The sequence below is a fragment of the Schistocerca americana genome, chromosome 7, assembly GCF_021461395.2.
Source record: "Schistocerca americana isolate TAMUIC-IGC-003095 chromosome 7, iqSchAmer2.1, whole genome shotgun sequence".
NCBI classification, from domain to species: Eukaryota; Metazoa; Arthropoda; class Insecta; order Orthoptera; family Acrididae; genus Schistocerca; species Schistocerca americana.
The window spans coordinates 129279018-129828501 of record NC_060125.1 but is presented as its reverse complement, the minus strand read 5'-3'; the positions used below and the strand labels follow the sequence as shown (position 1 = coordinate 129828501).

At 41.4% G+C, this 549484-nt stretch overlaps 4 protein-coding genes across 6 annotated transcripts; 2 read left to right on the top strand and 2 right to left on the bottom strand.

The window, feature by feature from the left end:
• The first annotated feature begins 121204 nt into the window (after positions 1-121204).
• On the top strand, positions 121205-186898 carry LOC124622085. The gene is made up of 4 exons (XM_047147661.1): positions 121205-121301; positions 127841-128349; positions 146561-146861; positions 183022-186898. Exons 1-4 carry the CDS (start codon positions 121238-121240, stop codon positions 183633-183635), a joined length of 1488 nt encoding a protein of 495 aa, XP_047003617.1. The 5' UTR covers positions 121205-121237; the 3' UTR covers positions 183636-186898.
• A 7477-nt stretch (positions 186899-194375) lies between these two features.
• LOC124621903 (N(4)-(Beta-N-acetylglucosaminyl)-L-asparaginase-like) lies at positions 194376-338853 on the bottom strand. The gene is made up of 6 exons (XM_047147397.1): positions 338348-338853; positions 277786-277942; positions 260236-260461; positions 238132-238331; positions 209018-209125; positions 194376-194636 (listed from the first exon to the last, which is right to left on the bottom strand). Exons 1-6 carry the CDS (start codon positions 338484-338486, stop codon positions 194408-194410), a joined length of 1059 nt encoding a protein of 352 aa, XP_047003353.1. The 5' UTR covers positions 338487-338853; the 3' UTR covers positions 194376-194407.
• On the top strand, positions 338709-428918 carry LOC124621901 (ubiquitin carboxyl-terminal hydrolase 46). Of its 2 annotated transcripts, none has more exons than XM_047147396.1 (9): positions 338709-339038; positions 339215-339295; positions 357264-357480; positions 357568-357648; positions 390132-390268; positions 390355-390510; positions 408309-408446; positions 418471-418614; positions 428413-428918. In XM_047147396.1, exons 1-9 carry the CDS (start codon positions 339036-339038, stop codon positions 428518-428520), a joined length of 1065 nt encoding a protein of 354 aa, XP_047003352.1. In that variant the 5' UTR covers positions 338709-339035; the 3' UTR covers positions 428521-428918. The 2 variants fall into 2 exon arrangements, with proteins under 2 accessions (XP_047003352.1, XP_047003351.1); XM_047147395.1 differs by having other exon boundaries at positions 390129-390268.
• A 62571-nt stretch (positions 428919-491489) lies between these two features.
• LOC124622413 (60S ribosomal protein L21) lies at positions 491490-523370 on the bottom strand. 2 transcript variants are annotated; one of them, XM_047148102.1, is made up of 5 exons: positions 523296-523370; positions 522938-523077; positions 506363-506496; positions 502446-502575; positions 491490-491711 (listed from the first exon to the last, which is right to left on the bottom strand). In XM_047148102.1, exons 2-5 carry the CDS (start codon positions 523064-523066, stop codon positions 491625-491627), a joined length of 480 nt encoding a protein of 159 aa, XP_047004058.1. In that variant the 5' UTR covers positions 523067-523077; positions 523296-523370; the 3' UTR covers positions 491490-491624. The 2 variants fall into 2 exon arrangements, with proteins under 2 accessions (XP_047004058.1, XP_047004059.1); XM_047148103.1 differs by lacking the exon at positions 523296-523370 and adding an exon at positions 523153-523271.
• Positions 523371-549484: the final 26114 nt, after the last annotated feature.

The window sequence follows — 549484 nt, the reverse complement described above, 5'->3', positions numbered from 1 at the left end:
GTTAAAAATTCAACGATGGAGAAGGCACGAAGAGCCGGAGCATTGTCATGGTGTAGCACCCAACTCCTGTCTCTCCACAATGCAGGCCTTTTCTTCCACACCTTTTCGTGCAAACGCTCAAGGACACATTGGTAGTATTCCTGGTTAATTGTCTGTCTTCCAGGAGTAAATTCATGATGCACAATACCGGAAGAATCGAAAAAATCACCAACATTGTCTTCACCTTCAATCGACTTTGCCGTGCTTTTTTCGGTCGTGGTGAACCCAGAGTCTTCCACGCCGAGGACTGCACTATGGTTTTAGAATCATATACCCACGATTCGTCACCTGCAATTACCCTATTTAACAAATCTGTGTCATTTTTAGTCCGATTAATCAATTCTTGGCACACTTCAAGTCTGTATTGTCTCTGGTCACTTGACAACACTTTTGGCATGAATTTTGCAGACACTCGACGCATGTTCAGATCTTCAGTTAAAATTGACTGAACTGCATAGAAACTTGCTCTCCTGACCTCAACCCTCTTGACTTTCATTTATGGGGGCATTTGAAAGCTCTTGTCTACGCAACCCCGGTACCAAATGTAGAGACTCTTCGTGCTCATATTGTGACGGCTGTGATACAATACGCCATTCTTGCAGGGCTGCATCAGCGCATCAGGGATTCCATGCGACGGAGGGTGGATGCATGTATCCTCACTAACGGAGGACATTTTGAACATTTCCTGTAACAAAGTGTTGGAAGTCACGGTGGTACGTTCTGTTGCTGTGTGTTTCCATTCCATGATTAATGTGATTTGAAGAGAAGTAATAAAATGAGCTCTAACATGGAAAGTAAGCGTTTCCGGACACATGTCCACAAACATATTTTCTTTCTTTGTGTGTGAGGAATGTTTCCTGAAAGTTTGGCCGTACCTTTTTGTAACACCCTGTATAAGACAATCAGATAGTCACACATGTGCCCTCTTTGGGATAAAACAAGGAGAACATAATCAGTTACACATGTTTGTATCCTTCTGCCCGCAAAAAGTGCAGAACACACTCAAGTGTACGAGCATGTATTTTGCTAACGTTGACATTTATTTTGTACTTAAGATTCATTGAAGTAAGTTAAAATTACCACGACACAGTCACCCATATTTAAATTTTGTGCTCGTATTTATTTGCGTGAGTTAGATTGTGACAATACAGCTGAGTGTACTAAAGCATCCAAAGGCAAAAAACAACCTGCCGAACGTTTTCGATAACGTCTTTAAACTCTTGTGGAAGGCTGTTGCTTTTGTGCGTTACAGAGTCTTTTAAACGACGGTTAAGGATGTGCTCACAACATAAGGTTCGTCCTTCTACATTACATTCATTGAATGTAGGCGACTCATATAAATGTGACCTCTGGTTGGTTGGTTTGGGGGAGGGAACTAAGCAGCGAGGCCATCGGTCCCATCGGATTAGACAAGGACGGGGAAGGAAGGCGGCCGTGTCCTTTCAAAGGAACCCTCCCGGTATTTGCTTGAAGTGATTTAGGAAAATCGTGGAAGACCTAAATCAGGATGGCCGGACACGCGTTTGAACCGTCGTCCTCCCGAATGCGAGTCCAGTGTGCTAACCATTGCGCTACCTCGCTCGGTCATTGTTATATTAGCAAAAGATGGTGCATGCGACTTCTGCGCCAAGTTATGAATATTTCCCTTACGCATGCGCAAAAACTTTTGGTTGTAGGCTGGAAGTTGTAGGAAAGCAGCCTACTCACGCTATAGTAAATTCACATCAGTTTCCATTGTGTGCCAGCCAGTCTGCTGTAACTAGCTCTGACGTCATAAATGTTGCGCAATACCTTAAAAGTCAAACAAATGACCTAAAACTTTTCTAGCATGTCAGGAATAATACCAAATTAATGTGTGTTAAATATCAGTTCGATAACTTCAGTCATTTTCGAAATTTGGACGTTTTTCTGAAAAAATCATTGGCGCAACAGAAAAGAGCTAGAGACTTCAGAATTTATATTTATATTCATCTTTCATAATGATTTAATAAAAACAGTACTTTGGATTTCACAAATTAAGATTTTAGTGGAAATTCATGATTTTGTGGTTTTCGTCTCAAAACTGAAGGAAGCAAGATAGATTAAGTAGGCTAATAAATAAGGCTAGGATGTTTAGATTTAAATAGGTTGGAGGTCCGCTATGACTATGAAGATGTGTAAAGTTTCTTTTTAATACCTATAAAATTATAGCGATAGCGCATCTCAAAAGGGCCAGTTCAGAGCTTATCTACTGCGTACAGTGTAATTTAATTAATTCTCTCGCCCAAAATATTTAACTTAGCCACGTCAAAATTTTATTATCAATACTTACCTGCGTGCTGAATGCACATTTAAATTAAGAGCTTCATCGGCCATCAGCCAAAGAAGCTATAAATTATTAAGTAGCTTGAAGTGGTGCGTTACTAGCCCAGCGGCTAGTCGAGAGAGCCGAAAAGATCAGGCGTTCCCTTCGCCGTCCGCACCGCGGCTTTATATATAAGGACGCTGCGCGAGGAAAAAAGGCCCCAGTTCTCTCCAGACGCTGAATGACACACCATCTGTGTCGGGAGCCGTGTCGCATCAGTGTCACTGCTACAAACAGCCTCGGGTGCCGTATTAAGTTACTAGAGATACGCGGAACCATGAAAACATTTTATGTGAAGTGTTAATTCTGGAATGATTTTCATTATCTAGCTTCAGTTTGCGTATTGTCGTATTTTCACGTGCCGTCGCGGGACAGACATTCTACCAAATATTTAGCGTGGCGTTTGATGAAATATTTTCATCAAATTATGGCGAGCATTCTTTTTAACATTTAATTCGGACATTTATAATTGCATCAGCGCATTAGACTCTGAACTGCTCTGTTAGTTAGGTTGTAGGGATACTTGTGTTTTTTATCAGTGAATTTCAGAATATACTGAACTATTTTGGAAAACCGTTTTTGATTAGAAATCCCGGACAATCTCCTAATTCCTCAGAGCTATAAGCTGCAGCTATAATGGTATCTCAATTGAAGTGGGCACTAGGATCTCTAAATACTGGCTCCATGTTTTATTAAATCACTTTCTGGGTGCCAAGAAGTAAATAGAGAGCCAGTGTTGAGAACGGCGAAAGACAGCATTAACAACATTCTAAAAGCCAGAAACTGATTCAACACGCAAGCATATATCCAGCAATTAAGCAAATTATTTTTACAAACTCATCCGCCGCCCCACAAAGTGATAGTTGGCTTGTTCTAGTGAGGACCGAACTCACTACTGTATGTATCTGAAAGTTTTTATTTTATTTTGGCGTACTTTCTAGGGTCTTTAGATGATCACTGGAGGCTCTTTTACCACTTCCATTCTGGCAGAAATCTAATCTAGACCTAGTTCAGATGCGTTTATGCACAACGTGCAACGTGGAACAAAATAGCTTTGCACGCGGTTACTGGCACTAATTTCAAAACCACTGATTACCCAATGTCAGATTGCATCCTCCACGCACGATTCATTACAAGTAATGGACAGGTGTTTACAAGTGTCAGATTACAAACAGACATCTGGTGCAGAAAATTTGTTATTCCGGAATCTGTACCTAGATTTGCTATTACCGCATAGACAGACGTATTATAGAGGCTGTTCCAAAGACACTGGAATAATTTGTAGTATGTAGCAGGAAAGGATAATAGCGTCGTTACAGTTTAGATATAACTTTCTCGTCGTAAAATTTTAAGCTACAAACCCTAATGGTTTGGAGATGACAAGGTTTCTTATGAGAAAGAGGTAACCAAAAACTGTAATGACGTCCATCTGGATCTACAAAATATGAACCTGCTGCAAAGAGTGTCAACTAATACTTAACGTTAAGTTATGGACTTTACGAAATGTAAAATACGATTAGACCTTTGCCAAAGCGATTGAGTCTCAACAATTAGTTGGAATGCAATGTAGAGCAATCGCATGGACGCAGCTGTAGGTGAAACAAGCAGTCGCTTTAGAAGCCGAGGTTTATCTGTGGAAGAAATTACTCTTCTAGCGTCTGTATAGCATTACTCATAAGTACCTCCGGGTTTTCAGAAAACTAGAGATATAAAGAAAAAGACGTATATCGGTGGGTATGGAATCTCTCCAAGTTCCGATTCGTAACACACGCTACGGCATAGTTTCACTTGGGAGAAGGGGTGTCAGAACGTGTAAACAAATTACACGAGTCGGACAAAAATGGGAACACTGTGAGAAACGCGTGCTTGAACATAAATGCAGACCTGTAGGTTTCACTGTTGTATTTAATTGTGAACGGCCGCTGTGGAATGTCCTGCACACCTTGCAAGTGTCAGTCACTTCAGAAAACAAATGTTCTGTGTAGTTGTGAGTGCATTATGTCGGACGTGGAAAAATTCCTGGTGCTCGCATAGTGAGTGCTTCAGTAATCAGACTAACCGAAGTGTTTGGTGTTTCAAGACGCACCGTATTGTAGATTTATACCGCATACAGGGAAAGCGGAAAAGTCACAACGCGGACGAAAATGTATGTTTAGTGATCGTGAGAGACGGTCATTGAAGAGTATTGTGATACAAAATGAAAGGTCATTGTAATACAAAATAAGAAGACGACAGCTGCATAAGTCACTACAGAAATGAATGTCGCTACCGCGAGAAGTCTGTGAGCACCAAAACAACACGAAGGGAGCTCCGCAGGGAATTGGAAGGCGAGATGGAATTCCAAAACCACTTATGAGTGAGGGAGACGACAGTTATAGGAAAACTTGGTGCCGAAGCCATAAAAGTTGGACTATGGAGCAATGGAAGAAAGTTATTTGGTAGGTTGACTCTTGTTTCACAACTTCTGGCCGAGGTTACATCTCATGAGTGAAACATGGCTGGGGATCGGTGATAATTTGGGCCCCGCGGTCACTCGGCAAGACCATACTACTGTCAACAATTATGCGACCATTTTGGCAGATCGGGTCCAACCCGTGGTGCAACGTTTTCCAGTGCAGATGTGTTCCAAGACGACAAGGGCCCTCATTCCACAGCTCGCGTCACCCCGGACTGGTTTTGTGAGAATGAAGTTTCACACTTGCATAGCCCTCCAGAGTCACCAGATCTCTGTGTTACTGAGCCTTTCTGGTCTACTGTGGAGAGAAAGGGCGTGACCGCTATCTATCTACATCATCGTTCCACTATTCTGCAGAAAGAATAAGGGGAAAATAAGCTGGGCACTCGACGTGGGTCGTTCGTGCAGCACTGTTGATCGTAGTGCTGCGGTGGTGTAATGGTTAGCATATGAAGATAGTAACTGTTCTCGAAAGAACAGATACCATTGATGACCGTGCAGCTTCTCTAGAACAAATGATAATTAATTGAAACCCTCAGCTGCCGACATGTGTTTATACACTTCGATGGTGACAGCTGGAAATGTGGGCCCCGACAGGGACTCGAACCCGGGTTCTCCTACTTACAAGGAAGACGCTCTATCCATATCAGCCACCGAGGACACAGATGAACAGGGCGACTGCAGGGACTTATCCCTTGCACGTTTCCCGTGAGACCCACATTCCCAACTGTCCATAATCTACATACATAATGTTCCTAATAAAGCACGAGATCCTGGTTTCGAGTCCCGGTCGGGGCACACATTTCCAGTTGTCCCCATCTAGGTATATCAACACCTGTCGGCAGCTGAGGGCTTCAATTATCATTTGTTAGCATTTCTGCCTAGTAAGTAAGAAGCCCTGGGTTCAAGTCCTGGCTGTGTCACAAATTTTAATTCCTGTCTTCTGCTTCCATCATTATCGCAGGTAGAAGGTTCTTTGGAAAATCTACAGGAGCTATGTTTCCCAATTCCGAGAAGATGGGAAGCTGTTCTAAATGCCATTGGGTTTTCCTGCACCCTATCAGACTGGTAATTTGTTGTGTTTCTGATGTTTCCGAATTTTTGTAAATCCCCGTAACTGCAATCTAATGAATAGATTCTAAATGAATGCAGCTGTCTCGTGTCCCCGGGCGGTTCCTGTCAGTGACATCAATGGACTATACGCACTTGCTGCCGTTTCTGACGTCACCAACAGTGCCCATACTAATTACCTGTAATGTGAGTCAAAAACTTAGGCACGTGTCAGTGGCATCTTTCCATTTTCTGTATTGTTTACCCAGTCGTCTTCTGAAATCTCTGAGGTAATTATGAATAACCCAATGAACAACCCAGGAGAGTGAGATTCATATAGGTATGGCACATCAGAGCGTGCGCGAAGAATGGAAATAGGAACGGCCACAGAACTGTTTGTCCAGCATGAGAGCCTAACAGAAATGGAGACAGATCGCAGAAGAACAATGTAGAAAATCAATAGTGAACATCATCTTACTAAAAGTTGTCAGTATTTGATAGAAGTAGGCACGTTTGCTCCAAACGTTCCTTCGCCTCTTCATTCTACACTGAGGTGATATCGGATAACGATGTGCTCATGTACTGATGGCGGTAGTATCGCATACACAAGGTATAAAAGGGCAGTGCATTGACGGAGGTCTCATTTGTACTCAGGTGATTCATGCGAAAAGGTTTCCGACGTGATTTTTGCCTCACGACTGGAGCTAGATGCATGGGACATTCCATTTCTGAATTCTTAAGGGAATTCAGTATCCCGACATCCACAGCTACAAGAGTGTACCGAGAATACCAAATTTCGGGTTTTATCTCTCACCAAGGACAACGCAGTGGCCGACGGCAATCCCATAACGACCGAGAGCATCGGCGTTTCCGTCGAGTTGTCAGTGCTAACAGACAAGCAACACTGCATGAAATAATCACAGAAATGAATGTGTGGCGTGCGACGAATTTATACGATAGGACAGTGCGACGAAATGTGGTTTTAATTGACTATGGCAGCAGACGACCGACGCAGGTGCCTTTGCTAACAGCACGACACCGCCTGTAGCGAATTCTTCTGGCCTCGTGACCATATCGGTCGAATCCTGGACGACCGGAAAACCGTGAACTAGTCAGATGAGTCCCGATTACAGTTGGTAAGAGCTGATCGTAGGGTTGGACTGTGGCATAAGCCCCAAGAAGCCATGGGCGCAAGTTGTCAGCGAGGCACTGTGCAAGCTGGTGATGGCTCCATAATGGTGTGGAATGGACTACGTTCTCCGATTCAACTGCATCTATCATTAACTGAAACCTTGCCGTTGGTGGGAAGGCTTGCGTGTCTCAACAATACAGATAGCCGTACCATAGGTGCAACCACAACGGAGGGGTATCTGTTGAGAGGCCAGACAAACGTGTGGTTCCTGAAGAGGGACAGCAGCCTTTTCAGTAGTTGCAGGGGCAACAGTCTGGATGATTGACTGATCTGGCCCTGTAACACTAACCAAAACGGCCTTGCTGTTGTGGTACTGCGAACGGCTGAAAGCAAGGGAAAACTACAGCTGTAATTTTTCCAGAGGGCATGCAGCTTTACTGTATGATTAAATGATGATGGCGTCCCCTTGGGTAAGATATTCTGGAGGTAAAATAGTCCCCCATTCGGATCTCCGGGCGTGGACTACTCAAGAGGAGGTCGTTATTAGGAGAAAGAAAACAGGCGTTCTACGGATCGGAGCGTGGTATGTCAGATCCCTTAATCGAGCAAGTAGGTTAGAAAATTTAAAAAGGGAAATGGATAGGTTAAAGTTAGGTATAGTGGGAATTAGTGAAGTTCGGTGGCAGGAGGAACAAGACTTTTGGTCAGGTGAACACAAAATACAAAATCAAATAGGGGTAATGCAGGAGTAGGTTTAATAATAAATAAAAAATAGAAGTGCGGGTAAGCTACTACAAACAGCATAGTGAACGCATTATTGTGGCCAAGATAGACACGAAGCCCACGCCTACTACAGTAGTACACGTTTATATGCCAACTAGCTCTGCAGATGACGAAGAAATTGATGAAATGTATGATGAGATAAAAGAAATTATTCAGGTAGTGAAGGGAGATGAAACTTTAATAGTCATGGGTGACTGGAATTCGACAGTAGGAAAAGGAAGAGAAGGAAACGTAGTAGGTGAATATGGATTGGGGCTAAGAAATGAAAGAGGAAGCCGCCTGGTAGAATTTTGCACAGAGCATAACTTAATCATAGCTAACACTTGGTTCAAGAATCATGAAAGAAGGTTGTATACATGGAAGAACGCTGGAGATACTAGAAGTGTTTCAGATAGATTATATAATGGTAAGACAGAGATTTAGGAACCAGATTTTAAATTGTAAGACATTTCCAGGGGCAGATGTGGACTCTGGCCGCAATCTATTGGTTATGAACTGTAGATTAAAAATGAAGAAACTGCAAAAAGATGGGAATTTAAGGAGATGAGACCTGGATAAAATGACTAATCCAAAGGTTATAGAGAGTTTCAGGGAGAGCATAAGGGAACAATTGACAGGAATGGCGGAAAGAAATACAGTAGAAGAAGAATGGGTATCTTTGAGGAATGAAATAGTGAAGGCAGCAGAGGATCAAGTAGGTAAAATGACGAGGGGTAGTAGAAATCCTTGGGTAACAGAAGAGATACTGAATTTAATTGATGAACGGAGAAAATACAAAAATGCAGTAAGTGAAGCAGGCAACAAGGAATACAAACGTCTCAAAAATGAGATCGACAGGAAGTGCAAAATGGCTAAGCAGGGATGGCTAGAGGACAAATGTAAGGATGTAGAGGCTTATCTCACTGGGGGTAAGATAGATACTGCCTACAGAAAAATTAAAGAGACCTTTGGAGAAAAGGGAACCACTTGCATGAATATCAAGAGCTCAGATGGAAACCCAGTTCTAAGCAAAGAAGGGAAAGCAGAAAGGTGGAAGGAATATATAGAGGGTCTATACAGGGGCGATGTTCTTGAGGACAATATTATGGAAATGGAAGACGAGGGAGATGAAGATGAAATGGGAGATATGATACTGCGTGAAGAGTTTGGCAGAGCAATGAAAGACGTAAGTCGAAACAAGGCCCTGTGAGTAGACAACATTCCATTAGAACTACTGACAGCCTTCGGAGAACCAGTCCTGACAAAACCTTACCATCTGGTGAGCAAGATGTATGAGACAGGCGAAATTCCCTCAGACTTCAAGAAGAATGTCTCCGGCTGCAGTGTATTGCTCACGGTTTGTCGAACTTCGTGCTCGACTTGCTGGTCACACCTTTATTTACACCGATGGCTCCAAAACTGAAGATGGTGTCGGCTGTGCCTTTGTCGTCGGGACCGCCACCTTTAAATACCAGCTCCTTGACCAATGTTCCAGCTTTACGGCCGAGCTTTTTGCTCTCCATCAGGCCATTCAGTATGCCCGTCGCCACCGCCATTCATCGTATGTACTCTGCACTGACTCACTCAGTGCTCTTCAGAGCCTTGGGGCTCCCTATCCGGTCCATCCCTTGATTCAACGAATACAGCAGTCCCTCCATTCTTTCGCTGATAATGGCGGTTCTGTCAGCTTTCTGTGGGTCCCCGGACATGTAGGAGTGCCTGGGAATGAGGCTGCGGATGCTGCAGCCAAGGCTGCAGTCCTCCAGCCTCGGCCAGCCTCCCATTGTGTCCCGTCATCTGACGTTTGTGGGGATGTATGTAAGAGGCTTGTGTCCTTGTGGTGGGATGCTTGGTCATCCCTCCAAGGAAACAAGCTCCAGGCAGTAAAACCGCTCCCAACTGCTTGGACAACTTCCTCCCGACCATCTCGGCGCGAGGAGGTCCTTCTGACCAGGTTGCGGATTGGGCATTGCCGGTTTAGCCACCGCTACCTGCTCTCTGGTGACCCAGCCCCGCAGTGCCTTTGTGGTCAGGCATTAACGGTGCGCCATGTTTTATTGTCGTGTCCCCGTTTTAGTCAATTTCGTGTTGTCCTGTCCCTGCCATCTACCTTACCGGATGTTTTAGCTGATGACGCTCGAGCAGCTGCTCGTCTTCTGCGTTTTATAACTTTAACTGGCTTGACCAAAGACATTTAACCTTTTTACTTATTTCATCTGCATCTTTGTCAGGTCCTTTTGATGTCCCCCCATCCCCTTGAGTTTTAGCAGGTTCCTTGTGCTCTAACACCAGTGACTGGGCGCTAATGACCTCAGCAGTTGAGCGCCCTTAAACCCTACCAAAAAAAAAAGAAGAATGTAATAATTCCAATCCCAAAGAAAGCAGGAGTTGACAGATGTGAAAATTACCGAACTATCAGTTTAATAAGTCACAGCAGCAAAATACTAACGCGAATTCTTTACAGACGAATGGAAAAACTGGTAGAAGCCGACCTCGGGGAAGAAATGTTGGAACACGTGAGGCCATACTGACCCTACGACTTATCTTAGAAGAAAGATTAAGGAAAGGCAATCCTACGTTTCTAGCATTTGTAGACTTAGAGAAAGGTTTTGACAATGTTGACTGGAATACTCTCATTCAAATTCTGAAGGTGGCAGGGGTAAAATACAGGGAGAGAATGGCTATTTACAATTTGTACAGAAACCAAATGGCAGTTATAAGAGTCGAGGGACATGAAAGGGAAGCAGTGGTTGGGAAGGGAGTGAGACAGGGTTGTAGCCTCTCCCTGATGCTATTCAATCTGTATATTCAGCAAGCAGTAAAGGAAACAAAAGAAAAGTTCGGAGTAGGTATTAAAATCCATGGAGAAGAAATAAAAAGTTTGAGGTTCGCCGACGACATTCTCATTCTGTCAGAGACAGCAAAGGACTTGGAAGAGCAGTTGAACGGAATGGATAGTGTCTTGAAAGGGCCGGCCGCGGTGGCCGTGCGGTTCTGGCGCTGCAGTCCGGAACCGCGGGACTGCTACGGTCGCAGGTTCGAATCCTGCCTCGGGCGTGGGTGTGTGTGATGTCCTTAGGTTAGGTAGGTTTAAGTTCTAGCGGACTTATGACCTAAGATGTTGAGTCCCATAGTGCTCAGAGCCATTTGAACCATTTTTTTTCTTGAAAGGAGGATATAAGATGAACATCAGCAAAAGCAAAACCAGGATAATTGAATGTAGTCGAATTAAGTCAGGTGATACTGAGGGAATCAGATTAGGAAATGAGACATTTAAAGTAGTAAAGGAGTTTTGCTATTTGGGGAGCAAAGTAACTGATGATGGTCGAAGTAGAGAGGATATAAAATGTAGACTGTCAATGGCAAGGAAAACGTTTCTGAAGAAGAGAAATTTGTAACATCGAGTGTTGATTTAAGTGTCAGGAAGTCGTTTCTGAAAGTATTTGTATGGAGTGTAGCCATGTATGGAAGTGAAACATGGACGATTAATACACTCCTGGAAATGGAAAAAAGAACACATTGACACCGGTGTGTCAGACCCACCATACTTGCTCCGGACACTGCGAGAGGGCTGTACAAGCAATGATCACACGCACGGCACAGCGGACACACCAGGAACCGCGGTGTTGGCCGTCGAATGGCGCTAGCTGCGCAGCATTTGTGCACCGCCGCCGTCAGTGTCAGCCAGTTTGCCGTGGCATACGGAGCTCCATCGCAGTCTTTAACACTGGTAGCATGCCGCGACAGCGTGGACGTGAACCGTATGTACAGTTGACGGACTTTGAGCGAGGGCGTATAGTGGGCATGCGGGAGGCCGGGTGGACGTACCGCCGAATTGCTCAACACGTGGGGCGTGAGGTCTCCACAGTACATCGATGTTGTCGCCAGTGGTCGGCGGAAGGTGCACGTGCCCGTCGACCTGGGACCGGACCGCAGCGACGCACGGATGCACGCCAAGACCGTAGGATCCTACGCAGTGCCGTAGGGGACCGCACCGCCACTTCCCAGCAAATTAGGGACACTGTTGCTCCTGGGGTATCGGCGAGGACCATTCGCAACCGTCTCCATGAAGCTGGGCTACGGTCCCGCACACCGTTAGGCCGTCTTCCGCTCACGCCCCAACATCGTGCAGCCCGCCTCCAGTGGTGTCGCGACAGGCGTGAATGGAGGGACGAATGGAGACGTGTCGTCTTCAGCGATGAGAGTCGCTTCTGCCTTGGTGCCAATGATGGTCGTATGCGTGTTTGGCGCCGTGCAGGTGAGCGCCACAATCAGGACTGCATACGACCGAGGCACACAGGGCCAACACCCGGCATCATGGTGTGGGGAGCGATCTCCTACACTGGCCGTACACCACTGGTGATCGTCGAGGGGACACTGAATAGTGCACGGTACATCCAAACCGTCATCGAACCCATCGTTCTACCATTCCTAGACCGGCAAGGGAACTTGCTGTTCCAACAGGACAATGCACGTCCGCATGTATCCCGTGCCACCCAACGTGCTCTAGAAGGTGTAAGTCAACTACCCTGGCCAGCAAGATCTCCGGATCTGTCCCCCATTGAGCATGTTTGGGACTGGATGAAGCGTCGTCTCACGCGGTCTGCACGTCCAGCACGAACGCTGGTCCAACTGAGGCGCCAGGTGGAAATGGCATGGCAAGCCGTTCCACAGGACTACATCCAGCATCTCTACGATCGTCTCCATGAGAGAATAGCAGCCTGCATTGCTGCGAAAGGTGGATATACACTGTACTAGTGCCGACATTGTGCATGCTCTGTTGCCTGTTTCTATGTGCCTGTGGTTCTGTCAGTGTGATCATGTGATGTATCTGACCCCAGGAATGTGTCAATAAAGTTTCCCCTTCCTGGGACAATGAATTCACGGTGTTCTTATTTCAATTTCCAGGAGTGTAGTTTAGACAAGAAGAAAATAGAAGCTTTCGAAATGTGGTGCTACAGAAGAATGCTGAAGATTAGATGGGTAGATCACATAACTAATGAGGACGTATTGAAAAGATTTGGGGAGGAGTTTGTGGCACAACTTGACTAAAAGAAGGGATCGATTGGTAGGACATGTTCTGAGGCATCAAGGGCAGCGTGGAGGGTAAAAATCGTAGAGGGAGACCAAGAGATGAATACACTAAGCAGATTCAGAAGGATGTAGGCTGCAGTAGTACTGGGAGATGAAGAAGCTTGCACAGAATTGATTAGCATGTAGAGCTGCATCAAAGCAGTCTCAGGACTGAAGACCACAACAACAACAGCAACAACTTGGAGACCACTAGTAGCCAGTCATTCACCGATGTCATTTTCCCAAACAATGATGGAATTTTTAGGGATGACAATGCGCCATGTCACTGGTATGAAGAACCTGGACTATTCGAGTGAATGATTTGGTTACCCAGATCCCACCGAACATTTATGGGACATAATTGAGAAGTCAGTTCGTGCATAAAAACCTACACCGGTAATACTTTCGCAGGTACGGAGAGCTATAGAGGTAGTAGCATGGCTCAATATTTTTGTAGGCGACTTCCAAAGGCTTTTGAGTCCATGTCACGTCGAGTTGGTGCGCTAAACTGGGATAACGAGATCCGGCACGATATTAGGACTTTCGTCACCTCAGTGTATGGGTGATGTCTCCGTTTCTGCAGCTATGTTATGTGCTTCAATTTTCTTAGATACTGTCTGCAAATCGTTCTCTAGCCGTTAACATCAGTGAAAATACAGTCTAGATCGCGACGTTTATTTTATTAACTTGACCAGTTTCGCCCCATTCTTTGGCCATTTTCAGATAGCACTATGAAAGATAGAGAACTCCTAATTACCTAAAGAAGCCAGTGACTTAAAATGAAGTAATTTATGCATATTAAAATCGAAGGGCCGCTATCCACCAGCTGAAGTTGACGTTGCGGAGAACAGTCAGTTGACCTCAGTCGCTGAAACTGCCACTGTTGGGACTGCGTTATACAGGGTGATTTTTTCTACCATGTACAAATTATAGGGATTGATCGATGAGAGGATACGGAACAAAAAAGGTCTAATAAACTTCATGTCCGAAAATGCATTGTTTCCATGCTAGAGACCATTTATTCAACCATACTGTATTAGAGATACTGCGGTCTAATACGGGCTGTACCATGCAGCCACAGTTACGATATGCACGGTTTCCTCCTGGAGGTTGTACTATTCGTCAAGCGTCATACCCCAGCGCCCTCTCCTGCCATAGTAATTCGCAATATTGTGTCCGACTCACTTCTCTAGGTAACTCAGCTTGCAGTGGATGTGATACAGCGTTGTACACAATAATTACGTTTTCGAATCGAGAGCTTGTCGACATGGTGTTTCCTTACGGAAAGGCAAATGGCAACGGGCGGCCGGCAGCAAGGTTGTATCAGAAGACATGCCCCGTCGACAATAACCACAGCGTTCAATCTTTGCAAAAGTGTTTCGCCGTTTGTCTGAGACAGGGTCGTTTCAGGAAGCAGGAAATCATGAAAGACGTACACGAAATGTTCGTACACCAAACTTTGAGGAAAATGTGATTAACACTGTGGAAGGCGACTGCCGTGGCAGTACCAGGCAGTTGGCCCGCCAGTACAGTGTAAGCCAGACGACCGTGTGGAACATTCTCCATGACAATTGTTACTACCCTTATCTCTTATAGCGTGGACAGGGATTATTAGCAACAGACCGTCCACATCGGGAGTAGTTTTGTCACTGTTTTTTTTTTTTTTCAGCAGGCAACCACGATTCCGGGATTTATGTCTTCCATCCTATTCACAGAAAAGCCCACCTTTACACGGAGTGGTATCTTCAACTTTCATATCAACCATCTATGGGATGGTATGCAGGACTCCCATGGTATGGTGACAGCGAATCATCAGCATCGGTGCAGCCGGAATGTGAGGACCGGGATAATTGGCGACCGCATTTTGGGACCAGTCCTCCTTCCACGTCGCCTAACGGGTCAGAAATATCGGCGTTTCTTGCGGGTGGCTTTGCCTCCCCTGCTGGAAGAAGTGCCGCTAACGTCCGGACGCTTCCCAATCGTGTCTTCCTTGATGGACGGATCGGACGGGGAAGGGGGGTCCAGTTGCATGGCCTGCTCGTTCACCGGATCTCAACCCGTGCGATTTCTTGTTAGGGGACCGTCTCAAAAGTATCTTGTACGGAGAGCTCAACCCATATCTGCCTTTGACACTATTCGGGTGCAACCTGGACGATGTGAACGTGTGAGACAGAACATGCTACGGTGCGTACACGCATGAGTTCAGGCACAAGGAACCATTTCCAACAAATACTGCAACTGCGACTGCGTGGTACAGGGTGTACTAGACCGCAGTCTCTGTAACAATGAATGATTCAATAAATGGTCTCTAGCACGGAAACAATGCATTTCCGGACATACGTTTTTTAGATCTTTTTTGTTCCGTATCCTTTCATCGATCAATCCCTATAGTTTGTACACGGTGGTAAAAATTACTCTGTATAAATTTGTTGCGGGGATGTTTGTACTGCATGACGTCAACGTCAGCTGTCCATCTGGTAGAAATAATTCATTTAACTAGACGAATATATTCATAGGATCGGCTATTTAATCAGTAGGGTATGTGTATAGAATAAACAAATCGCCAGGTTTTATAGGCTGACGTAATTTCTCGACAAATACGGGCTATAGGTTTCAAAGTATATATGTTTTTTTTTAGCAAAATGTACTGTATTAAACAGTAAGACCAACATTCCAGTTTTATTATATGATCAGACGCAATTTTTTAATCATATTCCACCACAAATAACAGTTTATTGGCTTCCAAGTACTATTGTTCTCTTGTAAAACAGGTCTGTATTACGAGTATGACTAGCTTTTTGCTGGCAACTCATAGTAAAGATTGTACTGTGGCCACTTCAAGACACCAATCTGCTTATCTTTGACAGTTGCGATCGACCTCAGTCGTTATGGATACACATATTTGATACTTGTTGACCATCTTACTACGACGTTCCATGTCAATGGCGTCCATAGATAGGAAGTTCAGGCCAGAAGAGTGCTCCAATGTTCTACTAAATTTCGTGTTATTCAGAACACAGTGTAATTAGTGCATAATTAACATGGATGATAATTGTTTATATAAATCCATTTGTTGATTCTATACGCACCATCGCGATCTAGACAGTTTTTTCACTAACTTTATACAGTTTACAAGATCGCTGTTTTCCAAAAATGTTACTAATCGTTAACGTTGCTGCATCTGGATTTAGAAAATAATGTAAACCAGTTCTAAAACTGCTATCTACATATCAATCAACTCCCCACATACTGATCCTGAAAAGTTCATGAGGATAAAATAATGGTAATAATAGACATAAAAATTAATAGACATAGACAGTGATGATATGAAGGATCATCTACCAGTGCTCCACCCATAAATAGAATACAGCGAAATATTAACATATGGTGTAATAAAAAGCATTCTTTTCCGGTTGATTACGATAATTTTGATGTATGTCGACAGGCTTACTGTGTATGTGATTTATTTTTGAATAATGTGTGTGAGTGTGTGAGTGTGTGTGTGTGTGTGTGTGTGTGTGTGGCGTATTGCAAACGCGTGTGGCGTAATACGGTAATATTTTTACACAGGGTAAAGTTCGGAGTGTACGATGTGGATTTCAGCAGTCCAAACAGAACGAGAACGCCCAAGGACTCGGCTGCCTTTATAGCAGAAGTCTACGGAACCAGACAGCTTCCAGAGCAGTACTTTTGGTAGAAAGTTTCCATGTGCTGGTATAAGCCTCAAATAAGTTGTAAGCGAAATTTGACTATTGAAAGACTGAGGTATTTTTTTAAAATAAATGCTGCAAAAATGAACCAGTTTACAAGAAATACAAAGATTTTATTTCTGCCCTTTCATTATAACTCTTCGATCATTGTCCCGTAGATGTGTATACTGACATAACTGATACTCGAGAATGTACTGTCCACAAAACAAAACAGTTGGCTTTTCTTGATACGCTCAGGTACCTTCGGTTGCGTACAGTGCTCACAAGTTGTAACACAACACACATTGGCTACAGCGGCAGCACCACATGTAACACAGTTTTACCACTGTATATGTTCCCTTGTCATTTTAACGATTTCACTTACACATCTTTTTAATTTCCTGTGATTGCTTAGAATTGCCGTATATCGTTTTACACAGCATGTACATTTTATCCCTTTTATCTGTCTGAAAGGCTGTGTAGAGCGTCGAATGATTAGGGCGATTAGTTTGTTAAAAAAATGGCTCTGAGCACTACGGGACTTAACTGCTGAGGTCATCAGTCCCCTAGAACTTAGAACTACTTAAACCTAACTAACCTAAGGACAACACACACATCCATGCCCGAGGCAGGATTCGAACCTGCGACCGTAGCGGTCACGTGGTTCCAGACTGAAGCGCCTAGAACCGCTCGGCCACTCCGGCCTGCTAAGTTTGTTAAAGATAGAAGTTGTATAATTATGAAGTTAGTTAAAATGTGAAGGAACATTGGGAACCAGAAGACGTATGTGTGTCACATTCTGTTGTGCCGCACAGCAGTAGGGTGAATGGGTCGCGGAACGCCGAGTTCAGCAACACGAAGGGAACACTGTGTTACCAACCAACAAAAGACGTGACAAGAAGCAGTTCGTCACACGCCAGGGTGTCAACATCGAGGGTGGTAATCGGATCAGTGACGCCAGCCGATGAACACCAGAATGTTACACCGATCTACTGGAGAGGAAGAACTGTTTAACACGAGTACCAGAAAGCCATATTTAAGGTTCGGCAGCCAGCTCGCCGTCGTCGACCGTCATGAGGCGCTGGAGTCACGCAGAGCTTGTGTCACTCAGTGCTGCTGCCAGTCCAGAGTACTCACAGGCATCGTAACAGTCACTGTCGTAGTGCGGGTCAACGCCTACGAGGCGCCAGAATGATGCTGCCACTGTAGTCATCAATGTCACTATCTACATCTACATCTGCATCCATACTCCGCAAGCCACCTGACGGTGTGTGGCGGAGGGTACCGTGAGTACCTCTATCGGTTCTCCCTTCTATTCCAGTCTCGTATTGTTCGTGGAAAGAAAGATTGTCGGTATGCCTCTGTGTAGGCTCTAATCTCTCTGGTTTTATGCTCATGGTCTCTTCGCGAGATATACTTAGGAGGGAGCAATATACTGCTTGACTCCTCGGTGAAGGTATGTTCTCGAAACTTCAGCAAAAGCCCGTACCGAGCTACTGAGCGTCTCTCCTGCAGAGTCTTCCACTGGAGTTTATCTATCATCTCCGTAACGCTTTCGCGATTACTAAATGATCCTGTAACGAAGCGCGCTGCTCTCTGTTGGATCTTCTCTATCTCCTCTATCAAACCTACCTGGTATGGATCGCACACGGCTGAGTAGTATTCAAGCAGTGGGCGAACAAGCGTACTGTAACCTACTTCCTTTGTTTTCGGATTGCATTTCCTTCGGATTTTTCCAATGAATCTCAGTCTGGCATCTGCTTTACCGACGATCAACTTTATATGATCATTCCATTTTAAATCACTCCCAGATAATTTATGGAATTAACTGCTTCCAGTTGCTGACCTGCTATATTGTAGCTATATGATAAGGGATCTTTCTTTCTATGTATTCGCAGCACATTACACTTGTCTACATTGAGATTCAATTGCCATTACCTGCACCATGCGTCAATTCGCTGCAGATCCTCCTGCATTTCAGTACAATTTTCCATTGTTATTACCTCTCGATATACCACAGCATCGTCCGCAAAAAGCCTCAGTGAACTTCCGATGTCATCCACAAGGTCATTTATGTATATTGCGAATAGCAACGGTCCTACGACACTCCCCTGCGGCACACCTGAAATCACTCTTACTTCGGAACACTTCTCTCCATTGAGAATGACATGCTGCGTTCTGTTATCTAGGAACTCTTCAATCCAATCACACAATTGGTCTGATAGTCCATATGCTCATACTTTGTTCATTAAACGATTGTGGGGAACTGTATCGAACGCTTTGCGGAAGGCAACAAACACAGCATCTACCTGGGAACCCGTGTCTATGGCCCTCTGAGTCTCGTGGACGAATAGCGCGAGCTGGGTTTCACACGATCGTCTTTTTCGAAACCCATGCTGATTCCTACATAGTAGATGCTGCCACCACCTGTAATGTGAGTCATCACCTGGGGTGCATTGTGGTAACGCATTGTCGCCATCGTCCTGGGACGCTGCCTCCACAAACCTGTGGCCTGGGCCAGGGTGGGGAGCCCTGGCCCAACGATCCAACCATGCCAGACAGCCACCACCGGGATGGTCAGTGAGACAGGGCACAGACCTGTCTGTTCCACTGCCACTGCCACCGCACCCCCCCTCCCCCCCCCCCCCCCCATCACCACCACCAGCAGCAGCAGCAGCAGTGATCACAACAGAGTCCTGTGGCATGTGGTTCCAGCTGTCACGGTATGGCCCAGCAGGGGCAGGGCCATAGAGCTGCTGCTGAGGCAGCAGGTTCCATTTATGCCAGCGCAGCTACAGTCGCAGCAGTGGTTGTATGTGTGAGCGTCCACCAGCCACATTCGTCACCCCTGAGAGCATTACGAGAGGAAGCAAAACTCGCCTAGATGGCAAACAACCAATGTATTGCAGTTGATCAATAAATGTTCATATTCTGTCTTCAGTAGCCATCCGTGGACTCACCCCCACCATCCTTTTCCTCACACCCAACAGAGAACGAACATCGAATCCAGCGACAGGCATTAGAGTCCCATGCCTGTTTACAGTAGAGATGGGTCTTCCTCAATTAAACAAGAAAGAGTGGGACTGTACAGTTACATGACAGTTGCAGTGTCTGAGGCACTGGATTTCAATGGAGGTTATTAGGGTTCATGTCTCCTCAACGCTATATTTTTTTACACGTATTGTTTGTTGTAGTAGAGGCGCAGTGTATGTTCTGGGAGAAGTGCTGCTGAGATCAGCATCAGCATTTCTGGAATTGGTGACATCAGCATCAGCTCTCTTCCCAGAACTGCCAACGCCAGCCTCCAGAGCCTGAGCAATGTCATTATTCCCAGAATTACCTCCCCTCTCCCCCCCCCCCCCCTCCACCTGTAGAAGACAGCATTACGATTTTTGTGAAAATGTGGGGCAGCCAATAGTGTGCAAGCTCGCCCCCCACCATCCAAGTAATTTTAATTTTTATAGTTCAGTTGCATGAGCGCTGTCATTTACCATTTACCATCTATACTGCTAACAATACAAAGCGCCACCAACAGCAACAGCAGTAATCAGCTAGCAAGAAGAAGCCTATCAGTAAGTATCTGTCAGTTATTTTTGCTATAAAGATATGGTTATTTTGCATGTGCACATCACAGTATTCCAATGTTATACTGCTTCCAGGCACATGCATTTTCCAGATGTTCCATAATGAATTCATAACGTTTATATTCAGGTTTCTGTTGCTATTTTTACAGATGAGGAACGCATTAGATCCTCCCTTAATCACAGCAGCAACAGTCACTGTACACAAGAGGTCTTAAGTCTGCTGAGCTGGTGTCATCCAACTATGTTGCAACGCAGTTGCAGACATTACTCAAGCTGCGGGCAAGCTCCACAAGGTTACTGCTTTTTTCCAATAGTTACAACTTGACTACAAGTGGATCTAAGTGGGTGAATGTGGGTCTGTCACTCGACTGCGGCTTTGATGTGGTGACTGAGATAGAGAATATTCAAATCCTTGCTATTACAGATCACTATTTGTGGTTCAAATGGGCCTATCTGCACAGTATGATAGTGTTCATATAGAGAGAAATGACACCAGAATTCTAACCACCCATGCGCCTATTGACGCTGAGAGGTGGGACGTCACTCACTCACTTTAACAATGTTGTCAGTCAGATAAATATTCATATTTAGTTCATCATCTCGGTGTTCCCCAGTACTACGTTTCGTATGTGTGGTTTATAACCGACTAGCGGCATCGGTGACTGTATGGAACTTGTCCTGGGAGTCAAGTACATTGTTTACAATGAACAAATGCCATTTTGATGTAACCCTCGTGTCCACACATTCACGATGCAACACACAAATACATTCGCGATTGAATACTACAGAATCAATACGGACTTCTCTCCAAGCGACTAACTCAGCTATAGTCACCGATTAGAACTTCTCCTGGGAGTGAAGCAGCTTGTCACCGATGCACCACTGCCAGTCTACTCTAACCCCTGAACGCTCACATTGATGAAGCAACACACAAATAGCGTCGCGACTCAATTTTACAGGTTCCAAGCCGATTTCTCTCCAACCTGCTAATGCGGCTATGGCAAACGTATGGAACTTCTGGGAGTAAACTACATTGTCTCTGATACATCACTGCCAGTATACTGTAACCCTCGCACCCTCACATTGACAATGCAACACACAACTTGCGTAGCGATTGAGTACTACAGGCTCCATGAGGACTTCTCTCCAAGCAAATAATACGACTACAGTCACCGTATGGAACTTCTCCTGGGAGTCTAATAGCTTGTTTCCGATGCACCACTGCCAGTTTACTGCAACACCCGCACCCTCACATTGACGATGAAACACACAAACTGAGTCGTGATTCAATACTACAGGCTCCATGCCGACTTCTCTTGAAGCAAAAAATGAGACTACGGTCACCGTATGGAAATTCACCTGGGAGTCAAATAACTCTATACCGATCCACCACTGCCAGTTTACTCTACCAACCACACAATCATATGATAATGAAAAATAAATTTCATCACGATTCAATACTAAAGGCTCCATGCCGTCTTCTCTCCAAGCAACTAACGCGGCTAAGGTCAAAGTAACAAACTTCTCCTGGGAGTCAAGTAGCTTGTTTCCAATGCACCACTGCCAGTTTTCTGTGGCCCTCGCACCCTCACATTGACGAAACAACCAAAAAACTGCGCCGTGATTGTATACTACAGACTCAATGATGACTTCACTCCAAGCGAATAACGCGGCTTCGGTCACCGTATGGAACTTCACCTGGGAGTCAACTAGCCTGTTCCCCATGCAAACTGCCAATTTACTGTAAATCTCGCACCCTCACATTGATGATGCAACACACAAACTGTGTCCCCGTCGAATACTACAGGCTCCATGTAACTTGTCTCCAAGCGAATAAGGGAGCTACGGGAATATTCTTAGGAGTCATGTAGCTTGTTTCCGATGCACCACTGCCAGTTTACTACAATAGTTGCACCATCACGTTGACAATGCAACACACAAATTGAGTAATGATTCAATACTACAGGCTCCATGCCGACTTCTCTTGAAGCAAAAAATGAGACTACGGTCACCGTATGGAAATTCACCTGGGAGTCAAATAACTCTATACCGATCCACCACTGCCAGTTTACTCTACCAACCACACAATCATATGATAATGAAAAATAAATTTCATCACGATTCAATACTAAAGGCTCCATGCCGTCTTCTCTCCAAGCAACTAACGCGGCTAAGGTCAAAGTAACAAACTTCTCCTGGGAGTCAAGTAGCTTGTTTCCAATGCACCACTGCCAGTTTTCTGTGGCCCTCGCACCCTCACATTGACGAAACAACCAAAAAACTGCGCCGTGATTGTATACTACAGACTCAATGATGACTTCACTCCAAGCGAATAACGCGGCTTCGGTCACCGTATGGAACTTCACCTGGGAGTCAACTAGCCTGTTCCCCATGCAAACTGCCAATTTACTGTAAATCTCGCACCCTCACATTGATGATGCAACACACAAACTGTGTCCCCGTCGAATACTACAGGCTCCATGTAACTTGTCTCCAAGCGAATAAGGGAGCTACGGGAATATTCTTAGGAGTCATGTAGCTTGTTTCCGATGCACCACTGCCAGTTTACTACAATAGTTGCACCATCACGTTGACAATGCAACACACAAATTGAGTAATGATTCAATACTACAGTCTCCATGCTGACTTCTCTCAAAGCAAAAAATTAGGCTATGGTCACCGTATGGAACTTCATCTGAGAGTCAAATAGCTCGTTTTCGATGCACCACTGCCAATGTAGTCTACCAATCGCGCCCTCACATGACGCTGCAACTCACAAATTGCTGGTGTGGTCGAGCGGTTCTAGGCGCTTCAGCATGGAACCGCGCGACCGCTACGATCACAGGTTCGAATCCTGCCTCGGGCATGGATGCGTGTCATGTCCTTAGGTTAGTTAGGTTTAAGTAGTTCTAAGTTCTAGGGGACTGATGACTTAGATGTTAAGTTCCATAGTGCTCAGTGCCATCGGAACCATCCAAATTGCGTAGCGATTGAATATTACAGCCTCTACGCCGAATTCTCTCAGAGAGACTAACGCGCCTGTGGCCCCGTATGGAAAATCTCCATGGAGTGCAGTTTCATGTTACCAATGAAGATAAATGCGTTTATGATAATCCTCGCACCCACACATTGATGATGCAACACAGAAATTGCGACGCGATTTTACACCAGAGGCTCCACGCCGAACTCTCTCCGAGAGACTAATGTGCCTGCCACTGCCCTACGGAAAATCTCCTTGGATTGCAGTTTCATGTTTCCGATTCAGATAAATCCGTTAACTTTAATCCTCACACCAACACATTGACGATGCAACTCAAAAATTGCGTCGCGATTGAACACTACAGGCTCCACGCAGAGTCACTCCGAGATACTAATTTGCCTGTGGCTCACCTAAGGAAAATTTCCTGGAAGTGCAGTTTCATGTTTCCGATACAGATAAATCCAATAATTTTAATCCCTACACCCTCACATTGATGATGCAACACAAAAATTGCGTCGCGATTGAACACACCAGGTTCCACGCCGTAAACTCTCTGAGAGACTAACATGCCTGCGGCTACCCTACGAAAGATCTCCTGGGAGTGAAGTTTCGTGTTTTCGACGAAGATAAAGATAACTCTCGCGCCCTCACATTGGCGATGCAACACATTAATTGCGTCGCAATCGAACATTACAAGCTCCACGCCTAATTCTCCCATAGAGATTAACGTTCCTGCGGTTATGCGGTCATGCGTTTATGATAATCCTCGCACCCACACATTGATGATGCAACACAGAAATTGCGACGCGATTTTACACCAGAGGCTCCACGCCGAACTCTCTCCGAGAGACTAATGTGCCTGCCACTGCCCTACGGAAAATCTCCTTGGATTGCAGTTTCATGTTTCCGATTCAGATAAATCCGTTAACTTTAATCCTCACACCAACACATTGACGATGCAACTCAAAAATTGCGTCGCGATTGAACACTACAGGCTCCACGCAGAGTCACTCCGAGATACTAATTTGCCTGTGGCTCACCTAAGGAAAATTTCCTGGAAGTGCAGTTTCATGTTTCCGATACAGATAAATCCAATAATTTTAATCCCTACACCCTCACATTGATGATGCAACACAAAAATTGCGTCGCGATTGAACACACCAGGTTCCACGCCGTAAACTCTCTGAGAGACTAACATGCCTGCGGCTACCCTACGAAAGATCTCCTGGGAGTGAAGTTTCGTGTTTTCGACGAAGATAAAGATAACTCTCGCGCCCTCACATTGGCGATGCAACACATTAATTGCGTCGCAATCGAACATTACAAGCTCCACGCCTAATTCTCCCATAGAGATTAACGTTCCTGCGGTTATGCGGTCATGCGTTTATGATAATCCTCGCACCCACACATTGATGATGCAACACAGAAATTGCGACGCGATTTTACACCAGAGGCTCCACGCCGAACTCTCTCCGAGAGACTAATGTGCCTGCCACTGCCCTACGGAAAATCTCCTTGGATTGCAGTTTCATGTTTCCGATTCAGATAAATCCGTTAACTTTAATCCTCACACCAACACATTGACGATGCAACTCAAAAATTGCGTCGCGATTGAACACTACAGGCTCCACGCAGAGTCACTCCGAGATACTAATTTGCCTGTGGCTCACCTAAGGAAAATTTCCTGGAAGTGCAGTTTCATGTTTCCGATACAGATAAATCCAATAATTTTAATCCCTACACCCTCACATTGATGATGCAACACAAAAATTGCGTCGCGATTGAACACACCAGGTTCCACGCCGTAAACTCTCTGAGAGACTAACATGCCTGCGGCTACCCTACGAAAGATCTCCTGGGAGTGAAGTTTCGTGTTTTCGACGAAGATAAAGATAACTCTCGCGCCCTCACATTGGCGATGCAACACATTAATTGCGTCGCAATCGAACATTACAAGCTCCACGCCTAATTCTCCCATAGAGATTAACGTTCCTGCGGTTATGCGGTCATGCGTTTATGATAATCCTCGCACCCACACATTGATGATGCAACACAGAAATTGCGACGCGATTTTACACCAGAGGCTCCACGCCGAACTCTCTCCGAGAGACTAATGTGCCTGCCACTGCCCTACGGAAAATCTCCTTGGATTGCAGTTTCATGTTTCCGATTCAGATAAATCCGTTAACTTTAATCCTCACACCAACACATTGACGATGCAACTCAAAAATTGCGTCGCGATTGAACACTACAGGCTCCACGCAGAGTCACTCCGAGATACTAATTTGCCTGTGGCTCACCTAAGGAAAATTTCCTGGAAGTGCAGTTTCATGTTTCCGATACAGATAAATCCAATAATTTTAATCCCTACACCCTCACATTGATGATGCAACACAAAAATTGCGTCGCGATTGAACACACCAGGTTCCACGCCGTAAACTCTCTGAGAGACTAACATGCCTGCGGCTACCCTACGAAAGATCTCCTGGGAGTGAAGTTTCGTGTTTTCGACGAAGATAAAGATAACTCTCGCGCCCTCACATTGGCGATGCAACACATTAATTGCGTCGCAATTGAACATTACAAGCTCCACGCCTAATTCTCCCATAGAGATTAACGTTCCTGCGGTCCCCGCATGGAATATCTCCTGGGAGTGCATGTTTCCGATGAAGATAATTCCGTTTACTTTAACTCTCGCGCCCTCACATTGACGATGCAACACACAAATTGCGTCGCGATTGGCCACTACAGGCTCCACGCAGAGTCACTCCGAGAGAATATTGGGCCTGCGGCCCCCGTATGGAAAATCTAATGGGAGTTCAGTTTCAGGTTTCCAATGAACATAAATCCGTTTACTTTAATCCACACACCCTCACATTGATGATGCAACACAGAAATTGCGTTGCGATTAAACAGTTCAGGCTCCACACAGAACTCTCTACCAGAGACTAACGTACCTGTGACCCCTGTGTGGAAAATCTCCTGGGAGTGAAGCTTCATGTTTCCGATCAATATAAATTCGTTTATATTTAATCCTCACAACCTCACATTGATGATGTAACACAGAAATTGCGTAGCGATAGAACACTACAGGCTATACGCAGAATTCTCTCCGAGACCCAAAAGTGCCTACGGCCACCGTATGGAAATTCTCCTGGGAGTGGAGTTTCATGTTTCTGATGAAGATATATCCATTTACTTTTATCCTCACATCCTCACATTGATGATGAAACACAGAAATTGCGTCACGATTAAACTCTACAGGCTCCAAGCTGAATTCTCTCCGAGATACTAATGCGCCTGCAGCCCCCCCTATGGAAATTCTCCTATTAGTGCAGTTTCAAGTTTTCGATGAAGATAATTTCGTTTGCTCTAACGCTCGTGCACTCACATTTACGATGCAACACAGAAATTGCGTCGCAGTTGAACACTACAGGCTCCACGCCGAATTCTCTCTGAGAGACTACCGTACCTGTGGCTCGCCTACGGAAAATCTCCTGGGAGTTCTGGTTCATGTTTCCGATGCAGATAAATCCCTTTACTTTAACTCTCGCGCCCTAACATTGACGATGCAACACTGAGAATGCATCGCGATTGCACACTGCAGGCTCCACTGTGAATTCTCTACGAGGGACTGACGTGCCTGCGGCCCCCGTATGGAAAATCTAATGGGAGTTCAGTTTCAGGTTTCCAATGAACATAAATCCGTTTACTTTAATACACACACCCTCACATTGATGATGCAACACAGAAATTGCGTCACGATTCAACACTACAGGCTCCACGCCGAATTCTGTCCGAGAGACTAAAGTGCCTGCGGCTCTCCTACGGAAAATCTCCTGGGAGTACATGTTCATGTTTCCTATGCAGATAAATCCGTTTACTTTAATCCTCACTCCCTCACTATGTCTTTGCAACACAGAAATTGCGTCGGGATTAAACTCTATAGGCCCCACACACAATTCTCTGCGAGAGACTAAGGTGCCTGCTTCTCCCCCACTGAAAATCTCCTGGGAGTGCAGTTTCATGTATCCGATGCAGATAAATCCGTTTACTTTAATCCTCACACCCTCACATCGATAATGTAACACTGAAATTTGGTCACGATTGAACGCTACAGGCTCCACGCCCAACTCTCTCCGAGAGACTAACATACCTGGGGCTCCCCTACGGAATATCTCGTGGGCGTGCAGTTTCATGTTTCCGATGCAGTTAAATACGTTTACTTTAATCCTCGCACCCTCACATTGATGATGCAGAACAGAAATTGCCTGGTGATTAAACTCTATAGGCTCCACGCCGAATTCTGTACGAGAGACTAACGTGTCTGCTTCTCCCCTACGGAAAATCTTCAGGGAGTGCAGTTTCATGTATCCGATGTCAATAAATCCGTTTGCCTTAATCCCCAACCCTCACATCGAAGATGCAACACAGAAACTTCGTCACGATTAAACTCTACAGACTCCATGACGAATTCCCTCCGGGAGACTAACGTGCCTGCTTCCCCCCTACGGAAAATCTCCTAGGAGTGCAGTTTCATGTGCCCAATGCAGATAAGTTCGTTTAGTTTAAACCCCACACCCTCACATTGATGATGCTACACAGTTATTGCGTCGCGATTGAACACTACCGCCGCCACGCCGAAATCTCTCCGTGCGACTAACGTGTCTGCAGCCCATATATGGAAATTATCCTGGCAGTGCAGTTTCATGTTTCCAAAGCATATAAACCCTCACATTGATGATGCAACACAAAAGGTGCATCACGATTCAACACCACAGGCATCCACGCCGAATTCACTCCGAGAGACTAACGTGGCTGCTTCTCCCGTATGGAAAATCTCCTGGGAGTGCAGTCTCATGTGCCCAATGCAGATAAATCCGCTTACTTTAATCCTCACACCCTCACATTGATGATGCAACACAGAAATTGCCTCGCAATTAAACTCTACAGGCTTCATTCCGAATTCTCTCCGAGATACTAACGTGCCTGCTGCTCCCCTACGTAAAATCTCCTGGGAGTGCAGTTTCATCTGTCCGATGCAGGTAATCCGTTCACTTTAATCCTCACACCCTCACATTGTCCTTGCAACATAGAAATTGCTTCGGGATTGAACATTACAAGCTCCACGCCTAATTCTCTCCAAGAGACTAACGTGCCTGCGGCTGATCTACTGAAAATCTCCTGGGAGTGCAGTTTTATGTTTCCCATGTAGATAAACGCGATTACTTTAATCCTCACGCCCTCACATCGATAATGCAACACAGAAATTACGTCGCGATTGAACACTACAGGCTCCACGCTGAATTCTCTCTGAGAGAGAATCGTGCCTTTTTCTCCATTACGATAAATCTCCTGGGTGTGCAGTTTCATGTGTCCGATGCCGATAAGTCTTCTTAGTTTAAACCTCACACCCTCACATTGATGATGCAACACAGAAATTGCGTCGCGATTGAACACTACAGGCTCCACGCCGAATTCTCTCTGAGAGACTAACGCGCCAGCGGCTCCCCTACGGAAAATGTCCTGGGAGTGCAGTTTCATTTTTCCGATACAGATAAATCCGTTTACTTTAATCCTCCACCCTCACATTGGTGATGCAACACAGAAATTAAGTGGCGATTGAAAACAACAGGCTCCACGCCGAATTCTTTCTGATAGACCAATGTGCCTACGGCTCCCCTACGGAAAATCTCCTGGGAGCGCAGTTTCATGTTTCCTATGCAGATAAATTGGTTTACTTTAATCCTCACACTCTCACTTTGTCCCTGCAACACAGCAATTGCTTAGCGATTGAACACTACATGCTCCACATCGCATTCTCTCCGATACTCTAAGGTGCTTGCGGCTCCCCTACGGAAAATCTCCAGGTAGAGCAGTTTCATGTTTCCAATGCAGATAAATTCGTTTACTTTAATCCTCACACCCTCACATTGTCCTTGCAACATGGAAATTGCTTCGCGATTCATCACTTAATGCTCCACGCCGAATTCTCTCCGAGAGGCTAAGTTGCTTGCGGCTCCCCTACGGACAATCTTCTTGGAATGCAGGTTCATGCTTCCAATGCAGATAAATCCGTTTACTTTAATCCTCATACCCTCACATTCACTTTGTAACACAGAAATAGCGTCGCGATTGAACACTACAGGCTCCACGCCGAATTCTCTCTGCGAGACTAACGTGCCAGCGGCTCCCCTACGGAAAATCTCCTAGGAGTGCAGTTTCATGTTTCCGATACAGATAAATCCGTTTACTTTAATCCTCACACCCTCACATTGGTGATGCAACACAGAAATTAGGTGGCGATTGAACACTAGAGACTCCACGACGAATTCTCCCCGAGAGACTAACGTGCCAGCAGCTCCATTACGGAACAATCTCCTGGGAGAGCAGTTTCATGTTTCCGATGCAGATTAATCCGTTTACATTAATCCTCACACCCTCACATTCACTTTGTAACACAGAAATAGCGTCGCGATTGAACACTACAGGCTCCACGCCGAATTCTCTCCGAGAGTCTAACGTGGCAGCGCCTAAGCTACGGAAAATCTCCTGCGAGACCAGTGTCATGTTTCCCATGCAGATAAATACGTTTAGTTTAATCCCCACACCCTCACATTGGTGATGCAACTCAGAAATTGAGTCGCGTATTAACACTACAGGTTCCTCGCCGAATTCTCTCCGAGAGACTAACGTGCCTTCAGCCCTAGTATGGAAAATCTACTGGGAGTGCTGTTTCATATTTCCGATGAAGATAAATCCGTTTACTTCAACTCTCGCGCCTTCCTATTGAGGATGCAACACTGGCATTGCGTCGCGATTGAACACTACAGGCTCCACGCCGAATTCTCTCTGAGAGACTAACGTGCCACCGGCTCCACTATGGAAAATCTCCTGGGAGAGCAGTTTCATGTTTCCGATGCATTTAAAGCCGTTTACTTTAATCCTCACACCCTCCGATTTATGATGCAACACAGAAATTGCGTCGTGATTGAACACTACAGGCTCCACGACGAATTCTCTCCGAGAGACTAACGTGAAAGCAGCTCCCCTACAGAAAATCTCCTGTGAGAGCAGTTTCATGTTTCTGATACAGATAAATCCGTTTCCTTTTATCCTCACACCCTCACATTGATGATGCAACATAGAAATAGCGTCGCTATTCAACACTACAGGTTCCACGCCGAAATCTCTCCGAAAGACTAACGTGCCAGCGGCTCCCCAACGAAAAATCTCCTGGGAGAACAGTTTCATGTTTCCGAAGCAGATAAATTCGTCTACTTTAATCCTCACACCCTCCCATTGATGATCCATCACTGAAATTGCGTTGTGATTGGACACTACAGGCTCCATGCCGAATTCTTTCCGAGAGAAATCTCCTGGGAGTGTTGTTTCATGTTTCCAATGCAGATAAATCGGTTTACTGTAATCCTTACACGATCGCATTGATGATGCCACACTGAAATTGCGTTGTGATTGGACACTACAGGCTCCACGCCGAATTCTCTCTGCGAGACTAACGTGCCAGCGGCTCCCCTACGGAAAATCTCCTGGGAGAGCAGTTTCATGTTTCCGGTTGTGGGGCGGCGGGTGGAATAATTGTTAATGTTCCTACTATTTATTTAATGCTGTTGTTAGCCATCTAAACTACAAAATACAAACTACAATATTGGCAACCAGAAAGTGATTAGGAAAACGTGAACCTGTAATCAGAATTCCTAGTGCCCACTTGATTTGAGAAATATATTTATAGCTACAGCTTATTACCCTGAGGAATTAGATTGTCTAGGATTCATAATCAAATACCAATCTCTCTAAAATGTTCACTATATTCTGAAAGTCACAGACCAAAAAGAATCCACACAATCCAACTACCAGATGAGTTCAGAGTGTAATGCGCTGATGCAACTATAACGGTTCAAATTAAATGTTTAAGTGAATGCTCGCCATAATTTGATGACAATGTTCATCAAACGCCACGCTATTATTGGTAGAATGTCTGTCCTGTGGCGGCACATGAAAATACGACATACGCAAACATAAGATAGATCATTTACGTCATCCCAAAATTAACACTTCACTTGAAAACGATTTCATGGTAGCTTATTACTACATCCGAGTCTGTTTATATCAACGATACCGACGCGACAGGACTCCTGGCACAGGTGGTGCATTAATCAGTGTATGCAGAGAACTGGGGCCTTCTTCTTCTCGTGCAGCGTTCTTAGATATAAAGCCGCGGTGCGGACGGCTAAGGGAACGCCTGATCAAATCTGCTCTCCCGACGAGCCGCTGGGCTAGTAATGCACCACTTTAAGTTATCGAATAAATCATTGCTTCCTTTGCTGATGGCCGATGAAGCTTTCAATTTAATTGTGCAATCAGCACACTAGTAAGTAGTCGTAACAAAAGTCTGACTTGGCTAAGTCAAATATTTTGGGCGAGAGAATTAATTTAATTACACTGCATGCAGTAGACGAGCTCTGAACTTGCCCTTTGGAGATACGCTATAGCTATAGTTTTATAGTTATTCAGTTGAAACTTCTCACATCTTTATAATTATAGCGGATCTCCCTTCTACTTAAATTTAAACATGCTAGCTTTATTTATTCGCCTACTTAATCTATCTTGCTTCCTTAATTTCTAAGACAAAAACCAGAAAATCATGAATTTCAACTAAAATTTTAATTTGTGAGATCCAGACTACTGTTTCTACTAAATTATTATGCAAAAGGAATCTAAATAAAATTTTTGTGTTTCTATATCTTTTCTGTTGCGCCAATGATTTTTACAGAAAAACGTCCAAATTTCGAAAATGGTTAAAGTTATTGAACTGATATTCACCACATATTGATTTAGTATTGCTCCTGACATGCTAGATACGTTTCAGGTTATTTACTTGATTTTTAAATTATTGCGCAACATTTATGACGTCAGAGCTAGTTACAGCGGACTGGCTGGCACACAATGGAAAGACTGATGCGAATTTTATAAGACGTGAGTAGGCTGCTTCCCTACATCACCCTCTACTTAATTTATTTTAATGTAAATGAAAAAAATTAATTACAAAAAGGGAAGCAAGAGTACAGCTTAACTCCCTATGAGAAATTGAAATGTAAACATATAGAAATATTTAAAAAAAACTTATTACCTACTTCAATTATTTAAATTGATAGCATGTTCACTGCCTCTTAAGCAACATCATCACTTAAAATTTAAGCAAAATCAATGAAACACTTTGGTATAGATATTGCCTTAGACTGAAAAACACATAAAAATATGTAAAATTATGAAAATCTTAAATCCATTAAATTGTCTGTAAATATTTTTACATACACAAATTCAAAGAAAATAACACAGTTATTCATGATACATAAACAGATAATTATATCTTAGCAGTTTTTTCTAAACCTGAAAGAAACTTTCACAAATCATGACAATTTCATTTTTGCACACGTGGTTGTAGCCGCTTTGGCTGGCGTTCTACACTTCCATTCACAAGGGTAGAGGAAGGGAAGTTGCTATGGTGTGCGTCCTTCACGATCAGTCTAAATTACATGGGGAAAGTGGAGGGTTCACTGTGAGTTGTGTCCTAGTCACTCCACACTTTCATGCAGCTACCAGGCTGCCATTATCTGGTTTGTTCTGTAGAACAAACAAAAAGAGTGCCTCAGACTTTGTTCACTTAATATCTAATGGTGGGTCACAATGAAATGGGGATATATACATTTTATCTTTCAATATGTTACTGGAACAAAGTTAACAGAACTTTTTCAATTTTACTCTCGCGGTTACTTGACTGTCATAAAATCGGTAAACAAATGGCTCAAGACGCCGTTAGTCACGTACTAGAGAAAATTTATGCTCATGGCATACAATCATAAATTCTATTTAATCTCAATTTATTATTTCTGGGCCGGAACACTGAACCAATGCTCGGTACATTCCTGACAAATCTGTATTTTATTTACTTAACTGACTCATCTTCGTTTATCTTATTCTTAGTGATAGTATGAGTATATTTGATTAGCAGTTGTCTTCTCAGCCTCTTTGTACATGTGAGTAATTTGTGGTAATAGTATAGTTCTGAGTGTTCAAAACACACTACGTTTAGTTGACTACTAAATCCACTTATTGGTCTTCTGATGCTGTGTCAGTTCCACATCTGCAATTATGTACTTACTTTGCTACTGTATGAACTTAAGTAATACTCACTCCATTAAAATTTAAAGCATAGGATAGCACATTTATTTCATATCTATAGTGTATTGCAGCTGATCAGTTTGCTCACATGGCAATCCGTTTCCACTCTATCGGACGCTGAAACCATAGGTAGTCTCTCTCGACCTACCACTAAAGTGCATTACGTAATTATGGCCGAGCGTAATGCTAAATTCCTTAAAGCTATAGGACACCATGAGCTGCTCTGTCTCATCTAACATAAGGGTACCTATGGTCGCATTCACGCCTCCAACTCATAACCTCAATACATGTAGTTGTGTCACCGCACACCCAACACCAAAATAATGGCCAGCTCTAACCTTATAAATACTTCAGGGACGTGTCCTTCACGTCTCAACCACAAACACTACTCAATTTTATTACACTGCCATTCCTTGCTACACAAGGTGAGCTCATTTTTACATCTTATCTGTCTATTTTTCATAACACTAAGCACTCTCTATTACTATTTATTAGTTAGCTCTAATGCATACACTAGGATCCTGCTTGTAAACGAACTTGTATATCTTTTTTAAATATTATTGTGGGACCATTTCCAATAAAACAACACTTTGTACTTACAATATTACCAGGGTTCTACGCATACTTGTTACTCAACTACATTTGTATCTTAATTATGTCGTACTTCTCTATTGTTTATGTCACTGTTAGGTTTGTCACATTAGGTATTTTCTTCACTAATCGGTGGATAGAATGGTTACAGAACTCATGGCTTGATAGCCATGACAGAAGATTTTAGTATTGCAAAGAAGGAGTCGAAACTTTGGTAGATATGAAAGATGAAGAATGAGTGAGACCTGAAAAGGAAAGAAGATCTCACACAGCTGGGACTGCACTGCTGCCACACTGTGTGGAGCTTACAGAACAACCTCCTCCCTACAGAATTCATTAGCTTTATGCTGGCTTGATAGTCATACCGGAAGATTTTAGTATTCGAGAGTAAGAGCCGAAATTTTGGTGGATAGGAAAGATGAAGAATGAGTGAGACCTGAAAAGGAAAGAAGATCTCACACAGCTGGGACTGCACAGCTGCCACACTGTGTAGAGGTTACAGAACAACCTCCTCCCTACAGAATTCATTGGTTTCAGAAAAGTTTCGTATTGGAAAGAAGAGGTCGAAATCTTTGTAGGTAGGAAAGATGAAGAATGAGTGAGACCTGAAATGGAAAGAAGGTCTCACACAGCTGGGACTGCACAGCTGCCACACTGTGTAGAGGTTACAGAACACCCTCCTCCCTACAGAATTCATTGGCATTACTAGCCCAGTGGCTAATCGGGAGAGCAGATTTGATCAGGCATTCCCTTAGCCGTCCGCACCGCGGCTTTATATGTAAGAACGCTGCGCGAGAAGAGGAAGGCCCCAGTTCTCTCCAGACACTGATTAGCACACCACCTGTGCCGGGAGTCGCGTAGCGTCGGTATCATTTATATAAACAGCCTCGGATGCAGTAATAAGTTACTCGGGATACACGTAACCATGAAATCGTTTTCGAGTGAAGTGTTAATTTTGGGATGACGTTAATGATCTATCTTAGGTTTGCGTATGTCGTATTTTCACGTGCCGCCGCAGGACAGACATTCTATCATTATTAGCGTGGCGTTTTATCATCAAATTATGGCGAGCATTCACTTAAACAATTAATTTGAACAGTTATAGTTGCATCAGCGCATTACACTCTGAACTGCTCTGGTAGTTGGATTGTGTGGATTCTTTTTGGTCTGTGACTTTCAGAATATAGTGAACATTTTAGAGAGAATGGTTTTTGATTATTCAATCCCAGACAATCTCCTAATTCCTCAGAGCTATAAGCTGTAGCTATAAATGTATTTCTCAGATGAAGTGGGCACTAGGAATTCTAATTACGGGCTTCACGTTTTGCTAATCACTTTCTGGTTGCCAATATTGTAGTTAGAGAGCCAGTGTTGAGAACGGCAAACAACAGCATTAAATAAATAATAGGAACATTAACAATTATTCCACCCACCGCCCCACATATGGTGCATCGGCTAAGGGAAAGAAACTGAGTAAAAGTGAAAGTGATTTTTAAATATTCGGATTCGGGAGTGAAATGCGACACCCAACTGAGTAATAGAACAGTGCATGTGGACGACGCAATTGGATTAACAATGCATCTGGATTGCCGGAGCTGGCACTGAGTCTAGCGGCGCTGCCGGCATCGCGAGAAACCAGTTTCGCCTCACCGCAGTTGTCCGCCGGAGCAACCAGAGTCGCGCCTGTAGTTGCGGGCCACGCAAACACACAGCAGCCGTCGAAGTGCCGACTGCAGTTCAACGCGCTGCGTCACATCAGTAATCCTGGTATTCCGCGACGGCAACGCCATACATCGTGCAGAAGGAACTAAGTTAAGTGAAAAGCTGTTAAAATTTTTACTAACCTGCACTAAAAGACTGTGGTGATGGAACCGCCACAAGAAACTGAGGTTAAACTTAAATCAGAACCTATGTCTGTTGAGGGAACTGTAAATCCAGACAACGGTTCAAGTGTAAATATGCATGAAAATAGTAATGTTAAAGTGAAATATGAAGTATTGTCTCCTGACAGTAGTGTGAAAAGGGGCAATGATAGAGACCCCTGTAGTAAAGCAGAAATCAGAAATTGTTAATTTATTGGATGATAGTTTATCTGATGAGCTAAAAACGAAACAGTCATCAGAGGTGGTAGAGTTTAAAAAGGATAAGTTAGATATGACTGATCAATCAGAAGTTTCATTTCGTTTTGATGGTTCTGGTATTGGAGCTAGTTTCTCGTCACCTGAGTGTGATAAAAAAACCAGCTAGTGAGCAACCCAAAGATACTGGGGATATTGATTTAAATGTTATATTACAAGCAATAGCTACCAGTAATGCTAAAATGACAGCTGAATTAAAGTATGAGACTGTGGCCAGGCAAACTAATTTTAATAAACGATTGGAGGTAATGGACAATACCTTCGAGGCTGGTTGCAATAAGTTGAAAGAGGATCTGGAAAGTTTGAATTATAAAATTTATTACAATCATGAGGATATTAAGAGAAAGGTTGCGCAACAATTTTCTGAAATGTATAAAACAGTAAAATCCAAAGTTGCTGAGGTTCGCAAAGATTGCCAAATGGAAGATCCGAAGCTGGAGCACAAGTTAACAGAAAAGATCGAGGCGGAATCTGAACTGTGCTTAGATAGGTTTAAAGATGTTAATATAAAAGTAAACATATGTCAAGCGGAAGTAGATGCAATCAAAACTGATACTACTCGTATTGTGCAAAGAGTAGATAATGTTGAAATGAGAGTAGAAAATATCAGTACTGACATTGCTAACATTGAGAGTAAAGTAGCTTCAGTAACTTCTGGTAATGGTAGTATGCAACAAGTTGTAGCTGCAAACGCCGCTTTTATCGGGTGTCGGCAGTTCTTGCGGTTCGATCCAGATAAAAATATCCACCCGCTAGATTTCTGGAACGATTTTGAAGATGTGATTCCACCAACTTGGTCCGAACGAGAGAAAATCTCATTTATTAGAAGCCATTTAGCAGGTGACGCCATGCGTTGGTCAGCTGATGTTCTGTTGAAGTGTAAAACAGTAGCGGAATTTAAAACAGCTTTCATTAATGAGTATTGGTCTAGCAATAAGCAAAATGAAGTGTTGAGAGAATTTTGGAGTGGAAAACTCTTCAATAGGCAAGGAATCTATTAAAGAGTTTGCTAGGTAATGGATTTCACGTTTGTCACATTTGGCGGAAAAGCTGAAACCTGAAATGATAATACTAGGTCTTGAAGCCAAACTGCCATGGTATTGGCAAACTAGAATTATATCTGCCCCTAGAGACAATCTGGATCGTTTCATTGAATATTTGGAGCGTGTAGAGCGTGTGGCTGCCAATGAGGAGCAAGCACGTAATAACAGAAATGGTAATAACACTAGTAGTAATTTTAAGAACGAGCAGAATGGCAATGTAAACATCAGAACAGTAGGTGTTCGCCATCCTAAGAAAGGTAGGAATTGGAGAAATAATTACCAGAACCAACAATGGCATCCAAATGATAGTAATTTTGTTCCTAACAAAAATGTGCAAGTAAACAACAGTGTTGAAAGCAATGCTGTGCCATTTAACTATAATGCAAATAAAGGTAAAAGTAGTAGGCAGAGGCTGGAAAACTAGTTCCCGTCTGTGAGGATACTGGCGCTCACCAGGCGGTTGCTTTTCCTAAGCCAGTAATTACAGTAATTAGTATGACAGATCAGAATACTCAAACTGAGGATTCGGATGATGGGTCGGTAGCATCCAATGATACTGCAGAAATATTAAACCACTCACAGTATTCGATAGATACCGTGTTAGAGACGCTTTCTAAGTAGGAAGAGAAAGTGAAGGCGCAGCAGTGTAACGGTAGGGAGGAGCTACAAAATACTGAATTGTCAGGTGAAGAAGTAGAAGAAATTCATGCTTATATTCACGATGAGGATGATGTGCTCTTATCTAAAGTGCCTGTGCAGGATGTGGATACTGTACTAATAGATTTAGGACAGGAGGTAAGTGAGAATGTAGAGGATAGCCTGTTGTGGGTCGATGAACCCAGTAGCTGTGACCAGTTGTCACTTGAGAAGGAACACGACGATAACAGTGAAAGTGGTTTAGCTGTAACTAGCGTTATGCCCGGTCTGGAGGCGAAGAATCGCTCAGACTACAGTAATTTGGGTCATGTTCAGCAAACTAAATGTAATGAAGTCGTGCGGTGTTTCGATTTGAAATTAATAGACCGACTGGAAAAGGCAGCTGAAAATGTAGTTCAGGAAACCCCTACACACTTTGACCTAAATGTAATGAAGACAGATGTCGATCACTTTAGTTGGAGACAAATCCAAAAGGAACTATTGGATGAGTTTGAGGAACCATCTGTACAACCTAGAATAAGCCACCCTAAAATAATAGTGAATATGTTGGGTATCAATGTACGTTGTCTCTTAGACAGTGGAAGTGAGGTGAGTGCGATATCTCAGTGCTTCTTTGATGCATTATCTAGTAAAGACAAGCTTACCGTAATGAGGGGATCAGGACTAAGAATAATTCGTGCTACTGGCAAGGTGTCAAAAACTGTAAAACAAGAAGCTTTGCTGCCCTTTAACATTAATGGTAACTCAATTGATCATCCATGCTTAATTGTAAATAATCTCAGTATTGAGGTTTTAATTGGCATAGATATCTTGTCAAAGTATTAGAGTGTTGTTGACTTTGAAAGAAGCCAGTTAAAAATGGTCTTGCCGATAACCTTTTATTGATAAACATGTAGTAACTGTGGTGTCACCGCCAGACACCACACTTGCTAGGTGGTAGCCTTTAAATCGGCCGCGGTCGATTAGTATACGTCGGACCCGCGTGTTGCCACTGTCAGTAATTGCAGACCGAGCGCCACCACACGGCAGGTCTAGAGAGACTTACTAGCACTCGCCCCAGTTGTACAGCCGACGTTCATAGCAATGGTTCACTAACAAATACGCTCTCATTTGCCGAGACGATAGTTAGCATAGCCTTCAGCTACATTTGCTACGACCTAGCAAGGCGCCGTATTCAATTGATATTTATTATGTGAAGCATGTATCATCAATAGCGATGTTCTACAATTGTGGATTAAAGTTAAGTATTACAACATCTACGTACTTTATTTGCAATTCTCAAGATATTGTCCTGTTGCAGACCTCACGCCAGTCAGCGTGTAATTAAACGCGTGCATTTCGGCCTCCTCTAGAAAAACAGTGTTGGCTCTTCTGCCAGCACTACAGTAACTAATGATGAAACTTGGGAGCTGCCTATACGAGTTCTGAAAAATAGGAGATATTGGGACGAAGGTGTTAATCTTAGTAAAAGTAAGCTAAACACAGAAGAAGAAGAAGAAGCAATTATTTTGGACAAAATAGAAGCTAAATTGCAGGAAATCGATAAAATTTCAGCTAATCAGAAGGAAGAACTGAGACAGGTTTTAAAAAGGCATCATAAGGTATTTTCAAAAATAGACCTGGCGTGGTCAAAGGTTACGAATGTCAATTAAAGGTGAAAACTGGCCAAGTGTTTTTCAGGAAGCCATACCAAATACAGGGTGCTTCAAAAATGACCGGTATATTTGAAACGGCAATAAAAACTAAACGAGCAGCGATAGAAATACACCGTTTGTTGCAATATGCTTGGGACAACAGTACATTTTCAGGCAGACAAACTTTCGAAATTACAGTAGTTACAATTTTCAACAACAGATGGCGCTGCGGTCTGGGAAACTCTATAGTACGATATTTTCCACATATCGACCATGCACAGCAATAATATGGCGTAGTCTCTGAATGAAATTACCCGAAACCTTTGACAACGTGTCTGGCGGAATGGCTTCACATGCAGATGAGATGTACTGCTTAAGCTGTTCAATTGTTTCTGGATTCTGGCGGTACACCTGGTCTTTCAAGTGTCCCCACAGAAAGAAGTCACAGGGGTTCATGTCTGGCGAATAGGGAGGCCAATCCACGCCGCCTCCTGTATGTTTCGGATAGCCCAAAGCAATCACACAATCATCGAAATATTCATTCAGGAAATTAAAGACGTCGGACGTGCGATGTGGCCGGGCACCATCTTGCATAAACCACGAGGTGTTCGCAGTGTCGTCTAAGGCAGTTTGTACCGCCACAAATTCACGAAGAATGTCCAGATAGCGTGATGCAGTAATCGTTTCGGATCTGAAAAATAGGCCAATGATTCCTTTGGAAGAAATGGCGGCCCAGACCAGTACTTTTTGAGGATGCAGGGACGATGGGACTGCAACATGGGGCTTTTCGGTTCCCCATATGCGCCAGTTCTGTTTATTGATGAAGCCGTCCAGGTAAAAATAAGCTTCGTCAGTAAACCAAATGCTGCCCACATGCATATCGCCGTCATCAATCCTGTGCACTATATCGTTAGCGAATGTCTCTCGTGCAGCAATGGTAGCGGCGCTGAGGGGTTGCCGCGTTTGAATTTTGTATGGATAGAGGTGTAAACTCTGGCGCATGAGACGATACGTGGACGTTGGCGTCATTTGGACCGCAGCTGCAACACGGCGAACGGAAACCCGAGGCCGCTGTTGGATCACCTGCTGCACTAGCTGCGCGTTGCCCTCTGTGGTTGCCATACGCGGTCGCCCTACCTTTCCAGCACGTTCATCCGTCACGTTCCCAGTCCGTTGATCCCCCTGCGGGTTCGGGGGTTAGAATAGGCCCGCGGTATTCCTGCCTGTCGTAAGAGGCGACTAAAAGGAGTCTCAAACGTTTCGGCCTTATGTGATGGTCCCCTCTCGGGTTTGACCTCCATCTATCCAAATTATTCCGAAGAGCGAGCCAATTGGGGAAGGGCACCTTACATGGTGCACTGTATCCTTCGTGCAATTCGACCTATTGCCGTCTTTCTCGTCGTTGCGATGGTGTCCCGCTCGTTTTCGATCTCATGGGCGATTACCACGCTGCACTCTGCAGTGTTTCTTTTAACTGTGACGACGACCTTGGCCATTTTTGCACCTAAGATCCAGCACGGTAGCCAGTCCGTTGTGGTGGGGTCGCCATGTACCCTCTTGGTTGTAGCCCCCTGACAACACAGGGATCGCTCTACTGATGCCTGCGCCGTTCACTCCCCACGTATGCCAAGGAGTAGATGCCCATCTCCCTGGGGCATCGGGACTCCCGGCAATGGCCATCCTGCCAGGTGGCCTTTGCTGTGGCTGGGTGGCGCCCGTGGGGAGGGCCCTTGGTCGGAGTAGGTGGCATCAGGGCGGATGACCCGCAATGAAGCGTGGTACATCATCTCTTGCTGGCGGCCAGCCGTCAGCAGTCTCTAAGCGTTCCAAGGCTCAATTCAAGGCTAATGTGTATGACCCCAAATCGTTCCCCTCCCTGGCCACACCATGGGAGGAACGAAGGGCTATGAATGAGAGCGAAAGATACTCGCCCCGGTATCTCGTCTGTACCAGAGCTGACGGGGAATCTTTTATGTCCATGAAGCCTCAGTTCTTTGTAGAGCACTTAGAGGACAAGTTTGGGGAGGTGGAGGGCTTGTCTAAAATGCGCTCTGGGTCAGTACTGATACAAACGGCATCCTCCGCCCAGTCCCGCAGGTTACTTGCTTGTGACAAGTTGGGGGATGTTCACGTTTCTATTACGCCACATAAGAGTTTAAATATGGTCCAGGGTGTTATTTTCCATAGGGATCTCCTTTTGCAGTCTGATGACGAGCTGCGCGCCAACTTAGAACGTAGAGGTGTTCATTTCGTCCGGCGCGTTCATCGGGGTCCGAGGGACAATCAGGTTGCTACCGGTGCCTTCATCTTGGCCTTCGAGGGTGATACGTTACCGGAAAAGGTCAAGGTGATGGTCTACCGATGTGACGTCAAGCCCTATATCCCTCCCCCGATGCGGTGCTTCAAGTGCTGGAAGTTCGGCCATATGTCTTCCCGCTGCACTTCCAGCCTCACATGTCGAGATTGCGGACGCCCGTCTCATCCCGATACTCCATGTGCCCCGCCTCCCATCTGCGTCAACTGCGGGGAGCACCATTCACCTTGCTCGCCTGACTGCACAGTCTTTCAGAAAGAGCGCAAAATCATGGAATATAAGACCCTGGACCGGCTGACCTATACTGAGGCCAAACGGAAATATGACAGACTCCATCCTGTGAGAATGACATCTTCGTATGCAGCTGCTACAACAACTGTGCTAGCTCCATCAGTTGCGAGACTTCCAGCCAGCTCGATACGCAGTACGACTCCTTCTGCCCCCTTGCCCGTGGGGGGCTCTCCCCAACCGGTTGCTCCTGCACCACCTACCTCAGGAGCCACCTCCTCCCACCCGTCGGGGACGTCCGTCCCCGCTTCTCAGCCGGAGAAGCGCCTAACTTCTTCGGCTACTCTCGCCCGTAAGAGTTCCCTTGGGACGCTCCCTTCCCAGGGTTCCCCCAGCGGGAAGGATGACGGCCACCAGTGGCATAAGTCCTCGCCAGCAGCCGGGCGTAGGGCTTCACGATCCTCCTCTGTCCCGGAGACTGAATCGGTGAAGCCTTCCCAGCCGGTGAAACCCAAGGTTCAGCGAGAGAAGTCCAAGAGAAAGACCTCTAAGGCTAAAGAACTTGCGGTGGCACCAACCCCACCGCACCTTTCGCGCTCTGCGTCTGAGGATGAAGTCGAGATTCTAGTGTCCGCTGAGGACCTTGATCTCGCTGGTCCCTCAGACGCCATGGATGCCTCTCGTCCGGGTACTGAATCGGTGGCAGTGAGTGAACAAGCGGCGTAAATTGCCTTCCCAGTCCTTTCACGCCTTTCTCAGCCATGGACAATACCATCCTCCAGTGGAACTGCGGCGGTTTTTTCCACCATTTAGCTGAGCTCCGCCAACTTCTCAGCCTTCGCCCTTTCTTCTGCATTGCTCTCCAGGAAACTTGGTTTCCGGCGATGCGAACCCCCGCCCTCCGTGGCTATCGGGGTTATTACAAGAACCGAGCAGCTTATGAAAGGGTGTCTGGTGGCGTCTGCGTTTATGTCCTTCACACTCTGCACAGCGAGTCTGTCCCTCTCCAGACGCCTTTAGAGGCTGTCGCTGTACGCGTGTGGACGCCACAGGCTGTTACCGTCTGCAGTCTTTACATTCCACCGGATGGTGATGTCTCGCAGCATGTCCTGGCTGCACTGGTCGCCCAATTGCCGCCGCCTTTCTTGCTATTGGGCGACTTCAACGCTCATAACCCTCTGTGGGGTGGGTCAGTGGCAACAGGTCGAGGCGCCATCATTGAGCATTTATTGTCGCAGCTCGATCTCTCGCTGTTAAATGATGGTGCCTTCACACACTTCAGTGTGGCGCATGGCACCTACTCCGCCATTGACCTTTCAATCTGTAGCCATAGCCTCTTACCGTCTGTCCAATGGAGTGTGCATGACGACCTGTGTGGTAGTGACCATTTTCCGATCTTTTTGTCACTACCACAGCGCCACTCTTCTGGGCGCCCTAGCAGATGGGCTCTGAATAAGGCTGACTGGGACTTGTTCTCCTCCACTGCCGCTTTTGAGCCTCTCTCTACCCATGACATTGATGCGGTGGTTCAATCGGTCACCACCGGCATCGTTACTGCCGCCGAATCTGCCATTCCCCATTCCTGTGGGTCCCCTCGGCGGAAGGCTGTGCCTTGGTGGTCGCCTGAGATCGCTGAAGCGCTTAAAGATCGCCGGCGGGCGCTCCAGCGTCACAAGCGACACCCCTCCCTCGACCACCTTATCGCCTTCAAACGGCAGCGTGCGCGGGCCCGCCTCCTTATCCGCCAAGGCAAGAAGGAGTGCTGGGAGCGGTATGTGTCCACCATTGGCCTCCATGTCACTCCCTCGCAGGTCTGGGCCAAGATTAGACGCGTCTACGGCTATCGGCCACCTGCCAGCGTCCCTGCGCTCTCACTGAATGGAGCAGTTTGTACTGACTCCGACGTCATTGCCAATCGCTTAGCAGAGCATTTTGCTATGAGTTCCGCTTCTGCGAATTACCCCCAGGCCTTCCGCTCCATTAAAGAGCGGATGGAACGTCGGAGCCTTTCGTTTCGCACCAACCACCCAGAATCTTACAATGCTCCATTTAGTGAGTGGGAATTTCGCAGTGCCCTCGCTGCTTGCCCTGATACCGCTCCTGGGCCAGATGGCATCCACTGTCAGATGCTGAAACACCTTTCAGTGGACTGCCAGCGGCGCCTTCTCGATCTTTACAACCGTCTTTGGGTCGAGGGGGAGTTTCCGTCGCAATGGCGGGCAGGCATTGTCATCCCCGTTTTGAAACCTGGAAAGAACCCTCTGGAGGTGGACAGCTACCATCCCATTAGCCTCACCAACGTTCTTTGCAAGTTGCTTGAACGGATGGTGAGCCGGCGCTTGCATTGGGTACTGGAGTCTCGGGGCCTTCTGGCTCCGTCTCAGGGTGGGTTCCGTAAAGGCCGCTCCGCCACCGACAATCTGGTGAGCCTGGAGTCGGCCATCCGTACTGCCTTTTCCCGCCGTCAGCACCTGGTCGCTGTCTTTTTCGACATGCGGAAGGCGTACGATACGACGTGGCGTCATCACATTCTTTCTACGCTCCATGGATGGGGTCTTCGGGGTCCTCTGCCGATTTTTATCCGCAATTTTCTGTCGTGTCGTACCTTCCGCGTGCAAGTCGCGGCCTCGTATAGTTCCTCCCGCGTCCAGGAGAACGGTGTGCCACAGGGCTCTGTTTTAAGTGTCTGTCTGTTTTTAATAGCCATTAACGGGCTTGCTGCGGCCGTGGGAAATTCTGTCTCCGCTTCCCTGTATGCTGACGACTTCTGCCTTTATTACAGCTCTACTGGCATTGCAGCTGTTGAACGTCAGCTACAGGGCGCTATACGTAAGGCGCAGTCTTGGGTTGTAGCGCATGGGTTTCAGTTTTCGGCAGCCAAGACCTGCGTTATGCATTTCTGCCGGTGCCGAACAGTCCATCCTGAGCCGCGGCTTTATCTTGCCGACGAACTCCTTGCTGTGGTGGAGACCCACAGGTTTTTGGGGGTGGTTTTCGATGCCCGGTTGACTTGGCTGCCTCATATCCGGCAGCTGAAACAGACGTGTTGGCGGCATCTCAACGCTCTGCGATGCTTGAGCAACACCCACTGGGGCGCCGACCGCTCTACACTGTTGCGGCTCTACCAGGCGTTAATCCAGTCCCGTCTGGACTATGGGAGCCTGGCTTATGGGTCAGCATCCCCATCTGCGTTACGGGTGCTGGACCCGATTCTCCACAGCGGGATACGCCTTGCCACTGGTGCTTTCCGCACCAGCCCTGTGGACAGCGTACTAGTGGAGGCAGGTGTACCTCCGCTGCGGTTCCGACGCCAACGTTTGCTGGCCGCTTATGCTGCCCATGTTCTAAGCTCGCCCGGGCATCCAAACTATCGTCTCCTGTTCCCGCGGTCGGTCGTCCGTATGCCAGAACGTCGGCCCCGGTCTGGTTGTACAATAGCGGTCCGCGTCAAGGAGCTTCTCTCTGGGCTCCAGGGTTTCACTGTTCCACCTCCTTTCCGGGCTACTTTGCATACACCCCCATGGTGTGTTCGTCGCCCTAGCCTTCGGCTCGACTTGGCACAGGGCCCTAAGGACTCAGTCCCTCCAGAGGCCTTCCGCCGCCGCTGTTATTCTATCCTGGCCACGTATCAGGGCTCTGGTGTTGTTTACACAGACGGTTCGATGGTTGCTGGTCGTGTCGGATATGCACTCACTCTAGGGGACCTTTCCGAACAACGTTCCTTGCCGGATGGCTGCAGCGTTTACACTGCTGAACTGGTCGCCATCTTTCGTGCCCTAGAGTATATCCGCTCCTGCTCAGGCGAGTCCTTCGTTATCTGTAGCGATTCCCTGAGCGGTTTACGAGCTCTCGACCAGTGTTTCCCTCGTTCTCGTTTGGTAATGGCTATCCACGAGTCTCTGCATACTCTCGCCTGTTGCGGCCGCTCTGTGGTCTTTGTGTGGACCCCCGGTCATGTCGGTATCCCGGGAAACGAACATGTTGACCGCCTGGCGAAAGAGGCCACCAGTCAGCCATCTCTGGACGTTGGCCTCCCAGAGACTGATTTGCGGGCAGTCTTCCGCCGCAAAATCTTGGCGCTATGGGACGATGAATGGCGCGAACTGCCAATGCGCAATAAACTCCGTGCTGTCAAGGAGACGACGGCTGTGTGGCGGTCATCTCTGCGAGCCACTCGCAGGGACTCAGTAGTTCTTTGCCGGCTCCGCATTGGCCACTCCCGGCTGACACACCGTTATTTACTGCGCCGGGAGGACCCTCCTCTCTGTCGCTGTGGGGCAGCTTTGACAGTGGCCCACATTTTGCTGGCCTGCCCCCTTTTAGCAGTGGTCAGGCAGACATTTGCGCTGCCTGCTACGCTCCCTGCCCTTTTAACAGACGACTCCACTATGGCTGACTTAGTTTTACGTTTTCTTCGGGCAGGGGGATTTTATCATTTCCTCTGAGTGTTTCTGTTTTATTTTATTGTTTTGTGTTGACTCTGGCCTTTGGCCTATGATTTTCCACTGGTTTTTTAATGTGTTTCTAAGTGGTTGGCTTTTCCTTATTTATTTCTATGGTCGGCCAACCACCGTCACACTCTGTGTGGTTTTAGTTCGTTTTGTCTTGTCCTTGTCTCCGTCTCTCTTGTTCTGTATCGTCTGTGATCTCTTCTGTTCCTCTTTTTTTATTCTCTGTGGGTGTTCTTTGTCTTTGGAAAAAGGGACCGATGACCATGGCAGTCTGGTCCCTTTCATCCCCCAAACCAACCAACCCAGTCCGTTGAAATTTTTCAAACAGATCCTTTATTGCATCGCTTTTCGGTCCTTTGGTTACATTAAACCTCCGTTGAAAACTTCGTCTTGTTGCAACAACACTGTGTTCTAGGCGGTGGAATTCCAACACCAGAAAAATCCTCTGTTCTAAGGAATAAACCATGTTGTCTACAGCACACTTGCACGTTGTGAACAGCACACGCTTACAGCAGAAAGACGACGTACAGAATGGCGCACCCACAGACTGCGTTGTCTTCTATATCTTTCACATCACTTGCAGCGCCATCTGTTGTTGAAAATTGTAACTACTGTAATTTCGAAAGTTTGTCCTCCTGAAAATGTACTGTTGTCCCAAGCATATTGCAACAAACGGTGTATTTCTATCGCTGCTCGTTTCGTTTTTATTGCCGTTTCAAATATACCGGTCATTTTTGAAACACCCTGTACATGTAGCTAGGAAGGAGGCGGTTCGAAAGGAGATACAGAGAATGCTAGAGTGTGGTGTGATTGAAAAAGTGGTCAGTGAGTACAATAATCCTCTTGTTGTACCAAAAAGAGTCGGGTGTGTCAGATTGGTCTTGGACGCTCGTTGGTTGAATGAAATAGTAGTTAGGGAAAGTGATAGACCGCAGAACATGGATGAGTTATTGCAAAAGTTCCGGGGAGTAAAATTCTTAACTTCTATGGACATTACGTGTGGATATTGGAATTTGCCACTGGCGGAAAGTTCAAGGAAGTACACAGCTTTCTTGTACGAAGGAGTTTGTTACCAATACCGTGTGGTACCTTTCGGACTTAATATCTCTGTTTGTGCCTTCGTACGTGTGATGTGCCATGTTTTAGGACGAGCCTTAAGTAATAAAATAACAGTCTACGTAGGTGATCTGTTAATAGCAACTCCTACCTGGGAAGAACACACAGTTTTATTAGAGGAAGTGTTAGAGGCTATTGAGAGAGGTGGCATGAAACTAAAGATTGAAAAGACAGAGTGAGTTAAAGAGGAAATAGGTTTCTTGGGATATATGATAAGTGGAAAAGGTATTCTGCCTGACCCAGGCAAGCTAGCAGTCATTGAAAAATTTGAGGCTCCCAGAAACAAGAAACAGTTGAGATCGATGTTCGGTCTTTTCGGCTTTTATAGGCGTTTTGTTAGTGATCAGGCTTTTAATGCGCCCTGTCTTCATCTCCTGCTGAAAAAGAATACCCCTTGGGTTTGGACAGCAGAATACCAACAGGCGTTCGAGGTGCTTAAGCAGTCTTTAATTAATAGTCCTATTTTACATCATCCTGATTTTGAAAAACCATTCTGTATGTCTGTTGAAGCTAGTGGCTATGGTATAACTGTGGAGATATTCTAAGTAGAAATAGAGAACGAACAAGAAGTGCACAAGACTATAGCTTTCGCAAGTCGATCTTTACAGGCAGCAGAGAGAAATTATGGCATCTCAGAACTGGAAGCATTGGCAATTGTATTTGGGGTACAGAAGTTTGAGCAGTATCTATTAGGTCACAAGATAATTGTTTACAGTGACCATAAGGCGTTGATCTTTTTAAAGACCTGTAAGTTGAGGACTGCTCGTTTGGTAAGATGGTCATTGTATCTCCAGCAGTTTGACCTTGAGGTTAGATATATTCAAGGGAAACATAATTTGGTAGCTGATGGGTTATCTAGAAGTGCGGAGCTCTGTGATGACGCGGGAATTACAGCAACAGACCTAAGTGATGTACGAATGTTTGCGTTGCACGAAGTAAAGGAAGAAAGTGCATTAAAGAGGGTGATTAAGAACTTGAGACGTGAGCAGAATGCAGATGACCAGCTGAAATTAGTAAAGAGCTATTTGGGAGATGCGAATTATCATAAGGTTTCGCAATACTACTGTTTGTATAAAGGTATTCTGTTTAGGAGGGAAAAGATAGGTGTTTCTGAGTGGAAGCTGTAATTTCCCTCACAACATGTATACTTACTAATCGACTATGTACACCTGAGGTATGGGCACTATGGTGCAAAGAAGTGCATTGCAAAATTAAAAGAGAAGGTTGTGTTTGACAACATGTACCGCCGTGTTGCCAAGCGTCTAGCATCTTAAGTAGTGTGCCAGAAAGTCCGTGCTGCTAACACCAGAATACAAGGGGATATGCATTCAGTAGAGCCAACTGAAACCCTAGAATTACTGGCTTGTGATTTGTTTGACCCTCTTCCTGCTTCGAGAGGTGGGTGCACCCATGTTTTTGTTGTTGTGGATGGATTTAGTAAATATGTTAAGCTATACCCAATTAAAAGAGCAAATGCAAAAACGTTGGTAGAAAAGTTGAAAAAAGATTTCTTCATGAACGTTGGCGCTCCGAAGGGTTTGCTGTCACACAATGGGCCTCAATTTACTTCTGATAGATTTAAAGAATGTCTGGATAAGGCCGGAGTGAAACATCTGAAAATATCTGCGTATTTCCCCCAAGGAAATATGAGTGAACGTATTATGAGAGAATTGAATAGGCTTTGCAGGACTTATTGTGCTCGGAAACACTCAAGTTGGGCAGAGCACATGAAGTATTTTGAGAATGTAATTAACAACTTAAGGCATGATGCAACTGGTTTTGCGCCTTGCGAATTGATGTTTGGCCAAGAACCGCACAATGTGATTGCAGATATGGTATAATTCCCTATTCTAACGCAAATATCCACAGACGAGAAGAAGTTAAAGGCTAGGGCAAATATAAGAAAAAGAGCATTGAAAAGAAAGAAGCGTCATGACGCAAATGCTGTACCCCCCAGTTTTGAAATAGGACAGTTAGCCCTTGTCAAAACCAAGGAAAAATCAAAGAAAATAAATGCAGAAACAAAGAAATTCATGTTCGTATACCAAGGACCTTTCAGGATCATAGGAAAACCAGATGCCAATGCATATAGGCTAGAGTACTCTAAGAGTAAAAAGCTATTCGGCCTCAGGAACGTGATCAACCTAAAGAAGTTCATAGGTAGTGAATGAATTCTGTAGGGAGGAGGTTGTTTTGTAACCTCTACGCAGTGTGGCAGCTGTGCAGTCCCAGCTGTGTGAGATCTTCTTTCCTTTTCAGGTCTCGCTCATTCTTCATATTTCCTATCTACCAAAGTTTCGATTCCTTCTTTGCAATACAAAAATTTTCCGTCATGGCTATCAAGCCATGAGTTCTGTAACCATTCTATCCACCGATTAGTGAAGAAAATACCTAATGTGACAAACGTAACAGTGACAAAAACAACAGAGAAGTATGATGTAATTAAGATACAAAAGTGCTTGAGTTACAAGAATGTATAGAACCCTGGTAATATTATAAGTACAAAGTTATTGTTATATTGGAAATGGTCCACCAACAGTAATTTAAAAAGATATACAAATTCATGTACAAGCAGGATCTGAAGTTGCAGTGAAACTTATTGTATGCTGTAGAGCTAACTAATTAATAGTAAAAGAGATTGCTTAGTGTTATGAAACATATGCAAATAAGTTGTAAGAATGAACTCACCTTGTGTAGCAAGAAATGGCAGCGTAATAGAATTGAACAGTGTTTGTGGTTGAGACGTGAAGGACACGTCCTTGAAATATTTATAAGGTTGGAGCTGGCCGTTGTTTGGTGTAGTGTGTAGTGTATTGAGATTATGAGTTGGAGGCGTGAATGCGACCATAGGTACCCTTATGTTAGATGAGACAGAGCAGCTCATGGTGTCCTATAGGTTTAAGGAATTCAGCATTACGCTCGGCCATAATTACTTAATGCACTTTAGTGGTAGGTCGAGAGAGACTACCTGTGGTTTCAGCATCCAATCAAGTGGAAATGGATTGCATCGTGAGCAAACTGATCAGCTGCAATACACTATAGATATGAAATAAATGTGCTATCCTATGCTTTAAATTTCAATGGAGTGAGTATTACTTAAGTTCATACACTAGCAAAGTAAGTAAGTACATAATTGCAGATGTGGAACTGACACAGCAGCAGAAGACCAATAAGTGGATTTAGTAGTCAACTAAACGTAGTTTGTTTTGAACACTCAGAACTGTACTATTACCACAAGTTACTCACATGTACAAAGAGGCTGAGAAGACAACTGCTAATCAAATATACTCATACTATCACTAAGAATAAGATAAACGAAGATGAGTCAGTTAAGTAAATAAAATACAGATTTGTCAGGAATGTACCGAGCATTGGTTCAGTGTTCCGGCCCAGAAATAATAAATTGAGATTAAATAGGATTTATGATTGTATGCCTTGAGTATAAAGTTTCTCTAGTACGTGACTAACGGCGTCTTGAGCCATTTGTTTACCGATTTTATGACAGTCAAGTAACCGCGAGAGTAAAATTGAAAAAGTTCTGTTAACTTTGTTCCAGTAACATATTGAAAGATAAAATGTATATATCCCCATTTCATTGTGACCCACCCTCATATATTAAATGAACAGAGTCTGAGGCACTCTTTTTGTTTGTTCAACAGAACAAACCAGATAATGGCAGCCTGGTAGCTGCGTGAAAGTGTGGAGTGACTTGGACACAACTCACAGTGACCCCTCCCCTTTCCCCATGTAATTTAGACTGAACGTGAAGGACGCACACCATAGCAACTTCCCTTCATCTACCCTTGTGAATGGAAGTGTAGAACGCCAGCCAAAGCGGCTACAACCACGTGTGCAAAAATGAAATTGTCATGATTTGTGAAAGTTTCTTTCAGGTTTAGAAAAAACTGCTAAGATATAATTATCTGTTTATGTATCATGAATAACTGTGTTATTTTCTTTGAATTTGTGTATGTAAAAATATTTACAGACAATTTAGTGGATTTAAGATTTTCATAATTTCACATATTTTTATGTGTTTGTCTGTCTAAGGCAATATCTATACCAAAGTGTTTCATTGATTTTGCTTAAATTTTAAGTGATAATGTTGCTTAAGAGGCAGTGAACATGCCAGCAATTTAAATAATTGAAGTAGGTAATAAGTTTTCTTTTAATATTTTTATATGTTTACATTTCAATTTCAATTTTTCATAGGGGGTTCAGCTTTACCCTTGCTTCCCTTTTTGTAATTAATTTTTTTTCATTAACATTCAAATAAATTAGGTAGAGGGTGATGTAGGGAAGCAGCCTACTCACGTCTTATAAAATTCACATCAGTCTTTCCATTGTGTGCCAGCCAGTCCGCTGTAACTAGCTCTGACGTCATAAATGTTGCGCAATGATTTAAAAATCAAGTAAATAACCTGAAACGTTTCTAGCATGTCAGGAGCAATACTACATCAGTATGTGTTGAATATCAGTTCAATAACTTTAACCATTTTCGAAATTTGGACGTTTTTCTGTAAAAATCATTGGCGCAACAGAAAAGAGATAGAAACTTAAAAATTTATATTTAGATTCCTTTTGCATAATAATTTAGTAGAAACAGTATTCTGGATCTCACAAATTAAAATTTTAGTTGAAATTCATGATTTTCTGGTTTTTGTCTTAGAAATTAAGGAAGCAAGATAGATTAAGTAGGCGAATAAATAAAGCTAGCATGTTTAAATTTAATTAGAAGGGAGATCCGCTGTAATCATTAAGATGTGAAAAGTTTCAACTGAATAACTATAAAACTATAGCAATAGCGTATCTCCAAAGGGCAAGTTCAGAGCTCGTCTACTGCATGTAGTGTAATTAAATTAATTCTCTCGCCCAAAATATTTGACTTAGCCACGTCAGACTTTTATTATGATTACTTACTTGTGTGCTAATCGCACAATTAAATTGAAAGCTTCATAGGCCATAAGCAAAGGAAGTAATGATTTATTCGATAACTTAAAGTGTTGCATTACTAGCCCAGCGGCTAGTCGGGAGAGCAGATTTGATCAGGCGTTCCCTTAGCCGTCCGCACCTCAGCTTTATATGTAAGAACGCTGCGCGAGAAGAGGAAGGCCCCAGTTCTCTGCATACACTGATTAATGCACCACCTGTGCCGGAAGTCGTGTCGCGTCGGTATCGTTGATATAAACAGCCTCGGATGCAGTAATAAGTTACTCGGGATAAGCGTAAACATGAAATCGTTTTCGAGTGAAGTGTTAATTTTGGGATGACGTTAGTGATCTATCTTAGGTTTCCGTATGTCGTATTTTCACGTGCCGCCACAGGACAGACATTCTACCATTATTAGTGTGGCGTTTTATGAACATTATCTTCAAATTATGGCGAGCATTCACTTAAACAATTAATTTGAACAGTTATAGTTGAATCAGCGCATTACACTCAACTGCTCTGGGAGTTGGATTGTGTGGATCCTTTTTGGTTTGTGACTTTCAGAATATAGTGAACATTTTAGAGAGAATGGTTTTTGATTATTGAATCCCAGACAGTCTCCTAATCCTCAAAGCTATAAGTTGTAGCTATAAATACATTTCTCAGATGAAGAGGGCACTAGGAATACTAATTACAGGCTTCACGATTTGCTAATCACTTTCTGGTTGCCAATATTGTAGTTAGAGAGCCAGTGTTGAGAACGGCAAACAACAGCATTAAATAAATAATAGAAAGATTAATAATTATTCCACCTGCCGCCCCACACGGTGCAGATAAATCCGTTTACTTTCATCCTCACACCCTCACATTGATGATGCAACATAGTTATTGCGTCGCGATTGAACACTACAGGTTAAACGCCTAATTCTCTCCGAGAGACAACGTGCCTGCTTCACCCCTACGGAAAATCTCCTGTGAGTGAAGTTTCATGTTTCCCATGCAGATAAATCCGTTTAATTTATTCCTCACACCCTCACATTCATGATTCTACACAGAAATTGCGTCGCGATTCAACACTACAGGCTGCATGACGAATTCTCTCCGAGAGACTAACGCGCCTGTGGCTACAATATGAAAAATCTTCTGGGAGTAGTGTTTCATGTTTCCGGTGCAGATAAAACCGTTTACCTTAATAATCAGACCCTCACATAATAATACAACACAGAAATTGCGTCGCGATTGAACACTACAGGCTCCACGCCGAATATTCTCCGAGAGACTAACGTGCCTGCAGCCCCCATATGGAAAATCTCCTGGGAGTGCAGTTTCATGTTTCCGATGCAGATAAATCAGTTTACTATAATCCATACACCCTCACATTGATGATGCAACACAGAACTTGCGTCGCGATTGAACACTACAGGCTCCACGCCGGATTCTCTCTGAGAGACCAACGTGTTAGCAGCTCCCATACGGAATGTCTCCTGGCAGTGCATTCTCCTGTTTCCGATGCAGATAAATACGCGTACTTTAATTCTCACACCCTCACATTGATGATGCAAAACAGAAATTTCGTCTCGATTGAACACTACAGTCTCCACGACGAATTCCCTCCGAGAGACAAACGTGCATTCAGCCCCGATATGGAAAATATCCTGAGAGTGCAGTTTCATGGTTCTGACGCAGATAAATCCGATTACTTTAATCCACACCCTGAAATTGATAATGCAACACAGAAATTGCGTCTCGATAGAACACGACAGGCTCCACGCCGAATTCTGTCTGAGAGAGTAACGTCCCTGCGGCTCCCCTACGGAAAATCTCCTGGAAGGGCTGTTTGATGTTTCTGATGCAGATAAATCGGTCTACATTAATCCTCACACCCACACATTGATGATGGAACACAGAAATTCCGTCGCGATTGAGCACTACAGTCTCCAAGCCAAATTCTTTCCGAGAGACTAATGTGCCTGTGGCACCCTATGGTAAATCTCCTGGGTGTGCACATTCATGTTTCCAATGCAGATAAATCCGTTTACTGTAATCCTCACACCCTCACATTGATAATGGATTAAAGAAATTCCGTCGCATTTGAACACTACAGACTCCACGCCGAATTCTCTCCGAGAGACTAACGTACCTGTGGCTACACTACGGAAAATCTCCTGAGAGTCCAGTTTTTCATGTTTCCAATGCAAATAAATCCACTTCCTTTAATCCTCACACCCTCACATTGATGATTCAACAAAGAAATTGCGTCGCGAATTAACACTACAAGGTCCACGCCGAATTCTCTCCGAGTGACTAACGTGCCAGCGGCTGCCTTACGGAAAAGCTCCTGGGCGTGCAGTTTCATGTTTCTGATGCAGATAAATCCGTTTACTTTAATCCTCACACCCTCACATTGAAGATGCAACACAGTAATTGCGTCGCGATTGAACACTATACCCTCCAAGCTGAATTCTCTCCGAGAGATTAATGTGCATGCGTCTCCCCTCCGGCAAATCTCCTGGGAGCGCAGTTTCATGTCTCCGATGCAGATAAATCCGTTTACTTTAATACTCACACCCTCACATTGATGATCCAACACACAAATTGCGTCACGTTTGAACACTACAGTCTCCAAATTTAATTCCTTTCGAGAGATTAACGTGTCCACTTCTCCCCTACGGAAAATCTCCTGGGAGTGCTGTTTCATACTTCCGTGGCAGATAAATCAGTTTACTTTTATCCTTACACCCTCACATTGATGATACAACACAGAAACTGCGTCATGACCGAACGCTATAGGCCCCACACTGATTTATCTCCGAGATTCTAACATGCCTGCAGCCCCCATATGGAAAATCTCCTACGAGTGCAGTTTCATGTTTCAGATGCAGATAAATCCGTATACGTTTTTCCTATCACCCCCACAATGATGATGCAACACAAAAATTGCGTCGCGTTTCAACACTACAGGCCCTCCACTGAATTCTCTCGGAGGGACTAATGTGCCACCGGCTCCCCTACGTAAAATCTCCTGGGAGTGCAGTTTCTTGTTTCTGATGCAGATAAATCTGCTTACTTTAATCCTCACACCCTCACATAGCTAATGCAACACAGAAATTTCGTCGCGATTCAACACTCCAGGTTCCACGCCGAATTATCTCTGACAGACAAACGTGCCCGCGGCTCCCCCCCCCCCCCCCCCCCCGGAAAATCTCCTGGGAGTGCAGTTTCATGTTTCCATTGCACATAAATCCGATTACTTTAATCCCCACACAATCACATTGACGATGCAACACAGAAATTGCGTCGCAATTCAACACTACAGGCTCCACGCCGAATTCTCTCCGAGAGAATAACGTGCCTGCGGCTACCCAACGGAAAATCTGCTGGGAGTGCAGTTTCGTGTGTCCGATGCAGAAAATCAATTTATCGTAATCCTCACACCTTCACAATGATGATGGAACACAGAAAATACGTCGCAAATGAACACTGCAAGCCCCACGCCGAATTCTCTCCAAGAGATTATCGTGCCTTCGGCTCCCCTACGGAAAGCCTCCTGGGAGTTCAGTTTCATGTTTCCGATGCAATTAAATCCGTTTACTTTAATCCTCCCACCCTCACATTGATGATGCAACACAGAAATTGCGTCGCGATTGAGAACTACAGGCTCCACGCAGAATTCTCTCCAAGATACTAACGTGTATGCGGCTCCCCTACGGAAAATCTCCTGGGAGTGCAATTTCATGTTTCCAATGCAGATAAATCCGTTTACTTTAATCCTCACACCCCCACATTGATGATGCGACACAGAAAGAGCATCGCGATTGGACACTACAGACACCAAGCCGAATTCTCTCCGAGAGACTAACGTGCATGCGGCTCCTATATGGAAAATCTAATGATAGGGCAGTTTCACGTTTCCAATGCAGGTAAATCTGCTTACTGTAATCCTCACACCCCCACATTCATGGTGCAACACAGAAATTGTGTCGCGAATAAACACTACAGGCTCCACGATGAATATTCTCTGAGAGACAATCTTGCCTGCACCTCCGCAACGGAAAATCTGCTGGGAGTGCATTTTCATGGTTCCGATGCAGATAAATCAGTTTAGTTGAATCGTCACACCCTCACATTGATGATGCAACACAGAAATTGCGTTGCGATTGAACACTACAGTCTCCACGCCGATTTCTCTCAGAGAGACTAACGTGCCCGCTTCTCCACTACGAAAAATCTCCTGGGAGAGCAGTTTCATGTTTCCGATGCAGATAAATCCGTTTAGTTTAATCCTCACACCCTCACATTGATGATGCAACAAAGAAACTGCGTCGCGACTGAACACTACAGATTCCAAGCAGAATTCTCTCCAAAAGACTAACGTGCCTGCGGCTCCCCTACGGAAAATCTCCTGGGAGTGCAGTTTCACGTTTCCATTGCAGATAATTCCGTTTACTTTAATCCTCACGCAACCACAATGATGATGCAACACAGAAATTGCGTCGTGATTGAACACTTGAGGCAGTGCGCCAAATTCTCTCTGAGAGACAAGCGTGCCTGCGGCTACTCCACAGAAAATCTCCTGGCAGTGCAGTTTCATGTTTCCGATGTAGGTAAATCCGTTTACTTTAATCCTCACACTCTCACATTCATAATGCCACGCAGAAATTGCGCCGTGATTGAATACTACAGACTCCACACTGAATTCTCTTCTAGAGACTAACGTGCCCGCTTCTCCCCTACTTTAATCCTCACACCCTCACATAGCTGATGCAACGCAGAAATTTCGTCGCGATTCAACACTCCAGGTTCCACGCCGAATTATCTCTGACAGACAAACGTGCCCGCGGCTCCCCCCCGGAAAATCTCCTGGGAGTGCACTTTCATGTTTCCGATGCAGTTAAATCAGTTTACTTTTATCCTCACACCCTCACATTAATGATGTAACACAGAAATTCCAGCACGATTGAACACTACAGGCTCCACGACGAATTCTCTCCGAGAGACCAACGTGCTTGCGGCTCCCCTACGAAATATCCTGGGAGAGCAGTTTCATGTTTCCGATGCAGATAAATCCGTTGACTTTGATCCTCCCACCCTCACATTGATGATGCAACACAGATATTGCGTCGCGATTGAACACATGAAACTGCACACCCAGGAGATTTTCTGTAGGGGAGCCGCATGCACGTTAGTATCTCGGAGAGAATTCGGTGTGGAGCCTATAGTGCTCAATCGCGACGCAATATCTGTGTTGCGATGGAGCTCCGTATGCCACGGCAAACTGGCTGACACTGACGGCGGCGGTGCACAAATGCTGCGCAGCTAGCGCCATTCGACGGCCAACACCGCGGTTCCTGGTGTGTCCGCTGTGCCGTGCGTGTGATCATTGCTTGTACAGCCCTCTCGCAGTGTCCGGAGCAAGTATGGTGGGTCTGACACACCGGTGTCAATGTGTTCTTTTTTCCATTTCCAGGAGTGTATGTAGGCATGGAGTCTTTAGAATTCAATCACGACGCAATATAATGTGTTGCATCGTCATGTGAGGGTGCGAGGGTGACATCAAACTGCCATTGGTGCATCAGAAACAAGATACTTGACCCCCCAGAAGACATTCCATACGGTGACTATAACTGCGTTATTCGCTTGAAGAAAAGTCGACATGGAGGCAGTAGGATTACATAACGACGTAAATTGTGTGTGCCATCGTCAGTGTGTGGATACGAGTGTTACAATAAACTGGTTTTGGTGCATCGGAAACAAGTTACCTGATACCTCTTAGAGGTTCCGTACTATAGCCTTACCCGTCTTTGTAGCTTCGTGAGAAGTCGCCATGGCGCCTGTAGTATTCAATCACAATGGAATTTTGTGTGTTGCATCGTCATGTGAGGGTTACATCAAACTGGCATTGGTGCTTCAGAAACTAGATACTTGTCCCCCTGCAGGCGTTCGATAGGGTGACTCTAACCGTGTTAGTCGCTTGGAGAGAATCCGGAATGGGCAACTAGTATTTAATAATGACGTAAATTATGTGTCCCATCGTCAATGTGAAGGTGCGAGGGTTACAGTGAACGGGCTGTGGTGCATCGGAAACAAGCTGCATGACTCGCAGGAGAATTTCCATATGGAGATAATAGACGCATTTGTCGCTTGGAGAGAAGTCGGGATTGAGCCTGTAGTATTGAACCGCGACGCAATTTGTGCGTTGCATCGTCATTTCGAAAGAACGAGGCTTACAGTAAACTATCAGTGGTGTATCGGAAACAAGCTTGTTCACTCGATTTAGACGTTCCATACGGTGACAAAAGCCGCGTCTGGCGCTTGGGAAGAAGTCGGAATTGAGCCTGTGGTATTCAACCGCGACGTAATTTGTGTGTTGCATCGTCAATGTGAGGGAGCGAGGGTTACAGAAAACGGATTTATCTGCGTCGAAATAAAAGAACCTGCACTCCCAGTAGAGGTTGAGTACGGACAACGCAGATACGTTAGTCCCTCGGAGAGAAGTCGGCATGGTGCCTGTAGTTTACAATCGCGATGCAATTTCTGTGTTGTACTGTCAATGTGAGGGTACGAGGGATAAGGTAAACGGATTTATCTGCAATCGGAAAGAAGATACTGAACTCCCAGGAGAATTTGCGTACGGAGACCGAAGACACGTTAATCTCTCGGAGAGAATTCGGCATGGAGCAAGTAGTGTTCAATCGCGACGCAATTTCTGTGTTCCATCGTCAATGTGAGTGTGTGAGTGTTCAGTTGTGGTACATCGGAAAGAAACTACTGCACTCCCAGGAGAGGTTCCAATCGGTGACCGCAGCAACAATAGTCTCTCGGAGAGAAGTCGGCATGGAGCCTGTAGTGTTCCATCGCGACGCAATTTCTGTGTTGCATCGTCAATGTGATGGCGCAAGAGTTAAAGTAAACGGATTTATCTGAATCAGAAAAAATAAACTGCACTCCCAGGGGAGGTTGCGTATGGAGACCGCAGACACGTCACTCTCTCGGAGAGAAGCCGTCATTGTGCCATTAGTGTCCAATCGAAACGCAATTTCTGTGTTGCATCGTCAATGTGACGGTGCGAGTGTCACAGGATGTGAGTTGTGGTACATCGGAATGAAACTACTGGACTCCCAGGAGAGGTTCCATTCGCTGACTGCAGCAATGATAGACTATCGGAGAGAAGTCGGCGTATAGCCTCTTGTGTTCAGTCGCAACGCAACTTTTGTTTTGCATCTTCAATGTGGGGTGCGAGGGTCAAAGTAAACTGATATGTCTGCAGCGGAAAAAAGAAACTGAACTCCGAGAAGAGGTTGCGTATGGAGACAGCATACATGTTAGTCTCTCGGAGAGAAGAGGCCATGGAGCCTGCAGTGTTCAATCGTGACGGTACTTCTGTGTTAGGAAACTACTGCGAAAGCAAAGAGAGCTGCACTGCAAGTTTAAACGCAGTCAAATCGTCTCAGACAAACAGAAGCTAAACGATGTCAAAGTTAGCGTAAGGAGGGCTATGCGTGAAGCGTTCAGTGAATTCGAAAGTAAAATACTATGTACCGACTTGACAGAAAATCCTAGGAAGTTTTGGTCTTACGTTAAATCAGTAAGTGGATCGAAACAGCGTATCCAGACACTCTGGGATGATGATGGCATTGAAACAGAGGATGCCACGCGTAAAGCTGAAATACTAAACACGTTTTTCCAAAGCTGTTTCACTGAGGAAGACCGCACTGCAGTTCCTTTTCTAAGTCCTCGCACGAACGAAAAAATGGCTGACATCGAAATAATGTCCAAGGAATAGAATAGAAACTGAAATCACTCAACAGAGAAAAGTCCACTGGTCCTGACGGGATACCAGTTCGATTCTACTCAGAGTACGTGAAAGAACTTGCCCCCCTTCTAACAGCCGCATACCGCAAGTCTCTAGAAGAACGGAAGGTTCCAAATGATTGGAAAAGAGCACAGGTAGTCCCAGTTGTCAAGAAGGGTCGTCGAGCAGATGTGCAAAACTATAGGCCCATATCTCTGACATCGATCTGTTGTAGAATTTTAGAACATGTTTTTTGCTCGAGGATCATGTGGTTTTTGGAAACCCAGAATCTACTCTGTAGGAATCAACATGGATTCCGGAAACAGCGATCGTGTGGGACCCAACTCGCTTTATTTGTTCATGAGACCCAGAAAATATTAGATACAGGCTCCCAGGTAGATGCCAGTTTCCTTGACTTCCGGAAGGCGTTCGATACAGTTCCGCACTGTCGCGTGATAAACAAAGTAAGAGCCTACGGAATATCAGACCAGCTGTGTGGCTGGATTGAAGAGTTTTTAGCAAACAGAACGTAGCATGTTGTTCTCAATGGAGAGACGTCTACAGACGTTAAAGTAACCTCTGGCGTACCACAGGGTAGTGTTATGGGACCATTGCTTTTCACAATGATGATGCAACACACGATCGCTGCACCGTATGTGCAGTTGACGGACTTTGAGCGAGGGCGTATAGTGGGCATGCGGGAGGCCGGGTGGACGTACCGCCGAATTGCTCAACACGTGGGGCGTGAGGTCTCCACAGTACATCGATGTTGTCGCCAGTGGTCGGCGGAAGGTGCACGTGCCCGTCGACCTGGGACCGGACTGCAGCGACGCACGGATGCGCGCCAAGACAGTAGGATCCTACGCAGTGCCGTAGGGGACCGCACCGCCACTTCCCAGCAAATTAGGGACACTGTTGCTCCTGGGGTATCGGCGAGGACCATTCCCAACCGTCTCCATGAAGCTGGGCTACGGTCCCGCACACCGTTAGGCCGTCTTCCGCTCACGCCCCAACATCGTGCAGCCCGCCTCCAGTGGTGTCGCGACAGGCGTGAATGGAGGGACGAATGGAGACGTGTCGTCTTCAGCGATGAGAGTCGCTTCTGCCTTGGTGCCAATGATGGTCGTATGCGTGTTTGGCGCCGTGCAGGTGAGCGTCACAATCAGGACTGCATACGACCGAGGCACACAGGGCCAACACCCGGCATCATGGTGTGGGGAGCGATCTCCTACACTGGCCGTACACCACTGGTGATCGTCGAGGGGACACTGAATAGTGCACGGTAGGTACATCCAAACCGTCATCGAACCCATCGTTCTACCATTCCTAGACCGGCAAGGGAACCTGCTGTTCCAACAGGAGAATGCACGTCCGCATGTATCCCGTGCCACCCAACGTGCTCTAGAAGGTGTAAGTCAACTACCCTGGCCAGCAAGATCTCCGGATCTGTCCCCCATTGAGCATGTTTGGGACTGGATGAAGCGTCGTCTCACGCGGTCTGCACGTCCAGCACGAACGCTGGTCCAACTGAGGCGCCAGGTGGAAATGGCATGGCAAGCCGTTCCACAGGACTACATCCAGCATCTCTACGATCGTCTCCATGGGAGAATAGCAGCCTGCATTGCTGCGAAAGGTGGATATACACTGTACTAGTGCCGACATTGTGCATGCTCTGTTGCCTGTGTCTATGTGCCTGTGGTTCTGTCAGTGTGATCATGTGATGAATCTGACCCCAGGAATGTGTCAATAAAGTTTCCCCTTCCTGGGACAATGAATTCACGGTGTTCTTATTTCAGTTTCCAGGAGTGTATCTCGAAGCTACAAACACGGGTACGACCGAGGTACGGAACGTCACAGGAATCAAGTAGCTTGTTTCTGATGAACCACAACTAGTTTACTGAAACCCTCATATCAACATATTGACAATGTGACACGTAATTAACGTCGTTGTTAAATACTACAGCCTCCAGGGTGACTTTTCTGCAAGCGACTAACGCGGCTACAGTCGCCGTATGGAACGTCACCTGGCAGTCAAGTATCTTGTTTCTGTTGCGTCAAAGGCAGTTTGATATAATCCTCATCCCCTCACATGATGAGGCAACACACAAAATTGCCTCGTGATTGAATTCTGCCGACTCCATTCCGAATTCCCTCTGACCTATTATCACGGGTACCAATGTGGTATGAAACGTCTCACAGAAATCAATGCACCACAGCCAGTTTGCTGTAACACTCGCACCCTCACATGACGATACAACACACAAAATTACGTCGTCATTGAATTCTACAAACTACCTTGCCGACGTCTCTCAAAGCTACAAACACAAGTACGGCTGTCATATCGAACTTCTCAGAGAATTCCAATAGTTTGTTTCCGATGCACCGCAGCCAGTTTACTGTAATCCTCAAACCCTCACATTGACGATGGGACGCATACTTTACGTCGTTATTAAAAACTATTGGGGCCATGCCGACATTTCTCCAAGCGACTAACGCGGTTTCAGACACAGTATGTAACGTCTTTGGGAGTCAAGTATCTTGTTTCTGATGCACCAATGCCAGTTTGATGTAACCCCTGCACCATCACATGGCGATGAAATACAGAAAATCGCGTCGCGATTGAATAATAAACGCTCCATGATGACTTCTCTCGAAGCTACAAACACGGGTACGGCCGTGGAATGGAACGTCTCAGAGAAATCAAGTATCTTGTTCCCAATGCACCACAACCAGTTTACTGTAAGCCTCGCACTCTCACATTGACGATGGGACCCATAATTTACGCCGTTATTAAAAACTACTAGTACCATGCCGACATTTCTCCAAGCGAATAACGCGGTTACAGTCACAGTAAGGAACGTCTCCTGGGAGTTTTTTGTATCTTGTTCCTGATGCACCAATGCCAGTTTGTTATAACCCTCGCACGCTCACATAACGATGCAACACACAAAATTGCGTCGTGATTGAATTCTGCAGAATCAATGCCGACTTCTCTCGAAGCTACAAACACGGTTACGACCGTGATATGGAACGTCTCAGAGGAATCAAGTTGCTTTTTTCGCATGCACCACTGCCAGTTTACTCTAACCCTCACACCCTCACATTGACGATGGGACACATACTTTACGTCGTTATTAAATATTACTGCCTCCATGCAGACTTTTCTCATAGCAACTAACGCACCGGTGAAGTCATGGATTTTCTCTGCCTCGTGATGACTGGGTGTTGTGTGATGTCCCTAGGTTAGTTAGGTTTAAGTAGTTCTCAGTTCTAGGGGACTGATGACCGTAGATGTTAAGTCCCATAGTGCTCAGAGCCATTTGAACCAACTAACGCATCTACAGTCACCGTACGGAACGTCGCCTGGGAGTCAAGTATCTTGTTTCTGATGCACCAATGCATCTACATCTACATCTACATCTACATTTATACTCCGCAAGCCACCCAACGGTGTGTGGCGGAGGGCACTTTACGTGCCACTGTCATTACCTCCCTTTCCTGTTCCAGTCGTGTATGGTTCGGGGGAAGAACGACTGTCTGAAACCCTCCGTGCGCGCTCTAATCTCTGTAATTTTACATTCGTGATCTCCTCGGGAGGTATAAGTAGGAGGAAGCAATATATTCGATACCTCATCCAGAAACGCACCCTCTCGAAACCTGGACAGCAAGCTACACCGCGATGCAGAGCGCCTCTCTTGCAGAGTCTGCCACTTGAGTTTATTAAACATCTCCGTAACGCTATCACGGTTACCAAATAACCCTGTGACGAAACGCGCCGCTCTTCTTTGGATCTTCTCTATCTCCTCCGTCAAACCGATCTGGTACGGATCCCACACTGATGAGCAATACTCAAGTATAGGTCGAACGAGTGTTTTGTAAGCCACCTCCTTTGTTGATGGACTACATTTTCTAAGCACTCTCCCAATGAATCCCGCCTTACCAACAATTAATTTTATATGATCATTCCACTTCAAATCGTTCCGCACGCATACTCCCAGATATTTTACAGAAGTAACTGCTACCAGTGTTTTTTCCGCTATCATATAATCATACAATAAAAGATCCTGCCAGTTTGATGTAACCCTCGCGGCCTCACATGACGATGCAACAAACAAAATTCAGTCGTGATTGAATACTTCGGGCTGCATTCCGACTTCTCTCGTAGCTACAAACACGGGTATGGCCGTGGTATGGAACTTCTCAGAGGAATCAAGTATCTTGTTTCCAATGCACCACAGCCAATTTACTGTAACACTCGCACCCTCACACTGACGATGGGACTCATAATTTACGTCGTTATTAAATACTACTGGCTCCAACCGACTTTTCTCCAAGCGACTAACGCGGATACAGTCACCATATCCTGGGAGTCAAGTATCTTGTTTCTGATGCACTAATGCCAGTTTGATGAAACCCAAGGGTTAGAGTAAACTATCTGTGGTGCATCGGAAATAAGCTACCTGATTCCTCTGAGACGTTCCATACCAGTGCTCTACCCCTGTTTGTAGCTTCGAGAGAAGTCCCAGGAGACGTTCTCTTACGGTGACTGTAAATGCGGTATTCACTTGGAGGCTGTAGTAGTTCATCGAGACGATATTTGTGTTTTGTATCAAGTATGTGGGTGTGCGTGTGTTAGAGTTAACTGGCTGTGGTGCATCGGATACAAACTACTTCACTCCCAGGTGAAGTTCCATACGGTGACAATAGCCGCGATGTTCGCTTGGAGAGAACTTTGCATGGTAAATGCAGTATTGAATCGCGACCCAATTTGTGCGTTGCACCATCAATGTAAGGGTGCGAGGTTTACAGTAAACTGGCAGTGGTGAATCGGAAACAAGTTACTTGACGCCCAGGAGACGTTCCATACAGTGATCGTAGTCAGTTGGAGAGAAGTCGTCAAGAAGCGTGTAGTCTTATAACCGAATCGAAATTTTTGTGTTGCATCGTCAATGTGAGGGTGCGAGGGCTACAGCAAACGGGCATTGGTGCAACGGTAACAAGCTAATCGACTTCTAGGAGACGTTCCATACTGTGTCTGTAGCAACGTTTGTCACTTGGGAAACAAATTGGCATGCAGCCTCTAGTAGTCAATCGAGTGGTAATTTGTGTGTTTTATCGTGTATATGAGAGTGCGAGGGCAACAGTTAAGTGGCAGTGGTGTATCGGAAACAAACTACTTGACTCCCATTGGACGTTCCACACGGTGACCATAATACGCGTTAGACACGCGTTGGGAAGTCGGCATGCAGTCACTAGTATTTAATATCGACGTAAAGAAGGTGTCCCATCGTCAATGTGAGGGTGAGAGGGTAATAGTAAACTGGCTGTGGAACATCGGAAACAACCTACTTCAATCCTCTAAGATGTTCCATATCACGGCCGTACCCCTGTTTGTAGCATCGAGAGAAGTCTGCATTGTGTCTGTAGAATTCAACCACGACGCAATTTGGATTGTTGCATCGTCATGTGATGGTGTGATGGTTACATCAAACTGGCATTGGTGCATCAGAAACAAGATACTTGACTCCAAGGAGACGTTCCGTATGGTGACTGTAGATGCGTTAGTTGCTATCAGAAAAGTCTTCATGGAGCCAGTATACGACATTAATTATGTGTCCCGTCGTGAATGTGATGGTCCGAGAGTTACAGTAAACTGGCTGTGGTGCATCGGAAACAAACTACCTGATTCCTCTGAGACCTTACATACCACGGCTATACCTGTGTTTGTAGCTTCGAGAGAAGTCTGCGTGGAGTCTGTATCACGACGCAATTTTGTGTATTGAATTGTTTTGTGAGTGTGCGAGGGTTACATCAAACTGGCATTGATGCATCAGAACAAGATTCTTGGCTCCCAGGAGACGTTCCATACGTGATAGTCAAGTAGCTTCTTCCCGATTCACCACTGCCAGTTTGCTGTAACCCTCGCACCCTCCCGTTGACGATGCAACACACAAATTGCTTCGCGATTTAATACTACATTTTCCATACCAAGTTCTCTGCGAGCGAACATCGCGACTACTGTCACCGTATGAAACTTCACCTGTGAGTCGAGTACCTTGTTTCCCGTGCACCACTGCCTGTTAACTCTAACCCTCGCACCACCACATTCACGATACAACACCCAAATAGCATCTCGATGGACTAATACAGGCTCCATGGCTACTTTTCTCCAAGTGAATATCGCGGCTACGGTCGCCGTATGGAAATTCTCCTGGGAGTCAAGCAGCTTGTATCCCATGCCCCACTGCCACATTACTGTCACCCTGATATGCTGATGCAGCAACACAAAGATTGCGTGGCGATTGAATACCACAGGCAACATTCCGATTTCTCTCAAAGCGACTAACGCTGCTTCGGTCACCATATGGGGTAAAGTAGCTTGATCTGATGCAGCAACTCCAGTTTACTGTAACACTCGCACCCTCACATTATGCAACACACAAACTGCGTCTTGATTGTATACTACGGACTACATGCGGACTTCTCTCCAAGCCACCAACGCATCTCTGTGGAACTTCTCGTGGATGTCAAGTACCTTTTTAGGCGTACGATTGCCACTTATCTGTAACTCTCGCACCTTCACATTCACGATGCAATACAGAAATTGCGTCTCGATTGACTCCTACAAGCTCCATGCCGACTTTTCTCCAAGCGACTAACGTGGCTACTGCCTTCGTATCGAACTTCTCCTATGAAGCAAATACACTCCTGGAAATGGAAAAAAGAACACATTGACACCGGTGTGTCAGACCCACCATACTTGCTCCGGACACTGCGAGAGGGCTGTACAAGCAATGATCACACGCACGGCACAGCGGACACACCAGGAACCGCGGTGTTGGCCGTCGAATGGCGCTAGCTGCGCAGCATTTGTGCACCGCCGCCGTCAGTGTCAGCCAGTTTGTCGTGGCATACGGAGCTCCATCGCAGTCTTTAACACTGGTAGCATGCCGCGACAAGGTGGACGTGAACCGTATGTGCAGTTGACGGACTTTGAGCGAGGGCGTATAGTGGGCATGCGGGAGGCCGGGTGGACGTACCGCCGAATTGCTCAACAGGTGGGGCGTGAGGTCTCCACAGTACATCGATGTTGTCGCCAGTGGTCGGCGGAAGGTGCACGTGCCCGTCGACCTGGGACCGGACCGCAGCGACGCACGGATGCACGCCAAGACCGTAGGATCCTACGCAGTGCCGTAGGGGACCGCACCGCCACTTCCCAGCAAATTAGGGACACTGTTGCTGCTGGGGTATCGGCGAGGACCATTCGCAACCGTCTCCATGAAGCTGGGCTACGGTCCCGCACACCGTTAGGCCGTCTTCCGCTCACGCCCCAACATCGTGCAGCCCGCCTCCAGTGGTGTCGCGACAGGCGTGAATGGAGGGACGAATGGAGACGTGTCGTCTTCAGCGATGAGAGTCGCTTCTGCCTTGGTGCCAATGATGGTCGTATGCGTGTTTGGCGCCGTGCAGGTGAGCGCCACAATTAGGACTGCATACGACTGAGGCACACAGGGCCAACACCCGGCATCATGGTGTGGGGAGCGATCTCCTACACTGGCCGTACACCACTGGTGATCGTCTGATCGTCGAGGGGACACAGAATAGTGCACGGTAAGTCAACTACCCTGGCCAGCAAGATCTCCGGATCTGTCCCCCATTGAGCATGTTTGGGACTGGATGAAGCGTCGTCTCACGCGGTCTGCACGTCCAGCACGGACGCTGGTCCAACTGAGGCGCCAGGTGGAAATGGCATGGCAAGCCGTTCCACAGGACTACATCCAGCATCTCTACGATCGTCTCCATGGGAGAATAGCAGCCTGCATTGCTGCGAAAGGTGGATATACTCTGTACTAGTGCCGACATTGTGCATGCTCTGTTGCCTGTGTCAATGTGCCTGTGGTTCTGTCAGTGTGATCATGTGATGTATCTGACCCCAGGAATGTGTCAATAAAGTTTCCCCTTCCTGGGACAATGCAATCACGGTGTTCTTATTTCAATTTCCAGGAGTGTAGCTTGTTTCCGATGCACCACTGCCAGTTTACTGTACCCCTCGCACCTCACATTGACGATGCGACACATAAATTACGTCGTTATTAAATACTACTGCATAGCCATCGCACCCACATTCACGATACAACACATAAACTGCGTCTCGACTGTCTACTACAATCTCAATGCTGGCTTATCTCCAAGTAAATAACGCGGCTATGTTACCGTAAGGCACTTCTCCTGGGTGTCACGCAGCTTGTATCCGATTCACCACTGCCAGGATACTGTAAGGTTCGCACCCACACATTGACGACGCAACACACCAATTGCGTCGATATTCAATACTACATTCACCATGCCAAGTTTTCTCCAAGCCAAAATCGCGACTACTGTCACCATATGGAACTTCTCCTGGGAGTAAGTGCATTGTTTCCGATGTACCACTTCTCTCCAAGCGACTAACGCTGTTACGTACACCATGTGGTACGCCCCGTGGGAGTCAAGTAGCCTGTTTCCGTTTCATCACTGCCAGTTTACTGTAAACCTTGCATCCTCAAATTGACGATGCACCACACAAACTGTGTCGACATTCAATGCTACATTCTCCAAGTGAATATCGCGGCTACTGTCACCGTATGGAAATTTCCTTCGAGTCAGGTAGATTGTTTCCGATGCAGCGCTACCTCTTTATTGTAACACCCGCACCCTCATATTCACGATGCGACGCACAAATTGCGTCTCGATTAAGTGCTACAGGCTCCATGCCAATTTTTCTACTAGTGACTAATGCGGCTATGGTCACACAATGGAACGTTTCCTGGAAGTGAAAAAGCGTGTTTCCGATGCTCAAATGTCATTTTATTGTACCCCCTCGCACACTCACATTGACGATGCAACACATAAATTGTGTCCCAGTTGAAGACTGCAGGCTCCATATCGACTTCTACCCAAGCGAATATCGTGGCTACTGTCACCGTTTGGAACAACACCTGCGAGTTAAGTGCCTCTTTTTCCATGCAAAACTGCCACTTCACTGTAACCCTGAATCACTCCCTTGATGAAGCAACACACATTTTTCGTCGCCATTGAATACTACAGGCACCATGCCAACGTCCCTCCAACCGAGTAAAGCAACTTTGGTCACCATATGGATCTTCTCCTGGGAGTCATGTAGCTTTTTTTGATCTAATAATTTCAGTTTATTGTAAATATCGCACTCTCACATTGATGATGCAACACACAAACTGCTTCTCGATTGAATACTTCAGGCACCATACTGACTTCTCTCCAAGCGACTATGCGACTATGGTCACCGAATGGAACGTCTCTTGGGAGTCAAGTCCCATGTTTCCGATGCAACACTGCCAGTTTACTGTAACCCTCGCACCGTCACATTCACGATTCAACACACAAATTGCGTACCGGTTGAAGACTACAGGCTCCGTGCCGAATTTTCTCCAAGTGACTAACGACGCTGCGGTCACTGTTTGGTACTTTTCCTGGGAGCATGTAGCTTGTTTCCGATGCACCACTGCCAGTTTACTGTAACCCTCAACCGGTCGGAGTGGCTGTGCGGTTCTAGGCGCTACAGTCTGGAGCCGAGCGACCGCTACGGTCGTTGGTTAGAATCCTGCCTCGGGCATGGATGTGTGTGATGTCCTTAGGTTAGTTAGGTTTAATTAGTTCTAAGTTCTAGGCGACTGATGACCTCAGAAGTTAAGTCGCATAGTGCTCAGAGCCATTTGAACCATTTTTGTAACCCTCCATACTCACATTGACGATGCGAGACACAAATTACTTCGCGACTGAGTACTACAGGCTCCATGCCGAATTTTCTCCAAGTGACTAACGTGGCTACAGTCACTGTACGGAACTTCTCCTGGGAATCAAGTAGATGATTTCCAATGCACTACTGCCAGTTTACTGTAACCCTCCACCCTCACATTGACGATGCGAGACCCAAATTGCGTCAGGATTGATTACTGCAGGCTCCATGACCAAATTTCTCCAAGTGACTAATGCGGCTACGTTCAGTGTATGGAACTTCTCCTGGGAGTCAAGTAGATTGTTTCCGATTCACCACTGCCAGTTTACTGTAACCCTCTCACCCACACATTGATGATGCAACACACAGATTGTGGTGCAATTCAATACTACATTCTCTATGCCAAGTTCTCTCCAAGCGAGTATCGCGGCTTCTGTCAGTGTATGAACTTCTCTGGGAGTCAAGCATCTTGTTTCTGATGCACCAATGCAAGTTTCATGTAACCCTTGCACCCTCACATGACGATGCAACACACAAAATTGCGTCGTGATTGAATATAACAGACTCCATGTCGACTTCTCTCTAAGCTACATCCACAGGTACGGCCTAAGCATGGAACGTCTCCTAGGAGTCAAGTAGCTTGTTTCCGATGCACCACTCTAAGTTTACTGTAAACCTCCCACCCTCACATTGACGATGCAACACACAAATTGTGTACTGGTTGAAGACAACAGGCGCCATGCCGTCTTCTCACCAAGCGACTAACGCGGCTACGGTCGCTGTATTGAATTTCTCCTGGAAGTGAAGTACCTTGTATCCCATGTACCACTGCCACTTTACTGTAAACCTAACACACTCACATTGCTGAATCAACTCACTAATTACATCCCGATTGAATACTACAGGCACCATGCCGACTTCCCTCCAAGCAACTAACGGTGCTTCAGTCACCATATGGAACTTCTCCTGGGAATCAAGTAGCTTGTTTCCGATACAGCACTTCCTGTTTATTGTAACCCATGCACCCTCACATTGACGATGCGACACACAAATTGCGTAGCGATTGAGTACAACAGGCTCCATGCCGACTTCTCCAGAAAGGATTTCCACGTCTACGGTCACTGTATGGAATGTCTCCTCGGAGTCAAGTAGGTTGTTTCCGATGCACCGCTGTTAGTTTACTGTAAACGTCACACCCTCACATTGACGATGCAACCTACAAATTGCGTCACGATTGAAAACTACAGACTGTAAGGTGTCAGGCAAATCCAACACCTTCCATGAAAACCCTGACATGATAAGCAAATCCAGTAGTATGTCACATAGTTCCGAATAAATCGTGACATTAAATTAACCAAAATAATACGAGTAACTAGTGAGCAAATGGAATACCACAGACTAACACAAGAATGCCTAAATGCATGTCATACCTTCCCACCGTGAGACAGACGCAGTTCCGAGGGGAAAAACGAGAACAGAAGCCGAGAGCAGAACCGTGTTAAGCTAGAAGGCCCTACGATAAGGGACGGCCACCCACGTCTCAAGCTAACCACCAGGACCACCCCCCCCCAGCCCATGTTAAAAGCTAGAGCCCTCCAGAAGAACAGTATACATCTTACCCAACACTAAAAGGGCCACACCAGCCGCAAGTTTTAGCGTGAGACTTTTTCGCGTCTCAGTTGCGTTGCAAACCTAAAAAACATTGCCCCACCACGAAAAGTAACCGCTAGGACCTCCCCCCAGCCCATGTTAAAAGATAGAGCCCTCCAGAAGAACAGTATAGATCTTATGATAACACTAAAAGGGCCACACAAGCTGCAAGTTTTAGCGTGAGACTATTTCGCGTCTCTGTTACATTGCAAACTTTAAAAACATTGCCCCACCACGAAAAGAATAACGTTTCTCATTGGATAGACAGAATTTTTGTAGGCGGAGCTTAAGGTTAACATTGAGACCCTGATTGGTCATATGAAAACAGAGCCAGATAGTTTTTTTTTTAAACCAACTTCGGTAAATTGTAGTAAGGAGAAGTTAGGAAAGAGTTGCTTCCGAGATGGCGAGCTGTAGGGAGCTGCGCTGGCCGCCACTCCCTGACGGACACCGACAAGGTAATGAATGCACGCGATGCCGCATTTTTGAGCGCATAAGGCTTCACTCAGAACTGCAGAAGTCTCATCTGTTACATCCCCTTTTTACGTAATACTAGTGTCGATCGTCAATTGCAGCTCATGGTATTCACATTTGCTACGTAAGCTAAAATCTGAAACGCGATTATTTTTCTGTTATATAATTATTGAGAAGCCACATCAGCCACTGTAATTTACGACTAATTAGATAAGTAATTAAAGATAATTGAGGGTCACTGTAGACCATTTTGATAGTTATCTCTTTTGTGAAACTTAATTTAAACCTAGATTATAGATGTGATATGGCGTAGGTCATCCTTCAATCCATTGTAGAACTTGGAAACCCATTCAGGGAATATTCGTTCACATTTTTGTTGAACGCAGTTGGTTTTTATCATCCCGTATTAAAACATTTCCTTTTATCAATAGTGCAATTTATAAACAATGTTTTGTGAGTAGAATAAAATTTCCAATGGTAAAGTTAACTGCTTTTTCGACGTTATTTTACCAGCTAACTAAAGATAGGAAAGCCTTGAACCCCTTCCACTAAATTTAGTTAGTATTAAGATTCTTTTACAGGGAGTGCAGTGGAGCTGACGCTGAAATCATTAAGTATTTGGTTATATCATCGCTAGTCTCACTGAACTCTTCTGAACTCTACATGTTATGTGTGGTCTGGCGTCTCCTTACCAGCAACAGGTCCCAGGTTCAAACTAGTCAATTCCCTAAAAGACACGCTCAGAGTGTCGCTCGCGAAAGTGATAGGGAGACTCGACTTAGAACAAACAGAAACCATGCAGAATGTTAGAGAATGGCGACCCTGCCAGGATGGTAAAATACCATGATTGAAGGTCGACCTCACACCTAACTAGGTCAGAAAAATATCTTGTTGAAAATTTTATTTTCCTAAAGTTATACATAGTCGAAAACAGTAGCTGCAGTGATAGATAGTAAAAGTATTCAATAGAAAGTGAGACATTCTGGCAGAGACAATAGCATAATTAAGTTATGAATTTTAATATTGTTAGAATTAAGTTTTCTCTCCAATGCAAGCGCACAGGTGGCGGATACATCGTTGACAAGTGGGTCTGACCCAACAAGTAAGTGAATTGATTGTCAAGTCATGTGTGCAAAAAGTTTATGAAACGCTTGAGATCGTACGAGCGCATGTTGACGAGCAGTAGGGCGCGTGAATTGCTTTTAAAACAGAAAATAAGGGATTCGGAAAGATTAGCAATGGCAGATCAAGACCTTGACCGAATTGAAGTAGAGACCCAACATGAAGACGGACAGAGAATAGAGGACAGTACAACATACGATGCAGTATCGCGAGAAATAGGACAGATAACGCACCATAACGAGAATAATGTACGCCAAGGCATAGAAAACATAAGTCAGCATACGACAGAGGAGCAGGAAAGTAGAGAGACAGCCGATGAGGATTCTAACTTGCGTCTTGAATACGTAGAACCCATAGTACAAGTAATCAGAGCTCCCTCACCACAGAGTACAAGGAATGCGAGCAGAAACGTGTCACCGCACAGTTCAATGCAATCGGTTGCAAACCAACAATTGGGCGAAAACACAGAGCGTAGGACGCCGGAAGAAAACGCAATAGGACCCACCAATCTGGCAGAATTATTACAATTAATGACGGAAACCATGACAAGACAAAATAAAGAAATTGCGAACCAAATAAAAATTCAGAATGCAGAAACGACGAAACAAATTGCCGCCGTTGGATAAGCAGCTGCAGCAGCAAGTCGTATACTCCTAGCTCACTCATTTGTTACATAGTTTAATTCTTAATTTCTTTGCGTGTTTTTGGTACTTGCATTGTTTAATTCATAAATTTCGGGCGTATTATAGTATTTGAGAGTTGTAGCATCGCGTTTTAGTACCTGAATAGTGTAAATTCGCATAGTCGTTTGTCTTCTGTTTTTGTTTTGAACGGCCAGTGTCGGTTGGTCACAGTCAGTGTGCTCCCTGCCGCCGTTGGATAAGCAGCTGCAGCAGCAAGTCGTATACTCTTAGCTCACTCATTTGTTACATAGTTTAATTCTTAATTTCTTTGGTGTTTTTGGTACTTGCATTGTTTAATTCATAAATTTCTGGCGTATTATAGTATTTGAGAGTGTAGCATCGCGTTTTAGTACCTGAATAGTGTAAATTCGCCTAGTCTCCTTCCGCCGCCGAGCAGTGTCAGCAGTGCGCAAGTAGCAGCATTACTGCATTTACTAGGCAATCTTGTATTTTAATAATCGTTTAAATTTTGTCGATTTGTTTGCGCTCTCTGTAGATTAGTTCAGACGTTCTTTGTAAAACAGTTTTTAGCATGGATAGGGACTGCAACTGCTGTGTTCGGATGCAGGCTGAGTTGGCATCCCTTCGCTCTCAGCTTCAGGCAGTGTTGGCTTCGGTCACACAGCTTGAGGCTGTTGCCAATGGGCATCACTGTGGGGGTCCGGATGGGTGTTTGTCGGGGACGGCCAGCTCGTCCCATGCATCCCCTGATCGGACTACGACTGTGGTTGCCCAGGATACTGCCCGCATTGAGGCTGATCCCTCACCTGTGGTAGAGTGGGAGGTCGTCTCAAGGTGTGGCAGGGGGCGAAAGACATTCCGGAGGGCTGAACGGAAAGCCTCTCCAGTTTGTCTGACGAACCGGTTTCAGGCTCTGTCTCAGGCTGATACTGATCTTCAGCCTGACATGGCTGCTTGTCCTGTTCCAGAGGTTGCCCCTCAGTCTGCAAGATCCGGGCAGTCGCAGAGGGTGGGCTTACTGGTAGTTGGGAGCTCCAACGTCAGGCGCGTAATGGGGCCCCTTAGGGAAATGGCAGCAAGAGAGGGGAAGAAAACCAATGTGCACTCCGTGTGCATACCGGGGGGAGTCATTCCAGATGTGGAAAGGGTCCTTCCGGATGCCATGAAGGGTACAGGGTGCACCCATCTGCAGGTGGTCGCTCATGTCGGCACCAATGATGTGTGTCGCTATGGATCGGAGGAAATCCTCTCTGGCTTCCGGCGGCTATCTGATTTGGTGAAGACTGCCAGTCTCGCTAGCGGGATGAAAGCAAAGCTCACCATCTGCAGCATCGTCGACAGGACTGACTGCGGACCTTTGGTACAGAGCCGAGTGGAGGGTCTGAATCAGAGGCTGAGACGGTTCTTCGACCGTGTGGGCTGCAGATTCCTCTACTTGCGCCATAGGGTGGTGGGGTTTCGGGTTCCGCTGGATAGGTCAGGAGTCCACTACACGCAACAAGCGGCTACACGGGTAGCAGGGGTTGTGTGGCGTGGGCTGGGCGGTTTTTTAGGTTAGATGGCCTTGGGCAAGTACAGAAAGGGCAACAGCCTCAACGGGTGCGGGGCAAAGTCAGGACATGCGGGGACCAAGCAGCAATCGGTATTGTAATTGTCAACTGTCGAAGCTGCGTTGGTAAAGTACCAGAACTTCAAGCGCTGATAGAAAGCACCGAAGCTGAAATCGTTATAGGTACAGAAAGCTGGCTTAAGCCAGAGATAAATTCTGCCGAAATTTTTGCAAAAGTACAGACGGTGTTTAGAAAGGATAGATTGCATGCAACCGGTGGTGGAGTGTTCGTCGCTGTTAGTAGTAGTTTATCCTGTAGTGAAGTAGAAGTGGATAGTTCCTGTGAATTATTATGGGTGGAGGTTACACTCAACAACCGAACTAGGTTAATAATTGGCTCCTTTTACCGACCTCCCGACTCAGCAGCGTTAGTGGCAGAACAACTGAGAGATAATTTGGAATACATTTCACATAAATTTTCTCAGCATGTTATAGTCTTAGGTGGAGATTTCAATTTACCAGATATAGACTGGGACACTCAGATGTTTAGGACGGGTGGTACGGACAGAGCATCGAGTGACATTATACTGAGTGCACTATCCGAAAATTACCTCGAGCAATTAAACAGAGAACCGACTCGTGGAAATAACATCTTGGACCGACCTACTGATAACAAACAGACCCGAACTTTTCGACTCTGTATGTACAGAACAGGGAATCAGTGATCATAAGGCCGTTGCAGCATCCCTGAATATGGAAGTTAATAGGAATATAAAAAAAGGGAGGAAGGTTTATCTGTTTAGCAAGAGTAATAGAAGGCAGATTTCAGACTACCTAACAGATCAAAACGAAAATTTCTGTTCCGACACTGACAATGTTGAGTGTTTATGGAAAAAGTTCAAGGCAATCGTAAAATGCGTTTTAGACAGGTACGTGCCGAGTAAAACTGTGAGGGACGGGAAAAACCCACCGTGGTACAACAACAAAGTTAGGAAACTACTGCGGAAGCAAAGAGAGCTCCACTCCAAGTTTAAACGCAGCCAAAACCTCTCAGACAAACAGAAGCTAAACGATGTCAATGTTAGCGTAAGGAGGGCTATGCGTGAAGCGTTCAGTGAATTCGAAAGTAAAATTCTATGTACCGACTTGACAGAAAATCCTAGGAAGTTCTGGTCTTACTTTAAATCAGTAAGTGGCTCGAAACAGCATATCCAGACACTACGGGATGATGATGGCATTGAAACAGAGGATGACACGCGTAAAGCTGAAATACTAAACACCTTTTTTCAAAGCTGTTTCACAGAGGAAGACCGCACTGCAGTTCCTTCTCTAAATCCTCGCACAAAAGAAAAAATGGCTGACATCGAAATAAGTGTCCAAGGAATAGAAAAGCAACTGGAATCACTCAATAGAGGAAAGTCCACTGGACCTGACGGGATACCAGATACCAATTCGATTCTACACAGAGTACGCGAAAGAACTTGCCCCCCTTCTAACAGCCGTGTACCGCAAGTCTCTAGAGGAACGGAGGGTTCCAAATGATTGGAAAAGAGCACAGATAGTCCCAGTCTTCAAGAAGGGTCGTCGAGCAGATGCGCAAAACTATAGACCTATATCTCTGATGTCGATCTGTTGTAGAATTTTAGAACATGTTTTTTGCTCGAGTATCATGTCGGTTTTGAAAACCCAGAATCTACTATGTAGGAATCAACATGGATTCCGGAAACAGCGATCGTGTGAGACCCAACTCGCTTTATTTGTTCATGAGACCCAGAAAATATTAGACACAGGCTCCCAGGTAGATGCTATTTTTCTTGACTTCCGGAAGGCGTTCGATACAGTTCCGCACTGTCGCCTGATAAACAAAGTAAGAGCCTACGGAATATCAAACCAGCTGTGTGGCTGGATTGAAGAGTTTTTAGCAAACAGAACACAGCATGTTGTTATCAATGGAGAGATGTCTACAGACGTTAAAGTAACCTCTGGCGTACCACAGGGGAGTGTTATGGGACCATTGCTTTTCACAATATATATAAATGACCTAGTAGATAGTGTCGGAAGTTCCATGCGGCTTTTCGCGGATGATGCTGTAGTATACAGAAAAGTTGCAGCATTAGAAAATTGCAGCGAAATGCAGGAAGATCTGCAGCGCATAGGCACTTGGTGCAGGGAGTGGCAACTGACCCTTAACATAGACAAATGTAATGTATTGCGAATACATAGAAAGAAGGATCCTTTATTGTATGATTATATGATAGCGGAACAAACACTGGTAGCAGTTACTTCTGTAAAATATCTGGGAGTATGCGTGCGGAACGATTTGAAGTGAAATGATCATATAAAATTAATTGTTGGTAAGGCGGGTACCAGGTTGAGATTCATTGGGCGAGTGCTTAGAAAATGTAGTCCATCAACAAAGGAGGTGGCTTACAAAACACTCGTTCGACCTATACTTGAGTATTGCTCATCAGTGTGGGATCCGTACCAGATCGGTTTGACGGAGGAGATAGAGAAGATCCAAAGAAGAGCGGCGCGTTTCGTCACAGGGTTATTTGGTAACCGTGATAGCGTTACGGAGATGTTTAATAAACTCAAGTGCCAGACTCTGCAAGAGAGGCGCTCTGCATCGCGGTGTAGCTTGCTCGCCAGGTTTCGAGAGGGTGCGTTTCTGGATGACGTATCGAATATATTGCTTCCCCCTACTTATACCTCCCGAGGAGATCATGAATGTAAAATTAGAGAGATTAGAGCGCGCACGGAGGCTTTCAGACAGTCATTCTTCCCGCGAACCGTACGCGACTGGAACAGGAAAGGGAGGTAATGACAGTGGCACGTAAAGTGCCCTCCGCCACACACCGTTGGGTGACTTGTGGAGTATAAATGTAGATGTAGATGTAGAAATGCGTGAGATTGAAGAACAAAACAAAAAAATTCAGTTACACCTAAGTCATATTGAAGACGAGGCAAAAGAATCTCGAGAAGTGATAGGAAACTTAGTAACAGGTCACAATCAATTGAGAACAGACATTGACAAGGTACAAGCGGACGTACAAACATTGCGTAATGACACACAGGACGAGATCAAAACATTACGTAACAACACCCAGGGAGAAGTCAAGAAACTAGAGAAACAGATAAACGTAATTACTAGACAAGCAGCAGGTACAGCGCGTGAAATTGTTGAAAACAGTGTGTTACACAAACGTATCACGAAAGCAGCGCTGAAAAGATATGATAACCGCATAGTCAAAATAGAAGCGCAAACGAAGCGACAATTTCAGAAATTGCGAACAGAGTTGTTGCAAACCATTGAAGAGCGTAGTGAACAGGATCGAACAAGCACTGAGTCTGCAACCACATCCGTATCTGTAATAGCACCGGAAAAACAAGCAATTGACGAAGATATTATGCATTTGCGATTCCAATCACAGGCGGAAAGTAACATACGTGAAATCAGACAGCCTGCAGAGCAACAAACACGTTTCGAAATTCTTGATGAACAAACGGCATCACAAACACATGCGGAACCACAAATGTATGTTTCAAGACAGTTTGGATCGTGCAATGAAGCAGCAAGGTTAGCCAGCAAGATACCGAACCAATACCTGACAATGGAAAGCCAGGTCGCGAAGAGTACAGTGCAATGCATTCAGCTACACGTTCACAACCGATAGAAGAAAATTATTGCGTACCACTCCAACGATACTACGCAAGGGTAGGCGAAAGTTACAGTGGACAATATCCAATGGATCTACCACAACCGGAAAGAACGACGGGAGAAATGATCAGAAACAAAAGTGACGAAGAATCGCGAATTTCATATGGAACTATGACGAAGTACGACAACGATCATTTCCTCACAGTCAGAAAATTTCAACACTTTCGAGAAGGAAACTCATTACATCCACGAACTTTTATTGATGAATTCCGAGTAGGATTACCAGAACACTGGACGCTAGCACACAAATTAGACTTTATATGTGCACACATGTCAGGAACAGTCGCAGAAACCATGCAGAATGTTGCAGCGACATGTCGATCGTACGAAGATTTCAGAGAGAAGTTTCTCTCACGATATTGGTCCAGCGAAGCACAGAACAGAGTGAAGTACGAATTATTACAGAACCCATATTTTGAAAATTCGGGAGAGAAGAGTCCCGTGAAATTTTTCGAATTAATGGCAAAGAAAAATCAATGCTTGGATGTACCATACAGTGACGGAGAGTTGATTAAATTATGCGCGATGAAGTTACCATTGAAATACCTACAATCATTAGTAGGTCGCGGAGGCAATGACGTCGAAGCATTTAAAGGTATTCTAAGGGAACTAGAGTTCATATTTTCGGAAGATGACGCAAGAAAAAGACGAAGCGCATGTGAAAACGAAAGCATAAAGCAGTGGAATCCACAAGACACAGCACGAAGAAACAATAATTACGAACCACGTGATAACTTGCACCAAGAAACGACAATAGATTTCAACAAAGAACCGGTTATGGATTTAGAAGAGAATATGGCAATAACTATAATTCACCCAGGAACGGCAACAACTATTACAGAGGGAATAACGACAACCGGAACGGGTATTGGAGCGCCAATAGACCGATAAATTATCAACAAAGAAACCAATATCAACAAGCGGAGCAAGAAAAGAGAATACAGATAGAAGAGGTGGAGGTAAGACCACCAAACCCCGAAAAACGTTCGAATTGACAGCTAAGCGCCCATGCCAAAGGGAATGACACACCGACCCAGGACAATTGCAGCACCTTGAACAGAGAAGTAAATACCTTATCACGAGAAGAGAAGAAGGAAGAAACAAATCCGCAGGGACCAGATGAAACCGAAGACGGGAAAATAACAATATCGTGTTGGGACGAAATTAATTGGGAGAATACTGACGAGGAAGATGAATTACCAGAGGCATGCACAATGAATGTAGGAGGAAAGGACGAAGTAATGAGTATTGCAGAGCTATTTGAGATGGAAACCAGGGAAAGCGAATTCAATGAGGATAATGCACAGTCGACAGAAGTTAAAAATAAGTTACTAGTGGGCACGCAACCCAACCTATATAATGAAGGAAGTTATGAAGCGATAATTAGAGCATTTAGATGCGATTATGTAGAAGTAGCGACGAAGAAGGAGAAGGTAGACGAGGATGAGGAAAAAGTAGAGGGTGTTGAAGAAAGCGTAAATGAAGGAAGAAATAGAGAAGAGGAAATAAAAGAGAGAGAAGTAGCAGTCGAAGCTTATCCTACAGAAAGTTCGAATTCACAAGGGAAATTCCTGAAAAGACTCATGTATGATTCAGTGGAGGATTCGTTGATGCAAGAAGAAGAAGAACAGAACCAACCCTTTCAAATTCAACCAATCGTGAAGGCCATGGTAAAGCATATCCCAGTCAATATTGTAATTGATAGCGGAAGTGAACTGACTGCGATCTCAGAAAATTTATTCATGCAGTGTAATGCCAATGAGGAATTGCCAGTTCTGAAAACACGTAAGATTAAAGTAAGAGGTCCTATTAGAAACAATGCTGCGGAAGTTACGAGACAAACAAGGTTAACTCTTTCGTGTCAAGGTCAAAAGATCGAAGCCAACTTCGTGATTATACCTAAACTAACTGTAGATTTTTTTTATAGGTGCAGGTTTTTTAAATGAGAGACGAGCGATAATAGATGTGGGGAAAGGTAGCGTAACATTCGGGAATGTCACACTTCTCTTTGAGCAAAAGCTAAAATTAGAAGAAATACCAGTTATAAACAAACAATTAAGAATGATACGAGATAAAGAGGATGAAGAATTAGAATGGTATGCACAAAAGGGGGAATCGCCTCAACTCATGTTAGAAGTCCATAAAGAAATCGACAAAAAATTGCAAGCAGTTCAAGGTATTTCGGAACACAGTAAAAGAGAATTAGAGGGTATTTTACGAGATAAAGCAAAGGTATTTTTACCTAAGACTGGCAGTATTAAATACTTTCAGTACAAGTTTGAAGATTAATTTTATTACTGGTAAATAATCAGCATAATATTTCAAGATTATGTTGCAGATAAGATCGTCAGGAGAAAGAAGAATGAAGAGAGAGGAAGGGGGGAAAAGAAAGCAGTTTCAATAAAAACAAAAACAAAAAGGGACAAAACGTAGATAGTCTAACAGCATGAAATACTAAAATGCTATACACCACAGCACTACACAAAAATAAAAGACGAATTTGAGGATTCTTGTAGAAGTTAAGACTCAAAATATCTTAGAATTGTAACATGATAAGGGCGCCGAAATTTGTAATGCTTTTTAAGAAGGCGTAAAACAATGTAGGTACTAGACATATGTTAGATGATTATAAGTAAAACTTTTCGTAAGAACCATTGTAAAAACTCCAGCAAAGACCAGATGCAACGACCCACAAGTTGCATCGCAAGAAGTTTCAAGAAAGAAAAGGACGGAATTAGCAAGACACGATTCCTACAAGGCAGAAGCATCGAGAGAAGGGAAAGGACAGCAGAACCACAGAGGGGCGGAACCCTGCAGAGACACGACAGGACACGGAACGCCAGAAGGGTTCCCGGGGCGGTCCGAATGAACGGAGCAAGCAAAAAACGGCCCGACGAGAAGATCGCTTGGGCAAGCCACCAATGGCAAAAAAAATGTGTGTAAAAGTCACACTACTGCTATTAAACAGCACGCTGATGCACGAAACTGAAGAAAACTTCCACAAAGTAAAAATGACATGCCCAAACAATTTATCAAACTGTTACTAAGAGGAGAACTTCAAAGCGACTAGTTATCAATAAATATTTCCATATCCTGCCCAGAGAAGAACCAAGAATCAAGTAAGAAACAAAAAAAAAGCAGGAAGAACAAAAGTTGAAGATTCGCAAGATTGAGACCAAGAAAGAAGATGGATGAAGAATAGACGACATACCTTCCCAAATCCCTATCCTATTGTAAGCTAGTCGCCTGCGAAATATTAGAATGAAAAACGACCGCTTTTAGCGACACATAACGATGACTTTCACGCATACAAAGCCAGTAAACCACCAGATTCTGCACTCACAGCTCCATTCCATTGTGGGACCTCCACAACAGCAACACACACTTGCACAGCCAACAAGGAACGACGAACAAAGCTCTACATCAAATACTTGCCCACATCCATCTCACTCAAGTCCATCACCTTCGTGCAAAAACATTCGCCAACCTCATGCTTAAACATTCATAGGATTGTATGAATGTGTGAAATCAAATTATGTGATGTAGGAATTGTGCAAAAGAAACGTGTGAAAAACTAAATAAGTTAAGCACACCAGACAGCTAATAAACTATAAAATAACAGTCATTGACTATGGACTTAAGTAAAAAATAGACTATCGATAAAAATAAGTAATTAGTTCTGAAATGGACAGTATATAAATAACAAAAGTAAGGCATAAGAAACACTAAAACTATATGCCACTTATTTTCTCCTCATAAAAATGAAAGAATAACCATATTTTACTTATTTTCTCCTTACAAAAACAAACAATAAAAAATTATCTTGTTGGATGTTTTCCCTTTTTTTTAACATTTGTACCATTTGTTAGGATAATATCTCAATACTTGTGTATGTACATTTCTTTGTCAAAGCAATTCTTGGAAATAATTCTTATTTGTTAGTGCAACAATGTTGAAATGAGTGTCTAGAAACAAAAACATTTTTACTTGTACATGATATTTAGAAAATGTGTTAGGAATAGATTTTACTTAATTACTACATTTATAAAAAAAAATATTTCTAAGAAAATCGATGTGAAAGACTCCTCACTTTCGAAAACAAACTTCTTAAAAAACAAACTTCACACTTAAATAAAGAAAGAAAATAATTAAAAATAAATAATAACAATAATAGCATAAAAATATTCTTCTCTTGTCAATATAAACATATTTTTTAGAACAATGTGGAAGAACAAAAAAATATAAATTACTAATACAAACTAGCATAGAACCAGAAAAACGTGGCTGAACAATAGGCAACAAAATTTAGATAAAGGAATAATTTCTGACTGACTTAGACAACGATTCAATCATTGCCTAACTTCAGTGCAAAAATTAAGTTCGAGGGGTGGTGATATGTAAGGTGTCAGGCAAATCCAACGCCTTCCATGAAGACCCTGACATGATAAGCAAATCCAGTAGTTTGTCACATAGTTCCGAATAAATCGTGACATTAAATTAACCAAAGTAATACGAGTAACTAGTGAGCAAATGGAATACCACAGACTAACACAAGAATGCCTAAATGCATGTCGTACCTTCGCACCGTGAGACAGACGCAGTTCCGAGGGGATAACCGTGTTAAGCTAGAAGGTCCTACGATAAGGGACGGACACACACGTCGCCAGCTAACCACCAGGACCACCCCCCAGCCCATGTTAAAAGCTAGAGCCCTCCAGAAGAACAGTATAGATCTTACGATAACACTAAAAGGGCCTCACCAGCCGTAAGTTTTAGCGTGAGACTTTTGCGCGTCTCTGTTACGTTGCAAACCTAAAAAACATTGCCCCACCACGAAAAGTATAACGTTTCTCATTGGATATACAGAATTTTTGTAAGCGGAGCTTAAGGTTAACATTGAGACCCTGATTGGTCAGATGAAAACACAGCAAGATAGTTTTTTTTAAACCAACTTCGGTAAATTGTGGTAATGAGAAGTTAGGAGAGAGTTGCTTCCGAGACGGCGAGCTGTAGGGAGCTGTGACGGCCGTCTCCCCCTGACGAACACCGACAAGGTAATGAACGCACGCGATGCCGCATTTTTGAGCGCATAATGCTTCACTCAGAACTGCAGAAGTCTCATCTGTTACATCCCTTTTTTACGTAATACTAGTGTCGATCGTCAATTGAAGATCTTGGTATTCACATTTGCTACGTAAGTTAAAATCTGAAACGCGATGATTTTTCTGTTATATAATTATTGAGAAGCCACATCAGCCACTGTAATTTACAACGAGTTAGATAAGTAATTAAAGATAATTGAGGGTCACTGTAGACCATTTTGATAGTTTTCTCTTTTGTGAAACTTAATTTAAACCTAGATTATAGATGTGATATGGCGTAGGTCATCCTTCAATCCATTGTAGAACTTGGAAACCCATTCAGGGAATATTCGTTCACATTTTTGTTGATCGCAGTTGGTTTTTATCATCCTGTATTAAAACATTTCCTTTTATCAATAGTGCAATTTATAAACAATGTTTTGTGAGTAGAATAAAATTTCCAGTGGTAAACTTAACTGCTTTTTCGACGTTATTTTACCAGCTAACTAAAAATAGGAAAGCCTTGAACCCCTTCCACTAAATTTAGTTAGTATTAAGATTCTTTTACAGGGAGTGCAGTGGAGCTGACGCTGAAATCATTAAGTATTTGGTTATATCATCGCTAGTCTCACTGAACTCTTCTGAACTCTACATGTTATGTGTGGTCTGGCGTCTCCTTACCAGCAACAGGTCCCAGGTTCAAACTGGTCAATTCCCTAAGAAACACGCTCAGAGCGTCGTTGCGCGAAAGTGATAGGGATACACGACTTAGAACAAACAGAAACCACGCAGAATGTTAGAAGACTCCATGCCGACTTCTCCCCAAGAGACTAACGCACCTACTGTCACCGTATGGAACTTCTCCTGGGAGACAAGTAGCTTGTTTCCGATGCACCACAGCCAGTTTACTGTAACCCTCGCACCGTCATATTTAGGATGCAACACAGAGATTACGTCGCGATTGAATACTACAGGCTCCATGGCGGCTTCTCTCCAAGAGACTAACGCACCTAGTCACCATAATTCTCCAGGGAGTCAAGTAGCTTGACACTTATGCAATACTGCCAGTTTACTGGAACTCGCGTACCCTCACATTGACAATGCAACACACAAATTGCGTCGCAATTGAATACTAGAGGCTACATCCCGTCTTCTCTGCAAGAGACTAATGTGGCTACAGTCACCTTATCGAAGTTCTCCTGGGAGTCAATTAGCTTGTCTCTGATGCATCACTTCCATTTTACTGTGACCCTCGTACCCTCACATTGAATATGGGACACACAAATTGCGTCGAGATTGAATACTACTGGCTCCATGCCGACTTCCCTCCAAGCGACAAACGCGGCTATGGTCACTGTACCGAACATCTCCTGGGAGTCAAGTAGCTTGTTTCCAATGTACAACTTCCAGTTTAACGTAACCCTCGGACCCTCCCTTGACAACGCGACTCACAAATTGTGTCGCGACTGAATACTACTGGCTCCATGCCGACTTCTCTCCAGGTTACTAACGCACCTACAGTCACCATATGGAATTCTCCTGAGAGACAAGTAGCTTGTCTCCGATGCGCCACTGCCAGTTTACTGTAACCCTCACACCCTCACATTGATGATGCAACACACAAATAGCGTGCAGGTGCAAGACTACAGGCAACATGCCAACTTGTCTCCAATTGCGTCGGGATTGAATACTGCTGGCTCCATGCCAACCTCTCTCCAAGAGACTAACACGCCTATAGTCACCATATGGAACTTCTCCTGGGAGACAAGTAGCTTGGCCGGGGCCGGAGTGGCCGTGCTGTTCTGGGGGCTTCAGTCCGGAACCGCGTGCCCGCTACGGTCACAGGTTCGAATCCTGCCTCTGTCATGGATGTGTGATGTCCTTAGGTTAGTTAGGTTTAATTAGTCCTCAGTTCTAGGCGACTGATGACCTCAGAAGTTAAGTCGCATAGTGCTCAGAGCCATTTGAACAATTTGAACAAGTAGCTTGTTTCCGATGCACCACAGTCAGTTTACTGTAACCCTCGCACCCTCACATTTAGGACGCAACGCAGAAATTGCGTCGCGATTGAATACTACAGGCTCCATGGCGACTTCTCTCCAAGCAACTGATGCGGCTACGGTCACCGTGTGGAACTTCTCCTGGGATACAAAAAGCTTGTTTCCGATACACCACTGCCAGATTACGGTAGTCCTCGCATCCTCACAATGACGATGTGACACACAAATTGCGTCGTGGTTGAATAATACACACTCCAAGTTGACTTCTCTCCAAGCGACAGACACGGTCTGGTCACCATATGGAACTTCTCTTGGGAGTCAACTAGCTTGTTTATTATACACCATTGCCAGTTCACTGTAACCCTCGCACCCTGATATTGACGATGCACCAAAAAGATGGCGTTGCGATTGATTACTACAGGCTCCATGCCAACTTCTCTGCAAGCGACTAATGGTCGCGAGACTGCAGGTGCATGCTGTCTTTTCGGAGCGTGTGCTGTAACGTCCTGTGCAGTCCAGTGGACAGGGGAAGGCGGGCAGTGTGTGCTCATGTTGTTTGTGTGTCTCTTGCATTATTTTGCGAGCAGGTATATGAGATGTGCTATGCGTTATTTGGACAGTTTACGAGTAGCCAGGGTGCCTGCTGAGCGGTTTACATGCGTTATTTTGATAATTTAGGAGTTGTTTTCGTCTACGAACCTGAGGGTGTACTGCATTATTTCGATGATCCCCTCGTGACCACCGTCTTGGATTACGTCACAGGAGGAACGACAGCATCCTCTGGTGGCATACTGTGTACTAGGTGAGTTGGGCTCCAGACCCCATGGTAAACACAGTGGATGGAGACACTCCCTTAAATTGTTTAAATAAAGACTGCCTGCAAAATAAAGACTTACATTCATCCTATCCAGAACAAGCCGAGTCTATTTCCCTTCCAGTTCCTAAGAAGAGGTGGCCGTCAGGTGACTTAAGTTAGTGGAGGTAGCCCAAGTGACCTATCTTCAAGCCATTTTCTTAGGTTAGTAGAGGAATATGTGGTGTGTTGCATTATCCTGATGGAATTTGAACTTCCCGCCATTTTCTGTCGTAGGGGAGGGGAAGGGTTAGGTTAGTAGAGGTAGGATTGGTGTGTTGCATTGTCCTGATGGAATTTGAACTTCCTGCCATTTTCTGGGGGGAAGAGGGTTACGTTAGTGGGGGTGCCAAATGACCTACCTTCCCGCCAATATCCGCCATCTTGGATGACAGTACTTGTGTCATCAGCTGATGTCGTGGCCGCTATCTTGGATGACGTCATCGTCACCGTCTTGGATACATCTGGCAAAAATGGAGAGTGAGCCATATCCCTGCAGCTCCTCTACTCTCAGGGTCTTTGTGTTTTTATACAGACTGTTCGATATTTGTTGTTGTTGTGGTCTTCAGTCCTGAGACTGGTTTGATGCAGCTCTCCATGCTACTCTATCCTGTGCAGACTTCTTCATCTCCCAGTACTTACTGCAACTTTCATCCTTCTGAATCTGCTTAGTGTATTCATCTCTTGGTCTCCCTCTACAATTTTTACCCTCCACGCTGCCCTCCAATGCTAAATTGGTGATACCTTGATGCCTCAGAACATGTCCTACTAACCGGACCCTCCTTCTTGCCAAGTTGAGCCACAAACTCCTCTTCTCCCCAATTCTATTCAATACCTCCTCATTAGTTATGTGATCTACCCATCTATTCTTCAGCATTCTTCTGTACCACCACATTTCGAAAGCTTTTATTCTCTTCTTGTCCAGAGTATTTATCGTCCATGTTTAACTTCCATACATGGCTACACTCCATACAAATACTTTCAGAAACGACTTCCTGGCACTTAAATCTATACTCGATGTTAACAAATTTCTCTTCTTCAGAAACGCTTTCCTTGCCATTGCCAGTCTAAATTTTATATTCTCTCTACTTCGACCAACATCAGTAATTTTGCTCCCCAAATAGCAAAACTCCTTTACTACTTTAAGTGTCTCATTTCCTAATCTAATTCCCTCAGCATCACCCGACTTAATTCGACTACGTTCCATTATCCTCGTTTTGCTTTTGTTAATGTTCATCTTATATCCTCCTTTCAAGACACTGTCCATTCCGTTCAACTGCTCTTCCAAGTCCTTTGCTGTCTCTGACAGAATTACAATGTCATCGGCGAACCTCAAAGTTTTTATTTCTTCTCCATAGATTTTAATACCTACTCCGAATTTTTCTTTTGTTTCCTTTACTGCTTGCTCAATATACAGATTGAATAACGTCGGGGAGAAGCTACAACCCTGTCTCACTCCCTTCCCAACCACTGCTTCCCTTTCATGCCCCTCGACTCTTATAACTGCCATCTGGTTTCTGTACAAATTGTAAATAGCCTTTCGCTCCCCGTATTTTACTCTGCCACCTTTAGAATTTGAAAGAGAGTATTCCAGTCAACATTGTCAAAAGCTTTCTCTAAGTCTACAAATTCTGTAAACGTAGGTTTGCATTTCCTTAATCTTTCTCCTAAGGTAAGTCGTAAGGTCAGTATTGCCTCACGTGTTCCAACATTTCTACGGAATCCAAACTGATGTTCCCCGAGGTCGGCTTCTACCAGTTTTTCCATTCGTCTATAAAGAATTCGTGTTAGTATTTTGCAACTGTGACTTATTAAACTGATAGTTCGGTAATTTTCACATCTGTCAACACCTGCTTTCTTTGGGATTGGAATTATTATATTCTTCTTGAAGTCTGAGGGTATTTCGCCTGTCTCATACATCTTGCTCGCCAGATGGTAGAGTTTTGTCAGGACTGGCTCTCTCAAGGCCGTCAGTAGTTCTAGTGGAATGTTGTCTACTCCTGGGGCCTTGTTTCGACTCTGCTCTTTCACTGCTCTGTCAAACTCTTCACGCAGTATCGTGTCTCCCATTTCATCTTCATCTACAAACTATTCCATTTCCGTAATATTGTCCTCAAGTACATCACCCTAGTATAGACCCTCTATATACTCCTAACACCTTTCTGCTTTCCCTTCTTTGCTTAGAACTGGGTTTCCATCTGAGCTCTTGATATTCATACAATTGGCTCTCTTTTCTCCAAAGGTCTCTTTAATTTTCCTGTAGGCAGTATCAATCTTGCCCCTAGTGAGATTAAGCCTCTACATCCTTACATTCGTCCTCTAGCCATCCCTGCTTAGCAATTTTGCACTTCCTGTCGATCTCATTTTTGAGTTTGGAGACGTTTGAACTCCTTTCTTCCTGCTTCATTTGCTGCATTTTTATATTTTCTCCTTTCATCAATTAAATTCAATATTTCTTCTGTTACCCAACGATTTCTACTAGCCCTCGTCTTTTTACCTACTTGGTCCTCTGCTGCCTTCACTACTTCATCCCTCAGAGCTACCCGTTCTTCTTCTACTGTATTACTTTCCCCCATTCCTGTCAATTGTTCCCTTATGCTCTCTCTGAAACTCCGTACAACCTCTGGTTCTTTCAGATTATCCAAGTCCCATCTCCTTAAATACCCACCTTTTTTTCAGTTTCTTCAGTTTTAATCTACAGGTCATAACCAATAGATTGTGGTCAGAGTCCACATCTGCCCCTGGAAATGTCTTACAATTTAAAACCTGGTTCCTAAATCTCTGTCTTACCATTATATAATCTATCTGATATCTTCTAGTATCTCCAGGATGCTTCCATGTATACAACCTTCTTTCATGATTCTTGAACCAAGTGTTAGCTATGCTCTATGCAAAATTCTACCAGACGGCTTCCTCTTTCATTTCTTACCCCCAATCCATATTCACCTATTATGATTCCTTCTCTCCCTTTTCCTACTCTCGAATTACAGTCACCCATGACTATTAAATTTTCGTCTCCCTTCACACCTGAATAATTTCTTTTATCTCATCATACACTTCATCAATTTCTTCATCATCTGCAGAGCTAATTGGCATATAAACTTGTACTACTGTAGCAGGCATGGGCTTCGTGTTTATTTTGGCCACAATAATGCGTTCACTGTGCTGTTTGTAGTAGCTTACCCGCACTCCTATTTTTTTATTCGTTATTAAACCTACTCCTGCATTACCCCTATTTAATTTTGTATTTATAACCCTGTATTCACCTGACCAAAAGTCTTGTTCCTCCTGCCACCGAACTTCACTAATTCCCACTATATCTAACTTTAAACTATCCATTTCCCTTTTTAAATTTTCTAACCTACCTGCCCGATTAAGGGATCTGACATTCCACGTTTCGATCCGTAGAACGCCAGTTTTCTTTCTTCTGATAACGACGTCCTCTTGAGTAGTCCCCGCCCGGAGATCCGAATGGGGTACTATTTTACCTCCGGAATATTTTACCCAAGAGGATGCCATCATCATTTAACCATACAGTAAAGCTGCATGCCCTCGGGAAAAATTACGGCTGAAGTTTCCCCTTGCTTTCAGCCGTTCGCAGTACCACAACAGCAAGGCCGTTTTGGTTAGTGTTACAGGGCCAGATCAGTCAATCACCCAGACTGTTGCCCCTGCAACTACCGAAAAGGCTGCTGCCCCTCTTCAGGAACCACACGTTTGTCTGGCCTCTCAACAGACACCCCTCCGTTGTGGTTGCACCTACGATACGACCATCTGTATCGCTGAGGCACGCAAGCCCCCCCACCAATGGCAAGGTCCATGGTCCATGGTTCGATATAAACATCTTGAATTCCTTGAAACGATCAAAAAGTTCTATTTATTTCTCAAAAAATAAACATGAGGAAAAGCAAGTGCGTTGCCTACTCCTGAGGATTGATCGAGGGATGGAATACTTGAACAAGAATATGAAGAGCTATCTCATCAAACGTGGGATAGCACTCGAGAGAATGGCACCGCATACTCCTCAAGAGTATGGGTAGGCAGAACGCGGAAACAGAAACATTCTCGAGTCCGTGAGGTGTATGCTCGTTGCGGCAAATTTTTCGCGAATTCAGTGGGCAGAAGCAGGCAACACCGCTGTTTACATACTGACTGGTATTAGGGAAGAAACGCAACGCCATACAGATTATGGATGTGGTGTCACCGCCAGACACCACACTTGCTAGGTGGTAGTTTTTAAATCGGCCGCGGTCCGGTAGTATACGTTGGACCCGCGTGTCGCCACTGTCAGTGATAGCAGACCGAGCGCCACCATGGCAGGTCTAGAGAGACGTACTAGCACTCGCCCCAGTTGTACAGCCGACTTTGCAAGGAAAGGTTCACTGACAAATACGCTCTCGTTTGCCGAGACGATAGTTAGCATAGCCTTCAGCTACATTTGCTACGACCTAGCAAGGCACCGTATTCAATTGATAATTAATATTGTGAAGCATGAATCATCAAGAGCGATGTTCTACAAATGTGGATTAAAGTTAAGTATTACAGCAACTGCGTCCATTTTCTAAGTTCTCATTTCCTTTTAACTGTTCCAGACCTCACGCCAATCTGCGTGAGCTTAACGCGTGCCTTTTGGCTTCCTCTCGCTGTGACTTGGCTGTCGTGCTAAGTCACAACATATTTGGCGACGAAGATTTAACGGTCGTATTGCTCTAATTTACTTGTGTCATGGCTTCGCCACAATCTCCAGATGTACTGTCCGAATTTTATCACTTGCAGAATCAGCAGACGCAGGCGTTATTGGATGCCCTTGGACAGCTCGTCCAGGGTCAACGTGCAATGCAAAACGATGCGGCAGCCGCCGCTCCACCGCTACCGCAGCCACAACACGCAGTTGCGCCACCTTTTCGTCATTTCGATGCGGCACTGGAAAGCTGGACGGAGTGGTCACGCCAATTTGAATTCCATCTCGCCGCCTACAGAATTCAAGGTAATGAGCGGCAGCCTCACTTATTGTCATGTGTCGGCGTCCAGACATACCGTGTGATAGTGAAATTGTTTCCCCGACGCGACGTAGCAACTCTGTCCTACGAAGAAATTTTGTCTGCATTAGATGCATATTTCAAGGAATCAGGCAACGTAGTTGCAAAAAGGTATACGTTCTTTCGTACAAAACGTACAGCCGGTCAAACTAATAGGAAGTGGGTTGCAACTTTGCAAGGCCTTACTAGGGATTGTGCTTTTGAGTCTGAATGTGGACTCCCTTATTCAGATACTATGGTACGTGATGCAATTGCACAGAACGTTTCTGATGTTCGTATAAGGGAGCAAATTTTGAAACTAGTCAATCCCTCTCTTCAACAAGTGATAGACATATGTGCGCCGCGCCTCTTCCATTTCAGCTCCGCTTCATCGCTTACGCCGTAAAGGTGTTCCGTTCGTCTGGACGACGGAATGCGAACGCGCCTTTCGCCAGTTGAAATCGGCGTTGCTTTCAAATACTTGCCTTACGCCATTCGATCCCCAGAAACCCCTTTTGTTGATGGTAGATGCATCGGATTTCGGGATCGTGCTTGCGCACAAAGATGGATCCCATGATCGCCCTATTGCCTTTGCGTCCACATTGCTCTCGTCTGCGCAAAGAAATTATTCACAGATCGAGAAAGAAGCCTTGGCTCTCGTATTTGGTGTTACAAAGTTTCATGGTTTCTTGTATGGTCGTCACTTTACCATCATCACCGACCACAAACCTTTGACATCGATTTTTCATCCGAACAAGCCTGTACCTCCACGTACAGCGCAGAAATTCATTCGCTGGTCAATTTTCCTCTCGCAGTACCGCTACGATATCTTGTATCGGTCCACTGCTAAGCACGGAAACGCTGATGCGTTGTCCCGTTTGCCTGTTGCTGAGGATAGAGCATTCGATTCTTCCGAACTTGCTTGCATGTTCATTGATGCGGAAACCGATGACGTAGTCGAATCGTTTCCGATTGATTTTCGTCGTTTAGCTACAGCCACAGCTGCTGACCCTGTCCTTGCTACCGTTTTGCGTTTTGTTGCTATACAATGGCCCTTGTCAAAGTCACGGATAGAGGATCCGTTGGTTCGCCGATTTTTTGCTCACAAGGAGAGACTTTTTGTACGACGTGGTGTTTTGCTGTTACGTTCTGATCATGATCAGTCCAGGGTCGTGGTCCCACGTTCGTTACAGTCCTCTGTTTTACGGCTTCTCCACCAAGGACATTGGGGAATAGTGCGCACGAAACAACTTGCTCGTCAGCAATGTACTTGGTTCGGAATCGATGCGGCGATTACGAATATGTGCTCTTCTTGCATGGCGTGTGCCGAACAACAATCCGCACCACCGCGGAAATTCTTTGCATGGCCGAAAGCCACTTCCCCTTGGCAACGCTTGCACATAGATTTTGCTGGTCCATTCTGGAATGCTCGATGGTTGGTTGTGGTCGATTCTTTCAGTAATTTTCCTTTTGTTGTCCGGATGTCTTCCACGACGTCCTCTGCCACCATCCAAGCGTTATATGCTATCTTTTGCATTGAAGGTCTTCCGCAGACTATTGTTTCCGACAATGGCCCCCAATTCATGTCCGCAGAATTTCAGTCATTCTGCAAGGCCAATGGTATTCAACATCTGACATCTGCGCCGTTTTCGCCTCAGTCAAATGGTGCCGCTGAACGATTGGTCCGGACTTTCAAGCCCCAGATGTTGAAGTTAAAAGAGTCGCATTCTCGGGAGGACGCGTTATTGCTCTTCTTGTCCTCGTATCGCTCTCAGCCCCGAGATGGTCGCTCGCCGGCTGAGTTGCTCCACAGTCGTCCTCATCGAACCTTGATGTCTTTGCTGCATCCGCCGCATCAGGTTCCTGTGCAGCGGCAGACGCCTGCTTTTGCTCCAGGCGACGTTGTATACTATCGCAACTATCGAGGTTCACAGCGTTGGCTCGCAGGGCGCATTCTTCGCTGCCTCGGCCGCGCTGTGTATTTGGTTTTGGGGGCCTCTGGTGAGGTGCGTCGGCATCTCAATCAGCTGCGCCTCTGTCGTCGCACGGGTTCTGCCGCTCCCCGTCTGCTTTCAGCGACGGTGCCGTCCGGTCAGCGCCCTGGGGACCCATCTACTGGCTCGCCTCATCCCCAGGTGTTACCGACGCTGCCTTCCCTTTTGCCACATGGAGACGCACCGCCGCCGCCGCCGCCGCCGCCGCCGCCGCTGCCGCCTGTTCTCCCGCCGGCGACGCCCTCAGTGGACGCTTCGCTGCAACCGCCAGGCGCCTCCCTGGGTCACGCACTGCCAATCGCTTCCCGTGACCAGCTGTCCTCTGACATGGCACTCTTGCCCGCTCCGGACCACGTGTCGTCTACGCCCGTCGGGTACCCCGACGCGATGGAGGTCGACCCTTCGGCCCCTCCTGTCTCTCTACGGGCGCATACACCGCATGTTGACGTGCACCCTGGACTAGGTTTTCAGGCGTTTCCTAGCTCCCCTCGGACCGAATGGCCGGGTGCGGGTGGCACAGCCTCGCCTGTTGTTAGGCTCCCCACCTCGTCGCATACGTCAACATGGGGTCCTCCCCACGGCGGGCGGAAGCCTTATAACACAACCGTTCGCCGATTTGCGGGGAAGGAATGTGGTGTCACCGCCAGACACCACACTTGCTAGGTGGTAGTTTTTAAATCGGCCGCGGTCCGGTAGTATACGTCGGACCCGCGTGTCGCCACTGTCAGTGATAGCAGACCGAGCGCCACCATGGCAGGTCTAGAGAGACGTACTAGCACTCGCCCCAGTTGTGCAGCCGACTTTGCAAGGAAAGGTTCACTGACAAATACGCTCTCATTTACCGAGACGATAGTTAGCATATCCTTCAGCTACATTTGCTACGACCTAGCAAGGCGCCGTATTCAATTGATAATTAATATTGTGAAGCATGTATCATCAAGAGCGATGTTCTACAAATGTGGATTAAAGTTAAGTATTACAGCAACTGCGTCCATTTTCTAAGTTCTCGTTTCCTTTTAACTGTTCCAGACCTCACCCAATCTGCGTGAGCTTAACGCGTGCCTTTCGGCTTCCTCTCGTTGTGACTTGGCTGTCGTGCTAAGTCACAACAATGGACATGTAGAAAACCCCACATTTTACACATGAGAACTATCGTAACAGAAGTATTTGTCCATGTTCCTAAACTGCTCCGCAAAAATCTAGAACCGAAGCCCATGAAAATGACCATGGCAGGATATCAGGGAGATTCTTGAAATTACAAGACTTTGTGGCGGTGCACCACATAATGTGATAAAAATGATATTGAATAACTTCGCAAATATACCAAAACTGACTTTGTAACAAACCATAAATATTACCTCAGTAAAATAAGAAAGACACTGAATTCAATTTATATCATCTGCGAATGTAATTGCAATCCTTTTTTTTTTCAAAAAGATCACTCGCTCTTCCCTTTTGTTTCTTCAAAGTGTAAGAAACCATTTTGTGATGACCCACAGAAATGTGTAAGTTTCATGTAATATTTAGCCTAAATATAATCAAATATCACTTAAAAGTGTTGTAAAATTTTATATGGACCAGCTTCTATATTCATGACACGGAAAAATTAATGTCTTTATGCAAATTTTATAGGGGAACATTGGTGCAGAGGTCAGCGCCAATATTTTTAAATGATAGGGGTCCAGAGTCGTAATAAATATCTTATTCCAGAATGAGATTTTCACTCTGCAGCGGAGTGTGCGCTGATATGAAACTTCCTGGCAGATTAAAACTGTGTGCCCGACCGAGACTCGAACTCGGGACCTTTGCCTTTCGCGGGCAAGTGCTCTACCAACTGTTTGGAAGGTAGGAGACGAGGTACTGGCAGAAGTAAAGCTGTGAGTACCGGTCGTGAGTCGTGCTTCGGTAGCTCAGTTGGCCAGTCGGCTCTCAGCCGTGGCAGCGTGCGGACGGCCCCGCGCGCCGGCCAGTGCTCCGCTGCAGGCGTTGTTTACTTCCGCGTCGTAGCTTCCAGGCTTGCGTCCGGCCACCGTGAACAACATGTCGTGCGCTTACCGCCGTGCGACCCTTAAAGTTTCCTTCCCAGCTGAACATGCGCGACCTCGTGCACATGAAGTTGAAACGTTCATACGTGAAGAAGTTCGTTTAGATCCTAACCACGTTATCGGAATCCATTTTTCGATCACGAGTAGTGTCGTTCATATTAAAATGACAAACACCGAGGTGTGTGAAGATGTTATTCGCCGCCATGCCAATGGACTTAAGTTCAAATACTCTGATGGTCACGTCGGAGCTGTAACACTTGAACTCGCAGAGTACGGTCAACGCACGATTAGGGTGTTTGAACTACCTTTTGAAGTGCCGAAGGACGAAGTTGTCTCTGCGTTACAAGCATACGGTAACGTCATCGGTTACGTAGAGGAAAAATGGCAAACCTTCACGACCTACCATGTCCTTAATGGTGTGCGTCAGGTCAAAATTGAACTGAAAAAGCATATACCATCATACCTGACCATTGGCGGGGTGCGAGCCATTGTCATGTACGACGGCCAACCCCGAAAATGTGCGGGATGTGGACAAGAAGGCCACGTCAGATCCGCCTGCATGCGACGCCGCCTGATCCAGACGCCGGTCGGCGAGGAAGCGTCCCCAGCGGTGATGACTCAGATCCCTGTCACATACGCCAAGGTTGCCCAGGAAGGTAGCACCTCTACACAGAGTCTTCCTGCTCCGTTGACGTCGTCTGATCAGGTAGATGCAACCGCTCCTGAGATTCCTTCTGAGGTGCCCCAGACGCCAGATCCTAACCTGCCGAATCATCGCAGCACTGTGACTGAAAATGCTACTGAGATGGACGTTGATCCGGGAGTGGTACCTACTTCTGCTTTCCTTCAGACTGGTCCGGAGTCAGACGAAAGCCACCCGCCATCGGACTCTGAACGACTTGTTCGAAAACAAGGGTCGACACGAAAGAGAAAGAAACGTAGCCGTACACCCCCTGATGAATCCATTCTACGGATGGATACCGGGGATGCAGACCCGAAGATGGACGACAAACCGATCTCTGATGACCGAAAGGCTGATGCGACAGACCCGCCACAGGCGACCACTGGCAACGAACACCCCTCATTACTGACGCCGTCGCCCCCACAGGTCGACGTTGAAGAGAGCCTATCCGATGAGACGAAAACTACGTCTCTTCTCCACGTGGATGCCGTGCACAGCCGATGCCCTACCGCAGCATCAGTCTCCTGGGCAGACGACGTGGAGATCGAAGGGACTGGGGTGGATGCTGCTGATGATGGGGCACCCCCATCAGTTGCGCCCGCGCCCGAAAACTCTCCACAATAGCAGCCTCTTCAGCGGACCGGCAAGATCGACGACCTCTCGCTCCTGCAGAAGAAGCCCCGCCTGTGCCTGTGGGACTCCAACACCAGCATTATCGTGTCGCAACGATTAACCTCGCGACCATTCGTGCGCCCCACAAATTAGCGCTGCTCCGCGATATGATTTATGATGCGGACATAGATATTGCGCTTTTTCAGGAAGTGCATGTCGCCGATTTTTCACCACCACATGGCTTCACGGTGCATCTTTCTCCCGCTTCGGACACCGGTAGTGGTGTTGCCATCATCTTACGCGAAGGTCTTCCTGCCGAAGATGTCCTATACCTCCCCAGCGGCAGAGGTATGGCCCTTACTCTCTTTAGTGTACGCATCATCAATATTTATGCGCCGTCGGGCTCCAGCTACCGTCGTGAACGCAATGCCTTCTTCGCGAATGAAGTCACACCCCTTTTTATGGGACCACACGATGACTGGATCATGGGTGGAGACTTCAACTGCACCCAGCGACCTCAGGATCAATTGCCGCGTCACTCACCATGCGCAGCTCTGGAAACAGTCGTCACGCGGCTACAATTTGTCGACACGTGGAGACATGTTCACGGTGATCTTTTGGGCTTTACGTACCACACTGCGCACTCATCTAGCCGACTGGATCGCATCTACATCTCGCGATCCCTAATTCAACACACTCGACAGGCTGAAATCTGGCCTGTTGCTTTCTCAGACCATGAGGCTTACTTCTGTGATGTTGTTCTCACAAGACAGGCAATATGGCACGGACGTGGTTTATGGAAACTGAACACGGCACTTCTTAATTCACCTGACTGTCGACTTCTAATAGAAGACACTTGGATCACATGTAATAGACGCCGACCCACGTATCCGTCTACCATATCCTGGTGGATCCAGTGTGCAAAACCTGCTCTTCGACAAACTTTAATCCGGTATGGCAAAGATGTTGTCGCCTGGAGGAAGAGCACTATGGACTTTTACTACAGGATCCTACGAGAATGCTCCACGATGCCAGCCTCCCCTGAGCGCCATACAAGGATGAACCAAGCTAAGGCCCAAATCTCCAATCTCATGCGACGGCATTTGGAAGGGGCGATAGTACGATCTCGTACTGCTGATCGCATGCCTCATGAACATCCGTCGATGTACCATATCATCCAAGAACGACAAAATCGACGCCGAAAATTGATTCACGTCCTAACGGATCAAGAAGGGCGTCGCTACGTAACCCAATCTGCCATAGGGAATGTGCTTCACGCCCACTACCGGCAGCTCTACGCCGCAGTTCCACATTCCCCAGAGTTGATCGAGGAAGTCTCACAGCTCAACTTCGGTGGTATCCCAGGAGATGCGGCGATTGAATTGATGTCGGAGGTGACTGATGAGGAAGTCCGCGATGCGATCCGGGCAGGAACCATCAATCGCTCCCCGGGCCCCGACGGTCTTCCCCTCGAATTTTATCGCACCTTCCGTGATTTGTTAGAGTCCACCTTCACCTCCATCTGTCGGGAACTGATGTCTCCGGAAGTACCTGTGCCGGACGCTTTCATGGAAGGAATTATTATTCCTGTACATAAACCGCACGGTGGCAACAATATCAGTGATTATCGGCCCCTCACCCTCCTTAACAGTGATATGAAAATCTTCACTCGCCTTTTGGCAGCACGACTTAAAAACGTTGCCCGATATGTTGTGTCGCCAGACCAAGCCTCTTTGGGAGGCGACAACAATATTCGCACGGCTTTATGCCGCTACAGGGATATGATCGCCGTTACCCAGGCACAACGCCTCTCTGGGGCACTTGCGTCTTTGGACTTCAGTCAAGCTTTTGATAGGGTTGACCATTCTTTCCTTACGGCCGTTCTCCACCATATGGGTTTCCCGGTCGCCGTTATCACGGTAGTGATGCGCCTTCTGCGGGGTGCCTCATCCAGGATTATGTACAATGGCAGACTCACTCCACCGATAATAATAGGTCGATCCGTACGTCAAGGTTGCCCTCTATCAGCAATTTTGTACGCCTTTTCCTTGGAATCCTTGCTATGTGGTCTAAGACAACGTTTGGTAGGGTTGTCCATAGATCGCTTCCGATTCTGTTGCACGGCCTATGCTGACGATGTCGTCATCTGTTTACGTAATGCCGACGAAGTTCGAGCTGTTTTGACGTGGGTAGCGACTTATGGTGAGGCGTCGGGTAGCTCTTTAAACGTACGTAAGTCACAAGTTATGTTCATTGGCACGGGACTTCCCGTGGAGTGCGTTACACCTCTCACCACCGTTGATACCATTCGTTGTTTGGGAATAGATTTTTCATCTGATCTCCGGCGTTCAGCCACCATCAACTGCCGACGCCTCCTTTTAATGATCAGAGCAGGTCTTATGGACCATCGCCTTCGATCCCTAGATATTCTCCAACGAGCTCGATATGTCAATACATATATCGCATCCCGAGTTCCCCATGTAGCGCAAGTTCTACCTTTCCCGCTTACTGTGGCACGTCGCATGTTGGCAGCGATGGCATCTTTCGTCAGCTCTGGGATGTTGTTCAAAGTTAACTATGCGACCCTTACTCTTCCCCGTGAACGAGGTGGGATAGGTCTGTTTCACGTGCCGGATAGAGCTCGCGCCCTATTTGTCAGCTCCCAGATGACGGTATGGACACGTTGCCCAACGAGCCTCACTGGTCTCCTCCTGTCGGCATACTCGCCGGTCTCACTGTCAGCCCCAGTGATGATCTCGGATGTTCCGGACCAGTTCCATTATATACGGTACTTCTTTCTGGAACTCAGTTATCTACGCCTCACCTTACCAAGACAGCTTTTACTCAAGACAAAGGCAGTATACAATGTCCTCCAATTAGGTCGTCCACCCAACCCGATTGAACTAAAGTTCCCACAGGTTGACTGGCGTCATGTATGGCGCGCGGTGTTCGCCTGTTACCTTGACACGAATGTTCAATCTGTCTGGTACATAACTGTCAATGGTAAGCAAATCAACCAATTTCGCCTTCATCGTATCCACCTCGCCCAATCACCTCTATGCTCCACGTGTGGAGTGCCAGACAATGATGAACATCGATTTGTTTGCGGACCGGCGGCGGAGGTTTGGCACTTGGTTCGACGTATTGTGGCTTTTCTAACGCGGGACATTCCGGATCGGATTACTCCCCTTTCATTATTATTTCCGGAACGTGACTATTTTCCTCGGACAAAGACCAATGCTGTGAATTGGATTCGCGGACATGCCATTCACTACTTATTTGGACAAACTGTAGACTCTGTACTCGATTTTTGGACATACCTCAATGACCGTCATTATGTCGTTGTTCGTCACCCAAAATACAGACAATTTTTCTCGAACTTCCTTGGGAGTGCTTTCCACGAGCCGCCTTGCAGCTGGAATGTGTTAAGCCAAGAGAGGAGAAGGTTTCCTGTTTGAACCAATGAACATTTCTGAACAATTGAACGGAACACATCAATTTCGAGAAGACGTGACTCAACATATTACCAGCGGGGCGCAGAAGGCCTCTGATCAATTACACAAAAAAAAAAAAAAAAAAAAAAAAAAAAAAAAAAAAAAAAAAAAAAAAAAAAAAAATAAAAATAAAATAAAATAAATAAATGAATATAAAACAAAAAAAATATTAAAATAAACTTCAGAAAAAGGTAGATTTTGTTTTGTTTGTAAGGATAGCCCTAACCTTGATTTCCCATATTTCCCCTGGTATATAGGCAGCTCTCTGGGGTAGGTTTAGTCAGGAGCCAACGCCTGAAGTGGACCAGATTATTATTATTATTATTTTTTTTTTTTTTTTTTTTTTTTTTGTTATAGGATGAAAAGTGGCGGTGGCACTTGTTTTTTTAGTTCCATTTAAAAAAAGGGGTAGCGTAAAAAAAAAAAAAAAAAAAAAAAAAAAAGTTGGTAGAGCACTTGCCCGCGAAAGGCAAAGGTCCCGAGTTCGAGTCTCGGTCGGGCACACAGTTTTAATCTGCCAGGAAGTTTCAAATATCTTATTGTTCGCTAATTTTGACAAATGAAAATAAATGTTAATGCAGGAGATTTCTCTTGATTAGCAGTTCTTCCTCTGCAACAACAAAAGTAATCAATATTTATAATATTGAATAATGCTTAAGTAAACTGAGTAAAATAAAATTTTTCGATCCCCTCTTAAAGAAATTTAGAGAATCTCCCCAGTCATGCATTTGGATAATAATAATAATAATTTACAGAAAAATCAACTTGAACAACAACTATACTTATATAACTTAATACTGTTGGTTGATGGTGTCTTTAAACATAAAAACACTATGTCAGGCAAACTAACTACGAGAAGTACCACAACTGAGTCACTGACTTAAATAATTTTCCAGTTGTGAAGCAGGCACAATAACATTAACTCTAACGTTTCTTAATATATAAAAACTAATACATAAAGAACCACCACAAAGGCGCCCAAACGTAAGGCACGAACCACCGATTTACATAAATATTCCAGTTGTAGAGGTACATAAAGCACTACTACAATTGGTGCCCAAAGTGTGCAGCTCGAACCGCTTACATACATATATCGGAATACATGTGCAAACAGATATATAGCTGTATTTAGTTTTTGGTTAAACTCAGAATCTCAAACTAAAACTTAGATGTAAATGGATATTTTGTGTATGTAGGAGTTCCAGGTGGTACATATTTTAACGATGTAAAAATAAACTGTTTCATGTGCCACTTCTATCAATAATAATAATAATGGCGTGTGACGACGGCCTCCGTCGGTAGACCGCTCGCCTGGTGCAAGTCTTTCGATCTGACGCCACTTCGGCGACTTGCGCGGCGATGGGGATGAAATGATGATGATTAGGACAACACAACACCCAGTCCCTGAGCGGAGAACATCTCCGATCCAGCCGGGAACCGAACCCGGGCCCTTAGGATTGACAGTCCGTTACGCTGACCACTCAGCTACCGGGGGCGGACGCCACTTCTATCAAAACCCTACAAGCAACCTATCCATGTGTGAGAAGTGGTTGCAAGAACTGATCCTTGGGCTGCAGCTTTGGGGAAAATGCAAAAACCAGAACAATAAACCAAAAAGTACAAAAGGTAAGAGTGCAGATACAAGTGATGCTGGCTGGTGGATGATAAGACATAGATGAGCAGGGGGCCAAGCATTCTGCAAGGAGAAAAATTTTAAATTGTCCACATATTTTAAGGAATTTACATTCGCATAATTTTGCAGCGAAGTCAAAACGATTCATTTATTAAAAGCAGTGAATGATGGTGTTCAATTTGAGTGCCTGACATAGATAGTTTAGTGCAGTTCGTATTTCATACGAATTTTTAGTGCTAGATTTAGTGTGCAGAAATGTAACTTCAGAGCATGATCACAAGATAATTTTGCAGTGTTTTGATAATTAACAGTTCAGTATAGGTAAGTTGTACTCGCAGAAACTTCTGTATCGGTGTACTAGCTCAATTCATGTACAGAGTCAAGTTTTGAGTCAATTTTAAGGAATTTTAGTTAATGATAGGCTTACATAACTAAAAGAAAGTTAATTTAAGTGGAATTTTCTAATTTTTGTGTGTGTTTTTTTCTAGCATATTGTTACAATTTCACTTACGTAGTGTGTTATATTTCTCGTGTTTTTGTGTGGGTCTTGTGCATATTGTCATTGAATAATGAATAGGCAGGGGTAGGCCACACAGAGAGAAACGTACCGCGAGTGAGGCTATTTATGAGACGGAAATGGACGATAATGTCCACGAGCTCCAAATAACTAAGCCATTGGAGAATACGGGCTCGCAAATTCCTCAAAAGGAACCAGAACTGGGACCAACATCTCTTGATCTTACTGAAAATACTGAGCAACCTCAAGTGAGCACACATGTTAATGAGATTAGGCTAGAAACGAAGACTGATGTCACAGCATCAGCTGATAGTGCATCAGTAGCAGCAGTTCGTAGTCCTGTTTTCCTTGCGGTGTTGTTAGCACATTTAGGTATCCGGGACACCGAATGTGAGGAAAAAGACAGACAAGAACGCATACAACGTGAAAAACCACTTTTACTTTAGGTAAAAGACGTGTTACAATCGGAAAAGAAAGAAGGAGCGTGATGCCCTTCTTGTTCAGAAATTAAACGACGTTTTAGAAGAATGTAGAAATTAAACGACGTTTGAGAAGAATGAGATAAGGCTATCATCTCACATCTTTTGCAAGAGATGGATGTGATAAAACAACAAGTTTCGGAAGTTGTAGAACAAAGTGAGGACTTTCCTGAAAAAAATCACTGAACTTGATGGTAGTGTAAATATGCTACACAATACCCATGCCGTGCTCGAAGGTCAAGTGAAAGTTATCAACCGGATGCACTCCCACTTAATTCAGACCAACACATTAACGAGCGAATCTCTGACGCGGATAGATCCACCAATCTAAATACCCAGCAGATTATCAAAGCAATACCGCGCAACTTTTCAGTTAATATACGCCGTGACGATAAATTTGTCTGCGAGAGTCAGCCGTGCCACACACTACTGGGTTTTACGGGCATTGTTGGTGCCGCGTATTCAGGCGTATTACCAGCCCTTGCCCAAGTGGCCGGCCGGGGTGGCCGTGCGGTTCTAGGTGCTACAGTATGGAACCGAGCGACCGCTACTGTCGCAGGTTCGAATCCTGCCTCGGGCATGGATGCGTGTGATGTCCTTCGGTTAGTTAAGTTTAATTAGTTCTAAGTTCTAGGCGACTGATGACCTCAGAAGTTAAAGTCGCATAGTGCTCAGAGCCATTTTAACCATTTTTGAACCTTGCCCAAGTAAAACTTGAGGAATCGTTGATAAACCATAGACAGTTTCAGATATACAATGACGAGAAAAAGGTTTTCCATCCTGTCATCTTTATAAAAAGGTTTAAAATCGTTTTGCCTCTTTCATGGACAGAGAGCAAAAGATTCAGTTTGTCACATGCTTTATAGACCGAGCGAGGTGGCGCAGTGGTTAGCACACTGGACTCGCATTCGGGAGGGCGACGGTTCAATCCCGTCTCCAGCCATCCTGATTTAGGTTTTCCGTGATTTCCCTAAATCGTTTCAGGCAAATGCCGGGATGGTTCCTTTGAAAGGGCACGGCCGATTTCCTTCCCAATCCTTCCCTAACCCGATCTTGCGCTCCGTCTCTAATGACCTCGTTGTCGACGGGACGTTAAAACACTAACCACCACCACCACCACATGTTTTATAAGAGGAGATGCAGCGCTGTGGCCACGAAAAACGGCCGATGATTGCGCGTCGTTTTCTGATTTTGAAAACAAATTTCTTGCAAGGTTCTGGTCTCGATCTGTACAAGAAAGTTTAAGAAAAGACGTCTCCAACCCCGAACTGTCCAACACCGCCAGGGGAATTTAAGAAAGTATTTTTAGAAGTATCTTAATAAGACGCTCTATTGGGATGAACCGATTTTGGCAAGAGATGTTTTGAGAATTCTTAAAGGAAAACTACCCATTGCCATTCAAGAAAACATCGTGCATGTCCCAGACATGGACTTGGAACAATTTATACCAACACTAGATTCTTCGGATTTAATCCAAGGAGATGCACGTCAAAACGAATATGGCAACGCGGGGAGCAATCGGAGCAACAATAAATCACGACACTCGAATAATAGCAGCCCAGGAAAGAACGAGTTCGCAAAGAATAATGACTTTTCAAATGGTGAAGCGTACAATAAACGCCAGGTGGGGCATAATCAGCAACCGAGTAACAGTAATTGGCATCCTAGCCATGTGGTAGGTAACCAATATTCACGATCTGCTTACTCACCGAATAAAAATGGCAGTGAACAATACAGCCATAAAATGAGATATGTACACAGGGTCAGCCTTGCACTCAAAACGAGAGCGTGAGTATTGTACATGTCAGATGAGTCACGTAGAGTGGGAGACAGGCCGTCAAAACACCGGCCAACTGCTGTTGGCCCCTTCCAGTCCGTCGCCAGTGGGAGAGTGGAGGGGGGGGGGGGGGGGGGAGGGCGGGGTGCGGAATCTAAACGCGTGTATGCTGAGGTACAACGATGGCCAGCATTTAAAGGACGAACTAATAACTAAACCGCGACAGCGAAGTACGGAAGATGTGGAATTAATTCAGGCTGCCTTTCAGGCTAAATAAAATTAACGATAGAATGAGATTTTCACTCTGCAGAGGAGTGTGCGCTGATATGAAACTTCCTGGCAGATTAAAACTGTGTGCCCGACCGAGACTCGAAGCTGGAGAGCTTCTGTAAAGTTTGGAAGGTAGGAGACGAGATACTGGCAGAAGTAAAGCTGTGAGTACCGGGCGTGAGTCGTGCTTCGGTAGCTCAGATGGTAGAGCACTTGCCCGCGAAAGGCAAAGGTCCCGAGTTCGAGTCTCGGTCGGGCACACAGTTTTAATCTCCCAGGAAGTTTCAAAATTAACGATATTTTAATGAAAGTGATTCTGGACACTGGTGCCAGCATATCCGTGATAGATGAACAATTGTTCCATTGTGTGGACAAGATCAGGAAGCTGCCGACTTTACCAGTAGTACACTGTAGCGTGGTAGGAGCCCTACCAGGAAAGGGGCAGTTAATAAAAAAACCAGTTGCAGGAAGAGCTAACACTGGAAAAAGAAGCATCTACAAGCTCATTCCTGGTGGTTAGAAATCTCGCCGTACCCTGTATCCTGGGTTTAGATGCTCTCCATAGAATGAAGTCGACAATTGGCCTGACACAGGGCATCTGCACCTTAATATACCGTGATAAGAAGATCGAATGGTGTTAATCAGGACGCCTGATGCGTGCACGACCTACTGGTGGTACGTTATTGTAGTTCTCCCTGACACTCCCACACTAATGGAGGTGAACAATCTCTCAATAGAGAGTGAAAATGATACGGAAGATGCCTGGGTGCTGGAATCACTGAACATTAAGCACAATATTGTCGAAAAGGTAGCCGCATCCACATATTTCAATGACCAGCAACAAAGTGAACTGACGCAGTTGCTTAACCAATTTGCCGATGTATTTACCGAAAGACCCGGTACAACCACACGGTATGAATACAATATGCAAGTATGAGCACACGATACATTTTGCTCTGAGACATTTTCTATCCTCTGGTAGAAAAAACAGGCGGTAGGAAGGGAAATACTACCAATGACATTCCTGAAAATTGAGAACAAATCACTTAGCGGAAATTGTAAATACATTTGTACTTGAAAAGCAAGCATACTTCGAACAAATTTAGGTTATTTTGAATACGTATTTTGTGATTTATGTATACTTTGTTCATTTTGGGGGGTACATTTTCTTGTCTTGTTTTGTGTGTAAGTGTGTGTGTTCTTGCATGAGTTGAATTGAACGTGCACATCGTGTGTGTAGGCCTACATGAACTAACATATTAGCAAATGCGTCGGACGTACTTGTTCATAAAAGACCTACTAACATTGAGCACTGCCCGTGTGCCCGAAACTTTGCCCCATTAAAATTTTGATAATGTCCGTTCTCTGGACGCGATCGTTCGTACTTCTCATTTCAACGACAGTACAGCTTGATAGATTTGGCGCTAATACCAGCTAGAAGTACTTGTAGATGCACTTTCACATGCAAGGCAGCTGCAAGCGCGCAATCAACATTAAGCGAATGGTGCTGTGGTGAACGACAATATTATGTACAAAATTTTCTGGACTGCGAATATCAGAGTGGCCAAATGGCCGACACTTCATAAGTGAGAAGATTTGGCGAAGAACATGATAATTTTGTAATAGATAAAGCGTATTACTAATCAAATTACTTGTCAGTAAAGCTGTCCAAAAATGTAATATCGATTGTATATGTATTTATGTATATACTTTTAACAAAAAGGATCAAAATGTGCTCAATGTGCCTTTAATGTGAAGTACTTCTCCAGACAGTCAGATAGTGACGTGAGGAAAGAAGCTGCTCACACGGTACAAACTTTAAACAAAGTAAGGGTAAAACAGACTCTACGTGTTGTAGCTAATCAAACATTGATAAACTTTACCAAAGTGCAGCAGTAATAAAGTAAACGTAAACATATAGCACAACTGTAATAAGTAAAGTGCTATATGATTGTTATAGTTTCACTGAACTGTGCATAGCAAGAAACAGAGGTGTTTATTGCAAGACTGTGAACCCATACGCCCTAGTTAACACTGCGTGATTAAAACACAGCCAACCGCGAACCAAAATCACAAGTAAACTCTTTCAGTGGCACAAGCGTTAGCGGAACGGTGTGAAAGTGTCACGAGGGTAAACCTTGTATGGACGCCCACCAGAGTGACGTACAGGAAAATCATAGTGAACATGTGTGTTACGAATCACTAATTACATTAAAGTAAAAGAGTGATCTGAAAAAGCCAAAATCCCAAGTGAAGCACTGTTATTGTCTGTTCTCCACCAACACACTACAGACACTTACAAATTAATACACGTGTGATTGTGGAGCGTATGGCGTAATAAGGTTTCCCTTACACCCAGTGTATTTTGTAGTACTATTGGTTAGAAATCTGATGCGCGGTGGGTAAATTTTTCTTGTTGCATGAGTGGCGAGTGGGCGTGTAGCAGTTCTGGACCGCTGTGCTGATTGGCGTCAGGTAACTCTCATTTGTCCGCTGCCCCCGCTGACGTCATGCACTGGTCAGCGGACCTGCCTTCTGTGAGCTGTGTTCCCGCTTCTGCCACTGCCATGCGCGGAATACTCGCCGACACCCTCGTCAACTACCGTCGCGACGATCGACGAATTTTCTTCAACTGTTGTTGTTGTTGTTGTGGTCTTCAGTCCTGAGACTGGTTTGATGCAGCTCTCCATGCTACTCTATCCTGTGCAAGCTTCTTCATCTCCCAGTACCTATTGCAGCCTACATCCTTCTGAATCTGCTTAGTGTATTCATCTCTTGATCTCCCACTACGATTTTTACCCTCCATGCTGCCCTCCAATACTAAATTGGTGATACCTCGATGTCTCAGAACATGTCCTACCAACCGATCCCTTCTTCTAGTCAAGTTGTGCCACAAGCTCCTCTTCTCCCCAATTCTATTCAATACCTCCTCGTTAGTTATGTGATCTACCCATCTAATCTTCAGCATTCTTCTGTAGGACCACATTTCGAAAGCTTCTATTCTCTTCTTGTCTAAGCTATTTATCATCCACGTTTCACTTCCATTCATGGCTACACTCCATACAAATACTTTCAGAAACGACTTCCTGACATTTAAATCTATACTCGATGTTAACAAATTTTTCTTCTTCAGAAACGTTTTCCTTGCCATTGCCAGTCTACATTTTATATCCTCTCTACTTCGACCTTGGGAAAAAAAAGGAAAAAAGAAAAAAAACCATGCAACAGTAATGTGATGCTAACATTATTTTCTCGATACCAAACTACATGAACACTTTATGAAAGTAATTGAGAAAACATGGAACATTTTAATCATGAATGTAAAATAAAATGAACTTGATTTGCTAAAACATCATAAATGCCAAACTTTTTGACTTTTTGCCAATATTTCTAAACTCACAAAGACTTTTGCCTTATATGTGAAACCAGTATAACTGGTTATGGACTTGAACCTTAAGTGACAAAACATGTATGGACGTTCTTAACCAGCGAATATGAAAAACTTTCTGAAATAACTTGCACAATGAGCATCTGCAGCATGAACTATTGTTCTTTTGTGTTGATAAATCCTGTTTTATCATAATTGTTGTATATAAGTATGTTTAAATGTCTAAAGTTCGAATAAAATCATTAAATATCACATGAAAGTAAACAGTTCGAAGACTCCAGGTGGGGTTATTTTCGGCCTGTTTTTTTCCCATACGCCCATAACCCAAATGGGGGAGTATAAGCCTTTTGTTACCAGGTCATAGGTTATTCCGAACTGCTCACCTTCATGTACAGACACAGGGCAAACAGTAAGTTAAACACAAGCCCTAACAAAAATAATTGTAAAGCTGAAAACACATTGCAAACAAATACTGTAGGTGTAAATTAAAGCTCTACTTGCTTAATAATTTGAATAGTTTGAAACTACTTGTTTGAGCCACAGTGACAAGTGTGACTGAAGACCGTAAAAATCATGTAAAGTGATCAGGTCTGGTAATGAGTGAGACCCAGCATTAGAAATATTTAGGTATACTCTCACTATGGGCCCCAATTGGCGGTATACCACATAATATGATAAAAATGATGTTGAATAACTTCGCAAATATACCAAAACTGATGTTGTAACAAAACATAAATATGATCTCACAAAAATAATGAAGACTCTGTAGTCAATTAACATCATCTGTGAACGTAACTGCAATCTGTTTTTTTTTGCAGAAAGATGGTTCGCTCTTCCCTTTTGTTTCTTCATAGTGTAAGGAGCCATTTTATGAGTAGGCATGGAAACATGTAAGTTTCATGTAATAATTAGCCTAAATATAATCAAATATTACTTAAAAGAGTTATACAATTTTATGTGTACCATCTCCTATGATCATGAAGCGACAAAATTAATGTATTTATGCAAATTTTATAGGCGAGCATTGGTGCAGAGGTCAGTGCCATTGTTCTAAATGATAACGGGCCAGAGTCGTAATAAATTTCTTAATATTAGCTAATTTTGACAAATAAAAATAAATGTAAATGTATATTTCTCTTTCTCCATATTTCTGGATTTCCAGAAGGCTTTTGACTGTGTACCACACAAGTTTCCTGTAGTGAAACATGCTGGTATTCGTTTCTCCTTCTTACACGAGGTATCATAGCAATGTTTCACCAGGCAACGACGGTCAAGTGCTGTTTGTGTGTGAGAAATCGGTTGGAAACTTTCCTCACGTCAGCTCGTTGTAGGTGTTGCCACCAGCACCAACCTTTTGTGAATGCTCTGAAGAGCTAATCATTTGCATATCGCAGCATCTTCTCCCTGTCGGTTAAATTTCGCATCTGTAGCACGTGTTCTTCGTGGTGTAGCAATTTTAATGGCCAGTAGCATACATTTCTCATTAACTCTCCAATTGTTTACATCTCACAGTTTTCCAACTTCCAGAATTTGAGGCATTATTTGTATATTTTATGTATGTAATCGGATAAAGCACGAGCTCTGTATTACCAGTAAATGTTAATAACCAAATCCAAATTGTGATTAATTATGTAACTAAATTAATACAAGAGACATTATTGCAGTTTAAGTTCAGAATGATTTTCTTACAGAAAACTTAAGATATTAGTATAAAAGATTGTCATTCAATATTGTGTTTTATACTTTATTCGGCTGTAACATCAGTTTCTTTACGTTTTGTGAATTTTAATTATAATATCAAAATTGTACAAAATTAATAACACTTTATTTTGGAAGCTATTGTTAAAATTCTATATAAAGCAATGCTGCGACGATTCAGTTTTGAAGTTACTTTTGGAAGTAAAAGACATCAGTGAAGTCTGTCTGTGTTTTGTTTACATGACAAGTGTGCAGTTCGGGTGTCAATTAATGTGAATAAATTTTGTGAAGCATGAAAATTTCACATTTATTCATCAATGGACCAGGCAGAAGAAACTTAAGTAACAGTCACATGAATAGTTACAATTGGTGGAGTTGAGCTGCAATCGATGTTTGAAATGTGGAAATATGTTTATCAAGTGGCTGTTTCAGGTGAATGTAAGACGAATGAAAAGCATAAATTGTCTTGAAAAATTTTGTGCTATGGACGCACAGAACGAATGGATGGCGCTGCATGGAAAGAGTTGGTGTGGATAAAAAGGACCAAATTCTCAGACAGTCCCGTCAACCATCAGATGAGTAACAGTTTATTTTCTTAATTAGTGTTTTTGTGAAAGTGACAAACATTTGCCTGGGATGTTTTTATATTTCGTAATTTATCATGGCCAATAACGACAAGGTAAACATGAGTGAGGAAAACTTGTAAGCAGTGAACCAATGCAAAACACTTCAGACCAAGGATCAAGCATTAGTGAACTATCGTCTGCTAGTAATCAAAATGTAGATCGAAGCTTTGGTTAAAGGGTTCCAGTGAAAATGTCGCCATGAGTACTCCAATTGCACAGGGAAGAGTAGGTGGAGATGATTTGTTAATGTTATTAATGCAGCATATGGAAGAAGCGAAGGAACAGATGGGACAGATTAACCAAGAAGTGAAGGAACAGGTGGGACAGATACTAATAAGATAAGAGAAATCCAGGAGGGTTTGGCAGCACTAAAAATTACGGTTGTGACAGGGCTGGATGAGCTCAATACTCGTGTAGGAGCATTAGAAGGAAGGTTAGAAATATTAGAAACTAATTTCACACAGAAGTTGTCAAACAATGAGGAGAGATTCGAAAAACTATATAAGCATGTAGAAGTAGAAAATTCTAAACTTCAAGCAGAGGTTGTTCAGACCAGTAGATTCTTAGAAGAAAAAGTAGAAACTTACAAAAGGAACTCTGTGTTAAAATTTGCAGGCATTACCAATAAAATAAGTAATGTAGAACTGAAGTTTGATGAAAAAATAGATTTGTGCAAAAATAATGTTGTAGATTTAAGTAAGAAAGTTGTAGAATTACAAGAGGATGTAGCTCAAAGAAACTTTGGTAGCAATATTAATTGTGGATGGGATGTCATACCTTTAAAATGCTTTCGAGGACATTGCATCCTGTTGAGTTTTTACAGCATTGCCAGGATAATTTTAGTAATGGCATAACAGACAATATTAAGATTAAATTTGTTAAGCGATTTTTGTATGGAGAAGCAATCTCATAGGCCAATAAGAATGTTAATTCTACCATGTCATATGATGAATTTGAAAGAAAGTTCTTAAATACGTTTTGGTCAGAATCTGAGCAAGCTAGGATTAAAAGTGAGTTTCTGAATAGTCGAATGTATAAAGAAGGTGATGGTAGGTTAAAGTGTTTTTTGTGAAAACCAACTGAGGAAATTAGTATACTTAGACAGTCCTTTTGATGAACTAATCCAAATAGATGCCTTAAAAATGAGATTACCGAAAAGAGTACAGTCGGAGTTGATTTATGGACCAGACAACTCTGTAGATCAGTTCTTGAGGTGTGTAGATAAGTTGGATAGAACCTTTAAGAGAAATGAGAGGTTAAGTAATGGGGGGGGGGGGGGGGTAGAATAAGAGCAGGAATCAAGGCAGGAGTGACAATGTAAATCAGAATAATAATAGTGGTTGTGGTTACAATAGAAGTGATACTGGATCAACCATAGAAATAGGAATGGAAGCAGAGGGTATGACAACAGGGAGAGAACTTGGAAGAATAATAACAGACAATTGGATAATCACCAATCAACACCAGGCAATTTAAACTGATGGATGCCTCATTGGGAGCCTGTCAGTTTGGGGTGAGAAATAAGTACCGAAATCAGGCTAAACACCACTGGCGTAGGAACATCGCAAATAAATACATAAGACACAGTAATCAAAGATATTGGAGTGGAAATGACAGTACTAATATAAGAAGAGCACATCAGATTAGCAAATTACAGTTTGACAGTAAATTCTGGAAAAGTATGAATGAAAGTGTTGAAGATAAAAGTAATAGCATCTGTAAGAATGTTGAAGGGGTTCCGTTAGAGGAGGAAACTATTTCAAGTCTATATAATCAATGCGGCAAGAAGTTTGCGAAGAAAATGTTGGTTCTGATAATAATACTAATGAGTTTGGATTAGGTAAATTAATGGAGGAAGAATCTATCACTGTTAAGCACTTAAGTGATATTACCTGTACTTGTGTTCTTGTCAACGATTTGGATGATCATTGTAAAGATGTTGCAGAAGTGCTTAGTATTGGAGATGATAGTATGTGTGATGGTGTTGATAGTGAAAGTGACATTAATAATGATGAAAGGGAGGGGGGGAGGAATTAGATGGCATGGTGTATATGAAGGTTAAAGAATATCTAATTAATGGTGACGAAGATGATGTCAGTAGTATTTGTGAAGAATATGATAACCAGATTGTACCAATGGAAACTGGGAAGGTATCATCAGGTAAGGAACATGTGGACAGACATTATGATTTAGATGTGATGCTAGGAACTTTATGGGATACTTACAAGGGTTATAATGACAGCAACAGAGTAATAGGGGTCATGAAGATTATTTGTGAAGAATTGCATTTCAAACTTCCTGGCAGATTAAAACTGTGTGCCCGACCGAGACTCGAACTCGGGACCTTTGCATTTCGTGGGCAAGTGCTCTACCATCTGAGCTACCGAAGCACGACTCACGCCCGGTCCTCACAGCTTTACTTCTGCCAGTATCTTGTCTCCTACCTTCCAAACTTTACAGAAGCTCTCCTGCGAACCTTGCAGAACTAGCACTCCTGAAAGAAAGGATACTGCGGAGACATGGCTTAGACACAGCCTGGGGGATGTTTCATGAATGAGATTTTCACTCTGCAGCGGATTGTGCGCTGATATGAAACTTCCTGGCAGATTAAAACTGTGTGCCCGACCGTGACTCGAACTCGGGACCTTTGCCTTTTGCGGGCAAGTGCTCTACCATCTGAGCTACCGAAGCACGACTCACGTGTGTGTGTGTGTGTGTGTGTGTGTGTGTGTGTGTGTGTTGTCCTTAGCGGAAGTTAAACTTAGGTTAATAGTGTATAGGACTAGAGACTGATGACCTCAGCAGTTAAGTCCCATAGACTTTACATACATTTGAACATTTTTCTTCCTGTATGCTTCTTACACAACAGTAGCCAAACAGTGGAAGTGAACAGACCACAAGCAGCAGCTTGTCAACAGCAAACAGTTTGGATGTGATGTAGACTGCTCTTGGAGGAAGGCAGATCCAACCTGTGAAATGTCAATTACCAAGTAATTTTAATCAGGCTATAGTTTGTTGAACAAAGGGAGTAAATCCACTAGTAAGTGTCTGGATACAGTAGGAACCAAAGGCTATTGATACTTCGGGGGGGGGGGGGGGGGGGTTCACTGGGAACATGGCACTTGCATTAAGAAGCTTTCAGTTCCCATGAGTTTCGCTCTGAAATTTAAAGTTACTGTGCTCTTTACTGACTAGGGGTCCGCCGTGGATTTTCGACTAAAGAAGGGGTCCGCCAGCTGAAAAGGTTGGGAAGCCCAGGTATAGAGTAATATGTGAATGCTTTTGATATATTCATACCTGATGTGACCTTAATTGTAAGCTATACGAGTACCTTGAGTAATGAGTTCATCCATGTTCCTACCTAGAGAACTGTATCCAAGATCCTTACCTGACCTGGAAGTGAAAATTAAAAAACTGTGAAACTAATAGTGGACTGTGCTATTGCAGCGTAGAGACTGCCAGAAGAAGAGGGGTTGCAGCCACAAGATCGACAGTGCAAAAGGACTGATGATTGTGAACTTCCAATTCCTTAAGATGCACAGTGTGAACCAGTGACTGGAGTGACAGCTAAGAAAAGAAAACTTTTTTGATTTTTTTGATTGAGTATATGTATTTAGCAGCCATTCATACAAGTAATTCTTGTAAGAGTGGCTGGAGGGGGGTGTATAACGGTACAGCCTCCCCCAGGACTCATATAAAATGCCCGATAACACCTTTTTTTATATGCATATGGTTATCGGACAATTCAGTGCTTCCTAAGGCTTTGTATGTGTGTCTTCATATGTATCATTCTGTCCTATTTGATAAAAACTTGATATTCATTGCAGAGGCATGTGGAATGTTCTGGAAGGACATGTGTTGTCATAATTATCAGTGGATTGTTGTTCAAAATGGCTCTGAGCACTATGAGACTTAACTTCTGAGGTGATCAGTCCCCTAGAACTTAGAACTACTTAAACCTAACTAACCTAAGGACAGCACACACATCCATGCCCGAGGCAGGATTCGAACCTGAGACCGTAGCAGTCACACGGCTCCAACACTGTAGCGCATAGAGCCGCTCGGCCACGCTGGCTGGCTGGATTGTTGTCATTGATAAAGTTTCGTGCATATACTAAATTAAGTAACTAATCAAGAAATTAATATTCTTTGTAATTACATTTCTAATTAACTCTCCAATTGTTTACATCTCACAGTTTTCCAATTTCCAGAATTTCAGGCCTTATTATGTATTTAATTGGATAAAGCATGAGCTCTGTACTACCAGTAAATGTTAGTAACCAAACCCAAACTTTAATTAATTATGTAACTAAAATAATACAACAGATATTATTGTAATTAAAGTTCAGAATGATTTACTTGTGGGAAACTAAAGATATTACTATAAAAGATTGTCATTCAATATGGTATTTCGTACCTTATTCGGCTGTAACAACAGTTTCTTTACGTCTTGTGAATTTTAATTGTAATAGCAAAATTGTACAAAATTAATAACGCTTTATTTTGGAAGTTATTGTTAAAATTCTATATAAAGCAATGTTGCGACTATTCAGTTTTGAAGCTACTTTTGAAAGTAAAAGAGATCAGTGAAGTTTGTCTGTGTTTTGTTCACATGACAAGTGTGGAGTTCGGATGTCAATTAATGTGAATAAATTTAATGAAAAATGAAAATTTCACATTCATTCATCAATGGACCAGGCGGAAGAAACTTAAGTTAAATAACATTCATATGAATCGTTACAGCAGGACACTTAGAAAATGTAACAGTTCTACTAAGGAGACTGCCAACACTACACTTGTATGTCCTCTTTTAGAATACTGCTATCCAGTGTGGGATCCTTACCAGATAGGACTGATGTAGTACATCGATAAAGTTCAAAGAAAGGCAGCATGTTGTATATTATCGCGCAATATGGGAGAGAGTGTCACTGAAAAGATACAGGATTTGGGCTGGACATCATTTTAAAAAAAGGTGTTTTTCGTTGCGATGGAATCTTCTCACGGAATTCCAATCACCAACTTTCTCCTCCAAATGTGAAAATATGTTGTTGACATCGACCTACATAGGGAGAAACAATCATCACAATAAAATAAGGGAAATCAGAGCCTGTGCAGAAAGATATAGGTGTTTGTACTTTCCACATGCTATACGTGACTGGAATAACAGAGAATTGTGAAGGTGGTTCGATGAACCCTCTGCCAGGCACTCAAATGTGATTTGCAAAGTATACATGTAGATGTGGATGTGTAGATGATTAGCGGTTCTTCCTGAGTTCAGTTAACTTTTTCGATCCCTACTTAACGAAATTGCGAGAATATCTTTACCCTTGCATTTTCACGAAAGTAAAAATAATTTACAAGAAAATCAATTTCGACAACAAATATAGTTGTATATCTGGAATTTTTTTTGTTGGTGGTGTCTTTAAACATAAAAATACTGTGTTAGGCAAGTACCACAACTTAGTCACTGACGTAAATAATTTTCCAGTTGCAAAGCAGGCACAATAACATTAACTCCAGGTTTTCATAATATATAAAAACCAATACATAAGGAACCACCACAACTTTTTGATCCAGACGTGAGCTTCAATGAGGGAACCCTGACCCTCCATAAATCCATTTCAAATCAAGATGTGTCGATTTACGTCATTTATTTCCTGTTCTGGACTCGAACACTGAAGAACCTGATGTCGAGCCATCAGCTGACGAGGAGAGAAAAGCACAGGTGCAGATGGATTGAGATAATCAACAATCAATCGAAGATCAACAGCAGTCTAACAGATTACGAGCCAGCCAGATATGATGCGAACTATGCAAATTATTTTGAACTGAACACTTTTGAAGTGGCAGTCTCGTGTCCAGACAATGGAAAATGGAAACGAGCAATGGAAAACGAACCCGACGCGCATCAACTGAATGAAACTTGGATCATCGTGCCCAATGAGACACAAACGACGATAGTTCAAAATGGATTTTCAAAAGTCAAGTATAGAAAACTAAAAATGGTTCCCTCTATAAGGCTCCACTTGTTGCTAGAGGATTCACTCAATGTTCTGGATAGGACTACAACGAAACTTTCTATACACTCTGCTCGTGATTTCGGTCAAAAAACATTTTCAGATGTTTCAGTTTGATATAAAAATCGCCTTTTGATATGCAAAACTGAACGAGGAAAATTATACCGTAAGGTGTGATGCTGGATGAGAACAAATATGTATGCAAGCTTAAAAAGTCAATGTGCGATTTAAAGCAGGTGTCATGTTGTTGGAATCAAACATTTTGTCACTTCTTGATGAAGTCTGATTTCAAAGAGAGCGACAAAGGTAACTGTATTTTCTCTGGGAAATTTGGAAATGATCTGGTTTTCTCGGTTTTTTTTTGTATACGATAGTCTGTTGATTGGAAAAAGCAAAGAATCTGTCAAAGTCATTGTAAATGAAATGGCAAAACCAATTGTAACAGAACTTTCCGAAGTGAGAGTCTTTTGGGGAATGGAAATTGAGCGAAATAGAGAAGAAAAAATGTTGTTTGTGCACCAAACAGTATATGCAAAGCGAATCTTGAAACGTTTTAGCATGGAAAATTCTAATCGTGTACCTGTTCCGGCGGATCCAAATGTTAAATTGTACTGAGCGGATGAAAATGGATCAGTTAAAGCGAAATTTCCATTCAGAGAAGCAGATGGTTAACTTTTATTTCTCACAGCTATTAGTTGACCAGGTCTGGATTTCACAGTCAATGAAGTGGGCAATTACTTGAAAAATTATGATGAGAATCATTGTCAAGCTGTCATTTTCAAGTACTTAAAGGGCACGAAAGACTTTGGTATCCTGTACAAAATGAGTGAAGACAGCATGATTCTGTTCGGATATAGCAACGCAGATTACTTGGGAGATATAAAAACAAAATCATCTACTTCCTATCTTGTTTTTCTGTTGTCAAATGTGCCGATGACGTGGTGCTATCAGCATCAAAGTTTGAGGGCTTTGAGCACACAGAAGCCAGATGCGTGGCATACAGTAGGGTTGTAAAAGACGTGATGTGCCTGCTAAAGCTTCTGAGTCGTTTCAGAAATCATTGTGATGGAGCAATAAAAATCTATATAGATAAACAGACTCATAAAAAATCCGGAATATCACAAAATATCGAAAGACATTGGAATCAGATATCATTTCATAGGAGAGAACTATGAAGAGGGAGTGATCATTATCCAGTATATTCCAAGTGATAAACAATATGCGGACATTTGAACCAAACCACTGAACAAGCATTTGTTTGTGATGTTGCCTACAAGTTTGAACACAGAGCTAGTCAAAAATGGGTTTTAAGATGCTCAAACAGTGGGAGTGTTGAAATTTTATTTTAACATTTAAGATCTCCCCACCAAAGACATTGATAGTGCCGAAGCTGCATTTCTGTAGCTATTCCAGGGCGTAGGCCCTTTTGTTTATTCTTTGTGTGTCCGCTTCTCTTTAAGTTACACTTTGTATTGTAAAGGCGGCCACAAACATAATTAAGGCCCGTCCACACGCAACGATCTGTCTGCGCACATCACATCTGTGCAGACAGATCGTTGCGTGTGGACAGAAGATTTGCACCAACCTGAGATGTGTGCAAACCTGGAAGTTGGAGTTGGAGGTTTGAGCGAAACCTCTCAAATCTGTGGGTTCAAACCACATCTGCGCAGACAAGTTGGAGCGTGTGGACAGGAGACCGCCGCAAATCTGGCGCGAAACAGCTGTTTGTTCAGTCTAGTCTTTGTATTTGTGCGCACAGGGCATTAAAATGGCTGATACCCGTCAGTGTTCTCGAGAGTTTGTAAGTGAATTCATTGAAATATATAGAAACCACCCATGTTTGTGGAAGATTAAAAGTAAAGAATATAGTGACCGAGACAAAAAGACAGCAGCATACAATGTTCTAATTGAAAAATTGCGGGCAGTTGACGCCTCGGCAAACAGAGAAACAGTAATTTAAAAAATTCGTTGCCAACTGTTTACCGAAAAGAGTTATCTAAGGTTCAGAAATCTAGAAAAAATGGTTCAAATGACTCTGAGTACTATGGGACTTAACATCTATGGTCATTAGTCTCCTAGAACTTAGAACTACTTAAACCTAACTAACCTAAGGACAGCACACAACACCCAGCCATCACGAGGCAAACACCCAGCCATCATGAGGCAGAGAAAATCCCTGACCCCACCGGGAATCGAACCCGGGAACCCGGGCGTGGGAAGCGAGAACGCTACCGCACGACCACGAGATGCGGGCCAGAAGTCTAGAAGATCTGATGTAGGAGTAGATCAAGTATACCAACCGACGTTATGGTATTTTGATCCACTTGGCTTTCTTAGTGATCAAGAAACGCCAAGACCAAGCAGGAGTACAATTGAAGATGAAATTGGAGTGTCAATGTGCGAGGAAATGGAACACGAGGTAATGAAAAACAATTTATTTCACGTAAATTTATCAAAAGTTTATTCAAAAGAATATATTTGTGTGCAAACATTATAGAAAATATACTGCTGTTATAAAAAGAAACATGAATATACTTGTCCATGTTAGGTTCGCCCTGCAACTCTCGCAGTAAATTTACGTGAGAAAACTGCTTTCGCTTTAGCAGCCACTGTCTACACCATTTCGACCAGTTTCTCTGTTTCTTGTGGTTGGTCTGAATGTTTCTTGCAACACAAGTTGCGAACACAGACTACAACAGATCTTCCTCCATTTCTATATTTCAAAATAACTTAATTAAATTTTTGACGTTTACGGGGAGCGTAATCGCTTGCCACTGATATTTCTTTTCTACACCGACAGATGGCGGGCGAGTAGTAGATTGGGGTTTGTGTCGTGTGAACACACCACATTTGCAGCGATCTTTTGCATGTACATACATCTGCGCCGATGTCTGCGCAGGCAGATCGAGGGCTTTACACTATTGACAAGCATGCTTGCGCAAGAGTGCTTGCATAAATTCCTTGCGCTTACACACTGTTCAAGCAAGTTTGTATAATCACTAGTTTCTTTATCAGAAAATGTCGAGCTCACGCGACGATGCGCTGGCTTCGACAACCATTTTGTTTGTATCACGAAAAAAAGACAGAAGATAAAATGTGATATATGCAGTGAAGAGAAGTTAAAGAAATGAAAACATTATTCTCGCATTAACCATTCGTGGTAGACACGCATTGGAAACTGTATCACAGTACTGTTGATTTTCTTCTCTCTTCTTCAACTGGATCTACAGTACAGGACAGCCTTCGTACGGGATGTGATTTAACAGAACCAAATAAAAATTAAATCGAGCTAGATGACAGATGTTCGCACAACCCTCCCTATTCTTGTTACACACCCTAAACGCTTGCAAGTTGCATGATCGTAATTCGATCAAGCTACTTGTACAGTCTTAACTCTTGTGCAAATATGTCGTACACACTCTCAAACATGCTTGGGCAAGCAGGCTTGCAGCTTTATGCTTGTCAAGCATACATTTACGTGTGGGGCCTCCTTAAGACGTTATAAATGTTTTGTATGTCGTATTACTTTTTCTGAAGTTGAATTCCATATACCTCACCAGAGATTCAGGACGCAACAGACTTATACAACATTTGCATCCGACAGGCATTCGATTCAGTTCTGGAGTGCTGCCTAATGCCTAGTGAGCAAAATACGAAATAACGGAATACAGGGCCACATTTGTGAATGGATTCGAGGCTTTCTGACAGATAGAGCTGAAAAATGTCGTTCCTACAATGATTGTTCAAATAACGGTAATTTGAACACTTTTATTCTTTTTGCTTTTATTTTCAGGACTTGCAATTATAGGACCTTCTCTCTTGACAAATCCCCAAATCGTCATACAGAATTCATCTGCAAATTCAAAACATTCCAAATCCCACATAACGAGAGTAACTATGGCTGTGTCGAAGACGCTGTTCGATACTTCGATTGTAGCATGGCCGAAGTTGAGGAGAGTAATAGAAATAAACAAATTAAGAAGCGAACACGAAACCCGTCTGGTGAGTGGGATGCAGAAATCGAGTGAATGTTTCATACCGAAATATTGGGCCCCGTATGAACATGCATGGAAATTGATATTCACAGTGCTTTACGTTCCTTCTCTGGCTACGATGTCTGACATAACGACAACCGTCAAGTTGTTGAGATGTAATGTGGCCTAGTAAACTTCTCTTCTCGATCAAGACTGAAATATAGATTCATTCAGTGCTTTCAGATGCCCTACCTACCTTCCCAAAGGCTCATACTGTATATGCTTTCTAGCGGTAGACCTTTTAAGTCGGTCCAACTGCAGCACAGATATAGCAGCTTTGCAGAGTTAAAGCAGAACGCCGTTCGCCGAGTAAACTACTGTTGTCATGACACAATGTTTCGAAAGTGATATCAGCCATATTCGGCAGGCTGATAGTCGATCATAGTTTTCCCACTAGATACTGCAGAGCAGCAACAACTGTCTACATTTCCTGTGTACTGTGACATGAAATACTCCTTTTAGATACTTTATTTACTGATGTTGGCAGAAGCTAGTGTTACTGTTATTATAGAGGCAATTCATGCTGTTTTTCATTATATCAGCCAGAAATTGGCTGTATCTGGCAGCGTTCTTGCACAGTGTATGAAGACAATTTTACATGCCCAGTGGCTTCTGTTTCCTCCATCTCTTCTACGATGCCCCATTCGAAGTATGAAACATGAATTTTCTTCTGCTGTTGTAAGAATTAATTTAATGCCAAGATTTAAAACAGTTTGGCATACACATTAATGCAGGTCACATTTTACGTCAGCCCTGTGTCTCAAGGGTTCAGCTAAAAGTCTCTCAGTACAAATGTTAACTGCTAGTCGCTTCCAGGTACCAGCTTTTTCTGCAGTTATACTCATAAAACTTGGTCAAGGTTTCAAAACAAGGTTCATGATACTGAAACTATTGAAGAATAATTGTACTAGTATGCTGTTGTTGAGGAAACTCATTTATAAAAGAATCCACAGGAGTTTTGACAGGTTTTATATTTAGAGGACTGTCACATGATGGGTCTTTCTATCTACATTTGTTTCCAGAATTTTTAGCATCAAACATGAAGTAGGCTGTATGATACTGCTGTGGCAAAATAAAGGACAGCAAACTAAACACAGGCATTAGCAGCTTTTAATGACATCACATGCAGAAGTTGTCACAAAATTAAATAGCTTCTTAATTTTTCTACCTTTTTTTTTGTAATTCTTGAAAGGATTTCCTTGATCCACAACATTATTATACAGCTGTAGTAAATGTATAGATACAATTGCCAATAACAATAAGAATATAATGGCAAACACCAGCATCATAAAGAAAGAAAAGTATATCAAATGTGCCACACTTGTTACAAAGAATAACACCAGTACATCGATGCTGCAGTGTACATTCAGCTAAGAGATGAAATTTACAGCAGATGTAGTAAATTGAGCATGTTCTGTGGAAGAGTGTAAATGGTGGAGACCTTGAGACCTTGGTTCCACGTATAGGATTCGGAATGGAGTCCCTTGTTCTAAATGTCGTTTCAGTGGTTTAGACCTGAATGTTAGAATGATTGCTCATTTGACCATGATGGTGAAACGTTAGCAATAAAATATGACATATGTTTCATGAAAGAGAAGTATTGTATCACAGAATCATAAACAATAACTCTAAACATCATGTTTAGTGACAAATTAAAAGAAGAATGCTGGGACAGGATTTATAAAGTAGACAGTGTAGATTGATTACTTAAACATTTCTTAAACATGCAGCCAGGAAAAGTAAAACACTCTAGAAATAAAGCAAAAAGAGTTTGAAATGCTATTAAACAAGAAACAAAAAAAAATCCTTATCTGAAAGAAATAGAGTTTCTGGAAGACAGCTGTGGCATAAATTATGACATATTAAAATCATTTATATGTTTATTTATTCACCAGTTATCATATCACAATGATTTGTCATCATAATACAATGAAAATAAATAACTCAAATATACATGGAGACAAATATATTTTTACAAAGCTCGGACAGGTGGTCAGCCATGGACATGTCATTGATGACCAAATTCTGTTAGTACTGTCATACATAATCAGCAAAAATTGCATCTACTAATAAACAAAAAGATATATGCATTAAATTTATGTTGGTAGACACAGCATGCATCATTAATAAACAGTTTCAAAAATAGAACCATTAAGAACATTACGAAAGTCATTGACACACTGTAAATATTGTTAATTCTTCTGGCTATGATGATATTTCTAGTGGAGTATTAAAATCTTGTGCTGACTGTATAGGACTATCATCAAGATGTTTACTCATCATTAGTAAATGATTCAAAGCATATTTCCCAGTGAACTTGTATATTCTGTAGTACTCTCCCATTACAAAAGTGGAGACAAGTGAAACAACTCCCTTTATAGACCAATTTCAATCTTTTAAAAATGTTTTGAGAAAGTGACCTATAGTAGAATACAGAGGTACCCCCCCCCCCCCCCCCCAAAAAAAAAAAAAAAAACCTTGTTATTAACTGGCTTTCAGTGTGGTAGGAATGTTATATAAATAGATAATGGTTCAAATGGCTCTAAGCACTATGGGACTTAACATCTGAGGTCACCAGTCTATATAAGTAGATAACCACATACCCTGCAGAGTACTATTTACTGATACTGACATTCTTACACCTGCTTGTCAGTACATTTACTCTGTAATGATATTTGTTGCTGATAATAGAAATCTTTTTCTGCTGGCCTGGAATTTGTATCAAAATAAAAGACATAAAAATAGTTTCATCTTGACTTTTGCTTCGTAGTCTAGAATTCTGAATGGAATTTGACTTCTACATCAATACTTTGCAGATAACTGTAAAGTGCATAGCAGAGAGCACTTCCCATTGTAGCACATATTAGAATTTATTCCACTTATATATGGAGCAAGAGAAGGATGACTAAATGCCTCTGTGCATTCTGTAATTGGACTAATTTTGTCCTCATGGTCCATATTGAAGCAGTAAAAAAGAAGCTATAGTATGTTCATAGATTCTTCACACTATATTGCATCCTGAAATTAGCCTTTCCCTGGTAGTTGACATCTGCCTGTTCAGGTTTCTGTTTGTGCTGATCATCTTTGTATGTATCTGCTGCTGTTCTGTCTAGTCCCAAACGCTTGAGTGATATTCAGTGATGGAATACATGGACATTTGGTAAGCAATCTCCTTTGTAGACTGCATTTGCACAGTATGCAATCGATGAAACAATCTGCAACCTACTTTACCTGTGACTGAGCATGTGTGATCATCCCGTTTCATATTCCCACAGATTATTGCCTCCAGGTATTGCCTATGAAAAGCAATGGCCCTTTTTTTAAAGTAAGGTCTTTTCTGCCTATAGTAAGATATTTGTCTAAAAATAGATGTATATTTTATAAACATATTAAGCGTCACTGTAACTGTGTCGTCGTTTCTATAGTTATGCTAGAAAAAGCTATAGTTGAAAAGTTGGTATGTTTTTAAGCTGATTCATGTTTCTATGCTTGTAAAATTCTTGGCATACATATGTTTTCACATGTTAGCTTTCTCTTCTATTTTGTTCCTAGTGTTGCATATTTTCCTTCCCTAGTATCTACTTCTCAATAATTTACAATGTATTTCCATTTTCTCATATGCTAACAATTTTTGTATCTTATACACTTCTGTTTTCCGTTGATCTTTCCCCTATGTTTAACATTTGCCCTCTTTTCTCCCACCTTATTTTCAAATCTCTCACCAGTCAAGATTATACATTGGAGTAGTTTCAAACTCTTCTCTGACAGTTCAGATTGTGACTTTTTCTTGAATTGTGAGATTTTTTTTAATTTAAAGGCAGAGTAATTTGCTTCATCATGTGTATCCAGTTATGATCCATGTCAAATGATCTCACCATCAACAGCACATTGAAGCCTAATCTTTCCTTTGCACCTTTATAAATATTGCCTTTTGCTGGAATTTCACTGTTTCTTTCCTTCTTGTCCTGTACTTTGAGATGGGAACCTAGACAACATAACTGTGCTATTTCTGAGTGTAATCCTCTAAATCTTTTCTCTCCCTTGATTCCAAACTCTAGGTTTCATACATCTTTCTTATATGTTTACCTAAATTTCCTGCCATATGACAACTAGTAGACATTTGCTATCTATATTTGGTTTGTGCCGTGTTTGCAAACAGATACAATAATTCAAGTGGAACACCACCCTGCTTATGTATTTTGTACAAAAATCACTTCATGTGCAGAAGTCCTTGTCCCTCTTGCAATTTGGTGGTAATTATCAGTATTATTTTTCCTGTATACTGTGTTAGCAAGCAAAATAATTTGTAAATGGTGTGCTAGAAGTATTTACAAGGGAATTAAATTGTTTATTTGCTAAATTAGTTTGTTAAATTTTGGCTTAATAGTCTCTGCTTGTTAAATAACTGGATTGTGCACTATTTCTGAGCCATATTTTATAAATACTATTTAACAATGTCATGTAACGGAACAATGCTTCAAGCAACTGGAAACCTATGGAAATTTGTAGGAAGACAAACTTTTAAATATATCAAACAACCTAATGAATGCTAGTTAGTTGCTATTCATTGTCTCGCTGATCCAGAATGGTATTGCCATGGTGTTAGGCAGTGAATTAGTTGCATTTTGCGATTGGACCCTGCAAGGGTGTGAATCCTCTGTCATTCATGCCAGAAAAAGTTGCAATTCACAAGGAATAAATTGGAAATAGAATTGTTAAGATATAAATTATACATCTAAATCTACATACATACTCTGCAAGCCGCAGTACAGTGCACGGGGAAAGGTTCCTTGAACCATTACTAGTAATTTCCTTTCATGTTCCTCTCGCAAATAGAATGAGGGAAAACCCTCTGCCTCCCTAAAAGTCGAAATTTCACTCCCTTATTTCTCTTCTCTTATGCAAAATGTACTTTGGCAGCAGTAGAATCGTTCTGCAATAGGCCTCAAATTCCAGTTCTCAAAATTTACTGAATAGTTCCTCACGAAAAGAACATCATCTTCCCACTAGGGATTTCCATTTTGAGTTTACAAAGCATCTCCATAATAGTTATGTGCTGATTGAAAGTACCAGGTAGAAATCTATCAGCATGCCTCTGAATAACTTCAATGTCATCCTTTAATCTCGCCTGGTTTGGGATCCCAAACATTACAACAGTACTCAAGAATGGGTTGCACTAGTATTCCTTATGATATCTCCTCTATACAAGGGCATGCTGCAAGATAATGCCTCCCAATTTTGAATATGAGAAATCTAAAAGCTTTCTGAGTAAAACAAATGTTATTAACATTCTACTTCTTTATTTTTCATTTATAAATACTTATTTCTGAATATATTCACCCTGGTGACAAATGCATTTCTCCCACCAAGAGACCAGTCCAGTGACACCATCACTGTAGAATGATGGAGCCACCACCTCTGACTTTGCTTGCACCACTTCATCACTGTCAAAACGAAGTCCTCAAGTGTGTTCCTTAAGTTTTGGAAACTGGATGGGCCCAAACCAGGACACTATGGAGGATGATCGATCACAATGAAAGCAAGACATTGGATTGTTGAAGATGTCACAGTGCTCGTGCATGGTGTAGCATTGTCATGCTGAAGGAGAGGCTGCTCCACATGTGGACAAACTCTTCAGATTTGGAACTTGACTAGAGCATGCTGTTTCTCAAGTACTGACATACGTTCCTGATGAACACTCACTGTCGAGGACAACATACTGGGTTCTGTTACTTAAGAAGCCTTCGAGCTAATCACATACCTGGGAACCAAACTTGTACACTTAGACCTTTGTCAACAGTTTGCAGTGGGGCACCGTGTCAGACACTTTTAGAAAATCTGGAAATATGAAATATGCCTATTGCCCTTCACCTATGGCTTGCAGGATGTCATACGAGAAAAGGATTTGCAATCATGTACTAATAGAAAGTATTGTACATTGTTGTTGTTTACTGTGTCAGTGCCTTGCCTTCTTTTTTTTTACTTACTTCTTCATCTGTATTTGTGTTTTACTCTTCATTTGCCAGATTTCTAATTTCTATATCATTTTCTTTATTTGTTTTATTTTGTTTTTTTGCACAGCACCACAATTTATTCTGTCTTAATAATATCCAACCTACTACTACTCCTACTCCTATTTTTGTTGTTGTTGTCTTTCTCTCACTTTTTACTGGTTTACTCTGTTGTTCAATGCTTTCCCCAGTTATCAAGAGTACATGTTTTTTCTGTTATTTTCATTCTGATATTTGCCACAATTCTCTCTTTGTTATTACAATTTCTAGCCATCTTTGTCATTGTTTCACCACTTACTGTTTCTGTACATTCTTAGTTTCTCACCTTCCTGTGTTACTAAAGTGCTAAATACATTATCTTCGGTACTATCCCATATCTGTCTTTGAACTCATTAAACACTGATGATGATTTTATATGCTTTTGGCACTGCTTGTATGTCAACTTCATACCAAGTTACAACCTTGAAGGTGACAAAATTTATTTTCATATTTTCAGAGTGGCAACGAGAAAAGAGGAAAAGATTGAGAGTAGCAGGAAAGTCATACATAAATAGCAAAGGTGATGTTGTTCAGGAGAGAAAAATTGGAGAGGACTGCAAATGTCGTCGTAAATGTTACAAAATTGTAACAGAAGATGTTAGAAACAAGCTGTTTGATGGATATTATTCACTGAAGAGCCATGATGAGCAGAATGCTTACTTGTTTGGCCTGATACGTAAATACGATATTGCAAGAAAAAGATGCAAGGACAGTGATCGAAGAACATGCAGTTATCGTTACTTTGTCAGGCACCGAGGGAAGGAAGTGCAGGTCTGCAGGCTAGCATTTGCACATATTCATGGTATTTCTGCACATAAGATTAGGATACTGTGCCAGAAACAGGACCAGAATGTTATGTATCCTCGTGATGGGCGAGGAAAGCATGACAACCGACCCACGAAAATATCAGATCAGACACGGAATCAGATAAAAGAGCACATTTACTCAATAATTAAATCAGATAGGGTAAGTAACATATTACATCATTATATAGTGTGTTTCTGAATTCTACATCTACATCTCCACTAGCCACCAAGCGGTGTGTGGCAGAGGGCTGCACATTGCATTAATGCAGCAAATCTCAAACTGTGGCATGCCCCTTACAGGGCATGTAATTACACTAAAGGAGGAACATGAGCTTATCAAAAAGTAAAAAAGAAATATTAATTCAGAAAGTGATCAATTTACTGAAAGAAAAGCAGTACAGAATACATTCTGAAATATAAAAAAACTAAAATTTACATTTACACTGATATAATGCACTTAGAAGTAGAACTATTACCAGTATTGCACAATGCATTTAATAATTAATTTTGCAGGACTAAATTAAAAACAAGTTTTGTTGTTCTTAGTGACTTCCTTTGGGACTGGTATGCAGAGCAGAGTTTTTCGAAGCAGGATTTAATATTAAAAACAAATGTTTTGAGTTATTTTTGTATGTTTAGCTGATATTTGTATTTTGTTGTCAAGGCAGCCTACAAAAAAAAAAAAAAAAAAAAAAAAAAAAAAAATAATCTGGTTTTGAAGAGGAAGGTTGTTGAAAATGGTACCAGAATATGATATGCTCTGGTTTTCATTGCAAAAACTCATCAATCCATCCTGCCAAAAATTCTAAGAGTGATTTATTATTAAACTGTCTTTCAATACTGCCACTCCATCAAATCTGTGAAGACTTCTTCTCTGGCTGTTGAGAGACCTTCAGGAGTAATTTTGTGTGCTACCTGTAAGACAGAAAGCAATATTGGCCCACTGATTCTGGTTTTGTCAGTGTAGCAATAAATTTACTTATTCTTGGCAGTTTGTAAGGTTTGTAACTGTGGAGCTTTAGCGTCAAAATACTGAAAAAATTAGAGAGACGCAGTACAGAGATGCATCACATCCATACCACAACAGATGTTTAAAGTGGTCTCTGTGGGATGCAGATTATTGATGCCAGTTCTGGTAAAGACTGTGTCATTGGTAAAGAGGGCTGATGACAGAAATCCCATAATTGTGATAGTCTGGTGCAGAAACCACTGACAAAATCCTTCCTATAGAGGGAAATCTGCTGCTGATAATCCTTGCAATCATTGCAGGTGACAGGGATAGTAGTGGTTCTCACAGGATACACATAATCATACTTTGGCTTACATCATGTTGGTGGGCCATTTAGCTGAATCTTGTACTAGGGTTCATCTCATCCTGCAGAACCCAATCCTCCAAATCTAATGTTGGATTGCAGATGCTGAAAGGTTGAGTCATGCTGCATTAATGAGCTGTCTTGTATGCATGTGTCACTCAGGAGTACATCTGTTTCAAAAAATTGATACAAAAATGTAAACCATGGAACCAACTTCACAAGATGTGCTGAAAATTTTCAGTTTGGGTTGGGTAGATTCTTGTTTGTGGCTGATTCTGTTTCTTTGTGGTCTATAATCCTATATAAAGATAAGTTGTTGTTTTAACATTGTTAACAAAAATCTAAAAAATTACTCTATCAATTTACTTCAAATTTTTACATAATTTTCTAATAAACTTTCGGGTGGACATAGACTATTAGACTATATATTTCTTTAGTATATATAATATACAGAGGGGAAACTGTATTAGCAAAAGTTTTTGACCGGCTTACTTCATATTTTTACATGATACTCTAATAAACGTTCAGACAGGCATAGGCTACATATACAGGGTTATTACAAATGATTGAAGCGATTTCACAGCTCTACAATAACTTTATCATTTGAGATATTTTCACAATGCTTTGCACACACATACAAAAACTCAAAAAGTTTTTTTAGGCATTCACAAATGTTCGATATGTGCCCCTTTAGTGATTCGGCAGACATCAAGCCGATAATCAAGTTCCTCCCACACTTGGTGCAGCATGTCCCCATCAATGAGTTCGAAAGCATTGTTGATGCGAGCTCGCAGTTCTGGCACGTTTCTTGGTAGAGGAGGTTTAAACACTGAATCTTTCACATCACTATGCGTGAAACTTGCCCGCACGCATTCAACTGTTTCTGCGCTCACTGCAGGCCGACCCGTTGATTTCCCCTTACAGAGGCATCCAGAAGCTTTAAACTGCGCATACCATCACCGAATGGAATTAGCAGTTGGTGGATCTTTGTTGAACTTCGTCCTGAAGTGTCGTTGCACTGTTATGACTGACTGATGTGAGTGCATTTCAAGCACGTCATACGCTTTCTCGGCTCCTGTCGCCATTTTGTCTCACTGTGCTCTCGAGCGCTCTGGCGGCAGAAAACTGAAGTGCGGCTTCAGCCGAACAAAACTTTGAGTTTTTCTACGTATCTGTAGTGTGTCGTGACCATATGTCAATGAATGGAGCTACAGTGAATTTATGAAATCGCTTCAATCATTTGTAATAGCCCTGTATTTTCAGTATATAAATATACAGATGATTTTGTGATGATGTTACAGGGATGAGGGAGAAAGGTAAATATATCCATTTGAGGTAAGGGATCCTACTCCAGGAAAAAAAATGAAAGTTATAAGAGAAAATCGTTCTGATACCTCTGACAGTTCACCACCTCTACTGGAAGCTCTCCGGTTTCCATATTTTGGGAGAAGATAGTAGGGGCCCAAAACAAGAAAATACATCCAGTAATCATGTGCTCTAAAAAGAACTTACCTTAAGAGCTGTGAGCATTTGTTCAGTAGATAAGATGTGTTTCACAATAGCAAAAATGAAAAATTGCGTGTAGTTCTTAAGATATGCACTTTAGAGACCATATGTACAAGACATTTTTTTCCTTGTTTTAGTCAACACTACCACTTCTCAAATTATGGAAAGCAAAGATCGTGCATTAGATGATGGCCACTGTCAAAGGCATGAGAAAAATTTTTACTTATAACTTTTGACTCTGTTGTTCCTGCACCAGGGTCCATCTCCTCAAATTGATACATTTACTCTTTTCACTCAGCCATGAAAGTTTGTAACATTAGCATAGGTCACCCTGAGTATATAATACATAAAGGGGAAACATTGCTAGCAAAAATCTCAAAAAAAATTCTTGTCCAGTTTAACTCAGTTTTTTTACAAAATACTCTAATAAACATTCAGACAGACATAAGATATTTAATGAAGGCTTTCATGACCAGATGATGGTGCTGCAGATGAACCTTTCCCGATATAAGGTCGTGGTTCACGGAACACTTCTGTTCCTAATGTTTCAACCAGTATTGCACTGGACATCTTCACAGGTGTTGCTCCTCCATTGAGGCTTGCCAACTGATGAGTTAGATGTCTTAGACTGACACATATACTGTAGAAATAGGGTCACAGCCAGAATCACATGTGGTAAGCAGAGATGATCCTCGCCAAAGATAAAACTTAGTCAATTTTCGTCTCATCAAAGATTAAAAAACTGTTTAGCAATTCTGCAGAGCTACTGTCCATATGTTGTTAAGCTTCATGGTCCCTTCTGTCCTTTTAAAATCATCCCTATGTTTCTGTACTTCAGTGGATTCGCTACATAGCTGTTGTTAATCGCTTGTCGTTGTAGGTAAAATTTTTGTTTCATAAAACTTCACTTCATGACTTCCTGACTCAAGAGCATGCTCTGCTACAGCTGATTTGTCCATTTTTCCTAGTCAGCAAAGACTTTTGTGTTCCTTAGGCAGTGTTTTCACATGTAGTTTAGTTGTCCCAATATAAAATTTATCACACATACATGGAATTTTATATATGCCACATGCTGACACAGGAGGGCATTTATCCGTCACAGGTCAAAGTGTGTGATCTATTTTCTTTGTTGATCTAAAACTTGGTCTGATGTCATGTTTCTGTAAAACCTTTTCAATATGACCTGTTGCTTTCTTAATAAAAGGAAGAGAAACTGTATTTTTACATCATTATTTTTCATGCTTGTCCTTTGATCTTTCGTTATTTGGGCGTAGATTTCCGTTAACTTCTTTCCCTGAGTAGCCACTTTTCTGGAAAGTTTGCTTTAGATGTTTTAATTTGGCATCAAGGCATACTGGTGTGCAAGCCCTTTTGGCTCTGTCGACAAGACTTTTAATAACATCTCTCTTTTATTGTAGATGGTGATTAGAGTTCTGATGTAAATATCTGTGCGTGTGCACTACTTTTCGAAAACCTCATGTTCTAAACTTTCATCAGTCTGTCTCATAACTAAAACATCCAAGAAAGGTATTTTTGTTGTCATTTTCTATTTCCATTGTGAACTGGATTTTTGGATTTATATTATTTAGAAAACCATAAAATTTGTCCACAGCTTTCTACCTCTTGGCCAGACTACAGATGTGTCGTCCACAAACCAGTACTAGTGAGATGTTCTTTATTTGCTTGTTTCTAAAGCTGACTGTTCAAACTTCTCCAAATAGAAATTAGGTATTGTAGGACCTAATGGGTTACCCATTGCTACACCATATACTTGTTTGTAAAATTTATCGTCCCCACTGGAACTGACTGGAAATAAAGTGGTGTCTGAAAAGAGCAGACAAATTTCCTGGAAAGTCATAACTTTGTTTACTGAGATCATAGTGAATGAAGGCATTATGTCGAAACTTACAAGAATGTCTTCAAGAGTCAGAATTAGCCTTTCAAGTTTTTCTATAAAATGACATCCATGTGCATTACTTTTCGAAAAACCATACGAGTCAGTTTCTCCAATTCTCCCACGTATGAAATAGCAAGATATCTGGCAAATCATTTACAGCCATATATTGGGAGAAACCCACTACATCTTTCCTCATACGACACCCCTTGTGAAGCCCCCCCCCCCCCCCCCCCCCCAGTTGGAAGGAGCATGCCATTGGAGACGCTGGCAATCATGGGGGATTTTCTCACAGTGAGCCTATAATCTTTACAATCAGCGTCTATGAAACGTAAACAGAATGAGGCTAACGATTCAAAGACCCTTCCAGCTGCGCCACGGTTCCTGGTGGTCTAATGTACTGAAAGTGGCCAGTCCTTTGCTACAGTAAATGCATTTATTATTCAGAAAGGTGTAGATGCAATTGACAGCCCTGTGAAAACCTGCTCCCGTTAATGGAATGGCACTTTGCTTTTGGAGACTACTTCTGATTCTCAAGCACAACTGCTTGCCGCCTTGCTTCTCCATGGCTACCCTGTTTTTGTCGAGGCCCATAGAACCCATTCTTCCCATGGTGTTATTTACACTAGGCTGCTCAACGGTCTGACCGAGGCCAAAATCTGGTCTTACCTCTCTGATCAGGGTGTCATTGCCATCCATCAGGTGATGAAAAAGGTAGATTCCTCCATAGTGCCTACTCTCACTCTTTTTCTCACCTTCGATAAAGTGGTGCTTCCATCAAAGATCAAAGCTGACTATGAAATTATCACAGTCCAACCATACATTCCGAACCCAATGCTCTGCTACCAGTGTCACCATTTCAGCCACACTAGAATGTCTTGTTGACCCCAACCAAATGTGTAACCTGTGGTAGGGATGCGCACGAGGGTATTTTTCTGCCTCCTGTTCCCCGATGTATCAACTGCAATGGCAGCCATGCGGCCTCCTCTCGGGATTGTCCTGTGTATCTTGATGAGCTGGCTGTCCAGGAGATCCGGGTAAAGGAAAAAGTGCCTTTCCCAGTCGCTTGCAAGTTATTGGCTAATCACAGCCCTACGTTCTCCCGTCTGGCATCTATAGTTCTGTTCTTGTTACCCCTCGCTCCATGAAGGATATGGCCACACAGACATGCGGCCTCAAATTCAGGTCTGAGGTTGTGAAATTGCCCAGTGTCAAGGTAGCATTGCCATCCCCCCCATCCAGCTGCACAACAAGCTGTTAAACTCTCGCCTCAAGAGGTGAGGCCAACAGCTACACAACTGGTAGGCTGGAAAGGACCGAAAGAGTACTCCCGTGAAGACTTCCTACATCGTTCCAGTCAAATAACACCTGAGTCGTCATCTGCTAACTGGAAAGGCTTGAAGAAATCCACCAAAGGCCAATGGTCTTCTCCTTCGCCAACTCGAAGATTCTCTTTGACGGTGTTGCCATGTGATACCTTAGCCCTGTCACCCTCCGTATCGCTGGTGCTCACCAAAAAACGTTTTTCTGTGTTGGACGCCACAGACCGATAGCACAAGCATACTGATACTTCTGTGGACCTCATGGAGCAGGATCCTCCTGCTTCTGCGCTCTGTAGCAGCGAGTCTTCGCAAGCTGTCACTCAGCAGCTGCCGAGATGACACCCTTCATCTCTTCCTCATCATGGCTCTCCTCCAATGGAACGTTCACAGCCTTCGGTCCCACAGAGAGGATTTACGGCTGCTTTTAGCAACACAGCATCCCCATGTACTCTGTCTTCAGGATACAGAATTGCGTTCTCACGACCACTTTGAGTGTTCATATTTCTTCCCGGTTCGTTTTGACCTTCCCCTAAGGTCGGCACTCCTTCTCATGGGGGTGTCATGCGGCTCATACAGGATGACCTTCATAATCAACCCATTTCCCTGACTACCCGTCTTCAAGCTGTTGCAGTTCACCTTTTCCTTCCCCGCTTGACTCTTTCCCTCTGTACCATTTATGTCCCTCTGCCATTCGATGTCACCAGGGCAGACTTCCTTCAGCTTATTGGGCAGTTGCCTCCCCCATTTCTGCTACTCGGTGACTTTAATGCGGATCATCCCCTTTGGGATTCTCCCAAAACCTGTCAGAGAGGCACTCTGTTGGCTGACCTTCTTAATCAGCTGAACCTCTTCTGCCTTAACAATGGAGCACCCACATTCCTTTCCGATTCCTCACATACCTATTCACAACTGGACCTCTCCTGCACTGCCCAGCCTGCCCACCATCTTAAATGCTCTATTCTTTCTGACACCTACTCAAGCGACCATTTTCTGTGGGCTATCCGTTTGCTGACTGCTACCCCACTTGCGTGCACACCTAAATGGCAGCTTACTAAGGGTGACTGGCAGCTTTACTCCTCCCTGGTGACTTTCGAAGAACAGGATTTCCCCAGTTGTGATGAACAGGTGGAATACCTCACAAATGTTGTCCTTACTGCTGCAGAAAGTTCCATTCCTTGCACTTCCTCAGTCCCTTGGTGGCCTGAGGCACGCTGTGATGCAATTTTCACATAGAGATGTGCTCTCCGCATTTTTAACCACCATCTTACGATGGCAAACTGCATTCATTATAAACAGATGTGTGCAAATTGTCATTGCATACTTTGGGACAGCAAAAAAGCTAGCTGGATTTCATTTACTAGTTCTTTTAACAGTTCCACCCTTCCTCTGTTGTGTGGGCCACCTTCCGATGGCTCTATGGGACCAAGATCCATTCACCAGTTTCTGGGCTGACAATAGCAGACGATGTTATCATGGACCCTATTCCTATCTCCAACACTTTGGACTGCCATTTTGTGGAAATTTCGAGCTCTTCCCACTATCACCCTGCCTTCCTCCATCGGAAACAAGTGGAGGAGGCTTGGGCGATACCCTTCTCTTCTCAGAATCAGGTGTGCTAAAATTCTGCCTTTACTATGAGGGAGCTAGATCATGCTCTAAGTTCATCCTGATCCTCTGCCCCAGGGCCAGACGTTGTCCACATTCAGATGTTGCAGCACCTTTCTCGTGTGGGCAAGCACTTTCTGCTTAACATGTGCAACCGCATTGGGCAGAGGGCACATTTTCCGGTTATTGGTGAAAAGCCACTGTCATACCCATACCTAAGCCAGACAAGAACAAAAATCCTTCCTTCTAGCTACTGCCCCATCTCTTTCACCAGCTGGATTTGCAAGGTGATGGAATGCATGATTCATGCCCGGCTGGTATGGTGGCTCGAGTCTCGCAGTTTACTAACAGTGTGTATTTCGAGTGCACCATTCTGCAGTTGCCCATCTCATTACTTTGTCCACCCATGTCATGAATGCTTTTCTATGGAAATCCCAGACTGTGAATGTGTGTTTCTCGATTCGTAGAAGGTCTATGACACCTGCTGGAATACTGGTATCCTCTCTATTGTTTACACATGGGGCTTCCATAGCCGCCTGCCCTGTTTCCTTCAGGAATTTTTAAAAGACCAAATTTTCAAGGTGCGTGTGCGTTCTGCTTTGTCAGACACCTTTATCCAGGAAAGCGGTGTGCCTTAGGGTTCTGTCCTGAGTGTCGTCCTCTTTGCTATCACCTTTAACCCTATCATGGCCTGTCTCCCGCTGGGCGTCTCCAGCAGTTCTCCTCCAATCAGCTGTTTCCTACCCCTCTTTTCCACACCTCTTCCAAATTCATACTCGCTCACCCTCATTGTGCAACGTACCCAAAGGTCCTTTTCCCCTTCTCTTCTTCTTTCCTTTTCTGCTTCCTGGCCCCTCCCTCCCACACAGTGTCCCAAAGCTGTACCTGGCAGCCTTATCCTGCCACAATCTAGTCCTCGCATGCTCTACCAGTCAGTGCTGTTCTCTTTTCCCACCTGTACCCTGCTATCCCTTCCCTTTCTCTGCACCATTCCTACCCCATTGCTGCTTTCGTTCAGTGTTACAGTTGCTTTCTGATCCAAGCGGCTGGAAGTAATGGTCATGTGTGCATGTTGTGTTCTTGCTTGTGTGAATGTGTGTTTCTTTTTTTGAAGAAGGCTTTGGCCAAAAGCAAATGTTTAACAGTCTTTTAATTGCACTTGTCTGTAACTCAATGTGTCATCTTAACAGTGAGTAGCAATCTATCCTTTTCATAATATTGAAGGACTTAGTTGGATAGTTAAGTACACCTAGCATTCTTTTTGTGTGTATCTGGTGTGCTGTATGTGGTGAGCAGTAATTGATTCTTTCCATATGTTATGGTGAGTAGCTATCTTCACTTTGCATATGTTGAAAATATAATGTATTGTACTGTAAGACACAAACAACAACATGGCCACAATGAACCAAAGTTCTGTCACTTTCTGACAAAAAGCATGAACACAGTATGAGAGCAAGTGCCAGCTGCATTGTGTTTATAAAGAGGAGAGCTCGGGTAGATGACGCGGCAGATGCCGTGCCATGTGCACAAGTCACGTGACCCACCACAGATGGCCTCTGGTGGTGGCTGGCCTATGCAGATATTGTTGGTGGAATATTTGAATTGTAGCTTGATGGCAGGCTATGCCCCAGCACATATGATTTATCACATACAGAGCTATAGGACCGCCATCCTTGTGGAAAGGATGCTCTACCAGTGTGGGAATTGGAGCAACTGTCGAAACTTCCGTGGCCTCTGCAGCGGCCAACTCAGACCGTGACGGCAGTGGTGAAAGGATGTTCTGGGACAGAATCGACGAACAAGGGTGTAATTGGCACAGCCAAATGGTAAAGGCGCCAACAGCTCGGTCACGGACGCCATTGTTGAAGGTCCCAAAGGCACTGGCCCAGCTGGCAGCGGAGTCACTGCTTGCAATGAAGCATTGCGGGAAGGCCCAGCATCAGACCCCAGGGGCTAGATCCCAGAGGAGAGGCAGGAGACGGTAACATCTGCAAGAAGGATGGTTCTGCCCCACAGCTGGGATACCCCACGAGGCTAAAACAGGCACTGAGGAAGTGGGGGACAAGCCACAAGCAGACCAGTGGCCCTTGTTATAGTGCAAGGATGCAGCTGGTCATGGTGGACCACCGTGAACCCATCACTGGTGTGCATCATACAGAGGTGGCAGCCTCAGTGCCTGTGGACCGTAGCTGTGATCCACTTCTGTCGGCAGCCAAAGCCCCGAGCCGAGACCACAGAGCCAGGAGCAAACTGTGACAAGGGCCTTGCTGACCTTCATTGAGGGGTGGCACGGGCAGATGCAGGAGGGTGCGTGGCTGGCTACCGTGGGGCAATTCAGCCAGATTGCTATCCCCCACTTGGGTAAACCTATTCGACCTCACCAAGCATGAGAGTGAAAAGGAGGAGAAGTCACATGGTGAATGCCTTGATGGGCACAGAAACTGTGAAGAGGTGACAACAAACAACCAGTAAGAAATCAATGTGGACATATTCCCATGGCTGCAGCAATGCAGGTCACAGAGAGTGTGTCACCTGCGGCACTGCCTTTTGGGTAGCACTGCTCCAGGATCTAGCCCCTGGTGTCTGCTGCCAGGCCTTCCCACAATGCTTCTCTGCCTCACGTAACTCCACCACCAGCTGGACCAGTGCTTTTAGCACCTTAACAAGATGTACAATGTCACCATTGATGCTGGGGCCAAAACACATGCTGACTGGTATGTGAGACCACCGATGTCCTTGGTGTAGTAGCTGAAGTGCATCTTTCTGTAGGACAGCTGGGATCACAGCCTTAGGTGACAACCGATCCATAGCTAAGAGAAAAATACCATCAAATACCAAAAGCAGGTGATTGAGGACAAAATAGTTACAAAAAGAACCAGAAGCCCTGCCCAGAGGCCTGTCTGGCAACCATGCTGAATGAGGTGAACAACTTGACAGAAAACTGGATCAGCAGCAGTAGCAGCCATGATCCAGGAATACACAATAGGAAACCCTTCCACTTAAGTTGCTCCTCAACATCTGATTGAAAGCAGAGGAGTTCATCCTAATCAGAAGTAGGATTTGGCCTCATCAAAAGCCAGAACCGTACATCGGTGTTGGCATGTTGCGCGGTACGGTGGAAATGTATTTCATAGTTGAAGTGAGACAGAAACAAGGCCCAACACTGGAGGCGATGTGCTGTTTTGTTGGGCAATGAAGCAGAAGAATTAAACAACAATATCAAGGGCTTCTGGTCAGTAATAAGGTGAAAATTAGACCCATACAAGAACACATGAAACTTTTTTGAAGCATAGATGATAGCGAGTGCTTCCTTTTCAACTTGGGAGTGGTGCTGGACTTGAGCATTTTTGATGCATAGGCTATTGGCCATTTAGAAGCATCATGTGTGAGAATTGCTCCAGGTCCATACTGAGAGGCGTCAGTAGACAAAACCAGATGGTGACCATGAGGGAAAGTATCCAAAAAAGGAGAAGATTTCAAAAGCATGAATGTGTGTTTACAGGTCAGTGTGGATGACAAGTCTGTAGTAGCAACCATACGAGCCTGCTGCTGCGTGAGGAGTGATGGGGCACTGTTGTATCATATTGTAAGACACAAATAACAGCACAGCCACAATGAATCATAGTTTATTCATCTTCCACATACAAGTGAACAATAGTTAAGTATGTAAACACCAATGTAGAAACGACCGAGGTACTGATGTAGGCAGTTGCTGATTGCAGGCATGAGCATGATATGAGAGGGAGTGCCTACTGCATTGTGCTTATAGAGGGCTGGGGAGTGGAGGGGGGGGGGGCGGGGGGCTGTAGTAGGTTTCACAGCAGAGACAAGTCATGTGGCACACTGCAGGCAGCTTCTGGTGGCCAACCTGTGCATATGCTGTTGGCAGAGTATTTGAAATGTTGAGCCTGGTACCACAGCATGTATCCAAGTATTAAGCACAGGGTTATAACATATAATATAATTGTAACAATATCATGAAAAGGGTAGTTTCTACTCACCATACAATGGAGATGCTGAGTCGCAGATAGGCACAACAAAAAGATTGTCAGAAAGTGAGCTTTCAGCCAAAAAGACTATCAGAAAGTGAGCTTTCGGCCAACAAGTTGGGCTTCAACTGCCAGAGACTGTAGTCGTGTGTGAGTTGGATTTGCGTGAGTGCTTGTATTTATGTTGTCTGTTTTCGACAAAGACCTGGTTGGCCGAAAGCTCACTTTCTGACAGTCTTTTTGTTGTGCCTATCTGCAACTCAGCATCTCCGCTATATGGTGAGTAGCAACTATGTTTTTCATAATATTGTTACACTCCATCCTGGATTTTCTGTTGTTTGATATAATATAACTGGATAGATAAAAAAATGTACTCACCGATTTGATGGTATGAGAAAAGTATAAAAAACTAAATGAAATATGCAAGCTTTCAGAGCCAGTGGCTCCTCCTTCGAGCAGAAGGATTGAAGGAGTAAGAAAAGGAAGGAAGCTAAAGCATTTGTGAGATTTAGGAAATTAGGAGAGTTACAGAAAAGTTGCCCTGAACGCCAGGTCAGGGGTACTTACCAGACGGGATAAGAAGGGAAGATTTGTAATAAGAATTACTTGAAAATGTACGTATTTCTGCAAATATAAAACATTCACTGAGAAAGCCAATTATGTGGAAAATATGCTAAAAGACAAAGATTCTAGTCTGTTTAGAACACAAGACACTGCTTTCAGGAATTATATTATTACCTGCATAAAATCATTAGGGATATTATATGCTGCACATATGGTTTCATGCTAACCTTTATTACAGCAAAAGATGCTCAGGATTAAGAAACATAGTATGTTAATGTTGCTACTGTAGTAGGTGTTATAATACACACATCAAAAAAAGTTTTGCATCATCTGAGAGTTCCAGAACCTGTACAGAAAACTGGAATAGAGATCAACATAGACATCATTTACACCCTTCTTATTGCTCATGAAAACCGCTTATTGCATGTTGTACCACCATACAGTGAGACCTTCAGAGATTGCTGTACACACCAGTACCTCTAATACCCAGTAGTACGTCCTCTTGCATTGATGCATGCCTGTATTCATCATGGCATACTATTCACAAGTTCATCTAGGCACTGTTGGTCCATATTGTCCGACTCCTCTATGGTGATTCAGCGTAGACCCTCAGAGTGGTTGGTGGGTTATGTCGTCCATAAACAGCCCTTTTCAATCTATCCCAGGCATGTTCAGTAGGGTTCATGTCTGGAGAACGTGCTGGCCACTAGTCGAGTGATGTCATTATCCTGAAGGAAGTCATTCACGAGATGTGCACGATGGGGGTGCAAATTGTCATCCATGAAGACGAATCCCTCGCCAATATGCTGCCGATATGGTTGCACTATCGACCAGAGGATGGCATTCAGGTACCATACAGTCATTATGTCACCTTCCATGACCATCAACAGCTTACATCGGCCCCACATAATGCCACCCCAAGACAGCAGGGAACCTCCATTTTGCTGCATTCGCCGGACAGTGTGTCTAAGGCGTTCAACCTGACCGGGTTGCCTCCAAACACGTCTTCGATGATTGTCTGGTTGAAGGCACGTGCAACACATCGGTGAAGAGAAAGTGATGCCAATCTTGAGCGGTCCATTTGGCATGTTGTTGGGCCCCTATGTACTGCACTGCATGGTGTCATGGTTGCAAAGATGGACCTCACCATGGACATCAGGAGTGAAGTTGCGCATCATGCACCCTATTGCGTACAGTTTGAGTTGTAACACGTCCTGTGGCTGCACGAAAATCTTTATTTAACATGGTGGTGTTGCTGTCAGGGTTCCTCCAAGCCATAATCCATAGGTATCAGTCATCCATTGCAGTAGTAGCCTTTGGGTGGCCTGAGAAAGGCATGTTATTGACAGTTCCTGTCTCTCTGTATCTGCACCATGTCCAAACAACATCGCTTTGGTTCACTCCGATACTCTTGGACACTTCCCTTGTTGAGAGCCTTTCCTGGCACACAGTAACAATGCGGACACGATCGAACCACGTTATTGACTGTCTAGGCTTGGTTGAACTACAGACAACACGAGCCATGTACCTCCTTCCTGATGGAATGACTGGAACTGATTGGCTTTCGGATCCCCTCTGTCTAATAGGCACTGCTCATGCATGGTTGTTTACATCTGTGGGTGAGCTTAGTGACATCTCTGAATAGTCAAGGGGTCTGTGGCTGTGATACAATATCCACAGTCAACATCTGTTTTCAGGAGTTCTGGGAACTGGAGTGATGCAAAACTTTTTCTGATGTGTATACCTTTTATTTGATCGTTTTGTACTATATGTAGCTTATATATAGCATTTATTTGTGCTTCTTCCCATTCCATTCACATGTGGAGTGTGGGAGGAATGGTGGCTTAAGTATCTCCACTTGCAGTAAGATCTCCCCACTTTGCTAAACCTCCTGAGGTGTCTCAGTTTAGTTAGTGAGTCCGTAGAATGTGGTATATGAAGCATCCAATATAACTGGCCTTGCTTTTCTATCTGAGATTTGCTGAGATTAAAACAACCATCCTTGGATTATCTTAGTGAGTAATCGCATAGAGTTTTCTCCTACTTGTTTTGCAGCAGAGCTCTCATAGTTGATGTTCCTCTCAGAAGTAGTCTCAGCACCATCGGATTCTCTGGAAAGTGCAATTCCATATCCTGTAATTCTAGGTGATGGTGCGAGGAGCTATAATACTCGAACTAATGCTCACGGGTGCCCACATAATATGTTTCTTTATGAAAACACTGTAATCCAATAATAATGATACAACATAATGCTTATTAACTCTTGAACTAATAATATCTTGAGAGCACGGTCTTACAACAGAACTAGTTCAAAAGGCATCTTATTGGCGATTGGCGAGTATGGCACACAGTCTAGATCCCATACTTAGAATCGTGAAACATCATAGGTGTTCATACTACTTCTTTATCTTGAACATTGTTCATCTGTTTATTAAAATGACTGCTTTCTTGTGTCGTAATATGGTTGTAAGAAAGTGCTTATGACTAGTGGGCTTCTCCTAATACCTGTGGTGGAAAAAGTGACTTTTAGTAGTGAATATTTATTAAAGAAAATTAGTTTTTTCACATCAGATTGCCTGTGGTTTCTCTATGTACCTAATATTCTCACAGCTCTCTACAGTGTCTCACCCCACTGTCTACTGGCAATGCCAGGTGATCCAGCAGCTACTTCAGTCAGTGTGGGAACTGATATGTTACAATCTTCTGCGAGTTCTGCAATACTGCCCGAGCTCATTGAATGCTATCAATATCTGTGGACGTGATATAAAATGTAAATCTAGGAAACAAGGAAGGAAAATGTGGTTTGAAAATAAGAGGTGCATTACAATTCTCTGTAATTAGTATGATCTTGTGTTTGCAGTCTCTATGGGAGCATTTTGTAGGGGATTGCAGAATACCTCTAGATTCTCTACTTAATACTGTTTCTTGAAACTTGCAAGTAGGCTTTCACAGGATAATTGGCTCTGTCTTCAAGCGTCTGCCAATTCAGTTTTTTCTGTCTCCCTTAACTCTTTCCCAAGGGTCAGGAAAACCTGTGATCATTTGTGCTGCCCATCTTTGTATGCATTGAACATTCACATTAGCCCAAATCCATGCAACACCCATGCACTAAAGTAATACTCTGTGATGAGTTGCAAGAGTGTTTTGCATTCACTTTCCTTTGTTGACTGATGGCGTTTCCCTGGTATTCTACCAGTGAACTGAAGTATGCCTCTCGTTTTATCCATGACTGAGCTTATGTGATCATATCCTACAAATTCCTTATACTCTGGTATTTGTATGAGTTGACCAATTCATCATTGACACTGTAGCTATAGGATTTACTATGTTTTTTTTCGTTTTGTGAAGTGCAAATTTCTGCATTTCTAAATATTTAAAACTCTACTTTAAAATCTTATCCGGATCTGACTGAATACTAGTGCACCTTTTTTCAGAGAGTACCTCATAGATTATCGTATCAGCTACAAAAAGTATGAGATTACTGTTAATGTTGTTTGCCAAGCCATTAATATGCAACATGTACAACAACAGTGCCAACTCATTTGCTTGTGGCACGCCTGAAGTCGGTTCTACATCTATCGATGACTCTCCATATGAGATAACATGCTATGTTCTCCCTACCAAGAAATCCTCAATCATGTCACAAATTTCGCTTAATACCCCATGTGACATAACTTTTGTTAAGAAGCATAGATGTACCAAGTCAGATGATATTCAGAACTCAAGAAATCAGTGATTACCTGACTGCATTTATCCATGGCTTTCAAGATGTCCTGTGGGATTGATTTTTACGGCCTTGTGATTAAGATTAAGATTTATATTATTACTAGTCTCTGTGTTGTTACCAAATGGCTTCACTTTTTTAGTTGCTTACTCAATAATGCCAGATTTTATGTAAACTGGTGGGCCCTAAATTATGTTTAAAGATACATGTGAATATATAGTTATTACTGAATGATGAAACCATTTTAAACATCCATTGTTGGCCATCAAATTCTTTATATAAGATGACCTTTATATCATCGAGTAGTCCATTGTATTACTGGTCAGTATTGGCCTGTGACCATTTTCAAATGCCTCTAATAACAATGCCTGCAAAAAAAAGTAAGTAAACCACTCAGTTAACATCCTTACACTTTGCTTATTATAATTATTGTTACATTACTTACAGCTGCATCAGTGATACTTATGTCATATTTTAAATGGTTTTATCATTTACCGAGCGAGGTGGCGCAGTGGTTAGCACACTGGACTCGCATTCGGGAGGACGACGGTTCAATCCCGCGTCCGGCCATCCTGATTTAGGTTTTCCGTGATTTCCCTAAATAGCTTCAGGCAAATGCCGGGATGGTTCCTTAGAAAGGGCACGGCCGATTTCCTTTCCCGTCCTTCCCTAATCCGAGCTTGTGCTCCGTCTCTAATGACCTCGTTGTCGACGGGACGTTAAACGGTAATATCCTCCTTTTATCATTTAAAAATTATTAAGACCGTTTTGACGTGGACTAACTACAGTGGGAACTGAACTCTATAACTTGAATGTTCCATTTGATTTAAGTAGTTTTCATTCATTTGTGAAATCCCTATTAATATCCATGGCTCATCCATTCTGTGCTGCTGTTTGCAATTTATTGTCGTTGGTTGTAGCCAGTTGATTGATAGTATAAGGCAGTCAATGGGGATTACCCAATCTAAACATGTTTTTTTTTTCCAGATATGTCACAATTTCCAAGGTAGTGTTTAGATTGGGCCCAAATTGACATTTATAATCTTGGTTGTCACAAATATTTAGCTGCTTCTCCATAATATATCACTATTTCTGAGGTTGTGATTGGGGGTACGAAATAGCACAGCTTAAATTGCTGCAACAGTGACAGTTATGACCTTAGTTGTCACAGATATTTGACTGTTTCCCTTGTAATATATCACTATATCCATATTTGTGGTTTGGTTTTGATCTAACAACATACCTTAAATAGCTGTTAGTGAAATGAGTAAGCAAATAAATTCATAAGCTTGGTGTCATAAATATTCAGCAGTTGTGTAATGTATTTCAATTTCCAAGGTTGTGGTTAGGGCAATACCTTAAATTACTGCACGTGAAACAGAATTACCAGCTAACTTCATCTATACGAATCCCTGCTGCCTGTTCTTTTGTTCATGTCCGACAGAACAAGCATCACATGGAATCCACAGCTGTGACACGTATTATGTAAATTGAAGGTGGAGGGGGTCGGGGAGAAAGGAAAGGGGGGAAAGAGAAGGAACTGATGATATTAGCTGCATTGGAAATTTATGTGGAATTGACAGCAATGAGTGGAAATGTGTGCTGGACCTGGACCCAAACAAGGGATCTCCTGCTTACGAGGCAGCTGCTTATTCCTACCTAACACAACCTAACAATCACTGTCTGTGTCCTCCATGCTCACTAATTTTTAGATTCCTGCCAGAGTTCGAATATACTGTGCATCTGCAGTGATGGTTGTGGATTCATTGCCCATCAAGGCGAATCAGTTATATGAATTTGTGGTGTCTGTTCTTTTTGGACATGTCTGAAAGAACAGACATCATGCAGAATCACCCCATCCTTGCTGAAGTGGGCTAGTGCTCCATGTGTAATAACCACACCCCATTCATAGATTGTTAAACCCTTCTTTCATAGCAAACTTCCTCTTCCCCCTCATATTGTTAAACCCTTCTTTCATATTAACTTCCTTTTTTCTCCTCCTCCCTTCCCCCCCCCTCCCCCCCACCCCTTTTTCTGAAGACACAAGTAAATTTAATTTGCTGCTGAAATTTGACAACAAATTCTAAAAGTAGTGCTCAGATGAAACTAATCACTAAATAGGGATTTATATAAGTTGTGAACAAATGAATATTTACTACTTGCTCAGTCTTATAGAAATACTTCATGAGCTGAACTTTTTACTTGTAAAATTTTAGTAGTTGCAGTAACCAATGTTCATGCTTTTTTGTGATTAAGGAGATTATCCATCAGATACAAAAAATATGTGTACCAACTAACTGTGTCTGTACCAGATACCATTTCTCAGCAATAATTTTGGTTGCTGCTTCATATAATAGCACGGGTTGATCATTGCTAACTTCTTGTATTTCTGAGTTTAGCACCAATATCAGAATGGATAAATAATAGAAATGTAATAACAAATGTTGGTTTCAGGTCCGGGAATTTTTTAAGGAAGAAAAACATAGTGGACCAGATGTAAACATTACGAAAATGTGGAAGGACTATCTACTGAAGTACGATCCAAATTACTGTGACAGTGCATCAGACAATGAAAAAGTAACAGCACCAATGAACCATAGTGGTAACAGTTTGGTATCTGATAACTTACAGATGCCAGTGTTTACTAGCAGTCTTGGACCAGAAATGACTCAACAGCAACATTTACCTTACTCAAATACTATCAATCTTTCACACTATCATGTGCCATCTATGAGCAGTAATCTGGAACTCTTTGGTAAGATGCAGAGTTACTTCTTTCTCTAACTCTTTCTGCATTTCTTTCAGCAAAATGTCCTGTTTTATGATGAAGCTCATAGATGATAGACTTTTGTAAGTACCAAAGTTGCACTAGTGTGACCATTTTATCAGCAGATTCAGATTTTTTTGAGGGGTGGTGGAGGGTGTGTGTGTGCGTGCGTGCGTGCGTGCGTGCGTGCGTGTGTGTGTGTATATCATAAAGTAGAATCCACTTGCCAACCGAGTAGATGGAGTATTAGCAATTACAGCGGGACTACATCATATAGTAGAAGACACCACTCGCTAATTGTATTAAGTAAATGGAGTATTAGCAATTGCAGAACTGAGATGTGCATGTAAGTAATAGAAATTTTGATTAATAATATTTTACTTTAATATATTTTGATTAGGAGTCATTCGGCAACAGTTGAAATTTCATATGAGTGATTTACACAAATAATTGAGATATACAGCAGGTATTTAGTTTTGAACAACTGGAGTCTATTGCCAAATGTAAGTTTTATTTATTTATTTTTATTTTATTTGAGATACGTATTTCATAGATCCAGTGTGGCGTGATTACGCATGGATGTGGAACGAGTCAAAGCAGATACAATATAGATATCATACAATACAATCCATACTGGTATATTACACATGGTAGATGAATGATTCAAAACTGGTACAATACAATAATATAATCAAGATAATAAACAATACAATACAAAAATAGAATAGTGATAAAAAGCAATACAGGTAACAATGACAAAGGAAATAATCTGAATTACTACTCAAAGTATTTATCTCTGTTGAAGAATTCATCTAAAGAGTAGAAACATTTTTCCAGTAGGAATTACTTTAGCTTTTTTTTGAATAGCATTTTCTTTTCTTTTAGACACTTTATATTACTCGGGAGTTCGTTAAAGATTTTTGTACTTGTGTACTTTATCCCTTTTTGTACCAGAGAGAGATTTTTCCATTCACAGTGCATATCACCTTTCTGTCTTGTGTTATAATGATGGTATGCCTCATTTGTTTCATATTCAGAGGAATTGAGAAGAGTGAAAGCCATGAGTGAGAGGAAATATTGCGAGGTAGTGGTTAATATACCTAACTGTTTAAAAAAGTTTTGACATGAGGTTCTTGGAGGGACACTACATATAATTCAGACTACTTTTATCTGGCTTACAAAAATTTTTTTTGAAAGTGGTGAGTTGCCCCAAAAGATTATTCCGTAGCACATCACTGAATGAAAGTAGCCAAAATATGCAAACTTTGATATGTTGATGTCTCCAATTTTGGAGATTATTCAGATGGCAAATGTTGCTGAGCTAAGCTTTTTTAGTGTTTGCTGTATGTGGAATTCCCAGTTGAGCCGGTTATTTATGTGAACACCCAGGAACTTTGTGCACTGAATGCCCTCGTGTGCAATGTTAATCTCTTCTGGGCTTATGTAACTGGATTGGAACTGCATGTAATTTGTTTTACTGAGGTTTATTGCTAGAGATTTGCCGTGAACCAGTTCAGAGCATTTGTAAGTGCTTGGTTGGCATTTAACTCTATGTCAGTGGAGGTTTTGCTGGCTGCCCCTATACATGTGTCAACTGCAAACATTGTGATATTGCTAGCACTATTTGAGGATAGGGGTAGGTCATTAATATATATATAATAAATAGGAGGGGACCAAGGACTGACCCTTGTGGAACTCCATGATGTACTGTTCCCCAGTCAGACTCTACCTCTCCTACTTGTAGATTGTTAACACCTACTACTATTTTTTGCTGTCTGTCTTCTAGATATGATCTGAGCCAGTTACCCATTTGTCCACGGATTCCATATTGGGCTGCTTTTCCTAAAAGTATTGTGTGATCAACGCAGTCAAAAGCCTTTGTCAGGTCACAGAATATGCCAACGGGTAATTTTTTCTTGTCAAGGCATTCTAAAACGTTATTTATAAGTGCGTAAATTGCTTTGGTTGTAGATATGCCTGATCTGAAACCAAATTGTTATTTACCAATTAGTGCAAATTTTTCAAGGTGATTGACAATCCTGACGTGTATTAATTTTTCAAAGTCTTTAGAAAATGGTATTACAAGAGAGATAGGACGATAGTTGGAAACATCTGTGGGATCACCTTTTTTGTAGAGTGGCTTCACAGTAACATACTTCATTCTGTCAGGGAAGATACCTTGATTTAGAGAGGAATTGAATATATGAGCTAGAACTTTAAAGAGTTGTTTACTTTTTAGAGACACTATGGTTTTTCTTACTTCTTGCACGGTTATGGGGGCCATACCTATCATGTCTGTAGAGTTAGGGAAAAGTTCTTTCAGAGTTTTTATTGCCTTTTCTGAAGAGCCTTTGCTTGCTGTTGTCTCAGCAACAGTTAAAAAGTGCTCATTAAAAATTTTAGCTACAATATCTTGATTTTGAACTAGCTCACCTTCATTGTTAAGAGCAATATTTTAGGTCTTATTGGGGTGATTTACACCAGTCTCATTTCATATCACTTCCCACATAGTTTTGATTTTATTAGTGGAGTTATTAATTTTTGAGCACATATACATACTTTTTGATTTCTGAATGACTTTGTTCAGTATTTTACAGTATTTTTTATAGTTATTTAAAAGGTTAGGGTCATCTGATTTTTTGGAGGCAAGAAATCCTAATTCCAGTGGTAATCCAAGGCTTGTTGGTGGATTGTTTAGTACGGGTTTTATATATTCTTTTTGGGAGGGAACTTTCAAATATTAGAGCCACTTCATTGCTGAAAAGGTTGTATTTGGAATTGGCATTTTCTACATTATTTACTGGACTCCATTTTATGTTTTGGAGATGTGATTTAAAGATCTCAGTAGTTTCATCAGTAGATTTCCAAGTAATTTTCCAGTTGAGACCACTATTAATCTCACAAATACTTGAATTGTTAATGGTGAGTCTTTGTCCATCATGTTCAGAGAGACCATTCAGGACTTGCCTGACAACTATATCATCAATCTTGGTTATGTCAATAAATACATTATCAATTAATGATTTTGTTCGTGAAGTTATTCTGGTGGGAAAATTTACAACAGAAACAAGATTATATGAGGACACCAAGTTCTCAAGATCTACTCTGTCTCTGGAGTTCGTTAGGAAATTTGCATTGAAGTCTCCAACAACTATGACATCTCTACAGAGTTTAAATATGTGTATTAAGAGTGCATCTAACTGTTTTAAAAAAAAAGCTAAAGTTACTTGAAGGTGCCCTGTATAAAGCTACTACTGCTATATAAGAATTATTTAAAGCCAGCTCTATGGCACACGCTTCAAACTTTTGATCTATACAAAAATTCGGCACATTAATTACACTACATGTGATGCTGTTTCTGACATAGATCGCTACTCCACCTTTTTCTATAAATTTCCTACAGTAAGATGTTGCTAAGCAGTAATTATCTATAGCAAGTTTTTCAATATCTGACATAACATGGGCACAATCTATACCTTGTGGCTCCTGGATATTAATTAAGAGTTCATTAATTTTGTTGCTCAGGCTACATATGTTTTTATGGTAAATAGTCAAATTTTGATTTCCAGAACCACATACACATTTATCCCTAAAAAAAGAAATGTCAGTTGACAGAGCGGGTTTGGTATTTTTCACTATCCATTTATTCAAGTTGGTCTGTTTCCACGTACTGGGAGACTGGGAAGAATCAGCTCTACCGCTGTTTTCAGCAGCCATTTGTCTGTCTCCCTATTCCTGCAGTCTTCTTGTGTTGTGGAGCACTCATTCTTCGAATGTGTGTGTTTTGAGTATACGTTGTTCCTAGCATTTACGACGATTTCACAAATAATGGACGCTAAGTTTAAAAGCTGATGGCTTTATACACTTTATTTTAAGTAATTTATGGCATTTTTCATAGTTGAGCTTCCTACATCTTCACAAAGTAATTGCAACACTCCATAAATTCTCTTTACACATGCTTAAATAGCAAATCTGAATTACTTGTGTGACTTTGATAAGGTTGTTGAGCCATGAGTAAAAAAGATCTCAAACTTTCCCACAATTTCTGCTTGTAGTAAAATGGTTGATCCATTTAGGACATCTTTTATAAATTCCCTTCATATTAGTGTACACTGGAAAAAAATTCTGTTACTCATAAATCTGCTGTATGAAATTTTGCAAGTACAGTTAGGTTCCATTTATCCAGATTAATACAGGACAAAGACATCACGGATCACCAAGAAATACAGAAAATACAAAATGTACATATTTTTACTGGAAGCTTCCATTTGCTGTATTTACACAACATGTTTCATGTCACATTTGAAAGACCACTTCATTGCTTTCATGTTACTCACTGAAAACTGACAACTTATCTACAAAATCACACTTGAAACATACTCTCTTTTGTATCATTTGATCTAGCTGATTTTTGGGAAATAATTGTCCATTTTTCTGTTTCTTATCCACCTTTTTTGATGACAGCTCTCATTTTCTAGTTTCAAAATATCAGTATAGCAAACAAATTTTGTCCTGCATGTTGTAATAACAGATCAGCATATCGCAGCATCTTGGTGTGTATGATAAAACATGACTCACATGCATAATAGTGTATTCTAAATTAAAATATTCATTCCAGTTATAACAGAAAACTTTAGGCTTCATTTTCTTATTTTGTCAAAAATTGTTGATAATCTGCAGAATGGGGTAATCAGGAGCTCACTGTATTTTCAAATTAACTGTACATCAAGATCACTAAATGCTAATTCCAAAATAGGTCACTCATGAAAAACTTTCAAAGTGCTAAAAATTCTACAGAATAACTCAGTTAGAAGAAAAATTCTAATAACAAAGCACAAATATCAGAACAGTGACAATGAACATATGGGGGATGCTAATTAACTTTTCCTTCATTGCAAACTGTTCACATCTGTGTTCAGTCCAGTGACAAACACCTCACTTGTTATTCATTTTTGCTTGAAAATGTTTCATTCAGGAGATGCAAAATAAGGAGAAATTAGAAGTCGTACTCAATAAATTGAACAGTGTGGCAGGCCATAAATGGAAAAATCCGGGATGGAATAACGACAAGACTGCTAATCACCATGTAGAGGATACATTGAGTCACAGACAGGTGAAAAAAAAAAACTGCTATATATTTGAACTTTTGGCCAAAGGCCTTCTTTCAAAGTAGAAAAAACACACACACACATTCATTCACACAAACACAACTTCACAGACATGACCTCTGTTTCTGGCCACTGGGGCCGGACTGCAGACTGCAACTGTGCCTGATGGGAGAAGCAGATTGTGGGTGGTCAGGGTAAGGAGGAGGCTGGAGTGGTGAGGAGGCAGGGTAGGGGTGGGAGTGAGTGTAGTATTGCTCGTGGAAGGGGGTGGGGGGGGGGGGGAGGGGGAGCTCATGGAATCCACCCAAATGGCCTTACCATTAAATTACTCATCTCAGCTTGCAATACTTTGTTAGACAGTGACCTCTGTCTGTTCAAATTGTGCTAGTCTGTATCTTTCACTGCCCTCATCCTGCAAAACCTTGTAAATAAGGCCCAAATGTTGCAATACTTTCTCTCCATCCATGAACTTCTCCTGCTCTGCAATCCCAAATTCCTGCATCTCGTCTCTTGCCTTCCTGGAAGTAGAGCAGCACGCACAAAGCCACCTAAAGAAATTCTCCAACCTGTTCACCTCATAACTCCCACCTTTGCCTACCACAGTCCACCACCTGTACAGTATTCTCGAAACATTCTCCACATCCCCTCATAGCCAACAAATTCTGCCTCACAGACCTACTATGTTTACCACGTCCTCAAAAACTCACTCCCACAACCATACAGAATCCAGAACCTAAACAGACCCGAAGCACAGCAATGAACCTTTCCTCCAAAAGCCTTAGCCCCACAGAAGTGTCAGTCCTTTCCAGAGGCTTTATTGTTTGCTCCACTCGCAAACACAATCATGCTGGACTAGTTAAAAATCTTCTCTTCATCTCCCAGTGCTTTTTCACCACTAACCCTACCAGTCAGACTCATCCCAAAACAAATGTTGAACCCTACCTGACAGTTCACTCCTCCATCCAACAGTGATCCACCCCCATTGCCCCCAAATGACTGACTGTTAACATTCCAGAATTTCTTAACCTCAAATCTTACTTACCATTATGCCCCAAATCCCTAAACATGGAAACCAACCTTAAGTCTGCAGAAAGAAGTGCAGTCCACCACATTTTGAACTGCAGGGATTACCTGGTAGAAGGACTGTGGCAGCTGTCATTCATCCAGCTACAAATCCTGTCACAGTGACCTCAATCCAGAAATCCTACAGGATCTCCAGTCTCTCTGAGGTCCATCCCAGAATCTCTCCCCTGAGTCTCTCTCTCCCCATCCCTACCACTCCCTGCACTCCTGCCTTCTACATGCTTCCTGCCTCAGTACCACCCAGGACACTCACTCACGACACCAAGTACTTTCTTCACTGTTCCTGTCCTTCATCACACAGCGCCCTTCTCGTCTCTATTGATGCCACCTCCATCCACTCTGATATCCCAAATGTCCATGTTCTTGCCACTATTGAATACTACCTTTCTCAATGCCCGACTGACTCTAAACCTACAATTTCCTTCTGGTTACCATGATCAACTATATCCTCACCCACAGTTACTTCACCTTTGAAGGCAGCACCAACACAAAAATCCACTGTATAGCAATGGGCATATGCATGGCACCATCCTATGCCAGCCTATACTTGTACCATCTAAAGGAATCGTTTGTAACTACTCAGAATCCCAAACTCCTCAACTGCTTCAGATTCATTGATGACATCTTTATGATCTGGACCGAGGGTGAAGACACCCTATCCACATTCCTCCAGACCCTCAACACCTACTCCCCCAATCACTTCATCTGGTTCTCCTTGGTCCAACAGGTTACCTTTCTCAGTGGCGACCTTCAGTTCAAAGATGGCTACATCAGTACCTCCATCCGTATAAACGTACCAACAACAAGCACTTTTGACAGCTGCCACCCATTCCATACCAAGAATTCCCTTCAATGCAGTGTAGACACCTATGACTGTTACATCTGTAATGACAAGCAGTCCCTCTCCAAATATACAAAGTTTCTCACTGAGGCCTTCACAAACTGAAATTACCCTCCCAACCTTGTACAGAAACAGATCTCCTGTGACTTGTCTCCCCAGTCACCTACCGCCTGCCACATTCCTACCATCCAGCCACAAAGGAGCGCTCCTCTCATTACTCAGTACCACCCAGTATTGGAGCTGCTGAATCACACTCTACAGCAAGGTTTCAACTACCTTCCCTTGTGCCCTGAAATGAGGAATATCCAATATCCTTCCTACCCTTCCCAGAGTGGTCTCTGCCCACTGAACCTATGCAGTATGCTTGTCCATCCTGACTCCAGCCCTGCTGCCAACCCCTTGCCCCATAGCTCATATCCCTGCAAAAGACCTAGATGCAAGACCTGTCCTATACATCCTCCCATCACCACCTACGCCAGTCCAGTCTCAGGCATTATCTATCCTAATAAGGCAGGGCTACCTGTGAAAGCAATCAGTGATCTGCACACGAAACTCCGATATCACTGTGCTGCTTTCTGTGTGGGCATGATAACAAAAAAGCTGTGTGTCTGCATGAATAGCCACTGACGAACTGTAGCAAAGAAACAAGTGGACCACCCAGTCGTTGTACATGTTGCCCAAAACCCCATGCTTCACTTCAGTAATTGTCTTGCAGCTTGCGCCATCTAGATCTTCCCTATCACCACACAGCTTCTCTAAATTGCGCAGGTGGGAGCTCTCCCTGCAATGTATACATGTTCTTGTAACCCCCCTGGGATCAACCTTTGCTAATTCCTGTCCTTCATGCCACCTATCCCCTTACTTGCTCCCACCCGAGCACTACAAAGCCTTTTGTTCCACCAACACACCCACTAGTCATTGTTCCCCTCCTCTTCTTCTCTCCTTTCCCGCTCCTCATCCTCCCCCACCCCCCTCCCTCAAACCCCCTGACTGTACCTAGCAGCCCTATTCTGTCCTCATCTCATCCTATAAACTACCACAAGCAGCACTACACCATCTCCCACTCCCAATCCTACATTTTTAGCCTCCCCGCTCCCAGGTGCAGTTGCAGTCTGCAGTCTGGCCTCAGTGGCCAGAGGCCGTAGTCATGTGTGTTTGAGTAATGCTTGTGTGTGTTAGCAGTGTATCCTTTTCATAATACTGCACCCCATAAAAAACTGATCTAACCTTCACACAGCTCTCAGATATTATTGACTGGCACTAATTGCATGTGAAAGGTACCAAATTTGCAATATTCATCGTAACTTATTGTAGACAAATTTTTGTGACTCTAAATTATTAACTGTTGTGTATTTGTCAATATATAATTTGACTACCACTTTTGGTCATGCCTACAAAAATAACAAGTGAGCCATTATTGTTGCTTTGTTGTTACTACCACCGTTCTTCTTAATTGAAATATTTTATTCAATCTACATGCTCAAAAACAAGAAATATACACTCCTGGAAATGGAAAAAAGAACACATTGACACCGGTGTGTCAGACCCACCATACTTGCTCCGGACACTGCGAGAGGGCTGTACAAGCAATGATCACACGCACGGCACAGCGGACACACCAGGAACCGCTGTGTTGGCCGTCGAATGGCGCTAGCTGCGCAGCATTTGTGCACCGCCGCCGTCAGTGTCAGCCAGTTTGCCGTGGCATACGGAGCTCCATCGCAGTCTTTAACACTGGTAGCATGCCGCGACAGCGTGGACGTGAACCGTATGCAGTTGACGGACTTTGAGCGAGGGCGTATAGTGGGCATGCGGGAGGCCGGGTGGACGTACCGCCGAATTGCTCAACACGTGGGGCGTGAGGTCTCCACAGTACATCGATGTTGTCGCCAGTGGTCGGCGGAAGGTGCACGTGCCCGTCGACCTGGGACCGGACCGCAGCGACGCACGGATGCACGCCAAGACCGTAGGATCCTACGCAGTGCCGTAGGGGACCGCACCGCCACTTCCCTGCAAATTAGGGACACTGTTGCTCCTGGGGTATTGGCGAGGACCATTCGCAACCGTCTCCATGAAGCTGGGCTACGGTCCCGCACACCGTTAGGCCGTCTTCCGCTCACGCCCCAACATCGTGCAGCCCGCCTCCAGTGGTATCGCGACAGGCGTGAATGGAGGGACGAATGGAGACGTGTCGTCTTCAGCGATGAGAGTCGCTTCTGCCTTGGTGCCAATGATGGTCGTATGCGTGTTTGGCGCCGTGCAGGTGAGCGCCACAATCAGGACTGCATACGACCGAGGCACACAGGGCCAACACCCGGCATCATGGTGTGGGGAGCGATCTCCTACACTGGCCATACACCACTGGTGATCGTCGAGGGGACACTGAATAGTGCACGGTACATCCAAACCGTCATCGAACCCATCGTTCTACCATTCCTAGACCGGCAAGGGAACTTGCTGTTCCAACAGGACAATGCACGTCCGCATGTATCCCGTGCCACCCAACGTGCTCTAGAAGGTGTAAGTCAACTACCCTGGCCAGCAAGATCTCCAGATCTGTCCCCCATTGAGCATGTTTGGGACTGGATGAAGCGTCGTCTCACGCGGTCTGCACGTCCAGCACGAACACTGGTCCAACTGAGGCGCCAGGTGGAAATGGCATGGAAGCCGTTCCACAGGACTACATCCAGCATCTCTACGATCGTCTCCATGGGAGAATAGCAGCCTGCATTGCTGCGAAAGGTGGATATACACTGTACTAGTGCCGACATTGTGCATGCTCTGTTGCCTGTGTCTATGTGCCTGTGGTTCTGTCAGTGTGATCATGTGATGTATCTGACCCCAGGAATGTGTCAATAAAGTTTCCCCTTCCTGGGACAATGAATTCACCGTGTTCTTATTTCAATTTCCAGGAGTGTAGTAGTAATTCTGCTGTGTGATGTATTCTACCTGACTTTCAGTCTGAAACCCAATTTTCTAGCTGTACACCCATGATCCGCAACAGAAGCGAAAGAAGGGCCTGTGCTTTTTTCTTTTTTTTTCATTTTCTAGGTAGAGCAGGCTGTCCAAATTGTTATCCATTCCAGAGCTAGAACTATTTCAGCCAAATACCAGGTTGCTGAAAGTGGGGCAAACTCAATCCCAATAGGAAATATTTAGAAGGGCTTTCCAGTTCAAACATTTGCCTTTCAACCAAGGAGAATGCAGTCATAACTGGTGGAAGGGAACCATTTTTAATTTAATTCTGGGACAGTATACCTCAGACAAAAAAGATAAAAGCCTAGCATATGTGCCCATGTATTTATTTATGGGTATACAAAGTGAAATCAATTAACTGCTTCTCATGTGCAGTGTTCCTATATGGAAAAATGCTGCTGAAGGAGCCTGCCTGTGCATACCATTGCTTTTTTGTGGGAATTGGGTGCTGAAGTTCTGTTGGCTAGTGTATCATGAATAGACAGTGGGAAAAGGTACATGTGCACCACCTCACAAAAAAGTAAAGCACCCAGAAAGGGAAAATGAAACTTCACAGGTTAGATGGTATGTGACGATATTTCAGTGATTGCAAAATCGAGTCACATTTAAAACAAACTAGGCAATATGAGCCCTCTTATCTCTTGACATGTTTCACTACTCTTGTGGGGCTGTAGACATGTTCAGACACTGTTACAGTTAAGTCTGAGATTATAAATCTGAAACTTCTGTATCATGTGCCTTCATTCCACTGATTTCCTTTCTGACTCACTTGGCCTTGTGCTAGAAATTGCACAGAAGTACTGTCTCTTCCAAATCCTACAAAATGATACAACGAATTTCTTTTTTCCTTGCAAATATTCATCCAACATTTACAGCCTGGAAACACCTCATAAAATATGTGTCTGCTATATGATAAATTACATTACATTCATTAGGTACATAGGATCTGAAAGATCATTAGCAGACTAGCTCAAACCTTGTCTATACATCTTGTGATGTAATTGCTGATTGCCATGAATGTCCTTATTCTATGGAACACTGCATAAATCCAAGGTGGGGGTAGTCTGCAAGGAGAAACCACCAAACCAGAAAGTGCTGCAAAGTATGAGCCACTGTCAGCATCACTCCGTGGTAGAAAATCCATCCCCCCTTAGTTACCTGCATAGACAGGAATGATCTCCAGGATGCAATATGCATGTCCACTCTTACAAAATAAACTAATAGAACACGTTTTCACTGAAGTTTCATTGAATATAGTGCACACAATCCCTGTTTCTCCCTGAGCATTTAGTTAAATTAGTTGGCTTCCAATACATTGCAATGTAGATCCCAGTGTCATTATAGAGTTTTGGTGGCCTCAGAATTTACATCACAACCTGCGGTATCTGTTCTATGGCAGACCCAGTGCACTCATAGAACTAGAAAACCCCAAAGGGTAATGTAACACATTGGTAACAACCAGTCAATTTTGAGGTAAGAATGGATTTATCCTACAACCATTCCAAATGCTTAATTTAGGCAATGTCTAAATTAAATTGTTACACTCAGGTCGTAACCTGTAGTCAGTAAAACACACCTTTTCCTGCCATTTTCATTGGATGATAACCATGTCCCAGTTTGAACAAAAACTGTGAAATCTCACTTGCTGACATATCTCATCTCACAAGGAACCCCTTGAGTGCAAGGTCGCAAAAGGGCAATGATGTTTACGGCATTTGATGCCCCGGATATCGTCTACCATTGAACTACAATATTGGTTGCTAACGGCAACATGCGGTAGGACTGGAGACTCCAATGTTGAGCACAGAATGAGGCTACATAGCATAGTTGAACTGCTTATTTGACAAGCAACTCACAACAGTGCTAGTGGTGTTGATATAAAACATAGAAATGGCAACGTTAAACAAAGCAAACATTACATTATATCGACAACAGCAGTTGTCGAAGTTGGTGTTGTGTCAGAAAGGAACCCAAGGAACTTCACAGTGTGAAAAAGAAGTGACAGACGAAATGTTAGTATTTCTGCGAGATGAATCAATGGAATGCGTGGCGTTGTATATGCTCGCCTGTGTGGACAATGTATATGTGGAGTACAGTGATGACAAGTGAAAGTGAAACAGGTGGCGAGCCATGTTGTTCATCATTCTTGTCAGACAGGAAGCTGCAAATCCTGTCCCCAGTGAAACATAGTACAGGATAGTTACTGTCCGAGGAGTGGGTAATGAACATAATTACATACATGGAATATCTGCAGCAGAGTAAACAATTATGAACAGATTTCAAATAAGTCTGCACTAATATAGCCTTTTGGTGTATAAGAAAAACTACAGATGTTCAGCAAAGGACAAGGCACACGTGTTCCAAAATCTGGTATTTGGCATTTCAAGAACACTTGATACAATTTACAGGATACACATGACAATGATGTACTATGTTATGCATACCAAATTATATGTGACATAGATTACAGTGATTTCAAGGGAAGCAGTTGGTGGTTGCACAACTTTAAACAATTCTACAGGCCTGGAAGGCATAATATAATGCAACTTCAAGCAAAGTGTTGACTTGACGATGCACAGCAAACTGCAGAATGGGCCTAAAAATTTGTAGGTAAGATAAGCAAACTTATCCCACTGTTCAGTAAGGAATTTGTTTTCAATCCTGACCAATGGGATTTGAAAAGAAAATGCACATGAAAGGAATCCTGGAAATTAGAGGTACCAAGATCAATTAACGCCAACACCTTATTAATACTTTCATATACAGTAATGCAGACTGTTAATTTGGGTGGTAGATTGGCTGGAAAGTTATTTATTGTGCTGCAAAAAGTTGGAGGTGAACTACTGTCTATGATTCTTCCTTGTTTATGTGATCTTATTAGGGCAGTGGGGAATGTTCACATCACAGCAAGTAAGTGTGGGAAAATGGGCATAAGAAAATGACAACTATGGTATGAGCACTGCTTTTAGCCAATAGCTGGTCAAAATAACTTGCTTTTGCTTGATTTATGGTCTGCGTATAAAAATCATACTCCGTTTTTGCAAACTAACCCTCCCGAAAAGTATGTGACATCGCAATTCATACTACCTGGAACCACTGGACAAATTTAGCCTCTGGATGTTTGTTTTTTTCTGTGCGTATAAAACATATTATTGCATTATCTGCATCTATGGATTACAGGATAGTTAGTTTCATGATAAGCTCCAAGCCAGGCTGTTTCTCATTCAGTTGCATGCCATCACATTCCAACAGTTCTCATCACCCCATTGCACAAATACGATTCTATATGCATTTCTTAAGGGTGGATACCCAGCTGAATGTTCTGCATGGTTTCTAACTGCCGAGGAGTTTGCCTTTGATCTTGATGGTGTGAACCTTTGTGGTCAGTGTCATGCCATTTGACATTTGATGTTCCTGGTGCAAGTTAGTGGTTTGTGTTGAACATTTCTTGAATACTGACGTCTTCGATTACATAAAGTGTAATACAGTGGAACCTCACATAGCGAGCATAATTTGTTCCAGAATGTTATTCGTAGTGTGAAACACTTGTTAAGTGAAACACTTTATCCCACATAAATTAATGTAAAATATGATAATGCGTTCCATGCAGTAAAAGTACTAAAAGTTTTACCTTATTCGCCGTGCGGGATTAGCCGAGTGGTCTAAGGCACTGCAGTCATGGACTGTGCGGCTGGTGCCGGCGGAGGTTCGAGTCATCCCTCGGGCATAGGTGTGTGTGTTCGTCCTTAGGATAATTTAGGTTAAGTAGTGTGTAAGCTTAGGGACTGATGACCTTAACAGTTAAGTCCCATAAGATTTCACACACATTTGAACATTTTTTTTTTTTATCTTATTCCTGCCACTTTTCCAAAGAAAATTACACATACAGTATTATGTACTTTAGTATTCACAATACATAACCAATTCTTTTTTACTTGGAAGCTATCTATAGTTATTTGTTTCTGCTGATGCTTCAACGCTTGGCAAAAATGTGACACAGCATTATCGTCAAATAAATTTATAGCATGCGTAGCCGTTGCTTTCTTGGGGTAATGATTTTCACTGTATGATGCAACTGATTCTCGCACTAGAAGACTGCAGCTTTGCTGTTACCTCCACCTCCACCTCCTCCTCTGAAGAACTTCTTTCCACAGCTTGCTGCTGTGAAACACACTGCAACTCCATAAGCTCTATGGTGGTCATTTCTTGGCTGTGATTTTCCACAAGCTCATTGATATCATTGTTATCTTCTAATCCCATGTTCTTGGTGAAAGACACAATCTCGTTGACTACAGGCTCCACAGGTACTGACTCAAAAGCCACAAAGTCACATTTGACAATGCACTGCAGCCAAAGCTCCTTCCAAGCAGGAGAGAGAGTTCTCTTGGTAACCCCTTTCCACGCCTTTTTGATCATCTTGACACAGGCAACAATGTTGACGCGATATTTTCAAAATTTTCTGAGAGTGAGATCGGTAGCTTCAGTCAACTCAACTAAGGGTGCTTTAGTGTAGAACTTCTTAAAATTAGAAATAATCTGTTGGTTGATACGCTGAGGGAATGAAGTGATGTTGGGATGCAGAAATTGGATCTTGATGAATTGGAATTCTTCAAATGAGTGGTCTTGTAGGCCTGGAGAATGGGCAGGAGCATTGTCCATAACAAGCAAGACATGGAGAGGCAGATTCATCTCAAGCAAATGTTTTTTCACCGAAGGACCAAACACTTCATTGAACCAATCACAAAAAAGATCACGTCACCCAAGCCTTGTTGCTGAACCTCCACATCACATTTAACCTGTTTTTCTGGACTTTACACTTCTTGCAGACAACCCTCAGAATATATGAGTATCTTGAAGTTGCTGATGAAGTTCTCTGCTGCCTTTGCACTGGAGGTGGCTGCTTCGTCATGGGTACTGGTTTGTCTCTTAAACTCCTCGAACCACCTACGGTTTCCCTTAAACACTTCTTCAGCCACTGGTGATCCTAGCATCTTCGTAACGAAGTCGGCAAAACTCATTCTCACTTTCTCACAAATTATGTTCTCTTTAATAGTGTCACCTTGCCATTGCTTTTCATTTATCCATATAAGGAGCCACCTTTCAACATTGTCCAGAATACAAAACTGTTGTTTAGATACCCTTTCACTCCCTTTGAAGCATCTATCTCCTTAGCTTTGTCCTTGTTCTTGAGGATAATGCAAATAGTTGATGTAGACTGACTGTATGTGAGTGCTAAATCAAAATGCTCACACCGTGTTCACCTTTTTCAATGATTTTCGTTTCATTTCTAAGGTCATTTTGTTTCTCTTATTGTTATCTTCTTGCAGCTTTATCTTCGGGAACATTTCTATGAAGGTTATTAAAATCTGCACACACACACACACACACACACACACACACACACACACACATACACACACACACACACAAAAAAACAACAACACTGTGTGAACACAAGTTTAGAAAAGTCTGTGATCACAAGTTGCATGAAGATGGTAACAAAAGAGTGCTAAACCCAGACTGCAGTACATACTAAAGACATTATTCATATGTTGCTCCCGACAGTGAAAAGTGTTCTATTGTTGAACGTTTCCACAGCCACATGCAAATAGCTGGTAAGGTCACATTAAATAGTTGTCACTCATTGTGCGAAACATTGCTCATTAAGTGAATCATTTTCTTACAATTTGTTTAGCTCGTTATGTTAATTATGCATTATGGGAGGTGCTCATTAAGTGAGGGCCCACTATACTGTGTCGTCCAAACAAGACAAAGCCAGGGCAAAAGTGCCACAGGTGCAAAGATGCGAGCTGGTGCCAGTCCAATAGAGACTCACCACTTGCACGAGGTCCACCAGTGCCACAGGTGGCACTGAGGATGAAGATATAGACTTCGCCTCGACCTGATCTGCCCATGATCAGGTGACAATGGACAGAAGCCTACTCAGAAAATAAAAGAGCAGCACTCGCCCACTTGGTTATAGATCATTGTCCAGGGCTGACTTAGACAGGGAAAGCCGTTTAGTGAACAGACAGTTGTAAATTGCATTTTCTGTGTACTGTGAAATTTATCTATGATTCATTACACTTAGCTATTGAGGGCCTTTCTTGTGTTATATTACATGCAGTGTTGCAGATTTAATCATTCAAGAAGTCACAAACATAAATAAACCTTTTTAACTCATTTGTGTGACTTTATTATTAATTTGTTGGAGTGTTGTAGAACCTTCATTCTCATATCCTGTTACATAACCCTGGTGCATAGCTGTGTAATAGTGGCAGAAAGAAATTGTCTTAGCAGTGTGCTGCACCAGAACCCATTTCAAGAAGTCACAAATGTGGCCTACCTTAACAACAGTGGCAACTTGACCTCCATAGCAGTTGCGACGAGACCTTTACAAAAATGGCGACAAGGGTTTACAAAACACTGTACATACATCCCCTAGAAGGGTGACCTCTGTGCCTCCTGGACACTGATTTTCTGTTGCTCTCCTGATGCACAGGGTGAATCATTACCATTTAATAGTTTTCCTGTCGTAATTGTGAACACAACACATTCAAGTGAGCCATACTGAAAATTAAACTTGCAATCTTTCACTCAAGGGGGTCCTTGTCAGATGCACTCACATCTTTTTGTTTCTTTGTGATATTAATTGAATGCAACAGAAAAATATCTCTTGACAGATGCATTTATTTCAGTGCACATGCCTCAGTGCACTACCAGTAAAGTTAGGTGCGTGCGTGTGCGTGTGCGTGCAGATTGTGGCTCATGGGAACAAGTAATACTTGTTGTGAGTCCCAGCATCATACTTGGATCATTCCAATGACTGGCAGAAGGAAAAGACCATCCTTGCTCACAGAATTTCAGTAAGTTCACTGTTTGCAGTTTTGTGCCCAGAACAGATCTTGACCCCCGTGCTTCTGAGTTGTGGAAGTCTTGAGGTTCTTTGACAAGCTAGGCTTTGACTTCCTTGATTTGCACCTAAGGAGTGTGAGTTATAGGGTTCTCTTAAATGGCTCACTTTAGAATCTGCTTTACTGGTAGCTGACTCTATGTGGGGTGCACACAAGAATTTTTTAGATTAGGCAGTTTTCCTTCCAGTTTTGATAATGATAGCCATACGACACCCTGAAGTATTAGTGTGAGACCTAAAGAAATATCCCTCACATATCTGACTATTAAAATCCTAGTGATCAAATGGTAGGGCTTTTGCAACCAATTCACAGTGTTTGTGACACTCCTAAAAAGCAGCAGAGTTCATATAATAATGGTACAGAACATAAATTGGTGCCAGTGCGCTAATGGGAAATGGTGGCAGTGTATTAGTCGCAGTAGGAAAAAAAACTCAAATCCACCAGGATAGAAATTCAAAAAGCATTTTAGATTTTTTGGGCAAGACTAAAGGACAGGTGAAAACTTGTAATTTGATCTTTCTGGTGACATCACCAGGGGAGATTTCAATAATCCAACAATTGATTGGGATAATTATGGTTATGTAAATGGTGGGCGTGGCAGGACATCCTGCAAAACAATGCTTACTGCGTTCTCTGAAAAGTATCTAGAACAGACAGTTTGGAAGCTCACTCATGATGCAAAGATATTAAATCTAATGGTAAAAAAGGGGCTTAACTTGGTGAGGATGTTCAAATTGAACTGGTACCTGTGACCATGAAGCAGTTGTTGTGGCAGTGATTCACAAAATACAAAGGACAACTGAAACAAATAGGAAGACTACACATCCAGTAAACTAAATAAACAGGCAGTGTTGTCATGTGTCAAGGAAAAACTCAAAATTGTTAACTCTGGGCATGAACATGAAGAGTAATCATAACTCAAGTTTAGAAAAATAGTTGACCAAGCACTGGATAATACGTACACAGTAGAACAGTCAATAATGGGAAAGACCCCAATCATATATTTTGTAAAGGAATTTCTAAAGAAACAGTGACCACTGTGCATTAAGCGTACAACAAAGCATAGGGATATGCTAAATGAAACATGTTTGACTTTCGGGAGAGCGATGTAAGAATCCCTCAATGACTACTATAGCACAGTCTTGTCAAAATCCTCTCATAGAACCCTAAGAAAGTCTGTTAATATGTAAAGATGGCACAATAGTTGGTGTCCAGACACTCTGGGATGACACAAGAGCTGAAACTGTGGGTAACAAAGCAAAATGAAAAGTAGTAGTTCTGAACTTGATTTTCAAATGTTTGTCTGCCTAATTTAATTCTTGCACCACCAAAAAGATGAGTGAGATATTTTGTACTCCCCAATTTAGATCAGAAAAGTCATGTGTTCGTGTCACTTATCGTGCAAACTGTCCAGGACTACAAATGAAAGCAATCAGTAGTAGTACAACTTGAATTACGTTGGTGGAAACTCCTCATAGGTGAGACTGATATTACTTAGCTGAACGTTATCACTGTCTGCTGAAGCAGAAGTGAAATGTTGTTGGTGGATGACTCTGTAATTAGATCCCCAGCAAGCCTAGTTGTTACACGAAACAGTCCAGAGAATGACTATTATAGTACACTTCCGTCATCAGTACTTCAGTCGACCATGGATATGAACACATTCACTTGCAGACAGAAATGAGACTGGGCCAGCAGTTCCTTGATGTTAAATCAACCAGCTACAGGCTCACGTGACTTGCCAGCTTGAGATAATGTGTTGGTTCCTGAGCGCAGTGATCCAGGTAGGTACTGTGCAACATATAGATGATGGCTTCATCCATCAGTACATCCACTTTGATTTCAAGAGTAGAGCTATTAGCACCACCAGTGTTGAAAACCAGCTAAAATCACTAAAAATTAAACAAGGTTGTTGGAATCCCTATCAGACTCCTTACAGAATCGGCAACTGAGCTAGTCATCCTTTAACCATAATATTCCATTGATGTGCTGTGCAAAAAACTATGCTAATTGGTTGGAAGAAAGCAGAGGTCATACTCGTCTATAAGAAGGGGCTAGTAGAGGTGATCCACAAAACTGTTGTCCAATATCACTGACATCCACTTGGTGTAGAAAATCTTAGAACACATTCTGAGCTTAAACGTAACAAGGTACCTATCGTAGAGTGACCTCTTCGATGCCCACCAGTCTGTATTCTGAAAATGATGACCTCCCTCAAAGAGGATTGTGTATCACAATTTCATAATTTTTCAAAATGTAAAAGTAATTGTTGTTTTCCTTTGATAAAAAAATGGAAATGAGCATACGGCATTGTTGGCTGGGAGGCCCCATCTGGGGATATTTATACGTATTTAGCATAAAATTCCCTGTATTGTAAAGCAAGGTACTTACACATATGCAACAAGTCCTTCATTTTCCACCGAGCGAGGTGGCGCAGTGGTTAGACACTGGACTCGCATTCGGAAGGACGACGGTTCAATCCCGGGTCCGGCCATCCTGATTTAGGTTTTCCGTGATTTCCCTAAATCACTCCAGGCAAATGCCGGGATGGTTCCTCTGAAAGGGCACGGCCGACTTCCTTCCCCATCCTTCCCTAATCCGATGAGACCGATGACCACGCTGTCTGGTCTCCTTCCCCAAACCAACCAACCAACCATCCTTCATTTTCTCTACCAATAGAGGAAGAAGCTCATCATACAACAAAGGAATATAGGATTGATGAAGCCATCGAAAAAGTTGAAAGAAGTGCAGCTTATTATGTAGTGTTGTGAAATGTAGAAGAGTGTGTCACAGATGTAATACCAAGTTGTGGTGGCAGTCATTAAAACAAAGACTTTTTCATTGCAGTGAAATATTTTCACAAAATTTCAATCCTCATTGTTCTTCTCCAAGTACAAAAATATTTTGTTGGTGTGCATCTATATAGGGAGAAATGATTATTGTAATAAAATAAGAAAAATCAGAGCTCGCACACAAAAATGGAAGTGTTTGTTTTTCCCAACGTGCTGTTACAGAAATAATGTGAAAGTGGTTCAATGAACACCCTGCCAGGCACTTAAATGTTTTGAATTGCAGAGTAACCATGTAGATGCAGATTCAGGAAACCTCATAAAAGGTATAGGGATGTTAACTTGAGGTTGATTGTCTCTCTTGTTTTTAGCAGAGAATGACATATTCAAGGGTGAATGACATTATGACTAAGATACATTGAATTTTGATCATCTGCAATGATATTCAGCCATGTACCAAGTAATTTTCAAGTGTGGGACATGCTTCCTAATTTTTTCAAGAACACTGAAAGCAGCAAAGTCATTATGGCTTGTTTAGTTTTTAATGAAAGATGTACTAAAACAAGCTTCCAATATTGAATACTTCCATTCTATACTGTTGTAAAATATCCTACCAAAACAAGGTAGTTTTACAAAAGTGTCATTGTACTGTTGTTGTTTTGCCCAAACCAATGGTCAGACCAGACAAATTATTCTCATGTACAATTTTTACATTATAATGTTAAGCAACATTCTTGTATGTACCACAGATGATGTAGTTTCTTCGGGCACATCTTTAGCGGCTGTGGAAATATAAGATTTTCCACTGTTCCTCATACTTTTCTTGACATTCTGCTTCCAGTTTGATCAATCTGTTTTCCTTTCTGTGCTTTTACTTAATGATACAATATCCACAGTTTTCAGTGAAATACAGTGTTCTTCCAGGATGGTCAACTTTACAGCTACAAATGACCCAACTTGTAAACAGAAAAGATGTCCATTGCTAAGATAGAATGTCTCATGTGATGTACCACTTTTTACAATGTAAACTCATTATTTCCAAAAATGTGGTATGCAGCCTTCTTTGAGGGTGGGTTTCAAATATCAGTGCGGTGAAATTCAAATCACACTTTTTGCACAAAAACATGAAAACCATCGAACAAAGCAATCGATCAGATGCAATATTTATTGATTTCTGAAAAACATTTGGCTCAGTATCACATGAACGAACTATCCAAGCAAGACGCATGACCTATCCTCACAGCTTTACTTCTGCTAGTACGAGGTCTCCTCCCTTCCAAACTTCACTGAAGTTCTTCTATGGGACTACAACTAGCCTTTCTTCTAGGAGTGCTAGTCTGCAAGATGTGCAGTAGAACTTCTATGAAGTTTGGAAAGTAGGAAGGGGACATAACTGGCAGAAGTAGTACTGTGAGGGTGGCCATACACCTGCATCTGCATCTGCATCTACATCTACATCTACATTTGTACTGTACAAATAAGTGGGAATGGCATGACAGAGAATATGTCTGATTGTATCAGTTATTAGGGGCTCTTTATGTTTCATTCACATATGGAACATAGGAAGAATGACTGCTTAAATGCCTCTGTGTCTTCTGTAATTAATCTAATCACCACAAGCAGCAACATGGTCACAAATTTTTGTGTCATCAGACTACCAGTTTCAGTATATAATGACCATCTTCAGATCTGTTTTATAAAAACATGTCCTAATATACCGGAACCATAGTGGCATCGTCAAATGCTGATTTTGTGTTTAGCATCTGATGATGCCACTATGGCTCCAGTATATTAGCACGTTTTTATAAAACAGATCTGAAGATGTTCATTACAGACTGGAACCGGTAGTCTGATGACATAAGAATTTGTGACCATAAATGTGAAGTAAAGGGAACTTACAATCTAATCATGTCCTTTTTATCCATATGGGAGTAATATGTAAGGGGTTGTAGTATATTTTCAGCATATTCCTGGAATCCTGAATTAAAGCTGCTCCTTGAAACTTTACAAGTAGGGTGCTGCAGGATAGTTGTGTCCAGCACCACATCTGTCAGTTCAATTTTTACGCTATTTCTGCGACACTGTACCAAGGGTTGAATAATCCTGTGACCATTTGTGGTGCCCTTCTCTGTATACTTTCAATATCCTCTAATGGTCCAATTTGACACAGGTCCCATACACTTGAACAGTATTCTAGGACGGGTCACACAAGCGATTTCTAAGCGATCTCTTTGTGGAATGATTGTGTTTCCCTTGGATTCTACCAAGAAACTGAAGTCTGTCACCTGCTTTACCTACAACTGAGCCTATGTCGATAGATTTCACATTGCTACAAAGTGAGACACCAAGATATTGAACAATATTGTGAAAAAGATAGTTGCTACTCACCATACAGTGGAGATGCTGAGTTGCAGATAGGCACAGCAAAAAGACTGTCACAAAATAAGCTTTTGACCAACAACACCTTTGTCAAAAATAGGCAACAAACACACAAACTCACACAAATGCAACTCACACACATGGCCGCAGCTTTTAGCAGCTGAAGCCAGACAACGAACAGCAGTGCATGATGGGAGAGGCAACCAGGTGGAGGTAAGAAAGACACAGGGGTGGGGGAGGGGGAGGGATAGCAGGGTAAGAGTAGGGGAAGGTAAAGTGTTGCTGGAGGGGAAAGGGGAGGGGAGGGCATGCAGGAATGTGGTGGAGAGGGAGTGTAGGGCAGCTAGATGCAGTTGGGAAGTTTTTTAGACAGAGGGCGGGGGTGAGAGGGGGGCGCAGTAGCAGAAAAGGAGAGAAGTAAAAAGACTGGGTGCATTGATGGAACAGAGGAATCTGTAGTGCGGGATTGGAAATAGGTCCATCAAAGGCAGGTCTACCTGTTGAATCAGTCATGTGATCTACAAGCCAAGCTTTGCAGCTAACTTGTTGGTCACATGTGCTGCATTCTACGATGAGGGTTTACTAAAGTTCCCAACCCTCCTGGCCTCAACTTTCATTAGGTTGCCCATCTAGCACCTTTCCTGTTCCCATTCCAACATTACACAGCCCTGTATTCTACCAACCAACACACCCAGTCTGTTTACTTCTCACATTTTCCGCTACCTCTCTCCTCTGCCCTCCGTCTAACTTCCCGACTGCACCTAGCTGCCCTACCCTCTCTCCAGCTTGCCCCTGGACATTCTCCCAAGAACACTTTACTGTCCCCCACCTTTACCCTCCTATCCCTCCCTGTCCCCTACCCAGACCCAGCCTTTCCTTACTCCCACCCTGTTGCCTCTCCCATCATGTGCTGCTGTTTGTAATCTGGATTCAGCTGCCAGAGACTGTGGTCATATGTGTGTGTGTGTGCGTGCGGGCGCGCGGGAGCGCGCGTGCGTGTGCACACGCGCCAGGCTTATTCTGTGACAGTCTTTTTCTTGTGCCTATTTGCGACTCAGTATCACCACCATATAGTGAGTAGCAACTATCTTTTTCATAATATTGTTACATTCCATCCTGGTGTTTCCATTTCTTGATTTTGACACTAAGGTATTTGTATGAGTTGACTGTTTCCAACTGTGTATCATGAATACTGTAGCCATAGGACATTTTGTGAAGTGCACACTTTTACATCTATATTGTGCAGCTTTTTTCAGGCAGTATTTAATGGCTTGTCAGACTGTCATGTGAGAAAAGTACGAACCAGGTTTCACATGATCGATGTTTTCGGAATCCATACTGGTTGGCACAGAGGTCATTGTGCTCACAGATACCTCTGTTGCACCACGGCTTCACTTAGCGTAGCAGAAGAGGCCCATGACCGATCTAGCAGAAACCCCAGTGGCAGGGGCCAGTAAGGCGTTCTTGCGCAAGAAGCCATATGTTGGTTTCTGACACCACAGAAATTGCCAGCCGGGTCACCTGAAAGATGTAATTGCCACACCATCACACCACAGCCTGCGCTGTGATATCGATGACACAGTGGAAAGACTGGAAATCATGTAGCCATTCCTTAGTGACTCAAACGGCCATGCTTCACACCTCCAACCTGTTGTGAGTTGGGGGAGAGTATGCTACGTCATTTCAAAAACGGTGACCAGCTGGGCTCGTATAAATACTACACATTTTAGACATGCAGTATCAGTCTCCACGTGCAACCTGCTACAAGAGGAGGTCTGTACCAGTTTTTGTCCTGAAATGGGTCATCTAGCTGTGCTGCTGGTCACTGTCTTCAGCAGCTGCAGGACTCCCTACTGCACCTGTGTCTTGATGCTGCCGAGAGTCGAACTGGTGCCTGCAACCAGGAGGCCATCTGCCGGCTGACTTCCACCAGCTGCGGATCCCTGGTTCTTGCCCAAGCCTGCCTGGCTGCCTTTTGCAGGCAAGCTGTACTGTTGCTGATTTGTCTAGTGTGAGTACACTTCACCACTATCAGCCAATGTCACTGTTGTTTGCAATGGAGGTCTCATTTCTGCTCTGCATGTTCGAGTACCTCCCACATGGAGGTACATGTCTGCCCAGCTAATGCGACTGACATTGCATGTTCTGCCATAATGGTGCACCGACCAACTGCCTGGGAGCTGATGTGGCAATTTGCTACCAGAGTGCTGACCATGTAACCTAGCATTTGCCTCCAACTACTGAACAAGGCAATGCAGCACAAATGTGGGGACCGGACTCCACTTGCCAATCGAAGCACATTTCAGTGACTGAGGCCAGCCTGCGTCTTTGGACTATGACTGTTGTGCGTTTCACTCAGAATAAACGTAATGGTGTAATACTTGTTTTTTGTGATGTCAGGCATCCATTTGGTTGCTACCCACTGTCGTACTGCAACTACGCCCAGGTTGGAGAGGTAAACTCCATCCTGAACTCTAGAGGAACATCTCTACCACCCACCGTAGAAGTCATTCACCCCAATAGCTACACCTCATAATGTATGAGCTCAAAGTACATTTTAAGATTCTACAACAAGTGGATGTCAAGACTAATGGAAGGTAGTTTTGATGATCACTTCTCCCAGCCTTCTCATTGACAAGTGTGCTAGTACTTTCTTCCAACTACTGGGCATGGTTTTTTTGTTTTACGTATCTACAGTAGGCTTTAGTTAAAAGGAGGTGCTAACTCAACCGCAAATTCAGTATAGAATCTGATAAGGATTCCATCAAGTTTATGCTTTTGCTTTGCTACCCAACATTTTCAGTCCCTAACTTGTTCATGAGCACGTGGACTCTTAAGTTTGGTGCCAGGCTTTACCTGTGACGAGAATTTCTTTGAGTTTTGTGAGAGATCTTTCAATAATACTCTGCTATGGTAGTCACTGGAGGCTTCCCACATTGCATTATTGACAGCCAAATGCATTTCGTTCTGCATATGTCTACCTATAGCCTTATGCTTTCTTTTAGACCTAATATTCAATGGTCTCTGCTTCTCAAGGTGAATGTATAGCATAGAAAACATAAATGCTCCAATTGTTTTAGTTGCTGGAGTACTTTGGTAATTATTGCTGCTACAACTGTCTAATGGTTACTGATACCGACTTCTATGTGGGCATCCTCAGAGTGTTAAGTCCCATAATGCTCAGAGCCAAGCCATCCTCAGAGAGGTCTACATATATTCGTTGCTATTATATCCAATATACTTTCATCATGAGTGGGCCTCTGAGCAACCTTTTCTAGTTAGTTCTCTGAGAAAGTATTTCGTAATGTCTCACTCTCCACTCACAAAATAGTGTTTTCCCAAATGACTGTTGGATGATTAAATTCTACTCCAATATGACAGTATGATTAAGGAAATAACCTTACTATTGAACTTAATTTTTCTCTATAGTTTTACATTACATAAGGAGGTAAGTCAGGTGGTCAGCAGAAGGATCCAGTAATAATTTTATGTCCATGCTTGATATGACAAGGAGATATCCCCAGCAGTGGGATCAGCTTCTTGAAACAATCTATATGGTGATGTAGGTTAAAATCCAAGGAATCACACCATGCAATCATGCACCCCAGTGGACTGTTGTTTGCAAGTAATCAGCGAAAAAAGAAAAAAAAAACAGAATTTTGTGTTATGCTGTATAGCCTTAAAAATGATAACAACTAGCAGACTGGACATGCAAAAGTCTGTCAGTTCAAATCTCATCAGGTACGTTTTTTTCATTTTTAAATCTTTATCAGTATGAGTATGATCATTATTTTTAACAATTCATTGGTTTACATGTAATTTATTGAAATGGCTTTGACCATTATTTTTGTTCAGTTAATTGGATTACAGGCAATTTTCTTTTTAATTTGTATTCCTTTGTCATATCATTTTAAACAACATTTCAATTTCCCCTTATTTTGTCTCCGTATCATTCTTTTTCCACCTGAAATCTTTTACATGTGAACCTAATTATTTTTATTTATCTATCATAATGTTTAAACATCTGAAAATCCCAATCTGTAAGATGAAATAATCCAATTTATTTGACCATATAATGGGGTCAAGAATGTATTTTTCATTACAAGATGCATATGTTTTTGGATGGCAGTCATCAGCATTTAAAACATACATTCTTCTTGCACTATGGACAAAATAACATGGATAATGATTTAAACGAAAGTAGGGATATAAGTAAAACAAAATTCAAGCAAAATGAGAAATAGAAATAATGAGTGCAATAACATGGATGAAAAATCAGATGACAAACTAGAAGCAGTTAAATCAAAATTAATACATACAAGTAATCAAATTCACATTAATGTGGATTCCAGGTGGAGAAAGGCTGATAGGAAGAAAAATAAGAGCAAATGATGTATTTCATATGATGATTAATGTGATGTGACAAAAGAATGGAAAAAAATTAAACATAAACCAATGAATTGTTAAAAATATAATCACAGTCATTTCGATAAAGATTTAAAAATTAAAAAAAAATTCAATGTACTTGGCAAGATTCAAACTGACAACATAATGCATGTGAGGTTATTGTCTTAACCATTATGCTACACAACCACTCTGTAAATTGTTACCAGTTTTAAATGCAAAATTAAAGACAAAATTCCAACTTTTTTTTTTTAGCAATTACTCACACATGATGGCCCACCAGGGTGAATTGCGGCTGGGTGTGATTCATTTAATCGTAACCTACATTACTGTATAGATTGTTTCAAAAAATCAACCCCACCACTCAGGACCTCTCCTTGGTGAGTCTTGTCCAAAAAATACCACTTGCAGTTTCAATTTCTATCTCCATGGATTTGAGTTTCTTGTCTAGTGTGACAGGTATACCACCTCCATTTACTGTTAGCCTATCCTTTTCGTATATGCTTCAATTTGCCCAAATATCTCACTGTTATCAATTTTTTGCTTTTACCCAGCATTCCGTTCCTAGTATAATGTGACCTCGACGATTTTTTGGGAGCATTACAAACTCTGACACTGTAAATACTTCTACCTGTTGGGATGGGGGCAGCGGGGTTGGTGGCAACAGCATTTCTTTCAATCCCATATTGACACTTTTCGATCCCTTACAGCTATCATTCTATGGACTGGATGGAGAGTGTCTTAATCTAAAAATCACTTGTCTGCACTCTACACATAGGCAGTTTATCTTATGTGTAGTGCACACGTGATCTATTTAGGGGAACCTACAGGTTTGAGCCCCTTGATGCAACTCCAGGATGTTTCAGTATAGCTTGTCACAGAACCTTTCAAATCTGTGGTTGTGGCAGTTTCTAAACTTGAGGTCAGTAAACAATTACACTGAGTCCCCATACTATTATGCCACAAATCATATTATGGATTTCATCAACAGTTAATGAGGAGTTAATTAAATCGGCTGCAGTCTCTTCCACGAATTCAGTCACAGGGTTCATTTGTACTGGCACTGTGTTCCATGTTCCAAGCAATAAGTCAAAACATGTCTCCACATAATTACATATATTGTGTAAACACAGTCACAATATCAACAGTGATCTGCATGTTATTGTATGGTTGCTAGATCAATTTTGGCAGGATTTCACAAAAATACAGGTATTGTCAGTCACAGTAACATACCTCCCACATCATCTTCCAGTGACACCTGTGTTGTCTTTTAAAAATCTATATATAAACATGTCTCTCTCCACCAGTTCAGGGAATGTGAGGTCAAAAACATGGTATAAATTCATACTTCATTGTAGAATTAAGCCATCTGATGGCTAGCACTATTTAAATTTACGTTAGTTTTTACATAAAAGAGTTTCTCTTTTATATATTAAATTAATCACACTGTACAATAATGTGATGGCAACAATATTAGAGTCACCTGTTCCTACCACAATTCATTCTCCCATCTTAGTGAAATAAAATTAATATGATGTTAGCAAAATTTAAAACAAGTGTAAAGTGTCTGTGCCAATTCCAGACCTAGTCATAGATTTTCCAGATCCATAATATCCCCCCCCCCCCTCCCCCGAACCATGGACCTTGCCATTGGTGGCAAGGCTTGCATGCCTCAGCAATACAGATAGCCGTAATGTAGGTGCAACCACAATGAAGGGGTATCTGTTGAGAGGCCAGACAAATGTGTACCTCCTGAAGAGAGGCAGCAGGCAGCAACCTTTTCAGTAGTTGCATGGGCAACAGTCTGGATAATTGACTGACCTGGCCTTGTAACGTAAACCAAAATGGCCTTGTTGTGCTGATACTGTGAATGGCTAAAAGTGAGGGGAAACTGCAGCTGTAATTTTTCCCAAGGGCATGCAGCTCTCCAGATGGGGACTACTCAGTAGGATGTCTTTATCAGGAGAATTAAAACTGGCATTCTATGAATCGAAGCATGGAATGTCAGACCCTTAATCCGACAAGTAGGTTAGAAAATTTATAGAGGGAAATGGATAGGTTAATGTTAGATATAATGGGAATTAGTGAAGTTCGGTGGCAGGATTTCTGGTCAGGTGAATACAGAGTTATAAATACAAAATCAAGTAGGGGTAATGCAGGAGTAGGTTTCATAATTAATAAAAATAGGAACACGGATAAGCTACAATGGACAGGATAGTGAACGCATTTCTGTAACCAAGACGAATACGAAACCCACACCCACTACAGTAGTACAAGTTTATAGGTCTACTAGCTCTGCAAATGAGGAGATTGAGGAAATGTATGATGAGATAAAAGAAATTATTCAGATATTTAATGGAGATGAAAATTTAATAGTCATGGGGGACTGGAATTCGATAGTAGGGAAAGGAAGAGAAGGAAAAGTAGTAGGTGAATATTGATAGGGGTAAAGGAATGAAAGAGGAAGCCACCTGATAGAAGTTTGCACAGACATTAATTTAATCATAGCTAACACTTGGTTTAAGAATCATGAAAGAAGGTTGTATACATGAAAGAGACCTGGAGACACTGGAAGGTTTCAGACTGATTTTACTGGGTGAAGCAAAATTCAAGCACTCAGGCTTCGCAGCGCGACTCCTTACATACCAGCAGTAAAAAAATGTTGGTCACAAAATTATGTCCGGCGAGTACATCCGTCAGAAAAAGGAAGTCAAAAAGTGGCAGTCTGGCAACACTGTAACCACAGGTAAGATAACTACCTCTGTCAGCACATATTAGCCTTGCTGTACAATTGGTGCAGAGGATAGAGTTTTGGGTTATTTGCAGGAGGTCAATGCTTCAATCTTGGGTTGAGGCATATGTTTTTTACTTGGTAAATTCTTTGTACCCTCCTCCTGTGGTCCCATAGATTAGCATCAACTATTATTCTTGCCTCATTCAGGTCCACAACATTTCGTTAGGGTCTTATGTTACCAGTAGGACTAGCAACGTGCTTTGCGAATAGTGTCCAAACTCGGTTACTGTTTGTGTGTGTTATCACCATGGTCCCACTAATTATGCCTTTGAACATTGAGTCTGGTAACCACATGCTGTTTAGTATGTATCTCAATGCATTATTATTATTATTATTCTATTGTTAGGGTTATGGAAACAGTGTAATTCAAAACCAAACATTTCACAATTAGCACCGAGCGAGGTGGCGCAGTGGTTAGCACACTGGACTCGCATTCGGGAGGACGACGGTTCAATCCCGTCTCCGGCCATCCTGATTTAGGTTTTCCGTGATTTCCCTAAATCGCTTCAGGCAAATGCCGGGATGGTTCCTTTGAAAGGGCACGGCCGATTTCCTTCCCCATCCTTCCCTCACCCGAGCTTGCGCTCCGTCTCTAATGACCTCGTTGTCGACGGGACGTTAAACATTAATATCCTCCTCCTCCTTCACAATTAGCTTTGTTGGAATGAATCACGCAGAACAATATCTGTCAGAGGGGTAAGGGGCATTAGGTGAAACAGCGTACAGGACTGATAGCGTGCTTATATTGTATGCGCTGTCCACCAGACAGGGACTATTTGCAAGCGGAGTAACGCATCCGTGACAGACTCCAATGTACATGCGTACACGTAACAAATTTTCTCATTGTAAATCTCTAAACCAGTGTCACAGATGTATGGCATACACAAACGATGAATATGTGGATATGCTTCTAGTCCTTGATACATCTGATAACTTGGCTGGTGTTGCTGCTTGTGAATACGCTGCTAGATATCCTCGTCGACACCACCCAGATAAAAATGTGTTTCATCATCTGGAGCTGCACCTTCGGGAGTCAGGCTCTCTCTTTCCACCATCATGTGACAGAAGTTGTCAATGGACTCGCCGTACTCCAGCTACTAAGGAAGCTATTCTGGAGGTTATACACCAAGAACCTCAGTGAAGTACACATAGCGTAGCGAGGTAGCTGCGTGTCTCGCAACACAAGGTTGTTAACGTGCTGCACGAGCATGGGCTGCACCCCTATCATTATGCTTTCATGCAACACCTGCATCCTGCAGATCGCCATCAGCAGATGCAATTCTGTGAATGGTTCCATCAACAACAGGAAGCCAACAATGACTTCGTGAACAGCGTAATATGGTCGGATGAAGGAGCATTCACTCGTGAGGGTGTCTTCAATATGCACAATGCCCACCATTGGTGTGAGTTTAACCCGCACATCATCCACGACCATGGATTGTATCAACGTCTGGGTTGGAATATTGGGCGACAGGTGTTAGGGGCCCTACATGTTGTTTAACCGGTTGACTGTACAAAGGTATCATGCATTCCTCTCAAACTGTCTGCCTGTTGCACTGGAAGACGTTCCACTATATGTTTGGGAGAGGATAGGGTTCCAACATGATGGTGCACCTCCACACTCTGGAATTAATGTGCAACAGCATTTGGACAGAACATTTCCAGAGAAATGGCTTGGACGTGGAGATCCTGTTGTACGGCCACTGCATCCACCTGACCTAAATGCCCTGGATTTCTTCCTCTAGGGACACCAGAAGGAGCACATGTGCTCTATGCTGCCGTTGAATATGGAAGAATTGGTAGCGCATGTTCATGGTGCTCTTGTTACTGTGGACACAGCTTTGCTGCAAAAAGTCCAGAGCTGTATGATGCGGCGGGTTGTGCAATGTTTTGACATGAAGGGAGGTCACTTTGAGCATCTGTTGTTCTGAGGACAATGTATGCTGTTGTGAAGATCATGCGGTCATTAATGTGGACATTATTATTGTGGACATTATTATTGTCACTGATTGCCAATGTGCAATATCTGAGTGGTCATATTACATGCAGACTCCTAACTAAGGTACGAGCATATGGGATTGGTTCCCAAGTATGTGAGTGGCTCGAAGACCTCTTAAGTAATGGAACCCAGTATGTTGTCCTTGATGGTGAGTGTTCATCGGAGGTGAGGGTATCATCTGGAGTGCCCCAGGGAAGTGTGGTAGGTCTGCTGTTATCTACATAAATGATTTTTTGGATAGGGTGGATAGCAATGTGCGGCTGTTTGCTGATGATGCTGTGTTGTACGAGAAGGTGTCGTTGTTGAGTGACTATAGGAGGATACAAGATGACTTGGACAGGATTTGTGATTGGTGTAAAGAATGACAGCTAACTCTAAATATAGATAAATGTAAATTAATGCAGATGAATAGGAAAAAGAACCCTGTAATGTTTGAATACTCCATTAGTAGTGTAGCGCTTGACACAGTCACGTTGATTAAATATTTGGGCGGAACATTGCAGAGCGATATGAAGTGGGAGAAGCATGTAATGGCAGTTTTGGGGAAGGCAGATAGTCGTCTTTGGTTCATTGGTAGAATTTTGGGAAGATGTGGTTCACCTGTAAAGGAGACCGCTTATAAAACACTAATATGACCTATTCTTGAGTACTGCTCGAGTGTTTGGGATCCCTGTCAGATCGGATTGATGGAGGACATTGAAGCAATTCAGAGGCGGGCTGCTAGATTTGTTACTGGTAGGTTTGATCATCACACGAGTGTTATGGAAATGCTTCAGGAACTCGGGTGGGAGGCTCTAGAGGAAAGGAGGCGTTCTTTTTGTGAATTGCTACTGAGGAAATTTAGAGAACCAGCATTTGAGGCTGACTGCAGTACAATTTTACTGCTGCGAACTTACATTTCGTGGAAGGACCACAAAGATAAGAGAAGAGAGATTAGGACTCGTACAGAGGCATATAGGCAGTCATTTTTCCCTCGTTATGTTTGGGAGTAGAACAGGGAGAGAAGATGCTAGTTAAGGTACGAGGTACACTCTGCCACGCACCTTATGGTTGATTGCGGAGTATGTATGTAGATGTAGTATGAAAGACAAGTAGAAGTGTCATTGTACTTTACTATCATCTTTAACATATTGAAATTGATATTGTTTAGTAGTTATTCTGTCCTATGACAGGTCATTTGTTTCAACTGTCTGATATTTGTCTAACCACATATTTGTTATGTTCATCATTACAAAATGTTGTAAATTTAGGATACATGTGACCTAAGAAACAGTGTATATTACAGTATGAAATGTCAGAAAGAAATATATGCGCCCCAATCCAGGTTCGAACTCTCGACCCCTTGCATGCTAACTCAAAACTATATCCACTGCACCAACTGTACAGCATGACTAATATGTGGTGACAGAGGTAGTTACCATACATTTGGTTACAGTGTTGCCAGATTGCCACTCTTTAACGTCCTTTTTCTACCGGATGTACTCACTGGCCGAAATTTTGTGAGAGACTTTTTTTTTTATCACTGGCATGTGAGGAGTTGTGCTGCGAAGCCCAAGTGCATGAATTTCTCTTCACCCTGTATAATGGCAAGACAGAGATTTTGGAACTAAGTTTCAAATTGTAAGACATTTCCAGGGGCAGATGTGGACTATGACCACAATTTATTGTTTAAAAAGAGGGCTAGCAGAAATCCTTGGGTAACACAAGAGATATTGAATTTAATCAATGAAAGACGAAAATATAAAAAGTCAATAAATGAAGCAGGCGACAGGTAATACAAACATCTAAAAATTGAGATTGACAGGAAGTGCAAAATGGCTACGCAGGAATGTCTAGAGGACATATGTAAGGATGAACAAGCATATATCAATAGAGGTTACTGGAACGTTAGAGAGACCTTTGGAGAAAAGAGAACCACCTGTATGAATATCAAGAGCTCAGATGGAAAACCAGTCCTAAGCAAAGAGGGGAAAGCAGAAAGAAGGAAGGAGTATATAAATGGTGTACACTTGGTGTACTTGAGGGCAAGATAATGGAAATGGAAGAGGGCATAGATGAAGATGAGTAGGGAGATATGATGCTGCGTGAAGAATTTGACAAAGCACTAAAAGGCTTAAATCAAAATAAGGTCCTAGGAGTAGACAACATTCTGTTGGAGCTACTGATAGCGTTGGGAGAGCCAGCCGTGACAAAACTCTTCCATCTGGTAAGCAAGGTGTATGAGACAGGCAAAATACCATCATACTTCAAGAAGAATATAATAGTTCCAATTCCAAAGAAAGTAGGTGCTGAAAGGTGTGAAAATTACAGAACTGTCAGTTTAATAAGTCACAGTTGGAAAATACTAACACAAATCCCTTACAGAAGTATGGTAAAACTGGTACAAGTCGATCTCAGGGAAGATCAGTTTGGATTCCAGAGAAATGTAGGAACACATGAGGCAATACTGATCGTAAGACTTCTCATGGAAGGTAGTTAAGGAAAGGCAAACCTACGTTTATAGCATCTGTATGCTGAGAAAACGCTATTGACAGTGTTGACTGGAATACTTTCTTTCAAATTCTAAAGGTGGTAGGGTAAAATACAGGGAGCGAAAGGCTATTTACAATTTGTACAGAGACCAGATGGCAGTTACAAGAGTCGGAGGCATGAAAGGGAAGCAGTCGTTGAGAAGGGAGTGAGACAGGATTGTAGCCTAACCCCGATCTTACTCAATCTGAATATTGAGCAAGCATTAAAGGAAATAGGCATAAAATTCAAGGGAGAAGAAATAAAAACTTTGAGGTTTGCCAGTGGCATTGTAATTGTGTCCGAACAGTAAGGGACATGGAAGAGCACTTGAACGTAATGGACAGAGTCTTGAAAGGATATAAGATGAACATCAAGAAAAGCAAAATGAGGATAATGGAATTTAGTTTTATCAAATCAGGCGATGCTGGGGGAATCAGAGGAGGAAATGAGACTCTTAAAGTAGTAAATGAGTTTTGCTATTTGGGAAGCAAAATAACTGATAATGGTTGGAATAGGGAGAATATAAAATGTAGACTGGCAATGGCAAGAAAAGCATTTCTGAAGAAGAGAAATTTGTTAACCTCAGGTATAGATTTACCTGTCAGGAAGTCCTTTTTGATGAAAGTATTTGTGTGGAGTGTAGCCACGTATGGAAGTGAAATATGGATGATAAACAGTTTAGACAAGAAGAGAATAGAAGCTTTTGAAACGTGGTGCTACAGAAGGATGCTGAAGGTTGGATGGGTAGATCACATAACTAATGAGAAGCTGCCATTGGAATTGGGGAGAAGAGAAATTTGTGGTACAACCTGATTAGAAGATGGAATCGGTTGGTAGGGTGCATTCTGAAGCATCAAGGGGTCACCAGTTTAGTACTGGAGGGAATCATGTGGTATGAAAATCATAGAGGGAGACAAAGAGATGAATACAGTAAACAGTTTCAGAAGGATGTAAGTTGCAGTAGTTACTCAGAGAAGAAGAGGCTTGCACAAAATTGAGTAGCATGGAGAGTTGCATCAAACCAGTCTTTGGGCTGGAGACAACAACAACAATAATAATAATAATGTCCCAAAGTTACAGAAGATTTAATATTGTGAAATTAATATTAATTCACCTTAAGCATCTGGGTTATAGTTGTAGGTGTAAAACATCATCTTGTGTTGTCTAGTATCAGTTGAATGAACATTACTTTTGAAAACAATCATTTAATTGAATTTCAGTATTGTATCATAAATTCTCTCATTGATACCGGACAATTTTTGGCTTTAGTCATTGTAGATCCTCAATTGTTGGTAGCGAAATATGGGGTAGTGAATTTAACTTGTTTCAACATTCGAAATGTGGACTTCTTACATCAATCCTAAAATACAATTTCTGAAGATTCTATAGAATCAAGCCATCATCTGTGAAATGTATTTTTTTTTTTTTTTTTTTAAAAAAAAAAAAGAGTTTATGTAATATCAGTTTAAGTTAGGGTTGAAAAGTCTTGCTGGTGGTCATGATCGACTTTTGCTTCAATAATCAATACTCAACTACAATATATCACCTGAATCAATCCTTACACTCAACTCAGAACCAGGGGGCCATGGGTAGTTCTTTGGATAGCTCAGTCTGTAAAGGACTTGCCTGCAAAAGTCACAGGTTTGAGTCCTGGTCTGGCACACAATTTTAATCTGCCAGGAAGTTTCAATATGAGAACTAATGCCACATTTTCTGTTGATGATACAGTTACTTATACACCTATTGTAGTTAATAAATTTGAGTAAATGTTGATGAAATATCTATGTCTCAAAAAAGGGTAGATCATTAGTAAACTAATATATGAAGTAGTGCCTTCAAAAAGTCTGATGTTCCACTGACGTTAGTACATGGAAACCGATTTGCTGGCAGTAACCTGGGAGAGTAAGAATTTTGCTCCCTGGAAAAATGAGACTAGAAAGGTGTGACTAGAAAGGTGTCTAGAAATGACAGCTTAATTTTATAGGGGGATTTAGTTGCAGAGAAAACCTAGAAAGTTTAAAGAAATGCAAGTAGGAAACAAGAGAACAGGAGGACAGACCTATCCTAAGAAAAGATATTGTTCTGCCTTCCATTCACTCTTCTCCTTCTGAACCCAGTTAGCTGCCTATGTCTGTCACTGCATACTTCTTCTAACCCTTGTAATAGGAAACATTGTAAACAGAGAAAGCTTTATTTTCATCACACTAGTTGTTTATATATCACCGCTTATAACTGAAATGCTATAGCTATGTTGTCAGGTGCAACAGCTGTACTATGTTTTCATGGTTTTGTTACTTCTTGTTGCATATTGTGTACAATTTGAGTTGGTAACTGTGATTTTTTTGTACAGGGAATGATGGAAGCCAGTATGAAGATCAGGAAAGGCTAAACTCTCATAGCAAACAAGATACCCGGCCACCTCCAATTATAAAACATTGGTTGTATAGTAAAGTCTTCCATGAGGAATTTAAATTACATGACTTTGTTTCATTAAAAAAGAAACTATGTTCCTTCAAAGATAGTGATAAGTCTCAAATGAGCCAGCAAGCAAACAAATCAGAGCGCAAACAGAAGACACCTAAGAAAATCAGTCGAGACAAAGATTCTGTTGGTGACGTAACAGGTGGACAAAACATAGTGAATGTCTCTGATGGTCATAATGGAGTGATTGAAAGTTCTGGGCATCTTCAGATGCCACCAGTAAATTCTAGTTCTTCACCTGACATGTATATTTTGCCAGTGAATTTGCAAGATCTTCCGCCTCTGAATCAGCCAAGTGAAATGTTGCATCAGCACCATCAACACCACACTATGCAGCTTAACCTCCACACTTATTCCACACCCCAGGCCAGTGTTATAAACCCCCTTGTCCACAATCAGCCTCCGTGTACAGCAATGATGGGATCCGTAGGCCTAAGTCAGAACTCTTGTGGAGCATATGCCCCTGCTGCTGCATTTTACTAGTGTGTTCCATTACAAGGCTTTACTAGTGTGTTATTTTCCCCATATAATACTTAATAATAATTATTTATAAAGGCATTATATGTGAAAGACTTCTTAGTTTGTGAAGCGATTTTATGTAAAATTTTAAGTCACTGTAATTTTTTAGTGCATCATCTATTCAGATTTCTCAAACATTGTGTCATGTTTATTGTGTAGAAAAGGAAAATAAATGTTATCTGTCTTTTGCATCAGAATGTTTATTTTGCTTCAACAGTATAAGGAAAAGATAGATTGCTACTCATCATAAAGATGCCACATTGAGTTGCAGGCAGGTACAACGAAAAGACACTTACACGTTAGCTTTTGACGACTGTCAGAAAAGGAAAACACACACACACACACACACACACACACACACACACACACACACACACATGTAAGCACACACCATTTGCGGTAGTTTGGAGCAGAGTGCTAGTCTGAGCTGCCAGAAGTGACAGTCATGTGCTTGAGGTGCAATTTGTGTGTGTGCGCGTGGGGGGTGTTTGTTTCCTTTTCTGATGAAGGTTCTGTGAAGATTCTGGCCAAAAGCTAATGTGGAAATGTCTTTTCATTGTGCCTGTCTGCCATTCAACATACCGTCTTTATGGTGAGTAGCCTGGAGTTTCCATTGTTTTATTTCTTTCCAGTCAGATATGTTTCCACCTACTGATATGGGGTATCATCAGTAATTTTTTACGAATAGTAAACATGAAAACCACCGAGAGTACTACCCAACAAAATTATTTGCACTGGGCCTTCCTTGGCCACTATTGGAACACACTGTGACCTTAACAGTAAACAAGTACACTGGTGATTATGGAAAATGCATCACAGTGTCAATGCTTTCAGGTCAGCTGTGCACATACTATTAAGTGGTTCAGCATGTCCTCATGATAAAAACTCACAATACACTGATCGAAGTGCCCTCGCCCCCCAAGTGCCATAGTATAGTGGTCAATTAATACCTAATATGAATATGTAGAATGTGCGTGGTTGAAAATGAAACAAACATTCTGTTGCAAAAGACTGATAATATTTATGCTTAACTTGTTGATAAACATAACTGAAGTAGCAACTGAGAAAGAATGGCTGCAAATATTTAAAAATTATATTGCTTTTTGTGTAATCTACAAATGTATCAAATTGATATCATTTAATTCACATGCATATTCCCCAGTTTTCAGAAGATAATTCAAATTGGTTTAAACATATTTCCTTCTGTTTTTGGTCATGTGTTTGTTTGTTTTTAAATTAGTTACAGTTCATTTAGGACACAAAACTTCATAATTTTATCTGTCTCTGGTCATTATTGTTCCTTGTCCATCATACAAAGTGTAAAAAACTATGTATACAAAATTGTTGAGTGTTTAGAGGAGATAAAAAAACACTTATGTGTCAAAAATATCATGTGTACTCTGGTATTGGGTGCTGCAGAGGTTGAATGCCCAACGGAGGAGATGGACCTCAGCAGTCGATATAGGGCACCACGGCAAGTGCGCCTCTGATGCTCTTGTTTGATGCCTACGAATCAATCTTCGCTATACTAGAACTGTTGGATAAGTGCCTACGTGTCATCTGGATACTTTGTTTGGTTTCATCTTGGATTGATCTCTCCGCAGCTCTTGATCTTGTTGTCATCACTGTGGCGACTGATTTGCGTAGCACCTCACTGTTGTAACATTGTTTGTCCTTGTCCTGTCTGTAGTCTGTCTGTCACATTTTGTTCTCTGTACCATTGATTTGGGTTACTCTTCCTCAGGCGGCTCTCCCTCCTGGCAGGTCCCTCTGTTTCTGCATTCACCAAGGTTTGAATTGATATCCAGCTACCACTGGCAGAGCATGTACCGTTTCCCCACCACGACTCCATGAAGGTTTTGACACTAGCAATGTTCAGAGATAGTGTTCAGACTTACATGTGAGGAATATTGTATTAGAGATATTGTTGAAAACGTCATCCATTTATGTTATGGCACAAGCTGCATCTGTGTCCTAATGATTGTCTGAACTAAACCACCAGATGTTTCACAAATAAAAGTTGTAGCTTCAGCCAAACAGGCAACCAACCCTTCTGGAGTTGTTATCTGTATCTCTTACACCAAATGCTTCATCTCACCCAACAAAAAGAAATCTGTAAGAGTGATGTCAGGAGAACATGATGATCATGATGCACGTGTTTTGTAAAATCACTCCTTTTGGAGATTATTTACTTTTCCTTAAGATCCTCCCACTGAATCTCAGCCTGACATGTGCTTTTCGTACAGTCAGTTTTATGTGGAAGTCGCATTTTAGGTCACTCTGAATGGTTACTCCAAAGTATTGTACAATTGTTACTGTTTCCAGCGATTTGTCACCAGTAGTATAATCTCTCCACCTATGTGCGCAATACATAACATTTAATTACATTCAGGGTAATGACAACTTAACCTTTAATAGCAATAAAATGTTACTGTGTTGCAAATCAGATTCCAGTGTCAATGTGCTGCATGTGAAGCAGTCAAAACAACTGTGAATGTTGGCCTAAGAGAAGTCCAGTGTCAAACGTGTGACACTTGTCATATAACAGAAGTGCTTCTTTTCATCTCCTTTAAACGTTCACGCAAAAACTCTGCACAATTACATGAAATAATATTTGCAAACGAGACATCTGCATGTCTTTGATCAGCAGTTAAAGACATTACAATTTTATACGCCCATTTTACGCATTTGGTATGCCACAGGTTTTATGGCTTGTATTGAGCTTAAATTATCATCACATTCTAAAGTTTGTACATTCGACTCTGAAGCTTTGCTGTGAACTAACACCTGGATGTATCTAAATGTGAGTCACATGAAATTTATATCCATTACCTTCTGCTTCTAACAGTGAGATTAAAAATGTTTATTGTTTAATTATATGTAAGATATTTTGATAAGAAAAAATTTCTTACTTGATTTTTGTGTTATAAAGGTGCTGTGTGCGCTGATCTGAATACTGCATACCTTTTCAATTCTTGACACATTCTACAAGTTATAAAATTGTGTCATAATCACTGAAATGGATTTTATGAACTTTGCTGTGTAACATCTCAACAAAATTGAGACCTCAAATGAAGCCATGTTAGATGCTCACATTAAATGTTGCATGTTTGCAACAGTGTTCATTAATTCACCATGATGCCAAATAATGTCATTGTGCTACACTTATCACTGTAGTAAGTGTACTTGTAAATATATAATTGACATTTGGATACATGCACAGAGTTTATACTGTACATTATTGATATAATATGGTATATACAAATTACACCATGAAACAATGTAACAGTGAAAGGTAGATTCCAACATATGAGGCGTCCTAGGAAAGCACACATTTCACTTCATGTCAGCTTTTGGTTAACTCTATTACTGAAAATGAAACTAGAATGACTCAGGCATGATACAGTTGCTGGTCAGGCAGTGTGTATGTAATGCTTGAAACAGACTTTCGCTGAATCTAATCCTTCCAAAAATACCTGCAGACTAATTTTCAACTAGCATTACATACTATCTGTGTAGCCACTTTGAGCAGTTGCGCAAGTCAGTTTCATATAATGTAAGTGAACTAAATCAGTTCTATATGATGTTTTTACTGTTTAACCACAATTTAATTTGTATTGCAGGTTTGCCTGTGGACATTTCCATTCATGTAGCCTTTTATTGTGTTGAATCTTAGAGAATGCATTAGCCAACATATATCAAGAAGTATCTATATTTTACATCCCATAAAGAGCCATAACACCCCCCCCCCCCCCCAACCCCCATGAACCATGGACCTTGCCACTGGTGGGGAGGTTTACGTGCTTCAGTAACACAGTTAGCTGTACCATAGGTACAACCACCATGGAGGGATATCTGTTGAGGGACCAGACAAATGTGTGGTTCTTGTAGAGGCAAAGCAGCCTTGTTACAGCAACTGAAATGACCTTGTTGTGCTGGTACTGCGAATGGCTGAAAGCAGGGGAAATTGCAACTGTAATTTTTTCCAATAGCATGCATCTCTTCTTTGTGATTAAATGACAATAGCATCGTCTTAAATATTACGGAGGTAAAACAGTCCCCCGTTCAGATCTCTGGGCAGGAGCTACTTACGAGGATGTCGTCATGAGGAGAAACAAAACTGGCATTCCATGGATTGGAGTGTGGAATGGTAGATGTCTTAATTGAGTAGGTAGGTCAGAAAAATTAAAAAAAGGAAAGGGATGGGTTAAATTTAGATAAGCGGGAATTAGTGAAGTTTGGTGCCAAGAGGAGCAGCACTACATACAGAGTTATAAATACAAAATCAAATTGAGGTAATTCAGGAGAATGTTTAACAATGAATAAGAACATAAGAGTGCAAGTAAGCTATTATGAACAGCACAGTGAATGCATTATTTTAGCCAAGATGGAGACGGAGCCCGCAAACATCACAGTATTACCAGTTTATATGCCATCTAGCTCTGCAGATGATGAAGAGGTAAGAAGAAGAAGATGGAGTACTGACAGAAGTAAAGCTGTGAGGACAGGTCATGAGTTGTGTTTGGGTAGCTCGGTGGGTGGAGCACTTGCCCACGAAAGGCAAAGGTCCAAAGTTCGAGTCTCAGTCCGGCACACAGTTTTGATTTGCCAGGAAGTTTCAAAATTAGTTCTTTTTGCAGATAATGTTAGTATTGTAACCAGTCCAAACACACACACACACACACACACACACACACACACACACACACACACAAAATAGTAAATAATGTTCTTAAAAGTGTTATTGAATGGGTTTCTGTGAATGGTTTCACTCAATTTCAAAACGACACAACATACTCATTCTGCACATCTAGAGTTACTTCATCAATGATACAATATGAGGAAAACAGAAATGGAAGAAATAAAAAAAAATTGTATGGAAGAACACATGAACCACTAGGAAAACCTTATGCAGATGATGGTGATGAAGTCCCCAAAATCCTCCCCGAATAAATAAGAAAAGCTATAAACGAGATGCAGAATGGTAAAGCTGGGGGGTCATGGTGGTCTGAAAATTGACATACTCAAGCTTACAGGGGAGGAAACTGAGAAACATCTGGCTAAAGTCTTTACTTTGTGTATACAGAATGGCAGCATCCTGACCTGGTGGAACAAAGCAAACATAATCTTACTACATAAGAAGGGAAGTATTCACGATCTGAAGAACTACCGCCCCATTAGCTTACTTTCTGTTATATATAAAGTGTTCACTAAAGTCCTGATAAATCACATTAAAATGGTAGTGGAAACTGCCCAGACCATAGGACAAGCTGGATTCCACAGTGGTTTCACTACAACTGACCATATAAACACACTGCGTGAGGTAATTAGTCAAGCAAATGAGTATGAAATGCCACTAAGCATAGCCTTCATTGACTTCGAGAAAGCCTTTGATCACTTTACAGTCATACAAGCACTGGCCGAGCAAGGAATGGAACAAAGTGTATAAACATACTGTGCAACATTTATGACACATCTGTAGCATCTATCAACATAGGAAAAAAACAAGTGTGAATTTCCCATTGGAAAAGAAGTAAAGCAGGGTGATCCTGTATCCCTGAAGTTATTTATAGCAGTTCTCGAGATGGCTATGTCAAAAATGATTTAGAACAACAGAGGAATAAGGATAACTGGTAAAAGGCTCACCAACTTGAGATTTGCTGATAATATAGTGGTCCTAGCTAACAGTAAGATGGAAATGCAGTCCTCTATAAAAGACTTAACAGATCATTGCCAGGCAGTTAGACTTAAAATAAATCACTCCAAAACTAAGGTAATGCTTAGTAAGTGGGTAGCTGCAGGACAAGTCCTAAACAATGTTACAGAATAAGTTTATCTGGGGCAATTAATTGACACAAAAGGAGATTTGAAACCTGAAATTTTTCATCGAATTAAACTGGGTTGGAGGGCTTATGGAAGGAATGCAACAGTTTTCAAATCTGACATGCCAGTCTACATAAAGAACACAGTTTTTGATCAATGCCTTATCGGTTTTAACGTACGGGTGTGAAAACTGAACTTCAAATGAATTTTTCAAAAGGAAACTTACTTAGAACTGCTCAGAGAGCTATGGAAAGGTCAATGTTAGGTCTCACTAAGAAAGATCAGCAGAAAAGAAAAGACATACGAGCTATAACAGGAGTAAAAGATATTATAGAACGGGTTAAGGCTCTAAAATGGCAGTGGGCAGGACATATTGCACGAAAGGAGGATGGAAGATGGACAAAATCAGTTTTTAGAGTGGAGTCCCAGAGAAAAACGGAGACCACCTGATCGCTGGGATAAGGAACTCAGGAAAGTTGTGGGCTTCAACTGGCAGAAGACAGCAGCGGACAGAGATGCATAGAAACACCTCTTAAAAATTAATAACTTAAAGAGGCTACATCTTGTATAGATTGAATTAGCTGAAAAATAAATAAATGAGGAAATAATGTCTACTGTAGAACTGTCAAGATTTTTGTGTCCCTATACTGATGAGAATTTAAACAGGAATGGGCATATTTTGGAATTCCTAAAACAACATAGTTAAGCCATATTTTGCACTTCGAATCATTGCAAATCTTGGGAAAGAGAGAAATCAGTAAGTTAACATATTTAGAGCATTTTCATTTAGAACCAGCTGCCTCTATCCTCACTCTACCTTCCTCACAAAACATTCAGGCACATGATCATATTTGCATTCTTATAAAATAGAATGTTCTAAATTCTTTTACCCAATCTCTTTTTCATAGTGAATCCTTTATACTCAGCTTCTCCCTATCATTGACACTTTCTCCTATCTTTATTTCTCTCGCTCTTCGTTACTACAGTCTTCTCTTCTGCCACATTCGCTGTCTCTCTGTCCCACTGCCAATTGTCTTTGTCTCCTATTGGCACTCACTCTCTTTCTTGCTTGCTTACAGCCTGCGGTCTTTCTCTTCAACCACCATTGTCTCTTCTCCACACATGCCCTTGGGGATGGTTGGCTCAAGGTTTTGACCCCTAGACTATAAACCTTCTGATACGCGAGTATAGGGGATGGAGAAAGTGGGCAAACTCTTTGTGTTCAAGTTCGCCAGTCAGGACGGGGTGTCCTGATGCCGCAAAGCCCACCTACGGTTTCCACTCCTCTCTCTCTCTCTCTCTCTCTCTCTCTCTCTCTCTTTTTTTTTTTTTTTTTTTTTTTTTTTTCCCCCCCCTGCTACTATCTCCATCCACCTCTTTTTCTTTTTTACTGACGCGGTTTCTCACTGACCTTCACTACTTCCACTCTCTCAGGCTCCTGCTGCTATTGCCTTCATCCATTTCTCTTTCCTACCATCACTGTTGCCTTCTCCTCCTCTGTCTCCATCACTCTACTACTCTCTTTCAGCAAAAAGAAAAGGTGAATATGTTTGCATACCAAAATTTTTTGTTGAGAAGGTAGAATGATGTTTGAGACAGCTGCTTCCTCACTTTTCTGTCAGTCTTAAAGGAGTGCAAACTCACCTTTTCATATGTTCCAACAGAAGCAATTTTCAGCTGGTTCCCTTCTCCCCCCCCCCCCCCCCCCCCCCTCCCAATTACAGTAGGGTCCGCTGCTTATATAAAATGAATTATGTAGGTTAGTAAAGTTTTGACAGTTTGCCAGTATACTTCGAAACATGTAAACAACAAATGAGTATGCATAATACAAGGCTAACATAAAACTGTCTCCCATCCAACGCAAGTTCACTTTGGACTACTTTACATTAAAATACCAATATTATGAAAAGAACAGATTGCCACACACTATATCAGAGATGTTGATTCACAGATAGGAAAAACAAAAAGACTGTCAAACAAGTAAACTTTCAGCCAAAAAGGCCTTCATACCACTGTCTCTGGCTGCCGATGCCAGATATTTTTGGCTAAACCTACAGTATACCAAAAAATGCTGTGTTTGATTTGAAAATACAAAGAATTTTGGATGATAAAATAATATTTTATAAGGTGCTGATGTCACCAGGTGACACCACTGAATAACTTCCAGGTGAAGACCACCCGTTTGGGCACAAAGGGCCCATTATACACAGATATCAAACCATACAGATTTATTGGTGGAAAAACACACACACACACAGTTTGGCTACGTCAGAATCCTTGCCATGTGTTCACTATGTCATTTAAAACTAAGAGGGGTATTCGGAAAGCAAGGTCTCTTTGGTCATGAAATGGAAACCATTGTAAAAATCAAAAATGTTTTATTTACAACAGTTAGCTACACCTTCCAGCTACTTCTTCTCTACATAGTCACTGTCCCAACTAAGACAACTGTCATAGCGTTGTACCAACTTTCCAGTACCCTTGCCACAGAAGGCAGCTGCTTGTGCTTGCCGTCAATTCTCTATACTGGTCTGCAGCTCATTGTCTGTGCCAAAATGCTTTCTTCATAGCCAGAGATTCATGTCAGCAGAGCTGAAACTGAGGGAGAGGCAATTATGGGCTCTATTGTGGGTGATCAAACACTTCCCAATTGAACAAGCCACAGGAGCATCTTCATTGCCCCTGCAGAGTGCGCCTGAGAACTGTCATCAAGAAGGAAATCCATGACAGTTGTATTATGTGGGCTGCATTAAATCAGGCAAAATCTCTCGCCAGGCTCACACACTTGGTAGGAGACACTATTTACTAGGCATCCTTATGTGGTCACTGTGCTCTCAGAACTGAAAAGAGCAACGTGACGCAATCAACGGGGATACAAGAGACGTTGCTCAACACATCTGTGCAAAGCTTCATAACTGGTGCTTTTATAAGCTGCCTAAAGCCTACCCTAGAATGCACATAATGCAAAAGAACCAACTGATTTGCTTAGTTTCCTGATCTGGAGGAAGTGTGTAATGTTTAAATTGTGACATCATACTTAGCAATTCTTCTGATAGGCATAAAAATGTTTGCTAGGCCAAGGGCTATCCAAACCACTCGATCCCTTATCTCTGTGCCAATAGAACCCGAGATATGACCTCCAGAAAAATCACATTTTCTTGTGTGGCTTTTTTGGAACATAGTGGTACCATGCACAGATCAATATGGAATAATGTTCTGGGGCCACAATGATGATGACCATCTGGGGTAAGTCAACTTCAACAAAGAAAGTGTTCATTTCTCTAAACAGTGTTGTAAGAATAATATGTGCTGCTCACCCACAGTCATCTTGTAGATATCTGTTTAAGGAGTTAGGCATTGTGACCACTTCCCTCATCAAGTTTGTTGCACATAATCGACCACAGTTCAAAAGTGACAATGAGATACTGAATTGCAATACCAGAATAGACCATGACATTCATTACCTGACATTAATTTAAGGGTTGCACAATGCTGTCACCAAAATTTTTGATCACTTAACCAGTGGAATAAAATGTCTGACAGACAGCAAAGTTAAATTTGAAAATAAACTGAAAAAGTTTCTGCTTAACAACTCCTTCTATTCTGTTCTGTAGAAGAATTTCTAATGTTGTAATGTGTAAAGGTGATAGGCAAAAAATATTAACTCACAACAGTACTACATATATGATCAGTATGTAGCCATATTTACATATGTGTGTGTAATGTGATTATAAAATGACTCATTCCACATTATTACGAGTAATCATACAAATGATCCACAAAAACATGAAACCTAAGGTCATAGCAATTACAAACAGTTCCTTTTTCATGCGTTCAAAGATGATCCACATTTTTTCAACAAAATCATTGCAGGTGATGAGTCATGGTGCTATGGGCAAGATCCAGAAAGTAAACAACAGAACAATGGGAAACAATGGAAGTCACCCAGCTCCCCTCTACCAAAAAAAACTCTACAAGGGAAATCGAATGCGAAAATGATGTTGATATATATATTTTCTTTTCCTCTGAATTTGTCCCTGAAAACCAGACAGTAAACCAACAATTCTATTTGGAGGTTATGAAATGGCTTCACAGAAGTTTGTTGTGAAAACGTCCGGGTTTGTGGGATTCTGGTGTGTGGTTCCTGCATCACGACAACGCTCCCGCGCACACGGCTCTCAGCGTTCGCCAGTTTTGGCCTCAACAAAGACGACTACCTTGGCTCATGCGCCCTATTCGCCGGATTTAGCATCCTCGGACTTCTTCCTATTCCCGAGGATGAAAAGAGACTTGAGAGGGAAGCGTTTTGCAGATGTGGAAGACGTAAAATGCAATGTCATGAAAAAGCTAGCAGGTATCAAAGAGGATGAATTAAAAGGTGCTTCGAACATGGAATTAACGTCTGAACAAGTGTATTAATGCTTATGGAGAGTACTTCGAAGGCGATTAAGGTTGTATTTGAACACAATAAAGCATATGTTTTCTAGAAAGAAATTCCGGTTATTTTTGGGTCCCGCCTCGTACATTAAAGAAATGTAGCTCTCAAGTGCTGACAATAATGACTCTGCTGAACAGTGAATAAAATAATATGAATGAATGGAGTTTCAGATTTTTAAAAATATGAAGGACAAAAAACGTAACTAAGACTCACAGAATCTAAGATCAGTGTTCTCTATCTTTGTGGATAGTTAAGGAATATTTTATACACAGCTTTATTTCTGGGGCATTTACGTCATGTACACGGATTACATATGCTACATATTTATCTTGTAACCATTACATAAGTGGCAGGGAAGGTTTCTTTGTGCACTCTCTCTCTCTCTCTCTCTCTCTCTCTCTCTCTCTCTCTCTCTCTCTCTCTCTCTAAATCAAAGCTCAACGTCAAAATAATTTAGGAAACTTTATTAGTATGCTTAGGAAACACAGCTCACATTTTGAACAGTTACTTCACTTAAGTACAAGTTCCTAACTGAAAATGGGAAGAAGTCCAATCCATGACAAGCTGCACCATACTCTCCATTGTTTCGTACAACTACAATACCACCTTTGAATTCAGGATAGTAGGAACCTATCCTCCGAATAGCAACTTCACCAGCTTGTGAGGGCGATGAACCATTACGTAGCAGCTCAACTGCAAGGAAGCTGGGGAAAAAAGGACAAGTTTAATTTTAGCAGGCATCATGAACACCACATAATATTTACATGATGAAACTTAGACCCTGTACCACTATTTTTGAGTGCAAGTCAATAAATAATGAGGAGTAATTTAAATAATTTAGGTGCAAAGGCGACAACTCACTGAAAGCATTAAGTACTGACTTGTTGAAAAGTGCTGACTCAACGCTTCTGCTATTCAGGTTTATGCAGTAAATTAAGAACAGATCAAGTTAGCAACATTAAAATTTGTCTACGAAGCCCAGAGAAAAGGGAACACAGCTTCTGAATGATAATAGTGCTAAAACATAACATGGCTAGTGAATATAATGCAGCTTTGAAATTTTGTTTCTGTCTGCATACATCCATGAATGAACTTAACACATCACTGAAGATGTATGGTGAAAATATTCTTCCACCATCAACCACGTGTTACAGTAACTACAGTGAATAAAACCATTGACAATGCAGCTGCCACCATTTGACTACTAAATCATGCTGCTTTGTGTCGGATAGACATGCAACATTGGCACTGGTGAGCCCATTCCGGCCATAGACTGGGTGTTGTGTGCAACACATGATGACTTGGAGGAGTGAACTGGGATGGGTAGATACAAAACAGGAAGGGGAGATGGCAAAAAGAGAGTGTGCTGCAAAAACAACTCCCATCTACATAATTCAAAGAAGTAGGTGTTGGAGGAGGATCCAAGTGACACGAGTTGTTAAGCATCGAAAGCATATAGGAGTCAACCATATAAAAATAGTCAGTGAAGGCTGAAACCAGTAATATTGTATTGAAATTGTTGTGATTGTTGCAGAAAGTAATTAAAGTTCTTAGCAAGAAATTCAGCATAGTAGGCAAGGGATTTCTCGGCACTACAGACATGGGTGGCCAGACTGCATGGAAGTGATAATTTGTTGTGTGAAAGCTGGGAGCTATCAAAATACAAATACTGTTGATGGTTAGACAGACATTTAAACAGAGCCATCATCAGAGAGGTCACAGTTGTGATGAAATAGGCCATGTATCGAACATTGACATATAGGTTTTTTTTATGCACAAATGTTGGCAGACAAAAGTCATTTATGTGTAGAAATTTATTGTCATGGGGTCATATAATTTGTGCTTTATATTTTTGTACATTTTTCAAAGACAGCATGTTTTCTTACATGTGGTAGTTACAGGCACTTATATATTTATATATCACATCTAAGAAAGCTGTTTATTTGTAATCGAGTCTTAATATACTTAGATAATGGCACATCTTGTGTAAGAAATAGAAAAGTCAAATCAGATTAAAAATGAATTCACTCAGATGCAATTTTTTCTGAAACAGATTTGAATTTTGTGTGTTTATAAAAATTGGTTATCTTGCAATAATTTATATATCAGCAAGTAGCCTAACTCCAGACTATTATAGATTCTGTTAAAATTGGATAAAATGCAAGTCTCAAATTCTGATTTTACATCTTACATCAAATTTTAGAAACATGCTCAATTCACATACACAGCAATTCTCCCTTTAGTTTTGAATTTTTGTAACACCAAAACAATATATAAAATTAAAATGTCATGTTCACAAGAAAATAACGACCAATCCAAATAAACTATTGTAAAAAGGAAAGCTAAATTCAACTGAAATGGAAGGCTTTCATTGCACATAAATTGGGAAACGTTAGCAAAATATTAAAGTTATTCTGTAATTTTATTTAAATTTTGACAACCATCAGTTACACTAATATAATAAGTAAGATCATATGTGGAAAGTATACTGGCTATGTGAAAGTGCGACAAGTTTGGTGCCCAGAAGGTGAAATACTGAAACTCAGAGAAGTTTAAAACTTACTTCTGCTTTTTAAAAAATATCCATAATGCTAACACTGCAAAGGTGCTGTTCAGAACCTGGAGGAATAAGTAACATATTCTCAGCTTCATGGAGATGAGCAAGAACAAAGGTAAGTATTTGCATTCCCAAACTTTCTTGGGTAAAATCGAATTTGTGGTGCTAAACTCTCACCAGTTGTGACAGTACATACATGCATCGGCCAAGAATTTGTGAGGTCACAAGGTCAGTGTGCAAGAAGAAGTGTGGGAAGCATGTTAATCAGGTAAGAGGGAAAGTGTGGAGCCTTTTGAGGAATGAGAATAGGGTGTCATGGTTTTGTGTCCAAACAATGAAGATACCATCAGTGAATGTAAACCAGATAAGGGATTGTGATTTTGGGTACTTGTGAAGGTTCCCTCTAAATGGCCCATAAACAGGTTAGCAAAGGAGGGTGCTCCCATGCTGCAAAAGGAGAAGTGGTTGTGTGTCAGGATGTGGATGTATAAGGAGTGATGTGGTGGGTTTGGAATCAGAATAACACTGTTTGGAAGCAGCAAGGTAATGTATAAAGGGAGATGATGTATCTGAAGGTGGTATCAACAGTAACAAGTAGGGATACAAATGATAATGAGGCGGTGTACTGTTTGCCCTGGGGAGAGCAATATTTATTCATATGGAATTACAAACAAAGCAATGAATTAAAACTTTTATGATTCTTGAAAGACATACGTAAAAATGCACAGAAAAAACATTTATTATTCAACATAATTGTATTTAAAAACAATATCAATTTATTATGTATATTACACTTTATTCTATGTTAAAAAATATTAGTAACTGTGAAACAGTCAAATGATTTTATGTAATTACTTACTCTGGTGTTGATCTTGGATGAGGGTGGACATGAAAGACATTGTAAGTGTAATTACGTTGCATTTTTGTTAAATATATGTGTTCATTTGCACATGTGTCGATCAGCCGAGAAGCTGAGAAGTGATTCTTCTTGATGTTGTAGCTCTCAGGGGCACTCTCGGATGCTCTCTGTGTGAGGCACCTCTGTGAGCTGCAGCACATGATGGGCACATGCACAGTATTACGCTGACATCACTTTGCATGTGGCACTTGCACAAGACTCTAGTTTTACTGGGGACATGCGGGATTTTAGTCTGCATCTGGTCTGGGCAGAAGCTGAAGGCTGAAGGCCAGCGTGAGGCTATATAAGTAATGAATCTGGAAAGACAGAATCAGCTGCATGTGCAACAGCACTGGATGCAAACGGAGGTGCCCTACTATAGGAAGAGATTTAGGCATTCTCGCGTGATGTTCTATAAGGCCATTGGTGCTATAGAGGTTACTACAAGTGGTAACGTCTGAGTGCAACAAGGCTCGTCAGTATTTTGCAGGTGGGTTCTGAATTTTGCATTTACGCAGAAAGATACACCTCAGCATGGTAACAGCTGGGTCACTGCTGCAATTGTGCAGTATCCTGGTGATACAGTGAAAGCCACTGCAGGTCTGAAGAGTTTTAACAGTAGAGATGTGATTGCCTTCTTTTTTTTTAAGTGAATGAGGCGTTCATTTGCACAAGTCCACACAATTAAAGGCTACCACTTGCATGGAACAAAACACGACACACGCATTAAAAAATAAAAAAGCAGCACACTGGTGCCAAACATGGGGTGTTAGTGTGCTGTTTTTATTATGTATTTTGTTGTGATCCATTCTGTACATCAAGTAGTGTGATTTAATTGTGTGTACATGTGCAGTTCATTAAACTGTATGATTTGTAGACACATATATGTATAATTACACATCAAATGACGCCACACGCTCTAAACTTCCAACAAAACTTATCATGGGCAAATTACACAGTTCTTTTCTTTAGTAGGTCTAATATTTGAAGGTTTAATGCAGCAATATGAAACATGTAGAAAGCGGTGTGAGGCACCATACTAGCTCGTATGTTAACAAAATATCTCAAGTTCGTTTTGCACTGCAATTTCATTGAAATTAATATTGCTTTAATGCCATGGGTTTGCGTAGAGAAATATTCGGATATGGCATGTTTATCACTAATCATTTCGAAGTACGTTAATTTATGTGAATTTACATAGGGGGAGATAAAAGATACCCATTATGTGGCAACCACAAGATTTTAATAAAAGCTGCTATTAATCATTGAAAATGAATTAAAGTGGCACTGAAGTTAAATAGTATAATTAAAGTGTCCGCCTGCTTAGCTGAGCGGTTACGTGCTTGCCTCCCATGCAGTGGGCCCTAGTTCGATTCCCGGCTGGGTTGGAGATTTTCTCCACTTGTGGACTGAGTGTTGTGTTGTCCTCACCATCATTTTATCCTCATCGGCAGCACACAAGTCACCTAACGTGGCATTGACTGGAAAAGGACTCGCACTCGGCAGCCGAACTTCTCCGGATGGGGGCCTCCTGGCCAGAAATGCCATACGATCCTTTCATTTCATATAATTAAAGCGCAAACTTTGTAAGTTATTTCTGCAGCTCTATGCTGCTTAATGCGGGCAATATTCAAATAAAATGTTGCAGCCGTGCAAATGGCTGACAACAATTAGTCCTATGCTCATGCTATATTGCATGTTCCAATTCTACGAAAAATATGTTATTAGTTTCCTAACATAAAGGGATGCTAAAGATATACAAATGAGCACATATATTTAACCAAAATGCAACATAAGTACACTTGCAATGTCTCTCACATCTATACTCATCCACCATAAAGAGCAATTACATAAAATGATTCGACTGTTTCACAGTTATTAATATTTTTAACACAGAACAAAGGATAATATACATAACAAATTTAATTTTGTTGTTTTTAAATACGATTATGTTGATGATAAATGTTTTCTCTGTGTATTTTTATGTACGTCTTTCAAGAATCATAAAAAGTCTCAATTCACTGCATTGTTCGTAATTCCATATGAATAAATACTGTTCCCCCCCAGGACAACTAATACAATGGGAATGGTTGAGAATCAGTAAAGCATGTGGTTTATGTAACTAATATGGGAGGTAAAGCTGCAGGCACTTGGTTGGAAGTGTTGATCAAGTAGAGCAGATATTTTTCAGTGGGAGCAAAGTAACCAGCACTAATGAGACATCCAGGATTGTTGGGGTTGTGGATCTTGGGAAACATTTAAGAAACAATGGAATGTAAATAATATGAAAATGATAGTGCTACTCACCATGTAGTTTATGTTGTCTATTTCCCACAAACACCTCGTTGGCCGAAAGCTCACTTTCTGACAGTTTTTTGTTTTGCCTATCTGTGACTCAGCATCTCCACTATATGGTGAATTGCAACTATCCTTTTCATAACATTGTTGGGAAGCATTTAGGTACATGTGCAGGTGGTGTTATTGGGCTAAGGAGGAAGATGGACACTGGAGACTGATTCTAGGATAGGATTAAGGATTTTAGGAGGGATTGGAGGATATGCTGGACTTCTGGGATGGGATCACTATGACAGTGCTTATAGGTCAAAGTACTCTCTGTAATTGGTCAAGGCAGTAGTGAAGCCTTTCTCTGTGTGAAGGATCTGTCTTGGGGGTTGAGAATGGCTGTTATTTCCTGTGCTGAGAGGCTTGTACTCCTGGGAAAGGAGGAGGAGGCCAGTTGAAGGTAAGAATTTCCCAGAAAGTTATCAGGGAGTGGTTAGGCAGGAGGAGCGAGAGTGTCATGTTTGGATGGTGGTATGAACATGGAAAGATTCAGGGTCAGGATTCAGTGGGGAAAAAAGTGTTTCTCTGCATTGATCGAGAGGAGAGTAAGTCTTTGAAAAGTCCAGCATGATTGAACTTGAGTGCAGGACTGAAAGCAAGAACTTTCGATAGGAATGAAACTTCTGTAGACATAAGGCTTCTGGTGGACAGTTTGTAATAGTGTTTAAGTTCATTTAAGCTGTAAGTTGAGAGGGAGCTTTGGTGGATGTGGAAGATGGAAAAGGTCAGTAAGGCTAGATTTGGGTGCAACGAGGGGAATCTCTGAGGTTGGATGGGTATTGGTACATAGTGGTGCTTTCAGATGGGGATAAAATGTCAATAAATTGACAAACTTTAGGAGGTGATGTGCTGACTGCTCTTTCACGTGTTGGGGGTCAATGGCTTCAATTTAGGAGATAGAGCTCAATAGTTGGGATTTCACAGTAAAACTACCTTGCAGAGAGAGAGAGAGAGAGAGAGCAGAGGTAGTTCAGGGATGACTGTGCCATGGAGATGTGTTTCTCTAATATCAGATTAGTGAGGGATACTGGCAACATTCTGATAATTCACAAACACAACTATACCTTCATGACCCATTGTATTGGTTACTGTGATTCCACCAAATGTTGTTGATGAGCAACACCTCCAACCAACTAACCAACTGCCCACAGCCTTGTCTCCCAAACAAAGACATCATCATCATCATCTTTCACAAACTTTCAACTACCACCACTCTATTAACATCTGGGTCCCTGATGTGTTAACTCTACCTTCCTATACACCACCACCACCACCACCACCACCTTGCCACTTTAAAATACTACCTCTCTCATCCTTCCATCTTCAAACCCACCAACTCATTCCTTATGTATCTCACTAACTACAACTTCACACATAATTACTTCTCCTTTGAGGAGTAGATAAATGAACAAATCTGCAGTATGGCCATGGGCACCTCCATTGCTCCCTCCAATGCCAAACTGTTCATGGGCCATCTAGAGAAAACCATGTAGCCAACCAGAATACCAAAAACTCTTGTCTGGTTCAGATTCATTGATGATGTCTTCACAATATGGACCATGGGGCAAGGCAACCTATCCCCAATTCCTGCTCAGCCTCAACACCTTCTCTCCTCACTTCTTCTTGGATGTTGACTTTCGATTGCTCCAGCCCAACATCTCGTCACCATATCAAGCCCACTGCCTATTTACAGTAGCTAGAATTTAATAGCTGCCATTCCCTCCACACCAAAAAATACACTGGCCATCTATGGAAGATGCATCTGCAGTGGGAAGAAATCCCTTAAACTTCCTGGAAAATTAAAATTTAGACCGAGACTCAGTAGAGCACTTGTCTGTGAAAGGGAAAGTCCTGAGTTCAAGTCTCAGACCAGCATACAGTTTTAATATCTCAGGAAGTTTCATATCAGCACACACTCCATTGCACAGTAAAAAATTCATTAAAGAAATCCCTTGCCCCTAAGGCCTTCACTATCCATCAATTAATCCTAGCAAGCATCAAGTGTGTGTACCAGAGGGAGGGAGAAGGTCGGGATGACAAAAGGGGGCAACTTGGCCCCCTCCTGTAATCTGGGTACAGCCTTTTTATTCAGTATAGAAATCTCTTACTATCTACAACTCCACTAAATTGCAGATCTGACATTGCCGACCAAGATGAGAAGTACTGCAGCTTTAGCAATCACTATATCTTGATTTTTCGTAGTTGTCACACTGTTCATGGGAAATTATGGCAATACCTTGGTGCGGTTGCTGTTTCGGTGCTGGGTGGCAGTCAAGATAGATACATCCTTAACATAATTGCTCCGAAATGATGTCTGCAATTTTTATTGTCACTGCCTTGTTCAGTCCTGACTGAGCTGCGGAAAGGAGCCAGTCTAACATCCGGGAGCATGGATCTATTGCCAATCCCAACACAATAACAAAAGGCAGCACTGCATGTGCCAGTCATCTGTCCTCAATTCCCATAAGGACGCCCTCTCCCTTGATGCCCACCACAATCACAACAGTATATTACCATTTGCCTGGATAGAAAGAAAACTCATAAAGGGCTGCTGTTATATTGTATGTTGTAATAGGACAAGTTGTAGGGTAGTTAATGAATGCTTTGATAGCACTAAAAGTTTAGCAGATTGTATATTACCCAATCCACAATATGTAATGGAAAAAAGGTAGAAAGTATAGTTTTTCTTAGTTTCTATCAGCAAATTAAACTGTATTGTTCACTTATATACTGAATCAACATCATTAACATTATTTCAGATCATTTAACTGTAATTAACAGAAAGTTATAATTAGTTAGAAGACCTGATGATGTGAATTAACACATTGTTGTAAATTTCAGCAGGATTTATCATTTCATTTTCATGACTGCATTATTACATTCCCATAGAAATGTTATGAAAAATATCTATGTTGCAATTAAAACAATAATTAATTAGCAAAATTTGTAAATTTCAATTTACCTAAAAATGGACTTCTGGAACATTTATCAGTCATCTGATGTATTTAACATGACTTGTGCACTTTATGTATTGTGTCAATAATGAACAACCAATTACATAAGTTGTAATTATCTTTTTCATTAATGATTCTCGAACATACTGGTGTAAACACTATTGATTTTCAGTCATTTTGATGCTATGAAATTATCATACAGAACTTTAACCTGAAATTCCCTTTTGGCATTTTGTACTGTATCTCAATAAATATCAGGAATAAAATCCAACGTGAAATCAAGATGTAATTGATGATTTTATGAAAGTTATTGTTATTGTAACTTCATAACTGAATTCTACACAAAAGTCAGAAAAACAGTATTACAAATGTATTCAGAATGAATCATCATTTATTATCTATAAAACTGTACTAACAGTTTGTTGTACATTATTAACTTCTGATTATGAATCAGTAAATGTACTTGTTTTTGACAACAGGCTAAAGAATATACATTGTTAAGATAGGGTATACATTGAGCGGTGCAAAGCACTTTAAGTCAGTCACAGTTTGGCCAATGTAATGTTGCAAAGTCTGTAACAGTTGCTGTGTGAACACCTTCGTGAATGCTTATGGAAAATACACCGGTTGTTAAAAAGGATTCATCAGAATTAAAAGGATTCATGTTGGAAAACATTATTTTAACATTCAAATTTTCATCACATCTGAAATCCAGGCATATCTGCAATATACATCTCCTAATGGACTTTATTGGTGGAGGAGATTCGTCATTTCAAAGTTAAGTATTACCCTGCAAAACCTACATCACTCTCAAAAAAATGGTTCAAATGGCTCTGAGCACTATGCGACTTAACTTCTGAGGTCATCAGTCGCCTAGAACTTAGAACTAATTAAACCTAACCAACCTAAGGACATCACACACATCCATGCCCGAGGCAGGATTCGAACCTGCGACCATAGCAGTCCCGCGGTTCCGGACTGAGCGCCTAGAACCGCTAGACCATCGCGGCCGGCATCACTCTCATGCTACGATGAATCTCTTGTAATGAGAAGGGTTTTAGCCAGAACTGCAGTTGGAGCAGTGTCAGAATACATGTACATCTATATTTAATCCTATGAATATAATAGAGGGAAACATTCCACTTGGGAAAAATATATATAAAAAACAAAGATGCAGTGACTTACCAAACGAGAAAGTGCTGGTAGATAGACACAATAAAAGACACACAAACGCACACACAAATTTTGAGCTTTCGCAACCCAAGGTTGCTTCATCAGGAATGAGAGAAGGAGAGGTCAAGACAAAAGGATGTGGATTTTAAGGGAGAGGGTAAGGAGTCATTCCAATCCCGGGAGCGGAAAGACTTACCTTAGGGGGAAAAAAGGACGGGTATAGACTCGCACACACACACACATATACAGACACAAGCAAACATATTTAAAGACAAAGAGTTTGAGCAGAGATGTCAGTCGAGGCAGAAGTGCATGGGCAAAGATGTTGTTGAATGACAGGTGAGGTATGAGTGGCGGCAACTTGAAATTAGCAGAGATTGAGGCCTGGTGGATAGCGGGAAGAGAGGATATATTGAAGAGCAAGTTCCCATCTCCGGAGTTCGTATAGGTTGGTGTTAGTGGGAAGTATCCAGATAACCCGGACAGTGTAACACTGTGCCAAGATGTGCTGGCCGTGCACCAAGGCATGTTTAGCCACAGGGTGATCCTCATCACCAACAAACACTGTCTGCCTGTGTCCATTCATGCGAATGGACAGTATGTTGCTGGTCATTCCCACATAGAATGTGTCACAGTGTAGGCAGGTCAGTTGGTAGATCACGTGGGTGCTTTCACATGTGGCTCTGCCTTTGATAGTGTACACCTTCCGGGTTACAGGACTGGAGTAGGTGGTGGTGGGAGGGTGCACGGGACAGGTTTTACACCGGGGGCGGTTACAAGGGTAGCAGCCAGAGGGTAGGGAAGGTGGTTTGGGGATTTCATAGGGATGAACTAAGAGGTTATGAAGGTTAGGTGGACGGCAGAAAGACACTCTTGGTGGAGTGGGGAGGATTTCATGAAGGATGAATCTCATTTCAGGGCAGGATTTGACGAAGTCGTATCCCTGCTGGAGAGCCACATTCAGAATCTGATCCAGTCCCGGAAAGTATCCTGTCCTACACTCGTACTCTCTGCTGGAAGTATCACTTAGCCACGAAGAAAAATGATCCTAATCCTACCCCTAATGATCCAACTCCCCAAGACACTATCCAAATTGAACCCTGCCTGGAACAGTTCCGTCCTCCGTCACAGCGGGACCCACCTCCTCTTCCTCAAAATCACCCTCTCCAAACCTTCCAGGAATTTCTGACTTCCAGCCTTGCCTCTCAATCCTTCTTAAAAAACCTTAATCCTACTCCCAACATCACCACTGCTGAAGCCCAGGCCAGCCGTGATCTGAAGGCTGACCGGTCCATCGTCATTCTTCCGGCAGACAAGGGTTCCACGACCGTGGTACTTGATCGTCGGGAGTATGTGGCTGAGGGACTGCGTCAGCTTTCAGACAACACCACATACAAAGTTTGCCAAGGTAATCCCATTCCTGATGTCCAGGCGGAGCTTCAAGGAATCCTCAGAACCTTAGGCCCCCTACAAAACCTTTCACCCGACTCCACCAACCTCCTGACCCCACCGACACCCCGCACCCCTACCTTCTACCTTCTTCCTAAAATTCACAAACCCAATCATCCCGGCCGCCCCATTGTAGCTGGTTACCAAGCCCCCACAGAACGTATCTCTGCCTACGTAGATCAACACCTTCAACCCATTACGTGCAGTCTCCCATCCTTCATAAAAGACACCAACCACTTTCTCGAAGGCCTGGAATCCTTACCCAATCCGTTACCCCGGAAACCATCCTTGTAACCATTGATGCCACTTCCTTATACACAAATATCCCGCACGTCCAGGGCCTCGCTGCAATGGAGCACTTCCTTTCACGCCGATCACCTGCCACCCTACCTAAAACCTCTTTCCTCATTACCTTAGCCAGCTTCATCCTGACCCACAACGTACCAGGATGGCCCCTTCGTACGCCAACATATTCATGGGTCGCTTAGAGGAAGCCTTCTTGGTTACCCAGGCCTGCCAACCCAAAGTTTGGTACAGATTTATTGATGACATCTTCATGATCTGGACTCACAGTGAAGAAGAACTCCAGAATTTCCTCTCCAACCTCAACTCCTTTGGTTCCATCAGATTCACCTGGTCCTACTCCAAATCCCATGCCACTTTCCTTGATGTTGACCTCCACCTGTCCAATGGCCAGCTTCACACGTCCGTCCACATCAAACCCACCAACAAGCAACAGTACCTCCATTACGACAGCTGCCACCCATTCCACATCAAACGGTCCCTTCCCTAAAGCCTAGGTCTTCGTGGCAAACGAATCTGCTCCAGTCCGGAATCCCTGAACCATTACACCATCAACCTGACAACAGCTTTCGCATCCTGCAACTACCCTCCCGACCTGGTACAGAAGCAAATAACCAGAGCCACTTCCTCATCCTCTCAAACCCAGAACCTCCCACAGAAGAACCACAAAAGTGCCCCACTTGTGACAGGATCCTTTCCGGGACTGGATCAGATTCTGAATGTGGCTCTTCAGCAGGGATACGACTTTCTCAAATCCTGCCCTGAAATGAGATCCATCCTTCATTAAATCCTCCCCACTCCACCAAGAGTGTCTTTCCGCCGTCCACCTAACCTTCGTAACCTCTTAGTTCATCCCTATGAAATCCCCAAACCACCTTCCCTACCCTCTGGCTCCTACCCTTGTAACCGCCCCCGGTGTAAAACCTGTCCCATGCACCCCCCCACCACCACCTACTCCAGTCCTGTAACCCGGAAGGTGTACACGATCAAAGGCAGAGCCACATGTGAAAGCACCCACGTGATCTACCAACTGACCTGCCTACACTGTGACGCATTCTATGTGGGAATGACCAGCAACAAACTGTCCATTCGCATGAATGGACACAGGCAGACAGCGTTTGTTGGTAATGAGGATCACCCTGTGGCTAAACATGCCTTGGTGCACGGCCAGCACATCTTGGCACAGTGTTACACCATCCGGGTTATCTGGATACTTCCCACTAACACCAACCTATCCGAACTCCGGAGATGGGAACTTGCTCTTCAATATATCCTCTCTTCCCGTTATCCACCAGGCCTCAATCTCCGCTAATTTCAAGTTGCCGCCACTCATACCTCACCTGTCATTCAAAAACATCTTTGCCCATGCACTTCTGCCTCGACTGACATCTCTGCCCAAACTCTTTGTCTTTAAATATCTCTGCTTGTGTCTGTATACGTGTGTGTGTGCGCGCGCGCGCGAGTGTATACCTGTCCTTTTTTCCCCCTAAGGTAAGTCTTTCCGCTCCTGGGATTGAAATGACTCCTTACCCTCTCTCTTAAAACCCACATCCTTTCGTCTTTCCCTCTCCTTCCTTCTTTCCTGATGAGGCAACAGTTTGTTGCGAAAGCTTGAATTTTGTGTGTATGTTTGTGTGTCTGTCGACCTGCCAGCACTTTCATTTGGTAAGTCACATCATAAAATGTCAGGCTTGTGCTGGGATAGTGCCATGAAAACAACAAGGGGTGCTAGCCCCCTCCATGAAAAACACGACCACACCATAACACCACTGCCACTGAATGTTACTGTTGGCACTACACAAGCTGGCAGATGATGTTCACCGGCATTTGCCATACCCACACCCTGCCCTCGGACCACCACATTGTGTACTGTGATTCGTCACTCCACACAACACGTTTTTCCACTGTTCAACTGTCCAATGTTACGCTCCTTACACCAAACGAAGAGTTGTTTGGCATTTACCGGCATGATGTGTGGCTTATGAGCAGCAGCTTGACCATGAAATCCAAGTTTTCTCACCTCCTGCCTAACTGTCAGAGTATTTACAGTGGATCCTGGTGCAGTTTGGAATTCATGTGCGATGGTCTGGGTAGATGTCTGCCTATTACACATTACGACCCTCTTCAACTGTCGGCAGTTTTTGTCAGCCAACAGATAAGGTTGGCCTGTACGCTTTTGTGCTGTACATGTCCTTTCACATTTTCACTTCACTATCACATTGGAAACAGTGGACCTAGCGATGTTTAGGAGTGTGGAGATCACGCGTGCAGACATATAACACAAGTGACACCCAATGACCTGACCACGTTTGAAGTCCGTGTGTTCCGCAGGGCGCCCCATTCTGTTCTCTCACGATGTATAATGATTGTTGAGGTCACTGATATGGAGTACCTGGCAGCAGGTGGCAGCACAATGCACTTAATATGAAAAACATATGTTTTTGGGGGTGTCTGGATACTTTTGATCACATAGTGTAAATCATGTAACTAGAGGACACTGCTGTTAGAGACTAATTAAATATAAGCACAGCTTTGTATACAAATTACATTAATTAACATATTCTTATGTTGTTTATTAAAATTTTTATTAGCATGAGAATGTTTATCCGATATTGTCAACAGATTTCAAATGAAGTCTACCACTAAATATAAACTATAATAACCAGCTTTGCCCATTGCAGGCACGTAAGTGGGCACACTGAGAATGATGCGGGTTTTGGTCATGTTAACTCAGACTGTGTCAGTTTGAAACCCAAGCGGCTGCATCCATGATTCAAAGATTTCACTCAGAGCAGTTTCTGATGGATAATTAAGGGCCCTTAATTTTTGTATAGATGGTCAAGTAGGGACTCAGGAATATTTTAATAGTTAGTGTAGATGATATTTAGCTGATTTTGATCAAGTGGTAGTCTCTAGTACTTTAGTTTTTTCCATGTGCTTGGTTTTGTACTTTAATTATTTTTAAGTAATTTCAGTTACCTTTGAGCATTTTCAAGTCATTTAGAATTGCACATTCAGTGGGTGTTAGACACTCGGACCTATTTCTCTTATCCTCTATAATGGAACTGAATATTGGAACAAATGAGCTGCAATTTATTTCTGCTGCTTATTTAAACTTAATTTAATCGACCAATCTAGCTCATAACTTGCAACTTTATGTTAATTTGTAGGTTTGTGAGGAGTAAAGATAGAATTTTTGATGAAGGTTAAATATTCTGGTGAGTTTGTCAGCAATTACTGTCAATTACATTAATACCTTGTACATAGTGCTGAGGGATAAAATCCTCCTGCAAGTATATGTCATATTACAAAAGGCAGATTTCTACACATATTTTGAGGCTGACTGCTCGATTTTCACGGAAAGCCAAACTGTTATGAAAAACTGGATAAGAATAATCTTGAACATACCTGGGTAAGAATCGCATCATTATATCACCATCACCAGTTGCAGCTGCTCCTCCTATACTGCTGTCTGCGTATGCACCTGCCCCAGGGATTGGAGAATCTCCAACTCTTCTGAAATTTGGATAGTAGCACATGGGTGAAATTCAGTGAGTGGGTAAAGAATAATTAGTTTTACAACTTTGTGAACAAATATTCAAAAATATTCTGTAAAGGGCAAAAAAGTGAGGATATGCAACCTCTCACTTGCAGATGAATGGTGAATGGTAACTGCACCTTACAGCACATGAAAATTTAGTTATGGCGTGGGACTGGAACATAATATTGGTGAAAGCAAGAGGAGGAAACAAGTAGGTTAATAAAGACAGGGAAGGAATTTTTTTTGGGGGGGGGGGGGGGGGGGCATGGATGAAAGGGAAAGATGCCTGATAGAATTTCAAGAAGAGCACAATTTAACAACTGCAGACAATTAATTTAAGAATCATGAAAGAAATTGTACATCTGAAAGAGAACTATAGACAGAGAAAGGTTTTGAACTGATTATATTATTCTAGAAAGAAGTTTGGAAACCAGATTTTAAACTTCAAAATATCTCCTGACCAAATGTGGACTTTGACCATAATTTATTAGCTGTGAAATGCAGACTGACACTAGAAGAACCATAGTGATCAATCTGACTGTTGAGTGTTTTTTAATACTTAATAACTAGTGTACATTCCAATTCAGTGGGCTTATATTTCATGAATTTTAATGTACTTGGTGGTTTATAATTTCTGTAAAAAAAACGAACATCTGTTACAAAAACTGAACAACTTACAAACATTTTTACCTTGAAGGACTGCAACTAGTTCAACAGACATTTTTTATGTACCATGTCTCTAGACGTGCAACAATGGCTTTTACATCTTCATTATTCTTGTGACCTTGTTCCCTCTATTTATTTCCATTTTACTTTATTTGGTGGAAGAATGAACATACTTGTTGCTGTTCTCTGTCAGTACATTGTTGTGCTCTGCAGAAGTGTAGCACTCCTGGTTATTATGGCACATCAGTATTTTCGTTTGGATGAAGAATTATTCAATTATTTGAACAGTTTACCACCAGAAGAAGATTCTGAAGGAGAAGATATTTTTGAATGTTATGAGATGCTTGATAAAAATTGACAAAGATAATATGGATGGTACAGAATATCAACCTCACAAAACAGAGCAAGGCAAATAATCTTAGTTGTAAGATGAATATTCACGATTTGTACAACATCCAAATAACCACGTGCTTACAGGTTTGATTCTGGTGGTACCACAAATTCCTACTAACATCCAGTGGTGGATACATATGTGAGGTGCGCGACTCCGCCTTGCAGGGCCGCCCAAATTGCCACCCGTGCCGGCCCCGCCAGTCAGTCCTCACAACTACTGAAACATGACGGTAATGGTCTGGCATGTAAATTGAATCAGTGCTTAACTGAACTACCATTCTTTGAAGAAGAATCACTCTTTGTGATTAAAAAGAGACTAATGGGAGAAATTCTTCAATACAAGCAAAGGAGCATAAATGCCCTTAATGATCGTGATTCAGTTATGCAAGTGTAGTCAGTTTGTCCTAGTCTGACTACCCTACTTTGAACATGCTGTACAAAATATTTGCTTGCCTAAGTGCCTCTATTGCTACAGTAGAAAGAAGTTTTTCAACACTGCGGCATACAAAGACATGACTAAGGTCGACAATGAAGGAGGATCGACTTAATGGCTTAGCTCTGTTGAACACTCACCCTGACATTTATTTTCCTACTGACGGTGTAATTAACCAATTTGCCACGAAGAATAGGTGCATAGGATTCATCATTTAAAAAAGAGAACCACAACTGTAACTTTTTTATATCATAAGATGACATTCTCTTGTATATGTGTATAACCGGTTCAAACAAAACTTTCTTAAATTTTGCATGTGACTTGATTATTTTTTTATTACGGTAAAAGTAAAGGTAGCTCCAGATATCTTTAGTGCCCCCTCCTTGAGGCTTTTCTGTATCCACCACTGCTCACATCCAAGGAAGAAAATGGAAAAAATCGCATCCATCTTGGCATCCAGAAGTTGGACGTGAAGAGACTGCTGCCCATGGAATGCTGTGAACTCAAATTGCACTGTGCCATGAACACAGAAGATTAGGGCCCCACAACATGTTGGCAGAAACTCTACAGTCAAGAAACTTTTAGTCAGAGGAAGTTAATTGAGTGCACGGCGAATGTGGATAGACAATAACATTCTACAAAACATAAAAATCTTTACAGAAATTATGGCCCGAGAAGTTCTCCAGGATGACACCTGGGTACTTGATACTGTCCAATTAAAAGCTATCATAGCCATGATGTATGCACTTGTGAGTGTTATGAAGAAAAGAATTTCCGCATCACCCTTCTGTGGTCTCAAGAGGGGTGGCTGACATTTTTTTCTTGCACTATAGGAAGAAATATGTTAATAGAACTCATGTAATTTTAATTCATGTAATTTTTATGATTAGATGACAAGAACACTCATGATAAGAGACTCGAGACTGATGGCTTCACAGAAACTACCCCAGTCTGGAATCCATTTGTAGACAACTGCACCAGTAACTACATAGCAGGTGCATTTATAACCACTGATGAACAGCTTTGGCCATGCAAAGCTCGCTGCTGATACACAATAAATTACTAATATTCCAGATAAATTTGGTTTGAAGTTCTGACATGCAAGAGATGCCAGTCATAAATGTCATGTAAGGCCCCCCGCGAGTAAACAGAAGTGCCGCAACACAACATGGCATGGATTCGACTAACATCTGAAGTGGTGCTCGAGGGAACTGACACCAAGAATCCTGCAGGATTGTCCATAAATCCATAAGAGTATGATCTCTTCCGCACAGCACATTTCGAGACGTCTCAGATATGCTGAATAATGTTCATTTCTGGTGAGTTTGGTGGCCAGCCAAAGTGTTTATACTCACAAGAGTGTTCCTGGAGTCACTCTGTAGTAATTCTGGACATGTGGGGTGCTGTGTTGTCCTCCTGGAATTATCCAAGTATGTTGGAATGCACAATGGACATGAATGGATGCAGATGATCAGGCAGGATGGTTACGTACGTGTCATCTGTTAGGGTCATATCTAGACATACCAGGGGTCCCATATCACTCCAACTGCACACGCCCCACACCATTACAGAGCCACCTCCTGCTGGAACAGTCCCCTACTGACATGCAGGGCCCATGGATTCATGAGGTTGTGTCCATATCCGTACGCGTCCATCTGCTCGATACAATTCGAAATGAGACTCGTCTGACCAAGCAATATGTTTCCAGTCATCAACAGCCCATTGCTGGTGTGGACGGGCCCAGGCGAGGCATAAAGCTTTTGTGTCGTGCAGTCATCAAGGGTACACGAGTGGACCTTCGGCTCCGAAAGCCAATATCGATGATGTTTCACTGAATGGTTCGCATGCTGACACTTGTTGATGGACCAGCATTGAAATCTGCAGCAATCTGTGGAAGGGTTGCATTTCTGTTATGTTGAATGAATCTCTTCAGTCATCATTGGTCCCATTCTTGTAGGATATTTTTACAGCTGCAGTGACGTAAGAGATTTGAAGTTTTACTGGATTCCTGATATTCATGGTACACTCGTGAAATGGTCATACGGGAAAATCCCCACTTCATCGCTACCTCTGAGGTGCTGCGTCCAATCGCTCATGTGTTGTCGACCACAGTGCTGTATTCTACCTGCTTACATATCTCTGTATTTGCATGCCTACACCAGTTTCTTTGGCACTTCATTGTATATGGTGAATGGGTTTCCTTACTTGAGTAAACAAATTAAAAGGCCCATTACATATCTGTTGCAGGGCATGTTGTTGCATGTCTCATGCAACATTATGCTTCAAAAATAAGAAATGTAACATTTGACAATTTCTTCACAGCCAAATATCTAGCAGATCAGTTAAAGTGGGAGAGCACAACCATGGTGAGTACACTGGAGAAAACTGGAAGAGAAGTTCCTTCATCACCAAAGTCTACTGCTAGATCTTTGTATGATACTATCTTACACAAGCTAATGACACAACAATTACTTCGTATCAGGGGAAGATGATGAAAACTTTTCTTCTACTGAGCACACTGCAGCAGTCAGTTGCAGTGGACCAAGAAACACAAACTAAACTCCCTGACACAGTGAACTTCTACAGTTCCACTAAATTTGGAGTTGATATTCTGGATCAGTAAACTGTAAACTGTCAAGTCTGACTGCTGCAGATTGCCTATATTTGTCTTTCTCAACCTGCTAACCTTGCTGCTGAAATCAATGACTGGATCTTTTACAGAACAACAACAGGAGAACAAGGTACCCTGCAAATTTTTCTTTTCAAATTAGCAGAACAACTCTCCCCTGTCTGTGTACAATCATGGGAATGGTTTGTTCATAAATTCATTGTGACCACAAGACTATGTAAGGCACTTGTACAAAAGACCTTCCAGACAGAGGGATGCAAAAGTTCAAACAAAATTAAAAATCTGTGTTTCACCGAAACACACACACACACACACACACACACACACACACACACACACACACACAGAGAGAGAGAGAGAGAGAGAGAGAGAGAGAGAGAGAGAGAGAGAGAGAGTGGTTGGGGTAGTGTCAGGTGGGTAGATGGAGAGGGAGGCAGGAGGCAGGGAGAGGGACACGGTGTGGGTGACTAATGGCTCAGACCAACATGGCTGATTTGCCAGCTAGGAATGTAGGAGAGAGGGATGGCAGGTATATGGGCTGGAGTGATTGTAGTTCCCAGTGGAGTGCGGCACGTGCCGAAGGTGACATGGGCACATGAACTGGGAGGGGGTGACAGGATGGAGGAAGGGGAATTTGCTGGGCGAGGATGTGGGGACAGAGGGTTACATGAGACTGAGGCCAAGATAATTATGTGAGGAGAGGATGTGCTGCAAGTACAATTCCCATCCACACAGTTCACAGAAGCTGGTGATGAGGGAAGGATACACATGGCTTGGATTGTGAAGCAGCCATTGAAAGTGAGCAAATTGTGGTCAGCTGCATGTTGTGCCACTGGGTGGTCAACTTCATTCTTGATAACAGTTTGGTTGTGGCCATTCATCCTGGTGGACAGCTGGTTGGTAGTCATATCAACATAAAACACTGTGCAGTGTTTGCAGCAGAGTTGGTATATGAAAATGACTGCTTTCATTGGTATCCCAGTTTCTGATAGGGCAGGATAAGCCTGTGACAGGATTGGAGGAGGAGGAGGAGTTGGGTGGGTGGATTGGCCAAGTCTTATACCTTGGTCTGCCACAGAGATATGATCCCCATGGCAAGGGGTTTGAGTGGAAATGACATAGGGACAGCCTAGGATATTGTGTGGGTTGGGTGGGTGATGGAACACCACACTGCAAGGGATGGGGAAGGATCTTGGATAGCATACCCCTCATTTCAGGGCAGGATTAGAAATAAGCAAAGCCCTGGCAATGGACGCTGGTCAGCTGTTGCAGTCCTGAGTGATACTGGGTGACAAGGGGGAGGGGGGGGGGGTGCTCCTTTGAAGCTGATTTTTGCCAGTGATGGGAGGATTTGGGTGGGAAGGGGTGAGGATATAGCATGGGGAAACTGTTTCTGGACTATGTTTGGGGGTGTACTGCCTGTCTGTAATGACCTTTGTGAGGCCTTCAGCATACTGGGAAAGGGGGTTCTCATCACTGCAAATACATTGTCCATGGGTGGCTAGCCTGTATGGGAGGAATTTTCTGGTGATGACAGCTGTCAAAATACACGTACTGTTGGTAGTTAGTGGGTTTGATGTGGAAAGAGGTGTGGATGGACCCATCAGACAGGTGGAAGTTAATGTCCAGAAAAGGGGTGCACTGGGAAGAGGAGATCCACATGAAGCAGGTGGGAGGAAAGGTGTTGAGGTTATGAAGGAATGTTGACAGACTGTCCTTGCCCTGAGTCCAGATCATGGAGATATCATCAATGAACCTGAATAAGACTAGCGGCTGTAAGTTTTGGGAGGCTAGGAAGCTTTCCTCTAGATAACCCATACACAGGTTGGCTCAGGAAGATGCTGTGTGGGTGTTGCGGGTTTGTTTGTAAACCTCTTCTTCTTAGGAAAGTAGTTATGGGTCAGGATGTAGAAGGTAAGGTATATAAGGAATGAGGTGGTGGGTTTGGAGTCTGAAGGATATTGGGATAGGTAGTATTTGATAGTGGCAGCACTATGGATATGAAGGATGTTGGTGTATAGTTAGGTGGCATCAACAGTGACAAGTGGGTATTCAGGAGGTAAAGGGATTGGGTTGGTGGAAAGCTGGTGAAGGAAGTGGTTAGAGTCTTTGACATGAGAGGCTAGGTTTCGGGCAAATAGTTGAAGGTGTTGGTCAAGGGTAGTTGGTTGGACATGTTGGTCAACATAAGCAGAAATTCTTTCAGTGTCAACAAAATAGCTGGCAACAATGGATTGTTGGGTTTGTACATTTTGGGGAGCATCTACAAGGTGGATGTCTGGGGTATTGGTGGGCTTATGAGGGAGACAGAATCAGATGAGAGGTTCTGGGAAGGACCTATGGATTTCAGTAGGGGTTGGAGCCCACACCATCTCTATTCCCACTGTAAGATACTGTTACTGTGCAATCCTCATTACATACAAAATATATGAAATAGAGACTCCTGCAATTCAACAACTGGACGAGCACTTCAGACACCATCTCCATCAGTCATCCAACCTATCGACATCCTACTCCTGCCTTGAGGCACCACAACCACAACACCCTTTCTTCTCACTGTGAACCCCTCGTCAACACTTCATTGCACATAGGCCCTAGCTGACCTCTTCAGTTTACCAAATCCTTCAAAACTCCCTTCTAACACCCCACAAAATCCAGAAACCAAGTAAATCCAAAACACTGTTGTTAACCTCTCCTCTAGCAACCTCAGACACACAGCCCTACCTCCAAATTTAACACTGGCCTTGTTACGGACATGCTATCCTTCTCTCAGTCCCTACAGTGGAAACTCTGCTTTGCCACCAATCCCTCAAACCTAACCTGACACTGAATCTTGCCTATCCCAGTTCATACCACATCCAAACGTGACCCTGCCCCTCCCCATCTACCACCAGGAATTCCTTACCTGCAACTTGGCCTTACCATCCTTCCCCTGGTCTCTCCTAAGAACACTAAACTTTCAGCAGAAGCCATACACAACCTGAAAACAGATCAGACCAAATCATCCTCCCTGCAGACAAAGCCTCTGCTACTGTGGCGATGAGTCACAGAGACTACCTCACACAGAAGGCTGCCGCCAACTGCCTGACTGGTCCACTTACAAGCTCTGCCAGAATGACCCCATCCCGGAAGTCTAATATTTTAACCTCCAACCCCTACTGAAATTCATAGGACCTTCCCATAACCTCTCATCTGAGTCCAACACCCTCCTTACTCCAACAACCCCCCTCCCCTTCCACACGCACACACGCAGAGAGAGACCTTCCACAGGGCATATAAAAGGACAAGAAAAAAAATTACTGGGTTTTTCCCAGATTTCCCAGTTAAAAATACACTTTCTCTTGGATGAAAATACACTTTCTCCTGCATTAAAATATGCTAAACCCTAGTGAAAGCACATTTTTTGCATGTTAAATGACATTATACTTTCCCTTGGAGCTGTAAAACTCGCCAGCCGATGACAGCAGATACTCAGGGTGTATGACATGTGATTTAGTCAGCTAATAGTAACATCACTGTTGAGTATCGTGAACACACAAACAGAAAAAGTTAATGGTTTAAATTAATACACATACAGTATAGTTAAAGCACATATAACATTGGTTGCCAGTTTTTTTGAGGACATGATTAGGCAGGTACTTAAGAGTACCACTTAAATTGAAGCAGCTGAATATTTCTGACAAGCAAGATTGTAAATTTCACTGCTGTACAACAAAAGTTTGGTGGGTTACCAGGCTGAGTCCCATGTTCTGTCAAGCACTTCAGCTTTTCCATAGAAAAGCCAGTTACATGTGACATTTCTCAAGAACTAACTTAACGCTTTTTTTTAAGGCTAATTAATCTTTTTGCCATCACTACCGGATAATTTGTAATCTATGAAAGAACTAAAATATATATGAAAAACTAACCCTGGAAGTTGGTCTTTAGCAGGTGTCACCCTCTAAGGTATATCAAACACATATGTGCCAGTAAAATTTTAAATAATATCATAAATGACTGGTCTTCTGGCCCTGAAATTTTTATAAGTGGCTGGTCCTCAGTGTTACGTTTTGAATGAGAGCGTAACTAACCATACATGATTTAAGCAAGTCATTGCATATTCTCACATGTAACATAATTCATCTTGCATAAAAGGAAATTTACTTTGAAAGTAATGCTTCCCAAAACAACATTTGCAGTTTTTCCCACAACCTCTTAGAAACGTAAACAGTTTGATGTCACACTCATCGAAATAAGGCCCACGAGAAAGACACATCATCAGCAGTTTGTTGTTACAAAGTATTGCATAGTCATTGACACATTTTGCTGTTGGCCTACACTTGTACGTGCACTGTGTTTTGCTGTTGGAAATGGCACATTTTCTTTGCAACTAAAGTTTTATTTTTGTGTTATTCTCTTGTTTATGTTTTATTGCTGGCTAAAGTAAAGTTCTTTATTAGAGTATCAGTTCTTACCATTCAATATTACAAAAATTTAACTGAAAACTAAAACAATGAAAAATTCCCAGAATTCTAAAAATGTTCCAAGTTTTTCCTAGATTTCTCCTGAATGAAAAAAATTCTGGGTTTTTCTCCAGATTTCCAGTGTTATATACACCCTGTTCTATGAGCTCCCCAAAATCCACCAACCCAACATTCCTCGACACCCCACTGTAGCTGATACTGTGCTCCAAATGAAAGAATTTTTGCTCTTGTTGACCCACACCTCCAACCAATTGCCTAAAACCTTGCCTCCCACATAAAAGACACCGACTGTTTACTTTCCATGATCCCCATCACTTTACCTTCTGGGTACCCCCCCACTCCCACCCCTCCATACACCAACAACCCCTCTGCTTACAGCCTTGCTGCTATCTAACACTACCTCTCCCAACATCCTTCAGATTACAAACCCATGACCATATTGCTTATACCCCTTACCAACTACTTTTCCTTTGAAGAGAAGGTTTACAAACAAACAAGTCTAGTCTGGTTCAGATTCATTGATGATATCTTCATGATACAGTCTCAGGGCCAAGACACCCTATCCACTTTCCTTCACAATGTTAGCATCTTTTCTCTCATCTGCATTACTTGGTCCTCCTCTATCAAATACATCACCTTCCTGGATGTTGGCCTCCATGTAACAGAGGCCAGGTAACCTGTGAAAGCAGTCATGTCATATACCAACTCTCTGCAAACACTACACAGCCTTTTATATTGGTATGACTACCAACCAGCTGTCCACCAGGATGCATGGCCACTGCCAAATTGTTGTCAAGAACCAAGTTGATCACTCATTGGCACAACATGCAGCTGAGCACAACATGCTCAATTTCAATGGTTGCTTCACTACCTGAGCCATCTAGAGCCTTCCCACCATCACCAGCTTGCCTGAACTGTGCAGATGGGATCTGTCCTTGCAACACATCCTCCACTCCCGTAATCGTCCTAGCCTCAATCACAGGCAACCCTCTCTACCTGTAGCCTCCACCCAACAGTTTCCCCTTCCTCCATCCTGTCACCCCATTGAAATTCATGTCCCCACAATGCCTCCAGTATGTGCTGCTTCCCACGAACTACTACAATCATCCCAGCCTATATACCTACCATCCCTCTCTCCCACATCCCTAGCCAGCAAACCGGCCACCTCCCTGCAAGCTGCTTGCCACCCACCCCTGCCTCATGCCACCCCTCTCTCTACCCACCCCACCTGACACCACCACCACCACCACCACCACCACAATCAGTCCATCTACTGAAAAATAACATTGGCACTGTGAGTCGATCCAGCTGGTGCTGTAGGGGCACAGTCGTGTGTGTGTGTGTGTGTGTGTGTGTGTGTGTGTGTGTGTGTGTAATTTTGTTTTATTTTATTTTAGTTTGTCCAAGGATAACAACAAAAGTTAACAAGTTTTCTTTCTTCTGTAAGTGCATATCAACAACTCAATGCTCCTGGTTTTCAGTGAGTGGTCTCTTTTAATCCTAAAGTAATTCGATTTGGTGTGTGTGGGTTTTTTTTTTTTAATGTCCAAAAAAACAGACATTATTTGTTACATCCTGCAGCATGAACATGAATCAAAGGAAAGACAGACAAGACAGACAACGGTTGCTAGTGAGCACTGAAATAAATCAATGTGGAAGGTTGAAAATCTGTGCCAGATTGGAACTTTAACTCAGTTTTACCACTTCTCATGAGAGGCTGCGTTAACTGCTTTCACCATCCAGAGCCAGTCTCTGATCGACGCAAATTTCCAACTTATCCTCACACTACTGATGTAGTGCTCCATCCATTATGCCCCTATACTCGCAGCATTCACTTATACCCATTTGAGTTTGAGGGTATGCTTGCATGTGCTCAGAAGGGATTATTGGGGCCATTGAGCCATATTTTCTACACAGTGTACATAACTTAAAACTTGCACTGTGAATATTGCGGAAATGGGAAGTTTTTATAGAAATGGGTAGTTTGTATAGAATGGATTGGGAATCAGGAGCTCATACTGTTAGTCAGTACTTAGAAAGGACATTTTTGTGCAAACATACACTTTTTTAAATGGAACAATGTCTATTGACATTAACAAACAAAAAGTGGGGTAAATTAGAATTTCAGATATTCCAATAGACATCAACCTTCTCGGCAATTATACCGGGTGATCAAAAAGTCAGTATAAATTTGAAAACTGAATAAATCACGGAATAATGTAGAGGTACAAATTCAGACACATGCTTTGAATGACATGGGGGTTTATTAGGAAAAAAAAAAAAAAAAAAAAAAAAAAAAAAAAATACAAAAGTTCAAAAAATGTAAGACAGATGGCGCTCATCTGATCAGAATACCAATAATTAGCATAACAAAGTAAGACAAAGCAAATATGTTCTTTACAGGAAATGCTCAATATGTTCACCATCATTCCTCAACAATAACTGTAGTCGAGGAATAATGTTGTGAACAGCACTGTGAAGCATGTCCGGAGTTATGGTGAGGCATTGGCATTGGATGTTGTCTTTCAGCATCCCTAGAGATGTCAGTCGATCACGATACACTTGCGACTTCAGGTAACCTCAAAGCCAATAATCGCACGGACTGAGTTCTGGGGACCTGGGAGGCCAAGCATAATGAAAGTGGTGGCTGAGCACACGATCATTACCAAACAACACGTGCAAGAGATCTTTCACACGTCTAGCAACATGGTGTGGAGTGCCATCCTGCATAAACATCATACGTTCCAGCAGGTGTTTATCAGCCAGGCTGGGGATGATGCGATTCTGTAACATATCGGCGTACCTCTTACCCATCGCGGTAGCAGTTACAAAACCAGAATCACGCAAGAAAAAAAGGCCCGATAACGGTAAATGTGGTAAATCCAACACATACTGTGACTTTCTCGTCGTGAAATGGAGTTTCCACGACAGTTCTAGGATTTTCGGTAGTCCAAATTCTGCAGTTGTCAGCGTTGACAGACCCTCGGAGCATGAAATGAGCTTCGTCAGTCCACAACACGTTACTCAACTAATCGTCATCTTCCACCATCTTTTGAAGTGCCCAGACTGCAAATGCCCTCTGCTTCACTAAAACGCCAGGTAACAGTTCATGATGCCGATGGATTTTGTATGGATAGCATCAGAGGGTACGCCTAAGTGCCAACCAAACAGTAGTGTATGGAATGCCGGTGCGAAGTGCGACAGCACGAGCGCTGACTTCCCCGTGGATAGACGAACCCACTACAGTCTCCATTTCTTCCTGAACTATCTCACTAGCATTACACCTTGTGCTCAGTTGGCCACTATGGGGTCTATCGTCTCAACAATCTGTGGCTTCAAACTTCGAAATCATTCTCGCCACAGCTGCATTTGTCAATGGACCTTTACCCGTTCAAATCCCCTTCCTATGGCGATAGGATCGTAACGCTGAACTAGCACATTCCCCATTCTGATAATACAGCTTCACTAAAAGCGCCTTTTCAGGTAACGTCAACATGCTGTGACAGCTGGCACATCTGATTCTCTCTCTCATTACAGCTCCTTTTATACACGATTGTCATGCGCAATCACTGATGTTTTGCTGTCCAGCACCATCTGTCGGACATTTTGTGAACTTTTTTTTTTTTTTTTTTTTTTTGTTCTAATAAAACCCCATGTCATTCCAAGCACATGTGTCAATTTTTACCTCTCTATCTACATTATTCCGTGGTTTATTAAGTTTTCAAATTTATACCGACTTTTTGATCACCCAGTATATAAATCTCTTCAATGAGTTATGTGAAAGTGGTAGTGGAACACCTAGACAACATAACAGAAGGAAACAACTGATGACAGAAGAGGGGGAAATTAATGTTCTTGTTGCTGTTGCAGTTGATCTGCACTTCAGCCCTCATGCAGTCGCAAGAGGAAGTGGCATGAGCCAGGCAAGTGTTCTATGCATACTCCATGAACATAGGTTCCATCCCTATCACATCTCTCTCCATCAAGAGCTGCATGAAAATGATTAGAATTATCTTAACTTCTGTACACGAGCATTAAGACAGTATACTCCAGATGTATCATGTATCTTGTTTACTGATGAAGCCTCATTTATCAATCATGGACAGGTAAACCACCATAACACGCACTATTGGTCTGTTGACACTCCCAATTGGCTTCATCAGGTGGAACGTCAGTATCTATGGAGTGTAAACATGAGGTGTGGGATAATGAACCATCAGCTCATATGCCAGTAACATGTACACAAGTACTGCAGCCTCCATGTTTGGTAGAAGACATTCCTCTGAAGACTAGGAGAAATCTGTGGTACCAACATGATGGCTGTCAAGCCCATAGTGCACGAAGTATTACAGCATGTCTTCACACATTGTTTCCAAATCATCAGATCAGACACAGAGGACCTGTACTTTGGCTGGTCCATTCACCAAATTTGACCCTTGCATCCTTTTTTCTGTGGGGAAAGCTGAAAGATGATGTCTACTGGGAGATACCAGTTACACTCAATGAAATGCAACAACATATTACTGCAGCCTGCTTGAACATCCCTGCTGAAATGCTAGCAAGTGTGCAGCAGCTGTTCCATGCCACAATGGAAACACATACTGCCAGTGCCAGCAGTCATTTTTAACACAATCTGGGGTTGTCAATTGTCTTGTTACTGCTCAGAATCATATGAGCCCACGACTACCAATCCAGTCTGTGAAAACCGCACACCAACAGCACTTCCCGTTTCCACAATATACACAGGGCAAGTTTTGGTAATTCACCTTGTATGCGGTGTCTCCATTGTCAGTCTTTTCTTTGATTTAACTGTTATTTTCTTGTAATTGCCACAGCAATTTATGTCCATTTTCCCTAATTAATATATGTTTATGGCCTGTTTGGGGCTTTGCCATGGTACAAGTCGAGGATAAAAAATGTTATTTTATAATTATATGCTTTTTTGCTTTTGTATGTTTAGTTTCAATGAATATTGTATTTATGATCTATTCTTTATTTTGAACCTCTTTTATTTTATTAACTATAGTTTCTATAGGAAAATTTAAGCATAACACACCGGCAGGGTAAGCATAATACGAAAAACATCACCCATCAAAATAAACGTAGTGGTCATTCCAAATAGTTAACTAATGTCAGTCCTCCTAGTGTTAATACACTAACTGCCACAAGGCTGCCAGTGGACACAGCAGAGGTTTGTGCCTGACGCCGATGCCTCCTGGTGGCTACATGCTCCACTATATTTAGCACAGTACATAGTGAAGCATTGAACAGTAATTTGTATTTATCGACTGATTTGATGCTTGTGTACAAGAAATAGGTACAATAGCTTGTTCAATGTTTTTAATTTTGTTTCTGTAACTTTACCTTCAACAATGATTTTGTTCCTCATTCTTATGCAATTTCAACACCACTCTGTGTCACTTTATAAATTTGACTGCTAATTATATTTTGGTGTGAAAAGTGAGATATGCTTTCTCATCTAATACAAGCACAATGGTTCCAGTTTAAATGGATCCTGTACCATCAACCAGCATGATATAGTAAATGTAGAAAAACAACCAGTTTAAAGTCAAGCTGTTGTTCCAAACAGTGCACCAGTACACTGTAGCCACATAGGTGTGTGTGTGTGTGTGTGTGTGTGTGTGTGTGTGTGTGTGTGTGTGGAGGGCACTTGCATGTTCTAACTCAAAAAAGGATTTGTCCATAAGCTAGCACAGTTTTCATTCTCGTTCATGTGCCTGTCGACAACTCAATGCCTCTACTATTCAGTGAGTTGTTACCTTTACTCTTAACATTTTTTTGAATGTGAGGTTCACCAGTTATGCAAAACACCACTTTTCTCAGTACCGAAACATGTTTCAGCACCACTGTGCCATCATCAGTGGGTTTTCGTTTTTATTTATTCTTTACATTTGGTGTGCATGAATTTTCTGGATCACTTTTGTGTTAATTACTACAGGTTGCTTGTCATGTTTTCATGTGGTAAGCACTTCCATTCTCCACATCACGCTGAGATGATGTGATGCATATCGTCGATGAAGAAACAATACCGCGTAACTGACAAATTGCCGATTTTTCATTTTTCAGTCAGATGACGTCGTTGACCATACATGCATCTGCTCTTAATGCCATAATGCCAAATTTTTAATTATTTATCATGAAAAAATTATCTAAAACAATACCGCGTATGTGACACAGCAAATAAATAGATGGCAATACCGTGGAACTATAGAGAATTAAATATCGCGTATCTACAATGTATGGATACTGTAAACAATACCACGTAAATACAAAAGTGCACACAGCCACAGCACATTGTTACTGCCTTATTACGTATTTAATAGTGCTCGATAGTGGTTCCATGCTTGTAGCTTCATTCATAATGGCCAGTGGTATGGATGACGATCTTTTAACTGAAGAAGAAATTGTTTCTCAGCTGAAATCAGCTTATGTAAGCGGAGAATCGTTCCTGAAAGCACCTTTGAATGATAGTAGCTCTGCAAGTGTCTTATTGTGATATAAATCAGAACACCCACACATCACTCGTTCTGTGCTTCATTCATTTCTGCCAAAGATTTCTAGACTGTCCACTTTCTTGTAGGATCTCCTCTAAATGTAGAACAAACAACAGGGGAGAAAAGTCTTAACGCTGAAGTTACATTTACCGAAGAGGAATTAATTTTGTATATGGTGTTCTCAGTTACTGTTCCTGCAGCATCTAATAAGGCAGGTAAATTTTCTTGGGATTATTGTTAATAGTATTACTGATGCCGTCGTTCTCATAAATACATGAATTTGAGCTCTATCTTTGTCTGCTTAAATTAATTTATAAATATTTTTCCACCTAGAAACTTCAGTGGCTGTATCCAACAATGCTCAAAATGAAACCACAGTCACAGTTTCCACTAGAAACGACAGTATTTCACACTCATTGCTATGCAATGGTGCTCATTGTTTGCCAAACACTCTGGATAAATTATCGGAAGATCATGGGAGCTACAATGATGCTGACAGTGAAGGCCAAGAATTTTATGGTGACGTAAGCAGTGACAGGAAAAGGAAATCTAAACAACATCCTGAAGATTACAAGAAAAATGCCCATAAAATTCTGAGTATGCATGGACAGGCGTATATTGGATGCAAAAGAAGTCGAATTGGTAAAATCAATCATGATATTCCAAGAGGGGCGCGAAAATTAGGTCCAACACGTACTTCGAAGATGCGCCAGAAATCCATTCAAAGGAAGTGTCATCAGTTTTCAGCTGATGATAGGCAGGCAGTATTTAACACATTTTGGGAAACGATGTCATGGGATGAGAGGAAGGTTTACGTTATCAACCTTGTGGACGTAATTCCAACCAAACGTCCAGGCAAGAACACTGGCAAATCCAGGAGAAAAGGGATGTTCACTTATCATTTGAAAAATGAGCTGGGGAAACAAAGTATGCAAAAAGATGTTTCTCAATACTCTTGGGATTAAAGAATGGACTGTCCGATATTGGCTAGGTAATTCCACACACTACCTCAAATCAAACAGACGAAGAAGAAAGATGAGAGAACCTTCATGAAAGAACTCCTAGACTCTCCTCCGAAACGTCTGTCGCATTACTGCAGGAAATCCTACTCAAAGTTGTACCTTGAGCCTAGTCTACAATCCAAACAACAGCTGTATGGGCTCTATGTGGAAACATGTCATGCAGAGAAGGTTTCACCATTAAGTTGGCTCTCTTTAACTTGATTTTAGAAGATGCTAATATTAGCTTATTTCCCCCCAAGAAAGACCAGCGCGACTTGTGTTGTAGTTACAGGCTTGATAACTTGAGTGAAAACGCGTGGAAGCAACACACAGAACGGAAAGAGCAGGCAAGGATGCAAAAAGATGCTGACAAGGAAGAAGCCCAGCAGAAGTTCTGCTCATGTACACCATGGACTTACAGGCCATGAAAGTAGCTCCATTTTTAAGTGCAAGTGCAGTTTATTATAAAACAAAGTAGGCTGTTCATAAATTTACAATGTATAATTTAGAAAGTTGTGATGCAGTATGTTACTTGTTTGATGAAATGCAAGGTGATTTGGTTGCATCATGTTTCACCTCATGCATCGTGAACACCCTATCCAGAACCATTAAGGAAAATCCCGTTCAAGTCATTCTGTATTCTGATGGCTGCACATGTCAGAACAGAAATGTGATATTATCAAATGCTCTTTTAAGATTATCAATTGATACTGGACTATTGATTACATAAAAGTTTTTGGAGAAAGGCCAAACTCAGATGGAATGTGACTCAGTTCACAGTTCCATTGAGTGCAAGCTTCAAGGATGTGACGTTACACTTCCTAGCCAATACGCTACGATATCTAAAGAAGCAAGAAAAAAGCCATAGCCATACAAAGTCCATTACCTAGATTATTCCTTTTTCATCAACCACGCCCAGAAAAGTTTGTGGCTCCACGACTCAATTAGGCCTGGAAGAGCTGTAAAAAATGAGCCTACAGTTACCGATCTGAGGGCTCTACAGTACTGCCCAAATGGTATTATTTACAAGTGCTCTTTCAATGAGATGTGGCAAGAATTACCGAGGCGTCCGAGGAAAATTCTTGGAGATGTTTGCTTCCCAAAACTATACAAGGAAAGACTGAAAATCAAGAAATATAAATGGGATCATTTACAACAACTTAAAGCTGTTCTTCCTATAAATTGTCATAGTTATTATGACAACATTCCTTATGAATGAAAATTATCGCAGAGGTAACTGTGTGACGAGTATCAGTGCAGAGTAATTCTCTGTTGCTGCTTCGAGTGACGTTTAGGATCTTTCTTGAAGAAATGTGCAGACATTATCGGAACTATGTAAACAGTATATTTATTTAAAATGTTTCTATGAAATCTTTCAATAAAAAAGATTAATGGTCCAAAACATGTTCTTATTAGCTTTCTCAGAACAAAATACCGATGTAGACGTGTCAATTCGTGCCGGGAGACTGACAAACTAATACCGTGTAAGTAACAGATTACGGCACAAATACCTAGACAATTCCGTGTATGTGCCGTAATTAAGCTTTCTAAAGCGCATTTTTTTGTTTCACATTTGTATTTGATCCAATACTTCCTTGTAATGCTGCGATGCAAATTTAGTGCTGCTGTGAAATGTATTAGACAAAAAACTATCTAAAATGCCTATCGTGTAAAATTCTTACTTTGCTACTTACGGGGTATTGTTTCTTCACCGACGATATGTAACTATAACAAGTATTTTCCACAAAATAACGTAGTAAAACACTTTTCACTACACCAGAACACAGAAAACGAAAACCCACTGATGATGGCACAGTGGTGCTGAAACATGTTTGGGTACTGAGAAAAACAGTGTTTTCCATAACTGGCGGACCTCACATCCAAAAAAATTTTAACTGCAAACACGGCCAATACAAGGAACTGCAAATCACAAAGATGGATATTTACTCTTAAATTATTTACATTGCACTAGAACTTTCCATACTATATTTGAAATGAAGTTGTTGAGAGTTTCAAAGGTGACATTAGAAAATGACTCACTGAAACAGACAAAATACACGGAAGCTTAGGTAGCTTTGAGAGATGAAAAATTGAAGGAAGAAAAGGAACAACTAAGCAAGAAGGCAGCTCCCAGAAGAAATCCTTGGATAACACAAAAGATATTGAATTTATCAATGAACATAATCAATTTTTGAAAATATAATTGGATACACAAAACTATTCACCAAGCATTGGCAGGAGAAAACACATATAAAGATTAAAGAGATGTGCAAGTTTGTGTTTTCTTCTGCCTTCACTTGAGGAGCAGATTGGTTGATCTATCCAATAATAAGATATTGAACTTAACTGACATAAAGAGAAAATATTAAAATGCAGCAAATGGAGACTGAAAAGGGTATACAGATGTCTAAAACAATGTAGCGGAAGCTGCAAAATAGACCAAGAAGGAATGCTTAGAGAAGAAATACAAAGCTACAGAAGCACGCATGAGTGTAGGAAAGGTAGATGCGTATACAAAAAAATTAAAGAAACCTTTGGAGAAAAGAGAAGCAGCTGTAAGAACATCAAGAACTTACATGAGAAGCCAGTACTACAAAGAGAAGGCTTAAACATAGAAGGAATATACAGAAGTACTTTAAAAGCAGGAAAATTTTAAAATAATATTAGAGAAAGGAAAGAAAAAGTGGATGAAGATGAACTGAGGGAAGTGATAGCAACTACATTAGACAACATTCCTTCAAAACTCTTAATATATTTGTAAAACCCAATCGTAATAAAACTATTCCATCTGGTGCTCAACATATTTCAGAAAGATACTCAGGCGTCAAAAAGAATGTAACAATCACAATATTAAAGAAGGCAGGTTCTGACAAGCACAAGTATTACAGAACCATCGTGTTACTGAGTCATACTTGTGGAATACTAACATAAATTATCTATTAAAGAAAATAATACCTGGAGGAGGATCTATTTGGGTTCTGGGGAACTCAAGGAAGCTGTGAAGCAATACTGACCCAATGACTTATTTTAAATGATAGTTTAAGGAAACATTAACACACCTTTGTAGATTTCCAAAGAGCTAGAATGAAGAAGCTCAAATTGACATTGATAGCATTCACAGATTTGACTAGAATATACTCTTTGGAATTCTGAAACTGTCAGGGATAAAACACAGGCGGTGAAATGTTACCTAAAACTGTACAGGAACCTGACTTCAGTTCTATATCTACATACATACTGTGCAAACCACTGTGAAGTACATGGCAGACGGTGGTTACCGTATTTACTCGAATCTAAGCCGCATTTTTTTCCGGTTTTTGTAATCCAAAAAACCGCCTGCGGCTTAGAATCGAGTGCAAAGCAAGCGGGAGTTCTGAAAAATGTTGGTGGGTGCCGCCACAACTAACTTCTGCCGTCGAATATATGTAGCGCCACACAGGCATGCTTTGTAGGGCACAAAGATAAATACTGGTACCAAAATCTCTGCGTCAGTAAATAAATTTAAAAAAAAAAGTGGAAGACGAGCCTTTTTCCTCCGCCCAGAGTTTCGACCACTGCGTTTTGGTACATTATCCAACGAAGTAAATACAAATTCTGTATTGTTGATCTTCGAATGTAGCAGCATTTCAATGTACTACGAAAATCCGACTGGCAAGACTGTTTGGGATGTTTGTCAATATGGCCAACTCTACGTTCTGAATTTTTTTTCTACCTGTGAGAAGAGATGGTTGCTAATAGGAGCTTTTATGAATTGTGAATCACATGTAGTATTCTCTTCGCCATAAGATTAATACGAATATAAACATTTTGCCATGTATTGTTTCGTGTTTGCTACTATCTCATTTAAATCCTGTCTGCCTAATAAACTACGAAACTAGAGTGAGACAACAGCAAACGCGGAAGAATATACATATCATGTCATGTTTATATTCGTATTATTCTTATGCCTGATAGTGATAGTCAGAAATGAAGCACGGGAACTGACTAGATTTTTAAATCTAAGATGACTCTGATTTCTGTGCAGAATGTAATGAACTAAAGAGGCGCCTGCAAAGATTTTCAAACGGAGAAAAATTTTCGCTAAAATTTCGTTCAGAACATCATCTATCATGCGCAGTCTATTATTTGGTTCTTGTTGATCATTATCAAAGAAAGAAGTAGTGTAAGTAACAACAAATGTTTCGCTAATGAGACGACTCCCCTATTTTTTATTTGTAAGCGGCGGTAGCGCGCACAAAAGCAAGCCACGCCGCGAGCGGCGACAGGCCGTAAACACGCACTATCAGAATGCGACAAACAATGCATGACACAGTACAGTAATGCATTTTCAGCTTAGAGTGACATAAACACCTATAACAAAGAGAACGGCACTTATCAGATCAAAGAAAAATAAGCAATCAATTCAAACCAGACGAAGCACGTGAAAAAGGAAGGATATCCGTATAAATACGGACGGAGCGCGTGACGCGTAGCAATGGCTACCTGGTAAACCGTAACTGCTAAGCCCTACGACTCGAACCAAACTACTGCAGCTGTGTCGTCATTCATTCGACCTACATTGTGTCTCATATTACAACTAGGCGAAGTTTGTTTCGATTTGGAGGTGCGACCTAAAACTTTTCTCTCCCCTTGATTTTCGAGTCTCAAATTTCAGGTGCGGCTTAGATTCGGGAAAAATTTTTTTCCTTGATTTCGAGTCTCATTTTTCAGGCGCGGCTTAGATTCGAGTGCGGCTTAGATTCGAGTAAATACGGTAGTGTGGTATGGCATGCTGGGTTTGTTCCAACTGCAAGTGGAGCAAACACAGAATAACTGCTTGAATACCTCTGTGCATGCTGTAATTAATCTAACCTTGTCATTGTGATCCCTAAGAGAGTGATACGTAAATGTCTGAAGAACATATCTACACTCATTACAAAATACTGGTTCTTGAAATTTTGTACAGTAAGTAGGCTTTTGAAGTATACTTCGCATCTATCTTTATAAGTCTACAAATTCGGGCTTTTCAACACTTCCACTGAAGAACTTTGCTCATTAGCAGAATAATATACAACAGTCTACTTCTAAATGTACCTGTCTGCCATTCAATGCCTCCTGTATGTGGTGAGTAGCAGTCTACCCTAATTCATATTGTTATTATTCCATCCTGGATTTCTGATTGTTTGGCTGTACATACAACTAAGATAGAGATGTACAAATGAACGATGCCATGAAGACCATTGGAGAATTATCAGATCTACTCCTACTCACCAGCTGGAGAATTATCAGATCTACTCCTACTCACCAGCTGTCTGTTCTATCCAATATTGCTCCCCTGAATGTCTGGAGAAAACCAACCAAAATTCAAATTCTTTAGAAGACAGATTCACATAAGAAATCAATTCTAAATAGCAATTTTCAGAATCCACTACTATACCTCTGAAATCATGTAGACACCTTGGGTCAATCTTCAGGTCATAGGCATTTTTGTTATCACTGATATGTGGAAGGAATGCTGGAATGAACATTCACCTCAGAAGGCCTACTTAATTACCCATCAAACATGGCTGAGACTCAGCTGCATCTGTAAGGGGTAAAGGAGATGTGGTCACATCTTGAACTAGTAGCACTGTAAAATAGGTGTATGTGACTGTGTTGTGGAGGAACAGACAATAGGACAAATGTTGGAGAATTGTCCACTACATGCTTTTAAAGGTGGCTTGGAAGATTTGCATGAAGTGACACTAAGTGATGCAATCCAGTTGTCAAAATTTAACTCTGATTTGTTAATTCACTTTGTTGTAGTTTATTTGTAAACAAGATGTACAGTTTCACATGTTGTTCTGCCTTTGCTGTTGTAGATATAATATAATTGGATAGATAAAAAATCTACTCACCCAGTGGTGGCAGAAGTAAACCAAGTGATGGCAGGAGTAAACACACATAAAGGTACTGAAAGTTCCAAGCTTTCAGAGCCAGTGGCTCCTCCTTCTGGCAGAGGGGCTGAAGGGGAAGGAAGAACGGTGAAGGAAAAGGACTGGTGACGTTTAGGAAATGGGGATAGTTTGGTAAAGTCTGCATTGGGAACACTTAGCAGATGGGGTGAGATGAAAAACAATGTTGGGGACTACACTGGAAGATATTTGAAAACCTGAGAGCTAAAGGGCAGAAGATATGGTAATAGACAAGACAGAGATGGCTGACAAAACATTGTGTACAAGTTAATAAGAGTGGAAAGCTACACTATTTGTGGCATAGATCGGAGGGGGGTGGTGGTATAGACGGGTCATAAAATAAAGATTAGAAAATATAGAAAACTGGAAGAGAGTGAGGTAACGAATAATTATTGAGAAGAAATGCTGAGACTGAAGAAATTAAAGCAAATTACAGCCAGGAGGGTGGCAAGAACAAAGGACATGTTGTAACACAAATTCCCACCTGCAGAGTTCTTAGTAACTGGTGTCTGGGGAAGATTCCAGATGGCATGTATGCAGAAACAGGCTCCAAGATCATAACTGTCATGTTGTACAGCATGCTATGCAGTAGCATATTGTGTGTTGCCAGTATACACCCTCTGCCTATGGTCATTCGTCCTGATAACTTGGTGGTAGTCATGACAATGTAAAAGGCCAAACAGTGTTTTCATAACAGCTCGTGTATGATATATTGTTTCACAGGTGGCACTCTCAAAGAGAGTGTATGTACTGCCAGTTACAGGGCTGGTATAGCTGGTAGTAAGAGGGTGCATAGGGCACATCTTATAGTGGGGACTGTCACAGGTGTAGGAGCAAATAGCATAGGGATATGGGTGCAGAAGGAGCACAGGGTCTGACGAACGTATTGTGGAGATTGAGAGGGGAGCAAAAAGCTATTCTACATATGGTGGGCAAAATGTCTGACAGAATGGACCTCGTTTCAGGGATTGATTTTAGGAAGTCACAGCCTTATTGAAGTAGCTGATTAATATGTTCAAGACCAGGTCAATGATGAGTAGCAGGAGGTGCACTCCTAAACTGTTTTTGGAGGGATCAGCAGTACCACGGTGGTATGTGATGGCTCGGGAAACCTGATTTTGAACTAAGTTGGTCGAATGATTATGTCCAGAAGGTTCAGGAGAGAATGGTGGTGTGAGTCTGTATCTGAACAAATACACCTGACTCGAATGTGAATGTTGTGTGGAAGGGAATGTTTGACATGGAAATGATGACAACTATTAAAATGTAAGTATCATTGTTTGTTATTAGGTTTAATGTGAACAGAAGTACATAGCTGACCCTCGGTGAGGATGAAGTCAACATCAAGGAAAAAGGCACGGGGTTCTGAATAGGACCATGTGAAAGTGAAATTTAAATGGGAGAGTATATTTAGATTTTCCAAGAATTTTAACAGGTCAGCCTCAATGTATATAAACCAAACCAGAGCTGAAGGCTTATGGATCCCAGGAAAGTCTCCTCCAAGTGGCCCACGAAAAGGTTGGCATAGGAAGGAGCCACCCTGGTTCCCATGGTCACACTTCTGATCTCTTTGTATGGTTGCCCCTCAAAGGGTAAATAATTTTTGGTAAGTATAAAATTGATTAAGGTGACCAGAAAGAATGTCATAGATTTGGAATCAGGAGGGTGCTGATTAAAGATATGTTCAGCAGCAGACAGATCATGTACATGGGGGATGTTGACAAGCAAGGTGTATAGAGGAAGTGAGATAGATACAAGTTTCAGGTAATCTACAAAACAATTGGTGTCTTTAATACAGGAAGCAAGTTTTTCAACTATAGGTTGCAGGTGTTGATCAACTAAGCCAGATATATAGTCAGTATGTTCTTTGAAGCCAGAAAGTATGGGATGGCCAGGGTGGTTGGGTTTATAGATCTTAAGAAGAAGGTAAAAGTTGGGGCTGTGTGGTATGGGTCAGTAAGAAATTCTATGGATTGATGTGTTGGTCTCTGTGAGGAGCTTGAAATTTTAAGGAAGGACTGTACGTCAATTTGTATCACAGGGATGGGGTCTGAATGGCAGATGCTGAATGTTAACGTGTCAGACAGTTGCATAGGCCCTCGCTTACATACCTCCGTCAGTCAGGCACCAGAGGGGTATATACCTTGTCTTCTGGGAAGATAATGATGGAGTTATCAGTTCTTCACTTTTATTTTCAGACATGTATATTTTTCCCGCCCCCCCCCCCCTCCCCCACCACCACCACTACTATACACAGTGCACTAGCTTTCTGCTCTTATTAACTTGTGCACAATGTTTTGTCTGCGATCTCTGTCTTATCTATTACCCTCCCTTCTGCTTTTAAACTCTCAGGTTTTCAAATGTCTTCCAGTGTAGTCCCCAACATTCTGTTTTTCATCTCATACCATCTGCTAATTCTCCCCGACCTGGAGTTCTGGGCAATCTCTCTGAACTCTCCCCATTTCCTAATCATCACCAGTCCTTTTCCTTCAACCCTCTTCCTTCCCCTCTCACCTTTCTGCTAGACAAAGGAGCAACTGGCTCCAAAAGCCTGGAAATTTTCATACATTTATATCCATTTTTCCCTGCTGCCAATTGGTGAGTAGATTTTTCTGTCTATTCAATTGCATTATATTTTCAAAAATCATTACTTTTTTGATACTGTAGCATTTGCTGATGATGAGGATCCAATAAGTGGTAGTGGGTCTGTTATCCTCTCAACAGATGCGTCTCTTTAAACCTCAACTGTTCAGGGTGTGACTGGCCTGTCTCCACTTTCCAGCCTTTCCCAACTCGTCGCCATTCCCTCCCCGAAGAAGAAATTGGAAGTTCCAAAGCACAGGTATAGTGTTTTTTGAATACTTCCGAATGTTTCTATGGGTAAGTGCAAGGTATTTTGCCTGCTGAATGTAAGTACTGACCAACCATTCTGTCTTTTTGTAATTATACAATTACTAACTGGAATTCTCCATTTTATACAAGAAAACATGCACCTGGTACTGACTAATGAAACAGTGCATATTTTAGAATCCCAGCATCAGCAAGATTTGTAGTTGCAGTAGCAGTAGTGGTAGTTGTAGTACTAGCAGTAATTATATGCTTGAGACAGCATATAAAGGAATCAGTTACTGCTTCAAATACATTCAAAATAAGTAGCTACCTGAGTATGATTAAGATACTGTAACTGCCTAATGAACTGAGAAAGTCATTTGCACTCAAGTAAGCTTTGTAATAATGTTTAATGCTGACAGTCACTTGTACAAAAAGAAGTCTGGAATGAGTAAACGTAACCATTTACTGCACAGCAGAGCAACTGAGCAGGCAGTATATACATTAGCAAGACCAGAAATACAGCTTATTAACTTGCATACTTTTTTAGAGCAGGCATGCGCAGATATAAGCTTTTGTATGAAACATACACTCCTGGAAATGGAAAAAAGAACACATTGACACCGGTGTGTCAGACCCACCATACTTGCTCCGGACACTGCGAGAGGGCTGTACAAGCAATGATCACACGCACGGCACAGCGGACACACCAGGAACCGCGGTGTTGGCCGTCGAATGCCGCTAGCTGCGCAGCATTTGTGCACCGCCGCCGTCAGTGTCAGCCAGTTTGCTGTGGCATACGGAGCTCCATCGCAGTCTTTAACACTGGTAGCATGCCGCGACAGCGTGGACGTGAACCGTGTGTGCAGTTGACGGACTTTGAGCGAGGGCGTATAGTGGGCATGCGGGAGGCCGGGTGGACGTACCGCCGAATTGCTCAACACGTGGGGCGTGAGGTCTCCACAGTACATCGATGTTGTCGCCAGTGGTCGGCGGAAGGTGCACGTGCCCGTCGACCTGGGACCGGACCGCAGCGACGCACGGATGCACGCCAAGACCGTAGGATCCTACGCAGTGCCGTAGGGGACCGCACCCCCACTTCCCAGCAAATTAGGGACACTGTTGCTCCTGGGGTATCGGCGAGGACCATTCGCAACCGTCTCCATGAAACTGGGCTACGGTCCCGCACACCGTTAGGCTGTCTTCCGCTCACGCCCCAACATCGTGCAGCCCGCCTCCAGTGGTGTCGCGACAGGCGTGAATGGAGGGACGAATGGAGACGTGTCGTCTTCAGCGATGAGAGTCGCTTCTGCCTTGGTGCCAATGATGGTCGTATGCGTGTTTGGCGCCGTGCAGGAGAGCGCCACAATCAGGACTGCATACGACCGAGGCACACAGGGCCAACACACGGCATCATGGTGTGGGGAGCGATCTCCTACACTGGCCGTACACCACTGGTGATCGTCGAGGGGACACTGAATAGTGCACGGTACATCCAAACCGTCATCGAACCCATCGTTCTACCATTCCTAGACCGGCAAGGGAACTTGCTGTTCCAACAGGACAATGCACGTCCGCATGTATCCCGTGCCACCCAACGTGCTCTAGAAGGTGTAAGTCAACTACCCTGGCCAGCAAGATCTCCGGATCTGTCCCCCATTGAGCATGTTTGGGACTGGATGAAGCGTCGTCTCACGCGGTCTGCACGTCCAGCACGAACACTGGTCCAACTGAGGCGCCAGGTGGAAATGGCATGGCAAGCCGTTCCACAGGACTACATCCAGCATCTGTACGATCGTTTCCATGGGAGAATAGCAGCCTGCATTGCTGTGAAAGGTGGATATACACTGTACTAGTGCCGACATTGTGCATGCTCTGTGGCCTGTGTCTATGTGCCTGTGGTTCTGTCAGTGTGATCATGTGATGTATCTGACCCCAGGAATGTGTCAATAAAGTTTCCCCTTCCTGGGACAATGAATTCACGGTGTTCTTATTTCAATTTCCAGGAGTGTATATGGGAAGTGATATGAAATGAGACTGGTGTAAATCACCCCAATAAGACCTAAAATATTGCTCTTAACAATGAAGGTGAGCTAGTTCAAAATCAAGATATTGTAGCTAAAATCTTTAATGAGCACTTTTTAACTGTTGCTGAGACAACAGCAAGCAAAGGCTCTTCAGAAAAGGCAATAAAAACTCTGAAAGAACTTTTCCCTAACTCTACAGACATGATAGGTATGGCCCCCATAACCGTGCAAGAAGTAAGAAAAACCATAGTGCCTCTAAAAAGTAAACAACTCTTTAAAGTTCTAGCTCATATATTCAATGCCTCTCTAAATCAAGGTATCTTCCCTGACAGAATAATTTTCTACTGATGGGAAACCGCAAAGTTTCAAATGCAGCAACAGTCTCGGAAATACTTTCATTTCAACGTCTGTATCTCTCCATTTCTTCTTCTCCCCAATTTTTCTGTTTGCTGAATTTCATATACATTTCCCTGTGGAACTAATATTGTAAGGAACTCTTGAGAAATAGATAAAAATCAAAAAGTGCATTAGTTACAAGGTTTTGCAAGTCTAACTTCAATTCCATCTTCTTAAGTAAAGCAAAACTGTCATCATCCAAATAGTTGGTTTGAACACTACAGTGTTCAGTGCTTTACTAGGCATGGTCTTGTTGGAGATGGTATGGCTTGCCCTTTCTTTTCTTCAACCCTTGAACTAACTAACCCAACCAGTCATGGGTATCTACAGTTTAAGAAGTTAACTAATATGGGCCCCTACTGGCCACAGCAGAAATTCAGGCCTGACACCATGTGCCCACTGCTGGCCAGTGGCCAAGCAGTAACTCATGCCTGATGCCGAAGCCTGGCCTGGCTGGCATCCATCACTATGCATGTGGTAGTCAACATGTTAACATGGTCTCCAAACAATGGTGAAGCTCAGCTTTTTTCATGCCAACAAACATTGCCACATGTGAAAGAAGTGAAAAGTGACAAAATATATATATGTATCTAAAAACAAAGATGATGTGACTTACCAAATGAAAGTGCTGGCAGGTCGACAGACACACAAACAAACACAAACATACACACAAAATTCAAGCTTTCGCAACAAACTGTTGCCTCATGAGGAAAGAGGGAAGGAGAGGGAAAGACGAAAGGATGTGGGTTTTAAGGGAGAGGGTAAGGAGTCATTCCAATCCCGGGAGCGGAAAGACTTACCTTAGGGGGGAAAAAAGGAAAAAAGGACGGGTATACACTCGCACACACACACACACACATATCCATCCACACATATACAGACATGGAGGAATATCACTATACACATCACTGTTGTTGATGGTATTTGTAATGCCTGCTATTGGACCATACGATCACTTCATTGCACTCTCTATCGTCTATGGGTTGGGTTGTTTGGTGGAAGATACCAAACAGTGAGGTCATCGGTCTCATCGGATTAGGGAAGGACGGGGAAGGAAGTCGGCCGTGCCCTTTCAAAGGAACCATCCCAGCATTTGCCTGGAGCAATTTAGGGAAATCACAGAAAATCTAAATCAGGATGGCCAGACAAGGGATTGAACCGTCGTCCTCCCGAATGTGAGTCCAGTGTGCTAACCATTGTGCCACCTCGCTCGGTTCACCTGAAGATGGTTCACTGACAATTACATAGTTCAAGAACTTGTCCACAAACTAGTTCCACTCTGAATGTTCATGTTAATTACCTGTTCAAGTCATAAATCATTCATATTCCCCTTATTAATAGCCATTATACATGGAAAACTGGTCACACATACAAAACACATCAGTGCAACAACTACAACAAAGATATAGACCATAATTATTATAAAATATCCTTACAAAAACCATAACCTGGTAACTGAATATTGAGAATCATTGTTAGTGTCTGAGTAGAACTTTCTACTCTATACGCAAATTATGAGATACCTCACACATCTCATTTCCACATTGTTTTAAATTTTTCAATGACACAGACAGACCACCGATAAAGTAATAAATTAAGCTGCATGAAACATTTAGCACAGCATCTGTGAGCAGTTTACTCATTTTGGCTTTGGCACTCAGTCTGCTAAACTGAAATGAGATACAAAGAAAGATACCCTGGTATTTTGTGGCTAGCTCCATTTGTAGATGTTCCAGCAGCAACATTTCCTTGAATATCCACAGCGACCATGCCTATTGTATCATGGCTCCAATGACTCTGATCCTCATTTCTCCACTGCTTTTCCTGTGGCTTCCCAAGAATGTTACTAAGAGGTTTATATGGGCCACAACTGTCTTGTGGATTTGGAGTTACATGCTGAAAAGACAAAGAATTTTCAAATATTTTACAGGTATTTTGCTTATGAGACAGACAGACAGACATAGAGAGAGAGAGAGAGAGAGAGAGAGAGAGAGAGAGAAGAAAAATAACACATTCTTCTTATCACCACCTTAACTAAATTAAATCCTTAGTTAACCAAGACATTTATTAACTCAAAATATAACATAAATTCATGCAAAACATCTTATACTGATGGCACTATCATATACTGCTAGCATGTCCTGTGCAAGTCTATTCATTTGTGAATAACTGCTGAAACCTATTCTCTCTCTACAATCCGCCCCCCCCCCCCCCCCCAATTTGTCTCAGTTGCCAAATAAACTATTTCTTAGCACCTCAGGATCTACATCGAGGCTCTGTAAATCATTGTGAAGAGCATGTCATTGGTTGGTCGGTTGGATGATTTAAGGAACAAAATTACTAGGTCTTCAGTCCCTTTTTCCTCAAACACACAGGTCCACATGAGTACACATCGAAAGATTGCCTACCATGCAAAATCCAAGGGAAGAAAATACCAAGGTCAATGAAGGTGGGATAGGGACAAAAAAGAAGAATGGGAGACCCAGGAAGAAAGGCAGGAGAAGTGCCCCACCAAGGGAGCAGTGAGAAACCTCCGAAAGCAGAGTGCAATGAGGGGACAGACATCCCCCACCCCTCCCACCACTTACTGGAGGAACCCTACTCAGAAATTGCCTAGGTAAGACTAGCAACATGGACAGGGCACAAGAAAAAGACAAACATGTAAACAAGTTAAACACACCATATGAGGGGGCAGGGTGTGTGGGAGGAGGGGGGGGGGGGGGGGGGGAGAGTACAAGAGCAGGTAGGGTGAGCAAAGGGCTGGACTGCCAAGCCCAGACAGCTGCAGCCCAGTCTGGGCAGAGGAGGTAACAGAGTGTTCCACTAACCCCCCAACAGGCTGATAAGGTTAAGTGGCCCACCCTCAAAGAGAGTGATAAAGTCCCCCTTCGCAAACAAAATGTAAAGCTATGTCACCCACTGAGGCAACATCTCCTAATACAGAGATAGCGATTCAGGGAGATTAAGAGTCCACAGCAGGGTGGCTAGGTTGAGACAGTCCAGCAAAATGTGGACCACCATCAAACAGGAACCACGATGATTGTTGGGTGGGTCCTCGCAATGGAGGAGATGACCGTGAGTCAGCCAAATATGGTTGCTACGGAGCTAGCAAAGAGGATGGTAGAGTCTTTGCTAAAGGCCTGCAAGAAGGGACTCCACCGATCTGTAGTCTCCATTATCACCCTTAATTTGTTTGACGAAGTAATAGCAATCAGAAGTCTGTTTCCAGAATACCTATTTCAAGAGCCTGCTTCCTGGTAGCCAGTTTGGCTAATCTATCAGCGAGTTTATTTCCTGGAATCCCAATGTTGCCCAGGGTCAAGATCAAGGTCACTGAGCATCCACATTGTTGAAGGGCATACAGGGAATCCTGGATAGCAATAACCAAGGGATGGTGAGGGTAGCACTGGTCAGGAGCTTGCAAAAAGAAGTTGCTGCAGGTGAGAAACAACTCACTGGTGCAAGAACAGATACACTCAAGAGCACAAGAGATGGCTACCAACACTGCAGTGAAAACACTACAGCCATCCAGCAGGAAGTGCAGTTCAATGTGTCCCATGTGAGTACAAGCAAAGCCTATGTGATGAGCAACCATTGAACATCAGTATAGATTACTTCTGAACCCTGGGGTGCACCAAAGATTGAGGAAAATTGGTGGTGGAGGGCCTTGGAATGAGCGGAGTCTTTCAGAGCTTGTAATAGGTCAAAATGAAGCTGTGACTGAGGAAAGCACCATGGAAGAGTACGTGAGTGGGCCTGAACAAGAGCTGGTACAGGAAACAACTGGAGTTGAGAGAGGAGGGACTGGATGAAGATGAAGATTGTGATTGTAATCCCTAATCTGAGCCACCATTGGGGTGAGAGGGATTTCCATGTTTGGAAATAGGAGAACATAGTTTAGATGCTTAGGGGACTGTAGCATAATTAACAAGCTGTTGTTGACACCTGATCCACAATCGTGTTACCCCAGCCTCCACAAGTAAGCTGTTCACATGCCTAGTTTGAAAGGCTCCTGTCATAAGTCAAACTGCACAGTGGCGCATCAGATCCAGTATCCGCTGATGCTGAGAATGCTGACGGTCGTGCCAAACCATATGTCAGACTCTCATAACCAAGATGAGATTGTATCAGCACTTTGTAAAGCTGCACCTCAGCTGGTGTTACACAGCCATCGCAGTGTATTAAGGTGCAGCCAACGCTTTTGCTTAAGCTGGTGAGGATGGGGAATCCACGTCAACCGAGCATCGAAGACCAGTCCTAAAGAGTGACAAGTCTCCAGCATAATTAACTATTTGGTCATTGAGGTTAAGTTCTGGTTGTGAGTGAATGGCATAATGTCAACAGAAGTGCATGGCATGAGTCTTGGTGGCTGAAAATTGAAAGCCACGGGTGAGGGCCCATGCCTGCACCTTCTGTATGGCACCTTGCAGTCGATGTTCAGTGACACCCACACTACAGGAGCAATAGTAGATGCAAAAGTCGTCAGCATATGAGTAGGGTTGTACTAAAGACCCAACAGCTGTTGCTAGACTATTGATGGCTACTAGAAAGATTGGGGCACTCAGTACAGAGCCCTGCAGTACCCCATTGTCTTGGATCAGGCGTACCGTAGGAAGCACCACCTTGAACCCAGAAAGTACGGTGCAACAAGAAGTTCTAAACAAAAGCTGGGAGCAGATCCCGGTGACCCCACTCGTGTAAGATAGTGAGGACATGGTGTCACCATGTTGTGTCATAAGCCTTTTGCTGGTCTAAGAAGATGGCACCAAGATGTTGACAGCAGGCAAAAGCTGTCTGTATGGCAGGCTCCAAATAAACCAGATTATCAGCAATGGAGCAGCCTTGGTGAAAACCACACTGGGATGGAGCCAGAAGACCCCAAGGCTCAAGGAGCCAACATAGCACCTGCTTACCATGCATTCAAGCAACTTACAGACAACACTCGTGAGACGAATTTGGCAGTAACTGTCTATCTCTAGAGAGTGCTTACCCGGTTTCAGTACTGGGACAATTATGTTTTCTTGCCATTTCAGTGGAAACTTGCCCTTGCTACAGATGCGGTTATAAATGGCACAGATATGACACTAACAATTCACCAATAGGTGCTCGAGCATTTGGTTGTGGATGCAGTCTGGTCCTGGGGCTCTATCAGGGCAGTGTGCTATGACACTGATGGATTCCCACTCACTGAACAGAGCATTATATGGCTCCAGGTGGTATATAGTAAAAGATAATTGCTTTCGTTCCACCCACTGTTTTAGGAGACAAAAGACAGGTTGTTAATTCTCAGGCACAGAGGCTCGAGCAAAATGAAGAGCAAAATGTTTGGTGATGGCATCTTGGTCAGTGTAGACAGCTCCATTCAATGTAATACCACGGACACATGCAGATGTCTGGTATCCATAAGGGAGTCTGATCTTTGATGAAACCTGCAAACAAGTGGTATGTGGTCCGGAGGTTGAAACGTACCATTCCCAGCACTCTCCGTACGGTCTTTTTATTAGGTGGTAGATTTGGGCACAGAGCTGCTTAAAGGCAATGATGTTCTCCATCACCTACAATCTCTAATGGCCTTGCGATTTCTGATGACCACCAAGCTACTGTTTTCCGTCAGAGTGGGCCTGAGGAACAGGGGATCACTAAAATCAGCTGCTGAAAGAATGGGTGTACTTTTATTCTGGACTGCCTCATCAATATCTCCATGCAGTGGCAAGCCAAGGGTGACAGCAGAGGTGAAAGCACCCCTGTAAACTCTGCTGAGAGCCCATCTGGGCAGGTGTCCAGGGGAGTGACACTGGGGAAGGGACAGAAAGATCATGAAGTGTTCACTACCACACAGGTCAATCTGGACTCTCCAGCAGATGAATGGGAGGAGACAAGGGCTGCAAATGGAAAAGTGTATGGGCAAAAAGGTTCTATGTGTCACACTGAAGTGTGTGGAGGCACCAGTTTTCAAGAGGCAATGGTCAAGTTGTGCCAGTAAATTTTTAAGGTCTTTGCCACATCCAGTGACTTTGGTTTCACCGCACAAAAGGTTATGGGCATTGAAATCATCCAAGATTAGGAAAGGTGAGAGGTGGGGGTTGGATCTAAGAAATCAATGCAAACAGTGTGTTCTGAGACACTTCACCATCAGGAGGAAGGTAAACATTGCAGATGGTAATATTCTGAAATGTCCTGAACAGCCGCAGCATCCAAAGGTATATTAAGAGGCATGAATTCGCTATATAGTGTGTCCAGAATGTGTGCAAACTCTGCCTGACACCCCGTCTTAGGCAGCATGATTCTTATAATATCCTGGTATCCACGAAGGGCTAGGATATCCACTGCTAGAAACAAAGTCTCATGAAGGGCAATGCAGAAAGCAGGTGATGTGCTTAAATGATGTCGGCTAAGCCAGCTGACAGAACAAAACCACTATAATTCCACAGGAGAATAATGTTGTTGACATACTGTGAGGCCATGAATGGATCAAGGAGACAGGTTATGCCCTAGGGTCACCTGCTGCCATTAGTTGAGGAGTTATGGCACCAACACACATAGAATCCAGGTTCTGTTGCATGGTGCAAACCAAGGGCCCCAGGGCCCGCCAAAATCTTCGCCTGGCCACAGGAGTGGAGCAGGAGGGATCTAGTGGGCCATCGGAATCTCCTTCTTCTTGGAGGACTACTTCTAACCTTGACCTTCTCATGCAATGACTTGCCCTCAAAGAGCAAGATGAAGCTGCCAGTAGCAATCCTATTGCCCTTTGGCCTCGTATGGACATGGCTACAAAGCCTACAGCCTGATGCTCCAATTCAGCATGTAGCTCATCATCAGATTGCAAGAGCAGGTCTCTATGAAAAATGATGCCCTGAACTGTATTTAGACTATTATGGGGAATGGCAGTCAGCGGTATGTTATCCAACTTGTTACAAATGAGCAGTGCCTGTGGCAGGGCAGCAGATGTTATTTTGATCAAAGTTGATCCACTTTTTATTTTAGAGATGGCTGCCACTTCCCTAAACTTGTCTTCTATGTTCTGAGCAAAGAATAAGGGCTCTGTGGCCAAGAAGGAATCCCCATCAGTCCTTGTGCAAACAGAGTATTGTAGGGAGCATTTCTCTGCTAGCTGCTTAGCCCTACATTCCTCCCACAGCATAGCCAGGGAAAAGAACATTTTAGGGTTGTATGTCTCTGCATTAAATGAGAACTTTCCTTCCGTAGAGACTGCTGGGGCCATATGGCCACCATGTCAGAGGAGTACTTTCCTTCCGCAGAGACTGCTGGGGCCATATGGCCACCATGTCAGAGGATACTTCCCATTGTATGACTTATTACGGCTTACTCCCATTCCATTTGTGTATGGAGCATGGAAAGAATCATTGTTTGAATCCATCTGTACATTCTATAATTGGTCTAATCGTGTGTCTGTGGTCCAAAGGGAGCACCATGTTGGGTGTTTTAGTATACTCTATATTTCTAGATTTTTCACTTACTGCTTGTGCTGGGAACTTGCTACTTTTTTTGTATACATAAAAAAAAGGCACTCATGTCGTATTTGGTATGGGACCCACACATTCAAGCAATATTGTAGGCTGGGCCACAGCAGTGTGTTCCAAGCAATCACTTTTGTAGAATGGCTCAATGTTCCTTTAATTCTACAATGAGCTGAAGTATGCCACCTGCTCTACCTATGACTGAGCTTATGTAATCGTTACATTCCATATCCCTACAAACCACTATAACCAGGTATTTGTATGAGATCACCAATTCCAATTCCGACTCAGTCATATTTTAGTCACTGGATACGTTTAGAACATTTAAAGCAAGTTGTCAATCTTTGCACCAATTTTGAAATTTTATTGCAATCTTATTGACCATCTATGTAGTTTCTTTTTTTTCAGACAGCACTTTGTTACAGACAACTGTGTCATCTGCAAGAAGTCTGAGATTACTTTAATGATGTCAACATGGTCATGAATATACAACATGAACAACAAGAGTCCCATCATATTTCCCTGGTGCACACTTAAACTACTTTTAAAACTGCCAATGAGTTTCCATCAAAGGTAATATGCTGCACCCTTCATGCCAAGAAATCTTCAATCTAGTTATAAATTACACTTGATACCCCATGCTACTGCACTTTCAATAATATGCTAATATGCTTAGGTGTGGTACAGAGTCAAATGCTTTTTGGAAGTTAACAAACATTTCCTCTGTCCAGATTCCTTGTTCCACAGCTTCCAGAGTGTCACACAAGAAAAGTGCAAGTTGGGTCTCACATGACTGATGTTTCTGAAATTCATGCTGGTTGTCATGGAGGTGGTCATTCTGTTCAAAATAACTCATTACGTTTGAATATAGAATATGTTCTAAGATTCTACAACAAATGGATGGCAAGAATGTAGGACGGTAGTTCTGTGGATCACTTCTGCTCCCCTTCTTGTAGACAGGTGTGACATGGGCTTTCATCCAACAACTGAGCATTGTTTTTTGTTTGGGGATCAGTAGTATATTACAGTTAAAACAGGGGCTAATTCAGTCACAAATTCAGCAAAGAATCTGGTAAGATTTCCACCAGGCCTTGGAACTTTGTTCAATTTTAGGAACTTCACACGTTTTTCAACTCTACTGGCATTAATATTTATATTACTCACCTGTACAGTGTTCAGAGAATGTAAATGGGGCAGTACTTCTTGAATTTACTTTGTAAAGGAAGATATGAAAACTTAATTCAGCATTTTTGCTTTTGCTTTGAAATTCTCAAATATAATTTTCTCTGTCATCTGTAACTGTCTGGACACCAACTTTGGTGTGACTGACTACCTTACATATGACTAGAAGCTCTTTGGGCTTCCTGAGAAGTCTGCAGTACGATTCTGCTATGGTATCTTATTAACACTTCATGCATTGTCTCCTTGATAGCCAAATTTATTTCATTTGGCATTTCTCTATTTAAAGCCCTATGCTTTGTTTTACATCTATTGTGCAGTAGTTGCAGAGATCGTATATATATACACCACACACACACACACACACACACACACACACACACACACTGGTTGCAGTTCAGCAAGTGACTAAAGTGGGGTGGTGGTTGTGTCAGGTGGAGCAGGAAGAGGGGGGGGGGGGGGGGGGCGGCAGGCAGGAGGCAGGAAGAAGGATGGAGGTAGCGAGCAGCTCAGAGGGAAGCAGCTGGTTTGTTGGCTAGGAATGCGGGAGGGAGGAGTGGTAGGTGCACTGGCTAGGCATGTGGGCAAGGGTGTCAGACCTGATGGGGAGCAGCACAAAATGAAGGTGACCTGATTGGGTGGGGATGGTAAGACAGAGGAAGGGAAAAAAGTTCCACGCAGGGTGTGGGAACAGTGGGTTAATGGATATTAAGGCCAGGAGGGAGACAGCAGTTAAGGATATGTTGCAAGGACAAATCTCATCTTCATCATTTAGAAGAGCTGGTGGTGGAAGGAGGGATCCAGAAGGCCCAGTTTATGAAGCAGCATTTGAAACTGAGCATGTTGTGTGTGAGGATATAGTTGGCAAGATGTATGTGGAATGTGCCCCAGACAACAAATCCACTACCTCATTCCTAATACAGCTTACAAATTCCTCCTCCTCTGAGGGGAAGGTTTATAAACAAACCTGTGACACAGCCATGAGCACCTACATGGCACCATCTTATGCCAACTTATTCATGGCCCATCTAGAGGAAACTTCCCAAGTCGCCCAAAATCCAAACCCCTTGTCAGGTTCAAGTTCACTGATAATATCTTCAATATCTTGACTATGGACAAAACACCCTATCCAGATTCCTTTTTCCCATCTGCTTCACCTGGTCCTCCTCTAGCCAACACACCACTTTCCTGGACATTGTCCTCCACATCTCTGATGGCTCCATACAACATCTCTGTCCACATTAAACCCACTAACCGCCAACTGCACCTGCATTGTGACAGCTGCCATCCCTTCCACAACAAAAAATTTAACCCCATGTATCCTATATCTTCACACACTAGCAATCCTCCCAGCTTCCCCAAGAATCAGATACAAAATAGTTTCCACCTCATCACCAGATATCACCCTGAACTATAGAACAACTGACCACATCTTTGCTACAGCTTTGATAATCTATCATCATGTCCTGAAATGAGGAACATCCTACCTAAAATCCTTCCCACCCCTCCCAAAGTGGTGTTCCATCACCCACCCAAGCTACACAACATCCTAGTCCATCCCTATGCCACCCTACTGCAGCCAAGAATAAAGTTGACAATCTAGTGGTAAAACATGCAGCTGGGCACAGCATGCTCAATTTCAATGGCTGCTTCATAACCTGGCCATCTGAATCCTCCTCTACAGCACCAGCTTTTCTGAAGTACATGAATGGGAGTTGTCCTTGTAAAATATCCTTTGTCCTCTAACCCTCCTGGCCTCAATCTCCATTAAACCACTGTCCCCACATCCTCCAGCCAACAGTTTCCCTTTCGCCTGTCCCATGGCCTCCTCCTAATTCACATCTTGATGACAGCTTCATTGTGTGACCTTTCCCCACCATATCCTACACTTCTGCCCACATGCCGAGCTCATGCACCTGCCACCCCTCCATCCAGCATCCCTAGTTAACATACCAACAGCCTTTGTCCAAGAACCCCAACCCCTGTTTCTGCCTCCCATCTCTCTCTCCCTCTACCCAAGCCACCCGACACAACCCCCACCCCACCCTTGCCTACCTGCCAAACTGCAGTCCTACGTCCAGCTGTCACTATGTCGGGTCACTATGTTCGTGTGTGTGTGTGTGTGTGTGTGTGTGTGTGTGTGTGTGTGTGTGTGTGTACAAATGCATATTCTAGCTCACGAAAGGATTTATTCTAAACACTAGCAAGTTTTCTTTCTTTTCTGTGTGTCCCTGTCAGTGACTCAACACTTCTGGGTTTTGGCGAGTGATCACCTCTCATTCTAAAGTATTTATTTTTTTCATATTATTACCACTGGATGCATAGCTATCCATTACTTGGTCTATTACTCTTCTAAACTTCTCTACATGTTCCTGCCCAGAGCTAAGTGTTTCAAGTTCTTCTAAGACACGACACTACCGCTTCTCAATCTAGTTTAATGAACAAGAAAATCTTTCTACTTCTCATAGTTTTCCTTTGTACTTTTGTAATCATTTTTGTAAAAGCCATTTCATATGACTGATCTCAGTTTCAACATAAACATCTTTCATGATGTCTATTATTTGCCATTAGATACACATATTTCCATCAAGAGTTGGTTTCTGAACTATCTGTTCTAGGTACCTTTCAGAGAAGACTTTCAGTATTGTTTTGCAGGATGTATTGCCACTACTTACCACTTCCTGCTACTTACAAAACTATAAATAATGCAACTGACTGCTGAATGGTTAAACTCTCTTTCACTGATGACAGTGTAACTGGCCAATATACGTACTAATAAAATGAGGTTGTCTCTAAAGTTTTTGGTTACAATGGAGGCTGAGTCTGGCAGCTGAATGAAAAATCCAATAACAAGTATATGCCCAACCTTCATACTGACTCTTGTGCAATTAATCTCGCAATCAGCTAGAGTTCCTATCTTGAAGGATTTGAGATTTTTGTCTGCTACAAAAAACACGCCACCACCATTTCCCATTAGTGTATGATTTCAGTATACATCTAGATTTACTCCAAACATCTCACTATTGTCAATTCAAGATGATAGCCAGCATTCAGCACATATTATTACATGAACTCAACTGCTTTTTTAAGACTCATTCAAAGACTGTGACTTTTTTACGATGATTTCGGTAACTGATCTCTAGGACTGTTATCATTTCATCTATGGAAGCCATTTCTGCCAGTAGAGAGTTACCTAGGTGTGCACTCTACATACAGTCCACCACCTAGGTAGCAGCCTCTAATCTATAATGTATCCCTGATCCATTTAGGGGGTGTGGGACTACAAATCTAGAACCTAATGCATAAGTCCAGGAAGTCAGAGCCTTGCTTGTAATAGAACCTTCACAGTCAGTGGTTCAAGTCTTACACTCAGCCCCAGTCACATCTGTGGACAATGCTGCAGATTGTGAGCTTTGTTGAAACTCTCCGAGCAGGGCTGCTTTCCTAAATACTCTGCCAGTTGTTGGAATGACCCAAGAAAGAATCCAGACTCTAAACACAACAGGCAATAATTGTTCCAAAATGCATCACAATCAGCAGTTGGTCGCAACCTGCTCCCATAATGACTGCCAGAATAGCCTCTTCAACATACTAAATGAGACCTCCTGGCATACATACTGCGTGGACAAGTTGATGCTTTCCACCCCTATGCTTACATTTTGATAAGGTGTATAATTATTCCCAAAATGTTTGAACTGCAAATGATTAAAAGAACCCTGTCCTTCTGCTCTTGCTTCCTTTCTGACATGGGACACAGCAGGCTTCTCAACAGGTGAAGTATGTCTCACTGTTCAGTTTCACCTCCAGTGAAAGACACCACACGAAACTTTTTAGGGGGATGGGTGTAGTACCCCAAGTTCTATCTGTCCTGATATTCCTGCACAGGGACCCATACACACCACATACATGTTACTCAGTCAAGTGAATTATTAGTGATAGATCTATAATACTGTAGAGAGATCAGTGCATTCATAGGAGAGGATAGTACTAGAGGTTCCACTTTTGTCCATGTTACACATGTCTCAGCTGCCTTTCCAACACAGCCATTTGCTGCAGTCAGGATGATCCCAGTTGATTGTGATGAAGAAGAAACTATTTGGATGCCCAAGAAAGGCATTCACAGTGGGGCTTAATTGTGACTGTTGCAACATTTTCCATAACATTAAACAATTAACTTTAAAATAAGCTTGCTGACCCCCAGTTAATGTCTGGATCTGTTATGCTATAGTAATTAAAATTTCCATTTAAGAACTGAAGCAAATGATCCTTCACCACGTATTTCTGTTATGAGAAGAGAAAAATGTGGGGAGATATTTAATGATTCCTTAAAGCTACTTTAAACTTATTTTTACAAAAATCTTCAATTTTATGATCATGTAACAAAAAAGAAAACAGCAAAATTTATAATTACAGTGGTCACTTCTGTGGAACAGAAAACTAAACATAATATGATGTGATAGATATAAAACAATGCACTGCAACTGCAGAATGCAAACAAAATTTACTAGGAAATATGTTACACACAACACTCAGTAACTTTTGAAAATTCTCAAAAATATGCCTTTATTCTTGTCCACATACAATGAAATTAAGGCAAGTGGTTTTCAACAAGGATACTGCTGTCAAGATTGTATAAAGCACAAATGTTGAGCACAACTGGAGCTGTAGTAAGAAATACATGTCTCGTGGTACTCAGCTTCAGCAAATACATATAATGACACACGTATGAATTTGGTTCAATCAATAGAAAAATCACATTTAAACGTTACATAAAATTTTAAGATCTAGTTTTCTTAAAGCAAAGTTATCTGCCACATGTGTTTTAATTGTACACATAGAAAATACAGGAAGTTGGCCTTGTATATGTAAATATATAAATACACAAAATGCACATTATTTGCACTTAGCTTGTTGACCATGTGGAGGACAGATCTGCTATGAATGGGAAATTGGACAATGCATCGACCACCAAGAATTACACACTGCCTGAAAACGGGCAAGCAAAATCAATGTGCACCTTGTCCAAAGGGTGCTCTAGGACCAACAAAGGAGAGAAATGGCACAGCGATGCAGCCTGATTTTGTGTACAATCCCGCCAAAAATGCTCCACATGTTTGGTGTCAGAATCGATCAACAGCCAGTATGCGTGTTATCGTGTGAGTGCTTTCACGTAACGGCGTATGTGAGGACACAGTGTTGGGTGAATAAAATCACGACAGCATTGCACACTCCGTGACACGCATGAGAACCCCTTGGAGACTGGTTAGCTGATCACATATGAGGAAACATGAACACCACATCTGATCTGCGTCCAAAAAGGTGTGATCTGGCCAACCCAGCTAGACCGCCAAAACAATACTCCAGGAAAACAGGTTACTGGCTGTAGTGGTCACGATTTCATGTAAAGCCTGGAAAGCCTGACAAAGTTTGCTACAAGGCATAATCCAGTGTAAACAAAGAGACTGATGACTGACTCATGGCCTACTGACTGTCAGAACAATTATCATATTACCTATCCACCGGCATACCTCACACATAGCCTCCATGTGCAGGCAGTCATGGTGAACATGTAACACATCACAATGAGGGCAGAACCACTGGCTCGCCCGATGAGCAGAAGGAGAATGACACCACTGCACTGGCATCATCAATGACAGCAAAACATGGTAACTCTCAGGGAGGCAAGGCTGTCTGGGGTATCTAGTAGTGCATTGGGGGCTGTTTGCCATGCACACCCAATTGATCCAGCAGCCAATTATCAGAAGGGACATCCCTTGCTGCTGCTGTTAAGCTCACGCAATTCCACAATTTGGGCAACGTTGGCTAAAGAAGAGTCAGACAAGGTCAATTTCCTTGTGACACGCATCAGCTGTATCAATGTCTTTGAAGACTGGTACTGATACAGCAGCAGAATATCCATGGCAGATGGTTGGCTGTTAAGAGACCAGGACAGGCGGTGGAGAAAGGAGATTTTGAGTTTGGCTGCATGGGCCGAGTGAGGGGAGTTGGAGGTGGATTGGAGGTACATTGTGAGTGTAAACAGCTGAGGTGGTGTGTAACCATGGGTGCAAAGCCATGGCATTAGATGTCTACATGTTCTGCTGATCAGTGCCGATGGTACCAGCCAGACTGGGAACTGCACAGTCTGTTGTGGCTCTCAAGTTTTAACTAAGATCCGATGAGTAGACACATCATGGATTCTTTGATGACTGCACTTTCTGGTGAAAGACAGACGTATGGGTTTAGTCAGTCTCTAATGATTCAGGATTCTGTTCAGCAGGTTTTGTTATTGTGTATATGAACACGGAAGGTGCACGGCACTTAGTGGTGTTTCAAAATTCATTAAATTGTTTTGCTGTTACAATATGCTCATAATTGTAGTGAGCTCTTATATTTTGTTCATATGTGTGTGGTGATTATACCATCTGGGACAGTCAATTTCTATCAGTATTTTATTGCTTCTTTCATGTGTGTAATTTGTATCCCAAGTACAAGGCAGCCATGGCATTAAGTTTCTGAACCATCAAACTCTTAAATGTCACAATTTTTACTTAGACACTGACTTTAACATTTGTTTTAGAGATCTTAAACAAGTGGCCTTGTTGATTGTACTTTTGCAGTTAGCTATCTGTTGCAGCTACTGCTGTCTCAAAAGCTGAATGTTTTCACATTTACTATTATTTAATCTTGTATGCTTAGGTAGGTCTTAGATATGTTTTGAGGTAAATTACTAGGTGATGTACATCACTGAACTGTGTGATCTTGAGAGGCTGCGTTTTCTTATGAAGGTACTACTTCATCATCACCATCACCATCACCATCACCATCACCATTATTATTATTATTTCTCTTTCCTGTCTCAGACGTTATGTCTGGTTAAAAATGGAAAGTGATGCGGACCTTGATCAAGCGTGACTTCCTTTTAACTGTACGGTGTATGTTACATTGCATTTAGGAACTTTCGGGTAATTGAACATGTATCAATAATTACAGATTTCTGTAGTTGTATATATATGGTTGGATGTAGCTGTATTGCATTGATGTACTGGTGGATATTGTGTGGTATGACTCTTGTAGTTGATAGTATAATTGGTATAATGTCAACTTTATCCTGATGCCACATGTCTTTCACTTCCTCAGCCAGTTGGATGTATTTTTCAATTTTTTCTTCTGTTTTCTTCTATATATTTGTTGTATTGGGCATGGATATTTCAATTAGTTGTGTTATTAATTTCTTCTTTTCATTGGTGAGTATGATGTCAGGTTTGTTATGTGGTGTTGTTTTATCTGTTATAATGGTTCTGTTCCAGTATAATTTGTATTCATCATTCTCCAGCACATTTTGTGGTGCATACTTGTATGTGGGAACGTGTTGTTTTATTAGTTTATGTTGTATGGCAAGTTGTTGATGTATTATTTTTGCTACATTGTCATGTCTTCTGGGGTATTCTGTATTTGCTAGCATTGTACATCCGCTTGTGATGTGATCTACTGTTTCTATTTGTTGTTTGCAAAGTCTACATTTATCTATTGTGGTATTGGGATCATTAATAATATGCTTGCTGTAATATCTGGTGTTTATTGTTTGATCCTGTATTGCAATCATGAATCCTTCCATCTCACTGTATATACTGCCTTTTCATAGCCATGTGTTGGATGCGTCTTAATCGATGTGTGGCTGTGTTAGAGGGTACGTGTGCTTGCCATGTAGTGTTTTCTTTTTCCAATTTACTTTCTTTGTATCTGTTGATGTTAGATGATCTAAAGGGTTGTAGAAGTGGTTATGAAATTGCAGTGGTGTAGCCGATGTATTTATATGAGTGATTGCTTTGTGTATTTTGCTAGTTTCTGCTCGTTCTATAAAGAATTTTCTTAAATTGTCTACCTGTCCATAATGTAGGTTTTTTATGTCGATAAATCCCCTTCCTCCTTCCTTCCCGCTTAATGTGAATCTTTCTGTTGCTGAATGTATGTGATGTATTCTATATTTGTGGCACTGTGATCGTGTAAGTGTATTGAGTGCTTCTAGGTCTGTGTTACTCCATTTCACTACTCCAAATGAGTAGGTCAATATTGGTATAGCATAAGTATTTATAGCTTTTGTCTTGTTTCTTGCTGTCAATTCTGTTTTCAGTATTTTAGTTAGTGTTTGTCTGTATTTTTCTTTTAGTTCTTCTTTAATATTTATATTATCTATTCCTATTTTTTGTCTGTATCCTAGATATTTATAGGCATCTGTTTTTTCCATTGCTTCTATGGAGTCACTGTGGTTATCCAATATGTAATCTTCTTGTTTAGTGTGTTTTCCCTTGACTATGCTATTTTTCTTAGATTTGTCTGTTCCAAAAGCCATATTTATATCATTGCTGAATACTTCTGTTATCTTTAGTAATTGGTTGAGTTGTTGATTTGTTGCTGCCAGTAGTTTTAGATGATCCAGGTATAGCAAATGTGTGATTTTGTGTTGGTATGTTCCAGTAATATTGTATCCATAATTTGTATTATTTAGCATGTTGAATAGTGGGTTCAGAGCAAGGCAGAACCAGAAAGGACTTAATGAGTCTCCTTGGTATAGTCCACACTTAATCTGTATTGGCTGTGATGTGATATTATTTGAATTTGTTTGGATATTAAGTGTGGTTTTCCAATTTTTCATTACTATGTTTAGGAACTGTATCAATTTAGGATCTACTTTGTATTTTTCCAATATTTGTAGTAACCATGAGTGGGGTACACTATCAAAAGCTTTTTGGTAATCAATGTATGCGTAGTGTAGTGACCTTTGTTTAGTTTTAGCTTGATATGTCACCTCTGCATCTATTATCAGTTGCTCTTTACATCCTCGTGCTCCTTTGCAGCAGCCTTTTTGTTCTTCATTTATAATTTTGTTCTGTGTTGTATGTGTCATTAATTCCTGTGTAATGACTGAAGTTAATATTTTGTATATTGTTGGTAGGCATGTTATGGGGCGATATTTAGCTGGGTTTGCTGTCTCTGTTTGATCTTTAGGTTTCAGATAAGTTATTCCATGTGTAAGTGTATCAGGGAATGTGTATGGGTCTGCAATGTAACTGTTAAATAATTTATATCTATAAACAAAGATGATGAGACTTACCAAACAAAAGTGCTGGCAGGTCAATAGACACACAAACATACACACAAAATTCTAGCTTTCGCAACCAATGGCTGCTTCGTCAGGAAAGATGGAAGGAGAGGTAAAGACGAAAGGATGTGGGTTTTAAGGGAGAGGGTAAGGAGTCATTCCAATCCCGGGAGCAGAAAGACTTACCTTAGGGGGAAAAAAGGACAGGTATACACTCGCATACACACACATATCCATCCACACATACACAGACACAAGCAGACATTCCAACAATTAAAGGGAACAGCCATCGGTACCAGGATGGCCCCCTCGTACGCCAACCTATTCATGGGTCGCTTAGGGGAAGCCTTCTTGGTTACCCAGGCCTGCCAACCCAAAGTTTGGTACAGATTTATTGATGACATCTTCATGATCTGGACTCACAGTGAAGAAGAACTCCAGAATTTCCTCTCCAACCTCAACTCCTTTGGTTCCATCAGATTCACCTGGTCCTACTCTAAATCCGATGCCACTTTCCTTGACGTTGACCTCCATCTGTCCAATAGCCAGCTTCACACGTCCGTCCACATCAAACCCACCAACAAGCAACAGTACCTCCATTATGACAGCTGCCACCCATTCCACATCAAACAGTCCCTTCCCTACAGCCTAGGTCTTCATGGCAAACAAATCTGCTCCAGTCCGGAATCCCTGAACCATTACACCAACAACCTGAAAACAGCTTTCGCATCCCGCAACTACCCTCCCGACCTGGTACAGAAGCAAATTACCAGAGCCACTTCCTCATCCCCTCAAACCCAAAACCTCCCACAAAAGAACCCCAAAAGTGCCCCACTTGTCACAGGATACTTTCCGGGACTGGATCAGACTCTGAATGTGGCTCTCCAGCAGGGATACGACTTCCTCAAATCCTGCCCTGAAATGAGATCCATCCTTCATGAAATCCTCCCCACTCCACCAAGAGTGTCTTTCCGCCGTCCACCTAACCTTCGTAACCTCTTGGTTCATCCCTATGAAATCCCCTAACCACCTTCCTTACCCTCTGGCTCCTACCCTTGTAACCGCCCCCAGTGTAAAACCTGTCCAATGCACCCTCCCACCACCACCTACTCCAGTCCTGTAACCCGGAAGGTGTACACGATCAAAGGCAGAGCCACGTGTGAAAGCACCCACGTGATTTACCAACTGACCTGCCTACACTGTGAAGCTGTCTATGTGGGAATGACCAGCAACAAACTGTCCATTCACGTGAATGGACACTGGCAGACAGTGTTTGTTGGTAATGAGGATCAACCAGTGGCTAAACATGCCTTGGTGCACGGCCAGCACATCTTGGCACAGTGTTACACCGTCCGGGTTATCTGGATACTTCCCACTAACACCAACCTGTCAGAACTCTGGAGATGGGAACTTGCCCTTCAGTATATTCTCTCTTCTCGTTACCCACCAGGCCTCAACCTCCGCTAATTTCAAGTTGCCGCCGCTCATACCTCACCTGTCATTCAACAACATCTTTTCCTCTGTACTTCCGCCTCGACTGACATCTCTGCCCAAACTCTTTGCCTTTACAAATGTCTGCTTGTGTCTGCTTATGTGCGGATGGATGTGTGTGTGTGTGTGCGCGCGAGTGTATACTTGTCCTTTTTCCCCCCTAAGGTAAGTCTTTCCGCTCCCGGGATTGGAATGACTCCTTACCCTCTCCCTTAAAACCCACATCCTTTCGTCTTTCCCTCTTCTTGCCTCTTTCCTGACGAAGCAACCATTGATTGCGAAAGTTAGAATTTTGTGTGTATGTTTGTGTGTCTATCAACATGCCAATGCTTTCGTATGGTAAGTCACATCATCTTTGTTTTTAAATATATTTTTCCAGTGTGGAATGTTTCCCTCCACACACACACACACACACACACACACACACACACACACTCACCCTAGCATAATAAACACACACATGACACTGTCTCTGGCTGCCGAGGCCAGACTGTGAGCAACTGCACATGATGAGAGAAGAAATCTGGATGGTGGAGCTAATGAGTTTGCTGTGTGTGGGGGGGGGGGAGGGGATAGCAGGGTAGGGGTGAGAGACAGTAAACTGCTGTCATGCAGGGACGATATGGAAGGGGGTAGGGTAGGGCAACTAGGTGCAGTTGGGAGGTTAGACAGAGGGAGAGGGAAGGGAGGCTGGGGGAGGTAGTGTAAAAGGAGAGAAGACTGTGGAGTGTGTTGGTGGAATAGAAGGCTGTTTAGTGCTGGATTGGGAGCAGGGAAGGGGATAGGCAGGTGAAGGACAGTAACTAACAAAGGCAGAGGCCAGGGGTGTTATAGGAACGTAGGACATATTGCAAGAAGAGTTCCCATGTACACAATTCACAAAAGCTCTTGTTGGCAGAAAGTATCCAGATGGCACAAGCTGTGAAGCAATCACCCAAGTGAAGAATGTTGTGTTGTGCTGTATTCTCAGCAACTGCTGGGTCTAGCTGTTTCTTGGCCACTGTTTGTCTGTGGCCATTCATGTGGACAGATAGCTTGTTGGTAGTCATGACCAGCTTGTTGGCAGTCATGACCACATAGAATGCAGCACAGTGGTTGCAGCTTAGCTTGTAGATCACATGACTACTTTCATAGGTAGCCCCACATTTTATGTGATATGTGATGCTTTTAGCTGGACTTGAGTAGGTGGTGGTGGGAGAATATAGGGGAACATCTTGCATCTATGTTTATTACATGGATAGGAGCCATGAAGCAAGGAATTGGGAGCTGAAGTAGAGTAGGTATGGACGAGGATACTCTGTACAATCAGTGGGTGGCAGAATATCACTGCTGGAGGTGTGGGAAGGTAGTGATTGGGACATTTCTCTTTTCGGGGCATGACGAGAGGTAGTCTAAACTTTGGCAGAGAATGCGATTCAGTTGCTCCAGTCCTGGATGGTACTGAATCATGAGAGGAATGCTCCTCTGAGGCCAGATGATGGGATACTGGAAGGTGACTGGGGAGATCTGCTTCTGTATGAGGTTGGGAGGGTAATTTCAATCTGAGAAGACCTCAGTGAAACACTTTGTATATTTCGAGAGAAACTGCTCATCACTAAGGATCTGACAGCCCGGGGTGGCTAGGCTGTAAGGAAGGAATTTTTTGGAATGGAATGGGTGGCAGCTGTTGAAGTAGAGGTACTGCTGGTGGTTGGTAGGTTTGATATGGACGGAGGTATTGATGTAGCCATCTCTGAGGTGGACGTCAGTATAGAGGAAAGTGGCTTGTTGGTTGAGGAGGGCCAGGAGGAGTAAATGTCAGAGAAGCTGTTGAGGTTCTGGAGAAATGTGGTCAAGGTGTCCTCATGCTCAATCCAGATGACAAAGATGCCATCAATGAATCTGAACCAGGTGAAGTGTTTTGGGTTCTGGGTGATTAGGAAGGCTTCCTCTTGTTGGCCCATGAATATGTTAGTCCACAGAGGTATCAGTCCTTTCCCAAAGTCTTATCTTTTGCTCTACTCCCAAATTCAATCATGCTGAACTTGTTAAATACCTTCTCTTCTTCTCCTGGTCCCTACAGTGGAAACACCACCATCCCTACTGATCACACTCAACCCATAACCAGTACTTAACCCTGCCTGACTCAGTTCACTCCACCATCCAACTGTGATCCACCCCCACAACCCCCTAATCATCCCCTGATAACTTTCAAGAATTTCTTAACCTCGAATCTTGCCTCACCATCATTCCCCAAATCCCTCAACATGAGAGCTAATATTACACCTGTAGAGAGAACTGCAATCCACCACTTAAAAATTAATCCAGACCTTATAATCCTGCCTGCTACCAAAGACTCCACCACTGAGGTTTCAAACCACAAGGATTACCTGGTGAAAGGACTCTGCCAGTTGTCAGATTTTTCCACTTACAAACACTGTTACAATGACCCCATTTCAGAAACTCAGTAGGAACTACAGTCTCTCCTCAAATCCTTGGGCCCTTCCCAGAACCTCTCCCCGGAGTCCATCTCTCTCATCATCTCTACCACTCCCTGCTCTCCTACCTTCTACATGATTCCTTGTCCCTAAATACAACAACCCATGACACCCCATTGTGACCAATTACTGTGTCCCCCACTGAGAGAATCTCTGCTCTTGTAGACCAACACCTTCAGCCTATTACTCACAACCTGAACAGCAGATTATTGACACAGGAGAGAGGGGAAGCTAACAAAAATTTGACCAATAGATGGGACTATAAGTATCAGAATATCTACAGTGACAGATGTGCAGTACACGGCTATTCATTCGTTTGCATCCGAAACAACAACATGACTGTCTCCAAAGCTCATTTACAAGAACACTGACTGTGCACCAGTAGCCATGCAGATGTTCTGGACACTCAAAGATATAAAAATGGGCAGTCTGATGTCTGCTGAGGGTCTGGTAAAGATGATTACAAAATCTGAAGAGACAGGTTCTGACAGAAGGAGGAAAGCAATTAAATCAACGTGTACCAAAGACATGGCCACAGCATTGCAGGAGGAGTCAAACAGTGATATGCAGACATGAAGTGCATGAAGAATAGCCCAAACATTGGACATGCCTGCAGGCATGATGCACATAAAATCCTATAAAACATCCACCATTTCTATCCATAAAAAATCACTCATATTCACAAGTTGCTTCCTGCTGACCTGCTGAAAAGACAAACATTTGCTATGGAATTTCTTGCTCACATTAAGTGGACATGAATGGTCACAGAACATTCTGTGGACAGATGAAGCCCATTTCCATCTCCAACTACATGTCAATACACAAAAATGTACAACATGAGCAATGGGAAATTCAGATACACATCAACCGATACCACTTCAGTCTGCAAATATGAGTGTGTTGTGTGGATTGACAGCACGTTTATCACAGAGCCGTATTTTAACGAGGAGATGAATCCTGTGGCTCCTGTTACCTGTACCATCACTGGTACATGCTATGAAAGTCTTTCGTGCACCAACATCATCTCAAGCACTCAACCAAATGGACAGGATCATTTTTAAGCAAGATGGCACTCCTCCGCACATTGAACAGCCAGTGAAGCACCTGCTGCAGAAGCATTTCAGAAATGCTAGAATTATCAGCCATCATTTCCCTTTGGCCTGGCCATCTGATCACCTGCTCTTAATCTATGCCATTACTAGCTGTGGGATTATCTGAAAGATGATGTAAACAGTGCTCCAGTTATGAATGTAGCTGAACTGAAGGTACACATTGCGCAACACACTCTGAACGTGACCACAAGACGCTCTGATTTGTTCTGGAACATGAGATTTCTCAGTTTCAGCTGGTGACTGGAAATAATGGACAACATACTGAACATATCTTGCACTAGTCTCATGACAATCAGAAACTAATGTCATTTTGCTTTCTATGTGGTTTTCAGTCCCAGGACAATGAAAAACTGAAGTCATTTTACTTGACTGTTGACTGCCAAACTTGTGCAGTCATGCACATTCAACAATATGTATGGTATAATGTGCAACTCAAACCATAGCCACTGTATTGTGATTCATTTGTCATTTGTGGTCGACCTCATTTGTGTTAAGATGCTTACAGCACCATCTATTGGTCAATTTTTTTTTTTTTTTAACCCATGACATTTCCCTCCATGTCAATCATATGCTGTTCAAATTTGACATCATTCAGAGCAGTGGTTCTCTTCTACAGTGTTTTGCAAGTGGAACTTTAATTACAGACTATCTTTCTGGCTAAAAGCATGACTGGACTTTAATTACTAAATGAAATCAGTTGAAAAAATATAAAGTGTTTAAGATCAAACAAAATCTAAAGTGAAGGGACAGAACTGAAAATAGTGATGTGATACTTCAAAGAAAAAGTGAGGAACACAAAGAGGAGCTGTTTTAAACATAAATTAAAACAAAAAACATGTATCTTTGCAGATGTTGTGTGCAAGTGTAGTGCAAAGAAAGGTAAAGTACAAGAGAAAAGGAAACAGAGGATGGATCAAATCTGTTGCAGTAGTGATACCATGAAAGTAATTTATTCAATACCTGCCAAAAATTTGGTTGACAGCTGTTCTCCTTCCATTCCTGCCAAATGCTTCTTGAGTTTTCAGTCTGCAGACTTTCTTCTTGAAAGCCCATTTCAATAGCAAATTCTGTTGCTTGGTCTCCAACAAGTAAAGAGTGCCGAGTATTCTCAAGAACATGTCGAGCTACGGATATTGCCGGTTTGATTCGTCTGAGTGCTCCTACAGCTCCAATATTCATATCTGTACTGTTATGTAGAAAAGTTTATTATTTTCATTTCAATATGGACTTGTGTATTGAACGTTATTGTTAGTCAGTTAGTTAGCCAGATAGTTCACCCATAGATCATTTACATATTCAAATTTGACAGAGAAACAAGAAATAACCCATTAACAGCTAATTAATTTGTAAATACTGGTTTACTATTACAGACAAATGTCTACATCTACATATCTTGTAATCCTGCTGGGTGTATTGACAGAAGATGTGAAACTATTGACAAGCATCATTACGTCAACGTCCAGTGAGGAGGCTGCCAGCAAGGAAAACATAGGGCTTGCCAACCTTAGGATGCACCAAAGGGCTCTTTCTGTATGCCAACAGTCATGGAAAAGATCTATCCAAATGTTTTCATGAAAGTATGCACTCAAAGCTTTCAGTTTTAGTGAAAATCAAGCCTGGTGCAATGTTAAATACAGTGGTGGAGAATATTACAACAGAAACAAGTCAATTGAACAAAGATACTCACAATGTGGTTATTGGCGGTGGCAACGGCATAAACAAAAACGAAGCAAGACAGCCCTGCGATGTTTCCGTAACATATTACCAAAACTATTTCACTCGAATATTGTCATCACAAACGTGCCAGTGCAACACGATTTACCACTGTGGTTGTGCGTAAACAGAGAGATTCGACACTACAATTCTGAGCTAAAGAAACTGTGTGATAAATTTAGCCATGTACATTTGATAGACTTAAGTAAGATGAGTCATGATGAACACACAAAACATGTATTCCACTTAAACAGGACAGGGAAGGCCAAGCAAGTTTCCCACATAAGCAAATTCTGTGAGAAAGACAGTGTGGAGAAAATTACAATTGCTCTGGGCTACAACCACGAGACTTTTTTAGAATAAAGGACCATAATAATAGTTTTCAGGAATGTATTTCAGATATGACTGAGTCCTGTTCAAGCAAAGAAAAGCCAGGCTGTGAAATAAGTGATCAGTCATTGCAGGACAGTTCTAGAAAACCAGTGTCATAAAAAGTGTAACTCAAACAATTTTGATTCATGCAAGATGGTAAATAAACAAGAAGGGATAATACCCTTATAGTTAATGCGCTTAAATGTGCAATATTTCATAAACAAACTAGACATACTACAAATATTCATAGAGGAACACTTGTCACATGTACTAGTAATGACAGAACATGGGCTAAAATGCAGTGAAATAATATATTATAGATTAGAAGGTTACATACTAGTAAGCAGTTATTGTAGGCAAAACCATAAAGGTGGTGGTGTAGCAGTTTATGTTAATAAGGATATATAAGCTAAAAGAATTCCCTTTCTTGAACACCACACCAAAGAAGGATCAATTGAAATGACAGGTATTGTACTCCACAGTAATGATCTTAAGTTACCAAAGCATAAAGTGATTGGAGTATATAGGCCACGAAATGCTGATGTAATGCTGTTTATGGATAAACTTAGTAGTGTTGTTGGTCAGGCCGGTTCTAATGACCTTACTATATTAGGTGACTTTAATATAGATGCAAACTCAAATAGTATAGTAAACTTGAAACTCAGTGATGTACTGACCTCATACAATCTTGTAAATATAGAGAACTCTGACACCAGAGTAATGGACACATGTTCCACTAGAATAGATTATGCTATAATCAACAAAGATGTTATAGATAAGGTAAATTACAGTAACTTAGATTTTCTTTATTCTGACCACTTCTGTCAGGTAATAGAATACATAAATTCAGTTGTGCCTAAAATAACAAAAATTGTGCTACAGAAACGAATGCTGACTCCCTCAAATATTAATGCCCTTAAAGACAAACTAGCGAATGAGAAATGGGATTCTGTGTACCAGGTACAAGAGTCTGATGAGAAATGGAATGAATTCTAGTCAACCCTACTGCATCATTATGAATATAGTTGTCCAGTCAGAGAAATCCAGAAGGTAGTTAAACACTGTCAAAATGGAAGTAATCCTAGACTAAAACTCTCAACAAATCTGATTAGGCTCAGGCAGCAAGTACATGATCTAAACCAGCTTTATAAAGCTACTACTATGCAGGTTTTCAAGGAAAAATACAATAGGGCCAAGCAAACTTTTAAAACTGAAATTGTTAACCTAAGGAAGCAGATTAACAGCAAAACAATAGAACAGTCTGACAACATAAGCAAAGCATCTTGGAAGCTGATTGACGAATACCAAAAAGGTCCCAACAAGATGAACATGGAACCACTCATCACAAGACATGATGGTAATATTATTAAAAAAACAGATATTATATGTAATATTTTTAATAACTACTACATTTCTGGTGAACAATCAACCCATATTATAGATTCACACATAGAGACCCAATACCATCTCACCCAGTGTACCAAATTTGAATTTGTGGAAGTGAATGAGATAAATCTCTAAACCTCTTACTCACCTGATTAACTGCAGCATTAGGGAAAACATGTATCCAACGGTTCTAAAAATGAGTGTAGTGAAACCAGTGTGTAAAAAGCAAAGTACGGAAGATCTCTCCAACTATAGACCAATATCATTAATTCCCACTTTTAGTAAGATATTTGAAAGCATTATCCTTTCTCAGCTAAGTGCCTTTTTCGCAAAACATAAACTGCTTGTAGATTCACAGCATGGCTTCAGAAAAGAGCTAAGTACGACCACAGCAGTTACACAGTTCAGCCACAAAGTTTACTGTCTGTTGGACCAGAAGGTGCAGACTGCAGGTACATTTTTGGACCCGACAAGAACATTTGATACGGTAAACCACAGGGTACTTCTTAAAAAGCTAAAATCTTATAGTAACCACATACCAGCTGAATCGTAAGCAAAACACTAAATTGTCATACAAACTAGATCATAAGATCATGAACTCCCAGTCCACCAGTGAACCTGTATTACAAGGTGTACCACAGGGCTCAATCCTTGGACCCTTTCTATTCCTTAATTTATATTAACGACATTGCACAACCCATTAACTCTCATACTGTAAGCTATGCAGATGACACGTCACTCTTATTCTATGGGAGTGAATCTAATGAGCTAGAATCTCTTGCTACTAGTGGTGCAATAGAAGTAACAAAATACTTCTATGATCAGGGACTCACTCAAGGTGAATGTCACCAAACCTCAACTACTGATATTTAAAACGCAATTCTCACCACAACAGTATGAATAGTGTGTGTAATATCTCTGCAACAGAAAATGGTAACTGTAAATTACTGGGTGTGTATGTTAAGGAAAATTTGCAGTGTACATACCACATCAATTTCGTATGTGGAAAAGTCAGTAGTGCCATATATCTCCTCAGCCAGCTCACAAAGATAGTTCCTAGCCAAGCACTGAAATTAGTATCTTATGGAACACTTTACCCCTTTTTCAATTACAGAATTTAACTATGGGGCTGTGCAGCTGATGTACATTTAAAAAGAATACTACTACTACTACTACTACTACTACTACTACTACAAAAAAGAGCAATTAGACATATACATGGAATGGGACATAGAGATTCATGTCGTGAAGTGTTTGTGCAGCACAAATATCTGACAATATATTCTCTGTACATGTTCAAGTTGTATTTTTTATACGTCAACCAACAGAACTTATCAAGGGCAGTGATGTATATGATCACAACACTAGAACAAAGTGCAACTATTTCCTTAACAGAACAATGTTAAAAATGACAGATAGAAGTCCATATATCAGTGGTTTGATTTGGTATAACAAGCTACCAAACACTAAGAATGTACTCGGGAAATGTATTTAAAACTAAATTAAAATCTTTTCTAATAGAAAAAGTTTATATTCTTTCAACAAATTTTAAGATAGTGATTGTAACATGAGGCATTAGCATATCAGTTGTAATGTGATAAATGTAAAAAATAGACATAAGAAGCAACAGCTACAGAATATAGTGTATTTTATAAGTGTAAATATAACCACAATATTAAGTCTGATGTTTGCAAAAGCCATCATTACGATGGCTCCACGCAAAGAAAATTTAAATAAATAGACTATTTCGAGGCTACCGATTACATGAGACTATCTAGCTGGCTGATTTAAGCCTTAGTAATTATCAGTTTATAGATTTTTGTTTCATGTTGCAGTGAAATCATGCACATGTAATAAATAACTGTTGCCACCAAAAAAAAGAGTCATAAAAAATATCCATATTCTGTGAACCAATGGGAAGTGCAAGGCAGAGAGTACTTTGCAATGTACTAGTTATTAGAGCTTCTTCCCCTTCCATTCATGTATGGGGTACAGGAAGAACTATAGCTTAAATTCCTCTGTGTGTACTGTAGCTGGTCTAATCTTGTCCTCATGATACTACTGGAACAGTATATTGCAGATTGCAGCATATTCCTAAATTCATCACTTAAAGCTGGTTCTTAAAACTTTGTATGCAGGCTTTCTTGGGACAGTTTTCATCTATCTTCAAGTGTCTGCCAGTTCAGTTTATTCAGCTTCTCCAAGACACTAGTACAGGTACATGGTGAAAGACATAATCAGGCACAACAACAACAACAACATAGTTATGTAAACCAGTCAGTGAAATGTGATCTAAACACACAGCAAGGATGGTACACACTACACCAAGGTTACATACCCAGAGGTAAAGAGTATGGTAGAGAAAAAACAAACGAATTAAAAGAAATTTTCAAATCAACAAGAGTAATTTCAATGCACGAGTGAATTACAGTCCAGCATTACAAGGCCATATGCCAAACATAAACAGAAACAGTCACCCGCAGCAGTGGCCGACATGGTAACGCTGTACCGCAACCAATCTTTGGGCAGCAAAATAATGGCACAGCAGCTTTTACTAATAACAACATGAGCACTCACAAAGGAATGTCGCGAGCAGCCAATGACACAAATTGGCGAAATACCCACACCATGCAACTAACTGAAATTACTCCAAGTAATGAATTAAGTCACACTACGCCGTCGGAAAACCCCAAACGGTCGTAGTTAAGCCCCAGGCTATTGACCTCTCTGGGAGTGGGGGAAAAGCAAAACTACAAACATGTTTCATAAAATCTGACAAGCAAGGTGACCTCAAGGATGATCTGTATTAGCACAAGTTACATACAATGAATAATATCCAGGAAGAACAAGTACAAGCAATCTTTAAGGTGAAAATATTTAACACTAACACACAGTAAATTTTAGATACAGGTTCAACTACCAGCCTAATGTCAAATGCAAATTGGTGAAGTGGGGCAAATTTCTAACATTCTCTATCCTAAATTGCAAAGTGTAAACTGCTACAGGCAGTAAGACTAAATTCGTAAAACATCAGGCACCTATTCCATTAAAAATTGAACATTTTATGGGGAAGTGCAATTTTCTTATAATTGACAAACTTATAGTTAGTTGTCTTATTGGCATGGACACATTTAGAACATACAAAACACAGATTGAGGAAACACTGATGTTAGTTATGAAATTGCAGAGCAGAAATTAAGTGAATCACAGATACTAATTGATACGCAATGACAAGAACTTTCTGACTTGTTATTTAAGTTTGCAAATGTTTTCAGTAAAGAGCCAGGAGTAATCAATGACTATGAATATAAATTTGAAGTTTATCCACATAAAACATTTTGTGTAATGTCATATCCTATTCCATGGGCAAAACAAGAAGTAGTAAGCGAATAGATCAATCGTATGATTTAACGGGGAATTATACAACCTTCATTTTCATCCTACTGTAGTCCTATGTTACCAGTAAGTAAACCAGACAGATCTGTAAGATTAGTTCTTGATGCTAGAAGTATCAATAGGATTTTCGTACCAGTACGCACAAGACCAGACAACTCGGACGAACAGCTTTTAAAGTTTCACAATACCAAATGCTTCAGTATACTTGACCTTAATAGGTCCTACTGGCAATTAAAGCTCCACGATGAAACTCAAAAATGTACAGCATTTGTTTGTGGTGGCAGAAGTTACGAATTCCGTATTCTACCTTTTGGACTGAACATTAGCGCAGGCGTGCTTATACCTGCACTGGACAATGTCTTAGGACCAGAATTACTTAGCAAAGTCACTGTTTATGTAGATGACATGTTAATAGCCATATCCACTTGGTTAGAACATATCAGGCTGATTGAATAAGCACTTCAATGATTTTCAGAATATGGAGTAACAGCAAATTTAAAAAAGTATAGTTTTGGTAAGGGACAAGTCAAACTTTTAGGACATGGGTCAGAACAAGGTGTATTACCTGATCTGAAAAAAAACTTGATGCCATATGCAATTGTCCAGCTGCAAGGAATAAAAAACAACTAAAAGCTTATTTAGGACTAGCATCCTTTTTTCGTAAATTCATACCACAGCAATTGATGAAGAGTGTTGCATTACTGAACTTGCTATAGGCCTTTGTTATGGGATGATAAGTGTCAGGAGGACTTTAATAACGTTAAGCAGACATTACTCAATGAAAACATTCTTATCCAACTGGACATGTCCAAGGATTTTTGTCTATGCACAGATGCCTCATCTCAGGGGCTAGGGACATGCTTGTTCCAGATGCGAGAAGAAGAAGGTAAAGAAGTACCCAAGGTCATCAGTTTTGTTAGTCGAACATTATCAGAATCAGAAAGATCTTACTTTGTGTCAGATTTGGAAAGTTTAGCTGTAATATGGGCATTTAAAAAGATTGGATTTTTTCGTGGTGTAAGGATACCAAAGTTTACTGTGACCATCAGTCCCTATCATTTCTTTTAATGTGTAAGCTATTGCACCATAGATTAGCTAGGTGGTGTCTAAATTTACAAGAATTCAGTTTTGAGATCATTTATATTAAAGAAAGTCAAAATGTTACTGCAGGTGCTTTGTTTAGGTTACCACAAGGTTTAGATGTATTTAGTAAATTAACAGCGCAAGATGCAGAAATTAAATCATTATTAATGCAAGGTACAACACAACAGTCAGATTACCATGTTTTCTAAGCAAATGAAAATTATATAACAGCAAGATTGCAGATGAAGTAAAGCCATGCAAAACCTTCAGAAAGATGAAGATGCAAAGGTAAGTAAATGGTATCAGGAGTACAAGGGAGTTGCCCCCCCCCCCCCAAATAGGAAACACACACACACACACACACACACACACACACACACACACACACGAAGTATGGGGGCATTATGGAGTAGGCAAATGTACTGAAAAAATTGCATCACTTTGTTATTTGCCAAATTTGAGAAGGCGAGTCCTACTTGTATTAAGAAAATGTGCAATAAGTCAAAAATCAAAACAGTCCAATGTGTCAAAATATACTGAGCTACACCCAATACTCACAAAAAACCCTTTAGATGTAGTATCCCTGCCGGCCGAAGTGGCCGTGCGGTTAAAGGCGCTGCAGTCTGGAACCACAAGACCGCTACGGTCGCAGGTTCAAATCCTGCCTCGGGCATGGATGTTTGTGATGTCCTTAGGTTCGTTAGGTTTAACTAGTTCTAAGTTCTAGGGGACTAATGACCTCAGCAGTTGAGTCCCATAGTGCTCAGAGCCATTTGAACCATTTGTAGTATCCCTGGAGACAGCTGGTCCATATCCAAGAAGTAAAGGAGGTGTAAGATACGTAGTGGCACTATACAATATTTTCTCTAAACATATCAAAATGTATGCCATTAAAAATGCAACAGCCAAAAATATCAGAAAAAGAATTGAGGAAGACTATTTGAGAAGAATTGGTACTACTAACTGATAATGCTTCATATTTCGTTGGGCACAAGTGGAAACAATTAATGACCTCACAGGGCATAAAACATGTATTAGTAAGCTTTTTTCACTTGGAAGTAAGCCCAGTAGAATGAGTCTTCAAAGAATTTAACCAGCCTATTAGGACACACACCCCTCACAAACACACCAGATGGGTAGAATACGTAACTCCTTTCATGTAAGTTGTCAATAACCTTCCACATTTTTCAACAGGTTTCACACCTAACAAACTGATGTTCCGGACAAAACAAACAAATGAGTGGGAGTCACCCATACCAAAGGTACCCACAACAGAAATGACTCTATGAGACAAAATCAAACAAGCTATGATTACACTCGAAAACAGGGCCAAGTATAGAAAGAAAATTTATAAGAAACTGAAATGTGTTACACAATTTTTTGAGTCCTCTTATGGACGCAACCTAACTCGAGAAAAATTGGTAAACTTAATAACAAGTGGCAATTACTCTATTCAGGACCACATATAGTTTCTAAAATACATTACCCTGGAATGTACAGATCTGTCTATGAGAAAACAGGGAGAGACAAGGGTCTCCACCTTCACAAAGATATAAAAGCTTTTATAGAATGATGAAGCAAGGTAGCATTTTCCTTTCTATCACAAGATAATTGTACATAATGTACATAACGCCAAGTGTAATTTTTTTTCCTGGAGTGTATTTTAGGATAAAGTAATGCATTTAAGTATAAGTAATTTTTTTGATTTGTACACATAAGCGTAAAATCAACAGGAATGAGAAGTAACACACCACTTCACACAAAGTGAAGTATAAGCAGAATTAGCTTATGGCTACACTGTGCGTGCTCAACAATACATGCTGACATCAGTAGTAGGAGAGGAGGCACTGATCTGCGTGTATGCATGACAGACTGGCAGAAAACGCAACCCAACAGGAATGTGATATGTACAAGTACCTAACTACAAACACACACACACACACAAAAGCCCGAGGGAAGACGCGAACCTCCGAAGGGAGGAGCCACACGGACCATGACAAGTCGCCTCAGACCGCGCGGCTACCCCTCGCAGCTACTAAGCTATATAAAACATATTTACAAGTAACAGGAAGCAAAATGAATAAATATGCGAGACATGTAAGCTAAGAAGAAACGATAAAATACTGTAGGAAATGTCAAATATTTTTCTTCGCAGGGTAAATGATCATAAAGGGTAACAGAATAAACAAATGTCTATGAATTTAAACAAAGTACAGGAATATCTGCAGATGAATGTAATGACCAAATGTATCAGTGACAACTAAGCTACATGATGCAATTGTTTTTAAGTTAGTTTTAAGTTTTTTTATTTCAGCAATCAGTGCATCATCACGGCACAGAAGAAAAGAATTACGTCAAGAGTAGCAGATACTAGATGAAGAAATGGGCTGTGCCGCGAGTAAACAATTTAGTTGTAAGGATATTTATACAAAGGTCATAAGGCAAATGAAAAATGAAAATTTGTCATAGTATAGCTCCATAACATTTACCAGTACCTATTCGCTGTTAAGTACACATAAACATTTAAGCATGTGATTTTACAAAAACCAATCAATTTTTATCATGTCACATGAAAGCATAAATAATGACATTTCCATGTATTCAAGAAAGATAAGTCTACAATGGTTGAAACTCCTTCATAATTAACACTAAGCTACACATGAATTGAAAAACAGCATTAGCGCATGAAGAAACATGACACTACATGAATGATTAGTCAGCACACATCATTTCCATGAAATAAGGGGTCCTTGGCAACTAGTCCACGATTGTATGAGTAGCATTTCCTCATAAAACCTTGAACCAGTAGATGAGTATTTCCTTTCTTCCCTACCAAACAAAGGAGGCTGTGCCAAGCATAGTTAGGCCATCAATGCATAACGTTTTAGTCCTATTTTGAGTGTTTTTCTCCTTCTTCTACCACAGAAGTAATGAGCTCCCATAAGTGATAAAAGCATATCTATAAAATTAAGTATAAATGTATCATATGCAAGTATTGTACCATAATAATGTGTTATGTAATTAATTTGTGTGTGTGTTGTGAATCAAGATAAGTTAAAACTAACAAACAAACTGTAGTAACAGAAACCAGTTAATGAAAAATTTATGATACTATCAAAAATAAGAAATTTATGTTTGTAGTATAAGTGATGGATGGAATGTCAGCCAGAGGCATAAGCTATCATGTTATATATTGTTATAACTCAATACTTGGATGAATTTTCATTGAAAACCAAACTCTGTGTAAACGAGTGAACTTTAAAGGCAAGCAATTTATACAATGTTTTGGAGGTAGGTAGGTAGGAGATGGTGGTAAGGGTGCCTGACAGCAAGGTCTTTAGTGCCCGTGGAAAAACAGATTGAGACAAGTGTCAAGTCACTCTGCAACACACTAAAACCTCCAGTCTAAAAGTTTAGGCTAGAGACCAGACACATCACAAAACTTTAAAACCCTAATTACACTCGTCTCATCATCAGTTAAAATAGAGGGCAGATCCCCACCATGTTTTGCTGCTGCCATTGCATTACAGTATAAAATGTACTCTGTTAAAATGTGGCTAATAGATATGTGCACACCACAAGCGTCATAAAAGAGGGGATCCTCCAGCCGTTATAGAAAGCTATGTGTGAGAGGACAGTGCCCAAGTCTAAGACAAGTGAGCGTGACTTCATCTCGCCTGAGCAACAAGCAAGAGGAACGCCATGGCTGGATTGTTGACTTCACCAACTGCAGCTTATTGGCCGTGACTGCCAGCCATTCCTCCTCCCACAACTGCATGCACTTCCTGCGTAGGATAGAAATGACAAACTGCAAGGGAATACGACACTGTGCCATGCCCTGTCCTATGCACGCCTCCTTGGCAGCCCGATCGGCTTGTTCATTGCTCCATATCCCTACATGACTGGACACCCAGCAGAATGACACCTGCTTGCCCTGCAGGTGGAGCAACTACAGTTGGTCAAATATGAGCCTGACCAGCTCCTCAGCTGAGTACAGCTACTGCAGTGATTGTAAGGCACTAAGGGAATTGGAGCAGATGAGAAAACATTTGCCCAGAAGATGACACATCTGCTCCAGTGACTTCAGGATTGCGTGGAGCTCCACTGCAATAACTATATACTAGGCAGGAAGGCAAATCCTGGTGTGACAGTCTGGGAACACCACAGAGCAGCTAAGGGAATTCCCTTGTTTGGAGCCATCAGTGTAAACAACAGTGAAACTGTGATTCATATCTAAAACGTTAAAAAACCGAGATTGGTATGTAAAATCTAGTGTACTATCCTTCTTAAAATTAGTCAACTCTAAAATAATTCTGGGTCTCTGGAGGAGCCAGGGTGAAAATCTGCTCCAACCTCGACGTAAAACATAAAGACCGGCCATGTCCATCTCTAAAAGGCAATCCTGTGCATGAATCCCATAGGGCCTCACTGCATTTGCCAGGTATGAAAAAGCCGTGCCAGTGGAAACCGAGCAACGGTGTGGTATGCAGGTGTGTGTTATGTGGACAGTGTTTTATATATCTGGTGCACCGTAAGAAGCCGTTGCCTGATGTGAAGTGGCAGTTCACCAGCCTCTGCACAGAGGCTTGGTATGGGGCTTGTTCTGAATGTCCCAATGGCCAATCAAATGCCTTCATGATACACCGTGTCCAACATTTCCAAATAAGATCATCTCACAGATCCATACACCGTGCACCCATAATCGAGCAGAGATCACACAAATGTGCTATACAACTGGAGCAGACAAGTCCTGTCTGCTCCCCATGTAGTGTGACTAAGATTATTTTAAAATACTTTCAACCTTAGACCATTTCTTCAGGTCCTTAAGATGCGGCAACCATGTAAGTTTGCTGTCAAATATAAGGCCCAGAAACCCTACTATGTCTGTAAAATTAAGAACAGCATCCCTCATCCTCAACTTGCGAAAGTTTAAAATGGAATGAGAACAGTTAAAAAGAATACACACAGACGTCTCAGTTGGAAACTAAAAACCATCCTTCTGCGCCCATTCATCCAAATGTCAGAGTGTGAGCTGCAACTGACATGTTGTCATGGCAAGGCTGGAAGAGGAGAAAAACACACAGAAGTCATCCACAAACAAAGAACACTGGACAGGACTTTGCACTGCTGATGTAATACCATTAACAGCTATAGCAAAGACAGCCACACTTAAAACACTGCCTTGAAGGGCACTGTTCTCTTGCTCAAAGGAATCAGACAGGACATCACTGACTCGGTATCAAAAATGCTGTGGCAAGAGAAAGGACGGAATAAAAATGGGAAGACAACCATGAAAACCCCAGTCATGAAGCTGCTCGAGGATAAGATGCCTTCAAGTAGTATTGTAGGCCTTCTCAATGTCAAAAAATATACTTGAAAGGTGATGCTGGTGCAGGAAAGGCTGTTTTATAGCCACCTCCAGGAGGGCCAGGTTATCAAAGGTGGAGCGATACCTCCTGAACCCACACTGAAAGTGACTAAGGAGTTGCCTGGATTCTGACATCCACACCAGGTAGTGGTTGACCATCTGCTCCAAGGACTTTCCCAGGCAGCTAATGAGGGGAACACTGCGATAACTACTCAGGCGCATATGGTCCTTCCCAGGTTTTAAAAGAGGAATCAAAATGGCCTCATGCCATGAGTCGGGATAGTGACCTGATGCCCAAACAGCATTCAAACGTGCAAGGAGTGTACCTTTGTTTCGGTTGGTGACGTGCCGCAGCATACTATAATGGATTCCATCGTGACCATGGGATGTGTCACGAGCCGCAGACAATGCAGAATCCAGCTCCCACATGGAGAATGGGCAGTTGTAATCTTCATCAGAGGCAAACTGGAAATCCAAACTGCCCCCTCCCATCAACTGTCATATGGTGCTGGAAAGCTGGATCCTGACTGGGGGTTGCAATAACTGTGGAAAAATAGGCTGCCATCGTCTGGGCAATGTCTCGCGGATTCGTTTGGAGAGTTCCACTCCCCATTACAGCAGCCATGGGGCACCTCGCACCTCTCCCAGAAATTTGCCTGATGGTCTCCCATACAACAAAACTCTTTGTGGAATGAGTAGTGGTGTTCAAGAACTGTTGTCACAACCTCTTCTTGCTCTCTTGAATAATCCGGCAACACTTTGCCCTCACCACCGAAAAGCCTGCAAGATTTTCCGCAGTTGGCAGACACTTGAAACTATGCAGAGCCGCATGCCTAGTCCTGATTGCAGAGTGGCATTTGTCACACCACCAAGGAACAAGGTGCCTATTCTGTTGTCCCATGGACTGTGGAAAGGGTGCTGCAGCAGCATGGTGGATCATTTTGGTAATATGATCCACCCATTCCTCAACATCGGCACAATCTTAAAACTGGGCTACCTTCCCATAAAGTATCCAATCTGCACTATGGAGCACCCATCGCGGCGGCTTCCTGTCAGGTTCAACCCATCTGGCAAGTGGATCCAGATGGGGAAGTGATCACTGCCATGCAAATCAGCGACCACTTCCCATTGGGCCATGCGAGCAAGGGCTGGAGAGCAAAGCGAGAGACTGATGGCAGAGAATGACCCAGTTGCAATGCAAAAGTGAGTGCTCTGTCCCATATTTAGCAGATATGCAGACAATGACATGAGAAGCCTCTCAACTGTTCTCCCCCAGGGCAGGTAGTTCCAGAGCCCCAGAGTACATTGTGTGCATTAAAATCACCACAGAGGATGAAAGGGTGGGACAGCTGTGTAAGTAGGTCATTGAGAGCCTCCACATCGAGCGTATCATGTGGTGGCAAGTAAAGGCAACATATTGTCAATGGAAGATCCAAGTGCAATGATATGGCAACTGCTAGTAAATTCGTTGTAAAGGGGAGAGGGAGGAGTAGTAGTCTGTGTTGATGAAAATACCGACTCCTCCTCTAGCTCTCTCTCCACTCTGCCGTCTTCCTTGTGGTGGACATAGCTCCAAAGCTCAGAGGTATGTGATTGATGGAAAAAGAGTCTCCTGGAGACACAGCCACAGACACAGTGGTCTACCCTGAGATAGTAGACGAAGTTGCTCCACATGTGCCCTGAAGCCCTGCAAATTCCATTGAAGCATGGGAACCATCTATCGCGGGCGTAGCACCTTCGTCCTGTCTCTTCACCAGGGTGGGGAGATTGGAGCAGGTGGAGAAGCTGTCGTGGGTCGAGATGATTTCCCCACACATCCCTCATACTCCATCAGCTCTGAGGAAGAGTCAGTTGAAACATCATGTAGAATCAGATTGACATGGTTGGATGGTTTACCACTTGATTTTACCTGCTTTTGCTGCTTTACAGTAGCTTTTCACAGTTTTAGGGGCTTTGCTTGAGCCGGAAGAGGAGTGGTAATGGCCTTGCTGGGCTTCTAAACAGGCTCAGGTGATGCCTGGGGCTCGCTCAAGTTGGCCACTGTATCTTTGTCTGCTGTTGTAATGGGTGGTGGGGAGGGGGGCTACAGGTTACAGGCATTGGAACACTTGCTGCCTTGCGGATGCACTGACATGTGCAGGTGTTTGTGCCAACACTCGCCACCCCCACTTGCGTAGAGGCATCAGATTTCAGAGTAGGATTCTGAAGAATGGATGCAAAAGATGTAGCAAACGTGGGAGGCTGCATGGACTTGCAAATATTTTTGGCCTCACCAAACAACACTTAGTTGTTTTTATTTCCTGTACTTTGCTTTCCTCTAGAAAGATTCTGCAGGCCCTACTCCAAACTGAGAGTTTTCCAGAGCAATTGATACATTTAGCTGGAGACGAGCAACCAACTCCTTCACGAGCGGCCTTACCACAGTTTCCACATGTTGCTTCTCCTTCACACCCCGAGGGTTGTATGCCCAAAACGCTAGCATTTGAAACAGCGCATTGGGTTTGGGACATACGGCCATACATTTAGGCGAAGAATGCCTGCCTTGAGATCCTCTGTGAGTTTGGGGATGTTGAAGGTAAGAATGAAGGAGTCAGATTTCACCAGATTTCCATCTACCCTTTTCATAACATCCTGAACATCCACAATTCCTCCAGAGCCCATTCACTCTTCAGTACTTCAAGTGATAGATCGATGAGGTCCCTACATGATACAACACCTTTGCTGAAGTTCAAAGTGCTGTGGAGCTCTGTATCAATGGCATATTCACCCAGGCACTTGGCACTCTGTAGGTTAACAGCTTGTTGGGAACTGGATATTTCAACCAACATCATCCCATTTCGCAACCGGTTTAGAGAATTTAAAGTCCCAGAAATTCCTTCTAAGCCCTTCTGGATATAAAAAGGCGAGGCCCTCTCGAAACTACCTTCTTTCCTTTTTAGTAACAAAAACACATTCTGATTACTTTCCTGTGCTCTGTTACTCTTTACTGCTGTGTGCTGCCTTACTCTCGCGTATGGAGGGCTGGCTACCCAAGCCCTCTTATTATTTGAGGTGTTAGTACCTTCCAGTGGCCCACCCATTCCACAGGGAAGAGGAAAGGAGGGTTTCGAAGGATCCATTTCAGTCTCACGAGCAGCTAGGGAAATAAGGGTCCACTTAGACAGAGCCCCGAGTGCCTGAGCAAGCCTTATACAACTGAGGTATGACAGGTTCCCCAGAGGTCACCTGCTAATGACTGTTCCACCTCAACAGCTATGCATCTCATCAGCGTGCAGCACACCTTGAGATTGAGGGATTTTTTTATAGAGGTTTATTCCATCCTTGCAATCCAGGTGGTCAAACCAAGATCCCTGTTCCCTGAGACACACAACGTTCCACCACCGCACCGCACAGTGGTTGCTGAAGCATGCTCAGAGCTTACGGTGAAGGGGGACTGGAAGCACTAACCAGTCCCCACGAACCCAGGGTCGCCAAGCCCATACCCAGAAAATGAATGCGAGATGCTTATGATAGTTTCTACAATCAAACTTTGTCTCGAAACCTGGCAGAAAATCCAAAGAGATTTTGGCCATATATGAAGTTCACCAGCAGCAAGACAGTGGCTAGACACAATCAATGCCTTCTCTGCATGATAGCAATGGAGATACTATCAAAGATAGTGCTCCAAAGCAGAGTTACCAAATATAGACTTCCAAGATTCCTTCACCAAAGGCAATGACATAAATGTTACAGAATTAAAATCAAGAACAGCTACCAATATGATTAATGTAGAAGCAGATATCCTTGGAGCAGTGAAGCAACTTAAATCACTTTAAAAAAGCAAGTCTTCTGGTCCAGATTGTATACAAGTTAGATTACTTTCACAGTGTGCTCATACAATAGCTCTGTACTTAACAATCATGTACAACTGTTCACTCAATGAAAGATCCTTACCCAAAGACTGGAAAGTTGCACAGGTCGCACAAATATTCAAGAAACGTAGTAGGAATAATCCACTAAATTACAGGCCCATATCATTAATGTTGATATGCAGCAGAATTTTGGAACATATATTGTGTTCAGACATTATGAATTACCTTGAAGAAAACGGTCTATTGACACACAGTCAATATGGAATTAGAAAACATCGTTCTTGTGAAACACAATCTATTGACACACAGACAACATGGAATTAGAAAACATTGTTCTTGTGAAATACAACTAGCTCTTTACTCGGACAAAGTGTTGAGTGCTATTGACACGGGATTTCAAATTGATCCTGTATTTCTGGATTTCCGAAGGTTTTTGACACTGTAGCACACAAGAGGCTTGTAGTGAAATTGTGTGCTTATGGAATATCATCAGTTATGTGAGAGGTCACAGTTTGTAGTAACTGACAGAAAGTCATCGAATAAAACAGAAGTGATTTCTGGTATTCCCCAAGGTAGTATTATAGGCACTTTGCTGTTCCTTATTTCTATAAACTATTTTGGAGACAACCTGAGCAGCTGCCTTAGGTTGTTTGCAGATGATGCTGTTGTTTATCAACTAGTAAAGTCATTAGAAGATCAAAACAAATTGCAAAATGGTTTAGAAAAGGTATCTGTATGGTGTGAAAATTGGCAACTGACCCTAAATAGCAAAAAGTGTGAGGTCATCCACATGAGTGCTAAAAGGAATCAATTAAGCTTCAATTACAAAATAAATCAGTCAAATCTAAAAGCCATAAATTCAACCAAATACCTAGGAATTACAATTACGAACAACTTAAATTGGAAAGAACACACAGTATATGTTGTGGGGAAGGCTAACCAAAGACTGTGTTTTATTGGCAGGACACTTAGAAAGTGCAACAGACATCCTAAAAAGACTGCTTTCACTATATTTGTCCTGAAATGATACAGGATTTCGGGTGGACATCATTAAAACAAAAGCATTTTTCACTGCGGCAGAATCTTCTCATGAAATTGCAGTCACCAACTTTCTCCTCTGAACATGAAAATATTTTGTTGATGCCAACCTATATAGGGAGAAATGATCACCATAATAAAATAAGGGAAATCAGAGTTCACACAGAAAGAAATAGGTGTTCATTTTTTCCGCACGCTATACGAGATTGGAATAATAGAGAATTGCGGAGTATCCATACAGATGTAGATGATTCTTTTTTAAGAATAGATGAAACACTTGATACTCTATCAAATTCAACTTACCCATCCATTAACATGGCATCTAATGTGGTTTCCCCATTCTCATCTGGACTTCCACCAAAACCAACAGTTCCATCACACTGTTCTTCCTCACACACTGTGCAGCCCATTTCGACAGCATCCAGAGCAGACAATTTCTGTTGGTATATTGCTTCCCATGCTGAAAGAAAAAGAAGAACACCTAAGTAATTTGGAGAACAAGAATTACAACACCATCTCAAAACACTTCCACATAACACTCTCTGGAAGCTCTATGTAAGAAATTGCAACCTTATGCTCTAGATTTAAACACATGGTATTATGTCATAAGGTATTAGTATAAACACACAAATTTATTCAGTGTTGCAAATTTAATTTTTAGAGCAGCTGTTGATTACCTTTACATCATTCTCTATGAACCTAAAAGGAAAATAACAATAGTATGAAATGGAAAGTTGCTATTCATCATATAATGGAGCTGTTTAGTTGCAGAGAGGCACAACAAAAAAGACTGTCAAAAATAAAGCTTTCGGCCAGTAAGGTCTTCATCAAAAATAGACGACACACACACACACACACACACACACACACACACACACACACACACACGTAGTCTCCAACTGAAGCCACACTGCGGCAGCAGCACCACTGGATTATGGGAGTGGCGACTGGGTGGGGGTAAGGAGGAGGCTGGGGTGGGGAGGAGGAGGGATAGTAGGGTAGGGGATGGGGGCAGTGAAGTGTTGCTGGGGAGCATGCAGGGATGAGGCGGAGAGAGGATAGGACAGCTATGTGCAGTTGAAAGGTTAGACGAAGGGTGGGGGGGGAGAGGTGGGGATGGGTAGCGGAGGGGGGGGGGGGGGGGGGGACAGCAGAAAAGGACAGAAGTGAAAAGACTGGGTGCAATGGTGGAATGAGGGTGTTGTAGTGCTGGAATGGGAACAGGGAAGGGGCTGGATGGGTGACGACAATGACTAACGATGGTTGAGGCCAGGAGGGTTACGGGAACATAGGATATATTGCAGGGAAAGTTCCCACCTGCACAATTCAGAAAATCTGGTATTGGCAGGAAGGATCAATATGACACAAGCTGTGAAGCAGTCACTGAAATGAAGGATGTCATGTTTGGCAGCGTGCTCAGCAGCAGGGTGGTCCACTTGTTCCTTGGCCACAGTTTGTCGGTGGCCATTCATGCAGACAGACAGCTTTTTGGTTGTCTTGCCCACATAGAATGCAACACAGTGGTTGCAGATTAGCTTGTAGATCACGTGACTGGTTTCACAGGTAGCCCTGCCCTTGATGGGGTAGGTGATGTTTGTGACCAGACTGGAGTAGCTCATGGTTGGAGGATGTATGGCACAGGTCTTGCATCTAGGTCTATTACAGGGTATGAGTAATGAGGTAAGGGATTGGGAGCAGGGGTTGTGTAGGGATTGACGAGTACATTGTGTAGATTCGGTGGAATACCATGTGCGACGAGTGGGAAGGATAGTGGGCAGGACATTTCCCATTTCAGGGTATGTCGAGAGGTAGCCGAAACCCAGGCAGAGAATGTAATTCAGTTGCTCCAGTCCTGGGTGGTACTGAGTTATGAGGAGAATGTTCCTCTGTGACCAGACAGTGGGACTTTTGGAAGTGGTGGGAGACTGGAAAGATAGGGCACAGGAGATTTGTTTTTGTACAAGGTTGGATGGATAATTACGGTCTGTGGAAGTCTCAGTGAGACCCTTGGTATATTTCGAGAGAGACCGTTCATCACTGCAGATGTGACAACCACAAGTGGCCAGGCTGTATGGAAGGGACTTCTTGGTAGGGAACGGGTGGCAGCTGTCGAAGTGGAGGTAATGCTGGTGTTTAGTAGTCTGATATGGACAGATGTACTGATGTAGCCAACTTTGAGGTGGAGGTCAACATCTAGGAAGGTGGCTTGTTGGGTTGAGTAGGACCAGGTGAAAAAAATGGGGGAGAATCTGTTGAGGTTCCGAGGTATGTGAATAGGGTATCCTCACCCTCAATCCAGATCGCAAACATGTCATCAATGAATCTGAACCAGATGAGGGGTTTAAGATTCTGGAGGTTTAGGAAGAATTCCTCTAGATGGCCTGTGAATAGGTTGGCATAATTGATGCCATACAGGTGCCCATAGCAGTACCGCAGATTTGTTTGTAGGTAATGCCTTCAAAGGAGAAGTAATTGTGGGTGAGGATATAGTTGGACACGACGTCTAGGAAGGAGGTGGTTGGTTTGGAATCCATCAGGACTTGGGAAAGGTAGTATTCACTAGCAGTAAGGCCACCAACATTAGGGATGTTAGTGTAAAGGGAGGTGGCGTTAACAAATTGCACTATACAGCTGCTGCCTCAAAATTAAAAGCTATGGATTCCAATTACTATTTTCTGGACAAAGATGAAATTCCCTTAATAATTTTTGGAATGGATGCATATGTCCATATAGAAAAATTCTACAGTAAACTTCAGTGACTTAACATTGACACATGATTCTTGTCAGCACTTCTTGTTGTTTTATGATTTTTTATCTAAGTATGTTAGTTGTTAAGTAAGACAGTTTACAATTCAAAAGTAGGCCTAAATCTAACATTGCTTTACTAGACATAGTCCTACTTACAGTAGCAACCCTTGCCAATTTCTAATAACCTGGCTAGCTTAAGGGAGAGGGAGAAAGTGGTGGAGGCAGAGAGAGGGAAGAGAGGATTCTGTAGTTTGACATGGTAACTGAATAAAAAGTCTTCTCAGAAGAAATTAATTCCTAGTGAACTGAAAAATGCACATTTTTTTGAACTACTCTATAATTAAATTCACAATTTCCAAATGATAGAGTATGCATGCACTTCTAATATTAGGTTGTCCCTCTAATTATAATCATACATTTTTTCTATGTATTTTGGGATAATTTTGGTGACTACTGCAGTATCGACAGCATCTTCATCAACTACCATACCAGTGTGCCATGCACCACTCTCAGCTACGCAAGATATGGCACTTTTAAATTGCCGCTGGGTAAAGCCATCCTTCGATCATTTGGTGTCTCCAATGAGGGGCACCATGCATACACACCACCAGATAGTCGAATCGCATGACATCACTGTTCCAGACACTGATTGGCTGGCACACCCTCTTAAGGCCGGTATTACACTATCAAATTTCTTTGGCAAAGACATTTGACAAAGATATTGGACAAAGAAATTTGATGGTGTAACAGGGAACTTTGTCAAATGTCATCAAATATTTGATCAAATCTAGGGCCTGGCTGTATATTTGATCAAAGAAGTCACTTGTCTTCTGTTCACTGCAATGTGACATGTTAGCACGTGGAGCACTAGCATTGCTGCAGCGTCTGTCATCTGTAGTGTTTTTATAAACAGTGCTGGTAAATACAATTGGTGTGTACCGACAACTACAAAATTAATAGAGACGTACAAAGCTGGTTAGGAGCTTTACAACATGAGGCACCCCGAATACAAAAATAGGTTAAGAAGATTGAAGACCTGACCCAACCCAACCCAACCCAACCCAGCCCAACCCAACCCAACCCAACCCTCTCCTGTAGCAAGGAATCAGAGTGTTACACTGAGCCTGTCTTCTGCAGATATAGCAGTTCTTAAGTGAATACTGTGCTTTGTGATATGACAATACACTTCACTGAGCACATACAGAAATGTATGCTCATCCAGTCTTAAGTAATTGATGTACGACTGGACATCCTCCACTATAAGCTCACGTAACAAGTTTTGTTCAATGCTTTTATTGTGTTGTCATAAAACCCATGGCTTCACCAAGGTACGTTTCCTTTTCTTCCCCTGCTTCTCTTATGCAGGTGCACACAGTGCAATTGTGGTACATGCAACTGCTGCGGTTAATAACAAGTTGTTGTCAGCCATCTTGAACTTTGACAAAAAATATGACAGTGTAATACCCCTTTTTAGTGCCACGTTAAAGATCTTTGTCAAATATATTTTACTAATATTTGATCACATCTTTGATCAAATCTTTGACAAAGTAATTTGATAGTGTAATACTGGCCTAACCAACTGTAGTTCACAGTCACCCCCATACTGTGCATCAAAAGACTTATCAGTTTTAGTGTGGAAGACTGCAGTAAGCACAATACAGCCCATGTAGCACAACATTACTAAACATCACTAATATTCAGAGATTAATACATGTGTACCAGCATTCAAGACTATTTAGTTCTATCTAAATCATTACTATCATTGTACATAATTCATCAGCATAGAAGAACCTACAGCATTCACAATTAGTATAACTCAATTATTAATTGTACATAGTGTAAATAAACTTATTAATGTGTTACCTTTTCTGTACATGTCAGATCATATTTATTGGCCTCATGAATTACCAGTACAATGGACATCAGCTGTTGATGGCAGTGCTCAATGACTTATTAGTAATATTTTCATAGTATTTGTGTGTGTAGAACTTATCTGTATTTCAATATTGTGAAAAGGAAAGTTGCTACTCACCATACAGCAGAGATGCTGAGTCGCAGATAGAGGCAACAAAAAGACTGTCAGCTATCTGTGACTCAGCATCTCCATTATATGGTGAGTAGCAACTTTCCTTTTCACAATATTGTACATTCCATCCTGTATTTTCCATTGTTTGATTATCTGTATTTCAAGTATCTTAAATTTGTGTATGCAATGGCACCTTGTGGACAGAAATCCCTCAGTGCACTTATTCAGTTTCAAAGCCAATAAATTAGCTCCTTGCTCACTGCTATTGGCAGATTGATGGATGTGCAACAAACTCATCAAACCCCAATAACTGAAGCACACACTACCAATGGCCAGGTTGCACCACTTCCTCCCTTCTGCTCTTTTGATGCCAGACAAGAGGAATGCACAGAGTACTGCCTGCAGCCAGAACAACAATTCACAGCATACAACATATCAAGTGAATGATAATGCTCTTATTCTTTTGTGGGAGGGACTGCATATTTTCTGATTGTGTCCAATGTTGTTCCCTCAGAGTTTTATTCCCTACCCTATGAAGACACTGTTAGCAAACTCAATGACTTCTTTGAAGCACAAATTCGTGTAGCTGCTGCTCAATTCAAATTTTTTATATGCTTTATCATCATAATCAACCTTGTAAGGAAAGGACCACTGAACTCAAGTGCATCACTAAGAACTGCTCTCACACAGTCTCATTTCAAAACAAAATGCTTCACAATGCCATGTTTCAAAACCTTGCTGATATCAGAATACTCACTGGAATTATAAAGCATCACAATTCTGGCCTCCATGACATGCTTAAAGTAACTGATGCTCAGGAAGATCAAGACTTTGCAGAACTTGACTTACTGTGCCTGCTGTTGCAATACTGACTGCACATAGCTCAAAGTGGCCACAGTGTCAAAGAGCAAACAAAAACCGCCAATACAATCAACAACATGAATATGGCATGGGACAGTCAGCCAGTTCCTCGGCTAAATCAAACCTACTGATGTCTTGTTTGAAATATTATGTAACACATGACCACAAAAACCACATGGAATATCGACACTGCCATAAATCAGGAGACGTGTAGAAAGGGCACATATAAATGCAATGAAAAGTAAATCCTGTTTCACGAAAATCTTGATCTGAGAAAGTGGAAATAAATGTGATCTCTCATTCTGAATCCGTATTCACTCATCCTGGCAATCGACACAGGATCTATGGACAAAAGCAACATATCTGCACAATGAAATGCCCAGTGCAAAACCTGCCACATTCTACCAAGCTTTCTTCGAACAGATGTACAGCTAAATACTTCATCAGTCGCAACTTTGATGATGAAAGTCTTCCACAAGTCAGAACAGATAGGGACATTCAAATTGTTCATCTCTCTGCATATTTGCAATAAATCTGCCCCATTTCAGTTAGATGCTGGTGCTTCATTCACACTGATTAATCAAAATGCTTATGAGCAACTGGGACACCTTCAGCTACAAAACTCATGGTTGTACCTCACAGCCTAAAACTGCGGAAGTATCTCTGGTCTTCAAATGTGTACTTTGCAAGCAAAATATGGAAATAATACTACACTCCTGGAAATTGAAATAAGAACACCGTGAATTCATTGTCCCAGGAAGGGGAAACTTTATTGACACATTCCTGGGGTCAGATACGTTACACGATCACACTGACAGAACCACAGGCACATAGACACAGGCAACAGAGCATGCACAATGTCGGCACTAGTACAGTGTATATCCACCTTTCGCAGCAATGCATGCTGCTATTCTCCCATGGAGACGATCGTAGAGATGCTGGATGTAGTCCTGTGGAACGGCTTGCCATGCCATTTGCACCTGGCGCCTCAGTTGGACCAGCGTTCGTGCTGGACGTGCAGACCGCGTGAGACGACGCTTCATCCAGTCCCAAACATGCTCAATGGGGGACAGATCCGGAGATCTTGCTGGCCAGGGTAGTTGACTTACACCTTCTAGAGCACGTTGGGTGGCACGGGATACATGCGGACGTGCATTGTCCTGTTGGAACGGCAAGTTCCCTTGCCGGTCTAGGAATGGTAGAACGATGGGTTCGATGACGGTTTGGATGTACCGTGCACTATTCAGTGTCCCCTCGACGATCACCAGTGGTGTACGGCCAGTGTAGGAGATCGCTCCCCACACCATGATGCCGGGTGTTGGACCTGTGTGCCTCGGTCGTATGCAGTCCTGATTGTGGCACTCACCTGCACGGCGCCAAACACGCATACGACCATCATTGGCACCAAGGCAGAAGCGACTCTCATCGCTGAAGACGACATGTCTCCATTCGTCCCTCCATTCACGCCTGTCGCGACACCACTGGAGACGGGCTGCACGATGTTGGGGCGTGAGCGGAAGACGGCCTAACGGTGTGCGGGACCGTAGCCCAGCTTCATGGAGACGGTTGCGAATGGTCCTCGCCGATACCCCAGGAGCAACAGTGTCCCTAATTTGCTGGGAAGTGGCGGTGCAGTCCCCTACGGCACTGCGTATGATCCTACGGTCTTGGCGTGCATCCGTGCGTCGCTGCGGTCCGGTCCCAGGTCGATGGGCACGTGCACCTTCCGCCGACCACTGGCGACAACATCGATGTACTGTGGAGACCTCACGCCCCACGTGTTGAGCAATTCGGCGGTACGTCCACCCGGCCTCCCGCATGCCCACTATACGCCCTCGCTCAAAGTCCGTCAACTGCACATACGGTTCACGTCCACGCTGTCGCGGCATGCTACCAGTGTTAAAGACTGCGATGGAGCTCCGTATGCCACGGCAAACTGGCTGACACTGACGGCGGCGGTGCACAAATGCTGCGCAGCTAGCGCCATTCGACGGCCAACACCGTGGTTCCTGGTGTGTCCGCTGTGCCGTGCGTGTGATCATTGCTTGTACAGCCCTCTCGCAGTGTCCGGAGCAAGTATGGTGGGTCTGACACACCGGTGTCAATGTGTTCTTTTTTCCATTTCCAGGAGTGTATATCAGTGTCTTTCGCAGTAGTTCATTCACATTCTAGTCCCAATATTTTTGGCATGGATGCCTTTGAGTTATTCAGTCGCAATATTCAGGACAATGTGCACACTATTGAATGCAACATTCCCATGCCTGTATTCCAGGAATGTGTGAAAAATATGGACATCTGTTTGATGGCACAATGGGAAATGCAAAGAATGTTTGCACCTAATTATGCTCAAGGACAATGCAAAACTTAGGTTTTACTGTGCTCGTTCAATGCCCCATTCCATTCACGATGAAGTTGCTTCTGAACTCCACAAATTAGAACAAAATTGGGTTATGAAACCTGTTTCTGCAAGTCAGTGGACACCTCCCCATATGATCACAAGAAATACAAATGGGAAGGTCAGACTTTGTCCCAACAGTTTAAGCTCAAACAGTGATTGATTCCTATCTGCTTCCACTTATTGACTAGCTTATGGATCACCTAGCAGATGGTTGATTATTTTCAAAAATGATTTGGCCAATCCTTGTCTTCAACATCTCCTGGATGAGCTCATGCATTATTTCAATGTTTTTTTGAACAAGTGATGTCAAAAGTCCTGTCCTACTCAAATTATTTAGGTGATATCATTGTATCCACACAAATATTGGGACAGCATCTCAGAAATTTGGAATCTCTTTTTAAGGTTTTAACTGATGCAGGACTCAGGTGTAATTTACAGAAATGTTCAATTTTCAATAATGAAACAAACTTGTGGCAATTCATTGACAACACAGTGCTCATCCCTCAACTAAGAGTTTAAAAACCACACAGACCTTACCTCCTCCTACAAATGTATGACAACTCCATGCTGTTCTTGGCAAATTGACATACTATAGCAAATTCGTTCCAAATACACCACAAATAACCACCCTTCTGCATTACCTATGAAGTAAAAATACTCCTTTAAAATCCTTGGACTAGGAATAACCTTTTCAGAAATTGAAACATGCATTACTTAGTCACCCACATCTTACGTATTTTGATCCATAAAAACCAGTAGTGCTTGTATCTGACAGATATTCCCATGGAATAGCGGTATTTTTATCTCACAAGGTTGGCATTCATTTCTAAGATGTTGAACAAAGCCCAAGTCAGCTACAGTCATATGGAAAAGGAAGCTTCAACCATAATTTATAGTGACACAAGACTTCGCCAAAATCTGTATGATAGAGAATTTTATCATATGACTCATCTGCCTGACTGCTCTGTCATTGGGTCAAAGGTGTATCTAATTGTACACCACAGAAGCTGCAATTTCATCACTGTTTCTTTCCAACTATCAACATGAAATTTTTGTCACACTACAGAACAGCATGCAAACACATGTGCTCTGTCTTGCTTACTTACTGGAAATGTTCCTAATTTTAATACATCAGAATTTTCTTATCTTCAAACTGATCATTCTGATTCACAATCACTGCAAGCTCTTCCCATCAATTTTTGGGGGATCTCACAGGCTACTGAATGTTATCAGCGACTACAAGTGCCCAAATGCTACATTCAGATGTGGTTAGTCTCATAATCCAGAGTCAATCTTAGATGAAGTATTTTGCCAATACAACGCACAACACAACAGCCTCTCTCCAGAATGATGTAATGTCACTGCATTCTCTTTACGAACAAATGCAAGTCCTGATCCCCACATCTTGGCAACAAGAGGTGTTGAAACTGTTACATAGATGTCACTGGTGAATAGTTCAAACTAGGCAGCAAGTGCATCAGCACTGTACATAGCTTGGGCTGGATAAACAAATGGAACACATGATCACCATGATCACCCATTGCCATGAAAACTGCATAACCAGGCAGCATTCCACCAAGAATTTTTCAGTTGACCTTAACACTATGGTCGTTGGCAGCATATCCATTTTGCTTTTGCTGATCCTTTCTAGAACACAAGATGGCTCCTTACTACGGATACATAAAGCAAATATTCTTTTGTCATTCCAGTGCATTCAACTATCAGCATAAGCACTATCAAGGCACTCGCTTCAGTCTTTTGCTTAGATTTGCCACTTACAATTGTTTCAGACAACTGTCTGTAATTTCCTTTGCAAGAATTTGAACATTTGCATTTTCAAGACTCAGATGTCAAAACTTCACACTTTGAATTCAAAGGAAAATGTATTATTGTTTTTCAGCACCTATCACACTATGGCTGCTCACAATACTCTGCCACAGAACTCTTATATAGTCATCACCACTGCACTCTGCTGCATCTCTTTCACCCTCGCCACTCTGTTTCCAATGTTGACTTCAAATCAAAATTCCACATGAAGGAAAAGTTTTCTATTGTGTCTATAACAAGCCTCACAACTGGTAATCTGACATCATGCCTCACATGTCTGGCCACGCTCGTTATATCAGTCACAGCGCATCTGGCATCCATCAGTTGCACCATGACCGACTTTGTTTCCATGATTATAGTGATCCTCTCCCAGTTCTCTGTCATGCTACCTGCAACCCAGCCTGTTGCCCCTAAGCAGCACTTGCTGATGCTTCACATCTGGGTGCTTGTGTATTCAGACGACTCTGCCATGGAGATCAAGCCATGCCCACTATTGCAGCCAATGCTGCAGGCACCACACCCATCGCCATTTGTAGCAATGGCAGCCACAGTCATTGAACCTGCACCAGCTGTACCATTTTCTACACTATTAGCAGTGCCAATGCTGCACTTACCTGTGCTGTTGGATGGACATCCTACCTTCAGCTTCTTGGCAGATGTTCCCATTGGTTCACAAGATAAATGTTGGGACACGGGTTAGCTGGTGCTATCTGGCATCATACTACAGCCAACACCATTAGTAGCAGTACCCTTGTGCCCCCCCCCCCTCCCCCTCCAACCCATCATCATCCACACTCTCACTAAAATGACAATGGTGCAGAATTTGGGGAGGAGGGAATGTAATATCAACAGCATCTTCAGCAACCACACCCAGTACACTGGACACCACTCACACCAAGTCAAGAAATTACACTTTTAAATCTCCCACCATCGTGTCATCAGGCAAGGCTGCCCTTACATTGCTCACCATCTCCGATAAGGGGCACCACTCCTACCAACCACCAGAGGATGCAAATCCACATTACCTCACTGCAAGCAGCGCACATAGGCCAGTCCATCCCTTTAAGCACCCGTAATTCAGAGTTCACCCAATACCGTGCACCTATAGGCTTACCAATATTAATGTGGAAGACTGCAGTGAGGACAATGCATCAAATGTAGCATGACAGGACTATACATTACTAATACTCAGTGACTTCTATAAGTGTGTCAGCATTCAAGACTATTTGGTTGTATCCAGAAAATTACTATCATTGTGTATCACTCAGCAGCACAGAAGACCCTACAGCAATCGAAGAACGTATAACTCAACTGTTTAGTGTAGGCAGCATAAATAAACTCATTTATGTGTTATGTTTCTGCCCCCCCCCCCCCCCCCCTTCCCAATGAACCATGCGTCTTGCCGTTGGTGGGATGGCTTGTGTGCCTCTGTGATATGGATAGCCGTACCATAAAAGCAACCACAATGGAGGGGTAACTGTTGAGAGGCCAGACAAACTTGTGGTTCCTGAAGAGGGGCAGCAGCCTTTTCAGTAATTGCAAGGCCAACAGTCTGGATGAGTGACTGATTTCACTTTGCAACACCAACCCAAATGGCCTTGCTGCACTGGTACTGCGAACACTTGAAAGCAAGGGGAAACTACAGCCATAATTTTTCCAGAGGACATGCAGTTCTACTACACTCCTGGAAATTGAAATAAGAACACCGTGAATTCATTGTCCCAGGAAGGGGAAACTTTACTGACACATTCCTGGGGTCAGATACATCACATGATCACACTGACAGAACCACAGGCACATAGACACAGGCAACAGAGCATGCACAACGTCGGCAATAGTACAGTGTATATCCACCTTTCGCAGCAATGCAGGCTGCTATTCTCCCATGGAGACGATCGTAGAGATGCTGGATGTAGTCCTGTGGAACGGCTTGCCATGCCATTTCCACCTGGCGCCTCAGTTGGACCAGCGTTCGTGCTGGACGTGCAGACCGCGTGAGACGACGCTTCATCCAGTCCCAAACATGCTCAATGGGGGACAGATCCGGAGATCTTGCTGGCCAGGATAGTTGACGTACACCTTCTAGAGCACGTTGGGTGGCACGGGATACATGCGGACGTGCATTGTCCTGCTGGAACAGCAAGTTCCCTTGCCGGTCTAGGAATGGTAGAACGATGGGTTCGATGACGGTTTGGATGTACCGTGCACTATTCAGTGTCCCCTCGATGATCACCAGTGGTGTACGGCCAGTGTAGGAGATCGCTCCCCACACCATGATGCCGGGTGTTGGCCCTGTGTGCCTCGGTCGTATGCAGTCCTGATTGTGGCGCTCACCTGCACGGCGCCAAACACGCATACGACCATCATTGGCACCAAGGCAGAAGCGACTCTCATCGCTGAAGACGACACGTCTCCATTCGTCCCTCCATTCACGCCTGTCGCGACACCACTGGAGGCGGGCTGCACGATGTTGGGGCGTGAGCGGAAGACGGCCTAACGGTGTGCGGGACCGTAGCCCAGCTTCATGGAGACGGTTGCGAATGGTCCTCGCCGATACCCCAGGAGCAACAGTGTCCCTAATTTGCTGGGAAGTGGCGGTGCAGTCCCCTACGGCACTGCGTAGGATCCTACAGTTTTGGCGTGCATCCGTGCGTCGCTGTGGTCCGGTCCCAGGTCGACGGGCACGTGCACCTTCCGCCGACCACTGCCGACAACATCAATGTACTGTGGAGACCTCACGCCCCACGTGTTGAGCAATTCGGCGGTACGTCCACCCGGCCTCCCGCATACCCACTATACGCCCTCGCTCAAAGTCCGTCAACTGCACATACGGTTCACGTCCACGCTGTCGCGGCATGCTACCAGTGTTAAAGACTGCGATGGAGCTCCGTATGCCACGGCAAACTGGCTGACACTGACGGCGGCGGTGCACAAATGCTGCGCAGCTAGCGCCATTCGACGGCCAACACCGCGGTTCCTGGTGTGTCCGCTGTGCCGTGCGTGTGATCATTGCTTGTACAGCCCTCTCGCAGTGTCCGGAGTGTGGGTCTGACACACTGGTGTCAATGTGTTCCTTTTTCCATTTCCAGGAGTGTATATGGCTAAATGATGATGGTATCCTCATGGGTAAAATATTCCAGAGGTAAAATAGTCCCCCATGTGGAACTCCAGGCAAGGACTACTCAGAAGGAGGCAGGATGTCAAATCAAACAACTTTCAGCCGTTTAATTTCCAAACTGTTATTTGATTTGGCTACCAGTTTCGGCAATTTACTACGCCACCTTCAGGCCTCCTGACAGATGTGCAGGAAGATTTCAACCTCAGTTCCAGTCAAAGTAGGGGCCACCATTCAAATACTGGTATCTGTAGATTTCTGGTCGATACAATGGTTACTTCAACCATCACCTGCCGACTGTAGTAAATCGCCGATACTGACAGCCAAATAAAATAACAGTTTGGCAATTAGATGGCTGAAAGGTGTTCGATTTGACATCTTGTATCGAACAGTTGAGTCCCACAACCATCTCTGAAAAGACGGACATACATAGGCTAATCAGGAGGATGTAGTCATCAGGTGAAACAAAATTGGCATTCTACAGACCAGACCATGGAATATTAGAGCTCCTAACTGGGCAGGTAAGTTAGAAAATTTAAAAAGGAAAATGGCTGGGTTGAAGTTAGATAGTGGAAATTAGTGAAGTTTGGTGGTAGAAGAAACAGTACTTCTGGTGAGATGAATACAAGGTTATAAATACAAATAGGGGTAATACATGAGTGGGTTTAATAATTAATAAGAAAACAGGAATGCGGGTAAGCTACTATGAACAGCATAGAGAGCACATTATCATAGCCAACATAGAAACAAAGCCCACACCCACACCTACCACAGTAGTACACGCTTATACGCCAACTAGCTCCGTAGATGGTGAAGAAATTGAAGAAATATATGATGAGATAAAAGATATTATTCAGGCAGTTAAAGGAGATGAAAATTTAATTGTGATGAAAGACTGGAATTCGACAGTAGGAAAAGGAAGAGAAGAAAAAATAGTAGGCAAATACGGACTGGCGGAAAGGAATGAAACAGGAAGCGCATAGTAGAATTTCACACAGAGCATAATTTAATCATTGCAAACACTTGGTTTAAGAATTGTGGAAGAAGGCTGTATACATGGAAGAGACCCTGCGATACTGGAAGGTTTCAGACTGATTATATAATGGTTAGACAGAGATCTAGGAACCAAATCTTAAATTTTAAGACATTTCCAAGGGCAGATGTGGATTCTGACTACAGTTTATTGATTATGAGCTGTAGATTAAAACTGAAGAAACTGGAAAAAGCATATGGTACCGGGAGGCTGTTAAGAGTTTTGGAAGGAGCATTAGAACAGGGGAGAGGAATACAGAGAAGATGAATGGATACCTTTACGGGATGAAATAGTGAAGGCAGCAGAGAATCAAATAGGTAAAAAGACAAGGCCGACTAGAAAAACTTGGGTAACTTAAGAGATATTTAATTTAACTGATGAAAGGTGAAAATTAAAAAATGCAGCAAATGAAGCAGGTGAAAGGTGATACAAACGTTTAAAAAATTAAACTGACAGGAAGTGCAAAATGGCTAATCAGAAATGGCCAGAGGACAAATGTAAGGATCTACAAGCATATTTCACTAGGGGAAAGATAAATACTGCCTACAGGAAAATTAAAGAGGCCTTTGGGAAAAAGGAAAGCAGCTGTACGAATATCAGGAGCTCAGATGGAAAACCAGTCCCAAGCAATGAAGGGAAAGCTGAAAGGTGGAAGGAGTACACAGAGGTTCTATACAAGGGAGATGAACTTGAAGGAAATATTAAAGAAAGGTAACTGGGTGTAGATGACGATGAGAAGGGCGATGTGATATTGCAAGAAGAATTTGACAGAGCTCTGAAAGATCTAAGCCAAAACAAGGCCCCCGGGGTAGACAATATTCTGTCAGAACTAATGATAGCCCTGGGAGAGCCAGCCATGACAAAACTCTTCCATCTGGTGTGCAAGATGTATGAGACAGGTGAAATACCCTCAGACTTTACGAAGATTGTACTAATTCCAGTTATAAAGAAAGCAGTTGCTGACAGGTGTGGAAATTATCGAACTATCACTTTATTAAGTCATAGTTGCAAAATACTAACACGAATTCTTTACAGAAGGAGAAGGAGAAGAAGAAGAATGAAAAAACTGATGGAAGCCAACCTCAGGAAAGATCAGTAAGAATTCCAGAGAAATGTAGGAACACACAAGGCAATACTGACCCTACACCTTATCTTAGAAGATAGGTTAAGAAAAGGTATACATACGTTTGTGGCATTTGTAAACTTAAGAAAAAACTTTTGACAATGCTGACTGAAATACTCTCTTTGAAATTCTGAAGGTACCAGGATAAACTACAGGGAGTGAAAGGCTATTTACAAACTGTACAGAAACCAGACAACAGTTATAAAGAGTTGAGGGGTATGAAAGGGAAGCAGTAGTAGAGAAGGGTGTGATACAGGGTTGTAGCCCATCCCTGATGATGTTTACTCTGTACATTGAAGCAGTAGGAAAAACCAAAGAAAAATCTGGAGTAGGAATTAAAGTTCAGGGAGAAGTATCAGAAAGAATTTTGTGAACAGCTTAAAATCAATTCAAAAGAACATTGGGTTATTATAATAAATGAGGTTGACTCACATGGAATGTTTTATTCTGATGAAAGTTTTAGTCATTTTGATTTAACATTTGCACTGAAGGTAAGAATATTTGTAGTCTGTGTAAGAAAAGTTTTGTTTACTCTTGCTCAATAGGTAAACAGTTTTGATTTAACATTAGGCTTAAAGAAGAAAATAACTAAGATGTAACAGCAGCATTAAGTACGATCATGGGAATGAAATAGAAAAGGTAGCAAAGAAGGTATTACTGAAAAGACCAAAAGAGCTCCTGATACAGTAATGTGTCTCAGAAAAGCAACAGTAATGCAACTAGATTCTGCCTCTTACAGAAAATTCAAAGACTTTTTCATATCTTGATAATTATGATTTTTGAACTTTATGAGAGGTTTACAGTTGAACAGATTAAACAACATCGGGGATGGGCTACAACCTTGTCTCACTCCCATCTCTACCACTGCTTCCCTTTCATGCCCCTCAACTAATAACTGCTGTTTGGTTTCTACACAATTTGTAATTAGCCTTTCACTCCCTGTCCAAAAACTTCTGAAACTTTTTCCACAAAATTTTTCTATGCTTACCTTTTACTTATTGTGCATTGTCTCCTTCGAACTACTCTCCTCCACAATTGATACATCACTCCCAGCACTCTTTTCACTTTTGGAAGCAGCGAGCAAATTTTCTTTTATCTCATCTATTGTTGCAAATCTTCGTCCTTTCACTTTCAATGGTGTTTTCAACTTTGGAAGCAGATAAAAGTCCGCAGAAGCCATGTCTAGGGCGTACAGAAGATGAGGCAGCGACATGATTTCGTGTTGGATGATGCATCAGGATTTAATGATACGATCCTACTGAAATGTTACATTCTTCTGCAATCTATCAGACAATCAGTCATCGATTGGCATGCACAATTTCACTGAGGTTCCTTACATGAGCATCGTCGATAGATGTCAAAGGGCATCCTGAACGAGGGTCATCTTTAATTTCCATCCATTCACTTTTAAAAAATGTGAACCATTCGTAACACCGAGTACAGCTCAGGCACTCATCGCTGTACACTTCCTGTGTCATTTGGGGTACCTCTGTAAAGGTTTTCGTAAGTTTCACACAAAATTTAATGCAGACGCATTGCTCCTTGTAATCTATTCCCTCCTTCCTACATCCATCTATTGTCCACATTAAAGTCTTTTATGATGATTTGAGAGGAGCAAAGATTACAATGAACTTTGAAGTTTACTTAGCTTGTCATGCCGAGATGGTTCCAGTTCTTCTTGTCTAGGGGTCTGATTCTTGAAAATACACTACTGGCCATTAAAATTACACCACGAAGATGACGTGCTACACACACGAAATTTAACCGACAGGAAGAAGACGCTGTGATATGCAAATGATTAGCTTTTCGGAGCATTCACACAAGGTTGGCGCCGGTGGCGATACCTACAACGTGCTGACATGAGGAAAGTTTCCAACTGATTTCTCATACACAAACAGCAGTTGACCGGTGTTGCCTGGTGAAACGTTGTTGTGATGTCTCGTGTAAGGAGGAGAAATGCGTACCATCACGTTTCCGACTTTGATAAAGGTCGGATTGTAGCCTATTGCAATTGTGGTTTATCGTATCGCGACATTGCTGCTCGCGTTGGTTGAGATCAAATGACTGTTAGCAGAATATGGAATCGGTGGGTTCAGGAGGGTAATACGGAACGCCGTGCTGGATCCCAATGGCCTCGTATCACTAGCAGTCGAGATGACAGGCATCTTATCTGCATGGCTGTAACGGATTGTGCAACCACAACTAAATCCCTGAGTCAACAGATGGGGACGTTTGCAAGACAACAACCATCTGCACGAACAGTTCGACGACGTTTGTAGCAGCATGGACTATCAGCTTGGAGACCATGGCTGTAGTTACCCTTGATGCTGCATCACAGACAGGAGTGCCTGCGATGGTGTACTCAATGATGAACCTGGGTGTACGAATGGCAAAATGTCTTTTTTTCGGATGAATCCAGGTTCTGTTTACAGCATCATGATGGTCGCATTCTTGTTTAGCGACAATGCGGTGAACCCACATTGGAAGCGTATATTCATCATTGTCATATTGGCGTATCACCCGGCGTGATGGTATGGGGTGCCATTGGTTACATGTCTCAGTCACCTTTTGTTCGCATTGACGGCACTCTGAACAGTGAACGTTACATTTCAGATGTGTTATGACCCATGGCTCTACCCTTCATTCGATCCCTGCGAAACCCTACATTTCAGCAGGATAATGCACGACTGCATGTAGCATGTCCTGTACGGGCCTTTCTGGATGCAGAAAATATTCGACTGCTGCCCTGGCCAGCACATTCTCCAGATCTCTCACCAACTGAAAACGTCTGGTCAATGGTGGCCGAGCAACTGGCTCATCACAATACGTCAGTCACTACTCTTGATGAACTGTGGTATCGTGTTGAAGCTGCATGGGCAGCTGTACTTGTACACACCATCTAAGCTCTGTTTGACTCAATGCCCAGGCGTATCAAGACCGTTATTGCGGCCAGAGATGGTTGTTCTGGGTACTGATTTCTCAGGATCTATGCACCCAAATTACCTGAAAATGTAATCACATGTCAGTTCTAGTATAATATATTTGTCCAATGAATACCTGTTTATCATCTGCATTTCTTCTTGGTGTAGCAATTTTAATGGCCAGTAGTGTATATTTCCTCACATTTTAGTGTATCATACAGTATTTTGATTTTTCACATTTCAAAACCTGAAATTACATCGTTTGCACAAAAAATATGTTCAATCACATCAGAGGTGTGCCTACGTCTCCCACACACTGTGGAAATAACCTTATTCCAAAGGGTTTAAAATTTTTCATAACAACTGAATTCCTACTAGTTTTATTTACATTATTAATTTCAATTATTATTTAATAAATGAATCCAGAAATAGACATAGTAAATGGTACAGGATTGCATAACAAACAATAGAAATTTTAAGTGTAACAATAATTCGTAATTTCAAATTTTCTAAAAAAAAATTATTTTAACTGTACATTCAGAGCTAGTACTTATCGATTGTAACATCGAGACTAAAATTTTTTTCATAAAGTAATTCCTTTTCGTAAATTGTAGTTTTAAGTATAACATACTGCGTATAAAAATATATCTAAAAACAAAGATGATGTGACTTTCCAAACGAAAGCGCTGGCATGTTGATAGACACACAAACAAACACAAACATACACACAAAATTCAAGCTTTCGCAACCAACGGTTGCTTCATCAGGAAAGAGGGAAGGAGAGGGCAAGACGAAAGGATGTGGGTTTTAAGGGTGAGGGTAAGGAGTCATTCCAATCCCGGGAGCGGAAAGACTTACCTAAGGGGAAAAAAGGACAGGTATACACTCACACACACACACACACACACACACACACACACACACACACACACACACATATCCATCTGCACATACACAGACACAAGCAGACATTTGTAAAGGCAAAGAGTTTGGGCAGAGATGTCAGTCGAGGCGGAAGTACAGAGGAAAAGATGTTGTTGAATGACAGGTGAGGTATGAGCAGCGGCAACTCGAAATTAGCAGAGGTTGAGGCCTGGTGGGTAACGAGAAGAGAGAATATACTGAAGGGCAAGTTCCCATCTCCAGAGTTCTGCCCTACCTTCTGCCTTCTTCCTAAAATTCACAAACCCAATCATCCCGGCCGCCCCATTGTAGCTGGTTACCAAGCCCCCACAGAACGTATCTCTGCCTACGTAGATCAACACCTTCAACCAATTACATGCAGTCTCCCATCCTTCATCAAAGACACCAACCACTTTCTCGAACGCCTGGAATCCTTACCCAATCTGTTACACCCAGAAACCATCCTTGTAACCATTGATGCCACTTCCTTACACACAAATATTCCGCACCTCCAGGGCCTCGGTGTGATGGAGCACTTCCTTTCACGCCGATCACCTGCCACATTACCTAAAACCTGTTTCCTCATTACCTTAGCCAGCTTCATCCTGAGTCATAACTTCTTCACTTTCGAAGGCCACACATACCAACAATTAAAGGGGACAGCCATGGGTACCAGGATGGCACCCTCGTACGCCAACCTATTTATGGGTCGCTTAGAGGAAGCCTTCTTGGTTACCCAGGCCTGCCAACCCAAAGTTTGCTACAGATTTATTGATGACATCTTCATGATCTGGACTCACAGTGAAGAAGAACTCCAGAATTTCCTGTCCAACCTCAACTCCTTTGGTTCCATCAGATTCACCTGGTTCTACTCCAAATCCCATGCCACTTTCCTTGACGTTGACCTCCGTCTGTCCAATAGCCAGCTTCACACGTCCGTCCACATCAAACCCACCAACAAGCAACAGTACCTCCATTATGACAGCTGCCACCCATTCCACATCAAACAGTCCCTTCCCTACAGCCTAGGTCTTCATGGCAAACAAATCTGCTCCAGTCTGGAATCCCTGAACCATTACACCAACAACCTGAAAACTTTCGTATCCCGCAACTACCCTCCCGACCTGGTACAGAAGCAAATTACCAGAGCCACTTCCTCATCCCCTCAAACCCAGAACCACCCACAAAAGAATCCCAAAAGTGCCCCACTTGTCACAGGATACTTTCTGGGACTGGATCAGACTCTGAATGTGGCTCTCCAGCAGGGATACGACTTCCTCACATCCTGCCCTGAAATGAGATCCATCCTTCATGAAATCCTCCCCACTCCACCAAGAGTGTCTTTCCGCCGTCCACATAACCTTCGTAACCTCTTGGTTCATCCCTATGACATCCCCAAACCACCTTCCCTACCCTCTGGCTCCTACCCTTGTAACCGCCCCCAGTGTAAAACCTGTCCCATGCACCCTCCCACCACCACCTACTCCAGTCCTGTAACCCGGAAGGTGTACACAATCAAAGGCAGAGCCACGTGTGAAAGCACCCACGTGATTTACCAACTGACCTGCCTACACTGTGAAGCTTTCTATGTGGGAATGACCAGCAACAAACTGTCCATTCGCATGAATGGACACAGGCAGACAGTGTTTGTTGGTAATGAGGATCACCCTGTGGCTAAACATGCCTTGGTGCACGGCCAGCACATCTTGGCACAGTGTTACACCGTCCAGGTTATCTGGATACTTCCCACTAACACCAACCTGTCAGAACTCTGGAAATGGGAACTTGCCCTTCAGTATATTCTCTCTTCTCGTTGCCCACCAGGCCTCAACCTCCGCTAATTTCAAGTTGCCGCCGCTCATACCTCACCTGTCATTCAACAACATCTTTTCCTCTGTACTTCCGCCTCGACTGACATCTCTGCCCAAACTCTTTGCCTTTACAAATGTCTGCTTGTGTCTGTGTATGTGCGGATGGATATGTGTGTGTGTGTGTGTGTGTGTGTGTGTGTGTGTGTGTGTGTGTGTGTGTGTGTGTGTGTGTGTGTGTGTGTGTACCTGTCCTTTTTTTCCCCCTAAGGTAAGTCTTTCCGCTCCCGGGACTGGAATGACTCCTTACCCTCTCCCTTAAAACCCACATCCTTTCGTCTTGCCCTCTCCTTCCCTCTTTCCTGATGAAGCAACCGTTGGTTGTGAAAGCTTGAATTTTGTGTGTATGTTTGTGTGTCTATCAACATGCCAACGCTTTTGTTTGGTAAGTCACATCATCTTTGTTTTTAGATATATTTTTGCCACGTGGAATGTTTCCCTCTATTATATTCATACTGTGTATAAAATTATATGAAAGTTTTCAGAAAAGCAATTGAGATAATATTGACCTGTCCAAAATTTGAAAAATAATACTGGTATTGACAACTACTGTTGAGGAAAAGTAATGCTAGAGGAGGATGTTCCACTACATCCTCTAACTCAGCCATCTCAAAATTCACTAATGGTGTGACACAACATTCTACTCAATACAGCACTGAACAATAACTAACAGAGTACAACAATGAAACTTCCAGCAGTTACATGTCAAACACAGGTGTGTGTGCAGGGATACAAATCACATTTTGCTCCAACACACCATTGCTGCAAAATTACAAAAGTTCAAAAAAATTCCTGAACAGACCTCGTATGCATTCTAAACATTTAATAATTATTTAATTATAGTGTAATCCAGGCTGAAACTTTAAAGTAGAACTGTGTTTGTTAGATGCTTTTGCCTAGATTTAGTGCTTAGTATTGACGACTTGGACTGTATTTTAGAATGATTAATTACAGAAAATTTAATACGCTGAGATTATCTTGTGAAGCCTTGAGTGAAGTCTCACAGAGTGTGAGTGAAAACTTTGATTACTGCAATGTCTGAGAGTTCAAGTTTTTCAGCCATAAGTAGAACATCAGTTGTGGCAGTGTAGTGAAACATTTCTGTTTATTCGTTGATCCAGGTAGGAATGATTATATTTTCTTGTAGGTGCATTGCAAGGTACTGATCTTGCTTTGGCACCTCACTCTTCAGATAACACTACAGGTGTACAACATATTTCCAATCTGTTTAGGTTTTGAGAAAGTTTTGTGGGTGAATTTTGTCTCTGTTTGACAAATACTTTGCTGATCTGAGTTGGAATATGCAGTCTAATGTTTTTGATTCAAAATATTACTTAAAGATTTAACATTGGATGTGTTTGTATTTCATCCTGTTTCGTTTGATAAACCGTATATGGAAATGGATATTTTGTACTATTTGGGTTGTTATGCTTCCTAACTGAAGGTTAGCTACATTTGAAAAATTTAATACTATTTTGGAATGAAGTGTAAATATTAATGTTGTGAAAAATTGATTTCACTAAATGCAGTTAGGAGTTTCTGTGCTGTCTAGTTAAACAGAAAAATTTATATCTGATTATGAAGCTATTTTGGGAATGGCACACCAATTTTGTAAAAATTTTTATCTGTTTGGAAATGTTACCAGAAGAATAGCTCAAGCTTGTTACACATTGTCAGGAGTTTACAGTAAGTATTTAAGTTGTTCTGAGAAGTTTAAACACAGTTAAGGACATTGAACTGGAAATTTAAAGCAGAAATTTTATGTTTACTAAAAATTTATTTGTGTATTATCCCAATAACATTTTTCTTCAAAAATGTTGTCTAAGAACGGATAGTGTGTTTTAAACGACACATGTAAGAAAATTTTTGAAAAAAAGAAATCGTGTGTGGTACATGTCTTGATGGTGAAAGTATATTATTTTATCCAGATGACTTGGAATTGTTACGGCTCACATCTGCATCGTTCAACTATTACAATAACACTTCTTATTTACTACTGTTCTTACATAAAATCAAAGAGTTTTGGATTTTTTGGTGACAGTTCATGATTATTTAGATAGTCTTTCTGCCCCTCACAAAACTAAGAGTTTTCTGCAGTAACTCCAGTACCTGGCTGTTTCCTGGCACACCTCAATATAAAGGATTATCATTTGGTGAACGAAGTCTTTTCAGTGACATATTTTAAGTATCAGAACCTTCTAAACCACAGCAAAATGATTCATAGTGAAAAGCAAGCATGCAGTAGAAACCATACACAATGCATATTGTTTATGTTCACATAAAACATAGCCAACAATGTGGGAGCTTCATCATCATGGGACGTCATGATTACTGTGTTGATTGATTCACCATCCCAATCCTAGTGCCTTGTGCCTCTTGCTCTTCACTTAAACTGTTATGCTGCAGATTAGAAATGTATATGTCAAGTTTAAAGATTCAATGGCTTGGGTATACATTAAAGAGCCGCACACTTCCTTCACCATCTTTCCACAGTTCCTGTCCCATTACTTCCAGACTCCTTGTTGGTCACTATGGATGTGACGTCTTTATACACCAAGATCTTCCATGCTCATGGCCATGCTGCCACAGAAGACTACCTTTCTAAACATCCTCCTGACAAAGCTCACCTCCCCTTTCCTAATCCTCCAAGTCAACCACTTCCTGCCCCACTATTATTTCATTTTCAAAGGCTAAATCTACAAACAAGTCTTCAATACTGCCATGAGTACATCTTTGGTACTGCCATGGGTACTCACATGGTACAATAATCTCAATACCTACTTCCAAGTCCACTTCACCTTGTCCTCCTCAAATCAATGAGCCACCTTTTGGATGTCTATCTCCATGTCTCAGGCGGGTTTATAAATACACCTATTCATATCAAGTGCACCTATCATCAACACTACCTCCACTCTGGCACCTGTCAGCTATTCCACATCAAAAAGTCTTATCCTTACAGCCTCGCCAACCCACTGGCACTGCATCTGCAGTGGAAAGCAGGAGTTTCTGAAATATACTGATAACCTTACCACAGTCTTTACTGACATACAGTACCATCCCTAAACTGATCCCCCATGCCACATCCTCCTCTGACTCCAATACCGTGGTAACCAGTCACCAACCACAACTCCTCTGATCACCCAGTATCATCCTGGCCTTGACAATTTCAACTACTCCTTTCCCAGGGCTGCGACTACCTCTCATCGCACCCCGAGATGATTGATATCCTGTGCATCCCAACATAAATGACTTCAACAGCTGCTTCACTATGTGAGCCATTTGGATACTGCCTTCCAGTGCTAGTTTCTCTGAACAACACAGATGGGAGTTTCCACTCCAGCATATCATGCACTAACAATTCCCCTTGTCTAACTCCCGACTAATCTGTTTACCACTGCCTCAACTTATCTTTTCCATTCCCTCTTTCATCCACACCATTCTTTCCCCATTCAGGTTGTGTACTGCCTTCTCTACCCCCCCCCCCCCCCCCATGTGGTCTCTCTCTCTCTCTCTCTCTCTCTCTCTCTCTCTCTCTCTCTCTCTCTCTCTCTCTCTGTGTGTGTGTGTGTGTGTGTGTGTGTGTGTGTGTGTGTGTGTGTGTGTGTGTGTGTGTGTGTCCGCCCCGATAGCTGAGTGGTCAGCGTGACGGATTGCCATACTTCAGGCCCGGGTTCAATTCCCGGATGGGTCAGGGATTTCCTCCACTCAGGGACTGGGTGTTGTGTTGTCTTCATCATCATTTCATCCCCATCTGGTGCGTAGGTCGCCCAATGTGGTGTTGAATGTAATAAGACCTGCACCAAGGCGGCCAGACCTGCCCTGTGACTTACCCTCTCCCTCGCCTCCCTACCTTTCCCCATCTTCACCTACTGAGACAACTGTTCTCAATAACTGATAATCAATAGTTTCATCCTATGTGTGTGTGTGTGTGTGTGAGGTGGAAGGGGGAAGGGGGAGGGGGGAGGGAGGGAGGGAGAGGGGGAGGGGGAGAGGGGGGAGAGGGGGGAGTGGGGGGGTGAGGGGGGGAGAGGGAGAGAGAGTTTGTACTTTTGCTAGAGAAAGAGCAGGAGCTCAAAAGTTAGTGTGAATACTGTTTCTTGTTACATGTTTCTATGCGCCACAAATTAGGCACCTATTGGTGAGTGGTTCCCTTTTCTTCATTTTGCACATTATTCCATCCAGAAACTTTTATTGTTGTTGTAAATAGTAGTGCATTATTTTACTTATGTCCAAACATAAAAATGTGTAAAAAGGAATTATTTCAAAATAAGAATCAAACCATTAAAAGTTGTGTTGAACATGCCTTGCTTTAATTATGATAAGACTTCTAAAATTGTTATTGTTATCATCATCATCATCATCATCATCATCATCATTATTATTATTATTCAAATTTAGAAATGCTATGATCTTAATGCTCTGCTTGGTACTGTAATGGTGTGTTCTATTCTGTTATGTGTAAAGTTCAGGTGCTTCACCACCATATTTTTGAAAATCCATACATGATGAAGATCTGTGATATTTTATTTCTAATGTTTAATTACAGTAACTAAAAATCTTGATTCTTCATGGTAAAGCTGGAACATATTCTGAATTTGAGGCACATTAAAGGATAATTTGAGAAGACGAGGTAAAGGAAATAAGTCAAGTAACTTATTTAAGCTTAAATAGTGCTTTTTAACCACATGGACTAATTGGCCACATCTTTCTATTTTGTAATTTGCAGCTCTGTTTAATGTGTGCCGTTTGCTGGACAAATCAAAATTTTAATTTTCAAAATATCTTCACTCGAAATAGGAGATTAGAAACTACAGTGCAAAGTGGTACCACCACACCCAATACAAGCTTGCCAGTCATGACAAAGTTATTAAATTTTCATATTAAATAATTCATACAGATGTCTGTGCAACCAACGGCATACCTCTGAATCAGAATGGGACTTTGTGCCCTCACTAAACCAATTTGGCTGGCTCAAACATATGGAAATCGCTCAGAAAGAGGATTGGTGAGTACAGTAGATGTGGCACAGTCAAAACTTTAGGTCGGGGATAGCTGTAATTGTTGCATGTATCATGGGGGCTGCACACTTTCATATTCTGAACATTGATTTTTGGTAAAGCAATTTTCAGACGAACACATAAAAATAGGTGTTACTCAGAGTAGTGTATTGGGTCCATTTCAGTTCTTAACTTATATCAATGACTTTTCAGACAGTCTAAGACAAGATATAAGTTCCCTTTGCTGATGACAGCAACACCAAAGTCACTGATGAAACACTAAAACTCCTGACACAGAAGCCAACTGAATTCCTCAAGGAAATTTACAATTAGGCGGTGTGTAACAATCAACACTGAATATAAAAAACAAACAACGTACAATACATCATAAAGAGGGAAGACAACTCTATCCAACTAACCGCAGGTGATATTATCTATATATCATGTAAAAAACAAGTTTTCAAGGGCGAATACTGACTGTTAATTAGCACACAAATATATTGGTAAAAAGAATGTCATCCAGCTGTTATGCTGTCATCAGTTTGTAACAACAGTCATTGCCTTGTTGTGACATATAATTCCTACACACACTTAATTCTTAGCTATGATATGGGATTATTTTCTAGGGTCATAGGCACAAAACATGGATACAATTTACAAACTGCAGAAAAAGGAGTAAGAATAATAATTAAAAATAGTAATCTGGCTCATTATAAAGAACTGTTTAAAAATCTAGAACAAGGAAAACTTAGAAAGTAACCCAAAAGAATTAGCAAATTATGTGAATAACTAATTTGGCAGCATTGCAACAAAGTTACAGAAAATATTTCCAAAAAGTGTTAATCAGTCAACACAGAAGCATGTAGCTAACTCAATGATATTGCTTCCAATTACTGAGGAAGAAGTGTGGAATGCTGTGAGGCAATTAAAGAACAAAAACTCAGCAGATGTAGATGAAATCCCAATGTGTGAGCTGAAAAAATGCATAAATTGTATCAAAGCTCTGCTAACAGAAATCATAAATGAATCCTTCAAAACTGGTTAATTCCCTTACTATCTGAAGCATGCAAAAATTTTACCAGTTCACAAAAAAGGTGATGTAGAAACCATTGAGAACTACAGACCAATGGCCCTATTGTCATTCTTTTCCAAAGTGATAGAGACTACAATTAAAAACAGGCTTATGAGCTATCTAAGCAAATACAACCTCCTCTGGAATGACCAGTATGGTTTCAGGCCTGGCAGAGACACAGAATTCACAATAGGGCAATTCACCAAAACAGTTTTAGAAGCACAAGATGAGAATAGCTATGTAACTGGCCTTTTCCTAGACCTGTCTAAGGCATTTGATACAGCTGACTACCAGAAACTGTTGCAACAGTTAGAGACACTAGGAGTACGGAGAGTGGTCAACAAATGGTTTCATTCATATCTAGAAAACAGAGTACGGTCAGTAGTGATTACACATGTCTCCAGTGGATCAAAGTACATTGGGAAACATATATCGGATCCACAATATATCAATATTGGAGTCCCTCATGGAAGTTTGCTGGGCCCAGTATTCTCTCTGGAATATATAAATGATTTACTCCAACATATCAGCCATGGAGAGAAGATATTGTTTGCTGATGACAACATATTAATCACCAGTAAGACACCAGCACAAATGCTGGAAAATTCTACTGAAGTGCTGAGGGATGCCTACAAATGGTTACAGGAAAACAAAGTAACCCTCAACATAAAGAGAATACAATATGCTTTAGAATAAATAGGAAACAGAGCCGCTTAAATTTAAAACTAGATAACATGCCCACAGATGATTTACCTACAACAAAATTCTTAGGGTAGCACATTGGCAGCCAAATGAAGTGGAATGAACATGCTATGAAATTCTCCAAAAAGATATCCACAACATGTTATGCACTTAGAGTCCTTGCATCCGCATGCAGTGATTCATGTCTGAGAACTGTATACTTTAGTTATGTTCATTCAGTAATCAGTTATGGTATAATTTTCTGCAGAAACACTGCTCAGAATTCACAAACAGTATTTAAAATGCAAAGGAGAGCAGTAAGAATTATAATGAAACGCAGTAAGTGGGACCACTGCAGAGAATTTTTAAAACGTTAGAAATTGTAACTGTTCCTTGTGAATTTATATTCCAAACCATAGTGTATAGCCAGAAAAATATAGAAAATTATAGTATACATAGCAGTCACTGTCTTCACCTAGACGGGAAAAATAAACATAAGACTCAAAATAGTTTCTTGTACGAAGGTGTAAAACTGTATAATAAACTGCTGCAGAAAATAAAAGAAACAGATAGAATGCACTGCTTTAGGAAAAATCTTAAATTGCATTTGCAGGAACACTGTTTTTGCACTATAAGTGAATTCCTTTGTAAACATGATTGTAAATAACTTATGTCTCACAATGTTTAATTACATGTAATGAAAAACTGTATAAATATGTGAATGTACACAAACTGACAACATACATATATTTTAAAATGTCTATGGATCTCTATCTCTCTCCTGACACAGATGATCTCTGCTCTGTGTCAGATAGAACGCTGATAGTATTGCTACGCATGCATCAGTCATGGTGGCAGGGCCACACCATCCATCAGCAGCACACTCGCTGGTGGAACTGCAAGGATCAGCTGTCTTGTCATTCGCCACCGGGTGGTGTGGACCTGTCACCATGACTTTGACACATGCACGACAATACTATCAGTGTGCTATATAAAGTGGAGTGGATTTGGAGTGGATTTGAGGAAGTCGTATCCCTGCTGGAGAGCCACATTCAGAGTCTGGTCCAGTCCCGGAAAGTATCCTGTCACAAGTGGGGCACTTTTGTGGTTCTTCTGTGGGGGATTCTGGGTTTGAGGGGATGAGGAAGTGGCTCTGGTTGTTTGCTTCTGTACCAGGTGTGTGTGTGTGTGTGTGTGTGTGTGTGTGTGTGTGTGAGTGTATACCCATCCTTTTTTCCCCCCTAAGGTAAGTCTGTCCGCTCCCGGGATTGGAATGACTCCTTACCCTCTCCCTTAAAACCTACTTCCTTTCGTCTTTCCCTCTCCTTCCCTCTTTCCTGATGAGGCAACAGTTTGTTGCGAAAGCTTGAATTTTGTGTGTATGTTTGTGTTTGTTTGTGTGTCTATCGACGTGCCAGCGCTTTCGTTTGGTAAGTCACATCATCTTTGTTTTTAGATATATTTTTCCCATGTGGAATGTTTCCCTCTATTAATTCATATCATTAATTTGAACCCAACAATTACGTTTGTTATTGTCACTGTTGCATTTCGAAATCTTTCCTGTCTTCTTATTTTCTCTTTTTGTTTTTGCCTTTAGTTTCACTTTGTATTCACCTTCTCCTTTTTACCTTAATCTACTATACAATTTTATCCCGCCTATATATACTCAATAATACGTCACCCACTTCCAAACCATAACCAAAAAATTTTTTTCCACTTTCAACACTACTGCTGCTATAAAATCCACCGTTTCTAGTCCACAAACAGTTCCTTTCACCTATTAAACAACCATTTCGTCTAGTTCTGATAACTTTCGCTTTATTTCCATTTCCGTTTTTCCCACATCACTGATAATTTTTAGCCGCTTCCCACAGGTTTTAACGTCATTATTTCTTCGCCAGACAATTGTTAGCCTCATTTTCATAATCTGCCACCACAAAACCACTCTTTTTAATACATTTACGCGCCATTTTTTCGAAATTTTCCCGAATCTCTCCATTCTTTAACGTGTTTTGGCAGCAACACAACCACCTAACCTTTGTGCACATCGTTGTCTACCAACCCAAGTTCACCACAGGATCAACATAGCCCAGCTTTATCCAACACCTTTTCGCCTTTTTTCACAACAGATCTCCAGTTACTTTCTCCAGTTATATTCATTTTCATTTCAACCTCATGTTACACTTTCCACCTTCTAATACCATGTCACCCTCACAACATCCCCACAACGACCCCATTAAGTTTTATTTACATTCCCTCCGCAAACGTGCCTTCACCCTAGCCAGATTACGCTCGCATATTTTATTTTCTCAGGCTTGTCTGACATTTGGCATTACCCCGAAAGCCCTCACACTTAAAGTTCCCATCTCTGGCTGCAACCCTTCTTTCGATCAGTCCCTATACCAGTTCCAAACTGAACAATCCATTGCCCTCACCCACCTAATCCTTCACCTACACATCAACTCAGCCAATGAACACACCTGTCAACTCCTATCCTTAATAAAAGTCCTCAATCTTTCCTCTCCCACATCCACACCGGCTGTTCAGAGCATCCTCCTACAGGCCAACCGCAAATTAGAACAGCATGCCACCCTTCACCTCAAAAAACTATCCCATCTCCTGGTTTCCCACCTCCGGAAAGGCAACTCACTCACCCTTCACAACCTTTCCAGCAAACCTCAACCTCCTCTCATTGCACACAAACCCAGTCTCTCCCATCTACTCGACCTCCCACTTCCAGCTCCACTCCCTCCAAAACCTCAAAATTCCAATCAACACAATCTGGAACCACAACACCCTAATTCAGTAGTTAACCTTTCCTCCAAACCTCTCTCCCAATCCAAAACCTCTGTCCTATCCAAAGGCCTCACCTTCAGCCCCACTCCCAGATTCAAGCAAACAGCCCTCGTCAAAGATTTACTGTCCTACACTCGTACTCTCTGCTGGAAGTATCACTTTGCCACGAAGAAAAATGATCCTAATCCTACTCCTAATGATCCAACTCCCCAAGACACTATCCAAATTGAACCCTGCCTGGAACAGTTCCGTCCTCCGTCACAGCGGGACCCACCTCCTCTTCCTCAAAATCACCCTCTCCAAACCTTCCAGGAATTTCTGACCTCCAGCCTTGCCTCTCAATCCTTCTTAAAAAAACCTTAATCCTACTCCCAACATCACCACTGCTGAAGCCCAGGCTATCCGTGATCTGAGGGCTGACCGGTCCATCGTCATTCTTCCGGCGGACAAGGGTTCCACGACCGTGGTACTTGATCGTCGGGAGTATGTGGCTGAGGGACTGCATCACCTTTCAGACAACACCACATACAAAGTTTGCCAAGGTAATCCCATTCCTGATGTCCAGGCGGAGCTTCAAGGAATCCTCAGAACCTTAGGCCCCCTACAAAACCTTTCACCCGACTCCATCAACCTCCTGACCCCACCGACACCCCGCACCCCTACCTTCTACCTTCTTCCTAAAATTCACAAACCCAATCATCCCGGCCGCCCCATTGTAGCTGGTTACCAAGCCCCCACAGAACGTATCTCTGCCTACGTAGATCAACACCTTCAACCCATTACATGTAGTCTCCCATCCTTCATCAAAGACACCAACCACTTTCTCGAACACCTGGAATCCTTACCCAATCCGTTACCCCCGGAAACCATCCTTGTAACCATTGATGCCACTTCCTTATACACAAATATCCCGCACGTCCAGGGCCTCGCTGCGATGGAGCACTTCCTTTCACGCCGATCTCCTGCCACCCTACCTAAAACCTCTTTCTTCATTACCTTAGCCAGCTTCATCCTGACCCACAACTTCTTCACTTTTGAAGGCCAGACATACCAACAATTAAAGGGAACAGCCATGGGTACCAGGATGGCACCCTCGTACGCCAACCTATTCATGGGTCGCTTAGAGGAAGCCTTCTTGGTTACCCAGGCCTGCCAACACAAAGTTTGGTACAGATTTATTGATGACATCTTCATGATCTGGACTCACAGTGAAGAAGAACTCCAGATTTTCCTCTCCAACCTCAACTCTTTTGGTTCCATCAGATTCACCTGGTCCTACTCCAAATCCCATGCCACTTTCCTTGATGTTGACCTCCACCTGTCCAATGGCCAGCTTCACACGTCCATCCGCATCAAACCCACCAGCAAACAACAGTACCTCCATTATGACAGCTGCCACCCATTCCACATCAAACGGTCCCTTCCCTACAGCCTAGGTCTTCATGGCAAACGAATCTGCTGCAGTCCAGAATCCCTGAACCATTACACCAACAACCTGACAACAGCTTTCGCCTCCCGCAACTACCCTTCCGACCTGGTACAGAAGCAAATAAACAGAGCCACTTCCTCATCCCCTCAAACCCAGAATCCCCCACAGAAGAACCACAAAAGTGCCCCACTTGTGACAGGATACTTTCCGGGACTGGATCAGACTCTGAGTGCTATACCGTCTGAGCTACCCAAACATGACTCATGCCCCGTCCTCAACACTCTGCAGCAGAGTATGCACTGATATGAAACTTCCTGGCAGATTAAAACTGTGTACCGGTCCGAGACACGAACTCGGGACCTTTGCCTTTCGCAGGCAAGTGCTCTACCATCTCAGCTACCCAACCACAGCTCACGCCCCGTCCTCACAGCTCTACTTCTGCCAGTACCTCGTCTCCTACTTTCCAAACTTCACAGAAGCTCTCCTGTGAACCTTGCAGAACTAGCACTCCTGAAAGAAAGTGTATTGCGGAGACATGGCTTAGAGCACTAGCCTACGATCTTTCAAGTCTCGGTCCAGCGCACAGTTTTAATCTACCAGGAAGTTTCATATCAGCGCACATCTGCTGGAGAGTGAAAATCTCATTCTAGAGATATCCCCCTGGCTGCGTCTAAGCCAGGTTTCCGCAATATCCTTTCTTCCAGGAGTGCTAGTTCTGTAAGGTTCACAGGAGAGCTTCTGTGAAGTTTGGAAAGTAGGAGACAAGGTACTGGCAGAAGTAGAGCTGTGAGGACGGGGCGTGAGTCATGCTTGGGTAGCTCAGATGGTAGAGCACTTTCCCGTGAAAGGCAAAGGTCCCGAGTTCGAGTCTTTGTCCAGTACACAGTTTTAATCTGCCACGAAGTTTCATATCAGCTCACACTCCGCTGCAGAGTGAAAATCTCATTCTGATTAACCACTGATGTTTGCAAAACTGTTTCGCACACAATCCAGAGCACTACTTAACAATAAAGAAACCTGCCACACACACATATTTGAACAAAAACTTTTCATGTCTGAGGGTTTCAATCCAGTCCTTTATGAAACACTGCAAACAGCTGTAAATCAATCTGTACCACAGTGCTTTTTACTTTAAGTTGCACCTATGTTGTTGTTGTTGTTGTGGTCTTCAGTCCTGAGACTGGTTTGATGCAGCTCTCCATGCTACTCTATCCTGTGCAAGCTTCTTCATCTCCCAGTGCCTACTGCAACCTAAATCCTTCTGAATCTGCTTAGTGTATTCATCTCTTGGCCTTCCTCTACGATTTTTACCCTCCACGCTCCCCTCAAATACCAAATTGGTGATCCCTTGATGCCTCAACACGTGTCCTACCAACCGATTCCTTCTTCTAGTCAAGTTGTGCCACAAACTTCTCTTCTCCCCAATCCTGTTCAATACTTCCTCATTAGTTATGTGATCTACCCATCTAATCTTCAGCATTCTTCTGTAGCACCACATTTCAAATGCATCTATTCTCTTCTTGTCCAAACTATTTATCGTCCATGTTTCACTCCCATACATGGCTACACTCCATACAAATACTTTCAGAAATGACTTCCTGACACTTAAATCTATACTTGATGTTAACAAATTTCTCTTCTACAGAAACGCTTTCCTTGCCACTGCCAGTCTACATTTTATATCCTCTCTATTTCGACCATCATCAGTTATTTTGCTCCCCAAATAGCAAAATTCCTTTACTACTTTAAGTGTCTCATTTCCTAATCTAATTCCCTCAGCATTATCCGACTTAATTCGACTACATACCATTATCCTCGTTTTGCTTTTGTTGATGTTCATCTTATACCCTATGCAGCTATATTACAACTCATTTCATTACAAACATATAAAAATTCACTTCTATAAATGTAGTACGGTAATTTAGTACACTCATGTCACACAATTGAGACTGCCACCTCACAGCTTCAGTTTAATCTTTCATCACATATACAAATTTTAACAAAAGAAATAATGAAATGAAACAATATAACAAAGAACGAACAGCAAACAATTGATATTAAGCATGATGAAACAAAATATGGACATCTGCGTACAGCTGTGTATCAAGAGGGAGCTTGCGGGTCGCGTGATCAACAACGGGCAGATGACGTCAACCATCAAAACTTTCTTCCTGAGAAACTATGACAGTGGCACGATGAGGCGGGATGTGATGGCCAATGTGGATGTAGCCATTTGAAATGCATTGCAGAATGTTTTGACAGGATGGGGCATGACGACCAGTGTGAATTGGCCTTTATTGTTCAAAAATTAAGTTTTCTCAGGAATACTTCCAGCAATGAGAACACTTTGTATACAGTTTTCATAAATTTTTGAGTTATGCTTCTTCGTTTTCCTACTTCAAGACTTATGGTGAAATAGTTTACAGAAATATGATCAGAGACTTCATCTAATATGTGATACTCAGGGCAACACATCTCACTTTTTTATTCCAATAATCTTCAGAAGTGACATTGCACACAACTTTTTTCTTTGTCTGTAACCATCAATAAACTTAAGTGTGCTTCCTTTCAAGTTAACAGACATTACTGCACATAAATCGCTTTACAGCTTAACCTCAGCACACTACACAATCAAAACTTATGGATGCCAGCTGCCTGTCATCTGATAAAAAGCGCATAAGCTGTAAAAATTCCCACTGAATGTGGGTAGCAATGCACACAGCCTCGCTTTCCAGGAAATTATGCATGCACAAACGGACATATGTAGTTGAGCTATTACAAATTTATGTGCATTCACAAAGTTGAACACAAAAAAGCCATCATGTGGACACACCTCAATACCCTTGTTCACAAAACTGGAGATTGTACACTGAAGAGCCAAAGAAACTGGTACACCTGCCTAATATCGTGTAGGGCCCCTGCGAGCATGCATAAGTACCGCAGTATGATGGGGCATGGACTCAACTCAATGTGTGAAGTGCTGGAGGGAATTGACACCATAAATTCCGCAGGGTTATTGATAAATTTGAAAGACTACAAGGGGGTGGAGATCTCTTCTGAACAGTACATTGCAAGGCATCCCACATATGCTCAATAATGTTCATGTCTGAGGAGTTTTGTGGACAGTGGAAGTGTTACCCCTGGAACCACTCTGTAGCAGTCCTAGACGTGTGAAGTGTCACATTGTCGCGGTGGAACTGTCATTCGGAATGCACAATGGACATGAATGGATGCAGGTGATCAGACAGGCTGCTTATGTACTAGTTACCTAACAGAGTCATATCTAGATGTAGCAGGGGTCTCATATCACTCCGACTGCACATGCCCCATACCATTAAAAAGCCTCCAACAGGCTTCAGCAGTCTACTGCTGACATGCAGGGTCCATGGATTTTCATACCCAAACACGTCCATCCACTCAATACTTGTTAGACCAGGCAACTTGTTTTCAGTTAACAGTCCAATGTCAGTGTCGAAGGGCCCAGGCGAGGCATAAAGCTCTGTGTTGTGCAGTCATCAAGGGTACACAAGTGGGCCTTCGGCTCCGAAAGCCTGTATTGATGATGATCCGTTGAATGGTTCAGCATTGAAATCTGCAGCAATTTGCGGAAGGGTTGCACTTATGTCCTCTTCAGTTGTCATAGGTAACATTCTTGCAGAATCTTTTTCCGGCTGCAAACTTTGATTTATGGTTTAGGCTTAACTAAGTGGCTTCAACAAATTTGTGACATTGAACTGCATCAGTTACCAATGACTGTGTGTGAAATATACTGGAAAAAATAGCCTTATCCTTTGAAGACTCTTGAGAAACAGAACGCAATACATTCATAATATTAAAGGCTATCAGGAAAAAACTGGGTGAGTATTTCTCGTGCAGCGTTTCAGTGAATAGTAAATCACAGTATATCATCAGAATATGGTAATTAATTAGTGTCAGTCCCAGAGATTTCAAAAACATTTGTAGATACTTGTAACATCTCTTAGACTGTCAAATTCCTGGTTGTAAATTTGATGTTACTACCAAGTTTGGTTTCTCTTCCCTACTACCAGCTTCACATAATTATTCTTTGATGTTTTTAGTTGAATACGCACTGTGCTTCATAAGTTAGGAAAAACAAAAGGATGAGTACAAAGTGGAAAAGTTTTGAAAGAAATAACCAAAACATAGGTGAATAAAATATCATGCTCGACGTGCAACAGAACATACCGTATGAGTTACAGGAATTTCTGTCTCATTCCACAAATAACATTGCATTACAGATTCTGAAGTGATTTTCACTATTGTGTGAAATGAAAGTTTCAGATTTCTCATTCGTGTACTTTCATATAATCGCTGATCAAGACTGTAGCTGACACAGGTAAAGTCAAAGGATTAGTTTAGTAGGAAGTGCAAAACAAATGATAGTATACGTGATCATCATGTTCATACCTGGTACATGTACGAGGATCATCGACACTGACTCCTAAAAATGCATCGCTGTATTCTTAATGTCGACAGTGACAGGATGTCTTATTTGTAGGACATGGATAAAGGTGTGTACTAAATTATTTAGCATCTCTCTCTGTTTGCTTGTGGTTAATTTATTATGACACTGAAAGTGGTTCCTACCATGAGGTTCGTTAAAAGAATTTTAAAATATAATAGATTACAAATGGTCACGAGACATGCCACAACTGCATAAATTTTTAAAATATTAATTGAAACAGAAAATTTAGTCAAGTTTTATATTATTCTTAGATCTGAAGTTGATCATTAAACGTGGTCTAAACTAGTTGTCAAGTGTGACTATTTGCAAGTGAGACTGTTACAATATTTTTGAAATAAAATAAATTTGAAAAATTTGAAAGCCTCTTGACATTTAGAATTTATTTCCAGACGTTTGATGATTTTTGAAAGTTGGTGGACTCATTATTTATTGTTCCACATCTATATACATACTCCACAAGCCACCACAGCCGGTTCCTTTCCTGTTCCACTCGCAGACAGGGAAGAGGGAAAAACAATGTCTCTATACCTCCGTATGAGACCTAATTAATCATATCTTGTCTTCGTGATCCTTACACAGAATGTATGGTGGCAGCAGTAGGATCATTCTGCAGTCAGCCTGAAATGCCAGTCCTGTAAATTCTCTCAATAGCGTTTCTTGGAAAGAACATTGCCGTCCATCCCGGGATGCATCTCAGTAACACTTTTGTATTATTCGAAACTAACGGTAACAAACCCAGCATCCCGCCTCTGAATTGCTTCAATGTCTTCCTTTAATCTGACCTGGTGCGGATCCCAAGCACTCGAGCAATACTCAAGATTAGATCGCACTAGCGTCCTATATACAGTGTCCATCATAGATGAACTACACTTTCCTAAAATTCTCCAAATAAACTGAAGTCAACCATTCGACTTTCCAACCATAATCGTGACCTGCTCGTTCCATTTCATATCACTTTAGAACATTACGGCCAGATATTTAAAGACGTGACTGTGTCGAGCAAGATACTACAAATGCTGCATTTGAACATGACATTTGTTTCTCATACTGATCCGCATTATCTATGTTTAGAGCCAGATTTCATTCATTATCCCAACTTTTAGTTCAGTCTTTTACACCTCGAGTAGAACCACTTATTAGCTTCAGTCATCTTCATCTTATATTGCCAAAACTCCGTCATCTTATTAATAACTTGAATACAAAGTATTGATGTTCCAAAATAATATTCCTTTAATAGTTGTTATGAACCTCCTTTCATCTTCTTAGGCTGTCGTCAGATTACTCAATACTAAACACTCAGTCCACATAACTTCAGCAAGAATTCATAGCTGTATAAAGATTGCTGTACAAAAATTTATGACATTTTATGTCTATACCCCCCCATCAACCATGGACCTTGCCGTTGGTGGGGAGGCTTGCGTGCCTGAACGACACAGATAGCTGTACCGTAGGTGCAACCACAATGGAGGAGTATCTGTTGAGAGTCCAGACAAACGTGTGGTTCCTGAAGAGGGGCAGCAGCCTTTTCAGTAGTTGCAGGGCTAACAGTCTGGATGATTGACTGATCTGGCTTTGTAACACTAACCAAAACGGCCTTGCTGTTGTGGTACTGCAAACGGCTGAAAGCAAGGGGAAACTACAGCCATAATTTTTCCCGAGGGCATGCAGCTTTACTGTATGACTAAATGATGATGGCGTCCTATTGGGTAAAATATTCCAGAGGTAAAATAGTCCCCCATTCGGACCTCCAGGCAGGGACTACTCAGGAGGACGTTGTTATCAGGAGAAAGAAAACTGGCGTTCCACGGATCGGAGCGTGCAATGTCAGATTCCTTAATCGGACAGGTAGGTTAGAAAATTTAAAAAGGGAAATGGATAGGTTAAAGTTAGGTATAGTGGGAATTAGTGAAGTTCGGTGGCAGGAGGAACAAGACTTTTGGTCAGGTAATTACAGGGTTATAAATACAAAATCAAATAGGGGTAATGCAGGAGTAGGTTTAATAATGAATAAAAAATAGGAGTGTGGGTAAGCTACTACAAACAACATAGTGAACGCATCATTGTGGCCAAGATAGACGCGAAGCCCATGCCTACTACAGTAGTACAAGTTTATATGCCAGCTAGCTTTGCAGATGATGAAGAAATTGAGGAAAGGAATGATGAGATAAAAGAAATTATTCAGGTAGTGAAGGGAGACGAAAATTGAATAGTCATGGGTGACTGGAATTTGACAGTAGGGAAAGGAAGAGAAGGAAACGTAGTAGGTGAATATGGATTGGGGCTAAGAAATGAAAGAGGAAGCCGCCTGGTAGAATTTTGCACAGAGCACAACTTAATCATAGCTAACACTTGGCCAAGAATCATGAAAGAAGGTTGTATACATGGAAGAACCCTGGAGATACCAGAAGGTTTCAGATAGATTATATAATGGTAAGACAGAGTTTTAGGAACCAGGTTCTAAATTGTAAAACATTTCCAGGGGCAGACCACAATCTGTTGGTTATGAACTGTAGATTAAAACTGAAGAAACTGCAAAAAGGTGGGAATTTAAGGAGGTGGGATATATAGAGGGGCATATAGAGGGTCTATACAAGGGCGATGTACTTGAGGACAATATTATGGAAATGAAAGGGGATGTAGATGAAGATGAAATGGGAGATATGATACTGCCTGACAGAGCAGTGAAAGACCTGAGTCGAAACAAGGCCCCGGGAGTAGACAACATTCCATTAGAACTACTGACGGCCTTGGGAGAGCCAGTCCTGACAAAATTCTACCATCTGGTGAGCAAGATGTATGAGACAGGCAAAATTCCCTCAGACTTCAAGAAGAATATAATAATTCCAATCCCAAAGAAAGCAGGTGTTGACAGATGTGAAAATTACCGAACTATCAATTTAATAAGTCACAGCTGCAAAATACTAACGCGAATTATTTACAGACGAATGGAAAAACTGGTAGAAGCCGACCTCGGGGAAGTTCAGTTTGGATTCCGTAGAAATGTTGGAACACATGAGGCAATACTGACCCTACGACTTATCTTAGAAGAAGGGTTAAGGAAAGGTAAAGCTACGTTTCTAGCACTTGTAGACTTAGAGAAAGCTTTTGACAATGTTGACTGGAATACTCTCTTTCAAATTCTGAAGGTGGCAGGGGTAAAATACAGGAAGCGAAAGGCTATTTACAATTTGTACAGAAAGCAGATGGCAGTTATAAGAGTCTAGGGAAATGAAAGGGAAGCAGTGGTTGGGAAGGGAGTGAGACAGGGTTGTAGCCTATCCCCGATGCTATTCAATCTGTATATTGAGCAAGTAGTAAAGGAAACAAAAGAAAAGTTCGGAGTAGGTATTAAAATCCATGGAGAAGAAATAAAAACGTTGAGGTTCGCTGATGACATTGTAATTCTGTCAGAGATAGCAAAGGACTTGGAAGAGTAGTTGAACGGAATGGACAGTACCTTGAAAGGAGGGTATAAGATGAACATCAGCAAAAGCAAAACGAGGATAATGGAATGTAGTCGAATTAAGTCAGGTGATGTTGAGGGTATTAGATTAGGAAATGAGACACTTAAAGTAGTGAAGGAGTTTTGCTATTTGGGGAGCAAAATAACTGATGATGGTCGAAGTAGAGAGGATATAAAATGTAGACTGGCAATGGCAAGGAAAGCGTTTCTGAAGAAGAAAAATTTGTTAACATCGAGTATAGATCTAAATGTAAGGAAGTCGTTACTGAAAGTATTTGTATGGAGTGTAGCCATGTATGGAAATGGAACGTGGACGATAAATAGTTTGAACAAGAAGAGAATAGAAGCTTTCGAAATGTGGTGCTACAGAAGAATGCTGAAGATTAGATGGGTACATCACATAACTAATGAAGAGGTATTGAATAGAATTGGGGAGAAGAGAAGTTTGTGGCACAACTTGACTAGAAGAAGGGATTGGTTGGTAGGACATGTTCTGAGGCATCAAGGGATCACCAGTTTAGTACTGGAGGGCAGCGTGGAGGGTAAAAATCGCAGAGGGAGACCAAGAGATGAATACACTACACAGATTCAGAAGGATGTAGGTTGCAGTAGGTACTGGGAGATGATGAAGCTTGCACAGGATAGAGTAGCATGGAGAGCTGCATCAAACCAGTCTCAGGACTGAAGACCACAACAACACCAACACCAACAACAACAACAACATGTCTATATCGATACAAAACACAAGCGTAATGGAATACTTAAAGAGATAGTGAACAAATAAATCATGTAATACAGCATATTCAAATATTAAAACTATATGAATGTACAGTGAAAAGCCAAAGAAACTGATACATCTGTGTCACAACATGGCTAATGTCTGAAATTGGGCTGGATGGAACTGACACCATGAATCCTGCAGGGCTGTGGAGATCTCTTCTGAACAGCATGTTGCAAGGCATCCCGGATATGCTCTATAATGTTCATGTTTGGGAAGTTTGGTGGCCAGCGGAAGTGTTGAAACTCCGAAGAGTGTTCTTGGAGCCACTCTGTAGCAATTCTAGATATGTGGGGTGCGACATTGTCATGCTGCAATTGCCTAAGTCTGTCACAATGCACAATGGACATGAATGGACACAGGTGATCAGACAGGATGCTTACGTACGTGTCACCTGTCAAAGTCATTTCTAGATGTATCAGGTGTCCTACATCAGTCCAACAGCACACGCCCCACACCAGTACAGAGCCTCCACCAGCTTGAACAGTCCCCTGTGGACATGCAGGCTCTGTGGGATCATGAGGCTGTCTCCATAACAGTACTCGTCCATCCTTTCGATACAATTTGAAACCAGACTTGTCCGACCAGGCAGCATGTTTCCAGTCATCAACAGTCCAATGTTGGTGTTGATGGGTCCAGGCAAGGTGTAAAGCTTTGAGTTGTGCAGTCACCAAGGGTACACGAGTGGGCCTTCAGCTCCGAGAGCCCATATCGATGATGTTTCGTTGAATGGTTCACACGCTGACACTTGTTGATGGTCCAGCATTGAAATCTGCAGCAATTTGTGGAAGGGTTGCACTTCTGTCACGTTGAAGGATTCTCTTCAGTCGTCACTGGTAACATTCTTGCAGGATATTTTTCCAGCTGCAATGATGTCAGAGATGTTTTAATGGATTGCTGATACTCACAGTACACTCATGAAATGGTCATATGATAAAATCCCCAATTCATCACTACCTTGGAGGTGCTGTGTCCCATCACTCGTCCATCGACTATAACACCATGTTCAAACTCACTTATATACCATCACTCGTCCATCGACTATAACACCATGTTCAAACTCACTTATATATTAGTCAAAATATCCACGGGTGTGCTGCCGGTCTATAGTGTCCAACGGGCACAATATTTCGGCGATCATACATGTCGCCATCATCAGGTGAACTGCCGGACTGAGCTCCTGTGAACGTGCCGGCACGGAGATCCGTACGCTATGGCTGCTCAGAGGGAACTGGGTTCGGTCGCGGCGGCGGCCGATTTAAATACCCTCCGCCCGCGGCGCGCTCCCTCCGCCGTCCGCGCCCCGCGCCACGGTCGCGCGGTGGAAAAGATTGCGACGGCGTCTGAGATGACGTCGGAGTGATGTATCCGAGCAAGTCGGCGGTCGCTGAACATTGTTTGTCGGAAAATCACGCCATGGAATATGACCGCACGAGGATTCTGGTACAGACGTCGAGATACTGGGACAGCGTTGTTAGAGAGGCCATCGAAATTCGCACCAATGACGACCTCATAAACCGTGACTGTGGCTATAATCTTAGCAAGGCTTGGGAACCAGCGATCGGGTTAATCAAGAGTAAATCGAGCAAACGTATAGTTGTGACGACCACGGCGGACAGAGCCATCACTCCGAGGTCATCTCAGACGCCGTCGCAATCTGTTCCACCGCGCGACCGTGGCGCGGGGCGCGGACGGCGGAGGGAGCGCGCCGCGGGCGGAGGGTATTTAAATCGGCCGCCGCCGCGACCGAACCCAGTTCCCTCTGAGCAGCCATAGCGTACGGATCTCCGTGCCGGCACGTTCACAGGAGCTCAGTCCGGCAGTTCACCTGATGATGGCGACATGTATGATCGCCGAAATATTGTGCCCGTTGGACACTATAGACCGGCAGCACACCCGTGGATATTTTGACTATCAAATACGCCGGGAGAAACTCAAGAATCACATCACTTATATATTGATAACCAGCCATTGTAGTAGCAGTAACCAATCTAACAACTGTGCCAGACACTTGTCGTCATATAGGTATTGCCAACCGCAGAGCCATATTCTGCCCGTTTACATATTTCTGTATTTGAGAACACATGCCTATACTAGTTTCTTTGGTGCTTCAGAGTAGAATGATTTGTCTTTTCAAGTTTTTTGTAGGGAACTAACAATTAAATTGGCAATGTAACAGACACAAGTGTAGGTAGTTTCATCAGCTGAAATCCAAATAATGTTGTCCTGAGTTCATTGCATATTTCTTTCAGAACATGTAGGTAAATTGTCGGTATGTAATTTTTAGGCAATGTTGATTCATCTGGTATATTTTGATTTACGCAGCCAACTCAGAAACCTTAGGGTCACAAGGTTCTTGCCTAACTATCACTGACTAAGCCTCTGAGGGGAATGGCACAGGGAGGGAGGGAGGGAGGGAGGGGAGTAGTACTGCAAATCACATACTCACAAAATAGTTGTGTGGGACACAATACAGTGTTGTAGTATCACGTCGAGAGAATTTGATATTTCATTGTATTCTCTGTCTTACAATGCGTTTGTGAAAGTGGTGAAGGTGTCAATGTGATGGAAATGTTTTTTATTTTTTTTTTTTTTTATTTTTGTTAAAAGCTGGTAGTGGTCAAATGTTTACTTTGCATATGTTTTGAAATGTAATGCCTTTTTTTCCTTTTTTACATCTGATCTGGACAGACTAAGAAAGCCTATACATTGTTTTACATGCTAAAAACTATGACAGTAATATTGACACTCTAAGATATAGTTGCTGCGAGTGGCAACGGCGATGCTAAAAAGAGACTGTTGTACATTGTACCTCTGGCTCTGTTAGCCAACTTGAATGGAATTTCTAATTTTTGTTTTGTTTTGTGTTGTGTTGTCTTCCTAGTGGTAGCAGATATATTGTTGCTTGAAAAGGATAGTCCATAATTGCAATCAGAACTGTAACTTTAATGTTTGTTGTCTATACAGAAAAGGTGGAAGGATTAAAAACCATTGTAATTCAAAAGAGCTTGTCTTGATGAAGTAAACGGCAAATATAATCATCGTCAAAGACAACAAAACAGGGAAAGGTAATTCATTCTTTTAAAAATCTGACACTTCACTTTGGACATTATATATGTTTAAGTTTTACCAGCAAGATCTACATCCTGTGGCAAAAACAATTTCAAAAGCCTCCATAGAATTCATAATAACACGGATCAAAACCAGTGATGAGTGACACTGCTGTCTTTTTGCAAAAGTAACATTCAATAGCCTGGACATGGATTTTTTTTTGCTACAATGATTAAGGATCTGCTGCCATTTTCATTCCCCTCCCATTTTTCTTTGAGACTGTGCAAATCCATCAATACTAAATCATCAATTGACACAGCTGTGGAGCCCTAGGGTCGACATCGCCGAGATTCAAAAGAAGAATTCTTCTTCCATTAAATTTCTATTTGACAAACATTCATAATATTCTTGTTTTTTATTTTATTTTATCTTTCCTGCACAGTCAACCAGTCCAGCATATATTCATTCAAGAGAGAATTAGCACATTACTGCAATTAACTTGGGGAAGGGATATTACAGTGTGCAGCAGAGTTATCATGCTGGTCGGAGAACCAAATCTGGTGGCATAGGATGTCACTGTATAGTCGACCTGGAAGCTTCCTAGATTGTGTGTTGATAGCAGGGATAGCCTACTGTCACCTATTGTGTGTTGATAGCAGCGATAGCCTACTGTCACCTATTGTGTGTTGATAGCAGCGATAGCCTACTGTCACCTTCAACTATCACTTACAACTTATTTGCTGTACTTCAACCATGTTGACAGTGGGGGCTGTTTATAGCTGATGATGCTGCCTCCTCCAGCTTTGTGTCTACTTCAGAAGTCACTAGATTCAGCACCAGAGCAGTTCAGCAATTCCACATAAGCAACAAGATGCCACCTGGTGCAGCCCCCTTCCAGCCTGTCCTCTGCGCAAAATAATGATGATTGCAACACCAAACTGTAGGTCTGCAGCAGTGAAAGGACCATGACTTGAGAATCCAATGAGATACATAGCTTAGGGGAAAATAGCAATTACAGAAAACTGATGTAGGCAGTGATTAGTATCTCCACTTAGCATGAATAGTTAACTGTTACAACCAAAATGATGACCCGGAGAGAGATCTATGAGTTTCGGCACGTGTCTTTAAGGACGCAACACCTTTAGCTACTCCTACTCTCATATTTGTTCTTCCTGAGAATGTTACAACCCATAGTACAGAAACTTTGGATGGTTTAAAATTACTGTACTGGGGACATAAGCAAAGAGGTTTATCTTGAGCTGAAACTTTTAGGTCCTTCACATGAGACCTGAATCCATCTAAGAACTGTTACAATATGTGGCCATTTACTGATAGGAGTTTCCTTTCTTCTCTTCTGCAGTGCTTTGTTCCTTAAAGGCAGAAGGAAGCAGCAGCAAATTGCCTGGATGACTTTTATACACTATTCATATGTAGTCATAACATATTATTAAAGAAAGTGAACAGTCACAAAATATTACAACTCCCCTCTTCATTTCAAATTTCCCCTTTTCATTTCAAATTTCCCCTTTTCATTTCAAGTTTCCCTTTTTCCATGTTTTAATGTTCTGTGATAATGACTAATTTAAATAAATGGAGATACCATTTGAGGACAAAAGTAGAAAACAGTGGATCGCTTTTGTATTTTATAAGATGGCTACGCTCTAAAAGACTGATATGCAGAAACAAATGCTGGCAGACACAACTGCTGGTGTGTGTGGACACCTCGGCCTAAAATACTGATTTTTTCAGCGTTGCTGGACACAATACTGAAATATGGAGGTTGTGTAGCCTTTAGCACTTTCTTAGGCTCATCATAATATATACAGCACTTCATTTTAATTTCCCATATTTTCATCTCTGCAACAAAATAGGGACATTTCTCACTTAAAGTCATATGCTGTCAAGAACAATGAAGGCATACTTCCTCAAGTAGCATTCCATGCTTGCTTATTGTGCTGTTTGGCCACGTTTCTCACTAATATTGGTAGCTTGCCCTTCATATGTGAGCACAATGCATGATGACAATGACAATAATGTCCACTTGTTGTAAGATCACCATGACAGTTTCATTCACTGTTTTGTGCTCACAAGATAATGAAAACAATTTTGGCATGGATTCTTCTGATTTGTTTGGTTTGTGCATTCAAGGCAATGTTCTCTCTGAACTCTTTTGTGCCTATGGACAGAGCAGCTTAAGTTTGTGATGAATTTAGTGACATACCGTACTTCAAGATGCCCCAAGCAAAGCTAGTTTTCAGTTTCACATTACAATTAAAGATAAATGTGCAACCGCAGTTTTGCCATGCATGGCCCATACTTCATGCTATCAGAGATCATGTGGCACAAGAACTCTTATCTTAGAAGGGTAATGGTGTGATTCTCGCTGCAGCAGCCGGTCATCTGGCATCACTTACAGTGACAATAAGGAAACCATCTGGCAGGTTATGCTTACGTGCAGATTTAAAGGCAACAGTAAATCCACAAACTGCGACATTTTCATCTTTTGCCACAGCCTGAGGAAATCATGGACAAACTTTCTGCAGATCACGTCTTTTGTAAGACTGATCTTTACAATGTTTATGAAAGTAGTAACAAGTTTTTGTGACGCACACCCACATTAGGTTATTTAAATTTTTTGAGGCTGCCCTTCAGCAGCGTGTATGCATCTGCAATTTTTCAACATTATTCGTCACAGTTGACTGCTGAAGTTCTTTCTTATTTGCACTGTTTGGATGACATGATCATTTCAGTTCGAACTTCCAATGAACATCTTTCCAATCTCCGGAAAGTATTTCAAGTGATCCCATATGCTGGGTTAAAGTGTAATAAAGACAAGAGCTCCTTCTTTCACACTGAGATTGAATATTTAGGACATATGATCAACACTAGATGTACCCACCCTTTGCAGTCACACCAGACCGCCATCTGGGACTTACCAATTCCTAGGAATGTCGGTGAACTCCAAACTGTGTTGGGTAAACTGACTTATTACATTTGGTCAATTCCAAAAGCTTTGCAGATTGCTGCTCCACTGCATTGTCTTCGACAAAAGAATGTTCCCTTTGAGTGGACCAGATAGTGTCGCATCACATATCAGAAACTGCAAACACTCACAGGTGATGCAAACTCTTATAGGACTGGCACTATTATCTCACATTGTGTTCGATCTTTGGACACGCCAATTGCCTTTGCATCCAAGCTCCTCGACAAGCACACTGCAACTACTCCTAGATTGAAAAGGATGCTCTGGCTATCATATATGGGGTGACTAAATTCCAATTTTACTTTGTGATGGATCACAGGAATGTCACCTTGCTGTTCAACCACTTCAAGCCCATCCCTCTGCACATGGCATGAAAGTTACAGTGCTGGTGTCAGTACGAAATTGTTTACAGCCCAATGGCTAAGCATTCAAACACAGCACATTCTCTCACCTCCCAGTTGGTGATGATTCAGTGTTTTGACATTTCTGAAGATACACATTTCCACATTGATGTTCAGGACAATGAAACACTTGATGTTTTCCCTTAGCGAATGGCAGATTGCTCAGACAATGTCTGTGGACTCCAATCTCACGGAATTGTTGCAGTATCTTCACATTTGTTGGCCACATGCAGTTGTATGCTTTTATTTTGCTCTTTGGCACAACTAATCTGTTTAACCATGATCAGTACCGAGTGGTTGTGCCATGTCCACTTCGGAAGGAAATTCTTCGCTTTCTCCATCGAGGACATTGGAACATTGTGCACACTAAGCAGCTCACCTGACGCCACTGCACATGGGTTAGCATGGGCATTTTAATTGAACAATTGACATTACAATGTCTGGCATGCACAGGACACCAGGCTGCTCCACCACAGAAATGTTTTGACTGGCACAAGCCCAGCGCCCCTTGGTAGCATCTGCATATTGATCTTGTGTGTCCCTGTTGGAATTCTTGTTGGCTTACTGAGGTAGACTAAGACAGCTTTTGCAAGTTTCTGTTTGTGAAGTAGAGCCAAGAGTGTGATGTTGATTTTTTGCTTCAAAGGTCTACTAGAAGTGTTTATTTTAGGCAATGGACCCCACTTCACATCGGCAGAATTTCAACATTTTTGTGAAAACAACAGCATTAAACATGTGCTGACAGCAGTTTTATCCTCAATCTATTAGTGAAGTGAAACACTTCATCTGAGCATTGAGACAATAGATAAAGAAGATACACACTTCCCATACATGGGACCAAGCTTTAATGATTTTTTTCTATCATGTCATTCCCAACCAAACAACGACAAGTGACAAGCAGAACTTCTGCACAGATGCCGACATAGCACACTGCTTCAGCTGGTGCCTCCTCCGTGGAGTTTGACCCACTCACAGCCCTCCAAGTTAAATGCTAGTGATTTTGTCTTTTTAGAAAATTTGGCAGACACAGGTGCTGGGAACAAGGCATTATCAAGAAAGTTTTGAGCCATTATTTGTGTCTTATAGAATCCCACCGGGCTGCAGATGCACCAACAGAATCAGCTTCCTCTTGTGTGACCTATGTGATCCTGCTATGGGTTTTTCATTTGCAGATTCAGTGTCAGGAGGACCCTGCAGCTTCAGCTGCCTTTGCCTCCCTGATGCCCCGCACCTGGCGGGGAGTCAATGGCCATTGATGCAGAAGTGTCGCCGTCACCAAAGTACCAGCAGTCCCAACTGAAAGAGATGGACCCACTTCACCCTTCCATCTTCCAGCAGGTTACCAAGGATCCTCCAGTCGCTGTTACACCTTCCCCAATGGACTGGGAGAGGGTGGGGGGGAAAGTGGTGTCTTACACTATTGACACCATGCCAGGCATTCTACATCCAGAGGCTGGCAGTAATATATGTGACTGGCCTTCCAATCTGGAGCCAAGTCATAGACACAACCTCTGCTGCATGTGCAAGGACGTTTAAGAAGGTGCCGCACCAATGCCTGCCATTCTAATCACGGAGTTCACTTTGAGCCTTTTGCAGCATTACTAGTTTACCTCTTTATTATTGTGAGTGTTTATGATGAATGTGCCTGAGTAATGGACTAGTGTACAATACTATTTGGACTTGCAAAAGAAAGTTAAGTAAACAATGTTACATACAGATTACATGTGCTTCTAATTACTTTGCTGCCTGTCTCGGCACCCACCTATTCCTTACCATCCACTGCTGGGTCGACCCAACACCATCACTGTTTCAATCCACAATTTAGCACTGTGCAGCCTATAGATAAACTTCAGTTGGCCTGCATCCCCCCACCCCCCTTATGCTTTATTTACCTAAAAAGATGACTGTTTCTCAAACATATCTTTTATATGTTTAAGAGTGATGAAAAATTCCTTTATTACTAGATGCAATCTGTCACTGGTGTTCATAGGCACCTCAGATGAACCAGCCACACACAAGGTACCTTTGGCATTTTGGTGTTAATACTGCCTAACAGACCACCCGAACCACTGAGAGTGTTAGAGAGAGCTGTAGGCTTCATAGCTGTTCCATGAGCAGCTAAGGAAATAAGAATCCACCCAAACAGAGGCCCACTTGCCTGTATAAGCCTCAGACACCTGAGGATATGCAAGTTTCTACAGGTTGTCCATTAACAAACGTACCACTTCAGTAGTCACACGTCTCATCGGTACCTTGCACACCTTGAGACTGGTGTTTTATTTATAGAGATTTATACCACCCTCATGATCTAGGCAAAGATCCCTGCTCCCTGTGACACACTATGTTCCACTGCAAAGCCACAAGCATGCTCAGAGTATACACTCCAGTCAATGAAAAGTTGTAGAGTGCATAGAGTAGGTGAGAATTTTTGACTTCAGGACTTTGTTAGGAATCGTTAAGTGGCAAATACACTAAAAGTTCCTGAAAGATGGGATGGGTGTGGGTTCCATTTTTGTGTTTTTTGCTTGTATCTCAAAAATTGTACCCTATAGAAAAAATGTTCCAAATAAAAATGAAAGCTAATTAATTTTCCTATAAAACTGTCTCTGTACATATTTTTCAAATTTTCAGAAGTTTAGATGCTCACATAATTGAAAATCATTTTTACCTCCCTGCTTTTGTCAAACATTTGCTTCCAGTGTCTCCCACGATTATTCCTCAGAAAAATTAACAGAAATGAAGTTGCAGAGCATTAAATTTCCTTCAATTTGATTTGTACTTTTGCTATTTTATCTTCAACCAATCAAAAGTTTTGGAATTTCTAAGATGTATGCTCAGTTTCAATTTTCCTCTAGAGAAGAGAATGTTGAGAGTCTGTTGCAGCTGAACTGCTGTAACTTGCTCTCATAATTAGTAACAACACTTAAGCAATGGAAATAAGGTAATTGCAATTGAAACATGACACTTTTTATAATTATATCATTTATTATATAATTATGAATCACATAAAGAAAGTACTGTATTTACATGGACTGACAAAAATTCAGAAATGAAAAAAAAAAAGCTGCGATTACAGCAACATCTTGGTTTATTTTAGGCAGAAGCATCGACACTCATCTCCATCAAGATGCTATCAAGGTCACTAGTACATCACATCCGTGAAAGAGTTAACAATAGGAAGGCCCCTTGGGGAACAACAAAGGCCGGCCACCTGGCTTCTTCCAAAAGACCAGATATGCAGGCAGGAGGGTGTTCTCACTTCCTTTCTTTATCTTCAGTTCAATTCAAATGCTTGCCGAACATAGTGGAGACAATTTCTGTGTCTGCATTAAGTGTGACGGCATGTGCGTCACATGACAGGAATATGTTGTCAACCCACCTAACTTGTACACTTGGCGAATGGGTAAAAAGATTCTTCTACCTTGCCCGATTTAGGCTTTCTTGTGGATGTGACAATCACTCCCAAAAAGTGATGAAAACATAAGAGTTATCACATAAACTGCAACAAATAAATGCAACAGTTTCACAGTCGCACAGTTTTCCCTGTGCTTTGTCAAAACATATATTTTTAACGTTTTCAAATTTTTCCGTTTAGGTGTAGCATCCCCATACTACGGCGCAGTTACCTCGCATCAGACGGACGGACGGACTTATAATAATTTTCTGAAAACAAAAAATTAAACTTTTCACTCGAGAGAAGACTTTGACCAAGGACCTCTCTTTGCGCAGCTACTCACGCTAACCATGGGACCACGGCGCTCCTGAGTTCACATTAGCCTTGATGTTGCCTATCTTCTCATGGACTACTCAGTTTCTATATTTTGCTTATTTTTCTCATAGTTCCACACAACTTCTTCCTGTTTTCTCGATTGATCTGTGTTCAGTTTTTCAAGGCCTATCCACTGTGCCAACTTATAACTAAATCTGAGGGGGGTGCGATGGGGAGGTTCCCTTGTAAGTGTCCTGCCAATGAAACGCAGCCTTTGGCTTGCCTTCCCTACAATATTATCTATGTGGTCTTTCCAACTGAAGTTGTTCATAATTTTAACACCCAGGTACTTAGTTGAATTGACAGCCTTGAGAATTGTACTATTTATCGAGTAATCTAATTCCAACAGATTTCTTTTGGAACTCATGTGGATCACCTCACACTGTTCGTTATTTAGCGTCAACTGCCACCTGCCACACCATCAGCAATCTTTTCTAAATTGCTTTGCAACTGATACTGGTCTTCGGATGACCTTACTAGACGGTAAATTACAGCATCATCTGCGAACAACCTAAGAGAGCTGCTCAGATTGTCACCCACGTCATTTATATAGATCAGGAACAGCAGAGGTCTCAGGACGCTTCCCTGGGGAACACCTGATATCACTTCAGTCTTTGCCGTCTATTACTACGAACTGCGACATTCCTGACAGGAAATCACGAATCCAGTCGCACAACTGATAAGATACCCCATAGGCCCGCAGCTTGATTAGAAGTCACCTATGAGGAACGGTGTCAAAAGCTTTCCGGAAATCTAGAAATACGGAATCAACTTGAGATCCCCTGTCGATAGCGGCCATTACTTCGTGCGAATAAAGAGCTAGCTGCGTTGCACAAGAACGATGTTTTCTGAAACCATGCTGATTACATATCAATAGATCATTCCCTTCGAGGTGATTCATAATGTTTGAATACAGTATATGCTCCAAAACCCTACTGCAAACCGACGTCAATGATAGAGGTCTGTAGTTCGATGGATTACTCCTACTACCCTTCTTAAACACTGGTGCGACCTGCGCAATTTTCCAATCTGTAGGTACAGATCTATCGGTGAGCGAGCGGTTGTATATGATTGCTAAGTAGGGAGCTATTGTATCAGCGTAATCTGAAAGGAACCTAATTGGTATACAATCTGGACCTGAAGACTTGCCCGTATCATGCGATTTGAGTTGCTTCGCAACCCCTAAGTTATCTACTTCTAAGAAACTCATGCTAGCAGCTGTTCGTGTTTCAAATTCTGGAATATTCCATTTGTCTTCCCTGGTGAAAGAATTTCGGAAAACTGCGTTCAATAACTCCACTTTAGCGGCACAGTCGTCGGTAACAGTACCATCGGCACTGCGCAGTGAAGGTATTGACTGCGTCTTGCTGCAGGACCCACCAGTACAGAAACGGACATGCTCACGAGCGCAAGAGATGGCTACCAACTTCACAGCCATCCAGCAAGGAGAACAGCTACATATGCCCTGCATGAGTATAAGCAAAGCCTATATGACCAGCAACCATCCAGCCATCAATGTGGATGACTTCTGAATCCTGGGCTGTGATAAGGATGGAGAAAAATTGGCGCAGGAGGGCCTCAGGATGAACCGAATTTTTAGGCCCTTGTGACAGGTCAAAACAAAGCTGTGGCTGAGGCATGCACTACAGAGGTGTACAGGAGTTGGCCCAGAGGAGAGGTGGAAGAGGATAAACATGATGTGGACTGCGATTGTAATCCTTGATTGGGGCCACCATTGTAGGAGGTAGATTACCAAGTTTGGAAAGAGAAGACTGTAGTTCACATGCTTAGGGGAGCTTCAAAAGGTGGGTAACATAACTAACAAGTTGTTGTTGGCACCCGATCCACAATGGAGGGATCCCAGCCTCTTCGAGTAAGCTGTCAACAGGGCTAGTTCGAAAGGGCCCCGTCGCAAGTTGAACCACACTGTGGTGTATCAGATCCAGTATTCACAATTCTGAGGGTGATGCCGAACCGTATGCCAGATTCCCATAATTGAAATGGGATTGTATCAGTGCTTTGTAAAGTTGCAGAAGGATAGAGGGACCTACACCTCTACTGGTGTTACTCAGGCAGGGGAATCCATGTAAACCAAGAATAGAAGACCAATCCTAAAAAACAATAAGTCTCCACCACAACAAATAGTTGGCCACTGAGGTAAAGTTCTGGTTGTGGGTGAACAGTACGACGTTGACAGAAGTGCACGACACGAGTCTTTGCAGCAGAAAACAAAGTCATGGTGAGGGCCCATGCCTGTGCCTTTTTTATGGGGCCTTGCAGTCGACATTCAGTGAGACTCACACTAAATTAGGAATAGTACAGGTAAAAGACATCAGCATACAAGGATGGTGGTACAGAGGACTCCACCATTGATGGCTACTAGAAAGAGAGGGACACTCAGTACAGGGCCCTGCAGGACCCTATTCTCTAGGATATGTTGGGTGGGGGGGGGGGGGGGCTACTATGGGAAGCACCAACTCAATTCCAGAGCGTACAGTGTGACTGGAAGTTCTCAATGAAAACTGGGAGCAGAGCCTGGAGAGCCCACTCATGTAAGGTAGCAAGAATGTAGCTTTTGCAGGTCGAAGAAGACACTTGTAAGGTGTTGACATCATGCAAAAGTTGTTCAGATGGCAGCCTCCAGGTAAACTAGATTATTTATAGTGGAACAGCCTTGGCGAAAACCACTTTGTGACAGAGCCAGAAGGCCTTGACACTCAAAGAGCCAACACAGTCACTGGCTCACCATGCATTCAAGAAACATACAGAGAACATTGGTGAGACTTATTGGGTGATAACTGTCAATCTCTAGAGGGTGCTTACCTAGTTTCAGTACTTGGACAATGACGCATTCTCGCCATTGCAATGGGAACTCCAGATGCAGTTAAAGATGGCAAGGATATGACGCTGACAATCCACCGATAGATGCTTGATCATTCGGTTGTGGATGTGGTGTGGACATGGGCTGCATCAGGACAGTGGGCAAGGACACTGACAAATTCCCACTCGCTGAATGGAGCATTATGTGGCTCCAGGAGACATGTAGTAAAAGGTAACTGCTTTCATTCCACCCACTGTTTTAGGATACAAAAAGTAGATTAATAATTCTCAGACACTGATGCTTCAGCATAGTGCAGAGCAAAACATTCAGCAATGGAATCTGGTTCATTGTAGACTGTGCCATTCAAGGTAACACCAGGTACACCTGCAGTTGTCTAGTATCCATACAGACATCTGATCTTAGCCCAAACCTGTGAAAGACAGGTACATCGTCCAATGGTTGAAACGTACCTTTCCCAGCATTCTCGCTTCTATCTTTTTACTAGGCAGCAGCCCCAGGCAAAAAGCCTACTTACAGGCAATGAGGTGCTCCATTCATGAATGGCATTTATGGTGTTGGAGAGCCTGCCTAGTTTCTCTAATGGTCCCTATGGTTTCTGAGGACCACCAAGGTACTGGCTTCTGTCAGGGCAGGTCCGAGGAGCAGGGGATCATTAAATCAGGTACCGAAAGAATGGCTGTAGTTCTGTTTTGGACTGCCTCATCAATATCTCCATGTGGCAGGAAGCCAAGGTCAACTGCAGGGGCGAAAGCATTCTAATCAACAGTGTTGAGGGCCTATCTGGTGAGGCATCCGGGGGAGTTATACTGAGGGAGGTGCAGGAAGATCAGGAAATGGTCACCACCGCACAGGTCATGGTGGACCCTCCAGGGGATGGATGGGTCTATGGCCAAGACGTTTCCACATGCCATACTGAAGTCTATAGGGACACCAGTATTCAAGACGCAACAGTCAAGTTGTACTAGTAAATTTTTGAGGTCTTTACTAGATCCAGTGACCATTGTTCCACCCCACAAAGGGTGGTGGTTGTTGTGGTCCTCAGTCCTGAGACTGGTTTGATGCAGCTCTCCATGCCACTCTATCCTGTGAAAGCTTCTTCATCTCCCAGTACCTACTGCAACCTACATCCTTCTGAATCTTCTTGGTGTATTCATCTCTTGGCTTCCCTCTACGATTTTTACCCTCCACACTGCCCTCCAATACTAAATTGGTGATCCCTTGATGCCTCAGAACATGTCCTACCAACCAATCCCTTCTTCTAGTCAAGTTGTGCCACAAACTTTCTTCTCCCCAATCCTATTCAACACCTCCTCACTAGTTATGTGATCTACCCATCTAATCTTCAGCATTCTTCTGTAGCACCACATTTCAAAAACTTCTATTCTCTTCTTGTCTAAACTATTTATAGTCCATGTTTCACTTCCATACATGGCTACACTCCATCACAAATACTTTCAGATACGACTTCCTGACACTTAAATCTATACTCGATGTTAACAAATTTCTCTTCTTAAGAAATGCTTTCCTTGCCATTGCCAGTCTACATTTTATATCCTCTCTACTTCGACCATCATCAGTTATTTTGCTCCCCAAATAGCAAAACTCCTTCACTACTTTAAGTGTCTCATTTCCTAATCTAATACCCTCAACATCACCTGACTTAAGTAGACTACATTCCATTATCCTCGTTTTGCTTTTGTTGATGTTCATCTTATATCCTCCTTTCAAGACACTGTCCATTCCGTTCAACTGCTCTTCCAAGTCCTTTGCTGTCTCTGACAGAATTACAATGTCATCGGCGAACCTCAACGTTTTTAATTCTTCTCCATGGATTATAATACCTACTCCGAATTTTTCTTTTGTTTCCTTCACTGCTTGCTCAATATACAGATTGAATAGCATTGGGGATAGGCTACACCCCTGTCTCACTCCCTTCCCAACCACTGCTTCCCTTTCATTTCCCTAGACTCTAATAACTGCCTTTTGGTTTCTATACAAATTGTAAATAGCCTTTTGCTCCCTGCCACCTTCAGAATTTGAAAGAGAGTATTCCAGTCAACATTGTCAAAAGCTTTTTTAAGTCTACAAATGCTAGAAACGTAGGTTTGCCTTTCCTTAATCTTTCTTCTAAGATAAGTCGTAGGGTCAGTATTGCCCCACGTGTTCCAACATTTCTACGGAATCCAAACTGATCCTCCCCGAGGTCGGCTTCTACCAGTTTTTCCATTCATCTGTAAATATTCACGTTAGTATTTTGCAGCTGTGACTTATTAAATTGATAGTTCGGTAATTTTCACATCTGTCAACACCTGCTTTCTTTGGGATTGGAATTATTATATTCTTCTTGAAGTCTGAGGGAATTTTGCCTGTCTCATACATCTTGCTCACCAGATGGTAGAGTTTTGTCAGGACTGGCCCTCCCAAGGCCGTCAGTAGTTCTAATGGAATGTTGTCTACTCCCGGGGCCTTGTTTCGACTCAGGTCTTTCACTGCTCTGTCAAACTCTTCACGTAGTATCATATCTCCCATTTTATCTTCATCTACATCCTCTTATATTTACATAATATTGTCCTCAAGACCATCGCCCCTGTATAGACCTCTATATACTCCTTCCATCTTTCTGCTTTCCCTTCTTTGCTTAGAACTGGGTTTCCATCTGAGCTCTTGATATTCATGCAAGTGGTTCTCTTTTCTCCAAAGGTCTCTCCTGTAGGCAGTATCTATCTTACCCCTAGTGAGATAAGCCTCTACATCCTTACATTTCTCCTATAGCCAGCCCTGCTTAGCCGTTTTGCACTTCCTGTCGATCTCATTTTTGAGACGTTTGTATTACTTTTTGCCTGCTTCACTTAATGCACTTTTGTATTTTCTCCTTTCATCAATTAAATTCAGTATCTCTTCTGTTGCCCACGGATTTCTACTAGCCCTCGTCTTTTTACCTACTTGATCCTCTGGTGCCTTCACTATTTCATTCCTCAAAGCTACCCATTCTTCTTCTACTGTATTTCTTTCCTCCATTCCTGTCAATTGTTCCCTTGTGCTCTCCCTGAAACACTGTACAACCTCTGGTTCTTTCAGTTTATCCAGGTCCCACCTCCTTAAATTTCCACCTTTTTGCAGTTTCTTCAGTTTTAATCTACAGTTCATAACCAACAGATTGTGGTCAGAGTCCACATCTGCCCATGGAAATGTCTTAATAATCTATCTGAAACCTTCTAGTATCTCCAGAGTTCTTCCATGTATATAACCTACTTTCATGATTCTTGAACCAAGTGTTAGCTATGATTAAGTTATGCTCTGTGCAAAATTCTACCAGGTGGCTTCCTCTTTCATTTCTTAGCCCCAATCCATATTCACCTACTACGTTTCCTTCTCTTCCTTTTCCTACTGTCGAATTCCAGTCACCCATGACTATTAAATTTTCATCTCCCTTCGCTACCTAAATTCAATGAAAATTTCACGCACCCACTCTTTCTATAGCTCCACGGCATCTAGAACAATGATGGCTCTGCATCATGCAACTTCATGAATGTAATTCTCACCCACTCTAGCACATTCACCAAATTTCCTGGCTTCACCTACTGCTATCCCTCTAGTCTTTTATGGGTGTAAAAAGGAGAGTCATTATCTAGAAAAATGAGGTAGCAAATGAGGTTGATGAATACTAAATAGGTACATGTATCTGAGAGCTGAGAAAGGTTTCACAAAGATAAATTCAAAACTAATGTTTTGTGGAGAGAAATGAATATTATTAATATATAAGATAGGATCATCAACAACAACAACAAAATAAAATTTTAAAAAAATTTAAAAATTGTACCTGAACAGAAAGCAAGAAGGAAGAATACCAAAAGAAGTTTTGTTATGTTGACTCAACGGTAAAACACACATAAGAAGATCAAGGAAACATTAATAACAGCTTCCACTGTGACCCGAATACAGTCCTCCTTGAGGAGAAGGAGAGCAGCTCTCAAATTTCTTCTCGTCTCTACTTGTGATTAACACACAGGATTGATTTCTAGTGTGTTCTTGTATGGTTGGAAGTTAATGCCATTCACTGATTCACCCATTTTACCATTTTACTAGAACGTTGGGATCTTGATTTAGAAGCTGCCATTTCAAATCTCATGTGGAACTAGGGAGTTATCTGTTGACCTAGAGGGAGCCTGGCATATCTATAGGCTGTACAGAAAGAGAAGACCATTGCTGGTTACAACGGCAGCATCACAGTTGTTTCACGCAACTCCTGGGACCATTTACATAACAATATTTTCTTTACATTTTTATGGCAACGCAGCACTATTGCCACAGTTGTAGGCAACTATGGCATCCAGAATATTGGTGGCAATCTTTTGCACCTTGTGCTTGAAAGTTAGAAATAACATTGTCAATTCTCAGGGCTCTTCTTTCACTGTGCAGAGTAAAGACGCGGGTAAAGCAGCTGCACTACAGCAGGTGCTCCAGAGACTGCCTGCCAACAACTGTTTTGTCTCAAATAGCTATCTACCTCTCAAGCATGAGGCTCACCTCCTGCTTAAGAAGTTTTTTTTGTACAGCTCTCCAAATAATCCTCATGGTTAAGCGAAGAGCCAATGCTCCACTATTGAACAGATTGGTGGTCACTGAACCACACCAATGGTATACAATAATAGAGAACTAGCTGCACTAAACACCCCCACCCAGCTCATGAAGTCCAAGTTCTCCAAACCCAAGTTCACATGGGGAGGGCAACAATTGTGGGCTAGAGATTTTTGTGAAATTTCAGACAGATGTTCTTCAATGGGGGAGGGGGTTAAAATTTACAAAATAATTTGCAATTCGTTATGATGAAGGATTATATAAGTCATATGACTTACCTTGTACAGAGACACTATTCTGCACATTTTATCTCAAACATATGCAGCACAGAATGTGTCATGATAAAGATACTTCAGCAATTCCCAGTCCCTTGCAATGTAAGGATTAAAACTTTCAGGGGGAACACCACTCATCATTAAAAAAAAAAAAAAGATTATTTCATTAAAGAAGAGCACTCTCCTGACAACAACCAGGTCTTACACAGAGTGTATATACTATTTACCATTTATATAGTAAATGACATGGAGACTTTGGATAACGCAGCCAAAGTCTTGTTATTCACACATGATAAAAGTGTGATGACAAGTGCTCCAAAGTAATCCTTCTACAAAACTACCGAAAAACAGGAAATGAAATGAATGGTCACATCGTATAAGTCATAGATAAAGGAGATGGAAAACTTTCGTTCATTAGAGAGATACTGGAAACATACAATCAGCCCACAAAGAAGACTGCTTGCAAAACGCTCATGCCACATAAACTAGGATACTGTTGAAATATGTGGGACCAGGACCGAATAGGGTTCACAGGGTACATTGAATGTATACAAAGAAGGGCAGGGCGACTGGTTGAAGGTTTGTTTGACCCACAGGAGAGGATCAAAGAAATGCTGAAAAACCCAAGCTGCCAGACACCTGAAGATGGGTGGCAACAGTCCTACATATGCCTATCACAATGTTTCAAGAGCCATCATTAAGTAGGATTTTAGGAATACAGTACAATCCCTTACAAATCATTCCTGTAGTATCCCTGAAGATAAGATTAAACTGAGTATTGTGTGCAGGGAGGCATTTAAGCAATCATTCTTCTCACTCTTCATATACAAATGGAATGGGAAGGTTTGTTTGACCCACAGGAGAGGATCAAAGAAATGCTGAAAAACCCAAGCTGCCAGACACCTGAAGATGGGTGGCAACAGTCCTACATATGCCTATCACAATGTTTCAAGAGCCATCATTAAGTAGGATTTTAGGAATACAGTACAATCCCTTACAACTCATTCCTGTAGTATCCCTGAAGATAAGATTAAACTGAGTATTGTGTGCAGGGAGGCATTTAAGCAATCATTCTTCTCACTCTTCATATACAAATGGAATGGGATATGTAGTACAATGAGAAGAAATCTCTACCATGTAATTCATGCAGATTTGCACAGTACAGTGGTAGGCAGATATACTATATTCAATAAGATTTTCAGACAAATGCTGACTATCACAATTACAACATCCAAAACAGCACAGCTCTTCTTATGGAATGAGTAAAATTACTCAAACACATAGGCATGCAAACCACACCAATGTTTAGCTTTACAATGCACTGCCAGCCTACACCAGCAAGTAAGAATGCAAAGATAAAATTTTTAAACAAATTAGAAAAGATTCTCCTCAGTTATGGTTTAATTCTCAAAGTTATTACATTGACCCCATATCAGTTTGATGCATTGCCTTACATCAATCTAAAACTGAAAATTGTGCCCCCTCTACCTTTTAATTGAATTAAATTTTTTAAAAAATCATATACAATCCTGTGCAATTTACCACTGTTTAATATACTGTCCTACATTTTACATGCGTCCTATGTAATCAACGGTTGTTTGATGTAAAGCATTTATTGCTTAGGATGTACAAAGTACAGACAGTTATGAATAACAGACTACGAGTTTATGAGCATAGAACAGCACTATCTTTATTGGTTGTTTTCCTTTTTCAGAAGAATGATGTACAAATTTGTCATTAATTAAAGCAACTCTTTTAGAATGACACAGTGTGAGAGGCCAAGTGACACTAAGATTACAACAACCATCTAATGAAAAGACAGCTTAATATTGAAGTATGAGGACAATAACATTCCAAGACAGCAATACATTCGGTGAAAGAAGTTAAGCAGTGATGAAATATAGCACCTGAACCAATAGTTCACAAAAGATCTAAACAAAAAGAAATTAGCAAACTATGCCTAATAGAGGTGTAACAAGATCTCATGGTCAGGAAAGGTAAATATAAGTGCAACAATAACACTACAGTATCAGGTGAGAGACAGTAGTTCCACTAATCATGATCTGCTCGGGAAACAAAGTTGTAGTAAGTGCAGTTAATATTGAAATATCCAATAAAAGAGGCATGTTACTATTAGGCTGTTTCAACTTGCCTCGAACTCATTAGGAGAATATGTAAAGCACGTAAACAAGTGTTGTTCTCAATGCATTTATAATTAACACAATTCCATACATGTCACCGTTATCTACTTCGATTTGTAGCAAAGTCTGTCGAAATTACGACGAGGGTCTATCTCACTAATTGCAACGTAAAATGACCAGAACGAAAATCTTACGGAGGGAATTTTTCTATCAACTTATTCTATTAGACTGAAAATTTAACTAACCGGCAGTTCAACGCGATCACTGTGTAAAGTAAGATTAGCATTTAATGTATAGTACCTTTTGCTGTAGCATTTGTGAATCCCCATGTATTTATCACAATTGGCAGCTTGTTAACTGGATCTATTCTTGTAATTGTATTTACGGCGAAGCACGTTGCAGCGAAAACCGGGAGTAAGAAAAATGTAACCGGAGACATCTTTCTTGCTTTCACTATAAGATGTGACGGTAACCTCTGTTACAGTGCATCTGTCATACAGTCACATGATTATTTAGGGAGCAAGATAACGTTCCTTTGCACTTTACACGCAATGACCTATCAATATTTCAACCAAGAATATGTAACCAGCTGTCTGTGTTTGAACTTGTTTCCTATTCGTCTGAATGTTTATATACCATGCACTGTACTTAACAAACAGCTGACTACCGCTCTGATAAGGCGGTCAGCTTTATTAAGATAATAAATGATACGTGTTGTTATGTGCTTAATGTTGGACCTGCTGCACTTGTTACACCTATTTTTTAATGGGCACAGTGATTTTCTCAAGTAATGCAGCACCCAAACTGATTTACAGTTAAGTTTGTTACACGACTCACACTCCCTTCTCGTCAGCGCCTGTGTACAGACGCTTGTGTGGACAAAATTCAGGATGTCGTAGATGGCGTTTCAGAAGTTACGATAAAACATGGCAGAATTGGGCGAAAGTCCAACATAGTACGCTACAATGTGATTACTGTAGTGCCCATAATGGTAAGCTAATATAATCTATTGCTGTTATTTCGGGTTTTTAAAATTATAGTTTGCCTACAAGGAACACGTCGTGTTACAATCGTGGACCTTAGTGAGGAACGCGTGTGCTTTACACCTGTCATTTATCTGTCAGCAAAACAATAATATGTTTAATTGTTTTACATTTTGTTGTATAGGGTGCAAACATTTCGCAGCTAGAACGAGATATTGGATCAGATCAGTTCCCACCGAATGAACACTACTTCGGATTGGTTAATGTGAGTACCATCATACCGATTTCTGACATTGATCATTCTTGGCTTGACACTGATGTATGAGGAATGAACGTCTGTTTTGCCTCATTGTTAGGTGTGTTAGTCATATTGATAGAATAAACACGGTATTCAGCTCGTTAATCTGAGCTGCATGAGCATGTTTACATTAACCTCCAAAGTTGTCGCAGTTTATCGATTACGTCATTACTTGCGCATACAACAATTTTTTCCTCAGATTGATGTAATCTCTGCCGACTCTTTTTTTTTTTTTTTTTTTTTTTTTATTTTTTACGCATTCAAAAAGATTGTTCTGTCAAGAGCATGTAGATGACCTGAAAAGTAAATATTAATTACATTTCGATGAGAAATTTTTCTCTTAGCTGATAGTTTTTTTGCAACACAACGCATTAGGTTATATTTGTCGGTAACTGAACACTTAAGTTCATTTGGCTCAGGTTAACAGTGTAAGATAATATACAGAACCTGTAACTGACTCCCCATTCAAATTGGGAAGATGACAATTCTCAATTTGTTGGTGTCAAATGTGACAGGTATTCCATTTATCCATGAATAAAAACTTTGCACTTTCATTTCAAATTAAAATTGAATGGAGTGTATAAGCTCCTTAAAGATATGTTAACCACCCATTGTATATGTGTATTACTTGAAAATGGCTCACTCTTTCTAGAAATCTAGTATTTCGTTATGTAAATGTGGAGGTGGACACGTTACTTTGCCTCTTAAGCCCATCTGCAGTGGATGCACTAGTATTTCTCATGTTTTGGCCAATTTGTTGTGTCTGATACATCACTGTGTGTAATGACCACAATGACACTCTTCTTAAGACAGTGAACTCTTATTCCAGTTCATTGATAGGATACTGCTTACAAATCACCTGAGTGTCCCATCTTAGAATGTTGCTGAAGTGTGTGGGACCCATACCAATTAGATCTAACAGGCTACATTGAGTATATATGAAGACGAGTGGGTTGAATGGCTGTAAGTTTGTTTGGACCAGGGGAGAGTGTCACAGAAATGTTGAACATGAACTAGCTGTTGTTCTGACATATACCAGTTATCTTGCAAAAGCCTGCTTACAAATTTTGAGAACCATTATTAAGTGAATAATTTAGAGATATTTTGCAGTCCCATAACTATCTCTCATGTAGAGACTGTGATGACGATATTAGACTAATTAAGCACACATAGAGCATTTACACAGCTGTTCTTTCTGCACTCCATACATGGTAGTATGAAGGAAGAAGCCCTAACATGGCACCATGTAAAATACCTCTGCCATGCACTTCACAGTGGTTTAAAGAGTGTATGTTCTGATTTATATGTAGAACAGGACTTCAAATCCAAGTTTAGGCACCCAGGATAAGGTTTCCATGAATAACTTGAATGCTGTACTTCTTTCTTAAACAAGACTATAGCTGCAGTCCTCTGCCCTCGTAATGCAGTCTGAACACATGCTTCATTCCAGTGACATCAGTACAATGTAGAACTTGATTCTCCTGCCCTTTTGTTACGTAAATTCCATTTCACTTTCTTGAGCTCTTTAAGAAATGTCTCCTTATCAAGTAGGATTTTAGGCCATAGCAGTTATTATACATAGGCACAGAATCATCTGATTCCACCCATTTACTTTGACCTATGACTTCATCAGTATGGCAGAAACAGCCGGTTCCAGTGTATACAATACGTCAACAATGATGTCACTCTATACACATGCCAACAAACATGAACAAAAATAAAAATGACACAATGTCTTACTCCGAAAATAAAAAAAAACAGGCAACCATGGGAAAGTGGAACTTTAGGATGGGAGAAAGCTAAATAAACAATAATAAAAAAGCGCTGCACCATTTGAAAACAAATAATACCCAGAAACAATTAAAATTATAACGTTCCACTGCACCAACAAAACCACACACCTACAACTCTGAAAAGTGGAGGCAAATTCCCAAATGTCTCATATTCACTGCATGAACTGACCTACCATAAATATCTAACAGACAAAACATCACACAATTACTATAGGATAAAACCAAGACAAAAATTACTTACCAATAAAAGCCTCCAGCAATACCGCCTATGTTGGCCAGCATGCACATGATGCAACCCCCCCCCCCCCCCACACACACACACACACACACACACACACACACACACACACACACACACTCTCTCTCTCTCTCTCTCTCTCTCTCTCTCTCTCTCTCTCTCTCTCCACCTCCAAAATTAAATAGATCTCCTAAAACACCCACATGTTAACTTAATAAAAAAGTTGAGACTTGTTTCTGTTCTGCACAACAAACACCAAATTACTCAGGTTAAAAAAAAAAAAAAAAATCCCTTAGTAACTCCATGAAAACACTTCCACAACCCCATGTTACCGCACCAACTACCGAAACTCAAAATCACGTTAGCTAGATGACAACCCAAACTCGAATGAATCCAGTACCACACGTTAAATTCGGCATGTCCGTATCCCCCACCAGACGCCCACCATCAAATACAACACGACATTTACGAACACAACCAACTCAAAAACATTGCACTGTAGTGACATCCTGCACAACACCACCACCATTATGTCACAGGTCAAAGACAATGGGTGTAATGGCACGCTTCCGTTGACTCTATACGTGGATGAAATATTACTAAGCATTCATTTTCCATAATAGTCAGGGTAAGACATGCAGAAAACACCCTTTTGTATTGTCATCCAATATCAGTACTGAGTATCTCCCATTGTGCAACCATACACAACTGTTCAGTCCATTAACAATGTGATGTTCATAATAAGATGTTGATACCACATAACCTGGAACATCATATACAATTTCAGAAACATACCATTGTTTACTTGAGTATCCAGTTATCACTCTGTCCTGCAAAGCTGTGGTAGATAATGCAAGAAGCTCATCCATGCACTGTTCATTCTGTTTTAATCAGTTTGCTCAAGATAGACTTTCCTTTTCAATATTCTATTTCATTTATTGTATGATGTTTTGTTAAATTTCTCTCTGTGTGTATACTTGGTTGTAAATTGCAAAAATAGGGTACCCACATTTGTCTGTTACTTGTTGTCTTCCTTTGCCTATACCTTCTAGAAAGATTATACTTCTTTCTCCAAATTACAGCTGTAGCATATGTTTCAATATCTGAAATTGTCATATTATACCTTGTGAGAATGTTTTGAAGTTTATGTGAGATGTTTGTGAGCCTTCTTGGTTTTCAGCTATTTGCATTAATTCACCTTCATTATTGTCATTCATTTGACTGTTTGAGAAACTAACTTATTCAGTTTTGCCTAGTTACAAACTCTTGCACCCTGTACACCAGTGTCTTATATTAAGAATGACTGTCACAATCTTCCTCAGGTTAACTTTCCTTGTAATGTTCCTTCTAGGACATCTACAAGAAACTGAGTGTGTTGGATTATGTGAGTAATCCACTTGTGTCTTCTTCTGTCTATTGTTCTCCTAAACAACCTTTGCCAGTGCTTTGCTTGACTTCCTGTTAGGTGGCTTTATCTGTCCATGTCTTTGGTACCATACCTCAAATGCTCAGAGATTTCATTTCATTTTTGTGTATTTTCTATGTTTCACAGCTGTAACATGTTACACTCCAAATGCAGCTCTTAATTGACTTTTTCCTCATGTGCTTCTCTTTCTTTGTTGTACGTCATCTTCACTTTTTCCATCTTGAGTTATCTTACTTCTGAAATATGTATATGATCTTATTTGTTCTTATTTTATTTCCTCTGGTTTTAATTTCTACGGTTTCCTTGGAGTACATGAATAGTTGTGTAATTCTGAATTAATTTGTTTTGTACTCATCCCTCAGTACTATGTCCCTAACTTTTAAAATTCTTTGGAGATTTCTTTCATCTGGAGCTATCATAACCATATCTGCAAACCTAAGTATCTGTATTTGTTCACCATTTACTCTGATACCTGTACAGTATTCTTTGTACCATTTATTGCATATTCTATGTAGATGTTGAATAAGCATGGTGACATATTATATCTTATTCTTTTGTTTTCTGTAGTGTAGTTTAATAAGTTCTAGAGTTGTAATTAGTTGGTTCCAGTTGACGTTGTTGAAAACTGTTACGAAATCTATGAGAGCTATGGTATGTGATCAGTTGCAAATAATAATGTTCATAGCTATTTTTTGTTAATTTATAAATCAAATGGATGCATTACTTTCCTATATTATTTAGTCCAAATAAACAATGAATGATAGTGGCGATAAACTACATTATTGTCTAAGTCTCTGAAAATTTCTTTGCTTTCTGTGTATTTTAAATAATCTAATTTTGATGTATGCAGGTTGGGGTGAGTTGAGCCTACCAGTAACGAACTTCAGTCTTGATTCATAATATGATGTTGTAGAGTGTGATGTGCAACTGGAGATTGTCAGCATTCTGTTCTCTGCTCATTTTGCTTGTATATTGTATGAAGTGCTGATACCAAAGAATGAGAATACGCGATCTTAGTTGTGGTGAAATACTGATCTGAGCATAGCCCAAGCTCTAGAGTAGTTTGAAGGGTGACTTATAGTGAGTTGATGAAGTGCATTTAAGATGAGCACCAAGTGTCAGTCTTGTCACTGAAGTTGATAGTTTTGTACAAAAGTTGTGAATCCAAGTGCAATTGTGCGCTTTTTTTCCTCTCCCGTGTGAAATGTATCATTTTGAAGAGTCATACTTCCATAATGTTGCCACAATTGTAGCAACTAGCTGCACCTGACATAAAGTGCCTGTAAATACACACCTGAAAAATAGTCATTGTAACAATGTTATTGAGCAACTAGTGACAGTATCAATACAAAGCATCCTCTGTAAGAAACTTTCCAGTGTCCTCGTTTCCAAGCATAAAACCTTCTTTCAAATTTCTTAAACGTAATATTAACTTATGAAAAGGACAGTTTGCTACTCTTTGTATAGCAGAAATGCTGAATCGCTGATTGGCACAACAAAAAGACTGTTAAAGAAGTAAGCTTTTGGCCAAAAAAGCCTAGTCCGAATTGGACAACACACTTGTGGTTCTCTGGCTGCTGAGGCTAGCAGCCAGAGAAAGTCATCATGTGTGTGACAAGCATTTGCGCACGAATTTCTGTGTGTGTGTGTGGGGGGGGGGGGGGGGGGGGGGTTGGCTGATTCGGATGTACACCATTTTGGTCAAAAGCTTACTTGTTTGCCAGACGTTTTGTTGCGCCTATCTGTGACTCAACATCTCTGTTGTAGGATAACTAGCAATCTGTCCTTTTTTATAATATTGTCATCCTGGATTTTCCATTGTTTAATTTACTTACTTATCCAGTGGTCACTGGCCCTGTGTACCATCCAGTGCATTGACAGTAGATTTCCATTTTAATCACTCTGGTGCTATGTCCTCTCAGTTGACAGCATTCATACCTTCTGCCTCCTCTTTCTTACGCATCTTCCAATATGCATCTTGATCTGCCCATGGTTCATTTAGCTCTGATGTGGACAACGGAAGCTTCGTGGGAAGTTGGGTCTCTGATGTAAGGATTATGTGACCTGTCCATTGGGGTCATTGACTCTTTTGATGGTGTAAAACATTGGGCTGGTTCATGATCATTTTGTGGAATTTGAAATGCCTTTATACTTGAACAACTCTGAAGGTTTATTAGTCTCCTAAGGCCAGCAGAAATTCTTTCACTTACGTTAATGGATATTTGATTAGAACTTCCCTGGTACTTGAACCCATAGATTTTAAATGGTGTCCATCAGCTGTGAAGTGTTCATGTGCATATTTAGTTCAGTTTACTTGCATATTTTTTGCTTTTTACGAGTGGTATCCTGCTATATTTGTTACTATATATCTCTTCCCAACATCTTGTTCACTCTTGCTCACTAATGTTACATAGTCTGCATAAGCAAATAGTAGAAACCTGCCACCTTCCTTCCCGTGTGTGTGTGTGTGTGTGTGTGTGTGTGAGTGTGCGCGCGCATGCTAATCATTTCAGTGAGTTCTGTTGAGGTTTAATGCAGTAAGCTCATTGAAAATCTATGAACAATAGCTGGACTTATATATCTCTTCACCAATATTCCTCACAAATTTGCCAAATGGCAAACAAATTGTCAGTAGTTCAGCAGCATGGATGGGATGGGGTCCAGTCTGATATTCATATATACTTTTTGCAAATGGTTTTAGCTTTTGTAAAATAACTGTGAAGTAGATTGATTCCATGGTAGTTAGAGCTGTCCGTCTTGCTTCCGTTCTTGTATATTGAACAGATGACTGCAGTCCTCCAGCTGCCTGGCAATGCCACAGTCTGCCAAAGGAACTGAAAGAGTTTGCAAGCTCGGTCTCTATTCTTAAGCATTTCTGTATAAACAATATCTTCCCCTGCTGTTTTATTGCCTTTCATCTTCTGTGTGGCTTGCGCTGTGTTTTTCTCCGTGTCGTCAATATTTGTCTAATTTGTTATTTCTTGGTTTTCACTAAAACTTAGCTCTGGGTTAAGGTAGTTGAGTAGCTCACTGAAATAACTTTTCCATCACTTGACTCAGTGTCCTTAGTTGTGTTTCCATTTTTGCCACTTATGCACTGACTCCATGCATTGAGGGAAGCCCTACCTATGCAGGGTGTACATAAAGTCCAGGAACACTTTCAGTTATTTATTGCACAAGAACCAAATATTGTACAGATATCATACATATGTCATTTTGAAGAGAAACCCTGAAAGTTTTTTTTTTTTTTCCATGTATACCGCCACAACATAGTTTCGTAATTTCCCGATAGTGAGCACTAGTCGCAAACATGGCGAATTCAGGTGTGTGACATCTGTACAATGTTTAGTTCTTGTGCAATAAAGAATTGAAAGTGTTCCTGGACTTTATGTACACCCTGTATTGACAATGTTAAAATTTGTTACTCAGATTCCTTGTATTTCGGAAACCAATAAAGCAATGGACATGAAACTTGTGCAGCCCATTACATGTTATGTTCTTAATGTGCTGAACTAAAATAATTGCATTTCATCCAAGGATTCAGGAGGAATAATATTTTTAATTATGTGGTTAACGTTTTGTATAATTTTTTGTATTTTCTTCAAAATAATTTTAATTGTACTCAACATTATGTTTTTATTTTAGTTCAGTAGACTCAGTATATCTATGTTGCAAATCCCTGAAAACTTGAATACTCTGCTCAAAGAGATTTTGAGATTTAGGGGATAATGCAACTGAAAATGTAAATTTTCTGAAACAGTGTCTAATGTTTAAAATGACTAAACCTTACTTGCCACCTTTTTTTTTCACTCAGGAGCACCCTGTACCATGCTGTTATCACCATTTTGATAATTTTCCATGGATCTTGTTCTTTTCTCCCTTCTGGACTCCTTAATGGCCATTTCTGTTGTATTTTGTGCTTTATCAATGTGAACCTCATTCATCCAAGGAATTTCTTTGCAGATTACTCCAGGAATAATTCCTGTATGCTATAGCACTTTCACGCTACCAATGTTACCATCATTAAAAGCAGTAACAGTGTCGCAGACTCCCTCATTTTAGTCTTCCTCCCAACAAAAACATTTTTTACTGTGAGAGTCCATATGAGATTGTTGAAAGACGCATTTGTATTCTGAGTCTGACCATGTAGAGACTGCTTCCACAAGTCACAATGTGCCAAGTCTCATGACTTACGTGACACTGTTGATATGACATGTTTCTGCCTGGGTGAAGTGTTCAAGTATCAGACATTGTGCTACTTGCACCATGTATCTGGTCCGGGAGGTCAAAGCTGATGTGTTTGTATGTCATTTGTTGACAGTTTGTGGAAGAACAAATCGTCAGTGTTATGGTATTTTACGGGCTGTAAGATGCACCTTAATTTTTTAAAAAGTTTTTATCATTTGGATTATTAGATTGCAAAGTCAGACTAAAAGAAACCAAACTGACCTTTAACATCCCTGAAAATTGTTTTCTGAATTTTCTTCTTCTTCCCACTTGCTTCTTCTGGGTGTTTTTCTTCCTCATCCTCTTAGTTGTCATCATTGTCCTCTTCATACATAAGATGGTCTTCACTGCCATCGAGAGCATTACTTATGCCACAGTTCATGAGTGATTTAATAATAATGCCTTTTCTCACTATAGACTATGACTGTTTTATCCACTGACTCATTGTTTGATTGTAGGTCAGTTTAAAGCTCCCTACGGCGTGAATACATGTTGGGTTTCATCAGTTGTCCATTTGTTCTATTTCTCTCTCATATATACTGTAAATGGTTTATTTATTGAGACATCAAAAAGTTGCAGTTGTGAAGTGAGTCCTTCTGGAATAACAGCAAGCTCTGTACTTCCCTGTCTCAATTTCTCTTTCACAGAATTTTTCAAATGACTGCTAAACTGACCTAGCAGAAGAAGATAACTCTTCTTCAATAAAGCAACTTTCCTTCTCTCCCACACTCTGTTAATCCATAATTTCATACCATCGTCATCTGTCCAACCCTTGTGAGATGACGTCAGTCATTTCAAGCTCTTTTTTGGGACAACCAATCCCCTTCTTAGTGGTTTTTTAAGTTTCCCTTCTGTTTTTAGTTTCTCCAATTTTTTGAGTTTCGTTCCCATTGCTGCTGGTTTCCAGTTTCGTTTTTTTACCTTTTCCTAAGTCACAGACCGGGCACTAATGACCGTAGCAGTTTTGCACCATAAAACCATAACAAAAAAAAACCTGGTGGTATTTCAGAAGGTTTGGGCATTGTTTGTACTTGAAAAGGACTGTTGGATTAAGTTTAGTACCACTAGCACTAGGACAATAATGTAGAGCATTTTTTCGTGCCGATTTGTTTTTATAGCTACAGTTTTAGTACCTGTCATGACAGCAGTTCTATTACTTGACACATCAAGTGTCGGAGGAGTTTTGTCCATATTCACTATTTGGCTTAGTTCCACACTGGTTTTCTCTCAATGTTGAACAATAAGCAATGAAAAGATAATATTTTCTCTTCATACTCTTGTGGCATTTTCTTGGATATTTTGGTTTTGGCTGGCATGCTAAGTTGATGATGCTTTATAAACCTGTAGCACCAACCATCTCCAACCATAAAGTCTGTTAAGTTCCACTGTTATGCTCACTTATAAGCATGTATTTGAATCATTTTTGGATTAATTCCAGTGCCATTTTGATGGTGTCCTTGAATCCATTTCAATACATCATCTACTTTGGCCATTTTGCACATTTAGTCTTACTCGTTTTTATTAGCCTACCAATTGCGAATGGATTTTTTGTGTTAATGGAAGGCCAAAATGCCACTGAGCTGCTCTGTTTCCATGTCCATCTGCATATGCAATTATTGTGAATTTAAAGCCTGTATCAGATGAACACCTTTCATTTTTTTTCTGTTGTGAAATTAAGTGCTAACAAAAATATTGTGTTGTTGCAAATAACACAAATCACTTTCAATTAAAAGTTCACCAGCACTGTAGATTGCAATGATGTAGACAGTGTTCTGGGTTTTCAATGGCAGGCAGGGGAGACGGTGTTAGCAAGCTTTTGAATACCCACGACTCATGTTTGTCGCATCGATGCACTGCTACTGCCAGTTGAACCCAACATTGCTAGATAGGGATAGATTTCTGATGGCATTGGATATATAGCCGTTTTTATGATGGCAGGAATTTTAAGTCAAACACTAGACATTTTTGTATATTAATTTCGAGATAAGACACACCTGAATTTTGGAAGCAATTTTTCGAAGCAAGAAGTGTATCTTATAGTCTGTGAAATATGGTAGTCCTAATAGCAATCTCATTGTTTTAATTCATCAATAATTTTGTCTGCCAGCCATCCCTTATGGTTTCGCCATCTGAAAGTTTCTTGTTTCTCAAACTTAGTTTCAGCTTTCTCAGCCAGATGCCCATTCTCTTTTGCACACAATTCACACATTCCATTTTTGTGATAATCATATCGCCATAGGGCCAAGCTGCTGCTGCTGCTGCTACTACTACACCATTGCATGCTTTGAATCCCCATTACCTAAGAACTTAGAATAACAACACCAGTTTCATTCATGAATCAACTGGAAATTTCAATAGCTGCAAGGTCTCCATATTCCACCACTTGTTCCTTCATAGTTTGTATAACAGATATATTCTGCATAGTTCACTAATTTACATTTATAACATGTTTTGTCAAAATCTGAAAGTATATTATTTTTATGGTATTCGCACTGTTTATTGTAACAATGGAGTTCTTAGAACGTCTACATACTGCAAGGGTTTATATTCTGAAAAGCTACTTAATAGTTTCTGACATTGCTACCAATATAAACAGTATAATTTCACCTGTGTAATATTGCAATCCGCAGCCTACTGTGTAAAAAGTTAGTTACTTTATTTGATCTTACAGTGGAAAAAAAAGCTCCCCATGCAAGTTTGTATGATACCATTTTATTAAGAAAAATGCAAATTTTGTAGTGGGATAAAAGTCTGAAAAATGCAAAATGTTTCCACTCAGATTTATCTTGAACCCTGTTATTGCTGTCTCCACATGGAAAAATCTTCTGCTGTCCGGGCTTCAATTATTCATCTTTTCAGTTCTCAGCACTGTTGATGCTTCTCTGCCTGCTTCTAGATATGTTTTCTTCAGTGTTTTGTTATCTATATCCTTTAGCCGTAGCTCACATGCTTTCTTCTTTCTCTTAATTACTACTCCACATTCCTCACTAGACAAACTTCTTGCCCCAGTTTTTTCTTTCTATCCACTGCTTCAGATGTCTTCAGTGTGCTACACCTTCTCCTTCTGCTTAATCATCTACACCAAATGAGGTGGCACAGTTCAAATCCCTGTCCAGCCATCCAGCTTTAGGCTTCCTGCAATTTCTCTAAATTTCTCCAGGCTTGCCAGGATGGTACCTTTGAAACAGCATGTCCATATTCCTTCCACATCCTTGGCATAATCAAAGCTGGTGGTCTGTCTCAAATGACCTTATTGTCAGCAGGATGTTAAATTCTAATCTTTCTTCCTTCTTTCCATCATCTACATTTTTAGTGTATCAACATGACTATTTATTTCTGAATTAAACTCTTGACATTATTCTACACTTATTAGATTTGCTGCATAAAACCATGGGTTTACATTCATTATTTTCTTACCAAATCTGAACTTCCCTAGGTCTAGTTTTGCTTGCACCAAGAAATCATCTGTCCTACAATCCAGTGATTGTTGGTCTGACATCCTTTACTATTTTCCTGTGCTGTATGTCTCTATCATTTCGTGATCTTTTTGACTGACTGATAATTTTTCTCCCCGGTGAGCATCATGTTCCTGGATGAATTTTCGTATGAGGACTGTTGTTGAACTGATAACCATATTTGCTGAAGTGGTAGATGTTAACGTTCTTAAGGTGTTATTGTTGGTTTTTTTTTTTTTTTTTGTGCAACCTGTACTTTCCTGTGCTCAGAGAATAGGTAGTTTATTTTTACACTTTTGTGTTAAATGCACGTAAGAAGTACATGTGTGTTCCTTTTCGGGAATTCATAAATCTCTGTTTTGGCATGTTTTGCTCTCAATCTGGCCATGAACATTGATGGCCACATTACAACTTTTCTGGGTGACTGAAATGACAGACATTTGCTCATAGTTTTGAACTCCATTTTGTTTGCCATGTTCTTACTGAGGGCAAAAACCATCCCAAATTTTCTTTCGGATCTTCTTCCATAGAATATTTTCGCAGCTCGTGGTTTAGGGGTTAGCGTAGCTGCCTCTGGATCACAGGGTCCCGAGTTAGATTCCGGGTCGGGTTGGGGATTTTCTCTGACCGGGGACTGGGTGTGTGTTTTTATTATTATTATCATCATCATCATTTGAGAGAGTGACTAGATTGGATTGTGAGAAGAAAATGGACTGTGTAGAAATTGTGACTTTGTACGGGCGCTGATGACCACGCAGTTGAGCGCCCCACAAACCAAACTACTTCTTCATCATCATCATCCATAGAATATTATAACTTTCCTACCTGCTGTGCAGCCATCTTAAGCTAGCCATTTAGTTTACTGCAATGCCACTACATCTATCCTACAATGTGTTATCTACTGTAATTGTCCCTTTTTAACTTGGTTAAATTTTTCTGGTGTGTGGTTGTCAATCCAGTGATCAACCGCCAACCTGGAGGACCGAGCTCTCTTCTGTTGGGGCTACCGTATATTAGCTGAAAGGACCAGTTTTAAGGCATCTGCCATCCACCATCACCCTTCTTAAAAGGGGATAGGATATACTGCCTTCACACACAGATGTGATGTATGCCAAAAACTTTTAGTGGATGTATCTATTCAACATAAGTATAACACTCAAGACTTACTGTCCAGTGACATACCCTCCTCCTTTGTCAGAATGGGCTTGTGAGTTGGTATGGCCCTGCCCTGTTTCATCGATGCCGGAGTTGATGCATTTTTCTATTGATCTTGCACACCACCTGTGCTGGTGAAGTATGTGAAGGAAGGGAATCTGGAGATGGATAATAGTAGGGACTGAGTGCAACATAAATCAGATGGGTTGCTGTGAGGCACCTTTTGTCTGGATCCTCTGCAGAGACCTGTCACAAACTCACCTGCCCACATGGGCAGTACTATGATAAAGTGGTTCCTCCTGGAAGAGAAAATCGTTCGCAACAATTAAATTGTGCTCTGTGCAAAATTGTATCAGGCAGTTTACCATTCCTTTTACCCAGGTCATGTTTTCCTCTTTCTTTTTCTTCTGTTGAATTCTCCCATCATAAACAAATTTCCATCTCTCTTAATTACCTGAATAATTTCTTTTATCTTATTGTACAATTTTCCAATCTCTGTATCATCTGAGAGTTAGTAGGTATGGTTACTTGTAGTACTATACTGGGTTACAACTGTGATAATTCATTCACTGTGCTCTTCATTGGAATTTACTTACATTAGTATCGTCTTTCTCACTATTAGACCTACTCTTGCAATATTCCATTCCCAGGCCATAAGTTTTTTGCAATTGTACATTTGGCAGTTTTTTAAAAATGCAGTTTTCTTTCAGCCGTTCACCAGATATCAAACTTAAGTCTTTTAAGAATTTCTTAGCAGACGGCCTCCTGTTGGCATCAGCCTAAGTTGATATTTGCAATGGGCTTGGCATGGCAGCTTCATGGACATACCTCAACCAATAATGGAACACAATTCTGTAAATGCCCCAGTATTGTCCCAGCCCTGTAGGTGGCTGCTGTTTTCACCTGCAGCTTCGCTATTGAAAGCAGGCAACAGTGCTACAAGCTGTCCGGGATCTTCTTACACTGTGTCAACTGCAAACTCAATTTCTTATTTTTTGTGTCATAATTAATGGTGTAAACGCATACGGTTGAAAGTAGTACTTGACACCAATTGACGGAGGGGGTGTGGGGTGGGGGGGGGGGGGGGCAGAAGGACACATGTTCATGTTGTTGTTAAAGAACCAAGAAAAGAAAGGAAGGCATTGAACTGATCCATTGTCATTCTTGTGTATGTTTTTGAACATTAGATAAGTCCATCATAGTATTATTGAAATAAATTTAGTCTCTGACCCAAGAATGTGCCTACACTGCAACAAAAAAATTCTGTTTTGCTTAATTGACTTATTATCTCTAAGTATTCATAGCAGCAGAAACCCAGATAGTTCAAGGATTCAACTAAGTGATGTAGTTATGAAGAAAGTTATTATATAGCAGCCAAGCTCAGAAAGTGCATGAATCAGCTTTGACCAGTATCATCAGTCGTTGATAGTGGAGTCTTGCATACACAAGCAATCAGTTATTTTGTTTGGAAATGAATGACTATGTGGTAACATTGGTTCATTGTGTGCAACCTTTTCACCTCCCGAAAGTTCATGCTTTCTTGGACGGATATAAAGATATATCTTTAACTACAGTAAAGGAAGAGTAAAGGAGACCCCTCAATGAATTGCCACCTCCCTCCCACCCCATCTCTCACACACACACACACACACACACCATCAGTTGATTTCTTCTGAAAGTTAGCAAAGCTATCATGCTCTTTTGTGTGTGTCACTTGGCGTCACAATGCTTCTCATATTTGGTGAGTGGTCTTCCTGACCCCCAAATTACTTGCATAAAATGTATTGTTACTTTATCAAACTGTGGCAATTAAGCCATTTATCTTCAATTTAAGTAACATGATCTTCATAATGAAAATTCAGTCCACTTAAGATTCAAAACCAGTTTTCTACACAGTGACACAGAGTGAATTTGCCTTGCAGAAAAAAAAGGGGGGGGGGGGCAAATTGTCCATTTAACATCGAGGCAGGTATCAGAAATTGATGTTATATCCATGATATTGTAGTCACCACAGCTGTTGGCATTACATGGGCCCTTTGTCTAGGGTAGCATATTTGAATAGTAATCAAAGTGCCCTCAGTCCTATGTTCGAACCTTGTTACTGCCTAAATTTTAAGTAAAGTGATCAGCAAGGGTGGCTGAAGACTCGTGGCATAAGAAGTCACTCTTGTTCTGCCAATGGCCTTGTCAAAGATAGCAGAGGGGCTGATAGACAGTCAGGGCACTCTCTTGCCCTTGGGATGGGTAACTGTCCCTAAAAGCCAGAAGAATCAGCAATGATCAATGGCTTGAGGATGCAGAAGGCAATGGAAACCACTGCATTAGACAGTTTGTATCCATAGGACATTAGGCCTGTAACTGAAAAAGTGTTGTGATGATCTCTCAATTGGCAAAAGATTCTGACTAGTACCCCATTCGGTTCTCTGAAGGGGCTGCCAAGGGGGAAGTGACAATGAGAAAAAGGTTGAATAACCAATGAACGAATACTGTTCTAAGAGTCGGGGGTTTGAAATGTCAGAAGTGTGAATGTGGTAGAGAAGCTAGAAAATCACAAAAGGGAAAACCTAAGGCTCTGTCTAGATATAGTGGATGTTAGTGAAGTGAAGTGGGAAGCAGACAAGGATTCCTGGTCAGTCAAGAATAAGGTAATATAAACAGCAGCAGCAAATTGGTATAACAGGAGTAGGAGTCATTATGGAGGGTAGGGCAGAGGGTAAATTACTGGGAACAGCTATATGATAGGGTTGTTCTCATCAGAGCTCACAGCAAGCCAACACTGACAACAATAATGCAGGTACACATGCTGGTGTCGCAAGCAGAAGATGAAGAGACAGAGAAAATATACAAGGATATTGAGTAGGTGAATTAGTAGGAAAAGGGAGCTGAATAATAGTCATGGAGGATTAGAATGCAGTTGTAGTGGAATAAGTAGAAGAAAGTTTATGGGAGAATATTGGCTTGGTAGTAGGAATGAGAGGGGAGAAAGACTAATTGAGTTCTGCATTAAGTATTGGTTAGTAATAGTGAATACTTTGTTCAAGAAACGCAAAAGGAAGAGGTACACTTGGAGAAGGTCAGAGTACCGGAAGATTCAGTTAGATTAAATCGTGGTCAGGCAGAGATTCGGAAATCAGATATTGGATTTCAATGCATACCCTGGAGCAATACAGACTTGGATCACAATTTGGTAATGATGAAGAGTAGGAAGAATCGGTATGCAAAGAAGTAGGATACAGAAATTCTAAGGAATGAAGTTGTCTGAGACTATAGATACTGCGATAAAGAATAGATCAGTAGTCAGTTCAGTTGAAGAGGAGTGGATGTGTTTAAAAAGGGCAATCACATATGTTAGAAAGAAAAACATAGGTACAAAGAAGGTAACTGCAATGAAACCATGGACACCAGTAGTAGTACTTCAGTTGATCGAGAGAAATAAGTACAAAAATACTCAGGAAAATTCAGGAAGACGAGTCACTTAGGAATAAAATAAATAGAAAGTGCAGGGAAGCTAAGTGGAAATGGTTGCCCAAGAAATGTGAAGAAATCTAAAAAGAAATGATGATTGGAAAGATTGACTCGGCATATAGAAAAGCCAAAATAGCCTTCAGTGAAACTAATAGCAAGGGCAGTAACATTCAGAATGCAATGGTAATTCCACTTTTGATGCAAAGGAGAGAGCAGATAGGTGGAAAGAGTACATTTGAAGGCCTCTATGAGGGAGAAGACTTGTCTGATGACACGATTGAAGAAGAAACAGGAGTTGACAGGGATGAGGTAGGGGATCCAGTACTCGAATCAGAATTTAAGAGAGCTTTGAACAACTTAAGGTCAAATAAGGTGGAAGGGGAGATAACATTCAGTCAGAATTTCTAAAATCGTTGGAGGCAGTGGTGACAGAATGACTAGTCACTCTGTAGTGTAGAACATATGAGACGGGCAATATACTTCCAGACTTTTGAAAAAACACCGCCCACACAATTCCAATGATAGCAAGAGCTGACAAGTGCGAGAATTATTGCACAGTCACCTTAACTGCCCGTGCACCCAAGTTGCTCACTAGAGTAATGTAGAGAAAAATGGAAAAGGACATTGAGGATCTGTTACCTGCAATGAGTTTGGCTTTAAGAAAGGTAAAAGTGCCAGACAGGCAGTTCTGAAGTTGCAGTTGATAATGAAAGCAAGACTGAAGAAAAAAATCAAGACATGTTCATAGGATTTGTTGACTTAGAAAAAGTATTCAACAATGTAAAACAGTACTAAATGTTTGAAGTCCTGAGAAAATATGGATAAACTATAGGGAAAGATGGGTAATATGCAGTATGTTCAAGAGCCAAAAGGGAAGAATGAGAGAGGAAGACCAAGAATGAAGCGCATGTGTTAAAAAGGGTATAAGGCCAAGGTGTAGTCTTTCATCCCTATTGTTCAATCTATATGTTGAAGATGCAGTAACATAAATAAAAGAAAGATTCAAGAGTGGGATGAAAATTCAAGATAAAAGGATATTTGAATAGGAGGGACAATCTGATGAGTGCACAATATGGATTGAGAGTTAGTTAAAGAAAGATGAAAGCAATGAGAAGTAGCAGAAATGAGAACAGCAAGAAACTTAATATCAGGATTGGTGATTACAAAGTAGATGACGTTATGGAATTGTGCTATTTAGACAGCTAGGAGCACATAAAAAGCACACTAGCTCTGGCAAAAAAGGCAATCCTGACCAAGAGAAGTCTACTGGTATCATACATAGGTCTTAATTTCAGCAGAAAAATTCTGAGAGTGTATGTTTAGGGCACAGTATTGTATGGTAATGAAACATGGACAGTGGGAAAACTGGAACAGAATAGAATTGAAGCATTTGGGATGTGGTGCTAGAGAAAAATGTTGAAAATTATGTGGACGCATAAGGTAAGAAATGGTTCTCTGCAGACTTGGCAAGGAAAGGAATATATGGAAATCACTGACAAGGAGTGTCAGCCGCGCAGTTTGAGGTTCCATGTCATGCGGCCCCTCCCGCCAGAGGTTTAAGTCTTCCGCCTCGGGCATGGGGGGGTGTGTGTGGGTGTGTGTGTGTGTGTGTGTGTGTGTGTGTGTGTGTGTGTGTGTGTGTGTGGTGTTCTTAGCATGAGTTAATTTAAGTGGTGCGTAATTCTAGGGACCCATAACCTCAGCAGTTTGATCCCTTAGGAATTCACGCACATTATTGAAGTAGGATGCTAAAGTGAGCTGTAGAGGATAAAAACACTCAGATCTTGGTTATTGTCTACAGAAGCAAATCTATTCCATTGGAATGATGACAGTATCAAACTATTATAGTCAGATTAAATTGTAACAAGTAAGGTGGGGAATGTATGATCTTATTGTTACGCTATTGTAATTTTATAAATTTATTATGTATTGCTCAGTTCTGTAACTGTGAATTAAAATTATATTAATCATTCATGAAAACAGATTTTGTTTACTTTTTTTTCTCATTGGTGTGTAGATACTAACAGTTTGTTGAGTAACATTTACAACAGAGATTGTCACATATTTATTGAGCATGAATAGACTAATGGAAACTTAATACTTTGCTGTGTATGTTAAGAAATATTGAAAGTAATGTTCACAACATGATCACTATTTTTTAACATTTTTTTTCTAGTTCGGCAATACTTGCTACAGCAATTCTGTTTTACAAGCATTGTATTTCTGCAAGCCATTTAGGGACAAAGTTTTAGAATACAAAGCAAAGAACAAAAGGACCAAGGAAACCCTTCTGACATGTCTAGCTGATTTATTCTACAGTATCGCCACTCAGAAGAAAAAAGTGGGTTCTATTGCACCAAAGAAATTTATTGCTAGGTTGAGGAAAGAAAAAGGTGAGCCTTGGAATTGTACAAAAATTACTACAATAATATCAGTATGTTTATTTCTGAATGATTTCTGTTTCAATATTTTCTTTGCAGAAGAGTTTGACAACTACATGCAACAAGATGCTCATGAATTTCTCAATTTCCTCATAAATCACATAAATGAAATTATTTTAGGTAAGTACATCATTCACATCATTTTATGAAACAGTTGTGTGTTGTGCTTGTATGAGCTTGTGTGTGTGTGTGTGTGTGTGTGTGTGTGTGTGTGTGTGTGTGTGTGTGTATTGCTGACAAAGGCCTTAATGGCTGAAAGCTATAATTGTGTGAATCTTTGTGTTGTGCCTATCGCAACCATCATCTCCGCTATATGGTGAGTAGCAACTTGGCAGTCAGGAATGTGGTGCAGACAGGACATAGCTCCACTTCAATGTGAATTGCTGTCAGAGGGACAAGGGACACTCGTGCTATGAATGATCAGGATGTCTTCTTCATCAGAAGAAGATATTTAGGCACTGGGTCTTTTGTAACTCATAAATGTGGAACAGCAAAGAAAATATTGGGTACACCTGTTATGGTTGAAAAAAGGGAAGAAATATGGCACATTCAGCATAACGAAAGAACTGGGCATGTATTCCACATGTTTCCATCACTTTTACAGAATTTCTCAAAAGTGTTCCTGTATTGCATTAAGAGAAGTGAACGACAGAATTCAGAGAAAAGCAACAAAACTGGAATATTTTGATGATAACTCCTATTTTTTATATGATTTTCATTTGAACATAAGCCTAAGCATTGCTGGTTTTGAGAGAGGCATTCAAAATATTGACACTTTCCCAAAACCTGATCATCCATAAGTATTCCACTGCTGTAGACAGAAATTTCTTATCACAGAGCATTGTTTCTTACCTTGTGATAGAGATTTTGTCCCTATAGACAAGAAGAAAATGTCATTTCACACAGAAAACTGGATTCCAGTCATTGCCAATGCCAAGTGGAATAGATTCCCTCTGCTCAAGATGGAACCAGAGGATTTCAGTGAACTTAATGCACTAGACCACAAGTTTCACAGAGGCTCAAACAAAAAACTTAGTATCTCTGGCTAAATAGCTGAGTTTATCTGACTGCACATTTCATCTGACAACTGTACTACACTGAGGGTAAGGGGAAGCCATAACACCCAACAACCATATCTTAGTCAAAGTGTTGCATGAACGAGGCGAGAGGTACTGGCAAAGATCTGCCGCTAGCAAACATTATAGTTTGCTGTAGCTTGTGTGATAAAATTCTACCAGTAAAAAGTGCCAAGAAGAAAGCCTTACTTGATATATGACTACATATCCCAGCTGCAAAACGGGATTTCTGTGAACAAGTACCAATGGAATAGTGAATCTGCATGTCTGTCTGGCAAAACTGATTGGTTCAGGACAGAAAATGTAATACTGATTGTACATGTTCAGTGTAATTGCAACACAAATAGTGTTAAATTTTTCCATATCTTCTTCTGCTGTTGCTTGTGCAGATTTGTATTGCAGCCAACATTGTCTGTTTTGGCCTGCCTTTTTGTACTTCTCAAAATAAGGATTCTATTTCTGCAGTATCCCAGCAGTGTTCAATCAGCACAACATTGTAACTGCACAGATTCAGTGTTGTTCATCCAGGAAAATAAAAAAAGTAGTGGTATTTCTTCAAAGGTAACATAAGTAATTGTAAAATAAATGTTACAAAAATATGCAAAATGGCATTTTACCCAATATGTGCTGCCTGCATCAAGAAAGGCCAAATATGTAAGCATAAAATAGGTAAGCATAGAACATACAGGACATAGAATACTTTAGTTATATCAGTTGCAAAATCCCATTTCTCATTCATTGCTCATTGGAACACACACCATTTGTTTGACAATGTGCGAATGAAAATAGTTATTGAATGTTTTGTGAATGAAACTGTTAATGTAGACAAGAAAAATTTACATATACAACATACTGTATAACTAACTCTGCCACTGTATTTGCGATTGTCTGACTCTGATTTTGACGTGAAAATAACTCTTAATGCAGCATTAACTTACAATGTGAGTATAACTAACTTCGTAAACCACATATAAAAGTGACACAAAAGCCACAAATCCTCATAGCATGTGGCCGTAACATTGTGTGCGACACGTTGTATCTCATCTTGGCCAAATGTCAAAATACAACACTTATTTACTCGGTACTGAAAAGATGAATTGCTCTCTTTTTCACTGCTAGAAACAATTTTGATATGTTAGCTATGTTCTTACGTAGCTGTCGACCTGAAAGCTGTCAAATGAAAACTGGCCGGCGACTTCATTCTTCACTGCAAACTTTCCAAAATATACGTGGTGGTTTACAAATTTGCAGAGTATTACAGTGACTTTGGGCAATAATGAAAATAAAACCATTCTAAAACCATTTCGCTATCAAGCTGTAATGTTGGACTGTAAGGTGCAGTAAAATCCTTTTTGGTTTTCTCAAAATTGAATGAGAGAGATTGCATAGGGGGAAACACACACTAATCACTAAACAGTAGTTTCTAATTTTTTATTTGGAAAGTAAGTTTTATTGAGAAACTAACTACATGGCACATTGAATGACTTCAAATTAATGAAAACAACAGCACACCATCTGAATGTCTCAGCCTTACCTCACCTCACATCACTTTGGTGTACCACTCGTGGCTTCAAACAGATTTGGCATTGACCACAAAGTGATGTGTCTCCAGCACACATCACCTTCGTGTGAATTGCTACATTTGTTAACATGGAGATGGCTTGAAAGCCCCCCCCCCCCCCCCCCCCTGGATGTATGTGCCACATTTTTTCTTTGAGAGTTGGGCCTTAGACTCTTAGAACTTCACTGTAGGCTAGTTTCTTTACACATTACCAATATCCGTATGCTATCCGTATTGTATCCTCCATAACTTCAGAATGAATGTTTGAAATGAATGGATTTCTACTCACCACATAGAGGAAGCATTGACTGGCAGACAGGCACAGAGAAAGAAGACTGCCAGTTACTGTCATTTCAGTCACAATCTAGTCCAAATCCGAAAGTACGGTTGCAAAAGAAGTAAAACACTTAGCACTGAAAGAATGCTTATTATGAACACCAAGTTACAACCAGAACAGAACAGACCTCCTGGATGCAGAATGCATCCTTTTATACAAACATAGGGTGTCCAGCATTCTAGAAAACAGAGACAACTTGAGGAATTTTTTTTGTTCTGGAGGACTTGGGGGAATTTTTGTATTTTGTCAAAAAACTTGGAAAAGGCATGATAAGTACATGAGAGTTACATGCACATAGTAGATTGTTTTGGATATGATCTAAGACATTATTTTCCAAAGGGACCTCCTCCTTCAGTCTGACAAGAAACTTGGGATTAATCTGGAATGTCACACCATTCATTTCGTCTGGCGAGTCCAGAGTGGTCGTGAGGACAGTCGCATTGATACAAACACTTCATCCTGGCTTTCGAGAGGGTACCCTTCTGGAAAAGTCGAAGTTATGGTTTACCATTGTGACATGTCTCACTATTTCCAGTGTCTCTTGTAAGACAAATCTTGTTTGCGGCTGCCTTGCCCATGTAGTGAGTCCTTGCACCACACTGTCAAAGTTCATGAATCATCCCAGCCCGCGTTCACTTCATTTGCCGGATTGTCCGATCTATAAAAAGAAAAGGAAGGTCAGGAATTCAAAACTCTCGACTGTCTGTCCTACTCTGAGGCCTGAGAGAACTTCGGTCATCTCCACTCGCTGTCTCTAATATCTATCTTTGCTTCTATTGCTTCCTTTCCTCCTCCTCCTCCTCCTCCTCCTCCTCCTCCTCCTCCTCCTCCTCCTCCACCCTGTCTATCTTCCCTTCCTTCCTCCTGACAGTTCCAGTCCCCCCCCCCCCCTCTCAGAATCACTTATTCTCCTCAGCCAGAGAAGAAATCATCTTCTCCGGCACCCTCCATGGGACTCCCTCTAGGAACCCCACTCCCCAGCATCTTCAGGTCAGATACGGAACCCACACTCTATGAGCCTCAAAGCCACTCATTCTCTTTCAGATCGTAACACTGCTGTGACTTGCTGTCTTCCCAACCATACTTCCTCTCACTCTTGATAGGAGGAAAGGAACAAGAAGATGGGAGAATCCTCTACCCCCTCCCTCCCTCATCTACCTCCAACATCCTTTAGGGGTTTGCCGCCTCCTTCTAAATCAGGGTTCTATCTTACATTCATGGACTCCACTTTGTTCTTACTGGTGATGGGCATTGACTCATCAACTCTCCTCCAATGGAACTGTAGCAGTTCTTCAATAGTCCTGCCCCAATCAGTGGTTGCTGTACAACCCCACAGAGGTTTATGGGTGTTAAAAGTGCCCAAGGAGAAGGAAGGGGGGAGGATCTGAAAGAGAATGAGTGGCCTTGAAGCCCACAGGGCATGGATCCCGCATTCAACCTGAAGTAACAGGCTTCTTACCCCGGAGACACTGAGGAGTGGGGTTCCTAGAGGGAACCTCATCCATGGAGGGTGCCAGAGGAGAGGGTTTCTTCTCCAGCCAAGCTGTCGTCACCTTCCAGAATTGAAGTTTCTTCTTTCTCTCTGGTCTGTAGGTTGTGTCCTATTGCAAGAATATCATTTTATGAATACTCATTTGCCAACTGTCCATGATTTCCAAGGCTTGTGCTGGAACTGGGTCGACCCTTGGTGAGCCTCTGGTGGTATTTGTACAGTGATGTACTTGGACATTGTTAGTTCCTGCATTCCTCTTCATACTGTGCTGGAAGTGATGGCTATTTAGATACATTTCGAATCTGCAGGAATGGTATGCAGTCTTACCTCCACCCCCCAGACCACTTCCTACATTCATGATCTTCTTACCCTCCTTTAACAACTCCTTCCCCCCACCCTTCTCCTTCAGAATCTTATGCTCCTAACTTTCTGTGGGGTAGTACTTTGACCACTGATTGTTGAAGACTTGGTGGCAGGGCTTGATCTCTGCCTCCTCAACACTGGAATGCCCACACTCTTTTGTGTGGCACAGGGCACTTTCTCGACCATTGATCTTTCTATGTGTAGCCCTGTATCATTCCTCTCTGTTCAATGGGGAGTTCATGATGATTTGTGTGACAGCAATCATTTTCTAGTAGTCTTATTTTTTCTTCAGCATCACTCGCGTCAATGCCCTCCCAGGTGGACCTTCACTAATGCAGATTTGGGTGCCTTTCCCTCAGATGCCAACCCCACTATTCCGCCACACAATGACATTGAAGAATCCATATGGAGTCTGACTGACACCATCCTTTTGACTGCTACTCCAACAGTTCCTTCTTCCTCAGGTTCTCCCTGACAGAAGAGTGCCCCTTGCTGGACAACTGAAATTGCTGTGGCTGTTGAAGACTGCTGTCATGCCCTCCAACACTACAAATAGTACCCATCTCTTGACCCCCTCCTGGCCTTTTAAACAGCTTTATGTCCAGCCTGTTATCTTCTTATAGGCCAAAAACGGATTTGTTGGGAACGATATGTTGCTGCCGTTGTGCTGTACAGTCAGTCGTCACAGGTATGGGCAAAGATCATGTCCATGTTTGGCCACCGTCCTCTTACAGATGTCCTGCGAATTGCCCTGAATCCCCACTAGCCAGGACTCTGTCGCTGAGCATTTTGCTCAGAATTTTGCCCAGGCCTCAACATCATCCCACTAGGCGGCTGCATTCTGTCTTGTCAAACACTGTCTGGAACAACTCTCTTTATCTTTCATTCCCCGCTGCCTGGAATCTTATAATGCCCTGTTTAACAAGAGCACTTGCTCTTTGCCCCAACATGGCTCCTAAAAGAGACCAGGTGCGTGACCAAGTGCACAACCAAATGTTTCAACACTTGTTGGTGGCTAGCCAATGCCATATACTTGCCCTGGAGCAAGAGTGAATACCCTTCCTAGTGGTGAGAAAGTGTCGGTATTCCAGTTTTGAAACCAGATAAACAACCTCTTCAGATGGACAGCTGTCATCCGATCAGTTTAACCAATGTCCTCTGCAAGTTACTGGAATGTATGACGAGTCGCAGGCTGTATTAGATTCTTGGATCCTGGGACATTTTAGCTTCGACCCAGGGTTGGCTTCCGCTGAGGCCACTCTGCTGCAGATAATTTAGTCCACCTGGAGAACATTATCTGAATGGCTGTTACCCGGTGTTGATAGCTTGTTGCACATTTCTTTGATCTGCCTAAAGCTTATGATATCACGTGGCACCACAACATCCTAGCCGCAATGTCCTAGTCAATGTACATGAATGGGTACCTCATGGCCCAGTCGCAATTTTTATCTGGAACTTTCATTCATGTTGCACTTTTCAGGTACAGATTGGTCCGTCCTGTAGCACCCCCCATCTGTAGGAGAATGGGGGTTCTGCAGGTCTCTTGTTTTGAGTATCTCTCCCTGTGTAGCAACTATGAATGGTCTGGTGATGACTGCAGGACCTCCTAATGATTTTTGCATTTATTTTTCTTCGTCCGTGATGACTGTTACTGAATGCACACTGCAAGGAGCAATATACCAAGCACAAGCTTGGGCTGTCACTCATTTCATTTTTCAGCTGTCAAGACCTGCATTATGCATTTGTCGCCACCGTACAATCCATCCCACTCAGGATCTGTACAGTAAGAGCCAGTCTTTCAATATGGTGGAGTCCCATTGTTTTTTGGGACTGATCTGTGATACCTGGTTGACAACGCTTCCCCACCTTCATCAACCAAAGTGGACATGTTGGTCGTACCTCAATGTTCTTAGACACATTAACAATATCAATTGGGGCATGGACTGCTCTGCTCCGATACAGCTGTGCACAGCATTGGTTCGGTGTTGTCTAGATTATGGGAGTCTCCCTTATGACTCAGCATCACCTTCTACATTATAGATGCTGGACCTGATACACCAGTGTGGGATACGACTGGTAACAGGTACCTAACAGACTAGCCCGTGATCAGCCGCCGAGTGGAGGCAGGGTTTCAACCCTTTCGAGTGCTGTGGCAGCAACAGTTGATTGCATATGCATTATGCGTCTGCTGCTGCCTGGAGCATTCCCAACAATTGTCTCCTCTTTTTTTCAGATATGGAGACCCATCTGCCATGACAAAGGCCCAGCTCAGGGGTCACAATCACCACCCCCATCAGGTCCCTTTTTTTTTCTGAACTCCAGATTTCCTCTCTCCCACCTTTTATCTAAGCTTGCTCACACCCACTTCCATGGGGCATCCCCTGTCCACAGCTCTGCCTTGATCTGTCTCAAAGTCAGAAAGTCTTGGCTCATCTTATGACCTTCTGCTGCCAGTTCTTCTCTATTCTCGGCACATTTTAGGGTTCAGTAGTTGTCTGTTCTGATGGCTTGATGGTTGCCAGTCATGCCAGATTTGCTTATGTTCATGTGAGATGTAATGAGCTCCACTTTGCTGGATGGCTGCTGTGTTCTCACTGTGGACTTGGTAACCATCTCATGTTCTTGAGCATATCCGTCCCTGCACCAGTGAGTCCTTCCTCATCTGTAGCAAATCTGAGCAGTTTGCAAGCTGATTATCCAGGATTCCCTTTTTTCCCCTCAAACAATGTGGACACTCAGTTATCTTTGTCTGGACTTAAGGTTGCATTGAGATCCTGAGAACATCTCACTGACAGCCTAGCCAAATTGGCTACTGGCAAGGTGCCTCTTAAGACTGGTATTCTGGAATCGAACCTTTGATCAGTATTATGCTATCAAGTTCTAAGTATTTGGAATACAAAAGAGCATACTCTGACTTTTGTGAATAAACTGTTGGCGATAAAGGAGATCCTAAATTTGTGGAGGACCTTCATGTGGGCCTCTCACAAGGACTCCATTGTCCTTTGCCAGCTCTACATTGGTCTTACTTGCTGGCTCATAGTCATCTCGTCTATCATGGGGATCCACCCCACTGTCATTGTGGTGTCTATTTGAAGTTGGTTCATAGATTCCTGGATTGTTCTAACCTAGCCACCCTGTGGCACACTCTTAATCTTCCTGACTCGCTACTCCTGGTTGTAGCCAACATTGCCTCAGCGGCTGACCTGGTTTTATCATTCATTCGTGAAGGAGTTGTTTTTTAAATTTTTTTTTTTTAATTTTAGTACCCTCTCTCTGAGAGAGGGCACCTCAGCTTTGTCGGCCCATTGAGGGGTGGTAGGACTCCCTGTTGCCTCCTCTACCCCAATGGGCAGTGATTGTGTGGGCTTGGTGGTCCACCACAGCCCTCCCCCTACCCACTGTTTTGGCCTTCTTCTCCATTCTCAGTGTTCTGTTTGACTCGGTGTTCTTCCTCTATTTTGCTGTGCTTCTCTCAATCTGTCCACACTGCCAGTATTTTCTGGGTCTTGTTGGGTGTGGTGTGTGAAGTAAGTGGTGGTGGTGGTATGTACATAACTCTTTCTGCCTTTGGGGGCCTCTGGCTGCTCCCTGGACAGGGCACATCATCTGCCTTCCTTCCTTTCCCCCCTTTTCCTCTTCCTTATTCCTTTCTGTAGACGTTGTTGACCTTTGGTAGACCTTGGGGTTTTCTTTCCTTGGGTTTCACTCACTCAGTCCTTCCTTGGTTTGTAGTTTTGTTGACTTGCCTGTTCTCCTAGGAGGGCCCGATGAGCTTGTGGTTTGGACCCTGTCATCAGTAAGCTAACCAACAACATAAACACAACACAATTATTTCAATTACAGCTTGAAAAAGGCCTCCACTGACTTGTAAACAGAGATTACACTGGTATGTCATGTTTTGTCTTAACACAGTCAAAGAATGTAGGTGTTTCCTTAATTCCTATTGTTGTGCTACTACTATCCAGCAACCAGATCCACTTCTGATTCTACAAGAGTTTTACAGACAAGATTGCACGAGTTTTGTAAACAAGATTGCACATCTCTCATCACACAAAAAGTCCAGAGGGGTCAAATAGGGAATTGAGTAGACCACCAGTACAAATCCACTTTTTTGGAAACTGTAAGTTTAAGAATCGATGCACAGGACAGTTGATACGTGCCGGCACCTCATTGTGTTCCCCCTGCGGGTCCTGGGTAAGAATAGGCCTGAGGTATTCCTGCCTGTCGTAAGAGGCGAGTAAAAGGAGTCCCTCGCCCTCAAGGGGGTAGTTCGCGCCTGTGTCCGGAGACGGACGGTTCAACGACTTACACTTGCGGTCATTTTGGTTTTTTGCTTATTCTGGTTTCTTCCTTCCTTTGGTTGTTTCCTTTCTTTGTCCTTCTCCCTCCCTCACTGTCTTCCTTACTTTTTACCTTGCCTTCTTCTCCTTGCCTTCTTGTCCACCCTTTGGTCTCCACCTCGGCATTTGAGACAGTCTGTCCTTTCTCTCCCTTTTTTTTCCTTATTCTTCTTTCCTCCCTGTGTGTGCCTGAAGGCCGACCTACACATTCACACGCGTAGCCGGTGATGGGGTAACGCGTAATTCCCCGCCCTGGGTAGACAACTAAGGCACGCACGTACCCCCTGGTAAAGGCCAGGCCCAGGGAGGGGTGATTGCCTTCCGACCATGCCGATTGGCCCCTCTGTCCATTTCTCGGGAGGTGTGACCTGAGGTGGGAGGGCCCTCTGAGAAGGTCCCCACAGGGAAGGAGCATGCCATCGGAGACACTGGCAATCATTCCCTGTCCGTGTGGAGGCTCACCGTACTTTGAATTCGTCGCGTCGCGTAGTGTGGTATCTACTAGATCACTCGACGGATTGACTGACGAGGAGATTCAGTCTTTGCTTGCTGAGCAGGGTGTGACGGCTGTCCATAGGGTCATGAAAAAGGTCGACAATGACCTTGTACCGACCCGGACACTTTTCTTGACCTTTGATAGTGTCCAGCTGCCGTCGTGCATCAAAGCGGACTATGAGGCTATTTCTTTTCGCCCCTATGTCCCGACACCTATGTGCTGTTACCAGTGTCAGCGTTTTAACCACACCAACCAGTCTTGTTCTAATGCGGCTAAATGTGTCACCCATGAGGGTGACTGTCCACCTCCGTCTCCTCATTGCGTGAACTGTCAGGGTGACCATGCAGCGTCCTCCTGTGACTGTCCCATCTACGAGGATGAAGGCTGTATACAGGAAATTTGGGTCAAAGAGAAAGTTTCCACCTCAGCTGCTCACAAGCTATTTGCTATTAGGAAGCCCACGCTGCTCCCAGCGGGGAAATACAGTACTGTCCTCGCCTCTCCTCGGCCTACCAGGGAGGTGTCAACGCAGACATGAGATCTGACCTTTAGCGCTACGGTCGTCAGTTCGGCCAGTGCTAAGATCGCCCGATCAACGTCTGCTCTTCCTCCCGTCGCCCCTAAGACACAAGCACCTTCATCAGCTTCTGCCAAGACTAAGACCCAGAAGCCAGATGCACGGGCCTTCAAGAAGGAACCATCCCGTGAAGACTTCCTATGTACCCCGAACTCCCAGTCATCGACCATCATAGGAAGCATAGTTCTCCTTCTCTGCCACAGCGCGTTTCTTCTCCTGCGCCACCCAGTGGTTGCCGCCCAAGCCCATCATCCGTTTCGCCTGGCCGCACCGTTGGTAGCCGAACATCTGGCCGTTCACCGGCGGAGGAAGCTCCCCCTCCCGGCTATCTTAACATGGTGGCCGACGAACCTATTGGAAAAAATGGACGATGACTCTCCGCCTATTGATAGCGGCAGCAGTGCTCGCTCGAAGCCATGCCCTCAGCAGCCTTCGAGGTGACCCCTTCTTGCTTCTCATTTTTCTTTTTCTTCTCACGATGGCACTTCTTCATTGGAATGTTTGCGGCATTCGCTCCAACCGAGAGGACTTAAAGTTGCTGCTACGCTTGCACTGTCCGCTTGTAGTAGCTCTCCAGGAAACGAAGCTACGCCCATGCGATCGAATAGACTTGACACACTATTCCTCTGTGCGTTTTGACCTACCCCCTGTGCCAGATATTCCGGCTCATGGAGGGGTTATGTTGTTGGTCCGGGATGATATCTACTACGATCCCATCACATTGCACACCGATCTGCAGGCAGTTGCCGTCCGAATTACTCTCCCCACTTTTACATTTTCCATTTGTACCATTTACACTCCATCGTCATCAGCCGTTACTAAGGCAGACATGATGCAAATTATTGCTCAGCTACCTGCACCATTTTTGTTGACTGGAGACTTGAATGCCCACCATCCTCTTTGGGGCTCTCCAGCATCCTGCGCGAGAGGCTCCCTGTCAGCAGACTTTTTCAACCACCTCAATCTTGTCTGCCTCAATACTGGCGCTCCTACTTTTCTTTCGGACACAACTCACACCTATTCCCATTTAGACCTCTCTATATGTACTACCCAACTTGCACGCCGGTTTGGGTGGTACGCTCTTTCTGATACGTATTCGAGCGATCACCTCCCTTGTGTTATCCATCTCCTGCATCATACCCCATCTCCATGCTCAACTAGTTGGAACATCTCCAAAGCAGACTGGGGGCTCTTCTCTTCCAGGGCGACACTTCAGGATCAAAACTTCGCAAGCTGCGATAGTCAGGTCGCACAGCTCACGGAAGTCATCTTTACTCCTGGAGTATCGCCAGTGGCTTCCGTTTTTCTGCCGAGAAGACGGTCTGTATCAAATTCTGGCACTACAAAGAGTTTCTCCTATTGTCCTTACATCTTGGTCCCGTTGCTCTCCCATTCGTGGAGACAACAAAATTTTTAGGTCTTACATTTGACAGGAAACTTAGCTGGTCTCCACACATCATATGTGGCTGCCTGTTGTACCTGTTCTCCAAATGTCCTCCTTGTTCTCAGCGGTACGTCGTGGGGAGTGGATCGAACCATCCTACTTCGCCTATATCGGTCGATCGTCCGCTCAAAGCTGGATTATGGGAGCTTTGTATACTCCTCTGCACGGCTGTCCATCTTACGCCGCCTCAACTGTATACTACATTTGGATTTACGTCTTGCGATCGGAGCGTTCTATACTAGCCCGTTGAGAGTCTTCATGCTGAAGCCGGTGAATTGCCACTAACCTACCGGCGCGATATACTGCTTTGTCGGTATGCCTGTCGGATATTATCAATGCTCGACCACCCGTCTTATCATTCCTTTTTTGACGACTCTCTCGACCGTCAATATGGGTTGTATGTATCTGCCCTGCTACTCCCTGGAGTTCCCTGAGCGCCATCCAGAGCCTCAGTGATCCGTATCCGGTTCACCCTTTGGTGCACCGGATCCAACGCTCTCTTCAGCAGCTGGCAGATGACGGTTCTCCAGTTACCTTTATGTGGGTTCCTGGCCATGTCAGTATCCCTGGAAATGAAGCTGCAGATGCCGCGGCCAAGGCTGCAGGCCACCAGCATCGGACAGCTTCTTGTTGTGTGCCTTCATCTGATTTTAGCAGGGTCATTTGTCAGCGCATTGTAGCGCTGTGGCATGCCGATTGGTCTACACTTACTGGAAACAAGCTTCGGGCCTTGAAACCTCTCCCCACGGCTTGGACGACCTCTTCACGCCCTTCTTGGTGGGAGGAGGTCATTTTGGCCTGGTTACGGATTGGACCTTGCCGGTTCAGCTGCTGATGGCTGTGCTGGAGCCGTTCTGCCCATGTGGGCAAGTGCTGACGGTGCGCCACATTTTAACGTCCTGTCCGAATTTTAATACACTACGCATTGATCTTGGCGTGCCATGTAATCTGGATGAAATTTTAGCGGATGACCCAGGAGCAGCTGGTCGCGTTCTTCGTTTTATCCACTTGACAAACCTGTGTAAGGACATTTGATTATGCTGTTTTCTTTTAATCCCTTCCCTGGTACTGTGCCTTTTATAGTGTTGTCCTTTTTAGTTGCTGTTTTAGCATTGTGCCTCGTTTCATAATTTAGTCTGGGCACTAACGACCACTGTAGTTGTGCGCCCTAAAACCACAAAAAAAAAAAAAAAAAAAAAAAAAACTCATTGTGTTGGCGCCACATCCACTGACTTGTAGAGAGTGACACATAATGTAGCAACTCTGGTGACGAAATTGTAGTAATGCCTGTCATTTAAAGGTCTAGGTAGGAGATGTTGTTGTTGTGGTCTTCAGTCCTGAGACTGGTTTGATGCAGCTCTCCATGCTACTCTATCCTGTGCAAGCTTCTTCATCTCCCAGTACCTACTGCAACCTACATCCTTCTGAATCTGCTTAGTGTATTCATCTCTTGGTCTCCCTCTTCGATTTTTACCCTCCACGCTGCCCTCCAATGCTAAATTTGTGATCCCTTGATGCCTCAAAACATGTCCTACCAACCGATCCCTTCTTCTAGTCAAGTTTTGCCACAAACTTCTCCTCTCCCCAATCCTACTCAATACCTCCTCATTAGTTACGTGATCTACCCACCTTAGCTTCAGCATTCTTCTGTAGCACCACATTTCGAAATCTTCTGTTCTCTTCTTGTCCAAACTAGTTATCGTCCATGTTTCACTTCCATACATAGGTAGGAGATATGCCTAATTAAACAGTCACCAACAACACCTGCCCACTCATTCATGTAGAACCATAACTGATGAGTGTGAGTAAATGTGGCATGGGGATCAAACTCACTCAAAACATGTGAATTGTGGATGTTCCACACCCCCTCGTGCCTGAAAGTTGGTTCCTCTGAAAGGGCTCAGCAGGCTTCCTTCCCATCCTTTCCTAATCTGATGGGGTCGATGACCTTGCAATTTTGTCCCCTCCCCCAAACCAATCAACCAACCAACCAAATGTTCCACGTACCACTGCAAAAACTGTTACCTGAGTGGATAATCAGCTGGTTCCAGGTTGTGCACATGCAATAAGTGAAATGGGTTAATAATTGCTCATGAAGGACATTTCTTACATTCGTCCACATGTTATGCACAATTGTCAAGTACTGAGAGTGATTACGTCCCCTAACACATTAAGAAATACTCACAGATAATTATGACACTAGAGAAAAATGTTTGTTGTAGAGTCCCATGGAATCACACAGAATTTTTTGGTTTAAATATTTTTCACGTTGTATACGGAAAAATTGCTATTATAGGTATTGGCATCACCTATCAACCTGATTGCTGTTGTGTAGGAATAAGATTGATTATAGATCTTTAGTGATAGGCATAAAATAGTGTCAAAAGAACACATACAAGAAGTCGTTGGGTTACTGGTGGGCAATGGTTGATTGAGTTAACATTGAGCAAATACCTGCAATGGGAACAGTGCTACCTAGGTGCCTGGAGGACAAGTGAGGACTGCGGGAGTTGGGTGCTGGGGCATTTCTATCCTCACTGGCTAATATGTCCGATGCTGCTCTGGGTCTTAGTTGACTTAAACTGCTTTCAATTGCACACGAGCTAGGAATATTCTATTGCCTTCCTTTGAACCCAGTCAAGGATGGATGATGTGAGAGGTGGGGTGGAAGTTGCTCACAATAAAGAAAGAAGCCCATGACACGAGATTTTTTTCTTTTTTTTTTTTTCTTTTCTTTTTAGTGGTTTTCTGTTTTTGTGACTTCTTGGCCACGCTTCATTACATTGTTTAGGTGTGATCTTTTCTACCCATTTAGTATAGATAGAAACACAGTTTACAGCAACTTGCACAATGTGGCAATGTGGAGACTGCCCGAACGGGTCCACTGGTGAATGACAGTGGAGATCACGAGGTGAAGGAATAGCTAACACAAGTCCAAGGCCTAGCCAAGTCATCAGTAGGCATATACCACAGCCCAAAGGAAAATTGAAATTTCAGAACATGATCAGGCAAGGTCAAAATACTCTGCTATTCAGTGGTGCGATACTCAGGCTTCAGAGACTAGCAAGAAACTGCCTGCAATCGCTGGGCTGCTGTACATCGGTAGGCAATCATCAGAGGGCGGTGCCACATCGTGTGCTTGTCACAGCAGCTGCGTGTTGCGGCTGTTGTCTGGAGCCTGAGTATCTCTGATGCATTCTGTCTATCAATACTCAGGCTACATGGGGAATCTGAATCACCCTCAGATACTAAGTCCCTTCCCGACCTTTAACTGGCTCTTTGGGCCAAAAATGGTATGTCTTCACTGAGGAAGCAAAGTGAGGGATGTAGGAATGCCCACTAAAGATACCCGCAGAGGGTCCCTATTGTGATTGCTTGACGTGGGAGGCACTGCCACCCGAGAAAGTCCTGGCTGTTTGAAGGAGTCTGAGGCACAGCTTGGGCCAGCCTGCAGCGGAGTGGTCACAGGAAGTGATGGTGATGGGGCCAATGGGTCAATCTCCATGGGCACCACAGAGTGTGCAACCTTCACTGGTGGTTAGGAAATGGGGACAGTGATGGTGGTGGTGGTGGTGGTGGTGGTGACGGTAACTGGAAGTGTCATATGTGGGGAAGGGAGTTGACCTCAATCGAATGCCAATGCTTGTCATTGTCTACTATCTACCAACATCGAACATGAGGATATTGCAGTAATAAGAGGCAGATCAGTAGGCTGGCCAGTCCCCGAGGTGGTTGAGGAAGGCACGCCCAGATGATGGTGGGGGCAGGGGAAATGATGACTAGGTAGTATGTCATGGTGTGGACGGAGCTGATTTTGATGCCAGACCAGTTGCTTCTGGCCAGCCTCAGCCTCTAACATCTGCCTCTCTGTATTGCCAAAGACGACACTTTGGGTCCACCTCGGGTTCCGGCCTAAAGTACAAACCCAGCTGGGGGCACCCGCATAGTAATATGACTGTGCATATGGCCAATGCCCCTGTGGAGGAGTGGGGTGTAGCAGGTTGACAGGGTGCGAGGTTTGCGCTCCTGTAAAATTTCAGCTGGGCTATTACCCTTCACAGGGATGGACTGGTAGAAGCCGGGGAAGCTGGTGAGCACTTCCTTGGAGTCACCTGTCATCAGTAGTTTGCGCATCGGCACCTTGGATGTCCTGACTGCCCGCTTGGCTTCTGAATTGGACGTGGGGTGGAAAGGATAGTTGGTCAGGTACTCGATGCCATAGCACCGACAAAAATCCTGGAACGCAGATGCCATGAGCTGAAGGCTTCTATACCATCAGCGTATCTGTGGAACAGTATTGCACCAACACCGACAAATTTTGCCTTTTTTTTTTTTTTTTTTTTTTTTTTTTTTTTTTTTTTTTTTTTTTTTTTTTTTTTACGTAGTTGATTGAATGGATGGGAAATGTGGGCCACATTTGGAATAAATTTGGCACAGTAATTTAATTTGCTGAGGAAGGACTGAAGTTCTTTGAGGTTCTAAGGAGCAAATAAGTCAACAATGGCAGCCACATGCTCCTGCATTGGGTGAGTCCATCTCGGCTTGATATATGACCAAAATGCCTGACACTTTGTGCAAAGAAACTACATTTGTCATGACAACAGCACAGTGGCTTGGAGCCACTACAGCATCATCTGGAAGCTGCGCAGGTGCTGCTCACACATGGTCCCAGTAACTAACAAATTGTCTAAATAATGAACGCAACTGAGGATACCATGGAGAAGTTGGTCAAGATATTTCGGAAATATCACGGGGGAGCTTGCAACTCCAAAAGACAACTTTTTGTAATACATGCTGAACAGCATATTAAGCATTAAAAATTGTTTCGTCTGGTTATTTACAGGCAGTTGAAAGTAGGCGTCAGCGAGATCTATCTTTGGAAAAATATTGGCTCCCCACCAGTTTAGCAACAATTCCTTCTGTCAAGGAAGTGGATACAGATTTACATTTGCTTGAGCATTAACAGTAGACTTAAAATCACCATAAATTTGAAAATCACCGCAAATGTGAACTGATCCATTGAGTTTCTGAACTATGACCATGGGGGTAGCCCGACTAGATGATAATGGTGAGAGAACACCCACATTTTGTAATCTATCTAGTTCTTGTTTAACTTGTTCACACATGGTTAAAAAAAGGCACTAGACAAGCTGTGCCAAACTTATGCCCTACCGGTTGCTTTATTGATGCTAATCACTGCAAGCAGCTATGGCTCCAATGCCCCTGTGGTCCCACCTGTTACCACTGACACAAAGTATGCAACTGGACTGAGGATTTCTTGGTAGGGAGGACACAGCATGTTATCTCGGATGGAGAGTTATCAACAGAAGTAGCTTTGGGTGCACCCCGGAGAAGTGTGTTGAGACTCTTGTTGTTCATGTTGTAGATTAATGATCTTGCAGATAACATCAGCAGTAACTGTAGACTTTTTGCAGTTACCTATAATGAGGTACAGTCCGTACGAAGTGGCATAAATATTCATACAGACCTTGATAAGATTTTCAAGTGGTGCAATGATTTGAAAACTCACTTTAAATGTTCAAAAATGTAAAATTGTGCACAGCACTAAACAAAAAACATAAAATCGTGTGAATATCGCATTAGTGAGTCACAGTTAGAATTGGCAAACCCCTACAAATAGATGGGTGTAACACTTAGCAGGGACAGGAAGTGGAACAATCATTTAGCAGGTAGCAGACTTCGGTTTATTGGAAGAATGCTAGGGAAACCCAATCGGCCTTTGAAGGCAATTGTTTACAAACCACTCGTGGGAGCTATCCTAGAATATTGCTCATGTGTGTGGGATGCATACCAAAAATGACTAGCAGAGGTATTGAATGCATGTAGAGAAGAGTAGTGTAAATGGTCAGATTTATTTTTGCCGTGGGAGAGTGTAACTGAGACGTTGAAAGAAATTAACTAGAGACCCCATGTGATTGTACTTTTAATAGTAAGCATAGGTGTCATACTGAGTCAAATGCTTTCTGGCAATTGAGAAGTACTGCATCTACTTGACTGTCTTGATCCATGTTTTCAAAATCCATGCTGGTTGGTTATGTTTCCGCTCAGAATATTTTCTAAGATTCTACAACAAATGGATGTCAAGAATTTTGGACAGTAGTTTTGTGGACCAGTTCCACTACTCTTCTTGCGGACAGGTGTGACCTGTGGTGGTTGTTGTTGTTGTTGTTGTTGTTGTTTTCCAACTACTGGGCGCAGTTTTATGTATGAGGGATCTACGATAGGTTATAGTTAACATAGAAGCTAACTTTGCCACAAATTGGGTATAGAATCTGATAGGGATTTCATCGGACTCTGAAGCTTTGTTAATTTTTAACGATTGCAGGTGTTTCTCAAAGCCACTGACACTAATATCTATTTCATTCATCTTTTCCTGACACGAGAACTGAGTTGGGACAATACTCCTGGGTTTTCCTTTTTAAAGGAACATTTGAAAACAGGGTGAATCATTTCTGCTTTTGCTTTGTTACTGTCAATTTGAGTTCCTGTCTTGTCCAAGAGTCACTGGACTCTAACTTCAATGCCATGAACAACCTTTGTTATGACCAGAATTTCTTTGGGTACTGTGAAAGAACATTTGACAATATTATGCTATTGTAATCATAGAAGGCTTCACATATTGCTCTCTTGACTACTACATGCATTTCATTCAGCATCTCTCTATCTATAGTCCTCTGCTTTGTTTTACACCTATTATGCTGTAGTCTCTGTTTCTTTAGATGTCTCTTTACAGTGACTGTATACCACGGAGGATCGCTTCCATTATGAACTGTCCTACTGGGTACATGTCTATCAAGTACATAGTCAACTATTCTTACAAGCTTTTTAAACCATAATTTGTTTCTTCTGAGCTGTAGATTAAAACTATAGGAATTTCAGAAGGCAGGAGTTGGGATCTGGACAAGTAGAAGGAACCAGAGGATACTGAGTTTCAGAGGGAGGGTTAGACAGTGACTGACCAAAATGGGGCTGAGGAATTCAATAGATGAGTAATGTGTTGCTTTGAGAGGTGAAATAGTGATGCTCACAATGAAAAGGAAAAAAGACAATTCTCAGTAGAAATCCTTGGCTGACACAAGAGATATTAAATTTGGCAAAGGAGAAAGTATAAAAATGCAACAAAAGAAGCAGGCTAAAGGAAATAAGACATCAAAAAAAAATGAGATTAACAGTAAATGCAAAATGGCAAAGCAGGGTAATTTAGAGGAGAAATGCAAAGCTAGAGGAGAAACGCAAAGCTTTAGAAGCATGTGTGACTTTTGTATGAATGAATGTTGCATGTAGGATAGATATAGGAAGATTATGCTTACCCATTATGCATATTTTAGAACTGTGACTGTATATTGAATGTAAATAAGTTATACACAACTGCAATCAGTCACTTTTTTTGAATAATAATGCTTTATTACATGAACCGGTTTTCGAACCTTTTCAGGTTCATCTTCAGATGGTTTCGGGAGGATCCGGGAAGTTACATCATTACTGGTAGTAGCATAATGTTGGGTGCTGGTTCTATGGCAGAAAGATGGGTCACACTTTAATGTATCGCCATGACTATAGCTTATCTGTTGACATGGATGTAAATTTAGTTTTTACTTACTGCGACAGTATAGGCGGCTTTTTTTTGGATCTGCCTGCCTCCATTTTGATGTCCAGAACACTTTCATACAAACTATATTAGTTTACACTTTGACAGTGACACTTCACCAGCATTCAGCATGCGCTTTAAAACTGTTGCTTGTAACAAAGATCTTAACAGAAAGGTATGGCATAAGCCTATTTTGTACAGAGATGTAATTTGTTGTTCTTTACATGTGTTAAAGTTGATATATGGGCAGGTATTTTAATCAGAATGGCAATAACATGAGAGCACAAGATTAAATAAATAAATTACTACAAGAACAAATTTCAGGTGATAAGAACAAATTTCAGGTGATCTGATATCTTATTTCTACTTGTATATTACAGGCAGTTTTTTTTTTTTTTTTTTTTTAAAGCAATTATCATGTTTGGCATTAACATGAATCCCAAGGAATCAATAATACAGAGTTATTGTATCTGCAGTGAGGTGCAGCTGTCTGTATGACTAGGACCTGTATATTTAAATTAATAACAAATCTTCAGATGAACTGTTGGCTTATTTCTGTTGTTACGTTAACATGATCTGGGGTATTATCAAGAGCAGGTTCTGTTTATTTTAGCTAAAGGTATATGTATAAGAGTTATAGTGATTGTAATGGATTAAAGCTGTTTGTATGGCTGTACATTTAATATTTAAAAAATCATGAACAAAAATTCTTTAACTGTTGACTTATTTTTATTCTAACATTAGAGTGATCTGGGATATTGGTAAAGGCAGCTTCTGCTTGTTCCAGCTAGAATTAATATGTATGAAGTACTGATTTATGTTAGCAATGGAGGGCTTTAACATTTAGAGATATGGTACAGGTCTTATTCTGTGGTAGTATATTACATTGACACCAGTGTGGTTATGATGTAAGGAGAGGGAGGGGGTGGGTCATCGGGAGGGTGGGGGGGGGGGGGTTGGTGAGCGAGTGTAGGGTTCGTTGGGTGGTCACTTGTTTTGAACTAGTAGATCTTCAAAGTTCTGAAGGAAAAATTTGTTTCTCAGTTCAGTTTGATCATTGAGTAGGTAGTCAGAAAGCCAACAACCACCAATGTTACCATACACAAATTCTCTTGCCATCCAGACCAACATAAAAAAGCATTCTTCAGAACAATGGTTAATCGCATGCTTAAAATCCCAATGGACACAAGTGAAAGACAAAAAGAAACAGAAATTATTAAATCAATTGCCTCCACCAATGGGTACAACCCTGCAGTAATAGATAAACTAATCCATACAGCAAAACTAAATCAACCAACTGCTGAACAACCACCCACAAACAAGAAAACCACATTTGTTAGCCTGCCTTTCCTAGGGAAGATGTCTCACCAAATTACCAACCTCTTCAAGACATACAACGTAAAAATAAGTTTCTCCACCAACAACAAAATACAAAATAAAATCATACACAGCACCTAAACCATTATACAACAATATCAAAAGTCAGGTGTGTACAAGCTCACTTGCAACTCTTGTACAAGCTTCTACATTGGACAAACTGGTAGAAGCTTCACAACAAGATTTAAAGAACACATAGATGCACTCCATCTTAACAACCTGAACAAGTCCAGCTTTGGCTCACATCTTGCCCAACACAATCATTCTGCAAACAACATAGAACAGAATTTCCAAATACTACATTTTGCCAACAACGGCACAATACTTGACCTTCTTGAAGAAATTGAAATATTTATCTACACAAATACAGCACCTGACTACCTACTCAATGATCAAACTGAACTGAGGAACAAATTTTTCCTTCAGAACTTTGATGATCTACTAGTTCAAAACAAGTGACCACCCAATGAACCCTACACTGGCTCACCAACCCCTCCCTTCCGATGACCCACCCCCTCCCTCTCCTTACATCATAATCACACTGGTGTCAATGTAATATACTACCACGGGATAAGACCTGTACCATATCTCTAAATGTTAAAGCCCTCCATTGCTAACATAAATCAGTACTTAATACATATTAATTCTAGCTGGAACAAGCAGAAGCTGCCTTTACCAATATCCCAGATCACTCTAATGTTAGAATAAAAATAAGTCGACAGTTAAAGAATTTTTGTTCCAGCTTTAATCCATTACAATCACTATAACTCTTATACATATACCTTTAGCTAAAATAAACAGAACCTGCTCTTGATAATACCCCAGATCATGTTAACGTAACAACAGAAGTAAGCCAACAGTTCATCTGAAGATTTGTTATTAATTTAAATATACAGGTCCTAGTCATACAGACAGCTGCACCTCACTGCAGATACAATAACTCTGTATTGTTGATTCCTTGGGATTCATGTTAATGCCAAACATGATAATTGCTTAAAAAAAAAAAAAAAAACTGCCTGTAATATACAAGTAGAAATAAGATATCAGATCACCTGAAATTTGTTCTTATCACCTGAAATTTGTTCTTGTAGTAATTTATTTATTTTATCTTGTGCTCTCATGTTATTGCCATTCTGATTAAAATACCTGCCCATATATCAACTTTAACGCATGTAAAGAACAACAAATTACATCTCTGTACAAAATAGGCTTATGCCATACCTTTCTGTTAAGATCTTTGTTACAAGCAACAGTTTGAAAGCGCATGCTGGATGCTGGTAAAGTGTCACTGTCAAAGTGTAAACTAATATAGTTTGTGTGAAAGTGTTCTGGACATCAAAATGGAGGCAGGCAGATCCAAAAAAAAGCCGCCTATACTGTCGCAGTAAGTAAAAACTAAATTTACATCCGTGTCAACAGATAAGCTATAGTCATAGCGATACATTAAAGTGTGACCCATCTTTCTGCCATAGAACCAGCACCCAACATTATGCTGCTACCAGTAATGATGTAACTTCCCGGATCCTCCTGAAACCATCTGAAGATGAACCTGAAAAGGTTCGAAACCGGTTCATGTAATAAAGCATTATTATTCAAAAAAAGTGACTGGTTACAGTTGTGTATAACTTATTTACATAGATATAGGAAGAGATTGAAGGAAGCTTCAGTGAGATAAAAGAATTTATTTTAAATAGTTTAGAGAGAGGAAAATTTAATTGTGATGGGAGACTGCAATTTGATAGTAAGAAAAGGAAGAGAAGGGAAAATGGGAGGAGGAAATGGACTGGGAGAAAGGAATGAAAGAGGAATGTGCCAAGTAGAATTTTGCATAGAGTATAGTTCAGTAATTCCTAACACTTTGTTTGAAAATGGTGTCGGGACATTAGAACAAGGAAGAAACCTTGGAGACACTTTTCAAATTGATCACGTAATGGCAAGACAGGCATTTTGAAGCAAGATTTTAAACATTAGGACATATTCAGGGGCTGATGTGGGGTCTGAGCATAATTTATTGATTATGAACTGTAGATTAAGGCTGAAGAAATTACAAGAAGTTTGGAAATTAAGGAGGTCGGATCTGGATAACTCGAAAGAGCAAGAGGTTGTTGTTAGTTTCAGAGGGAGCATTAGGCAATGATTGATTGAAATGGGGGAAAGGAATACAGTAGAAGATGAATTGGCAGTTTTGTCAGGTGAAATAGTGAAGGCAGCAGGTGGCCAAATAGGTAAAATGACAACACATAAGAAATGGGATTTAATTAATGAAAAGAGAGAATATAAAATTACTGAAAATGAAGCAGGTGAAAGAAAAAAATGTCAAAAAAATAGATTGGTAGAAACTGCAAAATGGCTAGAGGACAAATGCAAGGCTGTAGAAGCATGTATAACTATGGAAAAGATAGATATTTCCCATGGGAAGATTAAGACAGTCCCCTGTAGAAAAGAGAAGCAACTGTAAGTGTAAGAAGAGTTCAGACAAAAGACCAGTGCTAAGGAGAGAGAGAAATGTTAAGAACTGCATTATGCAATAAACAGCTGTAACAATACATTTTATTATAGACAATCAATTTCGGTCTAGGATCAGATCATCATCGGGTCCTAAAACCATCTCAACTATGCATTTGCATATTTGGCATGCATGTATTGGATGTACCTTGTTCCATCATTAATAGCAGCTTTATATACGTATCATGTATGTCCATTTAATCTTGTAGATGTGACTGCGCACTAAAAGACCTAACTGTAACAAGGCTCCTGGAGTGGACGACATTCCATCAGACTGTCGAGATTCTCGGGAGAGCCAACCATGACAAAACTCTTCCATCTGCTTGCAAGATATATGAGACAAGCGAAATACCCTCATACTTCAAGAAAAATGTAATAATTCCAATCCCAAAGGAGGCAAGTGCTGACAGGTGGAAATATTACCGAACTATCAGTCATGATTGCAAAATATTGACACAAATTATTCACAGAAAGAAGGAAATATTTGTAGAAGCCAATCTAGTATCAGTTATGGTTTCAGAGAAATGTGGGAATACATGAGGCAATACTGACCATACGACTTAGCTTAGAAGATAAGTTTAAGAAAGGCCGACCTACATTTATAACATTTGTAGATTTGCGGAAAGCTTTTGAAGTGTTACAGAAAATGAAAGATTGTAGTTATGAGAATCAAAAGGACATGCAGTGGAAGCTTTAATATGTCCATCTTTTGACTGGAGGTCTTGGGGACCACAGCCATTCACTGTTGTAAGAAAATGTAATGCCCACAGCCACCCTTATGATGATATTTATTGTGTGGCTACCAGTTTTGGTGCTTCAGTATGCCATTTTCAAGTTGTAGTTGATGCTGAAGAGGTTATTACAATCTATATATACACTGTGTTAGTGGCCAACATAACTGGTTGATGCAGACTATAGTTGGCAGTTGATAGTTGAAGTGCTGACACCAGTCACAGATAGTCTGTGTAAACCAGTTACATTGGCCACTGATGCAGTGTATATATGGATCGTGATAACCCTTTCAGCATCAACTATGGCCTCAAGATGGGAAAGTTAAATGTTGAAACTGGTAGCTACACAATAAATAAGATCATAAGGACGGCTGTAGGCATCCCATTTGCTTCAAATGGAAGCAGTAGTTGAGAATGGAGTGAGACAAGGTTCTGACGTCTCCCCGATGTTATTCCTTCTGTACATTGAGCAACCTGTGAATGAAGGCAAAGAGAAATATTGAGACAGAATTAGTTTAGTGAATAGAAATAAGAACTTGAAGGTTTACCAGTGACATTGTATTTCTGGCAGAATAGCAAAGGACTTGGAAGTGCTGTTGAACAGAATGTACAGTGTCTTGAATGGAGAATATAAGGTGAGCACTTTTTTATTTAAAAAGGAAAGGGGGGGGGGGCAAAAAATGGGTAATGAACTGTAGATGAATTAAATCTGATGATATTGATGGAACTAGGTTAGGAAATATTGATTAAAAATTGCTAAATAATTCATGACGAAAAAGTAGAAAGGATATAAAATACAGCCTGCTAACAAAATCATTTATCAAAAAGAGGCATGTGCTAACATCGACTACAAGTTGAAGTGTTAGGAAGTGTTCTGTGAAGATATTTGTCTGGAGTGTGGCCTTATATGGAAATGAGCTGTAGAAAAATGTTGCAATTCAAATAGGTATATTTGATTACTAATGTAGAGGGTACTGAATTGAATTGCATTAGTGAGAAAAGAAGTTTATGGCACAATTTCAATAAAAGGAAGGATTAGTTGATAGGACACATCCTAAGACATTAAGAAACTGTCATTCTCATAGTGGAGGGAAGTGTGGGAGGTAAAGACTGAAAGGTCTTGAGTGCAGCAAGCAGGTTCAGATGGATGTGAGTAACAGTAGTTATGCAGAATTGAAGAGGCCTGTACTTGAGAGACTAGTCTAGGGAGCTGCATCAAACTAGTATTTGGACTGAAAGCTGAAACACCACCACATTCTTCTTGAAGTCTAAGGTGTTTCACCTATCTGATACACATTGCATGCTTTGCTTTCAGGGTTGCTTCACCTGAGGCTCTTCATAACTGTAAGAGAACCGTCCACTACTTCTAAATACGTACTTACTCCACGGGCCACCATATGGTGGGTGGCGGACTGTATCTTGTACCACTACCAGATATTCCTTTCTACATCTACATCTACATCTACATTTATACTCCGCAACCCGCTCATGGTGTGTAGCGGAGGGCACTTTACGTGCCACTGTCATTACCTCCCTTTCCTGTTCCAGTCGTGTATGGTTCGCGGGAAGAACGACTGCCGGAAAGCCTCCGTGCGTGCTCGAATCTCTCTAATTTTACATTCATTATCTCCTCGGGAGGTATAAGTAGGGGAAAGCAATATATTCGATACCTCATCCAGAAACGCACCCCTCGAAACCTGGACAGCAAGCTACACCGCGATGCAGAGCGCCTCTCTTGCAGAGTCTGCCACTTGAGTGTGCTAAACATCTCCGTAACGCTATCACAGTTACCAAATAACCCTGTGACAAAACGCATCACTCTTCTTTGGATCTTCTCTATCACCTCTGTCAACCCGACCTGGTACGGATCCCACACTGATGAGCAATACTCAAGTATAGGTCGAACGAGTGTTTTGTAAGCCACCTCCTTTGTTGATGGACTACATTTTCTAAGGACTCTCCCAATGAATCTCAATCTGGCACCCCCCTTACCAACAATTAATTTTATATGATCATTTCACTTCAAATCGTTCCGTACGCATACACTCAGATATTTTACAGAAGTAACTGCTACCAGTGTTTGTTCCGCTATCATATAATCGTACAATAAAGGATCCTTCTTTCTATGTATTCGCAATACATTACATTTGTCTATGTTAAGGGTCAGTTGCCACTCCCTGCACCAAGTGCCTATGCGCTGCAGATCTTCCTGCATTTCGCTGCAATTTTCTAATGCTGCAACTTCTCTGTATACTACAGCATCATCCACGAAAAACCGCATGGAACTTCCGACACTATCTACTAGGTCAATTATACATATTGTGAAAAGCAATGGTCCCATAACACTCCCATGTGGCATGCCAGAGGTTACTTTAACGTCTGTAGACGTCTCTCCATTGAGAACAAATTGCTGTGTTCTGTTTGCTAAAAACTCTTCAATCCAGTTACACAGCTGGTCTGATATTCCGTAAGCTCTTACTTTGTTTATCAGGCAACAGTGCAGAACTGTATCGAACACCTCCCGGAAGTCAAGGAAAACGACATCTACCTGGGAACCTGTATCTAATATTTTCTGGGTCGCACACGATCACTGTTTCTGGAATCCATGTTGATTCCTACAGAGTAGATTCTGGGTTTCCGGAAATGACATGATATGCGAGCAAAAAACATGTTCTGAAATTCTACAACAGATTGATTTCAGAGATATAGGCCTATAGTTTTGCACATCTGCTTGATGACCCTTCTCAAAAACTGGAACTACCTGTGCTCTTTTCCAATAATTTGGAACCTTCTGGTCCTCTGGAAACTTGCGGTACACGGCTGTTAGTATGGGGGCAAGTTCTTTCGCGTACACTGTGTAGAATCGAATTGGTATCCCATCAGGTCCAGTGGACTTTCCTCTTTTGAGTGATTTCAGTTGCTTTTCTATTCCTTGGACACTTATTCCGATGTCAGCCATTTTTTCGTTTGTGCGAGGATTTAGAGAAGGAACTGCAGTGCGGTCTTCCTCTGTGAAACAGCTTTGGAAAAAGGTATTTATTATTTCAGCTTTATGCATGTCATTCTCTGTTTCAGTGCCATTATCATCCCAGAGTGTCTGGATATGCTATTTCGATCCACTTACTGATTTAATGTAAGACCAGAACTTCCTAGGATTTTCTGTCAAGTCAGTACATAGAGTTTTACTTTTGAATTGACTGAACACTTCACGCATAGCCCTCCTTACGCTAACTTTGACATTGTTTGGCTTCTGTTTGTCTGAGAGGTTTTGGCTGCGTTTAAATTTGCAGTGAAGCTCTCTTTGCTTTCACAGTAGTTTCCTAACTTTGCTGTTGAACCTGTGGGTTTTTCCTGTCCCTCAAGTTTTACTCGGCATGTACCTGTCTAAAACGCATTTTACGATTGCCTTGAACTTTTCCATAAACACTCAACATTGTCAGTGTCGGAACAGAAATTTTCGTTTTGATCTGTTAGGTAGTCTGAAATCTGCCTCCTATTATTCTTGCTAAACAGATAAACCTTCCTCCTTTTTTTATATTCCTATTTACTTCCATATTCAGGGATGCTGCAGCAGCCTTATGATCTCTGATTCCCTGTTCTGCGCTTACAGAGTCGAAAAGTTTGGGTCTGTTTGTTATCAGTAGGTCCAAGATGTTATCTCGAGACGGTTCTCTGTTTAATTGCTCGAGGTAATTTTCAGATAGTGCACTCGGTATAATGTCACTCGATGCTCTGTCCCTACCACCCGTCCTAAACATCTGAGTGTCCCAGTCTATATCTGGTAAATTGAAATCTCCACCTAAGACTATAACATGCTGAGGAAATTTATATGAAATGTATTCCAGATTTTCTCTCAGTTGTTGTGCCACTAATGCCGCTGAGTCGGGGGGACAGTAAAAGGAGCCAATTATTAGCCTAGCTCAGTTGTTGAGTATAACCTCAACTCATAATAATTCACAAGAACTATCCACTACTATTTCACTACAGGATAAACTACTACTAACAGCGACAAACATGTCACCACCGGTTGCATGCAACCTATCCTTTCTAAACACCATCTGTGCCTTTGTAAAAATTTCGGCAGACTTTATCTCTGGCTTCAGCCAGCTTTCCGTACCTATGATTTCAGCTTCGGTGCTTTCTATCAACTCTTGAAGTTTCGTTACTTTACCAATGCAGCTTCGACAGTTTACAATTACAATACCAATTACTGCTTGGTCCCCGCATGTCCTGACTTTGCCCCGCACCCTTTGAGGCTGCTGCCCTTTCTGTACTTGCCCGAGGCCATCTAACCTAAAAAACCACCCAGTCCACACCACACAACCCCTGCTACCCGTGTAGCCACCTGCTGTGTGTAGTGGACTTGTAGTGGACTTCTGACCTATCAAGCGGAACCTGAAACCCCACCACCCTGTGGCGCAAGTCGAGGAATTTGCAGCCCACACAGTCGCAGAACCATCTCAGCCTCTTGATTCAGACCCTCCACTCGGCCTGTACCAAAGGTCCGCAGTCAGTCCTGTCGACGATGCTACAGATGGTTCTGCTTTCATCCCGCTAGCGAGACTGGCAGTCTTCACCAAACCAGATAGCCGCCGGAAGCCAGAGAGGATTTCCTCTGATCCATAGTGACATACATCATTAGTGCCGACATGAGCGACCACCTGCAGATGGGTGCATCCTGTGCCCTTCATGGCATCCGGGAGGATCCTTTACACATCTGGAATGACTCCCCCCTCCCAGTTTGCACACGGAGTGCACATTGGTTTTCTTCCTCTCCCTTGCAGCCATATCCCCAAGGGGCCCCCATTACGTGCCTGACGTTGGAGCTCCCAACTACTAGTAAGCCCACACTCTGCGACTGCCCGGATCTTGCAGACTGAGGGGCAACCTCTGGAACAGGACAAGCAGCCATGTCCAGCCGAAGATCAGTATCAGCCAGAGACAGAGCCTGAAACTGGTTCGCCAGACAAACTGGAGAGGCCTTCTGTTCAGCCCTCCGGAATGTCTTTCTCCCCCTGCCACACCTCGAGACGACCTCCCACTCTACCATGGGTAAGGAGTCAGCCTCATTATGGGCAGTATCCCATGCAGCCACAGCTGTAGTCCAATCGGGGGATGCGTGGGACGAGCTGGCCGTCCCCAACAAACCCCCTTCCGAACCCCCACAGTGATGCCCATTGGCAACAGCCTCAAGCTGTGTGACCGAAGCCAACACTGCCTGAAGCTGGGAGTGAAGGGATGCCGACTCAGCCTGCATCAGAACACAGCAGTCACAGTCCCTATCCATGCTAAATACTGTTGTGCAAAGAACGTCTGAACTAATCTACAGAGAGCACAAACAATTCGACACAAAATTTAAACAGTTATTAAAATACAAGACTGCCTATTAAATGCAGTAATGCTGCTATTTCCCCACTGCTCACACACTACTCGGCGGCAGAAAGCTAACTGTTATGTCAGTAATGTACAAAGACTATTTGAAAGAAATAAACAAATGACAGACGACTATGTGACTTTACACGTCACAGATATTAAAATGCAAATACGAAACTACACAATGATTCGATGGATTTAACTAAACAAGTGCGTTAAGAACACTCGAACAAATTTTCAACTTGACTACTACACTTATATGAACGCTAAATAAGCCACTTGCTGCTACTTGCGCACTGCTGACACACTGCTCAGCGGCAGAAGGCTAACCCTCACAAACAGAGCAAGAGAAAAAGTCTTCTGTGAGTCTCCATGCAAGCAATAATTTATCTTGTCTCTGGTCCTTATGCAGAATGTACATTGGTGACGGTAGAATGTGATTCTGCAGTCGGCTTCAAATGCTAGTTCTCTAAATTTTCTCTCTAAATTTTCTCAGCTGTGGTTCACAAAAAGGTCATTGTCTTTCCTCAAGAGATTTTTATTCAATATCACAAAGCATCTCCATAATACTCATGTGATGATTAAAGCTACTGGTAACAAATCTAGCAGCCCACCTCTAAATTGTTCCAATGCCATTCTTTAATCCAACCTGGTGGCGGGCGATTCCAAACACTCGAGTAGTACTTGAGAATGGGTCGCACTAGTGTTCCAAGTGTGTTCTTGTTTATAGATGAGCTAAACTTTTTTTAAATTCTCTTGCTAAACGAAAATCAAAATCAACCATTTGCCTCCCTACTACTTACCTTACTTGCTTATTCCATTTCATATTACTTTGCAGTGTTATTCCTGGACATCTAATCGCTGTGATGGGCTTGAGCAGCACACTACGAAGGCTGTATTCGAACACTATGGGACTGCTTTTCCTACTCATCTGTGCATTAAATTAATGTTTTGTACTTTTAGAGCAAGCTGCCATTAATCACACCAACTATAAATTTTGTCATCATCTTGCATCATCTTACAGTCACTAAATGACACAACCTTCTCATACACCACTGCATTGTCATCAAACAGTCAATGATTGCTGCTCGTGCTGTCTGTCAGCTTATTTATGTTTATAGGAAATATGAGTGGTCCTATCACACTTCTGTGGGTGACACTGCTGATGAAACCCTCGTCTTTGGTGAACACTAGCCATTGAGGGCAACATATTGGCTTCTATTACTTAAGAAGAAATCTTCAAGCAACTTGCATATCTGGGAACCTAACCCATACTGCTCGTACCTTCACTAACAGTCTGCAGCAGGACACTGTGTCAAACTCTTCCGGAAATCTAGAAATAAGGAATCTGCCTTTTATCTTTTATCCATGTTTTCCAGGGCATTCTACTACAGGTGTCTTTGTACACAGTTAAGATATTAGAAAGTAACAATAATAATACAGAGGTGAAAGCCAAACAATAAAGCTGTCTGCCTCATATGAAATGCTAAATACAAGAGAGCATAATCCAGAAGTCTGTGTCTGTAGGTAGATGCTGGAGGCAGCTACATGGCCTTTCTTCCAAACCTCCCTGTTGGTTATCCAAGGATCACCTCTCAGCTATCCCTTCTCTGCTGATTAACACCTATCCCCTTGAGCTCTTGTTATTCATACAGCCTTTTCTCCTTTCTGCAAAGGTCTCTTTAATCTTAGTATATGTGACCTGTATAGTTACACTGCCAGTATTATTTTTAGATGTCTGTATTCCCATTTGCCTCCTTCGTTTGTTGTTTTTTTTCTCTTAATCAGTTAAGTTTAATATCTTACGTGTTAGCCAAAGAAAGTAAGAAAAGCCTTTTTTAATTTTTTACATTACAGTATAGAAAATGAATAGATATAATTTACATTATCAACCATCCAAGACTGAGTATATGGGTAATGTCTAGAAGCCATTTGAAAAAAAAATCTGTTCGACCAAGTGTTTTTCTTTAGTTGTTCATTTGTTGTTCACTCTTTCATTTCTCAAAGCTACCCATTCATCTTCTGCTGCATTTCTTTCGAATATTTCAGTGTCTTCTGGCCTAATGATCCCTCTGAGACTCGAAAATGTCTGTCTTTGTTAATTTTCTAAGTTCCATCACCTTAATTTCTTACTGTTCTAAAATTTCTGCACTATTAATCTGCATATAAGAAGTAATAAATTGTGGCCAAGTCCTAATCACATTCTGTATATGTTTTCCATATATGCAGGTTCCATCTACTATAAACAAGTATCACTCATAACCACTGACAGATCTTTTGCGCAAATCTTGTGCGGCTGATCCCAGCAGAGGTTCGAGTCCTCCCTCGGGCATGGGGGTGTGTGTTTGTCCTTGAATAATTTAGGTTAAGTTGTGTGTACACTTAGGGAGTGATGACCTTAGCAGTTAAGTCCCATAAGATTTCACACACATTTGAAAATTTATTTTGCACAAATCTAAAGTAAATCCTGCGAGTTGCAACATAATAATTTCTACTGAACAAATGCAAAGCAAAACTATTTTCTCTCTCAGAACACATGTTATATACAGTGTAGCTATTGGTTTCCTACTTAGTCCTGTACTATCTGAAATCTTCATGGAAGTTTCTCACATCTTTTCTTACAAAAAGAGGAATTCTGTTGCAAAATAAGATACTGGATCGGTTGTGTGCTTGATAGTCTGTGTTTATGGACTGGTATCATTGACAATTAGATACATTCCTACAACATTTGCTCTCCTTAGCTCACAATGGAGCTTCTTGGATGCTCATCTCTCTAAATTTTGATGACCTAAATAGATACATTAGCCCAAACAAACACTTTTTTAGCATTTACAGAAAAACAGCTACCAGTACTGTAGTCCTTGCAAGCTCCCAGCACCCAAAAAGTCATAAGCATACAGCTTACCATTCTACGATGCATCACATCATATAAGTTCCTAAATTAGGAATGGAGAATGAGAAGAAACGCAAGGATAAAAAATACATTAAGTAAAAATGATCATGACGTATAAAGACATCGTTAGCATGAGACACAATGGATTCAGCAGCTTTATTCAAATTGATTACCGTCATCAGGAGCGGGACCGAACTTGGAGGGGCACTGTTTAGGGGAGGGAGATGGGGGGAGGGGGGGGGGGGGGGGAGTGGCCCATGTGGTTGATAATCCACTGTTAGCATTAAAGGGAAAAGGCTGTAAGTAACAATTGCTTAAACACTGTTAGCCAGGGTGTAGCTGACATATAATAGAATACATTCAGATACCTCCTGTGACTGTATATTCACAGGAATATAAAGATCAATTTTTGTGATTGATTTTCAGCAGAGCGTCACCAGAGTAGTAACAAGCCAAAGACAGGAGGAAATGGAGAGACACCTTCATCTCAGCAGGAACCAACTTGGGTTCATGAAATTTTCCAAGGTATTCTTACAAGTGAAACAAGATGTTTAAACTGTGAAACAGTGAGTTTCTTCCATGTACTTTGTTGTGAACAGATAAATCTTAATCAATGTTACCACATTTTTAATAACTCCTATTTTTCTTGCAGGTCAGCAGTAAAGATGAAGACTTTTTTGATCTTCAGGTTGATGTGGATCAGAACACCAGTATAACTCATTGTCTTAAGTGTTTTAGTAACACTGAAACGTTATGTAGTGATAACAAATTCAAATGTGATAATTGCAGTAGCTATCAAGAAGCTCAGGTAATGACTCAAAGGCATGCAAGTAAAGTTATTGTTTTAGAATTATTTAAAAAATACTTGCCTATACAAGTCTCACACATTATTTTCTCAGTTGTCCAAAGCTCACCCTGTAGTCCCCTCCCTCATAAAAAGAATCTAACCACTTGCTGCATGTTAAGGTTTCTCTCAAAGTGCAAGACATGATAGTATTGCCCATTGTTGAGAAAACCATTTTAAATAATTATCCTTGGCTATGCAATAACTGCTTATCCTCTAAGCACTTGTTGTCTGTAGTTGGTTACTGTATCATTCACAGGAATCTGTCCTTTCACAGACCTAAACCTTTGTTTCAATTTGGAATTAATTTTACCTTGTACAAGAAGAAATAATTACTGGTCATTATTCATAATTGTTTTCCTATAACTCTGTGTAACTGACTTCATAACTGAGCAATGATTTTGATGGCTGCGACATGTACTCACGTGAAACTGCAATCTAATGCTGATTTTTCACTCTTTCTCTGGAGTCCATTTAATAAAACAGTCAAGGATAGGTATTATTGTTAGATTCGGCATTTCATGATTGTTGTACAATGGAATACAGTAAAAAGTAACTTCAGTATACTTACATTTCTTCTCCTATTATGTTGTCTAAAAATGGATGTTATACAGATGTTAACTTCATCACAGGATTAGATTTCTCCCTATATGTCTTCACACATTATGTGCCTCTTTTTTTCTGTTGTTTGATATGTTATTTTAACTGTGGGTTTTTCTGTGTTGCAGTCTAAACTTTTTTGACATTCTTGTAAGAGTCACTGTTCTCCATTATCCTCTTTATAAACATTGTTATTATGGTGCTCCTTTTTCTGCCAATTTGTACAGCAGAAAATTGTTGTTATTAATTATGCCAGACGCATTCAATTTTTTTTATTTCCAACAGTATCATCAATGACCTAATATAACAGTCTACAAGGGGAACTAAGTTACACATTATTATGGCAAGCCAAGTAAATTTTATTGAATCCTGCACTATACTTCAGAGTGACAGAGATACATGGCACTATTTTGCAGTGTAGTCACAAGTACCTGTAAAAAAAAAACGGTTGGAACATTCTGCCAAGTGTTCAGTTCCTCAACAATAGAAATCCATCCTCAGTCAGGGAGACATTCAAGAACTGCTGTGAACATGCTTATTGTTGGAAAAATTGTGACTGCTACGAATGGGTTCCTCATTTATCATGATACTGCCATCTGTCGTTGATTTCATCACCCTTCTCCTGATCAGCATCATCCGCGTCTGTGTGACCTTTGTCAAATTGTTGGCACCATCTCACTATGGTTGGACATGACATTGGATTGGGTCCATATACCACCAGATCCGTCAGATCATCGAACTTAGTGCTGTCAGGCTTGGCTACTACTTGGATGGGTGACCATCCAGGTCTGTCAGGTGCTGTTGGCAATCAGGGTGCACTCAACCCTTGTGAGGCCAATTGAGGAGCTACTTGGTTGAGAAGTAGTGGTTCTGGTCACTAAAACTGACAACGGCAGAGAGAGCGGTGTGCTCACCACATGCCTCTCCATATCCGCATTCAGTGACATCTATCAGCAGAGAATGAAACTGCAGTCAGTCCGGGCGGTCGGTCAGTCGGTAGGTCAGTCTGTCCTTCATGGCCTTCAGAGGCCAGTTCAACTGGCGTTTAGTTTCTGCATGCATTTTAGACATTTTTTCCCACAAGAACTTTACTGTGCCACTTAGTTGGTCTTTAGAGTACATTTCCAGATACCACACCATTTCACTCCCACCTGTGATGGACCTGTTAATCGTACCGCAGCAGAAATTTCTACAGAAAACTCGGGACATGTACTCTCTTCGGACAATGTGTCACTCTTGTTGAGCAATGGCGTTAGCGTGAGACAGATTGTGTAAATTACTTTTTGAAGTCTCCTTGTTCATGCGTGCATCTGTCTGTAGATATTTTCCAATACTGTTTTATACAATGTGTTCTGGGAGGAATGGTCAGTATTTAGGGATATTACAGGAACAATAATTTGAAGAAAAAAAACTTCAAATGAATGTATGTCATGTTCCAAATTGTTTTAGAGATATGACATTCAATGTACATTTTTACTTATTTTCTGTAATATTCAGTAGACTGTAATGCTTACACGTGTACAACAGTAAGCATTGCAACATGCATTTTACAAAGTATCAGTTGAAAAATAGGAACTTTTAACACTTTCACCATTAAGCAGTATCATACATGTAGCATTGCAACTGATGTACAGTTGACGACAAATGTTCGAATATCTCAACACCAACTTCAGAGCATCTGTACACTCTTGGGAGAATATGTTGTGTTGGTTGTCTAATTGCTTCTGCCTGTTCCGTAATGAGGGCAACTGTCTGTGATGCGACCAAGTACTTGATCGTTCACCTCGGACTTCCATCCAACTCCCTAATAGTAAAAAAAATTCTAATGCTGTAAGGCCTGGTGACCTTGATGGCCAGTTAATTGTACTACCATGATCAATCCAGCAATTAGGATAACTGTGGTTGTGATGTTCCATCACATTTCTGGTAAAATGTGTTCTATCACCAAAACCATTTAAAATAAGGCATATTCCCATATGAACGTTTTGATTTAGATGAGCATTCCTGCCATTTCCTCAAAGATTGACCATTCCTCCTGGTACACATTGCAGATTTGTTACATTTTGAGGTTAATAAAGTACATATCAGCCCAAATCCCCAACTTTTCACTGCAAACAAAATTTAATCATTCATTCAGTCATTTTTCATAAAGCTCATAAACTTTCAGGTACATGGAATGAGTCAGTGTGTGCATTAGTGAAAGGCAAGGAAGTCTTAGAAATGTCTTCTCAATACTACAATAAGCTATCACCAAACACTGAAGGCCTCTGTGATGGAGGAGTTGTCTGATGATGTGATTCAGGAAGAAGTGGGAGTCAAAACAGCAGACATAGGGGGTTACATGTTAGCCAGAGTTTAATAGAGCTTTGCAAAACTTGTGATGAAATAAGGCAGACGGGATAGATAACACTCCTTTGAATTTCTGAAATCATTAGGGAAAGTGACTATTCAAGCTGATGTGTGTAGAATATGTCTGGATACATATCTGTGGGGAATTATGTTGCATGTGAATTCCACCATTTACCTGCTTCACTGAGAACACTGATAGATATGCTAGTGGACACTTTATTAGACCACTACATGTTAAAAGAAACTTGCACATTATACTGCACTCAGTGCTACACGATACACAGCGAACAGACACAACATACACGTGGCACACAGAACATAACAATGCAAGGCAAAGACGCTGTTATACATCATCATATAAAAGGTCATGGCTAACAGACATCAGACATTTGTGAATGCTTTGATTAAACTCAACAGCCTCACTTCAAAATGTTCAAGTGACCCTCTTAAAAATACTTAGACCCATACAATCTGTGAAGTCTTTCTTAATCCTTTTTTCGTTGTGTCTGCTAGCATATCATTTGTCTGTAAGTAAAATGTTACAACTGTGTTGGATACTGTTTCCTTTAAAAAATTATGTTTTATATCAATATGCTTGGACCTTTTATGATATGAATAATCAACAGACAAATTTAAAGTGCACTAATTATCATTAAACAAAGTGATACATTTGTTATAGCTTATCAGTTCATGCAGTAAACTTCTTAAATAAATGGTCTCTCAACAAGCCTCAGAAAGAGCCATATACTCAGTCTCTGTGCTAAAGAGAGCAACGGTTTTCTGCTTAGCACTCTGCCATGAAATTACAGGATCTCACAAGTTTATAAGAAAACCAGTTTATGATTTCCAGACTAAGGAACAGTTTGCCCAATCTGCATCTCATAATTCTAAATCTCCTTTTGTAAGCTTCAGTCAGTAATTCTTTTAGTGCATTTCCTATGCTTGTCAGAATATGAATTATTAAACTGGTTTGAATAGATCACACTGAAAGAAAAATGTTAAATACAGAAAAATACATTATGGTACCTAATACATCATCAGCCTTATTTCTTTTTCACTTAGAAAATGAAGTTTAGTTTTAATGAGAGTTTTTACAGTTTCATGTTATGACATATTGGACATTCCCATCAGCTGACCAGTGTACATTTCTTGACTTAAAGCCAACACTCCATTGATTTCCATCCGTAAACCAATTTTTAGCTATTCCTAACTCCTTTAGTTCAAATTCCAAATTTAGCTTATGTTTTAAGAATTCAGTGTCACGTGTGTCGTTTGAAGGAAAAAAAAAATTTACAGAAATTGTCTACACAGAAAGCTATCATGGTAACTAAGCCTTTGTCCTTATGTTTTGAAAACAAGAAAGGTTCTAGTCTAGACCATTTGTAACCTCAACAATTTGTAACATTGCTTACTCTTATAGAGTTCACAGAGTGTTTCAACCCATACATGGCCCTTTATAACTTCAAAACTTTTCCATTATCGTTACAAAGATTAAAAACCTTCAGCTTGCTTTAGAAAAATTTTCTCTTTGAGAATACAGTTTAAAAAAGATGCCCTCACATGAAGATATTGATGTTTAAATTTAGTACAGCAATTAAAGCTATTAGAAGTCTTACTACAGGAGAAAGTAATTTCATTGTAATCAATTCCAGGTTTCTCAGTGTTTCTTCTAGCCAATAACTTGACATGGTTCTTCACTTTACCTTCGCTGTTGACTTTCATTTGGAACAACTATTTACACTTCACAACATTAGCACTTTCTGGAAGATTTACCATGTCCCAGGTGGTGTCGTTTTGCTTGAAGCTCTTCTTCCATAGCACATTCCCATACTTGTACATCAGGCCTGGGAGGGTTTCCTCCACTGTTGTTGGGTCCTCTATTTGATGAGAAGTTTCAGCAGGAAAATGTCTCGTAGTCATCAGATCTTCTTCACTTTATCTTCTTGTGATAAAAGTTTTTGACTCTTAGTATCTTCCTTTGATGTAACTGAAGTCTTCTAAACATCATGTGAGTCTTCTCTTGATGTAGGATCAGACTTCTGCTTTACTTCATCTTCCTGCACCATGATTTTTTATTTTAATTTCTTCATCTTAACATTTTCTGTTATAGTCACACATTTCTGCTTATCACTACATCATTCGTCTCTGAATCAATGTGTGGTGTTACTATATCCCACAAAGATAATTTCTTTGCCTTATTATCCCATTTTGTTATCGTAACTTTCGTAATATGCATGATGACCTTGATTCCAATTATTTTGAGATGTCTAATGTGTGGTTTCGTGCCAGTTCACAGTTCATAAGATGTGTTTTGCTCCCTAAACTTGAACACGTCAACCTATCCATGAGAATATACCTCAGTATTAACAGTTTAAGCCTAAAATCTTTTATAATTTTACTATCAGATAGTACGCACTCACCTTTTGGCACAGTTCTGTTCAACCTTCATGCTGAACCTTTCTGTTCTAGTGTACAATGAGACACTTCTTTCAGTTCACTGTGATAACCGTTCAGCAGATTTCTTTACTGTTATCTGTTCTCAATGTTTTCATGTTCATTTCTTGCTAATTTTCTGACATTTTTAAATATTCTTGAAATTTTTCACAAGTATCATCCTTGTCTTTAGAGTACACAAATCCATTCGGCTGTACTCATCTTCCAAAATGAGAAAATATTGTGCATTTAAATGACCTAGTTTTCTATGTCAGTCAGATGCAGTAACTATTCCCGAAACAATACATAACCTGTCAATGTTGAGTTTATAAGCACCATTTAACAGATTTGCAGTTGCAGCTAACTGTTTATCCCTGTTAAAAATATTACAGTGATCATTACTAAATTGAACTGAGTTCCCTTGTTCAATCAGTATGCTTACAGATTGTTGTTATTTTGCAGCGCACACATTCCTGCTGTAATAGCATAGAAAGGCCTTCCAATAAATGATGTTAAAATCAACTTCTGCAGAGCGCAACACTAGAATTTGTGTGATTCATTCCCACAATTTTGTGCATACTCTCCATACTCTTCATCCAACTTTTATTTGCTTTGAGATGCACATCAGCTCCAGAATCAACATACCTGTCACTTCCGTTAAAAGAATCATTTAAAGGCGCTTCATTGAAGGCATTTGAGGTTCTGCTTTGTCAGATATCATTAACGTCACTGTTAGCACACTTATAAAATATTCTGACTTTATGCACTTTCAGAAAATAACTTTATCCTTGTTAGGGAAGTCAAACAACAGTTCCAGTCTCTTCCTCAAGTCCACTGTTGATTTTACTTCTCTTGCATGTACATGGAAGGATGCATCAATAGTAAAAATTATTTTTACTTTGGCCTTGAATCTTCTTTTTCAGCTTCTGAGACATATTTGGCCAATCCTTTGAGAATAAGCACATTCTCAATTGCAAAAGCCCCATTTCAATAGTTGTTGCATCTTTGGCACACTAATCAAACTAACTGTTATCATTTTTGTAGAGTAAAACAATTCTTCTTTTGAACAATGGTATCCTAAGTTTGAAATAATGACATGTTATTCCAAGTCTGTTAACCGTTTTAACATCCAGTTACCTGGATATGTGGGCCTATAACCTGTTCAGAGTTCTGCATTACAGCAAGAGACAATGGTCACACACATAGTTCAGTACAACTGATAACTTAAAAGAAACAACATACTTCTTAAAAGAAACAATAGTCTTGTTATTAATGTAATTTATATTACAGGTGATAAATTCCTTTATTTTGTAGAATGGATGGGCAACTAACCAGTCATGCAGTGCTTGTTTGAATGCTTGTTCTGGTAAACCTTGTACAGACTGTGGGAGCTTGTTACACAATTTGCACCCCACCACTGAAACTAATAAATTATACTCCACTCAGTGCTACAAGATATACAGCAGAGAGACATCACACACTCACACCACACGGAACACAAGAAAACAAGTCAAAGACATACGAAAGATCATGGCTCACAGAGACCATGGACATTCATTTGAATGCTTTGATTAAACTCTACCATCAGATTTCCAGAAAAATATCATTGCACAATCCCAAATGTTATGAGACCAGATATATATGAGAACGGTTGGACACTCAGCTTAATGGCTCATGCATCCATGTTGCTGACAAGCATAATATACAAAACAGTAGTAAGGAAAATAAGGTTTTATTAGATATAATCGGTTTGACTTTTAGAAAGGTAAGGGCAGCAGACAGGCAGTTCTGACATTGTGATTGATAATGGAAGCAAGACATAAAGAAGAATTGAGACATGTCCGTAAGATTTGTTGACCTGAAAAAGCGTTTGACAATGTAAACTGGTGCAAGATGTTCAAAATTATGTAAAAAGGAGTAAGTTATAGGGAAAGGTGGGAAATATACAATATGAACAAGAATGAAGAGGGAATAATAAGAATGGAAGACCAAAAACTATATGCTCAAATTAAAAAGGGTGTAAGACAGGGATGTAGTCTTTTGCCCTTACTGTTCAATCCATACATCAAAGAAGCAATGATCGAAATAGAAGAAAGATTCAAGATTATGATTAAAATTCAAGATGGAAGGGTGTCAATGAAAAGATTTGCTGATAACTTTGCTAATCTCACTGTAAGTGGAGAAGAAATACAGGACTTATTGAATGGAATAAACACTCCAACGAGTACAGAATATGAACTGAGTGTAAACCAAAGAAAGCTGAAAGTAATGAGGAGTACCAATAGCAGAAATGATATTAGCAATAAACTTGTCAAAACTGGGAACCAAGAAGCAGACAAAGTTAAGGAATTTCACTGTCTAGGAAGCAAAATAACACAAGATGTAGGAAACAGAGGGCCAAAAAGCAGATTAGCAGAGATGAGAGCATTTCTGTCCAAGAGAAGTCGGCTCGCACAAACATCAGCGTTAAACTGAGGAAGATATTTCTAAGGATGTACATTTGGAGCACAGCATTTTGTGTATTGTGACGAAACTGGTAAAGAAGAGAATCAAAGCGATTGAGGTGTGGTGCTACAGAAGAAATGTTGAAAGTTATGTGGACTGATAAAGTAAGGAATGAAACAATGGAAACTTATGTTGGAATATTAACAATATTAGGAAAAGTATAGGTTGCTAGTTACGTAAAGATGATCCATTGAGTTGCAGGCACACAATGAAAAAACTTTCACACATTATAGCTTTCGGCCAAAGCCTTCTTCAGCATAGGAACGTGCGGGCAGTTGTGCGTCCACACCAGGGTTGGCAGAAGTTCTGGAAATTGCAGAATATCAGGGAATTTCAAACATGTCAAGGAAACTTGGAGGCTGGAAAAATGTCATTTTTGTCTCGGTAGATGAAATGGTTTGTTTACTGAGATGTCATGCATCATTGCTGGCTTGGGTACACATGCACTAGTTCGCTACTGTGAAAGTGTGTGTGCTCTTGTTTTCTGGCAAAGGCTATGGCCAAAAATTTAATTTGTGAGAGTGTGATTGTCTTTTCTATGTGCCTGTCTGCAGTTCAGTGGTCATCTTGATGGTGAGTTGCTACCTTTTCTCGGTAGTATTGATTCTCAGAGTATTCGTGCAAGTTATCTGTTGCTTGGATTAAGCACTGTAGTCTCATTTCATCACCGTGGTGTCTGTGACATAAATAGTTGGCCACACAACATGCGAGAGGACTTCCATGGTGCGCCAAAACTGCAGGCCATTTCTGTGGGTATCTCTAATGGATTGGGCCTGCCAGTCTGAAGCCCATTGTTTCCCAGTGATGTGCAGGCCCTGCCCCTCGGATCTAGTCTCACCAATCTCCCCGCAGTCCAGGTCTGTTTATGTGTTGTGTAATGAGGCAGATTTTCATAAAGGTCCCACGACTACGGTGCTCCTCATCAGGCCAGAGGCCACGAGCAATGGATTTCAGGAATTTTTACTGTCTCACTGCAAGTACATTGTACAGTGCAGCATTCTATAGACATTTTATTTATTCTAGTACATTTTGGCACTTTGAAAGTGATCCATAAATTAGAAAGTAGTATGATAAGAAGAAGAAAATAGTGGCAGATACACGATGAGTAGGTCTTCGCCAATATCTTGATTATATCATTTACCCCATCCCACATTCCAGCAGGCCAGGTGTATCCATATCATACGATTTATGAAGGCTGGGCAGGAGAAGTTATTCGTTGATGGAATTATGGAATTAATAATGTATTTAAATTCATGTTGTACCCATATGGCTTACCAGGAGTCGGTAAATCATCATTGATAGAAACTTTGATAGATTATGATAATATACCAGAGTATGTGTTCTGTCTGACTCCTGGTGAATTTACATTTCATAAAGTTATTTTATTTGAAGGATTCTCATGGGATAGATGGAAAATGTATAGCCCAGAGCTTAAGAGGTTGTTTGAAAGAAAGTCATTTTCTATAAATGTTAAATTTGAGTCACATCGCATGCAGTACTGTAGCTAACTACGTCAGATAGTACTTAAAGTGTAGTCAGAAAATCCTGCCATAATTTTTGAATAATTGCTAATGGCTACAGTTATGAAAAACTTCTTACTAGGTTTAATCTGCTTCATAGAATCTCCTCTATGCTCCTCTGGAGAAATGTCTCCCAACACCCAACAGTGTAGGGGCGACAGGATGAAAATTTTGTAAGTCCAGATTTTGATGTTAGTACTTAAGATTTTTGCTCACAAGTTTAGAAGTACAGAAATCCCTCCTCTTTTTGTCAACTTATGTTTTTACTCATCCTTGAGATTTCACTTGTATGGATATCAGGGAATTTTACTTTGGAAACTTATGGCAACCCTGTGCACGTGCGTGTGCACACACCCATGCATACGCACGCAAAAAGCAAGCAGACACACACCTCATGTACACCTGACAACTACCACCAGCAGCTCTGACTGGAATTCCAGTCATGGTACCGACCATGTGTGCATAGGTGTGCTTGCTTGTGTGAATGTGTGTGTTTTGTTTCCTGAAGAAGGCTTTGGCCGTAAGCTATGATGTGTAACAGGCTTTTTGTTGTGCCTTACTGCAACTCAGCGGGTCACCTTTACAGTGAGTGGTCATCTATCCTTTTCTTAATATTGTTTAAGTATGAAATGTGGTGGTTCCCTGTAGAATGGGCAAACAAAGGAACATATGGAAAATATTGACAAGAAGAAGGAACAAGCTGGTAGGACATGTTAAGACATCAGGGAGTAACTTACATGGTGCTAGAGGGAGCTGTACAGAGTGAAAACTGTAGGGGAAGACAAATAATTGAGGACGCAAGGCACAAGTGCTACTCTGAGATGAAGAGGTTGATGCAGGAGAGGAATTCATGGCAGGCCCCATCAATCCCTTTAGAAGACTGAGGACTGAAAACAAGAGGAGGAGGAGGAAAAGAATAACTGCTGAACACTATACATTCTTATGCTGTCAGAATTCAATCAAGGAAATTAGAAAGAAAGCTTAAAGTTGCTGTCTGCTCAGAAATACTGTAGAGCTGCTTGTGGAGCATACTTCCCTATTTGGTCCATACTAACACTAAACATTTGTCCCATTTGTGAGGAGGCTATTGAATGCACAAGAGTGAAATTTGTACCAGACATTAAGTATCTGCTGTGCACTATACTAAACCTAAATATTATTTTTGAGCTGCAGCTTTTTATTTTATTTTTTTTTTCCAAAAAATTTAGAAAACGAAAGGATCCAAAATTTTGCCGTATTTTTCTTAATTTACAATTTTATTTAGAAGAAAATAACACAAAATTTTACCTTTTTTTTTTTTTTTTTTTTTTTGAGGTTCCATAGCTGAAGATGGTAGTTATCTAGATACATACTAAATTTTATTGAATTGTCTTGAATAGTTCTTCAGAAAAAGGGTCTTTCCTAGTAAAAAAGTTATATCAGGGAAGTCACTTTTAAAGATAATGAGCTGCGCTTGAACACTTACAGATGATTAAAAGCAGTTTTATCCGTATGTTTTGTCTTCTTCTGCCTCTTGTCGCCTCCAACTTTTGTTTATGACATCTAGCTGATTGTCTTGCTTTTTTTTTTTAGCATCTTGCACTCTACAGTTGTCACAATGGTGAAGACCTGAACCATATTCTTCCCAGGAATAATTCCTAATTTTTGTAGTACCCAAGATTTGGCAATATTTTCACAGTTATGTGTGAGAACAGAATCGTGAACTCTGCATACCTACAAATGTCTGCATACCTACAAACACAGTTTTTGGTAGACCCAAATCAAGCTGTTGAAACACTCATTTGGATTTTGGGTTTGCCCATGAAAACTCTTCTTTGGTAGCTCAGACCTTGCCAAATCTCTGAATATGGGCTTTATAGTACTAAGTACAGCTGCTGGAAGACTATGCTTATGCAAATAAGATTCTCCAGTCAATCCTGCCCTGTTAAGCTTGCAGCACCATGATGTATCACCTTTTGGGCGGAACGATGGGCATGGGCTTTCATCTGTAGCAGAATTATAAAAAATATTGCCCACACATCATTCTTTGTAGCCTTCATATTGTCCTTTCTCTGTCTCATTGCCTGTCCATAATATATATGGAGATTTTCTGTTTCATTCTTAGTCAAACAACCTTGTCATGTCAGCAGTTTACCACCATGTAATATTTTACCTTTAAGGTCGACAATTAGTTTCCTAAATCTGGCCCACAAATGTTTTTGTAGATGGCTGACACATTCCGTTTTGGTAATCTCCATGTGGGTGTGTTGGACCTTCCATCGAGCTACGGTCCCCCTTGAAGATGTCTCCCGCAGTCGGAGACGAAACGTTAGGAATCGACACAGAATTCATCAACCGGCCATGGCATAACAGCCCGGATAATTATAATGGACATGATATTTCCGGCCGTGAAAGTTTACATGTTAGTAACAGAAACAAACTTCCTAAGATGAAACGTATGAAACAGTGGAGCGTCGTAATGGCACTGTTACAGATTAGCCACACATTTCACAACTAAAAGACAAGTGAGAAGGAAAGGTTAACATCAGAACTTACTGTCCCAGCAAATCCGAGCATGACACAGACACAATAAAATAAAATAAAATAAAATAAAATAAATGTCCATAAATCCAATTTTTCAGGAAAAGCGCTTGGAGAGTAAATGAGCAAGATCTGAAAGTTTCAAATTCCATAAAAAATTACATTTTTTATCTATACCATGTATTGGTCCCATTAATACTTACTTAATTAGAGTGGTATTTTTCAAAGAATATGTCTACCAACATCTGTAAATGGTGTGTTGATATACAGCCCATTACAACCATTCGTATAGCATTACAATGCACACTGCGCCATGCTATGAAATTAACAGAGCTTTTCAATATATATTCAGATAATTTGTAGAAATAGTTGCTAATGAGATATGTTTTTTTAATTTTCTTTCAAATTGGTAGGGATTCTCAAATTCTTGCTATATGTTACATGGGAGCTTGTTGAATTGTAATGTGACTGTGTAAATAAAAGTTCAAACAATGGAAAGTCCATCTTCTACATGATTCCAAAATCCAGATACCTAATAATCCTGGACACCTCAAAGTAGTTGGTTATTGTGCCCCACTGAAATAATTTTGGCCCTCATGGACCAATACCTCCAAGCAATAGCCCAAACTCTAGCCTCCCACACAAAAGGCGCCAACCACTTTCTTCACCAACTTTCCACCATCCCCACCCCTTTACCTCCTGGATCCCTATTTGTCATTGTTGATGTCACTTCCCTATGCACAAGCATCCCTCATGACCATGGTCTTGCACTGTTGAACAGTTCCTCTCCCAACGTCCTTCAGACTCCAAACTCAATACATCATACCTCGTACACCTTACTAACTTTATCCTAACTCACAGCTATGTTGCCTTTGAAGGTAAGGTATACAAACGAATCCACGGCACAGCCACGGATACCCACATGACACTGTCCAATGCCAACTTGTTATGGACCATCTAGAGGAAAGCTTCCCAGCCTCCCAAAACCTCAAACACCTGGTCTGTTTCAGGTTCATTCATAATATCTTCCTTATGTAGGTTCAAGGCAAAGGCGTCCTATCTTCATTCTTTCATAACCTCAACACCTTCTCTCCTATCCGCTTCACCTGGTCCGGTCCTCCTCAACCCATTGTGCCACCTTCCTGACATTGATCACCTCCTCCTCTCGTCCATACCTCTGTCCACATTAAATGTACCAACAGTAACTGTGTTTCTACAGCTGTCATCCCTTTCACACCAGAAAATTTGTCCCATACATCCTAGCCACCCAGGGATGCTGTATCCGCAGTGACAAGAACTCCCTTGCACAATATTCCGAAGGTCTCACAAAGGCCTTCACAACAGGCACTATCCCCAAGACCTAGCCTGATTTAAAGAAAAATACCTATTCCAGTTGTGTCACAGGCTTATCCTACCCCATCAGAGGCAAGGCCACCTGTGAAAGAGCAGCCATGTCATATACCAGCTTTGCTGCAATCATTGCATAGGTGTATATCTATTGGTTTGACTACCAACCAACTGTCCACCAGAATGAATGGTCCCTGCCAAACTGTGGCCAAGAGCACAACATGCATCTGAACATAAAATGCTCGATTTCAATGGCTACTTCACAACACAGGCCATCTGGATTCTCCTATCCGTGTCTGAAGTATGCAGATGGAGGTTTCCTTACAACACATTCTCCATTCCCAAAATTATTCCAGCCTCAACCTACAATAACTTATTGTTCCCATACCCTGCACTCAACAGTTTCTGCCGCCCTCTGTTCTATCACCTCCTCCCTATTCACTCCCCTCAATGTCATAATGTGCCACGCTCTGCCATTGCATCCATCAGTTTTTCCCCTTCTCTGTTCCTCTCCTTTCCCACACCCCACACTCCTTTTCCATCCCCCAGAGCATCCTAATGCTGCAGCTGATAGCCTTGTCACATTCCATGTAGCCCTTGCACGCTCCGCCAGGTAATAATCTACATACCCCACTGTCCCTACCTCTTCTCCGCCCCACTACAGACTGCTGCTTTCATTCAATGAAACTTGGATTCTGGCGGGAGCTGGTGGAGATATCGGTCATGTGTGCTTCCTTGTGTGAATGTGTGTTTTCTTTTTTCAAGAAGGATACCGCCGAAAGCTAAATGTATAACAGCCTTTTTGTTGTGCCTGTCTGTGACTCAATGTCTCGTGTCAGTTCAGCTGAAACCGACTTTTGTCATCAGCAACAAAAATCATTAAGGAGTATGTGTAATGGAAAATGGGTATAAGCATTTGGAGACCTGTAAAAAGGTGTCTACTAGATGTGCAGTTGTCTACTTCACACAATATTCTTATTGCTTGCTTCTTCTGGATAAAGACTTTCTTCACTTAGGGTGCAGTGCCCTTTTTGAAAATACAGTATTGGACAGGATAGTTACTGTAAATGGATTCAAAAAGATATATTAATATAGCAACATGGAAATACAGAAAAATCCCATACAGATAACTGTTCAGTACGTTGAAACACGATGTTCAAAATAGACAGACAGACAGACAGACATAAAGAAATTTTCAGCACAAATTGTGCTGTTTAACAAAAATTGTAGTATGAAGCTATAACTACAGTCCACAAATGAAAAACTAGCAAACTTATGTAATAGACTATTTTAATAATTATAGTTAGTTAACTGTATGTGTAATATAATTGCAGGTCACTGATGAATTTTGGATATAAAAAATGAAACACATTTTGAATAAATCACATTTTTCAGTTGCTCAACTCAGGATCAAAAAGGTAAAATCATTCTTGGAACCTAGTTTTTATGAGTTAGTAGTCATTTGGTACATTCTGAATAATACTGAACTGTTCATCTGTCATATTTATGCATCATACAACAATCCTTTAATTAAGGTAGTAGTTATCTACTTATAATGCTTCAGTTGTCAAAATCTAAATGAAAGTTAAAATTGTGAAGGAAAGAAACTTGTCAGACGTTGCTCCATGTAAATTATTTTGCAATCTCCTTAACTATACACCATTTCTTAGTGGAATAATGTGCATTATTTGTGTTAACTGCTTCTTATTTTGATACAATCTTAACAAATAATGTAATACCATATAATACTTTAGCACCTATCTCTCTGTTGTTAGTTCATAAGGAGATAAGTGTGTGTGTGTGTGTGTGTGTGTGTGTGTGTGTGTGTGTGTGTGTGTGTGTTTCTTTTAACAATGCAAAGAAAAGTGACATATTTGTGTAGTTGAGAGAGTCCTTATCTACAATGTCTTCTTTCTCCACATGTCACTGGAGAAGTGCTGCAACAAAGAAATGAAAATTGCAGGAGCTCTAGCTCTGCTGTAGAATAGATGTATTGAGGCGAGGAGGGGGAAATGAATTGTTCATACATTTTTAGGTACAGTGACAAGTTGGTATGTGAAATGTGCTCTTAACTTCCAATTACCACTGTGCGGAATCATTGGAAGTTAGATGCTCAAGCTGCAGTGAGTCAATAGATACGGAATACTGTAGGATTCAGTCAGTTCTGTGCTCTTAACTTCCAATTACCACTGTGCGGAATCATTGGAAGTTAGATGCTCAAGCTGCAGTGAGTCAATAGATACGGAATACTGTAGGATTCAGTCAGTTGATCAGTGCTTTATAGCTGCTAAGCAAAAAGTTTACCCAACAAAATTGAATTTTTGACAGCTTATGGAACAAGAAACAGTGTAGATTGGTTGAGTGACAGGCAGACACAGTGAAAAAGATTACTAAACTTTTAGATTTTGGTCCTCAAATTAAACATTGTGCAATATGAGTTTAGCTTTTTTGTTTTGTATCATTGGCATTTGATGTACTTACCATGTGCCCAGTCCTGCATTACATCAGCAGTACATTTGATGATTAAAACAAATTTGTTAGTACATACGTAGTACAAAGTAGTCGACAACAAATCATTACACATCATAGTACTATACAACAAACTTAACTGTTTTACGTTATTGAAGAAAGAGATGAAGAATAGCACAAAAACACTATTTTTGAGTGATACTGTGTCATTATCTTCTGGTAGTACAGTGGATTTCAAAAGGTAAAGATTAAGCAATACGTAGAATTGGCACTCTCACGTGATGCAGTCATATGGTACAGTAATTCTCCATTATTATTATTGTTATTATTATTATTATTATTATTATTATTATTATTATTATTTCTTGATGAGAGGAGTGTGGTGACATTGTTGGAAAAATTGGTATTTTAATTCAGTCTCTTTCTGAGTTACTTGATGATCACTGTACCACTCGCATGAAAGTAATGTGTGATAAGGTTAACCTGTTGATGCTGTCATAGTAACAAGTTGGGTAGTCTCTAGCACCTGTTCTGGTGAGATGACTGCGGAAGTTCCTGTGATGAATGATGTGTTCCTATACCAAATTCATTTCTTTTCCCTTTTTTAACCTACAAAATTAATTTGAATAAATATCTTTGTTACATAAGGAAGGTCTCTTTTACTCTGTAAGTTTCCTCAGTGGAATCAGATAACATAAGCTATAACGTATTGATTTGTAGTGATACACATGAACTGTAGAGAAATATCAGTGACAAAGAAATAGAACTTATTTCATAATCATCTGCCTATCTGATAACTATCATCAAAGTTGATGAATAGTGAACCTTTGCATAAAGATAATCTTTGCATTAGAGCAGAGCAGTGATTTTTAGTTACCATAGAGCTTTGTTCATATGGAATAATTATTGATACACTTTTAACTTCAGATAATTTATCTGTATCAGGTTCTGAATGTATGATAGTATCTGCATGAAAGACAGAAATAAAATACTGATTTTCTAGAAGCTGTGAAAAGTAGATACAGATTAAGGCCATTCTTTCTACATTTAACATTCAGTAGCCCACTTTCAAATGAGTCCACTGTGGATCGGCAGTACAGTTACAACAATTCCTAACGGCAGACTCATTTTGTAGATAAAAACACTTTTCGCTTGCAAACAGGAAGGGTTTTAAGAAAACTAAAGCAGTGAGACAGACAAGAAGCTTACATTGCGGTGGTGTAGATCAGGGGTGTCCAGCCTTTTAGCTTACCTGGGCCACATTGGAAGAAGACAAGTATTTTTGGGCTGCACTCAATATACTTAACACTAACAATAACCACTAGAAAAAAAAGAAAATAAAGTGTGATGGAACAATGAGAGAATTGCATTGTGTGGCAAGGTTTTCAAATTGACTTTATTCAAATTATCATAACTGTAAATAGAAGCCTTTTTTTCACTGATCTGTGATAGATACTCACTTCTTGGGCCACATTATTTGCTTTGGGCTGTGTGCGGCCCACACGCATCAGTTGGACACCCATTGTGTACAAAGTAAATATAATGCATTTCTATTAAGATATCAGGAGCGTGAGTGAAATTTATATACTTACAGCCAACAGTATAATATCCTGAAGAAGAAAGTGTGTCAAAATTTGCATTACATGCTAAAATTAATTGTATGCACACAATATCAGCATTGATCTAAATTGATGTGTAGTATGCATTAAATAAACAATATATCTGGGAATAAAATTATAGCGATAGGACAATACCTCATTGTGTATGTGTTGCTGAAGACTTGATTAGTTTTATGTGTGTGTAACATCTTATTTTTAATGTATGGACATAATTTTTAGTGCACAGTTACATATCTAGCATCATGAATTCTTGCAAAATATGGAGTCAGAAAAATTGTGTCTTTACAAATGTGACTGTTGTTGTTTGATTCTTTTCTAAATGTCTTTTCCTTTTAGTCGTGAAAATTATTTTCCAACACTGAAATTCCATAAGCTGTAATCACTGTTTTCTTAATTGCAGAAACGAATGCGTGTTAAGAAGTTACCAATGATATTGGCTCTTCATCTCAAAAGATTCAAATATATGGAGCAATATAACAGGCACATAAAGGTTTCTCACAGAGTTGTGTTCCCTCTTGAACTACGGTTATTTAATACGGTAAGGACTTAGATGCTGTCAAAATGACAGTCATAAAAAACATTCATTTGTTCATTTCAGTGGTAGTCTTTCAGACAAAAAGTGATGGACTTATTAATTTTGTAAGATTTAAAAATATAATTAATGTGACATAAAAAGAATTTTTCTTTTTAAAAAACTGATGGTTTCACAAATTACGCTTATATGAATAAATTTTCTACTTGCAATCATTTACCGTGATGTCTATTGTTGATTGTCATCAGTAATTGCAGTATTAACACTTTTCCGTGTGCACATCTCGTACAAATGTATTCGCTTGGTGCCGGCAGCACTAATTCATATTACTTGGCTTTTCACCGGCCATTCTTGACATTATTGGGAGACTATAAATTGTTAAGTTTTACTAATCTCATCGTTAGTTCTCATAAGTTCTCAAATCTCTTCCTCTACTTTCATGAAATGTCGAAGATATACTTACGTAAATAAATACAAAGTTTATTTGTTTCATATATTTGTTTGTTTGCATTGTCTTTGGTACTTAGTATTTCTCTTTCATATGATATGCAGCAAAACAGTCTCAAAGACGTAACACAACTCCACAAGACTTAAACATTAAGTTTGTTGTTGTTCTTTTTTTGTTTTTGGAATATACATGGCAGTTTCTTCTTTTCCGTTTATTCGTTTCGGAAATAGGTATTAGTTGGTGTTGGTTGATGTGACTGGGAAGTTTGTCAACCGGTTGATGTGACTGGGAAGTCTTGTTGAGTGTATACACTGTCTTAACACAGTCTTCCAGAAAAAAATAAAAAATGGAATTGACAGAGATCAAATTGAACTAAAAATGAAATCCATTATTATTTGTTCATACAATAAAGAAGTAATACAAGATTTGACAATCATAAGCCATTTTCAAATTGAAAGTGACTTTAGACTTGGAAGACATGTAGAAAAAATAGTGCGAAAATTAGAAAGAAACCGACTCATCACCCAAGAGTTTATAAATGTAGATTGAGAGTATTTGTCTAAGAATTAGGACATAAGCCAGATAAAAGCAAGATTATACAGACATGGAAAAAAGGGCAATTACTTAACATAAGTATCAACCCAAACAAAAAGTAATTGTTGTTAAAAAAACAATAGGAAAGAAAATAAGAAAATTTCAAATGGAATGAGATAGTTCTTAAAGAGAAGACATGAATCTCAACCAAACAATAATAGGAACAAGGCAGAACTAGCCAAGTTAAACGAAACTATTTGGAAGGAAATGTCTTCAGAAGAATGTGAGAAGGTACAATGAAAATCTGACTAAAGGAACAATTTTTAAAAAAATGAGAGTGTAAAGGAAACTAAATGGAAATTTATGCTGGTAAACTTCAACATTTTGTCTGTTGGGATGGCACAATCAACAAGAGTAGAGAAAAAATTGTAGGAGCATTGAGAGATTTCGTGAAATGTCCATATAGTTCATGCAACCAAGTGAACAGAAGGTAGGTGGATCAGTGAAGTTCTTTCCTGGACTCAATAAAATAAGAAAGGGCTGAGACAAAGCCCTGGTGGAAATAGCTAGATGATAATAGAAAATGTTCAGAAGTAAAACTGAATGCATTCATCTGAGACCCATAATGCCTGAAGAGTCTAGCAGAGGTGTCTTACCCAGCAATGGATGGTGATAATGATAATAATAATTGTAGAAGATCCTGAAGTATTAGTGTAAATCCCAAAACATGTGGCAGAAAGTCTGCGAGTTTGAAGAAAGTCGGCTAAAGCCCAAAAATAACAATAGTCAGATCTTTGGGATGAACACATTTGTATAGCGAAAGGCTAGGCTAATGAAAATGGAAACAGCGTATTTGAGAAAGCAGATAAGAAACTTGACCAATATAGGAATTGACACTGCACTGCATGTGGCTTTGTTGAGGCAAGACTCAGTATCAAGCAATGGAAAATATGGGATTGGATAACAATATGAATTGAGATATACTGTTACCACATATATGAGGTTTTGAACAGTGGGCAGGCAAATTAAGTGGACTGTTAGATACCTCTAGCTTTCGGACAAGGTCTTCTGTGGACACAAACCTGTGACTGCGTCTTTCTGCTGAGCAACAAACTCTCCGCCAGATATAACTGAAAACCTTAGAGAATTTCAGTTGGTTACTTATCTTCCCAATCATATTGTCATTATTGGAGGAGACTTTAGTCATCCAACAACTGATTTGGAATAATTACAGGTTTGTAAGTGATGAATGTGCAAGATATTCTGTAAGTGACGTCAAAGACTCTCATGGATGACACAGACAAAACTGAAACTGATGGTAGTAAAGCAAATACCTTCTCTGAAATCAACCTAAAAAAGTGAGTTGGGAAGTCCACTGTTGTTGGAAGTATATGAAAAGTAAGAGGAGGTCCATATTGAAACAGGTATCAGTGACCATGAGGCAGTTATAGCAACAATCGTCACTAAAGTACAAACTGCAGCTGAAACAAGTGGTTAAAGTACATGTTCAATAAGCTAGATAAAGAGACAAACATGTCATCACTCAAAGATGAACTTGAAACATTTGCCTTTAGGCAGGAGCATGTAGAACAACTGTAGCTCAAGTTCAAAATAATAGTTGACTGTACACTGGATTGGTATGTACCTAGTAGAATAATTGATTGTGAGTGGAGCCCTCCATTGTAAAAAAAATTTCTTAAATAACAGTGACTGCTGCATAACAGGTGAAGCATAGGGTTATAGATACAGGTATGATAAATGAAACACATTTGTCTATCAGAAGAGCAAACTGTGAAGCCTTCAGTGACTGTTGTACAAGAATCTTATTGAAGATGTCTCATAAAACTCTAAAGAAAGTCTGACCATATGCAAAGGCTGTCAGTGGCAAGAAAATTAGTGTCCAGGTACTTGTGGATAACACAGGGAAAAAATGAAATTGATGGTAGTAAAGCAAATGCTGAAATGCTGAATTAAGTTTTCAAATATTCATTGCAAAGGAAGGTACAGAAGTACTGCCCCAAATTACTTCTCACACCACTGCAAAGATGAGTGTTATACATGTTAGTGTCAGTAGCGTCAAAAAGAACGCTAATAGAAGTGATAATGATAATTACCATCCTGTCTGTTTTATATCAATTTGTTTTAGAGTCCTAGAACAGATTTTGAGTTTAAAAGAACAGAATGATCTTGATGCCAAACCAGCATGGATTACAAAAATAAGTCATTTCAAAATGAAAGTAGTGCTTTTCTTGTATGACATCCTAAAAGCCATGGATCAAGGCAGTTGGCTGGATGCAGTATTTCTTGACTACAAAAAAAAGTATTTGGTAGACCAATTACTTCAACAAAAGTACAGTTATATGGGTTATAAAACAAAATTATTGACTGGATAGAAGATTTCATGGCAGGGATCATCAACAGAAGTAGAAGTAACTTCCAGCGTGCTCCAGGGAAGTGTGTTGAGACCCTTGTTACTCACATTGTATGTTAATGACTTGGCATACTATTTTATTAGTACCTTCATACATTTTGTAGATGATGCAGTTATCTGTGATGAAGTATTACATGTAAAACAGCCTGCACAAATACCCAGTTGGATGTTAAGTTTCCAAAATGATACAAAGATTGGTAACTGTATTTAAATTTTCAGAAATATAAAATTGTACACTTCACAGAATTGTAAAATAGTAACATCAAACAGCAATAATATCAATGATTCACTAACAGACATGTGGGTGTAACAGTTAGGGGTATGAAATCATCACATACGAGGTGCATTCAAGTTCTAAGGCCTCCGATTTTTTTTCTAATTAACTACTCACCCGAAATCGATGAAACTGGCATTACTTCTCGACATAATCGCCCTGCAGACGTACACATTTTTCACAACACTGACGCCATGATTCCATGGCAGCGGCGAAGGCTTCTTCAGGAGTTTGTTTTGACCACTGGAAAATCGCTGAGGCAATAGCAGCACGGCTGGTGAATGTGCGGCCACGGAGAGTGTCTTTCATTGTTGGAAAAAGCCAAAAGTCACTAGGAGCCAGGTCAGGTGAGTAGGGAGCATGAGGAATCACTTCAAAGTTGTTATCACGAAGAAACTGTTGCGTAACATTAGCTCGATGTGCGGGTGCGTTGTCTTGGTGAAACAGCACACGCGCAGCCCTTCCCGGACGTTTTTGTTGCAGTGCAGGAAGGAATTTGTTCTTCAAAACATTTTCGTAGGATGCACCTGTTACTGTAGTGCCCTTTGGAACGCATTGGGTAAGGATTATGCCCTCGCTGTCCCAGAACATGGACACCATCATTTTTTCAGCACTGGCGGTTACCCGAAATTTTTTTGGTGGCGGTGAATCTGTGTGCTTCCATTGAGCTGACTGGCACTTTGTTTCTGGATTGAAAAATGGCATCCAAGTCTCATCCATTGTCACAACCGACGAAAAGAAAGTCCCATTCATGCTCTCGTTGCGCGTCAACATTGCTTGGCAACATGCCACACGGGCAGCCATGTGGTCGTCCGTCAGCATTCGTGGCACCCACCTGGATGACACTTTTCACATTTTCAGGTCGTCATGCAGGATTGTGTGCACAGAACCCACAGAAATGCCAGCTGTGGAGGCGATCTGTTCGACAGTCATTCGGCGATCCCCCAAAGCAATTCTCTCGACTTTCACGATCATGTCGTCAGACCGGCTTGTGCGAGCCTGAGGTTGTTTCGGTTTGTTGTCACACGATTCTGCCTTCATTAAACTGTCGCACCCACGAACACACTTTCGACACATCCATAACTCCATCACCACATGTCTCCTTCAACTGTCGATGAATTTCAATTGGTTTCACACCACGCAAATTCAGAAAATGAATGATTGCACGCTGTTCAAGTAAGGAAAACGTCGCCATTTTAAGTATTTAAAACAGTTCTCATTCTTGCCGCCGGCAGTAAAATTCCATCTGCCGTATGGTGTTGCCATCTCTGGGACGTATTGACAATGAATGCGGCCTCATTTTAAAACAATGCGCATGTTTCTATATCTTTCCAGTCCGAAAAAAAAAATTTCGGAGGCCTTAGAACTTGAATGCACCTCATAGGTAAGGCAGATGGCAGGCTTTGATTCATTGGCAGAATATTGGGGAAAACGCTGCTTACAAATCACTTGTGCATCCCATTGTAGAATACTTCCGAAGTTGGTGGCCCCCTAGCCGAAATACTACTAACAGGATACTGAACTTGTACAAAGAAAGGTGCCATGAATGATCACAGGTTTTTTAAATCATGATAAATGTTGAAAGCTTGAATTGGCAGGCACTTGTAAACACACACCAATTGCCTCCTGTGAAACTGTTTACAAACTTTCAGGAGCAAATCACTCCTGTACGGACTGTAAAGACAAGATTAATTACTGCATGCACAGAGGCAGTTAAGCAGTAGTTCTTTGTACCTTCCATATACTACACACATACAGGAAGAAATCCAAACATGTGGTACTGTATTAAATTTACTCTGCCATGCATTTCAGACTGATTTGCACACACTTCTGCACTGCAACTGGGTCATTCTCTGCCATCAATCTCCCGTTTTCCTCTCCAACCCGTGCTCACACTGCTCAATGGGAAGTGGTTGGTGACTTGCACAGAAGTGATCACTCCCTGATCTGCATTCACTTGCCAGATGGAGTGGAACCTGAAAGGAAACTGCTGCTATGGGTGCTCAGTAGAGGAGACTGGCCACTTCATAATCAGCTAGCGCAGTTTGAACATTGTATCAATGTTCAGGAACAGGTGGATCATATTACCAAAATAATTCACCACGCCGCTGAAGCATCCATTCCACAGTCCATGGGACAACTGAAGAGGCAGCCTGTCCGTTGGAGGAGTGCCGAATGCACTCTGCAATCAGGACTAGGTTTGTGGCTCTGCGTAGCTTCAAGTGTTGGCCAACTGCAGAGATGCTTGCACCCTTTCGATTGGCGAGGGCAAAAAGACGCCAGATTTTTCGAGTGAGTGAGAAGAGGTCATGGCAACAGTTCCTGACCAGCATTAATACCACCATTAATCGTTCCATGAAGAGTTCCTTTGTGTGGGAGACCATAAGGAGAGTTTCTGGAAGTGGAGGAGGTGCCCCATGACTGCTGCCACTCTCCAAACCAATCTGCGAGACATTGGCCAGACTTATGGCAGCCTATATTGTCACAGTTACTGCAACTGCCAGTCAGGATATAGGTTTCCAGAACCATAGAGCAGTTGCTAAGAGGAGGAGTGTGGACTTCCGGTCCACCGCTGGTGAAGATTACAACTGCCACAGGCATTAGGAGTGTTAGTGTAAAGGGAGGTGGCATCAGTAGTGACAAGCAGGGCACCATGTGGTAAAGGGACAGGAACTGTGGAGAGTTGGTGGAGGAAATGTTTGGTAGGAGGGTAGGTTTTGGGTAATTGGTTTACCACTGTTGAACACTTCCTTTCCCAATGCCTGAAGGATTCCAAACCAACAACCTCCTTGCTAGTCACCACGACCAACTATATCATCACCCACAATTACTTCTCCTTTGAAGGCATTACCTACAAACAAATCCGGGGTACAGCTACAGGCACCCGCTTGGCACCATCCTATGACAACGTATTTGTGAGCCATCTAGAGGAATCCTTCCTAAACCCCCAGAATCCTAAACCCTTCACCTGGTTCAGATTCATTGATGATATCTTTGTGATCTGGATCGAGGATGAGGACACCCTATCGACATTCCTCCAGAACCTCAACAACTTCTGCCCCATTTGCTTCACCTCATTCTACTCAACCCATCAAGCCACCTTCCTAGATGTTGACCTCCACCTCAAAGATGGCTACATCAGTACCTCTGTCCATATCAAACCTACTAACCACCAGCAATACTTCCACCTAGACAGCTGCCACCCGTTCCATACCAAGAAGTCCCTTCTGTACAGCCTAGCCACCCATGTTGTCACATCTGCAGTGATGAGCAGTCCCTCTCGAAATATAGTGAGGGTCTCACTGAAGCCTTTACAGACCATAATTATCCTCCCAACCTTGTACAAAAACAAATCTCCTGTGCCTTATCTTTCCAGTCTCACCGTCCGGCCGTACAGGAGCATCCCCCTCATAACTCAGTACCACCCAGGACTGGAGCAACTGAATTACATTCTCCGCCAGGGTTTCAACTACCTCTCGTTGTGCCCTGATATGAGAAATGTCCTGCCCACTATCCTTCTCACCCCACCCACAGTGGTATTCTGCTATCCACCAAACCCACACTATATACTCTTCCATCCTTACACAACCCCTGCTCACAATCCCTTACCTCATGGCTCATACCCCTGTAATACACCTAGATGCAAGACCTGTCCCATACATCCTCCCACCACCACCTACTCCAGTTTGCTCACAAACTTCACCTATCCCATCAAATGCAGGGCTATCTGTGAAACCAGTCATGTGATCTACAAGCTAATCTGCATCCACTGTACCGCATTCTATGTGGGCATGCCAACTAACAAGCTGTCTGTCCACGTGAATGGCCACCGACAAACTGTGGCCAAGAAACAAGTGGACCACCCTGTTGCTGAGCACACTGCCAAACATGACATCCTTCAGTTCAATGACCACTTCACAGCCTGTGCCATATGGAGCTTTCCCACCAACACCAGCTCTTCTGGATTGCACGGATGGGAACTTTCCCTGCAGTACATCCTACATTCCTGTAACCTTCCTGGCCTCAACCTTCGTTAGTCACTGACCTCACCCATCCAGTCCATTCACTGTTCGCATTCCAGCACACACAGCCGTCATTCCACCATCATACCAAGTTTGTTTACTTCTCTCCTTTCCCGCTATTTCCCCCTGCCCCCACCCCCCTCCTCACCTCTCCTCTGCCCTCTGTCTAACTAGCAGCACTTCACTGTCTGCCACCCCTACCATACTACTATCCCTCCCCCCACCACCCCAGCCTCCTCCTTACCTCCATCCAGTTGTTACTCCCATCATGCGCTGGTGCTACTGCTCACAGTGTGGTTTCAGTTGCCTGAGACTGCAGTCGTCTTTGTGTGTCGTCTATTGTTGACGAAGGCATTATGGGCCCAAACCTTTATTTGTGACAATCTTTTGTTGTCTCTATCTGCAACTCAGCATGTCTGCTGAGCAGCTTTCCTTTTCATGATATTGTTAAATTCCGTCCTGGAATTTCCATTGTTTGATATTTTAACAGCATGCATTTTATACCTTGATGCAAGGGCAGAAACAAATATTGACGGGGATGTGCCCTGTGTTTTAGCTGATGATGAGACGAGTGTGATTTAAAGTTTTATGATGTGTCTGGGCTCTGGCCTAAGTTTTTAGGCTGGAGGTTTTAGTGTATTGCAGAGTGACTGGCTCCTCCTTTTTTATTCTTGCTGTCAGCCAGCCACAGGCATCTGCTGTATTGTTTTATCTCCTTACGCCACTTTCTTCCTATTTAGTTAATGTTTTAATATTGTCGTGATATTTTGTTCCGTGCTTCTGTTTGTGTACACACACACAGTTTTCCAACTTTTGTTACCTTTATTTTCCTTGCTGTTTTATACTACTGTTTAGTGTATTTTACCGACACTCATCTCAAACTGTTTCTCGCAGGCGCTGAAGACCTTGCTGTTGTGTGCCCATACCACCATTGTGATACCAGCCATCATAATGTGACTCTAGTAGTTTAATATTTTTGCCACAAGGTGAAATTTTAAGATTATTGTGGAAATGATATTTTATCAATATCTTCATAAATCTTCTTTTCTTTTTTTGTCACTGAGAGTATTAAATTTCGCTTTTATTGCACACTGAGGTGTTTCGGAACGACGACTTAACTGAAACATACAGAGAGATTGAGATACAGAGCATTAAACAATTTAAATAGATTCTTTATTCATTTCAAGTTCTCGTGCATGGGCTAAATTTCAGCTAAATATAAACTAAATATTTTGGTTTCGGAATACGTGATATGACAGTTTAATATGTAAGAATTACTGACTGATTTGGATTTCGTTCCAGAGAATACCTCAATTAAGGTACTGGCTCAAGTTTTCTGTGGGTTCTCAAAATTACTTTGAGTGAATGCCAGAATGGTACTTTGAAGCAGAAGCTTTTGTGTTCCATCCTAAATGTCATAGATCTCAACCTAAGACCTCTCTGTAACAACCTCGTCTTCTCTGGGACACGGAGTGTTAATTTTTTTTCCCTTCCTTTCGGTTTACAACTCAAATCATTTTCTACTTTTGTATACATTCTACATATTAATTAAAACAATAAGACCATTGATATGGCAACGTGAGTTGAAATCAAGAACTGGCAGTGGTTGACTGAAGAAATCTTTGAATAGCAGCTCTTCATTCAGCAGCAAGTGGTACTATTTTATGGAAGGATTTCGAGCTGCTATTAAGTAGTGGCAGTACTGTTCCTCCTTCAGTTCACAATATAGTAGGTCTTGTGTGCAGTTAGACACTTACACATCCCAAATCCAGAAGTCATAATATCAAATCAGTGGTTTAGAAACAGATTAATAATAAAATGGTAAAAAGTCATACTCACCAAGAGCTTGCATTTAAACTTAGATTATTTGTTCTTCCTGTACTACTGTTACCTGTTGACAAAGGATATGGTTACAAGAATGTTACACATATCATCATCTATTTTGTATTGCTATTGCCCCCTACCTCTGTCAATTTAAAGGAGACATTTTCTTGTTCATTACTTGTGTGTTCACTCTATATTGGTTCCATCATTCTGCCATGACAACAATATCACAGTAGTTGCATTGTCTTACAGTTATTTTAATTTGTTAAATTTTGAGACATAAAGGAGCCTAAAAATAAAGTTGAAGCCTCTTTCTTTTGGTTTAGATGGTGAACCCATAGGAAAGTAATTGTAATAATAGGTGGCTATACATAAGTTTGTCTCTCACCCCCTCTCTCCTTCCTCCGCCCCCCCCCCCCCCTTGCCCTCTCTCTTCTAAAATGGAGTCCTGTAAAACAAACAATTTTACATGTGTGTGTATATTTTTGCAATTGCAGTCAGATGATGCTGTGAATCCTGATCGTCTGTATGATCTGGTTGCTGTTGTTATTCACTGTGGAAGTGGTCCAAACAGAGGCCATTACATTAGCATTGTTAAAAGCCATGGATTCTGGTTACTGTTTGATGATGACATGGTTGATGTAAGTACTGAATTTCTCTTCTAGTGTTATAAGATAATTTACAGATTATCAATTAGCACAACTTTTTTCTTTCAGTCATGTGATAGCAAAATTCATATTGCCGCACTTATTGTTCTCAATGTAAGACCAGTGACGTGTCAGTAAAATGCAGGTCAAACAGTCCTTGTAATTTTGCTTGTCCCTCCAGTTTTGACTTATACATAGCATGCAGTTGTTTTTTTGCTGCTTCATAATCATTTAGCGGGTAGTGGTAGGAGTGAGTTCTGCTGCTTCGTAGTGGACTGTGAAGAGTGGAAAGTTAAGCTCAGCCTCACCCCTGTGTAGTAGTACTTGAAAGTGAAGTCAAATTTCTTATACTGTGATTAGAAGCACCTGCCAAGGTACAGATCCAATGAAAACCTAATAGTACTTAAATCCCCCCCCCCCCCCTCTCTCTCTCTCTCTCTCTCTCTCTCTCTCTCTCTCTCTCTCTCTCTCTCTCTCTCTCTCTACAAGATGAGCCTTCTGGAGATTTTGGAACTACTGGGCAGCAGATAGTGCCTGTGGTATACCATGTGCCAGTTTGTAATGTATAATATAAAATACACATAAAGCATTAAACAATGTTACTCTGTCTACTAGTGAGCTATGGTTGCAGTTCCAAAGAAGAAAACTGAAGCTATTGCAAGAGACACTCCAGAAGTTGAGATGTACAGAGAAATGTCCTCAAAGCTGATGTAGATCGTGATTTATTTTTCTGTTGTTATAAAAAGGCTGAACTTAATTTCTCACATGCAGGAGGCTTACTAGACAATGTCTATTCTCGTGTTTAGCCACATTAAAGACTTAGTACTTGTGTGCAACAATTTGTCTACTGATTCAGTCATCTTCACATGCTGCGAGTGCTATTCTGATGTGTGTCAATCACACTGAGAGATTTTGTTAGTGTCACACCTATGTTTAAATCTGGCTTGACGTAGGCCACCTGCTGTGCAAAGTCAGCCACAGAGCATAAAACTGCACGCGTGCTGCCTGAGGCTCAACATGTCTCGGAAGTGCTTGGTAGAGCACAGCATTTCATTTAACAGTGCAGTGGCATCTTTCAGTTACCATGGCTTACTTCAGTTTTTCGGAATTGTGATATCGGTGCTGTTTATCCTGTACTACTTGTTCACCATATAAAGGAAATTCACAGGTTCACTGACTGTTTGCACAAAAAGAGGTAGTTCAGCGATCTATCGTAATTGGATAAAGGTTTTGAGAACACTGCTAATCTTAAATCTGTTTTTGAGACCATTTGTTAATTCATTTGGAAGTGTCCTTGTTCATGTGTAGATGGAACTAATCAGTCTTCAATACATTTCCCATTTAAAAGACAAATTCTTTTACATTGAAACTGTTCTACAGTTCTACATTTTCTCAAGAAGAGCATCTGTCTCCATAATGAGGTTGCATATGTGATACAATACTTCGATCAACATATGTACAGCAGTGGCATTTTTTGGTTATGAAAATAAACAAGTCACAACTACATGGCAACGTAAGTGCCAAAAACCTACGTGAGTGGCTATGTCTTCCCATATCTTGACAGTTTGTACCAGATAAAAATATTAGTATGTCTTCATTGTGCCAAAAATAAATAATACTGAAAATTTGTCGGTTTGTTTGTCAGCTTACAAAACTCTCATTTGACCAATACTTCAGCATTGCTCGTCAGTGTAGGATCTGTACAAGACTGAATTGATAGAGGAATAGAGAAGATCCAAAGAACCGCAGATTTTGTTAGTTACATTTAGTAAGCATGAAATCGTCACGGAGATGACCAGTCAACTCCAGTGCAGGTATGATGAGAGAGGAGCTCTGCTTCATGGTATAGTTTACTGTTAAAGTTCATGGAGTGTGCCTTCCTAGGAGAGTCAATAAATATGTTGTTTCCTCCTTTGTATACATCACAGAAAGAAAAGGAAGATAAAATTAGAGAGATTCGAGCCCACATAGAGGCTTACTGGCAGTTCCCACAAATTATTCGCAATGGGAACAGGAAAGGGATTGAGTAACAGTGGTACACAAACTACCCTCCATTACGCGCCACAAGGATGTAGATTTAGGTCTCTGATGTTGAGAAATGTGAAACCAAGCCACCACTTACAAGCTGTTCAGTGTTCCTTGCATTACTGTATTTCCATCTAAATGCAGCATGTTCACAATTTCTCTCTCTCTCTCTCTCTCTCTCTTTCTTTCTTCCTATCCCACCACTCGGCCAGTGTGGTATGGTATGGTAATGACAGAAGTGTGCAGTCAGATGACAGAATTCTTGGCCGTCCTCGTGCTGCGCCATTTGATGTGAATTATTTTATGATATCTTTCCAAATTTTGTGTAACATAATTCCATTTTCTGAAGAAGAGAAATTTGTTAATGTCAGTATAGGTTTAAATGTCAGGAAGTCGTTTCTGAAAGTATTTGTATGGAGTGTAGCCATGTATGGAAGTGAAACATGGACGATAAATAGTTTGGACAAGAAGAGAATAGAAGCTTTCGAAATGTGGTGCTACAGAAGAATGCTGAAGATTAGATGGGTAGATCACAAAACTAATGAGGAGGTATTGAATAGAATTGGGGAGAAGAGAAGTTTGTGGCACAACTTAACTAGAAGAAGGGATCGGTTGGTAGGACATGTTCTGAGGCATCAAGGGATCACCAGTTTAGTATTGGAGGGCAGCGTGGAGGGTAAAAATCGTAGAGGGAGACCAAGAGATGAGTACACTACACAGATTCAGAAGGATGTAGGTTGCAGTAGGTAGTGGGAGATGAAGAAGCTTGCACAGGATAGAGTAGCAGGGAGAACTGCATCAAACCAGTCTCAGGACTGAAGACCACAACAACAACAACAATTCCACTTGCATATTTTTGCTCTAATGGATGAGAAAGCCAGCAATATCGCAAACTTTGCTCGAAATAAATAGGTTTTCAAATGTCTGTTTAGACCAACTTCTTGGGAAATAACTGTTTGCAGGTTGACATCTGTGTATTTGAAGTTGAACATTCTGGCACAAATAATGTAAAAATTAATCCTCTCAGTCATTTATTTTACTTACATGTCAAGTTATGTAGGACCAAATTGAGGAGCAAATCTCACACGTCATGGAACATGTCAGTACATGAAATTACAACTTAAAAGTAATAACAGATAAAAAAGTAAAATGTTTATGAACCCGAAAAAAGTAAAGCCATAAGCTTAAGTAAACACAGTCAACAATGCAACAAGAATAGGCTTAATTTTTCAAGGAATTCCTCGACAGATTAGGAAGAGTGACGCTCGAAGAAACTCTTCAGTTTCAATTTGAAAGCGCATGGAATACTGCTAAGATTTTTGAATTCTTGTGGTAGCTTATTGACAATTGATGCAGCAGTCTACTGCACACTTTTCTGCACAAGAGTTAAGGAAGTCCGATCCAAATGCAGGTTTGATTTCTGCCAAGTATTAACTGAGTGAAAGCTGCTTATTCTAGTGAGTAAGCTAATATTGTTAACAAGAAGACAGTAAGGGAAATATACACACATCAAAAAAAGTTTTGCATAAACTCGGTTCTGAGAGCTCAGGAAACTGTACAGAAATTTGGAATAGAGATCAACATAAACATCATTTCCGCTCTTTTTATTGCTCATGAAAACCACACATTGCATGTTGTACCACCATACAGTGAGAACTTCAGAGGTGCTGGTCCAGATTGCTGTACACAGCGGTACCTCCAATACCCAGTAGCAAATCCTCTTGCATTGATGCCTGTATCTGTCGTGGCATACTATCCACAAGTTCATTAAGATACTGTCGGTCCAGATTGTCCCACTGCTCAAGGCGATTCGGCATAGATCCCTCAGAGTGGTTAGTGGGTCACATCGTCCGTAAACAACTCTTTTCAATCTATACTAGGCATGTTCAATAGGGTTCATGTCTGGAGAACATGCTGACCACTCTAGTCGGGCGATGTTGTTATCCTGAAGGAAGGCATGTCATCAACAGTTCCTGTCGCTTTGTATCTCCTCAATGTCCAAACAACATCGCTTTGGTTCACTCAGTGACACCTGGACACTTCCCTTGTTGAGAGCCCTTCCTGGCATAAAGTAACAATGCAGACATGATCGAACTGCAGTATTGACCATCTAGGCGTGGTTGAACTACAGACAACACAAGCCATTTACTTCCTTTCTGGTGGAATGACTGGAACTGATCAGATGTTGGACCCCCTCCGTGTAATAGGCGCTGCTCATGCGTGATTGTTTGCATTTTTGGACGGGTTTAGTGACACCTCTGAACAGTGAAAGGGACTGTGTCTGTGATACAATATCCACAGTCAACATCTGTCTTCAGGAGTTCTGTGAACTGGGGTGATAGAAAACTTTTTTGATGTGCATATATTGCAAGGTCAATGTCAAAATACCCAGACTCGTGATCAGGGGTCGACAAGAAGTTAGTGAACTTGCACCACTTATTGCCGAAACCACCCGTTTCTCAGCTAAAAATATCCTTTTAGATTGGAAAGAGTTACCCCAAAATATAATACCATACGACATAAGCAAATGAAAATAAGCAAAGTAGACTAATTTTCATGTCTAACAATTACTCACTTCAGATACCATTCAAATAATAAAAATGGCAGCATTAAGTCTTTGAACAAGATCCTGAATATAAGCTTTCCAGGACAGTTTAGTATCTATCAGAACACCTAGAAATTTGAACTGTTCAGTTTCACTAATCGTATGCCCGTTTTGTGAAATTAAAAGGTCAGGTTTTGTTGAATTGTGTGTTAGAAACTGTAAATCTGATTCTTACTGTAATTTAGTGTTAGTTTATTTTCTACAAGCCATGAACTTAGATCATGAATGACACTATTTGAAACTGAGCCAGTGTTGCTAGGGTCATCAGCAAACAGAGATATTTTAGTTACCCGTAATACTAGAGGGCATATCATTTACATAAATGAGGAACAGGAGTGGCCACAACACTGATCCCTGGGGCACCCCTCATTTGGCCATACCCCACTCAGACCCTACATCACAGCCATTCTCAACATTGTGAATAATGACCTTTTGCTGTCTGTTGTTAAAGTAAGGTGTGAACTAATTGTAAGCTATTTTCCGTATTCCGTAATGGTCCAACTTCGGAGAAATATTTTGTGATCAACACAGTCAAACACCTTAGTTAAATCAAAAAATATGCCTAGCATTCAAAATCTTTTGTTGAACCCATCCAGTACCTCGCAGAGAAAAGAGAATATAGCTTTTTCAGTTGTTAAGTGACTTCTAAAGCTGAACTGCACATTTGATAGCAAATCGTGTGATATAAAATGATCAATTACCCTTACATACACAGCCTTTCCAATAACTTTAGCAAACACTGATGGCATAGAAATAGGGCTAAAATTATCTACATTATCACTTTCTCCCTTTTTATAAAGCAGCTTTACTACTGAGTACTTTAATCATTCAGGAAACTGATCATTCCTAAAGGAAAAATTACAAATATCGCCAAATACAGGGCTAACATGTGCAGCACAGTACTTTAATATTCTGCTAGGCACTCCATCACATCTATGAGAGTCCTTAGTCTTCAGTGATTTAATTATTGACTCAATCTCCCCCATGTATGTATCACAGAGGAATATTTCAGACGTCAATCTTGGAAAATGTATTTTCCAAGAGGGTTATATTATTTCCTGTAGAAACGAAATTTTTATTTCATTCACCAGCAATGCTCAGAAAATGATTGTTAAATACAGTACATACGAGAGGGGACCCAAAACTAACCGGAATCGTAATGCTGCACAGCTTGTACTTGTAGTAGCAGAGTGCGACCAGAGGGTTGTAGTAGGAGCTCTGCTGAGTCATTTTGCCACGCGGCGTCACCCAGCAGTGAGCAGTGTGGTTTCTTCGGCAGTTCTTTGAGTGTGCATACAGTGCAGACGTGACACGAGGAAATGGCTAGTACTTACGAACAACGTGCGGCAGTGAAGTTTTGTTTCTATCTCGGCAAGAATGCAGCAGAAACTGTTACGATGATTCAGACAGTCTACAAAGACCATGCTCTTAGTAAAACGCAAGTGTACGAATGGTTTTCTCAGTTTAAAAAGGGAGAAATGGTGGTTGAAGATCAGCCCCGTTCTGATTGACCTTTAACTGCTCGAAGCGAAGACAACATCGACAAAATCCATGATCTCATCAGTGAAGATCAATGCAGGACAATCGACCAGCTTGAGAACTTGTCCAGGTTGTCCTGGTGCTCAATTCAGCACTTCTTGACCATCGATTTGAGGATGCGAAGAATGGCAGCAAACTTCATGCCGAAGCTTCTTACCCGAGATCAAAGGGATCATCGCATTCAAGCCTGTCCCGAAATGGAGGATGTGTTCGAAGATGATCCACATTTTTTCAACAAAATCATTACAGGTGATGAGTCATGGTGCTATGGGTACGATCCAGAAAGTAAACAACAGTCATCACAATGGAAGTCACCTGGCTCACCTTGATCAAAAAAAGCTTGACAAGTGAAATCAAATGTGAAAACGATGTTGATCAGTTTTTTTACATCAAAGGGATCGTACACTCTGAATTTGTCCCTGAAAACCAGACAGTAAACCAACAATTCTATTTGGAGGTTATGAAACGACTTCGCAGAAGTTTGTCGCGAAAACATCTGGTTTTGTGGGATTCTGGCATGTGGTTCCTGCATCATGACAACACTCCTGCGCACCGGCTCTCAGCATTCGCCAGTTTTTGGCCTCAACGAAGACGATTACCTTGACCCATGCGCCCTATTCGCCGGATTTAGCACCCTCGGACTTCTTCCTATTCCCGAGGATGAAAAGGGACTTGAGAGGGAAGCATTTTGCGCATTCGGAAGACATAAACGCAATGTCATGAAAGTGCTAGCAGGTATCAAAGAGGATGAATTTAAAAGGTGCTTCGAACACTTGCTTCGAACACTGGAATGAACGTTTGGACAAGTGTATAAATGCTAATGGAGAGTACTTCGAAGGAGATTAACGTTGTATTTGAAAACAATAAAGTATATGCTTTCTAGAAAGAAATTCCAGTTATTTTTGGGTCCCTCCTCAATTATTTTGATTTATCAGTAGCAGAAATATTTTTACTGCGAAATGACTGTCGGTCTTGTGCTGCTGACCCGACACTTCCTTCACAACTGACCATATGGTTTAATTTTATCCTGTGAATTAGCTATTCTATTTGCATACCATATACTCTGTGCCTTCCCAATAACATTTTAAGCACCTTACAATACTGTATGTAATGGGCAATTGGCTACTGTAGCTTGATCGTGACTACTTCTAACATTTTGATATAATTCCCGCTTTGTTCTACATAATATCCTTATCCCGCTAGTAAGCCACCCAGGCTGCCTTTTACTGCTAGTACCCCATTTAGAACGTTCTACTGGAAAGCAACTCTCAAAGAGCATGAGAAATTTGTTCAGGAAAGCATTATATTTGTCATGTATGTTATTCGCATTATGAACATCCTGCCACTCTTGTTCCTTGACAAGGTTTAAAAAACTCTCTCTGTTGTTGGATTAACTTTCCTACATAGTTTGTAATCATGTGTGACATTTGTTTGAGTACAAGAGCCTTTTAGTGTTAAAATTTGTGCATCATGGTCTGAAAGGCCATTCACCCTTGTTGGAAAAAACACAGTTTGTGTTAGATTATATGAGTTTAGCGGATCTACCAACATCCATTTTCTTGCACCATCATATACAAACTTAATATTGAAGTCACCACATATAACTAATTTCTGGTACTTCCTATAAAGTGAATCAAGAACTATCTCTAGCTTGAGCAGAAATGCTCAGAAGTCAGGAGACCTATAAACAACAACAATTAGAAATATAGTTTCCCTAAAATTCAACTGCCCCTGCACAACATTCAAATATCTGTTCAGTGCAGTGCCGTGACACATCTATGGGCTCAGATGGAATACTGTTTTTACATACATGGCCACTCCTGCACCCCGCAAGGAACCTCTTGAAAAACAGCCAGCTAATCTGTATCCTGCTAAAGGAAGCCCCTGAATTGTCAAATTATTTAAGTGGTACTCTGATATTCCAATAATTTCAGAGTCAACATCTATAAGCAGTTCACTGACTTTATCTCTAATACGTCTTAAATTTTGATGAAATATGCTAATTCCTTCTCTACTTGGAAACATGACGTTATATGAAGGTGAGCCCTTAGTTAGAGGGACTTCCTTAAGCAGGTATACCTATCAGCTGGCTTCAATCTAAAAAAGGTGCAGCTCTAACAACACCAACTACTACAGGATTTTTTTCATGAGTGATCCCACCATCGCCCACTACATTGTCACATAAAAGTTTTGCTAGCCTATCCTTTCCATACCTGTGGATAGTGAAGAAAACTTCATTTTACCTGGACTATTGGAATAAGAAAACTGCTTTTCCTTCTGCTTAATGGGGCACCTTAACTGTTGTGTTGTGACAGACTTCGCACAGATTATCTATTATAGCATACAGAACAACTTTTAATTTATTAATTGTCATCTTTATCCCAACATACTTTAATAGAAAGTACCTTGTTTCTCAGGCTGTTTGTATTTGCTACAAACTATTTCTCTTTTTCCAGTCAGCTGATTCATTGTCACTTTGGATTCTGTGCTGTCAAACAGTCTTCTTTATGGTCTCTCAGTGCAACTGGTGTGTTTCTGGGCATTCCACCAAGTTTGCATTTTATGCAGTCCGCCTGCTTAGCTGGGTGGTAACGTGCTTACCTCCCATGCAGTGGCCCGGGTTCGATTCTTGGCTGGGTTGGAGATTTTCTCCACTTGCGGACTGGGCGTTGTGTTGTCCTTATCATCTTTTCATCCTCACCACCAGCGCGTAAGTCACCCAATGTGTCGTCTACTGAAATAAGACTTGCACTTGGCGGCTGAACTTCCCCGGATTGGCCATCGAAATATTGTGCGGAAAATGGAAAGAACTCAGAAGAATGCCTGGAAGTACGCCATTACAGTCTTCTTTTGTAAAACTCTATGGTTTTGTTTTATGTGGTGGTTTAACATATTTTTCTTGAAATGAATATGTAGCTCATACGATCATTTCCCTAAAACTAATGACCATAGAGAGCCTGCACACATCCCAGATTGTTACACTTGTACAACCCCACAAGAGAAAAAAAGATTGAGGGGAGGGGTGGGAAGGGAGGGAATATGATGTAACATCAGCAAAAACATTCCACAGTTCTAAACTGTCAACTGATCATACTAATAGTCGGGTCATGCTTTACATTAAGCCACTTGTCTCTCAATCTCAGGCAGGCAAACAGATTTGCACATATAAATACAAACAAATGTATGCACATGCATCACTGCTATGACATCTCAGGGCCCTGCAACTACTATTCTTGCTTATCAATCCTACTAACACACTGATTTTAGGGCATTCTTTATGTTTTTCTGCATGCTTCATATTTCAGTGCTTTTGTAGCCTTTAACCAGACTTGTCTCACAAAATAATGTCACAGTTGGTAGAAACATTACTGTTGTACGCCCACACCCCCATACTGTCAGCATTGTCATCATCATCATCATCATCATCATCATCGTCATATATGTTAGGAATTCTCAGAAGTCACCAGTTCAGACCTAGGGAGTAAAGATGCAATTGTGTGGATAATAACTGCTTTTAGCATACAATGATTAAGCCAAACATGATAGGAAGAAGGAAGCAAGAAAAGTTGTATTTGGACTCTATTGTCAATTAATACTAATCTTTTGATTTTTCTTTTTTCCAGAAAATTGATGCATCCACAATTGAAGACTTTTATGGTCTAACATCAGACATTCAGAAGTCTTCCGAAACTGGTTACATTTTGTTTTACCAGTCAAGAGACTGTATGTAGTGTTTGCTGTGATTGTACATATCTCAATGAAACAGCCATTAGCATTTAAAACAATAATTTATTTTATTTTATTGGCCTGTATATGGTGATGTAATTAGTATTTTCATCAGAATTAACTACGCAGAATAATGAAATTGTATTAAACACTTATGTACAAACTGTGGTCAGAAGTAATATCTGGCACATTTGCAATTTTGTGGTACTTTTTAAAACTGCAACTGTTTGAAGAAATTAAAACTATACTGCACATTTGTTGTATTTGTGGTTGCAGATAAGAAACACTTTCATCAATGCATTCAACAGCATGTAAAACAAATTTATGCATAGGATGCATTGTGATGTATATATGTTCTGTTTTTAATAAATTTTATGCTGGCAATTGTCTGACTGTTGCAAAAGTTGTTTTGAAAGTTATTTATTTCTGGTACCCTAGAAATTTTCTGCGTTTAGATATTTGAAATAAAGAAGACATTTGAAATAAGTAATAAAAAATTGGGGAGACACACAGAGAGAGAGAGAGAGAGAGAGAGAGAGAGAGAGAGAGATTCAATTGATTGATAAATAAATTCTGAGGTAGGTTTTTTTTTTTTTCAATATCTGTTGCTTCTTTTATTTGTCTCTGTCAGCTTCATTCCTGCTGTTCATGTTTGACCAATTATTAAGTAGCTTGTGAACTACTGTCCCACAAAATAATTGTGACATCATTTTTTAGTACTGAAGCTTTAACAGTGCTGACAATTGCAAATTTTATCTGGCATGGATTTAAAGAGAATATTATGGAGGTATGCTGCACAAGGTTGTCACCATAGCATGGGATTCAGTCATGGTATCTTTGGTATATTGCAGCTTGTTCCAACTAGTTTCTTAGATTTCCTTTGCATGCAGGTATGGAGGAACTAGCAAATCAGTTATTATGGTTGTGTTTGGGGATGTTCGTGGTGCACTACATTCACAGGCTGAGTCAAAGGAATGTTGCAATACTTTATTTGTATGATAGCAATACCCATGTGATGAGCATCATAGACATGTAAGATCATACTATAAAGCAAATTCACTGCTCTGTTGCAGGATTTCGCTACATACATTACATCCTGACAGTGAAAGAGAAGGTAAATCAGAATTTTATCATTACAGGCAAACCTGGTTTTATAAGACAATTATGTCATATGAGACTACAAGAAATATGCAAGGAGTATGTTACTCTTTAGCCTTTTGCACTGTGTAATTCATCCCCATTACGGTCGGAGGAAGGCAATGGCAAACCACCTCCATTAGGACCTTGCCTAGTACAGCGGTGCGGGTCTCCCGCATTGTCCCCAACGCTCCTCGGAGTATGGGACCTCATCATAATCATCATCAAAGCAGAGACAGAGCATCTCTGTGCATTCTTATTTAAATAATGCCCGGCCAGCTGACGAGTGCACCACAAGGAATAATGTAAGTCTCTTTCTGGAAATGATGAGGCCATTGACCGAAAATAAGGGTATATATTGAAAAAAATGCTTTCATTCATATATATTTACATGAGCATTACAATATAAAACATTATGCTGTGTAATATTTTTTGAAACTCTTTAGCTAGGACTATTTACATCGTCATTGGCATGAATTGTTTAAAAATAAATCACTGTCATGAGAATAATTGTTGTACTCATTTTCACTTAGACATTCTTCTAAAAGCTCTACAGTCTCTTCCTCAGAAAGGACTGCTTGTCATTCAACGTATAGTTAACACAGGCTTCTCTAGAAGACTGAACTGTGCAGCATTTTACACTCATATTTCAGATTGGAGCATGAGAGTGCTACAAAAAAATATTGTCTAATGGGGCCCGAGATTGGAAAACAAAATTCACAATGTCAAGTGCCATTTTCCGTTTAGTGTGAGGGGTTAACGATTTAAAATTGATTTTAAAGTTCACTGGGTGTAATGAAATATCAAATCATTTGTGAAGACCAGTACACCATATCTTGTTCTAGTACTTGCTAAAACATCTCGTAGAAAGTAATTTTCCTTACTAGCAGTATTTTCAAGGGTTTCTAAAGAGACTTCATATAAAAAGGACTGAAAAATCTCAGCATACATAATTTGTCAGACAGTTTGGTATCAATAATTGATTATCAACAGAAAATGCAATTAACTATTTTTGGGTGAAATGTTTTCAAGATCTGATGACAGAAAGAGCTCAGATGCAGTAATAGAACCATTAGGCTGCTTGGAACACTCTTTCCGCACAAGTTTGAGCATTATGGGAACTTATCAGTGATTCCTTTCAAAGTTCCAAAACAGGAAACTGAAGGTTATCCTTGGACATAACAAAATTGATACATTTGGAAGTAATTGGGGAAACTGTAAAGCAGTGGACACTGCGGGGTCCCGTTCTTGGTCCACTGTGTTTCTTGATATATTATTTGCCACTAAATACATAAGATTGTATTGTATTGTATTGTATTTTTTATTGGTCCTATTGTCTACATAGCAGCTTATGCATAAGGCATTGGACAAGTCATGTTATAAAAATACAGGCTGAAAGTCATTTCAAGGCATACATATATAAGGTTACAATAATACACTTTACACGTAAGTATTTATATAACACATTTCATAAATTTAAATATTCTTCAATGGAGTAAAAGCAGTGATGCTGTAAATATGACTTTAGACATTTTCGAAATGTATTGACCTCAGTGATAGCTTTTATGTTTTCAGGAAGTTTGTTATAAAGCTTAACTCCCATGTGAAAAGTACCTTTTTTGGCACAGAGCTGTGCTGATTTGAGTCATATGTAAGTTTCTGTTTTGTCTGGTAAAGTGATCATTTACATCACAGTTTTTTTGCAGTCTCCTTTAAAGAACAAAAGGGTTTCCATAATGTATACACATGGTAATGGAGGAATACCAGAGTCTCTAGGCTTGCACCCAGACAAGATTCTAATGGCCCTTTTTTTGCAGCCCCTCTCTGTTTTATAAATGACATAATTGCGACATTTGTGATCACATAGGATGCAAAGAAAATTATTGAGGATACAGGGCATGGTTGACAAGTAACCTCATCACTCAGCTTCAACAAAACAGTGTTTACAGTATTTGATGGAACATTCATAAAGGTAACAGTCCAATATCACAATATAGAAACAAATTAGCAGTGAAGTCAACATTTTAAATTCTTAGCACTAAATGAATTTCTTCGCAGTATTAAGAGGTACGAGAAATTTGTGGTGCAATCGGACTAGAAGAAGGAATCCGTTGGTAGGACCCATTTTGAGGCATCAAGTGATCATCATTTTAGTACTGGCGAGAAGCTTGGGGGCTAAAAACTATAGAGGGAGACCAAGGAGAGTAATACAGTAAGCAGATCCAGAATAATATAGGTTGCAGTAATTACTCGCAGATGAAGTGGCTTGCACAGGATAGAGCAGCATGGAGAGCTGCATCTTTGGACTGAAGACCACAACAATAACAATTATGAGGGTGTTTGAAAATGATTTACCATTGCATTCTTTTACAAATATTGCTCAAAGTACAGTCACGTCCTCTTTTAGGACAAGGAACTGATTCTAGTACACCATTCACACACTAAATGGCAGTTTGTGTATAGTGAAAGGACACTACTTGTTTGGACAAGATTGAAGGTGACTATCATGGACAGAAATGGACTACAAGGTTTTTGTGGAAGGAAGTAATAAGAAAGGAATATTTGTAAATACCAAATCTCTCTACAGTGTCTGATAAAGTGTGGACATGTGACACTGTTGATGGTGATCCATCCATCAGATGGGGCTTTAAGCTTGGTGGCCCCCTGGTGCCATTTGCGAGGAGCAGGCTATGTGCTGGCATGGGTTTCACTCTCTCGGCTATCATCATCGTCGTCGTCGTCATATAACACTACACTACTGTTTGTCCACGATAAGTTGACGATTGGTGGCGTGGTGGAGAGAAGGCAGCGTCAGCAGTGTTGTAGCAGTGTTGGCACCCCTACCTGCATTTTGTACTTAACAAGAAATTGGAGGCAGCACTCGCAGGAATATTATCCACTTAAGTGACACTTCAGTCAGATCGGAAATCATCTAATTTGTTGGCATATTCATGCTTGAAATTTTACCTACAACTTATATATTTATTGACAGTAATGAAACATAACAGTAGACGAATGCACAACTTATGACACTATGAATTGAAAGTCAAAAACTGATTTTAGCATTTTCTTTGCATATTGCTTTTATTAAACACAGGACAGCAGTAATGTTTACTACTTGTACTTCACTGTGCTTGAAAGAATTGTCAAAATGTTCACTAAAGATCACTGTCACTTGTGTTTGATTCAAGATCATCATTGTCATTGCTTGAGGGCATGTTATTGATGGTAAGCTCATCAATGACCATTTCCATTATTCCATCTTGTGCCCAATACTCTTACTCCAGCTGCTGCACTTCTCTGCAGTAACTGAAAGGAAAGCAATATTAACAAGATTTTGCAGTCTTTCTTGACATTGTCCTCCCCGAAACTGTCGATAAACAGACTAATTTGTGGCCTGCGCTCTTAGCAATTTTATCCACGATGTACACTTTTATGTATGGGTGTTTTCCTTTATTTTACATAACGTTCAACCTTTCTCATTGAGTCATTGCAGCTTATTTGTCTGTCTCACAATCACTCTAACATTGTAATCCTGAAATCATATTTATAAAGCATTCTATCGAACTTTCATCCTTTTGCCTTGACAAATGCCCTGTTTTTGGTGTAAAAGCTGTTTAATAGATGTAAATACACACTGTGGCCCACATTGAACTGGGGTTCTGAGTAATCAGCCCCTCTTCCACTCTCTGCCCCCTCCCCAACTCTGTCCACCCACTCTCACAAACAAATTTCTTTCTTCTTTCTGAAAAAGGAACCTTTGGTTCCAAAAGGAAGGAATGCAATTATCTACTTTTATAAGTTTCTGTATAGTTTAGAGGGAATTCCAGTTTCTCACAATACAAGGGAAGTTAGTGCTGTGCCTGCTTGTAAATCATTAAGTCATATAATTAAAATAACTAAGATTTTGACAATTGGTTTGCTTTAAAATTGTTTGAAGTTCTTCCAGGATGCTGTGTGGCTGTTTTCAGCCCGAGGCAGGACTGAAATAGCACATTCATCAGATCTCTAACCACAGTGACCATCTCTGTGGAAAACAACAGGACATGGCAAACCAAGTCATGGAAAATATCCTTTAAAAAACTGAACTCAGAAATTAGGCCCTGAGGACGCCATACGGCTCACCCTCCACTGTGTCATGTTCTGCCTTTCAGCACAAGTCAGTGTGATGTGGAGAGGCAAGTTGTCAGCACACCGCTCTCTCAGATGTTGTCAGCTTTCTAAACTTGGAGCCATTACTTCAAATAGAAGTAGCTCCCCAGTCAGCTGTTCCAATCCTGCCACCAAGGTAAAATCCCTAGTGGTACCAGGCATCAAACCTAGCTCCTCCGCATCATGCATGGCAGTCAGATGCAATTGACCATTCAACTACTGAGGTTTAACTACCTTTGTTAACAAATATTCAACACTGTATTGAGCAAAAAAGAAATGCTATATGGGCTGAGATCCACTTTTGTATTTCTGTGTACAAGATGTTCATAATGAAGTACGGCTTTTTTTTGTGAAGAAGTCTGTTTTATTAAATAGCTTATAGAAAATATCTTATGAAAACAATGGTTTTTGTTTCTTGTAGAATAATGTTTGCTGCTGCCAGATGCAGGATTTCAACCATCATTTCATAATGGATAAAATGAGACTGTTTTTTGTAACAACTATTTCTGGAGAAATTGAAATGAAGAGGGATTTTTAAGAACCCAGGTTTTGACCGAGACTGGAAGACAAAGATGATACTGCTTGGGTTTGCAAAACACGGTTATGTGATAAATTAATCAATCAATTACAAATCACAAATGCATGAGCAGGAAGAAGCAGATGCTTTCATATAAAGGGACTTTGATAGTAATCAGTGTGCATACATACAGTCTTTTCAGTTGTAAAATGACTATTAGTAGATTTGTTTCAAGGTACTGAGAGCACCCTGTTGAATTTTTGAAAATTTTTCCCGTTTTACAAAAGTTGTTTGAACATTGAAGCATTTGGGTGATAAGCAAATGGAGCAAATCTGTAGCTGAATTTGAATATAAATTCTCACATGTATTCTTGTCTGAATAGAAGAAACAAAGTAAAGTGAGTGACTTTATGGGGGGAAGAAGATATGAACCTCAAAGGGGCACCCTTGAAGGCCTCTTTTCAGCAATAAGTTAATAGAATTAAATGTCATCAACAGTAAATATGATGCTTAAACAGTTATTTTTGGTCATCTGTTAATGTGAAGCAGATGCTAATATTAGGTTCCAGAGATAACATAATATGGTTTGTAAATTTTGTGGAAAGAATTCATTGATTGCACACTGGTGGGGAGCCTAGAAATTATGTTATGTGTAATAGACCTGGAAAGTGTGGACACTGTGGAGTACAGTGCTTGCCAGCAGATAGTGAAACCAACACTCACAGCATTATCTCCTTATTAATGCAAATGGGGACTGGGTCAAGCCCAATACTTAAAAGTGAGTACTATTTCCATGAGGCACACTGAAAACCAAGGGAACCCCCTTAACTATTAATTTCTATTTTGTAGGTAAAACATTTACTCTTTGACAAAAATCTGGCCACTGGTTGGTTGTCCAATGACTATGTCTCAGCATTTCAGTTAAAGTGGCAATCAATTCCATATTTACATCCATACCATGTAAAACCACTGTGAAATGCATAATAGAGAGTACCTATTGTAACAGATAATATAATTTCTTCCTGTTCCATTTGCATATGGACTAAGGGACAATGACTATTTGAATATCTCTGTGTATGCTATATGTAGTCCAATCCTACCTCCACAGGGGCTGCAGAAGCAAATTAGGCTTTGATGGGATAGTTGGCATTTTATCTTCAAGTGTGTGCCATATCAAGTTTTTTGTAGGGGTATGGATAAAACGAACTGTCACCATTCCTGCTGCCCTTCTTCGTATGATTCAATATCCCCTGTTAGTCCTAACTGGTATGCACCCCATACACTGGAACAATATTCTGTTATGGGTCATGTGAGTGTTTCATAAGTAAACTCTTTTGTATATCGCATTTTCCCAGTATCATATTGACGAAATGAAATCTGCCACGTGTTTTACTTATGACTGTGCTTTGTGATGATTCCATTTCTTAACCCCACACATTGTTACATCAGGGTATTTGCACGAGTTAACTGATTCTAATTGTGACTCAGTGATATCGTAATCACAGGACACTATGGTTTTTGCATTTTGTGAAGCATACAATTTTACATTTCTGAACATGTAAAAAAAGTTGGCAACCTTTGCATCCCTTTGAAACCTTAGCATGAACACAGTATTTGTGCATCTTTTTCCAGATAGTACTTAATTATAGATAACTGAATCAACTGCATAGCACAAAGTCTGAAGTAAGTGTTAATACTGTCTGCCAGGTCACTCATATACAACACGAACACAAAGGGTACAAATACATTTTCCTGGGGTACATCTGTAGTTACTTTGTTCCCATCATTGACTCTCCATACAGATGATATGATGTGTCCTTCCTGCCAAGAAATCCATACTCTAGTCATAAATTTCATTTGCTAGGTAATACAATCCTAATTACATTAATAAGTATGCAGGAGGGATGCTGAATACCGCCCTAACGAATTGACCACATTGTAGGATATAAAAATATGTGTAGGAAGTTTTATTTACCACTTGAGTAGTTTCTGTGATGGTTTGTGACTGTGGTTTAATGGTAAATGGCACGCCATACAAAGACAAAATCAAACCCATCAAGGCCACCACATTGTAATTTTTAAAAAGGAAGGACAGATCACTCAGACCCCAAAAAGGAATGTATCTGTTTTTTGAGCACTTGCTGCCCTTAAACCTTGCAGCAGAATGAGCTTTACATTATTTTACTTGTTACATGCAGCTAAGTTGATCTCCTACCACATTGAACTTCTTTGCACATTTCTGCCTTCAGTTCCGATTGTAGCTAACACAACACTTGGTGAAACTCAAGAGATGTGCAATAGAGCAGTTCTGAATTCATTCTTGTCTCATCAGCAAATGGATTGAAATTAAAATTAGAATTGCTGACTGAGTCAAATTTAGCTCCAAAAGTATTTTTAGGCCCTGTGCATGGAGTGGAATGTCCAGGTAAATTACAATGGGTGGATATTACATGTGGTAACAGTTCCTCCCTTGGTCCTTTTGTCAAACACAAAAACTGTTTATAATCCTGACATTATACAAGAAAAATAGGGGGAGGTCAAGCCCAAGGATATAGGGAATACCAGGAGTCCAAGCTGCTAATTACAGATGTTGCTGCTCTCCAGCACTCTGTCTTCATTTATGTCTTCCTGCAGCCTCCTCCTGTAACGCTTTGCTACATAATATAGCAATCTGTTCTAACAATTACATCTCAATCATTTTCATATGCATATTCTAATAATGAGGATGACTTTCAGCCCTCAGGGACTAAATTAAGAGTAAACTGCGTGAACAGTAAAGGCACTATGTAAAACCTTATTTTATTGTTAATTTGGTTTGTTTCTTTCTGAAGCACGGTATGAATGGAAAAGTACTCTCAATCAGACGTTGTATGTTTTCCATATTTTACTGACAAAGCATTCTCAGTGGACATACTATAAACATTATAAGTGGATACTACTTATCTTTCTTTTCATTTTGCTGACAGAAAGACTGTTTTGCAAAAGAATGATATATTCTAGTCATTACTTTCAGCATTTTACATGTTCAGATGCCAACTGCTACTCCTTTACTTGTCAACAGATACTGGTCTCAAAGTTGCACCATAGTTAGTCAATTGTTTCATTTTCAGCTTTTTTATCCAGTTTCTTCTTCCACTGTGCACAATTTCCTTGCACTGTTCACTTTCTTGATTTTGGACCTTATATTTTCTATAACGTATGAAATTTCCTCGTGGAGCTTTGGGTTTTCCACACATTGCTGTGTTGTCCTTCCATTTGTCTTCCTGTGTTTGTGAGAGTCCCAATGAGAACAGCCTTAAGGCTAACACTGTTGTGTGGCCTCACCTGGCTTGTCAGTGAAACGTCATCATTACGTGTGTGACAATCAGTGTGTTAAGCAATAGAGCAAAATGTACTATCTATATGTAATGTTTATGGTATGACTACTGCTATTGCTCTGTGAAAACAATAAACCTCATGTAGCAAATTAGCTTTTCATTTTGTAGTATGGTTAAGATGAAAAAGAATGAGTTGTTGAAGAGGTGGGCCATGCAAACAAATCTCTGAAATCTTAATTTATGACTCTCAGGTTTTAGTCTGAGCATCTGAATATTTTCGAACAATGGAAAATTCAGGATGGAATGTAACAATGCTATGAAAAGGAAAGTTGCTACTCACCATATAGCGGAGATGCTGAGTTGCAGATAGGCACAACAAAAAGATGTCACAAAGTTTTGGCCAGTAAGACCTTCATAAAAAATAGATGACACACACACACAAATGCAACTCACACACACATGACTGCAGTCTCTGGCAACTACTGAAGCCACACTGTGTGCATCAGCAGCAGTGCATGATGGGAGTGGCAACTGGGTGGGGTAAGGAAGTGACTGGGGCAGGGAGGGGGAAAGAGAGGGAGAATGGGGTTGGAGGGGAGGGACAGTGAAGTGCTGCTGGCAAGTATGCAGGGATGAGGTGGAGAGAGAGTGCAGTTGGGAGGTTGGACAGAGGGCAGGTGAGAGAGCAGTCATTGACATGAAGGATGTCGTGTAGAGCAGTGTGCTCAGCAACAGGGTGGTCCACATGTTCCTTGGCCAAAGTTTGTCAGTGGCCACTCATATGTACAGACAGCTTGTTGGTTGTCATGCCCACACAGAATGTAGCACAGTGGTTTGCAACTTAGCATGTAGATCACATGATTGGTTTCACAGATAGCCCTGCCTTTGATGGATAGGTGAAGTTTGTGACTGGACTGGAATAAATGGTGGTGTGAGAACATATGGGACATGTCTTTCATCTAGGTCTATTACATGAATATGAGCCATGAGGTAAGGGGTTGGGAGCAGGGGTGTGCAGCGATGGACGAGTATATTGTGTAGGCTCTGTGGATGGTGGAATACCACCGTGGGAGGTGTGGGAAGCGGCAGGGCATTTCTCATTTCAGGGCATGACGTGAGGTAGGCAAAATCCTGGGGAAGAATGTAATTCAGTTGCTCCAGTTGTAGGTGGTACTGAGTTACGAGGGGAATGCTCCTGTGTGGCCGGAATTTGGGATGTGGTGGGAGAATGGAAAGATAAGGCACGGAGATTTCTTTTTGAACATGGTTGGCAGGATAATTATGGTTTGTCAAGGCTTCAGTGAGACCCTCGATATATTTCGAGAGGGACTGCTCATCACTGCACTCCAGCATCTAGAGCCAGAATGCTGGAGTCGGCATTCACGTGTGCATGAGGTGTGCTAACTTGCGTGTATGAATGGTGTGTATCTTCTTTTTACTGATGAAGGCTGTGGCCAAAAGCTTTATGTAAGTGTCTTTTAATTGTGCCTGTCTGCAACTTAATGTGTCTTCTTTACAATAAGTAGCAATCTGTCTTTTCCTACATTGTTGATATTCCTACCTGGAGTTTCAATTATTTAAGTTTTCTCAAAACAAGAATTGTTATAAATACAGGTTTGCCTTTATTCAACCTATATTCTAAGATATGTTGTAGAGTCAGTATTATCTTGCATATTCTCACATTTCCTCTGGAAACAAACTATTGTCCCAGAAGTCAACTTCTATCAGTTTTTTTCCCCATTCTTCTGTAAAAATTCATGTTAGTATTTTGTAACTACGAGTCATTAAAATGCTAGTTCAGTATTCTTTCATGGTGTGTACAGGGACAATTTAAAAAAAAAACTGGGTTTCTCGGTTAAAACATACTTTTCCCTTGGTGAAAATACACTATAGCACAGGTGAAAGGACATTTTTTTCCATGTTAATTGACAATATACTTTCCCTCAGAGCTGTAAAACTTATTGAAAGGTAAAGGCTTTACACACCAAAATAGAACTTCACAGCACTTTAGGAAACAAAACTCAGCATATGTGTTTTTGGCAGCCAGCCATGGCTCATGTCGCAAGATCTCACCAACCAATGACAGCAGATATTCTAAGATATGTTGTAGAGTCAGTATTATCTTGCATATTCTCACATTTCCTCTGGAAACAAACTATTGTCCCAGATGTAGTCAGCCAATAGCAACATCAGTGTTAAGTAACACACAAAAATAGGAAAAGTTAATGGTTTAAATTAGCAAACATACAGTATAGCTACAAGGAAAGCTAAGCTTTCACATATAATATTGGTCTTTTTTGCATGTGTTCCCCTTTACGAAACAGAGAGAAGAAAAAATGTCGGACTTGGAGGTTGGCATATGATTTCTCATCCATATTCAAGATAGAAATTTATCTAGCAAAATCAGATTGGTAGCATTTTGAAAACACATGTATGAAAATGAGGAGCTGGCAACACTGCCACATTGTGCAGCACATTGAAATTTACAGAGGAACGTGTATCACGTTGCATTACTGTACCAGTTGACATAGCTCACTGTCGACTGCTGGGACATCAAACCCACATCCAACATGGAGCTATGGTTCGAATTCTCATCAAGTTCATTTTTTATTTTTTAGTTGCCCATTCCCTAATTCTTATTGTTCATAAGGAGGACATTATTTTGTCTCCTGACAATAGCCTATCACATGATTAAACTGCATACATGTGTCTACTGACTGGTAGTGCACAACCATAATTGGTCCTGCCAAGTTCATATAGGGTGGCTTGCCTATGGGGTACACAGACGATGAATATGTTGACATGCTTTTGGTGTGCCTAGCACACTCGGTAACCAAGCTGCGGTTGCTGGTCATGCATATGCTGTACAGTACCCTCAAAGGAGCCATCACAGTAGGAATGTTTTTCGTTGCCCTGAGCAACACCTTTGGGAAGGCAGTAAGCTTCATCCATACATAATGGGACAGAGGTCATATAAGGACTAGATGTACTCCACAAACAGAGGATGTGATTCTTGAAACCGTTCACCAATCATCTCAGAGAAATACCTGTAATATTGCAAGGCAGTTCCAGATGTCTCGAAGACTGGTTGTTGATGTACTGCACGATGAAGAACTGCATCCATATCACTACATGCTAACTCAACACTAGCGGCCAGGAACTCCAATAAATGAGAACAGTTTTGTGGATAGCTTTTGCACCAAGTGGAAGATAATGAACATTTTATAAATAACATGCTACGGATTGATGAATCTAGCTTCACTCATGAAGGTATTTTTAAACTCCACAACAGCCATTATATGAGGGTGGTTTGAAAAGTTCTTGGAACAGAATAGAAAAAAAGTACTTACATCACTGAAACATTTTTATTTTTTTTTTATTTTTCAATGTAGTCTCCTTGTAGATTAATGCACTTGGACCAACGATGTTCCAGAGCCTTGATCCCATCTCGAAAATGAGTTTCCCCCAGGTCTGCAAAATAGTTATCAACTCCGGCTATCAATTCTTTGTTTGAAATGAATCTTCATCCACCAAGAAAAATTTTCAGTTTCAGGAAGAGATGGAAGTCTGACGGAGCTATATCAGGTGAATAAAGTGGGTGTGGCAACAATTCATACCCTAGTTCATGTAATTTTGCCATGGCAACGGCACATGTGTCCTGGTATGCATTGTCTTGATGGAAGATGACTTTCTTCCTTGCTAAACGTGGCCTTTTTTGCGTATCTTTTGTTGCAATTTGTTCAGGACATTAGCATTGTATTCTCCAGTAATTGTTTGCCCAGTGGGCAGATAATCTACAAACAGAATGTCCTTCGCATCACAGAACACTGACACCATGACCTTTCCTGCTGAAGGAATTGTCTTTGCTTTCTTTGGCGGCAGAGAATCAGCATGTTTCCACTGCTTTGACTGTTTTGTCTCTGGATATAGTAGAGCACCCAAGTTTCATCTGTAGTCACAAACCGGTGCAAAAAATCTTGTTCGTTTCTCCTAAAACAGCCCAAACATTGTTCCGATATGTCCATTATCATGCGTTTTGATCCAGTGTCAAGAGTCATGGCACCCATCTTGCAGATAATTTTTTCATTTCCAATCCTTCAGTTAAAGTGGGATATACTCTTTCAGATTCCATGACCATTTTGTGCACTTTTGCAATGATTTCTGAAGTAGTGACACATCTTGGCCGACCAGTGCACGGATCATCATCTAAGCTCTCCTGACCAAATTTGAATTCATTTGTCCTCTTGGCATCAGTTGAATATGAAGGAGCAGAGTCCCCCATAGTATCCTGGAAATCAGCATGAATGTCCTTTGCTTGCATACCTTTCTTTATGAAATACTTAATCACTGCTTGAATCTCGATTTTTTCCATCTTCGCAAATCACTTCGCGGGAACAACAACAGAGCCACATCACTGCCACAGCTCTCTTCCAAGAGCACTGATGTGGCACGTGTTTACAGGCAACAGTCCAATGAATATCACGTGTAAAACTTGCACTAGTGCTGACCCCTCATGGTGATTCTGAGTACTTTTCAAACCACCCTCGTAGGTCAAAAGACAGAGAACATGTCACCCATGGATATGATTTTCATGCACACTTTGGCATAAACCTGTGGGTTGGAGTTGTGGGAGGACTGCCTTTGGGCCATCACCTATGGCTAGACAAGTTGAATGTGCTCCTGTGTTGCACATTTCTTTGCAGTACTTTGCTTGATGCGTTAGAAAACATTCCACCTGATGATTGGTGACAGCTACAGTTTCAGCATGATGGTGGCCTGCCACACTTTGGAATGAATGTGCATAACTATTTAAATGAAGCCTTTCCAGGGAAATGGATTGGTCATGAAGGTCCAACATTCTGTCCTTCAAGTTCCCCAGACCTTAATTCACTAGATTTTTATTTGTGGTAACAATTAAAGGAACAAATTTACAGTACTGCACCCATGGCTGTACGTGACCTACTAGCTTGCGCATATGCCACTTTGGCAATGGTGGATGAAGGTGTGTTGCGTAGGATCCAATAAAGTATGATACAGTGAGTGGCAAAGTGTTTACAAATACATCGTCTCTAAACTGAACATTGCTCTGTGAAGATAAGCCTGGATGTCAAATGTACAGAATGGAATTATTTTGCATAGCATAATTTGCAATCTAATGTAGCCTACCTATTGTGTTCTTTGTACCTTATTGGTTACAGGCAAGTTGTACCCACTATTATTTTCAAAACAAAGTGGTCATTTCCGTCTGTAAGAAGTTCATGTTATGTCTTACTGTTTAACTAAACGTAACAATAACAGAAATAAATACACATGATACCTCATTGTGGAGATCTAAATTGCACACAATTTGGTGCTTTAACTGAAGAAAAAAGTTTGGTACAAATACGACTCGGACATCAGTAGGTCTGCATAACCATTTCTCACGGCATTGCCTCATCTCACTGAGCTAATGGGACAGCTCTGGCACAGTGCAGAGTTCATGCTATCTGCTCTTGGCCAAGCTGCAACCAGTTACAGCATTGCCAGAGCCTCATGTTTTAAAATCACATTCCTATTAAACCTACCGGTGGGACTAGGTTTTGCTTGATACACTTTTGTCTTAAACTGAGATGAGGAGTCACATGCCAACCCCCAAGTGCGCATTTTTCCTTCACCTTGTATATCAAACACATACGTTAGGTGGCTGGCCCTCAAAGTGTTAAGCTTTGAATGAGAATCAGATGCTCCATGATTTAAGAAGTTCATCACACGTTCTCACATGTTATGTTACTCATCTTGTGTGCAAGGAAATTTGCTTCAAAAGTAACGCTTCTCAAACCACCATTCACAATACTTTCCCATAACCTGTTAGAAATGTAAATATTTGTGACATCATGCTCATCAAAAGCAGTTCATTGTTACAAAGTATTATATAGTCTTCGTCCTAAAGCCTTTGACTCATTTTGCTGTTGGCAGATGTTTATGGGTGCACTGTGTTTTGTTGTTGTAAATGGTGCCTTTTCTTTGCAACTGAAGTGTTATTTTGGTGTCATTCTCTCATTTACATTTTATTGCTGTAATGTTATTCTACAGTAGTGGACTAAAGTAAAATTCTTTGTAAGATTATCAGTTCTTACCAGTAAAAATTACAAAAATTTGACTGGGAACTAAAACAATGAAAAATTCCTGCAGTTCAAAAAAATTCCCCTGTTTTCCCCATATTTTTCCCAGATGAAAAAATTCATGTGTTTATCTCATGTGTTTATACCATAATTTCATACCTGTCAGCACCTGCCTTTCTTTGGGATTGGAATTATGACATTCTTCTTGAAGTCTTAGGACATACCACCTCTCTCATTTAGACTGATGAGCCAAAATGTTATGACCACCTACTTAATATCATGTTATGTAGTCTGCCTTCGTATTGCAGTACAGTAGTGATTCTGCATGGTATAGATCTTAAAGTCCTTGGCAGATTTCTGGAGGTTGTGTAGATATCTAAGCACAGGCCACAAAATTCTCATAAAATATGGGTCAATTGTTTGTGTGTGCAAAGCTAGCATCCCAGATATGTTCTTTTTGGTCCAGATAAGGTGAATTTGGTGGTGAAGACATCAATGTGAATATATGAGAAAAAGTACCATCACAGCTGTATCTTGAGAATGACTTTACTTCTCACATTACTAGCTCAGCAGGACATTACTGCCATCCTCAGGCCCCACCACTGCCAAAAGAGTATTAGATTATCTCAGCACATTTATTATGGAGTCCTTGTTACTAGTACACATGGTTTAGCCCTCCTCAGGAATCCCTAAATCCCTACTCAACACCATCTTGTTTCCAATCAGTCTTGGAGAGAAGACGGTGTTAAGTAGAGACTACTGAGGAGATCTAGCCTACGTGTACTAGTAACAAGGAATTCACAATATATGCACCAAGGAAATCTAATACTCTTTTGGCAGTGGTGGAGCCTGAGGATGGTGGCAATATGCCATTGAAACTATTCGCATGAGTCAATAAAGTCATTCTCAAGATACAGCTATGATGATACTTTTTCTCATATGAATCATCAGCTAAGGTCCATCGTCCACGGAATAGGATGGACATCCATAAATTAAACATCAATTTGAGTTCAGTATCATGCTTCTCAAACCACTGTATCATGATTCTGGTATTGTGACACCCTGTTGAAGATGTCAAGGAAGACAACAGGCATGAACAGGTGTAAGTGAACCAGCTGCCACGTTGCCTTTGACTAATACCACAGGTCTCATGGAAGCCCAGATGAATGTATCTCCACAGCGTAACACTGCTCCAGCAGTCAGTCATGGCAAAGAGCATGTTTCAAACAGTCAGTCACCTCAATGGCTGCGTATATGGAAATGACTATCGATCTAGTGTAACAATAAACATGATTCATCCAACCAGGGGCACGTTTCCTTTGATCTGTTGTCCAACCTCAATGATACCATATCCACAGTAATTGTAACTGATGCTGTCGTTCAGTCAATGTGGGATACCACCCCATGGTATATCATGGTTGGTAACTGCATAGCAAGTTTCCATCTCATGCCAATAGTGTGTTGTGCTTTGGGAATTTCGGAGGAAATTCTAGAATCACTCAGCCTTCCAATGTTTTGAACACCCGATATATTAGATATGAGTAGGAGAAATGCTGACTGAGGATAGTTTATTTGTATGTGCAGGTCAAAAAAGAACAGCCACGAGGAAAAAGATGGACACAGTGGCCAAACGGCTGCAGGCAAGTACTTGCTATACAGTCCACAGATTTTCGTGTACGGACAAAGAAGAACAAAAAAAGTCTATATAGTATTCTGTGTTCTTTAATGTCTGTGATGATTGTAAAAAGACTAGTGGACGGTTGAAAGTCGTTTCCTAAGGACACTCACGTGCTGGACTCGAATGAGAATAGAGACTTTTAAATTTTTTCATGTCTCGGTTATGATCGAAGCGAGGCACATGTAAGCTATTTTGCAGAAGAGTAAATGAGTCTAATGTCTGAAGAATGGCTTAGCTTGCTGAAGTTATTGTTTATGAATGTTGAAAATATATTATGACTGAATTGAAGAGTATTCTATGAGTACACAAATTATTTCAAGAATAGAGAAGTAGTTAGTAAATTCCTTTAACCTGCAACATATCTTCGGAGAAGAAGCTGTTGGGAGATCGACATAGCAGATTAACCAGAGAAGAGGATCTGCTACACATAACGGGCAAGTTAACTGAATTGAGAGCCATGTGAGTCTTGCACCCCAGCACCACACTGTCTCTTGATGTCATCCGGAGAACGTTACAAGTGGCCATGCATGATCCGCTGGACCCACTGAGCCGTACCTCCAGCAGCTCTGAAATATGACCGCCCTCTGCTGCTGCAATATCTGCATCTACATCTCCACTCCGTAAACCACCATGAGGTGCATGGCAGAGGGTACATCCCATTGCACCAGTTATTAGGGTTCCTTACTGTTCTATTCACTTGTGGACCATGGGAAGAATGATTGTCGGAATGCCTCTGAGTGTGCAGTAATTATTCTAATCTCATCCTCATGCTCCCTATGTGAGCGATACATAGGGGGTTGTAGTATATTCCTAGAGTCATCATTAAAAAGCCAGTTCTTGAAACTTTGTTAATAGACTTTCTCGGGATAGTGTATTTCTATCTTCAAGATGCTACTGTTACAGCTCCTTCAATTTCTCTGTGACACTCTTTCATGGATCAAACAAACCTGTGACCATTTGTGCTGCCCTTCCCAGTATATATTCATTGTTCCCTGTTAGTCCTACTTGGTATGGATCCCACACATTTGAACAATATTCTAGGATGGGTCGCATGAGTGGTTTGTAAGAAATCTCATTTGTAGACTTTGCATTTCCCCAGTACTCAACCAACAAACCCAAGTCTTCCACCTGTTTTGTTCATGACCGAGACTATGTGAACATTCCATTTCACATCCCTACACAGTGTTACAGTCAGGTGTGAGCTGGCCGATTCCAACAGTGAGTCATTGGAATTGTAATCATAGATGCTAATTTTTTTGGTTGTTGAAGTGCACAATTTTACATTTCTGAACATTTAGAGCAAGTTTACAATCTGTGCACCGTATTGAAATCTTATAAGGAACTCACTGAATATTTACGGAGCTTCTCTCAGATAGTACTTCATTATAGATGAATGCATCATCTGCAAGAAGCCTGATTGTACTATTAATATTGTGTGCAAGGTCATTAATATACTACATGAACTGCAAGGGTTCCAATACACTTTCCTGGGGCACACCCAAATTTATTTCTACATTCGACAATGACTCTCCATCCACGATAACATGCTGTGTCCTCCCAACCAAAAAATCCTTAATTCAGTCACAAATTTCACTTGATACCCCCATATGATCCTACTTTTGACAATAAGCATAGCTGTGGTACTGAGTCAAATGCTTTTTGGAAATCAAGAAACACTGCATCTATCTCATTACCATGATCCAAAGCTTTCAGCATTTCATGTGAGAAAAGTGCGAGTTGGGTTTCACATGATTGATGCTTTCGAAAACCATGCTGGTTGGCATTGAAGAGGTTGTTCTGTTCAAGATACCTCATTATGTTTGAGATCAGAATATGTTCTAGGGATCTACAACAAATCAGTGATAAGGATATTGGATGGTAGTTTTGTGGATCACTTCTGCTACTCTTCTACAGGTGTGACTTGTGCCTTTTTCCAAGAACTGGGCACAGTTTATTGTTTGAGGGGTCTACAATAGATTATAGTTAGGAGAGGGGCTAAATCAACCGCAAATTCAGTATAGAATCTGACAGGGATTCCATTGGGCGCTGGAACTTTGTTCAATTTTAAAAATTTCAGCTGTTTTGCAGCACCACTTGCACTAATACTTCTTTCATTCATCTTTTCAGAGGTATGAGGATTAAATTGGAGCAATTCTCCTAGGTTTTTCTTTGTAAAGCAAAATTTGAAAATTGAGTTAAACATTTCAGCTTTTGCCGTGCTACCCTCAATTTCAGTTCCTGTCTCATTCACTAGGGACTGGACACTAAATTCGGTGCCACTAACAGCCTTTGCATACAATTAGAATTTCTTTGGATTTTGTGAAATGTCATTTGGCAATATTCTGCTACTGTAGTCATTTAAGGCATCACACAATGATCCCTTCACAGCCATATGTGTTTCATTCAGCATCTCTCTATCTATAGCCATACACATTGTTCTACACCTGTTGTGAAGTAATCTCTGTTTCTTTATCAGTTTCTTTACAGTGAGTGTATACCATGGAGTTTCTCTCCCATTATGAACTGTTCTACTGGGTACATATCAGTCAAAGGCGTGGTCAACTATTCTTTTAAACTTGAGCAAGAGTTCCTCTACATGCTCCTGGCCCATGCTGAAAGTTTCAAGTTCCTGATTGAGATATGATACTACTGATTTTGGTAAGTATTGTGGCCTCAGCCATGTTATGGTGACTGATACCAGTTTCAATGTGGATATCCTCAAAGATGTCAGGTTTCTTTGTTGCCACTATATCCAATAATTTTCATCATGCATGGGGTTCCTAACTATCTGTTCTAGGTAGTTTTCAGAGAAGGCATTTAGTAGTGTTTCACAGGATGTCTTATCATGCTCACCACTTACAAAACTGTAATTTTCCCAATTAATTGTTGGATCATTAAAGTCTCCAAAGTTGGTTATAGTATGACTCGGGGAACTTACATACAAGTGAACTGATATTTTCTCTAAAGTTTTCAGTTAAATGTGGAGATGAGTCTGGTGGGAAATAGAAGGATCCAATTATCACTTTATGTCCACACCTGATACTCAGTCCTGCTAAAACAATCCCACATGCAGCTTCAATTTCTATCACTCAGAATCTGAGTTTCTTGTCTACTGCAAAAAATTTCACATTTGCTTATCTTTCGATAAGCACTCAAATTTTCCCCAAAAATCTCACTGCTATTAATTTCAGGTTTCAACCAGCTTTCTGTACCTAGTAGTATGTGAGCTTCACTGCCTTTCAGGTTTGCTTCAAACTCTGGCACTTTGTTGTGAATGCTTTGGCAGTTAACCATTAGGATTTTATACTCTCACCTGTGGGAAGCATTTCCTTCCATATTATACTGATACTCCTGGCTCCTGCAGCTATTGTCATCTGGAATGGATACAGAGCCACCTAATTTAAAAAATTCTTGTGTGCACCCACACTATGGCAGCTACCTGAGTAGCCACTTGACCCTTTATGGCAGACCTTATAGTTCTGAAACCTATTGCTCAAGTCCAAGGAGTCACAGCATAGCTGTTCACAAAACTTTCGAAATCTATGGTTCAGCCCTTCCACCCTATTCAGAACAATGATGCAAATTGTGAGCTCCATTGAAACTACATGCACAAGGCTGGCCATCACAACCTTGTCTGCCAGTCACTGGATCTATGATACTAGCACTGGCATTCAGCAACAGTCGCCACATGGAATCTCTCCTAGATGTCCAGTAGCTTGAAACTGATGCATCGCAGCAGGTTTACTGTAACCCACACACCCTCACATTAATGGTAGACACAGAAGTTGCTTCACCATTGCATACTACAGGCTCTCTGCTGACGTCTCTCCAAGACAATAATGCTCCCCTCAGGACTTGCATGTCAATCAGAAGGAGCTGCGATATTGCATATGCCTCTAGGACATTGTTGGAGTCATTCTGATAGTATATACTGGCGCTGGCAGTTGGTTATGATCACAGCATGTAACCTCTCCTGGGTGTCCAGTAGCTTCAAATTGATGCACTATTACCAGTTTACTGTAACTCTTGCACCTTCTCATTGACCATGAGACGCAGATACTTCTTCGCCATTGCATACTAGAGGCTCTGTGCCAACGTCTCTCCAAGACACCAATACTGCCCTCAGGAATTGTCTCACCATTAGACGGGTGCTGAGCCATTGCATATGCCTCGAGGACATAGTTGCAGTCATTCTGCTAATGTATACTGGAACTGGCACTCAGATATGGTCATGGTCGGGAATCTTGCCTGGGTGTCCAGTGGCTTGTAACTGATGCACTGCTGTTGGTACACTGTAACCCTCACACCTTCACGTGGATGATAAGACAGAAATTTCTTCATCATTGCATAGTACAGGCTCTCTGCCAACGTCTCTGCAAGACATTAATGCTCCTCTCAGGAATCCTATGTCCATCATAATGAGCTGTGCTACTCCATATGCCTTGAGGACATTGTTGGAGTCATTCTGCTAGGCTATGCTAGCGCTGGCATTTGGAAACGGCCATGGCATGTAACCACTCGTGGGTGTCCAGGTGCATGTAACCGATGCACATTAGCTGATTTACTGTAACCTTCGTACCTCCACATTGACGATCAGACACAGAAATGTCTTTACCATTGTGTACTGCAGGTTCTTTGTTGACGTCTCTCCAAGACACTATTTCTGCCCCCAGGAACTGTCTCGGTACTAGACGGCTGCTGTGCTACTGCATATGGCTTGAGGACATTGTATACTATATGCTCCCTCCCGACGACTCTCCAAGGCACTGATGCTCCTCTGAGGACATGGTTCCATCAGAAGAGCTACGCTGTTGCATATGTGTCGAGGAGATTGTTATAGTCATTCTGCTAGTATATACTGGCACTGGCATTCGGCTGCAGTAACAGCATGGAACTCTCCCGAGTTCCAGTAGCCTTAATTGATGCACTACTGCTGTTTTACTGTAACTGTCGCACCTTCTCATATAAGAGAGACAGAAATTTCTTCGCCACTGCATACTACAGGCTCTCTGCCTAAGTCTCTCCAAGATACCAACTGTCTCAATGTTTGACAGGTGCTGTGCTGTTGCATATGCCTTGAGGCCTTTGTCAGAGACATACTACTTGTGAATATGTATGATACTGCACTAGCATTCGGCTACAATCACCACATGGAACCACTTCTTTGCTTCCAGTAGCTTGTAAGCAATGCACAGCTGTGGGTTTATTTTAAGCCTTGCACACTAACTTTCACGCTGGGGCACAGAAATTTCTTCACCATTTTATACTACAGGCTCTCTGCCTACTTCTCACCAAGTCACTAATTCTGCCCTCAGGAACTGTCTCGCATTTAGATGGGTGCAGTGCTATTGCCTATGCCTCGAGGAAATTGGATTCTTCCTGTTAGTGTATAGTGAGGTAGGCATTCAGTTATGGTCATGGCGGTGAAGCCCTTCTGGGTGTTATTTATTTTTATTTATTTATTTCATTAATAGTACAGAGTAACCCACGGCCTGGAAATATTAGGTGGGTCAGATGCTTCTAAATCCAACAGCATCACTTCTCATTATTACAACATTATTGTTACACAGTTGTTAATGCTTTTTTTAAATAGCAAAAAGAACTTAATATAAAAATTTTCTCTAAGGTTACAGTGAACTGAGTGCTTAACTATTGTTGAAATTGTTCTATATAATTTGTTTCTGCCAGGTTGACGAGAATATAATTTATACAATGCAAATGTCAAAGAAAAATAAAGAGAAATATGTAATACAATGAGTGGTGAAAATATTTTACAATATGTAGAGGGAAGTGGTATACTGTATCTGGAAGCCTATGTAGCATATTGGTTGGTAATGGCCAATTTCTACCTTCTTCAGGTGAGAAGGTCTCGGTAGAAGCTCAAGCTATTCTCATCTGAAATGGTTTGTGCTTATGTATGTTTCCTGTATTTGTGTGTATTGGTACATTACTGGGAGTGTTGCAACTCGTGACACTACATGTTATTCAGCAGCTGTTTGTTTGTCCTATTGTTGGTAGTTGCGGTATCTTCTATGTCATACATTAGATACATAGACCTGGTATTATGCAGATTAAATACTGACTGAGCATTTGATGCATGGAATACATGAATTTTAGCTTTACATCAGAAATACATTTATGGTTGTAAACTTGTTAGTAGAAATAGAATGTAGCTCATTGCTACTTGAATACACTATTCCTTAAATAACTTAATACATCACATTTTTAGTTTTATACATACTTTATACGGAAAATATATTTGACGTACAAAATTAATTCATTGTAGCTTTAATTAGAGAAGAGAATATACTTCTTCTACACATAATAAGATGAACAATACATTACTGCTCGTGTGCAGTATAGCTTAAACACTATGCAGCATGTAGTTGGGGAGTAGGAGCCTCAGAATAAAACTTCTTTGAGCCTTCTCCTCGCAAGCAACTTTACGTTATTACTAGAGCGTTAGTATGTGGAGTTGGCATTTGTTTGTTTTATGATTGTTACTGCCTGTTGTGTTGTTTGTAACTGTGTTGTAGCAAGCAGTGTCATGCGTTGTCGGTTTCAGTCCTTACGTGTTGATCCCTTCTGAGTCATGTTCAGTTAGCGTGTTGGTTCCTTCCTCAATTTTGGAGTCTGTGGTTGTGCTTGTGTCCCCCCACATGGTTTGCTGTGTTGTTTGTGCTTCTCTACACTTCCTTCCACAAGGGTTTTGGCACTTGTTTTCTTCATGTAGTGTGTTAGATACAATATCAGCTATGCTATTTATTGTGTTCCAATTTTCAGGATTACGTATTATTTTGGTGATGTCACTGACATTCTGTATAGGTCTCACATGTGCAAGCATGTTGTATAGCAGTGTGACATGTTCTGGTGTCCCAGTTTCTCCGCAAATGCATATTTGATCATTAGTTAGTCCCATACGGTTTAAATGTACTGGATACGGCCCATGGCCTGTCAGGAAATGGACCATTCCCTGACTCGAGTCGACATGTTTCAGTTGTAATCTTTTGTGTCAGTCAGGAAAGAAAGAGTGTACTCGGCGACACTTGTCAGATGCATCCCATTCTCTCTGCCATGTTTGAATCCGCCATTGTTTCATTTGTGCTTTGTTCATAATGTTGGTTCCCGTAATTTCGGTGATTTTATCGAGCCTGTCCCTCTTAGGCCAGTAAAGTGCAGCTCTATACCAATTGTTATGCCCATAGGACAGGTCCCCATCACAATGCAAAGTGTCTCTAGTGACGTGGTGTTTGAAGGCTCCGCTCATTTTCAGGAGTACACTATGTTCACCTCATCTTGCAGTTGTCTTGTTAGTCTGTATGTTCAGTCTGTGAGCCCACGCACTTGGGCGAAGCATGCGATGGATTCAAATATCGCAATGTGGTAGGTCCTTATCGCCTTAATAGGTAATTTGTTCTGAGTTGTGTTGAGTTTTGGTAGTTTGTGCACAATTTTGGAGGCTTTCTCAATTGTCAATTTGATATGAAAGTTAAAAGTCTGTTTTTCATCAAGATGCAATGCTAGATAACGTGTTGCTTGCTTCCTCTGTATGCTTGTAGTGTGTAATTTTAGAACTGGATTCCTCTGTAGTGTCACTCTGAGCAGTAAATATACAGTTTTGTTGGGAGCGATTTTTAATTTATTTTCTTTGCACCAGTAGTTCTGAAGCCTTTTGTATCTAGTGCTGCTTCCAAGTTGGCTGACACCACTACATACAGGTCATCTGCATACGCCACCACACCTCTTACCTTATCCTCATCGTCCGGTGTGTTCAGCAAGGGCTCGATTGTGATTTCGCAAAATATTGGTCTGCAGATCGAGCCTTGTGGACATCCCTTCGTTATTCTCTCGACAACCTTGCGTGTACCAGCCCACCACTCTGTCATTCTTCCTCTGCAGTAGCTGAGGAGGCTATTGTAGAAGGAAGCTGATAGCCTCATTTCCCTTAACCTGGCAAAGAGGGACGGCCACGACAGATTGTCAAAAGCCCCGGCTATATCGATTTGTATGACAGTTATGTATTTGTCACTGATGCTATTTGTAACTGTCAGTGCTTGGTTGATGGCCTCTTCTATTGATCTACTTCCCTGAGGCCAAATTGATGGGGGCGTTAGCCTGAGGAGGCTTCTGTGCGATTGTAAGCAGTCACACAGGAGCCTGTCTGTACCTTGGCGAGAGTGTTTAAGAGGCAGATCGGTCGGTACATTTTCAGGTCTGTTGGCTCTTTGTCTTGTGATTTCCTGATTATTACTACATTAACAGTTTTCCAGAGGTTTGGAATTCTACCTGTTAGAAGTGCATCGTTGAACATGTTAGAAAGAAAAGGTGTTATTTGTGTTGCTGTTTGTTTTAATGTTTCTGAAAGTATTTTGTCTGGGCTGGGTGCTTTTCGGTTTTTAAGCCTGCTGATTGCTGTCACGACTTCTTCTTGTAAGAATAGTACAATTACACTGTCACTTATGTATGGCTCCCTCATGCTCTCTATTAGGTCAACATAGCACAACTCGTCTTGTATGGGGTTGTCATCTGGGAGGAGCCTGTTCAGAAGATATTCTGCTGTGTTTCGCCATCCTCTGGTCATTGTGCCGTCAGCCTGTTTTAGTGTTGACAGAACTGTCAACACTAAAACTGTCTTAACTCATTCTATTTCTATTTTGAAAGGTTGTCCCCAGATGTCATTCTGTAGCTAGGTTTTGACAAAATTGGTCCAATAGTCCTGCTTTGTTGTCTTTAGTTGGTTTTGGTATTTCTGTTTAGCATCACGATGCAGGTCAAGTTTTATCTGTCTTTCAGGAGCAGTCTTTGGTTGTTGGTAGTACCTTCTTTTGGTCCGCAAATCCTTCCTTAATCTTGCCAGTTATGTTGACCACGGTTGTTTCTGTCCCCACCCAGTTTTTGCCCATGGTATAGCTGCTTCCTGTGCTCTTTGTAGGACCTCTGTCAGTACATGCATTTTGTAATTGTACTGCCTTGAACAGTGTTTAGTGACGACATCTCAGCAATATCTCAATCTCTTTGCCAGTCAGCTCTTCCTATGAGTAAATGCTGCTGTTCGTGGTCCATGTTATGTGTATTGACATATCTGTTTGTGGTTATGATGATTCCGTTGTAGTCGCTGTGTGTGGCTCTATCCAATACCCTCCACGTGTTGACTAGTAGAAGAGATTTTACGTTCCCTAGAGAGAGGTCTATGTTACTTACACCACCGGTGTCTCTGTGGTAGGTAGATGGCTGTTCTCCCTATTCAGTATGAAGAGGTTGCAATCATTTACCACGTCAACCACTAGTTGTCCTCTATTGTCAGTTCTATCTGGGTTCCACAAGGGGGATTTTACGTTGATCTCAGTTAGAATGAGCAGCCTTTTTTCTTTCTGAGTGTCGTGCAATGTCTTTTATTTTGTCTAAGAAAGGATCTGTATCATACGAGTACTGAGCGTAAATAGACAACATGAGCCATACATCCCGTCCGTCTGTTATTTCTGCTGTGCGATGTGTGGTGATCTGTGATACTATGAGGTTTTTATTAACTACTATTATTGCGGCTTTCGCGTTTGGTGTTCCTGCTATTGTGATATAATGTAAGGGGAGCCCTGAAATCTTACCCCCTTGCAGAAAAGGTTCCTGAATGCAGGCGATGTCTGCTTTTGTTTCTTCTAAGAGCCTACCTAGTTCTGTGTTTACTAGTGTACTGCCCTGGCAGTTTAGTTGTATTACTTTCTTAAAGGATATCTAGTGAAGGAAAAATACTTGGGCATGGTTTCTTTAAAATCCAGAAACACACGTCAATGTGCTCTCACGAAGTCCTTGTATACTTTCCCTAGGTTTAGGCCCTCTCCCCTTCGCGCACAGGCCTCCCCTAAGAGTTCTCTGGGATTTGTTGGCAGATTTTCAACTCTTAGGATCATCCTATCAGTTTGTTCTGTAGTTGGGAAGCAGATTTTATCCCCGTTTTCATGCTTAGTTCGTATTGCATAGTATCTGGTTGGTGTTCTTGACTGTTTGTTTGTTGCTACGGTTTCGAGTAGTTTTGCAGTGCAGCATGTTTTTCCTGCTTTATGGTTTCTGCTAGTGTGGAGTTTGATGTGTTTTCACTGAGCGTTTCCCCTGATAGTGACTTGTTGCTTCTGATCTCTTCCGTTTCTGTGACAGTTGTGTCTGGTGTTGTGACGGTGCAAGATGCATCTTTCTGTTCAGCTACGTTGCTGTTTTGTTTTTCGTAGTGACTGTGTGTGCTACCCCTGTGGACAAAACAAACTGGTGTAATATAGGGTCTACATTTCTTCTTTTAGTGTTCAACCCCGAGGTCGGTTTGCAGCAGAGTGCCATTCCTCTCTTCTGTCTGCCTTCCTCTTCATGTGTTACATCCAACATCATTCATGATCTATTGCATGTATGATATCCTTGGTTGCCCCCACCGATGATCAATTTAATTAATTACCCTATCAAACTTATTTCAATGACATGCAACCTGTCGGGTGGAAGAGATGGCTAGGGCACCGAGGGATGATTCTTGACAAGCATTTATTTTTTTCGTTTTTTCGATATATTTTAACGAAATTTCAATCTCCCACCTACACATGGCGAGACAGGCTCTCACGATATGTTTCGTAAACGCTAGAATCAAACTGATAAAAGTGGCCCTGTCATAGTGTACAGAACAGCTACATTCTCTTGAATTATAGTTTCTTGCTGTCAAACATTTTTTTCTGACATGTGTACCAATGGCGTGAAAGATTGTCTGAAATGTTTGTAATACACACGTGCATGACAGTTTGTTTACAGACTCTGAACGTGAAAGACACTCTCAGGGCATGTAATATATTCAACAAGCTGGAAGAATTTGCTTCATATAGATCTTTTTATCTTTGGAGTTTATATTCTCGGTTTTTCTTTACTCCAATGATGGTTTCGAAATAACGAGGACATTCTGCGGTGATCGGTAGTTCTCACATCAAAATAGTCGAAGTTTTTTTTCCCTGATTTTACACAGGGTGGGCATGTCTCTGCTGATCATTTATGATCGGTGGCGATACACTTCGCTGCCTGCACTCGAGGCGGTCAGTGGAGCAACTGGCCATTTGAAGGAGCATGTGTCCCACCCGTAGGTGGAGGGAGGGAGGAAGGGGACCTCAATTTTTGGCAGTTCGTGGACACCTATCGAGGAGAACACATATTCAACTACTGCCTCCTCTGCAGTCCTTTAGGACGACTATTTTCCCCAGTACATGTGCTGCATTATGACCCGTTCATTACGAGTGCTGGTTTTTTCACAACAATTTCGGAATGTAATTAGAACTATGACACACTTTTTTTCCATCAGTTGTGGTAGCACGTATTGGCTTCGATTTCCTGGGCTGCACGATGGTTTTTGAGCAAACATCTGTAGCGAACTCTGACATCAAACAGTGACAGATGCTGTATGCTTACAGGTAATACATTTTTAAACTCCTCTCTGTTGAACACCAGCATCTGATCAGTTGAACGTATTTCCCACCAAAAAGAATAAAGATAATATCTTACACTAAAGCCTTTTTCCCGCCAGCTTGTAGGTATAGTGAAGAGTTTGAGTGTGCCTGTCGCTAGTTTCGAGTGGTATTGCCAAATTTTTTCCCAGCAGGATAACACCAGTTGTATGGTGTCATCAGTTTTTGTAGTGTATTGCGCTTTTATGCTGTCCTTGTGTAGTGCTATGGATATAGCTGTGTAATTAGGTCGGTCTTTGTGATTAATTACGTACTTAGGCTCGATCTTTGCATCAGTTTACCGGCCAAAATAAATAAAATACACTAACCCAACCTCCCTCTCCCACATCTGGACAGTTTCCATGTGTTAGAGGGAGCACTTGGGCTTTCCATCCAAGAGCATCAGGATCGAGTCCTGGAAAGGGCACAGCCATTTTTAATTTCCTGTCAATTCCAAGCGCCTCTGGTGGTTTAATTGTGTTAGGCGGTACACTTGGGCTTTCCACCCAGGAGGACCAGGGTTTGAGTCCCAATTGCCGGGTGGGGCTGGGGTTGGATGTCAGCACAGTCCAGGGACAAAGAAATTCGCCATAATTCGAAATTCCCGCCATAATTCGAAATTCCTGCCAATAGGGGGAGGAGTGGGCTGGGGAACATGTGCAGCTTAGAAAACACACGACACCAGGAGTGGGCGGAGGTGGCCGTGGTCAGCGTCGGGAGTGGGGGTGATTAATTGATCAATTTAATTTGCATATCTATTTGATATCAGAATTGCGCTGATGCCAGCAACTCTCTACTACTTACACTAGCAGAATGTCTCCAACAATGTCCTCGATCCATATGCAATAGCCCAGCGGCCATCTGATAGCGAGGCATTTCTTGAAGATAGTGTTAGTGTCTCGGAGACACGTCGGCAGAGAACATGTCGTATGCAATGGTGAAGAATTTTCTGTGACCCATCGTCAATGTGAGGGTGCATGGGTTACAGTAAACTGACAGCAGTGCATCCATTACAGGTTACTGGACACCCAGGAGAGGTTCCATGCAGCAACTGTAGCCAAACCCCAGAGACAGTATCATAGATGTGCGCTAACAGAATATCTCCCACAATGTTTGCAAGGAATATGCAACAGTGCAGCACCTGTTTAAAAGGAGGTTCAATTTCTGAGAGGAGTATTAGTGTCTTGGAGAAGTGTCAGGAGAGCATGTCAATGTGATGGGTGTGGGTTACAGTAACGGGGAGCAGTGCATTGGTTTCCATCATGAATGGGGTTCCTAACTTTCTGTTCTAGGTAGTTTTCAGAGAAGGCATTTAGTAAAATTTCACTTGATGTCTTATCATGTCCATCACTAACAAAATTGTCATTTTTCGAATTAATTGTTGTATGATTCAAGTCTCCACAGATGATTACAGTATGATTGGGGAACTTAAAACTGAAATTTTTCCTGAAGTTTCCGGTTACATCAGGAGATGAGTCTTGTGGGCAATAGTGGGACCCAAATATCATTTTATGCCCACCCTTGATACTGAGCATTGCTCAAACAATCTGACATGTAACTTCAGTTTCTGTCTCTGTGGATTTAAGTTTGTTGTCTACTGCCACAAATAAACCACCAGGATTCTGTGGATACTGCTCCAAGGAGTGCCATACCATTGGCCGAGTTGCCTGATACTGAGGAGGGTACTCTTGGCCACTGCTGCCAACAGTGCTGTGGTCGTACCTCTTCAGTTATGCAGGGTTGGCTAGTATGGGGCTTATCTGTAATGAATCCCTTTTCATAAAAATTTCTGATCGATTCCCTGACAGCAGTTTCCATATGAGTTCTCTGCCTTGGTGTCACTGGTTGAGGTCCCTGGTAGCAGGACGATTTTGATCCTCTGTTCTTTGGTTGTTGTCACTCACCTGCACAAATTGCTGACACTGATGGGGCAATATCTGGAAGAAGTGTTTTCTTTTGCTCAAGTTGTTTCTTTGCTGTATGTGTCCAAGGTCCACTGGTAAATGTGCTGTATAAATGGAAGATCAAATGTTTAATGTCACCTTGCCATAATCTTTTTTTAGACTGTGGTTGCTAAAAATATCTGTTTGATGGAAAAGCTTTGGTAATTTATTTCAGTGTCTGATATATCACAAATAACAAAATATTTCAAAAATATTTACACCACAGTTCATGGCTGTATGTGCACATCCGTGTGTGACAGTTTGGCATTAAAACAACATACACTTGCTAATATAAGTCCAGTAACCTCCAAAGTGTCCACACCACATTGCACCTTGTGTCTATGACCTACAGCACATGCTGTTCTCATTTTGGCAAGCACAAAATTCTTATTCTACTGTCAGTTTTGTGATAAATAGCTACAATAAATGGGACAAACAACATGTAGTAATGGTGATGCATTATTTGGTCATGCTCCATACATGGTGATTTGTAGACCACCAACAAAATTAAATTTACCTGAAAATATTAGGGTGATGCATAATTTTGTACCATTTTTGCTTGGCCTGTGGCTTGTTTTAAGTTATTTATTAACCATTATTTTATATCTATACACTTACAGCAACCGAATGAGAGTGCAGCGTGTTTACCAGCTGTTATATTTTATGCCCCACCTAAACAATGGATCTGGATCTTGCTGGGTTGGGGTGGCTTGCATGCCTCAACAACACAGATACCTGTACGACAGGTGCACCCACTTCCGAATGGTGACTGTGGACAGGTCAGACTAACCTGTGACACCTGAAGGGCAGCAGTTTTTTGGGTAGGTGCAACCAACAGGCTGCATGATTAGCTGAATTAACCTTGTAGCATTTAGCCAACATTACCTAGATATGTTGATACTGCAAATTCCTATAAGCAAGGGGAAACTACAGTTGTTATTTCTCCGTAAGTTATGCAGCTCAACAGTATGGCCTAATGTCAGTGGTGTACTCTTCAGTAAAATATTCAGTCCTTCAGTCGGATCTTGAGGCAGGAACTATTCAGGAAGAGGATGTCATCATGAGAAACAAACATGGCTCTCTGTTGCTGGACTATGGAATGCCAGATCCCTCAATCATATAGGCAGGTTATAGAATTTGAAAAGGAAGGTGTATATGTTAAAGCCAGATGTAGTAGGAAGTAGCGAAGTGTGGTGGCAAAAAGAACAGAATGTCTGGCCAGGTGAATGAATGATTATAAATACTAAATCAAACAGGGGTAATGCAAGAGTAGGACTAACAATGAACAAGAAAATAGGAATGTGAATAAGCTAATATGAACAGCTCAGCAAACACATGATCATAGCCAAGACAGATACAAAGCCAATACTCACCACAGTAGTGTAGGTTCACATGCCAATTAGCCTTGCAGATGATGAAGAGATTGTAAAAATGTGTGACGAGATAGAACAAATTATGCATATTGTTAAACCAGATGAAAATTTGTGATGAGGGACTAATTTTAAAGTAAGAAAAGGAAGCATTAGGCAACAATCAGCTGAAATAGGAAAAGAAAATAATAGAAGACCTATGGGTAGCTTTGATGGACGAAGTAGTGAAAGCTGCAGAGGATAAAATAAGCAAGAAGCCAAGGATCAAAAGAAATCTTGGGATGACACAGGAAATATTAAATTTAATTAACAGAGGTAGAAAAAAATGAAGTAGGCAAAAGAGGAGGGGGGGCAGGAATTCTGCGTGGGGTCACTTGCCTTGCAACAGCCCAGATGGAGTAGGAGGGTTGGACATTGGGGTGACAACCCAGTCCCGTAAAACATTGTTTGTTACAAAATAAAAACTTGCCTAAGATACGGATGGATATAATGAAAGATGAAAAGTGCAAAACAAAAATGGTCTACGATTTGGAAATTTTAATTTTGGATCCTGGAATGTTCAAAGCCTATACATTACGAAACCATACAGACTATGGTCTCAGAAATTAAGTGATATAAACTGGATTTGGTGACAGTACAAGAGACGAGATGGCTCAGTGAGGATACTCACAAAGAACAGGGGTGTGTATTATTTAATGGGGAATATGTAGATAAACATGAATTCAGCTCCGGTTCTTGTAACTCATGACAAAGTAGTAAATTTAGTTAAAAAATTCAGTTTTTAACAAAGAAATATTGTACATAGTAATTGGAAACCATGTGTCAGACATCACACTTGTCAGTGTTAATGTTCCGACAGGGGATAAAGCAGATGAGGAAAAGGAAGAGTTATGTGATCAATTAGAATAAACAGTTGAGAGCACACCAAGTAGAAAATCAGGATAGTTCTGGAAGATTTTAATGGAAAAGCAGGAAAACAAGAGTTCTACATACCATCTATAGGAACACACAGTTTGCATTTTGAGACCAGTGAGAATGGTCAGACGATGATCAAGTTAGCTGTTTCAAAGAACCTGAGAGTAAGTTCAACTTACTTCGAACACAACAGAATACGTACGGGAACATGCTGCCCACCGAATGGAAGAACTACTAACCAAATAGATCACATCTTGGTGGAGCAGTGTTATGGCCATAGAGTCATGGACATTATGTTGTACAGATGAGCCGACTGTGCATCAGACCAGTTCCTTGTTGCATGTAGACTTAACTGATGTTCACCTACATGCATTAGAAGAAGGAGACACTAGAACCTGCTTTGAGCTTTGAATGCTGGGAAACTCTGAGAAAGTGCAACTAAAGAACAATAGGCTATAGAAATAAAAAAAATCATTTTAAGGTCCTAGAAACCCTGGAAGCAAAAGAGAACATGGAGGAACAGTGGAAAGAAATAAAGTCCATGGTACTACGTGTAGCAGAGGATACAGTGGGGAGAAAGAAAAGAAAATGGTTCAACAAGACATGTCAATTGCAGTAAAGAAAAGGAAGATGAGGGAGAAATGAGCAGCTGATTTGGAGAATGAGCAGAAAAGAGAACATTTTATCAACATCAGTAGGGAGACTAAGCGAATTCTGAGAACAGAGAAGAGGATATATCTAACCAGTTTGTTAGAACAAGCTGAAGTAGAAAGCAACACCAACAATTCAAGACAATTTTTCCAGTGCATCAAAAATAAGACATGGATTTCAGAACCCAACCTTTTTCATTAGAGATTAGAACAGCAGCCTGGTAAATATCAAGGAAAATAGAGTTGTAGAAAGTTTGAGAGAATATTTCTCAGGACTGTTGAATCACCCAGACCCCGATGAGATACTACCTACAGACACCACAGAGTAAAAGAAAGATGAAGAAGAATGGGAAGTGATTGAGGATGTTAAGACTGCAACCAAAAGACTCAGAAACAATAAAGTCCCAAGGGAAAACAGAATAGCAGGAGAATTAATCAAAGATGAAGGTACATTTAGATATGTATAACCTCTTCAACCCCAAGGTATTATATATGATATCTCCAGGTTTTATTTATTTATTTTTTTCCTCAGATGCAGATGCAGCTGAACCTTTTCTGGCCTGTGGTATCATGTACGATACTCATTGCACTTGCTGCAGCTCACTTGTTCATCCTTCTGCCAAGAACCAAAAGGTGGCAGCATTATTTGCAACATTCTGATTCTGTAAATTTACATTGTGTTTCAATGAAATAAAGGTAAAGACATATCTTTTTCTAATTATAAGTGTTTTCACATGCTTTAATAACTTATTAAAGCTGTGCACACTTCTTCAGTTGTCAGTTAACTTTAAGTTAATGTTATAATGGATTTATACGATTTAAACTTTTGGGTACCATAAATGATACCTCAATTACCAGACTTGGCTGCCATATTCAGAAGAACAGGGCAAAATGCTAGGCAGAAGGTTGGTTGGTTGGTTTGGGGAAGGAGACCAGACAGCGTGGTCATCGGTCTCATCGGATTAGGGAAGGATGGGGAAGGAAGTCGGCCGTGCCCTTTCAGAGGAACCATCCCGGCATTTGCCTGGAGTGATTTAGGGAAATCACGGAAAACCTAAATCAGGATGGCCGGACCCGGGATTGAACCGTCGTCCTTCCGAATGCGAGTCCAGTGTCTAACCACTGCGCCACCTCGCTCGGTGCTAGGCAGAAGGCTGCTGATACCTTACCTATTTTCAGTGCAAAGTGTTTCTTTGCTTCACTACTGACGGGCATTGCTTCACTCATTCCACCAGAAATAAAATTAAATTAGGGAAAGTAATGTTAACTTAATACTAACCCATGTGTTAATATCAGGAAAAGCAAAAATGCTTTTAAAAATTTTGCTATGGTAATTTTAAGTACTTTTATTTGTTGAAAGTTTTGATACCAAGTGTGTGTTTTGACCAATCCTGAAAGATACAGCAAATGCGAGGAATATATGTAATGTGTATGACTTTTTTTAAAAAAATAAAGCAGCATGAAGTTGCAAAGTTGTGTGTATACTTGTCCTGCTCAAGTCCTGAGGTAGCATATAAGATACCATCTATAAAACTTTCGTTAGGGTTTGAAAAAATTTTCTGAGCATCATTCACTGTTAATAGGCATTAACACAAAGCAATTAACATAGTAGTAGCCCACTTGTACTTTTAATTTATGCTCGGGACTGAAGTGGATAAAGTGATCCAGGTGATATGGAAGAATGAGACACTGCCAGAAGAATGAATCACAATCGGACATAACATTCCTGATATACAAGAAGAGAAGCAAAATGGAAAGTGTCAACTACAGAGGCATCAGGTTATTGAATGTAACCTACAAAGTACTATCTATTATTATCCTCAGAAAATCGCAACCATTCATGGAGAACAACATACAGAAATACGAAGGTGTCCAAAACATTCAGCAGGATCATATTTTGACTCTAAGTCAGTTGTTTTCAAAACACTAGGAATATGATAAGGATATCTACAGTCTATTTGTCAATTTCCAAAGTGCATATGACATCATTCACAGAAATAGCCTATACCATGCACTACATCACTTCAGAATCCATGAGAAGCTAATGAGAATGGTGCAGACTTGTATGGATGGGTCAAGGGCTGCAGTGCGTTTCCGAGGGGTCACATCAAAAATGTTCAAGATTGAGGGAAGTCTTAGATACGGAGATGGTCTGTTATATATTCTGTTCATGTCATCTTAAAGAAAGTAATAAGAGAATGTAGCAACATGAATGGGCTGCAGTACTGATGGACAGTAATACGAGTTGTATCACACATGCAGATGAGATTGTACTACTAAGTGAATCAAACTGCAAGTTGAAAGAAATGTACTAGAAAATGGACAACTATGTACAGAGAGTAGGGCTGAAAGTGAATCAAAATAAAATGAAGTTCATGCAATTAGGAAGAATACAAGAGCAGGAAGAATTTATTGAGATAGAGGTGTTGTGAGGTTCACGAAAGTTCATTAGTTCAAATACTCAAATTCTGATTTATCAGTGACAACAGCATAGAAATGAACATTGAGGAAAGAGTAGCAGTGGGAATGAAATGCATGTATTTCTTCAGGGGGATGCTCAGCCCAAAATCAATATCAGCAAATACTAAGATGAGAATATATTACACAGCAGTCATGTGTGTCTCAGAAGCCTCGAGTATGACAAGACGAGAAATGGAAAAGCTATTAATATTTGAAATAAGAATAATACAACAACCAATGGTCCTACAGAAGCTGAGGAGGAAAAGAATCCAATGGGTGGGCCATATAGCCCATATATCTGCAGAAAGAAAGATGAAGAAAGCACTGGAAGCGAAACCAAATACCACACATCCCATCGATGAACGAGGTAGTGTTGGATGGACGACCTGACGAGGGACTGGCAGCACTGGAGATTGAAGACACCCGGAGGAAACGCACAAAACAGAAAGAAATGGAGGCAGTTTGTGTAGGCAGTGCATGGTCTGGAGGGACTGTGTGATCACTGGATATGTATGTATGTAAGCTAAAGAGGATAAATATGCCTAAAAAATGAGATTAAGAGGAAGTTCAAAACGGCAAAGCTGGAATGGCTAGATGAGAAATGCATGGTTGTGGAAGCATCATAACTAGGGGAAATATAGATGCTGCCAGTAGAAAAATTACAGAGACCTTTGGAAAAAAGATAAGCAGCCATAGGAATATAAAGAGCTCAGTAGACAAGCTAGTACGAAGTAAAATCAAAACGTTGCAACCACTACCCACTGTGAGATTGAATGGTGGCCTTGTGGGCACATGACGTATTAAGCATAGTGTATATAAGCAGAATAGAGACAAATGAGGAATCATTCTAGGCAGGATACAGGCTACAAATTTGGAAATCCACTGAGCAGTATCCACAGAATCCTGGTGGTGTATTTGTGGCAGTAGACAACAAACTTAAATCCACAGAGACAGAAACTGAAGTTACATGTGAGATTGTTTTGGGCAATGCTCAGTATCAGGGGTGGGCATAAAATGATATTTGGATCCCGCTATTGCCCACAAGACTCATCTCCTGATGTAACCGGAAACTTCAGGGAAAATTTCAGTTCTAAGTTCCCCAATCATACAGTAATCATCTGTGAAGACTTGAATCATACAACAATTAATTGGAAAAATGACAACTTTGTTAGTGATGGACATGATAAGACAGCAAGTGAAATTTTACTAAATGCCTTCTCTGAAAACTACCTAGAACAGATAGTTAGGAACCTCATTCACGATGGAAATATATTTGATCTAGTGACAACAAACAGATCTGATCTCTCTTAGGATGTCCACATTAGAATTGGTATCAGTTGTGGCAACAATGATTACCAAAGTACAAAGGACAACTAAAACAAGCAGAAAGATATACATATTCAGTAAACTAGATGCAAAATCAGTAGTGTCATATCTCAATGAGAAATTGGAAACTTTCAGCATGAGCTGGGAGCATGTAGCGGAACTCTGGATCAAGTTTGAAAGAATAATTGACTATGCACTGAATAGAAACGTACGCAGTAGAACAGTTCATAATGGGGGAGAACCTCCGTGGTATAGTGTCACTGAACAGAGACTTCTAAAGAAACAGAGATTACTGCATAATAAGTGTATAGCAAAGTGTAGGGCTATAGAAAGAGAAATGCTGAAAGAAACACGTTTGACTGTCAAGAGGGCAATGCGTGATGTCTTCAATGACTATCATAGCAGAATACTGTCAAATGAAATTTCACAAAATTCAAAGAAATTCTGATGACCGTATGGAAAGGCTGTAGAATCACCAAAGTTAGTGTCCAGTCCATAGTGAATTGGACAGGAACTGAAATTGAGGGTAGCACAGCACAAGCTGAAATGTTTAACTCCATTCTCAAATGTTCTTTTACAAAGGAAAACTAGGAGAATTGCTCATATTTAATCCTCATACCACTGAAAACATGAATGAAAGAAGTATTGGTGCCAGTGGTATTGCGAAGCAGTTGAAATTGTTAAAACTGAACAAAGCTGAAGGCCCCGATGTAATCCCTGTCAGATTCTATAATGAATTTATGGCTCAGTTAACCCCTCTCCTAACTATAATCTATTGTAGACCCCTAGAACAAAAAACCGTGCCCAGTACTTGGAAAAAGGCACAAGTCATTCCTGTCTACAAGAAGAGTAGTAGAATTCATCCATGAAACTACCATCCAATGTCCTTGACATCAATGTGTTGTAGAATCTTAGACCATATTCTGAGCTCACACATAATGAGGTATTTTGAAAAGAATGACCTCCTCAGTGCCAACCAGCATGGTATTCGAAAACATCGATCATGTAAAACCCAACTCGCACATTTCTCACATGACATACTGAAAGCTTTTGATCAAGGCAACCAGGATAGTGCAAGGTTTCTTGTTTGCCAAAAAGCATTTGACTCAGTACCGCACCTAGGCTTATTGCCAAAAGTACGATCATATGGGGTATCAAGTGAAATTTGTGACTGAATTAAGGACCTTTTGGTCAGGAGGACACAGCATGTTATCTTGGATGGATAGTCATTGTCAAATGTAGAAGTAAGTTCAGGTGTGCCCCAGGGAAGTGTGTTGGGAATCTTGCTGTTCATGTAGTATATTAACGAACTTGCAGACAATATTAATAGTACAATCAGGCTTCTTGCAGATGATGCATTTATCTATAATGAAGTACTATCTGAGAGAAGCTCCGTAAATATTCAGTGAGTTCCTGATAAGATTTCAACATGATGCACAGATTGGAAACATGCTCTAAATGTTCAGAAATGTAAATTTGTGCACTTCATCAAAAGAAAAAATGTAATACCCTATGACTATAATATGAATGAGTTGCTGCTGGAATTGGCCAACTCAAAGAAGTACCTGTCTATAATACTTCATTGGGATATGAAATGGAATGAGCTCATAGATTCAGTCATGGGTAAAGCAGGTGGTAGACTTCGGTTTATTGGTAGATTACTAGGGAAGTGCAATTAGTCTACAAAAGTGATTGCTTACAAATCACTCGTGCGACTCACCCTAGAATATTGCTCAAGTGTGTGGGACCCATACCAGATAGGACGAATAGGGAATATTGAACACATATAGAGAAGAGCAGCACAAATGGTCACAGGCTTGTTTAACCTGTGGGAGAGTGTCACAGAGATACTGAAGACTCTTGAATAGAGGTGTCAACTATCCTGAGAAAGTCTAATAACAATTTCAAGAACTGGCTTTAAATGGTTACTCTATGTATTGTTCACACATTGATTGTGAGGACAAGATTAGAATAATTACTACATGCGCAGAGCCATTCAAACAGTCATTTTTCCCATGCTTCATATGTGAATGGAACAGGAAGAAAACGTGATAACTGGTGCAATGGGATGTACCCTTTGCCATGCCCATCATGGTGGTTTGAAGAGTATAGATGCAAACGTAGATGGCACGTGGCTCTCACAGGTCACCCAAAAAGTTTCCTCCATCCCCTCTGCTTATGTCCATAGCCACCCTAGTCCCTGCCTCTTACCATTTTTGTGTTATTTAACCTGGTGCCAACTTTTTGGTCACACTTTTGTACATAAATGAGGTGGTAATTTTATTAAATCATTATTAGAGTAATGGAGCAATCAAGTATTTGTGTATAGCAATACTAAAAGGTTGCAGGGAGAGCAAATACCACTAGTTGTGTAGAGATGATGCAAGATTGCAATCAGAGAGTTCCGCCACAGTGAAGTGAAAAAGATAGGAGAAAATAGACATAACCAAAGTATAAGCAGTAAGCTATTCATTGTTTCTGGTTCAGCAGAGGAGCAATGGACAGATGTTTGCATAGTAAACATCGCTCAAATGCTGTAGTGACAACCACAAAACTAGCAAACCTTCATCACCGCTAATCAATTTGTTTGACCACTGTTTGACTACATGCACTGGTTCTTAATCAGAAGGTGTCATTAAAATGAGAGCACACATATTTGTAACTGATAGGCAATCTCACAAATACCTGTTATTGGAGTTCTCCTACCACAACACTAAAGTGCTTACTTTCTGCTACTATAATAGCCCCAAAAGACCACTAGCATACATCTACAGTGCTTAAGCGAAATGTCTGCTGTAGAGTACCTGTCAGACATGGACGCTTCCTTGTTTCACTTTACCTAGCAGTGAAATGGTTGCCATTACCTGAAAAGTGCACTAGAAAGTGAGTTTATGAATGCCTCAGCAGATGCCAATATAAAAAATATAACAAAGTAATGTGATGGAATGAAAGGCAAAAAATGAAATGAAAGATTTAACAAGGTTCACAATTGGTTTGGAAATGACGTCCTCTCCATTATGATGAAATGACTTTGTGCCCCACAGAGGACTTAAGGGGGCAAAAACAGAGGTATTAATAACTGGAGGTGTCGTGGTCTTACAAAGCTTTTGCACTGGAGGTTGAAAGGAATTCTATAGATCATATTTATGAACCTTAAATCATAAGTGTCAAGTCAGGTTTCATAAAGCAAAAGTACTGGCTCATGCCATTGTAAATGGAAAAGCCCATATTCTGCTGCTGAACTCTGCAGTTTTGCACCTACAGAGTTGCTACACTTATGATGAAGCAACATTTCTTAGTAGGGCTATGACAACATACAGTTAGATAATACTGATCTAATAGAGAGCGTCATGACGGATACAGAGATTGGTGAACACAAGGTCATTGTAGCGAGGCTCAAAACCATATCAACCAAAACCACTAAAAATAAACGCATAATATATCTATTTAAAACAGCAGATAAAAAATCGCTTGATGCCTTCCTAAGGGAGTGTCTCTATTCCTTCCAAGCTAATTATGTAGATGTAGACAAGATATGGCTCAAATTCAAAGATACAGTATCGACAGCAATAGACAGATTCATACCACATAAGTTAATAAGAGACGGGACTGATCCACCATGGTACACAAAACACATCAGAACACTGTCACAGAAGCAAGGAAAAAAGCATGCCAAATTCAGAAGAACGCAAAATCCCCAAGACTGACTAAGTTTCACAGAAGCTCGAAATTTAGTGCGCACTTCAATGCAAGATGCTTTTAATAGTTTCCACAATGAAACATTGTCTCAAAATGTGGTAGAAAACCCAAAGAGATTCTGGTCGTATGTAAAGTACACCAGTGGCAAAAAACAGTCAATACTGTCACTGCGCAATAGTGATGGAAAATGTTACTGATGATGGTGCCACTAAAGCGGAGTTACTAAATACAGTTTTCCGTAATTCCTTCATAAAAGACGACGAAGTAAATATTCCAGAATTCAAAACCAGATCATCTGGTAGCATGAGTGACATAAAAGTAGATTTCTTAGGTGTTGCAAAACAACTCAAATCACTTAAGAAAGGCAAGTCTTCCAGTTCAGATGGTATACCAATCAGGTTTCTTCCAGAGTACGCAGACACAATTGCGCCTTTCTTAGCAATCATATACAACCGCTCACTTGACGTAAGGTCTGTTCCTAAAGACTGGAAAGTAGCACAGGTCACACCAATATTCAAGAAAAGAAATAGGAGTAATACATTGAATTACAGACCCATATCACTGACCTCAATTTGCAGTAGGATTATGGACCATATACTGTACGTGAACATTATGAATTGCCTTGAAGAAAATGACTTATTGATACATAACCAACACGGATTCAGAAAATATCATTCTTGTGCTACACAGCTAGCTCTTTATTCCCATGAAGTAATGAGTGCTGTCGACGAGGGATCTCAGATTGATTCCATATTCCTACATTTCCAGAAGGTATTTGATACCTTTCCTCACAAGCGACTATTAATAAAATTGTGTGCATATATATGTCTCAGTTGTGTGACTGGATTCGTGATTTCCTCTCAGAGAGGTCACAGTTCCTAGTGATAGACGGTAAATCGTTGAGTAGAACACAAGTGATATCTGGTGTTCTGCAAGGTAGGGTCATAGGCCCTCTGCTGTTCCTGATTTACCGGTACATAAATGATCTATGTGATAATCTGAGCAGCCCCCTTAGATTGTTTGCAGATGATGCTGTAATTTACCATCTAGTAAGATCATCAGACAATCAATTCCCATTACAAAATGATCTAGAGACAATTTCTATATGTTGCGAAAAGTGTGAGGTCATCCACATGGGTACTAAAAGAAATCCCATAAATTTTGGGTATATAATAAATCGCACAAATCTAAGGGCTGTCAATTCAACTAATACATAGCAATTACAATTACGAGCAACTTAAATTGGAAAGACCACACAGATAATATTGTGGGGAAGGCAAAACAAAGACTGTGCTTTGTTGGCAGAGCACTTAGAAGATGTGACATACCCACTACAGAGACGGCCTACATTACACTTGTCCATCCTCTGCTGGAATACTGCTGCACGGTGTGGATCCTTACCATGTAGGATTGACAGAGGACATCGAAAAAGTGCAAAGAAGAGCAGCTTGTTTCGTGTTATATAGGGGTGAGAGTGGCACTGATATGATACGCGAGTTGGTGTGGCAGTCACTGAAACAAATGCGGTTTTCTTTGCAGCTAGATCTACACTCCTGGAAATTGAAATAAGAACACCGTGAATTCATTGTCCCAGGAAGGGGAAACTTTATTGACACATTCCTGGGGTCAGATACATCACATGATCACACTGACAGAACCACAGGCACATAGACACAGGCAACAGAGCATGCACTATGTCGGCACTAGTACAGTGTATATCCACCTTTCGCAGCAATGCAGGCTACTATTCTCCCATGGAGACGATCGTAGAGATGCTGGATGTAGTCCTGTGAAACGGCTTGCCATGCCATTTCCACCTGGCGCCTCAGTTGGACCAGCGTTCGTGCTGGACGTGCAGACCGCGTGAGACGACGCTTCATCCAGTCCCAAACATGCTCAATGGGGGACAGATCCGGAGATCTTGCTGGCCAGGGTAGTTGACTTACACCTTCTAGAGCACGTTGGGTGGCACGGGATACATGCGGACGTGCATTGTCCTGTTGGAACAGCAAGTTCCCTTGCCGGTCTAGGAATGGTAGAACGATGGGTTCGATGACGGTTTGGATGTACCGTGCACTATTCAGTGTCCCCTCGACGATCACCAGTGGTGTACGGCCAGTGTAGGAGATCGCTCCCCACACCATGATGCCGGGTGTTGGCCCTGTGTGCCTCGGTCGTATGCAGTCCTGATTGTGGCGCTCACCTACACGGCGCCAAACACGCATACGACCATCATTGGCACCAAGGCAGAAGCGACTCTCATCGCTGAAGACGACACGTCTCCATTCGTCCCTCCATTCACGCCTGTCGCGACACCACTGGAGGCGGGCTGCACGATGTTGGGCCGTGAGCGGAAGACGGCCTAACGGTGTGCGGGACCGTAGCCCAGCTTCATGGAGACGGTTGCGAATGGTCCTCGCCGATACCCCAGGAGCAACAGTGTCCCTAATTTGCTGGGAAGTGGCGGTGCGGTCCCCTACGGCACTGCGTAGGATCCTACGGTCTTGGCGTGCATCCGTGCGTCGCTGCGGTCCGGTCCCAGGTCGACGGGCACGTGCACCTTCCGCCGATCACTGGCGACAACATCGATGTACTGTGGAGACCTCACGCCCCACGTGTTGAGCAATTCGGCGGTACGTCCACCCGGCCTCCCGCATGCCCACTATACGCCCTCGCTCAAAGTCCGTCAACTGCACATGCGGTTCACGTCCACACTGTCGCGGCATGCTACCAGTGTTAAAGACTGCGATGGAGCTCCGTATGCCACGGCAAACTGGCTGACACTGACGGCGGCGGTGCACAAATGCTGTGCAGCTAGCGCCATTCGACGGCCAACACCGCGGTTCCTGGTGTGTCCGCTGTGCCGTGCGTGTGATCATTGCTTGTACAGCCCTCTCGCAGTGTCCGGAGCAAGTATGGTGGGTCTGACACACCGGTGTCAATGTGTTCTTTTTTCCATTTCCAGGAGTGTATTTACAAAATTTCAATCACCAACTTTCTCTTCCCAATGTGAAAATATTTTGTTGACAACCACCTACGCAGTGAGAAACTATCATAATAATAAAATAAGAGAAATCAGAGCTCGAACGGAAAGATTTAGGTGTCCTTTTTTCCCCACGTGCCATTCGAGAGTGGAATGGTAGAGAAGTAGTATGAAAATGGTTTGATGAACCCTCTGCTAGGCACTTAAGTATGAATTGCAGAGTAACCATGTAGATGTAGATGATGCCCAAAATTAAAGGATTTTGGCAGATTCCTAAATTCATATGATCTGATGCAGACTGTATTTTTTCCAACTAGGATGCAGGGGAACAGCAGCACAGCCACAGACAATATTTTTAGTCATTCTTCATTACTGGATGGGCATTCTATTAGTAAAAGGGTGAATAGCCTTTCAGACTGTGATGCACAAATTTTAACACTAAAAGGCTTTTGTACTCAAACAAATGCCACATATAATTGCAAATCATGTAGGAAAGTTAATCCAACCGCAATAGTGTGTTTTTTTAAACCTTCTTAAAGAACAAGACTGGCAGGATGTTCACAGTGCCAACATCATAGATCATAAAGATAATGCTTTCCTTAACACATTTCTCATGCTCTTTGAGAGTTGCTTTCTAGTAGAACTTTCTAAATGGGGTACTAGCAGTAAAAGGCAGCCCAGTTGGCTGCCTAGTGGGACATCATGTAGAACAAAGCAGGAATTATATCAAAATGTTAGAAGTAGTCACCATCAAGCTACAGTAGCCCATTACAAACAGTAATGTAAGGTGCTTAAAAATGTTATTAGGGAGGCAAAGAGTATGTGGTAAGCAAATAGAATAGCTAATTCACAGGATAAAATTAAACCATATGGTCAGTTGTGAAAGAAGTGTCGGGTCAGCAGCACAAGATCGACGAATAAAGTCATTTTGTAATTAAAAAATTTCTGCTACTGATAAATACAAAATTAGTTTCTACATGGAATCATATAACTTTCTTGGCAATGCCTTTCCAAGACTGACATCTGAAATACTCCTCTGTGATACATACAAGGGGGAGATTGAGTCAATAATTAAATCACTGAAGACTAAGGACTCTCTTGGTTATAATGGAGTGCCTAGCAGAATATTAAAGTACTGTGCTGCACATGTTAGCCCTGTATTTAGCCACATTTGTAATTTTTCCTTTAGGAATGGTCAGTTTCCTGAACGATTAAAGTACTCAGTAGTAAAGCTGCTTTATAGAAAGGGAGAAAGGGATAATTTAGATAATTTTAGACCTATCTATGCCATCAGTGTTTGCTAAAGTTATTGAAAAGGCTGTGTATGTAAGGGTAATTGATCATTTTATATCACACGATTTGCTATCAAATGTACAGTTCGGCTTTAGAAGTCTTTCATCAACTGAAAATGCTATATTCTCTTTACTCGGTGAGGTACTGGATGGGTTAAACAAAATATTGCGAATGCTAGACATATTTTTTAACTAAGGTGTTTGATTGTGTTGATCACAAAATATTGCACCAGACGTTGGACCATTACGAAATGCGGGGAGTAACTCACAACTGTTTCACCTCTTACTTTAGCAACAGACAGCAAAAGGTCATTATTCACAATGTTGAGAATGGCTGTGATGTGGGATCTGAGTGGGTACGCTCAAGTGGGAGGTGCCCCGGGGATCAGTGTTGGGGTCACTCCTGTTTCTTATTTATGCAAATGATATGCCCTCTAATATTATGGGTAATTCTAAAACATTTCTGTCTGCTGATGACGCTAGCTTGGTAGTAAAGGATGTTGTGTCCAACATTGGCTCTGTTTCAAATAGTGCAGTTCATGACCTACTTAGGCTTGTAGAAAATAAACTAATGCTAAATCACAGTAATCAGTTTTCACAGTTTCTAACACACAATTCAACAAAATCTGAAATTTTAATTTCACAGAACGGGCATATGATTAGTGAAATTTCCAGGTGTTTAGACAAGTAGTAAACTGTTGTGGAAAGCCCACGTTCAGGATCTTGTTCAAAGACTTAATGCTCCCATTTTTACTATTCAAACGGTATCCAAAGTGAGTGATCATTCGGCACGAAAATTAGTCTACTTTGTTTATTTCCATTCGCTTATGTTGGATGGTATTATATTTTGGGGTAACCCTTCCCCTTCTAGAAGAATATTTTTGGCTCAGAAACGGGCAATAAGTGGTGTATGTTCACAAACCTCTTGTCAACCCCTGTTCATGAGTCTGGGTATTTTGACATTGGCTTCTCAATACATATATTCCTTACTGTCATTTCTTATTGACAATATTAGCTTATTCCCAAGAATTAGCAGCTTTCACTCAGTTAATACTCAGCAGAAATGTGCGCGGTATACTGCTGCATCCATTTTCAATAAGCTACCACTCGAATTCAAAAATCTTAGCAGTCATCCATGCACTTTCAAATCGAAACTGAAGAGTTTCCTCATAGGTCACTCCTATTCTGTCGAGGAGTTCCTTGAAAAATTAAGCTCATTCTTGTTGTATTGTTGATTGCATCTACTTAAATTTGTGGCTTCATTTTATTCAGGTTCATAACATTTTATTTTTATCGTTATTACTTTTATGTTGTAATTTCATGTATTGATATGTTCCATGACCTTGTGAGTTTTGCTCCTCAATTTAGTCCTATGGAACTTGACGTGTAAATGAAATAAAGACCCTGCTTGTGTAAGCTGTACTTTAACTGAGGATTCCATTGATTTTTATGGGGAAGATTAATACATCTGCTGTCAATGCAACACTCAAGTCTACAGTTTACATGGAAACAAAATCTTCAGTGTGTGCCTACAACAAGCACCCCAAGATAAGTTATATTCCGTGTACTTTTTAATGTTGCCATCTGTGCATCGTTTTTCTCTAAATAAACATGACATTCTACACTGCAGTATTTAATTTCAGCTCATCTTTTCTAAAGGTATTTATTTTAAAGAAACCCAAACAATTTAGCCACTGTGTATATATGAAAAGTGCTTTGCCATCAAAATAATTAAGCACTTGCAGTAGCTACCTTTGTTTAATTAGCACATCATTCGCTCCTTTGAAGATTTTTTTGATAATCACTGTAGAGTACATTCATTGCACTGACAAAATATGAAAACCTGTATCAGGGCGTGTATGTGGACACGAAGAAGGAAAAAAAATCCCAGACTTCCTTGTTAAAATACTGTTTCCAGAGTGAAAATAAGTTATACCGCAGGTTAAAATACAATTTCCCTTTGTTTAGTGACAATACACTTTCCCTTATAGCTGTAAAACTCATCAGTCCTGTGAACAGTAAAGGTTTTTATACACTGGTGTAAAATGTCCCGACACTTTAGGAAACAAAAGCCAGCAAAAAAGAAAGCATTTTGGAAAGATCTTCAATGTGTGGCCAACACGTACATCGCATGTTTTGGTATTACAACAGTACAAATATGAATTCGAGGAAATACTGCATGACAGCTTCCAAAGCACTGAAATCAAGGCTGCTTACTGCTTTTGTTAAGTCAATCATAGCTCATGTTAAGTGATCTCACCAGCCAATATTCAAAGTATAGGGATGATGTCAGGCAATAGCAACATAACTGTTAAGTAGCATGAATACAAATAGGAAAAGTTAAAGCATTAAGTTAACATAAACTACAAGAAAAGTTAAGCTTTCACATAGGGTCTATACATGGGTCGTCAAAAATTTTTTGCTGCTTGTTTGCAAGAGAGTGGCTAGGCAGGACCCTAAGAGTAAAGCTTAAATTGCAGCAGCTCAATGTTTCTGACAAGCACTGCTGTGCATCGAACATTTCGTAGTTTACCTGGCTGAATACATGTTCTGCAGAGCACTTCGACACACACTCTGTTTTTAAGTACAATTATTCTTTTTGCCATCATTTTTGTATAATTTGTAATCTACGAGGGAGCTAAAATAAATGTGAAACACTAATCTTGATGTCTGATCTTTTTTAGTATCTGTTACCCTTCAAGTTTTATCAAATACAAACTTACCAATAAAATTTCACTAATGGTGTAAATGATTCGTCTTCTGGGCCTGAAATTTTTTGAAGTGGCTGGTGTTAAGTTTAGAATGTAAGTTGAACGCTCCGCGATTTAAGAATTTCATCGCAAATTCTCACTCTTAACATAATTCATCTTGCATAAAAGGAAATTTACTTTGAAAGTAATGCTTCCCAAACCACCATTACCAATATTTTTCCACAACTTATTAGAAATGTAAACATTTGTGACATCACACTCATCAAAAGCAGTTTGATGTTACGAAGTATTGCACAGCCATTGTCCTAAACCTTACACACAGTTTGCTGTCAGCAGATGCTTGTGTCTGCACTGTTCTGTTGTAAACAGCACAGTTTCTTTGCAAATAAAGTTTTATTTTGGTGTTATTCTCTGATTTAGGTTTTAATGCTGTAGAATTATTCTGCAGTAGTGAGCCCAAAGTAAAATTTTTAGTTAAGAGTATAGGTCTTACCGTTCATAATTACAGAAATTTAAATGAAAACACAAAAAATTTCCAAAATTCTACAATATTCCCAGGTTTTTCCCAGATGGAAAAATTCCTGCACTTTCTCGGGGTGTATACACCCACAAATACAATTTCATTCATTTATGAGCAATGTAAGATGCTTCATTACCGGGTATCGCTTCACTGCAAAGTAGGCTATAGTGTAAAAGAATATGGAACAGTCTGACAAACACAGTAGAGTTCAAAATGTTTACAGTAAATTTAGATTGATGGCCAATTAGACAAAAGTTTTACCATTTATACTTATATTTGTCAAATAAGTCAATTGCTTGCCAGACTTTCAAAGTGACAAACAGTACACATGTTGATGTTCCACTCCACACTTTCAACAAAAAAGAATATGCAGTAGCTCATCTTATTGTATCGTGAGTTCCCACTATTGTGGAAACTAAGATCTTATGAATATGTGGACAAGGATAAAAACATCACAGGTCATTGTCACGTGAAATGCAGTTCTCTAGAGTAGTAGTTGTCCTTGTTGTGGCATGAGTCCACACTGGTTTGATGTAACCCTCCATGCTACTCTATATCCTGTGCAAGCCTCTTCATGTTCCAGTAACTACTGCAACCTGTCTCCTTCTGAATTTGCTTAGTGTATTCATCTCTTGGTCTCCCTCTATGATTTTTACATCCAATACTAAATTGATGGTGATACCTCAGAACATGTCCTACCAACTGATCCCTCCTCCTAGTCAAGTTGTGCCACAAATTCCTCTTCTCCCCAATTCCGTTCAGTACCTCCTCCTTAGTTACATAATCTACCCATCTAAGCTTCAGCATTCTTCTGTAGCACATTGCAAAAGCTTCTATTCTCTTCTTGTCTAAACTAGCTTTCGTCCATGTTTTACATCCATACAAGGCTACACTCCATACAAGTACTTTCTGAAAAAGACTCTGATAAATCTATACTCAATGTTACCATATTTCTCTACTTTGCTGTCTGTCAGAATTACAATGTCATCAGCAAACCTCAAAAGTTTTTATTTCTTCTCCATGTACTTTAACTGCTACTCCAAACTTTTGTTTCCTTTACTGATGACTCAAAATACAGATTAAATGACATTACTGATAGGCTACAAGCCTATCTCCCTCCCTTCTCAATCACTGATTCCCTGTATTTTACCCCTGCCACCTTCAGAATTTGAAAGAGAGTATTCCAGTCAACATTGTCAAAAGCTTTCTCTAAGTCTACAAATGGTAGAAATGTGGGTTTGCCTTTCCTTAATCTATCTTCTACGATAAGTCGTAGGGTCAGTATTGCCTTGCGTGTTCCAACATTTCTACAGAACCCAAACTGATCTTCCCCGAGGTCGGCTTCTACCAGTTTTTTTCCATTCGTGTTAGTATTTTGCAACCGTGACCTATTAAACTGATAATTCAGTAATTTTCACACCTATCAGCACCTGTTTGCTTTGGGACTGGAATTATTATATTCTTCTTGAAGTCCGAGGGTACTTCTCCTGTGTCATACATCTTGCTCACCAGATGGAAGAGAGTTGCCATGGCTGTCTCTCCCAAGGCTATCAGTAGTTCTAGTGGAATGTTATCTACTCCTGGGGCCTTGTTTCGACTTAGGTCTTTCAGTGCTCTGTCAAATTATTCATTCAGTATTATATCTATGTCCTCTTCCATTTCCATAATACTGCCCCGAAGTACATTGCCCTTGTATAAACCCTCTATTTGTTCCTTCCACCTATAGTTCAAAAAGATACAAGGCATTGCAACTTTTCCATACAAATGTAGCAGGAAGACATAACAGAAACATCTCCTACCTACTGTGGACATGTAAGTGGGAGTCTTAATAATTTATTTATTGCTTCATGTCTTTCAGTGGAAGAGAGACAATGCAGTATACAAATTTTAAATATTAGAAATCTGCAACAGTCGCCATATTTAATTATACACAATCATTGAGAAACCAAGGACAAAGTAATTATAACAACACATTAAAAGTGCAACTGTCCATTCAGTAAAAATTGAAGTTATAACTTTTGTGATTAATATTTCTTTTGGTAGATTTTCATACTTATATTTCTATCTCAATTTCAGCCATTCCCTTCACTTTACTTCATTCACCATGAGAATAAACCCGATGTTGACAAACACAAATACAATGAATGGCCAGCAGCTGTAGCGCACATACACTGGTGATGTTACTCTCTGGAAATAGGCATTACTCATGTATTATGTATTTTATTACTAAGATTTTCTGATGTATTAACAACCATCAAAGATTTTTTAAATCTATTAACAGCCATCAAAGATTTTTCTTAATCATACTTTAGCCATGAAGGTTTTATTCCAAAAAATCATGTACAGTTGCAGTGTATGAAAACAGCTGTAGTTGTGCTTTGTTGTACTGTGAAAATGGCTTACACTGCTTACTGCTCCATAGTGAAACAAGCCCATAGAGCATCATTAAAAACATAGTGAGAAACAAATTCTTCATAAAGTTTTTCACAAGTTCACAGAGAAATTGGTTTTACAGTTTTCCAACCATCTCCGTTTATCGATATACATGGCACAATCTGTAGCTTTAGAGAATGGTACCTGGTTGTTTTTGTAGATCGCCGCTTTAAAACTTCCTGTATTCTCTCATTTTTTAAAATTTATTTTACTTAGTTCAAACGCCTATACCATTTAAATGTAAAATTTGTCAATCGTATACTAATTAACACACACCTAATCATTTTTGTGAACAATGAAGATTTTGTTTCTAACAACATATTGCACGCAAAATTTCAGTTTTCACTGCAAATATTAATCCTTAATTGTCAATATTTTATAAAAAATTGTTAATAAAGATAAGTAAAAACATAACAAATTAGATTTTTGGGACAATAATGAAAACTTTGAGTACCTTTCTGTGGACTACGTCCATTGTTCTATACCACAGAAATACTATCTTAGCTAAGAAAGAGAGCACGTTATATTTTCCATTTGGTCCCCTAAAAACCACATTGGCTGTATTTTGTCACATGTTATTCCATTTGATTTCAAATTAAATGACATTAAAAGCTATATCGCTTCCGTGTTCATCTCTTATGTTTTAACTGCAGTTGTTCACATCGCTACAGGTTAGCTGGCACATCTCACAAATGAACGTGGGATATAGAGCAGCAATTTGTTTTGGGAAATAGCAGAAATGCTGCAGTTATGTAAGACCAATTCAGATGTGTAAGTCACCTGGATTGACTCAACACAGCTGCAACATTCGCACTAATGCCAAAGCCACATGAAACTGCACATTTGCAATGGCTGTGCCACTTAGTTCAAGTCTCTTCTAGCAAAATGCTACAGTACACTTGTGCAGGGATTTCAGGGTTGAAGACATACCAGCAAATAAAAAATTAATTTCACAGATATTTTTACGAGGTGATAATTATGGGTACCCCTCGTACCAATATTCTCAGCTTCAGTTTGTAGAAGTGTGCTACTCAAATGTATAAACATGTCAAAACCTACAAATCCTGTTAACTGAGAGACACACAACATACTCAGTTGGTCCTACAGTTTTTTCCTCCCACTTATTACTTGCTTCATCTCGGGCAATGCGACATGTATTTGAAAGAGTTAAGTAGCCCTGTGGTTCGAAGTCAAGTTAAATTGTAGGTCCACTATAACTGGTTTGGTAAAGTAGTTCTAATATTAGAGGAAGGCAAGAGATACCCCAAACAATAGCTAGTGGTGTTCCATCTTGGATTGAGGACAGCCTTACCTTTTAACCTTAGAATGCAAAAGCACTACCAAAGCTCACAATGCCAAAGTATTTGGTAATAAGATAGACCATGAAGCAGATAACTTTTTGTTAACTTTGTAAGATATTCATAGACTAAGACTATGTTAAGGTCCATTACTTGACAACAGAGGTAGTATCATTGTTGCCACTGTACGGTCCAAGATACTATTTCACAAAAGTGGAATTTTAGAAACTAGCAATAGCTCTGAGATCTGATAATTGTTAAAGATAAGCAGATACACTGCCAGAAGCAGGCACTACCACCTTCTTCACAAATTTGTAATTGTTCTTAAACACACAATTGTTCTAGGTGGCATAAACAGTGACAGATTTTATTAACTAAAGTTTTCGATTTTATTTCAGTGCTCCACACACACTCAGTGGAAGTTGCATATTTGTGTTTCAGCACACCGGCAAATTTCTTATTTTAATGGGAACATATCACCAAGATCCCTATCGTCCTTACAACTCAAGACAGTGAATTCACAATTCCCATTCTCAATTCACAAAAACCAGCACCCCAGATCACACAAGAAACAGTTTGACCGTCCTTACAACAGAACAGACAACCGTAAAAATAGCTTTCCTGTTGGTCAACAGATGTCGCAGGCAACGCTACAATGCTAACTGACCTGTCCATGTCACGGAACTGGCAACGCTGTATCTTCGGTGACGTGAATTAGGCTGATTTAGAGCGCCGCACGCGAAATGCATTCGTCACACAGCTGACTGTAGCTCATGATCGGCTGTGGTTTTTCCAGAGTTTTCAATCGAAGAATGTAGATTAGCTCCTGTAATTCTACAACCAAGTCTATTTCTACTGTAGGGATACTTCTCACAATCATATGCGAAATGAATTAATGAAAAGTAACACACAAACATTTCTCACGAGTTACTGTTGAAATGCAGACTGTATTGCAGTCACATAGGTTTTACACTCGCCTTCCATGTCGTCTATTTCCTCTTTGTTATACAGCTCTTCTGATACAGATTATGGCGGTAAAAAAGATCTCCACATGGAGGTTAACACTAGAAAGCTTTCAAAATCTTCTCAACGTCATTGAAAAATAATCAATTAATTTGCCGACAAATATTGCACCGAGCAGTGGGTTTCGCGTCCTGACATTACCGACAGAATTATTTATTTTGCATAGAGTATGTATAGGGATTAGGTGAGTTATAACACTATATTTTTCACATTGAGACCGTAAATAAGTTTAAGAAAAAGATTTTGCTTCCTTTCTAAGTATTTCTGTAAGCATTCTTAAGTATAAGTTGTAAACGAATATAATTTCATGTAAGCACTTAACAATATCTTAAAAAAAAAAACAAAATAAAAGAAGGGCTGCCACGTTATATCAGAATATAAGATCAACAAAATTTAGATAGGATCGAATGCTTAGGGCTCTTTATTAATTCTCACTCGTAACTAATTCATTGATTTAACTGGATTTAAAATCCACTTCCGTAACCTTTCTTTATCTTTGATGCGAAATCTGAACATTTTTAGTTCAGGATTTGTCTATCTACTCCTTCCACAGTTGATATACTCGCAGGCACCCGGCACGACGACTCGATCCACAACCACCGTTATGTCAGAAACAGCTGTACTTCACAGACGCCAAATGGTGGAAAGCTGCACGCGTTCCGACTATGTTGCCACATATTGCACAGAACGGAGTGCCATCTAGTGGTTGGTGCCACAAGTAAGGGTGTGACGCTGTCGCTACCTGGTGGCCGTTTCCTGACAAGGGTTGCCTGCTAGACCAAGCGATCGGGCAATCCTGTTTCTTACGTGATCTGGGCCAGCACCATTCAACAAAACTAATCACACAAAAATGCTCGAGGCCAATAACAATATGAGCACTGGCAGTACTGAAATGCTCCCAGCTCAGTACAGTCTATTAATTCCCCATGTTGCTACCCAAATTCCAAGAATCACTTTTAGTATTACCTAGGTGGCACAAATACTTTAAGTATCACCACTCTCAATATATAGATATGTCTGCTTGTGTCTTATGTGCGAATGGATGGATGTGTGTGTGTGTGTGTGTGTGTGTGTGTGTGTGTGTGTGTGTGTGTGTGTGTGTGTGTGTGTATGTATACCTGTCCCTTTTTCCCCCCAAGGTAAGTCTTTCCGCTCCCAGGATTGTAATGACTCCTTATCCTCCCCCTTAAAACCCACATCCTTTCGTCTTTCCCACTCCTTCCCTCTTTCCTGATGAAGCAACCGTGGGTTGCGAAAGCTTGAATGTGGTGTGTGTGTGTGTTTCTTATTGTTTCTATCAACATAGCAACATTTTCGTTTGGTAAGTTACAGAATAGGGAAACATTCCACGTGGGAAAAATATATCTAAAAACAAAGATGATGTACCTTACCAAACGAAAGCGTTGGTATGTTGACACACACACACACACACACACACACACACACACACACACAAAATTCAAGCTTTCGCAACCCACGGTTGCTTATCAGGAAAGAGGGAAGGATGAAAGGATGTGGATTTTAAGGGAGAGGGTAAAGAGTCATTCCAATCCCGGGAGCAGAAGGTAAGTCTTTCCGCTCCCAGGATTGGAAAGACTCCTTATCCTCTCCCTTAAAACCCACATCCTTTCATCTTTCCCTCTTTCCTGATGAAGCAACTGTGGGTTGCGAAAGCTTGAATTTCGTGTGTGTGTTTGTGTGTCTATCAACATACCAACGCTTTCGTTTGGTAAGTTACATTATCTTTGTTTATATATATAAAACATTAAAAAATATGATAGTGGGAATGTGATTTTATACTTGCCAAACAGCACAAACAAAAAACAAGCTTTAGGGAATAGTAGTATTAGTACTAGTAGCAGTAGCAGCAGCACCTTCAATCTGATAAAAATCTAATTCTGAAAGCCCACACCTACAAAACTGTTTCGTACCTGCACCAAGGTGTACTGGCTATGATCAAAACATGGAAGCAACATTCATAAATATTTAGCTCACATCAATGTTTTGCATAAACAGAGTGTATACGTGGATAAGGAAAAAAAATTCCCGGATTTCCCGGTTAAAAATGCACTTTCTCCTGGATGAAAATACACTTTTTCCGTGTTAAGTAACAGTATACCTTTCCTCGGAACTGTAAAACTTATCAATCCTTTCAATGGTTGTGGTTTTATATGCCGGCATACAATTTCCCGGCACTTTAGAAAACGAAACTCAGGGGAAAAAAACACATTTTGGAAACATGTCTGATACGCAGCAACATGTACACTGCATATTTTCGTATTACGAAAGTATAAATACAAATTCTACCAAAAACACTGCATGTTACTTTCCGAAGGATTCAAATCGAGATTGCGATGTGCTTTTGTAAGCCAGTCGTAGCTCGTGTCAAACCATCTTGCCAGCCGATGGCAGTGGATATTCAGAACATAGGACACGTGATGTAGTCAGTCAATAGCGACATCACTGTTAAGCAGTGCGAACACACAAATAGGAAAAGGTAATGGTCTAAATTAATATACGTAGCGTTGCTACAAGAAAAGAAAAGCTTTCGTGTATAATGTTGGATTAATAAGCTACATCACACAAATGTTCCGGTAAAATTTTTGACGACGACATAAATGTCTCATCATCTGGGTGCGAAAATATTCTAAATGGTCGTCGTCAAAGATATGATTTTTGAAATAGTCAAACGCTCTGTTATTTAACAAATTCATCGGACATTCACACACAGAGTTCATCTTGTGTAAAAGGAAATTTACTTGACTTGAAAATAACGCTTTTCAAACATCCATTCAGAATATTTTCCCGTTACCTGTTAGATTTGTTTCAGCAGTTGCACCAGACGACCGGCGTCGCCGCGCTTGCCTGTACGTTCGTATGTGTAAAACATTAAAAGATCTTACATTATGTGATAAAAGAAACAAGACATACTCCAAGAGCATGAGAATTTTGTGAACCATACTAAAATGCATAATTCGGCTTAAGTGCACATTCGTATGTCCAGATTCAAATGAAAATTTTCTTGGAGTACTAGTACCGTATTATCTCATGTTTGTTTCTTTATTATAGCATAATACCACATGTGCTAGAAGATGAAAACGTGAACTTGAAATGCAGCGAACAGTTGAAAGTAGCCAATAGTGTGGAATTAAACACTTCGTTTGAAATAAATTGGGCTCAGCAGAAAAGATTAATAAAAGTAGTTTTCTTTAACAAACTGACAAAAAAACTTCATTGTTCTGCAAGGCAATTAACACTTGACAGTCAGAAAGATGCAAACAAAATCTGAAACTAATAACATATTTTAGCCTTCTGTAATTATGTGAATGAATTTTAATTCACGCCGGCCACAGAAATCCGTTTTGTTTTCATTTGACGTGAGAGCAATAAACGAAGAGGAAACAACAAAATCACTTAAACATGGGTCACATGAAGACTACCATCTCTCCACAACAACTCCGACTGCTCTGTGCATTAGGTCCGGATCTATGATATTTCTGAACCGGGACAATATTAGATAGTGGAGCTCCCCTCCCTCGAGCGTTTGTGGCAGGACGCCAAAAGTTTAAAAAATCAACTTTTCAAAAAATCTTCATTTTGTAGCGCGCATCTATCTGAAGAGTTTGATACATTAAACATACATGTTTCAGGGAACGTAAGACATGTTATTTGGTCTTAAGTGTGTCGAAGTGCAGTGCCACGCCTCTTCACACAGCATTCTTCCATTGCACGTCTCTGTATTTCGCTCTGTGAAATTCAAACGTGTAATATTTTGTAATGGGTGCCATCAAACTATATTCAGGCCAGTGGAAATTTAAAATGTCCTGTGGTGCCTCTCCTCCCCCAGTTGGCCGGTTTAACATCCTGCCCTCGTAAAATAATAAACTCACAATTAATAGCGGATGGGATTATTTGTAACTGGAAGAAAACTTCTTTAGAAAATTTGCACTATTTATTGCCTACCAGCTAATAACTTGCTGTTTTGTGTGACAAAATTAAATATAGGATACATAAAACCAGAAAAGACACACACACCAAATAAATGAAACTGTTTTGGCACAAATGGTCATTATTATAACACAGCAGAATATAATTCACGAAGTACCAATATCAAATGCCCATTAGGCCTACTACAAGCAAAAAGTTTTGTGTTAGGAAATAGTTTCACATTTCATTCATACACTCTAGCTTCTGAAGCATGAGATCGAAAAGTAGTAGTACGAAATTTTTATATAAATTTGGAATCATCATATTCTCCCGCAATTTGTGGGAGTCCCCGTTTCTTCTCCTTCCTTGTTCCAACAATCTTGTCATCACTAATTCTGTGAACTATTCCTGCCAGTGTCAAAATTTATTCTATGGTTAAATTAAAAAAACCTGCCACAATCACCGGTTTAGTTATCCCGCATTTATTCTCCAGTTAGGCGTTACTATGTGTTCGTTTTCCTGGCTACCTCCAGAATAGAACTTTAGGGGCTGCTAGCCGGAGACTGCCGCCTGCGTCACGTCTGCTGTGCAGCGAGCAATGTTAATTTAAGTATTAACTGTATTTTTCTTACTTGTCACTTCTTCTTCCGTGTGTTTTTGCTTTTAGGAAGCGTTAATTGTCGAGTGCTAGTAATAGTGTTCCATAGATTTCGTGTTTGTTTTGAACACAGTCAGAGAGAGTCCCTTTAGTCAACCATAGTGCCAGTAGTGCTAGTGTTTGTTTTCAATACAGACCAGAGACAGGTAGTGCTATTTTCATTGTTTTCTACAAGAAGTGTCTAGCAACCACAGCTTAGTCAACTATCAGCCGCCTTTAGTGAATTACCAGTCTAGTTAAAAGTTAATTAACTCTCTACAGTAAATTGATTTCTTAGGATGGATAGGATGTGTGTCTGCTGTGTACGGACGGAGGAGGAGCTGGCCACTGTTCGCGAACAGCTGAACGTGTTGATGGCCGCGGTCAGCCGTCTTCAGGCTGCTGCCTCGGAGTGTAGCGGCAGTGGGGAGTCTGATGTGTCACATGGTACACCCCAGGTGTTACATCTTCACCCACTGTCCCTGCTGTCGAGACATCTTCGCGGTTACTGGGCGCGGTTGGGCCACCCTCTCCCCAAGGGGAGTGGCGGGTTCAGCGGCGTTCGCGGCGCACGAGGCGGAGGGCCAATGTGGAGGCTGGCTGTGTGGCATCGCCCACTCTGCCTGTGGTGGACATGTGGCCGCTCCTTCAGCAGGGTCTGAGCAGGCAAACGGGGGGAGGGGTTTATTTGTTATTGGGAGCTCCAATGTTAGGCAGGTGATGGAGCCCCTTAGGAAACAGCAGAAAGGTCAGGGAAAAAGGCCAGTGTTCACTCTGTCTGCTTGCCGGGGGGGGGGGGGGGGGGGGGGGGGGGGGGGGGGGGGGGTGGTCTCATCCAAGATGTGGAGGAGGCCCTGCTGGCGGCGATAGAGAGCACTATGTGCACCCGACTGCAAATTGTTGCTCATATCGGCACCAATGACTCCTGCCGTCTGGGTTCAGAGGTCATCCTCAGTTCGTACAGGCGGTTGGCGGAGTTGGTGAAGGCAGAAAGCCTCGCTCGCAGGGTGGAATCTGAGCTAACTATTTGTAGTATCGTTCCCAGAACCAATCGCGGTCCTCTGGTTTGGAGCCGAGTAGAAGGCTTAAACCAGAGGCTCAGACGATTCTGCAGAGATCTGGGGTGCAAATTTCTCGACCTCTGCTATCAGGTAGAGAAATGTAGGGTCCCCCTGAATAGGTCAGGCGTGCACTGCACGTAGGAAGCGGCTACAAGGGTAGCGGAGTACGTGTGGAGTGCACATGTGGGTTTTTAGGTTAGAGAATTCCCGCCCTAGGCCTGACAAGACGCCTCCTGAGACACGGCAAGGTAGGAGTAGGCAAAATGCAACAGGGAATATCAATATTAATGTGCTAATAGTAAACTGCAGGAGTGTCTATAGAAAGGTCCCAGAACTGCTCTCATTAATGAACGGTCACAATGCCCACCTAGTACTAGGGACAGAAAGTAGGCTGAAACCAGATGTAAACAGTAATGAAATTCTGAACTCAGATTGGAACGTATACCACAGAGACAGGCTGGACATTGAAGGGGGAGGCGTGTTTACAGCAATAAGAAGTGCAATAGTATCGAAGGAAATTGACAGAGAAATATGTGAAATAATTTGGGTGAAGGTCACGGATAAAGCAGGCTCAGACATGGTAATTGGATGTCTCTATAGGCCCCCTGGCTCAGCAGCTGTTGTGGCTGAGCACCTGAAGGATAATTTGGAAAATATTTCAAGTAGATTTCCCCACCATGTTATAGTTCTGGGTGGAGATTTTAATTTGTCAGATATAGACTGGGAGACTCCTAACGTTCATAATGGGTGGCAGGGACAAAGAATCCAGTGAAATTTTTTAAAGTGCTTTATCTGAAAACTACCTTGAGCAGTTAAACAGAGAACCGACTCGTGGCGATAACATATTAGACCTTCTGGTGACAAACAGACCCAAACTATTTGAAACAGTTAATGCAGAACAGGGAATCAGCAATTATAAAGCGATCACTGCATCGATGATTTCAGCCGTAAATAGAAATATTAAAAAAGGTAGGAAGATTTTTCTGTTTAGCAAAAGTGACAAAAAGCAGATTTCGGAGTACCTGACGGCTCAACACAAAAGTTTTGTTTTAAGTACAGATAGTGTTGAGGATCAGTGGACATATAAGTTCAAAACCATCGTACAAATGCGTTAGATGAGGATGTGCCAAGCAAGATCATAAGAGATAGGAAAGAGCCACCGTGGTACAACAACCGAGTTAGAAAACTGCTGCGGAAGCAAAGGGAACTTCACAGCAAACATCAACGTAGCCAACGCCTTGCAGACAAACAAAAATTACGCGAAGCGAAATATAATGTGAGGAGGGCCATGCGAGAGGCGTTCAATGAGTTCTATGTACTGACTTGGCAGAAAAACCTAAGAAATTTTGGTCTTATGTCAAAGCAGTAGGTGGATCAAAACAGAATGTCCAGACACTCTGTGACCAAACTGGTACTGAAACAGAGGATGACAGACTTAAGGTCAAAATACTAAATGTCTTTCTCCAAAGCTGTTTCACAGAGGAAGACTGCACTGTAGTTCCTTCTGTAGATGGTCGCACAGATGACAAAATGGTAGATATCAAAATAGACGACAGAGGGATAGAGAAACAATTAAAATCGCTCAAAAGAGGAAAGGTCGCTGGACCTGATGGATACCAGTTCGATTTTACACAGAGTACGCGGAGGAACTTGCCCCCCTTCTTGCAGCGGTGTGCCATAGGTCTCTTAGAAGAGCGTAGCGTTCCAAAGGATTGTGAAAGGGCACAGGTCATCCCCGTTTTCAAGAAGAGGACGTCCAACAGATGTGCAGAACTATAACCCTATATCTCTAACATCGATCAGTTGTAGAATTTTGGAACACGTATTATGTTCAAGAATAATGACTTTTCTGGAAACTAGAAATCTACTCTGTAGCAATCAGCATGGGTTTCGAAAAAGACGATCGTGCGAAACCCAGCTTGCGCTATTCGTCCACAAGACTCAGAGGGCCATAGACACAGGTTACCAGGTAGATGCCGTGTTTCGTGACTTATGCAAGGCGTTCGATACAGTTCCCCACAGTCGTTTAATGAACAAAGTAAGAGCATATGGACTATCAGACCAATTGTGTGATTGGATTGAAGAGTTCCTGGATAACAGAATGCAGCATGTCATTCTCAATGGAGAGAAGTCTTCCGAAGTAAGAGTGATTTCAGGTGTGCCTCAGGGGAGTGTCATAGGACCATTGCTATTCACAATATACATAAATGACCTTGTGGATGACATCGGAAGTTCACTGAGGCTTTTTGTGGATGATGCTGTGGTATATCGAGAGGTTGTAACAATGGAAAATTGTACTGAAATGCAGGATGATTTGCAGCGAATTGATGCATGGTGCAGGAAATGGCAATTGAATCTCAATATAGCAAGTGTAATGTGCTGCGAACACACAGAAAGAAAGATATATCATTTAGCTACAACATAGCAGGTCAGCAACTGGAAGCAGTTAATTCCATAAATTATCTGGGAGTACGCATTAGGAGCGATTTAAAATGGAATGATCATATAAAGTTGATCATCGGTAAAGCAGATGCCAGACAGATTCATTGGAAGAATCCTAAGGAAATGCAATCCGTAAACAAAGGAAGTAGGTTACAGTATGCTTGTTCACCCACTGCTTGAATACTGCTCAGCAGTGTGGGATCTGTACCAGATAGGGTTGATAGAAGAGATAGAGAAGATCCAACAGAGAGCAGCGCGCTTCGTTACAGCATCATTTAGTAATCGCGAAAGCGTTACGGAGATGATAGATAAACTCCAGTGGGAGACTCTGAAGAAGAGACGCTCAGTAGCTCAGTACGGGCTTTTGTTGAAGTTTTGAGAACATACCTTCACCGAGGAGTCAAGTAGTATACTGCTCCCTCCTACATATATCTCGCCAAGAGACCATGAGGATAAAATCAGAGAGATTAGAGCCGACACAGAGGCATACCGACAATCATCCTTTCCACGAACAATACGAGACTGGAACAGAAGGGAGAACCGATAGAGGTACTAAAGGTACCCTCCGACACACACCGTCAGGTGGCTTGCGGAGTATGGATGTAGATGTAGACTGTATAACTGGCCCTTAGTAGTGTAGCGGTCTGGCCAAAAATTTTCTGTCAAAATTTCATTTTCTTGGATCACTGAGAAGACAATATGTAATCTTTGTTGCCTGTTATTCCTGTTAGTCGTTTATTTCCACTCTGGTAGTATGAAACCATGGAATTCGCTAGTAATTATAACAACACTGGTCATTTGCAAACCCAGTCAACCACATAAACAGAGATTGTCATTTACCCTTACATGTGTACGAAATTGCACTGCAATGTCAAAGAAGTCGACAGCGTGTATTGCACGTAGACCCGTCCCCTTTTGTTTGCAGGAAAGTTTATTTCTAGATGTGACGGGGATTCCCCTGGCAGAGACATCAAGTACACTATGCACGCATTCAAAAATCAACTTACAATTCATTCAGAAATCAATATAGAATTTGATCAAAAATGTTCAAAAACCAACACGGATGCTTTCAAAGTCGTATGAGTAATCGATAGACCAACGTACCCTGGATGATAGGAGCTTTGTGAAACAAGGTCTTTTTACTCAATAATATGAAGTTGCCCCTCCCCCCAAAACTGCCACCTGGGGCAGATACCCCTGTTTTCCCCTGGCCCCTAGTTCCGTGCCTGTTGGGCATACGTGAATCTGGCAGCTTAGGCGCACCAGTAAAATTTTTTCGGGCAGCATCTGGCTGCTTGCTGCTATAGCTTATACAGCTAACTGCCACACTTCTGTAGCCAGAAGCGGGAAAAGGTAGTACTCATACACGACTCAACTGCATTATGCACATAAGCTCGCTCGCAACCGCTCGAAAGATTCTAATGTGAACAGTTGTGACGTCACGTTCATCGGAGGCAATCTGTTCTTATGAAACACTGCATAGTCTTCCTAAAGCCTTTGACACATTTTGCTGTTGGCAGACACTTGTATGAGCACTGTGTTTTGTTCTTGTATATGGTGCATTTCCTTTGCAACATAAGTTTTACTTTCGTTTGTGTTTTATTGCTGCAGTATTATTCTGTAGTAGTGAGATCAGTAATATTCTTTGTTAGAGTATTTGTTCTTACCAGTCAAAGTCACAAAAATTTAACTTAAAACTAAAATAATGAAAAATTCCCAGAATTCTAGAAAATTCCTGGGTTTTTCCCGGTTTTCACCTGGATGAAAAAATTCCCGGGTTTTTCCCGGATCTCCCGGTTGTCCCAGGTCATATACACCCTGATAAATCAAACAGTGGAATTGGCAATAGTCACTGAAATATTGAGGCATGTGCAAATCTACATTTACACATTAATGCACTAAAAACAAATTTACCAAAACTTTTAGCAATGTCGAGAGTTTTTATTAATTCCACAATTCTGGTGATCAACCAACATAACTCCATCCATTATGGATAATAAATTGCAACACAAAGAGTTCAACACTTTCATCACATTGTCTCTCACAATTGCTTTTTTAGGCAATAAATTCATATGCAATTGGTGCAAGGAGGATGGGTTCTTGCTTGCCATTAACAATGTGTGGTGACCTTGGCTGCGCAGGCTGCAAGAAAATAGGAGAAAACATTAAAACTAACAACTCTTTCAGGTAAATTTATGTACAACTTAAACCTTTGACTGTAGTGAACTACCAAAGTAGAAGAGCATCCTTCGAGCGTGGTTAACTGCTACGGCAGCTCAGTGTCAACATATTCTCATGGTGCAATGAACTGCTTTTGAAGTTTTGAGACACTTTGTATGATACGATATAGCAGTGCCTGTGTTATACTGATTACGACGCAAAGTTCCTTTGGACACGATGCATGTCCAAAGCAACAGCCACTGCAGTGACCACAGCCATTACAAAACACACGAAATAAATTCGCAATTACAATTAAGGCCTACCATCAGCTTTAGAATGGAATGACGACAATGAAAATTTGTGCCAGACTGGGACTCGATCCTGGATTCCCGCTTACTATGAGCAGTCACCTTACCATTTGGCTATCTATGCACAACTCACAGCCAGACCCAAACTCCTATATCTTGTCAACCATGCGTCTACAACCTGAACTCATACATCCATTATGTATAGTCCAGTACAGGTCAGATGCTGTATTTCAAAGTCACTTGCCCAGTATTAGCAGATAAATATGATACCTCAGTGCCTATGTTATTCTGGTAACGACGCTAAGTTCCTTTGGACATGCATGCAAGCCTGACCTGTATGGTGATGTATATAATGGACGTACGAGTTCAGGTCGTAGATGAATGGTTGACGACTTATGGAAGTTTGGGTCTGGTCTGAATTGTACACGGATAGCCAAACGGTAAGGTGACCGCTCATAAGCGGGAAATCCGGATTCGAGTCTCTGCCCGGCACAAATTTTCATTGTCATCATTCCATTCTACAGCTGATGGTAGGCCTTATTTGCAATTGCTAATTCATTTGATGTGACCTCTTTTTATTATTTAGCTGTGGTAAAATACATGTCACAAAGCTGGACCTTCAGCACGGCCACGAAGTCATGCAAGTTGTAGTCAAAGGGTTAAATTACAATGCAAGTAAAGAGTTACTGAATAGAAAAGTTAAATAACGTTATGTTATAAACATTCTGTCATGCTTGTGGAACTAATAATTCTACTCCTAATTGTAAGGCGAGACCAGAAACACAAAAGTCGCAATCAATAAGAAACAACCAAAATTATACATAAATCATAAAATAAGTAATTTGTTTTTAGCAACAGAACTAACTTTTCTTATTGCACCAGCATAAACATAAAATGTATTGACAGACATTAATTAGAGAAAGGTGCCACGTGTCTGTGAAACAGCTCTTCTACATCAGCAAATAGAATGGTCTTGTTTAAGAAATGGCTGAACTGTTTACATTTTGCATTTAATAACACTTCTACATATTGTGGCAAGAGAAAATCCCACTTCAATAATTTAAGGGTAAAGGAGACCACAAAATAGTAGAAGTACTGAGTCAACAACAATCACAGAATATTTAACATTTGATTTTTAAAAACTAAGCAGGACACACTCAAAAAGAATATGCACTATTCTCGGTAGACTACTGCAGCTGTAGTGACGAGGATCCTCCCAACGCAGAAGGAACTTGTGGATGAGTCTCGTAAGGCCAATGCATAGTCAGTACAACACAATGACATCTTTTTGTGAGGCCTGGAAAGATGTGTGCCACATCTTAGTGGCACCTTAATTGCTCTTAATTTGTTTTGGGTTGTTGTAGCCTGCCATTCCAATTTCCAGAGCCTCAAAATAATTCATTGAAGTTATAATCTTAACTCTGGGCCCGATACTCGGATGTCAGGTTGATCTGTAGTGGTGTTTTTAGCTAGACTGTCGGCAATTTCATTTCCTAGAATGCCTATGTGGCTTGGTGTCCAGATGAAGGTCACTGTCTTTCCAGAGCTGTAGAGATCAACCAATAGGTCCTGGATGTTGAACACAAAAAATTAGTTGGGATGGCACAGGAATATGCCTGCTGAACAACTCAGTGAGTCACTAAAAATCAGAAAGTTTGTCATGGTAAGGGATTTGATATAACGCAAACCCTGAGCTACAGCAACCAACTCTGCAGTATATACACTGAGTCAGATCCCAGCTGGTCTACCCAGTTTTGGGTGGTGAGGAAACCATCTGAACTGTTGGTTGTGGAACAGAATTGAGTGACATGAGCGAGCAGGCATCTGAAAGATTGTGACTGCGTAATTAGCTAGAAGCCGCTCTCATCTAACCCACAGCAGTGGGACACCAGCTTCTGCCTGGAGGCTGCCAACATATCTCGTACTGACGGTGCTGCCGACCCATAGGCAACACATCCATAGTCCAAGTGAGATAAAATCAATGCTTTGTAAAACCTCAGATGAACTGTGCGATCTGCATCTCACAAGGAGTTACTAAGAAAACAGAGCATTTAGCTTCTTCATGCAAGTGGCCTTGAGTCAGTGTACGTGTAGCAGCCAAGTTAGCTTAGTGTCAAAATACCTAAGAATTGAAAAGCTTCAACGACTTAAGAATTGAAAAGCTTCAACGACTTAAGAATTGAAAAGCTTCAACGACTTAAGAATTGAAAAGCTTCAACGACTTAAGAATTGAAAAGCTTCAACGACTTAAGAATTGAAAAGCTTCAACGACTTAAGAATTGAAAAGCTTCAACGACTTAAGAATTGAAAAGCTTCAACGACTTAAGAATTGAAAAGCTTCAACGACTTAAGAATTGAAAAGCTTCAACGACTTAAGAATTGAAAAGCTTCAACGACTTAAGAATTGAAAAGCTTCAACGACTTAAGAATTGAAAAGTTTCAACGACTTAAGAATTGAAAAGTTTCAACGACTTAAGAATTGAAAAGTTTCAATGAATTCAAGTAATTTGTCACCAAGAGACATTTCTAGGTGCCAGATGCACTGTCCAGAGATGGCAAAAATGCACAACTCGTGATTCTGCACACGAAAATTGATAGCTTTAATTCAAAGCCCAGTCAATGTACTCTGCACACTCTGGAGTTTGCACTCAGCAGTGTGCAGAGGCAAAGTATAGGCAAAAACTAATCAAATACAGAGACGGAGAGTCTGTGGAGCCCACTGCATGCATGATGCTGTTGATGGCAATAGCCAACAGCGTTATGCTCAGACACAATCCCTGAGGTATTCCAGTTTCCTGTACATATTGGTTGCGGAAGTGTCCAACCTATTTGGAGCCAAATAAATTGGAGATATAGGAAATTCTGGATAAAAATGGGTAAACTGTCCCGGAAACCCCACTCATGCAATGTAATAGGATGTGATGTACGCCTTCTGTAGGTCAAAGAATATAGCAATAAGATGTTGGCGATGAACAAAAACATTTCACACTGTGGATCCCAAACGAACCACGTGATCTGTGGTGGACCAGAAAGACCAAAGGCATTCTGCAAATGTGATATATGCCCTCCAGCTTCAAGGTACCAACAAACTCGGCAGTTCAGCATCTGCTCGGTTAGCTTATTCACCCCATTCGTCAGAGACACCAGCCAGTAGTTAGTTAAAATACGTGGGCTCTTTCCCAGTTTCAGGACAGGAATAATAATACCTTCCTGCCACTGAGAAGGAAATACTCCCTCCGGCCAAATGAAACTAAAAAGCCCAACAATATGTCTCATGTTGTCGGCACGAAGATGTTTGAGCATTTGGTTGTGGATTTTGGGAGGTCCAAGGGACATATCTTGACACACTGCCAAAGCTCGGCAAAGCTCTCATTCACTAAAAGGGGGGTTGCATAGAAAAATAGTGGGCAGCACTTAGTAAGGTATTTCCGGGTCAGGAAATGAGGATGGTAATTACTGCAAGTGGACACTTCAGTGAAGTGAGCTGCAAAACAGGTTACCAACAACAAGGATGCCAGGAACCACCGTCGGTGGTTGAGGGCCGCAAATGTAGTGGAGTTTAGTCAATACATTGGACAATAGGATGTGGGATAGCATATTTGAGATGTGTTGCTTCCAATACTCTTGGTTTCTTTCTTTATTAAAAACTGCAATTTAACTGGGAGTCTCTCAAACGCAATTAAAATTATCCATTGAAGGGTGGCACTTGTGCTGTTGAAGAGCCCTGCAGTGTTCCCTGAGCCAGAGGAGTCTGGCATTGTTGAGTCTGGCATTGTTGCTGCTGCTGCAGCAGCACGAATAACAGTATACAGAACCCTGTACCATTTTGTCGATAACCGTCGAACGACTGGCTGCAAAAGTGGCTGTAGAGGAGAAAGTCTGCCTGTCAGCTTTCCAAAGTCACCAATGCGCAGCATGTTCAGATGTCTGTTGAGTGGAGAGGGAGAGGACGACAGGAAAATGGTCGCTGTCATAAAGATCACCATGGACATGCCACTGAATCAGCAGTAAGATACTCAGACTGCAAACTGTGAGATCAATAGTTGAGTATGTTCCGTGGGCTACACTGAAATGTGTTGCAGCTCCAGTGTTGAGTACGCACACGTCTAATTCTAAAAGGAGATGTTCTAGTACGCACCCTCTGCGAAGCAGTGTCGCTGCCCACAGAGGGTTATTGGCATTTAAGTTCCCCATTACGAGGAAGGCAGCTGTTTCACTAACTAGTACCTTGTGATAATGGAGGGTCATTCCATATCAAATCACCCAATAAAAAATAAATTTTACACCCACCTCCTTAGATTTTCATGAAATTTCGCTCAAATGGTTCGAATACCATCCTGACAACACCTGCAAATTTTTTTTGCTGTATCTCTTATAGTTTTTTTTTTAATAAATTTTTAAAGTTTTTATATTTTGCGTTTTCCGAACCTTCGGAAATGGTAAATTTAATTTGTATTCAAAACTTTAAAATTGCTTATCTTAAAAACTCTTTTAGATAACATCATGAATTTTTGCAGCAAGTTTATTTATTATACATATTTGAAGATAAAAATGATACTACTAAAATATATTAATATTTTCTATAAAAAATATATATATGTATTTTTTCTTTTTTTTTTAACAGATGTTTTGTTTTATAAGAATTGCAATATCTAGAGTCTCAGACCTGATAGAATGCTCAAATTTGTTTTAATTTACTCTTAAACATATAGGCTACTTGATAAAACAAAAATAATGATGGCTTTTTAACATGTTTATTAATTATAGTAGATTACATTAGAATTATGTACAAAGATAGTGTACTTACGACACTTATGTATAACCCAACTGATTGCTTGAAACATTGAATTTTTTGAGTAATTTTGTCTTTTTAATAAACATTAATGCTGATTCAAACTGTCTTTCCACTTCATCCAAGAGCTTTCAGTTCTTCTGATACAATCTGTTTTGAAGTAATACATTCTTCCAGTGTCGCTTGATTGAGGTGCGTCTACTACACAGACTGTGCTCCAAAGGCACTATGCAAGAATCTTCTCTTTCAGGCCAATAAAATGATGCAGCTGGTCCTGAAGGATGTAGAAATAGAATTTCTGCATCTTCTTCATCATTGAATACTGTTTTTACCAGTCCAAAGTACCAGTTACCATCATAATTTGCAGCCACATAGCTATTTATGGATGGGTCAACACGAACCCAATCAGAAGAAGAATGGAAAGAAAAGACTAAGGAGGGTTTTACACTATCTGTAGTCCTAATTTCAAGGTTGTTTGTTGGAAGTGGTTTGAAGTTATGAAAACTTCTTGTTCCAGGAATGGTTCGGGTTGCTGAAAAACGTTTTTCTAGTTTTAACCGTAGCAAATCAGCTTATTTTTTGTCAATAAAGTTAAAATGAATGTTTTCAATATTTTTTTCACAAAACTTGTACACATCGATTGCTGTCATTATTTGTTCTTCATCTGAAATCTGTAGACTGGCTTTCCTTAAAATTCTTTTAATAGTTCCTCCTAGGCCATCACAAATTTACTTCCCATGAGTGTTGGGCCTTCAAATTAAAGTTTCTCAAGTGTTCAGTGAAATTTTTAAAACTGTTTCTATTTTTGTACTGCCCAGCACAACCATCTGTAAAGTAGTGAACTGAGTCAATGTCAGTATGACGTAATGACAGCCACTTTGTAATTTCTTTTTGTACAAAGTTAACAAAACCAGTGTCATGTTCTTGGTCATCATTAATAAAACAGTGGTTGGAAACAAAAACATTGTTTTCCTCATTTCTTAGAAAAACTCCAACTGGATGTAGAGTACAACCACCTCTATTCCAGTGGTAACTTTGGATCTCATTTTGTATAACAAAGGAATAATTTTCACTGAAATCCATCACAATAATTGCTGTTTTGGGTGGTGGGTCTTCTTTCAATCTTTTAAAGGCTGCTGATTGGGATTTTGCTATAAACGAGTGTGGGGTGAGCTTTTCCAATGACCTAACCAATAAAGAAATGTAGTCTTCAACACTGATAGACTGTTTGATCATTTCTGCCCTGTCTGTGTTACAATTTCTTCTTCTAAATCATAATACTCACTTAGTTTTTCAGTTAAATACTCAGTTAGTGCAGTATTTGCAGGACAGCTGTCTCAATGATGTAGCATGCAGTTTTGGTTTTTCGTGTTGCACACAAGTATCTTAATTAGGTCTTTATAAGATTCTTCAATTTTCACAGCATCCAGTAATAGTTTAACATTCTGGTGGATACTGCATACACATACAGTATGTGTGCCTGCAGCACCAGCAAGGATACACCATTTAGGTCTCAAGAAACAAAATTTTGAAAAGCCTACTTCCACCTCAGGATTCTCCCATTTGAAAGAATAATAGAGTTCTCTCAAGTTACACAAAATGAGTCTTTTTTGCATGTACACATTTTTTTGAACACTTACTTTGTCTTTTGTTCCAGGTAGCACCCTGAAACTTTCATCCTTTTCATAAAAATCTGTTACAAGTCTTACTGTATTTTCAGAAAGAGTTTTATCTTATTTTGGACCAGGAGTTTCCAGAATACCCTTTTCAGATTTTAGCTTTCTAGCTTGTCGCACCATGTACTCACTTACATTAAATTCTTTCATCACTTTATTTTGACTCCATGAATCTGGAGTCAAGGTCAGAATCTGGATTTTTCTAGACCTCCCAACAGATGAAATCTTCTCTTTCATAAGAAAAATCATTACATCAAAATCCTTTGCTTTCTCAACCACACTTGTATCCTCTTCGTCATCATCAGAACTTGGTGCATCATATTTTAATGCCTTTTTGCAGTCTTTTCAATACTGCTAACCTTCCTTTTAAAATAAGACCCTTTACTTTGTGCTGACAAGCCATGAAGCTTTATCACTGTTAAACCTAAATTATCAAGAGCAATGTTTGTTTGTACGAGGGATTCATTTCTGGATTCCAATGATTCTAATTCAACCATGACTTCATCATCTGTTTCACTTTGATTGACTTCAACTCTTAATTTTTCCTCACAAAAGTTACGGCATGTTGAGCAAAGCTTTTGCCCAGGTTTTATGCAAATATTTTTTGTCAGTAATTGTTTAGAAAGATCCAAGCCTACACTTCTCAATGATTTTTTGATGGGCTTTTTGTGTTTTTTTAGTGGGTCTACACATATTGTTTGATACTTTTCAAAAACATTTAAAAAGTAGTAGCTGTGGTATGAACATATATTCTTAAATTCACACAGATTAATTCCAGATAGTAAGTGGATCAAATCTTTTTCTTCCTCACTCAATTCAGATACCGGATGTAACTTTTTTGAAGGTGTGTAGGTTGTTTGGAAATAGTTAGATTTTTTAAATAACCCTACGCTACAGGTTTGAATATCTGACATATTGATTTCACATTTTGATTACTGTTCTTGTTACTTTTATAGGATATTGGAAAAGAATCTCTGTAAACTAAGTGACAGTACTTACTGAAAGTTCGAATAAACTTAATAAAATACTATCCAAGCACTGTTTAACATTGTAAAAATTTTTTACTTCAAAACACAGGAGTAACAAAACAAAATCCAAGCGTACATTGTTATTCCAAGAAGACAGAAACTTATTTTCAGTGTCTAAGTGACTTGGTACTTTTTATTTTTAAAATATAATTAATATTATTTTAAAAATTAGATAACTATTAAACAGGTTAAAAGGCCAACATAATTTTTCTTTTATCTAATAGCCTGTACAATTAAGAGTGTTTTAAAACAAATTTGAGCTTTCTATCAGGTCTGAGACTCTAGATATTGCAGTTTTTGTAAAACTAAACATCCGTTAGCTAAAAAAATAAACAAACTTGTAAATTTTTTTTTCATTTGGAAGATTTTAATATATCTTTATGGTAATTTTTTTTAACATTTAGATATAATACACAAACTTATTCCAAAATTTCATACTGATATCTAGAGTATTCTTTAATACCCAAATTTTTTTAGTTGTGAGGACACGTTTAAGTTACGATTTCCGACCGCTGGAACAACGCCAAATCTAAAAACTTTAAAAATTTATTTAAAAAACTATAAGAGATAGAGCAAAAAAATTTTACAGCTGCTTTCAGGATGATAAAAAAAGTAATTGTACCAAGTTTCATCAAAATCTGACATGGTTGGTGTCAAGGCCTGGGTGACTTGACATGGAATGACCCTGGAAAGGTCCGTATGTGGGCAGATAAACAGTCCATATTGCCATGAAAACACAGGTAGACACTAACAGCTACAGCCTCTAGTACAGTGGTAAAAGGCACATGCTCAATGAAAATATCAGAGGGTATGTGGGTACAACCCCACCCCCAAATGCTCTTTTGATATTTACATGATTGGTACAGTACGGTTTGTAGTTTTAGAGCAGTGAGATGTGTTGCCATAAACTGTTTCCTGAAGCACTATGCCAATTACAAAGTAAATAGCCATTAAATGGCACAGTCTGGTCAAATGGCAATAGTAGCTGTTACAGCTCCATTGAAGGAGCATTGGAGTCAGGTCTGAGAAAGTAGCAAATGGAAAAGATGGGTGTGATTACTTCATTACCAGGTCGCAGTCCGTCTGTGACATCGTGAAGGTGCATAGGCTCGAGGTTTGTAGGGATAGGGAGTGGAACACCCAAAGCCTCAGAAAGTAGTTTATCTTTCTGCTTATCCTTGTGAGATTGATTTCTGCATAGATTTCCCAATTTTATCTTCTGGAAGCAAACAGGACCATACTTTTCTTCAAGCTGGAGCCTGCAGCTGCTGGTCCTTCTCTTGAGAGAGGGGTGCGTTGACAGTTGTCCTTGTCCCCAACGACGCTGAAGGGTGACTTGGCATCTAAGACCGCACCGATGGTGTGGGAACCATCGGTGCTACAGGGGTAGGTGGTGTGGGAGCTGACATTCACTCCCTAACCTGTGGGACAGACCCTAGAATATGACCAGGCTTAAGGAGTGTTGTGCGAGATCTTGTCATCACATAAGGTGCGGACTGTGACAACAGTAACAAAATTTGAAACTATATCAGTCAAATGAAGTCCTTCAAACTTTTTCTTTCCATCTTGGTAAGATAGGCGGTCAAGTGTTCCATACTCTTGAATTTTCTTCTCCCTCTTAAACACTGAGAATTGCGGTTGATGAGGATGGTGAGGTTCTGGACAGCTGACAAATTGAGGGGTTTGGACACACATGCTGCCCTCACGGAATACCCATCCACATGCCCAACAGATAGCCTCATTAGAACAGTGTAAGGACATGTGTCCCAATCGCTGGCACCTGAAACATCTCGTCGGTGGAGGAAAATAAGGCCTGATATCACACTTATAAACCAGGACCTTAACCTTCTCAGGCAAAATGTTGCTGTCAAAAAACAGGATAAAGACTCCAATACCTACTACATTACCTTTGGGTCTCTTCTGGATGCAGCGAAGAAATCTGATTCCATGCCGTGCCTTGCCAAATTAGCGTGCAGCTCTTCATCACTCAGTAGCATTAGGGCCCAATGGAAGATAACACCTTGAATTCTACTGAGCTTGTTAGGAGGAGAAATGGTGACTGGTATATCTCCTATCTTTATACAGGCCTGAAGAGCCCACGGGAGTGGTTGGTGTGTGATGTTTCAATCAGCAAATATGCATTTCTCATCCTCTATTGCTGCAACCTTCCCAAACTTATCTTCACAATATTTTCAATGAAAAGCAGTGGCTTCGCTGTAGCGAAAGATCCAAAGTCAGTTCAGGAACAAAGGATTCGGCAAACTGACCACTTCAATTCTCCTTACCTGACTCATCTTGACACATGGTCAAAGACAGGAATGCCATAGGATTGTAAACGTCTACATTAAAATCACTTTTCATGACTGCTGAGACAGCCTTGTTTGCATGGTCACCATTAAGTTGATAGGCACGTATTTCTTGGCTAACATGGGGAGATTATAGCTCAAGCATCGGAAGTGCGATCCCTGCGCTGTCAAAGATCTACCAGCAAGAGACTACATGACAACCGCACCAAGATGGATTGGCTGCCACACTGAATTTTTGCTGCTGATTTAGATGCACTTCATTAGTAGGTGCCAAAGACAACAGCGCACACAGTGTAGAGTTAATGCACCACAGTAGGGCACCCTTTTCCCCACTGCTGTAGATTTTGGAAAATGGAGGTCAAACCCAAAATGGAGACCACAATTTAAAGAGCCAAAAAAGTTGAGGGAAAAGCCTTAAACAAGTGAAGACCTCCAGAAGTCCAAAGTATAGTCAAAATACCTAGGTAAAAATATTATGAAACAAAATAACTCCCATTAGCTGCCTCTTACGAAAGGCAAGGAAGTGCTGCAAGTCTATTCTAGCCCCTGACACTGTAGTGGCTGTAACTGCAACAACGCTTTAAAACATTAAAGAAACAACATTACCTGGCGTTTCAGTTGAACAGCTGTGTTGTTTTCCTTTGCCTCTTTGCGCAGTCTTTCATTCTCCTTCACACGCTTCATGAAATCTTGCCTGCATTTTGAATGTGTTACATGTTCAATGCGAATATTTATTCTGCAACAAAACAATTGTAAATAATTGAAACTATGAAAAAAAAACATTCCTGAAAATGTGATGCAAAACTGAGAGTTATATTTGATAGACAAAGAAAGGCTACCAGAGGAAAACCAAGGAATTTTTCCAAAAGGCACTCAGTATTAGCTTAGAATAACTATTAATAAAGTTTTCTGTTCTACAATGCCAGGTTTTACTGGAAAACTTTAAAGTAAATACATAAAATTTATTTCTTGCAGTTTAACAACTGAAGTGTGAAATGAATGGATATATACTGCAAGCCAAAATTAGGAGCACACATCTCACCTGACTGCTCAAATAACCAGTAATGTAAGCATAGCATTTCTCATCACTTTCCTAGGTCCATTATAAATGTTGCATTCTGCATGGAATTAGTTTAAAGAATGCTAAAAACTGTTCTTGTCATGCAGTATTCTCCAAAGTGCCATTTGTAGTCAATGTTTCATGTACGATTATTACACATGAAAACCTGTTATAGATTCTCAAACAGTCCTCGGGTGTACTGCCGGTCCATACCGTCCAACAGGCACAATATTTCGGCGATCAGACATGTCGCCATCGTCAGGTGCGCTGACAAACTAGTCTCCTGAGGGCGGGTGGCCATCTTAAATCCCCTCCCCTTGCAAGGCGTTCTCTCTGCAGTCCACGCCCGCGCGTGAGCAGTCGCTGAGACGCTGGCGTCTGTGGTGGCATCGGTGTAATTGCCTTGTCCGCCCTAGTCGCCCGTCTCCTCTGCTGAGCACCTTTTTAATTAAACTCAATGCTGGTTCCCATGCCCTGCTGAGGTTGTAGCCGCAATCTCGGTTGATGAGTCCGTTACTGGCACGAATTTCGATAGCCTCTATAATGATGCTGTCCCAGTATTTAGATGTCTGTGCCACAACCCTGGTATGCTGGTAGTCCATTTTGTGATTTTCAGACAAACAGTGCTCTGCAACTGCCGACTTGTTGGGGTACCCAAGTCAACTGTGCCTCTGATGTTCTCGGCAATGATCTGTGATAATGCGCACTGTCTGTCCAATATGTCTTCCCACATTGACAAGGAATCTGGTATATGCCGGCCTTCCACAAACAGAGATTGTCTTTGACACTTCCCAATAATGCTCGCGTTTTATTTGGTGGGCAAAAGACAGTTACTACTCGGTGTTTCCTCAATATTAGTGCTATTTTCCCCGATAGCGCGCCAGTACATGGTATATAGGCAGTGGCTCTCTCCTTCTCCGTGACTTCCTCCGTCTCCATATGTTGTGTAGAGGTGGGGCGGAGAGCGTGTCTGATCTGCCATTCCGAGTACCTGTTTTTCCGAAATACAGTTCTGAGGTGTTCCAGCTCTTGGGGCAGACACACTGCGTCAGAGTGGTGTGTGCCATGTGCACCAGTGTGTTTAGCACCCCATTCCTCTGCACAGGGTGGTGGCAGCTATCCACACGCAAATTCATGTCTGTGTGCGTTTTCTTCCCGTATACCCCATGGGCAAAGGTGCCGTCCACTCTTCCTTTGACCATGACGTAATCTACCTTCTGCTTCGGTCTAAATAGTGAATTTGATGTTCAGATTATGGAGTTCAGGTGTGTAAGAAGTCGAGGAGCTTGTCCCTTCGATGGGGTCAGATCACGAACATCTCATCCACATAACAAGTAGGTTTCCATTTGGATGATGCCAAAGCTTCCTCCTTGAAGTACCCCATATATAAATTTGCGACCACAGGCGAGAGTGGGCTCCCCATTGCGACTCCTGTTCGAGCAAGAAATACGCCGGAAGAAACTGAATAATCACTGAGATTGTTCGGAGTGCAAAAAATTGCATCAAGATAGACAATGACCGATCTGAAACTGAAGTCAACTCTGCAGGTCCTACCTCAACAATGCCAGAAATGCAGGACATGACAAAAAGAATGCACACCTATTTATATTTGAATTAAAATAGCCAAACAAATACAACAACGGATTATAGCAACTTCACATCAAACAGCATGTTTCCCCCTCCTCCCACAAAATACTCCATATGGCTGTGTAATGTTCAAAATGTAACCACAAGAGTAAACTTTAGCAGGAAATGTAATTACATATGCGGTGTGTATTTTTTTCGATGTGTGTCAAAGAACAGACAATTTTGAACCCACAGCCATTATGAGTCAATCGACAGATAAAGGAACTGCTGACAGTTTGCACTGATGAAATCAAAGGGGTAAGTTGAAAATTTGTTCTGGACTGGGATTCAAACCCAAGTCTCCTACTTACTAGATAGAGGTGCTGACCAGCCATTCGGACACTGTGGTAATCTGAACTTTACGGGCTTCCCATGTATGCCTCCACTCTGATCCAAATTCTCAACTTATATATAAAAACAAAGATGAGGTGACTTACCGAACAAAAACGCTGGCAGGTCGATAGACACACAAACAAACACAAACATACACACAAAATTCAAGCTTTCGCAACAAATTGTTGCCTCATCAGGAAAGAGGGAAGGAGAGGGGAAGACGAAAGGAAGTGGGTTTTAAAGGAGAGGGTAAGGAGTCATTCCAATCCCGGGAGCGGAAAGACTTACCTTAGGGGGAAAAAAGGACAGGTATACACTCGCACACACGCACATATCCATCCACACATACAGACACAAGCAGACATAATATGTCTGCTTGTGTCTGTATGTGTGGATGGATATGTGCGTGTGTGCGAGTGTATACCTGTCCTTTTTTCCCCCTAAGGTAAGTCTTTCCGCTCCCGGGATTGGAATGACTCCTTACCCTCTCCTTTAAAACCCACTTCCTTTCGTCTTCCCCTCTCCTTCCCTCTTTCCTGATGAGGCAACAATTTGTTGCGAAAGCTTGAATTTTGTGTGTATGTTTGTGTTTGTTTGTGTGTCTATCGACCTGCCAGCGTTTTTGTTCGGTAAGTCACCTCATCTTTGTTTTTATATATAATTTTTCCCACGTGGAATGTTTCCTTCCATTATATTGAAATTCTCAACTTATCCGCACAATTTTAATGTAGTGCCTCCTGCCCATTACCTTCAGTACCGCAATAGTGAGGATAATGGGCAAGGGGCACTACATTAATTTGGGTCTGACAGGGGGCATGATAGGGTAGCCCATACAGCCCCAGTGACCACTATGTCCAGATGGCATAGTGGTCAGTCCATCTGCTTAGAAAGCAAGAGACCTGTGTTCGAATCCTGGTCAGGCACAAATTTTCAACTTTTGCCATTAATTTAATCAATGCCCACTGGCCACTAATGTCATCAATTCCTTTGTGCCTTGAATATAATTACTCTTCTGTAATAGAATTTGACAAGATCAAAATTACAGTATTTTTACACACACTTTGTTTTAACATGTAATTCTTTTGACATGAAAAAATATTTTGGTTGCAACAGTTTTATGTTAAACATTCAACACTTAACACAAACCTAAGACACTGAGGTGTATAACATGTATAACTTGTTAACGTACTGCCATGAACCATAGGTCTTGAAACATTCAAACTGAGCACATGGTACTTCCCTGTTATGTATAAGCTGCTGTTATGGAACCAAAAGAAAAAAGATCAGATAATACCATACCATACAGCAAGGAATAAGTCCAAAAAGATTCAACCTTCAGTGCAAAACTACAAAAAAATTCTGAAATTGTGGCGTTACCAATTTAAGACAATCTTCGATCCCCTGACTGTAAGGGTAACATTCACAAATTTGAATGAGTAATTTGGATAATGCAATAAATACAATATTGTTCATGAAACAATAACAAAATATTAAAAGTACTCACCTTTTGGGAATAATCTTGCCACGTACTCGCTTGTTGACAATAACACCAAGTGCATGGGGTGTCACATTAAAAACGCGGCCAGTCTTGCCATGGTAATACTTGTATGGCATACCTTTCTGCACTGCACCATTTCCCTGAAAATGGAAGACTATAATTAAGAAACAATCATTAACGAATCTCACTCTAGTTTAGCTGGGTATGGACAGTAGGAATTCACTTAATAATTTGGTGAATGAACCAACCATAGTACTAGAAGTGACAAGGGAAGTCAAAAAAATATAATCACGTTGAGCAGATGGCGATTTGAATCAATCTCTTTCGAAATAAATGCCAAATATCATTATACACTACACTATGATATTATATATTCATAAGCTGTGCTGCCTTTCATTTGTATCCAACAATCATCTTTAACATACTAGGTCATTTCATAATGCTATGCCTCATGACAAATCGAGTTACATGTGCTACAGTTTTTATTACTGTGTATACAGACATATCTGTCAACAAGTGAACAAGGATTTGGGGTTGTAGTGAAGTTTTAATATGGCTGCTCTGCTTTGACCGGACATCTACATTGGCAATATTTATCAGAAACAAAGGTCATGGTGGGAGACTAATAACGTAGCATTACCCTAAAGATGTCTAACTTTGGTTGGAAGGTCATAGTTTCCCATCAAGTAGGTAAAGTGTAGAAGGCAACAAGAATATTTCTGGTCAAAATCATATCTACATAATTTCCTATAATTCGTCAAAATTTGCAGTGGTTGCATTGTGATAAATAGTTATCTTGTTGATAGCATCACCGATCAAACAGCACTGTAAAATAATTTTTCCCTGCTTCTGGTTTGAGTATGAAAGCTTTTTCACTCCTCTGGTGATATGTACCCAACCTTGAAAAAGTAACGAAGACTAGAATTACTTTGATGAAGTGTAGTCTATCCATTCTGCAAACGTGAACACACTAAAATCATAGGCATACAGCCCACCAACCAAATAATTCAGGATAGCATTTTTATATACAGGTATCTGACTTCTTCCACTGTAACACAACAAACTGAAAAAAGGGAATCTTTCCCCATACACTGTATCATTTAAACACTCTCTGAAATACATAAGTATAAACACAAAATCACCAAGTATGGCATGATAGCTTTAGAAACTGGAATCTAGGTTTCGTAGTGCTTTTGTCAGATAATCAAAAGGACAGAATCAAAATACTGAGTATGAAACAGAATTAACATGGATGCCTCTAAAGTAATAAAGTGTACAGTACCAAGCAAAGAGATGCCATCACATACCTTTAACAGATATCTTCAGTCAGATAACCCACAAAATTTTAAAAGATGTTTGTCTGCAAACTTCAAACTATGGTTCACTCTTAAGATGCTGGAAACCTCCAGTACCAAGAGTGTTGTCAGAACGGAAGCAGTTGCTAATGAATGCCACCCTTCAGGTATTTGTATCAAGATTTCCTTTGTCTGATATTCAATGGGCTCACAGATGTATTTTTTGACCCTCACTGAATTCCATCCAATACACAATTTCTGACAATTGCATGGCCTTTGCCAGGTTCCCTTTTCCTAAATTTCACCTTGTCTATTTCAAAGACAACTCCTAGTCCCCCTAACATTTGCCAAAATTTACGACAAGTCTCACTGTCTTCGGATAACACATTGAGACCCACATGGCACAGAATTCCCTGAATTTACTGTCCTCCATGAAAGTTCTCGCACTCAAATTATTCTTAGGACCGAGAACTGGCTGAAACCTGAAGTAGAAAGCACCAAGATATTTAGCGAGTCATGGAATGTATATCGGAAAGACAGATTAGAGGCCACAGGAGTAGAAGTGTTGACAAAAATGTTTTCTTTATTGAGATCAAAATTGAGTGTGACAATGTAGTCATCTGATCACGTATGACAGGTGTAAGTTAGCTGTCGGATTTTTTACAGGCCACCCAATTCCACTGTGACAGTTCTAGAGTCATTCAAAGAAAGTCTATGGTCTATAGCACAGAAATACCCAGACCGTGCTTTACTAGTTGGAAGCAACTTTAACCTACCAAGTATAGACTGGGATGTCTATGGAGTCCTTGCAGGAGGTAGACTGTCATGCTATGTACTTTCCAACAAATTTTCTGAAAATCATCTTTAGCAGTTAGCTTGGCAGTCCATACACAATGGAAATGTCTTAAGACTTGTGGCTACAAGTAGGCCCGACCTTATTGGCCACGTCTCACTTAGTGAACTGTCTTCACTTAGTTCCAGTAAGATGGATGTAGTGCACTTACGGGAAAAGTTTAAGCACATTCTAAACCATGGTCTGGAGACTTACGTGCCTAGTGAGTGGATAAAGGATGGGAAAGAACCACCCCGGTTTAACAACAAAATTTGGCAGTTGCTGAGGAAGCAGAGGCTGTTGCCCCCTAGGTTCTAAAGGGGAAGCACAAATGATGACAAGCAAAGGTTAGTAGAGTTTCTTACGTCTGTAAAAAGATCTATGCACGAAGCATACAACAATGACCATCGTCACACCCTACCAAAAGATCTGTCAGAGGACCCGAGAAAATTCTGGTCGTATGTAAAATCACTAAGCGGATCTAAAGCTTTCATTCAGTCCCTTGCAGTCTGACGTAGCAGCTGAAGATAGCAAAACGAAAAACAAAGTTTTAAATTTCACATTCCACAAATCTTTCACACAGGAGAATCGTACAAACATACCGACATTTGACAATGGGGCAGACGCCCTTATGGACAACATAGAAATAAGCATACCTGGCACAGAGAAACAACTGAGAGATCAGAAAACAAATAAATCACCAGGTCCAGATGAAATCCAGTTCAATTTTACAAAGAGTACTCTACAGCACTCGCCTCTTACCTAGCTTGCATTTATTGTGAATCACTCACCCAGCACAAAGTCCCTAGCAATTGGAGAAAGCACAGGTGACTCCAATATATAAGAAAGGTAAAAGAACGAACATGCAAAAATTATACAGACCAATATTCCTCAGTGGCGTAGTATGAGGGGAGAGACACTTTCTGATTAATGTGCGAAGACATCAGTTTTGTACGCCGTGCCACACCTTGAGTACTGGTGTATTTGTCTGCTTGAAACTCGACTGCTCTCAGTCTCTGCCTCCCTTCCCTTAGCTGGCTGTGTGCACCAGCACTTTAGTGGCATTCTTGGCTCCTCCCCTTCCCCTCTTCTATGAAGGCTTGTGCACTGCATGAAAGTGAAGTCACACGGTTTGTGTTCAGTCATTCTTTGTGTGATTTTAGTGCACATTTGTGTTGTGTTGCCAACATGAGTGAGCCAGCAACTGAACACCTTACAGAATTTTTTTATTAAAAATGCCTTTTCCTACATTAACGTATGAAAAAGTGTGAATTGAAGGACAAATGACCTACTCCTATACGCAGTGTAGTTTTAAGTGAAGCCAAACAAAAACGCACTGTTCATACAGCCTGGTACGAAAAGTATACTTGGCTGACTGTGAATGCAGTTAACAACAGATTACATTGTTATATTAAATGTCTTCTGTTTGGTGGTGATAAGGAATGGTGCAATGAGGACATTTGTCCAATAAAGAACTTTAACAGGAAAGCACAAAAGGATCAGATACCACAACTCCACCTGCAGAATAAAGAATCATTTCAGTTATTGGGCAAAAGTAGAATTGAGCATGCCCTTTCTGAAGCTGCTCATCTGACAGCAATAAAATACAAAGAACAAGTTGCACCCAACAGGAGAGTATTGGCTTGTCTTATTCAGGCAATTTTATTTCTATGTAAATAAGAACTAGCCTTTCGTGGCCATCGAGAAGACAAATCCTCCAGCAACAAAGGTAACTACCGTATTTCCTTGAATCTAAGCCGCACTTTTTTCTGGTTTTTCTGATCCAAAAAACCGCCTGCGGCTTAGAATTGAGTGGAAAGTAAGCGGAAGTTCTGAAAAATGTTGGTAGGTGCTGCCACAACCAATTTCTGACGTCGAACATGTGTAGCACTACACAGGCATGCGTTGCAGACACAAATACTGGCGCCAAAACCTCTGCGTCAGCAAAAAAAAAAAGAGAGGAAGACGAGCTTTTTTCTCCGCCCCAAGTTTCGACCACTGCATTTTCATACATTATCCAACGTAGTAAATACAAATCCCGTATTGTTCATCTTCGAATGTAGCAGCATTTCAATGTACTACGAAAATCCGACTGGCAAGACGGTTTGGGATGTTTCTCAATATGGCCAACTCTACATTCTGAATTATTTCCTACCTGTGAGAAGAGATGGTTGCTAATAGGAACTTATGAATTGTGAACCACATGCAGTATTCTCTTCACCATAAGAATAATATGAATATAAACATTTTGCCATGTATGCTTTCGTGTTTGCTGCTATCTCATTTAAATCCTGTCTGCCTAATAAACTACGAAACTAGAGTGAGACAACAGCAAAGGGGAAGAATATACATATCATGTCATGTTTATATTCGTATTATTCTTATGCCTAATAGTGATAGTCAGAAATGAAGCACGGCAATCGACTAGATTTTTAAATCTAAGATTACTCTAATTTCTGTGCAGAATGTAATATACTAAAGAGGCGTCTGCAAAGATTTTCAAACGGAGAAAAATTTTCGCTAAACTCTCGTTCAGAACATCTTTTATCATACAGTGTCTTATTTGGTTCTTGTTGATCATTATCAAAGAAAGCAACAGTGTAAGTAACAAAATGCATGACACAGTACAGTAGTGCATTTTCAGCTTAGAGTGACGTAAACACCTGTAACAAAGAGAGCGGCACTTATCAGATCAAAGAAAAATAAGCAATCATTTCAAACTAGACAAAGCATGTGAAAAAGGAAGGGTACCCGTATAAAAACGGACGGAGCGCCCGACGCATAGCAATGGCTACCTGGTAAAACTTAACTGCTAAGCTTATGATTCGAACCAAACTACTGTAGCTTATCATTCATTCGACCTAATTGTGTCTCATATTACAATGGACCAAATTTGTTTTGATTTGGAGGTGCGGCCTAAAACTTTTCTCTCCCCTTGAATTTCGAGTCTCAAATTTCAGGTGCGGCTTAGATTAGGGAATTTTTTTTCCCCCTTGATTTCGAGTCTCATTTTTCAGGCGTGGTTTAGATTCGAGTGCGGCTAAGATTCGAGTAAATAAGGTATCTGGATTTGTTGGATTTACTAGCTCAAGGAGACCAGTTAATCCAAGACCATCTGTCATCTTCAACCTTTAAAGGCATTTCTTCAGATATACAGAACGATGTAATAGAAATGATAACTCAGACAGTTAATGAGAAAATAAAAGCTGATATTCAGAACTGCAATTTCATTTCAATTCAGGCTGATGAAACAATTAACTGTGTCATGCAAGAGTCAAATGAGTATAATATTCAAATACTGTATTGCAGAGAAAATTTAGGAAAGATTTGTTGGATTTTACAATGTTTCTGGAGATAAAACTGCTGAAGGTTTGTCAAACATTATTCATGCAGTATTGAAGGAATGGAATGTGGAAGGAAAAGTGGTTAGTCAAACATACGATGGCACTTAAGTAATGGCAGGCAGAGGAAGAGGACTACAACAATTGGTGAAGCAGTTCTGCCCCTACACGCCGTTTATTCATTGTCACGCACACCAACTGAATTTGGTACTGTTACATGCCTCCACAGTCATAAGACACGTATGCATGTTTGTAATTGATCTTGCTGAATTCCATTCATTTTTCAGCAAATCATCAAAACAAACTGTTTGCTAACTGAGAAAGGATTTAAACTGCCACATGCGAGCAATACTTGCTGGAAATTTCATTCCAGGGCATTTTCAACAATATGTAGTCACTTCTCAGAGCTATATAGTGTTTTTCATTGTATAATTGATACAAACTCTCAGTGGGACCCAGAGTCTTTGAGATGTGCTGTGGGAATGAAACGACGGATGGATGATCCTACGTTTGTCTACTTGCTTTGCTTCTACCAATTGTGCTTTGTTTATGTTGATCATCTCTTTAATGTTCTTCAGTCAAAAACTGTCAGTATAACTGGTTGCCACGACGAAATAACTGTTTTGAGAAACTTACGACAATTAAAAAGGGAAACATCTGTTGATGAATGCATTAAATGCAGCTTGTGTTTGAATGGCAACTTATCATTCTGTAACAGTCAAAAGACATCTCAGAGGGCACTAACTTACAAGATACTGGATCTGCAAATAGTTCAGATGGAAAGAAGACTTCAAGACTTTCCCCAAACTCAGTTTGTGAATTTCTGAACGAAAAGCGTTTCCCGAATTGTCAAAAATTATTTCCAAAGTTGAAACTGGTTCAGTTATTAGAAGAGTACCCTTTTTCAAACAACAACAACAACAACAACTTGAATTTGAACTGTGTAACATATACGGTGATGAGAAAAAACAATGATTTCCAAGGATCTTCTTGAAGTACATTGTGAACAATGATTTAGACTGTTTATGAAAAAACAACGAAGTTCCTGCACTTGGTTTTGACCCTATCCACAACTACAGCAAGCAGTGGACAAAGAATGAGTACTCCTAAACGAGTGAAGAATTATTTTAGGTATTCAATGTCGTGTTTGAGCACGTTAGCAATAGAAAAGACACTACTTGGTGAGCTATCCAGTGATCAGATCTTTGTAGACAGAGTTAAAGACTTATTTGTGGAAAGAAAAGACAGGCGCATGGCACTTGGGTACAAGAAAATATAAGTGCTTCTTCTCTCTCGATGCTGGAGTTCTCCAAAATTGTCATAGTTTCTTGAACAATTGGTGGCAGTAGTAGTAGTAGTAGTAGTAGTTCGATGCATTTTGTTTCATTTGTTTAAATTATTGTTTATGGTATTATTTTGTCTCCCTATAACAACTGCACAGTCTCACCAACCTTTACAACCACACTGCACCACTGACATCCCTAACTTCTATTTGCTGCAGAATCCTCTATCATTTTCTCATTTCAAATATAATACACTTTCTTGAGACTAAGAAGCTTATGTCTTCAAATCAGTATGGTTTTAGAAAGCATCATTTGTGCGAAACTCAGTTTGCCCTTTCCTCACATGATATATTGAGAACTATGGATAAAAGCCAACAGACAGGTTCCATATTTCTAGATTTCCAGAAAGTATCTGACTTGGTGCCCCATTACGGGCTATTAATGAAGGTATGGGCATATGGAAAAAGTTCAGATATGTGAGTGGCTCAAAGACTTCTTAAACAATAGAACCCAGTATATATACGTTTGTTTGCTAGTGATTCTGGGGTGTGTGATAAGGTATCGAAGTTGAGTGATTGCGGAAAGATACAAGACGACTTAAGATAAAATTTCCAGTTGGAAATGAATGGCAGCTAGCCCTAAATGTGGAAAAATGTAAAGTTAATGCACATGAGTAGGGAGAACAAACCGTAATGCTCGGATACATTTTTACTTGTGTTCTGCTTGACACAGTCAAGTCGTTTATATACCTAGGCATAACACTGTAAAGTGATACGAGGTGGAACGAGCATGCGAGAACAATGGTAGGGAAGACAAGTGGTCGACTTCGGTTTATTGGGAGAATTTTAGGAAAGGAGACCGCGTGTAGGATGCTTGATTATAGCGCAAGTGATTGGTATCTGTACCAGGGCAGATTGAAGGAAGACATTAAAGCAATTCAGAGACGGGCTACTAGATTTGTTAAATTGTAACATTGAACAACACATGTTACACAGATGCTTCAGGATCTCAAATGGAAATCCCTGGAGGGAAAGCGACGTTCTTTTCAAGAAACACTATTGAGCAAATTTAGAGAACCAGCATTAGAAGCTGACTGCCAAGCAATTCGACTGTCGCCAACATATTTCACACATAAGCACCACAAAGATATGGGAAATTACGGCTCATGTGGAGGCTTACATACAGTCGCTTTTCCCTCGCTCATTTGAGAGTGGAACAGGAGTGGAAATGACAAGTAGTGGTACAGGGTACCCTCCACCATGCATCATACAGTGGTTTGTAGGGTACCTATGTAGATGTAGACGTCCACGATTTTTCAGACTCTCATTTGCAAATTACCAAACCAAGTACACATCTGAGCACTCTTCATTCGGTAGAAAGTTATATGGTGCGTTGCATAAGGGGCAGTTCATTGCTCATGGTAGTAAGTTGTCTGCACCAACCACAACCATAATTAAGTTTTGCTTTATCTATAACATGGAACTTCACTTAGAAGGCATCTGTGGCTCTTTTTTTTCATTATTGAATTATAATGATACCCGCCTTCGAATAAACACAAATTTCGCACAACACATTAGTGCTCAATAAGGTATCGGCACTGGTCCAACACTAACATGACATTTGATTCAAGAAGAGTGACCACTACTAGGGATATGCTGTAACTGCTTAAAAATTGAGAGTTTCCTGGAACAAATTTATAATCTAGGTTACAACAAAGTTGGCTTCACAAACTGAAGCTGTGCTCCTGGTTTGCTGCCTATCTACATCCTTGCAAATTGTGTCATTTGGGAAAGTAGCTGAATATTCATACCGAGTGGGATTATACATTTCCCCGCTGCGCCACAAGCAAAGAGAAGTCTGTCACCACAATCAAGTTCATTACTTTCACATTAGTTGGTTTCACCAATTCACAAACAATTACCTTCCAACCTAACATACAGGTCAGTCTGTCCCCAAAACCAGAGCTTTTCGTTTCACATTCATTAGCTCCAACTTATAACCAAACTATTACCTTCCCACCTAACGAAGGCCTTTGTCATTGCTACAGATTAGTCTGTCACCACAACCAGGCATTTTGTCGTAATTCCGGCTATGCTCTTGTTCCAGTCTAACCACGCCCTCAAAAATAGCAACATGGAAATTGTGATAGTCTGGGTGGGGTGATAAATGTTTCTTGCAAACAATCCTTCAACCACGGCAAGTTAAGCCGCACTCTTACATACCAGCCCAACCACATCCCCGTACATATAATAATAAATGTGTGCACAACAAAAATTCATGTTGTAATTGGCCGACTAGATTGTGTCTGCTGTGCTCTCTATAGTTTGCTGACGGCAGTCATCTTAATTTCAGTGTTTCAGAAGCTAACAGGGTGTATTTGACAGAAATGATACTTATACGTTTGTAATCCAAAAATGTACAGTTTCGCACATTAAACATCTCACATTGTTTGCAGTATGGTTTGTTCTGCTAATGTCATGAAGTCCACTACTGATACATAAAAATTTTACCAATTCGGATACCCACTTCTTGCAATTACCCGAGAATTTTACAATCAGACAGAGAAAAAAAAATTAACTACTGATCTGTGTCATCACATTTGCTTGTGGTAGAATTGATAGTAATTTCACTGTGGAATTACTGAAGATATACTTTATTTGCCAAAAATTATTGCAGTCGTAGAATTATTCAAAAATTATCACTGATTCCCCAAATTTAACCTCATGTACGAAAACTTGCAGCTTTGAAATTTTGGCTATGAAACCCAAAAAAGTTTAAGATCTAGTCCAAATATAACCTTTACACTGCTAATAGTTCCAAGTTTTAGGTCATTTTAAACCCAGCCAAAACTGGCATAGTCCTTTCATAATTCTTTGCAAATCCCTCCCGCCATCCTTCAATGGAAGACTTGAAATCTTGAATTTATGCATAGCCTTGTTCAATTCTAATTGACAAATATGCACAAAAGTTCATTACAATTGGAGATAGATAGGTGAGGGCCATTGGTAAACTTTACATGGAACAACCAAACTGGTGACACTTATTGGAGCTGGTAATCACTGGACAAATTTTTGGCATTGCCAGGACCAAAAAAGGTGTCATTCATAAATTAAGGAATTTTATCATAATATAGAGGGATGACAGACTAGGAGAGAACAAATTAATTCGCAGGAAAGAATTCTACACATGATAGCAACAGCAACATCCACATGAAACACACAACAAAGCTCACCCTATTACTTGATTGTTACTGGAAAAAAGCCCCAACACAGTTGCTCTAATGGCCAACAGATTTGTCCAGCTCAAATTCCTCTTATCTAGTGCATATCTCTCCAACAGGAGGAATATGTGGCACATCTGCTATGACCAGTTATATTATCAGCATGGAAACTGCATTACGACAGCTAATATACAATAATGCATATGTTTAATATCAAATTATCTAACCCACATGAGAGTATGGATTATCTGCAATTGATTGAATCTATTCATACTATTACATGTGGGTACTGACCTGCAACAATTATATGGCACAGGATGACATACTTGCACAACTGATAACGGAAGGCAGAATATCATACTCCAATCTCAAGTTAAATTTTACAATATGTACTTGTTTGCAATATAAAGCACACACTGGCAATGTGTCTCCACATCAAGAAGCAGCTAATGAACATCTGTTAACGAGAAATGTCATTATGCTGCTAACATGCAAATTAATTGCAACTTGTGGATCACCTATCTTTCATATTATGCTTTTGTCCATTTAGGTTTGCTCAAATAAATGTATTGTGACTGATACCAACTGTTTTCTGACTGTCTTAACTGTGCACAGGCACCTTCGTAATCTTCACACCTTTGCATTGAACACACATTTCGTGCTTTACTGTTTGCTCACCTGCAACACTTTGTGACACCTTTGCTCTCTTTGAGTTGCTCAACATTTCTACTTGCCATTGATGATCACCATTTCTTGATGTGATCAAAAAATACTATGAGCAGCAGTGATACAAAATGTTAACCGAAGAAGTCCAGTATTAATCCTGCCATTTACCACTTTCCTCATTAACTTCCTAAATGGACATTATGATAAATTTGATCTCATTGGTTTTGGTAACATACAATTTTGTCACAAACTGATACTATTTATAAGCCATAAGGTTCAAATGGCTCTGAGCACTATGGGACTTAACAGCTGAGGTCATTAGTCCCCTAGAACTTAGAACTACTTAAACCTAACTAACCTAAGGACATCACACACATCCATGCCCGAGGCAGGATTCGAACCTGCGACCGTAGCGGTCTCACGGTTCCAGACTGACACGCCTAGAACCGCACGGCCACACCGGCTGGCAAGCCATAAGGAAGAAAATCAATTTTTGACAATTTAATGTAATTGGACAGACAGAAATCCTACTCACCAAGTGGCAGCAGAAAATGCACACAAAAGGTTACACCTATGCAAGCTTTCGGAGCCAGTGGCTCCTTCTTCCAGCAGATGGAGAAGGAAAGCGACTGGAGAGGTTTAGGAAAAGGGGTAGATTTTGGAAAAGTCACCAAGAACTGGGATCAGGGAAGACTTAAAAGACACGATAACTCTTCGTCCTGTCTTACCAAGTCTCCTCCGACATATTTATCAGCTATATATTGTTAACGCAGGTCAAGTATAATGTTACAGCCTGCGTCAAGTACAAAGATGCTTCCGTGCATAGAGGCACAGCGTAAGGAAGTGTGGAGGGGACTACATCTGCGCATGCATGGTGGCAGAGTGCAGGCAAACGAAGTCCATATTGCTGAACTGTGTTGCTGCTGCCTTTGATACATTGTGCTATACGTTCAACTCTATAATGGAATAACACATTTTAAAACCGAATTTGATCAGTAATCTACATGAGAGTAATGTTATTTCACATTTTCATGGCGTATCTACTACTCCACAGCAACTGTCCATGTGACGTCAAAAGGTGAGAACAACTAATGGAGCTTTGTGAAGATGTCAAGCACAACTTCTCAAAACAACAATTGTCTAACAACAAGATCATCAAAAATGGTTGCACTAAGTGCCATTTATTGCAATTTGAGCTACGTAAGTAAAACTATAAAATACACAGCTAAATTAAAAAAAAAAATGGTTGCAATAATTGCCATTTATTGCAATTTGGGCTATATAACTATATAATACAGAGCTAAATGAACTTCCCACTCAAACCAAAATCATTATATTTGTTTGATAACTGCTTGTACTCTACATAATTTTTTTAAATGCGTATAATGCACATATGTGTGTGACTCGCTGAAGTTCAGTGTAAATCAGTATGCGTAGAAAAAGACTTACTAGCGGCAAAGACTAGCAGGAACAACTATCATAAAAATTGTCAGTGCGTTATTTTTTCCATGTTAAGAGGTATTAGGAGTTTAAGCTAATCCATTTGACATTACAGTGGGAGAACACATTATGAACCACTGAACAAGCAAACAATTAACCATCTTCTATGAATAGCTCAACAGAATGCTAACCGGTATCACAGCTAACCTTCCCTTTCATTTCAAGGCATTTTCTAATTCATGCCTCGTAAATGACAGGGGTTTATTTGCCAAAATATTGGATTTTTTGGAGAATTTATCCAGCCGCATTCTTGCGAGCAAGTAGAGTATACAACATGCTGGGAAAAGTTTAATTTTAATCTTTCCTTGTGCAGTAAGCTGAAAAATATTGTCTGAGTAATTAATAGGCTACATATTCCCAATCAATAAAAGCCATGAAGTTCTCATGTACTATACAAGCAATTGATATGGTGACAGAAACCTTTTGAAACTACGAGTCTTTGAAACCAAGAAAGATTATTACTTTACTTTGTTTCAATATCTACACCGTAATACCACCTGCTATCTGAATCCAAGTCCGAACCATTTGATTGCAAATATAGGATGATAGGTTGAAGGCTTTTATCCATCTTCACCCTCCTGTCAAAGTCTTTTTTCTGAAACTCTTTGGCGTGCTGCACCCAGTGTGACCACACTGAAGAGGGATGGTTTCTATTGCTTCCTGCACAAGCATTTCAGTGTCTATCTTGAATGTTTTGGTTTATTCCCCACATAGCTATGCTGTTGTTGTGGTCTTCAGTCCTGAGACTGGTTTGGTGCAGCTCTCCACACTACCCTATCCTGTGCAAGTTTCTTCATCTCCCAGTACTTACTGCAACCTACATCCTTCTGAATCTGCTTAGTGTATTAATCTCTTGGTCTCCCTCTACGATTTTTATCCTCCAATGCTAAATTTGTGATCCCTTGATGCCTCAGAACATGTTCTGCCAACCGGTCCCTTCTTGTCAAGTTGTGCCACAAACTCCTCTTCTCCCCAATTCTATTCAATACCTCCTCATTAGTTATGTGATCTACCCATCTAATCTTCGGCATTTGTCTGTAGCACTACATTTCAAAAGCCATTCTCTTCTTGTCTAAACTATTTATCATCCATGTTTCACTTCCATACATGGCTACATGCCATACAAATACTTTCAGAAACGACTTCCTGACATTTAAACCTATGCTCGATGTTAACAAATTTCTCTACTTCAGAAACGCTTTCCTTGCCATTGCCAGTCTATATTTTATATCCTCTCTACTTCGACCATCATCAGTTATGTTGCTCCCCAAATAGCAATCCTCCTTTACTACTTTAAGTGTCTCATTTCCTAATCTAATTCCCTCAGCATCACCCGACTTAATTCGACTACATTCCATTATCCTCATTTTACTTTTGTTGATGTTCATCTTATATCCTGCTTTCAAGACACTGTCCATTCCATTCAATTGCTCTTCCAAGACCTTTGCTGTCTCTGACAGAATTACAATGTCATTGGCGAACCTCAAAGTTTTTATTTCTCCTCCATGGATTCTAATACCTACTCTGAATTTTTCGTGCACAAATTATTTTTATCAGATTATAAGGACAGTGATATGTGGGCAAACGCAAAACTGTGTGACCACATCCACATGCAAGAAAGTCAAATATGTACATTTCGTTGTGTGACTTTTATAAATTAACAAGTGGCAGGAGGTCTGCACAAGTCGGCTTACATTGTCTAGGATATTTTTCAGACAGAGCACAATATCCCCTTTCCTTGTGCTCATACTTCAGTCTTTTCTCTGTAAGTAAATAACTGGCATTTTAATTACAACGATTGACTTTAAAGCAAGATATGGGAAGAATTTTCAATGAAGAACTTCTTGAAAGTGACAGCAGTCATTCCCAAATGGTAGTTACTACAACTTTTCATACACCTAAAAACAAATTTACTCTCAGGAACCAAATCCAAAGAAGAGCCAGCATGCAGCATAAGTATCCCAGAGCATTTTTCTATGGGAACTTCGTAACTGCAGTACTATCACTCATTTTCAAATAGGTATCCATGGGATGATTCCGATTCACCCATGTTTCATTGAAGTTTGAAACAAATGTCTTAAAATTCACTGCATTGATGAACTGCTAGATTTGAAGCCAATTTGCTCAGGCATAATTGTAATGAGTTTTTTGTGATGTCGGGCATTCCCTTTTGTATACATTTTAAACATGCAGTACTTCAAAATATAATTGTCAAAACAACCTGTGTGTTGCAGGTTTCTTGAGATTTCTATGCTTTCCATCTGACGCTAAAACAAATTTTCCTGAGATTTCTACGGCTCTGAAAATTTTATTTACTAGTCTCTAGAGTTATCTTACTGACCCATTCGTCTGCAGTTCACTCTTGCGTTTTCAAAAGTTCAAAAATAGAAGTCTTGCTTTCAGATTCACATTTAAGAAGTTATAGATGGGAGACATAAAACTCGGCTGCTTGTGAAGCATTTACATCTACAATTACTCTGCAATTCACAATTAAATGCCCCGCAAATGGTTCACCAAACCACCCTCTCACTATTTCTCTACTGTTCCACTCTAGAAGCACACAGGAAAAACAAACACTTTCTGTGCGAGTTCTAATCTCTCATTTTTATTATGGACAATCATTCCTCCCTATGTAGATGGACTCAGCATATCATACCCGTGGAAGCCTCTCCTCATTTCGCAATAATACAAAATGAGCTGCCTTTCTTTAAACTTTTTCAATCAATCCTATCTGCTGTGGATCCCACACCAGATGGCAATATTCCAGAAGAGAGCAGGAAAGTTTGGTGTAAGTAGCCTTTATTAGACATATTGCATTTTCTACGTGTTCTACCAATAAACCATAATCTTTGGTTTGCTACCAATAAACCATAAGCTTTGGTTTGCTTTCCAAACATTATCCATTTCATAGCTGCAATTTAAGTTATCCGTAATCGTAATCCCTAAGTGCTTCGGTAAATTTACAACCTTTTGATCTGTGTGTCTTTATCCTATAAACCAAAATTTTAAGGATTCCTTCTAGTCACAGCATCTGCATACAGATAGCTGCCTAGACTGTTTCCTAATTCGTCTATTAGATCAGGAACAGCAAAAGGCCTATGACACTTCTTTGAAAATGCCATGTATCACTTCTTTCTCAATTTCTCATCAATTACTACATACTGTGACCTTTCTGACAGGAATCCACAAATCCAGTCACCCAACTAAGACAATACTTCATAGGCAAGCTAATTAATTAAAGTTGCATGTAAGGAACTTCAAGCTCATCGCCGTCATTTGGAAAACCCAATAAAATTTTTACAGATGCACGTTCACAACTACACAGTTATAAAAAAGTAACATCAACACGAATGAATAATTCAGTCACTCTGTGAATTAATCTGCATTGTTGCAAAATTTGGCAATAGTGCAGCATATGGGAGAGAGATTCTCAAAGTCTAGTTTGCAACACGGGGTTAACCACTTTGAGAGAGAATGAACCTTATTGGCTGCTAGCAGCTAATGGTTGGGGATACACAGAAAACGATAGGGCTGCCTTCCTATACGTCGTGAACTATAATATAGCAAAAGCCCAAACATTAAAAATTCTGAACTTCTCATTTCAAACTCTCTTTCATCATGTTGGCAGAGAGAGCGTCCAACATGTCCAGTTTCTCAATGTCTAGTGCTATTGGCATTTGAACAAGATATGTGTCAATGAATTAATTCCATATGGAAAAACCATATGTACTTAAAAATCCATGTGTTGTTCCTTTGATGTCAGTGGAGAATGACATATACATTGTACCTAGAATAATGGCCGTTGTCTTGTTTACCTTTGTACGGATTCACGCAATACGTTATGTGTATCCAAGTCAAAAGAGACATTAATTCAACCAAATATTGCTGTTATACATCAGTTGGCTGGAAAGCCTTGGCATGAAAATATGAACTTAGTGTTAGATTACATGTAACTTGGCACACTTTTCAGGGAATGTCTGGTATGGTGAATTACAGAAGTTACCAATAGTGAGTTGATACCAAATGGTGTCGACCGTAGGAGAAGGAAGTGGAATACAAGACTATTCAGATGCACTCCCTAAAACCCTTCCAATCTTCAACAGAGAAATGCTACCTTATAATCCACACACAGCAAATAAACTATCGAGTCCTTTATCAAAAGGAAATTACTCAGCAATGTCAACTGATCTCTCTGCCTGAAGATGAAATTAGGAATACTTCCAGAAATTTTCGTGCAATAATTCTGCATCACACAGAACTTCCTGTAATAAAAATATTCTGTGAACCATGTAAGCTCGTTAACATGTGATCACACCTGAGAAACGCGGTGAGGTCTGGACTGTTATCCATACTAACAATGCTTAATACATATCTATTTCTGAAAGAAGACTTTTCGCTAGACTACAAAAACATGTGCTTCTAAGTTCTTTCAAACCGTACTCACCTTAATATCAACAATATCTCCTACTTTGTACACTTCCAAATATGTAGATAATGGAATTGTACCATGCCTCCGGAATTTTCGAGAAAACAAATCTCTCGTTCCTCTTCTATAACCCTTAGAGTTCGTCATTGTGGGCTAACCTACAAAATATAAAAGACAATTTTGGTACAAATTTCAATCACGTGGCAAGCAGCACAGCATGTCAACACACTTACGAATAAAAGCGAAGTTTGCTTTACTTAAAATCCATAAAAATATTTTCTTATATCACTACAAACTAAAATCAACAACACTAAATTAAAAGTTTATGATCTAAAACATATTTTCCAATGCTACACAAATTCTTCTCTTTCCATACCTCACCCGTGCCTCCAAAGAACAACGAAACCTCTGTTGAGAAGAGACGCACATTGCATTAAAATCTCTGAATTTGGTACATACCAGCGAATCAGCGAGAATATTCCAACTTGTATGCAATGATTTTACTATTGTCGTTTTATTTCAAACTTCACCGGGCTAAGCGATAGAGTAGATTATATTTTTTATAATGCTATACTACCAATAATTTTATAATATTTCAGAATGTAAAGTAAAAATCATCTTTCGCTCCTTCACCGTGATTGCCTAGAAATCGACTCACACTCCACAAAACGAAACGGGACAGAACACGGTATTTAAATTGGAGGCATTCACACAACTCGTCAACGAAACGGTACGACACAGAACGGAATGTCAAGATTAAGGTTTTGAAGTTGACGATAGTAAGGGGAAAGGTGTTGTCGTTTGTTAACATAGGAAGTTAACCTACTTTCGAAGCGCTCTCTTACAATACGGTTGGGGATATTACACTTTTGAGTCTCCTTTTGCTTCGCTTTCATGGCACATTGCAAATGTTCCATGCTGACTCGAATATTTTTTACACTGTGCGCTCTTCCATATCAGAGGCCAGATGTATGCGAGCCTAAGAGTGACTCAGGATTTACATTAACGGAACAGATTCGATGCTTTCACTATGTATAAATAATAACTCAAAATGATGAAGAAATTTTGATTTAATAACCTATTTTAAGTAAAAGGGACAGCTTCATTCAGGAAGAAATAAATTTATTTATGTACCAGTTTGCTGCGCAGCAAAGAAAAGTAGTGGATAAGATAAAAAGACCAGTACGTTTTGCTCGCAAATTTTGTTTGATGTGTTTTGTGCATATATTTCTTCTCTAGTAAATAAATTTCGTGGTTTGAAATGCTGTTTCACTTCTCATGAGTTTACTATGCAAAGTCGCTCAAGAAATTTCGTTATGAAGTTTGCTTCGGTGATTAATAAAATTTATCATAGCAGTTCCTTGATTCTGATACTATATTCTCACTTTTCATATCGCAGATGATACCCTATAACCTCACATACACTATTCGGTTCTATGCGAAATGAACTGACGTCGTGTCGACGTACTGTTTGGTATACACAATTCGCCATTTAGCTGGTCACACACAGCTGGATTTCTGACAGGGGCAGGTGAGCCGACTTATAAAGAATATTGGGGGGGGGGGGGGGGCTACTGGGGATCTTTTTCTAGATTTTAGATGAAAAATATTGAGTTTTAAAGTTTCTTAAGCATTTTAGTCATATGATCAACATTAGAACCCCGAAAACTGAACTCTCGATAACTCGACGCTCCAGGGAACTCGACAAGCTTTGAGAAAAGGAACAAAACATAAACACGCACGGTATTTTCGTAAAAACCTGATTTAATTTTCAGTAATAATCATGCTTATAGACTATTACAGAGCAGAGAATATATAGCTCTGAAAAGACTGAAATTATGTTCAAATAAGTCCTAAACTATCATTAAAAGAATAAAACAAAATATTGCTGCCGCACAGTAATAGCACTTTGATTAATAAGTAAATATCTCATTTAAGCTTACTTTGAATAAGGCTCAGGGTTCATTAAATGAAAACAATGTATCATAGTTAATTCTTTGTTGTTGTGTGGTCTTCAGTCCAGAGACTGGTTTGATGCAGCTCTCCATGCTACTCTATCTTGTGCAAGCTTCTTCATCTCCCAGTACCTACTGCGACCTACATCCTTCTGAATCTGTTTAGTGTACTCATCCCTCTGTCTCCCTCGACGATTTTTACCCTCCACACTGCCCTCCAATACTAAATTGGTGACCCCTTGGTGCCTCAGAATATGCCCTACCAACCGATCCCTTCTATTTGTCAAGTTGTGCCACAAATTTCTCTTCCCTCCTTTTTCTATTCAATACCTCCTCATTAGTTATGTGATCTACCCATCTAATCTTCAGCATTCTTCTGTAGCACCACATTTCGAAAGCTTCTATTCTCTTCTTGTCTAAACTATTTATCGTCCACATTTCACTTCCATACATGACTACACTCCATACAAATACTTTCAGAAACGACTTCCTGACATTTAAATCTATACTCGCTGTTAACAAATTTCTCTTCTTCAGAAACGCTTTCCTTGCCATTTCCAGTTTACATTTTATATCCTCTCTACTTCGACCGTCATCAGTTATTTTGCTCCCCAAATAGCAAAACTCCTTTACTACTTTAAGTGTCTCATTTCTTAATCTAATTCCGGCAGCATTACCCGAATTAATTCGACTACATTCCATTATCCTCGTTTTGCTTTTGTTGATGTTCATCTTATATCCTGCTTTCAAGACATTGTCCATTCTGTTCAACTGCTCTTCCAGGTCCATCGGCGAACCTCGAAGGTTTTACTTCTTCTGCATAGATTTTAATACCTACTCCATAATTTTCTTTTGTTTCCTTTACTGCTTGCTCAATACACAGATTGAATTACATTGCCGGCCGAGGTGGCTATTACAATGTCATCGGCGAACCTCGAAGGTTTTACTTCTTCTGCATAGATTTTAATACCTACTCCGTAATTTTCTTTTGTTTCCTTTACTGCTTGCTCAATACATAGATTGAATTACATTGCCGGCCGAGGTGGCTATGTGGGTCTAGGCACTACAGTCTGGAACCGTGCGACCGCTACGGTCGCAGGTTCTAATCCTGCCTCGGGCATGGATGTGTGTGATGTCCTTAGGTTAGTTAGGTTTAAGTAGTTCTTAGCTCTAGGGAGCTGATGACCTTAGTAGTTAAGTCCCATAATGCTCAGAGCCATTTGAACCATTCTGAATAACATCGGGGATAGGCTACAAAACTGTCTCACTCCCTTCCCAACCACTGCTTCCCTTTCACGCCCCTCGACTCTTATAACTGCCATCTGGTTTCTGTACAAATTGTAAATACCCTTTCGCTCCCTGTGTTTTACCCCTGCCACCTTCAGAATTTGAAAGTGAGTATTCCAGTCAACATTGTCAAAACCTTTCTCTAAGTCTACAAATGCTAGAAACGTAGGTTTGGCTTCCCTTAATCTGTTTTTTAAGACAAGCCGTAGGGTCAGAATTGTCTCACGTCTTCCAACATTTCTGCGGAATACAAACTGATCTTCCCCGAGATAGGTTTCTACCAGTTTTTCCATTCGTCTGTAAAGAATTCGTGTTAGTATTTTGCGACCGTGGCTTATTAAACTAATAATTCGGTAACATTCATATCTGTCAACTCCTGCTTTCTTTGGGATTGGAATTATTATTTCCTTCTTGAAGTCTGAGGGTATTTCGCCTGTCTTATATATCTTGCTCACTAAATGGTAGAGTTTTGTAAGGCCTTGCTCTCCCAAGGCTGTCATTAGTTCTAATGGGATGTTGTCTACTCCTCGACTTAGATCTTTCAGTGCTCTATCAAACTCTTCACGCAGTATCATACCCCCATTTCATATTCATCTACATTCTCTTCCATTTCTATAAAATTGTCCTCAAGAACATCGCCCTTGTATAAACCCTCTATATACTCCTTCCACTTTGCTGCTTTCCCTTCTTTGCTTAGTACTGGGTTTCCATCTGTGCTCTTGATATTCATGCAAGTCGTCCTCTTTTCTCCAAAGGTCTCTTTAATTTTCCTGTCGGCAGTATCTATCTTACCCTTAGTAATATAGTAATATATGTCTCTACATCCTTACATTTGTCCTCTAGCCATCACTGCTTAGCCATTTTGCACTTCCTGTCGATCTCATTTTTGAGACTTTTGTATTCCTTTTTGCCAGCTTCATTTACTGCATTTTTGTATTTTCTCCTTTCATCAATTAAATTCAGTATCTCTTCTGTTATCCAAGGATTTCTATTAGCCCCCGTCTTTTTACCTATTTGATCCTCTGGTACCTTCACTATTTCATCTCTCAAAGCTGCCCATTCTTCTTCTACTGTATTTCTTTCCCCCATTCTTGTCACTCGTTCCCTAATGCTCTTCCTGAAGCTTTCTACAACTTCTGGTTCTTTCAGTTTATCCAGGTCCCATCTCCTTAAATTCCCACCTTTTTGCAATTTCTTCAGTTTTAATCTACAGTTCATAACCAATAGATTGTGGTCAGAATCCACATCTGCCACTGGAAATGCCTTACAATTTAAAACCTGGTTCCTGAATCAAATGGCTCTCAGCACTATGGGACTTAACTTCTGAGGTCATAACTCCCCAAGAAGTTAGAACTACTTAAACCAAACTAACCTAATGACATCACACACATCCATGCCCGAGGCAGGATTCGAACCTGCTACCGTAGCGGTCGCGCGGTTCCAGACTGTAGTGCCTAGAACCGCTCAGTCACTCCGGACGGTGTTCCTGAATCTCTGTCTTACCTTTATATAATCTATCTGACACCTTCCAGTATCTCCAGCCTTCTTCCATGTATACAACCTTCTTTTATGATTCTTGAACCAAGTGTTAGCTATGATTATGTTATGCTATGTACACAATTCTACCAGGTGGCTTCCTCTTTCATTCCTTACTCCCATTCTATATTTACCTACTACATTTCCTTCTCTTTCTTTTCCTACCAGTCACCCATTACTATTAAATTTTCGTCTCCCTTCACTATCTGAGTAATTTCTTTTATTTTATCATACATTTCATCAATCTCTTTGTCATCCGCAGTGCTAGTTGGCATATAAACTTGTACTACTGTAGTAGGCGTGGGCTTCGTGTCTATCTTGGCCACAACAATGCGTTCACTACGTTGTTTGTAGTAGCTTACCCGCACTCCTATTTTTCTTATTCATTATTAAACCTACTCCTGCATTACCCTTATTTGATTTTGTATTTATAGTCCTGTATTCACCTGAGCAGAAGTCTTGTTCCTGCTGCCACCGAACGTCACTAATTCCCACTATATCTAACTTTAACCTATCCACTTCCCTTTTTAAATTTTCTAACCTACCTGTCCGATTAAGGGATCTGACATTCCATGCTCCGATCTGTAGAACGCCAGTTTTCTTTCTCCTGATAACAACATCCTCCTGAGTGGTCCCCACCCGGAGATCTGAATGGGGGACTATTTTACCTCCGGAATATTTTTCCCAAGAGGACACCATCATAATTTATACATACAGTAAAGCTGCATGCCCTCGGGAAAAAATTATGGCTGTAGTTTCCCCTTGCTTTCAGCCGTTCGCAGTACCAGCATAGCAAGGCCGTTTTGGTCAGTGTTACAAGTCCTGATCAGTCAATCATCCCTGCAACTACTGAAAAGGCTGCTGCCCTTCTTCAGGAACCACATGTTTGTCTGGCCTCTCAACAGATCCCCCTCCATTGTGGTTGCACCTACGGCTTAATACAGTTTATAAAGCTAATACAGAATGCCCAATACTTTCAGTGAAACGCTATGTAAATAACGTGTTTTAATTGGGCCTTACATCCTAATACTATTTAAGTATTTGAAAATAAATAATACAGTACTATAGTAATACAGTACTAAACTAGTACTAATATTTCAAAACTGAAAATTATGTATGTATTTAATTCTCTATTTTATAAAGATTTTTAATATTGCTGTAAATGCCATTATTAGGGGTAGAGTGTCTTTATAAAGCGCAAATGTTGAGCGTCTGACTAGATTACTGAATATGAAGTCGTTGATGACTGGTCAGAAATCCAATTCATCCTAAACATCTCGGTGGGCATGAAGAACAGCCAAGTTGTTCAATCGCTTCTGTCCCATTGGTGATCAGAGATATGACTTCAGACATCTATGGGCGCTAAATGACCATTCTCCTGTTGCTGTCATTATTAGAACTGCTTGGAGACGCTTAATGCACTTCGCTACTTCACATAACATTTCTCCAACTGTAGGTTCTTGTGTTATGTACTTTCTTACATCATGCTTGTTTTTTAAAGACCAGTTGTTTTTTTATTAGCGATATCAGTTAACATATTCAAATGTAAGTGCAGTCTCTAAATGTCTAGGTCATTTTTGAAAACCTCAGCTGATTTTTCAACTATGTTTCACCTCTGTTTACTAAAAGCAAGCACTCTTGTTCAAGTACAATGACCTGTGTGAGTCCAGTTGAAGTAAACCGTTCAGTAATGCAAGACTGCACCATTTCACAAACTTCAATGTAAATAGCTTTGTAGTATTCCTTTGGGGTTCTGAAAATGTGTGGTGTGCTGATTTCGTTGTTTTCATACTTCTTTGGTATACTTTGCTTCCGAGGAAGCGAAGGATCATCAACTTATGAAGGTTTTTCTTTTAAACACAATTCCCAAACGTGTTCAAATGTATGACGCCTTCCATTCAATATACAAATCAAGCCTCCAGATTTTTTTTCCAGGTCTGCAACACTTAGATGAGGGCACTGAATTTTTTCATTGATATCCTCTACTGGGTTCGTTGCATGGTAATAAAGACATAGAAAGAAATGTCTTGAATTGTAACATTGGCTCAAGGTAGCCTGCACATTTGTAACCTGCCTCTGTTTTGTCCTCTGCAGAAAATGTTTCAAAAAAGTTCTTTGAAGTTTTTCAATATTCTCAAGACACTAGAAGCTCGCACAGTCCATCGAGTCAGGGAAAGGGGTCGTAGACCAGCTTGGTCATTGACGCTCTCACAGCGTATGTTTCTGAAAAGTCACATCCTTTTGTTGGATTCCTTTATGGTGTTTATTAAGTCCTTGGCTAAAGCCATAATATCCCTCACAGACGTAAGACGGCGGAGACTGTCTAGAACTGCCAAGTCTAAACTGTAAGCAGTGTAGTGCACATAAGATGCTTTTGATTGTATATCCAAAACTAACTTTTTTAGTCCTTTGAACTTACCTCTGATACTTGAGGCACCATTATAGCACTGTCCTTTGAAGTTGTCCATTGACAAATCAGGACCAGCAAAAACGTCTTTTAAAATACTAAACAGAGTTTGAGCTTCAGTGTTGGTGTCTCGTATAAGCCAATAATGTCTTCGTTGATGATTAAGGAATCATTGACAGTACGAATACAAAATGACACTTGTTCGTGAATCAAAGAATCACTTGTTTTGTCAACAATAATGTTCAGTCTTCTTGATTGAAGCCAATACCTTTCACAACACAGACGTTCTCATTTTGAAAATCATGGGCTGTCCACTTATACCTCGAACGCCCTAACCAATATTTAAATTTAGGTATGTCATTCTTCTGGAATTCCAAGAACTGAAAAAAAAATTGAGTTTACATCTTCATGCCCTCTAAATGCTAGTTCTTGTTGGCATATAAATTTCACGGTAGTAAAAATTGTCTCAAGAGCTAAATGGCCTTTCTTCATATCACTGTCTAACTGTTAATTCAATTGGGAGGTCACACTTTGGTTAGTGATAGAATTTAGTTTCAGAACACCGTCTTGATGCTTAAACGTATATTCGTGAAGACAGATTTTTCCAAAGCCTTTTTCCAGTTAGAAAACCCTGTGGAAGTAAGTGCATCTTCTTTTTTGAAAAAAACTGTAATAGATTTTTACCATCTGCCTCTTTACAGGTTTTGCAAAATACTTCTTCATATTCTAGCCATGTACATTTGATCAACTAGGACTTCTGAAAACATCTTGCTTACCGGATTGTCCAGGTTTCTGCTGTGAACAGTTCTCGCCTGAAGACGACGAAGCAGTTGATGACACAATAATTATTGGAGGTGGACTTGCAGTATCACCAACTTCCAAGCTCGCCTTTTTGGTAACAAATTTATCCATTGCAAACTTAATTCACAATACACTAAGAGACTAAAGTAAACGAATAAGATATGGTCAAATAAAATAGTCCACTAGGCACCAAAGTTGGAATACTAAACATGTCTGCAGCATGCACTGAACGAAACTATCCACACTGAATGACTGTGACAGCACGGTGGGCTTATTACAGCTGTGGCGTCGTAATGTCTGGAAGCATCAAGGTGATGCGAGGCGGAGGGTTCCAGGTGCTTCTGCTCCAATCATTTTAATGTCGCCTATTGGTGCCAGACTTTACCCAAAGGTTCACTCACCGGGACAAATTGTAAGTGTGCCCGCAGCACCATAACACTATCATGATTCACACCACTCGTTTTCAGTTACCCTACTTACTACCATAATAATTATTTGTTTTAACTCATTACTGAATGTATTGAGAGGAAACAGCTTGTTCCATCTCTTTACAATTAGTTTTTTCGTTGTGTTATATTGAATACTGTAGATGTTTATGATACTTTCACCATTTTTTAAATTTAAGAAATGTTATAACTCGAGTGAACAAATGGACTACCTGTTTACTTAATTCCTAATTACATAAATGCTCTTCCATTCCTTAATCCCTCTGTGTTGCCTTGGGTTAATTAACTTTGGGGTTTGTATTAAGAGTTCGTCTGGTGGTAGTATCCAGGTAAAGATGTTGTCACTCTGAAGATCAGTTAGTGGCAACATAAACTTGGAGTAAAAGCAGCGATGATGCACCTGTATGCCAAGGGTAGATTGGGCTTGGTAACAGGTTCCTCTCCCCTCCATGTAAGAGAACGGCCGTTGAGAGCCACCATGATAGGGTCTCTCTGGGGGTAGCTGTTGAGTTGAGCAGATGGAATCGAGGGCGATCTCCGTCTTTGCCGCCAATTTTACGGTGGGATGAGGTATTATGTGTTACACTGTTTTTAATCCGCTCTTTTTCAGGGTGCAATTAGTTAGCGAGTCATTTCGTCTATTCCTTTTTGAGAAATTTTGCCTGTATGGTGAAAGTTTTCAGTTAGGGTCTATTTTCCAGAGGTGAGCATGGAAGCTCACGTTATCCATTTATAGTGCTGCAATCAGATGGTACCTTCAGCACATAAGAGCAGCAATAGCACAAAACAGTTCCACTCTTAGCAGCAGCGTTTTGCAATTTTAAAGTAGCCTGGGGCCTCACCCCACATAGTTAGCTTAACACGTGGCCGTAACTGCTGATGAGTAATTTAGACGACGATTCTGGGTGAAACCTGCTAGGATATGCATGTGTTTTGTGTGAGTTACTTAAGGTTCTAAGCGTGTGACGTAATTTTTAGGCCATTTCATAAATTTTGTTTACGGATCTTTTGATTCATTATAACCCCCATCTGCAAGCAACTTGTCCTAATTGCTTTGGTAAATAATAGGTTGTGCATGTGAACTATTGTATAGAATGGAAAACAAGAACGCACAGAGGAGTGAGTACAAAGAAATTAGCCGTTGGTATCAATCACCCACGTGGTGTCGAGCTGCAGTGTCAGCGAGGTACCAGTTCATTCTTGAAAATTAGTTAAGCTGAGGATGCTTGCATGTGCCATTAACTGTTAATTTATGTGTGCCAGATTTCACAGGATGTTTTATTTTTAAAGAATTTGTTTTTTTGTGTATATGGGAGATGCTTGTGTCTACTTCCCCCCCCCCCCCCCCGCCCCATTTTCCCTTCAAGAATATTTGTTATAATTTTGGCTGTTTGATCCAAGTAGCAACTTGGGGCGTGAATTTCGATCGCGGTCCAAGCCGACGGACTACAGAGGCAGCAACGTAGATCCCACCTCTTTCCCAGTGCATAAGTACAAACGAGATGCCTGATGGTTTAAGCACCTTCAGTGCGAGAGGGTATTTAGTGGATTCTTGCTAATATGGGCGCCTTCAATGCTAGACAAACAGAGAATTTAACTCGACTTGGCTTTGTTAACTGCAGTTATAACGTTTGTAAAATTTTTGACATATATAGATAATAAATGTGTCATATAAATTTGATTTCGTGGAATCAGGGATCATAACACCCCCATCCTGTGTAGAGAGCAATGTTGGTGCTAAATTGGAGTCAAGATAAACTGGTGGGAAGGAAAATTAACCAGGGTAGAGAATATAGATCATGTTAGAGAGTGATATTTAGTTACTTCCCAGCTTGGTTGCTTGAGCACCCCGTTGCGAAATTTTAATATAATAATCATCAAATCATTCGACTACTGGCTTTGGGCTGGCCCAGTTAAATAAATCCTTCAGAACATTGAACCAAGAGGGTAAGCAGCGCGTATATCAGGTACCTTGGCACACATACAAATCTGGCATGCTCTAACATAGATTGAATGAAAGAGAGAAAGAGAAATTTAATAACGGAAAATTATGGTAACCATTCAGTATTTTAAAAGGTAACTATCGTCAAACAAGGAAAATAAAAAATTCCAACATAATTTTGTGATTTTACAAAGTATAATATACACTCCTGGAAATTGAAATAAGAACACCGTGAATTCATTGTCCCAGGAAGGGGAAACTTTATTGACACATTCCTGGGGTCAGATACATCACATGATCACACTGACAGAACCACAGGCACATAGACACAGGCAACAGAGCATGCACAATGTCGGCACTAGTACAGTGTATATCCACCTTTCGCAGCAATGCAGGCTGCTATTCTCCCATGGAGACGATCGTAGAGATGCTGGATGTAGTCCTGTGGAACGGCTTGCCATGCCATTTCCACCTGGCGCCTCAGTTGGACCAGCGTTCGTGCTGGACGTGCAGACCGCGTGAGACGACGCTTCATCCAGTCCCAAACATGCTCAATGGGGGACAGATCCGGAGATCTTGCTGGCCAGGGTAGTTGACTTACACCTTCTAGAGCACGTTGGGTGGCACGGGATACATGCGGACGTGCATTGTCCTGTTGGAACAGCAAGTTCCCTTGCCGGTCTAGGAATGGTAGAACGATGGGTTCGATGACGGTTTGGATGTACCGTGTATTATTCAGTGTCCCCTCGACGATCACCAGTGGTGTACGGCCGGTGTAGGAGATCGCTCCCCACACCATGATGCCGGGTGTTGGCCCTGTGTGCCTCGGTCGTATGCAGTCCTGATTGTGGCGCTCACCTGCACGGCGCCAAACACGCATACGACCATCATTGGCACCAAGGCAGAAGCGACTCTCATCGCTGAAGACGACACGTCTCCATTCGTCCCTCCATTCACACCTGTCGCGACACCACTGGAGGCGGGCTGCACGATGTTGGGGCGTGAGCAGAAGACGGCCTAACGGTGTGCGGGACCGTAGCCCAGCTTCATGGAGACGGTTGCGAATGGTCCTCGCCGATACCCCAGGAGCAACAGCGTCCCTAATTTGCTGGGAAGTGGCGGTGCGGTCCCCTACGGCACTGCGTAGGATCCTACGGTCTTGGCGTGCATCCGTGCGTCGCTGCGGTCCGGTCCCAGGTCGACGGGCACGTGCACCTTCCGCCGACCACTGGCGACAACATCGATGTACTGTGGAGACCTCACGCCCCACGTGTTGAGCAATTCGGCGGTACGTCCACCCGGCCTCCCGCATGCCCACTATATGCCCTCGCTCAAAGTCCGTCAACTGCACATACGGTTCACGTCCACGCTGTCGCGGCATGCTACCAGTGTTAAAGACTGCGATGGAGCTCCGTATGCCACGGCAAACTGGCTGACACTGACGGCGGCGGTGCATAAATGCTGCGCAGCTAGCGCCATTCGACGGCCAACACCGCGGTTCCTGGTGTGTCCGCTGTGCCGTGCGTGTGATCATTGCTTATACAGCCCCCTCGCAGTGTCCGGAGCAAGTATGGTGGGTCTGACACACCGGTGTCAATGTGTTCTTTTTTCCATTTCCAGGAGTGTAACAAAGTATGCAGCTCTACTGTATGGTTAAATGATGATGGCGTCCTCTTGGGTAAAATATTCCGGAGGTAAAATAGTCCCCCATTCGGATCTCCAGGCGGGGACTACTCAAGAGGACGTCGTTATCAGGAGAAAGAAAACTGGCGTTCTATGGATTGGAGCGTGGAATGTGAGATCCCTTAATCGAGCAAGTAGGTTAGAAAATTTAAAAACGGAAATGGATAGGTTAAAGTTAGATATAGTGGGAATTAGTGAAGTTTGGTGGCAGGAGGAACAAGACTTTTGGTCAGGTGATTACTGGGTTATAAATACAAAATCAAATAGGGGTAATGCAGGAGTAGGTTTAATAATGAATAAAAAAATAGGAGTGCGGGTTAGCTACTACAAACAGCATAGTGAACGCATTATTGTGGCCAAGATAGACACAAAGCCCATGCCTACTACAGTAGTACAAGTTTATATGCCAACTAGCTCTGCAGATGACGAAGAAATAGATGAAATGTATGTTGAGATAAAAGAAATTATTCAGGTGGTGAAGGGAGACGAAAATTTAATAGTCATGGGTGACTGGAATTCGTCAATAGGAAAAGGGAGAGAAGGAAACATAGTAGGTGAATATGGATTGGGGGGAAGGAATGAAAGAGGAAGCCGCCTTGTAGAATTTTGCACAGAGCATAACTTAATCATAGATAACACTTGGTTCAAGAATCATAAAAGAAGGTTGTATACCTGGAAGAATCCTGGAGATACTAAAAGGTATCAGATAGATTATATAATGGTAAGACAGAGATTTAGGAACCAGGTTTTAAATTGTAAGACTTTTCCAGGGGCAGATGTGGACTCTGACCACAATTTATTGGTTATGAACTGTAAATTAAAACTGAAGAAACTGCAAAAAGGTGGGAATTTAAGGAGATGGGACCTGGATAAACTGAAAGAACCAGAGGTTGTACAGAGTTTCAGGGAGAGCATAAGGGAACAATTGACAGGAATGGGGGAAAGAAATACAGTAGAAGAAGAATGGGTAGCTCTGAGGGATGAAGTAGTGAAGGCAGCAGACGATCAAGTAGGTAAAAAGACGAGGGCTAATAGAAATCCTTGGGTGACAGAAGAAATATTGAATTTAATTGATGAAAGGAGAAAATATAAAAATGCAGTAAATGAGGCAGGCAAAAAGGAATACAAACGTCTCAAAAATGATATCGACAGGAAGTGCAAAATGGCTAAGCAGGCATGGCTAGAGGACAAATGTAAGGATGTAGAGGCTTGTCTCACTAGGGGTAATATAGATACTGCCTACAGGAAAATTAAAGAGACCTTTGGAGAGAAGAGAACCACTTGTATGAATATCAAGAGCTCAGATGGCAACCCAGTTCTAAGCAAAGAAGGGGAGGCAGAAAGGTGGAAGGAGTATATAGAGGGTTTATACAAGGGCGATGTACTTGAGGACAATATTATGGAAATGGAAGAGGATGTAGATGAAGACGAAATGGGAGATAAGATACTGCGTGAAGAGTTTGACAGACCACTGAAAGACCTGAGTCGAAACAAGGCCCCGGGAGTAGACAACATTCCATTAGAACTACTGATGGCCTTGGGAGAGCCATTCATGACAAATCTCTACCATCTGGTGAGGAAGATGTATGAGACAGGAGAAATACCCTCAGACTTCAAGAAGAATATAATAATTCCAATCCCAAAGAAAGCAGGTGCTGACAGATGTGAAAATTACCGAACTATCAGTTTAATAAGTCACAGCTGCAAAATACTAACGCGAATTCTTTACAGACGAATGGAAAAACTGGTAGAAGCTGACCTCGGGGAAGATCAGTTTGGATTCCATAGAAATGTTGGAACACGTGAGGCAATACTAACCTTAAGACTTATCTTAGAAGAAAGACTAAGAAAAGGCAAACCTACGTTTCTAGCATTTGTAGACTTAGAGAAAGCTTTTGACAAAGTTAACTGGAATACTCTCTTTCAAATTCTGAAGGTGGCAGGGGTAAAATACAGGGAGCGAAAGGCTATTTACAATTTGTACAGAAACCAGATGGCAGTTATAAGAGTCGAGGGGCATGAAAGGGAAACAGTGGTTGGGAAAGGAGTGAGACAGGGTTGTAGCCTCTCCCCTATGTTATTCAATCTGTATATTGAGCAAGCAGTAAAGGAAACAAAAGAAAAATTCGGAGTAGGTATTAAAATTCATGGAGAAGAAGTAAAAACTTTGAGGTTCGCCGATGACATTGTAATTCTGTCAGAGACAGCATAGGACTTGGAAGAGCAGTTGAACGGAACGGACAGTGTCTTGAAAGGAGGATATAAGGTGAACATCAACAAAAGCAAAACGGGGATAATGGAATGTAGTCAAACTCAATCAGGTGATGCTGAGGGAATTAGATTAGGAAATGAGACACTTAAAGTAGTAAAGGAGTTTTGCTATTTGGGGAGCAAAATAACTGATGATGGTCGAAGTAGAGAGGATATCAAATGTAGACTGGCAATGGCAAGGAAAGCGTTTCTGAAGAAGAGAAATTTGTTAATATCGAGTATTGATTTAAGTGTCAGCAAGTCGTTTCTGAAAGTAAATGATTGGAGTGTAGCCACCTATGGAAGTGAAACATGGACTATAACTAGTTTGGACAAGAAGAGAATAGAAGCTTTGGAAATGTGGTGCTACAGAAGAATGCTGAAGGTAAGGTGGGTAGATCACGTAACTAATGAGGAGGTATTGAATAGAATTGGGGAGAAGAGAAGTTTGTGGCACTACTTGACTAGAAGAAGGGATCAGTTGGTAGGACATGTTTTGAGGATCAAGGGATCACAAATTTAGCATTGGAGGGCACCGTGGAGGGTAAAAATCGTAGAGGGAGACCAAGAGATGAATACACTAAGCAGATTCAAAAGGATGTATGTTGCAGTAGGTACTGGAAGATAAAGGAGTTTGCACAGGATAGAGTAGCATGGAGAGCTGCATCAAACCAGTCTCAGGACTGAAGACCACAACAACAACAATATAACAAAAAAATTCCTTATACTATTGGGGGGCTCTGCCCCCACAAACGAATTTTTGAGGAAGGTCGGGCCCCCTTAGGCTCCATGGAGTCGCTGCCTGTGGACAGGGGCCAGAACTGCAGACAAGTTCCACGGACATTTCTGATGGACCCAACCTGACGATTTCAGGCCTGTCGCTTTCCATTGACATGTAGACCACAGCCGTTGGATCTGGTGTTTCAGATTTTTCTGGAGACGGGGTCCCTTCTTGTGTGACGTAAACGGCGGATTTTCGTAATTTCTCTGTGGATGCTGCACCGCAGTGCATTCTCGACAGCCCAGAGATCATAAGCGATGGATTCCATTACTTGTGATTGTGTCTTCCTGAGAGTATGTTGTACACAGCAGTGCAGTAGGTGCAGCTGCCCATAGCAAGAATTCAGTTAGTTTATAAATATGAACAGGAAGCTGTACCACTATGGCCCTGATTTCTAAGACCTAAATTATCTGGATAAATAATCACTAAAATTATTGACAATATCTATAAAAGTTCCTTAAAAATGATATAAAATGTGTATCAAGTGAATTATAAAATGAACTAGAGTAATGAAAAACTTAGTAGAGGGTTGAAACTTTAGAATAACAAAGAGGAAAATTAATTTGAAATGACTATGTTTTTCTCTAAGAAATATCATTCTTTGACGATGTGCGAAAATGTTGTTAAATGCGTATAAACACATAGCAACAAAGTCATGTGACATTGTGTACAAACACTTGGGATACAATGTACTTTGACAGTCCCTATACAAAGTCACATGTCCACTCCACTGGAGTCAGTTATAGTACAGAAATCAGAACTGAATTCCCAAGTAATTTCTCTTTGTGAGTTTTAATTTGTGGCTAAGTAATGTAATTTAATTTTTTTAAAAAGAAAATGTAAACATTATTGGAAGACAGAATTTTTTTTCTGGAGGCATAGCTGTTGTTACAAATATTCTCGAAAAATTATAACTGTGAAAGTGTTCTGAAAAATAATGCTTCCAGATTTTTTATGTGAAAACTCCTAAAATTTTGTAATTAAAAGAAATATTATTAACATTCTACATCTTTATACTTCTTCAATTCCTATAGTATAGTCTGACTTTTTGTATCATGGTTTTTTAGACACAACCACATTTTTCACCATTTGATACAGAGCTAAACGAATTGTCATAATGTGACCTGACGGACAGTGTACATGGTACAAAATCCATACAAAAAGAATTGATATTTTTGTTCCAGTACTCACACATAGTACAAGTCAATAGTTGTAAGTGGTGCAACAATGTCAAAGGCAGATGAACTATCAAATTATTTGCTGAATGTATGGTACATTCTTGAAAATTGTCTTTTTTCTTGCCAATATTAAAAAACAGGGGAAAATGAAGTAACTTCTTAAAATGGCATTACCCAATGAAATACTTATACGACAAAAAACGCAAAATAAAATTTAAATTTATTTAGTCCGAAAATCTGGGAGTCCTGTACTTACAAACAATGTACAGTGCATGTGGAAAGAAGGATTACGTGTCTACAAATTCCAGGCATTACTAATTAGCGATAATAAAATGCTATGAAGCTGCCAATTGACTGAGTGTCGAAACTACTACATGTGTAAGCAGTCTTACTGTGAAGAATAACCATGGTGAGACTTCATTCTCGCAAATTTACTTCCCTAGGGAACGAAAAAGTCACCCTCTCAGTTTCCACACCACTGATTAAGCTCATTTTCATAAACCTTAAATGGTTAATGGTGTAATAAAACAATTGCATGACAAAACACACTCGATATAAACTTACTTTCAAAGTGGTTAAGAACTATCAGGCGATAATTTAAGTTAGCATAATGTGACACATTTATTTTCATTTGCTGAACGGGTATTCATTTGTACTGTCTGGCTCCTCATCAGTAATTGTTGGAACTACTGCCGTGGTGCTCATCAACTAATTGCAGCACAACAGCATTCATTTTATTTAATTTCATAATCACTACAACAAATAACTACTTACTGCAAATAAGCACCACATTGAGGGTAAATATGTCTATAATGAGTTTTCACGAAACAGAGATGATCAGTATGGTGCAAGAGTGTTGTTTGCAGTGAATGAAGTTATCTGTTAATTATTCTGCAATCAACAATGAGTTGTGAGCGTTGATGAATGAATGGGTTACAGTTTTATGCGTTGTGAGGTGTAAAATCATAATGAATAGAGAGAAAAATACCTGATATTAAAGAGATTATTGTACCTCGTAAATAAAAGAAAACTGAAACAAAGTGAGTGAATCAAAAATAAACTATTTGTGATGCAGTGTGACAAAAAAGTGTGAGGTAAAGTCAAATATCTCTATAAAAAGTCCTAGTAATTGTACTGATGGAGAAAATATGGCCCCATGCAATACCTCTGCTGGCTCAAAGTTGTTGACAAAAAGGATACTAGCCTCTGAGATTGTTGTACATCATAAATAAAAGAAAACTGAAAAAGTTAGTGAATCAAAAAATAAATCATCTATGATGAAATACAACAAAAAAGTGTGAGACAAACTCAAATATATCTATATACAATGTCCCAGTAATTGTACTGATCGAGAAAATATAGCCACATCCACTACCTCTGCTGGCTCAAAGTTGTTGATGAAAAGGATACTAGCCTCTTTCTCAGTTTGGGTAGTGTCAGAAATTATTTTGAAAAAAAAAATAGACTCATGATTGCCCAAAATACAAGATTTTATTTAATCCAATTTGATAAAAATTGCAATTCCAAAAATTATGTAGTTTGCATAAAAAGAATATTTTCACTGGACAATCTGCCATTATATCCGTGGCTGGTTTATTATAATGCAGTTAATGGTGAACTTTGTAAGTTGCGTGTGCTTTTCTGGACATGTATAGCACATAGCAGATGTCATGGTGCATTCATAAGCCACCAAGTTTGAAAAAAGTTTCACAAATTTACAAAAATGCTTATGAATTCAAAATGGTTTTATTAAAGTTAAGACAAGCAAAATTAAGACTGTAGAAGAGCTCATCAAAAACATTTTGAAAAAACGGTCAAATGTTTTGTGAATTTATTTGTCTAACAGTAAGAAATATACTAGGATAGACAAACAGCTGATGCACCATTGAATGATGGTGGAAATGATGTACAGCTGATGAGGTGCATCAAATGTTTCTATTGTCTATTTTATTTCTTTCTTTTGCCAGGTCATTTCACAACATATTTGACTGATTCTTTCAATTCAAGTTTTGTTCAGAAAGCATGAAATATAACATATTTCAACACCAACCGTTGTTATATTATTGTTAAAAGTATATTAACCGAGAGAAAGCTGAGAAGTTTCAATTTATGCAGTAATTTGATATTTATTTTATTTTCTTAACAGAAAAGAAAGTATTTCATAATTTCTATACCAATGCAAATTTTTTATGAAAAAATAGCTAGGTATTGAGGAGAAGAGATTTTAGACTCTTCATTTACATAGCTGGCAGCAGCTGTTCGTGAAATACTTCAATTTTACCACAATTAACTGATTAAGTTAGCCTTGATTATTCTGATTTCTTAAAAAAATATTTTTCTTTTCAAAATAAGTCCTCATGCTGGCCAGTTTGATATCCCATTTGTCCATTCTTGAATTTTAGTTTGGCTATGAAAATTCGAACAAAAATCCTTTACATAACTTATAGGGATCCTTTTTACACTCCACTCAAACATCCAACTAATGAGAATCTTAGTAAATTAGTACTGGTACAAAGTAATCACGCCAAGTTCAAATCAGCTGTATCCTACGTATTGTTATGCACATTACAAGACTAGACTGTAAGAGAAAATAAAATTCAAATGCTTTTTTGATGATTTATTGTTGTTTAGAGTATAGCCAGGTGACAAAACATTGTAGAAACGTTTTGAAAGTGCGTTTAAAATGCCACCTACATTTCACACAGATTTCAAACTCATTAAGTTGATGCGTACTCTGAAGCAAGAAAATATACCACTAACATCATCAATAATAGCAAATCATGTTGTCAGAAATCATTTCATTGTAGTACATTCTTGGACAATGTAACGCATTTATGTGGTTGGTGGGAAGTTAGTATGGATGATAGTAGGAAGAAAATTGTGATAGTTATTGACAATTTGTACATGATGTAATGATGTATTTTTCGAAAGAAAAGGAGCATGAAATGGGTCAGAAAGTGAATTGCCAAAAGGTAACATTACAGACATATGGATCTGATTCAGAATCGTGGACAATCATCTGAGAATTGGAAAGGTTCGATATGCTAGGGAGAGGACATTATTGACCCTTTGTAAAGTACAGTGATTCGTAATATCAACAAAACAATAGATGTAACACAGTTATGAGTAATACAAGAATGAACACAGTAAAAGCAACTTTTTATTGACACTCACTATAGTTTTGTTTTATGCAGTTCATCCTTGTTTTGCCACTACCTTCCGACAGCTACACGTTTGTGTGTCCCTATTGCATCGAATGCTTTCTTGTTTTACAACTGACATGGTTAACCCAAATTTCGTCTTCAGTTTTGATACAATCGATAACTTTGTTACGATTTTTCTCGTAATCCTCGAGGAAGGTCAGTGCTGCAGCCAATTTGGTTTTTTTTGTGGTGTTTCGTTAGGAGATTGAGAACATACCTAGTATAAAATTTGTGATAATCAAGCTTCTCCGCCACGTTTTCATACGCCAAAACTCCGTGAAAATTGGGGAAGATGTTGCGAAAATTCCGTAATCGTAAAACTAATATTACACACATTTTGTTGTTGATTTTCATCAACATTTCGTCAGCACAATGACCCCAGCAGTCCTCATCGTCAACACTGGTATGGCCATTTCTTAAATCAACGCACCATTGCCTCACTCAGCTTTCACTCATTATTCCTTTTCCATAGACCTTATAGAGAGCGCGATAAATTTCAATTGGTTTGCAGCTTATTCCCAACAAAAACCTCACAAGTGCCGGGATGTTCTATTGCAGTACACATTTTAACATCTCACAGAAAGCAAAAGTAGCGGTGACACAAACAACATGTTAGCATCGCTGGATGCATACTGTGTGTAGGAACGTTATGGCACCAAGATGGATGCTGTACCCCAGCCACACGGAGTGACTGCGCGGTTACAGGCACCTTGTCACGAATTGCGCGGCCCCTCCCGCCGGAAGTTCGAGTCCTCCCTCAGGCACAGGTGTTCGTGTTGTTCTTGGCATAAGTTAGTTTAAGTAGTGTGTAAATCTGGGGACTGTCTGCTACTTTCTCGACAGCTCTTGTAATGTCCATATGTTGATTTCCCCAACTGAGGTATATCACAGTACAATTGTATAAATTTTTGATGTGGTCATTCATCCACTCCTTCACTATAATTGTAGGAACTAAAATTACTGTCACATGAAAACCGCAGGAAAACTCACAGATTTATTGAATGCGGCCTGTAGCAAAAATGCGCACATGTATGCCCAGCTGGGGATGTGGGATCGCTGGTTCCGAGAATAGTAGTTAATGGTATGCAGTCGCGTCCCCATTACCCCACAGGTATGGCCTGCAGGTTTGCAAGAATCCGTTGGAAATATTCGTCGCTAAAATCCACTTCTATGTGGGCAGCTTTGGACAATGACACCACTGGCAACCTGTTCCATTCTGCTGATGCCTAGGTGAATAGGCCTTCAGCTAAACACATATCTCAGTCACATTTTAACCACTGATCACAATATTTTCAACATATTTTTATGTGAGAAGATTGTTCTAGATGCCACGATCTATCTGTGCAGATGTCTGAATCGCCACAAGTGTCATGCATACACACAACACAGTTTCAATTTACTGCTGGCTGACCATCTGTCGGTTAAGAAAAGAATTGAAGTGGTAAGCAGATACGTTTTCGTGAAGACTTTTCATTCCATGATACAAGCTCTTCATCTACCTTTACTGACATATTCTGTAAACCACAGTGAGATACATCGCAGATGCATTTCTTGGGGCTTCTTCCCATACATCACACATGGGGTGCAAGAAGAATGACGGCATAAATAGTTATGTGCATACTGTAATTAAGCTAATTTTGTTCTCACTATCCCTGCTAGAATGATATGAAGGAGGTTTAGCATGTTATTACATTCATCGTTTAAAGCTGGTTTTTGAAACTTTGTAAACAGTTTGTGTTGATCTTTAGTATCTTCAGAACATTCCCATGAGTCAATCTAACCTGTTATCATTCATGCTACCCTTTTCTACATACGTTCAACATCTTCTATTAGGCTCACTTGGTATGAGTCCCAGGCACTTATGCAGTATTCTAGAATGCGCTGCATGAATGTTTTCTAAGCAATCTTTTTGTAGACTAATTACATTGCCCTAGCATTCTATCAATGATCCAAAGTCTGTCACCTGCTTTATCTACAACATGCTTATGTGACTGTTGCATTCCGTTTTGCTACAAACTATTGCAACCAGGTATTCGTATGAGTTAGTCGATTCCAACTGTGACTTGTCGAAATTGGAGTCACAGGATACTAAATTTTTTCGTTTTGTTAAATGCACAATTATACATTTCTGAACATTAAAAGCAAGCTGCCGGTATTTGTACACTTCCAAATCTTTAAGATTTGACTAGATATTTCTGTTTTCTTTTTCTCAGACAATACATAATTATAGACAACTACAACCTCTGCAAAAAGTCAGAGGTTATAATGAATGTTCCCAGAATGAAACTTTCACTCTGCAGCGGAGTGTGCACTGATATGAAACTTCCTGTCAGATTAAAACTGTGTATGGGACCGGGACTCGAACTTGTGACCTTTGCCTTTCACGATCGCGTCCTCACAGCTTTACTTCTGCCAGAATCACGTCTCCTACCCTAGCCCCAGGCTATGGCTAAACCATGTCTCCGTAATCTCCGTTCTTTCAGGAGTGCTAGTTCCGCAAGGTTTGCAGGAGAGCTTCTGTAAAGTTTCGAAAGTAGGAGACGAGATACTGGCAGAAGTAAAGCTGTGAGGACGGGGTGTGGGTCGTGCTGGGGTTGCTCAGATGGTAGAGCACTTGCCTGCAAAAGGCAAAGGTCCCGAGTTCGAGTCTCGGTCCGGCACACAGTTTTAACCTGCCAGGAAGGTTCATATCAGCGCACACTCCGCTGCAGAGTGAAAATCTCATTCTGGAAACATCCGCCAGGCTGTGGCTAAGCCATGTCTCCGCAATATCCTTTCTTTCAGGAGTGCTTGTTGTGCAAGTTTCCGCAGGAGAGCTTCTGTAAAGTTTGGAAAGTAGGAGACGAGATACTGGCAGAAGTAAAGCTGTGAGGACGGGGCGTGGGTCGTGCTGGGATTGCTCAGATGGTAGAGCACTTGCCTGCGAAAGGCAAAGGTCCCGAGTTCGAGTCTCAGTCAAGCACACAGTTTTAATCTGCCAGGAAGTTTCATATCAGCGTACACTCCGCTGCAGAGTGAAAATCTAATTCTGGAAGCATCCGCCAGGCTGTGGCTAAGTCATGTCTCCGCAATATCCTTTCTTTCAGGAGTGCTTGTTGTGCAAGTTTCCGCAGGAGAGCTTCTGTAAAGTTTGGAAAGTAGGAGACGAGATACTGGCAGAAGTAAAGCTGTGAGGACGGGGCGTGGGTCGTGCTGGGATTGCTCAGATGGTAGAGCACTTGCCCGCGAAAGGCAAAGGTCCTGGGTTCGAGTCTCGGTCCGGCACACAGTTTTAATCTGCCAGGAAGTTTCATATCAGCGCAGACTCCGCTGCAGAGTGAAAATCTCATTATGGAAACATCCGCCAGGCTAAGCCATGTCTCCACAATATCCGTTCATTCAGGAGTGCTTGTGCAAAGTTCGCAGGAGAGCTTCTGTAAAGTTTGGAAATTAGGAGACGAGACACTGGCAGAAGTAAAGCTGTGAGGACGGGGCGTGGGTCGTGCTGGGGTAGCTCAGATGGTAGAGCACTTGCCCTCGAAAGGCAAAGGTGCCGGTTTCGAGTCTCGGTCAAGCACACAGTTTTTATCTACCAAGAAGTTTCATAATGAATGTTGTCTGCAAAGTCATCAATGTATGAAATGAACCACAAGGTCCTCAACATAATTCCCTGGGGTACATCTGGAGTTACTTCTACATCTGTTAATAACTCTACATCATGCTGCTTCCTCCCCAAGAAATCCCAAATCCTGCACAAAGGTAACTTGATACCTCTTATGGTCGTCCTTCGATAATAAACATAGTTGGGGTACTGACTCAAACGCTTTTCGAAAATCAAGAACTACTGTATCTACATGACACCCTTGGTCCATGGAATTCAGAGTGTAATGTGAGAAAAATGTGAGTTGAATTGTACATAGTCGATGTTTTCGGAATCCATGCTGGCTGGCATGGAGCGGATAATTTTGATTAATATGCCTCATTATAGTTTCTAAAATTCTACGACATATTGATATCAAGGATGTTGGATGGTCGTTTTGTGTACCACTTCTGCTGCCCTTCTTGTAGACGAGTGTGACCTGCGATTTTTTTACCATTATGCACGTTTTCTGTTGGAGGGATCTAAGGTAGATTTTGATTAAAAGATTGGCTAACTCAGCTGAAAAATTTGGTATAGAATATGACAGGGATTCCATTGGCTCCTAAAGCTTCGCCCAATTTCAGCTGTATCTCAACGTCACTGACACTTATATTGTACCATTCGTCTTTGTAATGGTGCAAGAATTGAAGTGGGGAATATTGCTGGGCTTTCCTTTGAAAAGGAGGCTTAGAAAACGACATTCACCATTTCTACTTTTTATTTTCTATCCTAAAATTTAGTTCCTGTGTTGTACATGAGTGTCTGGATGCAAACTATGGTGTTGCTAACAACTTCTACATATGACCAGAATGTCTTTGAGTTTTAAGAGAGAGTAGTTGTGAAATGTTCACATATTACCCTCATGACAACCAAAAGCGTTTCATTTAGTATAACTCTGCTGATATTGCTATGCTTGCTTTTACACATGCTATGGGGTAGTCTCTCTTTCTTTAGAACTTCCTTTACAATGACTGTATACCATGGAGCGTCAGTCGATCATGAATTATTCTATTAGGTAGCCTATATATCTGTCCAGTGCATCGTCAACTATTGTTTTAAACTTGAATCAGAGTTCTCCTACACACTCCTCTCCAGAGCTTAATGGTTTGAGTTCATTATTGAGATAGAGATTACTGCCTCTTTACTTAGTTTGCTGAACAGAAAGATCTTTCTGTTCGTTTTAGTAGCCCTTTGTACTTTGGTACTCATCGTTTCTACAATTTCCTCAGGGTTACTGACAACCATTTCACATAGGGAGGTCATGTATGTGTTTTGTCATTAGGTCCAATATATTTCTATCGTGAGTTGACATCCAAACTATGATTTGTGTCTAGCACCTGACATGCACGTATGGCTCCACAGAGCCGATCTCTCACGGGAAGAGCCGAAACTGCACCAGGCAACAGACAGAAAATAGGCACTGTTCGGCAGGTATCTGCCTGACACCTAGTAGCACATGTGGTCTAATGTGTATCTATCGAATGTGTGTGGTTCTCGTTGCTGTGCAAAATATTTGAGATTTGGTAAAAGTGTGAAAAATTTCTCCTTCTTGAACTAGGACAGGACTGTCGGAAATGTGATGAATGAAGACAAAAAATACTCACATTCAGAGTGCAGAAAAATCTATGATTATATCAAGAATTTGAGGAAACGTGTATCACAGCTACATCCAAATGTGGTTAAGTGAAATCACTCCACAGTTAATTATGCAAACGTTTTATGAATGTTTTTGTAGTTTATGAGGCAAATAGTTCAACCAAGAGCGCAATTTAATGTGCCACAAAAGAAACGCACATACATGAGAGAATAATTGCATGAAAATGAAATGTCCATTGAGCGATATTTCCGTCCTTTCTAAGCAATGCTGTTGTGATCACTCCTCAATGAAACGTGCAGTGTTGATCACATAAGAAGAGACGAAATTTGCATCTTTCCAGGAATTCAGTGACTGGAAGCAGCAGACTGTGAGAAACACATTGTCACTTTACATCACAAAATGTGTGTCGCACTGTAGTTCAGACAACATCATACAGTATTTATTTGAAAGCCATCATTCAGCATGATATGTATCTAAAAGTAAGGCACAGCCTACATAAAAACCTAAGGGACTAACTGAATAGGAGATGTCTGTTTATTGTAGTATTCATTGCCATTTTAAATCCAAGTTTTGCAAATTTTTACTCACATAATTAATTGATGACAGAGTTACCTCTGTAACAATAATATGAATTCACTGATTCAAATCTGTCATCTAGTGCTTGTTTTACAGTGTGGGATTTTCTCACATTGTCATTTACTTTCTTCTGAGTCTCTGTGCTGCCAGGGAGTCAATGTCAACTACTTCTATAAGAGCACATATCAGTGCACTTGTATAAGAAAAAATGTGTTGAGATACTCAGGGAGTATGTCACGCATGTAATGTGAAATTTTATCTGAAAGCTAATTAAACAAGGCAAAAACTAGTCTCCAGAATACTCGTTTGTAGTCAATATTTGTCACTCATTGTTGCTAGTGTCTGACTGATATCATAATAGAATGGATTTTTAAAGTGGTGTCCCCTCAATATTATGGTTCCAAGGAACTGTGAGAGCATAAGTAAACAGTGTACATATAATTTTCTCGGCCCAGATTAGCTGGACTGATGTGAGAAACATGGCGGGAATATAAGTTTATCATTATTATTCATTGCATTTTGTTATTCACTGAAAATATATTGAACTACCTACTACTGTTACTATTGATATCATCAGTATAAGTGTATTCGTGACATGCTGCACTGGTGACACTGACAGTGCTAAAAGTTATTATGTATCTAATACCCATGTTTTTCTCTTTTTCATGATACAAAATTTATGAAAACGAGAGAAAATCAGAAGAAAGAAGAAAGCCAAGGGCTGACTAAAATCCAAGTCTGTCCTGAAACACGACGACTTCTGTCACTGAAAATTGCAGGTCAAAACTTCTTTTATTATGCATTTCAAAAATTGCCTGTGCAGACTGTAGTCAATTTTTTTTCAAATCAAATTCAACTACTTAGTATTAGCAGTGCTGGTAAAACAGTATACATGACATGAAGTACTATGAGATTGTTTCGTTTTCGTTTGCAGCCATTATGTAACATTTTTAACAAGAGACATTTCTTTGTCAGAATTACTGTTTTTGTATTTTTGCAATGTACTAGTTACCAATTTCTTTACTTTTGTGCATCTGATTACAACAGTTTTTGATAATGGAGAATGATGAAGAAGGTCAACTGGCTGTGAACTGCATACAAGAAATTGACGAAATGTTAAAGAAACATTTCTGTACACACCGGTACCCCTAATACTCCATAGCATGTCCTCTTGCACTAATGTATTCCTGTATTCATCAAGGCACTGTTGGTCCAGATTGTCCCACTCCTCAACGACGACTCGGCGTAGATCCCTCAGAGTGGTTGGTGGCTCATGTCCTCCATAAACAGCCCTTTTAAATCTA

What these genes read in the sequence shown, in the direction of transcription:
- LOC124622085 (XM_047147661.1), top strand. Translation starts at nt 121,238, where the DNA reads ATGGCCGAAGTTGAGGAGAGTAATAGAAATAAACAAATTAAGAAGCGA. An exon ending in GCGAACACGAAACCCGTCTG is followed by an intron (nt 121,302 to 127,840) that starts GTGAGTGGGATG and finishes TCATATTTTCAG; the next exon opens with AGTGGCAACGAGAAAAGAGG. An exon ending in CAATAATTAAATCAGATAGG is followed by an intron (nt 128,350 to 146,560) that starts GTAAGTAACATA and finishes TGTTGGTTTCAG; the next exon opens with GTCCGGGAATTTTTTAAGGA.
- LOC124621903 (XM_047147397.1), bottom strand. Translation starts at nt 338,486, where the DNA reads ATGTCTCCGGTTACATTTTTCTTACTCCCGGTTTTCGCTGCAACGTGC. An exon ending in GTCAACCAAATTTTTGGCAG is followed by an intron (nt 238,332 to 260,235) that starts GTATTGAATAAA and finishes TTGTCTTTTCAG; the next exon opens with CATGTAACTCCAAATCCACA. An exon ending in ATGATGCGATTCTTACCCAG is followed by an intron (nt 194,637 to 209,017) that starts GTATGTTCAAGA and finishes TTTTTTCCCCAG; the next exon opens with CTTCCTTGCAGTTGAGCTGC.
- LOC124621901 (XM_047147395.1), top strand. An exon ending in AACTACGGTTATTTAATACG is followed by an intron (nt 408,447 to 418,470) that starts GTAAGGACTTAG and finishes TTGCAATTGCAG; the next exon opens with TCAGATGATGCTGTGAATCC. An exon ending in TTGATGATGACATGGTTGAT is followed by an intron (nt 418,615 to 428,412) that starts GTAAGTACTGAA and finishes TCTTTTTTCCAG; the next exon opens with AAAATTGATGCATCCACAAT.
- LOC124622413 (XM_047148102.1), bottom strand. Translation starts at nt 523,066, where the DNA reads ATGACGAACTCTAAGGGTTATAGAAGAGGAACGAGAGATTTGTTTTCT. An exon ending in GAGATATTGTTGATATTAAG is followed by an intron (nt 506,497 to 522,937) that starts GTGAGTACGGTT and finishes TTCCATTTTCAG; the next exon opens with GGAAATGGTGCAGTGCAGAA. An exon ending in GGCAAGATTATTCCCAAAAG is followed by an intron (nt 502,576 to 506,362) that starts GTGAGTACTTTT and finishes GTTTTGTTGCAG; the next exon opens with AATAAATATTCGCATTGAAC.